General features: G+C 35.4%; 5 protein-coding genes and 1 pseudogene across 14 annotated transcripts; 2 read left to right on the top strand and 4 right to left on the bottom strand.

Annotated features, from left to right (window-relative positions):
• Positions 1-29,174: 29,174 nt before the first annotated feature.
• Positions 29,175-224,301, bottom strand: LOC150104537 (uncharacterized). Of its 3 annotated transcripts, XM_090395744.1 has the most exons (7): positions 224,043-224,295; positions 222,636-222,703; positions 164,555-164,878; positions 122,424-122,538; positions 68,524-68,751; positions 52,396-52,453; positions 30,242-30,337 (listed from the first exon to the last, which is right to left on the bottom strand). In XM_090395744.1, the coding sequence occupies exons 3-6, from the start codon at positions 164,857-164,859 to the stop codon at positions 52,397-52,399; spliced, it is 705 nt and encodes a 234-aa protein (XP_090251870.1). In that variant the 5' UTR covers positions 164,860-164,878; positions 222,636-222,703; positions 224,043-224,295; the 3' UTR covers positions 30,242-30,337; position 52,396. The 3 variants fall into 3 exon arrangements, with proteins under 3 accessions (XP_090251869.1, XP_090251868.1, XP_090251870.1); XM_090395743.1 differs by lacking the exon at positions 52,396-52,453 and having other exon boundaries at positions 29,175-30,337; positions 224,232-224,301; XM_090395742.1 differs by lacking the exon at positions 52,396-52,453 and having other exon boundaries at positions 29,175-30,337.
• A 9,340-nt stretch (positions 224,302-233,641) lies between these two features.
• On the bottom strand, positions 233,642-359,352 carry LOC150104538 (protein ZBED8-like). 3 transcript variants are annotated; one of them, XM_090395746.1, is made up of 4 exons: positions 359,252-359,352; positions 281,983-282,067; positions 236,527-236,688; positions 233,642-235,457 (listed from the first exon to the last, which is right to left on the bottom strand). In XM_090395746.1, the coding sequence occupies exon 4, from the start codon at positions 235,317-235,319 to the stop codon at positions 234,996-234,998; it is 324 nt and encodes a 107-aa protein (XP_090251872.1). In that variant the 5' UTR covers positions 235,320-235,457; positions 236,527-236,688; positions 281,983-282,067; positions 359,252-359,352; the 3' UTR covers positions 233,642-234,995. The 3 variants fall into 3 exon arrangements, with proteins under 3 accessions (XP_090251872.1, XP_090251873.1, XP_090251874.1); XM_090395747.1 differs by having other exon boundaries at positions 281,962-282,067; XM_090395748.1 differs by lacking the exon at positions 281,983-282,067 and having other exon boundaries at positions 359,252-359,339.
• Positions 233,995-234,808, bottom strand: LOC150104539 (zinc finger BED domain-containing protein 5-like). Its single transcript, XM_090395575.1, has 2 exons — positions 234,796-234,808; positions 233,995-234,446 (listed from the first exon to the last, which is right to left on the bottom strand). The coding sequence occupies exons 1-2, from the start codon at positions 234,806-234,808 to the stop codon at positions 233,995-233,997; spliced, it is 465 nt and encodes a 154-aa protein (XP_090251701.1).
• Positions 291,463-292,360, bottom strand: LOC150104540 (zinc finger BED domain-containing protein 5-like; annotated as a pseudogene).
• LOC150104541 (uncharacterized) lies at positions 356,187-381,201 on the top strand. Its single transcript, XM_090395745.1, has 3 exons — positions 356,187-356,228; positions 365,031-365,113; positions 380,664-381,201. Exons 1-3 carry the CDS (start codon positions 356,211-356,213, stop codon positions 381,079-381,081), a joined length of 519 nt encoding a protein of 172 aa, XP_090251871.1. The 5' UTR covers positions 356,187-356,210; the 3' UTR covers positions 381,082-381,201.
• A 48,677-nt stretch (positions 381,202-429,878) lies between these two features.
• On the top strand, positions 429,879-484,539 carry LOC150104542 (ankyrin repeat and SOCS box protein 8-like). Of its 6 annotated transcripts, XM_090395751.1 has the most exons (5): positions 429,879-430,245; positions 446,346-446,496; positions 465,177-465,316; positions 473,998-474,341; positions 483,732-484,539. In XM_090395751.1, exons 4-5 carry the CDS (start codon positions 474,084-474,086, stop codon positions 484,365-484,367), a joined length of 894 nt encoding a protein of 297 aa, XP_090251877.1. In that variant the 5' UTR covers positions 429,879-430,245; positions 446,346-446,496; positions 465,177-465,316; positions 473,998-474,083; the 3' UTR covers positions 484,368-484,539. The 6 variants fall into 6 exon arrangements, with proteins under 6 accessions (XP_090251877.1, XP_090251875.1, XP_090251878.1 ...); XM_090395749.1 differs by lacking the exon at positions 465,177-465,316; XM_090395752.1 differs by lacking the exon at positions 446,346-446,496.
• Positions 484,540-537,530: the final 52,991 nt, after the last annotated feature.

Raw genomic sequence — 537,530 nt, forward strand, 5'->3', positions numbered from 1 at the left:
TAGTAGGAATGCATAGAAGAAAATACAAAGAATGGATATTTTTTAAAAATTTTTTATTATTATTATTCAGGCCTCCGTGGAGTCAAAAGACTCATCGTGGGAGGTCCCTTCCAAGAAACACAAGTCTATCAAGACTCATCGAGGGAGGTCCCTTCTAGGAAACACAAAGTCCATCATACCACTCCTTAAATGCATTGACCGTTCTCGCTCTCACCACTCCATCAGGCAATGCATTCCATGGTTCAACCACCCTCTATGCAAAGAACTACTGCTTACCCTCTTGCTCACAGTTTCCTTTCGTAACTTCCAGGGATGGCCCTTTGTCATGACTCCTTCCTGCTATTCAACCAAGCGAAAGAAGTCCCCAGTGTCACACAAAACCCAAAATTGAAGAAAGAAAGAAAAAAAATACAAGATAAGAATAACATCAGCTTACAAGAGAAATATAAAGATATATATATATAAAGAGATTAAGAAAAATGCAAGAAAAGATAAGAGAATTTATTGAAAACCTACTAAATGAGGCAGAAATTGCAGCTAATAGAGGTGATAATAAAATCTTATATAATATTACAGCAACAATAACAGGCAAGAAAAGAAGAACAGGAGATATTACTAAAGACAAACAAGGAAATAAAATAAATAATAATAAAAAGAAAATAGAAAGATGGGTAAAATGCTTCAAAGAGATAATGAATAGTGAAAAACGGGAAAAAAGAAATTCAAATACCAGAAAGAAAAGAAAAAATATTAAAAACAGACACCAAAGAAATAAAGTGAAATACAAAAAGCACTAAAAGAATGTGAAAATGAAAAAGCAACTGGTATACCAAATGGCTATTAAAAGCATATATAAATTTAAAGGTGAATATACTCTATCCATTTCCTAACCAGATATGGATGCAGGAAGAATGGAATATTGGATTAGTAATAAAAAAAAAAAAAAAAAAAAAAAAAAAAGAGAGAGATTTAACTGATTGCAAATTGGAGAGGAATATTATTAAACACAAGTAAAATACTAACAAGAATAATATTAGAAAAAATAAAAAAACAAATAGACCAAAAGCCTGGGAAGGATTATTAGTAATAGTGCAGATGCAGCAGCCCTGCAAGAGGATTTGAATAAACTAGATAGATGGGCAAATGAATGGGGGTGTCAGTTTAATGCAGCAAAATGTAAGGTCTTGAGGTTTGGGAAACATCGATGGGACACTGTATACTCTATGGGAGGAGTTATACTGCAGGAAGTAGCGGAGACAAGGGATCTGGGGTTGATGATTGATAGAAACCTGAAATTTAGGGGACATATTGCAAAGGTGATGAGGGTGACACAGAGGATTGCTGCAATAATGAGAAGGACGCTGACCTGCAGAGATAAAACAGTTACCATTCCGTGGTACAAGACCCTGATCAGACCACACTTGGACTATTGTTCTCAGATTTGGTCCCCAGGATTTGAAGGGGATAAATTAACTGTGGAAAGGGTACAAAGGCAGATAACAAAGATGATTTCAGGACTGTACAATGATAGTCATGAGGATCGGCTGAGGGAATGTGGACTGCAGAGTTTGGTGGATAGAAAAAGGAGAGGTGATATGATTGAGACTTTTAAACTGTTGAGAGGTGGTTACATTGTTGACACTGGGGAGTTCTTTCGCTTGGTTGAACAGCGGGAAGGAGTGATGACAAGAGGCCATCCCTGGAAGTTACGAAAGGAAACTGTGAGCAAGAGGGTGAGCAGTGGTTTCTTTGCAAGGGTGGTTGAACCATGGAATGCATTGCCTGATGGAGTGGTGAGAGCGAGAATGGTCAATGAGTTTAAGGAGTGGTATGATCGACTTTATGTTTCTTGGGGGGGGGGAGACCTCCCTTCGATGAGTCTCGATAGACTTTGTGTTTTTAGGAAGGCCCTCCCATGATGTGTCTTTTGACTCCATGGAGGCCTGAATAATAATAATAAATACAAGCAGGATTTAGAGCTAACAGGTCATGTATAGATCAAATTAGTAACACTAATAATAATAATAATAATAGAACAGTCAATAGAATGGCTGTCAAATCTTTATACCAACTTTGTTGATTTTGAAAAAGCTTTTGACAGTGTTGGCAGAGAAGCAATAAGGAAATTAATATCATATTATTGTATACCATATAAAATTATCAACATAGTTAAAAAAAATTATGAAAAATATAAATCATACAGATAAAGTGAGAAGCACAAAACAGAGTCAGATGGAGATTCATAGTAGAGGCCCTATGCTCCCAATGGACAAGAGGAATAAGTTAAAGTAAGAAAGAACCAAACTGGTTCAATTTGGAGCTAAACTGTGGACAGATGAGCCTCCGTACATCAGTCAATATAGACAAAGCCCTTTGGTTGGAAAGACCTGGATTCTATTCCCGTCCACGTGAGGAACTTTTATCTGGTCTCTTTTGACCAAAGATGAGTCAAAAGAGCCGGTCTCATATAGTAGAGGGTTTTTTCACCTGGAAACTTCAGTTTTTCGTCCCTCAGAACAGTCAAACTACATACTTAAAATCCTTCATTGGGAGGGCTCAGCCAGTCCCTAGATGGATGAGGAAAACTGGGGAAATCTCACAGAACAACAACTGTGTATGGATGATGACTAGCGGCTATCTCTGTTCATACAAGATCAGAGGAAGTGAAGAAAAGGTAATGGCCAGTACAGTCAAGCAGCACTCACAGAAAATCCTACAGAGAAGGCATAATATAACAAACAGTGTCGATGGAAAAGTGAAAGAGCGGGAGAAATCATCTATTAAGGAAATGCAAACTTCAAGCTAATCAGAAAAACTACCTCTTATCTCCATTCCACCTCAACTTCATCTGTGTTTGTTTTGATAGGTTATTCTGAGACCCTTTCTAATTATCCTTCATTGAAAAATAACTACATGGTCCTCTTAGTTTTGGGAAACAAATATATCATTTTTATAGTGTTCTAAGATTACTCTCAATTTTATCATTTAGCATTTTATATATACATAACTTTTTGAAAACTAATGAGAATATAGATTTTTCAATTTCACTGCCTAGTATTTTAGATTACTTAGTGCCTTCCCTCCATCCTTTGTAATTATGTTGTGAGATATAATCTATAGGTTCAACATTTACTCATGAAGTATCATTGTGTCTAGTCTACTTGTATATAGAGGATGTTGACTTATCATTTGCATTAGTATCCTACCATGTAAAGAACACCTACTTATTGTCATGCAATATAGGAAAGGTCACTAACCAGAATGGCTTTGAGTACTGATGAGACTTCCAAGGTTGAAACCAGTATGGATAGTGACCCTTTCTATAATGAATGGCAATATATGCATCTGAAACGAAGTGTGTTTTGCATTATAGTAATCCTTTCTTTTCTTTTTTACAATTTTTTCTTTGTAGATCCCATCTGACAGTGGGATAAAGTACCACTAGTCCAATCAATCCATCATGCCAGACCCAGTAAGACACTAGAGTTCCTGTTCTGGCATGATGGATTGATCTGGTTGTCACTTATCCCACTGTCAGATTGGCAAAGAAAAAACTGTTGGATTAAAGGTGATTATTTAGCACTTCACTTGTCCAATGCAGGCTACTGGCAGTTTTTTTTTTTTTTTTCTTATTAAAAAAAAATCTACCATTTGGTGTAGTTTTTTTGGACATTTGTCCTGAGAGATATTTGTTTGTTGTAGTCTACTGCTAGATAGTAGACCACAATGGAATTAGGATACTACTGAGTCTTTGGCTCACATATTTTGGACTTTTGGCAGTGAGTTTTAAAAAACTTACCTGCTTTGGATATTTATGTTTTGCAGAACCATGCTCACTGTAGCTGACTGTTTGGCAGATTAATGGGTTAGGGTGGATGGTGACATTTACAAAGAAGTTTGGAGATCATTCGTGTAGGAAAATTTTGTTTTCAGGGATACCAGCTTCTTGGTGAAGCTGTACATTTCTTACAAACCATGGTACATTGAATGCTCTTTGTAAACTCCAAAATGTTAATGTTTGAATGTGCTGTGTAACACCAGGAAGGCAAGCCATATGCTTAGCCAGCTATCTCAGCTGAGTAGCAAGTGTAGTTATCCTATTGCCCTATTTGCTTCTGAGTAGACAAAATATACCAAAATATAGGCCAGGGAGTTCCACAGATAATCTGGAAGACATGCATCGGCAAATTAATATGAGTACAGGACAAGCGATTATTATGGGGATTTCAACTATTGAGATACAGACTGGAAGGAAGAAAGATCACATGGCAGGAAGAAAATAGAATTTATACACCTACTAAGATATAATGACTTAAGGCAGTATGTGATGCAGGGGACCAGGGTGGGAGAGTACTGGACCTGGTCATGGGATCAGAAGAGCTATCCATAACCAAGGTGACCACATTGACTCTGATTGTGAAAGTGACCATGCAGTCTTCATTCGGGAGATTGTAAAACACGAGGAATATTCTGTCAAGAGGGGGTATATGTGGAACTACAAGGCAGGTGATTATGACAAGCTTAGGAAGAAGCTTAAATCTGTGTCATGGCATAAAATACTGAAGGATAAGGATGTTAGTAGTGCATGGAATATAGATAAGGATCATCTAGAGCAGTGTTTCCTGGCTTATTTTAATTGTGGAACCTTTTTCAACTTGCTAAAAATTTTGGAATCCTGATAGTTTTTACTGATTGTAAATAAAACAAACCAAAAAATCAAAAATAATTTATTGAAAATACAAAATAACAGATTAATAATGGAAAAGCACATATTATTAGTTTGAATTAAAAGTAATTAATGTGAAGGATTAAACTTCTTCTTTTCTTTCAAAATTTGGTTTAATTGTGGAGAGCTGAATTCTAATATCAGGAGTGGCATCCAACTTATTTGTATATTTTGTTTTTGTTGCAGTGTAGAGTGAAAATCAGTTTTCACACAAATATGGTACTACATGGCAACAAACAACAAATTGCCTTTTTGAATAAATTTGAGTATTCTTATTTTAAGTCACAATAAAAATGTGCACAAATTCACATGGAGAGAAGAGGCTAGGAATAAGAAAAGTCTCATTGACTATGTTATTGTTGACAGTGATGTTTTCTCCCTGGTGCAGGACACCAGAGTGTACAGAGGATTTGAAATTGGAAGTGATCACTATTTAGTCTTGAGCAGGATAAAATTGAATTTCATATTGAAAAGAATAACATGTAAGAAAGTTTTAAAGCGAATAAAAGTTGAGCAGCTCTCAGATGTGAGCTGTAGACTAAAATACACAAAGATTATTGAAGGAAAAATGAAAGAGTTTGAGAACAGGAATCAAACCTTGGAGATTCATTGGCAAACTCTGAAGAAAACATTGATTGATTCTGCCAGAGAGGCATGTGGTGAGGTTGTTTGTAAGGATAAAAAAATCAGAACTCCCTGGTGGACACAGGAGGTTAAAGAGGCAGTGAAGGAAAAGAAGAAAGCATACCAAAAGTTCCTGTCAAATAAGTCAGCTTGTGCTCTTAGAGAATATAGAGACAAATGCAAGAATGCTAAACACTGTAAAACTAGCTAAACAAAAGTCATGGGAGGACTTTGGCAAGAATATAGAAAATAAATATCAAGAAGGTGGCAAAATATTCTGGAGGTTGTTGAAGAAGCTTAAGAATGGAGGAAAGAGTGCTATAAAAGGAATTAGAGATGATAAAGATGACATGAAAACGGGAGAAAAAGATATCCTTGAAGTATGGAGTAATTACTTTGAAAAACTGCTAAATGAAACAAGCAGTGATGACAGCACAGTGGTAAAAAACACTGACCAGGCATGCAGTCAGGAATACATATCCATACTTGAAGTAGAAAAAGCCATCAAAGGCTTGAAATGTGGAAAGGCAGCAGGAGTAGATGATATTCGACCAGAAATGCTGAAGTATGGTGGTATAAGAGTCTTACAGTGGCTGCACTGCATAGTTCAGAAAGCCTGGACAGAGGGACGAATTCCCGATGATTGGAGTAGAGCTCTCATAGTACCCATATATAAAAAGGGAAATAAAACTGCATGTGAGAATTACAGAGGTATTTCCCTACTGAGTGTTCCTGGCAAGATCTATGCAAGTATACTTGAGAAACGGTTGAGAAGAATTGTGGAAGAAAAGCTTGGTGAAGAACAAGCTGGATTCAGGCCAAATAGAGGCTGTCAGGATCAGATCTTCACTTTACGACAAATAGTCGAGAAAGCATGGGAATATAACAAAGATCTGTATTTAAGTTTTGTATCTGGAAAAGGCATATGACAAGGTGCCAAGAGAGAAGCTATTCAATACGCTGCAGTTATATGGTGTCAATGGGGCATTATATCAAGCAATACTTAGTCTTTATTTGAGTTGTAAGTCAGCAGTTAGAATTGAAGGAAGTACAGGAAGATGGTTTAATGTTAAATCTGGTGTGAGACAAGGATGTACATTATCCCCTCTGTTATTCATTATCTATATGGATCGCATTATGAAGGAAAGTGGTATTAAACATGATATCGAAATTGGAGATGTTAATGTCAGCTCTTTGCTCTATGCGGATGATGTTATACTTCTAAATAAATCCGCTACAAGTCTGCAAGATTCTCTGACTAAATTGAATAGCTCTTGTAATAGATATGGTATGAAGGTCAGCAATAAAAAGACAAAGACAATGAAAATAGGCAGAATCATTGAAAATGTCAACTGTGTTGTGAATGGAGAACCTGTGGAACAAGTAAAACATTTCAGCTATTTAGGCACGATTTTTACTGAAGATGGTAAATTAAATATAGAAATAGACAACAGAATCAGCAAAGCTGGTATGGTGGGAAATCAATTGAATAAATTCATATGGAATAAGAGAGAAATTAGTCGCAACACTAAATTAGCTGTATACAAGACAGTGTTCAAACCAGTTTTAACTTATGGATCTGAGAGCTGGGTCAGAAGTAAAACACTTGACCAAAGACTAGAGACTTCAGATATGAGAGTCCTGAGAAAGATTATAGGCGTAAACAGGTGGCATCAATGGCAGTATCATATTAAAAACGAGGATATTAGGAAAGAACTTGACATTGTCAGCATCCAGGAATGCGTTAGCAGAGCTAATCTCAGGTGGTATGGTCACTTAAACAGAATGGGCGAGGAAAGATTAGCAAAACAAGTGTTCTTTGCCAGGTTGGCAGGAAAACGACCGAGAGGAAGACCAAGATATAGGTGGATTGATACGGTACAAAGTGCTTTAGACGATAGAAATATAAGAGCTGATAATATTGGAGTGTTGACAAGTAACAGACTGATTTGGAGGAAAATTGTAGATAGGAAATTAATAATGATGTAATTTTTTTCATGTAGTACTATCATATCCTGTACACCCCTTGAGGGTACATGGCAGGAATTTGATGATGATGATATTTTAAGTCACATCAAAACTCATCTCATGAAATTTCATTAAATTTAACTTTTGTATGGCTGTTTGATGTCAGGTCAATGAGATTTTTATATTCTGAAGTAGATAGCTCCTCACTCCTCTGGCTTTTCTTTAATATTGAAAGAATTGAAAACCCAATAGTTATTGTCATTTTTTGGAAAGAGGAAAGTATTCACTTAATGCCACATGTATTGAATTTAGATGACAATTTCTTTTCAAATTTCTTCATCAATTTCACAGTTCAATTCCTGTAAGTTGAAAATGGATCCATGTTCCTGTATTGTAACTTTTGTAAATTGATTATTTATACCCTTGCAAAGTGGTCACTCAGTAGCTCAACAATTCATCTGCCTGCTGCACTCTTAAAGTGCCTACCCTCTACCATCTGCACTCATTAAAGTTATCCTCACATAGTCATTCTTCCTCCTACTTGTCACACAATGAAAACACTCTCTGGAATTTCCTTTTGCATACTCAGCTAATTTCTTCTCATAATCTGATTTTGCTTTCCTTACCATGCTAGTCACCTTTCTTTCCTGACCATGTACTTTTCATGAGTTAGCTGGTCACCTTTCTGCTTATATACCCTCCACAACATTTTCTTTTCTTTTATTTTGATACTACTCATCTAACTCCTACTCAATTTACCCTTCTCACCTTGGAAACGCATTGTGATATTGCTTCCTCCAGATGCCCCTTGAATATCTCCGTGCAGTGTGAACATCCTTCCCTTGCAGATCTTTATGTCATAGTACTGCTGCAAGCTGCCTCCAAGTGTATCAATAATCATTTGCCTTGTAGTTCCAGATATACCACTCCTTAACTGGAATTTCCATGTTTTGCTAATTCCAAAGTCAAGACCACATGATCACTTTTCCCAATTGGAGGCAATGTAGCCACTTTAGTTACAGACAGGTCTTTTCATCCTATAACCAGATCCAATACTCTCGTATTCCGAGTTCCCTCTGTCACATTCTGCTTTAAGTAATTATCTGTCAGTCAGTGTATAAATTCCACTTTCTTCCTTCCAATCTATGTCTCCAAAGTAGAAGTCCTCCACAATAGTTATTTGACTTCCATTCATACAAATCTGCTGATGCATGTCTTCCACATCATCCCAAGCACCTGCTGGCCCATAGCAGCAAACAAATTTAAATTTTATCCTAGTGACATTAACCTCACACACCAGACTGACTCAAAAGAACTGCCACCTGCCTAACTGACTCCTATTCTTTTTGGCTGCAATTCAACTGCTATCATCAGCAGCAGCACCTTGTCCTATCTACTCTATCCTCTATGAAAATAGTAAATCCACTATTTTCATGGAGTAAATCCCATTCTATCCCTGTAACTATGTCATCTGCTGTTAGTCGAGTCTCACTAATGCCTATAATGTTTCGCAAAGTTGCACTAACCAATGCCAAAAATTCCCCTCTCTCTCTCTTATTTATGGTGCTTGTAGCATTATATATATACATTATCTGATCAAAAGTATCCGACCTACTCGAAACTGTAATCAGACTTTCCCTGTGACATTCCAGTAGTGGACATTAATACAGGGTGGGTTCATCCTTTGCTTCTATGACAGCTCTAACTCCGCTGGGAAGACTTTCCCAAGTGTTGGAACATCTCTGGAGGAATGGCAGCCATTCTTCCTGAAGAGCTGTAGCCAGAGCAGTTCATGATGTGGGTTGTTGGGGTCTGGAGCGAGGTTGCCATTCTAATTCATCCCAAAGGTGTTCTATAGGATTCAGGTCAGGGCTTCTAGGCCAGCTAGTCCATTTCTGGAATGTTATTGTCCACAAACTATTCCCTCAAAATGTCCTTGTACCCTTCCACATTTAGATTTCCGTGTAGTGTTACCAGAGGGTCAAGTCCATTCCATAAAAAACATCCCCACACTGTAAATGCCACCTCCCTAAAATTTCACTGTTGGCACTATACATACTTGCAGGAATCATTCTCCAGGCCTTCACCACACCCAGACCCTCCCATTGGACTGCCACATGGTAAGCGCGATTCATTACTCGAAATCGCACGTTTTTGGTTGTCTGCTGTCATCACTCTTTACACCACTGCAGTCAGCACTTAGCATTCACAGGAGAAATGTTTGGTTTATGGGCAGCTGCTCCACCATGGAACCCCATTCCTATTAACTCTCGATGCACAGTCATGGTGCTGGCTGGACAGTTAGTAGCACTGCAGAACTCCCGGGTGATTGTTTCACTTGATGTCTGGCAATTTCCACGAACCACCCACCCTCTTCAATACTCAACGGTCCCTGTCTGTCATTAAACGTGGCCTACCCGACTGTGGTTTTGTTATGGTTGTGCCTTCACATTTCCACTTCACAATCACATCACCAACTGTTGACTTGGGCAACTTGAGGAGGGGTTGAAATGTCTCCAATAGATTTCTTACTGATGTGGCAACCAATAACTAGTCCACGTTCAAAGTCACTGAGCTCCCTTGACCTACCCATTCTGCTCGTACTTCTTATCACTAAACAACACACAGCTACGTGCCATCTAGACGTCAGTTTAAGAATTACAGAGGGGTGTCCAGATACTTTTGATATTGTTTGCCTGAGAAACTAGATTACACATTTTTTGTTCATTCACACACTCATTCGCTTCATGAATGCCTTCATACACACTTGCCAGTAGGATGACTCTAGATGAGAAATGTTTAAATATAGAAGTATAAAAAGTTTACAGTGGCTGCACTGCATAATTATTGGGCATGATGAGAAGGTCAAATTTCAGATGGTTGGAGTAGAGCTGTCATGATATCCACCTGTAAAAATGGAAATGAAACTGAATGCAAGAATCACAGAGAAATTTCCCTACTGAGTGTTCCAGGTAAGATGCAAGCATACTTGAGAAACATACTGAGAAGCAGCTAAGAAAATTGTAGAAAAACACAAGGAATACGCTGGGTTCAGGGCAAATAAGACATTGTGAGGATCAGATTTTCATTTTAACAAACTTCACAAATCATGGGAACATAACAATGATCTGTAACTTTTGTAGATTTGGAAAAGGCATATCGAAAAAGAGCAAAGAGGAAAAATTGAATGCAGTAATGGTATATTATACAGATCAATAATAGTATATATTTAAGTTGGAAGTCTGGGAGGTAATGAAAGATGGTTTGATGTAAAATCATGTGTAAGACATGGCTACACACTATCGCTACAGTTATTCATCATCTATATGGATCACATTATGAGGAAGGGAATCATTAAACTTGGATATTAAATGGAGACGTTAATCTCAGCTGTTTACTTTATTCAAATGGTATTACATTCCTATAAATCCAATAGAAAAATGAATAACTGATGTAACAAATATGGAATGAAAATCAGCAGTAAAAAGACCAAAACTATGAAAATGGAACACAGCAGGAACACAGAAAACTTCAGAAAAGAAATGACAGAACAAGTAAAACAATTCAGCTATTCAGACAAAATTTTTAGTTTAGTGAAGATGAAAATTAAATATGTAAATAGTCAACAGAATAAGCAAAGCTGGTATGGTGAGGAGTCAGTTGAATAACTTTTTATAGAATAATACAGAAATTAGCCAAAACATTAAACTTGCAGTTTACAAGAAGCAATTTTAACTTATGGATCTGTGAGTTGGGTTAGAAAAATAACTGATCATAGACCATAGACATTAGAGCTCTGAGAAAAATCTGGGGTGGGGGAAACAGATGCATGAATTGCAAAATCATATTAAAATGAGGATATTAGGAAGGAATTTGTAAAGAAATTGCTGTGGTATAGTCACTTAAACAGAGAGAAAAAGTTGACATAACAAATGTGCTAACCTTCCTTGTAGAAGAAAAGTTTCTTTCCATAGAAAGGCACATATAGATTTTCTTGACAGTGCCTCACAGTATAAATAACATCAGATGAAGAAACAGTAATTAATTTATTGAATTTGTAATATCTAACTGGGGTAAATATGATACTGGTTTTCTAACCAGCATCATCAGAGCACAAATTATAACTGTGGTAACACACACCATCACTAAATTAGAATGTTATGAAAACAATTCAAATTGTAAAAAATTAACAAAGGGCCCTCAAAGGGATGGATAAAAGTAAAATTAATTCAGAGAATTCATGCCAGTGTAATAACCATCTTCCAGATCTCTGGGAAATTTATACAGCCACACTTATACAGGTTAAAGAAGCACTTCACAGATGATGCCAATTCTAAAAATAATCTCTTACACCTGTAGGAATTTTCATGTAGCACAGCTGTCTTCCTCCATTTAATCCCGTGTAAAGGAATAATAACTAGCAAGTTAGAGAACTTGCTAATATTTCACTGATTAGAAAACTAGTGAAATAAATTAATTAAATTATTATTTCTTCTTTGGATGTTCTTTATACTGTGAAGCACTGTTATGAGCTTCATGTTACTGTAGCATCAACCAGCATTTGATGTCAGATGGCAGGGAAATCAGACCCAGATCTAGGTGGGCAAATGCAGTTAGTTGTTCCTTATAAGCTGGAAGTGAGAGAGATTTGATATTATTGGTACCTGACAAATAATTGGCGATTTTAATAGCCATCATGAAGAATGGAAGTACCGTGATAACGACTGCGGTACTTCCCTCGTTCAATGGGCAGAAATAAATAATACACACCTTGTATTTGATGCCAAGGATAGAAACACTTTTAGATCATCAGCATGGCAAACAGAGTCTAATCCGCACTTATGTTTTGATTTAATAAACACAGAAAGGCAACCATTACTAGCAAGACGATATGTCCTTTCTAACTTCCCACACAGTCAACATCGACGGGTGTTACTGGAAAATGGTATGACAACACTACCTATAGCAAGATCCTTTCCATGACTGCGTTGGAATTTTAAAAAAGCAAATTGAAGAAATTTTGCAAATGAAATGGATAAATGTGTTCGTTGGATACCTGCTAGAGTTGCGGAGTACAAGAGATTTGTAGAAGCAATCATATCAACTGTGAAAAAATATATCCCTAGAGGTTACAGAAAAGATTATGTCCCCAGATGGAATGAAGAGAGTGAACATCACTACAGAGAGTTTCTGAAAAGTGAAGATCCTGAAATAGCAGATGAATTACTACATAGCCTGAACTCATCTTGAAAAACAAAATGGATTGATACGGTTGAAAACCTTGACTTCAAACGATCAAGTAGAAAAGCTTTGAATCATCCCCAATTAATCTACCTAAAAGAAAAAGCACAATTATCTCTCCTGAGAAAAGCTAATCAAATTGTTAATATGTCAAGGGCATACCGTGAACATACCAAGAAAGTTAAGAAAGAACTTAGAGCTTTAAAAACAAATGCTCCTGCTTTCTCACAATATGCCACAATCTTCACCATAGATGAAGTAAAAGCCATCACAAAAGATATCAAAGCAGGCAAGGCCCCAGGCTTTGCAGTGTCCATCCTGAATTTCTGATTAATAGTGGGCCAAATACTATAAAATGGCTCTGTGAATTCTTTTCTGATATATTATTGACTGGCCGACTACCTAGCCAGTTTAAGAAGTCAAAAATAGTTACTATTCTTAAACCTGGAAAACTACTCCAGGAGGCAAAAAGTTACAGACCTATTGCTTTATTGAGTTGCACCTATAAAATGTTAGAACGCCTTCTGTACAACAGATTGTCCATACCAATTATGCAGCATGTCCCAATTGAACAAGCTGGTTTTAGAGAAAAACATGGTTGCTGTGGTCAAGTGCTCACTTTAACATCATATATAGAAGCTGGATTTCAGAAGCAAGAAAAAACATCAGCCTATGATACAGTATGGCGTGAAGGTCTTATATACAAATTTCTTAGCATTGTCCCATGTAAACGGACTGCACACTTAATTTCCTCCATGCTCACTGAACGTTTCTTTCAAGTTATATTAGAAAATAAAATGTCCCGACAATGAAAACTTAATAATGGTCTTCCACAAGGGTCAGTATTGGCACCCTTACTTTATAACCTATACACATATGACTTGCCTGCTACCATCTCATGCAAGTTCTGTTATGCTGATGACACTGTAATTGCCATTCGACACAAAAAAACATGAGTCAGGCTGAAGACGTACTTACAAAAGATCTGAAAACAATAGGTGAATATTATAAAAAATGGAAGCTCCAGCTCAATCCAGACAAAACAGAAGTATCAAGCTTTCACCTTAATAATCACATGGAAGATGTCACTTTACATATCTTCTTTGAAGGATGTTTACTACAACACAATAAGTTTGCAAAGTACTTGGGCATGACCTGGACCGCATGCTCTCTTACAAGTGACACCTAACAAACATTTAACTTAACAGAACAACTTAATACAAAAACTAATAAGCACAACATGGGGTGCAACAGCTGATAATCTGCAGATTACAGCTCTTGGTCTAGTTTTCTCTGTTGCCGAATATTGCTCACCAATGTGTGCTATTTAGCCACATTAAATCAATGCCCACACACACACACAGGCTTCCAGCTCTTAGCAACATTGTTCCACCAAATCTGCACAGGACTAAGGAGTATAAGAAAATTTTGGAGAACACAGCCCTACCAATACATTTAGATCTCCCAGACTTAAGTGTATGACGATTGAGATCAAGACATCCACCACTACAATTAGCCCAACTACTACAATCTAACTTTGACTTGAAGCAAAAGTGGCAAGAACAGTGGGAGAGCCAGACAGATGACATCACAAAATTTTCTCTCAAAGAATTACAAGAAAGTTTTGATGCTTGCTCACACCTCCCACGAAAATCCTGGACTCAGCTTAATAGAATATGAACTGGCCATGGTGTATGTGCAGACATGCTTTTTAAATTTTAATTTAATTTTGGGTAAACGAACATCCCCGCATTGTGATTGTGGAGCTCAAAGACAAATTGTGGACCATATTGTGACTCAGTGTTATCTCAGAGCATATTCAGGAGACAAATTGGACTTTTTAAGTGCTACACATGAAGCTATGAACTATCTGACCAATATGGATGTAACCATTTAATTTAATTGGTTTTTAAAATAACTTTTGACTTTTAATTTTATAAGTTTTTAAAGTGACAGTGTATTGTACTGCATGTTTTGTTATTCATGCCATACAAATAAATAAATAAATAAAACTGATTAATTTAAAAGAAAATTGTTGATAAGCAGTGATAATGTTAAGTTAATTGTGGTACTATCTTAGTGTCCTCGACATCCCTCGAAGATTCTGGGATTGATAATAATGATTTATCTTTATTAAAAATTGCACCTAAATAGCTGCAAGTGAAGTTACCCTCTAAAAGTTGGTCACTGAGAATCCAGTTAATGTTTTGCATCATATTTACAAGTGAAGTTACCGTCTAAAAGTTGGTCACTGAGAATCCAATCAATGTTTTGCATCATATTTATTTAAGATAATGTCATCTGCATTGATCATCAATTTTTATTATTTTTTTTATTTGTCACCTCTAGGGAGTCCAAAGACTCATCGATATTTACAAGTGAAGTTACCGTCTAAAAGTTGGTCACTGAGAATCCAATCAATGTTTTGCATCATATTTATTTAAGATAATGTCATCTGCATTGATCATCAATTTTTATTATTTTTTTTATTTGTCACCTCTAGGGAGTCCAAAGACTCATCGAAGGAGGGCATCTACTCTACAACTCTGCTTCCACCACTCACAATCCACCAACTGACAACAACACCAACGCCATCTACTGCCGACCACCAACCCACTAGTATTTCCACAGACAATCACAAACATCCATGCCCACGGCGGGATTTGAACCAGTAACCTCTTGACTGGAGAGCGGACACGCTAACCACTTGGCCAGCCAGGCTGGCAGTTTTAATATTGAATATTAGAACATAAGGTTTAATACCACTTTCTTTAATGATATGGTTCATGCAGATTATAAAGAACTACTTTCCTAAGTACATCACCAGCTTAGAATTTTATTCAAAAACTTCAATATATTTCATCCAATGTAATATGGACATCATAAAAGAGAAAGATTGGTAACTATTCAAAAACATGAATCATAAGAATTAGTCAGATAGCAAGTGCTTACTAGCTGATGTATCGGTCACAGCTGAGTTAAAAGGATTACACTATTGGAGTTCAAAGGGACAATTGAATTTCCATGTTGAATTTTCAGTTTATCAAAAACCAACCTTTACTGGCAGATACATTCATTCATCCTCACATCATCATTCATCACAGAAGATAGTATTATCAAATAATCTTGTATACAGAGCTCATATGATCTGCTCCTATCAATTACTTTTATTACATGAATTGAATAAATTAAAATAATTTAATGTCTAATGGATACAAAACTACCATTCAGAAAATTATTGATAATTTTCTGAATGAACTCAAGGTCAAAGAGTGTTAGAGGGCATTTCACAGTTAAAGATGTAACTATTCTGCCTCCGGTGATCATGCGGTACTCACTTGGGAAGTGACTAAGTTAATGAATGTTCCACTCAGACAAGGTTCCATCATCAACAACCATGGGTCCAATGCTCAGTTGTTGATGCCATCTTGATATGATTCTTCCATTGCATTTGCATTCTATTTTGTGCAAGATGACTCAGTTTGTGTATAGAGTTTCCACACCATTTGACGATGTCATCGCCCCATTCTATGTTTGGTCTTCCTCTTTTGTTCTTTCCTTCAATTATTCCAAACAGCAACGTTTTTAGTTTTCTCTCATCATTCATTCTACATATATGACCAAATAGATGTAGTTTCCTTTTGATTATTTTCTGGATCAGGTTTTCTTTTGGTTGTATTTGTCTGTAGATTTCCTCATTGTTCACTTTCTGTATCCAGATTATTCTCAAGATCTTTCTATAGCACTTTCTCTCAAATGCCAATATCCAGCAAGGTTCCATGCTGAACTACAAAGCAGGAAATTATGATCAACTGAGGAGTATACTGTGTTCAGTGGAATGGGATCAGTTGCTGGATGGAAAGAATATCGATAGTGCCTGGGAAGCATTTAAACAATACTTAAATGATGGCATATCAGAATGTGTCCAAAGAGTTCGAAGAATAAACAGGATAAGAGTTAAATGGATGTGTAATCTTATTAAGCAAGAGTAAGAAAAGGACAATGTGGAAGGAATACTGTGTGCATAAGGATGGCATTCGTTATGAATGTTATAAGCAGCAGGCTAGAACATTCATATTCTAGCCTGCTGCTTATATGTTGTACAAAAGCAAAGTCTGAGTATGAAAAGAAACTGGCTCTGCGTACTAAAGACAACTCACAAGAATTCTGTCGATATGCTGCAAGTAAAAGAAAGAATGAATATGGAAGAAGGACTCTTCTAAATGCAGAAGAGGTTGTTCAGCTAATGAGTGGATGAAGAAACGCCAATGTATGAGGACGAGGTATTAGAGCTGTTGCGCAAATTGAATAAGAATACAGAAATACAGACTGATGGGATGTCAGCACATGTGCTAAAAGAGTGTTCAGCTGAACTGGCTATTTCTTTGACCAGGATGTTTAATATGAGTCTCAGAAGAGGTAAGATTCTGCAGGAATGGAAGGAATGTATGGTAATTCCATTCACAAGGGTGGTGCAAAGATTGATGTATCCAACTACAAACCAATTAGTATCTCAGGAGTGGTGGTGAAGATTTTGGAAAAATTGGTTAAGGCTTGCATTCAGAAATGGGTTGACAGTGAATCGCTATTTTGCAATAAGCAACATGGGTTTACTAAGAAAAGGTCATGTTTCAGCAACTTGCTCACATTCTATAACAATGTTACCATTGAACTAGACAAGGGGAATTGATACACCATGATACTTTTGGATTTTGCTAAGGCTTTTGACAGAATAAAGCATGGTAGACTGTTGCATAAATTGGAGATTATGGGTTTGAGTTATAGAATAAGAGGATGGCTGACTGAAAGATATCAAAAAGTAGTATACAGGGATGTGAGTCTGCATGATTTAAGTTAACCAGTAGTGTACCACAAGGATCAGTACTTGATCCAATGTTATTCAATTTGTACATTAATGATATTGGGAAGGATTTGACCAGCGACATAAAGCTATTTACTGATGATGTAAAGATAGGTAGGATAATCAGGAATGCAGAACTTGCAGAATGATTTGAATAGGCTGGAATTATTTGTAGGGGGAAAATGGATATCAGTTCAATGTCAGTAAATGTAAAGTCATTCACTTCGGCATGATTAGATATCCAATGTCATATTATGTTAGTGGGATTTTGCTAGAAGAAACTGATGAGGCTAGGGATCTTGGAGTGTTAGTAGACAGAAAGTTGAAGTTAAGGGGCCATGTGGCAAAGATTGCAAATGCAATCAAAAGATAACTGCAATGCTGAAACGAATGTTCACATGTGAAGAGTAAGGATGTCATTTTGCCTCTTTACAAGGCCTTGATAAGACCTCACTTGGATTACTGTGTGCAGGTCTGGTGTACTGGTTTCCATTGTAATTTTGAAACATTGGAGAGATTGCAAAGGAGAGTGTTAAAAATGATATCAGGATTGTGGAATACTGATTATGAAGACAGAAAGAATTTGTAGACTGCAGACACTAGCAAACAGGAGAAAGAGGGGTGATATGATTGAGACTTAAAAAAAAAGTTATTACTATTAACTGTTCTTAATCTGGGCAAACTTTACAATTCTTCCTTTGAACTCTAATAGTGTAATCCTGTCAACTCAGATGCAAATGAGACACATGCTACGTGAGTCATGTTTTGAATGTGTGTACTGGTCTTTTCCTTAATGATGTCCACATTTTAAAAAGCACATACAGAGGGTAAGGTCCAATCAACAACTGAAAAAAAAAAAAAACGTTTCATTATAAGGTAAAATACCTGATATGATATGATTATGATTAAATGGCCACATTAAAACAGTATGCCATCTATGAGTTTGACCACTAATTCACACTGTTCTTCAGTTCCTCATCTTCAAATTGCTGAGATTGAAGCTGCTGCTTCATATACAGGAACAAGAGGTAGTCAGTGGGTGCAAAGCAGGGACTGTAACGCAGGTAATCAAAACATTCCCACCCAAATTTTTGAATTTGCAAGACAGTTCGAGTTGTAGTGTGAAATTGCACATCATGCAAAAGCATGATTCCTGGCAAGAGCATTCTCCTTCTCTTGTTCTGAATTGCTTGTCTGAGTTTCTTCAGTGTTTCACAATATGCATCAGCATTAATTGCAGTGGCTATTATTTTTTGACCAATGGTGCCTGTTTGAATTTTTTTGCTTTTGGAGATGATGAATGCACCATTGCACTGATTGTTGTTCTGAATGGAGGTTGTGTATGAAATCCATGTTTCGTAACTGTCACGATATGAGAAAAAAAGTTCATCTTCATTTTCATAACACTCCAAAAACTTTTGAGCTAATTCAACTCTTTTTAAGCACATTGATCAGCATCCTTGAGACCCAACTAGCATACAATTTCTTATACTCCAGTTTTTCTGTCACAATTTCACTTCTGAGAATTCAAAAGAAAGTTTCATAATTGTGAAACGATGATTCACAAATTTTTGTGAACACTCTTTCCACCAAATCATCTGTCACCACACATAGCTGGCCACTGCACTCTTCATCGTGAACTTTGTTACATATGGAAATCTCTTTAAACAAACCATATTGTCTAGCCTGACTATCACTCATTATGTTAGGCTTGTAAATCTTATACAACTGTCAGTGAATTTCTGCAGCACTAAAGTTTTCTATCAACAAAAACCATATCACATCACGAACCTCTCAACAGGCAGGATTTTTTACCACAGCACTTCTACAGCAAGTCCTTTCCATCACATGCCGTTTCAGGTGATTTTCTCTTAGATTTGCATAAATTCCGTTTCCTTTCTTCTATGTGACCTTTCCTCCTTCCAATCTTATACTCCCTAATAACTAATAATTACTTCTCCTGTACGCATTGGCCAATCAATGCCATTCATATTCTCTTTTTGCATCTCTGGATTTTCTTTGGCCATCTCCATGAGCAGCAAATGAATATATTCTGTAGATAATTTCCAGTTGAGAACCACATGTTTTAAGATAAATAATGATAAGTTTAATAAAATATAACCCTGCAAGTTTCATAAGTCGTCAGACTTACATCAGGGGTATTAGCAAATGTTGTATAGACTAGAGACAATTACACATATAAGATGTTATCAGAACATCACAATTTGTACATATAAATAATCAGGATAAAAAAAAAAAAAAAAAAAAAAAACGTTAAATTAATCACTGTATAAGTATTGGAACAATGCTAGTTATTCCAATACTTATATTGGAACAACTAGCATTGTATATTGTATCCTATGTCAGCAGCAGTTTGATTTTTAATGGAAGAAGACCAAACTTGGTGTGGTCTCAATAACAGCTATCTACAGAACTGTTAACCCACAGAAACTTGTGCATTTGACTGAATATACTGTCTTGTTTACTATTTCATAACAGATGGCTTGAAATGCACTAACCAACTCATCTTTGACTACCTGATGACCTTCTAATCATGATTCTTTTATCACAGCAAATCCTGCTCTTTACCACCCCTATTTTCTCACTCTAACTTCCTCCATCAAGAAAGTCTTACATTATCACTATACTTATAACTATTGCTAAACTGAACTAAGTAATGCCACAAATTAGCCAGCAAAGGTTGGTCGATTGGTAGAGCCTCTGCTACTAATGGCTCACGCAAAAAGTTAAGCAAGTTTGAGTGCGGTTAGTAATTGGAAGGGAAAGTTAATCGTTCAATGCTGTTGGCATACTCTCCCTCGATGAGTCTTTGGACTCCCTGGAGGTGTCACATAATAATAATAAAAATCCCTTCCCTTACTTCTGGCATTAGCAAACATAAATTGCAGTATCCCTTTTGGTACAATAACTATTCCAGAATTTTGTAAAAAATGTCCCATTTAAATCTGAGATCTGAAACACAACACTTGGCACTTTCTAGTCAGTCACACTCATTTCCCTCAAGGATGTCTCTACTCCCAATCCCTGAATAGCTTTAATTTCCTTGATTCTGTGCTTCAAACTTTCACTGAACACTTTCTCCACACTTAACTGAAAAAGAGGGTGTTCGTGAGTCAAGCGCAGTGACATGTATAAGAAGAGCTCCTGACTGGGACAAGTTTTCTAGGAATAATTAAATATATATGCATAATTGTTTGAGTAAGAGAGGCTGTAAACATTGTGTGCTACCGGTTTTATTAGTGTGGGTTTTTTTTTTTGCCAAAACTTAATTACGAAATTGTTATTATTAGACTTAGTAACCTGCAAAAAATGGCAATGGCATTGTCATTCCATGACTTTAATTTAGATTTCAGTCGTTTCGTTAAGTGTGACGTCTGTTATGTGTATTTTTTTTGATTACATAAATGTTTTGTGGATATTTGGTGAAGATGGAAGGAGGGTGTGTGCGAAGAAGTGTGACCTGAACGAGGAATTGATGAATGCAAATATAAAATTGATGACAGAAAGTGTTAGTAGTGAAATTGTCGTGGGGAAAATGAGTGCACGTTTGAAAGAGAGGCGAAAAAATGTTAAAAAATCAGAAAAAAAAGAAAAAGAGCGATTTGAAAACCATAACGGATGTTAAAAGGAACGAAAGTGAGATGAGAGTGGCAGAAGGAATCGAAATTGAGAGAATGAATGAAACTAGAAATGGCGTGACGCAGAAATCGAGAGTAAAAAAAATCGAAAGAATGGATAATAGCAAAAGTCACTTTCTGTACTTTCAGTCCAATGCATGTTGGACTGAAAGTACAGAAACAAAGAAAGATGAATGAGTGTGAAAATGGGAAGAATGATAGCAAAAGTTGGACCGAAAGTACGGAAACAAAGAAGGATGAATGAGAGTGAAATTGAGAAGAGGGGGGTCGAGAGTTGGAAAGATTAAAGGATAGAGAGAATGTGTTGCGAGATTCAGAAGTTGAAATGGATTGGATGAGGCAAGAAATGAAATGGATGTGGAATGGAAATTAAGAAAATTTGGATAAAAACTATTAAAATAAATAATGATGGCATGAAAGAGTTAACGAAAGATGAGCGAGTGGCGTTGTATGGCGACTCCATTATTAAAGGTGTGCTGGAGGATAAAATGCACAAGGTATGTTTTCCAGGCGCTAAAATGAGTAGAGTGATTGAGGCATTGGATATGAGGCAGGAGCGAGCAAAATAGTACCTATTAATAGTATTAATAGGTACGAATGATTTGAGAGAGGACAAAGAGTTGTCAGGATGGATATCAGGAGGCTGCTTAGAAGGATTAAAGAGAATAGTGTGACAGGAAGGGTAGTTAGCGTTTTTGCCTAGGTATGACTGTGGTGAAATGAGGAGGAGAGCAAGAATTATGAATGATATGCTGGCTGAAATGTGTGAGGAGATGGGAGTACAGATTGTTAAGGTGTGGAATGAGTTTGAGGGACGAAGTGAGCTGTATGGGAGTGGACTGCATTTGAGTGGTTATGATGTGAGTCGCTTGGAGAGACTGCTGCTGGAAGGTAGGGAAGTAAATAGAGAGAATGAATCAGATCGAGTGGGAAGTGATGTGGAAGAGCAGGAGAGTAAGACAGGAAAGATTGAAGAGGTGGTTATGAATGGCGAAGTGAGTGGTATGAGTATAGAAAATGAGAGAATGGGTGTGCAAGAGGAGCAGGGAAACGAGGAGGCTCAGGGGTACACAGCATGAGAAAGGTGGATGCTCCAAGAGGAGGTGAACATGTTTAGGCAGGAAAGGAATGGGATGACCAGGGATCAAGAGGAAACAGTTGGAATTGAAAAGGGTTTTAAAATGAAGAAGCAGAAAGGGAAATGGCACCAGTTGAGCACGGAGAGATCACATCAAGTGAGTGGTAACAGTGGAACTAGCTGTGGATCCAGAAATGAGCTGTCGTGTTTGTATACAAATGCTAGAAGTACAAAAAACAAGGAAGATGAAATGGTTGCACTAATTGCGTCTGTTCACCCAAAAATTATCGGAATAAGTGAGACATGGTTGGAAGAGGATGACATCCTGACAGGAATAGAGATGGAAGGGTATGATGTGTTTCGTGAGGACAGAAGGGGTAAAAAGGAAGGGGGAGTGCTATTGATGATAGAGAAAGAGTTATGTCCATACAAAGTAGAGATGCAAGAAGGGAAATAGTGCCAGTGGTTTTGAGGCAGTATGGTATGAGATAGAGGTGAATGGAATCAAATACTTGGTGGGATGTTGTTATAGACCAGGTAATGTGGATGGTGGTGATAATGAAATGTACAATCAAATTAGCCAATTAAATAAGAAAAGGGTGATCATTATGGGTGATTTTAATTATGGCAATATAGACTGGAATGATGAGATAGCAACTGGAAGTAAAGAAAATGAGTTTCTTGAGTTTTTGAGGGATAACTACCTCAGACAGTATGTAACAGAGGGCTCACGAGGATTAAGGATCTTGGATTTGGTCATCTCATCAGAGGATGTAATTATAAATGAGCTGTCAAATCATCCAACAATTGGTGAGAGTGACCATGAGGTGATTATCTGGGTGGTTGCAGTGCAAGGACCTCTGTGAGAAAAGGGCATATACGGAACTACAGGGGGGTGATTATGAAGAGCTCAGGAGACAGCTTGCGGATGTAGCGTGGAATGAGGGGTTAGCTGGAAAAGAGATCAATGCAGCTTGGGGGATTTTCAAAAACTGTTTAGTAAATGCAATGCCTAAATGTATTCCAAGGGTGAGAAGGTTAAATAAGGTAGGTGAGATGGATGAATAAAGAGATTAAGCATGCGATATAGAGAAAAAGAGCATTGTGGAGGCATCATAAGAGAAGTGGAAATAACCAATTCCATGAGGTCTATAAAGACCAAGCAAGGAGGGTGACTTGGTTGGTGAGGGTAGCTAAAGAGAGATATGAACAGCAGTTGGCTAATGAAGCCAAAAAGAATCCTAAGGAGTTCTTTCGATATGTAGCCAGCAAAAGAAAGAATAATTATGGAAGGATAACATTGACTGGAGAAAATGGTATAAAGACAGCTGATGCAGAATGTGTGGTGGAGATACTTAATGAGCAGTTCATAAAGATCTTTTAATCTTGTGAATGTGACTTCATGGAGGGATTGAGAGCAGTTGATGATGGGGAGGAGAGACTGACTATAAGTGAGCAGGAGGTGTATGGGGAGTTGAGTAAACTAGATGTTAATAAGGCTGTGGGACTTGATAATGTATCACCACGTATTCTGAAAGAATGTGCCAGGGAGTTGACATCTGCCTTGACATATTTTTTTAATATGAGTCTTGCACTTGGTCAAGTTCCTAAGGAGTGGAAGGAGGGAAAGATTGTGCCACTTCATAAAGGAGGTGGTCGTACTCAAGCATCAAACTATAGGCCTATCTGTGTGTCAGGCGTTGTAGTAAAGTTGTTGGAGAAGCTTGTGAGAACTAGGATCCAGATTTGGGTTGATAACAATGGTATTATCTTTGATGGACAGCATGAATTTGCTAAAGGGAGGTCATGTTTTAGTAATCTACTTACTTATTACAATGAAGTGACTGCTTCCTTGGATAGAGGAAAAGGATACACAGTAATATACTTGGATTTTGCCAAGGCTTTTGATAGAGTACCTCATGATAGGTTGACAGTCAAACTAGAGTAGATGGGGTTGGATATTAGATTGGTGCATTGGATTGGAGACTGGCTATCTGATAGGTATCAACAAGTTGTGTATGGGGAAGCGATATCCAGGAAAAGGAAAGTCACTAGTGGAGTGCCTCAGGAGGTCTGTTTTAGATCCATTACTATTTAACTTGTATATTAATGATATTGGCGAAGATTTGGATGGAGATATTCAGTTGTTTGCAGATGATGCAAAGTTGGGAACGAACCATGAAGTGTAGTGAAGATGTTGTAGCCTTACAGGAAGACTTGAATAGATTGAGTGATTGGGCACAGAAATGGGGATGTGAATTCAATGTTGCAAAATGTAAGGTTTTAAAATTTGGAAAACAAAGATGGGATGCAGAATTTATGCTTGGTGAGAATATATTGTTGGAAGTAGAGGAAATAAGAGATCTGGGGGTGATAGTGGATAAGGATCTAAAATTTAGGAGACACATCGCCAAAATTGTGAAGACAACACAAAGGCTTCTGGGAATGATGCAGAGGACACTGACGTGTAGAAGTAGGAAGATTCTTGTTCCGTTGTATAAGGCATTGATTAGGCCACACATGGACTATTGTGCCCAGATTTGGTCACCTGGTTTTCAGAAGGATGAAGAGATGTTGGAAAGGGTCCAAAGGAGACTGACTAAGGTAGTTTCTGACCTCTGGAATGTCGAGTATGAGGAAAGATTGAGAAGATGTAATTTGCAGAGTCTGCTGGACAGGAGGAAGAGGGGAGATATGATAGAGACCTACAAGTTGGTAAGGGATTGTTATAGGATCAATGTTGGAGAAGTTTTACAGAGAATAGTGGGAGATCAGGGGAGAATCAGAGGTCATACCTGGAAACTGTATAAAGAGGGTGTGAGAGGCAGGTTTTTTTCGTGCAGAGTTGTGAATGATTGGAATGCCTTGCCTGAGAATGTGGTGTCTGCAAAGAGTTTGAATGTGTTTAAAACATGGTATGATGAGCTGTGTGTGTGATAAAAGGACCTCCCAGATGAGTCTTTGACACCATGAGGTTTGGGATGGTAATAATAATAATAATAATAAAATCCATTAAATTATAACCCATCAGTTATACAAAAATTCACTCTATATATCTACAAACTGCATACCAGTCCTCCTGTGCAGCCAAATCAACACACTGACTCATTTGCAATCATGGCCATTTTTCTCAATTTGCTCTTTTTTATACTATTGCCATAGCATGAGAGAGAGAGTAAAGATTGCGTGTCTGTTACAACAGACACACAATGTTTACTCTCAATCTTCCTTTTTTGCTTCTTTCATACCATACTGATCTTGTAAATTATTCAAATAATTAACTCTCAATTTTCCCTATTGCATTCTAGCATGTGTAATATCCTTAATCTTTAGCATCTAGGAAACATTAGTTGATGGTGCTTTCATCAATCATTCATCTTATCACAGTCACCATGAAACATTCTTTTCTTACATACATACTTCTCTTCTTTTACATCCTTTCATTTTCTTTTTGTTCTGTACCACTTAACCGATGTTCTTTCAATAGCTCAAGTTCAAGGTCCTATGAAAGATGGATGAATCCACATAAACTTGCTGCTTCTCCCATTATTGCCTCATCACTCATCTGATCTTCTATCATTTCTTTCATGTTATCATTGTTTACTTTTGCTCATTTCTATTACTGTATTTTTATCAACATTCTCTCTCTCTCTCTCTCTCTGATAATTACAATTCATAAACAATACATCTTTCACACCTTGCATCTAAAAGTAACCACTAAAAATGAAAGTATTATTAATTATATCCAAAAATTACTTATCTTTGTACAGAACTGACTAAACCATCTTCTGTAATATGACTATGTGTTCTCCAGCAGACTCGACTGCTATATCGGATGAAAATCACTGCCACCCCAGTATGAATAAAGACAAGAAGATTTATATACTCTATGTCCTCTGGTTACAGTAAAAAATTGACTAGTTTTTTTGATTTAAAGAAAATGTTTGGAAGTCTTTTACAACTATAAAAACATTAAATTAATTACTGAATACATGGCCATTCTTCTCAGTTTGCTCTTTATTATTATTATTATTATTATTAAGAGAGACCTCAAGGAAGTCAGGCCACATACTACACACACACACCAGCAATCACACTTATTCTTCAATTCATTTACACTGCTTGCAATCACTCTATTAGAGAAAAATCTAGCCCACACTCCCTTCTTAGTGGCATTCATTCTCAGCTAACAAGGATGCCATCTTGTCCTTTCCCCACCTTCCATAAATTGAAAAATTACATCAACTGAAATTCTGCATGACCCTTTCAGAAGTTCATAAGTCTCAATCATAATCACCCCTCTTTCTCCTGTTTGCGGTCTACAAATTCTCATTCTGTCTTCAAAATCAGTATTCCATAATCCAGATATCATTTTTAACACTCTTCTTTGCACTCTCTCCATTATATCAGAATCCCAACGGAAACCAGGAGACCATTGCACAATAATCCAAGTGAGGTCTTATCAAGGCCTTGTAAAGAGGCAAAATGAAGTCCTTATTTTTACATGTGAACATTTGCTTCAGCATTGCAATTATCTTTTGAGTTGTATTTGCAATCTTTGTTACATAGCCCCCGAACTTCAACTTCCTATCTACTAATACTCCAAGATCCCCAGTCTCATCAGTTTCTGTAATAAGTCCACCAAATAATGCAACATTGGATATCTAATCATACCAAAGTGAATCACTTTACATTTACTGACATTGAACCGACATCCATTTTCCCATGCACTCAATTCCAGCATATTCAAATCATTCTGCAAGTACTGCATATCAGCAGCATTCCTGATTACCCTACCTATCTCTGCCTCATCAGCAAATAGCTGTATGTCACTTGTCAAATCCTTCCTAATGTATAGATTGAATAACAGTGGAACAAGCACTGACCCTTGTGATACACCACTGGTTACTTTAAATCTTGCAGACTCATATCCCCCACATATCACTTTGTTATCTATCAGTCAGCCATCCTCTTATCCATCTAATATTCTATAACTCAAACCCATATTCTCCAATTTATGCAAGTCTCTGTTTCTGTCAGTAACTTAAGAGGCAGTTACGGTCTCTGAAAAGTGTTAACATCTTTCTATTATTCAGATGTATTCTTTATTAACACACTTTCCCTTAACCACTTTAGTAATGATTATTTTCTTGGAGATCTCTTAGTACTCTGTATTCTTCAATAGTGAGACTACTTATTGGATGGCTTAGCTATTGTTAGAATATGAACTACATCAAGGTGAATACTGTTAACTACTTCATTAGGTTAACTTTGGTATACCTCGAATCGATTGCTGTCATAATATCAATTGTAGGCATTTCTTTGGGTCTATTTTAAAAACAAAGTTAAAACCTTTATCAAAATAGAACCAATTCTCACATATTATTAACAATATGAGACAAGCTAATAGAGAACCATCAGATCACTTCAAAATTGCATTTCTTATATTAAAAGTATATTAAAAGAATATCTAAAAATATTAAAACAATTCTCAGCAAATACCAATTATAAACTTCCTATAAACCAATATTAAAACCAAAAATCCTCATAAATATTTAATGCATACCTTTAAAATAGGCCAGAGAACAGGAGAATGGAATCTATCTGTAAACATGATATTTTTGAGCTTTTGTGTGTAGGAGAACCCAACTAATTAATTATATTAGATGTAATTTTTCAACATTTTCATGCTTTTTTTTTATGAATTCCCACTGTTGACTCACTAGCTGTTATGCTAAATAACAAAATAAAATAAAAATAAATAACATAAAATAAAATATTGGAAAATTCCTATGTTCTGCATCATTAAACTTGTGCTTGTTTGATGGCATTAAAAATTGTAACTTAGAAGTGTGCGGTTTGTGACTTTTAAGGTTTTTGTATTTAATCATTTATACATTTTCCCCCAGGTATGTATTACTAAACTCAGTTCTTAAGCATCATACTGGAATAATTTCTTTGTTGTGGATTAAAACCAGCAAAGGTGGGTTGATTGGTAGAGCCTCTGCTACTAATGGCTCATGCAAAAAGTTAAGCAAGTTTGAGTACGGTTAGTAGTTGCATGGGATTCAATCGTTCGATGCTGTTGGCACACTCTCCCTCGATGAGTCTTTGGACTCCCTGGAGGTGCCACATAATAATAATAATAAATCCCAGGCATAAATTAAGCCTAATGAAAGTAAAAAAGCACTGCTCAAAATAAACTATTTCTCTAGAATCAAAGATGGAAATTTTGAATCATTGTAAAAAAGGGCAAAATGCATCATACATCACAAAAAGTTTAAATTTAAATGAAGCAACAATCTGCACCATAAAGAAAAATGAACTGAAAATTAAAACTTCCATTTCCACAAATATGACATCTTTTCCCTAAGTGCCAATGATTGAAAAAATGGAATGAAGTAGTCATATCCCAAAGTTATGCGGTAGGTGGGACCAAGAAAAGGCGCGTAAGTCGAATTCGCGTAACTCGGGTATAATTTTGCAAACAAACATACAAAATATTAGTTAATTGGAACCAAAGGTTTACAAAAACACCTATATTTTTTAATATAATCATAATTGTAGTTTTTCGTACATAAAAAAAAGAAAGTTATTTCGATGTCAATGGTTTCATAAAATCTAATAGATTCGTCTGACGGCATAATGTCTTTTTCTTGTCACACAAAATTTCTTCATAGCAAGCCAATGATTTTTTATTCCTTACCTTGTGGCTACAATTCGTTTCTCGTTAGAATCTATGTCCTCTAAAATCTGTAAACCTTTCTTTTATGATTGTTCTTACTGTGGATTCCTGTAGATCAAACTTCTTTGCTAGCTCACAAATTTTCATTTACGCACATATACATATATGAAACCGCATAACTCGGGGTATGACTGTACTCAGTATTTGGACTGAATAAAAGATCTTGTTAGATGCAATGTAATTAAACAAAATTATTTTATTTTTGCTAGCTTTTGGAATGTAAACCCCTTTTTTAATAATGAATCTTAGTCCCACATAACACACTACACAAGATTTTATTAGGAACCCAACTACTATACAAGGGTTATCTGTATTTTAGTTTGGCTGTAACATTATCATAAATGGAATTGAACTTCCCCTCTCTCTCTCCAGTTTGTTTAATAATGGACTTAAATAAGTGCATTAAATGGTAAATAATAATACCAGCTGCTAAATGAGTAGAAGACAACTAACTTTTTTTTTTGTTTGTTTAATATACAATTCTGACACATTAAATAAATCAAGTATGAAAATGGAAATTTATACACAACAGCTGTTATTATATTAAGATACTTTCATAATCACAGATTGTTTTTTAAAGGTGGGCTAACTAAGTGCCCACGCAAAAATACCCCTATTCTCCATATGTCATGATGAATCTGCATGCTGTTTAACATTTCTTACTGCAATATGATATACATTTGGCTGCAAGTGTCTTTCCACACACACACACACACACATATATATATATATATATATATATATATATAGCACAGCTTCTAAGATAGTAAGGCACTAGATAATCATATTAAAATATTTCAGGATAACACTAAAACAGGTATGAAAAAACATTAACTGTTTTGAATATACTCTTATTTGACACAAGGAACATATTTTCATGGGACAAAAGTCAAGCGGATCTTATTTAATGAAAACATTGTTTCTATATGATGAATCTGCATGTTGTTTAACATTTTATTTTTTCAAGAGAAAAATACCCAACTTATATATCTATAATCCATAGTTTAATAAGTTAGTCCCACCCTACTCTCTCAAAAAAATTATAATTAAAATTCAGTCACTTTTTTGCTAAATATAACATTGTTTCATTTAGTTCTCAACTGCATAAATTAACAAAAAATTTACTGTTTAAAATCTGTTTCATACATTGCACCTGTAGAAAAATAATTTATTTACCTGATACAAATTTATTCAAAAACTTATAATGTAATAAAATTTACTAAAAAGTTAAAATAACTTAAATCAAAGATCAGACGTGAAACTTCAGAAAAATAATGATTCTGAGAGGAGTTTTAATATTTGAGTATGATACACATCATTACTTGCTGAACCAATTGTTCTTTATGTAAACTAATGCAGCTAAGGTCACAGCAACACAGGCAACTCCAATGGTAATCTTCAGAGCTGTATTACCAACACTACTTAGCACTTTACCCTGTACATATGAAAAAGAAAATTAAAAACTCTTAAACATTTCTTCTATATATATATATATATATATATATGTATATTCAAAATTCATTTTTACTCGGTTGGAATATTATAAAAAAAAAAGGTTTAATGACTATTACCGAGAGAAAAGATGACAAGATATATTTAAAAATGATACTACTAGTTTCGTTACATGAACATCCTCAGGTATCAACAATCAAAGTATATAAAAAAAATTACAGAGACTTAAAATTGTGCTAACAGAACAAGTATAAAAAACAGTAGCATGTTTGAAAAAAATGCAAGTATGAGTTCCAAACAAACGAATACTACGCACTGTCGCAAGTGCGCCAGTACTGAACAGAAGCAACGTGTGCGTCAGAGAGAGATTGTAACTCAGGCTGTTGTTGATATGAGAGGAATCTAGAGAAATTTCCCTAGATTCAACAATCTTTCTTTCGAGTTCATCATAGCACACATGGATGTTAGCAGTTTGAGTCCAGTTTACAATGTGCTGGCGGCCTTCGTCTGAGTTAGCTGAAAAGAGAACGTGGCTAGAGAGAGCGCTAGCTCTAGTCCTGTTATAGGAGATATCTCTACGGGTGTTCATCCAAACGTAGAAGGATTGATTTAGCAGTCTGTCCATAGTATGGCTTTCCGCAATCACACAAAATCTTGTATACTCCTGGAAACTTCGTTCATTACTTAGCAAACATAAATAGAAACATCTTCCTACTTAGTTTCCAGGAGTATACAAGATTTTGTGTGATTGCGGAAAGCCATACTATGGACAGACTGCTAAATCAACCTTCTATGTTTGGATGAACACCGTAGAGATATCTCCTATAACAGGACTAGAGCTAGCGCTCTCTCTAGCCACGTTCTCTTTTCAGCTAACTCAGATGAAGGCCGCCAGCACATTGTAAACTGGACTCAAATTGCTAACATCCATGTGTGCTACGATGAACTCGAAAGAAAGATTGTTGAATCTAGGGAAATTTCTCTAGATTCCTCTCATATCAACAACAGCCTGAGTTACAATCTCTCTGACGCACACATTGCTTCTGTTCAGTATTGGCGCACTCGCGACAGCGCGTAGTATTCGTTTGTTTGGAACTCATACTTGCATTTTTTTCAAACATGCTACTGTTTTTTATACTTGTTCTGTTAGCACAATTTTAAGTCTCTGTAATTTTTTTTTTATATACTTCTTTGATTGTAACACCTGAGGATGTTCATGTAACGAAACTAGTAAACTAGTAGTATCCTTTTTAAATATATCTTGTCATCTTTTCTCTCGGTAATAGTCATTAAACCTTTATATATATATATATATATATATATATATATATATATATATATACTTTCATCGAAATATATATATATTTTGATGAAAGTAGGAAAAGGTGAACAGCAAAAAACAGAACCTTAACAAAATAAAATTTCCTATTACATGTTTCAATGTTTGGCTAATAAAAATACAATAGGCTTATTTGCTCTTCTGGGGTATGATGGATAATGACTATCCATATGAAGCAATATTACCGACCGATTTGCATATCAGGAATCATTGTCAAGGTCTTAGAGAAATTAGTCAAGAAAAGAATACAGGATTGGATAGATAAAAATGGGATACTGTATGGGGGAACAACATGGTTTTGTGAAGGGTAGATCATGCCTCAGTAACTTGATCACGTTCTATAACACAGTGACGGCTGAACTGGATAGGGGTAATGGGTTTACAGTGATACTACTGGACCTTGCCAAGGCCTTTGACAGGATACCACATGGAACCCTAATCAGTAAACTGGAGCAGATGGGAGATAGATAGGAGGGTGGTTGAAGGAGAGATACCAGAGAGTGGTTTATGCAGGAGTGGAGGCTAAAAGACGGCTTGTGACTAGTGGTGTGCCACAGGCCTCTGTTCTTGGACCACTACTTTTCAATTTGTTCATCAATGATATAGGAAAGGATTTGAGAGGAAGTCTTCACTTGTTTGCTGATGATGCAAAGTTGGGTAGAGCAATTGAGAATGCACAGGATGTCAAAATGTTACAGGATGATTTAGATAGTTTGGCAGACTGGGCTAGGAAAAATGGATGTCAATTTAATGTGGCAAAGTGTAAGGTTATGCACTTTGGGGTGAAAAGAATAGCAGCAGTATATCGCATTGGTGTAACCATACTCCAGGAGATTGATGAGGCCAGGGATTTGGGAGTGTTGGTGGATAGGGAATTGAAGTTTAGGGGGCACATTGCAAAAGTGACTAAATCAGCTCATCAAATCACTTGGCTTCTGAAAAATACTTTAACATGCAGAGACAAACAAGTTGTTGTTCCTCTGTATCAAGCCTTGATAAGATCCCATCTGGACTACTGTGCCCAGTTATGGGCACCAGGGTTTCTTCATGATGGGGAGGAAGTGGAGAGGATCCAGAGACGAGTGACCAAGATGATAGAAGGTCTGTGGAATGAACCTTATGAGAATAGGTTGAAGATTTGTGGGTTGCAGAGATTGGATGATAGGCGAAGGAGGGGTGATATGATTGAGACATTCAAATTACTGAAGGGTTTCTACAAGATTGATCCAGAAGATATTTTTGAAAATATGATTGGCGGTGGGAGGACTAGGGGGCCATGCATAGAAGCTGGGCAAGAGCGTGGTCGACAAGGGTGTTAGAGCTAGGTTTTTTACTTGGAGAGCGGTGAATGAGTGGAATAAGCTTCCAGAGTCTGTTGTGGGTGCTACGACCGTGAATGAGTTCAAGGCAAGGTATGATAGATACTGTGTCAATGTCGAATAGTTGTTCTTGACATGATGTTAGGGCCTCCCTCGATGAGTCTGTCAACTCCTTGGAGTTGCCCGGAACAATAATAATAATAATATGAATTTATTTTCTAATAAAATGAAAATCACAACATAATCAAAAGAATGGGGAAGGAAGGAGAGATGAACAGAATGTTTATGGCTGAAACAACTAAGGCTATGAGAACAGTTCTGACAATTTCTCTGTTTTGAGGGACAAAAAATTCTGCAACCTCTACACAAAATTTGACTGACTTGCTTTCAGCTGATAATATATAAGGCTTTGATACGTCCACATCTGGATTTTTGTATTTAGGTCTGATAAGTAAGCACCTTTGTGCAAAAAAGTATTTTGTCTCCCCCCCGCCCAGTAAAATATCGAAAATTTTTAAATAAACGTACATGTTAAAATAGATTTATCAAAACGATAAAAAAATAGCAAAAAATATCCTTAGCCCATCCATAGTACAGCTACTTCAGTGCTGTCTTCCAACATTTCAGCTTTCTGATAGTATTTTCTACCTTCAATACTGAAATATACCCATGATTACATTCCTCAGATGGATATTTTCTATCATTGTTCCATCAAATTTCTACTGCAGTCATTTCTATTTTTCTGGTTTGTGATGGCTTTTTTCTACCTCACTGATGTGATCCTTGACTGTATTCTTCTCGAATATTTTCTACAACTGTCTGTCACTTCTTATCTCCTTAAAACCCTTTCAAAGCAATTCCACCAGATGGCCATAAAATCTATTGTCAGTTTTTATATAATCTTAATTATATCTGATTCCTTTTACTGTACTCTTTTCTCAATTTCTAAGCTTTTTTCCCAATAATCACTAGAACATTTTGCCATCTTCATATTTATCTTCTATATTTTTGACCAAGGTCTATCCGTGAATTTTGTTTAGCCACTTTTAAACATAGCTTAGCTTTCTTACATTTTTCTCTGTATTCTCTCATGACATCTGTTTGTTTACTTACAAGGAGCTTTTGACACGATGTCTTCTTTTACAGGGTAAACTTTATTTTCTAGAGTCTGCCATAAAGTTTGGATTTTTCTAATTTTGCAAACAACTTTACCACATGCTTCCCTGGTCAAAGTTTACTTCAAATTTTGCCAGACATCTCCAAAGATTTGGTTCTTGTTTTCAAACTTTTACTTTTCACTTTTTTTTTTTTTCATACTTTAGTATATAATTTTCAAATCAAATGTACATTATTTTATCCTGAACAGTGTGAAAATACTGCTATCTGCAATAACACATTTCCATGTGACATGCACATCTTTTATGCTAGAAATCAGTGTTGTCATAACCAGGGCTTGAAAAATATTATCACCAGTCAGGCAAATATCTCACTCATCAAATAGCCTGAGTGTTCATATTCATAGATCTGGTTAGTTTATAGGCTTTTGTTAATGCTGTATGTTATTATCATTATGTGACACCTCCAGGGAGTTCAAAGATTCATCGAGGAAGGGGATCTACTCTACAACTCTCTGTCTCCATCACTCACTCAATCCACCAACTACAACAAACAGCAAATTTATGTTTTAAATAGTTCATGGCAACCTGATTTACAGACCAAACACGGAATTTTTACAAGCCATTTCAGGTCACCAACAAGCAGGGTGGTGGTCTCACACCGGGTGATGATGAAATTCATCTACTACCTAAAGACAATCACAAACATCCTTGGCTGTGGCAGGATTCGAATCTGCGACCTGTTGGTTGGAGACTGGATACGCTAACCACTCAGCCAAATCTATTCTGGATTGGCATGTTGAGATATACTGATTACCTAACAATAAGACTGAGTGCTCTCTAAAGATAATTTGATGCATGCATATCCTACCTTGGTTGTATTCCATTATGACAAAATCAGCAATAAACTGACAAAACGGGAATTTGTAATGACCAGCACTGTCCCAACAGATGCAATAAATAAGGTAAACATGCAAAGAAACTATTTATGACAAAATATGACACAGAACTAGTGGGCCAAGTGGATAGCATACACACTCTCCAACCAATAGGTTGTGGGTTCGAATTCCACCTTGGGCATGAATGTTTGTAAAAACCTGCTCTAAATGAGCATGATAGCTCTTTGAGTTTATGGGACCTATCTTATTTTATTTATTTTTTTTAAAGTAATTAAAACTGGGTTAAATCAAAATTCCTCTTCTGATTTTTTAACTCAACTAAAAATTTTCACTTTGCTTAAACTGACAAATTTATAAACTATACTATGTCACAGTAATATGTCAAATAGCATTTAGAGTGGTTTTATATTTTAATAACTCTTTTACACGGTGATCAACATTCATATTTATGAATTTAGGGACACAAAACACACGTGGTGAAAAGATTATTTTACTGATTAATAATAAAATAATAACTTGACGTTTCGACCCCTGTATTATGTTAACAAACCTTGACAGGTCTTTGCTGCCAAACTGAAATGTTTTTAAAAGCAAAAATCTAGCATTAAAAAAGCTTTGTCTCTAATGAAAAAGCTTTACTAGCTTCCTACAAAGCTGCATATAAAATAGCTACGTGCAAAAAGCCCCACACTATCGGAGAAGACCTAATTCTAGGGCATGATTGATACTGTGGAAACTATGCTTGGAGAAAGTTTTACTAAACAACTATAGTGCATACCCTATCAAATTATACTGTTGCTCGGTGAATTGGTGATATATGTGAACATATGCAGCAATGACAACTTTTGTCAAAGCTTTGTGACCAATTATTCTCAATTCAGCTTCGCGAGGCAACAGATAGCAACAAGGATTGTCATTTAATTACTTATGTTCAATTTTGTGATGGATTATCAGCAGTTGAAGAGTTACTGTTTTGTAAACTAATAGAAAGAAGAGGCATAGCACTTGAATTGTTCAAAATATTGGACAATTTTATATGAAAGGCAAACATACATACAGTGGAAAATTTGTGTTGGAATTTGCACTGATGGTGCTCGAGTTATGTCTGGAAAATTTAAAAGTTTACAAGCCTTTGTGAGGGAAAAATTCTCACAATGTATTTGGACACATTGCATGATTCATAGAGAAGCTCTTGCTGCAAAGGAAATGAGTCCTGGTCTAAAAAACATTGTGTTAACAACAGTTATAACCTTGGTGAATTATATAAAAAAAGGGACCCTTAAAATCAAGACTGTTTTCTGAACTTTGCAAAGACATGGAGTGGAACATCCAATGTTACTATTTTACAAGACAAGATGGTTATCACAGGGAAAATATTTACATGTTTACAAATTAAGAGATGAAATAGCAATCTTCTTTGAAGAGGAAAATCACGAAGCAGCAGAGAAAATTAGAAACCAGTTATTTGTGATGAAATTGAGCTACTTGGTGGACATATTCGAGAAATTCAATATATTAAACCTGCAACTCCAAGGAAAAAATACACATATCTTAGAGATCAGTGACAAAGTTGATGCTTTTTTGTAAAAAACTAGAGTTATGGAACAGAAAGGTAAAGCAACAAAAATTAGAAATGATTGCAAATGTGGATGGAATTTATCAACACCTACAAGGCAAAAGAGCAACACACATCAAAGTTTTATTTGCAACTATTGAAAATCATTTCATTGTTATTGTTTAGTTTTACTTAGTTGCTTGGTATATTTTGCAATGTTGATATGTTCCTGTAAGCGTAACTAGTTTATTCAATACAGTGGATTATTATTTTATTATTGTATTTTCAGAGTGTATTTTATGTTTTTGTTTTCATATTGTTTTTGTGTCAATAAATAGGTTCATGAAATGCTTTTGTTTCAATGAAGTAGTTTTTCCTTTGATTTCCACTTTGAGAATCACTGATTTACCTGCTTAACCCTTGGTATGCAGTTATATATTGCTTTTGTCAGATACTGCCTTGTGAGTTTCCATGCATTGTCAACATCTGTTCTGCTCAGCTCATCTATCCAATATACTGATGCTAACTGACTACAGAGTTTCCTATAATCACCTGCTTCATACTTCCACATGTATCCATTTTTGGCAGTAACCTTTTCTTGTTTCATCACTTCTCAAACAAGTATCTCATTATCACTCTAGCCAAGTGGCAGCAGTGTCAACACCTCATTAACAACTACTGAAGTTATCACCAAATCCAAAACATTAAAGCCTCTAGTTGCTTCAATCACATGCTGCTTAAGATACTTATCTCTAAGAAATTCCACAAACTCGCTCTCTTTGTTCTCATGAAGTATCTCCTCCTTCCATTCTATATTCCTGTAATTAAAGTCTCCTATCAGGATCACCTTCTTTTTACATGCCCAACTCATTTGTCTAAACATATCACAATCAGTATTCTCCACATTTCCTGGCCTATAACTGCATCCTATCAATATATTAACCTGTTTATTTCAACTTCACATTCACTTCCAAACACAATTCCTCTGTAATCATTAACAGCAGTTAAATGATTACAGAGGAATGTAATCATTCAACTCCCCCTCCTCTTTTCACATTTCTATCCTTCTAGAAAATTATATATCCTTCTAATTCTATTCCCGACATCACATCCTCAGACAACCAAGTTTCATATATTCCAATTACTTTTGGGCATACCGTCTTAATCAATGCCACAAACTTAGCTCTCTTTTCAAATACTGCTTACATTTGTGTATAAACATAATCGCTGTGTATTTGAGGCCATTCTACCAGCACCAACATTCTCTCTTCTAGCTGTTATACCACACCTCTCTCTTCAGTCTGCTTAATCCTGTTTCCCTGATCCTGACTCTGATTTCCATTCCTACATGTCTCATCCTCACCTTTATGCATTCCATCATCTTGTGCTGCTGCAACCACATCTTCAACCTCTTATTTATCTTCCTCCTGCCATAAAATCTGTTTATTTGTGCTGTCCAGCTTCACAAGTAGACTCTGATCATTTAATACATTAACTTATTGACTCTGTGCCTTCTCAGAAAACAACAGACTTTCAAAATTCCCGACACCAAACCTATTCAAATGTAGGCAATCAACTTTAACCCATTCCAACTTCCCTTCAAATGTAGTCCATCAGCTTTAACCCGTTCTAACTTCTCCTTCAAATTAACTCCTCAGATTTACAAATGAACCTCTTTTGCCTCACACAACTCAGCCATCTTACTATTCATTATCTCTAATCTTCTTCTCAGTTCACTGTTGTCATATCTGGGCAACGCGCCTATGACTTTCCCAACAACACTATTCTTATTTACCTACTGCAACAACTTCCTTAAGTCTCTATCAACATTCTTTTTGTCCCCAACTAAATCATTTGTGCCTATGACTACTACTAATTTTGACATCTGATCTTTCCTTTTCTTCAATGCATCAGTTATTTCCTTCATTGTTCCACTGGGAAAGCATGTTTTGTGCACTTTATTAGTAATCACACCTCTAATGATTGAGTCCCCATACAATGAGGACTCGATCTCAAGAGAAGAGTTGGAATCTAGAGAAGAGCTGGCTATCATCTGCCAACTCTTTTCTAGATGTTTGTATTCAAATAAAATGGATTTAATGCTCTTCAGTTCTTTTTATGCTATATTCTGGATGAAATTTTAATTATAGAGAAGAGCTGAATTGCATTTCCTCAGTCTGTTACAGAATTAATCATTTTCAGAGGTGTTTTCTAACAGTGATTTGAAGAGAGCAGTTGGTTACCTTGATGGACCTGTCGTTTCATTCTGGATGTCTCCATGAATGCAGGTTGCAAAGTTTCCAGCAATGGTGATCTTCTCCACTTGTTTACTATCACTCTGATTAAAGATTCTTCTCATCTAGCTAGAGATCTATTAGTTAGTTATCTCTCTTGGATACTGGTATGTGACATGATAGGTCCACCTGTTGTCATTGAGTCTTGCAATATGACCTGCCCACTGTGCCTTGTCATATATGGTTTTCACTCCTTTCACTCTGGTTAATTTTCTGATAGTTCAATTTGTAATGTGGTCTTTTTTACTTATCCCTAAGTTCTTCTTTCCATGACATGCTGGGTGGTTTTTAGACTAAGTTCTTTTTGTGTGGTGCTCCAAGTTTTGGAGGCATAGGTTTAAGATGGGAGGACACAGTTGTTGAACATGCTAGCTCTTATTTTAATATCTAACTTAGGATCTGTGATTATGGATTTGATACAGTTGAAGGTCCATGCAGCTCTTTTTCTTTTTGATATTTCTTCGGAAATATTGTTGTCCATGTTTATTGTTTGATCAAGGCATATATAGGATTCTACACTTTCTATGGTGAAATTGTTTCGTTGGATGGTGTGGGTTTGGCAGTATTTGTTTCTCATCCATTTGATTCTGTTAGAGTGAATTTTTAGTCCTGTTTTATTACAGACATCATGCACTTGAAGTGTTGTTTCAAGTTGCAGAAAGTCTTGAGCTATGAGTATTATATTGTCTGCAAACATTAATATTTGGAGCAGCTCTCCATCAATGTTTATGCCACCTTTTAAGTCAATTTTCCTTAACGTGCTTTCCAGAGTACACGTAAAAATGTTTGGTGATATGACATCACTATGTTGCACACCTCAGTTTATGGTAATAGTTATAGGGTAGTTGAATAAGATTATTTGTGTAGAGCTACCAGTGTTAATTTGATTAGATTGATATAGACTGCATCAATGCCTTGTTCTACTAGTGCTTGTAAAACAGCATTATGTTCTATGGTGTCGAAGGTGTTTTTAAAGTGGATAAATAGAAAGCAAAGAGGGATCTGGTATTCTGTGCATTGTTCACTAAGTTGGGTGACTACTTGTATGCAATCTATTGTAGAATAACTTTTTTTTTTCTTTCTGAATCCTGCTTGTTCTTTACTCTTATTTTCTTGAAGGGAGGTTTTTGATTCTGTTTGATATAATTTTTATCATTAACTTATATATATTTATATATGTGTGTGTGTGATAGCAGACATAGAGGAGAGTAATTCTTGATGTCTTCTATGTTGCTTTTCTTCAAGAGAATCGTATCTGATGTCTTCCATTTTGATGTAATTTTCCTTTTTTTTAGGTGCCAAGTAAATTTTTCGCTCAAGCTATATAAGCCTCTGGTCCTCCTTGTTGAATTATCTTCAGTTTTCATCTAATCGATGCTGGGAGCTGTATTTGGTTTCTTATTTTTGAGTTCATATTCTACTTCATCTGGGAGCACTTCCTAGTACATCGTATATATTATCAAGTTTTGGTTCAGGTAAAGGATATTTTGATGCAAAAGGTCATTAGAAGTCTTGGACCATCTTTTCCATTTTTGTTCTGTTTGTGTGTGTTCTTCCATTTTGAACTACTAGTGCTGTTGGGACTGGTCTTTTCACAGTTATATGAAAGGGATCTTTTTTCTTAATACTTTTCAAATAATTTTACATTCAAGTTGTGAGTTTGGTTTAGCTTTCAGTTCTCTCTCTTTTTTTTTTTTAATTCAAATTTTGTATGGAGAGTCTTTCTTTTTTGGAGTGTTCTTTATTGACTTTAGAATTTTCCATGCACATGGATAGATTTTCCAGGAGCCTGTCATAATCCTAGTTGATCAAACTTTATTTGATTAACAGACTGCTTAAACAAATCAGAAAACTGGTCTTTTCACAGTTACATGAAAGGGATCTTTTTTCTTAATACTTTTCAAATAATTTTACATTCAAGTTGTGAGTTTGGTTTAGCTTTCAGTTCTCTCTCTAGTTTTTTTTTAATTCAAATTTTGTATGGAGAGTCTTTCTTTTTTGGAGTGTTCTTTATTGACTTTAGAATTTTCCATGCACATGGATAGATTTTCCAGGAGCCTGTCATAATCCTAGTTGATCAAACTTTATTTGATTAACAGACTGCTTAAACAAATCAGAATCTAAATATTTGCTTCACATAGCAGTTATCAGTCAGAAATCAGAAAGACACAGTGACACATCAAGTCAAAGAATTGGTTACAAATTTAAGTTATGAAAAATCACAACCTTTTGAGGTCTATACTGTCACTTCATAGTGTACATTTCTTCAAGCACAGATTCATGCATATCAGCTATTTCAAAGTGCATGATTTGAGTTCAGTCTTAGTTAATAAAGCACTTACATTAAAATGCATATGAAATAAACTGCCATCTTATATTTTTGATTTGTATTCAGGATTTGTTATTAAAACATATGGTTTCTGAATCAATTATCTTAAATAGCAGATTGATAAGACGTTGAGCTATTTAGTACATTAATTCAGAAATATCCATATGAGATCAAACATGAATAGTTGTTCCCTCCCCTCCACACACACAACAATAACAAAAAAAAAAAAAAAAAAAATGTATTTATTCTATCACACGTTATACCACTTGGAATCGCAATTAAAGAAAATAATCCACAGCCATATTACAACAATTTACAACAGTACAAAAAAAAAGCACACAACAGTGAACTTCCTAAGTCTTCAATTTCTAAGTGATTTCTAGATGGCAGATGTCTTTCATCCCCAGTAAAATACCACCACCACCATGCTTATGGAGGAATGAAGCGGTTACTGCCATGTTTTGTCTCCAGAGTAAGATCTCTAGTTTCTGTCTCCTAGTTTCTTCCAACATGGAATGCAGCTAAGTGGCCTTGCTGAGCATGCTTCTCAATGTTATTAACGAATTCAGGAGGCAGCACCTCCTGCATGTAAAGGACACAGAAGGAAAGCAGTTTATGCATACTGGCTACTAGTATATGGGACTGAATCCAATGGCAACAAACACGTTGCCATTGGATTCAGTATGTTGTCACTGAACCAACATACTGAATCAATGGATTCAGTGTGTTGCCACTGATCATCTGTTAACTTCCTGATCAACAGGTAACTAATCTTACTACTAGTTTTTTCTGTCAGGTTGTGCTCAGATTAAGTATAAGTATAGTAGCATGAAAGGGAACAGTCGCAGTCACACTCGGAGTCTGCACACTCCCTGCATGGGAGTTGTGTACATTAGTCCTTCACTTCAGATATATGCACTTCTAAGTTTCCTGCATCAATCCATCATGAAAGATAACCATACAAATGATAGCATCATTGCAGATTTTAAACCCCCCCCCCTCCGTAAAAATAAAAAAAACTCAAAAGCCGAAACGCCACAGAATTTCATGTAATAAAAGCTTGCACATCCAAGGAATCAATACAAACAATGATATACACCATCACTTTATAGGCATCAAAACCTGATTTTATTCCTAACCAAATCCCAAATGGCATTCTCCCTAACTACTCTCCACCTTAGCTATCCCAAATGCATCTGACATGGTGCATTCTATAAAATAAATAAAGGATGAATATATGCTTCTGTCAAATCAGACATTCCTTGCTAAAGGCTATCAAATCTCTTAACCAACTAAGGGAAGACTGATTTATCTTCTTCCAGTTGGTAATGCTGTAGTGCCATAGAGAACAAAACGTGCCTCTAGTCTTATCCATAGTTCTTCCTTTACAGCAATCATCTATAACTTCAAAATCGTATTCACAGTTTGCAAACAATAGTGCACACCAATTCCCTTCTTTATTCAAGAAACTCTGTAGTACTCGATTGAAGCTTCAAGCCTTTTCCATAACCAATGTCTAAAACACTGACCTTCTCACCATTCTCAAGTGGGGAGAAGACAACTTAGTGCATTTCAATGCTTTTTAATATGTTCACATTGGTGCATAGGAAAACTGTCACTGACAACTTGGCCATGGGGCAGGCCGAGAGTATACATCTTGTAATGTTGCATAAGACTGGTCCTTCGATTATAATTAAATCTGCAAGGAGGGGGGGGGGATGTGTTTGTTTCAGGATATTAGAAGACAATAATTAAGAAGTATACTATATTTGGCTGATATATTTGAATTACTAAAAGGTGGAAATATGTCAATCAACATTAATCAGTCATGAGAATGACAAATATGAGGGCAAGAAAGAACAAGTGTGAATAGAAATAGTTTCATTACTGGCAAATTAATTATTAATAAATTTACAACTGTGTTATTTGTGTGTTCAATAAGTTGCTGAGGTGGAGCAAATTACATGTGATCCTATAAACTCTAGACATGCATGTTTGCATTTATGATGGGAAAAAAATTAAATTTATGCAAAGAGGGAAGGAGATTTGGTTGTGAAATAAAAATAACTATCACATAATATCACAAGATCAGATTCATACAGGCATGGCGGAATACGTGTGGATTGATGAAGAAGCAAATCATCTTGTACAATTTGTTGTAATTGCTATGCATATTTATTTCTGTTTCATTTATATTTCACTTTGTGTTCTAAGAATTTTCTTTTATTCGCAAATGATCAGTATACACTTTTTTACACGGTAACATATCCTAATCCTAATTTACGCTCATACGTAGACCTACACTTTTTACCGTGTAGGCATTTGGAACCGAAATCCTACGAAACAGGTTGGTTACTCCTTATTCCTGGAGATATCCTATGACTGTAGCCTGTGTGTTCATGGGGCTGGTTTGCTTGCTTGCGGGATGAAAACCCCAGATAAACTGGGGGAGGGGGGGGACCCTGCTGCCCACGCCCAAGACCAGCTAACTTGGCTATGGCTGAGGAAGATCCTTGAGCTTCTCACATCGTCGACGGGAATCAAACCTAGGACACTCCTTCCACAGGCATATGGTTGTGAAGTGCATAGCCACTAAGCTAACCACGCAGACACAGTAATATATACATAAATAATTTCCAATCATCATCAGAATTATCTGCTTTTTTGCAAATGTTACCTTCATCATCCCCCCCCCCCCCAGCAGTTCTTCTATCTTATTAATAATAGATATCCACAACATATGCTAGTATTTTGTTGGAGATCAACAGATACAATCCACTTTTTTATAATAATTAGCTTAAAATAAATTATCTTTATTTATGAATTTTTACTCCTTATGTGTATTCTTTCCAAAGACTGAAATGAAAATGTTCCTATAAAGTTAAAAAAAAAAAAAAATCCCACAGAAACAAACTGTAGATGCAAGAACAAGTAGTCTTTGTTGTAGGAATAAATATGGCTGAAACATTTACAGCCTATGTACTATATTTAGTATAATAACAATTAGTATAATAAGCAACAACTGGAATGAAAATGACCCTACATAATGAAAAACACCTCCCTTCCCAAAAGACATTTTACTGCATACATATACACGCAGAGCAGTTTTATTGTAGCACCAAACACAATATCTAACTAAATACATTTCTACTAAAATTCTCTTTCAAATTTTTAGTTATAGAAAATGTGATAATGCATGTTTATAATGTAAGTCATTTGGTGAAGAAAGCAAACTATTTATGCCCAGAAAATTGTTTAATGTAAATAAAAGTGTACATGGTTGTGCTAGGTATGCGATGCTCATCCACCAAGCAGTGATATTGCCAATATTATATTTTTGCATTTATTCCCATTAAATACTCCCCTAATTGTTTCCCTGATTTCTAAACATAAACAAACATACTAATGCTTTGTGAAGAGTACACTTTTTTAACGCATAAACATTGCATCACATTCGTGTTAACAGCCCCGGTGTGCATACAAAATACACCTTGGAGCCCTTTGAAAGGATGTACAGATGGCGCAGTGGGTCAAATTCTTAACGTTCTAGTAATTTTAAAAAACTCAGAAGGCGAAGCAGGGTGAGATCTGAGACAATAGCACCTAGAGGCAGTGATTGGGTATTGTGTCAACCAATCCAACTGAACGTTGTCATTTGTAACATTGCCATGTGTAACACAACACATGGCACTGTTGTGTTACAGGTCTTGTGACCACTCATGTGGGACCAATATAAAGTTATTACCACAACTTCAGGATAATTAGGTTTTTTTTCCACTGTTATATTGGGAAATGTGATGAATATGTAGATTTTCGATCCATACAATCAAATTATAGGAAGGAATATATTGGATTTACTTGGCCGTATTAATACAATTAAATGAGACTAGTTTTGCTATATATACTTGTGTCTTCTGGGTTAGGATTATCATCATCATCAAATTCCAACCACGTACCCTCAAGGGATGTACAGGATGTGATAGTATTGGATGAAAAATTTACATCATTACTAACTTCCTATCTACAATTTTCCTCCAAATCAGTTTGTTACCTGTCAAAACTCCAACATTATCAGATATTATATTTCTATCTACTAAGGCACTTTTTACCATATATTGGCAGGAAAAAGATTGGCAGGAAAAAGACCCACAGGATGACCAAGATGTAGGTCAACCTGTGGGTCTTTTTCCTGCCAATCTGGCAGAGAACGCTTGTTTTGTAAATCTTTCCTCGCCCATTCTGTTTAAGTAACCATACCACCTGAGATTAGCTCTGCTAACGCATTCCTGGATGCTGACAATGTAAAGTTTTGTAAAGTCTTTCCTAATATACTCATTTTTAATATTATATTGCCATTGATGCCATCTGTTCATGCCCCTAATCTTTCTCAGGACTCTCATATCTATGGTATCTAGTCTTTGGTCAAGTGTTTTGCTTCTGACCGAGATCTCAGGTCCGTAAGTTAAAATTTGTTTGAACACTGCCATGTATACAGCTAAGTTAGTGTTCCAACTAATTTCTCTCTTATTCCATATAAATTTATTCAGCTGACTTCCTACCATACTAGCTTTGTTGATTCTGATGTCTATTTCCATATTTAATTTACTATCTTCACTAAAAATTGTGCTTAAGCAGCTGAAATGTTTCACTTGTTCTATAGGTTCTCCATTCACAATGCAGTTGATATTTTCAATGCTTCTGCCTATTTTCCTCGTCTTTGCCTTGTTATTGCTGACCTTCATACCATATCTATTACAACAGTTATTCAATTTAGTCAGGGAATCTTGCAGACTTGTAACGGATTTATTTAGAAGTATAACATCATCAGCATAAAGCAAAGAGCTGAGATTAACATCTCCAATTCTGATATCAGGTTCAATACCACTTTCCTTCATAATATGATTCATATAGATAATGAATAGCAGATGGGGATAATACACATCCTTGTCTGACACCAGATTTAACATTAAACCATCTATCTTTACCTCCTTTAATTCTAACTGCTGACTGACAACCAATATAAAGACTAAGTATTGCTTGATATAATGTCCCACTGACACCACATAATGTATTGAATAGTTTCTCTCTTGGCACCTTGTCATATGCCTTTTCGAGATCTACAAAACTTAAATACAGATCTTTGTTATATTCCCATGCTTTCTCAACTATTTGTCGTAAAGTGAAGATCTGATCCTGACAGCCTCTATTTGGCCTGCATCCAGCTTGTTCTTCACCCAGCTTCTCTTCCACAATCCTTCTCAATTGTTTCTCAGGTATACTTGCGTAAATTACCAGGGACACCCAGTAGAGAAATTCCTCTGTAATTCCCGCATTGTTTTATTTCGATTTTTATATATGGGTACTACTATGAGAGCTCTAATCCAATCATCCGGAATTCGTCCTTCTGTCCAGGCCTGCTGAACTATGCAGTGCAGTCAACTGTAAAACTTTTATACCTCCATACTTGAGCATTTCTGGTAGAATATCATCTATTCCTGCTGCTTTTCCACATTTGAGGCCTTCGATGCCTTTTTCTACTTCAAGTATGGCTATGTATGCCTGACTGCATGTCTGGTCAGTGTTTTTTACCACTGTGCTGCCATCTTGTTTCATTTAACAATTTTTCAAAGTAATTACTCCATACTTCAAGGATATCTTTTTCTCCAGTTTTCATGTCACCTTTATCATCTCTAATTCCTTTCACAGCACTCTTTCCTCCATTTCTGAGCTTCTTCAACAACCCCAGAATATCTTGCCACCTTCTTGATATTTATTTTCTATGTTCTTAGGATTAGGATGAAAAAAAATTACAATAAAAGGCTAACATGAACCATAACATTACTAAAATAGAAACATCTCAGAATTGTTACAATAATTTAAAATGGAAAACATGTGGGGCACATGGAAGCTGGCACAGGTCATTTACTGTTCAGTGATGTGAAAAAAGATCTAATGAGTGATTTCCAAATATCATTGGAAATCACTCATTAGTAAGTGATTTCTCTTACAATGATATTCCTATTCAATGCTATGATGTGTGTGAGTGTGTGTAGGAGAAATGAAAAGCTAGCCCAAGTCGTCCTCTCTGTTGTTACTCTCATCTCCAATATGCTCTTTTCATCTAATTTTCAAACTTCTGGATGTCTGCCTACAAAGGCCACAAGAACATGGAATATTATAAACCCCTAGGATGCTTACTAAAAGGGTTGTGGTCTTTAGGTGAATGTAATAAACCTCGTATAATCAAAATGAGTCATTACTAGATATCACAAGATTTGAGAAAGCTAGTGATCTTCAGAGAAAGTCTATCTCTGAAGTATAAGGGAGGGAAATAGAAGTTCTGTAGAGAATGTCAAGATTTTGTTGAGGAGGAGGAATAGAGAATGTAATTTTCCCTTCAGTTTGTCTTCATTTCTTGTAATAGAGATCATCCTTTTCTTGAGCATATGCATAATACCTAGTTTTTGTGATATATGGTGCAAGAGGATGAGTGTAGGTAACGACCTATATGAATGGGCTTGTGGCCTTCACATAAGAGAGAAGCATCCTTCAGCTTTTTTTGAAATCAAAACATCTAGAGAAATCTTAAACATGTAATCAGTTGTATTCATGATGACTATTGAATTACTTTTGTCAGCTTTTATTATTATATCCTCATTCTTTTTTAAATTTGAAAGAGTCCTTTTGACAAACATCCTTGTATTTATAATATTCCATGTCCTTGTGGCCTTTCTCACAAAACTTCTAGGACAGACATCTAGAAGTTTGGAAATCAGACAAAAAGAGCATATTGGAGATATCAATAACAACAGAAAAGAAAAAGACAGCTCAGACCTAGCTTTCCATTTCTTCCACACACATAACTATGAATGGGATAAGAGCTCCATATTTTACATAGAAGACAACTTCACTTTCTGCAACATAAAAGAATCTATGCTATCTGCTCACAAGGCACACTCAATATAAACCAAGGAATGATCCAATGTGATATTTGGAAATTGCTCATTAGAACTTTTCACACGTCACTAACTTTTCAGCCAACTATTATGCACTGCCACTGAACAATAGCTGACCCGTGACAGTTTCCATGCTTCACATTTTCCATTTAACTTAATGTAATGATTCGTAGATGTTTCTGGATTTTAGTAATGTTATGTTAGCTTTTTATTGTAATTTTTTGTTCATCCTAATCCTAACCCAGAAGAAGCCACAAGTATATGTGGTGAAACTAGTCTGTTTCATTTAATATTATTAATATGGCCAAATAAAGCCAATATATTCCTTCTTATTTGCAAATATATTTGAAAGCATAAAATTTAGCAACTTTAAAATTATCTGTAGACCAAACTTTAAATTTGCTTACAAAATAGTTGGACAAGTAGATGAATTTCACTGCCTAGTGTAATGTCCTACTTGCTTAGTAAAGGCTTGAAGTACTTTTTAAGTACAATCGTTACTCAAGTTTGGACTCAAGAGTACCGATTTGCTATTCTCTATTTCTTCTAGATGGTGGCCCACAAGTAACTGTATTTATTATTATTATTATTATTATTTGTTTTTTTGTTATAATGAAATACAGAAGCTGGAGTTTTTTTATTAGTTGTAAAAAACCACATCGCATAAATGCCTTCCTTTTTCTACTTCACAAAGACAGGCCCTTTCTACGGCATGTTCCATGGCAGCTGTTAATGTTTCTGGCTGCAGTACCGTAATTTCTGCATGAATGTTCTCCTTTGGCTGTTCGACTGTCTAGGACTTATTCACATACACCTTTTCTATCAGGTAACCAATAGGAAAAAGTCAGGAGCAGCCAGATCTGGAAAACATGATGGTTAGTTAATTTCAAATCTTCATGAAATTACTCAGATAATCACAAGCTTGAACAATTTTGTTTTGTTGTTAGGTTGTAAACTTCTCCATGATTAATTTCCCAAATGTACCTTAGACTACCTGAAAAAAGTTATTCACATTTTAAATGTGACTTATGGAATCACCCTGTAGTATACAATATGAAATGTAAAAACCTCTGAAATCTCCAGATTCACTTTAATAAATATGGATGACCACAGTTCTGATTTCAAATGTCCATTTTCAATCTGTAAATGCCACAGACACACACATCTACTTTTTCCAACAGAAATTTAACTATCAGCTACTTAAATCATCACAATCCCTTCCCAATTATAAATCCCCCCCCCCATCTAGTATTCGTTAGCTATGCCAACTCTGATATCATAATGACAGAGAAACCAACCTATTTTTATCTTCTTTGACCAAAATATTCTTCCCTTCTATCAAGTTAGCTATCTCTACTGTTTCTCTAATACCACCAACCATTTGTGAACTTTTCAATTTCGTTTCTTTAAACCTCAATTTTTCCATTTAAATCTTCCTAATTGCAAAATTATCTCCTTGGCAAATGTTTAATGTTCACAGTTGAAATGGCTTTTTTAGACCTTTTCTAACTGTCAGATAATATGGATAGCAAAGCATTTGCTATCACCATTGATTTCACACGAACTATTCACAAAACTTTATATGTGATAGTTACAACTCTTCAAATGCTACTTTTTTTCCTGTCACCAATAAACCTCCTGATGTTGCTTGTCTTTCAGACATATGGAATATTAACATCCAGCCCCTGATGATATAATGCTGGGAAATTGATTTAAAAATATCTTACATTTATTTATATATATGTGAAGCATCAAACACAAGTATATAAAGGAAAAGCATTCAGCAATTAGTTATGAATTGTGCATAACTCTTTAACACATACATTAAACAGAAATTAGAACTACTACTAACGTGGGTGGTCTGAAAAGTTCTCGGCCTCAACCATAAATGGCGAGACTATTGGCAAGATTTTTTTTTCTAAGTTGGTACATCTGTCATAAGCATCCATGTGAAATTGCAAGTCATTCTATTGAGTAGCTTTTTTTATACAGTTGTTGGAAGCCAAAGCAATGTCTGTATCCCTTGAAATGGATAAAATTGAGTATTGTGCAGTTTCTTTGTAAACGAAGGTTTAACGGCAAAAGAAATTCATTCGAAGTTCATAAAAGTTTATGGGCACTCTTTTCCTTCATTTTCGACAATTAAGAAATGGGCTGCCGAGTTTAAACGCGGCCGTACCAGCCACGTTTAAACTTGGCTCCATGTGAAGGACGTCCAAAAATTGTAAAAACACCAGAAATCATTGATCAAGTACACCAAGCATGTCAAACTCAAAGGCTAACATGGGCCAAATAAATGAGTTTAAGTTTATGTGGGCCGCAAAAAACAAAAACTTCAATTTTCATAAAAACGCAGGTTTATTTTGAAAAGTACAGTATAAAAAAAGAATAACGAAAAAATTAATGTTTTCTCCCTGACACTTGACATCTCTTCTCTGCTACTATCTTTCCTACTTCGGGGGAAATCTTGTTAGCAGTGATTATTTTCAAAACTGATCCAAGGTGAATGTCAGTAATTCTGGATCTGACAGGAGACTTATTTCCCTTCATAATTGTAAATAACTGCTCACACTGATAAGTGCTTCCAAACATGGATATAATTTCATATGCGAATTTTCGAGTATTTTTAAACCTGGCAGGTAAATATTTGTAAAATCCAGGGACGCCAACTTCACTGAATTTTGCCTTCAAATCTGAATCGCACTGGATCTCAATTACCTCCATTTGCATTTGATTAGGTACTGATTCAATATTTACTGAAAAAATTGAAGAAAACAAAGAAAACTTATTAGACATATGAAGAGCCAAAGGCTTCAATTCGGCGACATATAACTTGTTTAAGTTAAGGGATATTACATCCCATATCGTTTCTTAGCCGAATAAGAAACTCAAGGAGTTTCATGCCAAATATAGTAAAAACTATATAAAGTTTGGCGATTCCAAGCATAAGCAAATACCTGGATACTGCAGCAACTGACCCTTAAGGTAGTGCAAGCTGAGGCAACTCATGTCTAAGGTGGAGCAAGCTCCGATCACTATTCTTGATATTTGTTACACACACCAAACAAGACTGATGACTAGGCGTGGGCATGGCACTGGCACGTGATAGTAGGTATATAATCAGTTGGTAGAAATAGTGGGGGGAAATGGTTTGCCTGCATGTAAAGGAAATGCATGCAACACGGCTATATGTAATAATCACTTTCATTGGCAAACGTTTGGCTGGGCCGCAAAAATATTTGTCGCGGGCCGCGAGTTTGACACCCATGAAGTACACGATATGGTATTGGATGATGGCGAGTCAAAGTGCGTGAAATTGATGAGACTATAGGCATTTCAAAAGAATGCGTAGAATATATTTTGCATGAATTGCATATGAAAAAGCTTTGCACAAGATGGGTGCTACGCAGATCAAAAACGCATTCGCATGAAAATCTCTGAACAGAGCATTTTAACAATAATAAAACTGATTTTGTGCATCGATTTATTACTATGGATGAGACTTGAATTCCCAGTACAGAATCCAAACAGCAGTCAAAACAGTGGACAGAAGCCAGTTGTTCAGTGCCAAAGAAGACAAGGTCATGGCATCGCTATTTTGGGATGCTAAAGGCATTTTGTTTATTAATCATCTTGAAAAGGGTAAAACAATAATGGAATATTATTCCAATCTTTTAACTGTACTAGACGAAAAAATTCATGAGAAACGACCTGGTTTGCAGAAGAAAAAAATTATCGTTCATCAGGACAATGCACCTGCCCACAAAGGTGTTTTGGCAATGGAAAAATTAAGGGATCTGCACTATGAATTGTTGGAACATCCACCTATTCCCCAGATTCTGACTTCTATCTCTTCCCCAAACTAAAAAATCTTCCTTGCTGGTCAGCATTTTTCTTCAAATTAAGAGATGATTGCAGCTGTAGATGGGTATTTTTCAGATCTTACTGAGAATCACTACAGGAACGGGATAATGGCACTGAGCATCGCTGGAATAAATGTATATTAGTCTTAAGGGAGATTATGTTGAAAAATAAAAATAATTTTGAAATAACTTCATTTTTTTATTGTTAGGCCGAGAACTTTTCAGACTACTCACATTTCAATTAATAATGCCAAATAATTATATTCTTGTTTAATCCTTTACTCAAATGTGAACAAAGTTTGCAAGTAAAATTAAAATTTCTTCATAACTAGGCTACTTGTATCTAGAGGCTAATGACTTCACATTAATTACCTTAGTATCCCATAATGCAAAGCTTTCCTGTATAATGAAACCTGTGGAGTATCCATAACTATAAATAACACATATGCCATGTTAAAATAAATTTATTATGTAAATATTTCATCTTACATATTGTAAGACATCATCAGTACAAAGAGTGAACAACAATAAGGAATTGAATAAGAAAACAGTAGAGCAACTGTGTTAAACTGGAATCCTTCTAGGTATATAGTCATGTATTCATGGATTAAATGGGCTGAAATTAAATTTAGTTAAAAATAAAATATATATAAGAGATACAATTCATTTAATACAATTGAAGATAACAATTTCCCATAATTTTGGAATAGTGAGGCAGTCGTTTATAGTTATAACAGAAAGCACACATCCTTTATGGTGGAAGAGATACCAAGGTTGAAGTAATGCAGAAGTCATTAATATCCCATATACAAGCAGTGAAAAGGGTTAAGACCTTATTATTAACACACTATGGATCAGAGTTAGATTAAGAAAATTTTTTCAGTTGTTTATAAATTAAATTAAAAATGGCAAGAAATTATACTCTTGTTTAATCCTTCATCTGAGTGTAAGCAAACGAAGTTTGTGCGTAAAGTTTCTTCACAACCATGGGATACTAAGGCAATTAATGTGAAGTCATGAGCTCTATATACAAGTACCCTAGTCATGAAGACAGAATAACCAAGTGAAAAAACTTTCTAAAACTAGTTCTAATCTTGAGTATTTTAATAATAAGGTATGACATCTCACTTCTTATATATGGGATATAAATGACTTCTGCATTATTTCAACCTTGGTATCTCTTCTGGGTCTGGCTCCCACTGATGGTATCTTGGATTTTGGCAAAGTTTCTACTTTGTTATTTTAATTTTATTTTGCTGGTGCTAGTGGTGGTTTCACCACACACTACCACTGAATTTTTTAAATGTAAATATTAAGATTGCTGGTAGTGCAGTTAATACTTGCATTTGATTAGAATTGTTTCTATATCACAGGATTATTTAATTTTCAGTCTTACAACTGAAATGTTTCTATTATAATCAAATGCAGAGGTTCTTTTAATCTTCTTCCCCCTCAGATAATGGCACCAATTCCTCAAAGGGTCAAACTTTAGGAAATGAAATTGCAGGATGTGAAGAAGTGAGAGAGGTCACTAAGGTTTCAAGAGAGATAGTTGTGACTACTAAGATTTATTCTTTTATGCCATATGGCAGAGGAAAATATTTAATTGTAGAAAACCAGGATTAAACTACTACAGGGTTTTACATTCCAAGGTAGCACAATAATTCCTGTAATGGTGAGATGCCAGGTTAAAACAGTAAAAATTAAGATATTTCCAATGGAAATTATATATAGAAAACAATAATGAAATTCTTATCTAGACATTCTCAAAATGAGGTAACGCACAAAACGGTACATCAGGCAATGATCCAAACTGATTTTCTGGTGAGATCACCTTCACAATGGATATGAAAACACTTGTACCAAATTTTGTCAACAATGAGTTATGGTGAACTATCCTGGAATACGGAGGTAGTGCCTGCATTGTGTTTCATATGATCATTTGGGTGACAACTGTCCCAAGGCTAAATGTTTCAACTATATGGAGATCAAACAGATCACTAATCAGTGTCTCAAACCCTGTCAGAAATGCAAAAGCTCTGAACATCATATTACCACCTGTCCTTTCAGAACTTTCACCAAAAGAGTGGGAACACTGGTAGGGCCAATTAGAACAGCATATATATGGAAGAGTTCCCAGATCTTCCAATTCAGTTTAATAAAGATTTCAAACAAACTATACTTGGTAACATCACAAAAAGTGTGTGACAAAATCAGTCCCAAAATCCCAGAACTGCAGGAGTCACTTTCCCTGTCAAATATAGATGAACAACATTAGTTGAAATTACCAATAATGAACCTAGTATAAGAACTGAACAGATACAAGACAAAATGCAAACAAATGAAACTGTCATACAAAGAGAAACTGGAGAAGAAACAGAAAAGCATGTAAGACATCTGACAGATCAATATGCAGACAAGATCATCAAAAAGAAAAGATGTTTAAAGAAAGGAATTAAATCTAAAAGAAGAAGGAATAATAAAAAATGTAAAGATGGAGAAGATTGTGGATTGTCAAATGAAGACTCCTCAGGCTCAGAAGAATTTATGGACTATGAGGAATCATCTCATGCTAATAAAGGGAAAGCAAGAGACAAGATTAAAGAAAACAAAGTTTATTGATTCAATTTTCTTAGTACTAATAAATTAAAGACTTAATTCTTTATGTTAGTCAAGTAAATAATAGTTTAATATCAGACATTTCACTGACTGATATCTGTCAGCATTTTCAAAGGATACACTGGTAAGCAATAGAAAGTAACAAAAGCTAAGAAACTAACCGACAATTCTAAAAATTATATAAAGTTATCTGTGCATGATACAATGATATAATACGCATGTCGCAAGTACAACGTTTTATTTGTTGAGAAATTTATTGTAATTTTCATGAAAGTTCATTTCTTTTTGGTTAAATGATCTGATTAGAGTTTTCCATATATATCTGGTAAGATTAGGCCTTGATTCTTATTTAAGTTACCTGTTGAACGGGTGACTGTAGAGCTTCTTGAAATGTTCTGGAATGGTAGTTCTCTTGTATGTAGGGCATATGGCTCATATCTCATTCAATAATATGGTTGGTAGAGGCAAAGTGGGAAGAAAGGCCTGATATATCCTGTCTGTTGTTCCTTACATAGCCTATGTGTTCCTTCTTTCTTGTTTCAAAACTTCTAGATGTCTGTCTGATGTAATTAATACCGCATGAACAGGGTATGTTATAAACTCCAGAGTATTTATAGAAAGGATGGCTATCTTTCGGTGATCTTATAAACTTTTGAATGGTCTCAATAGGTTTGAAGGTTACTCTGATATTATATGGTTTTAGAAGAACAGCTAATTTTTTGGATACGGTACTAACAAATGGAATTGTTATAGAGTTGATGTATTGGGTTTCATCTCGTTGTCTTTGCGGTATGTCACTAAAGAGAATCTTGTAGGGTAGCCATTTAGGGATAGATCTCTGGATATTTTCATTAATTCTTCTTGTAAGTCGCCAGGGTCTGTGGTACACTGTATAGCTCTTTTTTTTTGAGCATATGGATAATGCTGAGTTTCCGGGATATGTGATGAGACGAGTCGAAATGGAGTTAGTGTCCAGTGTTAGTAGGTTTTCTATATACCGACAGGTTGATGCTATTGTCTGTTTGTTTCTTAATAACGACATCTAGGAATGGAAGTTTATTATCTTTTTCTAGTTCCAATGTGAACTTGATAGTGTTGGAAGCAATTAATTTTGTTTAGATAATCTATTAGTTCCTCTTTTTTGTGATTCCAAATGATGAAGATGCTGTCAACATACCTAAACCATGTGGTTAGTTTAGGGGAAATTTGGGATAAAATTTGAGTTTCCAGATTTTCTAAGAATAGGTTGGCACAAGAAGGAGAGAGAGAGGGCTACCCATGGCTAATTCATTAAGTTGTTTGCAGTATGTTTTTTGCCATGTAAAATAGTTCGAAGTTAAACAATGCTTGAACAACTTGGTGATGTTTGGTGGGAACAAGTTTTCTAAGATGGCGATGACTTCTGAAACTGGGATGTTTGTGAACAGAGATGTGACATCCAGGCTAGCCATAATATTATCTTCAGAGATATGGATGTTTTTTAATTTCTCCAAGAAATGTTTGGAGTTCTTGATATAAGAATCTGTGTTGGGAATGTGTTCTTGTAACATTTTGGCTAGATATTTTGATAGTCTGTAAGTAGGTGAATTGATACCATCTACTATTGGACATAATGGCGTACCTTCTTTATGGATTTTGGGAACACCATGTAGTCTTGGAGTTAACGAATGCATAGATTTTAGTTTTTTGATTAAGTCCACAGGCCAGTTGGTCATATCACGTAATAGTTCATTGGTATCAAGATGGTTTTTGTGAGTAGGATCTGTGTTAAGAACATCATAGACCGATGTGTCCAATAATAGATTTTTGATCTTTTCTTCATATTCCTTAGTATTTAAGATGACAGTGTTGTTGCCCTTGTCAGCTCTCAGTATAATGATTTCTTTGTTGTTCTTTAATTTCAGTAGTACTTTTCTTTCCATAGTGCTAGGGTTGGTGTGAGAATATCTAGAAGGAGTGGAGAGGATTACGCTGCTTTTTAATCATAAGTCATTGGCTATTGTGTGTGGAAGTAACGAAAAGGCTTTCTCTAAGTTGCAGATAAAGTCCATTTTTGGAATAGTAGTTGGTTTCAAGGCAAAATTGAATCCTTTTTTTGAGAATAGAAATCTCTGGTTTTGTTAAGCTGTGATTAGATTGGTTCACAATGACTTGGTTGTCTGGTAGGGAAGGTTTGGAGTTGATGTGATTATCATATAGTGCGTTAAATTTTTTAATTTGTGTCTTTTTACTTTGATTGAAAGTTTTTGTATAACTTTTTTGAATCATGTTATCCAAAAGTTGCCAAGTTTCTTCATCTAGGATATTAGAAACGTCTGTAAATAATTCATAGCATTGAGAGTCTATTTGGTTGAGTATGAATTCGAATGATAAATTCTTTCTCTAAGTAGAGCAAATGCTGTATTGAGATAAATGTTATTAGCTCTTTTTGACTTAAAAAGTTGTTTTTGGCGAAGAAATTTTGGTATAACGTTGTTGCCACGACACCTTTTTAAGAATGTCAAATGGTTCAAATACCTAGCGTTTCTACATTTTAAACTTTCAAGATTGGTACCTTTCGTTTTGTGATTTCGTTGATTCTATTCATATTATGAACTTTTTCTTGACCACTAGTATTAATAAATTAAAGACTTAATTCTGTATGTTAGTCAAGTAAATAATAATTTAATATCAGACGTTTCACTGACTGATATCTGTCAGCATTTTCAAAGGATACACTGGTAAGCAATAGAAAGTAACAAAAACTAGGAAACTAACCGACAATTCTAAAGATTATATAAAGTTATCACTGTGTGTGATACAATGATATAATATGCGTGTCGCAAGTACAACGTTTTATTTGTTGTGCTATATTTACTTGTAGTGCTCAAATATTGTCATATTTGAGCACTACAAGGTTGGAATGAAAAGGAAGAATGGAGTGTATTGTCACCAGCACAGCTATAGACAGATTCAGAAGTTTGAAAGAGCAGGTCATTTATATACAAGAGGAAGAGAGTGGGTAAAAGAACAGAACACTAGGGTATTCTTGCATTGGTAGGGAAATCTGAGGAGAGTAGACCGTCCACCATAAAACATAGTGAGCAACCAGTAAGAAGTTGGCAATCCAGTAACAGAGTGAGGAAGGCAAACCATAGGATAGCAGTTTAAGTAAGCGGCTGTGCCAAACCCAATCAAAATGCTTTTGAAATGTCGATGGTAATCATGTGAGTTTCTCCCAATTTCTCCATGGCTTGAGTCCATAGGCAGGTGGTGAAAGCAAGATCAGCTGTAGATCGTGAATGGCAGAATCCATACTGCTGGTCACTGATTAGTTGGTATGACTCTAGGTGGTTCAAGAATTGGTTGCTGATGACCTTCTCCATAAATATAGAGGACTGAAGTGAGAGCAATTGGTCAGTAATTTGTTAGTCGACTTTTATCACCTTTCTTTAGGATGGGCTGGATGTGGACCTGCTTTCATGTTGTAGGGTAGATGCCAGCTGAATAGGATAGATTAGAGAGGCAACACAAGATAGGTGTTAGTTCTGGGACACAATTTTTTAGCACAACAGGTGGGATACCATCAGGACCAGATGCCTTGTTTGTGTTCAGATTATTAAGGGTTCTTCGGATTTCTTATTGTCAGAAGACTCCTTTCATATCTCCCATTCTTGGTGGAGTGGAGGGAACTTTGCCCAGGTCATCAATGCAGGAATTAGAAGAGAAGAGTGATGCCAGTAAGTTGGACTTGTCTTTAGGTGAAGTAACTACAACACCATCCAGATGTGAATGGCAGAAACATGGGTGGGCTGAAGTTGTGTCCAGTGGTCTTTACAAGGAACCACAAGGAGCTACTGCCATTTGGATGGGAGGAGAGTTTGCAGCATTTGGCCCTTTCAAAGTCTGACTTGGACTTGATTCTTTTACAACTGTTGCAAGCTGCAGTATAGGCAGCTGGAGATTTGGTCTTGAGCCATTCGTGGTAAGCAGTTTTTTTCTTTTACATTAGCATACTTTTTTGAGAACCAAGGCTAGGATGGTGACTGAGAATTTGAAGCGAAATAAGGGATGAAAGCCTTCATTGCTGTGAGGATGATTTCTGTTATTCGAATACTACAACATTGTGTTTAACTCTAAGATTGCTAAATTGCAACATTCTTTCCATTAATAAAAGCAACATTTGGTATAAAGAAATCTTAAACCTCTTTTGCCATGAACTTCCACAGTTGGGTACTGACAATAACACTTTGTTTCATAATTTATTGAGGTACCAAGGATCTAACAGGAGAGATCTTGCTTGGAGAATTGCATATGGTCACCTTTCAGTAAATTACATCAAATGGAGATACTTTTAACATTGGAAATCTAATCTGTGACATCTATTACCAATTGGAAACAGTAAAACATGCATTCTACAGCTGCCCTCTTGCCCTGTGTATTTGGAACAGATTATGCAATGTGTTGGGCATTCCATTACTTGCAATAGAACAGAGTTTTTTTTTTTGCAGTACCCGCTTCCTGTCAGCAATGGGAAGAGAATTTTGATTTTTATAATTAATTAATTAAACTACCATTTATGGGAAGTTAGGAAGAAACATGGATTTGAAAAACAGCAATATGACATACAAATGCTTTAGAATATTGTATGGAAATTTTCTTGTTCAGTCAGATGGTGATTTTCGTATTTAGAAAGAAGCATTCTGGGAGATAACAAATTTCTGGCAAGGTAGTGTAGGCCATCCACATTATGCAATATTCACCAGGGGGGGGGATAAAATTCTGTCTATTTTTACTTTGAGAGATTCTTTAAATGGCTCCATCCTCTTAGTTAGATGTGGTCTTATGATCAACTGCAGGGATGACTAGAGAGAAATCCCAGGTAGAGAAAGCTAACTTAAGGCAGTTAATTCAGAGAAATTTGATATCCTGATAACCATAGGATATCAGTCTTCTTTGTGCTTTAGTTTCAATTGGTCTTTTGGTTATTCAGCTGCATGAGTGGTGAAAAAGAAAAAAAATGAGGGCCTTGGCTATTTGATGACATAAAAGAGCTGAGGCCTTTTTCTCAATCTCTCATACTATCTCTTTTCTTTTTCCTAATACTATCAGGCTCTCTTTGACTCCTACTAGTTGCTCCAGGACTATGATTAACCCCTCTTTATTCTTTCATCTCAGTAAAGGTCGAAACTGGTCTGGGTGGTGATCCTTCCCATAATGCGTAGCATTATACATACCCTAAAGGGTGTGTGTGTGTGTGTGTCCCATAATGCTTGAATGTGTTGTATTATAGGATACTAAGGCAATTAATGTGAAGCCATTACAAGTAGTCTAGTCATGAAGAAACGTAGCATGCAAACTTTGTTTGCTTACATTAGGATGAAGGATTAAACAAAAATATTATTTCTTGGCATTTTAATTCATAAGTGAAAAAACTTTTTACTACTTATTTGATTCTGTATGCAAGGTAGTTTTTATTAAATTTTGTATTTTCGCAACCTAAATAAAGTTCAATGTTTCATCCAATACTTCACTGGTTTTCTACTTCATCAGCATACAACATCCATAAGGTTATATATACAGTCTTGCCATAAATACTGTTACAACTTCTGCACACCTCCATGGTGCCCAAAGAATTGCATGAGCCCAGTTCCATTAGTGGCGCTCAGCACAGCCAACATTTGTAAAATCTCACATGATAAATAATTTATCATGTTCGTGTTTCCAAGTTTTTACTTCTAAAGAAATTACACAAAAAAATGTCATTGTTTGTATTCTTAAAACAAAGACAGGCTTTGTTAAACCACACATGCAAAGTCTGGGTCTTTAAAAGCTCCAGATTGGGGAAGAAGTTCATCTTAGGGGTTTCACTTTCTCTAACCTGGATCCACCGCTATGTGAAGTCCACTGTTGGTCATCAAAGAAGAAGCATGTTATGTCCTTAGGCTCCTCCAATCTAGTTTGTTCCCTAGATTCACTGCCATTAGAAGTCTGCTGTCAATCGCTGGAATACCTCAGAAGAGAGCTATCCATTGCTGCCACGAAAAAGGAATCTTCATCAGTATAGGAACCACTCTTCACACAGTCATTGATGCCACGTTGTCGACTTAAGGATTCGATTCAAGAGGGTGCAGAATTATCAACGGCTCAGACAAAGAAGTTCAGTGGGAAATCAAGAGAGAGAGAGAGAGAGAGAGAGTCAGCAGAAAGGAAGAGGACAAAAGATTCATATAATGGACAGTGCCAAATGAGAATATTGCAAGTATTGTAACTAATTCTTAAGTACTTAGATGTGTAATAATTCTGAATCATTCATATCTAGTGTGACAATGTAAATAATTACAATAAGATTGTGTAAGCTAATATCATAATAGTAAGAAAGGTACTGAATGAGATAGCATAAATTAATATTGAGTTAAGCTCACTCGAGGTGTGCTTTACATTCAAATTGTATAAGTATGAATGACCAGTAGGATGTACTAAATTGCATTTAGAAGAGAAATGTAGGAGAACCAAATCTAATTTAGACATCTTTAAGTAAATATGCATTGTGATACAATTGTGTAAATATGCTAATGTGGATTGAGATGTATAATAAGAATTCTTGAATTAAGTAAATGGTTTGTAAACATTGGACATATTTCGTCAGTGCACTAACCCCAAATATTCGAACCTATATAAGATTAAGTAACAAAAGTTGGGTATTAATTTTTGATAAGTAATTAAGATCAAGCCACAACTGATTTAAGGAAAGAATTATCTTAAACAGGAAATAAGAACAATATCTGCTTTGTCCTCAGTTTAGAATCTTATAATCTTGCACTCAATACATAGTTTAACTGCAGTCACAAAACAAATAAATTTGTTAGACTACAGTGTGTGAGCTAATAAGATATAGTAGAATGTAACAAATGGCGGCAGCCAACAATTATGGCAGTCGACATTTTATGATGCTTAAAGAAATAATTGAAGACAAAGCAAGATTATTATACATTCACATGTTTAGCAGAGGAAAGAGAGAACTATCTAGCTGTATGGGTTAACATGGGGAGTTTTATTTTTTTTTATTTGATTTTTATGATGCAAAGACATCAAAGGTTATACTGTGTCAGGACACAGGTCATAGCAGTATATAACTGGTTAGTAGGATAATCACAACCCTCCATGCCCTTAGTAGGATTCAAACCCACAGCCTCTTGGCCAGAGAGAGAGAGTTATTATGATTATAGGATTATGAGAACTGTGTAGCTGTAATAACACTTCAAAAGGTTGGAAAGCAGCCAGCTGTTATTTTCAACTTGCTAAAAAACATTCAGGATCAGTAGGATGTTTGTGTACCAGACTACTAACCATTATAACAATACAAATAACATATATAACAACTAAACAAATGGCTGACCACACTGCATTAGGGCAACAGTTTGTGAGGGCTATGAAGGCACAGCTCCGCTGTAATCCTGTGAGAATTCAGAAAGTGATGTCATGAGGGATAAACGTTTTGCAGAGAACGATGTCACACATACTAACTTATGACCTAGGGGTGAGAGCCTATCGTTGTTCTATTGGACACTGCCTAACACTGCAACTTATGCAGCAGAGGGTGATAAAATTAAAGGCACTTCTCAGGTAGTATGCAAACAACAGACAGACGTATCTTCTTCACAGAAGTTCTGTAGTGAAAATTTTCTCTTCACAGAAGAATCATTTAACCGCCTAAACAATCAAGGATTCAGAGAGGTCACCATCCCGCTTCAGTGATGGTTTGGTGGGGTAACATATTGGGAGGGGCAATCCAAGTTGCATCTCTCTGAGAAATGGGTTAAAGCCTCCAAATATATCAAGACACCATGCTGTAACCTGAACAACACCTTGTTTCATGGTAGGCAGTGGACCTTTCAAAAGGACTCAGCCCCTGCACTCAAGGAGAGACCATGCAGCAGTGATTTGAGATGAATGTGCCTGACCACATATCCGTCTTACTGGCCATCTGGAAGTTCCTATCTGAATCCATTGGACTTCAAATTGTGGCTGGGGAGAGAGAGTGAGAGAGAGAGAGAGAGTAGCTGCCATCGATATATGGCCTAACAGACTTTGGCTGTGCGCGAAGGCAAAAGAGGGACATTTTGAACATTGAGTGCTGCTATATGCACATTATACATGTGGTTTGTATGTCACGAAAGCTGTAAATGACTTACTGACAGATCACAGGTTTATGTGCTGTTCAAGTTGTAATAATATTTGTGGTCAGATTAGGTAATTATTATACTTTTTAAGAGCTATTCTGATTTTGGGTTTATATAGCAAAATTTTTGCATGTACAGTTAAATGCTGGCTGGTAGCTTAATAATAATAAAAATTTGGATACAAGCCAAGAATGTTCCCCCCCCTTTCCCCCCTCTCTCTATTTGTGTGCATTTTATTACTATTTTCTTTTTTTGATATGCATTATCTCATGAAAAAAAAAGATAACTGACAAACTCCTGTTGATTTACTAACAGCCATTCTTGAGGTAGCCTGTAAGGATACTGTACAAGAAACCTAGATAGGACTCTAGTGTCACCCATGTGGTTGGGTTTAGTGTTGTAAGTTTTTGTGCGCATGTTACATTAATTGTTTTTGTAATCCCTATAGATGTCCTAGTGACTAGGACGAAATATAGGAAGTATTAAATTCTATTTTAATTCTTTTTGAGTGTTGTAAAAAATCCATTAAACCTCCAACATAATTACATTACATTAATCCTTAATATAAACATAATAATAGACATATGCACTATAAAAACACATAACACAGTCATAAAAGAGACACTGAAGAATAGACTACAACTGTATGTCTAAGTTGATTACCCAGTCAACTGCACTTGGTGTAGCATGGATGAAGTCCGCAAGTCGCACCTGGGCGAGGCAATCATGCCCCATTTGTAAAGGTGGCCTGCACATCTGCTATGATTGGTGCGGATTCCATTAAAGGTAGACCAAGTTTTCCAAGGTAGGTCAAAACATGAAGGAATCTGTGTTGGGGCAAATAATTCATGGAAGTCTCCTGTTGAAGTATTACACCAGGACTCTTTCCATTTCTTCATGTTAAAACTTGTCTCTGCAAGATTTTTCGCTGTTAAGATTGGATGGTGCCTTGACTTTAGCCTATTTATATTCTAGGAGTTAGATGTCTCCTGGTTGGGAAATCTTGGATTTCCATGATTTTGCTGTATTCATGTAGAAGAAAGTTGGATCTGCAGAGGTGGGATGTTGCTTAGCACTGGAAGCCAGTTGGTTGGGGTTGATTTCGCAGTTCCAGAAATAAGGCACATAGTGGTGTTAAGCTGAGCATCGACAAAGCACACATGGGTGCTATTCAGCCATATGGATGAGCAGTATTCAGCTGCAGAGTAAATGATACCAAGAGCAGTGCAGCAAAACGTTGCTGCTGAGGCACCCCAAGTTGTTCTGCATAGCTTTTGCAATATATTGTTTTGTGTTTTTAGCTTGGATGCTGTGTCAATGAGATTGTGGTTTAAAAGATCGAGTTCTATCCAAAGATGCCCAGATGTTTTGGGAATCTGTTGTAGCATAGCAGTTTGTGGTAAAAGTATAATGCATACTGAAAACCTCTGAAGTAGTATTTACTCTATGCAATTAACAAATTCATCCAACCATCCATCAAATGTTTTTACATTTAGGATGATATCCCTAATTCTTGAACCAATGCTTGTTCTCTTTGTTTCATGCAGGCTGGTTTTTGATAAATGAAGCTTGTATAAATATTTCCATGGTTATTGTTCATCAAAACTGGCATCAAAGTTTCTCCTCTCTTCTCTAAATCTAATACACGTGCTTTGGCTAGCTTGAGTTCAACTCGAAGAACAAATCCCTCCCCCATTTTTTTCTGTTCTAATGAAAACTTCCTTTATTATGTACTGCTCAAGGAGTATATCCTGCAATTCTTCAAAAATCCAATGTAACCAAGTTTCTTCTATTCACCTCTCTGTCAATTTGGGGTACTATAGGCTGCAACAGGTTATACTAATAAAACAAATTTTGGAAATTTTGCAACTTTTTTTTTTTTACTTGTTTCTCTGCTTCAGTACAAACATGCTCTTGCAGAACAGGACTACCGTGAGTTGGCAAGACAATAAAATCTCTTCTGGGTCACCTGATATGCCTTCTGGAGAAATTGGTAAAAAAAATGATCAATGAACTACCAGACAACCTTTTTCTTAAAAGTTAACATTTCGGTTTGCACTTCTAAGTTAGTTGAAGCACTGCTGATTTTGGTCAATGAGTAAAGTGGCAAAATCAACAACAGGTAAGCTTTTCACTTTTGATGGTTGCTGAATGGAACATTAGAAATAAGCTAATTCTCTTTTTACATGGCTATTTTTTTTTACACAATTTCTAAATAACATGGTTCAGAAACAAAAACAATTCTATTTTTACATGGTATATTTTGATTCAACATGGTTCAAACTGGCCCTTATTTTTAAAATTTCTGTCTGAATTCAGTTCTGTTAGAAAGTTATTTCCATTATAATTATGTTTACACATTTTGTGTTTTGTTCATGAAAGTTTGGTTCGTGCAATAGTTATACAGGAATGTATTAAATTTTCAAGTTTTGTGTGCTTAATATCACATTAGTAAAATTAATTACTGATTACATTTCAGATAATTTTGTAACATTACCCCATTAATCACAATGTCAGATAATTCGGTCAGACAGAAGAAAAGCTATTTCTTTAGAAACTAAGATCCAAATTTTAGACTGTGTAGCAGCTCAAGAAGGTTCAACATCCTTAGGGAAATATTTTGGATTGAATGAAGCAACTGTGAGAATGATTAAGAAAAATGAGGTGACTATTAGAAAATCTGTTCTTTATGGAATAAAATTAGGTGCCAAGTCGTCATCGTATATGAGAGACATTATAAAAGTGAAGATGGAAAAGGCCCTAGTAACGTGGATAGAAGATTGCTCACATAAAGGAATACCTTTAGATGAAAATGTCATCAAACAGAAAGCATTACGATTGTACAAACAGATTTTCTGCAAGCACAGGTTGGCTTACAAAATTTCTCAAAAGATGCACACTTCATAATGTAAAAATAAAAGGAGAAGCCGCATCTGCAGATAGGGAATTTTCTTTCAAAACTATCCAAAATTATTGAAAATGGCAGCTACACTCCTGATCAAGTTTGAAACGCAGATGAGACCGGTCTTTTTTGCAAAAAAAATGCTAAGTAGAACTTATATAGCGAAATTACAAACAAGTGTTAATGGCTTTAAAGCAGCTAAGAATTGTGTGACTATTATTTTCAAGCAATGCTTCAGGAGATTGTATATTAAAACCATTACTCATTAATCGATCCCTAAGACAGCAGGCAATGAAAGGTGTGGATTTTAACACATTACCAGTGCACTGGAAGGCAAACAAAAAAAGGTTGGGTTACAAAAGAAATTTTTAATGAATAGTTCCATCAATGTTTTGTTCCAAAAGTTAAATGCTATTTGATGGAAAAAAACTGGATTTTTTATTGATTATAGACAATGCACCTGGCCATGCTGTTTTAGAACACCCAAATACCCAAATGTGGAATTTTGTTTTTTGCCACCTAATACATCCTTAATACAACCACTAGACCAGGGTGTGATCGCTACCTTCAAAACTTACTGCATAAGAAGAACATTCTAATACATTTTGGATAAACTAGATAAGGATAATTTACTGACAGTTATTGATGTAATGGAAGAAATTTTCTATTTTGGACTGAATCAAACTTGCTAAATTGGCATTATCTGAATTGAAACCATCAACTTTAAATGCATGCTGAAAAGCTACTTGGCCAGAACATGTGAAAAAGAAAAACTACGTACCTTTGCATACAACTGAATATCCCAATATCACCAGATTAGCACATGCAGTTGGCAGAGAAGGAGTTGATGATTTTTCGCCTGCAGATATTGAAGAATTGATTGTTGACAAGGCTATTAGTGATGATGAAATAATAGAAGCTGTTCTTGAGAATCTCGATGAAAAAGAAAAAAGTGATGATGATGATGAAGAGATTCCACTCACTGCAGGATTAATTAAAGAAGAATTGATTTCTTACACATGATCCAAATGATGAACGAGCTGAACAATTTAAATGTGAACTGAAGTCATGGTACGATATGAAGAATTATACAAAGATCTAGTCAAAACAGGATCTCAACGATTAATTACAGAGTTTGTGGTAAAAAAAAATCAACCTTCAGAATTATCGGAAGTTAGTGCTAATTTAGTTCCTTTTACTGAGGAAAATGTTTCGCCATTGCAGTAAGAACAGCACGGCCAAAGTGTTTCAAGTGATGGAAGTGATTTAATTCCAGTCTCACACGGCTACTGTCAGAAAGTGACAGCGAATAAAATTTAACTAATAACCATATGCGTGAGTGTATTTGAGCCTTTTCAAATTTGTTTTATTAGTGACACACTATTTTCTTTAAGATACATATGTATATACTTTAAATAAGTACTTAAAATAAAAAATATTCCATTAAAATTAAATAGAGTTTTATTCAATGATTTTCATGTGTTTTGTTTGTAAATAACTTATTGTCCGTATTGGGTTTTCACATCTGGAACCATTCTTCTATTTTTTCATATGCACTGTATTCTTTTTTATATGGTTTTCATTTACACAGTTCTTTCTGGAACAATTTACCATGTAAATGGAGAATTGGGTATACACATCTGGCTACTCTAAAGGGAGGTAAATTTTAGAAACTTATCATGGCATATAAAGTAAAAAAAAAAAAGAAATAATATAGTAATACCTCAGTTAATGCAGATTCGATTAGTATGCTTCTCAAATTAGCATGGTTTATAAACTGATACCAAGTGGTGGTAAACGTGATAGCCAGTATCTAGTAGGAGTTAAATTATTTTTATAAATGACATCAATGACAATACACATATACATGCATCACTGAAACCACCCCAGTTTGTTCCAATTGTTATGGTGAACGTGCTGGCTGCTGGTCTCCCCACCATTATACATTTTGAATTAAAAATTTAATAATATGCCTCACTGACTATAAATAAAACAAAGAATGAAATAAAAAAGTGCCCATGGTAAAAAAAAAAAGAAGTGAGAAGAAAAATTTCAACATAGATAATAAAGCAAAATGGGCAGAGATTCAGGAATGAGTAAGTCAATGGAATAAAGCATGTAAGTGAATCAAAACTTGGAAAAAGCATTTATCTGCTACTATCAAAAAATGTATGTAGAGAAAAAGAAATATGATTCAAACCACCTTGTGGAAATATTTCTCAACAAATATATGTAGTTTTCTAGTGTAAGCAATAAGCTTTTAATTACCGCAATCATTTTTATTCTCCTTCACTGCAATTAAAGAGGTAAAAGAATGTAAAAAGGGAAAAAAAATTGAAGTCCATAAACCAATTATAATTTTTCACATTGAATCATATATGATTAGAGTGATTTCAATCAATGCAGTGTTTTCTCAGAAAACATCAACATTGTTAATCAAGGAATTACTGTATAACAAATAGTATCGTGAAAATTAAATGATCAGAGAATAAAACTGATATCACCCGCAAATAAAAACACACACTTGGCATTAGAAAAGATGTCAATGTAAAAAATTAAAAAATTATTACTTTGAAAATTATCACTAATCATTATCATATCACAATCACTAAATCCATCAATGAAGGCTTCAAAAATTCCAACAACGTTCAGAGTTCGAGTTATGCTACTGGACAATAATCTTCCTATTCTTTAATTCTTAAAATTAAGTAATTCAGTACCATAACCCAAAAATCTGTGCAAAATGATGAAATTTTCATATTACAAAAATTTTTATATTACATGATCATTACATAAAAAATACAAAGGTTAACCTACCCATCCTCCATGCTCATAAACCCACTTGCAAAGCTTCTCAGTTAAGAAATCAAATGCCCAGTTTAGATACTGAAAACAGTATTTAATTGCATGTTGCTTTATTGCTCTTATCACTAAATCAGAACAGAAAAGAAATAGTGCTACTAATCTCTCTTTGGTAAATCCATTTGAAAACACTTCCATTAAGAGTTCAGTAAATTTCTCTTTGTCAAATTCTTCAAGAGGGATCTGCAAGATGAAATTAAAAATTAAGTCAGTTCAATTTTCCAGAATTTTTTTTCCTCCTCTGATAATCTTATCCATGAAAGGTCAGAAACCTATAGTCCAAATTTATTCCTAGAAATCAAATATGGTAGCTGTCAGGCACTATGAGACTATGATAAGCAAGGTGGAAGACTTACACCAGGCAATGCACATCACCTAGGTTATATAACAGTCAGCATTCATTACATACAATTTATGGAGTCAAAAACACACTTAGAGCAATTAGTTTACTTAAAATTAAGAAATAGCACAAATTGTTTTGGCCTCTATATCAAGGTGGTCACCAGGAAAGCATACATATGAACAAGATAAGCTACATGATACAGCAAAAAGAAGGTACAGCCATGAGTTCACCACTTTCCCCACGTAGCTAACTTTTACATGGAAGATTTTGAGCCATGAGCTCTAGATTCAGCAAGTCTAAAGCCCAAAGTGTGGCTCAGATATGTTGACAATATATTTGCCATTTGATCCATGGCCACCAAACATTAAACCTAAGCCACCTAAACAAACAACAGAAATGTATCCAATTTACCATCAAGTTTGAAAATAATAACTTTCTTCCCTTTCTAGATACTTGTCACAGGCTGTCTGTCCTTCATGATGCACCGCAAACCTACACACATAGAGGCAAATACATACATAAAGATTCATACCACCATCCAAAAAACTAGGGATCATTATCACCCTCAAACACAGAGTCCTAACAATTTGCTCTGATAATAAGGCACTAAAGAAGGAATATGAAGTCATTAGCTAAACCATTATAAAAAATGGCTACAAAAAACAGTTTACAAGACCCTCAACAATAATGCCATGAAAGGTAAAAATGAATACAAAAATGCCATACATTAGGGGAATATCGAAAAAAAAAAAAAGGAAAAAAAAAAAGAACACTATAGAAATACAATATTAAGGCAACTTTCAAACCTCCTGCATAATTTATAAGTGTACTCAACTCATCTAAAGATCCCCCTTTCTTAGCTTGGGAATTTACAAAATTCAGTGTACCTGCAACTTCAACCAACATAGGGGAAACAACATGCTTCCATCAAGAAAAGGTGAACACAAATGGAACATCAAATTCCTTCATTATGGTAAAACATTATGCACTCCAAACACGTCACAGAATTAATTGAAAATGCACCAAGCCCATATACAGCACAAAAACCTGGTTTGAAAGATAATTCAAAGAAGCTTGTAAGATGCTGATTCATCATCGTAATCTCAACAAGAATGATGGATTAATAATTCTAAGCATCTGGGAGACCAATTTGCAACCCATATAGGATCCAGAACATGATGGCAGCACCCCCAACAAAAGAAAACATTAGGACAAACAGGATTGTAAAGATAAATTTCATGCAGTTCTGCAGTAATTTTGTTTTTTTAATAATCTGTATATTATTACACTTACGTATAAAAATTATTTGATTTTATCATATATGTATATATTATAAGCAAAGCAGATGTTAATTCCAACATTATATCAAAGCCAAATGTTTGCAGAAACTATGAAAGTTTCATAAGTTTTATGCAGTGACCAAGAGTTCACCAACAAAAAATAATTTCGCTGACTATTTGATTTCCTTAGTACTGAACGAGAGTTTTTGCTCTCTTATACAGTTTCTGCCCGTCTCAGAAGAGAACCAACTAGTTCAAAACATCTGTCAGGCCAGTGAAACCTTTATCAAATGGACTAATAAAAGACAAATATAAGGATGCTTGGGCAGCAATCATGTTTCTACACACATTCAGCTTTGAAATAATATTGGATTTAATATTCACTTTGCATATGTAATTTTACATTACCGAAATGAAGCCTTTTAGCTCTTTCTTTAGTGAACACACACACACACACATACACACACACATACTTAGAGCACCCACTGGCCACCGAGCACATCCCCCAGGTGATGCGTAGGAGGAAACCTTGCCTACCATCCATTGGATATCAGGACAGCTCCGAATATACTGAATAACCAGCCATAGACAAGTGGTTTTGGGACTGACGATCCCATGTGAAAATATTGCCACTCACCAATCCGCAATGGGCCATCATGGTGAATTATGGCCCAGTCTTCCAAGATGAATCTAACAAGAATAAAATGGCTCTCATTCCCTGAAGGCAGAGGGTGCTAAGAATCCCTGGGTAATCAAGATCATACTGCCATTGAAAACTAGATCCAGGAACTTTAAAATTGCAGGACTCTGAGAATTGAAGCATGGCTAACTGAAGTAACTGAAGAGCAAAAACAATTCTTCAATTAAAACATGGGGACATATTGTATTATAGAGGCCAAGATAAGGAAAGAATCAGTGAGTAGGATTCAGGATTCACAAAAATTAAACAACATAATAGAATTTGACAGTATATCTGATCGAATAGCAAGTGTTATTGTCCAAATCTCAAAAAGATACATGTCAAGATCTCCAAGTCTACGAGGGTGGGCTGAGAAGTTCTCAGCCTGGACCGTAAATGTCAACACTATCAGCAAGATTTTTTTTTTTTTCCAAGTTGGTACATCTGTGATAAGCATCCATGTGAAATTGCAAGTCATTCTATCAAGTTTGTTTTATACAGCTGTCTGAAGCAAAAGTGTTGTCTGTATAATTTGAAATGGACAAAATTGAGTATTGTGCGGTTATAAAATTCTTTGCAAAAGAAGGTATAACGCCAAAAGAAATTCATTCAAAGTTCATAAAAGTTTATGGGCACTCTTCTCCTTTGTTTTTGACAATTAAGAAATGGGCTGCCGAATTTAAATGCGGCCATGTCAGTCTTGAAGATGATCCACGTGAAGGACGTCCAAAAAGTAACAACACCAGAAATCATTGATCAAGTGCACGACATGGTATTATTGGATGAATGACGGTGAGTCAAAGTGCATGAAATTGATTGAGACTACAGGCATTTCAAAAGAATATGTAGGATATATTTTGCACAAAGAACTGTATACGAAAAAGCTTTATGCAAGATGGGTACCACGCTTGCTCACAGCTGATCAAAAACGAACTTGCACGAAAATCTCTGAACAGTGCTTGGAGTGTTTAACAAGAATAAAACTGATTTTGTGTGTCGATTTATTACTATGGATAAGACTTGGATTCATTGTTACACACCAGAATCCAAACAGCAGTCAAAACAGTGGACAGAAGTCGGTTCTTCAGCGCCAAAGAAGACAAAGTCTGTTCCATCAGCAGGAAAGGTCATGGCATTGGTGTTTCGGGATGCTAAAGGCATTTTGTTTATTAATTATCTTGAAAAGGGTAAAACAATAACCGGGGGATATTATTGCGATCTTTTAACCAGACTAAACGAAAAAATTCGCGAGAAAAGCCCAGTTTCCAGTAGAAAAAAAATCATCTTTCATCAGGACAATGCACACGCCCACAAAGGTGTTTTGGCAATGGAAAAATTAAGGAATCTGCACTATGAATTGTTGGAACATTCATATATTCCCCAGATTTAACCCCCTCTGACTTCCCAAAACTAAATCTCTTCCTTGCTGGTCAGCATTTTTCTTCGAATCAAGAGGTGATTACAGCTGTAGAGAAATATTTTGCAGAGCATACAGAGAACCACTACAGGGATGGGATAATGGCACTGGAGCACCGCTGGAATAAATGTATTAGTCTAAAGGGAGATTATGTTGAAAAATAATACAATAATCTGATGAAAGTTCAATGTAAAATTTTGAATATGGCATGAGAGATGAAAAGTAAGGCTAATAGAATTTGAAAAAAAAAAAGGAAACCTGTACGCCATGAATTCTTATTTCAAGAAAAAAGGACATAGGAAGTGGACATGGAAAAGTCCAAATGGAAAAACTAATGAAATTGACTTTATCCTCAGCAATAAGAAAAACATCTCTCAGGACTGTTCTGTTATCATCACCTTCAAAATTGGAAGTGATCATCACGTGATATGCAGTAAGATTCTAATAAACTGCCAAAAAGAAAGAAGAAAAATGTTTCGAATATCAAAGTAAAACATAGATGTATGAATCTGAACATTATTATCTAAAACCCTTTTACAATGCTCACTTGAAATAGCTGGTACTACAGAACAGAAACAAGACTAAATTTCTATAGAAACAAAAACAGCTTATGAAGAAACAAAGAGAAATGAAAAAACAAGAATACACTGAATTGTGCAAAACAATCAGAAAACATATTATGGAAGAAATAAGAAAATTAAATTGTAAATTCATACAACAAAAAACTGAAAATAACCATAGTCTCAAAAAAGCAAACAACAATAAACAGATGGTTGCAGTCAAACTAAGAGATGGAACTATAACCAGAGATAGATATGTTATAGCAAAAAGAATTGAAGAATTTTACTCAGTATTATATCAAGATGATGAATTAAATGAAGAAGACAACTGCAAAATAACTGAAGTCACAGATTATACCAGTATGTGGAGCATCCAAACGTGTAAAATGAAAAATCTCCAAGTGAGGACGGAGTTATAGCAGAACTTCTAAAAGCAGGTGGGGAAATTATCTACAAAATTTTAGCAAAACTATTTACCTTATGCCTGAAGAAATATTATATACTAAGAAGAAAACTATCCTAATTCTGATATATATATATAAAAGTGAAGTAGAAGACTTGAAAACCACCAACCCACCAATTCTTCTTCCATCAGACATTTCCCTGAATTACTTTTACAACTCCTAATCTAGGGATAAACTTCCCTGTAACATCATTTATTTTTCTAAACAGATCTCTTGTTGTACCCATAATACTGCTTTCTTCAATCTCCTTGCACCTTTTGTTTAGATGTTTTTCTTTATCTTTCCTTAGGAAATCTATTCAAATAGCTTCTTCTGACAGCCATTTACAATCTTTCTTTCTTGTTGCTTTATTAAGAGTATTCTTGGCTGCTTCTATGACAGTACATTTTGTTTCTTCCCACAGTTCTTCTAATTCTCTTCCTGTCTTCTCCAAACTTCTTAATTTCTTACCGACTTCTACTTTAAATGCTTCATTTATAGGATCTAAATCAAATCTGATACTATCATTTTGTTTCTTCTTATTAGCCCTTAATTTCAATTTAACTTCAGCAATTAATAATTCATGATCTGTTCCGCAGTCTGCACCAGGTAGTGTTTTAGCTGCTTGGATAGCACTCCTTCACCTACTGCTGGCAACAATATACCACATTTTTCAGACCATAAGATGCACCTTTTTACATAGAAAAATCGACTTAAAATTGGGGTGTGTCTTATGGTTCGAAGGTAACATAAAAATATGAATCTTTACAAATATACCGAAGCTGTTAGCGAAGTTCAATTACTTGCGCAATATGTTAATAAAATGAGTAGGTACGCCACTGAAGGTAGGTACCTAAGTTATCTCAATGCATGTGGGTGAATCACCGATTTAGAGTGTCAATAGTCATTAGTGTAAACATATGCGCTTTTGTACGGTTCATTTGAATTATTTTTTATAAGTCGTTAAAATTTTTATCTTAAAATTAGAAAAATTGAGTGAAAAACAAAAAAAGACTTTCATATAATGTGAGTTATAAAATTAAATGTGATAAATTATGCAAAACAATATGGAAACAAAGCAGCAGAAAGACATTTTAATTCACTACCAACAGAAAAAATGGTTCGTGAGTGGAGAAAACAAGAGGAACAATTAAAACTGCTATGCAAACACAAGAAAACATTCTGTTCACACCTAGAAAAATGGCCAGAATTAGAAGTACAAATGAAAAATTGGGAAAACAAATCATCAAAATATGGGAATATCTGTTTCTATGAAAATGATAATTTTTGAAGTGAAACGATGGGCAACTGCTAATGGAATTTTAGATTTTACCGGATCCTTGGTGCTTTAGATTTATGAAAAGACATGGGTTATGCATGCATACAAAAACCACTCTAGCCCAAAAAATGCTGGCTGACTATAAAACTAAAATTATAGAATTTCATAGATTTGTCATATCAGCGAGAAGGAAATTTAACTTTGAGCTTAATCAAATTGTGAGCATGGATGAAGTACCTCTAACTTTTGATGTTCCTTCAAATCAGACAGTAGATTCAAAAGGCACCAAATCAATAGTGATCAAAATAACAGGTCATGAAAAAACTCACTACACTGTAGTTTTAGCTTGTTGCGTGGACGGAACAAACCCCCCCCCCATGTTAATCTTGAAGAGAAAAACGTTACCGAGAGATGAAATTCCTCGTGGCATTATTACCCACGTTCAAGATAGAGGCTGGATGAACAAAACAGGAATGAAATTATGGATACTAAAGATATGGACAAAACGTCCAGGTGTATTGTTTAAAAAAGCCTGTGATGTTAGTGGGGGATCAATTCAGAGCGCATAAAACAGAATCAACCAAGAAGCTTCTAAAAGAAATGAATACAGAATTAGCTGTCATTCCTGGAGGCCTTATAAGTCAATTACAACCCTTGAATGGATCTATTAATAAACCATTCAAAAATTTTATGCGGGAAGAGTGGAACAAATGGATGGCAAAGCCAAATCACAATATTACAGCAACAGGACATATGAAACGGCCAACAATTTCGGAAGTATGTACCTGGGTGAAAAATTTACTGGAAGCTGTGAAAGAAGAGATTATTATAAAGTCATTTAAGAAATGCAGGATAGGTAATGCGATGGATGGTACCGAAGATGATGCAGTTTTTTAAGGGGGTGACAACAATAGTTCAGACAAAAGTAATAAGAACGGTGACATTAACGAGACGAGTGATAGTACTGAGAGTGAAGATGAGCTGAATGTTGCTAATACAAATGATTGTAACAATAAATAAAAAATAAGTAAGAATTTGTAAATATCTTTATATAATAAAATATTTTTTCTAAAAATCATCTCATAAATTTGGGGTGCGTCTTATTGTCCGAAAAATATGTTAATTATCTGATTTCTGTATTCTCCATTAAGTGAAGTCCTTGTGTATAATCTTCTCTTATGTTGTTGTTGGGAGCAAGTGTTTGCAATAAAGCAACTGTTCTCAACATAAAACTCCAACATCCTTTCTCCTGCTTCATTTCTTAGTCCGAAACCAAATTTTCCAGTGATGCCTCATTCTTCTTTTTCACCCACTTTTGCATTCCAATCACCTAATATCAAAAGAAAGTCTGTTTTATCAGTACTGCATGCTGCTATAAAATTCTTTTGCCTCATCTTCACTTGAATCTATAGTGGGTGCATACACCTGTATTAGTAACATTCACTGGGTATGCCTTTATTGTGATTAGAATTATTCTATCTGACTAATTCTAATCAGTCAGATTCAAAATATGCAAAACAATATGGAAACATTGTTTCCATATTGTTTTGCATATGGAAACATATTTTGCATATGCATAACATATGCAAATACAATGTAACCCAAAATGCAATGTAACGTTTTGGGTTGTAACCAAAATGTTACAACCCAAGTTTGTAACATTTTGGGTTGTAACCCAAAATGTATTTTCTGTATTCTCTTCTATAAATGCTACTCCATTTCTTTGAAGGTTTTCATGTTCAGAGTAATACATTATGAAGTCATCAGTTATCAAAGTGACCCATTCCTATCCATCTCAGTTCACTGATTCCTAACATCTTAATTCAAGTTCTTCTCATTTCTTTCTTCACTAGTTCCAGTTTCCCTTGATACATGCTTTAACGATATAGGGACATTTTTATTCTAGTCTTTGGAAACAACAGACGTAGCAAAAATTTATCTCTATTCCTGAATACTTTAGTGTATTATAAGTTGTTTATCTACAACAAAATACTAGCATGCGTGAGATATCTATTATTTCTGAGACAGAAGAGCCACTGACACTAAATAAATAAAAATAAATAAATAAATAAATAAACAAATAAAACTAATGAATGTAAGATTCCCGAAAGTGTGGATAATTCCAATAACAATCGCATATTATGTATCCTATTATTGTGTAAAATGTATACTGAGTCTCAGTAAACAAAATAAACTTTTTAGAAAATGAAGCAAAATATACATAAACCAGAGAAATACACATAACATGAGGCACAACAAATTTTATGAGATGATTTGCTGCTCCATCAAACCACATGTATTCCAATCATGCCTATATGAATCAACTGATCAACAGTAGTTCATTGGGTTAGCCTTTCTCTCTATAGTTTATAACTAGGCTTACCATACGTCCCAGTTTGAAGGTATGGTCCCGGCCAGTTTGTCATTTTGTCCCGGTTATTCGGTAAAAATTTAAAAGTGCAGAATATACACGCAGTACAAAAAGTGCAGCCTAGGAAAATGGTGATTAGGCAACACGAATATCCCACTTTGACTCTGGCGCGTACGCTGCATCGCAAGTCATTGTTGAGCATGTGCAATCTTAGTTGAGTTTAGATTGCAAGTCGGTGTTTCTTTTCGGAGTGTTGTTTGCGATTTTTTTTACTTCATTAAATTAATTTAACCCCAAAATGCCAAAAGAAACTGTGCATTTACGGATGAATTAAAAAAGGATTATCTGTTTTGGAAGAAAGTTTGTGGTCATATTGACAGAGTGTGAACAGTGCTCTTCAGAATTTTCTGTGGTTCATGGTAGGCGTTCGGACATAAAAAAATCACTTGACATGTGCGAAACATAAGGCTAGTCTAGCATCGGCAGGAATTTCCTCAACGATATTGTCATATTTTAAAGGTGCCGATCCAAGTGACAAAGAATTTTTAATAGCTGCTAAAGAAGCAACTTTTGCATTTCATGTTGCTATTCACAATCTCAGCTTTAAGTCTGCCGATTGTTCATCTAAATTGATATTAAAGCTTTTTGAAACAAAGTTTAGACTGGGTAGAACAAAATGTAAAGCTGTCATTGTTAATGTGATTGAGCCACTGTTGTTTCAGCAAACTTTGTGAAGATTTAAACAAAGCAAATTTTGTGACAATATCAATCGATTCTTCCAAAAGGAAAGAAATTAAAACTGTGCCATGTGTTGTGCGGTATTTTGCAACAGATTGTAGAGTAAAAGTTTAACTTTTAGACTTTCAATCAGTTCCAGGTGAAACTGCAGAAATACTGACAAACCATTTAATGTCAGTTATGAAAACTCATAATATAACAAAAAAATTATTGGATTTTGTGGAGATAACTGCAATACCAATTTTGGGGGTGTAAAATGGAGAGGAGAAAACAATATTTACAGTCGATTGAAGATGGAGCTAGGAAGAAATATTGTGGGCATTGGTTGCGGTGCTCACATCATTCACAACTGTCTTCAAACTGCAGTTGATGTTCTACCTATTGAAATAGAAGCTTTAGTAGTCAAAATTTATAAATATTTCCACATTTACATGGTTCGAGTCACTCAACTAAAAGCGTTCTGTGAATTTGTAGATGTAGAGTATAAAAAGGTTCTTCAACATGGCAACACCCATTTTCTTTCGCTATTTCCAGCTATTGACAGAATACTTGAAATCTATGAGGGACTGAAATCATATTTTATTTCACAAGAACACTGTCTCCGGTGATGATAAAACAGTTCTTTGATAATGATTGTGGTGAAATGTATTCGTGGTTTGTGCACAGGCAACTAAAATTGTTTAACAAATCTATCTTGATTATGGAAAGTACAAAAGTGAGTGCAACAGATAATATTGTCATTTGAACTTAGAAAATTAAAAGCAAATCTTGAGGAAAGGCGTGATAATAAATTTATACGTTGAGAAGCAAAAAAGCTTTCTAGAATACTGGAAAATAATGGAAGTATTAATATTAATACAATACTACAAGAGTTTACAAAATTTTATGACCAATGTCTTTCTTACAGTGAGCTTTGGGAAAACAGTTTTGGTGGAGCAGAATCTTTTACTTGGACAACAATGAATTAACTTGGTCGGAAATTGAAGTTTCAGGTGAAAAAAATTAATGAAACTCTTGCAAATAATGCAATAAACATGGATGTGTAAAAATAATCATAATTAAAATTCTGAATATTTTTATGAATTATTTATGTTAAAATGTTTATAAGTTTTGTTTTCATAACACGCATTGTCGGCACTTGCGATGTGCCCGTTATGGAAATTGTTTTGTTAAAAGTGATATGTAAAGAAGTTAAAAAATTGATGTACTTACTGGATTTGATATTTGTATTACTTACAGGAATTTTATTGTAATTGAAAATATTAAGTTTTGTGTTTTTATGAAGACATTCTCTTTTGTCGCTAATGGAGACAACATGCCAGCCATTACACCTAGTTTCTCGCTTGCCATTTTCAAGGAGTGCACATGCTCGCCGAGGTTTGATGAGTGATTGACAGCTGACAAGTTCGGTATCGAAGCAACGGCTGTAAACAGGATAGCGTGCGGAGAGAAAATTAGAACACAGGTCGGACAGATATTTAGATTCGGAGGAACTTGAGTTTTTTTTATGTGACAGTCGGAAGAAAATTAATAGTATATTCCGAAAAAGGAATCGTGGAACTATTAAGTTTTAATGTGGAATAAGTATGTGGATAAATAAAAGAAAATATTGCTATATGCGTTTCAAATGGAATATTGGAGGAAACACTAATTGGAAGATTTATAGTAGATTCCGAAAAGGGAATCGTAGAACTGTAAGTTTTTTTTTTTATTTGGAAGAGTTAAGACTGTCAATAAGCATTTAGTGAATAAAAGAAGAATTTGCTATTTACGTTCTAAAGGAATGTTTGAGAAAACTCTGATTAGGAAGTTTCATCTGTATTAAGGACGCCGGATCTGACTATTATTTCTACTGAAGAAAAGAGACAGAATTAAGTTCGGACGAATTAATGTGTGCTACATGAGTGATGAAAAAGGATCCTGTGAAAATGAAGAATAGAGTCACATATCTTTGGAAAAGGGCCTTGACAGAGAAAGAAACTGGCTACGAACATTTTGTCATTGTGAAAACAAAGTGTTTAGTCTAGTCTTAAGTGTAAGTTTATTTTTAAAAGGCCTTGGATCCAATTAATTTGTAGTTAATTATGTAATATTTGTTTGAAGTGTATATATATTGTTTTTTGTTATATTAAATGTGTTTATTTTGAATTTTGGTCTTGAGTCAGTGATTATTTGGATTCTGAAGAGTTAAGGTTTGCACCAATTGGAGTGAAACCCTGTGCATATAATAATATATAGGTACACTCAGAATTAAAAAAATAATTGTTAGAAACAGAGATCATCTCTATGGTAGGATTAATATTAAGATAATACCTATGAATATTCTCTATATAAAAATCCACCAATTATTAACAGATGAACTGTTTGATGAAGTGGTGCTTGCAAAAGCTGTTTTGTCGGCAAACTATAACATTTTGAAAAATACAAGTTGCAAAGAAAAATGAATACAACTATTCAGTCATTTCAAAGAAAAGAACATTTCATTGCCCAATCTTGTCCAAATTATAGAATACATTTCCAGCCTTCCAGGCACATCTTCACCTGTTGAAAGAATATTCTATAGAAGAAAGAGGTAGAATGGCTGAATCAACAGTAAAAGCTGTATTGCGCTGCAAACTTAATAGTGAACTAAATTGTAGTGAATTTTTCAATGCGATTAAAAATAACAAACAATTTTTAAAGAAAGTTCACGCTAGTGATAAATATTAATAACATTTTAATAATAAGTTATGTTCAGTTAAGAGTAATTAAAAATTATTACTACGAAATGTTGTTTTTTGTTAACCACTCCGTTATTTAGCCTTTTGAATCATAAGTACTTAGCGTAGAAGGCGTTACTTTCTGTTTTGAGCAAACTCACAAAAACGTCCTAGTTTGATAAAAAAATTTTATGGTAAGTCTATTTATAACTCAACTAGTAAATGTATATAGTAGCTGATTATTACTGGTTAGTTATTTGTACTTGGCACACAAATCTCCTTCATTCTCCTTGAAAGTTATTTTTTTTTAATTATGGCATCATAAATTCACTTATTCATGTCTAGAATTTATAGATACATGCAATTCACTCTACCCAGCAACTAATAGAACACACATATCACAAATGTCAAATATTAATAATTCGTTTGCCATTAATGAAAGTATTTCTACTCACACTTATTCTATCCTTTACATTTCCCATTCTCCAATGGCTTATAAATGATGGTTCACATATTTACACCTTTGAGTAATTCAAATATACCAACCAAATATAGCATTCTCCTTCATTGTTTTCTAATACACCTTGAAACAAACAAACACATTGTGCCTCAGACTATGCAGATTTGGTTACAATTATAATAAATTTAGTTTAATCTATTTATAACTGATTGTTTCTATTTATAAGATGATGATTTCAAACCCAAGTGTAAGCAAACAAAGTTTGAGCCTGAAGTATCTTCAGAACTGAGGCAACTCGTGGTAAAGGTGGACCAAGCTCTCATCACTCCTTGTCTCAGTATCTCCCATAATGCAAAGCACATCTCCTTGTGGACATGTATAATGCTATGCATTAAGGGAAGGGCCACTACCCAGACCAGTTTCGACCTTTATTGAGGTCTTGTAAGTGGGAGCCAGACCAAGAAGTGGTGATACTAAGGCAGAAGCAATGGAGAAGTCATATTTATCTATACAAGTTGCCAAAAGGCGTACCATCTTATTATTCAATTACTCTGGATTTAGAGAAAATGTTGGAAGTTTTTTCAACTTGGTTAGACTATAATAAATTTGCATTATGGGAGATACTGAGATAAGAAGTGATGAGAGCTTCGTCCACCTTTACCACGAGTTGCCTCAGTCCTGAAGATACTTCAGGTGTAAATTTTGTTTGCTTACACTTGGATAAAGGATTAAATTAAATTTATTATAGTCTATCCAAGTGGAAAAAACTTCCAACATCTTTCTCTAAATCCAGAGTAATTTAATAATAAGATGGTACACCTTTTGGCAACTCGTATAGGTAAATATGACTTCTCCATTGCTTCTGTCTTAGTATCACCACTTCTGGGTCTGGCTCTCAGTGACGAGACTTCAATAAAGGTCAAAACCGGTCTGGGTAATGGCCCTTTCCTTAATGCATAGCATTATACATGTCCACAAGGAGATGTGCTTTGCATTATGGGAAATATTGAGACAAGGAGTGATGAGAGCTTGGTCCACCTTTACCATGAGTTGCCTGTCCTGAAGATACTTCAGGCACAAACTTTGTTTGCTTACACTCGGATAAAAAATTTAAACTAAATTTATTATAGTCTAACCAAGTGGAAAAAACTTCCAACATTTGGTTACAATTAATTGATAAATTAAAGTACAGTGGTGCCTTGGTTAACAACGGCCTCAGATAACAACAAGTGGCTGAAAGGAAAAAAATCTCTTGGTTAACGACATAGGCTTTGGTTAACAACTCTCGATTATGTGAACCTCTATCCGATCTAAAAAACCGGTATTTTCCGATCACACTCAGGCACGTGCGGACATTGTCGAATAGAGAACAGCCACGCAGCATAGCTGTGAAGCTCAGATATGTTTCACTCATCATAGCCAGCTGTTTACATTTTCCGTTTATTGTTTCTTTTCTTGTAGTGTACTGTGCTTTATTTTAAAATTTGTGGTTATAAATGCATTTTATGATGAAAATGAGTATTTAAGCATTTATTTTTTTGTGTTGGTTCATATAGACAATAAATCGGCGGGTGTGTGTCACTGTTCGTTTGCCATCAAAAGGCAAAATCAAATCTCATCTGTATAATAATCGTTGTATCTAATATCATCACCTTACAAGCAAAATGCACTAAGTCAAAAATTATAGGTTTCAAATTTAACTGTAAACTTTTATTTCAAAAAGTTTTTTTTTGAACTTTTACTTTTATTTTCAGGTGACAATATGTTCTTTGGATCCCTTGTCTTAGTGTTGTATAATTTGTAATAATATCATGTTTTGCGTATCTTTTTTTTTTTTTTTTATAGAGTGAATTTTTTTACTGTGTGACAAAATGGGTCTCAAAAAGAAAGCTAGTGAGGGGAAAAAAAAAACAGAAAAATTTTCTCTATTTAACAGAAGAAAGAAATAATAGCAAAACATCATGAAGGTGTGAAAGTTATGCAGCTAGCTCGAATATACGAAACCAGTCATTCTACAATATCAACCATTTTGACTAAGAAAGAAGAACATATGGTAGCTAATGGAACTTCAAGGTTGAATGCAGAGGACTTCTTTTTGAGCAAATGGAAAATCTATTACTAATTTGGATCAAAGGAAGAGAAAAATGGCAGGCGATACTACATCTCAAAATGTAATCTGTCAGAAAGCCAAACAGATTTATCAAGATTTGAAAAAGAAGACTTTGGGATCAAGTTCTGAGGTAGATGATGATTTCAAAGGTAGCAGAGGTTGGTTTGACAACTTTAAAAAAAGAACAGGAATTCATAGTGTGGTCAGACACGGAGAGGCAGCTCGGGCTGACAAAGCAGCAGCAGATAAATTTGTTAATAGCTTTACAAGAATTATAGAAGAAGGAGAATACCTACCTCAACAAGTCTTCAATTGTGATGAGACTGGGCTATTTTGGAAGAAAATAGCCAACAGGACATTTATCACAAAAGAAGAAAAAACACTTCCTGGGCATAAACCAATGAATGATAGGTTAACATTGCTTTTAGCAGCAAATGGAGACTGCAAGGTAAAACCCAATGTTAATCTACCACTCAGAGAATCCCCGAGCATTCAAAAAGTTCAATGTCTCTAAATCCGATCTCGATGTTTTGTGGAAGTCTAACAGCAAAGCCTGGGTCACAAGAATAGAATTTAGAGACTGGATTCGCGAAGTGTTTGGAGACCAACTGTCAGCCTATCTTGAGCAAAACAATCTGCCTCTAAAAGCCATTTTAACCTTGGATAACGCACCTGGCCATCCAACAGGCATACAAGAAGAGCTACCAGAGGAATTCGATTTTATCAAGGTGATTTTTCTTCCTCCCAAGACTAAATCTCTGATTCAACCTATGGATCAGCTGATGATTGCAAATTTTAAAAAACTTTACACAAGGGCACTTTTTACCAGGTGCTTTGAAATGTGTGAGGCTACCAACATAACCCTAAGAAAATTTTGGAAGGAAGAATTCAACATTGTCATAGCAATTAGGCTAATTGTAAAGGCTTGGCAAGAAGTAACAATGAAATGTCTCAAAGCAGCATGGAGGAAATCATGTCCTTCCTTTGGTAATGAAGAAACTTCAGATGAGGGACACAAATTGGTAAAGGATATTGTGGCAACTGCTCATGATCTTAACTTGGAAGCAGAGGAAGAATATGAAGAATTATTGGAGATGAATGACCGAGAACTGATTACTGACGAGCTAAGAGAACTTTTCAAGCAGCAATGTGAAGAAAAGGAAATGGAAATTTCATCTGAAGATGAGAATGGAGAGAAAGAACAAATTATGACTGCTGAAATCAAAAACGTTTTGGCAAAGTGGGAGAAAGTTCAAAATGTTGCTATGAAATGGAATTCAAACAAATCTGAGGTTATCAGAACTGCAGATCTATTTAATGAAAAGTCCATGCAGTTTTTCAGAAACATTTTAAAAAAGAGGCAGAAGTAAACAACCCTAGACATGTTTTTTACAGGTCAATTTGTCAAAAAACTCCGAAGTGAGCCCAATTGTTCTTCTGGTGAAGATTGATAATTAAAAACTGTTTTCATGAACAATTCATTTTATTAATGTTAATTTTTTTGAAGCAAATACATATACTGTATAATAAATAAATGATATTTACCATATTTTTATGACATTTTAAATAAGTTTTATCTGCATTTTTAATATGTACTATGGTTGTGGGGAGGAGCCGGAACAAATTAATAGATTTTCAATTAAATCTTACGGGGAATCGCGCCTTGGATAACGATGGTAATCCTGGAACGGATTACCGTCGTTATCCAAGGCACCACTGTATTCAACATTATCCTACACTTAATTCCACTGGACCAATTAAGATGAGTGCTGACATGCTAGGAACTCTTAAAATTTCCATAAATCAATAAAAATGCAATCATACAGACAAACTGATGTGAATTTTATAGTGTGCGTTGCGTAAGCCACATGACAGCACACCCAAATGAAATGAACATGCGACACCACTGATATCCACACACACACACATGCTATCTACCAATAATTGTCCAGACACTTTAGCAATTGATTCCAGCAGGCAAACCCTAATACTGGTTATGTCCACCTTTGGCTTTGATCACCTCCTGCACCCTTTGAGGGAGGCTTTTCACCAACGTGCGGCAGATCTCAGGTGGAATTTGTCCCCATTCCTCCATGAAAGCGGCTCTGAGTTCAGTGAAAGATCGAGGACATGCTGCTCTGGACCCTCAATCACTGCTCCAATTCATCCCACAGATGATAGATGGGGTTGAGGTCAGGACTCTGTGCTGGCCAGTGCAGTCATTTAACACCCATCTTTTCATACCATTTTATAACAGCTGCAGCTTTGTGGCATGGCATGGGGCACTCGTCTTGATAGTAACATGGTTCCGTTCCATAAAAACTCCACAGTGTAGGCATCACCTGATTATCCAGAATATCAAGGTACTGAGCTGCATTCATAGAACCATGGACAATGACAAATGGTCCCACTCCAAACTGGCTTAATGCACCCACACCATTACTCCTCCACCACCAAACTTTACTGTGGGTACAACACACTGCGATAACAAACGTTCACCAGGCTGCCCCCCCCCCCAATCAAACGGAAAACAGGCGAAACTTGATTCATTGCTCCAGCATACCATTTTTCATTGGTCAATTATCCACTTCAAATGCTCTTTGCATCAGGCCAGGACGAGCCACCTTGTTCATTGTTGTGATGTTCAGCTTGTTTGCAGTTGCTCTTCCACGGAAACCCAGTAAATGGAGTTCTTTTCATACAGTATTAGTGCTCACCATGGATGGTCTGTGCTGATTGTAGCCGGTTTTTGCATGTCACCCATTTTAACACCCTCCTGTCCCTGTCACTCATTTTTAGCAGCCACCCTGGGGGTGTTTTCCTGCACTACTGATGCCAGAACATCTCCATTTGTTGATCACATCCCAAACCGTTGATTTTGGATGCTCCAGTTGAGTGGCAATGGCACCATATGGACATGCACCAATGTGACAGCTCGTGATGACACCTCTGTGGAAGTCACTGAGTTCATGTCACGTTGCCATACCACCTGTATTCAATGCTATGATGAATTGCTGCTTCCTACTATCTGAACAGATTATGAAGCATAACACCAAATAACAGGGGTGTACAGATAATTATTGGTAGATAATGTGTGTGTGTGTACATATTTCACCAGAGATCAGGCTGGCATAAATGATTAACAAAGCAATTAGATTTGGCTTACTTTTGTGTAGTATAATGTGGTTGTCTTGTTCATATGTATATTTTCCTGATGACGATGACCTCAATATAGAGGCTGAAACATCGAATGCTATTTCTTAATTAAAAGTAAAGTAATTGCTCTAACAAGTGTTTTTGTATCCATAAATTGTACACTAGGAGTTCATGCTACAATAGCATCAAACCATTTGCTTGCTGATTTCAAAGTGGATGTGCTGTTATCCATTCAGGTATCCAAAGCTTATTATCATCAGAAAATAAGCAGAACTAACTAGGCAATTAGAATAGAAACGTTGACATAATCAATCTTACTGAGATTAAGAATACCAAAAGAGGTAAAATTTTTTTAAATAATAATATAATTTCTTCAAGCAATAAGGATCAGGAGAGGAAGTAATAATACTATTCAACAATAAAGGTGAAGATAAATTTCTGAATTCATAGCCAATTTCCAATTGTAATGCAGACAAATTACAAAATGGGAAATTGGACAATGAGAATTATCTGTTTGTTGAAACAGAACATTCTAGTAGAGAAGAAGTTAATAGGCCTGATGGATCAGTTAACATCTTTCACAACTGAATATAAGTTTTTTGAAATCAAAACCAAGGCTGCAAGTTCAAATCTAATTATGGGCATGAATGTCTTCAGGTGGGAAATGCAAATGTGAGAACATCACTCCACTTAGAGGAGGCCTGAAGTGGCTGAAAATTTCCACATTTGGTTTCTAGAAAGAGTTTTTGAATTATGTAAAAATAAATAAAAATCCTTAACCTACTAACAATACTAAAGTACTATAGGTTTACAACACCAGTCATTACTGGGAGTCATAATAAAACTATATAACAAACTACTTTTTGTGGGTTTTTATAGTGCATATAATGTCCAATAGCATTTATTATCATCGTCATCAAATTCCTGACATGTACCCTCAAGGTGTGTCCAGGATATGATAGTACTACATGAAAAATTTACATCATTACTAACTTCCTATCTACAATTTTCCTCCAAATCAGTCTGTTACTTGTCAAGACTCCAACATTATCAGACCATATATTTCTATTGTCTAAGGCACATTGTACCGTATCAATCTACCTATATCTTGGTCTTCCTCTGGGTCGTTTTCCTGCAAACCCGGCAGAGAACTCTTTTCCTAGTCTTTCCTCTCCCATTCTGTTTAAGTAACCATACCACCTGAGATTAGCTCCGTTACCGCATTCCAGCATGCTGACAATATCAAGTTCTTTCGTAATATCCTCATTTTTAATATGATATTGCCACTGATGCCATCTATTCACACCTCTAATCTTTCTCAGGAATCTCATATCTGCAGTCTCTAGTCTTTGGTCAAGTGCTTTATTTCTGACCAAGCTCTCAGATCCATAAGTTAAAACTGGTTTGAATACTGTCTTGTATACAGCTAATTTAGTGTTCCTACAAATTTCTCTCTTATTCCATATGAATTTATTCAATTGACTTCCCACCATACCAGCTTTGTTGATTCTGTTGTCTATTTCCATATTTAATTTACTATCTTCAGTAAAAATCGTGCCTAATTAGCTGAAATGTTTTACTTGTTCAACAGGTTCCCCAACCAGAACACAGTTGACGTTTTCAATGATTATACCTATTTTCATTGACTTTTTATTGCTAACCTTCATACCATATCTATTACAACAGTTATTCAATTTAGTCAGGGAATCTTGCAAACTTGTAGCACATTTATTTAGAAGTATAACATCGTCCACATAAAGCAAAGAGTTGACATTAACATCTCCAATTCTGATATCATGTTTAATACCACTTTCCTTCATAATGTGATCCATATAGATAATGAATAACATGGGATAATGTACATCCTTGTCTCAAACCAGATTTAACATTAAACCATCTTCCTGTACTTCCTTCAATTCTAACTCCTGACTTACAACTCAAATACAGACCAAGTATTGCTTGATATAATGCCCCATTGACACCATATAACTGTAGCGTATTGAATAGCTTCTCTCTTGGCACTTTGTCATATGCCTTTTCTAGATCAACAAAACTTAAATACGGATCTTTATTACATTCGCATGCTTTCTCAACTATCTGTCGTAAAGTGAAGATCTGATCCTGACAGCCTCTATTTCGCCTGAATCCAGCTTGTTCTTCACCAAGCTTTTCTGGCACAATTATTCTCAATCATTTCTCAAGTATAATTGCATAGATCTTGCCAGGAACACTCAGTAGGGAAATACCTATGCAATTCTCACATTCAGTTTTATTTCCCTTTTTATATATGGGTACTATTAGAGCTCTACTCCAATCATCAGGAATTCGTCCATGCTTTCTGAACCATGCAGTGCAACCCTCTAAGACTTTTATACCACCATACTTCAGCATTTCTGGTAGAATATCATCTACTCCTGCTGCCTTTCCACATTTCAAGCCTTTGATGGCTTTTTCTACTTCAAGTATGGATATATATTCCTGACTGTGTGCCTGTTGAGTGTTTTTCACTGCTTGTTTCATTTAGCAATTTTTCAAAGTAATTACTCAATACTTCAAGGATATCTTTTTCTCCCATTTTCATGTCACCTTTATCATCTCTAACTCCTTTTACAGCAGTCTTTCCTCCATTTCTAAACGACCTCCAGAATATCTTACCACCTTCTTGATATTTATTTTCCATGTTCTTGCCAAAGTCCTCAAATGACTTTTGTTTAGCTAGTTTTACACAGTGTTTCACTCTCTTACATTTGTCTCCGTATTCTCTAAGAACACAAGCTGACTTATTTGCCAATAACTTTTGATAAGCTTTCTTCTTTTCCTTCACTGCCTCTTTAACTTCCTGTGTCCACCATGCAGTTCTGATTTTTCTATTCTTACAGACAACCTCACTACACGCCTCTCTGGCTGAATCAATCAGAGTTTTCTTCAAGGCTTGCCACTGAATCTCTAAGGTTTTTTTACTGTTCTTAAACTCTTTCATTTTTTTCAATAATCTTTATGTATTTTGGTCTACAGTTCACATCTGAGAGCTGCTCAACTTTTATTCGCTTTAAAACTTTCTTACATGTTATTCTTTTCAATATGAATTCAATTTTATCCTGCTCAAGAATAAATAGTGATCACTTCCAATTTCAAATCCTCTGCACATTCTGGTGTCCTGCACCAGGGAGAAAGCATCACTATCAACAATAACATATTCAATGTGACTTTTCTTATTCCTTGCCTCTTCTCTCCATGTGAATTTGTGCACATTTTAATGTTGGAACATGGTGTTAGTAATAACCAGTCCACGTCCTGATCAGAAATCCAACTGGTATTTGCCATTACTATTAGCTTTGCTCTTTCTCCAAATTTTCCCAAATTATTTTGTATGTCTGACAATCATTTACTACTGTGCTATTTAGATCCCCAACAAGGACCAACTTTTCCTTATTGATTGTGTCAGTTGACTGGTCTAAGGTAGAAGTGGAGCAATGTTTTGATGTTTCTCTAAATCATCAAAACATTGCTCCACTTCTACCTTAGTAGAACCTTCTGTGGGACCATAGACACAAATAAGTCTGATTGTCCAGTTCTCCATTCTCATATTTGCCCACATCACTCTACTTGAAACTGCCTGCCATTGAAGAAGATTAGCCTCATGTTTTGTGTTGAATACTATGGCTACTCCTTCTTTTCCTGGATTGTCATTGCCTGAATATAACATTTTGTATTTATTGCTCAGAAAGATCTCACCAGTTTTTGTCTTTTTTGTTTCAGTCACCCCTATTATGTCGATCTGGTGCTTATCTAATTCCTCAGCTAGCTCCATTTCTTTGCCATTCAGGCTTCTTATGTTGATAGTACCTATCTTTAATTCTTAATTTAAAGTGGATACTTTACAAGAATGCTAAGCACAGAAGGCAATAGATTTAATTCAGGGGAACAAGCTAAACCTCAGACAAAACAAGACCTTCACCGTAAGAAGAATTTGCTAAGCATTTGGTGGGATATGGGTGATATTATATCCTTTGAACTCTTGCCACAAAATCAAACAATCACAGTTAAAGTATACTGTGAAAAACTTGATCGAATGAATGAAAAACTGAAAGAAAATAAGTGTTCTCTGGTCAATGAAGAGGGGATTGTTTTTCACCATGATAATGCTTGCTCTCATAGTGCAAAAATCACCTGTACCAAGATTGAGGAAGTTGGCTGGGAAAAGCTTCCACATCCTCCATATTCTCTTGATCTTGCACCTTCAGATTACCAGTTATTTCGAAGTTTGCAACATTTCATTAATGAAAAAATATGATATATTAGAGGCACTAAAATTGAGCCGTTGCAATTTCTTTGCCTTCAAACCTCCTAATTTCTTTAATATCTTCTTCATAATGTCTTTCTGGAACAGCATTATTGATTCAAATGGAGAATATATACTTGATTAAATTAGCAAGTAATTTATCTTTTATATCCTTTCAAAAGTGAATGCTAAAAACATTATTTTTGGGATGACCCGATAACATAACAATCTTTCCACAACAAAATGCATAACTTTTCTACATTAACTGGCATCCATTATTTTGCAGGTTCTCTACATTAATTTCATTAAACTATTATTATTATTATGAAGAGTGACATCCAGGGAGCCCATGTACCACACGCACCAGCTATCATACTTGTTTTTGAATTCATTCACACTGCTTGCACTCAAAACATCCAAAAGCAATCCATCCCAATCACGCACCATCCTATGAGAGAAAAATCTTGCCTTTGCCCCCCCTTCTTAGTCGGATTTATTCTCATTCTCAATCATATCATCCCTCTTTCTCCTATTTGCTAGTGTCTGCAGTCTACAAATTCTAAATCTGTCTTCCACAATCCTGATATCATTTTTAGCACTCTCCTTTACGCTCTCTCCACTATACACAGAATCACAACAGAAACCAGGAGACCAGACCTGCACACAATAGTCCAAGTGAGGTCTTATCGAGGATGGACTTGTAAAGAGGCAAAATAACATCCTTATCTTTACATGTGAATGTTCATTTCAGCATTGCGATTATCTTTTGAATTATATTTGCAATCTTTGCTGCATGGTCCCTGAATTCCAACTTCCTATCTACTAACACTCCAAGATCTCTAGCATCATCAGTTTCTTCTGGCATAATCCCACCAATATAATATGACATTGGATATCTAATCATGCCAAAGTGAATGACTTTACATTTACTGACATTGAACTGACATCCATTCTCCCATGCCCACAAATCCAGCCAATTCAAATCATTCAGCAACTTACTGCACATCAGCAGCATTCCTGATTACACTACCTATCTTTGGATCATCAGCAAATAGCTGGAATATGGCTTGTCAAATCTTTCCCAATATCATTAATGTACAGATTGAATAACAGTGGACCAAGAATGATCCTTGTGGTACACCACAGATTACCTTAAATCTTGCAGACTCACATCCCTCCATATACCACCTTTTGATATCTGTCAGTCAGCCATTCTTTTGTCTATGTTAATACTCTATAACCCAAACCCATATTCTCCAATTTATGCAACAGTGTGCCATGTTGTATTCTGTCAAAAGCCTTAGCAAAATCCAAAAGTATCAGGGCGAAGCAGTTCCTTTTGTCTAGTTCAACGGTAACATTATTATAGAATGTGAGCAAGTTGCTAAAACATGACCTTCCCTTAGTATACCCATGTTACTCATTGCAAAGTAGAGATTCACGGTCAACCCATTTCTGAATATAAGTCCTAATCAATTTTTCCAAATCTTCACCTCCACTCCTGAGATACTAAATGGTCGATAGTTGAACACATTGGTCTTTGCACCACTCTTGTGCAATGGAATTATCATACATTCTTTCCATTCCTGCAGAGTCTTCCCTGTTTTGAACTCATATTAAACATCTTGGGCAAAGGAAGAACTAGTTCAGCTGAACACTGTTTTAGCATATGTGCTGATATCCTACCAGTCACTATTGCTGAATTCTTATTCAGTTTGTGCGACAGGTCTAATACCCCATCCTCATACATCTGAATTTCTTCATCCAGTGAAGAGGTAGCAGTGAGCTCAATGTCGTATACACCAGCTTGATAGCTTTTAACAAAATGGGCACTCATCAGTTGAACACCCTCTTCTGAATCTGTAACCCTCACACCATCTGCATTTAGAAGAGTCCTTCTTCCATATTCATTCTTTCTTTTACTTGCAGCATATCGATAGAATTCTTGTGAGTTGTCTTTAGTACAAAGAGCCAATTTCTTTTCATACTCAGACTTTGCTTTCCATACAACAGTTGTGACTATTCTAGCCTGCTACTTATAATTTTCATAACGGACGCCATCCTTATCTTCTTCTTCGAATGATATCTCCTATCGGAGGTCAGCGACCACCTTGGCAAATTTTGAGTGATACTCAGCCACTTTGAACAGTCCCTCAGAGCTCATGCCAGTCCACTGTCTGATGTCTGCTAGCCAAGATTTTCTTCGTCTTTCTTGTCCTCTTCTTCCATTTATCTTCCCTTTTATATCAATCGAAGTATCTTATATTTTTCATTACGAAGTAGGTGACTAAGATATCTTGGTGATCTTGTATACCCATGTTGTTGTCTTCAAGGTCAGGTTTCTGCACCGTACAGCAGTACAGACCATACATAGCATTTAACCTTGTGTACTCTAAGCTCTAAATTTAAATTGCAGTTACACAGTGTTGATTTCATCAGTAGAAAATTTCTTCTTGTCATTTCAATTCAAACTTTTATTTTCATTTCTGGATTGCATTCTTCATTTAGCCAGGATCCGAGATATTTAAATTTTGTCACTCTTTCTATTTGTTTCCCATTTAAAGAAAGTGCTGAATTAAGAATTGGTTTCTTGCTTATGACCATGAATTTAGTTTTGGTGATATTTATTCTTAATCACATTTTTTCACTCTCTTCGTTCACTAGTTCCAGAAGGTTTTGAAGATCAGGCAGGAGAGTTGTGTCATCAGCATATCAGATGTTACTGATGATTTCACCATTTATATTAATCCCATCCTCTTTTCCTTTTAAGATTTTTTGAAATATGGCTTCTGAGTATATGTTAAAAAAGAAGATGTGACAGCACACATCCTTGCCTCACTCCTCATTTGATGTTAATGGAGTCTGTATTAATGTCATCAACTTGAACAGATGCCTTTTGTTTTCAATATAAGTTTATGATGATCCTGATGTCTTTACAATCTAATCCAATTCTTTTTAATAATTCAATATCATTTTAGTATGTTGGACTTTGTCAAATGCTTTCTCAAAGTTGATGAAGCAAATGAATACTTCCTTATGTTGAATTTTTCTTGACAATTATTCATAAGACTATTACACTTTTTTATAAAATCTTTATCAAGTGGCTTTATTTTTATCCTCCTACATGTTTCGTCAATCTGTTTCTATTGGCATCATCAGGGAATACAAATCAGTAAGCACAAAATGAAGGTTACAGACTAGGTTATAACCGATGGTTCTAAATCATACAAAAATTGGTATTGTGCGTGACAATGTGCGTGTCTCGTTAACGTGATTTATTCGTGATGACTCATGACGTAATTGTTATGAAAGTTCATTTCTTTGATATTTAATGATCTGATAAAAGTTTTCCAAATTTCTGGTAAAATTAGACCTTGATTCTTGTTTAGGTTTTCAGTTTTACTTATGACTGTAGCTGCTTCTTTAAAGGTTCTTGAATGGTAGTTATCTTCTATGTATGGCATAAGGCTCTTATCCCACTCAATGTGATGGTTAGTAGAGGCAAAGTGGCATGAAAGGCCTGAAATGTCTTGTCTGTTATTTCTGACATATCCTATATGTTCTTTCTTTCTCGTTTCAAAGCTTCTAGATGTCTGACCTACGTAACTAAATGGTTACCCTAAAAGACTCTATAACAAGATTCTATTTACTGATATACCACATCGACAACGTGATGATGTCCAATACATCAGTACAATTACAATTCCTTTTGTCAACAACCTTTCCAAAAAATTAACTACTTTCTTTAAATGGTTACCCTAAAAGACTCTATAACAAGATTCTATTTACTGATATACCACATCGACAACGTGATGACGTCCAATACATCAGTACAATTACAATTCCTTTTGTCAACAACCTTTCCAAAAAATTAGCTAACCTTTTAAAACCATACAAGATCAGAGTGGCATTCAAACCAATCAATACTATTCGGAAATTTTTAAGATCACCGAAAGATCCTCACCCATTCTACAAATACTCTGGAGTATATAATATTCTTTGCTCATGTGGTATTAGTTATGTAGGTCAGACATCTAGAAGCTTCAAAACGAGAAAGAAAGAACATATAGGATATGTCAGAAATAACAGACAAGACATTTCAGGCCTTTCATGCCACTTTGCCTCTACTAACCATCACATTGAGTGGGATAAGAGCCTTATGCCATACATAGAAGATAACTACCATTCAAGAACCTTTAAAGAAGCAGCTACAGTCGTCAGTAAAACTGAAAACCTAAACAAGAATCAAGGTCTAATTTTACCAGAAATTTGGAAAACTTTTATCAGATCATTAAATATCAAAGAAATGAACTTTCATAACAATTACGTCATGAGTCATCACGAATAAATCACGTTAACGAGACACGCACAATACCAATTTTTGTATGATTTAGAACCATCGGTTATAACCTAGTCTGTAACCTTCATTTTGTGCTTACTGATTTGTATTCCCTGATGATGCCAATAGAAACAGATTGGCGAAACATGTAGGAGGATAAAAATAAAGCCACTTGATAAAGATTTTATAAAAAAGTGTAATAGTCTTATGAATACTTCCTTGTTTTGGTCAATACATTTTTGGAATAAGATTTGAGAACAGAAAAGACCCTGTCTTGTTCCTAAACCGTTTCTAAAGCTGAACTGGGTATCACAGATGGTGTCTTCACATTTTCTGTATATTCTTTTTTAATTATTTTCAGAACCATTTTGAGAACATGACTCATTAGGCTGATCATTCTAGAGTCATTACAAGTTTCTACATTTGCTTTTTTAGGTAGCATGATGCAGGTTGACTGTAACCAGTCTTGAGGGATTGTGCCTATATTGTATAACTTATTAAATAGCTTTACTAATATAGTAACGTTGTCACCTTCTAATAACTTTACTATTTCTGCTATCTATCAGGGCCTAAGGCTTTACCATTTTTAGCTGAGTTTAGCACACCTTCTACCTCTGATCTCAGAATGCATGGACCTTGCATCTGTTCATAAGTATTTTCTGCATTCTGTCTGTTATCAGTAAAGAGTTCTACATATTTCACTCATTCTTGTATTTTGTCATCCTTTTCAGATATTATTTCTCCCTTTTTTCTTCAAAAACAACTATGCATCAAAGGATACATAGTTGTTTTTTCTTAAATATACCCAGTCTCTTTCAGCTTTTTGTGTAGATTAAAACTGTCATGCTTTTCCTGTAGAATTTTTATTTCTTTACATTTTTCATTCATCCAGATTTCTTTTACTTCTTTAATATTGCCTTTAATAATTTTCTGAACCTCTTTATATTTTTTTGGACTATGATTTTTATATGATCTACATTGATCCATGAGAGAAAAAATATCATCAGTTAGCCAATCTTTTTTTTTTTACTGCTTTATCAGGACACAAGGTATTGGTACATTTCTCTATGAAGACAGATTTCAATTTGTCGAATGATTCATCAATCCTTATTACGTCATCATTCTTGATAAGTGCTATCTCTTGATTCAGATCTTGACTCAATTTGTTTCTTATCTCTGGGTGTTTTAACTTTCCTAATTCAAACCTTTTTTGTTGATGTTTCTTAAGTATAGCTTTCAGTTTAAGTTTTAACTCTGTCATCAGTAGAGTATGACCAGAGGAAATATCCACACAGGTTTTTGTACTCATTATAGAACTTCAAATGTTGAAAGTTCAAAATCGTTGATTAATTAGCAAGTAATCAATTTGGATTCAAACTATATTTGCATTATTATCCTGTGGTGATCGCCAAGTATATAGCCTTCGGGATGGTAGCTTAAACCATGTGTTTGTCATTATTAGCTACTCTTCTTGGCAGAATCTCTTCACTCATTTCTTGTTCCCAGTCCATGTTCACCAACTATATCTACACTTTTACGTTTCCCAGCTTTAGCACTAAAATCACCAGTGACCATGTTAATATCATGTTTTTTTGTGTTTTTCATTAGTTCTTTTAAATGATCATAAAATTCTTCAATCTTGATATCACTCTTGTCAACAGTAGGGACATAGACCAGTATAAGATTAATATCTAGTGGTTTTTCTTAAATTAAATTCTTAATTGCTGGCCTGGTTGGCCGAGGCGTTAGCATATCTGTCAGCCAAAAGCTAAGGGTTCAAATCACACCAAGAGCATGGAAGTTTGTGATTGTCTGTGAATATACTAGTAGTCGCAGTGTGCAGTAGATGCCATTGGGATGGTAGCTTAAACCATGTGTTTGTCATTATTAGCTACTCTTCTTGGCAGAATCTCTTCACTCATTTCTTGTTCCCAGTCCATGTTCACCAACTATATCTACACTTTTACGTTTCCCAGCTTTAGCACTAAAATCACCAGTGACCATGTTAATATCATGTTTTTTTGTGTTTTTCATTAGTTCTTTTAAATGATCATAAAATTCTTCAATCTTGATATCACTCTTGTCAACAGTAGGGACATAGACCAGTATAAGATTAATATCTAGTGGTTTTTCTTAAATTAAATTCTTAATTGCTGGCCTGGTTGGCCGAGGCGTTAGCATATCTGTCAGCCAAAAGCTAAGGGTTCAAATCACACCAAGAGCATGGAAGTTTGTGATTGTCTGTGAATATACTAGTAGTCGCAGTGTGCAGTAGATGCCATTGGTGTATATGATGATGGCAATTACAGTTTGTTGTAGTCGATGGAGTGAGTGATGGAGACAGAGAGTTGTAGAGCAGGTGCCCTCCCTCGATGAGTCTTTGGACTCCCTGGAGGTGTCATGTAATAATACCTAAGGTCTCTTTCAGCATTTTGCGTAGATATTCTATTTCTTTTTTTCATTTATCATTCTTCTAGATTTTTTTTGGTTCTCTGATCTTAACGTTAATAATTTTCTGAACCTATTTATATTTTGTTAGCCTATGATTTTTATATGATCTGCATTGATCCATGAGAGAAAGAATTTCATCAGTTATCCAATCTTTCTTTTTTACTGCTCTATCAGGACACAAAGTATTGGCACATTTCTCTATGAAGACATTTTAATTTGTCCCATGATCCATCAACCATCATGATGTTATCATTCTTAATAAGTGTTATCTCTTGATTCAGTTCTTCACTCAATTTTTTTCTTATCTCTGTTTTTTTTTTAAACTTTCCTACATCAAAGCTTTTTTATTGATGTTTTTTAAGTATAGCTTTCAGTTTAAGTTTTAACTCTGTCACCAGTAGATTATGATCAGAAGCAATATCCGCACTAGAACAGGTTTTTATACTCTTTATGGAACTTCAAAATCGTTGATTAATTAGCAAGTAACCAATCTGGTTTCTGACAAATTTTTATTATTATCCTGTGGTGATCGCCACGTATGTACCCTTTGGGGTGGTAGCTTAAATCATGGGTTTGTGATTATTAGTTCCTCTGGCAGAATTGAATTACGGTGTCCTCTATCATTTCTTGTTCCCAGTCCATGTTCGCCAACTATATCTCCACTTCTACCTTTCCCAACTTGAGCATTGAAATCATTCATGATGATGTTAATATCATGTTTCATTGTATTTTTTATTAGTTCTTTTAATTAATCATAAAATTCCTTGATCTCGATATCATTCTTGTCAGCAGTAGCGGCACAGACATGTATAAGATTGATATCTAGCAGTTGACCTTTCAATTTTAATAACATCCTCCTATCTGAGTAGAAGTTGAAGGTCAACAGTGACTTATTGGCATCTTTGTTTAATATTATTCCAACTGCGTTTTGATAGTTGTTTTCACTACTTCCAGAGTGGTACATTGTCATGTTATTAACTTGAGTTTTGCCTGATCCTGGCCACCTAACTTCACTCATTCCTAAAATCCCAATTTCAAGTCTTTTCATTTCCTGGATAGTATTTCTTAGCTTACCTGCTTCATACAGGGTTCTGACATTCAAGGTTCCTAGTTTTAGTGGACACAACTTCATTTCAAACCAGGAGATTCTTCGCATCCCCTGGTCCATTTAAGGGATGCTGGGAACGTGGGACAATTTGTGTAGATTTGCTCGCCATGATGGTTAGTCTGGAGAGAACAGAGCAGTAGTTTCTCCATTTGCTTTCTACTCTGCAGTATTACAAACTTCAACAATAAACTGTATTGCCATCTGCAATTTTCTAATCACAAGCTTTACCATCACAATGAGACTTCAACCTTGTATTAGTACTGACAAGGCTGCTTCCCTTTGTCAGAGGATTGAATACTTGAATTTTCCTTGTAACCCTAGGTAGGGGCCCTAAACAGGTACTGACAACTGGAGCTAGCTGAGCCCAGGCTGTTTATAGAGGTCTGCTCTTCTGAAGCTTCTTATGTACATATCACAGTTGTGATATGAATCCTCTTCTGCTGATTTTTCCATTGTTCTTCACAGAGATCCATTAGCATCCTTGTAGGGAGTGTACCTTACGGAAGGTCCCTGGGAGCACGACTGGGATATGGACTTGCCTCACTCCACGTCATCCTTATGCATGAAGTTTTCCTTCCACATCATCCTTTTCATACAAATCCTCTTGCTTAATAATATTACACATCCATTTAACTTCTACCCTATTCATTCTTCTAACTCTCGGGACACATTCTGATATCGCATCATTTAAGTATTGTTCAAATGCTTCCAATGCACTGTCAATATTCTTTCCATCCATCAACCAATCCCATTCCACTAAACTCAATATACTCCTCAGTTGGTCATAATTTCCTGCTTTGTAACCAACATATAACCTTTCCTGAATAGAACATTCATGAACTTAGTCACTTCCCAAGTGAGTACCGCATGATCACTGTCACCAACTGGAGGCAGAATAGTTGTCTTTAACTGAAATGCCCTCTGACACTATAATCAAATCTAATATTCTTTGACTTTGAGTCTTTTCTGTCACATGTCTGCTTGAGGAATTATCCTGCAACAGCTCATAAATGCATTTTCATTCTTCTCATGATATTCTACTGCTACCCAATCAATATTTGGATAATTAAAGTCTCCCATTATGATTACTCTTTTTGCACTCAACTTTTCTATTTGGTGAAGCATTTCTTCATCACTAGCAACCAATCCACGAGTTCTGTAACAACATCCCACTATGTAATTGATCTTTCTCTATACAAACAGCATCATTTATCTGATTTCCATTACTTCTTGACTTACCTGTTTCCGTCCTTTGTTTCTTATTTTGTTGCTTAATTTTCCTTTCCTCCCTATGCTCATTTAGAAGCCTCTACTTTTTGTAATTCCCACGTCATCTCTCTGATGATCTGCTTTAATTTTGCTGTTTGGAGGTTAATTTATTTATGGGCTAGCATACTTGTTCTCACATGTGGTGCTCTTCTTAGCATTACATTTTATGTGCGTTTCTGGTGCCATTTTAGACTTACACTTATTATAGAAATTTAATAAAAATATGTTATAAAATACTAAATACAGTAAAACACTAAAATCTACACTAATATACTATAAAGCACTAATTTTCTAAGAGAAAAACACAATAAAACAGACAAAAATCGCCAATTTTACAAGAGCGTTAAATTCACCGACCAATCACAATGTATCCTCGAACCAATTCCTTTACACTACAAATTTTGCATCATCAGCAAAGAGCTCAATATTTCCCTTCAAATCATTTCCCATATTATTTATATAGATTAAATAGCAAAGTTCAAGTACAGAGCCATGTGGCACATAACTAGCTGCCTGTCTTCTGGATTCTGCTCCTCCTCCTCTATGGTATCTGTACATACTAAACCTGTTCAAACAGAAGCTGTACCTTCTTGTCCCTTTCAAAGGACATCAGATGCAACTTATGCTTACCTGTGCTTCCACTCCTCTGGATGAGTATACAGTTGCAGCACTTTTAGCTGTCCTGCTGGCATCACTCTTCTCCTCCAACTCCTGCAGAAATGATCAACATAAATGCCCCCCCCCCCTGCTATACCAGAAACTGAGCCCCATATGCCTCTTGTTGTGGCTTTTTGGCAAAATGACATCAGATGAATGCTAAACAACTTAGACACTAAATATCCCCCTCATCCCGATGACTTCTCACACTCAAATGTGCTCCAGAGCTAACACCTGTCTCTCCAATCTCTAATCTCTCCAATATTCTATACTCAGCTAGCACCTATTCCAATGCATGGAAACAAACATATTTAACCTATTCCAAAAACAGGAGCTAAAAGACTGCCTTCAAACTACTCACTTATTGCCATCACCTCACTCCAATCCAAAATAACAAAATTAACAGTAAACTTCACCACTTCCTCAGAAATAGGCTACCCAAAGAAAGAACTGGGTTCAATTCTAGTAGCTAACTAGAAGGACTTTTTCTAAGTTTTGCTTCAACCATCACTAAAAACACATGTAATAACCACAGTAATGACTATTTAATTTGTAAATATTTCATCCCAAGTATCTCGGGACATCATCAGTACAGTAGTTTAAACAATACTAGGAATAACATACAGTTAGGGCGCATGATTACAATGGAATCTCAATATGCGTTCAGTAACGTGTTATAGAAGTAAATTAAACATAACTGAAAATAAAATAAAATATATATAAAGATTATTTTACACAATTTTGTATGACACTTTCCATACTTTAGGGAAATTGTAAATACTAAAATTGTCATACAAAATTGTGTAAAATAATCTTTATATATATATATATATTATTTATTATTTTTTTTATTTTTTTCTTCCCAGTTATATTTAATTTACTTCTATAACACGTTACTGCACGCATATTGAGATTCCATTGTAATCATGTGCCCTAACTGTATGTTATTCCTAGTATTGTTTAAACTACTGTACTGATGATGTCACAAGATACTTGGGATGAAATATTTAAGAATTAAATAGTTATTACTGTGGTTATTACGTGTTTTGAGTGATGAATTCACCACAAGTTTCGTTATATAAAAATGTCTTATTCTTCAACCAGTTCCTGAATGAGTTGACTTCTGGCACACTGACAAGCGCGTGTTTTCTCCCTGAAAAATCAGGTTTTTAGTCATGCCACTTAAAATTAGCGATAGTCTTGGGTCAGCCATCTCTGATTGGCTACCTGGTGGAGATTAAACTGCCCACTCAGTCTCCAAACGTTAGACAGAGCTAAAACGGACTTGCCTATTCCAATTTTGCATCATCAGCAAAGAGCTCAATATTTCCATTCAAATCATTTCCCATATTATTTATATAGATTAAATAGCAATAGTCCAAGTACAGAGCCACGTGACACACAACTAGCTGCCTGTCTTCTGGATTCTGCTCCTCCTCCTCTATGGTATCTGTACACACTAAATCTGTTCAAATGGAAGCTGTACCTTCTTGTCTTATATATTTTCGATAAGGTAATAAATGGCATTACCTGATTTTTTATTTTTATTTTTTTAGAACTTCACCTACCTTTCTACAGGCTAAGAAGTCAGCTGTGGACTGAGATTGGTGATATCACAATGGTGGGTGTGATTAACTGGTAGGCCTCTAGATAGTAAAGTTAGCCTACATTAACCACTACTAGAAATATACCATGATAAAAGTTTGGAAAAATATGCTGTAACATTTCCAGAGCTTCTGACCATGTCTAATATCAATGCTTGCTGGTAAACTGCATTCCTTTGGTCTTGCCACCCACTGTAACTGGACAGCCAACTTTCTCTCTTGTTGTTCATTGTGTGTCATGGTGGATGGATCCCTCTCTGTTAGTTTTGCTATCAATGCAGTAGTGCCTCAGGTCTTTGTTCTATTACTACTCTCTTGGTACTATGTATAAATGACCTACTCTCAATCACCACTAATGCTATCCATAGCTTTGCTGATAGGACACTACATTCATCCTACTCACTGAACAAATCATAGAGTGCTCAGACCATCCCAAACTTCAAGATCATCTGCAACCAGTGTATTAAAACAGTTATCTCCATTCCATCATTCAATGGGTAAGGACAACCTGGTTACTTTCAATGCCACTAAAATGCAGTCTTGTCTTTTATTTCTCACAAAAAGGGATTTCAGCTCACCTACCTTTATCCTAAAAAATATATAAATCATGCAACAGGATCACATCTTTCTCCCCCCCCAGACACATCTGCATCCTCTGCATAAATACATCACATCAATAGGTTTCTCAGCATCTAAAAAACAAAAAATTCTTTCCACTCAAGATGATACTTTCAGCTCTTCAGCTACCAACTCTATACAAATCCCGAATCTGCTCCTTAGAATACTGTTTGGGGTGATGCACTTAAAAACTTCCCTAAAAATTTTCGATGCCTCCAAAGAACAATTTGGTTCATAGGTGATCACTCTCTGACTGACTTCAATCTGCCTCACAATTCGCACTTCTTCAGCTTTGTCTTTTGTACAGGTACTTCCAAGGACACTGCATAATGAATTGGCAACCATCATTCCTGCACTTTCTGTTGTGTTTATTAATACATGAGCAGCAACAGCCTACCATTCCTTTTCAGTTCAACTGCAATACTGAACCTGCTTCTGCTCTCTTTCAGTCCATCAACCTCTATCCTATGGAACAGCTTTCCTCGTGACGTATTCCCAACAACTATAACTTCCAACTCTTCAAGAAAAATGTCAAAAAAACTTCTTTCCAAATTGTCACCTGCACACTACACATGGCACTGAGAAACCTCCTATATGTGGGTTTAATAAAAATAAAGCATCACCCACCCTTGGATCCATATCCATCCCATTTGTTCCAACTGTAACACAGTTTGGTATCTTGCCAAACATATGCAAAATCCAGCTGTATCACTGTGTAGCCATTCCCTTTATCCATCTCAACTATAGTCATTCCTCAGTGCTCTTTTTTTTTTTTTTTTTTTGGATGGTACACAATCATTAATCATCCAATACACAATCATCCTTATTAACAAGGACATGTGACATACTAATGCAATATAGTACATTTAGATTGCAATATTCAGTAATTTTTTTACACATTTACCTAGTGTTAACCACGCTACCGGCCAAGACGTCTATAGATGTTCACTTTATCATGGATGCGAAGTGCTTATTAAAATTGTAATACCATTGTTATAACAATGAAATATATGATGGATACGAAGCGTATGCGGATGCGTATTTGATCCACAACGGCCGGTAAGGTGGTTAAATAAGCTTAGTTATTTAATGATTTTTTTTATATTTGCAATTTTTCCTGCTAGCAAAGAATGAGTACTAGCATATTCTTCAGTATTCTACAATTAAGCAGGTTCTTCTTTTAGTAGCAAAAACTTTCCTTCCACTTTTTCTGTTCTGAGCCTTCTCTTTCAAGGTTGTGTAACTGTCTCCACTCAGCATGTCATTTAGTATTGTTTTCCTCACTCTTCCTTTACGTCTTTTCCCTTCTATTTTTCCTTCAATGGCATCTCTGACTCTCAGGATACGTCCATTTTCTATCCATTTTATTTCCGAATAAATTCCATTTTCTGTTAAAGGCATCTCTTCCCATCGTTATTCTTGCTTTTATGTCACTTATACATCTTCCATCACTGCTAATCATACTCCCTGGATATTTAAATGTCCTTACTTGATTCAATTTTTTTGAATCTGTCTCTTTCCTTGTTATTTTCATCATCATCTACCAGCATCTACTGTTCTACAAAAAATCCCACTGGTCATTCTATCATAAAAAAAGTAGGCAAATTACTGATTTTAAAATGGAGTGCTCAGACATCCCTGATCATCTGCAATTAGTAACTTAAAGATGATCTTATACACCTCCGAATCAAAAATTAGAATAATCAAAGAAAATGTGTTGAATGATTTACAATTCTAATTTATTGCATAGAAAATAATTATTACCAAATATGAATTAGCATAATCTAAATCTACATATTTTGTAGATTATATAACCATGTAAACATAAAAATGTAATATATAAGAAAACTGTTATTTGAAAATATTCACAAAATTAGAATAATTTTTAACATGGTTCGAAATAGTAGAATATTTGAAATTTTTCTAATTGGTTTTGAGGAGAGCATAGAAATAGCATATATTTCAGTAGCTGCAGGACTGACTCTTGTGTGAGAAATTGTTTACACATGGATTTCAGTTAATCATTTGCTAAATATGGTCAAACAAGTGTCATATCGGAAGCTAAGAAGTTTCGTATGGTGTCACTACACAAAGAAGGCCAAACTCAACAGTTCATAGCTAAGGAACTGAAATGTTCTAAAGCAAGCATGAGTATTGACAGTATTCTAATAACCAGAGTTTTCAAAATAATCACTGCAATAGCAGTCAAAACGTAATAACTTCATCAAGAGATGAGAGGAGATTGAAGAAATCATGAAGAAAAACTGCTTCCAAAGTGTAAGGTATTTTCACAGGAGATGGAAAGAACTAGGTGTGAATGTATCTAAATCTACGATGTTGAGACAATTTCACAAATTGAGTTTTAAATCATGTGCCTAGAAGCTGTATCTAGCTGCCTTCAAGCAAAAGGCAGCTAGAGTGCGATGACGTAAGCAAAGATGGTTGTGGGGGTCAAGAGGACTGACTGGGAAAAGGTACGTTTTAGTGATGAAAGTATGTTTTGTGTGTCCCATCATCATCAAGAGATACATGTTTGGCATCTTAAGCAAGAAGCATTTGATAAAGAATGCATGAAATGTTTGGTGAAATTTGCAACCTCTGTCATGGTATGGGGGTTGTATGGCCGCAGAGGGTTCAGATAGGCTGTATATTGCATGCGAAAGAGTCAATTCCAAAGTGTGCCAAGAAATTCTTGAGCACTTTATGTTACCAGCATTGGAACATTTATGTGATAGCGATTTCCTTTTTCACAGAGATTCAGCTTCTTGTCACACTTCCAAGACCACTACTAGACGGCTCAAAGAAAGGCAAATCAATGTAATGCCTTGGCCAGCAAACTCACCAGATTTAAACCCTATTAATAATTTGCAGGGAATTATCAAGAAACATCTTCAAGAAGTTGCCCAAAAAGGCAAAAATGAACTTGTTTCCAGTCTGCAGACCATATGGACATGTTTTGACAAAAAAAGACTGAACCACAAGTAAATAATGTGCCCAACCATTTACAAATCATCATAAAAGGGGAATGAAACAAAGTACTAATTATCATGTTGTTTCCCTTTGACTGTAATTTTTGTGCATTTATTTTCACATTATTCTAATTTTGTGAATGTTTTCAAATAACAGTTTTCTTATAATTCATATCACATTTTTATGTGTGAAAACGGTTACATAACCTACAAAGTACATATATTTAGATTATATTCGGTAGATTTACCAAATATGCTAATTTATATTCGGAAATAATTATATTCTATGGAATAAATTAGAATTACAAATTGTTCAACATATTTTCTTGATTATTCAAATTTTTTGATTCGGAGGTGTACATACCATAGACAGGTACTATATAATTCTTGTGATTTAGAACCATAAAATGTCTTCCACTATTCCCAAGGCTGAAGATCTACAACCAATGGCTTGCCTTAAAGTGAACGAGATTACCTTCATTGTTATCAGAATGCAGACCAGCCTCCCTCCCTCTCTCTCTTTTTTTTCTTGCAAGATGAATCTCAGAAAATGACTCTTACTTTCTGCAATGCAGAAATCACCAGACTGAATAAGATCTCACTCCTTGTGATGACATAGCTACCTCAGCATTTTAAAACTCAGGCATTCTGTCCAATGTCTAATGTCCAATCCTCATTTTTTTTGTGGTGCACCCTGTTAGGTATCCACCTGAATACTAAATCAGCGAGGATGGGACGGCAATTTGGGATTTAGTCGAACAAACCATATTCTTATTGGCTTAAACTATAATAAAAAACGATGGTACAAATTAACAGAATTTCATGTTGGCTGGGGTGCTACCCATTAAACAAGGCTGCAGTTGTTTTTGTCAGGGAACCAGGGCATAAAGTGAAAAGTCAGCTACTGGGAAAAATCCCAGCTCAGTGTCAACAGAGATCAAGATTTCTACCATCAACATAAGAAACAACAGTGGAAAAAAAATGGAACAAGCAGAGAAATTGGTTAAGTACAAGGTTGACATAATAGGTGTTACCAAAACAAAGAAGAAGACAAAAAACAGGTGAAATCTTTCTAAACAAAAATACAAAATGTTACATTCAGGCAACAGCAATCAGAGAAAAGAAGGGTAGCTATGGTATTTAACTAAATATGAGGATAATCTTGAATGGCAGGCAATATCAAGTAAAGTAATGTAAGCAAATATCAGAATGGGGGAACTGGACAATGAGACTTATTTGTGCCAATGGTCCTACAGAAGGTTTTATTAAGGAAGAAATGGGGAAATTTTTTCAAGGCATCTGAAAAGGCAGCTAACATAATGAAAAAGGAAAAGTTGGTCCTCGCTGGAGATGTAAACAGCAGAGCAGGAAAATATTACTACACATATAGAAATGTTTTGGGAAAATTTGGAGAAAAGAGCAAAGCTAATAAATAACAATTGCAAGTACCTGATAAGAGTTCTGCTCAGAACATGGAATAGTTATTTTTATGTTGGGAAAACCATTTCCCATCATAAAAATGTGAACATGGAGAGAAGATGCATGGAATAACAAGTCTCAGTGATTATATTATATTATTGTTGATAGTGATTTTCCCACTGGTTCAAGAATATACAGAAGATTTAAAATTGGAAGTGATCACCATTAATGTTAGCAGGATAAAATTGAATTTCATATTGAAAAGAAGGGTGTGTAAGAAAGTTATGAAATGAAAAAAAATGTTGACAGCTTTTCAGAAGTGAACTGTAGAGTAAAATATGCAAACATTATTCAAGAAAAAATAAAAGTTTGAAAATCGACTAATCGAGGATTGACTAATTCAGCCAGAGAGGCATGTCGTGAGGTAATCTGTAAGAATAGAAAAATCAAAACTTCATGGTGGACTCAAAGTTAAAGAGACAGTGAAGGAAAAGAAGAAAACACATTGAAAATGTGCAAATAGGTCAGCTCGTGTTCTTAGAAAATACAGAAAAAAATGTAAGAAAGCAAAGTACTGTGTAAAACTAGTGAAACAAAGTCATGGGACGACATTGGTAAGAACACAGAAAATAAATAATCAGGAAGGTGGTAAAATATTCTGGAGGATACTGAAAAAGTTCAGAAACAGAGTAAAGAGTACTAAAAAAGGAATCAGAGAAGATAAAGGTGAAGTAGAAAAGAAACCACCAAAAACATTAATGTGGAAAGGAAGCTGGAGTAGATGATATCTGACCAGATATACTCAAATATGCAAACGTTTTACAGTGGTTACACTGCATAATTCAGAAGGCCTGATTAGAGGGTCAAATCCAAGATAACCAGAGTAGAGCATTTATAGTGCCCATCTATAAAAAGGGAAATAAAAACTAAATGAAGAATTATAGAAATGAGAATTAGAGAAATTTCCCTATGGATTGTTCCTGGTAAGATTTATACAAGTATACTTCAAAAACAGCTAAGAAAAATTGAAGAGAGGCTTGGAGAAAAACGAAGCTAGGTTCAGGCCAAACAGAGGTTGTCAGGATCAGATATACATCTTTAAGTGAATAGGTAAAAAATCATGGAACTATAACAAGGATCTGTAGTTAAGTTTCTTAGGTTTGAGAAACATATGAAAAGTGCCAAGGAAAAAGCTGTCCAAAACACTTGAGTTATATGGTGTAAATGGGACATTATATCTAGCACTACTTAGTCTATATTCAAATTGTAAATCAGCAGTTAGAACTGAAGGAGGTACAGAAAGATGGTGAGGTAAAATCAGGTGTGAGACAATGTGTACATTATCTGCACTGTTATTCATCATCTATATGGATTACATTATGTAGGAAAGTGGTATTAAAAGGATATAAAAATTGGATATGTTAATCTCAACTCTTTACTTTATACAGATGTTATAAATCTAAATAAATCCAGTACAAGTTTACATGTTTCTCTGACTAAATTGAATAACTGCTGTAATAAATTTGTTCTAAAAAAATCAGCATTAAAAAGATAAATGCATTGAAAACAAGGTTGACTTAAACAGAGAACCTGTATAACAAGTAAAATATTTCAGCTAGTTAGCACAATTTTTAGTGAAGATAGCAAACTAAATTTGGAAATAGACAGCAGAATTAGCAATTCTCTGACTAACTTGAATAACTGTTGTAACAGATATGGTATGAAGGTCAGTAATAACAAGACAAAGACAATGAAAATAGGCAGAAGCATTGAAAATATCAACTGCATTGTGAATGGAGAACCTATAGATTAAGTTAAATATTTCAGCTATTTAGGCACAATTTTTAGTGAAGATAGTAAATTAAATATGGAAATAGACAACAGAATCAACAAAGCTAGTATGGTAGAAAGTCAACAGAATAAATTTATATGGAATAAGAGAGAAATTAGTTGGAACACTAAATTAGCTGTATATAAGACAGTGTTCAAACCAGTTTTAACTTATGGATCTGAGAGCTAGGTCAGAAGTAAAACACTTGACCAAAGACTAGAGACCGCAGATATGAGAGTCCTGAGAAAGATTATAGGCGTGAACAGATGGCATCAATTGCAATATCATATTAAAAATGAGGATATTAGGAAAGAAATTGACATTGTCAGCATCCAGGAATGCGATAGCAGAGCTAATCTCAGGTGGTATGGTCACTTAAACAGAATGGGCAAAGAAAGATTAGCAAAACAAGTGTTCTCTGCCAGGTTGGCAGCAAAATGACCCAGAGGAAGACCAAGATATAGGTGGATTGATACAGTACAAAGTGCCTTAGACGATAGAAATATAAGATCTGATAATTTTGAAGTCTTGACAAGACTGATTTTGAGGAAAATTGTAGATAGGAAGTTAGTAATGATGTAATTTTTTTCATGTAGTACTATCACATCCTGTACACCCTTTGAGGGTAAATGGCAGGAATTTGATGATGGTATGGTAGAAAGTGAACTGAATAAATTTATATGGAATAAGAGAGAAATTTGTCAAAACATTGAAGTATCTGTATACAAGAACAGTTTTCAAAACCAATTTTAACTTACGGATCTCAGAGCTGGGTTAGAAATAAAACTCTTGATCAAAGACTGGAGACCACACATATGAGTCCTGAAAAAGATTAGGAAACTGAATAGATGGCATCAATGGCAGGATCATATTAAAAATGACAATATTAGGAAAGAACTTGACATTGTTAGCAGATCAAATCTCACGTGGTATGACCACTTAAATAAAATGGAAGAGGAAAGATTAGCAAAACAAGTGTTCTTTGCAGGATGGAAAATAACCCAGAGGAAGACCAAAATCTAAATTGACAGATACAATAAAAATTGCCTTAGAAGAGAGAAATATAAGATCTAATAATATTAGCATGTTGACAGATTATAGGTTAATTTGGAGGAAAATTGTCAATAGGAAGTTAGTAATGATGTAACTTTTTCATGTAATACTATTAATATCCTGTACACATCTGAGGGTATATGTCAGGAATTTGATGATGATGAATAAATTACAAAGTATTATTTCCCATTCAGTATCATATTCCTATCCACCAATTTCTGAATTTTGTCTGTGACCAACTTCTCTAATACCTTTACCACCAATCCTGGAATAGTAATTGGTCTACAAATTGTTACATATCTATTGTAAAATGTTGTCTAATGCAATGTCAGTTATTACTTAATGAAGATTATACTTGCATCATGAGCCATCAAATTAATGTTTGGCAGCCAATCTCTGAAATGGGCTGAAGTTTCATTCTCTATTACAAAAGAATAGATGCCTCTACAATGTGGTTAGAAGAATATATGTTCTTTGGGTTTAATTCTTTTTTGAAATAAGAGTTATTTCATCTGAAGGTTAATCATCCAATTTCATAGAGCAAGGCCTTCCTGGATAACTTGGGTTTTTCATCCCCACATAACAGACTTACTGATCTGAAAACACACAGGAAAATTTAGTGAAGAAGATGAAGGATCTGGATCGGAGATTTAGAGAGAAAATATCGAAATCTTAACTCTTGTCAAGTAAACCTAGAACTGGAGACTAAATTGAAGGCTAATGCCTCAGGCACATATACACCCAAACAACAACCAACCACAACCATCAAGAAATGGAAAATTGTTTTTGTAAAAATAATCATAATTTTAGTATAATAATAATATTTGGTTTCCAGATCAAGTGTTGATCAATTTTTATTAAACTGAACCAACTAGTTTCGCCACACTTTAACTGTTGGCATCTTCAGGGCACTTATAAGTTTAAACAATCTCACAATTATGCATAACTGCAAAACTGACAAAATTAACTGTCTCTCTCAGTTAATTTTTGTCAGTTGATCTGGAAACCAAATATTATTATTATACTAATTTATGATCAAGAAAATACCTTCGTGATAAATCATAATTTTAATTATGAATCTTTTTACAATTCTTTCTCTATGTTGGTATATTATTAATTTTGCTTTCGTAACACATATGATCGGAACTTGCCATATGCCCGATATTGATATGTTGAAAGGTGGAGTATTTGACATTTATGTACTTACTAGATTCTGATAGTTGTAATAATTTTAATCTTTTTTTTATTGTAATTCGCAATTGTTAAGTGTTGTAACATCTGTCGTTCTTTGTAAAGACAATCTCTTTTCACTAACGACAACGTGTCAGCCATTACTACCTAACTTCTCAATTGCCATTTACATGAAGTGCATGTGCTTACTGAGGAGAGATTGATGGATGATTGAAAGCTGAAAGAGTGCATTCTACACCTGGGTAACGAGGGAAAACAAGAAGAGAGAGATTGGAAATTTGAGAACAGTAACCAGAGAATTTAATTTTTTAGGAAGTTTTTAAGAAAACATGACAGCTGGGAATATGTTAATAGAAGATTCCAAAAAAGAGAATCACAGCAATGTAAATCCTTTAACTGGAAGTGTTGAGACTGTCAACACTTCCAGTTAAAGTCAACAAATTATTAGTAAATGAAGGAAGATATTGGTGTAGATGCTCTAATTCAATGTGGTTAAAGAAACGCTATATGAAAGTTTCGTCTTCTGTCTAAAGGATGTCGGATCTATTTATTATTCTACTAGAAAAAGCAATGGAATTATTAAAAACTGAAATTGTAAAGTGGCTTAATATGAAGAGCCTCTACCTTGATAATTTTATTTATGAAATAATAAAAGAAACTGTTTCTTACTCTGGTAAAAAAATGTGGTGATTTGTGCACATTATTGAACTACATGAGGTAAGATTAATTATACTGCAGTGAAACAGGAGGATGATTGAAAAAATAATGTATGCCAAATAAAAACTTTTAAAAAAGATTCCATGGAAGTGAAGAGGTAGTTTCAGTATTTTTAGAAAAGGCCTAACAAAGAAACTGACTCTAATGAACATTTGTTATTTGTAGAAATTTGTTTTGAAAATAAAATGTTGGGGTGTTTAAGGGTCAAAGCTGTATAACTGAGAGGAGACCTCCACATAGCCTTTAAAGGAATACAGAGAACCGACCAGGGCTTCTGACCTAATGTCCAATCATCACCTCCTCGTGGTGCACCCTGTTAGGTATCTACTTAGATACTGAACGAACAAGGATGGTCTGGCAATTTGGGATTTAGCCGACCACATTGTATGGTTATTGGTTAAACCAAAATAAAAAATGATGGTACAACATGACAAAATTTCATGCCGGCTGGGGCATCACCCGGTTAAACAAGGCCCAAATTGTTTTCGCCGGGGAACTAGGACAAACAGCGAAAAGTCAGCTACTAGAACAAATCTGAAAACACACCCCAACTCAACATCACCAGAGTTAAAGATCAGTATTATCAACATAAGAAGCCTGAATGGCAAAGAAATGGAGCTAGCTGAGGAATTAGATAAGTACCAGATCGACATAATAGGGGTGACTGAAACAAAAAAGACAAAAACTGGTGAGATCTTTCTGAGCAATAAATACAAAATAAATAAATATTATATTCAGGCAATGATAATCAAGGAAAAGAAGGAGTAGCCATAGTATTCAACACAAAATATGAGGCTAATCTTCTTGAATGGCAGGCAGTCTCAAGTAGAATAATGTGGGCAAATATGAGAATGGAGAACTGGACAATGAGACTTATTTGTGCCTATGGTCCCACAGAAGGTTCTACTAAGGTAGAAGTGGAGAAAGTTTTTGAGGCTTTAGAAAAAGCAACTAACACAATGAAAAAGGAAAAGTTGGTCCTTGTTAGGGATCTAAATAGCAGAGTAGGAAATGACTGTGAGACATACAAAAAATATTTTGGAAAAATTTGGAGAAAAAAGCAAAGCTAACAATAATGGCAAATATTCATTGGATTTCTGCTCAGGACATGGACTGGTTATAACTAACACCATGTTCCAACATAAAAATGTGCACAAATTCACATGGAGAGAAGAGGCAAGGAATAAGAAAAGTCTCATTGAATATGTTATTGTTGAAAGTGATGTTTTCTCCCTGGTGCAGGATACCAGAGTCTACGGAGGATTTGAAATTGGAAGTGATCACTATTTAGTCTTCGGCAGGATAAAATTGAATTTCATATTGAAAAGAATAACATGTAAGAAAGTTTTAAAGCGAATAAAAGTTGAGCAGCTCTCAGATGTGAACTGTAGACTAAAATACACCAAGATTATTGAAGAAAAAAATGAAAGCGTTTGAGAACAGGAACCAAACCTTGGAGATTCAGTGGCATGTGGTGAGGTTGTGTGCAAGGATAGAAAAATCAGAACTCCATGGTGGACACAGGAAGTTAAAGAGGCAGTGAAGGAAAAGAAGAAAGCATATCAAAAGTTCTTGAAAGTTTATTTTTCACTTGGTTAGAGTATAATAAAATTAGTTTAATCCTTTATCCAAGTGTGAGCAAACAAAGTTTGCGCCTGAAAGTATCTTCAGGACTGGGGTAAGGTGGTACAACACCTTAGTACTGGGACACCTTAGTACAGGACTGGGGTAAGGTGGTATAACACCACCTTACCCCAGTCCTGAAGATACTTTCAGGCGCAAACTTTGTTTGCTCACACTTGGATAAAGGATTAAACTAATTTTATTATATCAAAAGTTCCTGGCAAATAAGTCAGATTGTGCTCTTAGAGAATACAGAGACAAATGTAAGAAAGCTAAACAGTGTGTAAAACTAGCTAAACAAAAGTCGTGGCAGGACTTTGGCAAGAACATAGAAAATAAATATCAAGAAGATGGCAAAATATTCCTGAGGTTGTTGAAGAAGCTCAGGAATGGAGGAAAGAGTGCTGTAAAAGGAGTTAGAGATGATAAAGGTGACATGAAAACCAGAGAAAAAGATATCCTTGAAGTATGGAGTAATTACTTTTAAAAACTGCTAAATGAAACAAGCAGTGATGACAGCACAGTGATAAAAAAACACTGACAAGGCACACAGTCAAGAATACATATCCATACTTGAAGTAGAAAAAAGCCATCAGAGAGACTTAAAATGTGGAAAGGCAGCAGAGGTAGATGATATTCGACCAGAAATGCTGAAGTATGGTGGTATAAAAGTCTTACAGTAGCTGCACTGCATAGTGCAGAAAGCCTGGACAGAGGGACGAATTCGCGATGATTGGAGTAGGGCTTTCATAGTACCCATATATAAAAAGGGAAATAAAACTGAATATGAGAATTTCAGAGGTATTTCCCTACTGAGTGTTCCTGGTAAGATCTATGAAAGTATACTTGAGAAACGGTTGAGAAAAATTGTGGAAGAAAAGCTGAGTGAAGAACAAGCTGAATTTAGGCCAAATAGAGGCTGTCAGGATCAGATCTTTACTTTACGACAAATAGTGGAGAAATCATTGGAATATAACAAAGATCTGTATTTAAGTTTTGTCAATTTGGAAAAGGCATATGAAAAGGTGCCAAGAGAGAAGCTATTCAATATGCTACAGTTATATGGTGTCAATGGGGCATTATATCATGCAGTATTTAGTCTTTATTTGAGTTGTAAGTCAGCAGTTAAAATTGAAGTAAGTACAGGAAGATAGTTTAATGTTAAATCTGGTGTGAGACAAGGATGTACATTATCCCCTCTGTTATTCATTATCTATATGGATCACATTATGAAGGAAAGTGGTATTAAACATGATATCAAAATTGGAGATGTTAATGTCAGCTCTTTGCTTTATGCGAATGATGTTATACTTCTAAATAAATCCACTACAAGTCTGCAAGATTCTCTGACTAAATTGAATAACTGTTGTAATAGATATGGTATGAAGGTCAGCAATAAAAAGACAAAGACAATGAAAATAGGCAGAATCATTGAAAATGTCAACTGTGTTGTGAATGGAGAATCTGTGGAACAAGTAAAACATTTTAGCTACTTAGGCATGATTTTTAGTGAAGATGGCAAATTAAATATAGAAATAGACAACAGAATCAGCAAAGCTGGTATAGTGGGAAGTCAATTGAATAAATTCATATGGAATAAGAGAGAAATTAGTCGGAACATTAAATTAGCTGTATACAAGACAAAGACAGTGTTCAAACCAGTTTTAACTTATGGATCTGAGAGCTGGGTCAGAAGTAAAACACTTGACCAAATACTAGAGACTGCAGATATGAGAGTTGTGAGAAAGATTATAGGTGTGAACAGATGGCATCAATGATAATATCATATTAAAAATGAGGATATTAGGAAAGAAATTGACATTGTCAGCATCCAGGAATGCATTAGCAAAGCTAATCTCAGGTGATATGGTCACTTAAACAGAATGGGCAAAGAAAGATTAGCAAAACAAGTGTTCTCTGCCAGGTTGGCAGCAAAACGACCCAGAGGAAGACCAAGACATAGGTGGATTGATATAGTACAAAGTGCCTTAGACGATAGAAATATAAGATCTGATAATTTTGAAATCTTGACAAATAACAGACTGATTTGGAGGAAAATTGTAGATAGGATGTTAGTAATGATGTAATTTTTTTCATGTAGTACTATCATATCCTGTACACCCCTTGAGGGTACATGGCAGGAATTTGATGATGATGATGAAATAAAATGTTCAGTCTGACAGACATGCTTATGTATATGTTAAACAACGAGTCAGAGTTAATGATTTTATTCTTTCAAGATAAGGAAATCTCTAAAGTGTAGATTTATTTTAGAAGGCCTTGGATCCAATTAATTTTGTAGTTATTTATTTAATTTAATTTTTATTTGGTCTTGAGTTAATCATTCATTATATTCTAAATAACAGAGTTAAGTCATTGCACCAATCAGAACTATTGGGTAATTAATTAACACTCAATGTAAAAACACTCTCTTTACAGAGATATAACAAATGGCATAGATGACAGATTTTTTTAAAATAACTGGAACAGCTAATGTGATAAAAAATAAATTTAACGAGTATTAATTATGACGTCTTCATAGCTATTGTAAATTTTTACCATAACTAACAAACTTTTTTTTTATCAATGAAAAATTGAGAAAAAGTGATTTATAGTTGACATATTCTACTGCATTATTTGAAAAAGGAATTGTTAAATGAAAGTTTTACAAGATTTATCTAGTGCTTTTTTTTTTTTTTTTTTTTTTTTTTGTAAAACAAAAGGTGCTGACACTCATTCATTTGATAGTAAGAAAAACTTAAAATGAAATAATATAAAAAGAAAACGAAATAAAATTTTACTGATATTTTTTACTTCATAGTGTGATAATGTTTTTCGGAATAAAAACAGAAAATTAAGTATATAAAAATAATTAAAATGTTTATGATAATTTGTAATCAAAATTTTATTATATACTTAAACATAAAGAACCATTAGGCTACATTTCAGCGATATAAGCATTATTTAAATTAAGGGGATATTAAATTCCACATCGTTTTAAAACCGAATAAGAAACTCAAAGATTGGAATCAGAGAGTTTCATGCCGAATATAGTATAGTAAACTATAAAAGTATCGGCGACTACAAGCGTGAACTAATCCACATAGTTCAAGTAAATAGTACAAACTCGGGTAACTTGTAGCAAAGGTGGTAAAGTTCTGATTGCTAGTCTTGGTATTTTCCATAATGTAAAACACATTTCCTAGGAAATGTATGCTGTTATTACATTATGGTGGGAGGTCACTACCCAGACCGTTTTCAGCCTTTTTTTGAGGCTTCATCAGTGAGTAGCTAGACCAAATTAATACCAAAGGGTATAGCGAAAAGAACTTATATACTCTGCTATATGAGTTGTCAAAAAGGTGCACTCATTATAAGGTGCACAGATATAAATAATGTTTATATCACCGAAATGAAGCCTATTGGCTCTTTATATTTAAGTAACTTAATGGGTGCACTTTTGATAGTACTTCTTGATTGGAAGTTTTCGCTGTTCGTGGGATTTTTAACATTTGTTTATATAGCCTCATCTCAGAGGCTTCATGTTTTTTTTTTTTATTTTAAAATCAATGTTGTCTTCAAGGTCCATTTCTACACAATATGCATGGTTAAATGCTGTGTATAATTTGTACAGCAGTACAGATTATACATAGCATTCAACTATGAGTACTGTATGTAAGCTCTAAATTTAAATTGCTGTTGCACACTGTTGATTTAATCAGGAGAAAATTTGTTCTTGCCATTTCAATTCTAACTTTTATTTCCATTTCTGGATTGCATTCTTCATCCGATATATTTAAATTTTGTCACTCTTTCTATTTGTTTCCCGTTTAAAGAATGTGTTGAATTAAGAGTTGGTTTCTTGCTTATGACCATGAATTTAGTTTTGGTGTTTGGTGATATTTATTCTTAATCTCATTTTTTCACTCTCTTCATCACTAGTTCAAGAAGATTCTGAAGATCCTGAATATTGTCAGCAAGAAGAGCTATGTCATCAGCATATCAGATGTTCTTGATGATTTCCCATTTACATTAATCTCTTCCTTTAAAGATTTTTTGAAATATGGCTTCTGAGTATATGTTAAAAAAAAAAAGAGGTGGCAGCACACATCCTTGCCTTACTCCTCATTTGATGTTAATGGAGTCTGTATTAATGTCATCAACTTGAACAGATGCCTTTTGGTTTCAATATAAGATGATCCTGATGTCTCTACCATCTAATCCAATTCTTTTTAATAAATCAATCATTTTAGTATGATGGACTTTGTCAAATGCTTTCTCAAAGTTTGATGAAGCAAATGAATACTTCCTTGTTTTGGTCACTGCATTTTTGGAATAAAATTTGAGAACAGAAAAGGGCTTCTCTCATTCCCAAATTGCTTCTAAAGCAGAACTGGGTACCACTGATGGTGTCTTCACATTTACTATATATTCTTTTTTTTGAGTTATTTTCAGAAGCATTTTGCAAACATGACTAATTACTCTGACCATTCTATAGTCATTAAAAGTTTTCACATTTGCTTTTTTAGGTAGCATGGTGAAAGTTGACTAACTAGTCTTGAGAGATTATGCCTGTATTGTAGAACTTATTAAATAGCTTTACTAATATAGTAATGTTGTTGCCTTCTAATAACTTTACTATGGCTGGATTACCATTTTTAGCTGAGTTCAGTACATATTGTACTTCTGTTCTTTGAATGTATGGACTGTTCATAAATATTTTCTGGGTTTTGTCTGTCATCAGTAGAGTTCTTCTACATATTTCATCCATTCTTGTATTTTATAATCCTTATTGGATATTATTTCTCCTTTTTTGTTTCAAAGGATACATAATTGTTTTTTTCTTAAATATTGCCAGCCTGGTTGGCCGAGGGGTTAGCGTATCCGCTCTCCAGCCAAAATCCTGAGGTTCAAATCGCGCCAAGCGATGGAAGTTTGTGGTAGATGGCGTTGGTGTAGATGATGATGGCAGTTGCAGTTTGAGGTGGAGAAAAAGAGTTGTAGAGTAGGTGCCCTCCCTCGATGAGTCTTTGGACTCCCTGGAGGTGTCATGTAATAATAATAATACCTGAAGTCTCTTTTAGCATTTTGTGCAGATATTCTATTTCTTTTTTTATTTATCATACATCTAGATTTCTTTTGGTTCTTTGATCTTAACGTTAATAATTTTCTGAACCTATTTATATTTTGTTAGCCTATGATTTTTATATGATCAGCACTGATCCATGAGAGAAAGAATTTCATCAGTTATCCAATCTTTCTTTTTTTTGCTCTATAAGACACAAAGTATTGGCACATTTCTCTATGAAGACATTTTAATTTGTCCCATGATTCATCAACCATCATGATGTTATCATTCTTAATGTGTTATCTCTTGATTCAGTTCTTGACTCAATTTTTTTTCTTATCTCTGGTTTTTTTTAACTTTCCTAGATCAAACCTTTTTTATTGATGCTTTTTAAGTATAGCTTTCAGTTTAAGTTTTAACTCTGTCACCAGCAGATTATGATCAGAAGCAATATCCGCACTAGAACAGCGTTTTATACTCTTTATGGAAGTTCAAAATCGTTGACTAATTAGCAAATAATCAATCTGGTTTCTGACAAATTTGTATTATTATCCTGTGGTGATCGCCAAGTATGTACCCTTTGGGGTGGTAGCTTAAATCATGGGTTTGTGGTTATTAGTTCCTCTGGCAGAATTGAATTACGGTGTCGTCTCTCATTTCTTTCAAATCTTTTGAAAGAAATGAGGTTTTTTAGTACAGCTTTCAGTTTAAGTTTTAACGTTGTCACCAGTGGATTATGATCAGTAGCAATATCTGCACAAGGATAAGTTTTTATACTCTTTATGAAACTTCTGAAAAAAAATCCAACTCAACATCACCAGAGTTAAAGATCGGTACTATCAACATAAGAAGCCTGAACGGTAAAGAAATGGAGCTAGCTGAGGAATTAGATAAGTACCAGATCGACATAATAGGGGTGACTCAAACAAAAAAGACAAAAACTGGTGAGATCTTTCTGAGCAATAAATACAAAATGTTTCATTCAAGCAATGATAATCAAGGAAAAGAAGGCATAGCCATTGTATTCAATACTAAATACGAGGCTAATTTTCTTGAATGGCAGGCAGTCTCAAGTAGAGTGATGTGGGCAAATATCAGAATGGGGAACAGGACAATGAGACTTATTTGTGCCTATGGTCCCACAGAGGGTTCTACTAAGGTAGAAGTGGAGGAATTTTTTCAGGATTTAGAGAAAGCAGATGACACAATGAAAAAGGAAAAGCTGGTCTTTGTTGGGGATCTAAATAGCAGAATAGGAAATGATTGTCAGACATACAAAAATATACTGGGAAAATTTGGAGAAAAGAACAAAGCTAATAATAATGGCAAATACCTGTTGGATTTCTGCTCAGGACATATAATGGTCATTACTAACACAATACTCCAACATAAAAATGTGCACAAATTCACATGGAGAGAAGAGGTATGGAATAAGAAAAGTGTCATTGAATATGTTATTGTTGATAGTGATGTTTTCCCACTGGTGCAGGACACCAGAGTGTACAGAGGATTTGAAATTGGAAGTGATCACCATTTAGTCTTGAGCAGGATGAAATTGAATTTCATATTGAAAAGAATAACATGTTAGAAATTTTTAAAGTGAATAAAAGTTGAGCAGCTCTCAGATGTAAACTGTAGATTAAAATACACAAAGATTATTGAAAAAAAGATGAAAGAGTTTGAGAACAGGAACCAAACGTTGGAGATTCAGTGGCAAGCCTTGAAGAAAACCCTGATTGATTCAGCCAGAGAGGCATGTGGTGAGGTTGTCTGCAAGGATAGAAAAATCAGAACTCCATGGTGGACACAGAGAGTTAAAGAGGCAGTGAAGGAAAAGAAGAAAGCATATCAAAAGTTACTGATAAATAAGTCAGCTTGTACTCTTAGAGAATACAGATACAAATGTAAGAAATCTAAACACGGTGCAAAACTAGCTAACCAAAATTCATGGGAGGACTTTGGCAAGAACATAGCAAATAAATATCAAGAAGGTGGCAAAATATTCTGGAGGTTGTCGGAGGAAAGAGTGCTGTAAAAGGAGTTAGAGATGATAAAGGTGACACGAAAACTGGAGAAAAAGATATCTTTGAAGTATGGAGTAATTACTTCGAGAACTTGCTAAATTAAACAAGCAGTAATAGCACAGTGATAAAAAACTCAACAGACATACAGTCAGGAATACATATCCATACTTGAAGTAGAAAAAGCCATCAAAGGCTTGAAATGTGAAAAGGCAGCAGGAGTAGATGATATTTGACTAGTAATGCCGAAGTATGGTGATATAAAAGTCTTGCAGTCGCTGCACTGCATAGTTCAGAATGCCTGGACAGAGGGACGAATTCCCGATGATTGGAGTAGAGCTCTCATAGTACCCATATATAAAAAGGGAATTAAAACTGATGTGAGAATTACAGTGGTATATCCCTACTGAGTGTCCTGGTAAGATAGATGCAAGTATACTTGAGAAACGGTTGAGAAGGATTGTGAAAGAGAAGCATGGTGAAGAACAAGCTAGATTCAGGCCATATAGAGGCTGTCAGGATCAGATTTTCACTTTACGACAGACAGTTGAGAAATCATGGGAATATAACAAAGATCTCTATTGAAGTTTTGTAGATCTGGAAAAGGCATATGACAAGGTGCTAAAAGAGAAGCTATTCCAAACACTACAGTTATATGGTGTCAATGGGGCATTATATCAAGCAATACTTAGTCTTTATTTTAGTTGTAAGTCAGCAGTTAGAATTGAATGAAGTAGAGGAAGATGTTTGAGGGTACATGGCAGGAATTTGATGATGATCACGATTATGAAACATCGAAATTGTTGTTTATTTAGTAAGTAATGAATCTGATTTCTGACAATATTTGTATTATTATCTTGGTGATCACGTACTTCACGATCACCACGTGATCGTGAAGTATGTAGCCTTTGGGGTGGTTGCTTAAATCATGTGTTTGTGATTATTAGTTCCTCTTCTTGGCAGAATTGAATAAGACAGTCTCCTCTCTCATATCTCCACTTTTACCTTTCTCAATACAGTGAAACATGATTGGATATCATGTTTCACTGTATTGAGAAAGGTATAATATCATGTTTCATTCAATTTTTCATTGGTTCTTTTAATTGATTGTAAAATTCCTTGATCTCAGCTTCATTCTTGTCAGCAGTAGCGGCATAGATATGTATAAGATTGATATCTAGCAGGTGACATTTCAGTTTTAATAGCATCATCTTATCTAAGTAGAAGATGAAGGTCAACAGTGACTTATTGGAATCTTCATTTAATATTATTCCAACTCCATTTTGTTGATTGTTTTCACTACTTCTAGAGTGATACATTGTCATTTCATCAACTGATCCTAGCCACCTAACTTCACTCATTCCTAAAATGCCAATTCAAAGTCTTTTCATTTCCTGGATAGCACTTCTCAGCTTACCTACTTCATACAGAGTTCTGACATTCAATTTTCTAGTTTTCGTGGACACACATCATTTTCAGCCCAGAGATTTTCTCATCCCTGTCCCATTTAAGGGGCAGTGGGAACTTGGGGCCAATTGTTGCAATCTTATTGCAGATATTAAAAAAAATTATATAGCAAATATCTTAACAATAGATTTAGTGAAAAATGTAAATTGCATTAAATATCTAACTTTATTTGCATATAAATAAAAGTCTAAAAAAGTTACTGACTATTGGACATTTCTAAATGTACTGGTACATTGTACCATTGCAACATACTGCTACAAAAAAAGCAATAGATTTATCATATACACCTTATGTAAAATTATTCAATACAACTTGAATAAAGAATGTTCTTAAAAAATTTGAGAAAAATATTAAAGAAAGATCAAACTGAGTAAAAAAAAAAAAAAAAAGATGAATAATCAATTTAATTGAAACTCATGATAGCTGAATATCAGCTTTTTAAATGACGCCTGAATGATGTTTTAGAGGATGCAAATGGCTTGAATAAGGGTAGAATTCAATGATGCAGCTTGAGTAATTTTGAGCTTCTAAACATACAAATGTTTGAGTGAAAACATTTGCACAATCATAATGAACACTGGTTTTATAATGCAATGGATACAAAAGATGCTTTCTTTAAAAAAAATTATTTACCTTGTTGGCTTCTTCTTTGAGCTTTTTGCCTTGCTTACTTCTTGCAAAATCATCTGCTAGATCTCTTATTTTACTTCCATACTTGGCATATATAGGATATTTGGCACGCTGGAGTCTAGAGTTAAAGAGTATTAATGAGGGAAAAAAATTAGAGAAAATGAAAGTTATAACTGAAATAAATTGCAACAACAGTAATAACAACAAATAATATACTAGTTAACACTCGCTATGACAAACACCATCATAACATACTTGCTCATTAAAAATAAACTAACAAAGCGTACTTACCAAAGTCCCATAATTACAATGCTGTTCTAAAGGAAATTAACCACAATAAAAAAAACTATTCATGTGGTCACTACATACGCACTATAGCAAAAATTGACAACAGCTCAAGTTGAGAGCAGTCAATTCTTAAACTAGTGTTTGTAAACTATGTTTTGTGGAACTGCAGGGTTCTGTGAAAGAATATATAGCTTCTCACAGATATTTATTACTTGCAGTATATGCAGTTTTTTAAAAAACCTTACAGGAATTGAGAGCATACAATATAGCAAACCAAAGTGCATGGGTACGGCCTCTGTCATTGCAGGGGTCTTGATTCCCCAGTTATTATGGTGCAGTGAAGGCCATTAATATTACTGTAATTGTTGTATATGCCAGTGTAAAAGAAGATGGGACATATAATATGACCCTCAAAATCTCTTTTCAAAATCTCCATTTTGTGCTATATTTAAGATGACTATAAATTTTACATGTACTGCTGACAGCTTCTTACACATTATTTTAGCATAATGCAATATTATGCTAAAATAATGTGTAAGGGGAGAATAGTGAGGGAGCTTGTTCCACCTTTGCTTCGAATTGCCTTCGCCAATAGTTTTTCGGCATTGAAACTCATAGATCGTAGTTATCGATCTTGAGTTTCACTTACTGGCTATATAACAATATAGGATTCTTATCCATTTAATATCTATTCAATTGCCAGAAAACTAGCCTTTTGGCTTTTTATTTTAATTACAACATGCAATCAACTCTGGTATTTTCTTTACTGCAATTTAAGAATGATGTCTTCCAGTACAAGATAATCAGTAAAATTATGTTTATACATCTTTCACACACATATATTGTAATTCACGAGATCACCAGTAAAATTTCATTAGAATTAAATGAAAAAAGTTGGAAGTTTATTTTGCACTTGGTTAGACTATAATAAATTTAGTTTAATCCTTTATCCATGTGTAAGCAAACGAAGTTGGGGCCTGAAAATATCTTCAGGACTGAGGTAAGGTAGTGCAACACCAGGCAACTCCGAGAAAAGGTGGACCAAGCTGTCATCATTCCTTGTCTCAGTAACCTCCCATAATGTAAAGCACATCTCCTTGCAGACATGTATACTGCTATGCATTAAGGGAAGGGCCACTACCCAGACTGGTTTCGACCTTTATTGTGGTCTTGTCAGTGGGAGGCAGACCCAAACATGGAGATACTAAGACAGAAGTAATAGGAGAGGTCATATTTATCTATAGGAGTTGCTAACAGGCATACCACCTTATTATTGAATTACTCTGGATTTAGAGAAAGATGTTGGAAGTTTATTTTGCACTTGGTTAGACTATAATAAATTTAGTTTAATCCTTTATCCAGGTGTAAGCAAACAAAGTTTGTGCCTGAAAATATCTTCAGGACTGAGGTAAGGTAGCACAACACCACTGGGTAGTGGTCCTTCCCTTAATGCATAACAGTATACATGTCCACAAGGAGATGTGCTTTACATTATGGGAGGTTACTGAGACAAAGAATAATGAGAGCTTGGTCCACCTTTGTTCAGAGTTGCCTGGTGTTGCGCTACCTTACCTCAGTCCTGAAGATATTTTCAGGCGCAAACTTTGTTTGCTTACACTTGGATAAAGGATTAAACTAAATTTATTACAGTCTAACCAAGTGCAAAATAAACTTCCAACATCTTTCTCTAAATCCAGAGTAATTCAATAATAAGGTGGTACACCTGTTGGCAACTCCTATAGATAAATATGACCTCTCCTATTACTTCTGTCTTAGTATCTCCATGTTTGGGTCTGCCTCCCACTGACAAGACCACAATAAAGGTCGAAACCAGTCTGGGTAGTGGCCCTTCCCTTAATGCATAGCAGTATACATGTCCGCAAGGAGATGTGCTTTGCATTATGGGAGATATCGAGACAAGGAATGATGAGAGCTTGGTCCACCTTTGCTCGGAGTTGCCTGGTGTTGCACTATCTTACCTCAGTCCTGAAGATATTTTCAGGCGCAAACTTTGTTTGCTTACACTTGGATAAAGGATTAAACTAAATTTATAATAAATGAAAAAACTACATGCTTGCCCTACTGAATACATTTATTAAATATTAAATATAAATATTTATGTACAAAATATATTAATATGTATATGGGATGGAAGGGGTGGTAAAGTACAATACATAGCCTTTCCCAGTGAAATGCCAACCTCACCTTCTTGTGGTTCATCCTGTTCTAAAAAAACAAACGAGGCACTAGTGGCCGAGTATATGTAGTATAACTTTAACATCCTAACAGAGTAAATGTTGTTAGATCTCTGTCCAAAGGCATAGCATGTCCATTAGATAGCAGCCTACCACTGGACTTACCCAGCAACAGACTAGCAATCAGCCCTGGGGAAAATCAATATACTTTCAAGTCTCATCCAAAGAAAAGCTGGACAGATTATCAGGGAAAAGACCACAATTCAGGAAAGGGTAAATTAAATGGAAAAAGGAACACAATGAAGATGGCAACATGTAATGTGAGAAGCCTCGCATAGAAAGAAGAGAAACTTAATAAACAAATAAACCAAGCTAACATAAAGATATGTATAGTAACAGAAACAAAGAAAAAACAAAAAAGTACAAAAGAAACAAACAACTATATATTATTATTATTACTATGGGCGACTCCAAGGAGTCCGGAGGCCCTAAACATCATGTCCACACAACTATACGACATTCTCACAGTATCTATCATACCTTGTCTTGAACTTGCTCACTGTCATAGCACCCACAACAGACTCTGGCAGCTTATTCCACTCATTTACTACTCTAAAAGTAAAGAACCCAGCTCTAACACCCTTACTAACTACACTCTTGCCCAGCTTCCATAGATGTCCCCTGGTCCTCCCACCACCAGTCCTGATCTCAAAAATATCCTCTGAATTAATCCTATAGAAACTCTTCAGCAATTTGAATGTCTCAATCATACTCCTGTTTTCCACCTATCAACCAATTTCTGCAACCCACAAATCTTCAACCTGTTCTCATAAGGTTCGTTCCATAGACCTGCTATCATCTTGGTCACTCGCCTCTGGAAGAAACCTAGGTGACCAAATCTGGGCACAGTAGTTGAGATGAGGTCTTATCAAGGCTCGGTACAGAGGAACGATAACTTGCTTATCTCTGTTCGTCAAAGTATTCTTCAGCAACCAAGTGATTTGATGAGCTGATTTAGCTACTTTTGCAATGTGCCCCCTAAACTTCATCTTCCTATCCACCAACACTCTCATGTCCCTGGCCTCATCAATCTCCTGGAGTACAGTTCCACCAATGTGGTATACTGCTGCTAATCTTTTCATCCCAAAATGCATAACCTTACATTTTGTCACATTAAATTGACATCCATTCTCCTTAGCCCAGACCTCCAATCTATCCAAATCATCCTACAAGATTTTGACATCTGCATTCATTATTGCCCTACCCAACTTTGCATCATCAGCGAACAAATGAACCGTTCCTCTTTGATCCTTCCCAATTTGTATATACAAATCTACAGTGGGATAAAAAAGAAGAAGAAAGGACAAAAGCAGGTATAATGGTTATGGTACATAAGTCTCTAAAGAACAATATTGTATATTATAACTATTTGAATGAAAGACTGATAGAAATTAGACTCAAGACATTAAGAGGCCATATAACAATAATTCATGCATATGCACCAGAAGAGGAGGAAAAGAAGAAGACAGTAATATATTTTATAAAGAATTACAGAATGCCATAGATAAAACAAACAAAACTGATTATTTATTACTAGAGGAGATTTAAATGCCATAATAGGAAACAAAAAAATACAAAACAAACATAGGTAAATTTGGCAAAGATACATGTCATGGACTGCGAGATTTTTGTCATTTATAATAATATGAGAATAATGAATTCAGTATTTAAACACAAGGATATACATAAATATGCTTTGTCAGCAGATGCAAATCAGCAATTGATCAAGTTATCGCAAATTTTAAATTAACGGAGTTAATTTTAGACGTAAGAGCATATTGAGGCTTTGAATTAAACTCCGATTATTATATGGTATTAGCAAATATTAGATTTAAACCAAAGTGGCTAAAAATACATAAAATTTAAAATTCTTATCAACCAAGTTACAAAATTTCTTCATTACAGGATCCACATGTTAGACAACAATATCAAAAATGCACAAACTTAAAAACAGAAACCACAAATGAATCAAGTGACGTAGCAGAAGAATGGGAAAATTTGAAACAAATTCTCAAAAGCAGCGATAGAAAGCTTAGGAATAAAGTGCAAATGGATTAGAAAAAGAGGACAAGACTGGAACAAAGAAATAGAAAATGTAATAAAAACAAAAAAGGACAGTTACCAGAAATGGCGTGCTTAAGGGTCAAAGCTATATAACTGAGAGGAGACCTCCACATAGCCTTCAAAGGAATGAGGAGAACCATCCAGGGCTTCTGACCTAATGTCCAATCCTCACCTTGTGGTTTACCCTGTTAGGTACCTACCTGGATACTAAACAGACGAGGATGGGCTGGCGATTTGGGATTTAGCCGACGAAATTGTATTCTTATTGGCTTAAACCAAAATTTCAAATGATGGTACAACATGACAGAATTTCATGCCGGCTGCGGCATCGCCCGGTTAAACAAGGCCCCCGTTGTTTTCACCAAGGAAACAGGGCAAACAGCGAAAAGTCAGCTACTGGAACAATCCTAAAACATACCCCAACTCAACATCACCAGAGTTCAAGATCGGTACTATCAACATAAGAAGCTTGAATGGCAAAGAAATGGAGCGAGCTGAGGAATTGGATAAGTACCAGATCGACATAATAGGGGTGACTGAAACAAAAAAGACAAAAACTGGTGAGATCTTTCTGAGCAATAAATACAAAATGTTATATTCAGGCAATGACAATCAAGGAAAAGAAGGAGTAGCCATAGTATTCAACACTAAATATGAGGCTAATCTTCTTGAATGGTAGGCAGTCTCAAGTAGAATAATGTGGGCAAATATGAGAATTGGAAACTGGACACTGAGACTTATTTGTGCCTATGGTCCCACAGAAGGTTCTACTAAGGTAGAAGTGGAGGAATTTTTTGATGCTTTAGAGCACATATGGGCAAACCCCGACCCGCGGGCTGGATCTGGCCCTCTATTTCTTTTGATCCAGCCCTAATCTATTTCAGCGAAGTTTGTCTGATTCATGGTAGGAGAAAACATGGTGTGTTCTACTAACTCACATTAAGCTGACGTCATATGACTTGCGCAAAACACACTATGTTTTTTCCAACCAAGTCTCTTTCTGACTTTGACTAGCGGCGTGGGTGAACGTGTTACAACGTGTCAGTTCAGTACTTGTGTTGGTGTTGTAATTTGTTCAGTGCCTGCATTGATGTTATGTTCTGTTTGGTGCCTGTGTTGATGTTGTGTTCTGTTCAGTGCCTGCAGAACAGACAGTTTTGTTTGAGAGTTCTGAATATCGCTTATAAATTTGGGACAATGTCAGGGGGTTATTGCAAAAAAAAGAAACATAGATGCAGAGAATCATCAATTTCAAGACAACTGGACAGAGGATTATTATTTTATTCTGAGTAAAGCTTTGCCTGCATGTTTGCTGTGCAATGAATCCGTATCCGTCAACAAAGAATACAATTTGAAGAGACACTTTACTTCGAGACATGCGGATCACCCAAAAATTGATGGGCAACTACGAAAAGATGAAATACAAAAGTTGAAGAAGAACTTGGATACTCAGCAGCAAATGTTCAACAAGTAATGAACACAGCACCACAGCATTGTCAAAGCCAACTTTGTGGTAAGCAAAAAAATCGCTAAGCATTCTAAGTCATTTGGTGAAGGAGAATTTATCAAAGAATGTCTGCTGGATGTTGCAAGTATAATATGTCCTGAAAAGAAAAAAGACTTCGAGAATATTCGTTTGTCGAGATGTACTGTTGTCCAATGGATAGAAACTATGGCTGATGATATGAAAAAAAGTTTAAAAGAGAAGATTGCTAGATTGGAAGCATTTTCAATTGCTTTTGATGACAGCACCGATGCTTCCGATACAGCACAACTAGCAATATTTATTCGAGGAGTTGATGCGGATTTCAACATCACAGAAGAATTATTGGAGCTTCGGCCATTAAAAGGAACAACTATTAGTGAAGATATATTTGAAACAGTCAACACAGTCTTCAAGAGATTTGGGCTTAAATGGAGTTCACTGTCGGGCATATGCACTGATTGGAATAGTTCATGAAAGAGCAATAGAACTACAGATCCATCCAGAAAAATTTAACAAATTTTCACTGCATTATCCACCAACAAAATCTGTGTGCAAAATCGATTAAATTCACAAATGTTAAGGAAGTTGTAGTAGCCAGTATCAACTTTATTAAGTCACGTGAACATACGGAAATAGACAACAGAATCAACAAAGCTGGTATGGTAAGAAGTCAACTGAATAAATTTATATGGAATAAGAGAGAAAGTAGCCAAAACACTAAATTAGCTGTATACAAGACAAAGACAGTGTTTAAACCAATTTTAACTTATGGATCTGAGAGCTGGTTCAGAAGTAAAACACTTGACCAAAGACTGCAGATATGAGTCGTGAGAAAGATTAGGGGAATGAACAGATGGTAGCAATGGCAATATCATATTAAAAATGCAGATATTAGGAAAGAACTTGATATTGTCAGCATCCAGGAATGGATTAGCAGAGCTAATCTCAGGTGGTATGATCCCTAAAGCAGAATGGGAGAGGAAAGATTAGTAAAACAAGTGTTCTCTGCTAGGTTAGTAGGAAAAAGATCCTGAGGAAGACCAAGATATAGGTGGATTGATACAGTAAAAAGTGCCTTAGAAGACAGAAATAAAAGACCTGATAATATTGTAGTCTTGACAAGTAACAGACTGATTTGGAGGAAAATTGTAGATAGGAAGTTAGTAATGATGTAAATTTTTCATGTAGTACTATCATATCCTGTACACTCCTTCAGGGTACATATCAGGAATTTGATGATGATGACCAGAAATGGCTAAATTCCAAAACAATAGAAGCAGAAATGGAGTATAAAAGAAACAGTGTAATTGTAAAATGAGAAGGAAAAAACATAGAGAGAGAGAGAGAGAGGGAGAGATGGAACAATTTTGTAAAATAACTAGAAAAGGATATATTTAAGCCACAACTCAAAACTTATAAAGTAATAAAAGATAAAAATACAAACAACAGATTTAGAAAAATGGGTGACTGACCTATTTTGAAAATCTCTGGAACAGATGAGAACAATGAAATAAAATATTATAAAACAAAGAATGACTATGATGAAAATAGGAAAACACCAGAAGAAGACAACATAAATATACAACTATACAAAAATGCAGGTGAAAAATTTAATGAAAGACTTCTGAAATTTTTTAATATGGTTTGGATGTCTGGAAAAAGCATGGTTATCGCAATCTATCAAAAAGGAAATAAAGAAGATTGCAATAACTATAGAGGAATTAGTCTGCTGAATACAGGAATATTAAAAGAGAAGCTAAGCAGTATTGTAAAGGACAAACCACTAGAAGAACAAAATGGTTTCCAAAAAGGCCGATCCTGCATAGATCAAATTTTTACTCTAAAATTATTAATAGTAAAGAGAAGAAAATTTCAAAAAGAAACAGAAGTGACCTTTATTGATTATGAAACAGCCTTTGACAAAATGAGCAGACAAAAATTGTTTAAAATATTAACTGATTTAAATGTACCAAATCAACTTTTACAATCCACTCGAGATAAAAATAAATAAAATAAAATAAAATATAATAAATAAAAAAAGAAATAAAATAGCAGTTAAATTAGAACACATCTAAGAATGGAAAGATATTTTAAGAGGAGTATGACAAGAATGTACCCTCTCACCTCTGCTTTTCAATATATATATATATATATATATATATATATATATAAAATTATTATTATTCAGGCCTCCATGGAATCAAAAGACTCATCGCAGGAGGTCTCTTCTAGGATACACAAAGTCTATCATACCACTCCTTGAACGCATTGACTGTTCTTGCTCTCACCACTTTATCAGGCAATGCATTCCATGGTTCAACCACTCTCCCATGCAAAGAAACTACTCCTCACCCTCTTGCTCACAGTTTTCTTCCGTGACTTCCAGGGATGGCTCTTGTCATCACTCCTTCCTGCTGTTCAACCAAGTGAAAGAACTCCCCAGTGTCAACCCTGTAACCACCTCTCAACAGTTTAAAAGTCTCAATCATATCACCTCTCCTCCCTATCAGACAAACTCTGCAGTCCACATTCCCTCAGCCAATCCTCATAATTAATATTGTACAGTCCTGAAACCATCTTTGTTATCTGCCTTTGTACCCTTTCCACAGTTAATTTCTTCCCTTGAAATCCTGAGGACCAAATCTGAGAACAATAGTCTAAGTGTGATCCGATCAGGGTCTTATACAACAGAATGATAACTCTTTTATCTCTGCAGGTCAGCGTCCTTCTCATTATTGCAGCAATCCTCTGTGTTACCTTCACCACCTTTATAATATGTCCCCTGAATTTCAGCTTTCTATCAATCATCAACCCCAGATCTTATCTCCTTTAGTACAGCTCCTCCAATAGAGTATGCAGCATCCCATCGATGTGTCCCAAACCTCAAGACCTTACATTTCGCTGCATTAAACCGACACCCTCAGTCATTTAACCGTCTACCCAGCTTATTCAAATCCTCTTGCAGGGCTACCACATCTGCAATATTACTAATAACCCTTCCCAGCTTCATCTGCAAACAACTGAATATCCCCCTGGAATCCATTGACAATGTCATTGATATAAAGATTAAACAATATAGGTCCCAGTACTGAGCCCTGTGGGACCCCACTTGTAACCCATTGCCTCCTTGAAACTGCCCTACCATACACAACTCTCTAATACCTATCGGATAGCCAATCCTGAATCCAGATGACCAACCTGACATCCAAACCCATGTGCTGCAACTTAAATATCAGTTTATCATGTGGCACCCTGTCAAATGCCTTCACTTAAGTCCAAGAAAATGGCAGTATATGCTTTTCCCTCATTACTGCTCTTGTAACTTTATTACAAAAGGCTAGCATATTACTAAAACAAGAGCACCCCTTAAAAAATAAATTTAATAAATAGAATTATAACAATCTGGAAACAGTATAACCCATTTATATTTATATGTAAATATAAATGGGTTATACAATGATTTACAAAGATATAATATAATATGACAATATCTAAAGAAAAAAAAAATTTGAGAAAACCCAATAAGAAGTAAAATCACTTCTTACCCAATAAGAATCTCCTTATTGGATAAGAAGTGATTATCGGAGATTCTAAGAATCTCCGATAATCCTTACAGCATCTAAAACATTAAACTGTTTCCAAAACTCTTTAATAGACAGGTGCTCATTTTGCCTCATAGCTTCATTCAGACTTGCAAAAGAATGCCGTGTGTAGTACACTTTGAATGTTTTGATAACTCCTTGGTCCATCGGTTGAAGTAAGCTGGTTGTATCTGGAGGTAAGAAAACAACTTTTACATGTGGATCAAAATCAATTAAATTTGCATGAGGGTGACCAGGTGCATTATCAATAATGAGCATAACTTTAAGTGGAATTTTTTTAAACTGGCAATAACGTTCAACTTCAGGTATGAAATGGTGACCAAACCAGTCTTCAAAAATAGAAGCTGTCACCCAAGCTTTAGAATTTGACTTCCAAATCACTGGCAAGCCAGCATTAGATTTTTTTTTTCAGAGCTCATGGATTTTCGGAGCGATAAATTAAGAGAGGTTTTAACTTGCAATCACCAGCTGCATTTCCACAGGGCGTCTTTGGAAGCCTTAAAGCCAGGAAGCGTTTTTTCTTCATGTGCGATGAAAGTTCTCTTAGGCATCTTTTTCCAGAACAAGCCAGTCTCATCTACATTAAATATGGTTTGACTGCTATAGCTACCTTCCTCGATGATAGCCTTAAGTGTCTCAGGAAAAGCAGACTAAGTCTCTTTATTAGCACTTGCTGCCTCTCCACGATGCTGTGCCAGTTACAGCGATTTTTAAATCGGTTGAACCAACCATTACTGGCCACAAAATTTTCTTCTTTGGCCGCTTCTCCAGCTTCTACTTTTAGCCCCTCAAAAATCAGCTTGGCTTGGCTACATATTGTCGTTTGATCAACTGGACAATTTTTTACTCTCACTTGATTATCGCAGCATAATTTAAGCATCGTTTCCATCTCACCAATAATCCCATGACGTTTACAAATTATGCTTGAATTCAATGATTGGGCATTTTTCACAGCAGCGAGAATTCTTTCTTTATCTTTCATGATTGTTCTTACTGTGGATTCCTGTAGATCAAACTTCTTTGCTAGCTCACAAATTTTCATTCCGCCTTCAAAATCCTTAATAATGTTGAGTTTTGTTTCCAAAGTCAATGTTTTTCTTTTCTTGCTAGCTGTAGAAGAATCAGACTTGCTTCTTTTGGATGACATTATTTTTTATGTGATAAAATTTTTATCAAGAATATAACATTAAACAGTCGCAAGGTTTGTAGACTAAAAGTCGTGTATGAATGGAGACCGCACGAAACACATCAGTGCTTGTTCACAGCATGTGCGACAATGGCGAATGCGGCCAGTGCCGGAAAGATATGACTAGTGGTGAGGCGTGAAGTGGGATGGGAATACGTACATATAAGAAACCGCATAACTCCAGATTCGCGTAAGTTGGGGTATGACTGTACTTTCAAATACTTGAGATGTGACTTATCATACGAAGAAGAAAAATACAGACACTAAAATATCAAACTTTGTCAAAGTAAATGGCATAATAAATAATATATTTAAGCCATTCCTAGCACAAAAACACACTAGAATCAGAATGTCTTGTCAAAACCAACTCTACCATATGGAATGGAAACATGGACCATAAAAAGGAAAAATGAAAAACAAATTCAAGCAACAGAAATGAAATTTCTCAGAAAAACAGCTGGATATACCAAGTGGGACCATAAAACAAATGAAGAAATTTTATAATCCCTGAATATAAAACCAATTAATTACTACATAAGACAGTAAACAAAAATGGATAGAACATTTAAATCAAATGGACAACAGCAGACTACCAAAAATATTATACAAATATAAAATTAGTGGAAAAAGTAGAATCAGAAGACCAAGAAAGAAATGGCATGAGACTGGAACAGGCCATCTGGCCGAAAATCAATGTTAGGAAAACGAAGAAGAGAAGATTAATATATGTGTGTGTGCATGCATGCACATGCACGCACGCACACACACACACACACACACACAATTGATATAATTAATATCAGTATATTAACATCTTGATGAGCCCTGATGATGAATCATTTTAAGGATTTCATAGGTCACAACAGCTGTATGTCTACTGTCAAATCCTTTTCAATTTATTAATGTAAAGATTCAATAATAATGGACCAAGGACTGATCCAGTGGTTTACCCTGTGGAACACCACTTGTCACCTTCAGACTACCCCCCACCCATATCCACTTCTTGATATCTGTCAGTCAGCCATTCTCTTATCCACAGTAATATTTTATAATCCAATTCACACAACAGCCTTCCATGCTATATCCTATCAAAAGCCTTAGCAATTCCACTCATCATGATGAGAATCAAACTCAGGTAATTTTCAATCAAAGGACACAGTGCTCCTTCATTCTTCAAACTTAATTATAGGAGGCACTTATACTCCTAAATAAATACAACACAAGTTTCTAGGAATCTAACTAAACCAGGAACATTGAACTAAATTGGATAACTGCTGTAAGAGATTTCGCTTGAAAATCAGTAATAAAAAGGCAAAAACTATGCAGAGACAGAACATGGAGCATATTAGCTGCATTTTCAATAAGGAACCTTGAGAGCAAGTAAAATATTTCAGTTATTTAATCAATTTTTTTAGTAAAGATGGCATATTAAATATGGAAAGAGACAACAAAATAATGCCAAGTCGGTATGAGAGGGAGAGGGTTGAATAAAGTTATATAGAATAATAAAGAAATTAGCTAACACACCAAACTTGCAGTAAAGAAGACTGTTCAAACCAATCTTATGATTCGAGAGCTGGATTTAGAAATAAAACAGCTGAATTGAGTAGCTCATCGATATTGTTGCCAGTCCCAAGCCCGGATAAAGAAGTAGGGTTTAGCAATGGGCTAACAATGCATTTGTAGAAAAAATATTTTGTTGAGAAGGCTAAACAATATGAAACTAGACTGACTCCATGGAAACGATGTATTTATGCAAAGGAAAAGGTTAATGAGAAATATTATGAAATTTGGAACATGGAATGTCAGGACATTATTATAGGCTGGTAAAATCAAAATGTAGAATGAAGTATTATTAAAATATGGTATAGATATCACAGCCTTACAGGAAATAAAATGGAAAGGACAAGGAGTAATTAATTACAACAAAAAATTATAAGTTATACTTTAGTGGTTCTATAAAACAAGGAGTTGGTTTTATTATAAGAAAAAAGATCTACTCTCAATATTAGGATTTCCACTAATAAATATTTCTGCTCCGATTGAGAATGCTGATGAAAATGTTATCGAACAATTTTATGATGATTTACAAAAGGCATGTGAAGGCATACCAAAAAATGATGCTATAATTGTATTAGGAGGCTTTAATGATAAATTAAGGACGATATAGCCTACACGAAGAAACTAGTGATAATGGTAAGAGAGATGCTCAGTTTGCAACAACTAATCAATTAAGAGTAATAAGCACAAATTTTCCGCATAAAAAGATACATTTAGAAACATGGATTATTCCAGCTACTAATGAGTGTAATCAGATAGATCATGTTTTGATTTCTAAAAGATGGGCAACATCAATTATAGATGTAAGAGCATTTAAAGGTGCAAACTACAACTCTGACCACATGCAAAATTGAGACAAAGAATATCAATAATAGAGGGAAGCAGAAAGAATTGAGAGGAATACTCAAGCTTTCACAAATAAAGAGACTATTAAATTATACAAAGAAAAAATAGAAGACATTGAACAATTTGCAAATAAAATATGTAATCAAAAGAAAAAAGAGATAATGAAGAGGGAAATAGAGTTAATAAGAAAATAAGGAAAGAAATAAGAAAATATTATAAAGAAATTAATTCACTAGTACAAAATATTAATCCTCAAATAATAGGATGTAGGAATAAAGATGGGGAAATAATAATTGAAAAAGAAGAAATTAATGATAATGAAGATGGGAATTTGGATGAATTTAAAATAAATTAAGAAAAAATAAAAGAACCAACTTATGAAGTAGTTAAAATTATAAAACAGATAAAAAAACTTTAAAGCACCGGTATAGATGGAATAACAGGGGAGCTTATCAAGAATGTGAGAAAACTATTATAGCAAAAAATCTGGCAATTAATAATTGAAATATGGAACGAAGAAAAATTATCAGAGGAATGGAAAATAGGCGTGATTCAACCAGTACATAAAAAGGGAGATAAACTGAATTGTAGTAATTATAGAGGAATTGCATTGCTAAATGGAACATATAAAATTTATCAAGTTTAATAAATAGTAGATTAGAACCATATACTGAAGAAATTTTAGGAGATTACCAATCCGGTTTTAGACCAAAAAATCTACCACTGATAATATATTTATGTCAAGGAGATGGAGTCTTGACAGGTAACAGACTGATTTGGAGGAAAATTGTAGATAGGAAGTTAGTAATGATGTAAATTTTTCATGTAGTACTATCATATCCTGTACACCCCTTGAGGGTACATGTCAGGAATTTGATGATGACATCATCATCATTCATCATCATCATCAAAATTTACATCATTACTAACTTCCTATCTACAATTTTCCTCCAAATCAGTCTATTACTTGTCAAGACTCCAATATTATCATTATCTGATCTTATATTTCTATCGTCTAAGGCACACTGTACCATATCAATCCACCTATATCTTGGTCTTCCTCTGGGTCGTTTTGCTGCCAACCTAGCAGAGAACACTTCTTTTGCCAATCATTCCTCGTCCATTCTGTTTAAATGACCATACCACCTGAGATTAGCTCTGCTAACACATTCCTGGATGCCGGTAATGTCAAGTCTTTTCTAATATCCTCGTTTTTAATATGATATTGCCACTGATGCCATCTGTTCACGCCTCTAATCTTTCTCAGGACTCTCATATCTACGGTCTCTAGTCTTTGGTCTAGTGTTTTACTTCTAACCCAGCTCTCAGATCCATAAATTAAAACTGGTTTGAACACTTCTTGTATACAGCTAATTTAGTGTTTCGACTAATTTCTCTCTTATTCCATATGAATTTATTCAATTGACTTCCTACCATACCAGCTTTGTTGATTCTGTTGTCTATTTCCATATTTAATTTACCATCTTCAGTAAAAATCGTGCCTAAGTAGCTGAAATGTTTTACTTGTTCCACAGGTTCCCCGTTCACAACACAATTGACATTTTCAACAATTCTACCTATTTTCAGTGTCTTTTGTCTTTTTAATAATGACCTTCATACCATATCTATTACAACAGTTATTCATTTTAGTCAGGGACTCTTGCAAACTTGTAACAGATTTATTTAGAAGTATAACATCATCCGCATAAAGCCAAGAGTTGACATTAATATCTCCAATTCTGATATCGTGTTTAATACCACTTTCCTTCATAATGTGATCCATATAGATAATGAATAACAGAGGGGATAATGTACATCCTTGTCTCACACCAGATTTAACATTAAACCATCTTCCTGTATTTCCTTCAATTCTAACTGCTGACTTACAACTCAAATAAAGACTAAGTATTGCTTGATATAATGCCCCATTGACACCATATAACTGTAGTGTATTGAATAGCTTCTCTCTTGGCACCTTGTCATATGTCTTTTCCAGATCGACAAAACTTAAATACTGATCTTTGTTATATTCCCATGCTTTCTCAACTATTTGTCGTAAAGTGAAGTGAAGATCTGATCCTGACAGCCTCTATTTGGTCTGAATCCAGCTTGTTCTTCACCAAGCTTTTCTTCCACAATTCTTCTCAACTGTTTCTAAAGTATGCTTGCATAGATCTTGCCAGGAACACTCAGTAGGGAAATACCTCTGTAATTCTCACATGCAGTTTTATTTCCCTTTTTATATATGGGTACTATTAGAGCTTTACTCTAATCATTGGGAATTTGTCCCTCTGTCCAGGCTTTCTGAACTATGCAGTGCAGTCACTGTAAGACTTTTATACCACCATTTTCAGCATTTCTGATCGAAAATATAGAAATGATGGTACAACATGATTTGATGATGATATACATGAAAAATGTATGGAATATAATATAGAATTATATAATTTATATACTGATTTTAAACAGGCTTTTGATAAAATAAATAGACAAAAAATGTTTAATAGTCTTAAAATATTTGGAATCCCACAAAAGTTGGTTAGAATGATTGAAACATGCTCCATCATTGAATCATAACACTGGAAGGATCTAAGGCAAGGGTCAAAATACAATGTGAGTTAACAGAAGCATTTGAAATTCACTTTAGACAAATTATGGACTCTACAACCATGTTATAAATAACTATTTTAATTTCCCAACGTTTTGACTTTCATATTTAGGTCATCATCTGGAGTATACACAATGAATTACATTTCACCCAGTATGCTAAAGAGACAATGATTTGATGAACGGTTATTCTACTGGCATGATCTCCATTGAAAATAGAATAAAATTAATTAATTAAAAGTTGGTTTACAAATTAATAAACAAAAAACCAAATACAGTAGGCCACCCTGTATCCGCGGAGGTTGGTTCCATCGTCTTCCATGTATACCTGAAACCGCGGATAGTAGCGAACCACTATAAATCTGTGTCTCACTACATAGCAGTGAGACCCAGATTTTTGCACATATATAGCAAAATTGAAGCAGGAAATTATTAGTAAACTGACTTAGTCTCATGCGCTAGGACTGCAGGGGTCTTTAAGTGAATATGTTATGTAGTTAATATATAATGTATACACTAAATTGTATGGCTAAATAAATAATAATAAAAAGAGTTATGTTTTTTATTAAATGAGGTAATTTCTAGACTACCACTTCACCTGTACTATCCAGGGATGCTATCTACCACATTTGGGCACACATTCCATTGCTCCTAAATAATAATATTACATATTTATTTAAAATTATCATTAAACAATTTTTACGTCTTTAGAATCTATGAGGAGCAATGGAATGTGTGCCCAAATGCGGTAAAAAGTATCCCTGAATAGTATTTGCCTCATTCAATTAAAACTTTGTCTTTAGGCAAATAAAATTTAACCCACATAATAATTATGTAGAACAAAATGAGAAAATATGCTAATGAAAATGTAATTGTTAATAAAATCTTAAACATTTTTATTCTTATTAGGAGGAATCAACTGAGATAAGAACACCTCGTTGTGTTCAGCTACATATTTATTCATCTTCCGAGTCTTTGGCTGCTTGTTTGCCTACTGAGCAAATGATGTGGACAGCTGAGGATCATCGATAGTAGAAGCTTTTTTTGACTTTTTTAATAAACATTGTTATTGGAAGCTGTCTCTTCAACTCAGTAAACAGGTTCTGCAAAGGTTCCAAAGCTTCTGTTATTGTGCGAGTAATTTTTATGCTGCACTTCATCATTGAATCATAATCCATCATCTGTTCCTTTAATGTTTGTTCTTTAAAGTTCTTGTTCACTTTCATCCTTATTGTCATCTTTTTCTGTAGAAGATTTGCCAAGATCTTTCAACTCCTTGTTAATGAGAACCTCACAATGTCCATCTATGTACAACCACTCAATTCTTCTTCTGTCATATCATCAAATCCCTCTCCACCTATTTTCCATGCTGTGTTAATTATCATTGTTATCTGCGAGTTAATATCACGGGCGTCTTGGGAATTATGAACGGCATCACTCCACAAAATTCTTCCAGCAGGTAGTTACTGTTTCTGGTTTCAATTCATCCATTGCTCCCTTGATTTTGATGAATACAATTGCATTTGCAATTCTGAATTACTTTTTCCAGCATTCCATGACTCCAACATCAGCAGAATCCTCAACCATTGCAGGAATCATATTGAAAACCTGCCGAGCATATGAGGCTTTGAAGCATCTAATGACACCATTGTGCGGCTGAAGCAATGAGGTCATATTAGGTGGGAAGAAAACCACTTGAATATTTTCATCTTCGGTGACTAGTAACCCAGGGTGTCCTGAAGCATTGTCTATTATCAATAAAACTTTAAATGGTAATCCTTCCCTCTCCAAGTATTTTTTCACCTCCGGAATACAACATCGATGGAACCATTCTGTAAATAACATGGTCGTGACCCAAGCTTTCGAATCTGATTGCCAAAAAACAGGCAGACAACTTCTGTTTTTGTTTTTATGGGCATGCGAATTCTGTGCTCAGTAAACAAGGCCAGGTTTAATTATATGATCAGCTGCGTTGCCACAAAGTACCAGCGTCAATCTGTCTTTAAATGCTTTAAAGACTGGCGCTTGCTTCACAGTTTAATGGATGTAGGTCTATTGGGGCATTTTCTTCCAAACGAGGCCGGTTTCATCACAATTAAAAACTTGCTTAGGATGATAGCCTTTCTCTGCAATAATTTTTTAAAATTCTGCTGGGAACAATGCAGCAGCTTTCTCATCAGTAGATGCAGATTCTCCCGTAATTTTTATGTTTTTTAGATTAAACCTAGATTTGAATCTATGCAACTAGCCCTTGCTTGCTGTAAATGACTTTTCTTCCTTTTCTGTTTTGTCTTGCAGCCACATGTCTTCATATAGGATCAATGCTTTTTGTCGTAACTTGTTACCGTCAATAGGAATCCTTTTTTCTTGTCATGTCTTCCACCCACAAATCCAAAGCTTTCTCTACCTTGAGTAAAGCCTTATCACCCACTGTACCCGTAACTTTTGCAGATTTGAGTGCAATGGAAAGACTGGCACGAATTTTTTCTTTGTTCTTCAACACTTCAAGTATCAAAGATTCATTTTTATTATAGATCTTGGCAACTGTTGCAACTGACCTTTTTTCTACTTCAATCATATTGATAATCTTTGATTTTTCACTAATACTGAGCACTTCACGTCTTCTTTTCAGTTTTGAAGCCAATTTAAAATTTTTCACAATTTATTTGCTTGAATTTAAATGCAATTTTTAATTGCGATGACAAACAATTGACTGCCTTCTTTGACAATTCGAGTAAAACTAAACACAAACAAACAAACATGCAGGTTTAAGTCCACGTGTCTAGCAAAACAAGCGTGTTTTGACAAGTTTTCAGCCTGAACATATGCATGTTTCAACCGGCATGACGCTAGACCGTTTCGTGCGCTTTTTTCGAACTGCGGATAGAGGGGGAGGGGGGCTACTGTATATGCAATATGGAAAAAATGGAAATAGAATAGCCTATAAATGTAGTACAGATGGCTATAATTTTGAATCAGTAAATCATTTTAAATATCTAGGTTCCCTAATAACATTAACAAATAACATAGCAGAAGAAATAAATAATAGAATAATAAATAAATGCTATCACAAGCAAATGATTATTGGGCAATCAAGTTGTAGATAATTCTAAGCTAAAAATTTATAAATCGATTATTAGACCTATAATAGCACATGGATGTGAATCATGGACTCTACCCCAAAAAGAAGAGAATAGGTTAAGGATTTTTGAAAGGAAAATAATGAGAAAAATTGATGGACCCATTAAAGAGAAGAATGACAATTGGAGACTAAGAACGAATAGTAAAATTAATGAATTAATAAATGGAGAAGATATTGTTATATTTATTAAGGCACAGAATAGCCTGAATAGGCCACTTAGAAAGGATGGAAGAAAGCAGTGGAGTTAAAAAAATATATCATCATCATGCGCATCAAGGATTTAGGCCTAGCATGGCCTGTTCCAGCCTTAGACGTAATCATTGAATTGTTTAAGAGGATGTCCTGGTTTTCTTTTTCCTAATGGCTTGTACTTTAAGGCTTGTTTTGGTAATCTTTCTGTTTTCATTCTTTGAACGTGTTCCATCCATTTATGTTTATATTTTTTAATTTTTTCTATTACTGGTTCTTGGTTTAATTCTTTCATAATTTCTTCATTTCTTTTGTGATCAAATAGGGTATACTTTGCAGTTTTTCTCATAAACTTCATTTCTGCTGTTGTTAATCTTTGTTTGTCTTTTTGTTTTATTGTCCAGATTTCGCTTCCATACATTAAGACTGGTAGGGCTAATGTATTGTATACTTTTAGTCTAGTTTGTTTTTGAACTAGGTTTGGTTTAAATATAGAGTTAATTACACCTGTTATTTTTAAATATTTTGCAATTTTTACGTTTATATCTTTTTCATTTTCATATGTGATCGTACATCCTAGGTAGTTAAATGAATTCACCTGTTCCAAGAGCTTGTTATCTATTACTATTTTAGTTCTTGTTGGATCTTGTCCTTTATCGCCATAGTTTTTTATTTTTCTGTTGATATTATCATACCATAATCTTTGGATATCTCATTTAGATCTAAAATAGCTTTCTGTAGTTTATCTTCAAAATTTGTAATTATTATTTGGTCGTCGGCAAAGAGGAGAGTGTTTAGGTTTACTGTAGGAGAAAGTTTAATTCCTTGATGTAAATTTTTATTCCATTTTATTATTATTTCATTTAAGTAGGTATTAAAAAGAGTTGCTGAGAGGGAACATCCCTGTCGAACCCCTTGGTTTCTCTCTCTCATATATGATAGCTCGTGATTTAATCTTATTTGTATTTGATTATTTTCATATATATATACTTGTGATAGCTTTTAGGATATTATTTGGTATTTGTCTTTCTTTTAATATGTTAAATAATGTGTTTCTTTTAACTTTGTCAAATGCTTTTTCAAAGTCAATAAATGCAATATGTGTTTCTAAATTGTATTCTCTTCTTTTCTCTATTATTAATTTTAGGCAAAAGGCTGGGTCTCTACATGATCGTCCTCTTCTAAATCCATTCTGTACTTCTAAAATAAAGTTTTCGGAATATTTCATTAGTTTGCTATTTAGGATTCTGCTATATATTTTGTAACAGGAATTTAGTATATTGATACCTCTATAGCTTTTAAGGTCATCTCTATTACCTTTCATTCTTTTATTCTTTTATATTCTATTTCATCTTCTAATCTTTTACTGCTTAACCATTTGTGATATGCTTCTTTTATCTTTTTGATTATTTCTTTCATTGTATCATCCCAGATCTTCAGTTTTTTCCTTTTATTGAATTTTTTGGTCTTTCCTAAGCTTTCATTTGCTGCTGCATTTAGTATGGTTTTTATATTAAGCCATTCTATTTCTTCATTTTGTTTTATTTTATCTAGATATTGGTTAATTCTTTGTTCATATAGCCATTGGACATTTGTGTCATTCAATAGTCTAGTTTTATAAACAAATGTTTCAATTTTTCTTTCTGTTCTTGTTACTTGTAGCCATTAATTTTATTTTAACAAGGAAGTGGTCACTGCTTATTTCATATCCTCTGTGAACTCTAACATCTAGTGAAAATTTTGATGTCTTTTCATTTAATATGAACTAATCTAATATTGATTTCCATCCTTTTGCTGCCCAATTATTTTTTTGTATGTCTTTATGTTTGTAGAAAGAATTCATTATTCTAAGGTTATTATTATTATTTCGGGCGACACCAGGGAGTCCTTAGACTCATCATCGAGGGAGGCCCTAAACATCATGTCCACACAACTATACGACATTCTCACAGTATCTATCATACCTTGCCTTGAACTCGCTCACTGTCATAGCACCCACAACAGACTCTGGCAGCTTATTCCACTCATTTACCACTCTAAAAGTAAAGAACCCAGCTCTAACACCCCCTGCTAACCACACTCTTGCCCAGCTTCCATAGGTGTCCCCTAGTTCTCCCACCACCAGTCCTGATCTCAAAAATATCCTCTGAATTAATCCTATAGAATCCCTTTAGTAATTTGAATGTCTCAATCATATCTCCCCTTTTCCGCCTATCAACTAGTTTCTGCAACCCACAAATCTTCAACCTGTTCTTATATGGTTCATTCCATAGACCTGCTGTTAAACTGTGAATGAAATTGTTTTGTATATTTTTGTTTTTTTTTCATTCACATTTAACATAATATACCATATACCAAGCAAGACTTGTGTAAATATTATTTAATGTAAACAACTTATTTTATAATTTAATATTCATATAACTACCTTAATTTTGTCTAATATTTAATTATTTAATCAAGATATATGTATTAATAATGAAAAGACTGTATTAAATATTATTAAGCTATTTTATTTATTACTATGTTAATATTATAAGAATTTGTATTTGATAAATTAACTGCGTATTATTTGAAATGTAAATATTCCTTATTTATTCCTGTTTGTAAAGTTTAACGTTATGTAATAGCTCAATTTGATTATATTTTGTTTTGTTGTCATGGAAACGTATGTAAGTGAGCGAGCACATTTTGGAACACCACGTGAGGTTTATTGAAAAGAGTTTTAGAAAGAAATGACGTAAGCAATTGAGGGGGAAAAACAGATATATAAGCGACGAACGCTGGAATTATTAATTAATTAGGAGATTAGAGGAGATTAGAGATTTATAAGAGAGAGATTGGTATTAGGTTGGAATCGGGCATTCAGCATTCGGCAATCACAGTGCGATAATAGAGAGTCGGCAAGTCACTCGAGCAACTAAATAAAGTCTACAAGTTGAGAAGCAGTTAGCTAATAAGTTTCTGAATAACAAATAAAGCAACGGAAGATAGCTGAGTGACTACTGAATGACTAGTGATACTTTAGTTGAGATTTATTTTCAGGGCCAACCTTTCAAGGACACACTGAAACGTGAAGCATAGTACGAAGTAATTAGAGAATAAATAGAGGCAACAGGGTTGTGCTTAATGATAGCGGTGATTAGAATTATAGTGCCTAAGGAATTATTTGAATGCCGGAGGAATGAACATCTGTATATATAAAACCCCAAGTTAAGGAATTATTGTGTATTGCCCTAATTCAAGAGTGATCAGTAGTGCTTCATACAAGAACATCTAATTATATGTATTGTGCCCATGAATTAATTCAGTTAATGCTTAGAAGATTTATTTTAATGAGTGCTGCTTATTGTTAAAAGTGTTTGTGTGTATGTTGATGAAGGAAGAAGATTAACGGTAAGATTATTCCAACTTTAATATTTCTGTTCAGAGAAGTGTGCGAGTTTCATCTTAGAATTCCCTGATGTTAACAGTAACTATCGCGGAGAATTAAAAGAAGCGTAAAATTAAAGGTGTCTGTTTATGAAGAGGTATTACTGCGATTTTATTGTATTTTGGAACTTAAGGAACTGTGAGAAGACTGTATCAGAGATGACAAATTTACCATTGTCAGAGTTTGTGTGACAGTATTATAGGAAAGGCTGAAGTGTTTCTAATAACTTAATTAGTAATTTAATCTTGAGTGTATAATTTGTGATTATAAAATTAAATATTTGTTTTTGTTAATCTAAAGTTGTATTTTGCCTAAATCTCTTTTATTGCACCATTCATAAAATATTCGAACCAAAGCGGGAAAATTAAGTAGGTTAAATATACTCGACCAGTATATATAATAACATCATATAAAGGAGGATAGTTGTGAGTTGATTTTTCTTCAATTCTTGAACTAATTCAGATATAGAGTGGTGCAGTCTATAAATATAAATTTTCTCTATATTGAATTAGAAATCAACTAGCAATTTATAATTTTGTTTAAGAACATCATAGTGACTAACATGTCGGATCCAAAGTATAAATTAAGAAGTAGGATCCAACACTGCTATCATCTTAGTCACTCGCATCTGGATCCTCTCCACCTCCTCCCCATCAAGAAGGAACTGAGGTGGGCACAGTAGTCGAGATGAGGTCTTATCAAGGCTCAGTACAGAGGTACAATAACTCGCTTGTCTTTGCTCCTCAAGGTATTTTTCAACAACCAAGTGAGTTGATGAGATGATTTAGCTACTTTTGCAATGTGCCCCCTAAACTTCATCTCCCTATCCACCAACACTCCCAAGTCCCTGGCCTCATCAATCTCCTAGAGTACAGTTCCACCAATGTGGTATACTGCTGCTAATCTTTTCACCCCAAAATGCATAACTTTACATTTTGTCACATTAAATTGATATCCATTCTCCTTAGCCCAGAACTCCAATCTATCCAAGTCATCCTGCAAGATTTTGACATCCTCTGCATTCACTATCGCCCACCCAACTTTGCATCATCAGCGAACAAATGAACTGTTCCACTTAGATCCTTCTCTATATCGTTAATGAACAGATTAAACAGCTGTGGTCCAAGAACAGAACCCTGCGGCACACCACTAGTCATAGGCCGTCTTTTGGACTCTACTCCTGAATAAACAACTCTTTGATATCTCTCCATCAACCACCCACCTATCGATCTCACCAACCCTATATCCATTCCCACATGTTGTAGTTTACAGATTAGAATTCCATGTGGTATCCTGTCAAAAGCCTTTGCCAGGTCGAGCAGTATCACTGTAAACCCATTTCCCTTATCCAGTTCAGCCGTCACCTTGTTATAAAACTTGAGCAAGTTACTGAGGCATGATCTACCCTTCACAAAGCCATGCTGTCCCCTGTACAGTATCTCATTTTCATCAATCCATTCCTGTATTTTTCCCCTTGACTACTTTCTCCAAGACCTTGACAACGACTCCTGATATGCTGATCGGTCAGTAATTTGCAACCGTAGTCTTGGATTCTCCTTTATGCAGTGAAACTATTTTCCCCTCTTTCCACACCTTCGGGACTAAACCAGACCCGAGACTCAGATTAAACAACATGGTCAAGGGCACTGATAATTCCTTAGCCGCTTCATGCAAAACCCGTGCCGATATACCATCCAATCTCGCACATGTATTCATATTAAGGTTCTGTAATAGACTATTCACCTCCACTTCATTCATCACAATTACCTTATAAACTAATGGTTCCTTCATTTTTTCAATGTCACCACCTGGATGATATATTTTTGCAAAGTGCGCGCTCAGTAACTCCACTATATCGACTGATTCAGTGACCTCCTTACCATTGTCATTAATTAAAATCATTTTGCCATGTACAGTTTTTTTTTTTTTTTTTTGCTTGCAGCATATTGAAAGAACTGTTTGGGATTCTCTTTTGCTTGCATAGCTAGTTTCCTTTCATAATCTGCTTTTGCTTTTTTTACCACACTCATTAACCTTCTGGCCTGCACTTTATGCCGTTCATGTGCCTGCAGGTCACCCATTTCTTTAAATTTCCTCCACAGTTGTTTCTTTTTTTGCAACTCAAGCTTAATGGTGTTATTCATCCATTAAATCCCTACTTGTTTTACTATTTGGACCCTAGGTATACAATCAGCCATAACCTCCTGTAAATGCTCCTTGACCACTTCCCATGTTCTATCGACGTCCAGCCCTTGCAGTTGTACATGCCATAGCACTGATCCAAGCAATCTCCTAAGCTTGTCATACTTGCCAGCACGGTAATTCCACATATACCCTGTCTTAATCGAAAATTCCACATCTTTAGCCACTTCCCAGGTGGCTAAAGGTGTGGAATTTGTGGAGCATGGGAAGTATAAAGAAATAAAGGTGTGGATAAGGATCAAGACCTTATGATCACTCTCACCAATAGGCGGCAACATGGTCATATTCATTACAGTGAAATTCTGAGAATGCTATTACCAGGTCAAGCACTCTCACACCCCTAGTATTTTCAATTACATGCTGTCTCAGATAGTTATCCCTTAATAATTGAATAAAATCCATTTCCTTCCTCACATGTGTCCTCTCCTCCTTCCAATCAATGTTAGTTGAAATCCCCCATAATAATTACCCTCCTTCCACTCATTTCATCAATTTGTTTATGCATACTATCTCCACTATAGCAGCACCCAACTGTATATTTTATTCTGCCAGTCTCAATCTCACACCAAATAGCCTCAAATGAGCTCCTTTCACTATCCTGCGATGCAACTTCAATTCTCCTTGGCTGCAGTTCATCAGCTATCATCAATAACACCCCCTCCCCCCCATTTTATTCTCTCTGTCCCTCCTAAACACACTATAACCTACACATTCTATCCCACTAACTATATCATCTTCCGTCAGCCATGTTTCACTAATGCCAATAACCTGTGGCCAGGAAGAGCCAATCAAGGTCAAAAATTCTTCCTTCTTGTTCCTAATACTCCTGGCATTAGTATACATGAAATGCAGTGATCCCTTTGTCCCATCCCTATCTTGATGTGGTATTCTAAATGTCCCATTCCCATTTTTTGTCCTTTGTGCTGGCTCGGGTACATTATATACATTCTTACACTCAACTGTCTCACTGATGTCTGCATATCCACTCCCCCCCCCCTCCTTGGTAGTTCTAGTTTCTCTGGTTCTGCACATCCATTTTCACTTCATTCAGCAACACTTTTCCCAGTCTCCGCACACCAAATCCATTCAAATGCAGGCCATTCATCTTGTATAAGTCCTTTCGCCCATCAAACTCCTTCCACACATCCACGAATTCCACACCACACCGTATGCATAACCTGCGCATAATGTCATTTGCGATTATGGCCCTCCTTCTAAACTCCTTTCTGTCATACCGCAGCAACAGACTCACCATTCTAACTCTGTCACTCTTTTCTTTCGTTGCCTTTAACAATACTTTCAAGTCCTCTCTCATAAAAAATTTATCACCTTTCAATTCATTCGTACCCGCCACAATTATTAATTCTTTAAGCCTCTGTTTTTGCACTCTAATACTCTCACTTACATCCTTAAATTTCGCACCCGGTAAGTACGATTTAGTTACACTCCCATCTATCACTCCTCTTAATAACGAGTTACCATACAACGCTCTTTCCTTCATTTCAGAAACTCTCCCAATCTTACGCTGTTTATTTACATTAGCTGAATCACTCTGGATAGTTTTGCAGGTGCTCTAATTGCCGCTGCGCATTTTGTATCACTGCACACAACCTAGCTATCTCACTTCCTACAAATAATTCCTCATTTTTTTTTTTATCATTCAAACCATTTTCTCTCTCAGTATAGTTGCTTTCACTCTTTCTTTGATCACTGCTCTCATTGCCATCTTGTGCATCACAATTCCCTATCAAGCCACTATTTTCACTCACATTCTGGCTTTCTTCAACCATAACTGTCTCACAACCTGACACATACTTCAACTCCTCACTTTGCTTACACTTTCTGTACATTCTCCCACCACTATCACTTTCAATCCAAACTCCAGCCTCATTCGGGAATGCATACATCCCACACACATCACACTGGACAAACTCTCTCACATTATAGTTTTTGAACAACGGCGTCGTATTTTTGGACGCCATTATCTTAAATCAAATTGGTGCCATATTCAAATCTATGAAACGTATCGTTAAATACTAAATTAAATAACAGAATTCACACCAAAATCACACAGACACAACAAGCTACCAAAATTAGACAATATTACGTTATGATTTTAACCTATATTCTAATTTTCACTCAAAATTATACTTAGCTTTCGGGAGCTCTCTGAAAACACGACCGACCGTCTAGCCCTCTATAGGACTTTTTTTTTTTAATTATAAACTACAAAGTCAATCAATTTTTTACCATTCCTGTTTAGAGTATGTTCTCCATGTATTCCTATATTATTATTAATTTTCGTGTTTCCAATTCTTGCATTTAAGTCTCCTGCTAAAATTACGTAATCATTTTTATTTATTTTATTATATATGTTTTGTAGCTGATTATAAAAATCAATATTATCCTGTTCTCTTCCCTCTTCTGGAGCATATAAACCAATTATTGTTAAATAGCCTCTATCTATTTTTATTCTAGCTTCTATTATTCTTTCATTCCATAATTTATAATGTTTTAACTGTTTTGAAAGGGAGTTATGAATCCAAATCATGACTCCTGCTTGTGCTCTTTGGTCTCTGTCGACTCCACTGTATATCACATTAAAATTTTCAGTTCTCATAGTTCCTTTTAATTTCTTTTTTGTTTCAGTGATTACTGCTATTTTAAAATTTCTTTCATTTAATAATTGGCCTAATTCTATTTCTTTATATGCTATTCCTCTTACATTCCAGTTTGCTATGTGTATTATATTTTGTCGTTTCCATTTTTGTTTTACCTTTTCCATTCCAGGATCATTTCCTATAGATTCAATCCGATTATCTTTTTCTGTCAGCTTATTAGTAGAATTATGTTCTCCACGTCAGGGGACTAGCCTGACAGTGGAATAGTTCAGTGGTAGGGCTGCTACCTTAAGGCTTCTGAACTAGCCTTCTTCTGAATTTAAACCCATAGGAGGAATAGGGTATATATTGAAGGAGGAAAGAGTAGATAATAGAAGAATTATAGTAAGATTTATAGAGAGGGCACAGTTGCAAGGCCAGAAAATATATATAAATTAAAAAATATATATAAATTGAAAATAATTGGACAAAGAAGAAGAGGAAGACCTAAAAAGAGATGGTTAGATGAGGTTGAGAAAGACCTTGGAATTCTTAAAGTAAAGAACTGCAAAGTACTGCACTGAATAGAGTAGAATGGAAAAATATTGTGAAGCAAGCCAAAACCTATAAAGGGTTGTAGAGCTAAAAGAAGACAAAGGAGTGCAGATCACAATATGAAAATTATAAAAAAAAAGGTTAGATAATCAAACAGATGGTATGAATTGAAAGAAAAAGAAGGAAGATAACAGGAAGAAACTTGACATTCTTATCATCCAACTTTGTGTGAGCAGAGCACTCATCTAAGGTGGTATATGACATCTGGCAGAAAAGCAATGAGATGTTTTTTATTGCAACAATTGGCAGCACTGTTGAATCAATGAAGATTCCTGCTCTTACCATCAGTACCAGTTTTTTGGGAGTAGGGTAAATGCCTGTCACGTTATTATGCTTTTAGTAAATGTACGTCTGGTATATTCATCACAAAAATGGAGAAGCAAAATCTTGAACCGCATTATGCAATTCAATTTTGTGTTAAACTGAACAGTGCTACTGAAATGTTTAATAAAATTAAGTGGGTGTAAGATAATATTAGATTCTTTATCATGTGTGCAAGTGTTTAAATGGCAGAAGATGTTTTTTTTTTGGGGAGGGGGGGGCAGAGGAGAGAAAGTGTGAAAGATGAGTAACATGCAGAACAGCTTGTCGATAGTCGTGGGGCGGTCTGCTGAGAATTTACACCTCCTGTGGCAACGATCAAATTTACTACAAAGAAGTTCCTGGATGGCTACAAAAATATGTCTTACGGGGGTGCATCCAGAGATTTCAAATGAATGGATCTCTCATCACGACAAAAGGCTAAAGATAATCCCAAACAGTTCTTTTGATACGCTAAAAGTAAAAGAAAGAATGTTTATGGCAGAATGATTTTTAATGAATACCAATGGTAGCAAGGTAACTGAATCAGTCAAAATAGTAGAATTATTAAGTGAACACTTTGCAAGAGTATATCATCCAGGTGGTGATATTGCAGGAACAAGAGGCAAAGACTTATATAGGAACTGAGGTAAATGAAATGGAAGTGAACAGCATATTACAGAACCTTAATGTGAATACAGTTGTGGGACTGGATGGTATACCAGCTCGAGTTTTACGTGAAGCTGCGAGAGCAATGTCACTGCCCTTGACTATATTGTTCAATCTAAGTCTCAGCTCTGGGTTAGTCTTGAGATGGTGAAAAGAGAGGAGAACATAGTTCCGTTACATAAAGGAGGCTCCAAGACTGTAGCAAAAATACTGACCGATCAGTATCAGGAGTTGTTATTGAAGTATTGGAGAAATTAATCAAGAGCAAAAATACACGAATGGATAGATGGAAATGGGATACTGTATGGGGGGGGGGCCAACATGGTTTTGTGAAGAGTAGGTCATGCCTCAGTAACTTGCTCACATTTTATAATACAGTGACAGGTGAGTTGGATAAAGGTAATGAATGGGTTTACAGTGAATACTGCTGGACTTTGCAAAAGCCTTTGACAGGCTACCACATGGAATTCTAATCATTAAACTGCGGCATATGGGGATGGATATAAGGTTGGTGAGGTGAATAGGCGGGTGGCTGATGGAGAGATATCAGAGAGTAGTTTATTCAGGAGTAGAGTCCAAAAGAAGGCCTGTGACTAGTGGCATGCCGCAGGGTTCTGTTCTTGAACCGCGGTTTAATTTGTACATTAATGATATAGGAAAAGATCTAAGAGGAAGTGTTCAAGTGGTTGCCGATGATGCAAAGTTGGGTAGAGCAATAGTTAACACAGATGATGTCAAAATTTTGCAGGAGATGATTTGGATAGATAGGCAGACTGGGCAAAGGAAAATGGATGTCAGTTTAATGTGGCAAAGGGTAAGGTTATGCATTTTCAGGCGAAAAAATTACCAGTTGTATACCATGTTGGTCGAACTGGTACTCCAGGAAATCGAAGAAGCCCTTGGGAGTGTTAGTGGATGAGTTAAATTTAGGGGAACACAGAAAAGTGACTAAAGCAGCTCATCAGATTACTTGGTTACTGAAGAATACTTTGTCAAGCAGAGACAAGCAAGTTATTGTTCCTCTCTATAAGACCCCATCTTGACTACTTCTTGGAGATCTGGGAGTCAGAGTTTCTTGGCAATGAGGAGGAGGCAGAGGATCCAGAGGCGAGTGACCAAGATGGTAGCAGGTCTATGGAATTGAACCTTACGAGAACAGGTTGAAGATTTGTGAGTTACAAAAACTGGTTGATAGAAAGAAAAGGGGTGATATGATTGAGATACACAAATTACTGAGCAGTTTTTACAAGATTAATTCAAAGGAATTTTTTTTTTTTTTTTTTAAATAACGAAACCTGTGGTGCGTTCATAATTAGAAGAAACACGCGTATAAACCACAGTGAAAATTATTTAATTGTAAATATTTCATCCTAAGTATCTTAGGACATCATCAGTACAGTATTTAAACAAAAATTAGGAATAACATAAGTTAGGGCGCATGAGTACAATAGAATCTCATGAATCTATTGTAATCATGAATAATAAAAAAAAATCTCACTTTTTTTTTTTTGTACTACTTTAGCACGTTATGCACGTTTTCATGAGATTCTATTGTAATCATGCGCCCTAATTGTATGTTATTCCTAATTTTTGTTTAAATACTGTACTGATGATGTCCTAAGATACTTAGGATGAAATATTTACAATTAAATAATTTTCACTGTGGTTTATACGTGTGTTTCTTCTAATTAATTCAAAGAAAATTTTTCAGAACAGGTGTGTTGGAGGGAGAACATCCATGGAAACTGAGTAAGAGTGGGTGTTAGAACTATTTTTGCTTTGAGAGTAGTGAATGAGTGGAATAGGTTGCAGAGTCTGTTGTGTGTGCTTTGACTGTGAATGAGTTCAAAGCAAGGTATTGTGCAAATGTTGGATAGTTCTTGAAGCGATGTTTAGGGCCTTCCTTGATGAGTCTAAGGACTCCTTGGAGTAGCTTGTAATAACAATAGCAATGAGCCTTCTCATTCTGTGTGCTGTCAATTCATGAGTATTTAGCCAAAAAATGCCATTCCAGTGGTGGAACAGCCACCATACTCATCTAACTTGTACAAGATGGGTGTCACGCAGATCAAAAACATGCATGAAAATCTCTGAACAGTACTTGGAGCATTTTAACAAGAATAAAACTGATTTTGTGCATCGATTTACTACTATGGATGAGACTTGGATTCACCAGTACACACCAGAATCCAAACAGTAGTGAAAACAGCAGACAGAAGCCAGTTGTTCAAAGAAGACAAGGTCATGGCATCAATGTTTTGGGATGCTAAAGGCATTTTGTTTATTAATATCTTGAAAAGAGTAAAACAATAGCCAATGAATATTATTCCAATCTTTTAACCAGACTAGATGAAAAAATGCCATTAAGGGATCTGCACTATGAATTGTTGAAACATCCACCCTATTACCCAGATTTGTCTCCCTCTGACTTTTATCTCTTCCCAAAACTAAAGCTCTTCTTTGCTGGTCAGCATTTTTCTTTGAATCAAGAGGTGATTGCAGCTGTAGAGGGGTATTTTGGAGATCTTACTGAGAACTACTACAGCTATGGGATAAAGTTGCTGGAATAAATGTATTAGTCTTAAGGGAGATTATGTTGAAAAACAAAAATAATTTTGAAATTATAAATTCGTTTTTTTCATTGTTAGGCTGAGAGCTTTTCAGACCACCCTCATACTTTGAAAGGTGACCACAATGTATCAGAGAATTAATTGAATACATGATTTCATACAAATTTTGTCTCATTAATATTTTTGCTAGACCTTGTATAACATTTAAACAGAATGTGCGAGGAAAAGTTATCAAAATGGTTGTAAATATCAGGATATCAAGAAAAAGACCAAGAAATGCTGAGATTTGACAATACTGGACCTCTAACAAATAACAGACCAATTTGGAAAAAGAATATTGATAGGAAGTCAGTGTTAGTACACTTTATCATGCAGTACTCTCATTTTATCTGGAATACACTTTGATGATACCTATCAGGGAGAGGTTTGAAATTTTGTATGCAATCACAAATTTTCTCGATATACACGTCTATGTATATTAGCTCCTGAATATGACAATAAGTGTTATTAAAAATTGTGAGTTACAGTACTGTCTTTTAACTGTTATTACGTTCCATTTCTATAATGTTGTTTCATGTCACAGAAATATTTTTCATATGAGTGGTGAAGAACACGACTTAATTATTTTTTTTATTACTTGCAGAAATATGTTCCTTTTTCTGAAATGGACTTATTACTTGCTGTGAACAGATGCAAAAGAATCAGGATCAAAAGTTACATTAACTGTATCTTGTCCTCCTGTCTTCAAATAAGGCAATGAGGACAGTACATTATAACTGGCTAGTTTATCTTTAAAAATCATTATAAAACTTTCTTGTGAGTTAAATGGGATAGACAGATGTTTCTGATTAAAGAGTGCTGCCGCTGCCACTAAGCTATGGAAGCATCCTCATTCGACTTACTCGAAGAAAACCTTACAAAAAAATATATGCAAAGTGTATATTAAATTTCCAGAACTACTCTAGGTATGAAGGCTACATCAATATACCTGACCAACACAAGAGTTGGGTAAGCAAACTCACCAGAGTTTGAAAGATCAACAACATAAATTGAATTATATACTAGGTTTTTTTTTTTTTACTAAGTAATTTAAGGAAATTACAACATTACTAAGATATACATTAAAATAAATTTTAATATACTTCACTATTTCGGCAATGTCACGTTGCCATTTTCCAGAAACTTATGAACAAGACACGTGCATGCAGGCACAACAAACAGTAAATGAGGAAGAAGCAGGAAACTATTATTTCTCCTAAAGTCCTGATGGTGTCCCCTAGCAGGCAATGTTGGTATTCTTGGGCGATTGGGCTGAAGGCCTTCTGATGTAGGTTTCCCAAATTTGAGGCAGTCTCATGCAGCCAAATTTGTTGAGGTTCAGATTGTTTTTTTAGGGCTGAAGCTGATTCCATGAAAAGCCTTCCATACTTGTATTTACTACGGTGTACTAACGTGGCTTTCTTCCACCGTATTCTATGGCAGGTATCCAGTGCATGGTCAGCAAGACCAGAGTGGCTGTACTAGTGAAACTGGATGTAGTCCTTGTGTTCTGAAATTCTGATATTGGCTGTCCTGCCTGTTTGGCCAAAGTAGGAAAGCTTACAGCTGCAAGGGACCTGGTATACACCAGGTAGGTCTTTAGTAGAGTGGATAAGGGATGCCAATTTTTTATATGGTATGTAACAAGAAATAAATGTCATGTTTTTTTAGGATTTTTGTAATTTTTTCCAAGGTGCCTTGGATATAGGGTATGGTGATGGATTTAGAGTAATCCTTGTTGTGAGGGGGGGGGAGGGAGGGAGGGTTGTGGTTTACTGGTTTCAATATTTTTTTTGGATTTTTTTTGGGGAGGGGGGGGGTAGCCATTGGCTGAGAAAGTGTTGAGAATGTGGTTTAGTTCTGTGGTTAGGGCATTGTCATTTGAACAGATAAGTTTAGCCCTGTTGTGTAGTGTCTTAATGACTCCATATTGTTGTGAGGAGGGGGGGGGGAACTGTTGGTGAATGTATCTACCTATATGGGTGGGTTTTCTATAGACTGAGAAAACCGAGGTTCCATCAGGCTGGTGGGTGACTAGTGTGTCTAAGAAAGGAAGGCAGTTGTTTTTTTCTTCTTCCAGGGTGAATTTGATTCTGGGGTGTTGGTTGTTTATATGTGTTATGAAGGAGAGGAGTGCATCGGAGCCATGTGGCCAAATAGTGAACACATCATCCACATAGCGAAGCCAAATGGTTGGCTTTTGTGGGGCAGAGTTTACGGCTCTCTCTTCAAAAGTCTCCATATAAAAGTTGGCCAATGGTGGGGAGAGTGGAGAACCCATGGCTGTCCCCTCTATTTGTTTGTAGAATTTTCCTTGCCAAACAAAATAGCCCGAGTTCATTGTGAACTGAAAAAGGGCTGTGATATCGGGAGGAAATTTAGCTTGGATTAGCTCTAAGGATTCTTTGAGTGGGACATTTGTGAATAAGGAGGAGACATCAAAACTGACCATTATGTCAGTGTGTTTGAGTGTAAGGTTTTCTATGCTGGCTTTGAAGTGGGCTGAGTTTTTGTGTGTGAAGGTGTGTTGCCAGTATAGTGTGAGAGAGCTTTGGCCAAATGTTTAGCTAGTTTCTATGTGGGGGAATCAATGCCATCCACTATGGGACGTAATGGCACATTTTCCTTATGTATTTTTGGGAGTCCATAAATATGGGGGGGGGGGGGGTTTGGAGTTAAATGGTTTTAATTTGTTAGTGATTTCCACAGGCCAAGAAGTGACCTTCTTAAGGAGCCTGTGGAGTTTTCTAATTTGTGAGTTGGTGGGATTGTACTTGATAGGAAGATAAGTAGCCTGATCTAACAATAAAGCTTTCAGCTTACCTGTGTAATCCTTTTGGTTAAGCAATACTGTGGCGTTCCCTTTATCAGCTTTGGTGATTATTATTTTCTTGTTTTTCTTTAATTCCAGAAGAGATTTAATTTCCTTGCTGGGCATGTTGGCTTTTGGTGGTTTAGCTTTGGTCAGAACACAAGTTACATCCAGTCTAATATCGTTGCCGATGTGGTTTGGAAGATGTTGTATCCCGCGTTCAATTCTTATCATAATATCTTCAGCAGGTATTCTTCTGCGCGCAATACGACATCTTCCAAACCACGTCGCCAACGATATTAGACTGGATGTTGCTTGTGTTCTGACCAAAGCTAAACCACCAAAAGCCAACATGCCCAGCAAGGAAATTAAATCTCTACTGGAATTAAAGAAAAACAAGAAAATAATGATCACCAAAGCTGATAAAGGGAACGCCACAGTATTGCTTAACCAAAAGGATTACACAGGTAAGCTGAAAGCTTTATTGTTAGATCAGGCTACTTACCTTTCTATCGAGTACAATCCCACCAACTCACAAATTAGAAAGCTCCACAGGCTCCTTAAGAAGGTCACTTCTTGGCCTGTGGAAATCACTAACAAATTAAAACCATTTAACTCCATACCCCCCTCCCCCCATATTTATGGACTCCCAAAAATACATAAGGAAAATGTGCCATTACGTCCCATAGTGGATGGCATTGATTCCACCACACCCATTTGGCCAAAGCTCTCTCACGCTATACTGGCAACACACCTTCACACACAAAAAACTCAGCCCACTTCAAAGCCAGCATAGAAAACCTTACACTCAAACACACTGACATAATGGTCAGTTTTGATGTCTCCTCCTTATTCACAAATGTCCCACTCAAAGAATCCTTAGAGCAAATCCAAGCTAAATTTCCTCCCGATATCACAGTCCTTTTTCAGTTCACAATGAACTCGGGCTATTTTGTTTGGCAAGGAAAATTCTACAAACAAATAGAGGAGACAGCCATGGAGACTTTTGAAGAGAAAGCCATAAACTCTGCCCCACAAAAACAACCATTTGGCTTCGCTATGTTGATGATGTGTTCGCTATTTGGCCACATGGCTCCGATGCACTCCTCTCCTTCATAACACATATAAACAACCAACACCCCAGAATCAAATTCACCCTGGAAGAAGAAAAAAACAACTGCCTTCCTTTCTTAGACACACTAGTCACCCGCCAGCCTGATGGAACCTTGGTTTTCTCAGTCTATAGAAAACTCACCCATACAGGCAGATACATTCACCAACAATCCCACTACCCCCTCCTCACAACAATATGGAGTCATTAAGACACTACACAACAGGGCTAAACTTATCTGATCAAATAATAATGCCCTAACCACATTCTCAACACTTTCTCAGCCAATGGCTAACCCCCCCTCCCAAAAAAAAAATCCAAAAAAAATATTGAAACCAGTAAACCACAACCCCCTCCCCCTCACAACAAGGATTACTCTAAATCCATCACCATACCCTATATCCAAGGCACCTCGGAAAAAATTACAAACATGACTTAACTTCTTGTTACATACCATATAAAAAATTGGCACCCCTTATCCACTCTACTAAAGACCCCCCCTAGACCTACCTGGTGTATACCAGGTCCCTTGCAGCTGTAAGCTTTCCTACTTTGGCCAAACAGGCAGGACAGCCAATATCAGAATTTCAGAACACAAGGACTGCATCCCGTTTCACCAGTACAGCCACTCTGGTCTTGCTGACCATGCACTGGATATCTGCCATAGAATACGGTGGAAGAAAGCTACGATAGTACACCGTAGTAAATACAAGTATGAAAGGCTTTTCATGGAATCAGCTTCAGCCCTAAGAAACAATCTGAACCTCAACAAATTTGGCTACATGAGACTGCCTCAAATTTGGGAAACCTACATTAGAAGACCTTCAGCCCAATCGCCCAAGAATACCAACATTGCCCTCTAGGGGGCACCATCAGGACTTTAGGAGAAATAATAGTTTCCTGCTTCTTCCTCATTTACTGTTTGTTGTGCCTGCGTGCAGGTGTCTTGTTCTTAAGTTTCTTGAATATGGCAATGTGACATTGCCGAAATATTGAAGTATATTAAAATTTATTTTAATGTATATCCTAGTGATGTTGTAATTTCCTTAAATTACTTAGTAAAAAATGCATAACCAACGTCTAAGCCTTTCCACGAGTATATACTAGGTACTGCTTGAAATTTGAACTGAAGCAATTTATTTATAGCATATGATGATGATATAGCAGCTGAGGCCCCTTTTATGGGGAAGTACAGCACCATCTAATCCCCAAATTTTATCGTGCTTGGGACCGGCATAGCTGACAAATCAGGCCTATGGCTGGGACTCAAGTATTCCTGACTGTAATTGGTGCATGTTCACAGTGCCGGTTTGCCTGCTTGTTGGAGGAAGAACCCCAGATTAACTGGGGAGAAAAACCCTGCTGTCTATGCCCAAGACCATCTAACTTGGCTATGTCTGAGAAAGATCCTGAAGCTCCTCATGTTCGGCGATGAGAATCGAACCTAGGACACTCCATTCCCTGGCATATGGTTGCAAAGCACATAGCCACTCGGCTAACCACATTGAAGTAATGAGGCCGGTATACTGTCAGTTAACATGTATTTTCAAGCTAGTATGCTTAACTGTTTGTTAAGCATACTACTTTTGCGGGATAAAAAAAACTGTTTCTGGGAGGAAAACCTTGCCACCTCTATGTGAAACCTTTAGATGAACAGCCCTTATAATAGTTCTTTGCACTACTTATAACAGTTCAACTGTCATCTAATTCATTTGACAGCAGAGAAATACACTATTATCAAAAATCTTGATATAGTACTCAATAATGAAGAACATAGCCGGTTACTCTGTGGAAGCATACAAAAGACTAATGATACAAAGTTTCCAAGTTTTTCTGAGCGAATGGGACAACAGAGCATACAGTTAACATTGGGTAGATAAGCAAGAGAATTAACACTTATACTGTCATCTGTGATAAAAGAAAATACAAATTAAAGAGAATTATCTATAAGGAAATGTGTATTCATCCTTATTTAGCCTGGTGACAAGTTCCATTATCTTCTGTGAAATTTTGGTTGACTTAAAAAAAAAAAAAACTACTACCTTCACTTTAAGATCACATAAATCTTATCTTAAAGATACAGTTGGTAAATATCTCAGACAAAGATATAGTTTCTTTGTAGTATATACTCTGCTCGTTCAGAAGCAAAACAAATGATTTTTGTGAGATGTCATATAAAGAAATGGTTTTGCATAAATTGTAAAGAAAATGAACACTAAAAAAAGAAGAATGGACTGAATTCAATTAATTTATTAACAAATTTCTAAGAAATGATAAACTGAAAGATGTAAGTTGTTACAGTATGAGCTTGAAAAATCATTTCTTCAGCTCTTCTTCTTCACTATTAAAGCATAGCTGTTTGAAGTACCACTGTTTTAAAGACGATCTTGCTAATTTTAACCTTATTAGCTTCTCTTCTCCTTTGGTATCCAATCCTTTACTTTCTTTGCCAATCGATGCATCTTTCTATACAGTTTTTCTAATCTTCTTTTTTATTTTTGTATCCAATCATTCACTGGCTATTTTACAATTTTCTCTGATTTGTGAGTTCCTAAATTTGTATATTGTTACACCTTCAATATTTCTTAATGTTTTCATTTCGATGATTTCATGCATCTAATCCTCCACAAATCCTACCTGCATGCTGTGAAGGTGAATGGATGATGTAGATGAAGCATACTAAAGTGTATATTTCCAGGGCTACTCTAGGTGTGAAGGATACATCAATATACCTAGCCAACACAAGAGTTGGGTAAGCAAGCTCACCAGAGAATGCTAAATCCACCTGCTCAAAGAAACCAGAGTTTGAAAGTTTAACATAAACCGAATTATATACTAGGTACTGCTTGAAATTTTAACTGAAGCAATGAGGCCAGTATACTGTCAGTTAACACGTATATTTCCCAGCTCGTATGCCTAACTGTTTGTTAAGCATGCAGGATTAAAAACCTGTTTCTGGGAGGAACCCTTGCCACCTTTATGTGAGACCTTTCGATGAAAAGACCTTATAACAGTTCTTTGCACTACTTAGTTCAACTGTCATGTAAATCATTTGACAGCACAGAAATACACAATTTTCAAAAATCTCAGCAAACTTAATAAAGGACGAGTTTCGAAATAATTAGGATGAATATTCAATTCACAAAATTCCTTGTTAAGTTAATTTTTTTGCCTTTTCTTGTAACCAGTATAAAACCATGAATAATTATCTTTTTATAAGTGTATATTGCACTTTCCCTGCTTCCCAACTCGTACAAATCATTATAGAAAAAACTGTTTTCAAAATCAGCATAGCTAAATTATGAAAATTCATTTTCAGAACAATATTAACATTCATGAAATAATCTCTATAATTCCCTACACTCTACAGTGCTGAACTAATCTGATTTGGTTTATAAACTTGGGATTATTTTTCTTTAACTACTTCCCATGTTACATGTTTTGAAAACAGGCACATCTTAAAGCTTAGAGATCTGCATTTTTATTGAGCTGGTATAATACATATAAATAAGAGATCACTTAGGAATTTTTTTTTTTTTTCGTATTTATAACATTTTCATGCTGGACATGCCCAGCATGATATTCAAAGTGAAACATGGAAATAAGTATACTGACAGAAGGATTAACCAAGCCAATATTAACATCATGAAATGTAGTGGAGCAGCAAGGTATAATTATAATATATATATATATATATATACACACACACACACACACACACACACACACAGGGTGGCCATAAAATAACTTTCTCTCTTTGGAGACATCTGTAGCTAAAACCAATAATCGGAATGAGACCAAATTTTATATTGAGACTTTTGAAGGCATGGGGAGATGAATTCCGTGAATAAAAGATTTAGTAGCAAAAGTTGCTGATAGGGAAAATTTGGACGCTGGCGGAGCCGAAAGCTGTCAAATATTTGCAGTAAATGCAGGTTTACTGCAAAAAGATTATGCAAATTTTACTGTGCATACATGACAGCAGTGCCACCAGTTCCACTTAAAAAGGGATTGGGAACATTCAGGCAGTTATTCGAATGACTGACGAATTGTGCTCAATATGAGTCCTACCTTGCCTCAGCGTGATTTATTTGTTAAGTTGTTTTATCTTAAACAGTGCAATGCTGTAGCAGCCCTTCAGGAATTTAGAAGGCTTCATAACCTGCGTACAGGTCCTATGTCAGCTGTAGTACTGAGAGAGCTATGATTAAGAAGTTTGAAGAAACTGGATCACTAGGAGTTAGACATGGCAGAGGACGGAAAGCAGTGCAAGAAGAGACAGTAACAGATGTCCATCTCGCAAGTTGTTGTTTTAGTTTAATTATTATTATTATTATCATTGTAACATGCCACATATCCAGCTGGAATGAGAGAGAAGCGGTTGTCGCTTACACCGTCGAAATGTTATTATTCCATTTTATCTGCCTTTAATGTAATTATCTGCTTGTTTTTGGCTCCGCCAGAACCAAAATTTCCCCTATCGGTGACTTTTGGTTCTAAATCTTTTTTTCGCAGAACTCCCCATGCCTTCAAAAGTCTCAATATAAAATTTTGTCTCATTCTGTTTATTGGTTTTAGCTACAGATGCCTCCAAAGAGAGAAAGTTATTTTATGGCCACCCTGTGTGTGTGTGTATATATATTTAAAAACTTTTTAATGACTAGAACTGAAGTTTAAATAAAAAAACTTTAATTACACTACTAGTTTCGTCTAAAACTAGACTTCATCAGGTGTGAGATAAACATATAAATACCAGTAACCAATCTAAAGGAAGTGGCTTTTTAAAACCAAGAGTAACATATCTAACACTAAAGAGAATAAAGGCTAGAGTTTAAATAGAAGAATGAACTCTGACTGTATCATTATGCACATGCATGCATATAAGGTCTCGAGAGTGCCAATATTGAATGGTGGAGCTGACAGAGTCTGGTAGGCTGTAGCTTAGGTTGTTATTAATATGGATGGGATTTATAACTATCTCTTTAGACTCTAAAATTCTTCTCTCCAATTCATCACAGCATCGGTGTATGTTGACAGTTTTATCCCAGATGAAAATAGCCTGGTCAAGTCTTGGTGACAATATACTTTTCAGAAAGATGGTGTATGAAGGATGATATCTATATTGACCTGTGAACATAGGTTTTTTTTTTAATGTATAGAAAGGAAGAGAGCCATCAGTGTCATATTGGATGTGAACATAAACAAAGGATAATATGCCTTCACATTCAAGGTAAGCATGATTTCAGAATGAAATCAGTGGATTTTTTTGTAGAAACACATATCAAATTCTTTTAAATACTGTCAAATTGCAAAATCATCAATATAATAATCACATGGAAGGCTGAGAGTGAATGGATTAGAATAAGTTATGCGAAGATTTTAAGATAATAAATGACTAAAAGTGGGAGACAAGGAGCAGCCGATCTATATCAGTTCCTTTGAATTGTTTATAATTTTATTTTTCCATGTAGTATTAGCCTGACTGTATGACACACTTGAAAAAATTCCAAAATGTTTGCTATAGGTGTGTTGGTAAAGATAGATATATATTGAAACTGACAATAGTTCAAAGGATGACTTAGTTTTTGATTCCTGATTTTAGAGATGATCAAGAGTATTTTTAATGTATGATTGTATAAGAATTGCAAGAGGGAACAACACAAATATTTAGCAATATGACAGGTGGGAGTGTTGATCGAATCCGCTATAGGACAAAGCATGCAATTAGTTCAAATAACATTCAGGAAGAATATCAATTCTCAGAGATAATTCTTGATATGATCTCATTTTCTTTGAAAAACAGAGAGAGGAGGAGCAACTTGCTCTAATAATTTATTACAGTCATCTACTGTTTATCTAACTATCAAAGCAATGACCCTTCAATTATCAGAACACACCATTCTGTTAACTGAAAGGTGTAGAGCCAACCATCAGTAAGATCTTTGCTGCAGATATTCAGAATCATAGGAAATGAGGTTTCCCTTATTGTATTCAGTAATAACTAAGCTTCTGGCACTATCTGTTTTCAATCTAACTGCCATCCCTAGCATATAGGCTGTGGCCTATATGCTAGAAAACTGTTTGCATGTAATTATACCTAGTTACTTTCACTTTGTTCCTTTTAAAACTGATAACACTATTATGAAATGTACAAAATATTTGTATATTATCATAATTATTAATCTGTTAATTATGTGCAATAATTTCAACAGCAGACAAAAACTTTAATGAAATCATCTTTAAAAATGACCTACAATACTGCCACAGGACCTATTCTAAATGGCAGAACAAATTCAATCTGAAAATTAAATTTGGACATTCAGTTCAGTAAACATTCCCTAAAACTAAATTTTGTCAAAATCCATCCATCATTCAAGAGGAGCAATTCAATAGAGACAAACACAGAAATGCAAAGCAAAAAAAAAGAAATTTCTATCATCAATTTTTATGACAAAAAATTAAAATTTAACTGGAATTAAAACATTGTGTGTGCATGTGTGTATAGAAGTGAGAGAGTGAAAGTAGCCTAAAATTGTAAATATGATAACAAACAATACTTACCTCTCCTCACTGAATGCAGGGTATAAATGCTGTTCATTTATGAGGTGTGGCGATGAATCTCCAGCAGCATGTTCATGTATATATCTACTAGTTAACAAAAGACCTTTAGGTTCTTCTAATCCACTATGCAGAATTTTTTCTCTAATAAACTGAGTTAACAGTTCTCTGCTCTCTTCATTTACTTCTTCTTCTGTTTGTATGGTAGGATGTGGAAGCATTCTCATGGAAGAAACCCACTGTCTTGAATTAGCAAGATCTTGATAATTCTGTTCTGCTGAACGTGACTGATTATATGGACGAGTCATATTTATTTTTTTTGCCTAACTAAATAATCAGAACAGAAATTAAATCAATTCATAAATCTCAACTTCTGAATGAAGTTATCAGTGAATAACATTTAAGTTATTCACCATGCCAATAAATTAAGTAATGCATATATAAATAATATAAAATAAAGATTTTGAGTTTATTGCACATAAGCACTGGTTTATTTATGTAGGCTTAGCAAGTGAAACTGAGTGGCCACTCCTCAACTGTTTATTTTATTTTGTACTAGATACTGAACAGCCAGCAGTACTCATGACAAGAAATTATATTCTTATTTTAATCCTTTACTAAATCACAAGCACACAAAGTTTGCATGTGACATATTTTCACAATTAGTCTACTTGTATTTAAAGAATGTTAACTTCACATGAACCGCTCCAGTATCTCATAATGCAAAAACATCATGGAATGGACCCCTACCCAGATCCAAAAGGATATTAAAGATAATCAATGTCATATTTTCTATATACAAACTGAAACACCATTTTACTACTTATATATGGAAAATATAAAACTATATCAATAATCTTCTTCTTCTTCAGCTTCTCCCACTTTAGTGGGGTCACTATTGATAATGAGTCTCCTCCACACCTTCCTGTCATGGGCTGTCACCACATCAGTTCTTCATCCTCAAGATCTCTTCTACCAGCTTCCTCCATCTCTTCTTTGGCCGCCCACGCTTCCGCCTTCCTTGCACATCCATCTGCATTACCCTTCTTCCCACATATTCGTCCTCCCTCCTCATCACATGACCAAACCATCTCAACCTTGCCTCCTGTATTTTCACTCCTAGGTTCGTAACTTTCACTGTTCCCCTGACATAGTCATTTCTCAGACGATCCTTTCTGGTCATGTCACACATCCACCTAAGCATTCTCATCTCTGCTACTTCCATCCTGCTGATGTTATTTTTCCTCAGGGCCACAGTTTCTATAGCATATGTCATAGCTGGCCTCACTACTGTCCTATAGATTTTGCCTTTCAGATTGATCGGCACCCTCTTATCGCATAACACTCCAGCCATCTCCCTCCAGTTTCTCCAACCCGCTTGTATCCTGCATCCCACTTCCTTCTCAGCTTCTCCATCTTCTTCCACTGTTGAACCTAAGTATCTAAAGTCTCTCACCTTCCTGATGACATTTCCTTCCAGCTCCAGATCTGTCTCCTGTCTGCTGCCCACTGTGCAACACATACACTCTGTCTTACTTCTGCTCAGTCTCATACCTCTCTCTTCCAGTACTTTTCTCCATCTTTCCAGTTTAGGTCCCACTTTTTGTCTCGAATGTGCACACAGCAAGATGTCATCTGCATACAACATTGTCCAAGGTGCATCTTCTCTCACCTCCTCTGTTACCACCTCCATCACAATATTAAACAGAAACGGACTTAATGCTGACCCTTGATGCAAGCCAACTGTTACTTGAAAACTTTCTGTCTGTCCCAGACAGGTCCGAACACTTGGCTTCACATTTCTGTACATTTCTCCGGCACCTTCTTCTCCCTCAGACACCTCCAGACTTCTTGCCTTGGCACTCTATCGTATGCTTTCTCCAGATCAATAAATGCCAGATGTAGCTCCCTTTGTTTCTCTCGATACTTTTCAATCATCTGCCGTAACCCAAAGATAGCATCTGTTGTTGATCTACCAGGCATGAAGCCAAATTGTTCCTTTGCAATCTCCACCTCCTTCCTCAATCTACCATCAAGAACCCTTTCTAGGATTTTCATTGTGTGGGACATCAACTTTATTCCTCTGTAATTTTTACAGTCTTGTGCATCCCCTTTACCCTTGTAGATGGGGACAAGAGTACTCTCCCTCCATTCCTCAGGTATATTTTCCTGTTGGCAAACTTTCATGAACAGGTCCCACAGCAGGTCAATTCCCTCTTCCCCCAGTGCCTTCCATGCCTCCACTGGAATTCTGTCGGGGCCCACCGATTTTCCATTCCTCATCCTCTTCATGGCCTCCGTCACTTCCACTCTACTGATGTTCTGCACCATCCCCTCAGAAGGCTGCCCATCTCTTCTGTGAGTCCTTGCATTTTCCTCATTCAAAAGTCCCTCAAAGTATATTTTCCATCTGTTTCTTATGTCCAACATCCCTCCATAATATTCTTCCTTCAGCGTCTTTGATCTGCCTCACATGTAAGATGTCCTTTGCTGCTTTATTTCTACATTTCACTAGTTGGTAAATTTTTCTCTGTCCTTCCTTTGTTTCTAATTGATCATACAGATCTTGATATGCCATGGCCTTCGCCTGTGCCACAACTCTCTTGGCTTCTTGCTTTCTCTCTCTGTCCTCTTCCACTCTTGACTCATCCCACTTCTGCTCTGCCTTCCTCTTAGCTGCCACTGCCACGTGTACATTATTATTCCACCACCAACCCTCCTTCTGCTCTCTAATCTTTCCAGATGTCTCACCAAGCACCTCGATTGCACAGCTCAGGATTACTTTTGAATTATGTTTCCACCAATCTTGTACACTTTCCAATCCATCCAAAATCCTCTCTAACACCCTCTCCCTAAAACGATTCCTCACACTCTCCTCTTTTAAGCGAAACCACTTAATTGTCTTCATCCCATGGCATCCAGAGGTTCTTATCTTCGATCTTATTTTAAAGTCTGTGCACAGCAGTCGGTGTTGCTGTGCTACTTGATCTGTTGGAATTACTTTACTATTTGTCACAACCTTAAGATGTTTTCTTCTAGTCAAAATGTAGTCAATTTGTGAACTGCTGTTACCACTCCTAAATGTTATCAAATGTTCTTCCCTCTTGTAGAAAAACGAGTTCACAATTGCCAGATCAAACGCTACAGCATAGTCCACAACCCTCTCTCCTTCCTGGTTCATCATTCCCACTCCGTGGCCACCATGCACCCTTTCACAGTCTCTATTCTGTCTTCCTATGTGTCCGTTCATGTCTCCTCCGACAATCACCATCTCATTTTCTTCCAATTTCTTCATCTAACACGTTCCAGAACTCATCTTTACTCATCAAAACTATATCAATAATGCTTTTCTTATTTTTTGTGCCTTCTCTACATATAAATATATGTGCATCTTTATGTTGAAATGTGATGTTGGTAACGACTAGTGCATGTCCTGATAAAAAAATCCATATTGAAGTTCTGTCAGAAAGCTCCAGTTTTTTCCACAAATTTTCCCAAAAAATGGAAGTGCAATGTGTGATGCAAGCAAGAGATCAGAAGTAAGGGATGAAGTGAAAGATTAGAAGTCATACTGAAGAGACAAAAGTGCTCGGCAGTGAAAACAATAGTAGTGTGAGAGATGAAGAGAGAACTGGAATGCAAGAGGAACAGGGAAATGGGGGGAAGTGTGGGTGGACAGGGAGAATTGGCATAGGGAGAGAAGATGCTGAAAGTAGCAATGAATGTGTATATGAAGATGGAGTATATTGCAATGTGGGTGTGGAAGTTGAGACTGAGCAGATATATGTGGTAAACAGTGATAAAGGTGATTAGGTAAGGTCAGGTATGGTGAGAAAATCACAACCAACAACTGGCTTGGATAGGATTGGTTATAGATCTAAAAATGAACTGCTGTGTTTGTTTACAAATGCCAGACCATCACAAATAAGGGAGATGAAATGGTTTCACTAATTGAGTTTATTCACCCCAAAATCATTGGAATAAGTGATTCCAATGATTTTGGGAATGATATCCTGGGAATAGAAATGGAAGGATATATTATTTTTTGCAAGGATAGAAAGGACAAGATGGGAGGGGTAGTGCTACTGTTGATAGCAGAGGAATTATGTCCACATAAGGTAGACAGGAAAGAGGGAAATGGCAATGGCTATGAGGCAGTGTGGGGTAAAATGAAGGTTGACGGGAAGACAAATTTAGTTGCATGTTTCTATAGGCCAGGGAATGCGGAGAATAGTGATGAAATGTATACACAACTTGGATTAGTGAACAAAAAAAGGGTAATTATTATGGGGGGTGGGGGTTAATTATGGTGATACAGATTTGAATGAATTTGATTCTTTAGAGAAACTTGTGACATTAAGATTATAATATATAGACACGTTTACATAAGAATATTATATTTTAATTTGCCAAATATTTCAGTCTGAAAATAACAGACTATCTTCAGTGGCTACATAAGAAGAGTTTTTTTAACAAGGTGGAATACCAACAATTGATCATTCAAAAGTAGAACGAGCCGCGTGATGTAATATCGCTGAGTATTAAAGAGAGGAAAATATTTTTTATCAGAGTAATGATTAATTAAAGATATTAATTCACATATTCATATAATAATCTTAGTTTATAAATAACATTAGACTAATGTAAGAATTAAAGTCTTAATTTTAAAAAAAAAAAAAAAAATATATATATATATATATATATATATATACACACAGTAGTATCTCGCTAATCCGAACTAATAAAAACCGTGATCGTTCGGATTAGTGAAAGGTTCAGATTAGCGAATATCACCAGAGACAACAACTAGCGTTTAAGACAAAAATAACCAGATTCTAATGCACTAAATTCCAGTGGAATTTACATACCACTGGAATGAATTTGAACACTTTTGCTGTCCTTGATTCTAAATGCAATGACAGCAGTACACGTTACAGTTTTTATGTTCTCTATTAATGATTCAAATTCATTGCAGTGGAATGCAAAATAAGCAAATTTTTATCTGTCTGCTAAACGTCTGTTTTAGGTTACCATATCTTCACTGGCTAGTTACTTTGTTGTATGCTTAAGTACTTTCTAAAGATGAAATGTTGACTGCATATCTTATCCACTTACTGGTCGTAGTCCATAAAAATGAAACAGTCATTTGTAATGACATATCCAAACATAAACATTCACAATTTTATAATAAAATTAGTTTAATCCTTTATCCAAGTGTGAGCAAACAAAGTTTGCACCTGAAAGTATCTTCAGGACTGGGGTAAGGTGGTACAACACCAGGGAAACTTGTTGCAAAGGTGGAGCAAGCTACCAAAACTCCTATCTCAGTATCTCCTATAATGCAAAACACATCTCCTTGCAGATATGTCTAATGTTATGCATTAAGGGAAGGGCCACTACCCAGACTAGTTTCGACCTTTATTGAGGTCTCTTCAGTGGGAGCCAGCCCCAAGTGGAGCTACCAGGCAGAAGCATTAGCAGGCCATCTCTACCTATAGGAGTTGCCAAATGGTGTGCCACCCTTTTTTAAGAAATTACTCTGGATTTAGAGAAAGATGTTGAAAGTTTATTTTTCACTTGGTTAGAGTATAATAAAATTAGTTTAATCCTTTATCCAAGTGTGAGCAAACAAAGTTTGCGCCAGAAAGTATCTTCAGGACTGGGGTAAGGTGGTACAACCCCAGGGCAACTCGTTGCAAAGGTGGAGCAAGCTACCGGAAATTTTCAACATCTTTCTCTAAATCCAGAATAATTTATTAAAAAAGGGTGGCACACCATTTGGCAACTCCTATAGGTAGAGATGACCTGCTAATGCTTCTGGCTGGTAGCTCCACTTGGGCCTGGCTCCCACTGAAGAGACCTCAATAAAGGTCGAAATTAGTCTGGGTAGTGGTCCTTCCCTTAATGCATAACATTAGACATATCCGCAAGGAGATGTGTTTTGCATTATAGGAGATACTGAGATAGGTGTGTTGGTAGCTTGCTCCACCTTTGCAACGAGTTGCCCTTGTGTTGTACCACCTTACCCCAGTCCTGAAGATACTTTCAGGCGCAAACTTTGTTTGCTCACACTTGGATAAAGGATTAAACTAATTTTATTATACTCTAACCAAGTGAAAAATAAACTTTCAACATTCACAATTTTAATTGTCAGTTTTCTCTAAGAGTCATAACACAAACAAATCAGATTCACTTTCTTTTTCATCCTTTCATCTCCTTTAAGGTTCAGAACTTCATTTTTACTACATGAAAGACTATGAAAAAAAAAAAAAAAAAAAATGGTCATTAAAAACTTAATCTGATATATTTTCTTCCACAACAGTTGTTCTAGCATTTATTGTATCATAACAATTGATAACTTTTCAGCATTTTTCTTTCTACAGATAACCCCCAATCTACACGAATTCACTTAAACAGTTTTTTTTCTTGTTTTTTCACCACTATATACATGTGATTGTATATATAGATATGTAAGCATTAGTTGGAGACACTTCCGATACTATGTTTCCACACGTACATAATTTATTGCAGGTTAATTTGCATCCTTATTAAACATGTCAATAACATTGGTGAAGGGAAGTCACAACAAGGAGGATACACCGGTGCATAAAAAGAAGTGTGCTGTTATCAATTTGGATACAAAGTTTAAATATCATACAAAAATCCTAAGATCATTATAATGTTCTAACATTGTTGATGTTGCACATGAATTTAAATTATGTTATTATTTTTAAACAATAAAATTAAAGAAGCAAGTGAAAATGTTATTCCCTTCTCAGGAGTAACCCCCATTCTCGGAGTGGAATCATCTAAGAGTTGGAAAATTGTTAACTGTGTGGATCAAAGATTTAAATCAAAAATCAATACCATCAACATGCAATAACAACAAATAAGATTCTCATAGTCTGTAAAAATTAGGAAAAAAAACAATCAAAAGAAGTAAAAAAAAAAAGTATCCCCTGTTTAATACAGAAATTTGTACTACAGATTTCTTAATTTGTACTACAGATATTGGTATCTGTGTAAATTGCTCCCACAAAATCCCCCTCATTTCTCTCATAGCAGTGTTTTCACTACACATGAACCATTAGTCATCATACTTTCAGTTTTTACTTGTCATGAAATGAGAAAATTAAGTCACTATTAAGTGTTATAGTTACAACACCTTACTTAAAAACAAGCAAGTTTTCCTTACCTTGAATACATTTGGATAAAATTACAAATATCATTTCCAATAAATAAATTTTTAATATATCTGTGTGTTCATTTAGTTAAATATTAATCTTACACATATGTATATACAGTACATACAACATACGTAACGAACAATATTATTTTTTCAAGAATTTTTAACTTTTCTCACACTATAATAACCGAAACAATTTAAACTGGCATAGTCTAATTAGTGCTGGATACATTTATGCATTTTATTCTTCCAACACCTTTATCCCTCAACTGGGTACACCTTCTTAATATAGTATTGTCCTGAGCTTATTTTCAGAGATCACGGCATAAATTTAGCTTATTGTAATTAAATGCTTGAAATTTCACAAAACAAAAATGGTTTTTAATACTATTATTTAAAAAAATACAATTATCTAGCAAAGATAAGTTGAATACTAGATCATGTGACTAAGTGCATTGTGAGAAGTTAGTCTGTTTTTTGGTAATTAACTCTTTTTTTTTTTGTGGATAACAGATTTAAGTTTTATTTCTGGAGCCTTCGCCATGGGTACCTTTCTGGAAATACAACAGCTTATCAGGTATATAACTATAATCAGTCACAGCGTTACCAGTGTTGAGATAAAACAAGTTGTTAGTGCCTGGAGTGTTATGAGACACGACAGTATGTGAGAATTTAATACTCTTCTTTGCTTATTAACTATATACAGAGCTAGAAAAATGCACTTGTCTGCTCATCCATGACATGAAAATTTTCAGTTGACAAGTAAAAAATAAAAATTTTAAAAAAATCAGAAGAGAAGTTTTGTACCACTAATTTCTTGGTTTAATTGTCAATTTTATTTATGTAATGCCAATTATGTTTCATGTTTTGTCTTATAACAGTATTAATGCAGTACAAATCATTCCCCTGGAAATTCAAAAATTTTCATGCAATACATGATGGTCATTACAAATACCCATTTCGTCAATTATCACTGATCTCATTGTAATGGAATACAACCAGTGAGAGCATACATAAAATATGCATCCATTATTTTATCTTAAAAGAGTGGTCAGTTGTACCATGAAACAGCAACCAAAAATAGATATGCAACAGACAGCAGTAATTGGTCATTGCTTACTCAGTGATGAAACATGCAGAATTTGACCATTAATAAGTGAATATTAAAACTTAGAAAACTGAGAAAGAAGTATTTATTTTCCAAAAAATTTCATTATATTGATTAACCTAAATGCTTTTTAAGTGTTTTCTGAACTGCTGCCATATCATATAACATCGCAGGCCCTGTTCATCCAACAATGTTTTGGAACCAAAAATTCAGAAATGAAGTCATTTTTGCAGAGACCTAAGAATTTTTATGGATGTTTATAATAACTTCTTCTCTGCCATTATAATGGCAGAGAAGAAATTGTTGGCATTTTTTCCATAAAAGTGATTCAAGACATAAGTTAGTAGTGAAAAATGGTATTATTAATAAAAATAATAATAATGGTGTCGTATATTTACAAAAGGCATAAATTTTTTTCCTTCATAGACTAATAAATAACAAAAGTTTATAAATTGACAACCTCCCAGAATAAATGGTGTTTCTGTTTCCTGGATGATACTCCTTCATATACAACTGACTATGATATATTAACTATTGCGATAGAGTGCGCACACACTAAAATCTGACAAGTGAAATATTTACCTGAACTGGCAAACCAATCAGCAAGTTGGCATAAAATATACACATACATGAATACAAGTTAGGGTACACAATTCTCTTCTAGAGGTGTTTACTGATGAATATTTTGACAAATCTGATTCAAAAATATGAAACAACTCTGAAGAGCTAATTTCTGCCACAGTCTTATGGCAGAAATTAGTGTGACTGATGAATATTTATGAAACATTTTATGCATATGTTTGTTTTGATAAACAAAATTACAGAACAATCATGATTTTTTTACAATTGTAAAGAGATAGATTAATCTGAGAAAAAATATTTTGGACAAAAAAAAAAAAAAAAAAAAATCAGAGAAACAGGTGAGCTTTGTACCTGTAACCATCTGTTTCCTGGATGATACTCCTTCATATACAACTCTCTGATATCACACAGCCATTCCCCAATCAAATTCATCAACCAGACATCTAAACAGATATTAAAGGGATAAAAATCCTATGTTGTTATATAGCCAGTAAGTGAAACTCAAGATCGAGAACTACGATCTAAGCTTTGATATCTTCTAGGTCTACCTACTCACTGATGAGACCTCAAAAAAAGTTGAAACCGGTCTGGGTAGTGACCTCTCCTCATAATGTAATGACAGTATTACATCTCCTAGGAGCTGTGTTTTACATTATGAGAGAATATCAAGAATAGTGAGGGAGCTTGCTCCACCTTTGCTTCGAATTGCCTTCGCCGATAGTTTTTCGGCATTGAAACTCATAGATCGTAGTTCTCGATCTTGAGTTTCACTTACTGGCTATATAACAACATAGGATTTTTATCCCTTTAATCTATTAAGTTGGCAGAAAACTAGCCGTTTGGCTTTTCATTTTAATCAGACATCTAAACCTCTATGCTGTAACTTAAATATCAGCTTATCATGGCACCATGTCAAATCCAAAAAAATTACAGTATATGACTTTCCCCTCAACTGCTCTTTTTACTTTATTATAAAATGCAATCAGATTATTAAAAGACAAGCATCCCTTAACAAATCAATGCTGATCCATTAAGGCTTAAGTACTGAGAGGACATGATGTTGGAGGTGAACAGCACTGGAAAAGAATTAAAAACTATTTTAATTCTAATATTTCATCTCAGTCACAAAGACATCTTCAAAGAGTGCAAACTCACTTGTTAGCTACACTCACAAAGGCAATACAATACTAAATGAAATACATAGATATAACACTAGTCCTATCTAGGTAAGGTACCCTCTATGGGCATCTGAAGGAGGCTCTCATTATAAATTAGAATCTCTGAGGATTAATGTTTCCTATATTTTAGAAAGTTTCTTGCATCTGTATTATTTAAATTTGGTTGATTTCTAAGAGTGGCTGCAGATTCTAAAAACAGTCTTTCTTTCCTAAATTTGCTGTGATGGAGCATGGTGGATTTTTCCTTCAGTTCATCCTATGAGTATCCAATGCATGGTCTGAAAAACCATACTGACCATAATCCTGATTACAGACTTTGAGCAGATCAGCGATTATCTGTTCATTTGTACAGATAGTCGCTGATCTGCTCAAAGTATGTCATTTCTCTATTTGGCCTCATGGCCCAGATATGCCATTACCTCAATAGTCTACACCCAAGAATCCAATTTACAATGGAAAAGGAAACCAACAATAGTATATGCTTCCTAGACATTTTAGTTACATGCCTTCCAAATGATAAACCTCTCATTCACAGTACACAGAAAACCCACTCACACAGGTATGGCATCACTAAAACTAACCAATAGAACCTACAATCTCTGTCGAACCTCTCTCTCAACAGAACTCACACATATACATACCTTCCTATCTAATGAGTACAATTCCTACAGAATTAAAAAAAATTATCAATCCTTCCTCAATCCATGATGATCTCTTCAGAAGGATTTTAGAAACACCATCCATTATATTCAAGATACATCCAAAAAAATAGCCAGGTTCTTAAAGAAATAAACCTCACCTGAAACCAGCTACCCTTATACATTCAAGTAAAGATCGCTCCCTCAGCTCTTAGTTCCTGCAAATTAACATACTCTGGACAGACATATAGATCAGCAACTATCTGCATAGAAAGAACACAAAAATTATGTCTGCAATCATGACTATGGTCAGTGTGGTCTTGTATACCATGCATTGGATACTACTCATTGGATCAACTGAAAAAACACATGCTCCATCACAGCAAATTTTGAAAAGAAAGACTATTTTTAGAATCTACAGCTGCCCTCAGAATTCAACCATATATAAATAAATATGGATGCAAGAAACTTCCTAAAATACTGTAAACATAAATCCTCAGAGATCCTAATTTATAATTGAGGCCTCCTACAGATGCCCATAGATAACAGCCCACCTAGATAGGACTATACAGTTATATCCACGTGTTTCATTTAGTATTATGTTGTCCCTCCACCCACCCTCTCTCTCTCTCTCTGTGTGTGTGTGTGTTCCAAGTGTTAGTTTATTCTTTCTGAAGATGTCTCTGTGACTTAGAGAAAACAGCTTTTAATCCTGTCCTAGTTCATTCATATTCCATTAAACCTGAAACATGAAATTCATGAAATTCATGCTGGCTCTCACAGATAACATTTCCCTCATCTGTCCAATGCTGTATATGATCTCACACTAATTTCTCCAAAATCTTAACTATTGAAAAAAAAATACAAACTGGTCTATAGTTTGATACTTTCATTCTACTACCACCCGTATGTAATGCATTATCTCACACCTTGTCTATAGTTTGATACCTCCATTCTACTATCACCTTTATGTAATGCATTACCTCACCCTTCCACACCTTGGGCACCTTTCCAATAGCCAGATTCTGAAAAGTTCCCTCAAAACGTGGCGAAATCCCATCCAGTCCCATTGCGTTACCATCCAGAGTATACACAGTATTTGAAACACGCTCTCCTCTTGCACTTCTAAACCTCGAACCCTGCCCATCCCTCTAGTATTAAAGCCTACTTCTTCAGAATGAAATATTCCAATAAAATGTTCATTAAACAACTCCACTATGCAGATCAGCCACTCTACTCTTATCTTTGTCTAACAATGTTATTCTTCTACAATCCTCCTCCTCCTACTGCCATATAATAAAAGAATTCCTTTGGAGTTTCCTTCGATCCAGGGCCAATCTCTTCTCACATTTATGTTTTGTCTTCCTTACCAAAGTAGTCACTCTCCTGTCTCAAGCCTTACATTCTTCATCCATTTGCTCTCTTCTCCTTGTATCTCTTCGATAACCATTTTTTCACTAGCAGTTCCCATTATGGTTTGTTGTCCACTTTACACCAAACCATATGCTCTTTTTTCACTCAAGGTATACAACATGCCACTGCAACTAATAAATATTTCTTCACTGGGTTCCATGCACTGATGACATCTCACCCTTTCCAATCCACCACCCATGTAAATGCCTGAAGCTGATTTCTACAATTACTATATTTGCCTGTCTTAAGATTCCACAGGAATTCCTTTCTCTTAGATACTTCTGCATGTCTATTTGTCCTCCAAAGTCAAAACCACATGGCCATTCTCTCCAGCGAGGGGCAGCGATGCCATCTCAGTTACGATCAGAATATATACGATGATGATAATATGTTACAATAATATATAATTGTATGAAGATAATATATCATTATATAATGATATATTATATAATGATGTGAAGAGAGTATATAATTCAATATTTAAAATATGGATATTACAATGTAAATAGTATGCAAGAAGGTTTTAAAAAGAATTAAAGTTGAGCAGCTTTTACATGTGATCAGTAGACTTGACTATACAAACACTATACTCCTACTGCCATATAATAAAAGAATTCCTTTGGAGTTTCCTTCGATCTCAGGGCCAATCTCTTCTCATATTTATGTTTTGTCTTCCTTACCAAAGTAGTCACTCTCCTGTCTCAAGCCTTACATTCTTCATCCATTTGCTCTCCTCCCTTCTCCTTGTATCTCTTCGATAACCATTTTTTCATTAGCAGTTCCCATTATGGTTTGTTGTCCACTTTACACCAAACCGTATGCTCTTTTTTCACTCAAGGTATACAACATGCCACTGCGACTAATAAATATTTCTTCACTGGGTTCCATGCAATATAAGAAAATTTGAAGTAACTTGAAAACAAGAACCAAACCATGGAGTCTCAGTGGCAAACTCTGAAGAAGACATGAATGATTCACAGCTAGGGAGGTATGTGGTGACGTGTCTCTAAGAACTGCTTCTTTAACTTCTTGGACACAAAATGTTAAAGAAAAATATAAGAAAGCTAAGCTCTGTGTAAAAAGTAAAATATAAGAGAAGTTAAGCTATGTGTAAAAGTAGCTAAACAAAATCAAGGAAAGACCAATAAGAATATAGAAACTAAATATTAGGGGGGGGCTGCTCAAGGGTCAAAGCTGTATAACTGAGAGGAGACCTCCACATAGCCTTTAAAGAAATGCGGAGTATCGACCAGGGCTTCTGACCTAATGTCCAATCCTCACCTTCTCGTGGTGCACCCTGTTGGGGGGTATCTACATGGATACTGAACGAATGAGGATGGGCTGGCAATTTGAGATTCAGCCGATCAAATTGTATTCTTATTGGCTTAAACCAAAATACAAAATGATGGTACAACATGACAAAATTTCATGCTGGCTGGGGCATAGCCGGGTTAAACAAGGCCCCTGTTGTTTTAGCCAGGAACCAGGGCAAACAGCGAAAAGTCAGTGACTGGAACAAATCTAAAAACACATCCCAACTCAACATCACCAGAGTTAAAGATCAGTGCTATCAACATAAGAAGCCTGAATGGCAAAGAAATGGAGCTAGCTGAAAGCACCAGATCGACATAATAGGGGTGACTGAAACAAAAAAGAGAAAAACTGGTGAGATCTTTCTGAGCAATAAATACAAAATGTTATATTCAGGCAATGACATCAAGGAAAAGAAGGAGTAGCCACCATATTCAACACAAAATACGAGGCTAATCTTGAATGGCAGTCAGTCTCAAGTAGAGTAATATGGGCAAATATGAGAATGGGGAACTGGACAATGAGACTTATTTGTGCCTATGGTCCATAGACGGTTCTACTAAGTAGAATTGAAGGAATTTTTTGAGTCTTTAGAAAAAGCAACTGAAACAATGAAAAATGAAAAGTTGGTCCTTGTTGGGAATCTAAATAGCAGAGTAGGAAATGATTGTAAGACATACAAAAATATTTTGGGAAAATTTGGCAAAAGACCAAAGCTAATAATAATTTCAAATACCTGTTGGATTTCTGCTCAGGACATGGACTGGTTATTACTAACACCATAATAAATTAAGTGTAATCCTTTATCCAAGTGTGAGCAAACAAAGTTTGCGCCTGAAAGTTTCTTCAGGACTGGGATAAGGTGGTACAACACCAGGACACTCCTTGCAAAGGTGGAGCAAGCTACCAACACTCCTAACTCAGTATCTCCCATAATGCAAAACACACTTTGCAAGGAGTGCCCTGCTTTGCTCCACCTTTGCAAGGAGTGCCCTGGTGTTGTACCACCTTACCCCAGTCCTGAAGATACTTTCAGGTGCAAACTTCGTTTGCTCATACTTGGATAAAGGAGTAAACTAAATTTATTATACTCTAACCAAGTGAAAAATAAACTTTCAGCATCTTTCTCTAAATCCAGAGTAATTTATTAAAAAAGGGTGGCACACCATTTGGCAACTCCTATAGGTAGAGATGACCTGTTAATGCTTCTGCCTGGTATCTCCACTTGGGCCTGGCTCCCACTGAAGAGACCTCAATAAAGTTCGAAACTAGTCTGGGTTGTGGCCCTTCCCTTAATGCATAACATTAGACATATCCGCAAGGAGATGCGTTTTGCATTATGGGAGATACTGAGTTAGGAATGTTGGTAGCTTGCTCCACCTTTGCAAGGAGTGCCCTGGTGTTGTACCACCTTACCCCAGTCATGAAGATATTTTCAGGCGCAAACTGTGTTTGCTCACACTTGGATAAAGGATTAAACTAAATTTATTATACTCTAACCAAGTGAAAAATAAACTTTAAACTTTCTACTAACACCATGCTCCAACATAAAAATTTGCACAAATTCATATGGAGAGAAGAGGAAAAGAATAAGAAAAGTTTCATTGACTATGTTAGTGTTGATAGTGATGTTTTCTTCCTGGTGAAGGACAACAGAGTGTACAGAGAATTTGAAATTGGAAGTGATCGCCATTTAGTCTTAAGCAGAATAAAATTGAATTTCATATTGAAAAGAAGAACATGTAAGAAAGCTTTAAAGAGAATAAAAATTCAGCGGCTCTCAGATGTGAACTGTAGACTAAAATACACAAAGATTATTGAAAAAAAAAAATGAAACAGTTTGAGAACAGGAATCAAACCTGGAAGATTCAGTGGCAAGCCTTGAAGAAAACCCTGATTGATTCAGCCAGAGAGGCATGTGGTGAGGTTGTCTGCAAGGATAGAAAAATCAGAACTCCATGGTGGACACAGGAAGTTAAAGAGACAGTGAAGAAAAAGAAGAAAGCATATCAAAAGTTCCTGGCAAATAAGTCAGCTTGTGCTCTTAGAGAATACAGAGACAAATGTAAGAAACCTAAACACTTTGTAAAACGAGCTAAACAAAAGTCATGGGAGGACTTTGGCAAGAACATAGAAAATAAATATCATCATCATCAAATTCCTGTCATTTACCCTCAAGGGGTGTACAGGATACGATAGTATTACATGAAAAAAAAATTACATAATTACTAACTTCCTATCAACAATTTTCCTCAAAATCAGTCTGTTACTTGTCAAGACTCCAACATTATCAGATCTTATATTTCTATCGTCTAAGGCACTTTGTACTATATCAATCCACCTATATCTTGGTCTTCCTGTGGGTCGTTTTGCTGCCAACCTGGCAGAGAACATTTGTTTTGCTAATCTTTCTTTGCCCATTCTGTTTAAGTGAGCATACCACCTGAGATTAGCTCTGCTAACACATTCCTGGATGTTGACAATGTCAAGTTCTTTCCTAATATCCTCGTTTTTAATATGATATTACCATTGATGCCATCTGTTCATGCCTATAATCTTTCTCAGGATTCTCATATCTGCGGTCTCTACTCTTTGGTCAAGTGTTTTACTTCTGACCCAGCTCTCAGATCCATAAGTTAAAACTGGTTTGAACACTCTCTTGTATACAGCTAATTTAGTGTTCCGACTAATTTCTCTCTTATTCCATATGAATTTATTCAATTGACTTCCTACCACACCAGCTTTGCTGATTCTGTTGTCTATTTCTATATTTAATTTACCATCTTCAGCAAAAATCGTGGCTAAGTAGCTGAAATGTTTCACTTGTTCCACAGGTTCTCCATTCACAACACAGTTTACATTTTCAATGATTCTGCCTATTTCCATTGTCTTTGTCTTTTTATTGCTGACCTTCATACCATATCTATTACAACAGTTATTCAATTTAGTCAGAGAATCTTGTAGACTTGTAGCGGATTTACTTAGAAGTATAACATCATCCGCATAAAGCAAAGAGCTGACATTAACATCTCCAATTTTGATATCATGTTTAATACCACTTTCATTCATAATGTGATCCATATAATGAATAGCACTCCCTGTCTCACACCAGATTTAACATTAAACTATCTTCCTGTACTTCCTTCAATTCTAACTGCTGACTTACAACTCAAATAAAGACTAAGCATTGCTTGATATAATGCCCCATTGACACATAACTGTAGCGTATATGTGTCTGTCCAATATCTGTCCAATAGCTTCTCTCTTGACAACTTGTCATATGCCTTTTCCAAATCGACAAAACTTAGATACAGATCTTTGTTATATTCCCATGCTTTTTCGACTATTTGTTGTAAAGTGAAGATCTGATCCTGACAGCCTCTATTTGGCCTGAATCCAGCTTGTTCTTCACCAAGCTTTTCTTCCACAATTCATCTCAACCGTTTCTCAAGTATACTTGCATATATCTTGCCAGGAACACTCAGTAGGGCAATACCTCTGTAATTCTCACATTCAGTTTTATTTCCCTTTTCATATATGGGTACTATTAGAGCTCTACTCCAATCATCGGGAATTCGTTCCCTCTGTCCAGGCTTTCTGAACTATGAAGTGCAGCCACTGTAAGACTCTTATACCACCATACTTCAGCATTTCTGGTCGAATATCATCTACTCCTGCTGCCTTTACACATTTCAAGACTTTGATGGCTTTTCCTACTTCAAGTATGGATATGTATTCCTGACTACATGCCTGGTCAGTGTTTTTTACCACTGTCCTGTCACCACTGCTTGTTTCATTTAGCAGTTTTTCAAAGTAATTACTCCATACTTCAAGGATATCTTTTTCTCTGGTTTTCATGTCACCTTTATCATCTCTAACTCCTTTTACAGCACTCTTTCCTCCATTCCTAAGCTTCTTCAACAACCTCCAGAATATTTTCCCACCTTCTTGATATTTATTTTCTATATTCTTGCCAAAGTCCTTCCATGACTTTTGTTTAGCTAGTTTTACACAGTGCATTTGTCTCTGTATTCTCTAAGAGCACAAGCTACTTATTTGACAGGAACTTTTGATATGCTTTCTTCTTTTCCTTCACTGTCTCTTTAACCTCCTGTGTCCACCATGGAGTTCTGATTTTTTTATCCTTGCGGACAACCTCACCACGTGCCTCTCTGGCAGAATCAATCAATGTTTTCTTCAGAGTTTGCCACTGAATCTCCAAGGTTTGATTCCTGTTCTCAAACTCTTTCATTTTTTCTTCAATAATCTTTGTGTTTTTTAGTCTAGATATCACATCTGAGAGCTGCTCAACTTTTATTTGCTTTAAAACTTTCTTACATGTTATTCTTTTCAATAAGAAATTCAATTTTATCCTGCTCTATACATTCTGGTGACCTACACCAAAGAAAAAACATCACTATCAACAATAATATAGTCAATGATAATTTTCTTATTCCTTGCCTCTTCTCTCCATGTGAATTTGTGCACATTTTTATGTTGGAAAATGGTGTTAGTAATAACCAGTTCATGTACTGAGCAGAAATCCAACAGATATTTGTCGTTATTATCAGCTTTGCTCTTTTCTCCAAATTTTCCCAAAATATTTTTGTATGTCTCACAATCATTTCCTACTCTGCTATTTAGATTCCCAACAAGGACCAACTTTTTCATTGTGTCAGTTGCTTTTTCTAAAGCCTCAAAAATTCCTTCACTTCTACCTTGGTAAAACCTTCTGTGGGCCCATAGGTACAAATAAGTCTCATTGTCTAGTTCCCCATTCTCATAATTGCCCACATTACTCTACTTGAGACTGACTGACTGCCATTCAAGAAGATTAGCCTCGTGTTTTGTGTTGAATACTATGGCTACTCCTTCTTTTCCTTGATTGTCATTGCCTGAATATAACATTTTGTATTAAATAAATATCAAGAAGTGGCAAAATATTCTGGAGCTTGTTGAAGAAGCTTAGAAATGGAGGAAAAAGTGCTGCAAAAGGAGTTAGAGATGATAAACGTGACATGAAAACCAGAGAAAAAGATATCCTTGAAGTATGGAGTAATTACTTTGAAAAATAGCTAAATGAAACAAGCAGTGATAGTACAGTGGGAGAAAGCACTCAATAGGCATTCAGTGAGGAATACATATCCATATTTGAAGTAGAAAAAGCCATCAAAGGATTGAAATGTGGAAAGGTAGCAGGAGTAGATGATATTCGACCAGAAATGCTCAAGTATGGTGGTATAAATGTCTTACAGTGGTTGCACTGCAGAGTTCAGAAGGCCTGGACAGAGGGGGCAAATTCCTGATGATTGGAGTAGAGCTCTCATAGTATCCATGTATAAAAAGGGAAATAAAACTAAATGTGAGAATTACAGACGTATTTCCCAACTGAGTGTTCCTGGTAAGATTTATTCAGTATATTTGAGAAACGGTTGAGAAGAATTGTGGAAGAAAAGCTTTGTGAAGAACAAGCTGGATTCAGGCCAAATAGAGGCTGCCAGGATCAGATCTTCACTTTACAACAAATAGTGCAGAAATCATGGGAATATAACAAAGATCTGTTATTAAGTTTTGTCGATCTGAAAAAAAAAGGCATATGACAAGTTGCCAAAAGAGAAGCTATTTACTACGCTACAGTTATATGATGTCAATGGGCCATTAAATCAAGCAATACTTAGTATTTATTTGAGTTGTAAGTCAGAAGTTAAAATTGAAGGAAGTACAGGAAGATGGTTTAATGTTAAATCTGGAGTGAGACAAGAATGTACATTATCCCCTCTGTCGTTCATTACCTATATGGATCATTATGAAGGAAAGTGGTATTAAACTTGATATCAAAATTGGAGATGTTAATGTCAGCTCTTTGCTTTATGCGGAAGATGTTATACTTCTAAATAAATCCACTACAAGTCTGCAAGATTTCCTGACTAAATTGAATAACTGTTGTAATAGATATGGTATGAAGGTCAGCAATAAAAAGACAAAGACAATGAAAATAGGCAGAATCGTTGAAAATATCAACTGCGTTGTGAACAGAGAACCTGCACAGAACAAGTAAAACATTTCAGCTACTTAGGCATGATTTTTACTGAAGATGGTAAATTAAATATGGAAATAGACAACAGAATGAACAAAGCTGGTATGGTAGGAAGTCAATTGAATAAATTCATATGGAATAATAGAAAAAATAGTCGAAACACTAAATTAGCTGTATACAAGACAGTGTTCAAACCAGTTTTAACTTATGGATCTGAGAGATGGGTTCAGAAGTAAAACACTTCACCAAAGACTAGAGACCGCAGATATGAGAGTTCTGAGAAAGATTAGAGGCGTGATTAGATGGCATCAATGGCAATATCATATTAAAAACGAGGATATTACGAAAGAACTTGACATTGTCAGCATCCAGGAATGCGTTAGCAGAGCTAACCTCGCCCATTCTGTTTAAGCTAATCACTTAAACAGAATGGGCGAGGAAAGATTAGCAAAACAAGTGTTCTCTGCCAGGTTGGCAGGAAAATGACCCAGAAGAAGATCAAGATATAGGTGGATTGATACGGTACAATGTGCATTAGACAACAGAAATATAAGATGTCATAATGTTGGAGTCTTGACGAGTAACAGACTTATTTGGAGGAAAATTGTAGACAACAAGATAGGAAGTTAGTAATGATGTAAATTTTTCATATAGTACTATCATATCCTGTACACTCCTTGAGGGTACATGGCAAGAATTTGTTGATAATGATGATGATATTAGGAGGTTGGCAAATGTTCTGGAGGCTACCGAAAAAGCTTAGAAACAAAGAAAAGTATTGTAAAAGGAATCAAAGATAATAAAGGTGACACAAAAACTGAATATAAGGATATCCTAAATTTCTGGAGTAATTACTTGGAAATACTGTTAAACAATGCAAAAATACTGTTAAACAGTGACAGAACCATACCAAAAAATTTCTCAAGAGGAATGGAAAGGAGAGTAAATACCAATACTTGAGATAGGAAAAAATATCAAAAACTTAAAATGCAGAAAGGCAACTGGAGTAGATGATATTCAGCTAGAAATGCTTAAGTGTGGAGGTATAAAAGTTTTGCAGTGGCTGCACTGAATAATTCAGAGAGCATGGTCAGAAGGTTGAATTCCAGATTATTTAAGTCGAGCTCTAATAGTTCCCATTTATATTAAAAAAAAGAGAAAAGAATAAATGTTGGAAGTTTTTCCCCACTTGGTGAGAAGACTATAAATTATATATTTAGTTTAATCCTTTATCCAAGTGTAAGCAAACAAAGTTTGCAGCTGAAGTATCTTCAGGACCAGGGCAACTCGTGGCAAAGGTGGACTCATCACTTTCCTTAGTATCCCATAATGCAAAGCACATCTCCTTGCAGACATGTATAATGCTATGCATTATGGGAAAGGTCACTACCCAGACCAGTTTCAACCTTTATTGAGGTCTCTTCAGTGGGAGCCAGACCCACAGGTGATACCAAGGTTGAAGAAATGCACAACTCATATTTCCATATGCCAGTTGCCAAAAGGTGTCAGACCTTATTAAATTACTCTGGATTAGAGAAAGATGTTGGAAGTTTTTTCCCACTTGGTTAGACTATAAATTATATATTTAGATCCAGAGTAATTTAATAATAAGGTCTGGCACCTTTAGGCAACTGGCATATGGAAATATGAGTTGTGCATTGATTCAACCTTAGTATCCCCTCTGGGTCTGGCTCCCACTGAAGAGACCTCAATAAAGGTTGAAACTGGTCTGGGTAGTGACCTTTCCCATAATGCATAGCATTATACATGTCTGCAAGGAGATGTGCTTTGCATTATGGGATACTAAGAAAGTGATGAGAACTTAGTCCACCTTTGCCACGAGTTGCCCCGTCCTGAAGATACTTCAGGTGCAAACTTTGTTTGCTTACACTTGGATAAAGGAGTAAACTAAATATATAATTTAAAAAAGAATAAAGTTGAATGTGAGAATTATGAAGGAATTTCTCTGCTAAGTGTTCTAGGAAAAATTCATGGAATTATACTTGAAAAGAGATTGTGGAAGAGAAACTTGAAGAACAAACTGTGCTAATGCCAAAAGTTGTCGAGATCAGATTTTCATTATATGACAAATAGTTGAGAAATCAATGGAATATGACAAGGCTCTTTACTTAAGGTAGAGTCTGTGTAGCTCAGTAGAAGTGGCATTTGCACTCTACAACGCTTGACTGCATGACAAAAGGCGTTCGAATCTAGTTGCCGACTAGAGGAACATTTTCTAAGCTTTTTCTCGACCGGTTCCAGAGTTAGTCGATCTTTGGCACAGGCTAGTGGGTTTTTCCTACCAGAAACTCGGGTTTTTCGTCCCGTAAACTCAAGAAAATTGGCCGTCGAACCCACACTATTTTCAGGCATTAAATATAGTGTTAGGGACCACCAGATGGCAGCACTTACTAGCCGCCTTCTTCACTGCGTTCAAATCTAGTCGCTGACTAGAGGAACTTTTTCTAAGCTTTTTCTCGACCGGTTCCAGAGTTAGTCGATCTCTGGCACGGGCTAGTGGGTTTTTCTTCCTGAAAACTCGAGTTTTTCCTCCTGTAAACTCAAGAAAATCGGTCGTCGAACCCACACTATTTTCAGACATTAAATATATTGTGTTAGGGACCACCAGATGGCAGCACTTACTAGCTGCCTTCTTCACTGCGTGCAGATTAATTAGTGATAGCCTTGGGCTAGCTATCTCTGATTGGCTACCAGTGGAGATTGAACTGCCCACTCATTCTCCAAAAGTTAGATAGGGTTTAAAAACGGCCTCACCTACTCCCTATACGGGAACAAAAAGACGTTAGCTGATTTTTTTTCCCCCCTTTACTTAAGTTTTGTAGATCTGGAAAAGACATGTGACAAGGTGCCCAGAGACAAGCTTTTCAAAACACTAGAATTATATGGAGCAATATATAATTCATATGTATAGTCAAGTTCTCAGAATTGAAGGAAATACAGGAAGATGGTTTAATGTAAAATGAGGGGTAAGACAAGGATGCACATTATTTCCACTCTTATTCACCATCTAATGTGGATCACATTATGAAAGAAAGTGACATTAGGCCAAATATTAGAAATGGACATGTCAAACTTAGTTCTTTGCTTTATGCAGATCTTTAAACACATCTAGTGCAAGCCTCCAGAATTCTCCAACTAAATTGAATAACAGCTATAACAAATTTGGCATGAAAATCAGCAATAAAAAGACCAAAACTATGAAAATACGCAGGAACATACAAAACTTCAGTTGCATTCTGAGTGGAGATCCTATAGAACCAATAAAATATTACAGCTATTTAGGCACAGTGTTTAGTGAAGATGGCAAGTTAAATTTGGAAATAGACAACAGAATAAGCAAAACTTGCATGGTGAGTGGCTAGTTGAATAGATTTATACAGAATAAGAGAAATTAAACCACCAAACTAGTAGTATACCAGACAGTGTTAAAACCAGTTTTAAATTATGGATTTGAGAGTTGGGTTAGAAATAAAGCACTCAATCAAAGACTAGAGATCGCAGATATGAGGGTTCTGAGAAAAATTAGGGGAGTGAACCAATGGTATGAATGGCAGAATCATATTAAAAATGAAGATATTAGAAAGGACTTGATATTGTTAGCATTCAAGAATGTGTAAGCAGAATTAATCTAACATGGTATGGTCACTTAAATAGAATAGATGAAGAAAGGTTAGCAAAACAGATGTTTCATGCCAAGATGGCAGAAAAGAGACCCAGGAGTCTCTCTCTCTCTCTCTCTCTGGGTCTCTAGATGGATTGATTTAGTCAGAAGTGCCTTAAAAGCGTGAAATGTCAGATATGACAATACTGGAGTGCTGATAAGTAATAAACTAATTTGGAAGAAAACTGTGGATAGGAGATTAATAATAATGAAAACTTAATCATGTAGTGCTGTAAAATGTAGCCTGAATACCTCTTGAGAGTACATATCAGGAAACTGATGATGATATTAAAAATAAAGCAATAGTTCCTATACCAAAATATTCCTTATAATCCCAAATTCTCTATCCCATTTTCTATTTCATATAACAGAATAAATCATATTATAATAATTATCATATTATAATAATTAAATTACTGTGGTAGCACTTACTACTTTTATAATCCAACATGTAGAGTATTAACGATAGTAAGAGCATTTTCTGTCCACATGAACACCTATCTCTTAGCATTAAAGTGTTAATGATGAAGGACTCAAGATTATGAGATAAAACAAGTTGGCTTCCATCCCTCCCAACAACTAATAGAATTTTTCATGTAGTTTCACTTTTCTTATTTACTATGTTTTGTGGCAATGGTATGAAATGTGTAGTACTAAGGCAATATTGAATACGTTAATTGAATACAAGACTTAAAAATTTTGTGCTAGTCCACCAGCCAGAAAATATCTCGCTAGTCAGACATCAGCTTCTCTGTACTACAATCACATATTATGAGTCATCTGTTTAATTCCACCTAATCAACATATCAGCTTTTGTTCATGCTATGGCTACTTTTTACCCTATATAACTAACGTGTTATTATTATTATTATTATTACATGGCACATCCAAGGAATAACTGTTGGAGGGCACTACTGCTCCACATAACCTATCCTCTCCACTACTTAAACACCAATAGTATTTTTTTTTGTCTGAAAATTGAGTGTGTTCACTTGGCTGATTTGCCTATACAGAATGAAAACCCTAAGTTTCCAGGAATTGAAGTTCAGTTGAAGAAAAGTTAGCCAATCTCATATGAGATTGGCTAACTCACCATCAATTGAAAAAAACATCCACATAAAGATTCACCTCATTAGAATGATTACCAAACTCAAGTATTTCCCAATCAAAGGATGTGCATCCCATCACTCTTCATTATGCTTCTGAAGCAAATATGTTAATAGCCTATATATATATATTAGTGTGCTGATCAATCTGTAAAGAAAATTCATATTTTAAAAGTGACAAATCATTTTTTATTAATGATACATGACCATTACTACTTCTAACAAGTATGCTTAAATTACTTTTATGAGGAAAAAAAAATCTTCTAGGTCATTATAAACAAACGTTGAAAATAAAAACATTCGGTATCACAAAAACTCAAAGGATTAAGACCTTCAGATTTAATTTAATTTTGAAACATCTGAATGAACAGGATCAAGTGATGACATATGACATGGTGGCAACTCAGAAAACATTCAAAAAACAGTTTAGAATCAATATAAAGAAATATTGTGAAAAATTAAATTAACACTTCTTCAAATTTTCAAGTTTTAATATTATTATTATCTGAATATAAATATGCCATTGGAGTCAAGGACTCATCAAGGGAGGCTTATACACTGCCCAAACCAGATGTTATACCTTCTTTTAAACTCATTCACACTAGATGCACTTACTAGTCCACAACAAGCAAACCATTATGCTAGCTCACTGCTCTGTAAGAGAAAAATTTAGCTCTTACCCCTTTGTAGACTGTGAACAAACTTAACTTCCATGGATGACCTTGGGTTCTCTTCTTGCCTTCCAATACAGCAAAAAATTTTATGACAATATCCTATAACGCCCATTCAGAAGTTTATAGACCTCTATCATATTATCCCTCTTTCTCCTACTAACCAGACCCTGTGGCACACAAACAAAATCAGTATTCATAATCTAGGTTCCATAACGCTGATATAATCTTTGTAACTCATCTTTGCACCCTTTCTACAGCTTCATACCTTCTTATCCCTTTGCAATCTTGGGTAATTTTGGAAATCTCATCACACCAAAGTGCATAACTTGACACTTACTAACAAACTGATAAATAATAAATTACATGATAACCACAGTAATTAGCTTTAATGAAATGAAACTACAGATATTTCATACTGAAAATAACAGTACATCATCAGGATGTAGAAACAAGCAATCAAAGGAACCGGATTACAAAGTACATACAACGATTGGTGGTATACCAATTAAAAACTGTTGCCGAGTGCTAGATATTAGTATTAATAAATAATATTATTAAAAATATTATTAAACAACAATTTTTGATGGTTACATAAGATAATCTCCCAAACTTTTCGTAGAAAGAAAGAGACAATCGTTTCAATTCAGATTTTGCTGATGTAGAAGGGCTTCACAACTTTCTTTGAAAAGGCATTCATATTTAAACCTGCATCTATGGAAAAGACGAGCTTTATCCTACTGAATATTGTGTTTAGCATCAATACTATATTGTGCCAAACCAGACTTTTGAGGTTTCATGCATTCTATATAATATTGATGTTCATTAATTATTCTTTCCACAGAACGGCCTGTCTGCCCAAAGTATGTTAGATTACATTCACAAGGTATCTGGTAAACACCAGATAAGGATAGAGGTGACAGTTTGTCTTTTGTAGATGGCAACAGATGAGAAATTTTGTTGATAGGAAAATATGTGGGAATGAGATGATACCTCTTCAAAATTCTACGAATCGGTTCCGAGATGCCAGAAATATAAGGGACTGGAACCCTGTGGTCTGCTGAAGAATCCTGATGTGTTGGAACATAGAAGTCAATTATCTGCTGGATTTGATTAGGATTGGAACCATTAAGTTCCATTAATGTTTTGATAGTGAGAAGTTCTTGTTGTAAGCTTGAGGGAGAGGAGCACACATTATGTGCTCTATTAATTAAAGACTTGATAACACCAATTTTTTGAGAGGTGTGATGAACAACTTTTGATGAATGTATCTGCCAGTAAAGGTAGATTTTCAGTAAACACTGGTTGGTAAATTACCGGAGGCTGTGCGTGCAAGAAGGATGTCCAAGAATGGTAAACTACCAATCTTTTCTTTTTCCATGGTGAACTGAATGTGTGGGTGAAGGGATCTGTTGTAAGAAAGTACAAGTTCATTTTCAGAATGAGGCCAAACAGCAAAGACATCATCACATAATGAAACCAATGAGAGGGTTGGGGATGAATGGATGAGAATAAGGTATCTTCCAGATGTTTCAAAAAATAGTTTTCCAAAGGTGGAGACAGAGGACTACCCATGGCAGTACCTTCAACTTGTCTATAGATCTTGTTTTTCCAGCTGAAAGTTAACAGTGTCAGATAATGGAATGTTGGTAAAGAGGGAAACAATATCAAAGTTGACTAACAAATCCGACTCTTGTATTTGAATATCCTTGATTTTTATGAATATTTGTTTAGTGAATTCTTCACAAGGAAGAATTCACTAAACAAGCAGGCAAGTAAGGAAAATTATCGGTTTTACAAGGTAAACTTCATAGTCAGATTGCTTTTCTCAAAAAATGTTGCGATGCAAAAGTTATTCCTACATTTGCTAGATTTAGAAAACCTATTCGGTCGCCTGGAGCTCATGCAATTTATATTCATGCAAGTTTTTCCTTGATGCAGAAATAACTTCGATCGACTAAAAAGGATTTAGCATCTAATATTCAGTCAATTTTAGGTCTTGAAAGGATTTCAGCTACCCTCGATGACGAATTACTGGATATCATTCTTCATGTATCTAAACAATCTTCAGCACGTTCTTATGAAAGACATTCCTGCAAACTGATGAAAAAATATGAATCTTTATACCGTAAACAAAAAAATTAGTCCTAATAACACTCCCACTAATAAATGAATTATGAATATTTCTGGTCACTTGTTATCTGATGCTGAAACTAGTGTATTAACTGAAGGCCATGGCTTTGCTGTGGTACCAAAATGCACCCGGTATCTCATATTATTATATAACATCGAGCACAATCTGTCGGGACTTTCCAGCGAAGATGTTAATAAACTATGCTTTGAAGTTGCTGCTTCACTTTTTAAAAGCAAATTACTTCCATGCAATTTATCAAATGCTGAAAGCCGGGTGCTAGTTTCATTAAGAAAAAATAGCAATATATCTATTTCGAAAGCAGATAAAGGAAAAGCAGTATTAATAATGGATAAGGTTGACTATGTGAAAAAAAAATAGACTGCCTTTTACAGGACACCTCCAACATATCAAGAAATTAATTATAATCCTACAAAAACGCAAATCAAACAATTAAATAAGCTCCTTGATGAAGTTGTTAGCTGGGATCAAAATACTGTGAACAAGTTGCACATTCATTTTGGAAGAACTCCACATTTATATGGACTCCCAAAAATTCATAAAGAAGGTAATCCAGTAAGACCCATCGTGAAATACCTATAGAATTGCTAAATTTCTGTCACGTTTATTAACTGCCCACAGTGGACAATCCAAATCATTCATCAAGAATTCCACACATTTTCTTGAAAAATCAAGAATATGCAAATACAAGAGTGAGATTTGTTAGTCAGCTTTGACATGGTTTCCCTCTTTACCAACATTCCATTATCTGACACTGTTAATATACCATAAGATGATTACCTGATATTGCAAAGATTTTTATACTGGTTATACAATCAGGATATTTCAGCTGGAAAATACAAGATCTATAAACATGTTGAAGATACTGCCATGGGTAGTCTGTCTCCACCTTTGGAAAACTCATTTTTGAACCTTCTGGAAGATACCTTGTTCTCATCCATTCATCCCTCCTCTCATTGGTTTCGTCATGTGATGATGTCTTTGCTGTTTGGCCTCATTCTGAAAATGAACTTATCACTTTCCTACAACAGATCCCTTCACCCACGCATTCAGTTCACCATGGAAAAAGAAAAGGCTAGTCATTTACCATTCTTGGACATCTGCCTGACACTCACAGCCTCTGGTAATTTATCAACCAGTGTTTATTAAAAACCTACCTTTACTGGCAGATACATCCACCAAAAGTTGCTCATCACAACTCTAAAAAAATTGGTGTTATCAAGTCTTTAATTAATAGAGCACATAATGTGTGCTCCTGTCCCCTCAAGCTTACAACAAGAACTTCTCACTATCAAAACATTAATGAATATTAATGGTTCCAATCTTAATCAAATCCAGCAGATAACTGACTTCTATGTTCCAATCCAATATATTTCTGGCATCTTGGAACTGATTGGTAGAATTTTGAAGAGGTATCCATTCCCACATATTTTCCTATCAACAAAATTTCTCATCTGTTGTCATCTACAAAAGACAAACTGTCACCTCTATCCTTATCTGGTGTTTACCAGATACCATGTGAATGTAATCTAACATACTTTGGACAAACAGGCCCTTCTGTAGAAAAAAGAATTAAAAAACATCAATATTATATCGAATACATGAAACCTCAAGTCTGGTCTGGCACAATATAGTATTGACACTAAATACAATATCCAGTGTGATAAAGCTTGTCTTCTCCATAGATGAAGGTTTAAATATGAACGCCTTTTCAAAGAAAGTTGTGAAGCCTTTTTACATCAGCCAAATCTGAATCGAAATGATTGTCTCTCTCTCTCTCTCCCTCTCCCAAAAGTTTGGGAGATTCTTATCTTATGTAACCATCAAAAATAGTTGTTTAATAATATTTTTAATAATATTATTTATTAATACTAATTTCTAGCATGTGGCAACAGCTTTTAATTGGTAAACCACCGCCTGTTGTATGTACTTTGTAGTCCTGTTCCTTTGCTTGTTTCTACACGCTGATGATATAGTTATTTTCAGTACGAAATATCTGTATACTTTCATTTCATTAAAGTTAATTACTGGGTTATCGTGTAATTTATTACTTATAATCATGTTTATAATATTATTTTTAATAATAATATTATTAAAAATAATATTTTTAATAATATTTATTATTACTAATTTCTAGCATGTGGCAATAGTTTTTAATTGGTAAACCACCGCCTGTTGTATGTACTTTGTAGTCCTGTTCCTTTGCTTGTTTCTACACGCTGATGATATAGTTATTTTCAGTATGAAATATCTGTATACTTTCATTTCATTAAAGTTAATTACTGGTTATCGTGTAATTTATTACTTATAATCATGCCACAGGTACCTTTAAAGATTTAACTGATATTCATTTTCATTTGTCCAAATTCCCAGCCTAATCAAATCATTTTGTAAGTGCTAGATATCAATAGCATCCCTGACTGCTGTTCCTATTTTTGCATTATCAGCAAACAACTGAACCTCCTGTGAGTCCTTCCTAGCATTACTGTGCAGATAAAACAACAATAGCCCAAGGACTGAAAACTGAGGTACAACACTCCTTAAATCCAGGAGATTCACATCCACCATATACCACTTTTTGTTATCTATCTGTCAAACATCCACTTATCCAAGTCATGAGTATATTACAAATGCATATCTCCAGTTTATGAAACAGCTTTTCATGCAGTAAAATCCCACCAAATGCCTTAGCAAAATACAACAGTATCATTGTGTATCCATTCCCTTTATCCAACTTGGCTATAACATTGTTACGAAATATGAAGAAATTACTAAAACATGACCTCTTTCACTAAATCCATGCTGTTCCTTGCAGGATATAGCTTGTCTATCCATTTCTGTGTGCGAGTTCATACCAACCACAAAAATCTTCACCACCACCACACCAGATACTGACAGATTGGTAGTTAGACCAGACCAGGCCAGAGTGGAATGGGCAAATGCCGCAGGCAGAAAAGTAAAAGGGCGGAAAACTTACAAAGAGTTCATGTTACAATTATACTGGAGACAGAAAAAATTAAAAATTAAAAAAAATTAATTAAATTAGATATATCATATATTTAAAAAATATTAAATTTATATATACATATTTATAAAGATAATTATATTTTATTCTAATTATATAAGCTCCAAATAATTATTTTTATTTTGATAATCCCTGAGACAGCAACATTTAGATCCAATTTCATTGAGAAAATTTGATTCTCTTATAAATAGAATATTTTTTTATTTAAGAAACAAAATTAATCAGAAATTTTTATTTAGTAATTTAATATTTTAATATAAAAAATTTGATATATTAATAATATAAATATGAAACGTTTTCAAAAAATTAAAAATAAATTTTTTAAAATTATATTATAGTCATATAAGATGTTATTATCTATACTTATAAATCATTCACATATCTGCAAAATTTTCTTACATGCCAGTTCGCTATCCCTGTATTAGTGTGTATTATATTATTAGCTTGCAGAATGAATTTTGTTACCTCGTATTTATGAAAATAAGTTTGTAGTTAAATACGTGATTTATCTTAGTAATGATTTTTTAATTACTAAGTTAATTAATAAATTAATGAATAAATTATTCATTTCATTTTCTTTGTAGCTATTGTAAATGGGGGGGGGGGGGTATCTCCTTTATTATATACCTTATCTCTTTAAGCTATACTGCTTTCTGCACTTTCCTTCTTATTTCTTGAACACCAGAAAATTTATTTGATAAGTTGCACTACTGATGTTCGTTTTCTAGTAATAAGAAGTGGTAAGTGCGTCCAGTAGTTTTCCCATTATATTCAAATTACCCCTGATTAATTAATATCTGCAGTCATGGTCATATTTATTATCTATCCTTTACTATCCTTTCTCCTGGGTTCCCACTAATAGGCTCAAATATTTTTTTGGAACAGTGCATCAAAGAATTAAATATCAGGCAACACACTCTTAACATTTAAACAACACATTTATTTATCGTAAAACAATTTACAATATTATTCCATCAAAGAAAGATCATTACTCAGTTTAACTCTAAATAGCACAATTATATTAAGATTCCCTTTCAATTTATGATAATCATGTCACACAAATATCCACTCCTTTCCAATATCAAGTTTCTATTCTAAGCAATTATACTATTAACAAACTGTTGCTCTTTAATTGTTATACACACAAGAATATCATTACACATAAAGTTCGATCCTTCTGATACTAAGATAATACGCTAGGCAAAATGCACCATTAACAAACAGTTACACACATAATCTTCTATTACTTATTTGAAATTTTAAATCCAACCCTTAACTTTGCTGAAATTCAGCAGTTTAATCTTAACAGTTACCTAATAAAGTTCTCCTATAATTCACAAAATTGAAGAAAAAATTTAACTCACTTTAGGGCTGCTACCCACTGCGTATTCTCATTCCCTGGCTTCGGATTGAAGTCCTGACCTTTTCCTCTCGTATCAGGTTTACTCTCCCTTTTTAAGCCGATAGATTTACTGACGGCTTCTGTGGACGCTGTCCTCTCATCACTCGGGTGAAGATTTCGGCTTGAGGAGTACTTGAGTGCGCGTTAAACTAACGGAGCAATTCTTTCCTGCTCGAAGATTCCTCTGTTCGGATGATAGCTACCTGGTGATTGCCTGGCAGATCAGCTCCTGTCATCTTTCTTTCAGACCACTGGCATGACTTCTCCTGAAGTCGCGTCCTCGATGGCTTACATCCGATGGACAACCGTTGGGGTACCAGTGACGACCTACGGGTAACCGATGACGACTTCTGGATAACCGATGCCCGATCTTCCAGCCAACGCCTTTTATTCACCTACTTTCGGATCCCTGCACGAAGACATGAAACCCAGAATATTTCGGTGCGATCCCTTGTTCTTTCCTTGACACTGACTGTTTCTTTGATCTTCTTCTACACTCCTTTAATCCTATTTGTTTTGGGCAGCGTAAGTGCGTCTGAAGTTTGTCGGTCCGTCTGACACTGACCTTGAATGTTTACAGGTGGAATTCACAAACAACTTTCACATATCCTTATAAGGAGCTAATATACAAAGTATTCTGGTGGCAAGGTATTGCCTTTGTGTAATACAATCTAGAATTTTCCTTTTTAGGGCAGTAAGTACAGACAGTGAGATTATTTACATTAACAAACTGTTTTAACTATATACAGATATATAGGTTATTTTTATAACATCCTTACAGGGCTTGACTTCTGTAAAGATTGATGTAAGGCTTTCTGGCATTATCTTTTTACATGTTTAACTTTTTTTTTTTATTTTAAGGACTCTTGCATATATTTGAAATTGTGCCCATTGACTACTACATGGGGTAATATTAAATTACGTTAATATTAAACAAGGTAATTTTTAATTTTACTTTGCTAATTTATTTGTTTTCTTAATGCAGTAAAATCAGATAAAAAATGATTGTATAAAGGGGCAAGACTTGGCAAATGACAATTCAATTCTAAATTTTTTTATGTTGTATTGGGCCCACACTTTTTATGAAAAAAAATAAACTTTTTTATTATTTCAGGAATAGACAAAAATGGCGGACCAGAGAAAAAAAATGAAAACTCTTTCTGGTCATAAATACAGAAAAAGATGAGCAGAATGAGAAGTTATTCAAGCTCAAAAAGAAAATCAATTGCAGAAATTTTTAAAATCATCAGAAACAAGAGTAAGTGAAAGCAACGTTCCTGTGGAGTCTCCCACTGACAATGAGTCTGAAAATTCGAATTCCTGTTTAGATGATAATCATCTTCTTGAGAAACATCCAATAGCTTCGACTTCAAATACAAATACCTCAATACTAAATTGCGAGCTTTTTGAAGATCCAGCTTTATGGCCAAACTTGTCCAATTCAATAACCGATACATTAGTAAAACGAGGTCTTCCTGCTGAATCAAAAGAGACTTTTTTCCCATGCAATGAACATAATAGAAGTTTTCATGTATCGCATTATCATAGGATTTTGAGTAACGGAGAAATCATTAAAGATCTTGGTTAATTTACTCAAGTTCAAAAAATGTAGTATTTTGTTTCTGCTGCAAATTATTTTCTAATATTCGAACTATAAACTTAATTTTGGAAGGAAATAACAATTGGAAACATATGTCCCAAGTTCTTCAGTGCCATGAAAAATCCCAAGAACATTTTAATAATTTTGAAAAATGGATTGATTTGGAAATGCGTTTAAAATATGAAACTACAATTGATCAACATCAGCTAAACTTACTCAAAAATGAACAAGAACACTGGATGCATGTTTTAAAATGCATAATATTGGTTATTAAATTTCTTGCAAAAGAAAACATAGCGTTCAGAGGAGGTTCAGATAATCTATATACAAATTATTAGATATATGAAGAGCCAAAGGCTTCAATTCGGCGACATAAATTTGAAGCCTTTGGCTCTTCATATATCTAATAATTTATTAAGACACCTCTCGGCAATACTCATAGAAGGGTTGTAAGTTCTGTTCACTACAAACTTGATGTTAACTAGGTCTACCTACTCACTGATGAGACCTCAATAAAGGTTGAAACCGGTCTGGGTAGTGACATTCTCTCATAACGTAGAACAGTAATACAGCTCCTAGGAGCTAAGTTCACATTATGGGTAAATATCAAGAATAGTGATCGGAGCTTGTTCCACCTTTGATATGAGTTGCCTCAGCTTGCACTACCTTAAGCGTCAGTTGCTGCAGTATCCAGGTATTTGCTTATGCTTGGAATCGCCAAACTTTATATAGTTTCTACTATATTCGGCATGAAACTCTTTGAGTTTCTTATTCGGCTAAGAAACGATATGGGATGTAATATCTCTTAACTTAAACTATATACAAATAATAATGGAAAATTTTTGAAACTGACTGAATTATTTGCCGAATTTGACAGTGTATTACAAAAACATGTAGAACACATAAAAAAACAATGAAATTCACGTTCATTATTTAGGGAAATGTATACAAAACGAAATCATTAATATATTGCATAATGAAATAAAAAAAAATTGTATCTAAAATAATGAATGCCAAGTATTTTTCAATAATTGTTGATTGCACCACTGATATTTCGTGGCAGGAGCAAATGTCCTTAATTGTAAGATATGTTTCTATGAAAGAAAAAAATGAAGAAATTAAGATATTATGCAAATAGAGGAAAGATTTCTAGATTTTATTAAAAATAATAACACAACAGGAAGTTGTATGGCTGAAGTAATTTTAAAATTATTAAAAGAAAAAAATTAAATATTAAAAATATCCGTGGTCAGGGATATGACAACGGGTCAAATATGAAGGAGAAGAATGCAGGGGTACAAGCACTTTTAAGGAACAAAAATCCTAGAGCATTTTTTGTTCCATGTTGTAGGCATTCCTTGAACTTGGTATTGAGCGATGCAGCAAGATGCAATGTAATACGGTTTTATTTTTTGACATTATTCATTCAATCTATAATTTCTTTTCTTCATCGAGCCAACGATGGGAAGTTCTTCTAAACCACGTTGAAAATTTTACTTTAAAACCTTTATGCATGACGAAATGGGAAAGTCGCATTGAAGCTATAAAAGCAATACAAAAGCAAGTAAAGTACATGAAGCTTTAATTTTCACCACAGAAGATGACAGCTTAATTGGAAAACAAGGCATTAAAACAAAATTGGAAGCTAGTTCGTTAGCAAAATCATTAATTCTTTCAAGTTTATACAGAGGATGATCGGTTAACGAACATAATCCGTTCAAAGACGATGTTCGCTACCTGAATTGTTCGTTAACCGATCATCAATTTACCATAGATTTTTATGGGAATTTGATTAATTCGCTCTGGAGACTCAAAAAAAAAAAAAAAAAATTATATAATTTCTTACTACATTTATTTATAATAACAATAATACATACATACACAGTCATGCATTTTCATCAGTCATGTTTTTTTTTCCGTTTGTGGGGCATTAAAAAATCTGTCCAATGTCAATTGCTTTTCTCTTTTCTTCAGGATTTTTCAGAAGTGATTAATAGCACTGTTGTTCTAGAGATCCCCAAGCCTATTGACCTCAACCTGGGTTGGATGCCATTCTAAGACCGTTGTGCTGACATCCTCCCACTTCTTCAAAAGTTCTTTAATAGCAGATGCTGGCATTGGTCCTCTTTCGTCTTCCTCTTTTTCAGAAGAAAACACATCTCGCTGAGTTTCTTGGTTTCTTCATTCAAGAGTTCTTGGAGTTCTTCTGTCGTCAGATCATTTTCATGTTCCATTATGAGCTCTTCAATGTCATCATTCATCTCCAATTCCAGATCTCTAGCAGTTGTCACATCATCCATAATTTGTGACAACAAATTTTGAATGATGTGACATCCAAAATTTGTTGTCACAAATTTTCAGGAACATCATCTCCGTCTCCCTGAATGCAGAATGGACACAGCTTTCACCATGCAGAATTCAACTGTCGTTGAGTGAATTCTGACCACGCCTTTTTAATGAGCCAGATAGCTTCAAGAATATCAAATTTTTCTTTCCAAAACGTTTTTAATGTCATCGTCGAGGAGAACTGGCATGCTTCAAAACATCGACAAAACAGCGTGCGAGTGTACAATTTCTTGAAACCTGCCATAACCTCCTGATCGATTGGCTGAATCAACGAAGTGGTATTTGGAGGCAGAAACTGAACTGTCAGCCAGGGAAAGTCTTCCAGCAAATTATCTTCAAGGTCTTTTGGGAGTCCTGGTGCATTGTCCAATAGTAACAGTGCTTTCAATGGCAATTCATTGGTCTGAAGGTAATCCTTGATGCTTGGGGCACAAACTTTAAACAGCCATTCCTTGAAAAGAAACTGCGTGATCCATGCCCTTTCATTCGATCTCCACATCACTGGCAGTCTTTCTTTAATTATGTATGGAATTTTTGTTGAATGCTCTAGGGTTCTCAGAGGGATAGACAAGAAGCAGTTTAAGCTTTATATCACCACTAGCGTTAGCTCCCAAAAGTAACGTCAATTGGTCTTTAACGGGTTTATGCCCAGGAATATTTTTCTCATCTTTCGTGATGTAGGTACGGTTCGGAATGTGCTTCCAAAATAAACTGGTTTCATCGCAATTGAAAATTTGTTGTGGACAATATCATTCTTTTTTAATGAATTCTTGAAATTTGAGACAGAACTTCTCAGTTTCTTCTTTATCTGCGCTAGCAGACTCACCGTGCATTATCAGATGTTTTATGCCAGATCTCCTTCTAAACTTTGCAATCCATCCAGTGATAGCCTTGAATTCTATCTCCTCATGTGACGAATGTGGAGTTTGTTTCTTCGGTTCTTCAAAAATTTCTCTAACCTTCTCTTGAATGAGTCTTACTTGTTACATCTCATTTCATTTCCCTTTCTTTTATCCAAACTAAAAGCAATCTCTCCATTTTTTTCATGTAAGACACATCTTTGTTTCTCAGATGTGATTTTCGTTACTCCTTTAGCTGCTTGAGTCTTCTTGATTATATCTTTCTTAGCTAAGATTGTGCCTGCTGTAGACCTGTTCAAGCCACACTGCCTAGCAACATCAGACATCTTCTGCCCACTCTCTACCTTGGCTATTATCTCTTGCTTGGTTTCAATGGCAAGCACAGTTCTTAACACTCCACTCGTTTTAGGTCCCATAATATTATCAGTTTTTTTTTTTAAATAAAAAGTTCACAAAAGCACTTACAAAAATTCAGAGAACAGAAATCAACTAGCGCACTAAAAGTTCATGCATACAACTGTCAAAGTCTCGTTCCAGAAACCGTTCATAGATTTCAGTAAAATACAGTTCTGCAAATCTTACACACACAGTGTCGCTTCTTCTTGTGTTTGTTCTGTGAGGTATTCATTATCCGAACATGTGTTTGTTGTCCGAACATAAAAATCTTTCGACAAAGTGTTCGTTGTCCGATTTGTTCGCAGTCCAAACTGTTCGTTAACTGATCACCCACTGTATTTGCATTTTGTTTGGTATGACATTCTAAGTGAAGTCAATGCTTCTAGCAAACAATTGCAAAATATCTCTTGCAATATTATGGAAGCTTTAAAATCAATAGTTGTCCCGAAAAAATTCTTGAAGTCATACAGAAGTGAAATTAATTTTTTGAAAGTTAAACACCAAGCCCATAATACCTTTGCTCTAAATATTGGGTTAAATGCTGTTTTCCCAACTAACGACAACAGACAAACTTGACATGTAAAAACTCAATTTGATTATGTCTGTCCTGACGAATCAATTACTAATTTTGAGCAACATTCTCAAATTAATTTTTTTAATGTAATTCTTGATTCAGCAATCACATCAATTACTGAGAGATATGAACAGCTAAATAAATATGAATCAATTTTTGGGTTTCTCTTTAACATTGGTAACTTAAAATTTGATAATGATATAGTAAAAAAAGCTGTTTAAACTTAGAAATTGTTCTGTCTGATGGTGATCAAAAAGATATATATTTCGGTAATAGATTTATTAGATGAATTAAAAATATTGTCTCGGAGGATATCAAACAATTATTATCCCAAAAAAGTATTAAATTATATTTGTGCAAATAACTGTATAAGTCTTTTTCCAAGGGGTGCTTAAGGGTCAAAGCTGTATAACTGAGAGGAGACCTCCACAGAGCCTTTAAAGGAATGCGGAGAACCAACCAGGGCTTCTGACCTAATGTCCAATACTCACCTTCTCGTGGTGCACCCTGTTGGGTATCAACCTGGATACTAAACGAATGAGGATGGGCTAGCAATTTGGGATTTAGCCGACCAAATTGTATTCTTATTGGTTAAACCAAAATAAAAAATAATGGTACAACATGACAAAATTTCATGCCAGTTAGGGCGTCGCCTGGTTAATTGTTTTCGCCAGGGAACCAGGGCGAAAAGCGAAAGTCAGCTACTGGAACAAATCTGAAAACAAACCCCAACTCAACATCACCAGAATTAAAGATCGGTACTATCAACATAAGAAACCTGAATGGCAAAGAAATGGAGCGAGCTGAGGAATTGGATAAGTACCAGATCGACATAATAGGGGTGACTGAAACAAAAAAAAACAAAACTGGTGAGATCTTTCTGAGCAATAAATACAAAATGTTATATTCAGGCAATGACAATCAAGGAAAAGAAGGAGTAGCCATAGTATTCAACACAAAATATGAGGCTAATCTTCTTGAATGGCAGTCAGTCTCAAGTAGAGTAATGTGGGCAAATATCAGAATGGGGAATTAGAGAATTCGAGAGAAGGTTCTACTAAGGTAGAAGTGGAGGAATTTTTGAGGCAACTGACACAATGAAAAAGGAAAAGTTGGTCCTTGTTGGGGATCGAAATAGCAGAGTAGGAAATGATTGTCAGACATACAAAAATATTTTGGGAAAATTTGGAGAAAAGAGCAAAGCTAATAATAATGGCAAATATCTGTTGGATATCTGCTCAGGACATGGACTGGTTATTACTAACATCATGTTTCAACATAAAAATGTGCACAAATTCACATGGAGAGAAGAGGCAAGGAATAAGAAAAGTCTCATTGACTATGTTATTGTTGATAGTGATGTTTTCTCCTTGGTGCAGGACACCAGAGTGTACAGAGGATTTGAAATTGGAAGTGATCACTATTTAGTCTTGAGCAGGATAAAATTGAATTTCATATTGAAAAGAATAACTTGTAAGAAAGTTTTAAAGTGAATAAAAGTTGAGCAGCTCTCAGATGTGAACTGTAGACTAAAATACACAAAGATTATTGAAGAAAAAATGAAAGAGTTTGAGAACAGGAATCAAACCTTGGAGATTCAGTGGCAAACTCTGAAGAAAACATTGATTCATTCTGCTAGAGAGGTATGTGGTGAGGTTGTCTGCAAGAATAAAAAAATCAGAACTCCCTGGTGGACACAGGAAGTTAAAGAGGCAGTGAAGGAAAGAAGAAAGCATATCGAAAGTTCCTGTCAAATAAGTCAGCTCTTAGAGAATACAGAGACAAATGTAAGAATGCTAAACACTGTGTAAAACTAGCTAAACAAAAGTCATGGGAGGACTTTGGCAAGAATATAGAAAATAAATATCAAGATGGTAGCGAAATATTCTGGAGGTTGTTGAAGAAGCTTAGGAATGGAGGAAAGAGTGCTGTAAAAGGAATTCGAGATGATAAAGGTGACATGAAAACGGGAGAAAAAGATATCTCCTTTAAGTCTGGAGTAATTACTTTGAAAAACTGCTAAATGAAACAAGCAGTGATGACAGCACAGTGGTAAAAAACACTGACCAGGCATGCAGTCAGGAATACATATCCATACTTCAAGTAGAAAAAGCCATCAAAGGCTTGACATGTGGAAAGGCAGCAGGAATAGATGATATTCGACTAGAAATGCTGAAGTATGATGGGATAAGAGTCTTACAGTAGTTGCACTGCATAGTTCAGAAAGCCTGGACAGAGGGACGAATTCCCGATGATTGGATTAGAGCTCTCATAGTACCCATATAAAAAAAGGGAAATAAAACTGAATGTGAGAATTACAGAGGTATTTCCCTACTGAGTGTTCCTGGCAAGATCTATGCAAGTATACTTGAGAAACAGTTGAGAAGAATTGTGGAAGAAAAGCTTGGTGAAGAACAAGCTGGATTCAGGCCAAATACAGGCTGTCAGGATCAGATCTTCACTTTACGACAAATAGTTGAGAAAGCATGCGAATGTAACAAAGATCTGTATTTAAGTTTTGTCGATCTAGAAAAGGCATATGACAAGGTGTCAAGAGAGAAGCTATTCAATACGCTGCAGTTATATGGTGTCAATGGGGCATTATATCAAGCAATACTTAGTCTTTATTTGAGTTGTAAATCAGCAGTTAAAATTGAAGGAAGTACAGGAAGATGGTTTAATGTTAAATCTGTATGAGATAAGGATGTACATTATCCCCTCTGTTATTCATTATCTATATGGATCACATTATGAAGGAAAGTGGTATTAAACATGATATCAAAATTGGAGATGTTAATGTCAGCTCTTTGCTTTATGCGGATGATGTTATACTTCTAAATAAATCCGCTACAAGTCTGCAAGATTCTCTGACTAAATTGAATAACTGTTGTAATAGATATGGTATGAAGGTCAGCAATAAAAAGACAAAGACGATGAAAATAGGTATAATCGTTGAAAACGTCAACCGTGTTCTGGACTTGGAACCTGTTGAACAAGTAAAACATTTCAGCTAATTAATCACGATTTTTACTGAAGATGGTAAATTAAATATAGAAATAGACAACAGAATCAGCAAAACTGGTTAAGTCAATTGAATAAATTCATATGGAATAAGAGAGAAATTAGTCAAAACACTAAATTAGCTGTATACAAGACAGTGTGCAAACCAGTTTTAACTTATGGATCTGACAGCTGGGTCAGAAGTAAAACACATGACCAAAGACTAGAGACCGCAGATATGAGAGTCCTGAGAAAGATTATAGGCATGAAGAGATGGCATGCATCAATGGCAATATCATATTAAAAACGAGCATATTAGGAAAGAACTTGACATTGCCAGCATCCAGGAATGTGTTAGCAGAGCTAATCTCAGGTGGTATGGTCAGTCACTTAACATGTTCATTGCCAAGCTGAAAATTGGAATTTCGTGTGGTGGCCAAATTTTTTTTATTTTTTTATTTAGTTTTTATTGTGCTCAAAAGAAGTTAATATATTATTTATATGCTTTTATTATTATGTACATAGGATTTATGTACTCTAAATATCTATTACGCGATATCGCGTGATATGTAATTCGGTCAAATAAGTTATATATTTTACAAATAAAAAACATTTAAATATAATAATTATAACTTTAATTATCAGTCTTTTATAATCACATAGAATTTTTAAAAATAACGTACAAATAGAAAAAAATAATTATCAAAAATCAACATTTATAGGGAACTTACTAAAAAAAAAAAAAAAAAAAAAACCACTCAAAATAAATAAAAACCAAACTTCAAGCACACTAAATCAACGAATAACTAAACAAAATCGTCGCCTTGTCCGAACGCCGCCACTGTGCGCACTGGCTAACATAAACAATAGACAATGGCCTGAGGCCATCCCCACTTCACGAAAGTCGATCCCTTCCCTAGTAGATAATATAAATATTACGCGCCGTTTGGCTGTAGCCGCTATACTATTCTGCTTAGAAACTTGATAGCGACATCCACGCAATAACGCGTGATCGGCCGTCTGGTGAGAACTCGCATCACGCGATATCGTGTGATTGGCAATGAACATGTTGAACGGAATGGGAGAGGAAAGATTAGCAAAACAAGTGTTCTCTGCCAGGTTGGCAGCAAAACGACCCAGAGGAAGACCTAGATATAGGTGGATTGATACAGTACAAAGTGCCTTAGACGATAGAAATGTAAGATCTGATAATGTTGGAGTCTTGACAAGTAACAGACTGATTTGGAGGAAAATTGTAAAAAGGAAGTTAGTAATGATGTAATTTTTTTCATGTACTATCATATCCTGTACAACCTTTCAGAGTACATGGCAGGAATTTGATGATGTCTTTTTCCTAATGTGTACATATCACTACAAATTATTTTAACAATCCCGACTACAGTTTGTAAGTGCAGAGCACAGTTTTTCTAAATTAAGACTTATTAAAAATTATTTGAGGTCTACAATGTCCCAAAAAAGATTAGATGGCTTAGCCACTTTATTTATTGAAAGTGACATAGCCAAGACATTAGATCTAGAAGAAGTAGTAAAGTCTTTTGCCAAAATTAAGGCTAGAAAGTTACTTTTTTTTTTTTTCCATCCCATCCATCCATCTTCAAGGACAACCTTTCTTAACTGGGTTGTGGGAGCAACAGCTGCAAGAGGGACTTCCTATGGTCACGATCCTCCACCATCAAGCTCAGGTGTTCTAGAAGGACTCCCAGACATGTCTACCCAAGGTTTTGGATATAATCTATTTTTAGTTATTATTATTATTAATAGTTATTTTTATTTGGATATAATTTCTTTTTTTAAAACAATTAAAATTGTTAATTGTTAATTTAGATTTTTTTATATTTGTTTTGTCATGTTTAATTGTGATTTATGTAATATTTATAAATTGTGTTAAAATTATGTACTCATTATATAATGAACACAAATATTTAATTAATTTATTATTATTTATTTATTCACTATATATATATATATATATATATATATGTAGAAAGTTTTTTACCTTGGGTATATATTATGTTAAAGATACCAAGCAATTTTATAAGCTAGGTTTTTTAATCCTTTTTACAAATAAGCAAACAGACAAGTCAAGCTTGCAGCTGCATGTAATGCAACACTAGGCAACTCGTGGTAAAGGTGGAGCAAGCTCTGATCACTTTCCTTAGAATTTTCCCCTAATGCAAAGCACATTTCCTTGCAGAAATGTATGATGCTATGCATTAAGGTAATGGTCACTACCCATACCGGTTTCTACTTTTATTGAGGTCTCATCAGTGGGAGCCAGACCTAAAAAATGCCAAGGGTGAAGTAGTACAGAGCTTATAAATATTTTACCTAAACAAGTTGCAATACGGTGCTTTGACTTCATTAAATAAAAATCTCAGGATGAGAGCAATATGTAGAAAATTTTTTACCTTAGGTATAAAGATCTGGCTCCCACTGACGATCGAAACCAGTATGGGTAGTGACCATTACCTTAATGCAGTGTTTCTCAAAGTGTGGTACGCGAACCTCCGGAGTCCACGAAAGGTCTTGTGGGGGTCCATGGCAATTTTCGGCTATGTTTCATTAACGCTTGGAATAAAATTTAAGTTTGAGATCGTAAAACGTTCATATTGTATTACTGAATAAGGTACAGAGACATCTGCAGGCTGTGTAATACATTTCTCAACAAACAGTGCAATTAGAGACAACTGGTGAAAACGGCACTAACTAGTGAATCGCATGACCCCTCCCACATAAAATGCTGTGTAGTAGACAATCAAAACCATATGGTACACCGGCAACATATGGGTTTGTTTGAGTGAACGTGTTAAAACTAAGAAATATATAGTGAATGTGTTTCAGATATTATATAAGGAATTCGGTTGAAGAGAATTAGCATTTCAACTGAACTGTCGGTTTGCCTTTGTCAATTAGTAGCGCAATCTTTTGTTAATATAATCTTTTGTTAAAAGTCAGCTACTGGAACAAATCTGAAAACAAACCCCAACTCAACATCACCAGAGTTAAAGATCGGTACTATCAACGTAAGAAGCCTGAATGGCAAAGAAATGGAGCTAGCTGAGGAATTAGATAAGTACCAGATCGACATAATAGGGGTGACTGAAACAAAAAAGACCAAAACTGGTGAGATCTTTCTGAGCAATAAATACAAAATGTTATATTCAGGCAATAACAATCAAGGAAAAGAAGGTGTAGCCATAGTATTCAACACAAAATACGAGGCTAATCTTCTTGAATGGCAGTCAGTCTCAAGTAGAGTAATGTGGGCAAATATGAGAATGGGGAACTGGACAATGAGACTTATTTGTGCCTATGGTCCCACAGAAGGTTCTACTAAGGTAGAAGTGGAGGAATTTTTTGAGGCTTTAGAAAAAGCAACTGACACAATGAAAAAGGAAAAGTTGGTCCTTGTTGGGGATCTAAATAGTAGAGTAGGAAATGATTGTGAGACATACAAAAATATTTTGGGAAAATTTGGAGAAAAGAGCAAAGCTAATAATAATGGCAAATATCTGTTGGATTTCTGCTCAGGACATGGACTGGTTATTACTAACACCATGTTCCAACATAAAAATGTGCACAAATTCACATGGAGAGAAGAGGCTAGGAATAAGAAAAGTCTCATTGACTATGTTATTGTTGATAGTGATGTTTTCTCCCTGGTGCAGGACACCAGAGTGTACAGAGGATTTGAAATTGGAAGTGATCACTATTTAGTCTTGAGCAGGATAAAATTGAATTTCATATTGAAAAGAATAACATGTAAGAAAGTTTTAAAGCGAATAAAAGTTGAGCAGCTCTCAGATGTAAACTGTAGACTAAAATACAGAAATATTATTGAAAAGAAAATGAAAGAGTTTGAGAACAGGAATCAAACCTTGGAGATTCAGTGGCAAACTCTGAAGGAAACATTGATTGATTCTGCCAGAGAGGCATGTGGTGAGGTTGTGTGCAAAGATAAAAAAATCAGAACTCCCTGGTGGACACAGGAAGTTAAAGAGGCAGTGAAGGAAAAGAAGAAAGCATATCAAAAGTTCCTGGCAAATAAGTCAGCTTTTACTCTTACAGAATACAGAGACAAATGTAAGAAAGCTAAACAGTGTGTAAAACTAGCTAAACAAAAGTCATGGGAGGACTTTGGCAAGAATATAGAAAATAAATATCAAGAAGATGGCAAAATATTCTGGAGGTTGTTGAAGAAGCTTAGGAATGGAGGAAAGAGTGCTGTAAAAGGAATTAGAGATGATAAAGGTGAAATGAAAACAGGAGAAAAAGATATCCTTGAAGTATGGAGTAATTACTTTGAAAAACTGCTAAATGAAACAAGCAGTGATGACAGCACAGTGATAAAAAACACTGACCAGGCATGCAGTCAGGAATACATATCCATACTTGAAGTAGAAAAAGCCATCAAAGGCTTGAAATGTGGAAAGGCAGCAGGAGTAGATGATATTCGACCAGAAATGCTGAAGTATGGTGGTATAAGAGTCTTACAGTGGCTGCACTGCATAGTTCAGAAAGCCTGGACAGAGGGACGAATTCCCGATGATTGGAGAAGAGCTCTCATAGTACCCATATATAAAAAGGGAAATAAAACTGAATGTGAGAATTACAGAGGTATTTCCCTACTGAGTGTTCCTGGCAAGATCTATGCAAGTATACTTGAGAAACGGTTGAGAAGAATTGTGGAAGAAAAGCTTGGTGAAGAACAAGCTGGATTCAGGCCAAATAGAGGCTGTCAGGATCAGATCTTCACTTTACGACAAATAGTCGAGAAAGCATGGGAATATAACAAAGATCTGTATTTAAGTTTTGTCGATTTGGAAAAGGCATATGACAAGGTGCCAAGAGAGAAGCTATTCAATACGTTGCAGTTATATGGTGTCAATGGGGCATTATATCAAGCAATACTTAGTCTTTATTTGAGTTGTGAGTCAGCAGTTAGAATTGAAGGAAGTACAGGAAGATGGTTTAATGTTAAATCTGGTGTGAGACAAGGATGTACATTATCCCCTCTGTTATTCATTATCTATATGGATCACATTATGAAGGAATGTGGTGTTAAACCTGATATCAAAATTGGAGATGTTAATGTCAGCTCTTTGCTTTATGCGGATGATGTTATACTTCTAAATAAATCCGCTACAAGTCTGCAAGATTCTCTGACTAAATTGAATAGCTGTTGTAATAGATATGGTATGAAGGTCAGCAATAAAAAGACAAAGACAATGAAAATAGGCAGAATCATTGAAAATGTCAACTGTGTTGTGAATGGAGAACCTGTGGAACAAGTAAAACATTTCAGCTACTTAGGCACAATTTTTACTGAAGATGGTAAACTAAATATAGAAATAGACAACAGAATCAGCAAAGCTGGTATCGTGGGAAGTCAATTGAATAAATTCATATGGAATAAGAAAGAAATTAGTCGGAACACTAAATTAGCTGTATACAAGACTGTGTTCAAACCAATTTTAACTTATGGATCTGAGAGCTGGGTCAGAAGTAAAACACTTGACCAAAGACTAGAGACCGCAGATATGAGAGTCCTGAGAAAGATTAGAGGCGTGAACAGATGGCATCAATGGCAATATCATATTAAAAATGAGGATATTAGGAAAGAACTTGACATTGTCAGCATCCAGGAATGTGTTAGCAGAGCTAATCTCAGATGGTATGGTCACTTAAATAGAATGGGAGAGGAAAGATTAGCAAAACAAGTGTTCTCTGCCAGGTTGGCAGGAAAATGACCCAGAGGAAGACCAAGATATAGGTGGATTGATACGGTACAAAGTGCCTTAGACGATAGAAATATAAGATCTGATAATGTTGGAGTCTTGACAAGTAACAGACTGATTTGGAGGAAAATTGTAGATAGGAAGTTAGTAATGATGTAATTTTTTCATGTAGTACTGTCATATCCTGTACACCCCTTGAGGGTACATGGCAGGAATTTGATGATGATGATGATGATGATCTTTTGTTAATACCGCACCAATCATACGAACGTCTTCATAGCTGCTTTATCTCTACTGGCCTACCACTGCTGTCTGTTTCGAGTTTTGCTTTCACTAGTCCTTTGTTGAAGGACTGTTTGTTAAATACGGTAATTTTTTTTAGCTTTCAAATTCTTAAGTATGGATCACTGGTTAAAGACTGGATTTTTAAAATGCGCAAAAGAGAGGAACATAGTAGATACAAGTAGCTGTCAGCAACAAGAAAATGTTGATATTGTATCTGGATCAAGTGAAATTGATAAGTGTGTGTCGTCTGACATCTCTAAAGAACCAACTAGGAAGAAGATAAGAAAACTTCGTAAGTACGATATAAATAACTTGAAATGTGGATTTTCATAGACGGGAAATGAAGAGGAACCTATTCCATTATGTGTAATTTGTGGTGAAACTTTAAAAAATGAAAGCATGAAATCATGTAATTTAAATCGTCATTTTGAATGCAAGGACAAAACCTGTCGAATTTTTTCAAAATAAACTAAAAAATTTAAAAGAATCTCAAAAAGTGATGTCGATCGTGTCAGGAGGTGAAAACATGAAGGGTTTAGAAGCTTCATATCGTGTGTCAATATTAATAGCAAAAAGTGGTGCAGCAGAAACAATTGGTGAAACTTTGGTCAAGCCTACAGCAAAAATAATAGCGGAAATTATGATCGGAGATAATACAAAAAGATCTTTTGATCGGATTTGCCTTTCAAATAGTACCGTTCATCGAAGAATCACTAAAATGGCTGAAAATATAAAACAAACATTGTTATCCGATATACATAAGTCGTTATTATGCGTTGCAGGTAGATGAATCCACCGGCATTACAAATTTTGCAAATCTTCTAGTGTTCGTTAGGTACGAAAAAAATCAAAAAATTCATGATGACCTTTTATATTGCCAACCCTTGCTAGAACATACAACAGGAGAAGAAATATTCAACAGTATAAATACCTTTAGGCATCAAAACAAGCTTGATTGGAAAAGTTGTGTTGGAATAAGCACGGACGGAGCGAAATCCATGGTCGGATCTAAAAAAGGGCTTGTTTCAAGGATTCAAGCTGTTGCACCAAATGCAAAGTTGACACACTGCTGCATACACAGGGAGGCTTTGGCTACACATGTCTACAGACCTAAGAAAAGTTCTTGATGAAGCTGTAAAAATCATAAATTATACTAAAGGCTGTCCTCTAAATGCCAGACTTTTCTCTCAACTTTGCAAAGAAATGGGAAGCAATTATACACAACTTCTTTTCCATACCGATGTTCATTGGCTTTCTCGTGGAAAAGTCCTTACTCATTTATTTGAACTTCGAAATGAACTACAAGTTTTTCTTGATGAAAAGTTTGAATTGAAAAAGCATTTACATAATTGGCAATGGCTCAGTCAATTAGCATACCTGGCAGATATATTTACTGTATTAAATAGTCGTAATTTATCTTTACAAGGCAAGGAAATTTCTATATTTCATGTCCAAGATAAAGTGAACGGCACGTTAGCAAAAATGAAGTTATGGCAAAAGTGGGTTGGTAATGGAGAATTTGACACGTTTCCATCGCTTCATGAATTGCTCGCAAATTCAAATGAACAAATTGATGATGATGTGAAAATTACTATCATGCAGCATTTAAAAAGCTTACAAATGAATCTAGAAAAGTATTTCCCTGAATTGGACATTAATATTGAGTGGATAAGATACCCTTTCAATAAAAACAAATTTATGCCAAAGGGTCTATCGCCAATAGAAGAAGAACAACTTTTAGAACTAGCTTCTGATGGTTTCCTAAAAAATAAATACAGCGAGAATACGTTATCATCATTTTGGCTTCAAATACAGAATGAATTTCCTGAATTAACAGATAAAGCTCTAAGGTTCATTTTTCTATTTCCAAGTTCATATCTATGCGAAGTTGGAATTTTGGTCCTTGTAGATATTAAGACGAAGAAGAGGAATCGCATTATAGGTGTCGAACCGCATCTGAGATTGAAATTAACTATAGAGCGAAATTTTGCTGAAATTTTATCTCACCATAAGCAATTTTACTTCTCTCATTGAGGATAAATTATTTCAAGTAAGTAAAACATTATAATATCTTTATAAAGTTTGTTCTATTAAAAATAAATCATATTTTTTGTTTACATGAACATATAAATCCAAATAAAATAGATATTTAATTTTTTAATATTTTAAATTAATAATTTTAATTTATTTGTTTTAATTAATTAATTTATTTATTTTTAATTAACTAATCAGGGGGGTACTTGATAATAATGAAAATTTAAGAACGGGGTCTGCAGATATCTGAAGTTTGAGAAACACTGCCTTAATGCATAGCATCATACATTTCCTTGTGGAAATGTGCTTTGCATTATGGGAAAATTCTAAGGAAAGTGATCAGAGCTTGCTCCACCTTTACCACGAGTTGCACTACGTGCAGCCGCAAACCTGACTTACTTGTCTGTTTGCTTACTTGGGAAAAAGGATTAAAAAAACCTACCTTATAATATTGCTTGGTATCTTTAACATAATATATATCCAAGGTAAAAAACTTTCTACATATTACTCTCATCCTGAGATCTTTATTTAATGAGGTCAAATCACCTTATGGCAACTTGTTTAGGTAAAATATTTATAAGCTCTGTATTACTTCGCCCTTGGCATTTTTTTTAGGTCTGGCTCCCACTGACAAGACCTCAATAAAGGTAGAAACCAGTATGGGTAGTGACCATTACCTTAATGCATAGCATCATACATTTCTGTAAGGAAATTTGCTTTGCATTAGGGGAAAATTCTAAGGAAAGTGATAGGGCTTGCTCCACCTTTACGAGTTGCCTAGAGTTGCACTATGTGCAGCCGCAAACTTGACTTACTTGTCTGTTTGCTTACTTGGGAAAAAGGATTAAAAAACCTAGCTTATAAAATTGCTTGGTATCTTATATATATAAAATTTTTATATATGCATATACAATTTCGACCGAAGGGCAGAAAAAAACTTGCACACACTCAAAAATTTTCTTGGGCTGGCACTGAATTAGACACATCAGTTTTTGCATCATCCTTGTATAATGGAACTATGTATGAGACTCAAGCTACACATACATGTGAAAGGCCTAGCCAATTCGGCTGAACATTCCTTTAGCAAATATGCTGATATTCCATCTGTCCCTATTGACAAATTCTTATCCAGGTTATACAACAGCTCTTCAACCTCATTTTCATGCACCTCCAAACTCTTCCTCCAATGCAGCAGTAGCACTGTGCATCATGTTACATACATCTGGTTGATATATCTTAGCAAAGGGAGCACTCATCAATTGAACTATCTCATTAACTTCTGACGAAAGAGTACTATCTGCATTCAATAAAGTTATTCTTTCACATTCATTCTTCCTTATACTTTGCAGCACAATGATAAAATTATTTAGATTGCTTTTAGCCCGCATAGTCAATGTCTTTTCATAATCCAATTTAGCTTTCCATACAATATTTATTACTTTAATGGTCTACGCTTTATATATTTCATAACTCCATTCACTCTTATTCTCATGATATTCCTTCCACATTATCTTCGTCTTATGGATCTTTTTGCATAAAAAGATTGCACATCCAATTTCGCTTCCACCTTATTTATTCTTCAAACTCAAGGGATACATTCAAATACAGCACTAATAAGCACTTTTTCAAAGCTTTCCATGTATGTTGATATATTTCCCATTCAATAACCAATACCATGGGACTTGGATAGAATTCGTCACCATTTCCAGCTCTGCAAGTTCAGCATGTAAACACAGCATATAACATGAGATGTCTTTTCTACCCAATAAATGTTTGGATAAAGTCACCCATAACGATCACTCATTTAGTACCATCAGGGTAATTTGGTGATATTTCATCATCCCTGCAACTGAATCACCAAGTCTGTAGCAACATCCCACCATATATTTCATCCTGAAATTTACTGCACACCACATCATTTAACTCACTGCTACACGAAACATTATTGCTTTCATGGATTTTTACTCTAAGCGGACTTAGACTTATACCTCACCTCCTGTCCTATTTCTTTTCACTCATAAAAATACTACACCCTTTACACTTGATCCCAGTTACAATATATGATTCTGATTGCCAACTTGCACTAATGACAAAAATGTTAGACCACAACATAGTCAATAAAGAAATGAACTCAACCTCTTTGTTCCAGATGTTTCTGGCATTTCTGCAAAGACATAAATTACCACTTGACTGTTTTTATATACTTAGACATGCAATCTGTTTGTCCTTGTACAACTTTCTCTTTTCCCCTCTCCAAACACTCAAATGGTCTAAATTGAAATTGTACATTTCTGACCTTTCACCAGATGCATAACCATGTTAAATGCCATTCATATCTTTATTACATTCGCATACCACAGCTGAACTTTCACACACAGTCTCACCATTATTCCCATGATCTCATTTCCCTGACTCTCTGCATTAGGCATCCCAACAAGTAATTTTTCCTTGCTCCTAATGCCATATCCATTAAAATGCAGCCTCTCTCTCTCTCTATCCACTATTAATAGTTCAAATTCTGTATATTCTCTCGATGAGTAAGAAATAAGTTAGTTATTGCTGTCTGCCGCATATCTATTTCACATTGCCTTGTCATGATTAAATGGTTACTTTGCAGTATGCTAGAGTCCTCCCCAAAGATAAAATGATACATACATATGCTATCTTCCTAATGGTCATATTGCATCATAAAACTAATTACAGGTATAGACCATATTGGCCTGTTCTGGTCTCATTATCCATCCAATATCCTTTTTTTTTTGGTCTACCCTGCCTTATCTTTCCAATTAGCTTATATTTTAGTATTTGTTTAGGATGTCGGGTGTTGGCCATTTGGTTTACATGTCCAATCCATTTTTGTTTATAATTGTTTAGTTTTTTTTCTATTCATTTTGTTTTTAGTTCTTTTAAAATGTCTTCGTTCCTTTTTTGATCTAATAATGTGTATTTTGCAGTTCTTCTCATATTGCATTACAATAAAATCAATGACAAACTTCCTGAGTCTACCATGGAGTTCTGATTTTTCTATCCTTATAGAAAACACTGATTTATTCAGCCAGAAAGGCAGTGGTGAGGTTATCTGTAAGGCTAGAAAAATCTTAACTTTATGGTGGACTCAGAAAGTTAAAGAGGCAGTCCAGAAAAAGAATAAAGAACATTCCTAGCAAGCATGTCAGCTTGTGCACTTACAGAATACAGAGGAAAAACTAAGAAAGTGAAGCACTGTGTAAAACTAGCTAAACAAAAGTGATGGGAAGACTGGTAAAAACATAGAAAATAAATATCAGGAAAGTGGCAAAATATTCTGGAGGCTATTTAAAAAGCTTAGAAATGGAGGAAAGAATACTGTAAAAGGAATCATAGATGATCAAGGTGACATGAAAACTGAAGATAAAGATCATCTATCTGGAGTAATTACTCTGAAAGATTGCTAAATGAAACAAGTAGCGTTAGTATGGTAGAAAACTCCAAACAGGAATGACGTCAGGAATACATATCCATACTTGAAGTAGAAAAAGTAATCAAAAACCTGAAATGTGGAAAGGCAGTGGGAGTAGATGAAATTTGGCCAAAAATGCTCAAATATGAAGGTATGAAAGTTTTATCGTGACTGCATTGCATAATTCAGAAGGCATGGTCAGAGGGGCGAATTCCAAAGGATTTGGAACAAAGCACTCTTCTTACCCATCTATAAAGAGGAAAATAAAACTGAATATGAGATTTATAGAGATATTTCCAAGGTAAGATTTATTCAAATATATTTGAGAATGGCTTAGAAAAACTGTAGGAGAGAAGCATGGCGAAGAAGCAACTGGATTCAGACCAAATAGATGCTGTCAGGATCAGATTTTCACTTTAAGAGAAATAGTTGAGAAATTTTGGGAATATAACAGCATTTGTATTTAAGTTTTGTCGATCTGGAAAAGGCATATGACAAGTTGCCAAGAGGAAAGCACTTCAAAACGCTACAGTTATATGGTGTAAATGGGACATTATATCAAGCAATACATAGTCTCTGATTAAGCTTCAGGTCAGGAGTTAGAATTGAAGGAGGTACAGGTAAATGGTTTGAAGTAAAATCAGGTGTGCAACAAAAGTGCACATCATCAACACTGTTATTCATTATCTGTATTATTATTAACACATTGACTGCCATAATGTTAAAAAATTTTGTAATCCCCGGTTTATGATTATCTTATGATTTTGTAATGTTAAAAAATCATAAAATAATCATATTTTATGATTTTTTATCTATTTCATGCAGCTAAATAATCTGTTAAGTGCGAATCACGTGTGTACTGCACGGCCTGAGAATTTTTTTACTGACTGGGCCAGGGGTCGGCAACCTGCAGCTCGCGAGCCACATGTGGCTCTTTGGATGAGAAGCTGTGGCTCTTTAGTTCCATACGCAAATATTATTTATTTTATCAAAAAAAAAAAAAAAATTAAAAAATCGTTCTGAATCGATTAACGAGGATTAGGCACCGATTCTATCTCTCAGCCACTTGTACTCGCTTTTCACCGCACCCCTCCCCCGTGACACGCATCGTCACTGTCGTCAGTCCGTCGGAAGCTCTCGGAAGTTTATATGTTTGGCAATTTTCATTGATTTCGGCATAGCTGGGCATAACACCTTTACTCGTAAACTAAGTATCTAATATTTGTAGTATCTAACAAACTAGAGGGGAAGATATAGCGAATGCCGTGCAAAAATGCCTTGAAGACAATAAGATCTTGTGGCTCTTTAAAAACTTTTTAAAATTTTGTGGCTCTTTAAAAACTTTGAAATTTTGTAAATTGTAATTTTTGACTCTTCCGACTCAAAAGGTTGCCAACCCCGGGACTGGGCTGAGCGGTGCACACATGATTCATACTTCACACAAGGTTCAAACTTGCATATCTATGACACGTACAAACAGTTATATACGTTCAGTGTTTTGTCCGGAGGAATAAATTTGTTTTAGTGATAAATATTGTTATAAATTACCCTAAAATGAGAGACTACGAAAAAGAGCAACGTCATTTAGAAGCCTTGATAAATGAAGTTCTATCTGATGACGAACCATACGAATATTCGTTGTAAAGTTACAACAGAAGTGATCTTAGTTCTGTGTCTTCAGATTCTGATTCTCTCATTGCTAGAAAGAGAATAAAAGTATCTACAACTGGTAATACCGAAGTTTTCGCTCCTAGTACATCTCAGTTGACTGCTGTTCATCCGGTAGAATGAACAATTGATGATGTTATAAGAAATCTGCATTTGACTAATGATTCTTCCTCAGATGAAATACTTGGAAATGTGAATTCAACCGACCTACAACGGAATGAAATTACAGGTGATAATCTAAAACATTTTCGGTTTGTGGATAATAATTTTGGAATAAAACAAAATGTTATTGAAGAAATGCACGATAAACAGCCTGTAGACTTCTTTTTGATGTTTGTTGATGAAGGACTGCTGGACCTAATGGTGCAAGAAACTAACAGATACGCTCTTCAAAAACTCAGTAAGACAATTTTACCAAAAGCAAGGATAAGAAAGTGGAAAAACACAAATCCCAATGAAATGAAGATATTTTTGAGTCTGCAAATTTGGTTCGGTTTAGTGCAGATGCCAAAATTAGAGTGTTATTGGTCAAATAACATCCTCTATTCTACAGAAATCAAACAAGTTATGTCAAGGAATAGGTTCGATCTTCTTCTCAGTAACTGGTACTTCACAGACAAAAGTGGAAATACTTCTGAAAGACTTTATAAAATTACACCTCTCATAAATCATATAAGAAAAAATTTCCAGAAAATAATGACACCTTCAAGTAATATTTGCGTAGATGAAACTTTAGTTCCTTTCCAAGGTCGTTTTGCCTTTCGTCAGTACATCAAGAATAAACGACAAAAATTTGGCATAAAACTATTCAAATTGTGTATTGAAGATGGATATACATATGCTTTCAAGATATACTGCAGTGCAAAAAAGACCAATACCACTAATAGTGTTCCAACTTCAATTGTTATGGGACTTTGTGAGAATCTACTTGACCATGGATGCACAATATATGTAGATAATTATTATACCAGTATTGAATTAGCACACAAACTTTTGAATAGACAAACACAACTTGTAGGCACTTTGAGAAAAAATCTAAAGGGAATTCTACAGGATGTTATCCAGAAGAAATTGAAAAAGGGTGAAATAATTAGTAAAGAAAGTGACACAGGGGTGGTGGTGGTGGTAGTGGTGGTAATAAAATGGTGCAATAAACAAAGTCCTTATGTTATCAACAAAACACACAAACAAATATAGTCTTTGTTATAGTCTATAATAGCTTCCAGCAAAAGCCGGAAGCTATTATAGACTACAACAAAAGCAAAAGTTTTATTGATCTATCCAATCAGGTAAAAGCCTATGCTTCTTGTCTTCGAAGAAGTGTGAAATGGTACCGAAAACTCGCAGTTGAAATTCTTTAAGGTTCTGTTGTGGTGAACGCTTTTATAGTATATAAGCGAGTTACTGATAAAAACATTAGCATCACAGAATTTAGAGAAAAAATCGCAAAAGTAATTAGGAATTACACCAAAGGAAAATAATGTCACTTCGACTTCAGACAAGGAAAACATATTTTAGAAGAAGAGGTTGGTATACCAGTAATAGGAGAAGATGTACATCTTCTTTGGAAAAACTTTGGAAAACAAAGATGGGATGCAAAATTTATGCTTGGTGAGGATATATCGTTGGAGGTGGAAGAAATAAGAGATCTAGGGATGATAGTGGATAAGGATCTGAAATTTAGGGGACATAGCCAAAATTGTGAAGACAACACAAAGGCTTCTGGGAATGATGAGGAGGACACTGACGTGTAGAAGTAGGGAGATTCTTGTTCCGTTGTATAAGGCTTTGATTAGGCCACACATGGACTATTGTGCCCAGATTTGGTCACCTGGTTTTCAGGTGACCAAATCTGCTGGAAAGCGTCCAAAGGTGATTGACTAAGGTAGTTTCTGACCTCCGGAATGTCGAGTATGAGGAAAGATTGAGAAGATGTAATTTGCAGAGTCTGGTGGACAGGAGGAAGAGGGGGAGATATGATAGAGACCTACAAGTTGGTAAGGGGTTGTTATAAGATCAATGCTGGAGAAGTTCTACAGAAAATAGTGGGAGATCATGGGAGAACTAGAGGTCATACCTGGAAACTGTATAAAGAGGGTGTGAGTAGGGGAGTGAGGGACAGGTTTTTTTTGTGCAGAGTTGTGAATGATTGGAATGCCTTGCGTGAGAGTGTGGTGTCTGCAAGGAGTTTGAATGTGTTCAAGGCATGGTATGATGAACTGTGTGTGTGTGTGATAAAAGGACCTCCCAGATGAGTCTTTGACTTCATGAGGTCTTGGGGTAATAATAATAAAAAAAGTTAACCGAAGAACATAATAGAAAATATGCAACATCTACATATGCAACAACTGATAATATTAGAGTCTTGACAGATAACAGATTAATTTGGAGGAAAATTATTGATCGGAAGTTAGTAATGGCATAACTTTTTCATGTTGTACTATCATAATTATCCTGTATGCCCCTGAGGATATATATCAGGAATTTGATGATGAGAAATTCAATGATAATTGACAAAACAAGCATTTGTAAATTCAGCTGAATAAATTTATATGGAATAAGAAAGAAATTAGTCAAAACACTAAATTAGCTGTATACAAGATAGTGTTTGGTGAACGTGGTATGTAACATTTGGGGCAATGTTACATACCACGGCATGGATGTTTGCAATTACTAGCATGTCCAAGTAAAAACAATATACAAAAAACTGTTTACAGTCTGGAACAGAATAAGCACTACTTAAATAAAACTGACAATATTAAACTCCTGATATTTTACTTAATTGAAAATTCTCACTCATCATGGACAAGAAGATGAGTGTTTCACGGCATGTGAATAAGCCTCATAAATGAATGAGCACTCCAGAAAAACGATAACATTAATTTCACAAATTCTGTCATTCATGTCATAAACATGAGAGTTTTAAAAATTTATAGCACATCAGTGCTCATCTTGTCGGTGTGTTTGGCCGAGTGGTTAGTGTATCTGCTCTCCAGCCAAAAGACAGCAGGTTCAAATCCTGCCATGGGCATGGATGTTTGTGATTGTCTGTGAAAATACTAGCAGTTGTGATGGTCAGTAGATGTCACTGGTGTAGATGATGAGGTTCGCTGTAGTTGGTGGATTGAGTGGTGAAGACGGAGAGTTGTAGAGCAGGTGTCCTCCCTTGATGAGTCTTTGGACTACCTGGAGGTATCATATAATAATAATAATCTTAATTGGTCTAATGCAATTAATTGTAGGATAATTTTGAATACTTTATCAATTAATTGCAACCAAATCTGTGCAGAGAGAGGGACAATGTGTTTGCTTGAAGATACTGTATATTAGCAATCAATAATGAAGGAGAATGCTATATTTGTTTGGTATATTGGAATTAATCAAAGGTGTAAAATTTGGAAGAGGAGGAAGAGGCTTACCTCATTCGACTACAATACTGTTTCACATCATAAATATGGGCAAAAAAATTATAAATTTATCACAAATTATATATTAAAAACTTGTCTATATCATATATAAACACTTGCCTACCACGTCAGTTCACACTTCAGGCAAGCAAAGCAGATCAAACTCAGAAAACAAAAACAGCAACTCATGATAAATGGTAACATTCAAGTAAATTGGTTGTCACAATAACCAATCATAGTTTCTACGTGCTATTATTATTATCTCAGAGCTCACCTTAACTCGGCTGCTAAGCGGTTTAAAACTACTAGAACATTAAAAATTTGATCCATTGAGCCATCTGTAAATCTTTTCAAAGGGCTCAAAGGTGTATGTATTCTGAACACACACCCAACACGTAAACATTGCGATGCAATGTTTACGCGTTGAAAGTGTCCTCTTCATGAAGCATTAGTATATTATGTTTACTTTTAGGAATCCTACGAATCTGGAAACAATTAGGGGAATCTTTAACGGGAATAAATGCGAAAATATAATATCAGTGATATTGCTATTTGGTGGATGAGCACTGCACACCAAGCACACCCAGAATATTCGCCCCTGGTATACAGTACTAAAACGTGTAATGTTACATACCATATAACATTACACTATAATTTTGTACAATATACTCTTAATTATAAATAATCTTAATGCACAATAATCACATATCCTTCGCTGGCTCTGCTACACCAACTAGAACATAAGTGTCTAAGTACCACCACTGATATAAGAACTTGGTGGAGCTCTCTTCTTACAAGACTACTGTAACCACGTTGGTGAATACATGAATAAGCATTATATTTTCCATTAAATAATATCAGGTTATCACTATGTGCCCAAATGATATTAATGAATAAGTATTTCATATTATCCAGTATTCAATTTGCATATTTGCAAATCTTTTAAATACAGGCAAAAATTATGAAGTAGACAGCAAAATTAATTATTTAGCTTTAAAATAATAATAATAATAATAAACCAGCTTTATTTGTTCAAACCATTGGCTATATCAAATTCTATCATAAAATGAGGAATAAGTGGTTATGTGTGTTTTATTAGGATCATTTTTTACTACAAAATAAATAAAACTAAAAAAATAAAATATGAGGGGAGAAACTGGGCATATCATATTGGTTACATAGTAAATGTTTCCAAAAACTAAGCTGATTAGGAAAAATAACTCACTTTTTTCTAACCAATTGTGGTGTTCAACATCAATTCTGCCTTTCTGAAGTAACCAAACATTTAATGCCCTGAAAACAAAACATGAATTAATTTTCAGTATGTTCCTTTGCAGAAGTTTTTATATTACTAAATTATTGCTGAAAGGAATATACCAAAAAAATGAATAAGTCCTTAAAAAATTGTTATTTTAAAGTCCATTTATTTATCAGCAATCTCTTTACATATTAGCATTTATATAAAAAAACAGTATTTTAAATAAGATCTTGTTTTCTAGTTTTTGCAATTGAAAATTATCAATGTAATACTGTAAGAATTTGTATATATTAGTTTTCGAAGCAGCCATGGAAGAATTATGACAGGAGGTGATGTATGCTGACATGAGTACTTGTTTGCAAAACAGACAAAAAAACTAATAGTCACACACATACAAGAATTTAAATTATTTAATAAATATTTAAACTAATCAACATAATTTCAAAAACAGGACTTCACTGATCATATGTTTTTTAATATTCACAATGAAAACTTGATGCACATGTGTAGTAAGGAGAGCTTGGATGAATTGTAGCAAGAACATGGAGGATGTCTCTCACAGTTGTTACATTACCTGAGGTGATTTCAATACACAAAGCTATTAAAAGAATTAACAGTATAACACAGCTACAACACTTGCTACAAAGAAATTTTGTGATAATCCCATGTATCGAAGTGGCTGTAGGCAGTTTGGCTTGGTTTATTTAGATTTATGGCCAAAGTGACTCAGGCTAAGGCTAGTGTCTTATGTATGTTAATTACATAGTGCTGCAGGCTATAACTTTTTAAAGCACGCTGGCTGCACTTGCAAGCGTCAAAGATACTGGGACATCTCTCAGCAAAGGTAGTAATTATGTTCTCTATGCAGAGACCATATAATTTCAGTGTTTTCATTTAAATACTCAAAATCTTGGATGTCAATGTATCTATGATAGTGAAATATTGATGCAGAAATCTTAAATCTTTACTTTTTTTTTTTTTTAACTTTTTGTTAATTTTCTTTCTGATCAGTGATGCATCAGTTATTGTCTTCTTCTATTATTACCATTATAATTATCTCTATGGAGTCAGAAGACCCAAATGAATAAATACATTAATAGAGAAAGCAATTTTGAGGGTTTCTGTAAGGTGTCATCCAATTATGTAACGCTACATTTCAGATTTGTTGAAAATCTGTCGCACAAAGCTACATAAAATGAATTCTCACTACAATCACAAAAGGATCCCTCCTTTTCTCAAGTGTTATGTGATTTAGGAAAGGTCATAATTATCTTCAAAAATTACCATCCCTTACTTATAGCTCTTGATTAGAGAACAACAGTATATTACATTTAGCACTATCGGTTTGCAAATACCGCCAAGTGAAATAACTACCTGTTCATTGTGAACATATATGAAACCTGCTCGGTTGACAGCCATTTGCTGTTAGTTTAATTACAAGACCAAACAAAACCTAAATTAGAACGTATATAACTGATAGAATTCTACATAATATCGTAACAAATGCTGAGAAATTTTAATACATATCCAAAAAGAAAAAAACTGCACCACGGCTTAACCAACCATCCAACATCTACAATTCATGTGCCATTACTCGCGCAAAAAGTATCAAAAACAGCGAACCCAAGCTTCCATTACTGCTAAGCAAGAAATTAAGATAATAAATAAATAACCCATCCAGGCCACTCTTAGTTGTTTGATTTAATATATTATTTTAAAAATCCGCATAACGTAACAGAAAAGCATATCAGTTTTGTAAGTAGTATACGAAAAAAAAAGCTTGATATTATTATTATTATTATTATTATTATTATTATTATTATTATTATTATTACATCCAATTAACAGCGTTCACAGTCAAAAAGTGACAAGAAGCATGAAACAGAATATTGATAACTGGCAAATGAGTTAATTCAGGCCCTACCCAAAGCCTAGGAATTGACTAGATATCATCGAAAAATGTGAAATGTGCACTAAAGGTGCAGTTTTCTGGAGTTGAAACCGTGTTATATCTGGGAGGCCCAACTTTTCCAGATTTTTCATAAATGTTCTTTGTATTGCTCCTAGTGCTTATAACAACTGGAACTTGTTGCTTTCTTGTTCCAAAGGTCGTTGAATTTCAATCTCCAGACCTATATTTGGTCAGTTTTTCATGCACTTTTTCTTCTACTCTACCACCCCCTGGTATTGAGATATCAGTAAACCGCACCTGTTGTTGTTGTTCAACTACAGTGATGTCTGGCAGATTACGCTCAGGATGCCCATCTATTTGAATTTTAATGTCCCATATCTTGATATTTTCATTTTAAATACATTTTTGAGCGTATTCCCAAGGGATTTTACAAGTTGAGAAACCGTATTTCCCGCACAAGCTCCAGTGTATGCCTTTTGCTACCTAACCATGTTTATAGTCTGTATGGGCAACCTTGCTGCAAGAATTAACTAGGTATCCATTGTTTCTTCTTTATCTCTCAACAGCTGGCATTTTCTATCATTACAAGTAATTTCAGTCTTTCCCTTTATTGCATTCGTTGGTAGTGCTTGTTCTTGAGCAGCAAATATCAGACCTGTCTTTTTCTTCAAGCCATTGCCAAGTTAAGCGACTGTCTACTTCCCCTTCAATATCTCTCAAATATTGACCATGGAGTACGTTATGTTTCCAACCTTCTGATATTATTATTGTTGTTGCCAAAACTTCAGAGAATCTCAAAATCATTTGTGGCATCATTCTCTATCATTAACTATCATTTTCTCTGCTTGTTATACCTTCCATTAAATTCCTTGATCAATTCCTTCTCAACCACTCATGCAATATTCTATTTATTTCCGAACGTGAAACATCTACTCTACACTACCTCTGGCCACACCCATGCTGAGCTTCCAGAAAGAGACCATTGTCTCACCCTCGTACTCTCATCATAAAAAGCATTCTATTGCCCTTATGTAATCCTCTCACTAACCAACATGTCTCTAACATAATTTTCTTTTTATTCAGCAAACTCAGTAGCTTACATTTCTTATCACCACATTCCACAATCAAAAATGACCTTGGTTACTAACTTCTATATTTTGTGCAATATGTTGATCTTCCCGTATAAGAATAATATAAAATCTGAACAACCAACCAACTTTTTATGTTGTTTCTCTTTCTTTCTTCCTTACCTCAATAACATGTTCGGAGTTCTTGCCTCTGCCCCTCATGTAATGTCACGATACCAAGTCTTTGTATCTTCTAAGCAATATCCTGATCTCTCCATAATCCAAAGATTTGGATTGCGAATAAGCTAACTAATTCTTCACAGACAGACAGACAGACAAACACACACGCACACACACACACACACACACACACACACACACACACACACACACACACACACACACACACACACACACACACACACACACACACACACACACACACACACACACACACACACACACACACACACACACACACACACACACACAATGTGTGTGTGTGTTTGTTTGTTTGTCTAACTCTCCCCTTTATCCGCTAACATGCTCATATTTCATACCGAATAAACATTATCTCAAAAAATTATTTATCTGTAATTGGGAAATAAGTTGAACTGGTATGGAATGTTATGGGCCCACAAAATATGCATCACAGCATACCCAATGAAAAGAAACGTTCATCATAAAGGGAATAAAATCAAAGTAATAAGGAATCACATACGACGGATTTCCGAAAAGTAAGATAACACATTTTTTCTCGAGAAAGTTTAATAATACGAAGTTGAAATACTTCAAGAAATAAGTGAACGTACAATGCTTCACAAACTTTCCATATTTATTGATGCACTTGTCTCAACGATACTTCAGTTTATATACCAGCACTGAATATGTCCATGACCACACCCAGAAACCAACATCTTACTGCCTGATAAACCTCCTCATCAGTAGTCTAATACCTTCTAGAAAGGTGTTTCTTCTGGGAGCCGAACAAATGGAAGTCTGAAGGCACTAAGTTTACGCTGTAGGGGGACTGATATAGCAATTTTCCAACAATTAATTACAGCGCAACCACTTACAAGTGGTGTATGCAGTGGGCGGAGTTGCGTTGTCATGCACGAAAATCACATCACGCCGCTTGTTCTTGACAAGCGGTGTGAAAGCCAACGTTGCGCAGTAAAGCTCTGCATTGATTATTCCTCCATTCGGCGAGAATCCACCAAGAGAACACTTTCGCGATCCTATAACACTGTGACCATGACTTTTCGGACAGTGGGAACAGTTTTGAATTTTTTGCATGTAGGAGATGGTGGATGCTTCTAAGTCAAGGAGTCTTGTTTGCTGTCCCGTGTAAAGTGATGAACCAACATTTCGTCTCCTGTGATTAGACGAGCGAGGAAATCCTCGTCAATGTCTCTGTTTTGCAACAGATTCTCCAGATACATTCCCATACTGGTTACCTTGTACTCCTCTGACAAATGTCGGGTCCACCCAGCAGGAGCAAGCACGCGTTTCGAAAGCGAAGGATCGTGAACAATTTCGTAAAGAGTGGACTTACTGAAGTTCACTACTTGTGCAATTTCACGCAGTTTCACTAAAGAATCTTCAAGAACGATGCTCTTAATACGCAAAATGTTTTCTTCTGTCTTGTTCGATGATGGCCTGCCCGCTTGATGCTGATCTTCAGTGTCACCAGGGCCTGCTTTAAATTCATTGCACCAAAAAACACGCTTGCTTCTTTGACACCGACACATACACAGCAACCAGTTTATCGTGAATGTCACTTGGTGAAGTCCCATTTGCTTACAAAAAACGAATAGTTCACAGACACATGTTTTCAACCACACTCGCACGATAACCGCCATCATGTAACTGGAATTAGTTGTGAGGCGAAAGTAGCGTTACTCTTCAATGACGGCCTATTTGAACATAATTAACGGGTTTATCTGTCCATGTTTTGTCTCATTCCCTAGACCCTCCATAGCTCAGTTCCTATAGACGAATTCCTTTGGTCAGAAAGACCTGGATCCGATTTCCGTCCGTGACGTGAGGAACCTTTATGTGATCTCTGTCCGCGCGTTTAGCCTAGTTGCAATGTGCTTCGCAACCATATATCTGTGGAAGGAGTGTCCTAGGTTCGATTCCCGTCGACTATCAGGAGCTTAAGGATCTTCCTCAGCCATAGCCAAGTTACCCGGTCTTGGGCGTGGACAGCAGGGTTTTCCCCAGTTTATATGGGGTTTTTCATCCCACAAGCAGGCAAACCCGCCCCGGGAACACACACGGATACAGTCAGGAATACTTAAGACAATCCCTCCAGCCATAGGTCTGAATTGTGAGCTATGCCGGTCTTGAGCCCGGATAAAAATAGGGGGGATTGAGGTGGTGGTGCCGTAACTCCTCGTAAAATGGGCTCACGGCCGTTGAATCACCATAAGAAATGAATGAATGAATGAATGAATGAATGATTCTAATCTCTTTAGATTTAAGGTGAGTTAGTTCGTCTCATAGGGTGGCAGAGGGAGGATTTTCATCCGGAAACTCGTGTTTTTCGTCGCTCAGAACAGGCAAACCGGCCTCGTGAATACACATGGATCTACAGTCATGAAATACATATACCTAATTCCTCATTAGCAGGGCTAAACCAGTCCGCCCCAAAGCGACGGAGGGAGAAAGGGGGAGTGGGAATCCCATACGAATAAATCAAATAAATCTCTTTCCCTTTCACCGTTATTAAGAGAAAAAAAGTTACCTTATTTTTCGGAAACTCTTCGTTCCTGAGTTGTTATTAAAGCTGAAAAATCCATACACATGTGCTTTTGTTTATAGGATATGGGAAATTCTAATGTTTGTCAAATATGCATGTAGTTTGACCATATGAAAAAGATATGATTATCAACTAGAGAGAGAGAGAGAGAGAGAGAGAGAGAGAGAGAATAGCATATACAGTTTCTAAAGCAGTGAAGAGAAAGATATAAATCTGGGGATAAAAAAAAAACAGCAGCAGCACAAAGCAATAATAATTAACTTTTATATAGCTCATGTACCTAATCTTGCCTTAAGAGCTTTTCCAATACTAAAAGGCTCTGGAGTAATAATGTTGAACAAGCCAGTAGTGAGACCATTTTAATTTCAATTATATTGGCCGACTAGAGAAATTTTTTCTGGGCGTTTTTCATCGGTTTAAGAGTCAATATTTAACACTGGTAAGTAGAGTTTCTCCCTACCAGACACTAGGGAAAATATGACACACTATTTCAGATATTAATAGCAGTACTGTATTTAGGAAGAGGAAATAGCAACAATTGTCTGTTTTACTCTCCCAGATGTCTTTAACATCATTGATGGACGTGAACTGGATTATCAATAAAGACTGAGGGGGTAGATACTGGCTGCAGGACCATTGTAACACACTAAGCAACCATGGCAATGCTTAGAAGTTTGAAGTTTGCCAACATAACGGATAACGCTTCTAGCAAGATAGATTTAACCTTTGGTTCTTAATTGGTTTCTGTAAGAAAAAAAAAGTAAATTAAGTTTGTTAAGTGAGCGCTTGGTCCGATATTACGGGCTAATTAGCAGTGTATTTCATACTTACCTTCAAAGTACTGTTTTGTGGCTTTTGTTACTTGAACACGTCTTCATCGTAGCCCACTGTCTGGTAGATTAATAAACAAGAGTGCATTTGCCAAAAAAAAAATAAAATAAAAATAAAATAAATAAAATAAATATTCGTCCTTTCGCATAGGAAGTTTGCGATATCTGAAATATCGGCTTCTCATTAAAGCTGTACATTCCTCAATTATTTATTGCTTATTTGTTTATTTTTACGTTTAAGTCCGCCATGTGTCCCCAGCTTGACGAACTTCTCGACAACATTAGTCTATCGTTTTGTATAGAAGCAGCTTGATTTCCGTGCCTAAACGACTGCATCGGTTCAGTGATGGCTAAAGTTGTCCTATCATATTGGTGTCCAAAAGCTAAGGACGAACTACAATTTTACCTCTATCCGAAAAAATTTCACGAATACAGCCAAATGTAGATACACATTTATTGCCAGCATATTAATAAATTCTTCTTCTTCTTTGGCACTACAACCCCCATGTAGGGCCTTGGCCTCCCATTTTTGGGTTTCCTAACTCACTACTCACATGCTCAATGGGAACACCATGTGTAATTGTCTGTGAAGCGTTCTGGTTAAGACCGGTAAGAACGGGAGGAAAAACCCCAGATAAAATGGGGAGAAAAACCCTGCAGTCCACGCCCAAGATCGGCTAACTTGGCTATGTCTCAGAAAGATCCTTAGCTCCTCACGTCAGCGACGGTAATCGAACCCAGGACACTCCTTTCCCAGGCATATGGTTGCGTAGCGCGTAACCACTCGGCTAACTGCGCGGACATACAAATTAAATTGCAAGACCTTTTTGGCAAAAGTTACAAATTTCCTGAGGGCGTGGTTAAGGAAGTAATATACAATGTTTACAGAAAACTATGCGGAGAGACATTTCATTAAGGAATATGTCCACCACGAACTGCGATACAGCTCTCCTGTCGTACCCAGGGTGACCACCACTAGTACTTTCGTATTAGATCTAGTACATTTTATAAATTTTGTGATATAGTATGTTCACTGACAGATCTAGTACTTTCTTCCTTCCTTCCTTCCGAACAACAACAACAACAACAGTGGGCCTGTTTACCTCAGTAGAAGTGGCGTTTGCACTCTACAGCATTTGACCGCACGATGAAAGGCGTTCGAATCTAGTCGCCGACTAGAGGAACTTTTTCTAAGCCTTTTCTCGACCTGTTCCAGAATTAGTCAATCTCTGGCACGGGCTAGCGGGTTTTTCGTCCCGTAAACTCAAGAAAATCGGCCGTCGAACCCACACTATTTTCAGACATTAAATATATTGTGTTAGGGTTAGGGACCACCAGATTGCGCCACTTACTAGCTGCCTTCTTCACTGCGCGCCGATTAATTAGTGATAGCCTTAGGCCAGCTATCTCTGATTGGCTACCAGCGGAGATTGAACTGCCCACTCAGTCTCTAAAAGTTAGACAGGGCTAAAAAACGGCCTCGCCTACATGGGAACAAAAAGGCGTTAGCTGATAATAATAACATCATGAGAGGTAGACATATAAGTTTAATATTTTTCTTTCTCCCACCTCTCCATATGTCACATTCAGTGACACAAGCATGATTTCTCTTTTTTTCCTTTTTTTTTCACTGTTCGCTAACCTTCTCTTCCCCCATGATCCAATACTCACGCAATCCGACTGGCATTAGCCCGCCAATGAAAATATATTCTTTGCTATTCAAACACTTCTCGCGCGATATAAGAAGTCCAGTGTTTTTATTAATTTTATTAACAAAAACTTGTTCAGTTCTGATCAAAAATACTATTATTTAGATTTTCCTTTTAAACATGGACAAGTGGCAAGAAAAATTTTCTAAATTTAAAATTGATTCTAAATCTCACTGGAAAAAGTGTGGTGCATCATTTAGTAAAGTACATAAATGAGCCATTGAAAAGGAAGATCTCAATGCTGATCCTTCTCCTTCTCACAAGAAACCACTGCTGACACAGGTAATTCAGATAAAAGAGAAAGTGGTGCTAGTTATGATTCAAATTCAGATTCAGGTTTACAAGGTTCTTCTAAAAAGATGAAAAAATCATATAAGGAAAAATTCAAAGAAGAATGGTTGGAGGATCCCATTCTTAAATCCTGCATCAATTCAGGCAAAAGTAAAGGACACACTGCTTATTGTAAATATTGTGATATAAGCATTAATGGTAGCAAAAGTCTAATGATTCGTCATGCAAACACTCCAAAACACAAGCAGAATGTAGAATCTAAAATAAGCACACCGGGTACAATGTCTTTGTTTAAGTCCAGTTCAAAATATCAATCGGAAAAAAAATTAAAGAGGCAGAATTAAGATTACGGGCATATGTTGCAGAACACAATCTGCCTTTGGCACTTATGGATACTCTTCCAACTCTATTGAAAAAGTTGCTCCTGATAGTGATATTGCTAAAAAAAATACAGTGTGGATGCACTAAATATAACTATCTCATAAAAAGTGCTTTGGCTGTATATGTCACCCAATGAAATATAATCTTATAAAAAAAGTCCCTTGATGAATGGACTCCTTTTGACAAAGGGAAAATTGAAACATTTATCAGCTACAGATTTTACTATTTCTCTATTTCTGAAGAGTTAATTAATTTAGCAAAATCTGCTAAAATAATGAATAAATACTTCCAGTGCTTTTCTTGTAAGTGGGAACACCTGCATTTATGTAAATATCATATTAAATAACTGAAAATTTAATGTTACATTATTTTAAATACTAAAATGAGACAAAAAATTATATTGTAAGTTAATACACATGTTAAGTGCTAGTTACAATTGGAACTCTTCTGTTATGATGATTGACAACTGTAGCTCTTGGACTCATAGATGACTAATAAGGTGACTTCTGACTTTTTTTTTCATATTTGTCGTACATGTGTTAATTTAGTACTTTTTTTTGTCAGCTTTACTACATTTTTGTTCCTGCATAGGTTGGTATAAAATATTTTTGCTGGGTGGTCACCCTCATCATACCACGCTTAGCACAAAGTGATTCAGGAGTTCTTGAGGCAAACTGGCCCACTCTCCTTCAGAACATAAGGCCTTCTTTGTTTTCTGAAGGGAATTTCAAACAACAATGCATCTCCCTATTGAGACCCAAACGTGTTCTCTGGGGTTGAGATCTGGGTAGCATTTTGGCGACTCGATCCAATTAATATCCTCGGTCTTCAGCAGTATCTCGACTGCCCGTGCACGATGTGGTGTGGCATTGTCATCCAAAAAAAAAGAAAAAAAAAATTCTTCGCCTACAGGACCAAGAATCAACCAAATATGATGTCTGAAGAACTTCGTTGCAATACTGTTCTCCAGTCATAGTCCCTTTTTCCAGCACTTTATAGCTTGATGAGTCCGTTAAGCTTAATGCCTACCACCACAACCCCAGCACTGCCGTGCTATCCCTTTCAAGAACTTTCTCGCAATGGGTAATCAGTAATTACCACATTCACGCTAGATTATCTAGAATCAGAGGAAAGACTATAAACGACTATAAACGCTAATGAACTCGTACATGTAAAGAGTACATTAGCCCGTTACCACACCACTGAAAGTGCAGACTACAGGCCTTTGGGCATATAGGCCTACTTATCCCAGACGTCTTGCCTGCATTTGTCGAAAAATACGAACTGACTTGCAAGCTGAACTACCGTGGGGCGTCGATTACATTTTGCTGTTATAACCAAAAATGTCTTCAAGCTCCGTTGTAGAGCGAGGTCGATCTCCTTAGCAAACGTCTGGAACACGTTTCATTGGTTTGAAACTCTGCCCAGAGCCTCAATACAATGCTATGTGAGATTCCACACTCTCTGGCAATATTAATAATTCTGCGACATTTTTCAAGCTTTCCAATAGTTCTCCCCACCCCCTCCCATGTAGTGATGCATTTGAGACATTACAAGGCATCCACGTTTATAGCTTTATTCCTTCAGGAAAAGAGCTGCTTTCAAACACAATTCGCTTAGCGCAGCCGTTTGCCCTTTGTCAGGTTGAGTCTATTACGTGATCCCTTTGTGTGCGATTCGAAAATTTGAATGCGTATCCGCTTTCTACTCGAAATTGTCAGTAATACAAATCGCCACAAACTGATTCGTCTGAATTTGCAGTTGTGATCTTCAGAAATATTGTTCATCCTTGGGTTTTGGACACCAGTGTATTTTGTTTATGAGAATGCGTTATCTAAATGGGATGCAAGGCAGAATCCTTTGTCTAGCCATATCCCTAAGCCAGGAGTTCACAGCCTTTTTGGTCCCCGTACCCCCTCGGCTTTTAGTAAATTATCCGGAACCCCCTATTCATTATAATAAGAAATAAATTCTTAAGTTTACCATGCAGATTCAAAGAATATAAGAAATAAACAGTAATTAAGGTTTCATAAAAGCTTTATTCGGTAAATAAATCAATTACATTGTCATAAAATTGTAAAATCATTATTAAACTGCAGTAAAATCGACTAGTGAAACACTTGACACTGTTTCTTATCCACCAACAGTTTTATTCTTGGTACACTTTTTGAAATAGATACCCGCATATCATGTTCAGGCTCCAGTATGTTTCTTGTTTTGGACTTGATTGAAAACAGAACTGAGAATCATGATTCACATAGATAAGTTGTTATAAATAGAATCATAGCCATGTAAGCACGTTTGGTGATAACGAGATATGCGTCTCCAAGTGTACACCAAAAATTTCGTAACTTCATTGATTGGAATTCAATTCAGAGTTTCTCGTTATTGCGGATATCAATTAGCTCGTCTTTCACTGGGTCGGTTTCACTGATTTTTTCTAAATCAATATGAAAAGTGTTACGTATCCAAACTTCATTCACTTGGTCAGGAGGAATTATTCTTGCAACTACCTCTTTCAAAGTTTTTAAATGCAATATAATGCTATCACGAACTTCCTGTTTTAGTTCATATGCCGGAACTGAAGTGATTTCATCAAGAGATTTGAAATTGGCAAAGTTACCTAACTCCACCCTTCTTCCCCAGAGAGTCAATTTTTCTTGAAAAGATTGTATCTTTTCTTCAGCCTCCGCGAGAATGACATCTGTACCTTGCAGTGAAATGTTCACAGAATTAAGAATTCCAAATACATCAAAAAGATAAGCCAGAGAAATCTCCAAGTTTGGATCTTTGAAATATGAAGCAAAAGCAGGTCCTTTTTCGACTAAAAAAATTTCAATTAAATTTCTAAGTTCAAAAACCCTTCCTCTGGATAACCATCGTACTTCTGTATGAAGCAGCAGTACGATATTATCTGCTCCAACTTCTTCACACAAAGATTTAAACACACGGTGATTCAATGCTTTTGTTTTGATAAAATTCACAACTTGAACAACAACATCCAAAAAGGCTTTAAAATTATGTGGAAGTGTTTAGATGTTATAGCATACCGGTAAAGGATGCAATGGCTTGTAAAAATATTTGGGTTGATTTCTTTAACTAAAGCGGGGAAACCTGATTTTTTCTCCAACATAGCGGGAGAACCATCAGTACAAATAGATTCTACTAATTACCATGAAAGGCCATTTGAAAAAAAAAAATCATTCACCAAATTCATAATGTCCACTGCTTTCTGTACGCAGTTAGAGACAAGAATCTGTTCGCAGTAGAGACATCAGTTGATTCATCCAACTGTAAACTAATTCTTGCCAGACTTTTCTTGATTTCCTACACTACCTGTACACGAATGTCTTCTGACATTTCTCGAATCCGATCAATCACAAATTGCATTATTTGATAATGGTATCTGTGCAATTTTCTCTTTTGCTTCTTTACCACACATCAACTCAACCATGTCCATAGCACACGGCTTCACTAATGTCTTAGCAATTGTATGTGGTTTCTTTTCTTTGGCGACCCTCAATGCGACGTGATAACTGGCCTCCAGTGCTGGTTTCTTCATGGTAATAAATCCATGGTCACGAAGTGTGATATTCTTATCAAATCGTGCTCGTTTTATTCTAAATAAGGACTCTGACTCGTTAGAATGTTCGGGATGAACATTCTGTAGATGCTCTCTCAGTTTTGATGGCTTCATACTGCCGTTGCTGAATATCTTGGAGAAAATGAAGCACTACGGTTTTTGCACACCTTCTTTGTCAAGCACAAAAGTAAAACCATACTGCACATATGAATCTTGGTAACAACGTTTCTTTGGCATGGTCATTCCTTGGGTCTGCAAAAATAATATTTTTTTTGTATATAAATCCTGATCTAACCTTTCATTTTAAAAATAAGCTAAAAAATAAATAATATTTTAATGTATTTAAATCTTGATCTATCCTCATATTTTTAGAATAGGCTAAAAATAAACTATAAGCTACTTACGATTAGATTAAAATTTAGTCAGCAAAAGTGAAGTCGGCAAAAGTAATTTAGCTAACCTATGTTTTCCCTGAAACGTGTGTACTGTGAGCATGTCGAAATGAAGCAGTTGTATTATAAATGTTTTTTTTTAAAAAAAAAAATCAGCTAACGCCTTTTTATTCCCGTATACGCGGAGTAGGCGAGGCCATTTAGCCCTATCTAACTTTTGGAGACTGGGTGGGCAGTTCAATCTCCACTGGTACCAATCAGAAATAGATGGCCCAAGGCTATCACTAATTAAGCGGTACTCAGTGAAGAGAGACGGCTCAAATGTGCCGCCATCTCGTGGTCCCTAACCCTAACACAATATGTTTAATGTCTGAAATAATGTGGGTTCTACGGTCGATTTTCTTGAGTTTACAGGACGAAAAACCCGAGTTTCCGGGAGGAAAAACCTGCTTGCCTGTGCCAGAGATCGACTAACTCGGGAACCGGTCGAAAAAAGGCTTAGAAAAATTTCCTCTAGTCTCCGACTAGACTCGAAACCAAGTCTTCCTTCGTGCGGCCAAGCGCCGTGGTTGGCAAACGCCACATCCACTGAGCTACACAGGCTCACTATGTTTTATTAATATATTAATGTACCATACATTACATCATGCGCATGCGCAGGAGGTGCAGTTGCCTCAGAGGCGAGCCTCCAGTGGGTGCCGATCTGGCAATTTCACTAGCTATCTTGAAATCTTAACCGGGTATTTTGAGTTATCGGACTCTGCAGATAGAAAAAAGTCTATGCAATCTCACTGTGTCCGTGTCCGAAAAGAGACCTGAAATGTTGCTGGTGTGGCTGACAGACAGTACTAACATGGAATAGCCCGGAAATATTGATAACATAATTATTTTTTGGAACATATTAATACTATCATAATATACTTATTTACCTGCTATTCACCGTACCCCTTGGACAAGCTTCCCGTACCCCCAGGGGGTTCTGGTACCCCAGGTTGGGAACTCCTGCCCTAAGCACTTCGTAACTTACTGCATGGGGACGGCGGTGTCGAACATAATGGCATCACCTTCGGGTGCGCAGGTTTCCACAAAACCTACAAGACAGAAGAGCAATACATCAAAGTTTTATTTGCAACTATTGAAAATTATTTAACAATGTTGACGAAGAATTTTAGAAACTATTTTATAACCGATGACAGCATAATGGCAATGCACGAGTGAGTTAGAAACCCATTTCAAATTACCCCTGAAGGTTTCTCAATTGAAGAGGAACAATTTATAGACTTCACGTGAAATGGCGAAATCAAAAGACAATTTGCATCTAAGTCGCAGGTTGAATTTTGGGCTGGTGTTGATGACGAATTTTCTGCACTAAAGTCAAGAGATTTTCGTGCACTTTTGCCATTTCTAACATCTTATCTTTGTGAAATTGAGCTTTCTCCAGTGGCTGCCTTAAAATCAAAATATAGATCTTAGTTAAATATAGAAAGAGAAATAAGAGTGTCAATTTCCAATGTATCACCATCATATGAAAGGCTTTGCTCCACAACACAGGCCGAGGACACCATTAATTTTTAGTCATTGTTATTGTTAAATAAAAAAATAAATCAGGTAACGCCTTTTATTCCCTTATAGGGAGTAGGTGAGGCCTTTATATTCTATCTAACTTTTGGAGACTGAGTGGTCAGTTCAATCTCCCCCGGTAGCCAATCAGAGATAGCTAGCCCATGTCTATCACTAAGTATAGCAGCCACCGATGAAGAGGCTGGCAAACAAGTGCTGCCATCTCTTGGTACCTAACCCTAACAAGATATGTTGCTGTCTGAAATAATGTGGGTACTACGGTCGATTTTCTTGAGTTTACAGGAGAAAAAACCCTTGCCTGTGCCAGAGATGGATTAACTCGGGAACCAGTCGAAAAAAGGCTTAGAAGAATTTCCTCTAGTCGCCGACAAGATTTGAAAACCATGTCTTCCTTCGTGCGGTCAAGCGCCGTGGTGTGCTACCGCCATGCCACAGCTACACAGGCTTCCTTACAATTTGCTACTTCCTTAAGATGTTTTATTCTAGTCAAGATATAATAGTCAATCTGTGAACTGTTTCTAGATGTTATCAAATGTCAAATGTTCTTTCCTATTGCAGAAAAACGAGTTCACAATTGCCAGATCAAATGCTACCCCGAATTCCCCATTCCTCTCTCCGTTTTGGTTCATCGTTCCCTCTCCATGTCCGCCATGCACCCTTTCAGTTCTTATTGTCGTCCTATGTGTCCATTCAAGTCTCTTCCGACAGTTACCATCTCGTTTTCTTCAAATTCCCTCATTTCTTCATCTAACACGTTCCAGAACTCATCTTTCTCCTCTGCTGTACAATGAGCTTGTAGGGCGTATGCACATATGACGACCACTTGCTCTTTTCCAATACCCATTTTCATTTGCATGATCATGTTGTCCATTTCTCCTACTCACTTCCAGTACTTCCCCCCTTTATCCTGCTTGACTCGTCCACAATTCGGACACCATTTCTTCCCTCTTTATTCGCTCGGAATAGAACAATTTATACCCATCTCCCAGTTCCTTCGCCTTTTCCCTCTTCCACCTTGTCTCCTGCACACATAGAATGTCCAACTCTTCCTTGTCATGTTTGCCACCTCCCTTCCCCTTTCAGTCATGCTTCCAACATTCCCTCCGCCCGCTTGGTTCGCTTGTTTAACTGCATCTGCTCCTGATGCGGCAGCCTTCGTCCATTTCTCGCAGCTGTAGGGAGATGTAGCTGCGCGTCGCCTAAGAGGTAAACTAGCCCTCGTATCACTTCTTGACTCATTAGTAGAGATAGCAGTGAAGTTTTACGACCGGATGCCCTTCTTGACGGCAACCCTCACTATTTATCCGGGTTTGGGACGGGCACGACCTATTGGGACTAGCTTATTCCCTTCGGTGATTGCATGAGACGAAATGAAACAGCAAAATAGAAAAGGTTCACGTCTAGCCCTCGAATACTCTAACAGAATTGGGGGATAATATAACAGATGCATATTACATGAAGTAAGGCATTGTCCAGCATCAGGTACTTCGGGTTTGCCACGCCCGTACGCACTAAATTGAGCCCTTGAGGATCTACTCTCCAGTGTTCTGTTGTGCATAATTCTGAGGTTCGAACCAGCTCTATTTAATTTGTCGAGAAATTTTAAGAAGTTAAAATTGGATGGTCTGTGGATTTAATATCATTGGCTAAGCCAGTATTTTTGAATTTGGTAATTCAAAAATACTGGCTTAGCCAGTATTTTTGAATGTTCAAACAGATTTTCTAGACATCTGTTGTATCCTTTAAAAATAGCTTATCACAGTCCCTTACCCATAGAAACGGTCACTACTAGAACAGGTTTTGATAGACGATATTAATTACTCGGAAAGAAAGGTTTGAATGTTGTAGCAGGATGCATTTAGATTTTTAGCTACTGTCTGTTATCCTGTTGGATTATATAAGGTCTCTTGTGGATATGCTTGCATATCGTACTAAGTAGAACAGGTTTTCGCAACTTATCTTTTTCAAGATTCAAATTTTTTTTATTATTAAACTGTACTATCTTAACGCTTTTATGCTGTTAATATCTCTAACCACAAGCAAGACTTCTACTTAAAAAGGTTTTGTAAACCTGCAGCAAATTAGAACCTTCAGTGGGTTAAGGATTTTTTTTATTAATTTTATATATATTTTCACGTAGTCCAGAAACTCTGCTCTAGAGACCAAAGACAAAACTTTTCTCCAGCCTCTTCAGGCCTCCGAGTGGTTATCGTAACCGCTTTCCAACCTACAGGCTGCGTGTTCGAATCCCCCAATGGGCATGGATGTTTGTGATTGTCTTTAGGTGGAAGATGAATTTCAACGCCCAGTGTAGAAGACCTGTTAAGTTAAGCACTCAGCCAAACTAAGCCGTAATGTGTGCATTTCGTTTATCGACTACTTGTTGAATGAATGTTATTAAAACATGGGAAAACAAGGAATCACACTTAGTAGTTATTTAAGAGTGTAGTTATTAAGGGCTTGCGGACTAGGTTCTTTAGTTGGAGAGTGGCGAACGAGTGGAATAGATTGTCAGAATTAGTTGTGAGCGCCCAAACAGAGTGAATGTTTAAGGAGATGTATGATAGGTATTGTGTTAATGGACAGTGTGTAGGTTTCCCGAGAGCTCACAACAACAATAATAATAATGATTTGCATATCGTATATCTGGATATTCCAATTCCAGCATCACTGCTTATCTTACTTTCTCTTGAATGTTCATTATGCATTTCCCTGCTATCTGCATTTTTTTTTACCTCCTACTGCTTAAGTCCGCATTGTTTTGTTATTTTCCCTGTGGTAGAGGTGCTTCCACACATTTGCCTTAAGATCCCACGCAGATTCCAAAAAGACCACATAGAGAAATGGAAGTTCTCAGCTAGTTTCTGCATACTAAGCCACTTTCTAGCCTTAATTCTTCCTTTGACGATATTGGTATGAATATCAAAATGAAACACTTAGTTTTCGTGTCATGGTTTGACTGTCCCCTTCAGAATTTTGACCTAATAATTTACAGACTATTTGACTGATAATCACGATTTTTATATCAATATCTTGCGCTTGATGCCTGAAATCATATTAAAAAAATAACATATAAGAAACAACAACAATAATTGTTGTTATTGTAAAACTTTACATATTATCGCCTGAGGAAATGAAGAAAATGTCAAGGAAACCTAACGTTTTTATATTAGCTACAAGCTGCTTTTACTTCAGAAATGAGTTAGCAGCCATTGTGAGTTTGAGATTAGTTAGACTTACGTGGAGTCAACTAAGACGCAAGGAGAATTTTTTTCTTCTTTTTTTGCGAGATGTAGGAAAAATCTGAATATGGGATTCTGACTAGCCTTTTCAAACAAAGGGTATGTCGATTACTGGACGATGCACTACAGTGTCGCCTGCCTGCCTGCCTGTGTCTTGGTTAATGTAAGCATTATATTGATCACGGAATGCGAAATATTGTATTTTACATTTTTGTGTCTGGTCCGATATTTATTTGCTTATGTATTACATATAAGAGCTTGTTAAATGTGGCTGCATAAGCCTTAATATTACATCTGATCTGTGGCAGAACAATAAGATTTATGAGAGTATCTAAACAGTATACAGTATGCTTTAAGGGGGAGAGTATCTTTCGCTTTTAGCGGGAAAAAAAATTTTTTTTCAAAAAAGGAAATTTTTATTTATTCGTGTGAGAGATTATGCATTTTATGACTGTAGATCCGCGCGCGCGCGCGCGCGTGTGTGTGTGTGTGTGTTCATGGACCAGTTTGTCTGTTCTGAAAAACCCGACTTTCCTGGTGAAAAAACCATCTACATCCGTATGAGACCGGCTAACTCATCTTTAGTCGAAAGAAACCAGATAAAGGTTCCTCACGTAATGGACGGGAATCCGACCAAAGGGCTTCGTCTATACCGACTGAGCTACGGAAGTTCTAGCTTTAGTTATTAAAACTAAAGATAGAGCCGCCGTAGAAAATTTAAAACTAAGACTTCATGACTACTTTATTACCAGCCTATATATATATATTTGATGGTCAAATTTTAACCTACATGGCTCAGATAAATTTCAGTATTCCAGACGAAGGCCTGGTGGACCTTCACTATGGCTCTTCTGATTCACCAATGGTGCGAGATTCCGTTCGAGTAAACAGCATGGCCGGCTACATTACCTACAAAGAACTCTCAGAGTTGATGGCCGCGTTCATATCTTTATAAAAAAAGTTCCATATTTAAACAGTTTAGGGCATCCATATTTAAACATATGGATGCCCTAAACTGTTTAAACCATATTTAAACAGTTTAGGGCATTTTGAAAACTGTGCAATAGTATGCAGGCTGCTTTCCAGCAAAACGCAAAATGCATTACAATGAAGTCAAAAAAGTGGTCCAACGAAATACTGAGAAATAATAAGCATTTTGGTCAAACAAAATTCTGCATTTATATATTATTTACTGCATGTTTAATGTTCAGTATAGCTCATAACCAGTGGCGGCTCGTGGCTTGAAATCGTGGAGATGCTGCAACTTTCGAAATATACATACCCACTGTAAGTACAGTGTATACGTGTTTGGATAAAATATCAAAATTATGGTAAAAATTAAAAAAAAAAATTAAACATGAAATATCGATATCGATAATAAACACTATTGTTCATTATCGATAAAATTATATAGTTTGGTATAATTCAAAATTACTTAAAAATAAAATATGACACTGTAGTAAACACAGTGCTGCTAGCGTCCATCGCCCTCCCTAAGTGCTACAAGATGGATTTTTATTATTTTTTATACAAAATAAGAGAATTGTATAGGATTACTGATGATAAAATTAAATATTACAAGCAAATAAAAATAAATTAATAAATATATTTATATATATTTATTAATGAGAGCCGTTCCTGCTCATAACATGAAAAGTTTCGTGAAGCATTTTACATAGATGCTAATATTTTAGATGCTACTCTTTTTTTTTTTTTTTTTTTTTTTTTTTTTTTTTTTTGTGAAGAAGTGGAACTTTAAAAACGTAACCATTAGTTTGATTCCCAGCCTCACATTTGTACGCTAATTTAACACTGAGCAGAATTACTGACAGTAGCCTTTTTTAACTCCCTTTTTAAAAATATTATGTATTAGAAAGCTGGATTAAATTTTTCCAGTTCTAAAACCCGAAAAGCTAAGAATTAGTGCACTTAGTCTATTTTAAGTCACAGTCGAATGTTACTCGTGCACATGAAACATATTAAAGACAGCATTTGTTGTGTTGTGTGAATTTTCACGTATGTGATTTTAGTTTGAAAATACGCTAGTAATAATTAGAAACGATGTGTCTTGTGCTATTAGACTACTTGTATCGAAGTTAGGCTCTAAATGAATTATTGCTTCAAAAATTACAAGATTGGCCTTTAGACAGGGATTTCCTGATTGTCTAATCGCGAGCCCATTCACGGTATTAATATTAATGGCTATCAGCTTGTTCTTAGATTATTAAAAAAAAAATGATGCATCAGAGAAAAGAACTCTAGATACTGAAAGATTCTTACGATAGTTATTCTTTCCAACAAATATTCTCCCTATACGGAAACAACATAGGCGTTAGCTAATTTTTTGACAAATATTTCTACATCTTGAGATGATCCTATCGAGGTTAAAAAAAGATTTCAAATTAAAGCTGCGATTGCGTCGATTTGCCGAAAAATATTCGACATAATAGTTTTCGAATAACAGCTATACAGGAAAAACTTTTAATTCAGAAGGAGAAGGTCAAGTGCCAAAGCTCCTGGTGAGTACAATACGGTATAGTGGATAAAGCGGGCTCTAACTTCTATAACGCGCTAACATACGAACCAGATCATTACCAGATCATTTATCAAGTAGAAGATGGCTGTAACTACACAAAAACTGTAGGTTTACAAAAATGTTCTAATTTTATTACGCATGCTTATTTCAAGATAATAAGTAGGTGAGATCGATTTCTTTCTATAACTCTTTCCAGAACCAGCGCGAGGGTCTTTGCCGCCCGCATTCAATTTCTATCTTAGCCCCCCCCCCCTCATAACGATCCGGGCGTGTGTGGTTCTTTTGCGATAATAAAATTTAAATTATTTGAAATTTCTTAAATAAATGTTGACAGAACAGACACACACATTGGTTCGCTAAATGTAACGAACCGGGGATGTTGACTAGGCAGGATAATCGTTAAAAACCCGAATATTCAAAAAATTCTCAAAAGTTAAAGCAAATTTTGATAAAGCCACTTCACTTTAATCGTTAAATATAATGATACAAGGATTATAGCCTTCTCACCGAATCGCTAACAAAATTAAAATGAAGTTTAATTAAAGTTAAAATTTATTTGAACTAAAGTTTAAAAAATTCTTGCATTTTACAAGTTACTAAATTCTTAGTAACCTGTAAAAAATTTTTAATAATTTTTATAAGTGGAACTATCTTTTAGGAAAATAAAAGAAATTCAAGATAGATGAGAAAATAAGAAAAGAATTCAGAAATAATTAGAACATTTAATATAATTATTCAAAAAATAACATCTTTACAGAATAACAGAAAATAAATTAAATTACATAAATATACTTAAATTTTTTTAAATTAAAATTTTAGGGTTTTTGATTTTATATTCATAAAATTAGAAATAATAGTCTTAACGTCTAATTCCGCACATATATCATTTTCAATAGCTATTAATGCCAAACTAACAAGCCTATTTTGTGACATACTTGTTCTTAAGTAGGTTTTAATCAATTTCAACTTGGAAAAGGAACGTTCACCGCTCGCTAAACTAACAGGTAAGGTTAATAGTATTTTTAAAGCAATTGAAAAGTTAGGGAAAGATAAATTATTGGACACAATAAAATTAAGAATATCGAAAGGGTTTTGAATATTTAAATTATCTTTCCGAAAAATATCCTGGAAAGCACATAACTCGTCATATAGTTCTATTGCATTTACGTCTTTATTGTCGCCGTCCTTCAAGAGAATCTCTAAATCGTCACAATTTTTTCGTAAATCTTCGTTATTAATTTATAGTAATCTATACAAGAAATTGAAATTATCATAATATATCTTTAGTTGTTCAAAACATTCTATTAACTAACACATTGCAACGTCTAGAAGTGTATAAAACACATTCTCTCTAAATTTATCTTCTGGCGATTGTAGCGTTTCGTCATGATGCTCGTAGTCAAATTGTCGTGTCTTCTTTCGTCGTCGAACTTCCGTACCAGTTTTAAATTCTTGTTCTCCATCCACCTCTTCATTCAGTTCTTTTGCCGTTTTTAGAACTTCTTTAAAATTGGTATCTGATCGATACTCTTGTAAGAATATTTTTAAGTTTTCGATAGATTCTAAAGAAAGTGTAATGTTCATATTTTTGTCTTGAAGCATTTTACTCACAGGGTTTATTCTGTTAAGTAAATCATTCCAAGTTATAAGAGAGCAAATAAATTTGAAGTCCTTTATTTTAGCACATAATGTTTGTGCTTCATGCTGAGTTTCTTTATTAAAATTTTCATTATTTAAAATTTTAAAAAGTGTGTCGTAAATTTCTCCTAACTTATATCGCAGAGGGCGGATTACATTAATTTTACTTTCCCATCGTGTTTCTGATGTCTGTTTCAATGTTAATTTTTTACGAACTTTAAAAGGATTGCCCAAAGTTTGTAAGAGAATAAAAAGAAGTTGTATATTTCTTGAATAATTGCAGAGAAAGTAATTGTATCTGCATTCACTTTGGCTTCAACGTTAATGATTAAATTTAGACTATGGGCAGCACATGGCACGTAAAAAGGTCGAGGATTTTTGTTCAAAAGCAAATTTTGGAGCCCATACTTTTTCCCTTTCATATTTGCCCCATTGTCATACCCTTGACCTCGCATGTCTTCAATGGGAATGTTCCATTTTTCCAGTTGTTCCATTATTGTTGCACATATACCACGTCCTGTGGAATCTGATATATCTCAAAACCTAAAACGTTTTCCCTGATCTTGACAATTCCATTGTCACAGGAAACATAGCGAATTTAAAACGAAACAAAGGTCATTTGTTCAGTTTTACTTGCATCAGGTGTGCAGTCTACAATTATGGAATAATACTTAGATTTTCGAATTGATAATAAAATTGTATCCCTCATTGCGTTACTTAAAGTTTCCAATATTTCATTTTGACTATCTTTACTCAAATAGCGTACTCTGTTTCGTTGTAAGGCCTTTTCAACATGATTTTCCATAACGGGATCAAACTTCGCAAACAGTTCGACTAATTTTAAAAAATTGCCGCTATTCCTTTCATATAATTTATCAGATGATTCGCGAAAAGCTAAATTTTGGCTACCAAGGAATTTTATAATTTCAATCAAGCATTCTAAAACACTCTTCCGATGTTTTTTTTTTTTTTTTTTTTTTTTTAATTTTTATCAAGTTCTTTCCATTTTAAGAAATTTTTCATGTGAGTTAAACTAGTCTCATGTCTACGCAAAGTTGTACATACATTTCTCCAATCGTTATAACCTTCAACAAGACTACTTGATTCAGTAGGTGCGAAAAGTTTGCAACAAAAGCAAAAAAACAGAATTTAAAGTTTCGGAATAAATGAGCCATGTTGTTGGAACGAGCTCCCCGTTTTCCATTTTTCTATTATAATACGTGTCGCCAAATTTACGACCATATGTATCTCTGGGATATATTATATTTTTCTTTTGAACACGCCCCATTTCAATTAAAACAACTCGTAATTTTTCATCAATATTTCTCCATTCACCTGGATCTTCTAAATTTACAGAGACTAACAATGTGTTCGTTTCGTCGTCAACTACAACTAAATCTTCTCCTAACTGTTTTTCACTTGAATCATGCGTCTTGTTATCTTGTTCAATAGTTGCAATAGTACTTTCATGCGAACTGGATGATGTGCACGGTTCTTCAACTCTGATTTCTGATGTATCGAGTTGGTTACAATCTGCATCAGAATATTTTAATATTTTAACAAATTTATTAAGAGCCCCAGTTTGTTTCTTAATATCTGCATCTTTCGCAGCATGACACTTACGATTTTGTGCACCGGATAACTTTTTTTTTTTTAATTTTTGATTCCATTTCTATTTTATATCCACAAGAAATTATTGCACAACACGACACAGGGACGAAATAACAGTCCGCACTGCGCTACTGGCAGTAGCCTACTGAGATGAGTACCATATTACACAACACGACACAGAGACGAAATAATAGTCCGCACTGCGCTACTGTCAGTAGTCTACTGAGCAGGGTGACCACTCAGAAAAAATATTTCGTACCAACTTATGCAAAAAAAAGGTACTAAATCTGAAAAAAAAAGTGCTAGATTTTTATTTGCTTTCATTTCACTCTGTTTTGGGCATTTTACGACATCACTACCTTATTATCATAGATGAACTCAATGTAAAACATGTAAATTAACATATGTACGACAGAAACGAAAAGAAAAAAGTCAAAACTCATCTCACTGTAATCATCTTTGAGTCCAAGAGCTGCAGTTGTCATTCATCATAACAGAAGTCCCAGTTGTATCTCTAGCACTTAATATGTGTATTAATTTAATATATATTTTAGTGTTTAAAATAATGTGATGCATATTTTTTGGCATTTAAAATAATGTAACATTAACTTTTCAGTTATTTAATATGCTATTTACATATATATATAGGGGTGCTCATTCACAAGAAAAACACTGGAATTATTCATTATTTTTATCAGATTTTGCTAAATTAATTAACTCTTCAGATATAGTAAAATCTGACGAAAGTTTCAATTTTTTTCTTTTGTCAAATCAAGGGAGTTTGAAGTTGATTTCTTATTTTATTCTTATTTATTGTCACTGCTGAAAATATTCTTTCAGTTGCTGCTGATGAATGAGGGAGGCACAGTACAGCTTTAACTAATGTTGTTAAATTAGGAAATATTTCTTTTCCTACAGCATTTTTCATTTCAAAAACTTTATTCCAAAAAAAACCCATTTTCATTTCAAAAACTTTATTCCAAAAAAAAAAACTTTTTTCAAATGCTTCTACAGTCTTCAATAGTTGCCATTCTCTATCAAGCTCTTCGTAACGCCCCTAGATATCCATTTCTATATCGAAAAACTGACCATTGTCGGCTGGATTTAACTTTTCAATGGGGTCCAATTTATGCTATACATAAATAAAAGGTGGTTACTCATATTAAAATATTTAATTTTTCCACTTGTTTTCATTGCTGTAGTGATCTTATAACGCGCGAGAAATGTTTGAATAGAAAATAATATATTTTCATTAGATGATACCAGTTGGATTGCGGGAGTATGGTTCGAGGGGGGGGGTAGGGAAGAGAAGATTAGCGAACAGTGAGAAGGGGAGAAAAAAAAAGAAATCATGCTTGTGTCACTGAATCAGGCCCGGTGCGAGGCAGGGGCAGAATAGGCGAATGCCCCAGGCGGAAAAGTAAAAGGGCAGAAAACTTAGAGTTTATGTTACAATTATACTGGAGGCAGAAAATGTTTTTAAAAAATATTAAATTTATATATACATATTTATAAAGATAATTATATTTTATTCTAATTATATAAGCTCCAAATAATTATTTTTATTTTGATAATCTCTGGGACCAGTACCGTCGACAGGGTGTAGTGTAGAGGCAGCCTGCCTCATGGCTCTGCTTAACACTCTGGCGCTCACTCGCACCTGATCTGACAGATACAAGCTAATTGTTCACATGAATATTCTTTAACCTATCTATTGTATAGGTTGAAGGTCATGGACAGCTACGCGTGAGTATATTACGAGTACTATTTTGCACTTTTGTTGCTGTCAGTTTGGTTTAACACGTGTTATGCAAAGATTTGTGATATTTGACCCTGCGGAGGTCCCCGGCAGATCTGACAGATACTTGCTAATTGACATAGATATTTTATTGTATAGGTTGAAGGTCATGACTAGCTGCGCGTACGTATGTTACGAGTGATATTCCGCACTTTTTTTTTTTGCTATCAATTTGGTTGAACACGTTTTTTTTTTTGTAAAGGTTTGTGAAATTTGATAGTAAATTGTATCTGAGAGATACAGCGAGCTCCGATGTCAGTATAGCTCATACATATTAATATTTAACATTCTAACTGAAGTCAATGCATCTAGAAAACAATTGCAAAATATCTCTTACAATATTATGGAAGCCTTGAAATCATTTGTTGTCACGAAAAAATTCTTGACGTCATACAGAAGCGAAAATAATTTTTTGAAAGTTAAGCACCAAGCCCATAACTTTGCTCTAAATATTGTGTTAAATGCTGATTTCCCAACTAACGACAGCACACGAACTCGACATGTGAAAACTCAATTCGATTATGAATGTCCTGACGAATCAATTACTAATTTCGAGCGACAGTTTCAAATTAATTTTTTAAATGTAATTCTTGATTCAGCAATAACATCAATACTGAGAGATTTGAACAGCTAAATAAATATGAATCAATTTTTGGGTTTCTCTTTAACACTGGTAACTTAAAATTTGATAATGATACAGTAAATAAAGCTTGTTTCGACTTAGAAACTGTTCTGTCTGATGGTGATCAAAAAGATATTTCAGCAATAGATTTATTAGATGAATTAAAGATATTGTCTCGGAGGATATCAAATAATTATTCTTCCAAAGAAGTATTAAATTATATTTGTGCAAATAACTGCACAAGTCTTTTTCCTAATGTGTACACATCACTACGAATTCTTTTAAGAATCCCAACTACAGTTGCAAGTGCAGAGCGCAGTTTTTCTAAATTTAAAAAAAACAAAAAAAACCAGCTAATGCCTTTTTTTATTCCCGTATATATAGGAAGTAGGCGAGGCCGTTTTTAGCCCCATCTAACTTTTTTGGAGACTGAGTGGGCAGTTCAATCTCCACTGGTACCCCATCAGAGATAGCTGGTCCAAGGCTATTACTTATTAAACGGCACGCAGCGAAGAGAGACGGCTTAACAAGTGCCGCCATCTCGTGGTCTCTAACCCTAACACTCGTATTTAATGTCTGAAATAATGTGGGTTCTACGGTCGATTTTCTTGATTTTACGGGACGAAAACCCCGATTTTCCGGGAGAAAAAACCCGCTTGCCTGTGCCAGAGATCGACTAACTCGGCAACCAGTCGAAAAAAAGACTTAGAAAAATTTCTTTTAGTCGCCGACTAGATTCGAAACCAAGAAGTCTTCGTTCATGCGGTGAAGCGCCGTGGTGTACAAACGCCACATCCACTGAGCAACACAGGCTCTCCACTGAGCTACACATCTCTGCTTTTCTAAATTAAGACTTATTAAAATTTATTTGAGGTCCACAATATCCCAAGAGATTAGATGGCTAAGCCACTTTATCTATTGAAAGTGATGTAGCCGAGACATTAGATTTAGAAGTAGTAGTAAAGTCTTTTGCCGAAATTAAGGCTAGAAAGGTTTCTTTTTTTTTAAAATAATTAAAACTGTTAATTCTTGATTTAGATTTTTTCATATTTGTTTTGTCATATTTAACGTGATTTATGTAGTATTTATAAATTGTGTTAAAATTATGTACTCATTATATAATAAACAGAAATATTGTATTTATTTATTAGTATTATTTATTTATTCAATATATATATATATATCACTCACAAATTTGCTTGGGCCAGCGCTGCACTGAATGTGACATATGGGGAGGTGAGAAAAGAGAAAAATATTAAACTCATATGTCTAACTCTCATATTGTTGTTATTATTATTATTATTATTATTATTATTATTATTATTATTATTCGGAAGAAAGAAAGTACTACATCTGTTAGTCAACGTACTAGAACACTAAAAAAATTTATAAAAAATACTAGATCTAGTACGAAAGTACTAGATGTGGTTACCCTGCTACTAAGATGCGTACCATATGACTGGTTAACTAGCAACAAATGTTTTGCACGAAAATTCGTTTCTGTGCATGAAAACCGTTCACCATTTCACTTTAGATAGTCTGCAGGCAAGCATTTAGCCTGTTCTCACTGCAAAATTGTAAACGGCCGGCTGATCAAAGAGGCGGCAATATACAATTTATTAAAATTTTTATTCGATGTATCAGGCCTCATTTATTTTAATATTGATCATTCTAAGAATTTTTTGTTTTTATAATAAAAATTTTGTTTCTTAAAAATGAACTTATGAACCGTGCCCTGGCTGCGGCGCCCACTTCGTAGCGGCGCCCGCATGTCCTGTATGCCCGCTACCGCCGGCCCTGATTCTTTCGACCACTTAACACAGAATTCGAAAAGTCTCAAATGGAATATCGAGTGAACAATGTGGAAATATTGGATGGCATTGCATTTCGAGTTTGAGAAATGTCACTGTTTGTTAACATATAAGAAAATATCTCATATTTTTTATATGTTAACATATTCCAGCCTACATTTTAAATATAAAATTTCATTTAATTCCATCTATCCAGAGAGGAGTTACTGCTTTGTAAAATTTCGAAACGTTCATTAGTTTTCAACAAACATGCAGCTTTTCATACAGGGTGTCCACAAATGTTTACCCTGATTATAACATATTATAACTCTTCAGGGGATACTTGAAATGGAACACAAAGAGTTAGACTTCAATGCATAACAAATAGAAAAAAAGTCACGAGACCAATGAGGAGGGGGGGGGGGGCTCCGTCCTGTTGAAAGATAACATTCGGTTGCATCTCCTGTAGCTGGGGAATGGCATGATTAATGAGCATGTCTAAATACACATTTCCATTAATTTCTTTTTCAAGAAAGAAGAAAGGGCCAATCACTCTATCATGTATTAGTCCACACCGCACATTGAGTTTTGGACTAGCTCGAATGTGTTCTCTTATGGCATGTGGGTTTTCAGATCCCTAGATCCTTACATTGTGTCTGTTGACTACACCACTCACATGAAATGTTGCCTCATCAGAGAAACAAACGTCGTCGTCATCGTCCGGTAGCATCCTCTAACAAGAGGGTTGCAGCAGATGAGCAGCTCGTCTCCATTTTTCTCGGTCTGTCGCCTCCATCATTCTTAAACCAGTCCATTCCACGATGTCATTGAACCACTCTCTAGTTGGTCTTCCACGTCTTCTCTTCCCCTCAACTTTCCCTTGTAATATAGTTCTTGTCAGGTGTCCCGAAGAACCTCTCAGAAGATGTCCTGCAAATCTGGTCTTTCTTTGCATAATATTCTTGAGCAAGGTTCTTTCAATACCAACTCTTCTTAAAACTTCTTGATTTGATATTCTCTCTCTCTCTCTCTCTCTGTGTATAGCTAATCTTTTCCATGTTTCTATAACACCACATTTCCAATGCATTAATTCTTTCCATATCTCTCTTTCTGAGTGTCCATGACTCACTTCCATAACTTACAATACTCCAAACTGTTGCTTTAACTATTCCAACTCTAACACCTATTTTAATATTGTTTATTAAAATTCTCTTCATTTCCATTAATGCCGATTTAGCTTTGCCTGTGCTATTTCTAATGTCCAACACTGAAGTTTCTTTCTCTCAGATTCAGCTACCTAAATATTGAAATTTTTCCGCTTCTTCTAAAATCTTTCCTCCACATCTCATCTTTACATTATCTCCTATTTTTCTGCCCATTATAATTATCTTGGTCTTATCTGTGTTAATCTTTAGTCCGTACTCTTTGCAGGAGTTTTCAATTCTTTGAAGAATTTGTTGTAATCTATTTTCACTTTCTGCCATCACCGCTACATCATCATCATCAGCATATCTTAAGTTATTAATGATTCTTCCATTTATTTTTATTCCTTCTTCTACATCCTCAAGTGCCTCTCTAAGCATTTGTTCACTATAAAGGTTAAATAATAATGGTGATGGTGATAACTTGCATGCTTGTCTAACTCCTCTCTCCACTGGGAATTCTCCTGAAACAAACACGCTGCAAAAAATCATTATCCTCATCGATGCGGTTCAAAATGAGGTTAGCAAATTTTTCACGCCTTGGACGATCATCTGGCTTTATCTCCTGGATAATTTGGACTTTGTATGCAAACAATTTCAAACGTTTGAGTACCACTTTGTGGACTGTACTCCTTGGAATTTGAAGTTCTAGTGAAGCTCTTCTGATTGACTTCTGCGGTGACCGGGTGAAGGCAGTTTGAACTACCTCAACTGTCTCCTCGGAAACCGATGGTCTGCCACTGCTTGCACCCTTAAGAACTGAACCTGTTTCAAAAACTTTGTCTTCTATGACTTAATGAGCTTGACATCAGGTTGGTTCTTTTAATACTGTGCCCCAAACATTCGCTGCACTGTAACTGGAGATTTTGTTTCTGCTAGCCACAGAACACATTGGACTTTTTCCTGTACTGAAGCCATTTTTAAAGAAAATCATCAGCAGTGCTGCTGGTGGCAAAAGCAGTATACTGAAGATACCAGTATGGAAACTTTATGAGCGCCCAAATTTGCCTGCAACAAAATTTATTCAGTTAGTTTCATTGTTAAAATATTATAGTCAGTTGAAATCAGAGTAAACATTTGTGGATACCCTGTATTTCTACAAGGATGTTAACTAATGAATAAGATAAAATACGTTCACCCATAATAAATTGCTTAATTTTCCGACTTGGTTGGCCGAGGGGAGAGCATACTCGCTCTTCCAAACACAGGCATGAATGATTGTGACTATTCTTAGGTTTTATGACCACCGCCTGTTAATTATAAGCCTGAAATGGCTCGAAAAAGTTCTTCCATAAATTTAAAAAATTAAAAAAAAAACTAGGATAGTCAAACCATGGTTTACAGTCTTTCGTGAGCAGAAGTCACATTTGAAAAAAAAAATACAGACGGATAAACACAAATCTAATACGTATTTTGCGAACGAATACTTAGAATATTATCATTACCACGGGACCTATTATTTATTCATTTTAAGGATAGCGTTGTAAAATGCGTTAGCTCCTACTAGATTCCCTTTGCTTCTACGAATACAACGAGTCCATGAAACCCCAAAAGAACTAATGAAAATGCAGTATTTGCTATCACTGCAAAAATTGGTAGACAAATCTCAGTTTTTGTTGCATTCGCTTTAAAATTATATAGTGGATATAGCAGACAGTGGATATACAGCAATAACTCCGTTCTAAACGAACGGAATTTAATAAATAAGATGGCTTGAAAAATTCATTGAATTTGGTATTTAGGAATCCCCAACAATGAACTTCAATAAAATCAAGCTAGCCGGAGTCTAGGAATCATTCGCATAGGGTAGGGGTCGGCAACCTGCGGCTCCGGAGCCGCATACGGCTCTTTGAATGAATAATTGCGGCTCTTTTCGTTATTAAACGATCTATCTAAATATAGAAATAAAAAGAAATTTTTGTTTAGGTCAAATTACCCCTAACCATATGTCGATACTCAGTTTACATTGGGCGCGATCAGCCAGGCAGAGCGCTATGCGACACTAATTTGTAGCGAAAATTAATCGCTACAAATTAATTTAATTTGTAGCGAATGGCGATCGCTCCGCTCGAGCAGTTGGCTCGGACACATTTATAACGTACCGCTAGGCTAGCACATGTAGGGGTACGGTAGCGCTTGACTTTCTGAACGCGCCCATTGTCTTCGCACATTATTATTATTATTGTTACGGGCAACTCCAAGGAGTCCTTAGACTCATCGAGTGAGACTAAACAACTACTCAACATCCACACAGTATCTATCATACTTTCCCTTAAACTCATTCACAGTCATGGCACCCACAACAGACTCTGGCAACTTATTCCACTCATTCACCACTCTCCAAGTAAAAAACCTAGTTCTAACACCCTTGCTAACCACACTCTTGCCCAGTTTCCATGGATGGTCCCTAGTTCTCCCAACACCGGTCTTGTTCTGAAAAATATCCTCTGAATTAATCTTATAGAAACCCTTCAGTAATTTGAATGTCTCAATCATATCACCCCTTTTCCGCCTATCAACCAATTTCTTCAACCCGCAAAATCTTCAACCTGTTCTCATAAGGTTCATTCCATAGACATGCTAGACATGTATCATCTTGGTCACTCGCTTCTGGATCCTCTCCACCTCCTCCCCATCAAGAAGGAACTGAGGTGGGAACAGTAGTCACGATGGGGTCTTATCAAGGCTCGACACAGAGGAACAATAACTTGCTTGTCAAAGTATTCTTCAGTAACCAAGTGATTTGATGAGCTGGTTCAGCAACTTTTGCAATGTGCCACCTAAACCTCACTCCCTATGCAACAACACTCCCAAATCCCTGGCCCGTCAATCTCCTGGAGTACAGTTCCACCAATGTAATATACTGCTGCTAATCTTTTCATCCCAAAACGCATAACCTTACACTTTGCCACATTCAATTGACATCCATTCTCCTTAGCCCGGTCCTCCAATCTATCCAAATCATCCTGCAAAATTTTGACATCATGTGCACTCACTATTGCTCTACCCAAATTTGCATCATCAGCAAACAAATGAACCATTCCTCTCAGATCTTTTCCTATATCATTAATGAACAAATTAAATAGTAGTGGTCCAAGAACAGAACCCTGCGACACACCACTAGTCACAGGCCGTCTTTGGACTCTACTCCTGAATAAACAACTCTCTGATATCTCTCCATCAACCACCCTCCTATCCATCTCACCAACCCTATATCTCACCATATGTTACAGTTTACTGATTAGAATTCCATGTGGTATCCTGTCAAAGGCCTTAGCAAGGTCCAGTAGTATCACTGTATACCCATTACCTTTATCCAGTCCAGCCGTCACTGTGTTATAAAACGTAAGCAAGTTAGTGAGGCATGATCTACCCTTCACAAAACCATGCTGTCCCCATACAGTATCCCATTTTCATCTATCCATTCCTGTATTAATCTTTTGACTACTTTCTCCAAAATCTTGACAACGACTCCTGATATGCTGATTGGTCGGTAATTTGCAACAGCAGTCTTGGAACCTCCTTTATGCAGTGGAACTATTTTTCCCACTGGTGTGGTCTGTAAATCTGCTCACTTTGTTAAAATAAGTAAAGGTTTTGTAGTGGACGTTGCAGTGCTTTCATTTACTGGTGATTGTGTTAGGTTACGTGAATATTGTAACATTAAATTAAATATTAACAAAATAAAAATATTTTTATAGTATTTAAAATGTCAGCAAAGAAGAGAAAGATACAACAAGAAAATCGGGAGTTTAAAAGTGAATGGACCGAAACCTACGCATTTGTAGCAAATACAGCAGGATTTCCAATGTGTTTAATATGCCATGAAAAGCTTTCAAACAATAAAAAATCAAATATACTAAGACATTTTTTAAATAAACACGGTACATTTGACAAAGCATATCCACAGGGAGATGAAAGAAAAAGGCAATAGAAGAGCTGCAACGTAAAGTAAACCTAACTAAATGTTCATTTTCCAAATGGATAAAAGCATCAAGAAATACAACTATTGCTAGTTTTTGTGGCCGTTCAAGAAGTTGTTAAATGAGGAAAACCTTTTACGAACGGCGAATATGTGAAAGAATGTTTTATTAAAATGCCCGAATATCTTTTCTGCGATTTTAAAAACAAAGCAGAAATAATTACAAAAATAAAAGATATGCCATTATCTGCTAAGAGTGTAAGGGCCAGAACTATACGAATGGCAGAAGATATAACAAATCAGCAGGTTACAGACCTAAATTCAACGCCAGGATTCTCCATGAGATGTGGATGACATTGCACAAATTGTACTTATTTGTAGTCACATAAACTCTCAAAGACCTCAGGAAGAATTACTCGATATACTGCCACTTACAGGAGAAACTCGTGGAAAAGACACTGAATCTGCTGTTACCACTTGCTGAAAAGTAAGGGTATTAATATTAACAAAATAATATCTATTGCGACCGATGGGGCGCCGAGCATGAAAGGTACAAAAAAAGGTTTTGTTTCTTTATTTAAAAAAAAAAAAAAAATTGCAGGAAAACGTGTTTTCCTTTAACTGCATAATCCATCAAGAGATACTTTGTGCACAAACTTTTCCAAAAGAGATAACGGTAGTGATGGATTTAGTTGTAGTAATTGTTAACAAAATAATGGCAATACCGCTACATCATCATCGGAAATTTTGTGAACTTCTTAAAGAAATCAATTGATTTCTTTAAGAATATTCCGATCTTCTTTTGCATAATAGAATAAGATAGCTTTCCAGAGGTGCGGTGTTGATGCGATTTGTCACTTGCCTTGGAGAGGTTAAGTTGTTTCTAAGACAAAAGGACCTTGAATATGCACAGTTAGAAGATACTCATTGGTTACAAAAATTCTACTTTATGGTGGATATGACTTCCCGTTTAAACGCCATGGAAAGGGAAATAAAGCAGTTTTGCTTTTAGAAGTGATTTCGTTTGAACAAAAATTATATTTGTTTGCGACAGACTTAGAGAAAGGCACATTATTACATTTTCCTACGTTGAAGAAATATCAACAAGAACAAGCTAATAATTCCATAAATTTAATATTTTTCAAAGAAATTCTGGTAAATATGCGATCTGAATTTAATGGAGATTTGAGGAGTTTAGAAAGAACTTGCGACCACTTGAAATTAATCCTGCCGAATTAAATATTTCACCTTTTGCTGGAATTGATGAGGCGGCATATCAACTTGCGTTAAAGGACCTGAAAACCAACGATTTGTGGAATTTAAAATTTAGAAATCTTAAAGCTGACCTGGAGGAGTTGGAAAGACAAAAATCTACACTTGCAATACAACACAAATGGTCTGAAATAGAAGATCTTAAAAAGCAAGATCAGATTGTATTTGACACGTGGAATTTACCGGACACTTACATTCAGTTAAAAACATACGCATTTGGACTTCTATCGATTTTCGGATCGACATATTTCTGTGAGCAAATATTTTCTAATATGGATATTATTAAAAGTAAGTTGAGAAACCAACTAAACAATGTGAATCTTTCGTCATGTTTGAAAATGAAAATTAGGGCGTGTTCGTCGCATATTGAAAAACTATCCGAAGAAGTTCAACAGCAAAAGTCGCACTAAGAAGATATTTTCAATTAAAATAATTAAAGAAATAGGTATGTTACGGGACTTTATACATATGCTTTTGCAAGGAGGAAGAAATCTTTGTTTTATTATTTAATATTTTGAAATATCATATAATTTCATGTGACATGTCACCGCTGTGTTTTACAAGTATGATAACGTGTTACTAAAAAAAAAAAAAAAACCATGCGGCTCCCTAATTTTTTTTTAACAGCTATAATTTAAAAAACGGCTCTTCACTCCGAAAAGGTTGCCGACCCCTGGCATAGGGCATAATAAAGCTAAAGTTGGTTGCACATTTGGTAGAATAAAAATTTACTTTCGTAAAAATGCATTTCGCAGAAATATTCATTCACGGTGACGCTATTCTCATTTACAGTGAACGAAGTTAGATCGGTTTGACTTCGTGTACTGTACGTAGTTTCCGCCCCTCTTTTTGCTTCTTTATCATCGAAACGATATAAAAACAAATAGATAAAATAAAATATAATATAATAAAAACAGTAGCTTCTATTTTGAATTATTTTGTCAAATATTCCAGCTAAAATAATCTGATTTAAAAACAAAACTGTACGCTGATCCTACAAATTTTAATGAGATCCATCCAATCAAAGAAATTTTTATATGCTTGTGTGATAAAACGAATTGAATAGTACTTAAGTATTTCAAAACGCATCTGGCTAGTAAAGCAATATTTTAATTCAGAATAGTACGAGCTTTGCTTTCTTAAATCATTTTGACTGATAATTCTTTCTTATGCCTATTCTTTCGTTATTGTTATACTCGCATGTTGTTTAACACATCATCGACGTTTTTATTCTTCAAGAAAATTGCTTTATTTTTCAAGATTCTTAGAAACAGTTCCTAAATTAATCACCAGCTACTCAAAGAAATATGACTTATATAAGGAATATTAATGGCGATATTTTTGGAAATAAATATTTTCTTACCAATAACTCTGTAATAAAAATGTTAATACTTACGCAATACTTTTGCACCTTATATTTTTATGGTTCGTTTCAAAGGAGAACAGAAAATGATGAAAAAGAGTTTTATCTCGGAAAAAGTGAGAGTGAAAGTAGGAAAAAAAAAAGATGATTTGATGATTGGTTTTCTTTAAAACAGCGAAAATGGCTGGTAATATGATAAAATGCTCTTCGTAGAAATTGAAAATTGAATGATATATATACATATACATGTAAATGGGCAAAAAAAAAATCTACCGAATATAGAAAGCGATAAAAAAAAAAGCTCCTTTGAAAGGATGAAATCAGAAATAAAAACGAGAGAACGTTCCAAATATTTAGATTTTTAAGAATGGAAATTACATCTGTAAAATAGAAACTATGTTGACTTAAGTATACAACTTTACAACAAAACGCACTGCTATATTTCTAACACTACAATAGCTCGACATGCAGATATAACTTCATCTACAATACAAACAATTCTTTGACTTTTATTATTCTCAGTGAGAGGAAGTAGGAAATGTCATTATTGCTTCTTAATTTTATTATTCTTCTAGGAAGAAAGAATACTACTATTCTATAGGAAGCAATATGACTTTCTGAAAAATAGGTATCTAGAACACAACACAGTGTGTTCAATAAATAGAATACAAAGATGTTTCAAAACTGTGTATACGTTTTATATTTTAACTTTAGAGTTTTATTAAATTATTAATTCTAAAATAAAAATATACTGTATGACAATAGCACGTAATATATGTTGCCCTTAATATTCATAGGACATAGTTATGAATTATTATTGTTGTTTTATTTTTATTTTATTTGCAATTTAAGTGATAAGTGGAATCCCCTTTATTTTGTATTTATTGCTTGCTTTCTTGTCTTAGCGGTTGAATATGTAAAAAAAAAAAAAAAAACCGTATTAATCATCATTGTTAATATTATAATAATATACGTTGTAAACAATTATTATTATTTAAAAATATTATGTACGTGAAAGTATCTGTTATGCACAATTGTGGTTCATGTAATGTATTATAAATATTATATATAAATAATAAAGTTTAAGTTTGAGTTAAAATATTATTATTATTATTACGTGACACCTCTATGGAGTGTAATGACTCATCGAGGGAATGCGCTCTCTACAACTCTCCATCTCCTCCACTTATTCTACCAACTACACAGAACGTTATGCCACAATTATCTACACACAACGTCATCTACTGCCTCCATCAGCACTAGTATTTTTTGTCTCTAAATTGCGTGTGTTCTCATGACTAATTTGTCTGTATGCAGATGAAAAATCCAAGTTTCCCGGAGAGAAAAACTCTGCTATCGTCTTACGAGATTGGTTAACTCACTTCAATTGTAAAACCTATGTAAAGATTTATCTCGTTACGAGAAACGAACTTAGGCTTTTTTTCCTAATCGAAGGGCGCAATGTATCGTCGTTCTTCTAATTGCGCTACGGAGTATATTACTTATTAATGAAATCTTAACGATCAGCAAACTTGATTGTAAAGACTTGATATCATTAATTAATAAATAAGTTTAATGCATGAAATGAAAGGAATTGTGTATTAAATCCCAACGTCATAAACTTACCACACTGCTGAACCTACAAATACAATTAATGAAAATTAAATTTCACTTTAAATAGACCCAAACATGTTTTGACTTTTACAAATTGTGAATTCTGATAACAGTTCGCTAGTCGCGGATAGCTGCCATACTCACTGTTCAGCATATGCCAAGAAATTCACGGAAGTTTCTCAGCTACGGAAAAACATGCGTGTATTTAGAAAATTAAGATTATAAACAGAATATGTACTTACCGTAAAATAAAAATCAAAGCTTGATATTTGCAGTCATTCTGGAGGTTCTTTATTGAATATTCGGAATTAGGAATAATTCCGAATATTCAATTAAAAACAGTTCCCCAAGTCAAACCACCATAAAACATCTAGCTAACATTAATTTTGTAGCTAGAGATAACACCATCGATGTGAGATGGACGGTGACAAGAATCGTGCAGTCTAAAGACAAGTCACAATTGATCAAATTCATTTATCGTATGGGTACAGAGCAGATTTAATAAAATTAGAAACATTCTTAGAGAATAGAAAATATAAGAGTAAACCATTACACGAAGCGAGTCAATTTGGGCAAATGGCAGTGGAAGGCAACAAAATGGTCTGCAGTATTGGAACACACAATCCGTTTGACAGCGAAGCATAACAGGACACCTATCCTATCAATCCTATCAGCAAAAGCAAGCAGTTACAGGTCGTGTAGGCACACGAGTCGAGAATGAACATCGCATAAATGGAAAAATGTCTCCTGGTCTAACAGCTCCAGGTTTGCATGGCAAGTCCAGGATATGATCCCAACAGCATAAAGAAAAGTACCCACTTGTAAGGTAGAAATATTGAGCTACTGCTGTGTTTCTGTCGTTGGTGTATTTTCTTGGAGTAATAGGTCTCTTGATATCGCGGCCACGTATGAATATCATGTCACAAGCTAGTTTAACATCGTTGCTAACCAGGGAAATTCATCACAATAGTTCACAGTTATTATCCAGTGTGGATGGCTACGGTTACTTCCAGTTGCATCATTCATGAATGGTACCGAAACCAAAGGACTTTATTTGCTTACTGATTTATCGATTATGTCGAAATAGAGAAACTGTGAAATTAGCTAGATGGGTTGTTGGGTTAGACTTGGAATTATGAAGGAAGTAAACTACAGCGAGATCAGTATGTTTGCAAACTGCATGTTTACTTTTCTCCTGTTTTGCAAATGGAAAAAAAAAATCTTGCAGATAAAACCCCGCCACCACCTCACCTTTGCAGTCATTCTGGAGGTTCTTTATTGAATATTCGGAATTAGGAATAATTCCGAATATTCAATTAAAAACAGTCTCCCAAGTCAAATCACCATAAAACATCTAGCTAACGTTAATTTTGTAGCTAAGACAAAGATGAACTTAGAACAAACTACTCGAGACAAAGATGAACTTAGAACAAACTACTCGAGACAGAGATCTCCGTCTCCCGCCGTCTAATCTAAGGTTACTACGAGACGATATCGATAAATAATAAAAATATTATTTTATGTATTATAATGACATTTTAATTACCGATTACAGAGAGATATAGGCTGCACGTTTTCTCCTCTTGATACGGATAACAAAGAAAATGAATTGACAATATGTATAGGACAGAAGTTACCAATGAAGAGCCAAACATGTTCTGCAGCTGGCAAACTATACTTGCCAGCGCGATATGTGATTATGTGAATAGTGCACTACATTCAGTGTTTATGCCTACTAGCACCATCATTTACATTTCTCGATGTTTACACATTGCAAAAATTGAAGGAACTTATATGAAGAGTTAGCTGTGTGCTGTACGCAGCTTTTCTTCAATTACGAAACTGCTGAGTACGAATAACTGTCGTTGTTTTGTTCTCTTAGGCCAGACCGGATCTGATTTCTATCTTTTCAAGAAACTGAAGGATCGTTTCGGATGAGCTTCACTTTGTGTAAGATGATAAAATTCAAGGTAATCGTTGTTATTTGGAGTTAACAACCGAAACAAGTCCATGTGACCAGTGTATTGTCTGTAAATTGCGTTCTTCTAATCACTTTGCCTGCTTTTTGCAATGAAAAAAAATCGAGCTTCTGGGAGGAACAATCCTTCCACCTCCTTATGAAACCAGATAACTCACCTTTAAATGAAAAGTCCATAAAGGTTTTTCGCATCCCAGATCATCCCAACCAAAAGCATCATCAATACGACTGAACTACGAACTTAATATTCCATCATTAAGACGTTCAGTTCTATAGTGACAAAGTTATGCTACTTGAAATGTGTGACTAGAAGTAAATAAGTTGGAAAATAACTGTTCAAAATTTAAAAATAAATTTCAAAGAAAGTATCTGTTTTTGGTTCAGTAAAAAATCTATTCCATTAACAGGGTTAAAAATAGATACATTACTTTCAGCCACATCTACGTATGAATGCGCAATTTTTAGCTTTCAGATAATTTAACATAAAAAAGTTCGTGTTAATGCTAGCAAATCATTCATAAGTAAATATGAGCTTTGTGAAGTGGGAGCGAAAACTAATAACACACTCAATGTACAGGGATGCAGAGATTGATACCATCGAAACACATATATATAAAAAAAATCGTATCTATCGGAGAAATTCAAGCCAATCCTGTTGAAAATAATATTAATAAACCCATTATTTCCAAACTTAGTGATGTGAAAAATAATAAATCGTGCTCGTGTTTTATTTTATCGACACAAATAATTTTCTTGCGATACACAGTTTTTATGTTAATTTGTGTGTGTGTGTGTGTGTGTGTGTGTGTGTGTGTGTGTGTGTGTGTGTGTGTGTGTGTGTGTGTGTGTGTGTGTGTGTGTGTGTGTGTGTGTGTTATAGAAATCTAAAGAACTTATTTATTTTACAAAGACTCTCAATAAAGGTAACTGCTTGTGTTATTTGTTGACGGAGATAAGTTCCGACTGAAAATATTTTGACAGTGAAAAAAAAAAAGGAAAAAAAAAAGAATTTGCGCAAAGAAAACATCCTTCTACTTCCGTATGAGACGAGCTAACTCACAGAAAGTCGAAAGGAGGATAAGGAAAAAAAAAAAAAAAAAAAAATATATATATATATATATATATATATACAGTGAAAAGTTTAGAACTTAAGATCATGTATTGCCTTGTATTTGTCTCATCTTGTATTGGATCGGTTGCGTTTGTATTATGTATTAATATTAATAAGACATACTGTAATTGCTTATTATAATTATTTTTCTAGTATTTTATCTCATGCTGTACTGTACTGATCTGTTGCATTTATACTACTACTAAGTTGATACATACAGTAGTATAAATGTACTGATTTGTTGCATTTATACTACTGTATGTATCAACGTAAATAAATTCAATCGAATTCAAAAATGTCCGTGAAGACAGTGCGCTTCCGTTTCAGAAAGTAAAAGTATCGCATCTCTATTCATTCTTGAAGTCGATGCTTTTCAGGGGTGGGTGGGTGGGGGGAAGAGAGGTGGCCATGCTTCTTTTCCTTATAATTTTCTTCTTACTTTCTACTTTTTTATTTTTTATCTATGCTTCATCCAATTCTATTTGCAACTTTAAACTACTAATCATAATGTTCCTGCAACTTTGCTATTTAGAGAGACCTTTCAAATATAACACCAGAATGACGATGCTTTTTAGCGTGTAAGATGTTGATTTGTGTTATCTGTAATGACGAACAAAACAACTAAGGCCATGAGCCCCGTGTATTATGTCTGTTAATTGTGTATGTGTTTTGGCTCGATTTGCCTATTTTGCGGAACGAAATTGGTTTACTGAATCAGAGGGGGAAAAACTGTCACCGTATAAACTGTGTGCGTGTCTGTTGTGTCAGGTGTGACACGGAGAGTCAACAATACTTGTGCATTAAATATACTGTATAACGACTCATAAAAGTAACGACTTTTCACCAAGCTCACTAAATAACTATCTTCTTTCTAATTATTCTTTTCTTCATTTTATTATCGGTTCCGTTATTCAGAATTACTGCCCCAACCATGACGTATCAGTACATGTGGGCAGTTAGCCTTGTCCTCATTGAACATACATTCACATACAATAACTCTGTAAGTATTCGAAGAAAGGAGAAAACATACAGTTGTTGTATGTGAATCCAGAATCCGTGAAATGCAACATAACACTGATAAATGTTAGACAGAATAATCAAATGGTGACAAGGCTTTAGGGTAATGATGGGTTGTTTAAAACCGCGTGTGGCAATCGATTGAATCTGATAGCACAGGATGAAACTAGAAATGCTTCCAGGTAGTCTAGAGTGACCAGTCATTCAGAGGTATTCAGCGATGGGGGGGGGGGGGGGAGAACCACAAATTCTCCTGGATTTGGTGAATAAAAACTAGTTTTTGTTTATGATGTGTAATGTTTGTAGCAACAGCGGATTTTTGTAAATTATACGTTGAACGAAATTTCTTAACAATAACTCGCTTGCCTCTAACTGAAAGTATGTGAAGTAGAAACTAAGGATTTTGCATAAAGGTAGTGGTGAAGAGAACGCATGTGCTTTTATCCACACATGCTCAAATTCCTAAATTGTATTTTTATGGCCTTAATCTTTCGCTGATAAATCATGATTTAAATAATAAGTGGTTTATTGTTTTATTGCGAATGGCGTTTGCATTCCTCTGAGTCCGATTTTTCAGCATAGATGGATGAACTTAAAATTATTATATGACTGATTCTACGGAAAATTAACATTGCTAATAGAGTTAAGATTTATAACCACTGGCCTTCTTGTGCTGAGGCTGAACGACTGTTTGTAACAGACAGTCTCACATAGTTATAGCGAGCTTGTATTTGCATTCCTTCACTAAAATACGTCATACTATTTAAATGAAAATATGAACACAACACTTTAATAGACTTATTTTTAAAGTGAATTTCGCTCCACGAAGGGGTTGAAACCTATCGTGCATTTAAACAGTGGGTGAGATAAGTATTAAATATATCACGGAGAGGGGAAATAAATAAATACTTTTATCAGTACTGCAATCTGGTTCAGGTATAGCTAACTGGTGATTGATTCGGTTGAGCATACTCGCTAACATTAATCCAGCCATAAACTATTGTCTACGATTCCTGAAACGCTATACCATAATGGAAATCCTCCCCTTGCTCCCATAAATGGAACATCAATCTCAAATGAACGATTGAAAACAGCATTTACCGAAGTAGAAGAGTCGAAAATCAATTAGCCTGTTGAAGTTAGACCCAGTTATCGAAGTATTCAGAACTTAACTAGCATGTCAAGAGCCTATAATTTCAATAGCAGTACTGTTTTTTAATTGTGTTTCTCCAGCTGAGTAAATTTATTTGTCCCTTTAAAAAGTTAAGGAAAAGAAATTCCTATGTATAAGAATTTGCTGAATTCCCTCAGTTTACGGGATGGTGACTATATCCAATTCATTCGTAAATCAACTATAGATTAAGATATATAACAATCTCATTCAGGCGAACAGGCTGGTTAGCCGAGTAGATAGTGTATCTGCTCTCAGCCAACCGGCGGTTGATTCAAATGTTTGAAAATCTTTACACAGTAAGTGCATTTCACTACTCGATGGGCCACTACTCTGCTTACTGGAGGCATGAAGCACCTTGAACAATTTTCATATTTGGTCTTAAATCAGAGAACATGAATTATTTCGAACCCGGCTACTATTAAAATGTGCAATAGGTTTATACAATTTCTAGGCTGGATTATATATATAATCCACTTATAATTTATTTTTTTTACAGTCTGGAAACCCTGCTCTAGAGACCGAACATGGAACTTTTTCAAGCCACTTCTTGCTTCCAATAAGCGGGGTGGAGGTCGCACACCAGGCGATGACATTCATCTTCCGCCTAAAGACAATCACAAAAATCCATGCCCACGACGAGATGTTATATATATATATATATATATACACACACACACACACACACACACACACACACACACACACGACGATATGTGTGTGTGTGTGTGTGTGTGTGTGTGTGTGTGTGTGTGTGTGAAGGTCGCAGTTTGTATTTACAACCTGCAACTTGAATACTGTATCTATCTTGTCTTGTATTTATTGTAATTATCCTAGTGAGAGAAATACGCGTATGCTATGCATATTTACATTTTTGATATGGAAATTATAAACCAGTAAAGTAAATAATTTAGCTGAGATTTAAAATACTAACTTTTATCAAATACGTCCAGTGAGAGCGTAGGATGTGTGTGTGTGTGTGTGTGTGTGTGTGTGTGTGTGTGTGTGTGTGTGTGTGTGTGAGAGAGAGAGAGAGAGAGAGAGAATTGAAAGAATGCATTTGAGGAATAATTTATTGTATAAATGTGAAATGTTTAATTAGAATTTTGTGATCTTAATACAAAACAGTTTACATTTCTAAGAGGTTCTCGATATACTAATATGTAATTCGTTAACATTCATAATTCTGATGATATTAAGACGATAATTTCATGGTGGTCTCTATTTTTCTTAGTTAGAACTGAAAGACTAGAAACGTAAAAAAAAGGGGGGAGGGAAACATGATAACAGAAAGTATCCAAAACAGTATAATCGATTTATTTTCTTATTCCTGCTTTACTAGCGATAGCAGAATAGGAGATGGACTAGCAGACGAACAAACAAATCTGACAGGCTTTATTATTACACTGCAGAGGTCGCTCACCTCTATAGGATAAGTTAAGTTGTTGAAACCTAAGAAAATGGAAATCACTCATACGGCAAACCTCAAACACTTAGCCTGATGTTATATATTTTTGTTCCAGCAAAGAGAATGAAGTATCCAAGGAATGTGAACAATGAACGGTTGCTAAAGTTAAGAACTCTTCTCTTCTCCTTGAGTATCTTGACCCCGTTTCGTACCTGCACATAAGGAGGGAGCAGACGGTTTCCCTCTTGGAGAAAGAAAAACTGAAATACTTGGTATAGAGACAGGTAAATACCGAGGATGCGTTCTTGACGAAGTTGACTTGGAAACTTTCTATCAGTACTCAAACGAAATTATTCCAAAAATAAATGGAGACGACAGTTCTTTACCTCTTCACAACGGTAGTTACACCAAGCTTGAGGTGGAGGAGCAAGTATAATCGTAGAAGGGCAATAAACTAACAAGGAGACCAACTAGCAAACAATTTGTGATGTGGGGTTGTGTGGTATGCTGCCCAAGAATTGCAGAAGTAACATACCACACAAGTTGCCTTCTCAAATAAGTAACAAAACAACGTTCATATACTGAAAAATCCTAATGCTACCTATTCTGAACCATCACATCTATTCTAAACTTAATGCTGAAATTGAATTGAATTAATATTACATTACAATACCTAATTCTATCGTCCACATGAATAATAATAGAATAATGAATAAATAAATAAATATATATATATATATATATATATATATATATATATATAGCATATTTTAGCGTAAAAATCAAACAAACAACTAAATTTATCACTAAAGGTCTTGGCACATACTAAAAATTACACAAAAATTACATCAAGACGAAATTCTGAAAAGAATCCCAAAATCTTCTAGCTTAGCATATTGTACATTGCTTTCTGATTTCTTGTTGTTCTTAACTGCTTCAGCCCTTCACTTTTGCAAAGAAGTTTAAAAAACACAGAGATTTGACGATATAAATGATAAAAATGCAAATATTCCCAAAAATAAAACGAGAGAGAGAGAGAGAGAGAGAGAGTTGTATCTGTAGTGGTGGTATTCAAACTGTGTTCTACTGAACTCCAGTTTCTCAAATCCGTAAATGGTGGTCCAAACAACTTTAATACGAATCCTAAAAAATCTGGCTGTGATGTGAAACATTGCCAAAATTTCCTCGAATAGGTATTTAGAGTTGTTAGCGCATACGCGAATCAATGACCAGGATTCGGAGGCGAATTTTTGCTTCCGTTTGTTATCTTATTATGATTTTTTATATGAGTTCAACCAACGTAAGGCTGTTAACCTTACTGCAGGTTCTAAAATGAATGTACTACTTAAAGGCATTCACAAAACATCCATGTCCATCGTGCGAATCGAACCGCAGCCTGCTGGTTGGTGAGTGGGTATGACATCCACTTGGCTAACTAGGCAGGATGTGACGCGACTAAACTTCTTCATAACAGCATTAAAAATATACAGTTGAATAAAGCATGCAGAAAAAGAGACAATATAAGAATAGCTGATAAAAAAAAATTGCTCAATCTTTGAATTCGAGTAGATTGGAAATGAGGATGAGTCAGATGAATGTGTGTTGAGTGCGAAAGTAGTAAATATGTGACATTAGTTTGAATGAAGAAAAATTAAAGACTAAGAACACGTTTAATAAAATATCACTTACATTTAAGAGAAAAATGTGTTGAATATTTAGAAAATAGATATAAAGAGCTTAATCTTTTTTTGCTATATTTATGCTTAAGAAAGATCATGACATTTCACTCGGCATCTTTTGGCATTTATTACAGTACTAAATAATGTCACTTAGAGAATTGCAGAAAAATTAATAAAAACATGTACAAAAGATTTTTAAAAGAATAAAATATCTTGGAATTCATGGTTTAATGTGTCATAGTCTTTGATCGACAGCTTTAATGGTGTGGTATCCCGAATAGAAGTAATTCTCCTTACTGTGCCATGAATATTTAAAGCCAATGCCTCAAGATCTTCTAGATATGCCTAAGGATGTCTTTAAAACTATTAATTTTATAAAATCAAGAGCATTAAATTGCAGACTGTTCACTGTAATTTACACAGATATGGAAAGTCTTCATAAAACATTCGTTCTTTTGAAGAAGGAAGTTCTTTATACAGAGGTAAAGCGGGAGATCCTAAATCGATTTTATGAACTGAAATATGAAATCATGTTCTTCTCCGAAAGGACACAAGAACTGGCTTGAAAGTTAAAAAAATGATTTACTTTATTGAAGCGAACAACGAATCTTGAGAGATTTTTTCCATCACATCTCCCGTGCTAGGCTTAATGGCCTGCAGAACTAAATAACTTGAATTCTTTGAAACCTGATGCTGCTTATGATAGGGCGATTAATCTTTTCTGCATTGTTTGCATACTGCTTCTGGTCCGTTTGTCTGTTTTGAGGGATGAAAAACTCTGCAACCTTCATATGATATACGCCTCCAGTTGAAAAGCCCTGATAAAGATTCTTCGCTTCCTCGAACGGGTCTCGAAGCCAGTCTTTCCAACCAAAAGGGGTTATCCTCGATAGTGACTCAGCAACGGAGAAGCTGACAGATTAACTTAAAAAAGTATAATATCCAACCAGCATTGCATATAAAAATGTAATTGTTACACTTAAGATAAATTAACTTTATTAATTCATCTCATCTCAGTCATCAAATACTATGTTTAAATTAAAATAAGTAATTTGTATGCATATATGTAATTTATTTTACGACTTAATTTAAATTTTATTACGAAATGTTCGAAAAATTTTAAATCGCCAATAACAAAATTTAGGTTTTCATAAATCTGCGTAAATATTTTGTTTACAAGTAATAAAAAAGAAGTTATGTTAGGAAAGTTGTTTTTTTTTTAATTTCATTGAAGCCGAAAAGTGCCCTTTTTCTATGTAGGGAATCCGCAATAACTTAAATTTAGTCACATGGTTCTGGGAGACGATTCAGAACTAGCAATCGAATACACCATGGAGCACGAGTGATTTGCAGAGAACTATGAATGGAAACGGAGTAAGATGAAGTACACAGGCCTCGAGTCCAAAACTATCGAGAACAGTCGGAGATTGACAAGCATAAATAAGGAAATGACTGTTGATTGGAAGGTTTAAATTCTTACTTCACGAAGTTGAAGAGATAAAGTCGCTTATTTTCAACTACAGTCTCGTTAATAGTCAATTATAGTTATGAAGTCATTATATTAATCAGTACACTAGGAAATCGCGATTTGTTGTCTACATAAGAGTTATTTTTTCTTCGGCTGTTTATTTAAGCGTAATATTAGCAGAACGAAACTAATAGAAATATGTCCAAATAAGTACAGTAATTAGAGGTCATCTATTCAAAAGTTAATCACCTCTGTGGTGCAACTGGAAAAATGATGGGGCATTGTGCCCTTTGACTGGCTTATATGGGCTTTTTTCAGTTGAAGGTGAGTTAGCCGATCTCATACGGTGGTAGCAGGTTTTCCTTCGGGACTCTCGGGATTTTTATTCCGCATACAGGAAATAAGCCAGAGAATACACGCAATTTATAGATTAAAAACACCTTGGTCAGTGTGACGGTGTTTGTATAGATCAGTGGTTCTCAAACTGTGGTCCACGTCCTACCAGGGGACCGAGAGGCACTTTCTGGGAGAAAGAGAGAACAAATCAACGGTCAATATTATTATTTATTCTCGAACAGGACTCCCACATGTACTCGCTATTCCGTCCATGTATTTCAATACAATATAGAATTAAAAACAGTTGCAACTTCCATGTTATTTTTAACATATCTTGAAAGTTATGATTGTGGATAGTGACTGCAGTGTAGTCACTACATCATCAAAGTTTGATTTCATTTAAAGTGTACGATTATTATAAAATTCTCCAATGGGAGAATTTGATAATTTTCGATACGAGAAGCGCTGGTGATACCTGTAGAAATTGATTTAATGGAAACGAAGCTAGGAGAATCACATGCAGAGCGACTTCGAAGATTGTAATTTCCGACAGTGCAGTGGGGGAAAAAGAATCTCACGTTTAAAAGAATCTCGTATTACACAACACACACACACACACACATATATATATATATATATATATTTATGAAAAAAATTGAAAACTAGTCATTCAATTTTTTTCATAAAACTATGTATGTTAACCGAGTCAATGATCAATCTGTCATATATATATATATATATATATATATATATATATATATATATATATATATATATATATATATATATATATATATAATATTATATATATCATATATATATATATATTATATATATATAATACGTAGTGGATACTGTCGTTATTGAAGATTTGTTGTTTTACAAACCATTGCAGGCAATCTCACATCACAATACATTTTCAATGTAATTGATGAATTTTATAACAAAAAAGACACAACTCTATTGGTCTCTGCACTGACATAGCGCAGGTAAATATCATGAAAGAATGTAGAGCTGCAAGCAGGGAGAGGACAAGAAAGAGCTACAAGCAGGAGAATTATTCAACAAAGAAAACACACTTTGCCGAATTTGAAACTTTACGTCCAATTAACAACAACAAAAAAAAAAAATTAGAGCTATTTTAAAAAAGAAGCACGTCTTCCAAAAAAGTGATATCTGATTTAAAAAATGTAATAAAAAAAGGGAGCAACGTACCGAAAATTTTAGCAGGAAGTTGGCTACAATGAAGCTGCAGTCACCCATCTGCTGATATCACTGTTTAAAATATTCGGAATGTAATTTTTTTCAAAGAAATTCCATCAATACCAACAATAATCATAGTAGCAGTTAAGTAGCCGCTTCTAAATGGCAGCCGATTTCAGGCTTTCTCTGTTTTCCGGCATATTTTTTAAATATCAGTTCCACCCAAGAAATTTAGATTTTTTTTTTCGTCCGATTCTCTACAGTAAATGGGTAAACACTGACTACTTCCAGTTCTGTTTTATTTCTTAGCAAATATTTCACTTATATTCGAAATGCAGACTTTGTTAGCAAGTGGACAGTTAGTGAGTGACTAACAATCAGTGACAATTTTCGTCTCTAGGTGTGAGACCATCACTTATTAGAGGCTTGAAAAGTACCACCGTTGTTCTCTGGGGCAGGTTTTTTTTCGATTATCTACCGCTCATCCAGCCACAGTAATAATGTGCTGCAGATTTACAACTTTTCGTAGGTGATTGTCATAAAAACATTCATTCAGAATCCGGACTATAATTAAATATGATATAATATATCAAACAATGAGAGATTATTTGATTTATCATTGCTTTAGAATTTATTTGATAAAACAACTCTACTAATCTCCGCCATAATTAGCAATTAATCAAGTCTAATCCATTCCGAGTCAGAGGTTGAAGAAAATGCGACGAAGTCTCCTTTAAATTAGGATACAGAACTACGCAAATTTTGTATGCAAGAATCCTCGGCTGCAGAAATTCTTAATGCGGGTTTCTGGGCCTCGCATGCTTTTTATGATACAGTTATAATACGAATAAACACAACTTATTAGGATCTAGAAATATGTCTTGCTACCCAAAGCGAACTCGAATTACGAGTATATATTTACGAAGATTTCAAAATACATTGCACTGCACAGACAGCATAATTATTTTGGTAGAAAATAATGTCGCAACACAACTGTGTTTAAAATTAACTGCTAGGGATGTTGTGACAATGTCATTACAATCGCGTTATCTTCAATACCGGTAAGGATATACGTATGGTACGTGACATGACCTCTTTGTAATGCCTATATCGGAGAACTGTAGTGAAATGATGACATCAGAGGCTTTCGTATTAACAGAATAAGGCAGATATCTCAAATGTCCCATAGCAACCGGTACAGAAGTCGCTTATCAGGTTATGACGTATCTCTTTATTCGTTGTTATACCTGACAATGGATAAGATTTTCATCGACAGCTCCATACGGCAGCATTACTGTTCGCAAGTTTCATAAGTGAACATTTCGAAGTATTATAAACCGGCGAGCCCACACTCTTCATCGAGGCATACTTCCTCCTTGTGGCGGCAACAGCAGCAGCAGCACGCTCTCTTCTTAATATGTCTGCTGTTGTTTTAGTACCGTCAAAGCTGACTGTCTGTTTACACCTTCGATGCTAAGCCCGGTATAACTTCTGCGTTAACCCTACGGAGGTCGCGGTAGAAAAAATTGCAGCGTAGGTCGCGTGTATCTAAGAGATACATTCATTACTAGTATGTGCTAAAATGCGATAAAACTTTAAAAAAAAAACTGCAAATATAATACATGATGATACATGATTTATTTTCAGTTCCAATCTAGAAATTATTGAACACAGAAACAAAGAAAAAAAACAACAACCAAAATTGACCGCATAAACAGTGTAGAATATCACTCGTAATATATGCATGCGCAGCTACTCATGACCTCCAAGCTATACACAGGATATGTGTAAGAATATTTATATTAAATAATTTGTTTGTATCTGTCAGATCAGCCGGGACCTCCGCAGGGGTAAGAAGCATCAAGCGCCACGAGATACACCTATGATTCCATTACAAAGATTTTACAGGGGATTTGTATAATGTATAAGCTATATGGAAATATATGCTAACTTATATAATATGCTAACTTTCATAAGTGCACATTTCGAAGTATTATAAACCGGCGAGACCACACTCTTCATCCAGGCATACTTCCTCCTTGTGGAGGCAACAGCAGCAGGTTACAAACTTATAGTACACTAGTACTGTCAGTGCACTAAGGATTTCTTTCATCTGTTTTTATCAATTGTATGTATTTTTTGCAATTTTATTTATTTTTACATAATCCGGAAATCCTGTTCTAGAGAGAAAACATAGAACTTTTCAAGTCACTTCAGGCCCCTAATAAGCAGGGTGGTAGTGATGTCCAGAACCTTAGGTTCATGTTTTAGTTTAAACATGAAAACAGCTACAGCTGATTTATGATTATGCTATGAAATGTGGTCGAAACTATGCTAATGAAAAGGAGGCATCTTTTTCAATTATTAATGAAAATAACGATATCATGGACCCAATACGGTAGTTTAAACTTCTCTTCTAGACGGATGAAAACTAAATTAAGTGTGTAGTAAATTTATCTACTGTCTAACATACCCAAAATAACTTGGTAGTGTGAAGTTTCCATTTCAGCTGCTCATTCCATGTCATAGGGGGACAGCCTTAGAATTTTCATAGTAATGTCGGAGGAAACTAGGACTTCGCTCTATTACCTACCTTTTGCTCCCATACATAATTGTGAAACTACTGACCTCGACATCTAATGAAGTTGAGGTCAGTAGCAATGAATTGCGTTGTCAGTAACAACACAATTCATTTTCCTCTTTCATTTGTTAACCTTACACTGCTCAAACATTTTACAAAACCAGCGCCTTAAACACACAAATCCGTAGTATTTTTCAGTAGGATGCGGCAACTTCAGTAGGCAACTTCAAAACATATAGCACTGTTTCCTTTCTCTCAAAAACCACCTGCTGTCATTCCAAGGTAAGAAGGAATCCTTATCTTTGAAAATATTCAAATCTCCAGGATGGATCAGATTTCACATATTGGATTGAAATATATCTCTGACCTTTCCTGAAGAACACTTACCACCTCAAAAATCTAGATATCAAACACGAGCAACAACCTTACAATACTGTTCTCAGATTTCGGGTAGCACATTAAAATTTTCGATACCATGCAATTAATTGATCTCTCTCTCTCTCTCTCTCTCTCTCTCTCTCTCTATATATATATATATATATATATATATATATATGTGTGTGTGTGTGTGTGTGTGTGTGTGTGTGTGAGAGAGAGAGAGAGAGAGAGAGAGAGAGATGCTTTCTCTGCGGTATATTCTTATGGAGAATATACATATGTATATTCTATATAGAGCCTCCGTAGCTCAGTCAGCCCTTTGGATGGAAAAAACCTAGGTTCGATTCCCGTCAGTGACGTGAGGAACCTTTATTATCTCTTTTGACTAACGGTGAGTTAGCAGGTCTCATACAGAGGTGGGGGGGGGGTTCGCCCGGAAAGTCGGGTTTTTCGTCTCCCAGAACAGGCAAACCGATCCTGTGAACACATGAATACGTCCCAGCCATATGCCGGTCCCGATCCCGGATAAAATGGGTTGGAAGCAATGCGAACTACCCTGTAAAAATCTCACCAAGAACACTTTGTGGGCAGGCCTACAAAGTCACCTAGGGTCGGAAAACGACTGAACGGATAAACCACCACCACCATATCCTATATGCATATGTTGTGTATGCGCAGTTCTTGAACACAATTTAAGGATAATATGCGTGTGTGTGTGTGTGTGTGTGTGTGTGTATATATATATATATATATTTATTTATATATATATAAAACTCTCTTCCCACCCACAAAGGTTTTGTACGGTCTGAGGTAAAGATTGATATAATCCGGAAATCTTGCTTCGCACAGGTAACTTTATCATCGCCCGTTGTCTACTAATAAACACAATAGTGTATTGCGTTTATATAATCGAATAAGTAATAAAAATCACCTACAATTTAAAAATTTTCACAAATACCTACGCCATAATAGGATTCGAACCCACAACTTTATACACTGGAAAGTGAAGATGCTATCCAGTAAGCCAATAAAGTCCGTATACATTATGCATTTGAGAAAAAAATAAAATAACACATATTTATTCATTCAGCATATATATAGTTGCAAAACACACATATATATGTTAGGTTATGCCCCAATAAAATCATTAGAGGATACCCCTAATCAGTATGGAACCTGGAGAGTTTTCTATACTTTGATGAGAATCTTTTTATCAGTTTCGATACCTCGCGCGTGGTTTGCTGTTTGTACTGCGCTTTTCAAATTTCCGCTATGACCGGAAAATGGATACCTAATCAAGATGGCTGCGTAATATTGATCTTTCTCATGCGCACAATTGTCGCTGAAGTTTTCAAATGTTTCAAATTATGCTCTATTGTTTACACAGAAAACACAAAACGGAATATAACTTTCTTAAGCTCATTACCTGATCCTGAAAGAAGTCCTTGCAGGTTTGCATCCTAAAAGGCATAATTTCATTCGACCTACTGATGCATCACCGATCACTTTTTTTTTTTTTTCGATATTTGTTTGATAAATATTTGCTCCACCGGCTCAGATAAACTGGCGCATTACAAGCGCGTGGGTCGCAGGCACGCGCTATTGAGCTTCTTTTCTCTCGGACTCGGAAGCAGGAGTCGGCAGGTAAATATCGTAGGCGGCCAGCAGAGGACAAAACAAGAGAGAGAACGAGAAAGCTCGCATTAGTACGTTGTACACAGCGAAGAGACTGACAGTCTTCAGAAGGTGTGAGTGGACAACTAAGCAGAACTAGCGAAGCGTATCATTGTCTTCATCTGCTTGTCCCATCGCGGACGTTGGCATACAGGTGAATCTTAGCAAGTTTCTTATGGTAAGTTGACTCTTTATCTATCATATGCAGATGATTTCGAAATTCTAAATGCAATGACAATTTGCTTTCGTTCACTTTTCTAACTCAATTATGAATATCAGACAGCATTTCGTCGCAATACTTACCAGTATGCATGCAATAGTTTAGTGACTGATAGCAACATGCATAACGTAGTCATGAAGACTCTGAATGAATTATGGAAAAACCATAAACGACAGTGATTTTTTTCCCCTAATGTTAGACCGTCTTGGAATGCAACTTCCATTTCAGTTACTAAGATTTTGTGGTTCTCATTATGGCTGCATGTATGTAGATAGCATGCGATTCAATTACAAAAACAGATAAACAGTACAACCGAGTGTGAAAAATAGCACGGGATCAGGAAAACAAGACATTTACTAATTTCTTAATAGCAATATAATGTCAAATCTAATTGAGAATATAACTGATATGCTACAATATAGCATTATTTATATAAAATTAATAAAGTATTATAATAAGAAATTATATTTCATTCATATAATAAATACAGGCTAATATAAAATGTTCTGCAGTAAACGAAGGCCTTTCAAACAGAAGCAATAGCTGAACTACAGATCCGGAATTAATATACGAACTTAGCTAAGATTAAGTTCCGGGAAAAAATGAAGCAATAAGGTATCCTCATTTTTTTTTCTCTTTTCTACAGCCATGAAAGGGCAGAAGATTATTTTATCACTGATTTTTTTTTTTCGTTTGGAGTTTAAGAATTTAAGGGGTTGTGTAGTATCCCCTTAAATTTTCAATCAGTGCACTATCTGTTACTGCAGCATTGAATTTCAGTGAACATGTTCTGTACTACATTTCATCAAAAATGCATTTACACAGAACGTATCTCGCAGCAGTTATCAAGAACGACACTCTCAGAAAGAAGAGAGAGAGAGAGAAGGCTGAGGGACGGACACACACACACACACACACACACACACACACACACACACACACACACACACACACACACACACACACACACACACACACACACACACACACACACATTTCTAGAAACAGCACTAAATTAGGTAAATTTTTTATATTTTTATTTATATAAGAACTAATAAAATGACGAGTGCAGAAGTTATTTTATTGCTATTATTATTTATAACATTCTGAAACTTAAGTTCTTCATCCATTTCTTTTATTTATTTTTAACATGACGAGCCTTATAAACAGAAGGAGCGACACAAGCTCGTCCAGAGCAGGTTTTCCCAAACGTGTTTTGCATGGAAGGTCAGCATTGCAGTCTTTATTTTTCATGTAGTCAATATTTTACCAACGATGTTTCCTGGCATTATCTGGCACATGGAATTCGAACCTGTAGCCCGTACAGTCAATAAGCAGTCGCTTTTATCAGAACTATAGCGGCAAGCAATTAGATGTGTTAATATGTTAATTACATATGTTTCCTCACAATTTATATCTGGAATTTCTCTTCTTAAACCTTCAATGCAGTTTGATGAGACATGTGTGTTGAAATGACAAACTGGGATTCAATTTGAGTTCGGGTAGGAAAATGCTGATATGCAATTTCACATACTGAAGTTCATTTGTAATGGCTGATTAAAAAAAAAAAAAAAAGGACAGTCTTCACTGCTGGTTCTATTGAATAATTAACGTTTGCGGTTGCAGTCTTGTGTGACTCTAATCGGTAATTATTTTTTTTTAACGATTACGTCATGTGGTTAATATTTATAAGAATGAACAGTTTTGCTTATCAGTGATTAATAGCGACTTTAATTGATGTATCACGATATATTTTACCTTTAACAGAGATATTATATATAATAAATATATATATTTTACTCTTCGCAGTAATACTAGTGATAACAAGACACATTTCCTCTCAAAAAATAGAACATAATAAAAAAAAGCAGTGAATTTCTTTTTATCGTAGCAAAGTGTCGTGTCAAATAATAATTATTAATACCACTTCGAAAATGCTCGACAGAGAGAAGCTGTTTTGGTGATTAACGAGCTTAAACGAATAAAGATGCTGTACAGAAAAATAAACGAAATGACGTAGATAATGCCAGGAAACATCATTTGTAAAATATTCACTACATGAAAAAGAAAGATTGGAATGCTGACCTTATCTGAGATACCAAGAACATTGAGAAGCAGAGAAAGACTGATGGAAATCATTAAGAGACAGAAAAAAAAAAAAAACATTAACGAAGGCCTTTCTCATATATGTAATTGTTGTAGTTGACTATGGTTTAATGTGCCACTAAAGAACCGAACTTCAATCTGGTAGATTTCCTGAACTGCTTAGCAGAGTTTATCATATAAATTTTCAAACGAGAGCAACTGATTAAGTTTTGTGAAACATATGCAAAATCAACAAGGGGAGAAGAAAAATATTATTTGCTAATATTTTAGAACATCTCGAGAGTTAATCATCGAGTTAAAACTTTAACCAAACTAGAAGATCACCTTGTCGCAAGTCTGTTTTCTATTAGAGTCAATTATGGATCACTTTCGGTCAGTTACCATGGAAAATTTTCTGTTAATGTTTCTCTGTGTTAACACTCATGTAACACTTTCTCGTGCCGCTTAAGAGGCTCATGTAATACATCAACCTGCATTGAAAATGGAATACGCCCATGATAAAATCGCACTAGTATGGGAGTGGGGATTACAAAATAGCTAATTCTTCTATCTTGAAAGCACAGAAAATTGCTTCTGACAACAGGAACAATAAGCATAAATGAATTTTATAGAAATATAATGCTATTACGTGTGCAATGTTCGTATATAATATAATATAACATTAGAAAGTCCTTTGAAACCTTAGTGTATTCCATTTATGGAGTACACTTTACTTTTTATTTATTAAAGTGCATTCTGAAAATGGAAACCACTAAGATTTGAACTTTATAAACGACGTTTATCTGTTATGCTTTGCCATCAACTGTAATGCGATTTTTGTGAATTTTGAAAACGGGCTGGAGAATGTCGCATGACAATGAACTTCTTGGAAAGAAGTCAACGGACACCATAGTGTGAGGAACAAACAGCCGTTTCGCCCACCCTAATAAAATGTAAGACCTCCTTTCGCTGCAGCAATCCTACGGGGCATACTTTCCACAAGCGTACGCAATCGATGGGAAATTTTGGACCGATTCTTCTTGTACGCATGTAAAAAGATGCTGAACTGTTGTGGGGGCTGACGTCCCTTGACCTCAGCCGACGCTCCAATTTATTCCATAGATGTTCAATAAGGTTGAGATCTAGGCTCTGTGGAAGCCAATCAAGTGTGGTGATGTTCATGTCCACAAACCAAGCAGTTGTAGCAGTAGCCTTATGACACGGTGTATTGTCTTGCTGAAAGACACTGGTCAGTTCCGTAGAAATGCCACAAAGTAGAAAACACTGCATTATCTAGAATGTTCAGATACCTCCCAGAGTTCAATGTTCGTTGTTGTCGTCTTGTCCTTTGAAGAGTCTTAGATGTTTCCATGTGCTCCTTGAATTGCTTTGGCTATGTCGATGATTTTGCTTGTATAGAGCTGTTGTTCAGGATTAGAGTCTATTGCTTGCAAAACTGCTGTAATTGCTGGATAGGTAAAAATGTGAGTGGGTGTCAGTTGTTGCAATTTCTATATGTTCTCATATCATCTGTATTGATCTTCATTCCTCTATAATGTCCTGTTCGTAGTCTTGCTATCGTGGTGGAGGTCTTTCTGTCGGCATTGATTTCGGGAATTTGATGTTGAATCACTGATTTCAGTGGAATTAGTTTAGCTTTTGCTAGTGCGTTAGCATCAGCAAGAGTTATCATGTCAATTTCTTGGTTGAGTTCTCTGGCCTCTTTTGCTAATTTTTCAGCTGCTTCACTGTAACAATGCCTACATGAGCAGTTCAATGTTTGTGGCACCACACACACATAGGTCCGGGGACAAACTAGGAGAAACAGGACCATCACACCGCCACCTCCGACTTTAATTGTTGGGATTAGCACTCTGGTAAGAGACGTTCGCCGAGCATCCACCACACCCGTCCATCTGCTCAGTAGTAGAAGATGGACTTCAAGCCCCGCATTACCCGAACCATCGGGTAATGCGGGGCTTGAAGTCCATGAAGCGGGGCTTGCATATTGCGGTCCTACCACGGAAACCCATATTTTAAGTCTCGGTTCTGGATGTTTTTTGTGCATATTCGTATTCCAGTCGATGCCTAGAACTGCGCGTTCAACGTGTCCAAGAATAAATGGCGGATTTTTGCATATTATCCTTCGTAGCACCCTACGGTCACGTTCGGTGAGTGTAGTGAGTTGTCTACTGCGGGTAGCACTTGCAGTTGTCTCCCTGCGCTTCCATCTCAGTATGGTATCTGAGTGTTAACCTGGGATAGCCCAATTTATCAACAATTTGCATGAACACAGTTGCACTGATTTGGGAGCATCATATTGCTTAAATTTATACCGGCTAGAAACATTTGACTCGTTACACGGCATGATGCACCTTTGGGGCACCGTTGACTTCTTTCTGTACTACTATGTATGGTGTTGATCAGATCGTATTTATCTAATGCACAGACTTAGTTTCCAGGATTTCTGGATGAAGAGAAAACGCTGGAGAGGGTCCAGAGGCGAAGAACTCAGATAATATCGAGTGTGCGGAACGTTATCAATTTGAGGGGGGCACTGCAAAGGGGGTTCATCGAAGAGGAAAGTCTGACAACCAGTTTCTTGTTTGTCAAATTTCACCTTTACTAAACTGGCATGATTGATATTTATACATTATTGAGAAGAGCTTAACAGATCGAATTGGAAGGAGATTATGGTTGAGGAAATATGTCATCATCAATGAAATCATAAAGATCACAAGTAATAGCCAATCTCATATGGCGGTGGCAAGGTTTTTCTCTCTGAAACTCGGTTGTTCATTCGAAAATAGACAAAGCAACAAGAAGAACAATGCAATGAATAGACATAATACAACTGGCCTCGTAACCTTAGTTGCTTCGTCTATAATTCAAAGTAAATCAATCCTGAGAAAGGACAAAAGAGCAGTAGTTTCTTGAATGAAAAGTGGTGGCGAGCGAGTGAATGAATGAAATGAGCTTGCCGGAGCTGAATGAGTGTGATTACGATTATAGGTAATGTAGTTGCTTCAATGGACAAAGTCGAACACCAGTGATTAGCCTCGTGACTTCGTGATAGATGGAGTCACGATATTATACATACCGTTTCCAGTAGTGGCGAAACCTTGATTTTCATGGGACTCGTGCACAATATTCGATGACCCCCACCCCTCTCCGTTCTCCCCCACCGGGTAAAATATCTAGATATCTCTCATTCCTATGATGGTTCGGTGCCTTGCATCTCCGGTAGCGTCCCCACTTATCTCAATATACTCTGCCTGAATTTCATTCTCCCAGTAATCATTTTCACTTACAATCATTCAAATATATATAAGTTTTCTGACTGAAATCAGGTTCGCTAACCGTTTGCAAATTTAGAGTTTGTAAAATCCGAAATCTGACCCGTATAAAATCTGGATTGTCTGTCTATAAAAATTATATTTATTTATATCGATCCTGTCCACAAAAGTTCCGTAACCTTCAGTACAGAATGGGTAAGCTAAAAGGTTAAATAATATAGAAACACCACGCTAGAGACCAACTATAGATTTATTTTATTTTATTTATTATTTATTTATTTTGGTGAGGTAAATATTATATTATACTTAAACATATAATATATTGGTTTTAGCTCATACTCTACCACAGTACAAGCAATAAATAAATAAATAAATAAAATAAAAATACAAGAATAAATAAATAAATAAATAAAAATAAAAGAATAAATAAATAAATAAAATAAAAATACAAGAATAAATAAATAAATAAATAAAAATAAAAGAATAAATAAATAAATAAATAAAAATAAAAGAATAAATAAATAAATAAATAAAAGTAAAAGAATAAATAAATAAAATAAATAACTACTTAAAAATAAAATTATATTGCCTAGAAAATGCGCCTTCAGGTAACTTCTGATGAAATCAACCTCTCGTACAAAAAAGCAAATTGTGAGGCTCCTTTACATGAAGACCTTTTATGAGCGTAAGACATGTATGAAAAGAAGAAAAATTTATTATCATGAGTCATTTAAATTAAATTTCTCTTTAAAGGTCTCTTTAAACTGATAAGTAAATATATTTTTAAAGCAGTTACTAGCTTTCTACTTACATTAATCGCATTATTTCAGTTTATTCAAACTGCGACGGAATCATTCAATATGTTATATTGGTAAAAAAAAAAAATACTATTAACATCGGTTATATTGGCCTCTATAACGGATTTTATTTCCTTCATTTCTCAACTGTTTCCCTATATTTTTAAGATCGAAACTAGCTCAACTGCAACAAATCCTCGGTTATAAGTAATTCCGTAAAAGCAAGCTAATCTTAGTAACAAATATGGAACTATGATACCTGAAAGCTCTACAAAGTAATGTTTACGGAGGAGAAGGGGGGGGGGGATGAATAAGAATTCAGACAGGTCCAAAGACACTGAAAAGTCAAGCAAAAAATTCTCCGAGTTTCAAAGAGTAAATCGAAAACATGTTGTGAGCGAGGGAGAGAGAGAGTGCAGAGGAGACCCAAAATCAGTTATGCCACTGCGCAGTTGGATTTTTTTTTTTTTTTTTTTTTTTAATAATGGAACATTTTAAAACCACTCAGATACCAAGTAATAAACGAGATGCCTTAGTGTTTTTCACTGGGTGCCGTTTGTAATATAAATACTGAGACACATGATAAAATGAGAGAATAAATAACATCCACTTTCATTTCGCAATCAAAATAAGAAACTGCACTGTCATAGAAATTTAATAAACAGTCAGTAAATAGGGGCGTCGTTGCTGCTCCTTATAGCCATACTGTAATCGATGACGATGACAATCAAATCAGTGAGTATGGATAAGAAAATGAAACTATTACAACAACGGAGGTAGCTCTTAAAGTATCCAGGAATTCGGTGCTAGATGCAAGTAAGTCTGACGGGGAAAAAATGGGCAATATTTTGTTTTTATTGAAAATAACCTTTGACACGTTTAAAGTTCAGGATCATTACGCCGAACCAGTTAACACCATAAGAAGAATCAGTACGTTGATTGCGTATACACACTCTCCAAGTTGTTCTGTTTCGAGTACGGAGTGGACTTCGAGTTTCCGAGAAGAAAAACTTTTCCTTCCTTGTATGAAGCCATCTAATTTGCTTTCTGAAAAGCTCTTAGTTCTGCATATGACACGAGATAATGATTTCTTTAAGTGCAAGGACAGAAAAAAAAAAGTGAGAAACTAAAAATAATAAAAACTACGTTTTGCTTTAGATGTGTAATAAAAGTAAAAAAAAGCACTTAATTACTGATTTTCTTAATACTTTTATTACACGTTACGCTTGTGTAACGTAAAGATTTATGCCATTTTAATGCTGTTTACTTTATTTTAATTGTAAGCTAAAAAAATGAAACACAATTCTCAACTTTTATTAGTCAACCACCTCACCTTTTCTAACTATCACCAAAATACTAAAAAATTAAAAAAAAATTAAAATACTAAATGTATACTGTATACGAATCTCTTATACTGAGTGCATACTCGTATGAAATCGGTGTAAGAGATTCCTAAAACAGACAAACACTCATTATCATGTTATACGATATTACAGCAAAACTACCTATTAATAGCGCGCTTTCGTTTATAGCACACAATGCAACGATTAACAAAATAAAATTAAATGACAGAGAGAGAGATAGCAGTTTTTGTGCGCGGGTGAACATTGGCACTTCACAGTTAAAACACGGTTGGCTTCAGTAGTAATTCTAATTTGTTCTAGTCCATCAATCCAACCGAGTCCATATTCCTATACAAAAATACGTCCTTTTTTGACATAGTATATTATGCATATTATATAGTAATTAATTAAATCGGCATGTTTAAATATACTAATGCTTGCTACTGGTATTGTATGGAGGAAGTCACTGAAATCGATGACATTAAATTTATTAAACATTTTAGCATCTGTTATTTTCGATTTATTATAAAGGCAATGGAAAAATCTATCTATAAAAATATGCCGAGTAGCATTAAAAGGTTGAAATTGATTTCAATAGCGGCTGAAATGAAAAAAACTCAATAAATAAAAATTTACTCAGCAATAGAGATTCAGAAAGATTTTTATTCATTCCACTGCAAGTACTCTCTCTCTCTCTCTCTCTCTCAGAGGCAAGTAATACTGTTACGTCTACAAATAAATGGAGAAATAGTATTATGGTTTTCGTTATTTTCTGCTTTATTAAAATATTGTGTTGTCTTAATTTGCATTAATGCTGTGACAGTCTTTTTAGAATGACGCCCTTCATGTTTCATTTCCTCTAGTTCGAAATAATTCGAAATAAAAAACAGACTAATAATAATATGCTGATAATTTAAACATTTTATCAAAAAAAAAAAAGAACAAAGTTATAGGTTTTATGTGAATAATTTTTACTTATATGCATGATTATTTACATTTTTGCAGCATGTGTTATTGTTTGCACGGTTTTTAATCAATTATGGCATTATTTATTGTTGTAATTCAGTGTCAATGAACAACAAATAACTGTATAATCAAATTTTACTATATGTTGGATAATATATTATACTTTTAGTTTATACTCTTATTAAACTTTAAGAAGTTTATAAGAGTATAAACTTCTTAAAATCAGTATAATCCTACATTATGCAACTGCTCACTTCACATACCGATCGCGACATATATTAATGTTTCCTTCAGTAGGAAGAAGCTAAACATGAAAAGATCCCGGAGGGAACCCAACAGCTCGTATCGAGATAGCTGGACCATGTTTCTTGATAAGTTGGAACCGATGTGAGATATCATAAGGAAAAGTGCTTTACATAATGGGAAACAGAGTAACTTGTAATGAAGTTAACTGAACTGCTCACACGTTACAAGTAGCTAATCGAGAATATATATATATATATATATACAAATTTTGAAGAGATGCCCCTGAGTATTGAAAAAAAAAAAACGGATATCAGGGGGTTTCACAATACTAGTTCCAATATTTAAAAAAAAAATTCTAAGTTATACGTACGCTGATGTTTCTGCCTAATTAATCAACTGTTTAATTATATTATCTTTTCATTTATGAAATTATTGTATTATATGCTGGAGTATGTTTCTCTAATTATCGGGTACAAATAAAGCACGACATCTTCTCAAAGAAAACACATGAAAAAAGACAAAAATGTTGTTGTTTTAACAAACAGCAAGAAGCAGATAGATGGATTAAACTTATGGAGTTATGGAATTTACGAAGAGGCTATAAGTGGATTACTGTCCGCTTCGTCTTTTGACATTTTCGACAGATATTCCTGGCGTACTTGATAAGAATGTCTATCAAATGCTTAAACACTGTAATTTGGTCTTTACTCTTCCATTTCATGGGTGGGCATGACTATTAGTCGTTCGGTTTTCTGTTTCTCCATTCTTTCAAAAGACTCCTTTCGTCATGAGAATTACGCAGCGTACCCTTGACAATTGCGATATCTAATTTTGTAAATTCGATTTGGCAAAGTCCAGCTAAATTTCTCTGTATTTCGACCCATGTATTTATTGAGAGTGGGATTATTTAAAGCAGTGGCGGAGAAATGCGACACGCTAAGCGGCTTCTCATGGCACTCAATAAAAATTAGAATTTTATTCTTTCTTTGTGTGTGGGTGCGCGCGTACGTTTCATATGACAATATCTATTGTTTGTTATTTACTGCAGATGTATATCCTATACTTTTTAACAGAGTATAGGATATACATCTACAGATTTTTTTAGTTTGAACGACATCTTAATTAATATGATACTTTCTACCCAAAAATAAAACATAAATAATAATAACAACAACAACAACAACAATTTAAAAATTAAAATTCTAAATTTTTGATCTTGTAAACTCCTGGATACTGAAGAGAGAAATGTTTTACTTTAGGTCTACTAAGTATGGAGCGAAATTTAGGAAACGTACTGAAATATGTTTTAATATTGAACTTCTTAAGAATTTTTGCCAGTTTGGGAGAGAGGAGCTGATGTACGGCAAAGATATATATGCTCTTGGGGAAGAAGAATCTTCAATAGTAGGTAAACGACGATGAGAGATAAATATTTCAATGTTCTTAAGAGTGAAGCCATTGTTGAGAAAGGTCCTTTTTAGTAAACTAAGTTCATTTTTAATCTCCGTTTATCCAGGAGTTTACAAGATGATTTGTGAATGTGGCAAACCATACTACGGTCAGACTGCTAAATCTGTCCTTTTACGTGCTGAAGAACACAAAAGAGACATATCCTACAATAGGACCCGAGCCAGCGCTCTCTCAAGCTAACGTTCTATTCTCTATAAATCTCGTGATAGCTCACGCACGTAATTAACTTCAATTTGGAACTTCAGCGCGATTTCCTTTTTAAACTGTACTACAGTTTTTTATATTAGATCTGTTGTTGTTATTTTATAATGTTTCTGTTATTTTTTATATAATTCTTTGTATTTGAAGAAGTTGATTTTTTCAAAATCAAAAAAAAAATATATATATATGTGTGTGTGTGTGTGATCATAGGCTTTTACTCGATTGTTGTGATACATTGTAAAACATAGATTTACTGACTTAAAGATTTTAATGAGAATAATACAACTAATTTCGGCTTATAACAGCCTTCCTCAGGTATTCATAAAGGAAAAGAATAGTAATAAACATTAAAGTATCTAAAACAACAACTGGAAATTACAGGTAAAAATTAATAAAAATTAAGAGATAATATATATATATATATATATATATATATATATTGTTGATGTAAATATATATATCAACATATATATATATATATATGTTGATGTAAATATGTTAGAAAAAGCGTTGATTCGCCGCAAACATTTTCGCCATAAGCATTTATGTCGTAAGACATTTTGCATTAATTTTTGTAAATAATCAATGGATGATAAAGGGTATTATAAAATCATTAAAAAGGCAAATCTTTATTAAGGTGAATGTCAGTGATACATAACATAATGAAATTATTTAAAAATTGTGATTGTGCAAATTAAAAGATATGCTGTGTAAATAATTAACTTTTTGCTGCGGATCGGCAATTCAACAAATCCATCAGTAATATCACTCATTGGAAGAAATGCTTAATGCTGTGGAGCATTTAATTTTCGTGTTGAATTCAGCATCTGTTTGATAGCGTAACTTCAAACCAATGGCAACAATTTTGCAATAAAGAATTTGTTCCATATGAAATAAACAACCTGTTATAGTTGTTGATGTAAATATGTTAGAAAAAGCGTTGATAGTTGCTTTCTCGAAGTCGACCATTAATGTTTTGGGATCTAATGATGAACGTAAGCCCTTTAGATACTGAATAATCTGCTGTAAGTTAATTGTGATTTGCCAGGAAGCAAAGCAAAAAGCCGCCATGGAATCCTTAGGGGTCTCATGCCAGTCCCAAGCCTGGATAAAGGAGGAGGATCGGTCAGATGAGTGTCGATGCTCTGACCGTAAAGAAAAAACATGATTGTTATCTGATGCCTATACAATCAACAGCTAAAACATGTCGGCTCGGACGTCGCCCGGATGAACAAGGTCCGCGATACCAATCGAGCGATCGGGGTTGGATCGAAAAGTGGGATACCGAAAGGAAACAGAAACAGAAACTAACAGAACTATTATCAGTATGAACATAGAATGTACGGACACTTTGGATGTCAGGAAAACTAGAATTACTTCGCGAGGAAACGAAGAGATATCGGTGTGATATACTAGGACTGGCGGAGTTGTGATGGACATCAGCAGGAGAGATAAATAGATGCGAAGTCATATGGTAAGGGCATGACACCAAGCACGAAGCAGGAGTTGTTTTCCTTCTTAATAGAAAAAAAAAGGTAGAAAGGCACTGTTAGGTTACAAACCAGTCAATGAACGAATCATAGTAGCAAGATTTCAAGCAAACGCATTTAATATATATCAATAGTCCAGAGATATATGCACCCACATCTGACAGCACAGGATATTGACTTATTTTACAAAGATCTTACAGAGACAATAGAAACAATACCAAAGCAAGATGTACTAATTATTGAAGGAGATTGGAATGCCAACGTCGGAATAGATAATGATGATTGGGAAAGCGTCATTGGAAAATATGGTTTCAGAGAAAGAAATGAACGAGGTGAAAAAATGTTAGAATTTGCTGTGGATCACCAGATGATGATCTATAACACAAGATTCCAACAAAAAGGATATAGAAAATGGACGTGGCGATCAAATGATGGGAAAACCAAGAACATGATCGATATGATTACGATTAAAAGCAGATGGATAACATCAGTACAGCAGTGTCGAATTTCAATTTCAATGAGCAGATATAGACCCGGATCATAGTTTAGTGAATGCAAACATCGTTGAAATTAAAAAGAAAATATAAACCCCATCATCAGAAACTAAGAGATACAAGAGATACAGCAAGAATTAAGGATTAGACAAGAAACACTGAAGTTAGTACAGGAGAAGAGAATGTTGAAGATAAGAAGGGATACATCAGAACAAATAGAATAGCAATATAGAAGAAAGTGTAATGAGGTGAAAAAAAAAGCAGTTAGAATGGATAAGAAGAAATGGTTAGAAGCCCAATGCAATAATACAGAACAGCACTATGGAGAGCATAAAACAAAGAAGGTATACAAAATGATTAGAACCATTAATAGAAGGTGGCAACCAAAACAGACCATAATTAAAGACGAAAAAGGCAAAGTATTGATTAATAAAGATAAAATTTTACAGCGGTGGACAAGATACTGTAGTGAGTCATATGGAAAAAAAAAGTAGATTTAGATAACGTTCGGAAACTGACTGAAAAATTGAAGTAGATATCTCACCACCAGGTAATGAGCATGATACGGAATCGCTCGATTGGTATCGCGGACCTTGTTGATTCAGGCGACGTCCGATCTGGCATGTTGTAGCTGTTGATCGTATAGGCATCAGATAACAATCGTGTTTTTTCTTTACGGTCAGAGCATCGACATTTATCTGACCGACCCTCCTCCTTTATCCAGGCTTGGGACTGGCATGAGACCCTTAAGGATTCCATGGCGGCTTTTTGCTTTGTTTCCTGGCAAATCACAATTAACTCACAGCAGATTATTCAGTGCCTTAAAGGGCTTACGTTCATCCTTAGATCCCGAAACATTAATGGTTGACTTCGAGAAAGCAACTACCAACGCTTTTTCTAAAAAAAAAAAGTTAATTATTTACGCAGCATCTCTTTTAATTTGCACAATTTTTAAATGATTTCATTATGTTATGAATCACTGACATTCATCTTAATAAAGATTTGCCTTTTTAATGATTTTATAATACCTTTATCATCCATTGATTATTTACAAAAATTAATTATTTAAAAAAATGTCTTACGGCGAAAATATTTGCGGCAAATATATATATAAATATATAAATTTAAAAAAAAATAATAAATATATATATATATATATATATATAAATAAATTAAAAAAAAAAAGTATATATATATATATATATATATATATATAAATAAATTTAAAAAAAAAGTATATATAAATATATAAATTAAAAAAAAATATATATATATATATATAATGTCTAAGTTCGATTCCCGTCATTAAGAGAGGAATATGGGTTTTTCATTTAAAGGTCGGAGAGCCGATCTCATACCAAAATAGCTTTTTTTCCCCTGAAACTCAGGTTTTTCGTCCCGTGTAGAGACAAATCGGGCTTCATAACACAAACAATTTACAGATAAAGGATGCTGGTGGTGGTGATGGATGGTGGATGGCGTTGATGATGGTTGTGTGTGGTGAAGAGTTAAGTGGTTGGGAAGACAGATGGATGTATGTGTGTGTGTGTAGCGGAGTGTCCTCCCTCAATGAGTCCTTGGACTGCAGGGAGGTGTAAAGTGATGATAATAATTTTCCTCGCGCTTGTTTAAAATGGTCTGAAAAAAATCTATCAGCAGAACGTGTCAGGAATTCTACTTGCATAATAAACAAAAATAAATCATAGCTCTTATAGAATCGGTGTAGTGAAATATTTCATGCTTTTAAAAGCCTGAAAAACGCTATGCCATTCGATGGCAGTTTTCACACTTTTCGACTGTGATAATGCGTTAATATTCATTATCAGCAATATTTCATTCCTGGTGTAAAATATATTTTTAGAAAACTGATATTCAAACTATAAATGAAGATAATATAATACAGTGGTTCCCAAACTTTTTCCGGCCACCGCCCCCTCGACTCCATAAACCCATCGTCAGTGCTCCCCTTCCTTACCTGACCCCATCCTACATTCAGAAAAGCGATTCACACACCAGAAGGAACGGTAATAACATTTTTAAAACAAATTATTAATTTAAAATTGATATTTATTTTTATTTGGATTTATTTTAAATTTATTTATTTATTTGGATTTATTTTAAATCCAAAAAAAAAAAACATTTAACTTTAATAGCAACTTTACATTAAAATCTAATAAAATATTGTATTATAATGCTATTCAACAGCAGCTATTGGCTTGAAAGTTCAGAAAATCCTTAATGTGATGGATGGGCTTCATGGAATGATACCAGTTTTCCTATGTCTAGTTTTAATATCACTTAGCAGGAGTCTTAAATCTCCACGTTGAGTCTATTTCTTTGTTTCGAAAGAAATTATTTCGTTGCATTTCCAAAATATGATGTTGGAAATGCAACGAGGAGCTTCTTAACCACTCCCCACAGTGAAGGATAGCGAGCAGAGATCTCTTTCTGCAACCAAAACTCTTGATAAGATTTCTTAAATTTTGGCTTCAGCTCAAAGTCATTTTGTATCTCAATTAGTTCTTCCTCCATGGCTCCCACCACCTCAGTATCGGAAAATGGATTTATTACCCAATCTGGAACTTCCAACGAAAGTAGATCCTCAGTCATATCTTCATGCAGCATATTCAAATTGTCACAGTAAACTTGCAGATCATCAGTTTGCAACCTACGCTTTCCATCTAACTCGGACAGGCTGGGAAATTGGTAGAGCTCATGACAGATTTAACTTTGAAATAAATGTTGAGATAGAAGATTTGGCCTTGATTAGATTGATATCATTGCCTTGCAGCTGCAAATTAATTTCATTACATTTTTCAAATATATCTCATAAATAAGCAACATCATGCCTGATAGCTTTGAGTTGTTCACTGGGAAAAGTCATTTTGTCTTCAAAAAACTCTACAACGGTATCAAAAAGATCATAAAACCGTCTCAAACAGTTGCCTCTTGACAGCCAACGAACTTCAGTATGGAGAGCAAACGTTCAAAATGTTCATTATTTTCATCACAGAGCTCTCGAAAAAGTCTATCATTGAGAGCACGGGCTTTAATGTTATTCCCTAATGACAATGTGTAGTGAGTTGTGCAAGCGATAGCTGAGGGTTTTTTGCAACCAGATGTTGGCGATGAATGATACAGTGAATGGTAAATATATTTGGTACAGCATTTTTCAAGTAGGTGACAAACCCACTGTAGCGACCTGTCATTGATGGTGCTCATCACTTGCACAAGAAAGTATGTTGGTAGTGGGATTTCCTTATCTTTGAAGAACTGCTCAACAACACGAAATATTGACTCCCCTTTAGTGTATGTATTTAGTAGCCTTGCAAATAACAACTCTTGAACCAAACTTTCTTCCTTTACAAAACGCACATAAGCTAAAAGCAAAGATTCATTGCCTGGTAAAGTTGACTCGTCCAGTTGAAATGCAAAGTCTATTGTCCTTAATATGCAGCATAATGTTTCTTCAACATTAGCAGCCATTTCATCTACTCGCCTTTGCACAGAATTGTTGCTGAGAGGGATCGTCTTGATTGTGTCGTATGGTGACTTATGTAAAACAGTACTCAGAACCACACTAATAGCTGGCAGGATGAGTTCCTCGCCGATTGTATGTGGTTTTCCAGACTTTGCGATCAACAATGAAATGTTGTACGATGCACACAAACCATCGGTGTTTTATTGTGAAGCATTGCAAAACATGCTTGAAACCGTTGGTCGCTTTTGAAATTTGTTTCGGAGAGATTGAAAGAGTTAAATTCTTATTTACCTTTTCAGGATGTACCTTCTTCAAATATTCAATTATTCTGGAAGGCTTCATGGCCTCATTAGAGAAGACCCTTTCACATAACAGGCACATTGGCAGCTGCTGGTTTGTTGGTGCTGGTATGCATCCATTTTTTGGTATTCAATGCTATACTGCCTACATTTCTTCTTTGACGTATCTGCATCTGCCATTTCTATTGTGGAACATGCAGAAATAAGCGTGCATACATATTTGAAAGCAATTTTTGTAAATAATAATCTTTATCTTTATATCCTCACAATATAACATAACCTATAATTTGCCAAACTGTGACACAACATTTATATAGCTAAAAGCTTCACATTTTTGTTGAGTAAACAAGAATATGAGAAAATACATTAGAATACACTCAACACTATTAATGTAAAAAAGGACCACTTTAGAAATTACCAACAAAAAAACTTGAAAAATGTCTTGGAAACAACAGTATATGTCTTGGAAAACAACAACATGGAAAACAACGAAAAATGTCTTGGAAACAACAATAACAACAACAATAATAATAAAACAGCAGCAATTAATTATTGCACATTATAGCATTTTGCAGCACACTTCCGCGCACCCTTGCCTCTTAGTGCCCCCCCCCCCCCCCCTAGATAATCCCGCTGCCCACTTTGGGAACTCATAATATAATATAATATAATATAATATAATATAATATAATATAATATAATATAATATAATATAATATAATATAATATCAGTGGCATTGCGTGCCCATTTCGGTTGGGTGTGCTGTCGCGTAGCTTATGCAACCTGCGTACAAAATTCGCGTCAATTTGACGGCATAATTGCATTTTAATCGATGTATGAAAATTGTAAGAGTGCATAGGGCATCAACGCTCATCTTAATGATTAGAAAACAGTAAATTTGGAAGAGGAGGACGAGCTTACCATCTTCAGCTACAATCATATAATCCGCAAAAGCTCTGGCATAAAACAGGGCATTCAATAGATCATCAACACTGTTTCCCATTGTAAATATGGGCAAAAAAGTTGTAAATTATTTATAGAAAAATTATATATATATGAAAAACTTGTCTATATCGGTGTCCTAAGCATGTCAGTTCATACTTCACGCACGCAAACAGATGGAATTCAGAAAACAAAAACAGCATCTCATGACAAATGACAACGTTCAGTTGGATTGGTTGACACAATAATCAATCACAGCCACTGATTTCTGGGTGCTATTGTCTCAGAATACAACCTGCCTCGCCTTCTGGGTGGTTTAAAACCACTGGAACTAAGTATTTTGACCTGCTGAGGCAACTGTCTTCTTCCTCTCTCTTCCATCATTTATGTGGATGATGATGAGGCTGAATAAACTCTTTCCACTTCTGTCTGTCCCGGGAGAGTCCGAACAATTCTATCCAGTTTGGTGTCGCTTGTTGTGATTTGGTTTTCAGGTCCTCTTTTATTTTGTCTATCCATCTAATTCTGGGCCGTCCTTTGGATATTTTACCTTCCATCGTTGTATTCAAGGCTTTAGATGGTAGTCTTTCTGTTCCCATTCTGCGCACATGGCCAAACCATCGCAGTCTTCTTTCTTGGATTTTGTCTATTATTGTTATTTCGTTATTGTTATTATTGTCCTATTATTGTAGATGCATCTGTACGTCTGTTCAAAGGGCTCAAAAGTGTCCATATTTGTAACCGCACACCCTAGCTATCAACGCGGTGAGATGTAATGAGATAATGTTTACGGGTCGAACAGTGTCCTGTTCATGAAGCATTACTATTATTATATTTATTATATAGTTTGTATTATATATATATATATATAATACAAACACACAGTCATGCTGCTGTAAGTTTGCTGATATGTTTTTATTTTTTTATATATGATCCCCACACAAAAATATTATAAGTGACAGAAGTTATAGTGAACCATAGGCATCTCAATAGAAACCTGAGTTACAACTTGTCAGCCTGTTACTCACCCATGATTCTGTAATACATAAACGAGCTCAACAATGTCAGGTTACTCAGAGAATATCATCGTCAACCCTTTTTTACAGTAATGACAATTAAATGCTTCTAATTCTTGTAATTATTTTCTTAAGTGTATTTTAAGAGCACTGGGGAACTTTTATTATCAGTTGTTGAACAGTACGTTAGAAATAACAAAAACCAACTATACTCTTTTCCAGGTTATCTTGGAAGTAAAGAAATATATAATTCTAGCATTGGAAAGTAAGGAAGCAGTAAAATAATTATATGCAAAGGTACACACGATGTGATAACGTAAAAAATTTAAGGAACTATTTTATGCAGCGTAAGCCTATAGTAAGAATGGTAAGAAAAGCCGGAAATGTAACTTATTCCGCTACTTCAAAGATAACCCGAAAAAGACTATAGTTTTGCAAACACCTATATGGAAGAAATAAGTAGTTTCTCTCTCTCTTTCTCTCCCTTGTCATTAATACACCGAGTTAGAAAATTAAAAGTAATTTTTAAAATAAATATGTCTGTGCGCTATTTGACTTTTAGTTTGTTTTGATTGTGTACTATAAAAGAGATGTAAGAACATCTTACTGTTAGATACGCTAAGAAAACTCTAGATCAATATTGTTTTATGAAAAGTTTTGCGAAGCGTAAGAATTTTTTTACAAAAAAAAAAGTGAAATCACTTAAAAAAAATTTCAGAACCACTACCTTAATCTGTCGAGAAAAGGTTTATATTTTAAATAGGACACGGTAGCTGTACCCAGTCAACGGTATGATCCCTTGGAGGATTATCCAAAAATAATATCTTCTTGGCTGTGTTTTTGGAGTATCCATTAAGAAATAAGGAAAAATACGACACTTATTGACATGTTGCTTGAACATCGAGATATTGCAATCCTTGGAAAAGCAATCAAACAATCCAAGAAAGAATATTCCAGAGGTAAATGAAGTGAAATATGTCCATCCACAAGAAGTTGGTTCGGTAGTGGCCATGTAGAAGACTGTCTGTGATAGAAGGGTTATCCACTTTTGTAAACAGCATTAAGCATTTTTAAGGCGATTTTTTTTTGGGAAAGTGCCAACCTATTTGTGAGAAGAATATTCTAAGTGAGGGTTACCTTCAACAGAGCGGGGGGGGGGAACAATTATTTGGATGCTCATGAAGCTATAGTGTTATGTAATATACTTGTGTAAGGAAAATGCTAAAGATGAGCTCTAAATCAGTCTGGAACAATTCGGGAGCGGAAAAAAGAATATCCAATCCGACGAATTCCAGTCCACGTGGTCCCACGATGACGGTAGAGCAAGTGTTTAAATCGGAAGTATAGATCGATGGACCAATCGGGCCAGGTATGACACTAAAAGCTGCCGCTGCTAGTGAAGCGTAGACAGTGTTTTCTTGACACAAGGAATCAGGAGACCTAATTTTTTCGATGCTTATGGAGCAGTGTGAATGACACCATGTCTACTTAAACCTTCTCGCTGACTTGGTGCATCTTTTCGTACTCATAGTTCATCCGTCTGGTAGCAGTTAATGCTAGCAGCAACATAATGCATTATGATACAGGAAACAGATTGTTCTGAAATAGTTCCTGTTGCATAAGGGATGTTGTTACACATTTCTTTGGCTTTCTGGATTATCGGATCTCAATCGAAATCAGCATCTGTATTGTGAGTGCATAATAACTGCATTCCAATCTAATACAAATGCTTTATACCTCGAGTCCAGACCAGAAAGAATTGAGCCGTCCCAGTGCTAAAAACAGGGAGGTTTCTACTCGAGCTTACACCTTATAAAATTTATACATGTTTTGAAATCTTTGAGCAATTTGTGAAAACACTGTATCCAATTTAAGACTATATCCATGTGTACTGATTATTCATATCAATCCATTTTCGTTATAAATTAACCGAAATAATTGGCATCTCTTTTTAGTATTTATTTTTTAATCTAATATTTCCAATTGTACTTATTGGTACTCATTTGACCCCCCCCCCCACACACACACACAGCAGTATCGTGTCATAGATCTTCGGACCGTTCGTGTGCAGCGCTAATATATACATATAAAAAATGGTAGTATTGGTTCCTAAATTGAATGCTAACTCGTAAAATCTGTCGTCTGTAATTATATATCAACTAGGCATTGACAACATCGTCTGATAACAACGCATCCAAATAAGAATTGGCATTAGAGAATAGTTTTCTACGTTGCATTCTCTCAATTTCTATGTTGAATGTGGGAGAATGCAACGAAGAAAAATATTTGCATGAAAATAACATTGAGTTGAGAAAAAAAATGGGAACAAATAGAGGAAGTGAAATTGCAAGTTTCTTTTTCACCTAACTGTGGAACAAACATGTTACTGGTTATCTCTGTATTCCATTGACTTGCTAGACATTGAAGACAGTTGCATATCACGTTCAGCGTTATCGCTGTTAAAAGTTTTCCGAGAAAAAGTAGAATGCACAGCGATGAGTAATCATTGTACGGCTCTATTACCAAAGTATAGTTTTCTTCTGCAAACCTGAAGTCGAGTTGGATTAAAGTAGAGAATGTGTCGTTCATTTTGACCATTTTTGTCTGATAATGTAATCTCTAAATGTCATTCTGGAAACATCCTTATCATGATTGACCATTATGTAGCCATCTATAATGCTTTGTAATGGAGCTGCAATGACGTAAAAACGAAATCACGTCACAACGAGACAGTTTGAATGCATTATATGGAGAATATTTTAAGTTTTGGAAAACGTGGTTGGGTTACATTCCTCTTTCAAAAAGATAGTGTATTGAGAGAAAAAGAAATTAATCTTTCGTTTTTTTGCGGGGAGAGGAAGGGCTAACTTCACCTCCATTTTTCCAGCTAGTATACATTTAGGAAAAGGTAGGAAAGAGTTAAAATAAAAATAAGGAGTCAGACACTTATTTTTGACTTCCAAAAATAACAATGCCTGAAATCTCTCAGCTAAATCTTCCTAAAATTCTAGAAGTTAAATACACACGTTCTTTGTGGATACTTTTCCATCATGAAAGTTGTGTGTTTGTGGCAGCAGAATTTCAACAATCAATCATCCAGGAAACCATTAGTTTTATACACTCAGATAACTAGCTCTCTGTAATTTAAATCGTATATACAACTAAGAGGAGAGTGCAAATATCATAATTGGATCTCCAAGTTTCAGATGGAGGTGTAACATAGTATTACAGAAAACAAAATCGGAAACCAACGTCATTTATAATTATAGTAATAGGTGATAAATTATTGTAGATGATTATGCTATAAATATAGTATTAACATGAGAATGTGCTTTCTTTCTTGTGAATTTTTTATCTCACCAGTATAAAATCCATTATAGTTACCAATAATCGCACCTGAATTAACACCTACTTTTCAATTTTGATTGATTTTTGTTTGTCGTAGCACGTATTCCTAAACTTAGATATTCGCTTTTGTTTGTTATACGTAGCATTATATTATCAAAATGAATTGTTTGTAGTAAAAAATAATTTTAAAAATGCTGATATGTGCATTATACATTTATCAGAAATAGTTTTTATGCAGAATTTGCTATCGCTGATAACAAAGATAAATATGAAGGAATAGACTGTAAAATGCTTGAATATCAAAGAATTTTTAGAATTCATAATGATGAAATATAATGAACGTTATTAATGCAAATTTGGATAACTAGCTATCTACCTATTCGACTTCTCGTATCGAATAATAAAAAAAAGGATGAGAAAAAAAATTAAAAACCTTCATGTCTGCATACTATTTTAAGTATCCGAAAGTGAATTGAAGGTGCTAGCATCAAGAAATATACCATCAAAACAATCAAAGATATATTTATATCATCACGAACCATGGGCTCATTGCCAGTTGGTGTCCGATGCCTCCTTCACTATCTTCTTCTACCTTTCTTTGTCCAGTGCACAGTGTCGCAGTTTCTGTCCATCCATTCCACACCAGTCCATTATGTTGTCTATCCATTCTCTGCGTGGTCTTACCTCTTCTGTTTACATTATCCATAATACTAAACATGAATGCCTTTATCTTCTGGTCCTAACTCATTATGCAGATGTGTCCAAATAATTGCAGCTTTCGTTTTATAATCTTCTGCATTAGATTCTCCTTTGGTTGTATCTTCCGATAGAATTCTTCATTTGTGATTGTCTGTAGCCATCCTATTCTTAGAATCTTCCTGTAACAAGTTCTTTCAAATGCCAAAATTCTTTTTCTTGATTCCTTATTTATTACCCACGTTTCAGATCCATACAGTACTAAAGATGCATGTTTCCAGCACTCTTAGTTTTGTTTGCAGGCTGATCACTTTACTTTTCCAGATGTTATCCATGGCCTTCAGATTTGTTCTTCCCTTTGCAATCCTCATCTTTATTTCTTTTTTACAGTCCAAATCATGTGGCATTTTACTTCCCAAATAAGTGAATTGTTCAACATTTTCTATATCAATTCCATCCACTTGTATCTTTTGTTTTATGTTCTTCTCACCAAATACTACTGTCTTTAGTTTTTCCAAGTTCATGACAAGTCCAAATCTCTTTCCTTCCTCATTTAACAGTTTCAATGTTTTTTGTAGTTCTCTCTCGTCTTCTTCCATAATAACAATGTCATCTGCAAATCTTAGGTCGTTAATTCTCATTCCATGTACTGATATTCCTTTTGCACCTTCCTTCATTTTATCCATTGCTCTTTCTAAATGTGCGATGAAAATGCTATGTGATATTGGGTCCCCCCTGTCTAGTACCACTACTTGTTCTAAACCATTTCCACAAATCATCACCTATTCTAACTGCTGCAACTGCACTCTTGTAGACATCTCTTAATATAGCTATTAGTTTTCTATCAATTTCATAGGATTCCAGCACTACTACTAATATGACTTTCTGGTCGATACTCTCAAATGCCTTCTGAAAATCAACAAATATATGTTTTAGTTTTTTCTCCTAGCTTTCCTCTGGTATTAACCGCATTGATCAGTATTCTGATCAATGCTAACTTATGCATGTAAAACACTAAAATCAAAATCAATAAAAATACAAGATCTAAATGGAAAGAGCGCATTGTGTTCAAAAAAATAGTTAAATTAAAAAGAAACTGGAAATCAAATACAAAAACATCATTTGGCAAACGAAAACAAAAAATGAATAGATTGGGCATTGAAGTATTGCAAGAAGTTTAAGTTTCAAGTGAGAAGAAGCTGTTTGAATAGCAATTTTGAATGCATGATTTTAATTTAATCAATGGTTTATAAATGGAGCGTAGATCGCCCGTCTGCATCAGATGCAATTTAAGGTTAGGTACTGTCTCCATGCTATTTTTAAATGGATTTCGCAAAATGCGTATGCATCTACAGTTCTTTTGTCGGTCGTCCATACGCAAGTTATTCCGGGATTCTGAGTAGACGCATTGTATTGAAATATGGTGTTTCAAATCTGTACTGACTGATCTGTCCATCAGTCAGACAATTTTATTTCAGTCAGACAATTTGCAGGGACACAAATGGGATACAATGGATGCAATTTTCACACATTTTGAATTTGCGATACACAAGAAAATGTCCTTGTGATTCAATTTTTACTACATTTTTATTGGCAAAATGATTCGAGCCCTATCAACAATTGTTTACTAGCTAGTTGAAATGTAATGAAACGCGATATTTAGGATCTCTATCAAAATATGTCGAACTGTTTCAATCTTCGTTTCAATCGGACCATTCGTAGCCGTCAACAACATCTAAACAAATGTTATGTTTAGAGTACATAAGCCAAATACAAGAATGTGCCACAAACGCGTTATAAGTTTTATCACAGTCGACAGACTTTTACAGAAGTAGAACTTTCAATAGAATTTTTGAATAACATAACTTTGTCAAAGATATCATGATCGTATTTACGAAAAGAGTTGAAATATCAATAATCAAAAATTCAGCTTTATTGATAAAGTTGAAATTTTGATTATGATATTTCCTAATTTTTGATCAAAATGAAACCGTGTTCTATATAAATAATTACAAGCTAGCCTATAGAACATTCGGTATAGACAAAGCTATAGAACATTTGGTATAGACAAAGCTATAGAACATTTGGTATAGACGAAGCTCTTTGGAAAAACCTTTGGTTCAAATTACGTCTAGGACCTGAAGAACATTCGGATTCTAGAATTTTTTCATTGTATTTATAAGGACGTTTCAACTGAAGGTAAGTTAGTCAGTCTCATATGGAGATGGCAGAGCTATTCCGCCCGAAAATTAGGTCTTTTCATGTACCGCAAAACACTCAAATTGGCTAGAAGAATACACACAATCTACAGACATAGCAGACAATGCAAATAGTATTGTCTGTCGAACTAATATCCTACCTGGTCGTAAGTCCATCGAAGATGAACCGCAAATAGGTGTCTATAAAGACAAGTTACTTGACTGTGACAGGCCATTGAGCCTAACATTAAAGATGCGATGAGAGATATCTTAATCTATGTGTCACATCGTGGATATATACACCACACAGTAGTAGTTTTGGTTATCAAATTAGACATTAGCTAATGACAACTGGAAAGGAAACTTTTGTAGTGCTATAATTCATATTTATTAGCAAAACACGTTAATTTTTCCGCTATAAATAAGAATAGTTAATGGCAGAATTAAGTAAAACAAAATTGTGTCTACGGTGCATACGCTAATAATGGCTCGTGGATGATGTCACTACGAGTATTAACAGAATGGGAAGCCAAATATAAAACTTTCTACACTGTATATGGTACATTTCATAAGCATATCTGTTCTTTTAATGTCGTTTTGGATTCAGCAGTTTCGGCTTTTTCCCCCCTCACTATATTTCTATTTGCTTACTTCTGCATAAACAAAATTTGGAAAAAAGGATCAATGAATGAATGACATTAGTTTTAGCTTTATCAATAAACCATGGCCTGGTTGGCCGAGTGGTTAGCGTGTCCGCTCTCCGGTTGCGGGTTTGAATTCCACTATGAGCATGGATGTTTGTGATTGTCCTACACCACTCTGTGTGGAAAGGGAATCAATAACCCTACCATTAATTACAGCAGAAAAATTCACTCCCAAAAGCTGGTGAGGTACGGGAATGACCATACGGCATCTACGGATGTTAAATATGAAAAAACAAAATAAACCACGTACACAATGATATTGAATTTTCTTTTTTCGTTGTTTACTTTCGTTTACAATTTTCTGCAATACTTTGAGTAGTTATTCATAAAAATTCTTACCGTTAAGAAATGACTATGCATCCTTTAATAATTCCGAAATACCGTACGATAAAATGCATTTTATTCTGAACAGCTTATTCGTAACAACCGAATAAATATAGTATTGAACTGCGAATCAGATGATTTGGTGTTTAATAATAAGCATAACAAGTAGCAATACAAATGAATACATTTCTCTTTATCTTCGTATGCCGAAAAAAGTTCTGAATTTTATTAAGGATCTTCTTTATACCTGACTTCACAATATAACAGTAAAACAGCATTTGATAATGACTAAAGGGATTTTTTGTTTTTGCTATGAGCTCAGAGATTTTTGTTGTCATTCTTTTTAGCTTGTTTGATTTGCGTTGTCAACTGTACCTGTCGGAAATTTCCTTCATTCTACTTGCAAAAAAAAAAAAAAAGATTGATGTCAATACGTATTCAAGAGTCAGCAGCCTAAAGAGGAATAATGAAGATTAAAACAAATATTCATACTAAATACTTTTTTCTTCCATATTCATAAAAAAAGCAATTTGAAAACAAAGGGCATATCCTATACTGAAAACAGTTTAGAAGAGTGAAGGATGGAGAAGAATGCGAAATAAACTTACGACAATTGCTAGTATATTTTTATAACTTTGCACACCGCAATATAGCTATCGCTACTTTGGTTATCTTTGAGACTAAAGCGTGACTTCTATCCTGAAATCTTTTAATTAATCGCAAAAATTAACACACAGATATTAGTAAACAATAAAACTACCCTACATTAATTATAATCAGCTTAATTAGTAGTGCAATTACTGTTTTTGATATTCTTCAAACACTAAGAAATTAGGAGAACATATTAATTAGAAAGTACAATTTAAAAAAATTAAGTTGGAAAAAAGATATTTCTATAAAAAGATTCTTTGAATATTTTTATCCCTTTAATATATTATGATGACGCATACATTCACGTAAATAATTAAAGAAATAATTTATTATTTGAAGCATTTAGAATAATCGTTCCCATCTCATTTCCTTTCAAGTCTTAGAGCTGTAATAGGCCTGGTGGTCTGTTAGAGCTATGTAACTTGGCTTCTCTATACCTAATTTGGCAATATAGGACGATTAATCCTTTACTAGCAACCAACTATTATAAACCATGCTGCCGACTGTCAAGAGGAGACTCAAGTCATGCCGAGTTCGCGTGATATATCTACTAACTGTGCAAATATATTCCTGTACCGGTATATTTTATCGCGGAAAAAAAAAGTGGAACATTTCGTTATTATAAATCCTGCACATAAGTGAGATCCGCAAAATTAGCCATAAAACGGGTTTTTTTTTTTAATTCACGGATATATTTTATTTACGGATATAAACGGATTATTATTTTATTTTTTTATTAAGATTTATATACAAGGTTGGACATGGGGATTCATAGAGAACAATACCATAGATCCATTTCTTCAGGAATATTTTCCCCCAATAGATATGAGCAGAGACAGTTATTTTTTTTTTCTTGTTGTTGTTGTTGTTTTTTAATATAATTCTCACCATAAAAGGTTGTAAACCTATAAAACTGTGGGTGACCTAAGACTTTTTCCCCCTTTCTATTATATTTTTCATATTTCTTCAATTGGTGCTTGTGTAGCCTTGTAATGATGTTTGCCTCCATAGTGTTAGGCTCTGCACGAATAAAGATCATTATAGGTCCTATAACGATCCTCTAGTTGCCGACTAGAGGAACGTTCTGTAGGCCTTTCTTCGAGTGGTACCCGAGTCGTGCGATTCGGCAAATAGGGTTTATATGCTAGCGAAAACTCGGGTTTTTAACTCCGCACTGGAAAACTGCCATAAAACTGACATCATTACGGAAAACAATACAAGGGTTAAGGTTTAGGGAAAATAGATGGTGGCAGTTGTCTGTCCTGCTCGCTCTCCTGAAAGCTTTGGTTTATTGATAGTTTATTTCCCAAAGGGAAAAAAAGAGTTAGAGGATTTAGGGTATTTGTTCAATATTTTTTTCTTACTTAATTTGGAAACTGCTAGATCCAGAGAAGAAACATGAAACTTCTTTTTTTCAAGCTACATTAGTCCTCCACGAAGAGGGGTAGTGGTCTTGCATCCGGTGGTGAAATTCATCTCCCACGTAAAGCTGTTAATACACATCCTTATATCCACGGTGGGATTCAAAACTGTGAGTATGCTATCTGCTCGGCCAATCAGACCAGCAAACACAATTATCCGCACCCCAACAGTTTATCTTTCACAATATTCAGTCTTTTATTTATTATCACCTTCAGATTCATTCAAACATCAGATTTATATTGGTGTTTAATTTGAATTATTTAGTGTTGTAAAAACATTTAACGAAAACAATGATTAGTGTAAGATATGTTTGGCAGTTGTCAAATACGAATTAATCTCAACCTGTTGCTCTGGTACACGTATAATATATAATATCTCTAAAGAATTTCGAAAGCAAAAGCTTTAATTTTCATTCCAGTCTATTTAAAGACATTTCTCATTAATTAAGCTCTCCAATAAAATTCCAGCCATATTTTTGTTTTATTTTCTTAATTAACCGCTGCATTAATGAAGTAATCTATTTATAACCGTAGAGCGAATTGTTTAAATATAGACTTTTGGATACGCATTAATGAATTCTTAATTAAAAAATATGGTATTGTTATTGAATTATTTCACGTCCGCCGATCGTCTGGAAGAAAACGACCTACAGGAATTTTATTAAGAGAATCCTATGCGTTAAGAATTAACTTTAACCTCATTCTTTTTAGCTCGTAAACTGTTTAAAAATAGGATGTGTGAAAAGAAATACAAATGATGGTGTAATCGTATTCATAATTCAAAATATGATCAAGCTTCAGGGATAATTAACAGGTTCGTATGATGAAATGTTCAGAGTTTATAAAGAGATTAAATAGTAGAGCTCTCATCGACAATTGCTGGCGAATTTTTAAATGCATCTAGAAAAACAATGTTGGCAAGATCTTTTAGAAAGGCATCCGAGTGCAAAATTCAGCGCTCCCTAATAGCTTTTATGGTGGCAAATGCTACAAACACAGAATAAAAATAATTAAAAAAAACAAAGGGGCCGCTGAAGGGATATCCTACATAACTGCAAGAGCTGTAAGGAACGGAAAAACCGACTGGGACTTCTGTTCCAATATACAATCATCCCTCTTCTCAAGGTGACCCTCGTTATTAAGTGTCTACCTGGATAACAAACGAACCAGGATGGAATGGCAATATCGGAGTTAGCTGACCAAACTGACTTTGTATTGGTTTAAACTACTAAAAATATGCTGAAATAACTATTTAAGTAACTTTTTATTTTATTTTATCGTTTTTAATATATTTTCTGTAGTTTGAATTTATTCTTTACGTAATCGGAAACTCTGTTCTAGAGAACAAGCATGGACCTTTTTCAAACTACTTCAGATCTCTAATCAGCGGGCAGGTAGCCTCATGTCAGACGATGAATGAATCTCCCATCTAAAGGTAATCACAAACATCCATGCCAAAGGCGAGATTCCAACGCGCAGTGTGTGTGTGTTGACTGGAGAGCAAATATGCTATCCATTTCTCGATATCTATGTACATTTCCATCGAGTTTTACATTGTCCAGTAACTTATTTTTCACTTTTCACAGGGGAAGGTATTTTTAAACGGCTAATTCCTCGACTACCAGTACGTGGTAGTACATAGATACCGAGAAGCTGGCAGAAGAATTGCGGAAATGTCACTGAGAAAATTCTGAAATACTGAGAGGAATATCACAAAAATGAATTAGATATATCACAGGATTCATATGTTTATGGCATGACAGGAAGGAATTGCTTTGATCTTATATATGTAGAAGTTAGGAGAGAAGAATACTCCAAGAATGTTAGTTTTATCTTTAGGTGTTGTTGCAGCGTCATCAAGGAGGTTTTTTATTTTTTATTTTTTATACGAAGCCATTTATTACAGATGGCATGTTTTCTGCATTTGACTCTCAAAGACATAATGGGATTTTGCTTCGTATTTGTCGCGTGCTTCAGTATAGACTGACAATGAGCCTATACTGAAGTGGGGGAATGACGGCCTTCATTAGAAGGAGGATAACTTCGATAATTCATTTCGAGAAAGTGTTTAGATTAGTAAGGTGGAAGCAGTAGTCTGATAATCGGAAAGAAGAGTAGGAATCCAGGAATCATCGCATTGGCGTGGATGTAGCTCACAATATGCCATTCACGACCTCGTGAATGGCATATTGTGAGCTACATTTACGGTTTACGTTCCTGTCACCGTTAAAATGTACCATAAAGGTCACCGTTCCTGTCGGATGACAGGAACGGTGACCTTTATGGTACATTTGAAAGGAGAGCTGGTTAAGAAAATATCAAATGTTTGGGAAAGTAGGGGGGGGTATCCAGCATTCAAGTCAGTAGTTTGATTATTTGCATTAGATCATTGGTTACAGCAAATACTTCTGCATCCATTCCAGTTTGCTCAATGGAAATGCAAAAGGAAACCAATTATAGGTATGGACATTGAATCACCTAGGAATATTTCATAAGTTGGGTAGTGAACTGCAGCTAATCAAGCTTTATTTACAGAGAGTCGGAGATCAAAGTGATTTCAATTCAGAAAGCAGTAATAAAGACTACAGGCAGCAGATTAATGTAACGGAGGAAGGAAAATAAAATCTGAAGCTGTAGTAGGAAATAAAATAAAAAAAAGCAGTCGATTTCAAGGTTTGACATCCTCTAGTATGGGATATCTGATCGGAAAAAGGCATAAGTGCTGCCTCTGCAGGTATGGATATCTGCTAGAGGTGATGTAGATCTCTTGTGGGTGTGTTTCTGCAAAGAATGTCAGTGAAGGATGTAGAAATTATTTGGGGGAGATTTTTTTCGTAATTTCGTAATTATTTTTAGTTTCATTTTTAAGTAATTGTTTGACCTGCAGTAACACTACAGCTGTCCGATATTGTGTTTATTATTTTGGTGATTGGTTGCAAGAAAACAAGACATGCTGTAGGGAGAAAAACTGACTTTTGGACATGCCGCCCATACAGAGAATGCCTAATTTCACTGATATTATGGCCTCGCAAGTGTTCTCCACGTATACTACTGCTATTGCTATTCAGATCCCCCCCCCCAAGCGTGGCTAACACAAAATGTGACAGCAGAGACTGATAGGTAATGCTCTGGATGCATTACCACTAGGTTTGGTCTCGAGTACTATCTAGAGGTCGCCGTGCAGAACCGTTTCGCTTTTTTACCCTTGAATAAATGAGGTTTAAGGCCCCCACGGTAGACATACCGTGCACGCACATGAATAGCACCACTTAGACAAAAACCGGATCTCCCCCCCCCTCCTGCTCTAGAGACCGAAATAAAAGGCATTAGCCAACTGAAGCGTCCAATAAGCAAGATGGTGGAGTTTGATGACTATATGGATCATTTTACAGCTGGCATTTTCTCTAACTAGGAAAGCTATCCATCCTATCAATACTCTTTGGGCCCGTCACAACAACTTTCGCGTCAACTAGCCGCGTCAAGAGAAGGTAGTGTTCACAACTGAGAGGAGGGATGCTTTGCACATCATCTGTCCTCAAGGTCATAGATTTTCTATAATTCCCATTTTCCGTATCATGACTTTCTCCTCCATAATATAGAAAACAATATTAGTCATCTTTTTATAAGAAATAAGTTGCACTTGGAAGTTGCTAAAGCCATTCAAGGTTCCAAAATACCAAAGTTAAACATTCCTGTTTCTTCTAGAGCAATGTTTTCCAAAGTTTCAGTACTCGCTTAGCCTTTTTTTTAAAATTTCAGTAACTGGCGTAGCCCTCTCTCAAAGAGAATTTGGGAGAAGTTATAATACTGTTTCATTCAAACACGAATAATTATTAACGCATTTATTTTTAACATTTGTGTTATAATAAATTACAAACATATATAACTTTTTTAAAATTATGAAATACATTTTATTTATAAGAATACAATGGACATAAAATTTAGGAAATTCAATTTTTAGCAATAAAACAAAGTTTAATGAGACGAATAAAATTTAGCGTATAGTTGGAAACGCGATCGTGCAACGCGGTGATCAGTCCATACGTGCCAAGAGACATATTTTGTTTTAAAACTTCCTTTATATTTTTAAGTTATTGAAAAATGAATTATAAAACAGACTTGCACTTATCTGCAGCAATCAACATCGGTCGCTCTAACGGGCACTTAAGCGCCCACGACCCTCCAAGTATCCTCGGATTTGGTAACCATAACTCCAGGATAAGGTAGTTAGTCCTGTGTATAAATATTCTTTGTCCGTAAATTGAGCGTGTATTGCTGGTCCGTTTGCCTGGTTGCAGGACGAAAACATAATTTTCCTGGAGGAAAAAACCCGCTACCCGACTTACCTGCGGTAATATTTGATAATACTGAGAGAAAGTTATATATATAACAAAGAGAGAAGTAATCAAATTAAAAAAAATATATAATAATAGTGTATCGCATCTCCTGAAGACCTTTCGCCTACCTTTAGGCTAAGCGTCTACACTTTGGGAAACACTGTTCTAGACTTACGTAAAGTCGTGTGGAATTCCAATTCGTTTCTCAACATTACAATATATTAAAAAAACGAAAAATTTCCTATATTTACATTATCAGCATGGATCCCACCAAAACTCAACTAAATAAACTTGATAAAATCTTAGAAACTATAACTCACTTTTAGGAATGTTAGTCAAGTGAGTAATATTTATTATCAGACTAGTTTTACCGATTTTTGCTATCGGCATCTTCAGGGATACAATTGGTAAGCAATATGAAGGTAACAGACTAGGTTTTAACTGACAGTTCTAATTCATACAAAATTAGTACTGTGCGTGAGAAAATACGCGTTTCGCGGGTAAATGATTTATTGGTTGAGAGACATAATGTAATTGGGGTGAAAGTTCATTTCTTTAGTGTTTAGTGATCTAATTAAAGCTTTCCAAATATCAGGTAGGATTAGATCCTGATTCCTATTTAGGTTTCCTGTTGAACTGGCGACTATAGCAGCTTCCTTGAAGGTTCTGGAATGGTAGTTCTCTTCTATATAGGGCATATGACTCTTATATACAGATATACCACAAAGACAACGTGATGACACCCAATACATCAGCACTGTAACTATTCAATTTCTAGCACCATTTCCAAACAATTGGCTATCCTTCTAAAACCACACAATATCAGAGTAACATTCAAGCCAGTCAACACTATTCGGAAAATTTTAAGATCACCGAAAGACCCTAATCCGTTCTACAAGTACTCTAGAGTATACAATATACCTTGTTCCTGTGGTGTTAGTTACATTGGTCAGACCTCTTAGAAGCTTCGAAATGAGACAGAAGGAGCACATAGGCCATGTTAGAAACAACAGACAAGATATTTCAGGCCTTTCTTCCCACTTCGCCACTACCAACCATCTTATTGAGTAGGATAAGAGTCATATGTCCTATATAGAAGAGAACTACCATTCCAGAACCTTCAAGGAAGCTGCTATAGTCGCCAGTTCAACAGGAAACCTAAATAAGAATCAATGTCTAATCCTTCCTGATATTTGGAAAACTTTAATTAGATCACTAAACACTAACGAAATGAACTTTCACGCCAATTACATTATGTCTCTCAACCAATAAATCATTACCCACGACACGCGTATTGTCTCACGCACAGTACTAATTTTGTATGAATTAGAACTGTCAGTTAAAACCTGGTCTGTACCTTCATATCGCTTACCAATTGTATCCCTGAAGATGCCGATAGCAAAAATCGGTGAAACTAGTCGGATACTAAATATTACTCACTTGACTAACATTCCTGAAAAATGAGTTATAGTCTAATACAAGTAGTCAAGAAAAAAAGTCACACTATTGATAAAATCTTATTGATTACATCTGTTCCTTCGTTATATCAAGCAACAGTTAAAAACTGAATATATCATATATCATTTAGCTTATCCTTTGAGGTTAACAGTCGATTCTATTTTCAGTCCTACTTACAGAATTGCAACATTTCTATCAGACATTCTCTTTCACTTACGGGTCCAATTCATACATGAAAAAAAAAAAAAAGATTTTCTCTCTAAAATTAGATATTTAAGGCCTAATGATTCTATTATCATTTAAATTTTGACATTATCTCCCTCTTTACCAATATCTAGAACTATTTAGCACATTCTCAAGATGTTCGTTATCTTCTATTCTAGCAAACTATTTTTTTCTTTCTTTTTTTCTTTTTCTTTTTTGAAATTTAGAAAAAAAAATCGTCTGCTCCATTCATCCAATATCACATTTGTGGACTAGGTATGTCGATGGCATTGCTACTATTTAGAAACATATGAATAAAGAGACGCAAATATTTCTTTAAGAAATCGGTCCTCTTTATGTCCCAGCATTAAATAACATCAAATGTTTTGTCTTCACATTAAACTAACAGCTCTTAATGAGGAGTCATATCTGTTGCTTCCTCTCAATAGATACTGTGTATTGATGAAATATTCTTTCCAGAAAATCTCAACTATTACGACAAGGTATTTATTAAGACTATGCTCTTTGCAGACTATCTTACTTAGGTCTAACAAGTCGCTACGAAGTGGATCTCTGAACATCAAATGGAAATTTAGCTTATAGGACCACATACGACTGGAATTGGCTTAGCATGAAAGTGACTTTAACCATACGATTCTTTGGGATAATTACAAATTATTACAGCAAACATCTTGAAATATGAAGGTTTGTTCAAATAAAGCTCTGGAGCCATATTATATCGTCTCAATCTTAATCGCCATAACGGCCTTTATATTCCCAAAGTTTGGAATATCGTAATTTACAAATGCATACCTTCCTTTAAAAAATGTTTTCTATCCTTTAATTCCTAACAGCGTTGTAGTGTTAACCTTTTACATATGCGGTTGCATTTAAAAGACAGTTATTGTTAAAGCTCGCAAATGCAAATATTAACAGGAGCTCATACAGCTATATGCATCGAAGAATTTTTGAAATCAACGAAATACGGATCAATTTGGGTCAACATTTTCTGAAATAAAGGACAAAAGATTAAGATTCCATTATAATTTTTTTAAAAAGTGCGCAGGCACTCAAAAAACACAAAGGTATTTTTCGCCTAATGAATAAATTTAGCAATAAAGCAAAATGCTTAGCGAAATAGCATAACACAATTTTGCGTTTAAAATCCTGTAATTACAAAATTAAGACAGATTAATAAATGTCAGTAGATATAGCAAATTTTATCAAAATCTGTCCAACAGAGAAGAGTTTCTAAATACAAATGGACAAAACCAATTAAGAGCTTACACACTCTCATAAAAACGCACTTAAAACGGAAGTTGTTGATGCTGCGAAAGGATTAATTCAGCGTTCTTATTAATCCATTTCGTTTAAGAGTTGAAATCGTTTGGTTTAAAAAGAAAGTGTTGAGAAATCGACATTGAACAATAGCGGGATTGTATTTTGAGGTATTTTTGGAAGTTGCGAACCGTCCCATAACCACTCCGGTCTACTGAACTTTGAATAATCGATTGTTTCTTACTTCTTCCCCATAGTTTACTACACGTTAAGTAATTATCCATTCTCGCGTCATGATATCATTGATGTTTCCTGTATGCTTGTCCTGGTCGACATCCCACCTAATTTAAAACCTGCATAAGAGTTTTAAAAAGAAATACTCATCCCAGAATATTACAGTACAACTGAAAATCTCTGCTACGATTTCGTGATAACTCGATTAACTTTTTTCAACGATTTTAGAGTCCGCACTTCGTAGTCAGTTAATAATGTTTAGCTATTCAACTCTTTTTGCATGTTCCGTTCTAATTTTGAATGGCATGCACATCGTTTACTAATATTTAAGACCGATATTAATAAAACAGTGATCTGCAAATGTAGTTTATAAAATTATGACAGTTATATACCACTTTGTAATGAAAATTAGATGTACATTACTTCTCTTCCTAAATTTCCCGAACTTCACTTTATGGTGGATTCACGGTAGCACGGTTATCAGTCCGTAGGGATTTATTACGTGGGATATGAACTTGCTCTGTTACCATCGAACAACATAGACAATGTGGCTGTCGTAACCGTGCCAGTAACTGTAACAGCAAATGATTACTGCTAAAATATCATTCGTACAGCATAGGACTCTCTTCAAGTCGATTGGCCTATGAAAAATCTACAGGTACAATATTTTACTGCTGACATCGGAGATCAGTTCTTTCTTTGTTACAGTGTGGCTATCTGGTTCTCCTGACCCCCCCCCCCATCCCTCTCTCCCAACTGACCTTTACCTATCAGATTGCGCGATGTACAATGTACTCTGCAGGAGCATTCGTACTCCTACAAGTCTAGAAGGCCGACATCACATTATGTATTCTGCATTTCCAAAGGTAGAACCTTGAGGAACATTAGTATACGCATATCGAAAAAATATCTGGAGGATTAATCACTACTTGGTGAATGTGCCACTTTTTTGTTTGTTTGTTTGTTTGTTTCACTGAGGTGAGATACTGTACTGTTTGTAAGTTCCAAACTAAGCTGGTACTAATACTGCATTCATTACCTTCAATAGTTGATACTACAGAGAACTTGGTCTTAATACAAATATTTAATTTATTTTTTTCTTTTAATATCAAGTCCATACGTGAAAAGATGCAAAACTTCATTGTCGCGTGCGGGCATGTAAACTGAACCAGCAAAAATGGATCAACAAAAGAATGAATGAATGAATGAATGATGGATTATTGACAGCAATGACAATATTTTTGCAATATTCTGACGAAATACAGGAATGACACAGAAGTAATAGGGCATACCTTTTTTTTCTTTACCAAACAAAGAGTACCAATGAATTGCTTACAGATGTAGCTAACTGGGCGAATATTCACGAAATGTGGTTCCAGCATGATGGAGTACCATCCATTAGAATATTGCTAGTAACTGGTTGGATGAACATTTTCCTCAGTTCAATAAGTACCATGCGCGATCACAGCGCAGGGTACTTATTGACAAACAAGGTTGGTTCAATAAACAAGGTTATTATAAACAAATAGACAAACTTATTATAAACAAGATTTGTGATGCTCACAAACCTTGTTTATAACCACAAACTGCGGACAATTAAACAAACAGAAAATTGTTCATATGCGCAAAACTACTCTGTGGTCAAAAGAGTTGATAAATGGATTAATATGAAAGGACAACACTTTGAACAATTTGAACTACTGCAAACTAGCCTCGGTTTTACAGAGCGTCTAAATGTTATGATCTGCACGTGCACTTCACATATATTTATGTTCTACTACACAGAGAATTTTCAGTTTATATGTGGATTCTCTTCCTGAGCCATTCTGTACACGTGATATTTTCGTTTTAATTTTCACATATGAAGTTTCAATCTTCTATTAATAAAAGAGCGTAGCTGTGTTTCTCTCTCGTCTGACTTTGAAGGACAGCCAATTTTATAATCAAGGAACAAAAATAGATGTGCGCATTATCTTTAAAAGATGTAATCCTTGTATAAAAACAATGATTCGACGAGTAATCAGCGATGCCACAAAACTTCTATCACAGTTCAACTATTATAATACTAATGTGCAGTATTTGTACCCTCTGGTATGAAAAAAATAACCTGCCTGTCCATTATACTTTTCTCTGGTGGGAGGGGGAAGGGAGAGAGACGTTTACCATTAAGAAATAATTGAAACCATTTATAAGCTTCACATGTTTGCGACATTTCCTCTTAATCTGTTATGTGTGAAGGGATATAGAAGATGGAACAGCTGTTCTTTCTACCACTGCTAAGTTTACGTTATTCTCGATGCCATTTTTTTCTTCTTCGCATACAGAAAGGATTACAGGTTTATGTGCATGATTTGCATTAAAAAAACTCTGCTAATGAAACATCTCAAACCAGTCTTTCTAGGAGAAACAAAAATGTAAGTTTTCTAATGTTTCCATTACAATTAGTTTCCTTTGAATGAAACTATAATACAACCACATAGAAGAAATGCTATACAACTCCCTTTCGCTAGTGGGTTAAAAGTTGATAAGAAACAAAAATGTATTATCAGTTTATTTAAATATCCGCATTGTAGTATTTGGGAAAGGCTGATAAATAACGAAAGATTGTTCGAAAGAAGAACCAGCAGAATATAGAACAAAGAGAAAGAAAACTCATTTCGATTTTTCCCACGAATGAATGAATGTTGGACAACTCTTACTTGCCCTTTCTTTTAAACCTGATTTAAAGAAAGAGGAAGAATTATAATTGATGAATGGCTACATTGAAGTAAATAAATGTTTGCTAGGGAGTGAAATGAATCCGTGTGGAGATAATAATCTTAAAACTACTTCAGGCGTGGAAAGGAAAAAATATTTTGTAGTACGGTGGATTTGACAATTGAACAGCGTAAGTTGTTGATTTGTTCAATAGAGAAATAGTCAGTCCTCAATTACGACAGGGTTCGGTTACGACTATACGGTCGTAAGTCGGAAATCACTATATATTATTATACATCGACATCTATGAAAATAATGAAAGTGACAAACAATATACATTATTATTATTATTTATTCACATAATTGATACATAGTCAAAACAAGATTTAAACAACGTTATTTAAACAACAAATATTATTTAAAACAACAGTTTGACTGGTGATAGAGAACAATTCAGATTCTACCCAAGAATCTAAGAATAGTCCGTCAGATAGCGTCGTAAAATATGGACTGTTCCAAGTAATGCTGTTTTTTATAGGTCATATGGGGTCACTTCTTTGATGTTTAATTCCTGTAAATAGTTGGAGAGCTTCTTTTTTGAAATTGCGCCAAGTGCACTGATAACTATTGGGATAACTTTAATGTGTTTAAGCCACAGCTTAATAACTTCGATTGCCAGATCTCGATATTCAGTAATTTTTTCCAGTTTTTTGTTGTTAAGGTTGTTATCACTGGGTACTGCGATATTGATAATCCAAACCTGTCGATGTTCGATAATTGTGATGTCAGGTCTATTGTGTTACAAATGTCGATCAGTTTGTATTCGAAAGTCCCAGAGAATTTTTGCTGTTTTGTTTTCCAATACTGCTTCTATTTTATGCTGCCACCAGTTATCAGATATAGGAAAGCCATATTTTTTTTTTTTTTTTTGCACACATGCCAATGAATTATTCTGGCCACTTGATCATGGCGGTATTTATAGTCAGTTTGAGCTATCTTGCTGCAGGCACTGATTAGATGTTCTACAGTCTCATATTTCTGATCGCATAATCTGCATTTGCTGTTATTATTGATGTTCAAAATTTTTACTTTCATTGCATTAGTTTGTAAGTTTGTAATGCCTTTTCTTGAGCTGCTAGAATAAATCCTTCTGTTTCTTGTTTAATATATCCATATTGAAGCCATTGTGGATATTATGGATTATGTAGCCGTCTTGTTCACATCAATTTTGTCCTCAGCATCTCTAAGAAATTGGCCATGCAAAGGTTTATTTTTCCAGCGCACATGTCGGTTATTTTGCTGTTCCTTTTTGTAATCGCATTTGTTTCCTGTTGCTTTCAGAAGACCCTCTTGTATAACTGCTTGAAGTTACACAAGAGGTAACTGAACTCTGAATTTGCTCAGAGTTACTGTCGATGTAACTTTTTAAGCTAATTTCATCTTCTTCCACAGTCTGTCTCACTTGCAGCAGACTCCGTCCACCTATTATCCTTGGTAGGTGCAACCGGTCAACATCACTTCGTGGATGTAATGCATGATGCATAGTCATTAGTGTTCTAGTTTTGCGGTCCAATTTGTACAGGTCTTCTTTTGTCCAATCTATTATGCCAGTTGTGTATAGGATCACTGGTATAGCCCAAAAATTCATTGCTCTAATTCTGTTTAATCCGCTTAGTTTTGTTTTCAGAATATTTCTAACTCTTTTGGTGTATTCTGCTGCTGCCCGTTGTTTAACTTTCGAGCGGAGAATGTCACTAGTTTTTAATATTCCTAAGTATTTATAGTATTCGTCAGCTGAAATTGCTTTTATATATTTTTCTTAATCAAAATAAAAATTGCTGGTGTCATTAATTTTTCCTCGTTTAATAGATAAAAGTGCGCATTTATCTAAACCAAATTCCATTTTGATGTCCTGATTGAAAATACGAACTGTGTTCAGTAAAGAGTATTTGCTGGACCGATTTTCCATATAACTTCAAGTCATCCATATACAATAGATGGGAAATTTTAATACTGCATTTAGGAATTTCATATCCAAGTTTTGTTTTGTTCAGAATAATAGATAAAGGTATCAAAGAAATGTTGAAGAGCAATGGCGACAAGGAATCACCTTGGAAAATTAAACGTGCAATTAAATTGCACATTTAATGCTGATATCTCCGAATCGTTCATTATTCACTATTAAAATTGTTTTCCATGATTTCATAGCAGCAGCCAGAAAGGAACATATGTTTTTGCTAATTCCAAATATTTGTAGTGATTTTAGGATCCAGGAGTGCGGGAGAGAATCGAATGCTTTCTTATAGTCTATTCCATGCCATGTTTAAGTTAGTTTTTCGTCTTTTTGAGAATCATTCTGAGAATCATTTTATTAATAAGGATCTGGTCTTTTGTTCCTCTGGATTTTTGAAAATTGCCTTTTTGTTCAATCGGATAAATCTGATTATCTGATAAGTAGTGGTATAAGGAATCTGGTATGATTGCAGTGAACAGCTTAAGCATAGTTGGTAGGCAAGTTATTGGACGATAGTTACTTGGGTCTGCACCCTTATCCTTACCTTTCATGAAAAGAAAAGTGCGTCCAGATATCATCCAGTCTTCCACTGAGCCTGACAGCAATAAATAATTAAATTGTTTTGCCATTCGATCATGTAGACTTAGATGCTTTAACCAAAATCCGTGTAGTTCTTCTTTGCAGGTGCACTCCGGTTTTTTAATTTTCTAGCTTGTGCGCTGACCATTTCTTTGGTGATAATGACATTTTGCATTTGTTTTTGTTTCATTTCTGATTCTACATTATTATTATTATTATTATTATTATTATTATTATTATTATTATTATTATTATTACCTTCTTTCCTAAATCAGTTATCTTTTTCTTTTTTTTACGCCATTAGAAGAATCACTTTTTCTCTTGCTAGCCATTTTTAGAAAGAAATAATGTCATTAAAAATTACGAATGGATGTTATCGTACAGCAGACGGTGAGTAATCATTAGACTTTAGAACCCGAAGTTGAAAGTCCCGGGCGGGGAGGGAATTCCGGGGTTGTGCTTCCATCGAAACTAAAATTATGTAGACGGCGGGGGGGGATCTGTTTCAGGAGACATGTTAAAAATCAATAGTTAAGGGAAATTGTATAACTATCTAGCTAATATTTAAACCAACTAATAATAAACAGCGCTTACATATATTGGTAGCTTAGTACGTACCAGAATGAAAATGATCCTGTTTAGTGAAAAATATCACACATCTCCCAACAAGCACCATATTGTATAAAGGCAAGCAACATTTTTCTCCCGCAGACACCATACTTCACAGCTGCAAGTCAAAAAAATTACGATAGAAGTTTTATTTTACCACTAAATACGACATGAACATATTAATGGAACGGACATTGTAAGTACGAGTGGTCATAAGTCTAGGGGCCGACTATAATTTGTCCGGTAAAGAAATGCGTTTTTTTTCTTTGCTTCTTTTATTATTTTTATCCTGGGATAAACCAACAGCGATGTATCTATACTATAAAGAAGTTGGAAGAGCAGCGTGTTGGATGTATTCCATTATCATACTATTATAAAAGTTTAAGGATTCGAAATTTTATTACGCTCAGAGAATGACCATACGGAAAACTGATTCAGTTTTAAGAGAGAGAGAGAGAAGAGAAATCTAGGGAAGGTGGGAAAGCAGTACACCAGATCCAATAGAATGCCTTGAAAAAAAAAATACAGGACATTAATTTCAAAATTTCATGACAAGCATGAAGAAATTGTGTGGATTAGCAGGAAAATCATACTAACGACTGGCTTGGTTTGGATGTTATTAAAGACAAGAAGCGATATTTCCTAACTGGTATTTATTTATTTTGCATGTATTCGTGCGATCAATTTTGCTCAATTTCTAACAGTTTCTTAACAGAAACAATTAATAATTAACAGTTTCGTCCTGGAGAGGGGGGAGGGGGGAGGAAGGAAAAAGAATAGCATTCAATTTAAATCAGCTATTTCGTTATTGACAATTAATGTTCTGATCAGTCAGAGGTATACAGTAATGGGATTTTCTTTATTTTCCATTAAACTTCTGCCAAATACTATGAAGAAACTGAAAAACCACCGATCTACAGAGCAGACAATATTTCTGGGTTATCCACATTAATAAACATTAAACTGTACAATGCGAACTGCTTTAATAATTTGTTGATCAAATGCGGGTACCCGGAATAGCTTTTATTTCATGCCACAGAAACATAATAACAATAATAAAACAATGAAATCCTAAAGTAAATTCATAATATAGGTTAGTCAACGATTAGCTGAGCTCAGAACCCTACTCTAGAGATCATACATTATCTTTTTCATTCTTTATCATCTGTAGTGGCTCCGGTTGCGCAGTCGTGAGGAGATGGCGACGTTTGCCCTGGGATGAATTCCGTCTAGGGGGAGCGTTTATAAAGGTTTTCAACCGAAAGTGCGTTGGTAGGTCTCATAGAGTGATGGAGATTTTCCACCTAGATACCTTGATTTTTTTATCCAGCAAAAGTAGGCAAACAGGGGAACATACATACACTATTAACAATTAACAATTGCCGGCCTGGTTGGCCAAGTCTCCCTGGTTGGAGAACTATCCATGTTCGACAGCGTTTTCTCTCCAATGATTAGGTCGTGGGTGTTTTTGAATGTCTTTAAGTGGGAGAGAAATTTCATCGCTTAGTGTCATCCTGCTTATTTGAGACCGAAGTGTTTTGAAGAAGGCCCATGTTTGCTCTCAAGAGGAGTGTTTCGGGATTATATAAAAAATAAAAAAATAATAATAAAATTAAAGAAGAACAAAAAAAACCTTAACTCATCCACGGTTACTAACGTACTACAGATTTACAACCTTTACGTGGAATGGAGTCATAAAAGAAATGTAACGAACTGCATTAATATACACTAACCAGAGTCTTAGGAGCTTCAGCCGTAATTGAATTAGTCTAACCGCAGCTACAGGTCTCTAAAAAGTGAGATGGATGGTGTTAGATTTGCACATTAAAATTCTCTCCTAATTACTTTCAAAACCATTCACGTCGCAGAATCCGCTGCTGAAAGCGGGATGACAATACATAAAGGAATTAGTTGTTGTTGTTGTTGTGTGTGTGTGTGTGTGTGTGTGTGTGTGTGTGTGTGTGTGTGTGTGTGTGTGTGTGTGTGTGTGTGTTGAGGTGGGTTAATTATTCGCACGTTTATGATTCGTTCTTTATAATAATTATATTTATTATAAAGATTATTTATAATAAATTATAAATATATATTTATAGTAATTATAATTACATAATAATTATTACAATTATATTTATAATAAAAAATATATATTATGATAACTGCTTTTTTCAGTTTCATATTATTAATAAATTAATCTTGCAATGCAACTAATGCGAATTATTAGCAATATTAAAGGGGAGTTTAATTAATAAATGAATTCGACGTTGTGCACTGAGAATTCCGGCATGTAAATATTAATCAGAATATAAATATCAATTATTAATAAATATTAATAATATTAATGAATATTAATCAATTAAATATTAATATTAAGCTTTGGTAGAGATGTTAATCGTGTTCACTCAATGGCTTGGCTAACAATAGCGAGCAATGAATATCTACAGATTGGTGTGTTCAAGACGGCAGTTCTCTTTAAGAAAAAAATCCTTTCTACATGTAAGAAACTCTTTAATTCATCTCTGGTTGAAAGTCTTTATGAAAGTTCCTTTTTCGTAATGCGAATCGAGCCCAGAGCTTTCCAACCAAAGGATATCGTTGCAAACGATTGAGGTAAGAAGGTTAGGTCGCATTTCACGAATGCGAAAACTAGAAGCCAACTTCAGACCAATTATATTCCTATTCCTCAAAATCAATACGCAATTAAATGCTTTTCAGTTCCCACACATAGTATTAATGACCTGGAGATTTTTATAACACTTGTGTCTGGCATGCTGGTATTTAGAAATGCCTTCCAAAGATGACAAGAGAATCTCTTACTGGCGGTTTCTAGATGAATGAGGTGGTGAAGTAGACACATGATTAGATTATTTTATTCCTAAATTAAAATAATGTTTTGTTTCATTTACCTCTTCTCTCTCTCTCTCGCTCTCTCTTACGCATTGAGCACAATAACATTATCAAAAATAATAGGGTGGTAGTTAGTGAATTCTATATCGTTCATTCAGTTCTAACTACTTATTACTAGTTAGCAGAGCCTCCGTAGCTCAGTCGGTATAGACGAAGCCCTTTGGTCGGAAAGACCTGGGTTCGATTCCCATCTATGACATGAGGAACGTTTATCTGGTCTCTTTCGACGAAAGGTGAGGTAGCCGGTCTCATACGGAGGTAGAGGGTTTTTTACACAGGAAATTCGGGTTTTTCGTCCCTCGTCAGAACAGGCAAACCAGCCCCGTGAACACACACACACGGGATTTACAGTCATAAAAATATATACCTATCCCTCATTATGAGGGCTTAACCCCCCCCCCCCCGAAAAGGACTGGAGAGAAAGGGGGAACCCCATACGAATAAATAAATAAATTACTGTACTAATTAGCCAGAAGAGATACCACCTTTCTGGGACTGGATCCTGCTGATGAGACCTCAATAAACGTCGAAACAGGTCTGCATAGTGACTCTTCCCATAATGAATAGCATTATACACATTCTGTCGGATGTGTGCTTTGCATTATGGGATACTAAGGCATTAATACGAAGTCACTAACCTCTGTAAACAAGTAGCCTAATAGTTAAAGACACTTCACGCGCAAATTTAGTTTGCCTAAGTTCGGATAAAGAATTTAATTTTTTGGCAAGTTTAATTTGATTTATAACCAATTGAAAAAAACTTTCTATAAAACCATTTTCTTCAATCTTACAACTGACAAACACTCAAATCTCTCGAGACAAGATGAGATGTCTCTTCTTGGAATTACTGTAATCTCCAATCTCTCTCTCTCTCTCTCTCCCTCTCTTGGTATAAAGAAATCGCAAACATCTCCTCTGCCATAAAAAAAAAATAAAATAAAATAAAAAATAGACCGTCTCTATCGTTTCAAAGCATTATTATTAATCAACTATTAATCTAAGCAAATCACACATTCGTCCAACCATTGAATACTGTACTGTTCTCACATTAGGGGTTGCCTCTAAGAGTTTCTTAAAAGTATTTGACCCGGTGCAGAAGAAAGAGCAACTCGGTTAAATAACCAGCTAATTCATACTAGTTTACTCAACTTCTTCACACAGATATTTAGTTTCCGCTATTTTTATTTTCTACAAATATTTCCATGGTCAATATTCGCTGTTCTTCGTTATGACTGGTATCAGTAATTCCCGAGTTCCCTTTTAAATCTGTTAAAACACGTATTATTTATTCCAACCCTTTCACAGTTCAACCCCAAATTCACACGGCATTTTCTTCCTCTTAATTAATTATTTCTATGTTTTTTTCTTAAACACACTCACCCACACACAAATTATTTCACATTTCGGAGTACACACCTTAGCAGTTGTAGCACTAACAAACCCTGACAACCGGAAATGCAAATAGAAGGCAAAATCTCAAAAATTAAGCATAAATCATTTGCAAACTGATAAAAGAAACAATCTAGGATGAAAGTCAGGAGATATTCAAAATGACTTCCGTTGCTAGCCAAGAAACCGTTGAGATAAATCATAATTGACAACTTTAAGGGTTTGAATGCTCCTAGCTGGTATTTAATAGGCATATTCAACACGTTTCTGCATTTTTTCAATATAGCCCATTTGAAATCATGATCCCACGAATAAAAATCCATGAAATTGAGGTCAGGTAACCGAGACAGGCATGTATTTGGTCCACCTCGACCAATTCGTTATTTAAGAAACGTTTGATCAAGATGTAATCGAGCCTTAGCCCTACGACTGAACTGTTGTAAAGAGACGTCATATATCAACCAAGTTTCACTTTTACAACAAGGGAACACCACCATGAATGTTGTTTTTTATACCAGATAGCTCAAAAAGTTTGCGAGCAATCATGGTGCAAAGTAAGCTTGTTTGACAAACATACACATATGTATATAGCTCTATTAATCTGTCTCCAAAGATACCTGTCCATACGGTTATGATGAATTACTACTGATGTCTTGAGTGAATAATTGATTATGAATTTTGTTTGGATCACATGGGACTGTTGTGGAAACTGAAAATATCACCTGCAGTGAACATTTCCTTGTCTGTGAAAAGCACAAAAGTGAAATTGTTGGTATCATGTACGCAGTTACAGAATCCATTGCCAAAATACAATTGGCGATGATAATCATCTGGTAAGAGTGCTTGAATCCGCTCGAACTGATTTTCATGAAGGACTGTCTATATAACCGCCTTGGGAGATACTTCAATCCTTTGAAGTATCTCTCTTTGTGTACTAGTGCGTGAATTCTTTGGTACCAGGCGCAGTACTGGAAGGTAAGGAATCTGAGAGGGGGGGGCTCAGTTCCGGTACCTTCACGGTTCCTCGTCCTTCTCCCCACCCTTTCCTTCATTTCGTGGTTCAGAAACTGTGCCATCCTCTCAGGCGGTGATGAAGGCAATACGAATTAGAGAGCAATTCGACAACCAAGGAATGCCCCTTGATAGAGCTGGCATAGTTGCCGAACAGGACTATCTGTTTGGCAAATTGTTGACCAATTGGGCTATCCCAGGTCAACAATCAGTGATACCATCCCGAGATGGAAGCGCAGGGAGTCAAATGCAAGTGCTACCCGTAGTGGGCGACCCACCACACTCACCGAATGTAACCGCAGGATGCTACGAATGATAATATTTTTTTTAAAAATGCCATTCGTCGGCCGACACATTGGATACGGAATTCCAGGCATCGACTGGAAAACGAATCTGCACAAAACATTCAGAACAGAGGCTCACAACATGGGTTCCATGGTAGGACCGCAGTATGCAAGTCCCACACTAACCGAACCAACATGCGGTGTCGTCTTTCTTCAGTGGTTCAAAGAACGTGTATGTATAGTGGGATGTGGAAGCTTCGAAAGCTGTGTTATGGAACGACGAATCACGCTACACTCTCTACCAAGCAGATGGACGAGTGTGGGTGTGGTGGATGTTCAGTGAATGTCTCTTACCAGAGTGCGTTAGCCCAACTGTGAAATTCGGAAGTGGCGGTGTGATTGTATGGTCCTGTTTTTCCTTGTTTGGCTTCGGATCTCTGTTCGTGGCGCCATGGACATTGAACTCCGAGAGCTATCTAAACATTCTGGACAATGCAATACTTACTACTTTATGGCGTTTCTACGAAACTGACCATTGTCTCTTTCAGCAAGAAAATGCACCGTGTCCTAAGCTGCTGCCGTAACTGCGTGGTTTGTGGACATGAACATCGTCACACTTGACTGGCCTGCAGAGCCCTAACCTCGACTTACTGAACATCTGTGAGATGAACTGGAGGATCGGGTGAGATCAAGGGACGTCCATTCCCACAACAGTCCAGGACCTCATTACATGTCTGCAGGAAGAATGGTCCAAAATTCCCATTGATTGCTATCGTACGTTTGTGAAAATATGCCCCGTAGGAGTGCTGCAGTCATCGCAGCGAAAGGAGGGTCTACATATTATTAAGGTGGGCACCATGGCTGTTTGTTCATCACACTAGAGTATCCGTTGACTTCTTTCCAAGCAGTGTATACATAATCTTCCATCCAGAGATTGGTTGAGTCATCCATCCCCGTGTAGTTAGATGTTATAGGCATTTTTATGCAGCTTGCTGTTCTTTGGTGTATAAATGTGTACATGCCATGTCTGTTCATAGATCCGGTTTATCTGTTTGCAGGAGGAAACATTCGAAATCCGTTGCTATTTAGAGATACAAGCAAAGCATCTATGAGACCAATGTTGTATTTTATATGCTTTTTAGAGAAGAAAAAACCCTATCACTTCATAACACTACCTAACTTACTTTCACTTGAAAAACTATTATAATGTCTCTTCACTTCCTAGACGGAATTAGAACCCAGTCCTTTCCAACAAAAGGCAACCTTCTTACCGACTGAGCTCTTTTATAGTCGTAGAGAGTATCATTTCAGATTTATCAATACTTAATTAACCCTTTGAGCGGTGAGTTAGAAATATACATCTCACTTTCTATGGCATATGAATACATGGGAAAAATATGGAAAGTTGCTAAGAGATTGCAGTTTCCTTAAAAAAACTCAAAAACCAATGTAAATGTATGGCTCTCGTACTACAATAGTTAAATTTTAAACACATAAATACTTCGACACTGAATATCCATGCCATAATCGAACTTTCTTTCGGATACGAAACAGACGCGCAGTCGACACTCTGCCATCAAGATTAACAATGGAATGTTTTTGTTACAAGTACAATACAAAGAAACTGTGTTTTAACCAGATATATTATAGAAATTGTAAATACAAGTCAAATAATCCGGAATAATTAACTTGTAATCCAATCATTTTGAATAAACGGCATCGCTTTCGTCAATCTTGAGGAAAATGAGGATAAGCGTAATTATGAAAACAGAAGTTGAATTATTTAAATCAAGTGGTTGAGAATTACACCATATTCACTGATTTAAAATGTGAATAAAAATTACCTGTATGAGATCTTTGTAAAAAAAAAAAAAAAGGGAAAAATACTTAAAAATTATAGAAATTATTCATTAATGAAGAGGAAATTCGTCACACTCAACATGTATAAAAAGCCACCCCATTTTCTTTTGTCTAGAGCTGGGCTATTGAGTAAAACGTTAAAATCACCTGAAAAACAGGCTCGTAAAGCTTGCGGACTATTAATAGTAAAAAAGTATTCAAAGCTAAGTCCGATTTTTGAACCTATTTCTACACCAGACTTCAATTCTTATGTCAGAGTGCTCACAGATTTCCCATGCTTTTCTGCATTTTAATATTTTCTATATTTTGCAACGAAAATATAGAAACTTATCTGATAGTATTTGTGTAAAAATACTGGACCCTTTGGTATCATCAGGATCACTAGCTCTAGTTTATCTTTTTTTAAAATAAATAAAAACCCTTAACTGATATCTTAAGTGCTGAAAATGTCATTTTTTTCATTCTTCTGTCATTTATCAAATGTCTGAATATTTTCAAACATGATTTATAACCGCTGATGACACCAGTTATCCCACCCTCTTATGTTCCAGATAAACGGATTTCTATCCAACTTGTAGATATTCTTCTCCGTTTTACCGATCTATTTAGCGAACCGTTCAACGCTAGATTGTTTAAAAGAACCAAACTTGCTCTTTCAAGTTATCTTTGCTACACATTTTAGTTGCAATTTTATTGCTTTTAAAGTGCAGAGCCGTGTGAACGGTTTCCATAAATGCATGGTTTCAAAATGCGTAGAAAAATTTTATTTACGATACAATACAGTGTCAGGATTGTGTTTTAATTCTATACAAACTATTGCTAATTATTTGTTTGCTCTTTCCATAGGCAGATTTTTAATCACTTCCTTTTTGTAATATTTCGTGCGAATACTGTAATCGTTGGAACACTCGATGGTCCAAAAAAATTATTTTCTGGATGTCAAGCCAACATAGGCAGATTTGAACCCATCTTGAAATTTTAAAACAAAGATTTACGTTGATCAAATAGATATCTTCACTGGTCTTTGAATATATGTATCTATAGCAACATCAACTGAAAACATTGTAGTATTTCAACTTCGTATCGTTATCAAAGATTATATATATATATATATATATATATATATATATATATATATATATATATATATATATATATACATATATATATACATATACATATATACTATACATCATAATGGCAATAACTTATTTTCATTAAAATGGAATGAAAAGTTACACAACGTTTTGCTATAAAGATTCGTTATTTATTCCATTTATAGCGCATTCGTTTATTTCAAGGAATATTCTTTTATAACTTTGTAACTGGAAAAGTTCCAACGATTAGTGGGTTCAATAATGCATTTTTTTTTAAATTTAAGATTTTAATGACCACTCGCAGTCCTGACGCTGTCAAAATTATAAACCTGTAATACAGGGATTAATGCAAATTTAATTTATTTTCAGTGTAAAGACATTAATTGCTAAATATGAATACGAGCAATAACGGAATGAATGCAAATCAAATAATATATTGTCTCCCAAGTTGAAAAGAACAACATTGTCATAGCATACTTAAACAGCAAGATATACCATATAGTTATATCTCAAGGTATAAAAAAATACAAAGCTTTCCATATTTTGGGGATCTCTTCAGTAAGTACATTAAACAAGAGAGCAGAGGCGATCCCATTAACATTTTGTCATCTCTGCACGATTTACGCCGTCACAGAAAACAATCGTTAAACTAAATAAATAGTGGCCACTGTAAGCTCACTCGGCTGCTAAGTCAAAATACGATTCCAAAGACCCGCTACAATGACATTAAACTTCATTTGATCATTACAATACCGCTGTACTGGGCTGCATTACCTTGTTGATTGAATCAGTAGCGTCCAACCGACAGGCTCTGGATTCGAAAAATCTTGTAATATGGATATCTTTCGACATCATCTCACGTTTGGCTTAATGGAGGCCGAATTGGCTTTTAAAAGCTACGTGTTGGTCTCTAAAACGAGATCGTGTTAAGGGTTATTTAATCTTAACATGATCATGATATTAAATAGGTGACCAACCTTTCGTAGTCAGGGTTAATATATTAAAAAAAAAACAACATATTTCTTCATCGTTGTAGTCCCATTTTACAGCCATAATTTCCATCCACTGATTGTTTGTTCTTCAGTTATATTTCCGTTTATATTTTGTAAAAGTTTCAGAGTTAACAGCTGACTTTTTCACAAAAATGGGGATGAGTAATCACTGGCATATTAATATCCACCAGCTGTGAATCATTATTAAATAACTCTGCATTAAACTAACAAGTACATTAAACAAGAGAGCAGAGGCGATTCCATTAACTCAGTCTAGCCATTACGAAAGTTCACGTGTCCGGGTTAACAAACCATTCGAATAACTTAATGCTGAAAAAGAAGAAAAAGAAAGAAAAAAACATATACTCAACTTCCAAGAATGACCTCTTGTTTCTATCTCCTTCCTTCCTTATATAAGAATTATATGTCTCAATCATATAAACCCTCCTCCGCCTATTTATCAGAGTCTGCAAATTACATTCGCTCAACCTGTCTTTATAGTCAGTATTCCACAAACCCGATACAGCTTTTGTTATCCTCCTCTGAACTTTTTCCAAACCTTTCATATCACTTAAAAACGTAGGGCGCTCAAATCAATGGGGAGCAATCCAGATCAGATCTAATCAAATGAAGGTTTTGAATTGACCACATCTTATACAGTAGAATGGCCACCATCTTTATCTCCACTTGTCAATGTTTTTCTTGACAAGAAAAATACATAACAAACTCCAAACATGAAACATTTAGAAATATATTAAACTTAATTTCAAATACGCATAAGTTATACTTCATTCGCAATAAATTTTGTTTTGAAGTATTTAGTGTACGAATTTTGAATTATAATAACAGACGTAAAAATACTTTTATTTCCGTATTATATTCTTTAGATCAAACAAAACTTTAGGCAAGGGCAAAAGAAGCGCTGAGATATCCAGTTAACAAATATTTAGTCATGTAGCATGGTAGATATACATTTTAAAAGTGAAATGTGGATGCCAGCATGAGGCTGATTTGAGTTTCTCAATCTTTAACGCGCGTCTACATTAGAATATATCAACAGAATTACTATATTTACATTTGTAACAGGATTCAGAATTATTTGTTTCATACAACAAAGAGTGCCTGCTTTATCTCAGTATGCAGCATTTGGATGATGTCAACTATAATATCATCTGTAAAGTTAGTCCAGAAATTTCAGCAAATCATTGCCAAGAAAAGTCTAGTACTAAGGCATATCGTGATTTCATGCAGAATATCCCTGCTGAATAACAAGGTAGGATTGAATTATTTAAAATACTCGAGTTGAGACAACTGCAAATGTTATGCCTGGTAATGACGTGTGTTCTCTAGATATTATCTATTTCCCAGAAAAAAAAAGCGTGTTTATATCTCTTCAATTTGAGACCACAAACGTTTTCATAATTTTCTAATACTACTAGTGTATTATGTCTCTTAACTGCATGTGTTCACCGATCAGTTTGCCTGTTTTTTGCGGAATGAAAATCCGAATTTCCGGATTGGTTTGGTTTTTTTAGATTTATGGCCGAAGCAACTCAGGCTAGGAGACCAGTGTATTATGTGTATTAACTGTGTGTATTCTAATTATCAGTTTGCCTTCTTTTCGGGATGAAAAACCTGAGTTTCCGTATGAGAAACGTTCACCTCCGTATGAGACCGGCTAACTCACCTTCAGTTGAAAAAGCTCTGATAAAGGTTCTCCAGGCCTAGACGGAATTAACTCATGTCTCTACAACCAAACCGAGTTTTCAGAAGGAAATCTTACGATCCTATGAGATATGAAATTCATTATCAGTTGTAAAGCTGTTGCAAAAGCTATTCGCGTTCTAGAAGGTTCGCACTCAGGTCTGAGCTTGTGTGGAGAGAAAGGAGGGGAGGTAGTATGTGAAGACATTCCAAACAATCGTGTGTCAAAAAAAGAGTCAATGACTTTAAAGAGAGCTTCATGAATGTGTGCGAAGTAGTAAATTCTATAGTAAAGCTTCTTTGAAAAAAGACTGCACACCCAATGTTAGAAATCAGGATAATTTCATGTTCTAATTCTTAAATTTCCACTTAGAGGAATACACGCTATATCAGTTGCCAGCCTGGTTGGAAGCTTTACTATAGAATTTATTACTTCGCACACTGATGAAGCTCTCCTTAAAGTAATTGACTTTATTTTTTTGACACACGATTGCTTGGAATATCTTCATATAATACCTCCCCCTCCTTTCTCTCCACACAAGAGGCTACACACAAGCTCAGACCTGAGTGCGAACCTTCTAGAACTCGAATAGCTTTTGCAACAGCTTTACAACTGATAATGAATTTCATATCTCATAGGATCGCAAGATTTCCTTCTGAAAACTCCGTTTGGTTATAAAGACTTGGGTTAATTCCGTCTAGGCCTGGAGAACCTTTATCGGAGCTTTTTCAACTGAAGGTGAGTTAGCCGGTCTCGTACGGAGGTCAGCGTTTCTCATACGGAAACCCGAGTTTCCGTATGAAATGAATTCCGTGTGAGATGGGAGATGAAAAACAAAAAAAAAAAAAGCTGTATCCACTAATACGATTTTAATATTTTCCACTCTCCAAACATTTGGCAGCGTACTCGAATTCAACAGCATGGATGTCTATGAATGTCCTGAGGAGATAAATTTCTTCGCCACGTGTGAGACTATCCTGCTAATTGAAGGTCTGAAGTGGTTTGAAAAGTTCCATGTTTGGTGTCTAGAGAATGTTTCAGGAGCATTTAATCCAGGGGTCAGCAAAGTGGTCGATATAGACTCCTGGGGATCGATGTGGCTATACAAGGGGTCGATAAATGTCTAGGGATCAAAAGGGAATCGATAAACTCCTAAAATGATTCTGGGTAACACCTAGTAAACATGGTAACGCTAACTGGCTGATTAGCTGAGCCAACAAACACATCCTTCTCATTAACCATTCCAAGAAAATCAATAAAATGCAAGTAAATTTTTAATGTTCTCTATAAATTTCTTTAATGGAATTTAAATAAGATGGAATTTATGCTGTGATGGTCCGCTGCTGTCTTCGCGTATTTAATTTGCTTCTGTTCATTTCCTTTTTTCTAGCTGAACATGAATTGTTGCTGATGAACAGGAAGAAAAGCTATTCCTATTGCAAAGGTAGTAACTTCAATTTGGAAGATGAAAAAAAAAATCTGTATCCACTAATACGATTTTAATACTTGCTACAGTTTTTTTTTTCATCCATATCCATAGCTCCGATTTCCATCTTTTTTGAAATTATAAACAAATCACCATAATGTTTTGTCAACGTACAAAAATTAAAATTTGTGGGTTTTCTCCATAACTAGGCAATGCGTTTTTATTGCAAATAGCAAGAAAATAATCACTTCCTAAAGCACAAAGTAAATTACAGAAATTTTTAGAACTACATTACTGTCAATTGAGCAACAATTTGTATTCATTTGTTTCCAAGTTGTTTACGGCAGATCAATTAAAGTAACTGTAATCTTTAAGATGCTAAAGACCAAATAAAAGAGACACCACAAAGAAATTGTTCCATTATTTATTTTTCAAAATTGGAAAATAAAGCGACAGGAAAAACTACAACGATGTTCAATTTTATATAAGTATCCACAGTTTTATCCTTCATGATTTCTTTGATAGTCAGAAGAGGTATAATTATTTTCTTTAAAAGATGAAACGTCTTTCTCTCCCTCTCCTCCCCAACTTACACAGTATCATCCACTGTTACACCAGTAAGTATCACTACTGTTACATATAAAATCACAAAAGGATGAAATACACTATAAAAACTGTAGCAATACAAATATTGAAGACAAAAATAACTACCTCTCCACGAAATTCTTTACTTTAAATAGTTGAAGTTTGATATATTGATCTGTTCTACATACATTCCGTAGTAATTTCACATCTGCTTTTAAATTCCAATGACAACAAGAAAATATACAGTCGAGTTATATAGGTCGCATGTTATCAATAATGATAACCGTTTTGATATATGCTTCTTCAAAAGAAGGTTACCATAACCTGAAGATGACACCTTAAAAGCTTAGGAGTCAAATCATCAATGTGCAAACATGCAGTCACATTATTTGGTCAAGCGCTCAAAATGTAATGCCAGTTAGCCATACTGTTCAATACCCAAAATGGGAGAATCCCCTCGAATAGTTTGATCGCGCAAACTGGAGGCTGAAACCGCTCTCTTCAAACCACAAATGCTCCTTGGGATATATTTTTGCTAGTGGGATGGGATCCTTTTTTTCCTCTAGAAACCATATACTCGTAATTCATTATATGAGATAAGAAATTGTGGAATGGTGGGATGCAGATGATTGCGCAGGTGTAGTCTGCTGTATGACTGTGCGCAAGATAAAGTTAGTTAAAGCATCAATCTTGCCTTTTACTGAAAGTAGGTATTACCATGGACTCTTCCAGTAACAAAAACTCATGGTGGAGAAAGTTCACCGGTGGTTATTGATGCAGAGCATTCTGTTAAGATATACGCTATGTTAACAAAAGTATTCGGGCACTGTGGTAAAAAAAAAAAAAATGCATTTTAATTACATTTCTAGTACTGAGTGGGACCACCTTTGGCTTGAATATAATCTTCCATTCCTCGCGCAAAGCCCCCATTGATGATGCTGATAACGGCGGCTATGGTCTGGAGCGAATTCGGCATTCTAAATCGTCCCAAAAATATTCAATGTGGGGGTTTAAGGTCTGGACTCTGAGCCAGTCAGCCCAACACTTCAACGTTGTTTTGTGGAAACCAATCTCAGACACGCAGTGCAGAATGGCGTGGAGCAGTATCGTGCTTTCAAGGAAATATTCAAGGATCACTACCAAAGTACTTCCACAGCGTCGGAAGCATGAAGTTGTCCAGGATATCCAGGTAGCCATCAGACACCATGTTTTGGGCACGTCTGCCAATGGACCTCCCATCCAACTGAAACATCCCCATACCATTACCGAGCATCCACCAAACTTAACAGTTGGAATGATGCAGTCCTGTCGGAACCGTTCCCCTGGTAATATTTGTAAGCGTGATTCGTCGTTCCACAGAACCATTTTTCAATCATCTACGGCGTTGGGATGGGGGGGGGGAGTGATGTGTGGCTTATTGGCAGCAGCTCTGCTGTGGTAACTTGGGGCATGCAACTTTCTGCTGATAGTTCTAGTGCTGACCGATGTCCCTGCAGCATTTTCCAGGTTAACTGCGAGGTCAGCCGCTGATGGCGTGCGGGATGCTCAAACATTCCAAGACAGATCTCGGTCAGCGAGTGTCGGTGGCCTACCAGGGTGTTTTCCTGCTGTGGTAACACTATTAACTTTCCATCTACGAATAACATAAGCAACGGAGGATTTCGGTATACTGAGAGGGGTAGCAATGTCACGGACAGAGATATGACACCCAACTACGGTCCACGTTGGAAGCCTGTCAGTTCAGTTGAACGTAGCATCTTAACATCGAGTACAGTGCAAAGCATGCACTGTACTCGATGTTGGATGTACACTGTACATCCAACCTTTTATTACCAGACTTACGCAGACACTCTCTGAATAATAGCATGTGGTCGGATCCGAAATTTGCATGGTACATAAAGTGCCTAAATACTTCTGCTAACATAGTGTAGATGTAATGCGTATCACTTTTAAAATCATCTTTATAAGGGCTTTTTCAAGTGAAATTAATTACCTTTTCTCATTTGTGTTGGGGGGGGGAGATAAAAACATATCGACAATTGTTCGCAGATATATCTCGGGTTTACTTTTCTTTCTTTCTTTCTTCTTCAATCCTCCTCTTCTACCTTTTACGGTGTCGAGGTTTTTTATTCTTGCAACCGTAACCGTGTCGAGGATAAGGTGGTTGGCCCTATGCCTCCCCGGTCTATAGACATGTTCTATGTCTCTACACCCTCATCTACAGCCATGTCCTATGTCTGTAGTTTCGGCTTGCCTGTTCTGGGGGACGACAAACCCGAGTTGCCGGGTGAAAAAACTCCCTTCCATCGTATGAGACTGGCTAACTCAGCTTTCGTTGAGACCACATAAAGGTTCCTCATGTCACTGACGGGAATCGAGCCCAGATCTTGTCTTTCCGACCAAAGGGCATCGTCTATAAGCTACGAAGGATCGGGTTTACTTTTTTTTTAATTTTTAAAATTTTTATTTTTGTCTAAGCAGAACAAATGAACCTCAAGAGAATGACACATTCCCTTAGATATTCGGTGTAATCATAAATTTAGATAATACAGCGTTCGAGTTGCCAATTTAGTCTCCACTTATTCTTCATCAAAGTGATGTTTTTCTTGCTTTTTTCCATCTTGCAGCATGGCTTGAATATATTTTTCATGACACGTTAATAATCACTGAAACCTTTGTTGTTGAAATGTACGCCCAACTTGCATTAACTGACATACCCTGTTCAATCTCGCTTGGCATCTCTTTTTATCATACTGGATTGCCTTATTGCATTTAGGACACAATACTGAGATATGCAGGGTTTGTTTGGAATTATGAACCAAAACAACTAATGCTGTGAGATTGGTCATGTATGTTCACTGCTTAAGGCCAGCAAAGGTTGGTCGATTGGTATACTCTCTGCTACTAATGGCGCACGCAAAAAGTTAACCAAGTCTGAGCGCGGTTAGTAGTTGGAAGGGTTCAATCGTTCGATGCTGCTAGCACTCTGCTGAGGACTGGCAATTCTCATTGTTCGCAGATATAGCTCGGGTTTAGTTTTCTTTCTTTCTTCGTTTCAATCCTCCTCTTCTACCTTTTACGGTGTCGAGGTTTTTTATTCTTGCAACCGTAACCGTGTCGAGGATAAGGTGGTTGGCCCTATGCCTTCCTGGTCTACAGACATGTTCTATGTCTGTACACCCTCATCTACAGCCATGTCCTATGTCTGTAGTTTCGGCCGTGTCGAAACTTCGGCTTGTAAACTGACGTATGTCAGACCTCTGTGCCCTCGGGGAACGTGGGGATATGACAACATGTTCACTGTTTTCCGGAGATATAATAAATAAATAAAATAAAATAAAAAACGACTTTCGAAGCAAAACCTTCCTGTAAGACAGACTACTCAACTCCAGGTGAAAACGCCTTATAAGGAGATTTAAGAGATTCAAACAACATGTCCTTGAAATCAAAGGGATCGTCATTACCGACTGAGTTACGAAAGCTCTGCCATATACTCTGACCTCTTTCATTCTGCCTTAGATACCCGCCTATGTGTATTAATTAGATCAGTGTGCTATCAGTAGCCATGGTTGAATTAAAATGGAACGTATTTTAGTGTTCTCATAAAGAAGTGATTGCTGTTTACTACAACAACAACAAAAAAAAAAGCAATAATTTTTTGTTGTATTTGGAAAGTCACATGTAAGACAGTTGAAAAGGATAAAACAGCCTAAGAGGATTAAGAAAGTAATTTCACGAGCAAGAGTTTTTGAATTAAATTAAAGAACAGATGGCGTCAATGATGATGAAGGAATCATTTATCTCCGACACTCACATTGATTGATGAAGGTGTCGAAGGGAGAGGGGAACAAAGTAATATTGTTCAATTAGACGTATCATAACTATATGAAAAAAAAAAACACCCATTTTAGTAGAAAACTTGAACATGAAGACAGCTTGTAACGCATTGTGAATATCGTAGTTTACAGCATAAGTAAAAAAAAAAAAATTAAAGAAATAAATAATCGCCCATTTTGTTATTCGACTTTCGTGCCGAATGGCTCAGACTCTTTACAATACCGAGGGGAATCTAGAAAAGACAAAGATTTGATGGCAGTGGTAATATTCTTTAAAAAAAAGTGACGCCGAATTTCCCGGCAGTTGTAACGAATCAGAGCAACAGTAATGTTATTATTATCTTATCCTTCCATGTGACCCTTTGTTCTTCTCAATATGACTATTTTGAAGAGGACAAAAGAATCAATGAAAGAATGTTTATTGTATAGCAATAATAGCAATAACTGCACATTGTATGAAAATATTTACAAAGTTTACAAACGTAACACAAATAAAACTACCACTTTCATAATTTCTAATGATAGCGAGATATTTTTCTTTACCATTACCAATCCAAAGGAAATAAAATGGCTCTAAAATAAGAGCAGTAAATGCTGGGGAAAAGAAAAGGGACGCTGGAGAATCTTGATTCGATATCAGGAAAAAAAAAAAGAAAAAAGGGGGCAGTAAAGCTGAGATCCGCTAAGCCTATCTCATTTGTAAATGTCAATATGTCTCAACACAAAATAACAATGTTTTTCCTCTGAGTGTGCCGTCAGTTGTAAAAAAAAAGTTCCAATTTATCATGCAAGACTATGATTAAGAAAACAAGGTCCGTTTAGTCTTTTAGAAATATTATATAGTAACTCATTAAATTGTTAATGCGTATTTTTCATATATAATAATGTATTTGAATACACAACATATACGATTTCATTCTTGTTTAAGAAAAGAATGTTTTATGATTTCTCTTATCGATTATGTGTAAAATCGATTATGTGTCCATTATATATTTGTTATTGTTTATGTCTGTCATCAGATGTACTTGAAAATATCTTTCATTTCCATGTTATAGAATTTTCAAGAAAGAAAGTTCTTCGTTCAGCATCGTCGTATTGATCTGTGACCAGACATTCAACAGGTATCATTTTTCGTTGTTAAGATGCACATTAAATTACATAACTTACATAAATTAAAAAACATAGTTAAATCTATGTTTCTCTTAATTATTTTCATACAGGGTGGCAGATAATGTACAGACTATTCATAACTGCTGTTCATGCTGCACTTCATCATACTGTTCATACATATCTGCTAATTTTTGGAATGTAATGTATTTACAACACAGTCAAATTTCTTTTGATTCGCTACACACTATAATTATACACACTGTTAATAATAAATTAATATTGTGTATTAATTTACACAATAAATTGTGTAATTTATTGTGTAAATAATAAATTACAGAATAAATTATTGTGTAATTTATTATATTACCCAATAATTTATTATTGCGTAATATAATATACGTCTTCCTATTGCATCCCAAACCTGTTCTATGGGATTAAGATCTGAGGAGTGTGCTGACCATGCCACTCGATTCGATTAATATCCTCAGTCTCCAGAAGTATCTCCACTGCTGCTATACGACGTGACATCATCTAGATTCCAGATGATGTCTTTGAGACATTACAATGCAATGCAATGAATAAAGTTTGCAACTTTATTCCTTCACAAAAAGAGCTTCCTTCAAACACAATTTGTTTAGCGAAGCCTTTTGTCTTTTATTCTGTTGAGTACTACCATGTGATCCCTTTGCGCTCTATTCGAAAATCTGAATGCGTACTCGCTTTCTACTCGAAATCATCAGTTTATACAAATTGCCACGACCTGATTCGTCCGAATTTGCGGTTGTATTTGTAGCGGTCCAGGCTTGTAACTTTTAGATGTTATCCAATAAAACTACTGAGTTACGTTTGCTAGCACTTTTCATTATTTGTTGGTTAGAATAAGATATTTCAGGAATGTAAGATTCTGCATCTGTTCCGTAACGAGAAGTCCTCTAACTGAAACTGAGGTGTGAACTGTTTTCTGTAATCCAGAATTACCATCTTAATTTCCAAAGTCAAAGAAATGACCTCATCTGTTCTGGAAGTAATAAGGTATATGTTAATTGCTGCACTATTTGAGATATCGTTTTTATAATAATATGAATTTCTGCTTCAAAGTTTGAAAAAAATCCGAGCCTGCCCCAACAGAAGATGAAAATGGTCTACCACTTAAAAAACATTCACAAACATCTGCCACACAGATTTGTTCGAATTCATAGCTTGTTGATTAAATCAGAGACGCTAAAAAATCAAAGGGCCCAATGCTGTTAAAATAAATTAGAGAAAATGGTATTTCTTTGTCTGGTCTCTGTTTTGATTGTAAATCATCAAAACAGTGGCCTCTAATTCAAATTCCTACAGTGTGATTGAACAGATAGTTCATAATATGTGACTGAACAGATACGGTTTTGTAAAATCGTAATTCCTCTCTTTAAACAAGTACAAATACTTGTGCAGGAAATAAGGGGATGATCTTCATCCGCCCGCCCTCCAACTTTCATGAATTTCAAGCTCAATCTCGTCCACTCTGTCTCCTCTTATTGGTGCTTCACTATCTTTCATTTTGTTCATGGCGTGTTGAACTTTTGATTCTTGTATGGTTATGTGGCCATTGACATGAACACGAACTTCATCTAGTTCATTAACATCACCGTCAATGGATTCCTTTTTGGTCGTCCAAATCTTGAAGATCATAATAAGGACTGTGAATAATATTTTCCTGAGTTTAGAATTATCTATATTGTTTAAATGCTATTTAACATCTTCCTTCTTTCCTTCAATTTTCGTTATTAATTCAGGTGGCACTGCATATTATTTCTCAGGGTTTTTATTTATGTGGCTCCCACCGACCAAACCCTGTTCTAGAGACCAAACATAGAACTTCAAACCATTTCAGGCCTCCAATAAGAGAAGGGTAAAAGAGGTAGTCTCAAACTCTGTGATGAAATTCATTTCTCACCTAAAGAATTCACACACATCCATGCACAGGGTAGGATTCCAACCCACAGTCTGTTAGTGGGACAGCGGATGCGCTAACCACTAGCAGTTTTTACTGAATTTTTCACACTCTCGATACACATTTTTTTATTAAGATTTCATACTCAACTGTAACATAATAAACATAACACAACCAATTCGAATTTTTACGCTTTTCTTCAAATTCCAAAAGTTCACATTCTTGGAGACGGGAAAACATTCTGAACGCATCTATTGAACGTGGATAAAAATACTTCCTTCTGGGGGAAGAGGAAGGTTATCGCAATGTTCGCTGCCAAGTGAATTTATTATCTGATTCGCTTTCTGACTTTATATTTTTGTTATTAATTCGTTTCTATGTATATAATATGAAAATGAAAACAGTTGAGGTATAAATTAAACCTCATATTCCATATTAGTAACTTTCGTTAGCAATTTTTTAAATAATAAAATAGATGCAAAATTAATTGATCATGCTTTTAATTTAGTTATTCTAATACGTTTTCCATCTTTTGTATTTCAGAAATGGATTCCGCAGAAGACTACATTCATTTCCAGAGAGCTGCTTTACTTGTAAGTAGTTTCAGTTAATCAGATTAATTTATTATTATTATCATTATTCCAACTCGCATATCCTTTCTTTAATTCATTCGCAAAATGTGCACCCACCATCTTAAAAGATAAGCCATTCCAATCACGCACCGTTCTATGAGAGAAAAATCTTCTTCTGAACTCTTCCTTGAGAACCACATTCGCTCTCAGCTTCCAAGGATTCCCCTCATCCTGTCCTCGCCTTCTAAAAAATGAAAACTTCCAGCTATCGATATGCTATATGACCATTTAGAAGTTTGTAGGTCTCAATCCTTTCGTCTCCCCTCTTTCTCTTGTTTACAATCCACTTATTCTCAGTCTATCCTCATAACCTGTACATTCCACAATCCGGTATCATCTTAAACATTATCCTTTGCACCCCTCTTCGATGTATCTACATCACCTCCAAAACCACGAGACCAACACGCAGCATAGTCCATGTGTTGTATTTGCAATGTTTGCCATATGACCCTCGGACTTCAGTTTCCGTCTTTCACAACCTAAAGATCCCAAGCCTGTTTCTGCTAGAATAACTTCAATGTGATAAAGCATTGAAAATACCAAAGTACACAACCCATTCACTAACATTGAACTGTTATCGTTTTTCATTTGCCCACAATTCCAGCCTCTCGTTCTGCAGGTGTTTCTTGTCACAACCAGAATTACCTTGCGTATATTTTGCATCATTAGCAAACAGTTGCATCTCTCTGGTCAACTCTCTCCCAATGTCATTAATGGGTAGACAGTAACAATGAACCAAAAACTGATCACTAGGTTACAACTCTGGGCACCTTAATTCTTGCCCAATCAAACCTCATATGCTACTCATTGATATTAGTCAGTTAGACATCATCTCATCCAAACTGACAGTTTATAATCCAGCTCCAACTTATACAACAGCCTTTCATATTGCATCCTTTTAAAAGCCTTAGCAAAGTCCAAAAACATCATGGTGTATGCATTCCCTTGTGTAACTCAACCATCGCATTATTAAAAATGCGAGCAAGTTACTCAAACATGATATTCCCTTAGTAAACCCATGATGTTCATTATAAGGAACAGATCCTCTGTCAACCCACTCTTTATGCAAACTCTCACGAACCTTTCCAGTATCTTCATTATACTCCAGAATACTGATAGGTCGATAGTTAGAAACGTCATTCTCTGCGCCACCCTTGGGAAACGGTGCAACGGGAATATTATACATTCTATCTACTGCTGAAGAATATTTTCTGGACTAAGACTGTGAATGAAGTTATACGGCCAGGTTAAGGAAACAGCTAATTCCGCTGAACACTCCCTTCTGTAATGAAATTCCAGCAATATAATCGAATTATTTATTTTGCGCAAGTGCTTTGTTGTTACTCAACATACACCTACTCTCGGTTGATAGCTCATAGCAATCTGTTCTGTGTCTACCGCTCGCATTCAATAGGATTTTTACAATCATTCTTTCTTTTACTTACAACATAGCGGTAGAATTCTTTTGCATACGTATAAATCCTCGCCATTCGTCCCGACATGATCTAGTTTCCTTGACTTTCCGTATTAGGTCTCATATCAGTACATAATTTCTCTCGCCTCATTATACCATACACATTCAAGTGCAACCTATCTCTCATATAGAAATCCATTCTTTCATGAAACTTATTCTACCCATCCAGAAACTCGCAACTATGTACCTACAAGAACTACAATAATCTCTTTTACTTTTTTTTTCCTTTCCGCTGCGGAATCTTCAAAAACGCGGTCATCAAGCACTGTATAAATGAATCACCATACCATATTACATCTTCATTTTATGACTTAACTTACTAATTACACTGAACAATACCCTGAAACGAAAATAGCGATTCTTTACTCATTTCAATGTGCTGAACAGGAAAACGACTTTATCTGTCGATTGGCTCTTGCTTAGGAGAGACACAGTTCGCATTGCGTACATAGGTATCATTTAGCAACACTGTATTTCAATCTCATGTTTGCAACATATTGCATTAGCCAATAATACACGACACCCCCAAGAGCTATTGCATCATTGGCTAATGCAATGTATTTGAGTCATGACATTGCTGTCGTAAGATGATGCAATGATTAGTGTAAAGTGAAGTCTGGTAGGATGAGCAAGTGTTTGTGCTGCTTCCTGGGTTACACTCCCATTTACTCCTGGTCATAAGTACTACACAAGTGATCCCTGCATTGTAAATCCAGAAATAGGGACGCCTCTTACTTGTGTTAATAGCGCAAATAATTTTTGTTACATTTACAGGGAAGTGACGTTTGCAAGTTAGATAAAGGTCATCACCTCAATTAGTGAAAACGGCGTATCAGATTTATTTCGAATATAAGATGGACAAGGCCTGCCCCCCCCCCCCCGATACGTATGCTGTGCTACATGTGCTAGAAATCTTCCGAAGTGGCTGAAAGGCAGTAAAGTGTCGATGCCATTTGCTGTTTCTATGGTTTTGAGGGAGCCAAGCAATCATGCAAATGACTGCTACTTCTGCATGATACCACTTCTTTCGGGAGGCATCACGAGGTAAAAGAAGTAGACAATAGCGTTGTATTAATAATATACCGTCTGTATATACCATCTGCTTCTCCGACCAGTTCGGCACGGCGAAGGACTTCCCGTTCCCGAACCTCCAATGGAACTTTCCATTGATTCAGAGGGCGGAATGAAACCGATGTCGGGTTCTCCTGAGCGTCCGGCATCTGCGACACAAATTCACACAAGAAGAACTGAACGATCTGTTCGCGATCTGGAGCTGTCCAAGGCCAAAGCGGAGTTACTGGGATCAAGACATGTACAATGGAATCTTCTCAAGGAAAATGTCCGAGTGACTTCGTTTCGCACTCGTCATGAGCAGTTTGCGCCTTACTTCTGAAAGGAAGATGACCTTGTGTTCTGTTACGATGTAGACGGCCTGATCAATGTCCTTGAATCAAACATGATCCGCATGAATGGAGGCTATTCATAGACTCATAGAAATTGAGTCTGAAGGCCGTGTTTCTGCATAATGGAAATCAGCTTCCAGCCGCACAAGCTGGCTCTTCATGAAAGAAGCCTACGACAACCTAAAACAACTATTAGACTGTCTTCAATACAAGAAGTACGGCTGGAAAATCTGTGGTGACTTCTTTTTTATGTTGTGCCCATACACAAGAGGTTGGTTGATTAACCTAGTACCGTGTATGGGTAATGGGTTGGGAAAGGAGGAACTTGTTTACATTTGATTTTAATGACTGTAAATTGTATTCCTTGGGAAACAGAAGGTGGGAGACTGTTCCACAGTGCAACAGTTGCAGGAATGAAGGAGGAGGAAATAAAAACTTGTTCTGTTTGTTTCTAGGTGTACTGTGAAGAGATGTTGAGCAGCAGCAGCAGCTGCACGTGTTCCAACGAGCTTAGTACTGAGTGGAGGAATTATTGATGTCATTTTAGATGAGCATTTCCCATGGAAATATTTGTAGAATATACATATTACAGAAACCAAACTTCTGTGCGAAAGTGGGGGGAAATAGTTGGTAAGAGATGGGTCATTAATAAATCTGATTGCCTCCTCTGTATTGAGTCAAGCATTTTGAGAGAGCTTTTAGGGGGCCCCACCCATATGTGGGAGCAGTATTCAATAGTTGAGCAGGTTTGTGATTTCTATAATGCTAACATCTGTTCAGGGAGTGAAGTAACGTCTTGAGCGAAAGAGAAATCTTAGTTTTCTTTTCAAGCTGAGGATGCAATGGTTGTGATGTGTTTATGCCAGGAGAGGTTTGATGTGAGGGTAATTCCAAGAAGAGAGATCTCACACTGTCTGGAAATTTGGGTATCGTCAAAAAGGATACTAGAAAAAAAAAGGTTCTTTTTTTATGGGAAATAGGACAGAACTGAGTTTTATTAGCATTGAAATTGATGAGATTATCCGAACCCCATTGTAGTATGACTTGGAGATTGGAATTGAGGGTGGTGGTGGCTGATGTTCTGTAGGTTAAGGTGAGTTGTGTATGGTAAGATTTATTAGCGAGGAGCAGGGCCGCTGAGAGAAAATTTCGGGCCCGTGACAAGTCTGTGGTCCAGGCCCCACAGACTTGTGTGTCTGCCCCCCCCCCTGGACCTGCAGCAGAATTAGCTGCTGCAGTCCAGGTGAAGAAGATTCTTTATTACTTTTGTCAGCAGTTAAACTATTAGCACATTGTTTACTTGAAATTACCTGAAAACCTTCGTCTATCAAAATACTAACAAGAGAGCGAAGCGTTCTGCAGGGAACATTACTGTGAATGTGAATGCAATTACTAGCTAGTGCTAGCGCAGCCGACTGCAACAACCTTGCACGAACACCTATTGACATCATCACCCGCTATAACTACAGCGATCCTCGCCGAGAGAATCAGTTTCTTCCGGACACTCACGGCGAGCTAAAGAGCGTAGCCTAAAACAAAACACAGTATCATTATCGATATGCCATTATCCTTTATCATTGTTTTTGTTGTATTATTGTATTATTACGAGAATTAAAACCATGCATTATAAACACAGTTATGTGACACGTCGGGCCCTTTTCGATGCCGGGCCCGTTACAAAAGTCTCAGATGTCACCCCCTCTCGGCGGCCCTGACCAGGAGTGTAGTGTGCTGTCGTCTGCAAGACTGTGTATTCGGTTTGAGGTTAACTGAAGTAGTTCCTTGATATACAGCAGGAAGAGGATTGGTTGAGACGACAGAACCTTGTGGAACCCCAGCATTAATTGAATCGTGAGAGGATAGGATGCCATCCACCATCACACACAGTGTGTGTCCAGACAAAAAGATGGCCATCCAACTACAGAAGTCCTGGGTCAGACCGAATGATGGTAGTTTACTTAGTAAGCCTTTGTGCCAGACCCAGTCAAAGGCTTTGAAGATATCAAGTGCAACCACTTGAGATTCGCCAAACTTCTAAATGGCATTTTTCCAGAGATGGGTGACATATGTGAGCAGATCTCCTGTTGATCGGCAGCGACGGAATCCATACTGGCGGTCTTTTATTAGGTGACTATCTTCAAGGTAGTGTAGGAGTTGGGAATTGATGATTTTTCCATTACTTTTGACAGGACTGAGGTAAGCGAGATAGGGCGGTAGTTAGACGGCAGTGACTTGTCACTATTTTTGGGAATGGGCTGAATATAGACCAATTTCCAGTTTGTGAGAGAGAGTCTAGTGGAGTAAGAGAGTATATATAGGCGACATAGGAGAGGAGTCAGTTCTGGTGCACGAACTTTCAGGACAACTAGGGGAATGCCATTACGGTCAGGAGACTTTTTTTTGTATCTTGGACAGTATTTTTCTGATCTCATCTTGGCAAAAGGATATGGGAACATTGTATGTTGGGTGCCTGGACTGGTTGGTGGGGGGGGGGGGCATTTACCATCGTCAGTTATGCATGCATTAAAAGTAAAGTGTGAAGCCAGAAGATTGGTTTCTTCTGTGTTTGATGATGCAATAGAGCCGTCTGGGTATGATAAGGGAGGGATTAGTGTTGGGCAGAAGGTACACAGTTATGTGACACGTCGGTCACATAACTGTGTAACTTTGGCGAGAGACCAAAAGGCTTGGCTGCCGCTTGGACAGGCTGCTAATTTCCTGCTTTTTGCTCTTTAGAACTCTGTTTTGGAGTTCTGATATTCTGGTTGGATGTAGTGTCTGTGCTGAAGGTCTGCAGCCGGGATATATGAAGTACTGCTATTTTTTGTGTGAATGGAACAGTTGAGCAAAGACTTTGCACTACGTGAAGAGAGAGAGAGAGAGAGAGACTGGTCTGCGAGGAAATCTCTGAAGGTCGGAGAGAAATGTGCAACACACAGAAATGGTAGAAATGCACAAAATTCTGCTACCACTCCTACGCATCTAACTTGGTCTGGTAAGAAACGTTAACAAAGCCATGAACCGGACTGGATCATCTTTCAAGTACCTGACAAATTCCCTCGAGTCAGTGAAACAAAAATTAAAGAATGAGTTTTTGTTGGTCCTCAGATCCAAGAACTCTTCATTGACATGATGTTCGACAACCTGCTATAGGGGATGCGAAAAAAGCTTGGGACGAGTTTCGTCTGTTGTCAACTAACTTCCTCGGAGAAAAGTCTGGGCAGAAAACTATAAGGAACAAGTTGAAGACTTGTCTCTGTATCACAAACTTGGCTGCAATATGTCCTTAAAAATACACTTGCTCCATCCGCACTTTGATTTCTTCCCCGAAAACTGCGGTATGGTTAGTGATGAGCACGGTAAACGTTTCCATCAGGAAATTGCAATGATGGAGAAACGATACCAGAGAAAGTGGTCGTCAACTTCCATGTTGGCTAACTACTTTTGGGAGCTCGCTAGAGATGATCCTAAGCAAGCAAACATTTACCGGTATATGTGATAAGTACGTATTACAGCAATTCCTCTATTAGTGCGCCTAATGCGTTCCTTAAAACAAGCGCATTAATCGAAAACGCACTAATCGAATATAATAACCTATGGGAAAATGTATAGTTCGTCTCAAATTTCTTTTTTGAACCTTACTATTTTTATAAAAGAAATAAGGTATGTCTCAGGACCTAGTTAAAGGAAAACCATGAAGCTGAAAGACAATAAAATATATTCAGAATATAAATCTGATTATTCTGCTTCTTAACAAAGAATTGAGCTAACGTAGTTTGGCGGGCATTTTATTTCTTTTTTTTTTTTTCATACAACCAACGGTATGGCCTATTGCCTCTTCTACTCTTCTGCAAATTTTACTGCTTCTCTCTTCATCAGGCCTCTTCTACTCTTCTGCAAATTTTACTGCTTCTCTCTTCATCAGGGTCAGTCTCTAAGCATTGCTGCTTCAAAACTTCGATTGTACGAAAAATATTTTCAAATTGTTTCTGTGAAATCTCTTTTGGCTGACTATCAGTGGTCAAATTTTCTTCATATTCCTGCTGTGCATCTAAATTTAGCAGATCAGAATCACTCAATTCTTCAGAATGAGATTTAATTAACTCTTGAACGTTATCATTGAAGGGGAGAAAGAAATGTAAGACGTAGAAATTGGTCGCTAACACGCGAAATCACGTGCTTTATAGATACAATTTCCCAACTGTTATACAAGCAAAATAGTTACCACTTTTAAAAACTACAATGATCATAAAAGAGAAGTTAATTTTCCAACGTGTAATAATAAACAACTCATCCCAGAAGATGGATTAGTTACCTATTATCGGAATAGATTCTCCTTTTTGTGCCATGTGCAGAAGTGTCGAAGGGTCTCGAATCTGTGGGCGTACTATAGCAGACGACATAAATTTTGGCGGTAAAAATTTGGAACATAGTGTACATGGAAGTAGTGTAGTATGCCATTAAAAATAACTTTGTAAAATGTTTTAAATCGGTAACTAAATTATTTCATTCTGGTGAGCGATTTTTTAAAATAGTTAGCCATAAAAATATATAGATAGAAAATTTTTAAAATATGTAACATTTATTTGAAGATGTATATAGGCGCATTAATCGAATTTGGGTATCGAAAAAAATGACGCACTAATCGGGGGCGCATTAATCGAGCGATTACTGTAGTCTATTTTTAAGAACTACTGTGATTTCTCACAAACAGTAGCCTTTTTTGCATTTTCATTGCCATATTCGTGTTCAACACCTCGAAATCTATACGAAATCACTAAATTAATCTGGGGGAGGGAATCAGAAAATACTGTTCGACCACAGATGCGAGACCCCCTCGACACTTCTGCACATGGCAGAAGAAGGCGAATCCATTCCGATAATAGGGTAATCGATGTGTTTCGTGGGATGAGTGTTTATTGTACGTCGTAAAATTGGGGAAGGAATATCACGAAAATAACAGCGGGAGAAGTTATGAAATACTGTATATGAAGTGCAGGCCAGAAGAGTTACGAATATTGTACAGAAAGTTAAGTTGGAGTGTGAAAAGAAATTAACTGTGCAGGTTAAGGATAACCCCAAAGAATTTTATGATTGTGATGCAAGTATAAGAAAGAATATGAAAGAATAACTTCACTGAATACAGATGTGCCAGATTAAAAGTAACGAGTAGTGTGCCCCAGGGATCAGTCCTTGGACAATTTGTTGTTTAATCTCTTGTGTCAGAAGCAGTGCAAGTGTTCACTTTGCCAAGATGAGATGAGATATGAAAAATTCTAGTTCTTAAAGTGGTAACTATTTTGCTTGTACAACAGTTGGAAAATTTTACGTACAAAGGACGTGATTTCGCGTGTTGGTGACGAATTCGTACATCGCCTTATTCCTTTCTCCCCTTCAACATGAATTGACTCTTCTTGGCAATCTGCCAGGGGCGGCTCTCGCTTTTGTGGTCGGAGAGTACTTCGGTATTTTGCTGATTATTTATTTTTTATTTATTTATTTTTTTAATCAAGTTATTCTTTAAACTTTCTTGAATTTTTCCTATTCCCTTTTGTCTGTCTAAAAATCCTGTTTTAGTCTTGATATTTCATAAGTGAAACTTTGCGGCTCGGTCGTTTTCAAAGATGATCTTTAGTTAGAAAGATTATGGTTCAAATCCCGTCTACGACGCGAAGAATCTTTATCAGGACTTTTCATCCGAAGGTGAGTTAGACAGTTTCATACGATGGCGACAGCGTTTTTCATCTGAAAACCGAATAGAAGAATATGGGCAATTTACAGACATACAAGACAAACGAGAATAACGATAACCCATCATGTTCCGTCGGATATGTTTTCGAAAGTCTTCCTTGTATGATATGAGTCTACTTGTAAGCGCATAACAGAACAGAACAAAACTTCAAATTCATTAATCCTAACATTTTTCTGTTCAGCACGGCAAACGTTATCGCACTCTACTTAATTATCTAGATTAGTCTTCGTTTTTGTTACTGCTCTACAATTCTTATTTGTGTTTTGGTACATTTTACGGCACTAGGAAAGAAATATGGGTATCAAAATAAATATTTCCTAATAAAAATATCTCCATAAAATTTCCATATAAAAATGCATTAGGAAATAAATCAAATCCAATAAAAACAAATTTCAGCAGTAATATACTATCAAGCATTGATTATTCTAAGAAAGAAAAAAAAAACTCAAGCAAGTAAAAATTACCTAATTTACAAGAGCGATAAACACAGTAACCTTTCACGATATAGTTTCGAAATAATTAATAAGAATGATTACTAGTGAGTGTTGAATTGCAATTCTATTACATTTGAAAATTACAAATTATTTAGAAGTAAATTTGGGCTGCACAAGCAACACTCATATAGGATACGCGATAATTTTGCGTTGTTGCGTTGATTGGCCGTAATGTTCTTCTGATACGATGATAGTATATAAACTTGAAGTATCAAATTATCTCAAAAAACACTGATGATACCTTAGAAAACCTACTAATATTCTGAATAAGAGCTGTAAAAAAATGTCAATTACTGATTTTCAACATTTCACGCTCTCTGTCTCAAAATGGGTTAAGTAAAAAAAATATATCTCGGCACTGTCCAAGTAATACTGATTTTCAAGAACTATCTTTCTGCCAAAAGTAGGAAAGCGTTAGGTAGTACTGAAAGGAATGTTTATAAAGGCTTTTCAACTGAAGGGGAGTTAGCCAGTTTCATTCGAAGTGGTTCGCTTCGTTCTGAATCAGTTAATTATTCTTACAATACTTGAGCCTAGTCTCGAAACGCTATTACGTCAATATTGAAAGAAACAGTCTCTCTTCTCTCTCTTTCTTTATCGCTTTTAGAGGCTGTAAGAGACAGATACAGGACGCCGTCACTCGGTAGTGGTAAGTGCTGACTCCGATACTTACTACGGCGGTGTGTTCATCTAATCCTTTGTTATATCTCTAGCCTGAAACAATATAAGAACTAGTTAGTTTTTTGGCATCTTCCCGAGCTAACACTTTAAAACCTACTCCATCAAGACAGGATAAGAAGGAGTCGTACTTCGGATAAACTTCGTCGCTTCGGATTTCCGGAACTGGTTCCTACAATTGATCTGAACGTCTTTTATGTCTGGCACAGATCTCCAGGGCTAAGCCGTCCGGAAGTTACTCCAACCGACTCAGGAAGCTAAAGCAGCATAAATTGCACTAAGCATGCATTTGAAAGGACGTTTCTGCTTAACCGCACATTCGAAACATAAAGTTGTTTCTTCTATTAATTTAGTTATAAATTTTAACTACGCCACTGACGATCTACTTACAAGCGTTAGTAAGGTTAAACGTGAAGGGAGAAAAATTTCTAATACCTCCATACGAAGCTGACAACCCATTTTCAGTTGAAGAACTACTTCAAAGGGTCTCCTACAACAGGATTCGAATTCAAGTGTCTGACTACTTGACACGTGTTGTAATTCTCTCAACTTTCCTAATGGATTGCGTTATAACATGTTCTAGGATATATTTCTTCCGCAGACTTATTTTACAATAAATATTCACTACTTGCTAAAACAATCTATTTTACAGTATTATTTCATCTCACTCCCCTCAGAAAGAATCTTTAGTTAAGACGAAACTTTTTTTTAACTTTTTCTCCAGGATAACAGCAGTGACTACTATCGTACAGCGCCAATTTGAAAGCACTAATAGCATCCTTCAAAGGTAACAGAAAGCAGGCGTGTCTTACCTTCGATAGTTCATGAGACCGATGAAATTAGATACTGGGAAACCAGACGAGTTTTAATTTAATAGAAATTTCAGAAGGATATTTAGAGGGCTAGAGAGAGAGAGAGAGAGAGAATAGATAAAATAGGAGGATTAAATTTAATATATTTAACAGGCTATTAATTACGAATATATAATTACGAATATATATATATATATATATATATTCGTAAAAAACAGGGGCAACGCGTCTCAATTTCGTCATGCAATGTGACGGCCTTCTTTTCTCTCAATTCCCGATTAACTCTATCTGTAATTCTAATTCTTAATCTTGTAATTCTTTCGTCCTTTTTTTGAACAATCCAACCATGATTTTTGTGGTGCATTGTGCTGGATGGTTTTTTCTTTTTTTTGGGGGGGGGGTTTCTAAATATGGATAGTTTACGCCTTCGATTTTCAAAGCTGGAGATATCAATATTTTTGTAAATAAAGTAAATTATAATATATGCCAATTATTTTTTTCGTCCCTATATAAAATTCCACTAAACACTTGCTTCTAAAAATGTAGATCAGTTCTAATTAGCATGAGTATATCACTTTTAGTTATTCGATCTACACAGGCCTCTTTGGAAAAATTTAAATATTTCACGGCCCCCATTGAAAAAAAAAATCGTAATACAGACATATTATTATAATATAAATTGTATTTATATTCAATACAAAAAATTCATAGCGAATATTGCAAAAATCAAATGCAAATATTACATTTTCAGCATCTTACATACACATTTGACATGGTACATTATCTTATATTTTTATATAGATAGATATATAAAACATTTGAAATTTATGTTCATTATTTCATGGGCCCCCTCAACAAAACTAACAGCCCACAATTTGGGAAGCGCTGGTTTACAACATAACAGGCGTTCACCACGCAGTTCTTTAACTGACGTAGATTTGTCGGAAAAGGACTTTGCTCCCGGATCTGTTTTCTAATATGCCCCATAATTCCCAATGGGATTCAGATCTGGGCTTTGTGGTGGCCAAGGAAGATGGTGGAAGTCGCTGTCATGCTCCCTGAACCATTGCTGAACAATTTTTGCGTGACATACAGTAGCATTGTTATCCACGAAACAACCGTCACCTGCTGGACGGTTGTTTCGTGCACGATGGATTTGATCGACAACAATCTTCACATATTCCTTGAAGGACACCCTATCTTCCAACAATATCAGAGGACCAGTATCATACCAATAGAACATGCCCCACACCATGATACCACTTCCAGAACCTTGAGTTGTGTTCATTGCTTCATGAGACTCCCGCCAAACTCTCTGCCCAAAGTCGGTACAGAACAAGGTGTACCGTGACTTGTCGAACCACATGATTTTTTTCCAGTGTCCAGTCACGGTGTTTCTGACACCACTGTGGATGAGCTATCCGGTTCTTCGTAGAAATCAGCGGTTTCCTTAGAGACATGTGACTGCCAATACCGATCCTCTTCAATTCCCTACGTATGGGTCGGGAACAGCCTTTATTAAATGCTTCGGTCAATTGCAAACAGGAAGTTCTGTTTGTCCGTACAAGCCTACTCAGATGACGGTAATCTCGTTCCTGACAGACTGTGATTGTGATAAAGACTACTGACGATTACTGACCAGCAGCATTCTTAAATAGTCGCCTAGAATACGTGGCGACGCAAGTGTCCAAATATTTTGCATATGCGCTGCGTAGGTATCCTTTACGTATATCTGCATAAAGGTTTCTATTCAGTGGAGATAGCCTTGTCTTATATGAGGTATCCTCAAAGGGAGAATCGTGGTCGGTGTCTAAATAGCGAATGGATTTTTCACGGATGGTGATTTCAGATTAAATCAATAATCTCCTGAATGAATTAATTTAGTTTTAAATTTTTGCAAGTCATTTTGCTAGTGAGTGAGCATGCCTTTCTTCAGTTCACTAATTAAATTTCGGTAGTGATAGCTATTAATAGATCCTCCGTAGCTCAGTCGATATAGACGAAGCCCTTTGGTCGGAAACGCCTGGATTCGATTCCCGTGAGTGACATGAGGAACCTACATCTAGTCTCTTTCGACGGAAGGTTAATTAGCCGGTCTCATAACCGGGTGAGAAAACCCCTACGGAGGGTAGGGGTTTTCTCACCAGGAAACTTGGGTTTTCGTCCCCCAGAATAGGCAAACCGGTCCCTTGAACACACACATGGATTACAGTCACGAATATTGTCTTTATGGAGATGCAGCATAGGAGTAACAAACCGGCTGCGTGAATTCGTCGTAAGCCACTCATTGGGGGGGGGACTCAACCCGTCCTAATAGACGGATGAGAAGGACTAGCATAGGAGGATAGCTATTAATTTTATTGGTAGTTTCCCAAAATAATAACCAATCATTGTTGTATAATGTTAAACAAAATTTTCAAAAATTAACTTTATAAAAACAAGTTTTGCAAACTGGCAAACCTCCAGAAAGAGAGAGAGAGAGAGAATACACGCAATTATCTCACATAGTACACTAGCCTCACTGCCTTGGTAGCGTCGACTGTTATACCAACAACCCAGTTCTTGATCAACCAACATCTTGAAATTTTTATAGTTATATTATCCATTTGGCTTCCTATTTCAGAAAATATACTGCAGAAAAGAAATACTATTTTTCTCATTAATTTATGGTTAGAATATGAAATGAAGTTTAAATATTGTCAATCATTATTCTCTAATCATTAATAAAAATAATAATGTATAATGGAATATAATACTGATTTGATTTTCGTTAATTTTCGGTTACCAAGATACACAGACCCCAACGAGTTACTTAAAGCCTACTGGGACCACAAAGAAAACTGAAAAATAACTATTTCTGTATCTTTGCATTAGCCCACTCCTCTATTTTGTTTATATTGCAGATTGAATCCGATTATAGTTCAAGTCCAGAGCTTTCATTTCTTTTGGCATTTCCTGCTAAGCAAACCCACGTGCACATAATGGGCGTAGAAAAGAAAGCTGAGCTGTGCATACAAGTAGGATGTGGCGCTGACTCCCCCCCCCCCCACACACACACCTCTTCAGATAACGCAGAGGGCTGAAAAAGACATAAGATAATTTATTTTTATTAACTAGCTCTATAGACACATTTATATTTGGGAAAAAAAAAAAAACTAACACATTTCCACATACTTGAATCGTGCATAATGAAAAAAAGTTTTAAATAAAACTTTCAAAGTTTTATTTAAAACTTTGAAAGTTTCAAAGTAACCTTATTACGAAACGGGTTCGTTTATTAATATTTTTTACTTTGAACTCAAGCAGGGATTCTGCCGTTGATTAATTTTTAGCACTATTCGAAAATCACTGAATGCAAAAACGTGAAACATAAAAATAAAATAATGGAAACAAAATTTATTACAACATTTGTCCACTTGCCGCATGTTTTTCTAAAATGTGGGATCCCCCTATCTTTCTCTTTCTCTCTCTCTCTCTCTCTCCATCTATCTACAGGTATCCCTTGCTTAATGCGGGATTTAATTAACACGGCGAAATTAATTGCGGCAATCCCTTGATATACGCGGCAAGAGTTTTGATTAACGCGCCTTTAACCATGTGGAGCTCGCAGCTGATCTGACAAATACATGCAAAATGTTTAATATAAATGCTTACATAATTCAGTGTATAGCTTGGAGGTCATGAGTATATGTGCATTCATATATTACGAGTGATATTCCGCACTGTTTTTTGCTGTCAGTTTGGTTTAACACATGTTATGTAAAGGTTTATGATATTTGACAATAAAGTTGTATCTGAGAGATACCGCGACCTCCGATGTCAGTATAGTATGGTTTAGTTTTTTTTTTTTTTATTCTTTGTTCAATAATTTTCTAGATTGTAACTGAAAATAAATAAACCATCATGTCTTACTGAAATAGAGAACCAAAGGCTTATTTATCATACGTGTCCTCTAGGAGATGTGCTTTGCATTATGGAAAATACTAAGGAAAGTGATCTGGAGCTTTCTCCACCTTTACTACAAGTTGCCCATAAGGTTGCATATGCTTGCATCTGCCGAAACTTTTAGTTTCTATATATTCGGCACGAAACTCTTGTAGTTTCTATATTCGAGTATGAAATAATGTTGGAGTCAATATCCACTTAATTTGTACCATCATGTATTATATTTGCAGTGTTTATTCTTTATGTTTTATTACTTCTTTGCCGAGGTCTTGAGAGTCATTTTGCTTGTTATCGTATAATTTATGTCAATAAGAAAAAAATTAAAACTGTTCAAACGACTCGTGATAACTTCTTTATATAAAAAAATTGCAGTAAATAATGTAGGTACAAGTATTTATTAAACATTTACTTTGCATTCATTTTTTATCTTTCCTAAAAGAGTACCACATAAAACGAATTATTAATACAGTAATCGATCATGGACGAATTGTAATTTTTTACCATTGATTATATTTTATTATATTTGATTAACGCGATTTCGATATACGCGGTAACATCGATTAATTAACCGCGTTAATCGAGAGCTACCTGTATTTATTTATTTATCTCTGATCCCCGGTCCTCCACATTTCAGGTCCTTCCACTATGCAGCTGCACATGTGCTTACATTTTAATTCAATTATTATTTTAACCTTTTTCCAGTATTCTAAACCCCTCATGGTGTCATACGTTTGATTTATTCTCCCAATCTTTCTCACATGCAACTCACTCACTTTGCTGAATAACTATTTTATTTTATTTACTTTTAATAAAATTAAGTTATATAAAGTTATAAACTGAATAACTATTTTATTTTATTTACCATATTAAGGCCATCTTATTAAAGATGGCCTTAATATGGTAAATAAAAATATGCATTCAAGTTCAATTAAAATTGTATCACACGAGATTTTTCATTCTTACAAGTTAATGCTTAACTTTTAACAAAAAATTGAAGATTAACTTGGAGGAATGGCAAAGCCTTGTACGAGCAAAACACATTTTTAGATAAGATAAGATAAAAAATTAGAAAAAAAAAAAATATATATATATATATTACATCTAACATTCAAAAATATATCATAAAAGTTGTTAGTCATTCATTCACTTGGAGGCGGGGGGGGATACGATTTCACAGTCCTGTAATTTCATTACTGATTACACTTGTAAAACTCCGCTCAAAGTTTTTGATTGAATAATTTATTTTTTTCTTTACGCAGTTAATCAGTTCATTATACAAATACATTTAACTAAAATGGGTGAGGAAATGAATTTGATAAAACAATTTAAACGAAGGTGGTTAGCACTCTCCTCATATAATGTGAAAAAGGGTTTAAAAAAAAAGAGGGAAAAAAAGCCAATACATATGCAACCTAAAATATTTTTCGAATTGTTATTTTAAAGAAACAAATTAATTGTCTTCCCGCATATCGCAAAGCCAAAACGCAACGCAAATAATATAAGGACAAAACAGTAAAACCCATAATGAAATGAAAAAATAAAAAGGGGGGGGGGGAAAAGAAAGGAATTTTCTAATTCACTTCACAAAATCAGAATGTTAACTTCAAGATGTGGCAGAAAATGCAGACGATCAGTCATGTATGATATGAAATCGGACAAAAAGATTGTCCGAGACAAAGTATTAAACCAGTATGTGAAAATCAGTGTTGCAGCATGCAGCTACTTTACGATGCTGAACGAAAAGCAACACTTTCTGGTAAACTAATACTAATTATTCGAGAAGTCAATTTTCCAATCACAGCATGACTGTGCAATCATGATTCCAAGCTTGTACTGCTGTTTGTCGTGTGGAGTTCCACCACTCCCCCCCCCCCCCCCAATTTCCACCACCGTCTCTTAGAACTGGTTGAGCCCTCCAATGAAGGATTTTAAGTATGTATTTCATGACTAGATCCGTGTGCGTTCACGGACTGGTTTGCCGGTTCTGAGGGATGAAAAACCCGAGTTTCCGTGAGAAAAAATCCTTTACCTCTATATGAGACCGGCTAACTCACTTTTAGTCGAAGGAGACCAGATAAAGGTCCCTCACGCCATGGACGGGAAACGAACCCAGGCCTTTTCGACCAACGGGCTTCGTCTATACCGACTCAGCTGGTATAGATGAATGGTATACCGCTCTAAGTTCGTACTCTTCCACTGGAAAAAAAAAGCCGTGTGATAACACATCAATTATATTATTTAATCTAATAGAAAGTAAAGTAAATATCGTACAGTACTACATAATCGTTACAGTGATGAGCATGTAATTTATGACCAAAGTGACCCTTGAAACAGGAATGAACTTGCAATACAGAAAAAACTTTAATTCCTTCACAAGTTCTTTCTCTTATCTTAACATGACTATATAAATACTCATTCAAGAGCAAAAAGTCAATACAAAAATTAAACGATTTCGTTTTACAGAACAGTGAAAGACATGAGAATTCTGGGACGCGAATTAATAATTATGAAAATCAAAATAACATATTAAACAAACATAAACCATCCATTCAAATTTATACTTTGATTCAAACATCATGCAGTTCTATAATTCTAGACAAATTAAAACAAAAAAAAGACACTATTTTGTGCTTTAATTTGCCAACAAAGAAAAAGTAACATTACTTCAGTATTCATGCCAACTTAGTGTCTCTCCAACCGATTCAGATTTCGACGCTTGTAATACTAATCTGACAAATAACTACATTATGCAAGTTAATGTGGGCCTCAATTTGAGACCCGTGCTGATCAGGTCACAGTGATTTCAACGAATTTCGCAATTCTTTCAACAAAAGAATTTCTCCATCTCCGTAGCCACTGGAACTACTTTTTACCGATGGAAAGATACAACTATAAACTTCGTGTACGGAGCACCTTACCAAATTATGAAAACCGATTCGTGATACGCCAAGGGCCTTATACGCCCACTTTCCACTCGACGCGAACAAATCGGCTGCAATCGTATCTTACATCAGTCAAGAATTAAAGTTAACGATGGGTGTTGACACTTGAAGGAAGTCATAAAAATGGTTGAATGCGATTTGATGACATAATCAACAATATAAGGTAAGGAAGGGTTGTGGGAAGGGTTATTGCCCAATGTGATGGCATAACTTTATGCACGTGCTGGATGAATTGGAATGGTGAAAACAGGCTGCAACTTTATGGGCAGATAAAACACCAGGGAAATGCAAATTGCTCAAAGAAAAATATTGCAAATGAAATGAAATGCATTTCTTTAAATGAGGTAAACACTAGACTTTATTCCATGCTTTTTTTTCCCACTACGCAAGTTCCCAAAATTCTAAGTCAGACTGCGAATCTATTAAATAGTTTTGTATTTTGAATAATAACGCATAAATTTTAAATTCCCACTGCACACAGATTTCTTTCCACCTGCATATTTTGCATCCAGCCGCACGTTACAATTAAGGGCTAGGTAACAGGTAGCAGAATTACATCCACTTCACACGATAACAAATTACGAATAAGTTTTAGGAAATAACGGTACATATCTTGACAGATGTAATCGCAGAATGGTATACCGCTCATATGTTAAGATGTAAAAAAAAAAAAAGGAAGGGGGGCTTATTTCTTGTAAATTCATTCATATTTCCGCCTTAAGTTCCAATTGCAACAGTGTTCGATTAGTACAGTCCTCCCCAATTTTTTGGTAGATGATGAAAACTTGAACAAGGAAGTTAAGTTAAGATGGCAAAACAATCATGCTAATCTTAGAATCAAGTGCAAGTCTATGAAAGAACCGCCCAAGTTTTCAAAAGATGGTGAAATACTGTAATGAGGAAGTTAAAATGGCGCTTATATGAGCCTCAGCATGAAGCTGAAATTCACTGATAAAACAAGACGCCTTGCATGTTCGTCAAACATCGTTTATTCCACTGTGTGATAAGCTGGTGTTAACATTCTCTCTATCAGTGTCCTGTTCTCTAGTATTATGCTCCGTTTGATGATTGTAAGTATATTCAAATAATAATTACGTTAAATGTTTCTGTATATAAGTAACAATCAGGATTGGGCTGATATTGCTGGCAGTTTTGTTTCCAGTTGATTTAGTTAATAAATAATGATAGCTAATTAAGCATATATAAAAAATTAACTAAATCGTCCAGATGAGCTAATAAACAATGAATTGTTTTTCATGAATCTTTTAAAGTAATATTTTAAAAAGTTATTAATTAGAATTCTGTGTCAAAAGTATAAAAAATTCAACATTAGAAGTGACAATGATATCGAAGACCCCTGCTAAATATGGATGCCGCTTTTTAAAGTCATTTCACTCACGGCACAATATAAATGAATTGAACAAATGTGTAAAGGATAACTGATTTTATTTTTAATAGAAAAAAAATTAGTTTTAATATAATCCACTTCATATCTATCTCATTTCCTTAATTTCATGACTTTTGCATTTACTTAATTTATCCCAATTTTTGATAGATATTCCTAATTATCAAGTTAAGAAGTATTTGAAATTAAAACTGGCGGCTGTTTTCGACCACTCTGACTAAAGACGTGTTCAAACTTACGTTTACCGTCATTAATGACGGTACTGCTGACTGTCACTCTCTCTCTCTCTCATCACTTTCTGGTATACTCGTTTTTTCATCCCACAAAACAGACATAAGCCAGAACAACACATGCAATTAACAGAAATATATACCAGCCTCGTAGCCTTACTGTAATACAAACCAACCAACTTATTACTTGAAATGGTTTCGTTTAGGAATTTTTAACTGATTCATATTTGATAGCCAATCCTCATCGTGCAAAGCGTGAGCAGCATTGTCTCGAACGATGTTCTCTCGAGCTCTAAACTACGTGGTTGTGATAATCAGGTGCATACTTTTAGAAAATTTGGTGGGGATATTCGAGTTCCTTTAGATTTAATTTACTGAATACGGGAATTTCTGGGCTCACTTTTTCATCCGGTCCCGCTGTTTGGCGCATGTAAGTAGGTTTTTCTTCCTTTCTGAAGAAACTCAGACAACTCAGAAAAAAAACTAACGTGGAACGATACTGTGGAAATTGTCCAGAAGTGTCAGCTTCAGTCTATCCACATAGGTTAGAAATACGTTCTAACTTCCGGTGATGGATAGCTGGAGAGAGGCGGCTAACTGAAAAAAATCCAAAATTATAAGGATAAAGAGTATCATATTCTTCCTTTAGGCAATAAAAATGCTTAGAGTATTTATATATATTGTATGATGTGGGGTTATTAAATCCTTTAGCATTTATCCTTAATATTATAATAGTAATTCAATTATAATAGGGAGATGAAGTTTAGGGGGCACATTGCAAAAGTAGCTAAATCAGCTCATCAACTCACTTGGTTGTTGAAAAATACCTTGACGAGCAGAGACAAGCAAGTTATTGTACCTCTGTACCGAGCCTTGATAAGACCTCATCTCGACTACTGTGCCCAGATTTGGTCACCTCGGTTCCTTCTTGATGGGGAGGAGGTGGAGAGGATCCAGAGGCGAGTGACTAAGATGATAACAGGTCTATGGAATGAACCATATGACAATAGGTTGAAGATTTGTGGGTTGCAGAAACTAGTTGATAGGCGGAGGAGGGGAGATATGATTGAGACATTCAAATTGCTAAAGGGATTCTATAGGATTAATTCAGAGGATATTTTTGAGATCAGGACTAGTGGTGATGGGAGAACTAGGGGACACCTGTGGAAGCTGGGCAAGAGTGTGGTTAGCAGGGGTGTTAGAGCTGGGTTCTTTACTTTTAGAGTGGTAAATGAGTGGAATAAGCTGCCAGAGTCTGTTGTGGGTGCTATGACGGTGAACGAGTTCAAGGCAAGGTATGATAGATACTGTGAGAATGTAATCGCATAGTTGTGTGGACATGATGTTTAGGGCCTCTCTCGATGAGTCTAAGGACTCCTGGAGTCGCCCGAAATAATAATAATAATAATAATAATAATAGTTAAAGTAAAACTAACTTGACTTTATTTTTGATAAGAAAGTAAACAAAATCATCAAGTAAACATTTGCTACAAGAATCAAGAAAATAACTTTAATGGGCAGAATGAACTTCTAAAGGGCTTCGAGTCCATAATCTATACAATTCAGCAAATATTAATAAATGTTATAAGCATTTCTTGTTTATAATGGAAGCCTTTTAGAAGCTCATGCTGAGTATTAAAAGTATATTCTTAATTATTATAGTTTAGTGAATGGCTACTGTATATTAGAGAAAAAATATCGCTAGAATAGTTCTGTTTGCTATCTTAAATTTTAAAAAAATCGTTATTTTATAAACTATAAGTTAACCTTTAAATAATATATTCAGAGCACTTTTAGTGATACACGTGCTTTTTATCTAACGTTAAAATAAACCTATATTAAGATCTTGTGGCTAGAAACTCCAGTTTGTGAAATATTTCACTTTTCCTTTCAGTAACTAAATTTCTTCTGCTAATCTGTCTTCATTAATTCCGCTGGAACCAATTTTTATTACGTAGACTAAATTATAAGTCGAAAAATTCTCGGACTTCCTAAAGAAATCCTGTTCGGCAGTTTTAAATATTGTGTTAAGTTAATCGAAATCAGTTAATGCTTTCAAAAGAAAATCTTAAATATATCCTTTCCCCTTATATCAGTCTACAGATTCAAGCTATGTTTATATTATTACTTCAAAGATAAGTTTTCTCTTTAAATAAAACACCAGTCTTTTTTTTTTTAAATCTAAATTTAAGTGTTTTGTACTATTGATCAAACTTTTAGTATTTGACAACAGTTTACTACGAGCCGAAACTGCAGAGTTCATTTAATCAAAAGCAACATTTCTCACCAAAGGTAAGCACGTTAAGCATTTAGAATATGAAAACTGCTTATTTAAAATTTCCTTGATCAGAACCAAACATGCTGAAAAATTGTAGTACTGGCGTTAAAGTTTCACGCCAGTACTACAATTCCTATTTTAAGTATAAAGAGTTTCAAAATTCTTTAACTATTAACCTACCGATTACCAAGACTTATTCATAAAGCTTCTGCTGTTCTTTTCGCTGACCGCATCACTAATGTTTGCACTAATATTGAACGAGACCGACTATTTCTTTGCCAGTCACACCCACTGTCTTCTACAGAGATTTTCGTTACTTCGAAGACGTGCCATATTTCGAGCAATTTGTAAACATATTTACCCACCTTTTCTGCCGTATGGCTGGGCGAGATGCAAATGCAATCAACTAACCACGTACAAAATACAGAATGACGGAATTACTCATCTAAACCCCACTCTTGCCCCCTCTAGATAATATATTAATAAATACATAAATAAATAAATATATAAAAATTATTATATTCGAAGAACTTTAATGTACAGTATATTATTTACCTCTACATAATATAACTATTATTATTATTATTATACATAATAATAATAATAACAATAATAATTGAATATATTATATTTCGCTTATAATATTATATAATATAATAATAATAATGATGATGATGATGATAATAATAAGCTAATGCCTTTTATTCCCTTATAGGAAGTAGGCGAGGCCTTTAAACCCTATCTAGCTTTTGGAGACTGAGTGGGCAGTTCAATCTCCTCCAGTAGCCAATCAGAGATAGCTAGCACATGTCTAATCACTGATTATAAGCAGGCACCGATGAAGCAACCGGCAAACAAGTACTGCATCTCTTGGTACCTAACCCTAACAGGATATGTTACTATCTGAAATAATGTGGGTTCTGAGGTCGATTTTCTTGAGTTTATGGGATGAAAAACCCGAGTTTATCGGAGAAAAAACCGCTTGTCAATGCCAGAGATCGACTAACTCGGAATATGTCGAAGAAAGACAGAAAAAGTTCCTCCAGTCGGCGACTAAACTCGAACTCTAAGTCTATCTTTGTGCGGCCAGGAGCAGAAGATGCAAGCGACACTTCCAGTGAGCTACGCAGGCCTTCTAATATTATATTATATAATATTTAAATATATTATGACTTTGCCAAGGCATATGATAGAATATCACATGGAAAACTATTACAAAAACCGGAGAGGTGGGAATGGATATGAGGCTGGTAGCATGGATAGCAGGATGACTGACAGACAGACACCAGAGAGAGAGTAGTATATGGTGGCAAAGTGGAGTCTAGGAGAATGATCGTGACTGGTGGAGTACCGCAGGGTTCAGTACCAGGGCCACTACTCTTTAATTTGCAATCTTTCCCTATATCAATGACAGAGGGAAAGATTTTAAAAGGGATATTCAGGTGTTTACTGATGATGCAAAACTGGGGAGGGCAGTAGTGGATAAAGGTGAATGTAGATATCCTGAAGGATGATTTTAATAAAATGGCATTGAGGGCAAAGGATAATGATTGTCAATTTAATGCAGCAAAATGGAAGGTTATGCACTTCAGGGTAAAAAGGTTGCATATGATTTATTATATTGATGGTATACTAGTTTGCAGGAAATTGGTGAGGCTAGGGACTTGATGATAATGGTGGACAAAGAGTTAAAATTCAAAGGGAATATTGCAAAAGTTGGTAAAATAGCTCAAGGAATTACTTGATTGTTGGAAAACACGCTAACAAGTAAAGATAAGGAAGTTATTTTTCCTCTATATAAGGCTATGATTCGGCCACTGCTTAATTACTGCGCACAGATTTGGTTACCTGGATTTCTTGGGGACCAGGAGGTGGTCGAAAAGATTCAGAGACAAGTGATCAAGATGGTGACCGGTCTGTGGAATACTCCTTACGAGAATAGGTTGAGGATTTGTGGGTTACAAAGTCTAGTTGATAGGCGGAAAAGAGTTGAAGTGATAGAAACTTTTAAGATATTAAAGGAGCTTTATAGAATTGATGCAAGTAAAAATTTTCAATATATGACAAATAGTCAGAGAACTAAGGGGCCATCCGTGGAAGTTGTGTAACAGCGTAGTTAGTAGGGGTGTATAAGCCAGGTTTTTTTGCGTGGAGAGTGGAGTGAGTGGAACAGATTGCCAGAATTGGTTACAAGTTTCCCCGACGGTGAATAGATTCAAGGAGAGGTATGATAGGATTTATGTGTATGATGGTTGATTTGGGTCTCCCGCGATGAGTCTCCTGGCTCCATGGAGATGCAGTAAATAATAATAATAATAATATAATAATTATTATTAATATTAATATTATTATTATACTTCTCGTGTTTGTCAAAAGAACGAGACAATGCGCCCTTTCATTGGAAAAGACATGAGTTATGATGAGCTAGTTGGTTCCTTATAGAAGTAGCACTTTCTCTCTCTCTCTCTCTCTTCTCTCTCTGAAACTGGGATTTTTTATCCTGCATATAGCAAACCGGTCACATACACACATACATGCACACAGTTTAATAAAAACTACAGTTAGTAGGAGGACTGGATGAGTAGGTGGTGGATTAATTGGCGGATACAGTGGATTGTTTGGTGTAGTTTGTCCTCCTGAGATGAGTCCTTGGATTCCATGGAGGAGTTACGTAACAATAATATATATATATATATATATATATATATATATACTCTATTATTATTGTGTTGCTTGTTCCCTCAACCTAATGATTGGTGGGATAAAAGTACTACTATTCTAGGGAATTATTATAGAGCAAAGCGGTTTCCTATTACCTTTCTTGTCCAATAGCATCCTGTCTGTAGTATGTGTTTGTTCACAGGGCTGGATTGCCTATTTTGATTGACGATAACCGGCTGGCTCGCCTATGATTGAAAAGCTCTGATAAAGGTTCATCGCATCACAGACGGAATTCGAATTCAGTTCTCCAATCAAAGGGTTCCGCCGGAACCAATTGAGCTAAGAAGGATCAACCGTATTATTAGGAGTATTTCATATTGTACATAAATGTATTCTGTTATGCATCGCTACAATTTCTGTTCTGGCTTCGGTTAGACCATTTACAAAATTACAGTGATAAAATTAGACAAAGCAAAACTATAAATCCAAAAACAGAACTATAAATCCACACCTGCCAAACAAATGTACATATGTCAAAACCCGGCAGAACAGTTCCTTCATAAATTGTGCTCTAATTTTTGACTCCCTTGTAATTTTACAGAAGTAATAGCATTCGACAAGGCTCTTTGAACATTGTAAATTTGTTATAGATACCAGGATTGTTATCACACACAAAAAATTAAAAATAAGTTAATAAATAAGGGTACAAACAGCGACTATCAAAAATTCAACTCTGAACGTTTTAAAACCTTATAAACAATTTTAAGTTACTGCTTAGTAGTTATACATTGCATACGTTTGAGGTGCAGGAATTTTCAGTTTTAATTGATTGATATAAACGACCTTTTTTTTTTTTTCTATGCTGTAATACGACCTCTCTCACCAGCAAAACATTGCGAAATTATAATCATGAGTTGTCTCCAACTGGACGGAATTTAATGAATATAATATTAGTATGTTTTAAATTCTGGAAACGATTTGAAATTTGCTTTCATTTAAACTTCTCTAATGATAAAATTAGGGGGAAATGTCTCAGTATAATTATTGCAAGGAATAGTGTCACAAAAAAAGTATTATGAATTGGATCATTTTATGATTGTTTATTATTATTTCCTTACTTTTTTATATTTAATATATATATATTAATTCTTAGAGTTGTCAACGAAACTTTTTTTAATTAGTAAAAACTAGAAATTACACTTGAGCTTGGAAAAATCTAAAATCTAAAAGGTAGAATTTTTATTTGTTGATTTTTTTTAAGTAAAATCGTTCCACGACCACTTCCTAAAACTGGAAATTATCAATGTAATCATTGATTTATATTTTATTTATCGAAGACCTGAAGGGAATGTTTCAGAATGATATTTTTATCTTAGAATTATAAAAATCAGCATGTCTGTTTGGAAAAAAAAAAAAAAAGAAAGAAAGAAAGACGCTATATATATTGTTTTCTCAAACTTAACTAGAATCATGTCGAACTGGTTTGATTATTTTTCTATCATTTTACATCTACCACATTTTAATTTTGATTCACTTGCTTGAATTGGACTGCTACCAATTTAATGAGCCGCTTGTGTATCACTTAACAAGAGACTCACTAGAAAAATCTTCAACGTTACTGAATCATGCTTATTTTTATTGTATTTATATTAATGTTTTCTTTCGATTTGGTAAAAATTTGTCCAATGTCCTTACCTTGCTGTGGATTTAAGATAGCTTCTGGTAAAAGAGATGAATTTGTACAACTCTTTAATGTGTGTCAAGCATTGTTTTTAGACTGGTTCTGAGTCATATCAGAATGCGGTGCTAGATTTTCATAAATTGAATGAAAGCTAATCTTTCTGCTCAATTCTATTACCATTACTATTATTACAAGACAGCTACAAGTAGTAGAAGGACTCATCGTGGGAGGATACTGTACTCCACTACAGATAATTTACCATCATCCCTACTTATTCCTCCAAATACACACACAACGACATTAACCATCAACACATAATGCCATCTACCGCCCACTATCGCCAACAATAATATATTTTGTCTGAAAATTGCGTGTGTTCTCATGGCCGATTTGCCTGTATGGTGGATGAAAAAAAGTTTCCCGGAGAAATTGTTATTATTAAAACTCTTACCTCTCTAGGAGATCAGATAACTCACTTTCAATTGAAAAAGTCCATATAAAGATTCCTCTCGTCACGACGAGAATCGAACTCAGGTCTTTTCCAATCAAAAGGCGCAATACTCCCGTTGTTCTTTGCTATGTAATTATTATCTTTCAGCAGCATCCTGACTCTGTCAGTCATGATTTTCATGTGCCATTTTTAAATTCTAGCCATAGCTTCAAGGATTATTATATACTTTTTTGCTATGTAGCTAATAAAACATCACATATAGCTATTGCTATAAAACTCCCTGTTATTGTCAACAGGTACAATATATAGTACACAAAAAAGTTTAAAATATTTTTTTAGATGATAGGTAACTTCTTCTTTTGTATGTTTTGTCTACAAAATTCTAAATTGACCGTGGAACTCACTTCTATAGGGCTTGGGCGTCAACACGACAATTTCTTGGCGACGACTATTATTAAAATGACCTTGTAAACAAAACGCTCCCTTTTGTGTCATCTTTATAATGCAACCTTCACACATTCACAGAGCCAAAGTAACGATGGCTGTTTTTGCTAATAGGTATTTCGTTAACTTATTTCCTATTTGTCGCATAGATATCGTCCATCTCCCATAAGAGGTAGAGTAACAATATTTCGTTGTACTTCCGTAGTGCAGTGACGAGAAACGTCAGGAGCTTTCCTTCTGAGAAAAAAAAAAAAATCCCTCCTTGAATGCGAAGCTAAATTAGCTGTAGGGAGTTAGCGCGCTTTTTCTTTTTTTTTTCTGCCCCTCCTCCCCCGGAAATGCAGTGTTTAATTCTCCAATACAGGCACGATACTCAGAAAACAAAAACATAAACAGTTAACAGATGATATACTGGCTGCATAACCTTAATCCTAGTTTAAAAAAAAAATTTCCTTCCCCTTCAGTCTTGCCTTCGTAATAATTTTCCACACACACTACTAATTTCACTTCTATCCATTATATCTCTTGGTCCAACCCCACTGTACTGTCTTGTCTCGAGAATAAGTTATCTGGACACCATAAAAATATATCATCCTTCTTTCATTACTATCGTCATAATATTTTACATTATCTGATTATTATCACTTTCTTTTTATAAAAAGTGAATTACTTGTTATGCATAAGAACTTTATATTTTATAGAATTATTTCATTGTGTTTCAGTTGCTTTCTCTTGCCATATGCGTTTATTCTGGATCACACGGATATCATGGAGGCTGGAGAGGAAAGAGACATAGATATAATTCGTAAGTAGCAGCAGTTAATCCTAATTTATATTTTAATACATGTAAATGTAATGATAACAGAAATACATCATATCAGTGGCCATTAATTATACCACGCATGTTTGGTCTATTTTGTGAACAGATGGTGAAAACTGTTTCAATTTGAAAGGAGTTTTTATTCGTTTACTAATTGTTTTCGGTTTGAAACTTTATTTGTTTTTTGATCACACTTAAAGATCCTTTCTGATATACAAAATGTTGGTTATGAGGTAGCAAGAAAAATTTAAAAGCCAAGTCTTAAAGCTCTGCAAAATTCGCCAGTCGATCAAAATATGAGATTTTGGTCACATATATCACGTAAAATTCTTGAACACTAGCAATGGGCGTAGTATCTATTCTTAGCGTCTAAACAGCGCATGACAAATATGGAAATTAGTCATACAAAATATTTTGGCTTTCAGTGGAATGCACGCACTTTGCGCACTTTAGGCGCACTCACGCAAACATAGCCGTAGAAGTATATAATATGAGCTAATGGATACCTGTTTTCAGGAATAATCCTGATGTTTTATTTTACTGATTTTTTTTTTTCAGCTTGTGATTCTCCGTATTTTATAGCTCTCAAATTTGTATATTTTTATTGTTGTTCATTCAAAATCAGGAATTACCCGAAAATTTTGGGACCTACAGCGAACAGAGCTACTTGGGGTTGGATTAAATGTGTAGTTTTAACTATTTTTTTTTTTTATTAGAGATTACTATAATTATTTTAAAAAAATAAATAGTAAACGACTGATACAGACTCGTACTAATATTCCGCACTCGGTACAAAAGTTGGTATGGACCTTATGCCGCCTATGGACCATACAACTCCAAATTATCAAATCCTTAATCCGCGCAAGATATTAAGGTAATGTAGGTTTACAGCCTTTCGGGGATTCAGTAAATAAATAAATAAAAAGAAGCCGAAGTAACTTAAGCCTACGAAGCCATTATACTGTATTTTCTTTTCATTGTGTGGACTCTGATCGATATTTGCATATTTTGTTGGGTGAAGAACATTATTACCACCGCCGCATTCGAAACCATAAAATTCATCTTATGGGGGGGGAAGAGGGGGGGTGCTCTCATAAAGTGATTCCAACCCAGTTGACAAAGCTGTTACAAAGGTCGTGTGTAAGGCTTCCAGTATATTTTCTTTTTTCTTTTTCTTTTTTTTTTGTTTCATATAAGACAAGTGTCTGTACAGTACTGTACAGACCCTTGAACTGCGAAGGTCCACTTATATGCGTTTTTTTTTTCAATAAATATATCGGAAAATTTTTTGGAGATTTGCATAATTTGAAAAAACTCGCAGACGAATCGCGTAACCTAGAAATATCGAAAGAATTAAGAGATGTTGGGTATATCATGAAGGCAGTGGCGAACTGGGTCTAAAAATATTGGTTGCCAGGAGACAAAGGGGGCCCACCCACAACTATAAGGCAATCATTTAATTTTTATAAGAAATAAATAAAATTTTCAAAAAATACATAAATGGAAAAAAGGTACAATTAAAATTTTTGCGAAATAAATGTATATTTTTTAGTAATTGGAGTGTACATATATTGTATATATTACTGGCAGTATACAGTAAATACTAAATGTAAATACAGACTGTTATAATTGAATTTTTAAATTATTATTATTTTTAAATTTAAATAAATGGTGGATAGTTTTAAATCGTTTGCTTGTACTGAACGTTTTACATATTATTATTATTATTATTATTATTATTATTCCTGACACCTCCAAGGAGTCCGAAGACTCATCGCGGGAGGACACCTACAACTGTCTCAACCACTACACCGATATTAACAGACAGTTCTAAAGCATATTTCATGCAGTCCACTATATTAAGAGCAATCGTTTGAATTCACTAGATGATTGTGTGAATCCGTCAATAATTGCTTCTGCATCCAATTCAACCTAACAATTCCTTTTCAATGGATCAACATGTATGATTCCAAGTTCTCCTCAGACAGTGAATTTCTTAGTCTTTATGATCTTTAGCTTTGAAAATTTCCTCTCACATTGGACTTGAGTAACTGATAGTGTGCAGATGACTTTATAAAGTTATAAAATCTATAAGCTCCTTTGCTATTCTTTTCTTCCTCTGCCTGTTAACTGGCAATGCTGTTTCCAAAGAGTCATTTTCCAATGTTTGATTGGCATCCATATTCAACTGCGAAATCTTGTCATTACATTTATTTACAAATTCCAATGCCTTGCTGTGAATGTTATCAAATGTTTTTGTCTGTTCCTTCAACTGTATTGTAGCTGAATCTATTAAACTCCATGCAGTAAACATATCTGAACCACTTATCTGTAAATAACTTGATAACAGGGCTGTAGTTTCAAATATATACACGTAGGTAAATGCTGTCAATATTGTTTCAAACTTTAGAAGACTTTGAAGTAAATCATTTGCTTCTTGTTTTGTTTTTGCCTCAAACTTGTCTGAATTTTGTATCATTGATAAGCAATAGATTAACAAAAGTACTGACAGCAGCATCATCAAAACGTCCAAATATAGTTGTTGCTGCATTGGATTTTCCTGACCATCTTGCCTCACCAATTAGCTTTAATCGTTTCATTTTTTCTTGTCCTAGATGTTTTCCAACAACTTCTATCCATACAGCCATTCTCAGATATCATTATTTATTGAACTTATATTATGTGTATATATTATTATTTGAGACTGCAGCTTAAATATATTTACTATCTAGTATATTTATACTAATTTTATAAATTAGTATAAATATACTAGATAGCTGTAAAATAAATATAATATAGCTGTAAAGAAAATACATTATATTTAAATTAAAGGGCATCACTAAATGCATACCTTTTATAAAACACATCAACCACGAGGTGAAGAGCTGACGAAGCACACAAACTGAGGCCGACGTAATGAAAAATATGAGGGTGGTCTAAAAAGTTCTTGGCCTCAACCATAATGGCAACACTATCAGCAAGATTTTTTTTTCTAAGTTGGTACATCTGTCATAAGCATCTAGCTTATGATGTCATCTGTATCATATGATGTGTATGTCATAAGTATCCATCTGTCATAAGCATAAAACAAACAATCAAGTAGTTTGTTTTATACAGCTGTCTGAAACAAAGGTGTTGTCCGTATCCCTTGAAATGGATAAAATTGAGTATCGTGCGGTTATAAAATTCTTTGTAAAAGAAGGTTTAACGCCAAAAGAAATTCATTCGAAGTTCATAAAAGTTTAGGGGAATTCTTCTCCTTCGTTTTCGACAATTAAGAAATAGGCTGCCGAGTTTAAATGTGGCGGTATACCAGTCTTGAAGATGATCCGCATGAAGGACGTCCAAAAAGTATAATAACACCAGAAATCATTGATCAAGTGCACAATATGGTATTGGATGACCAGCGCGTCAAAGTGCGTGAAATTGGACTATTAGCATTTCAAATGAACACGTAGGATATATTTTGCATGAAGAATTGCATATGAAAAAGCTTTGCGCAAGATGGGTGCCGCGTTTGCTCACAGCAGATCAAGAATGCACTCGCATGAAAATCTCTGAACAGAGCTTGGAACGTTTTAACAAGAATAAAACTGATTTTGTGCGTCGATTTATTACTATAGATGAATCTTGGATTCACCATTGCACACCAGAATCCAAACAGCAGTCAAAACAGGGAACAGAAGCCGGTTGTTCATCGCCAAAGAAGACAAGCTAGTTCCATCAGCAGGAAATATCATGGCATCGGTGTTTTGGGATGCTAAAGGCATTTTGTTTATTAATTTTCTTGAAAAGGGTAAAACAATAACCAGGGAATATTATTCCGATCTTTTAACCAGACTACACGAAAGAATTCGTGAAAAAATATCCGGTTTGCAGAAGAAAAAAATCATCTTTCATCAGGACAATGCACCTGCCCACAAAGGTGTTTTGGCAATAGGGAAATTAAGGGATCTGCGCTATGAATTGTTGGCACATCCACCCTATTCCCTAGATTTGGCTCCCTCTGAATTCTATCTCTTCCCAAAACTAAAACTCTTCCTTGCTGGTCAGCGTTTTTCTTCGAATCTAGAGGTGATTGCAGCTGTAGAGGGGTATTTTGCAGATCTTACTCAGAACCACTACAGGGGCGGGATAATGACGCTGAAGCATCGCTGGAATAAATGTATTAGCCTTAAGGGAGATTATTTTGAAAAATAAAAATAATTTTGAAATTATAAATTCGTTTTTTCATTGTTAGGCCGAGAACTTTTCAGACTACCGTCATATTTGCTGTATTTGCAATGTATGCAATAGCTCGATACAAAGTTGACTCCGGCTGCACGCCACGATCCCAGGCTGGGATTCCCAGCTAAGCTTCATTGCGTAGTCGCAATATTAAAGATACGAGCCTATATAACGTCCTCACATAACCCGAATCTAAATTATTTTTTCAGAGTTATTTATTATATTCTTATAATAAACAACTTTATAATAATAATTTATATATAATAAATAAATATAAAGTATTCTCGAAAGATTTTATTAATTTTTTTTATTAAAATACTATTACAATGTAAATTTTACTTGCATACAGTAATACTATTGGAACTTCTATTATATTTTCAAGCTACTAAAAGGTCATTAACATTTTTAACATATTGTCTAATATTTAAGGGGGGCCACTTGCCATCATTCTAGCTGACACCCTGGCCACTCCGCCACTGCATGAAGGCATAAAATATATGGTAAAATATATTTTATCATTTACTATCATAAAATATACACAAATCTATTATAAAAAGTTAAAATTTAAAACTTACGCACACAAACACTTACAGACCGTAGATGGCGCCATCGCAGTCGAGAGTAAACAAACGCAAAGATGTAGTAAGCTGCATAAAATTAACTGTTATTAATTAATTAGCATAAAAAAAATAACGATTCATCCATTAGTGTATAGCAGGGATGCACAAACTTGTTAAGGCCGAGGGCCGCATAGTTCCACTGTTACTTATGGGAGGGCCGCCAAAAAAAAACTTGAAAGTTATCTACCATATATTGTTTATATTATTTATATCTATCACAATTGTTACAAAAAAGGTAATAAAAAGTAAGTGAATTTAATTTGATGCGTGACATTGCATTGATTTGACAATTGTTTTGATATTTGGTTCGAGTTTTGTAGTAGCCAACCGCACAATTGATTCTAAATTTTCATTAGTCAAGCGGTTCCTATTTTTCGATTTGTTAATATCCATGACTGAAAAAGTTTGTTCACAAATATATGTTGAGCCAAAGAGGCTTGCACATTTTAATGCATTATCTAGCAACCATTTACTGTATAATTGTTTTTATCGACACAACGATAGAAGTTTAATAAATTGCCTTCGTTAAATTTATTTCGCAGGCTCTCATCGTTTTTGAATGTCGATGAGTTCAAGTTGTGCTGATTCGGGTGCATTTTCGGGCAAAATGGCAAAAGGATTGATAAATAAATCTAGCAACGGTTTCACTTTTTTAAAATTAGAAAACTGATCCTTGAAGGCTGATATCAAGTTATCAATCTTTTCAACATACACAGTTTTGAAGTTGACATTGAACTTTTCAGAAACTTTCTTATAATTAGGAAAATGGATGTAATTCCCTGACTTCGGTTGGATTTGAAATAGATTTAACTTGCACTGAAAAGACAAAATGTGGCCGTAAAGTTGAGTAACCAATTGATCTTTGCCCTGAAGTCGCGTATTTAAATGATTAGTAATGTCAACTAGAAAGGCTAAGTCACATAACTAATCCGGATTTTTTGTCAGGGACGTTTTTGTTTTTTTCAGTCATGAAGATTTCAATTTCATCAATTAAATTTAGTAACCGCTCCAATGTTTGTCCACGACTTAGCCACCTCACTTCTGTGTAAAAAATTAAGTCACCATATTCACTTTCAATGTCTTCAAGAAACTTTTTAAATTGTCGGTGATTAAAACCACGGGATTTTATAAAATTAATCGTTGAAACCACAACTTTCATGACATGTTCAAATCCAAGTTTCTTAGGGCACAAGCTCTCCTGGTGGATTATACAGTGGAATTGTATCAACTCATCGTCGTGCCGTCCCAAATGCTGTTTCAATAATGTTACCAATCTAGAATTAGCTCCTATCATGGAAGGAGCTCCGTCAGTCGTGATACCTGATAATTTTGTCAGATTTAAATCAATTTTGGAACACTGTTCCAAAAGCCCCCAGTGAACATGTCATTACCTTTCGTTTGATCTGACAATGAACTCATTCCAGTCAGCTCCTCACTTACCTCAAACTCTTGCGTTATTCCACGTGCAAATATTAACAACTGGGCTGTGGAAGTAATGTCAGTTGATTCATCAATAGCTAATGAAAAATAGGCAAATTTCTTTGAATAAGATGTTAATTGGTCCTTTACATTTTCCGACATTGCAGTAATTCTTCTTTGCACAGTCATCTGTTTAACTGAATTTTATCAACATTTTTGGCTGATTCAGGACAAATTTTTTTAGCAGCTATCTCAAGGTAATCTTTAACGAAATCTCCGTCTGTAAATGGTCGGCACCTTTTTGCTATAAGGAGAAATATTTCAAAACTTATTTCTGTTGCGATTTCCGAATCTTGAATAGGTTTTGTAAGCATCACTTGCTGACCTGTCAATTCTCGTTTAAAAAAATGAAATCTTTTGTTTACGTAGTTCTTCGGGTAGATTTGAAAATGTAGAATGCAGACTTTCATAGTGTCTCCTTATATTGTATTCTTTTGGTATGGCTACAGCACTTTTGCAAATCAAGCACACGATATTATTAAACGACTGCACAAAACCATATTTTTCGGTCCAGCTATCCTGAAACTGCCATTTTTCATCCTGTAGTTAGCGTTTCCTACTTGGCCCTGCTTTATCCATTGTAGAATTTATTTTTTACCGTTTCCTAGGGGTGATAATTAATTGTAGCAACCGCACCTACGAAAACAAAATACTCATATGACAAATAGACGAATTATAAAATTTGTTAGCATTATTACTAACCGATTATCATAAGTAGACAGGCAATCGTGACGTCACAGCTACTTTGCTTTGCGCATGCACCATTTTTAAAAATTACTTATCGTGTAACTTGTTAAAGTTAAAATAATACACGGTGAGGCAGACCGCCAGCAAATCAACGGAGGACCGCATGCGGGCCGCGGTCGGTGCATCCCTAGTGTATAGGCTGAAGCAATCGAATCGATTACACTAGGCTACCATAAAGCAATCATATTGCTGCTTCTTCGTTATGTATGAATCGTTTTACCCGTAAATAAATATTAATTTCTTTTTGCACATTATCTTTTGATTTTTTATGTATAGTGTTAGTAATACGCATAACATATGCCCCCCCCCCTTTTTTTTTGTATCATATAAGACAATATTGATGTAGGTCCTCCTGATAGACAGACTATTCATCTTGTAAACAGACAACGTAAACTTACGGTATCGATAAATATAGTACAGCACTGTACTGTACTGTATTTATCAGAATGTATTTTCTCTTCCTTATGATTTTCTTAACATTTTCTTTTCTCTAGCTTACTTTTTTACTAGAGTAAATATGTATTATTTACATAATATATGTATTATATACATAATACATATAACATACAAAACGTGTGTTAATAGACTGTTTATGTTATCTGTAAGTCTTCCGGTCACGATCAACAGTAGGCTATTAGTAAAGTTTTTGGGGAGTCAAAAGTTATACACGGAATTTCGACTGCGCGGAGGGTCGGCGCCCCTAACTCCGCGTTGTTCAAATTCTTTAACAAAAGATCAAATAGTTTGTATTTTAGTTTGCACCGCAACTCTTTTCTAGATCCCATCCAACAGCAACATTTTTTCTTATATCAATCCCATCAGAACGAATGTTTGTGTAGCACATTTTAGTACTATGGGCAGAAAACCCTGCTGTAGGGAGTAAGCGTGGTACTTTTGTTTTTCTTTCATGTTACTTCAGGTCTCCTGAATACAATGGTAGTGGACGCAGATAGGGCTGCGATAATCTTCTACCTGAATTTGACAATGTTGTCCCAGCGAATTAATAAAAATATTTGCAAACAGGCCCGCGCGTGTTTGCATCCGTTTTTAATTAATTTGTTTTGCTTATTCATTCCTTTGAAATATTGCTGTTATATATTAATGAAATTATTTGGTGTCCTCCTCTCTGTTCATTTCGTCTGTTTACTAAAGCATCATATTGATACTTTATCACTTTTAGTACTGCATCACATTCTATAAACACAAAACAGGCAATAGCAATTTCCGATGATGCAGGTGAAGTTATTTCCTGTCTTAACATAGTAAATAAATAAATAAATAAATAAATAATAATAAACTAATTCATGACACGTTTTGTATATTTTCTTTGGAAAATATACACATTTTATGTGTAAATGGAAAAACATGTTTCTCCAATTTGTGCAAGTATATTTATGAGCAATTTATTTATTCATTCGCACGATCGGGTGAGCTAAAGGGTAGATAAGCTGATAGACTAGCAATGACGATCAGTATCGTATATCAGATAATAAGGAAGCGTCAATTTTTTGCAAATTGTTTTAGCAGTGCATTTAATAAATTAAGCTCAGTGTGATTCAGCGATAGTTTTACGTATGATGAAAATTCTCTCTTTACGCTCTCCCCCCCCCTCCATTTTTTTTCCCTGAGTTTTTCGATAGGAATACGTTGTATGAATTAGGAAGCATACGTTTACTTAGCATTCTAAGAAATTAATCCTCAGTAGATGATTCCGTGCTCTTTGTGTTCGAATTTCATGTAGGTTATGAGGAATTTATAAAGATTTTCAACTAAAGGCGCAATTGCAGGTGTGTTATGAGAAAGTGGAAAGATTTTCCCTCCTGCAGTTTCAATCGTCCTTCACACAAAACAAATAAACAGGCCTGAGAAAAAGTAGTTAAGAGACAAGATGTCCTCGCTTCAGTTGAGTAGGCATGGTGTAATCTCAAGTTATCACCTACTATTTTTATCATGTAATGTGATAAGTTATTCAACCCTAAATTTATTTGCATCAGGTTGTGAAATAAAGCATGCGAAAATAATATCGTATATCATGATTACAGCTGGAAAAACCAAGTAGTCAGGGATCACATTTCAGTATTGAGTCCATATAGAGAAATTTTTTTTTTCTCTACTAGATTGGCTGATAGTCAGCATACGCTGTGCTCCTCTCTCTCTCTCTCTCTCTCTCTGGACTTAATTAAACAAGTACCAAGTACCATGCCGAACTTTTCTCCGAGTAATGAGTTCATTATTTTATATATATATAAAAAAAAGCTCAGTATAAAATAAAGCTTTCTTTATTTAAAGAAAATTATGAAAAATGAAACTGGTCTGGTACACAGCCACTTTTCACGCGAGGTATCTGCTAATTTCATCTATTTATTTATAAATTATTAATAAAAAGTATGTTGTCATACTCAGAGAACCGATTCAGTCTTTATAGACCTGATTTTATTCTGTAGGGACAAATGTAGTATTATGCATTTTAGTTTTCATTTTATTTAGCATTTTATGTTACTTACACGATTTTAGTGGAATGTCAAAACAGTTGTCTCTGTAAATAAATCTGTAAGCAGGATGAAAGTGAACAGTACAGTTTGTGTTTCATTTGGTGCAACTTATATGAGTCATCCCCGGTGTTCTATATTAACACAAAGTGTTTTTTTTTTTTCCCCTAATTGAATTCAGGAATAATTCAATACTGATTTTTAACGTATCAAAAAATAATGAAATACAATACAAATTTTTATAATGCATTTACAATATCATACACAGTGGTTCTTGTTTCGATATAAATTTAATTATGGGAACCTCAAAACAGCTGCGTTATAACGCAGGTATCTTGAAATTCTATTTAGCCTTCAGTGAACAATTTGCACTATCTAGTTTATAATTCAAAGTTTAATTTTTACATCAAGTGCAATATCAGGGGAAACCGGAAAATACTAGACAGATGAATACCTTATGTACGTCTTCATAAATTAAAATTTTATATTATGAAGTACCCGCTTACCGGCGTACCTCACTCTCAGGCACAGGCAATTTACGAGAAGTTATAATAATGTTTCATTCAAACACGAATAATCATAAAAGTGTTCATTTTTTAACATTTGCGTTATGATAATTTATAAACGTTTATGTGAAACATTTTTTAAAATTATTAAATGCATTTTTAGTTATACGAATCCAATATACGTAGATATATACATACAATACACTTAGAGGAGAGATTTAACGAAATTTAGTGGAGAATTCTAAGTGCGAGGTTCGAACTGTTTGAATTTAAAATTGTAATAAATATATTTCCAACCACGCGAATCGCGATTGTAACGATCATGACACAAATAAAGGTCAGTCGATACGTGCCAAGAGACACGCTTAGTGTAAAACTTCGTTTAGATTTTTTTGTTTATTTATTTATTTATTTTATTTTATTTTATTTTTGTTATTGAAAAATGAATGATAGAATATCTGTGACAACACAGCGGCAAAAAAAGGATAATATTAATAATTAAAAAAGAGTCTCGTACACAATGGCGTAGCGAGAGCAGTTTTCGCCCGGGGCTGTCCCTGAGTTTTTCACTCCCTCTCAATAGACCAAAAATACTACAAAAAGTCAAAACGACGTATAGGGAAGTAAATTAAAACACTGTTTATTTTTGAAGTAAAACTTTAATTTCAACATTCTAAAATGTTATTTTTCTTGCTTTTTTGTTAGCAAAATCGTCGATGACATTGGTGAGGTCTATTTCATAGTAATGTAGGTAATTCTTAATCAAATTTTATTTTTAAAAAATCCTCTCGCAACTAGCAACACTTACAGCAATTGTGAGGAAAATTCGCAGTAGTATTACAATATTTGGAACTGAATTCTCGAGACTGTATTTTAGAATTAACTGCAAAAGGTTCAAAGTGTCGCCCGGGGAGAACCGTCCCCTCAGCATCCCCTTAGCTACGCCACTGCTCCTACCCCCTAAAGACTTTTCGCGTACCATGCTTTGGGAAATGCTGATCTAGAGCAAGGCTAGTAACCTACAGAGAATTTTTTTCAGCCATTTCAGGGATCCAATTAGCAGGGCAATAGTTTCACAATGCATGATGAAATTCATCTTCCACTTACAACAGACGCTAACACACATTCAAATTACTCCACCCTCCACTAGTGGGATACGAACCCACAACCAATGTATTACTGGAGAGTGGGATACAAAATCACAACGTACTGCTGGAAAGTGGGAACGATATCAAATCAACCAACTAGGACGGTAAAATAAATAATAAAAAAAAATTAAAGTTAAAAAACGTAAATTAATATATACATTTTGTGAAGTTGGCAATAAAAAGAAAGTCCCCATTCTTTGGTTATTACCTAAAAGTCTTTTTTTTTTCTTTTCATTTTCTTCCCTTCAGCATCATTATGTTGGGTGAGTACATAGAATAGAACAATGGAGAGATTCTGACAAGGTGATAAACTTGGTCTACACTGTATTTTTCAATATCCACTTAGCCAACTGATCCTAAGAAATATTCTTCTCAGTTTCGTTTAAACTCATCGCGTTTGTTGACTTCATTTCTGACGCCCACCCACATGCCAGTAATAGCAGCAGTCTGTCACACAGTGTTGAAGCTTGAATATTCAAGTATTTAACGAAGACATATTTTGTTTTTCTTATAATGTTTTGAAAAAATAATAAAATAAATAAAGTGAGTGTTTTGTTGTGTGGGATTAAAAGAACAGTAAATGAGTTTCATGTAACTTCTCCTGCGCGAAGCAGAAGCTTAAAACTTTCGATATACATCACAAACTCGAGATTATGTCTTTGTATTTTTCATCTGTTTTTGTAAAATCGCGCTACAAATTCGCCATCTATGCTTTGCTAATACTTTAACCTAAAAGCGTTAATTTATAATGCGGATTAATAAGCAAGTTAAAAAATTGCAGATTAATCAGAAAGATAAACATCTTGGGGCTTTAAATAGAATTACCGCCTACTTAAAAATGTTTATGAAGAGTAATTAATTAATCAAGGATAATTAATCATGGATTTCAATATAAAATCAAGAACTTTTTTATGACGTAAATTTAAGCCTCTCTCTTAAAGAGAGCTCATGTATAATCTCAATCACAATAATAATCTAAAGAGACACACTTCCTCGACTGCATATCCGAAAATCCATCATCAAACAGCGAAACAGAATGCAGACAGATGAGGCATAAAATGAACTGCGTCTTTTAAAGAAGCGTAGGTTTGGGATCAAACATGGACGCACTGAACAACATTAACCAGACAGTTAAATATTGAAATAACAGATAAATAATAAACAGATTGCACTTTTGTCACAGTATGAGAATAAATATCTTTGTACCGACAATTAAGATTAAAAATCTGCCTTAACAATGTGCAAAATAATACTCTCCGAAATGGTACAGCTTTCAGTACATCTATTTATTATTATTATTATTATTATTATTATTATTATTATTAAGAGAGACCTCCAGAGGGTCAGGGACTCGTTCATGTCGCTTGGTTCTAAGAGAATGCAAATCTACAGTACTTCGAAAATTTCAAATCTGAAGTACTTAGATTCGTAAAGACTTCAATCTCATTTGAACTACCCTAAGATTTCCTGAAACGATAAGTACTGATCCTACACTCTAATTTACTTTTTAAATGTCTGTGATTGGAAAGACCTTGGTTTGAATTCCGTCTGTGATATGAAGCAACTTTATAGTATAAAGACTTTATGGGAACTTTAGGATAACTGGATAACTTTATAGGCATTTTATACAATAGGATAACTTTATAGGATAAGGACTTTATAGCAGACTTTCTGATTTCATACAGACGTCACAGGGTTATCTTCCAGAAACTTGACTTTTTATTCTTGCAAAATAGTAAACCACAAATATACAGCCAATAGAAACATTGGCCTTATCTTTTTCAACATAATCTTGGACAATAACCGCTCCAAATACTTTGGTACAAAAATCTTATTTCATAAGACCCGACCCCATCCTTCCACACACACACACACCCACCCACCCACCCACCCACCCACACACACACACACACACACACACACACACACACACACACACACACACACACACACACACACACACACACAGCACAGCACATTCCAAAAGATTCGTTTCAATGGTTTATTAATGCTCAGCAATAAAAATAAAAATGAGTAATGCAGCATCGTATGTTATATTTCCTGAGCAAAAAAAAAAAAAAAAAATACAGCATTATATGGAACCTTTGTATTTTTATTGCATCAGCTGTAAATATGAGTGACAGGATGAACTGATAACAACTTCATTTTATTACATTTTAAGAACTTCTATCAAATAATAGAATAGGAAGAACCATTTTTGTTCTTCCTATCTATTATTTAGGATTGCATAACAATGCAAGTTTTAACTTTTGATTTTGATAAACAGAAAACACATTTTCGGTAACACCTGAAAGTAGCTAAGAATATTTTAGTCATGATCGGTTTTTTTTTTTTTTTTTTTTTTTTGATGCTGCCGTACTTACATTCTTAACAGATATTTATTAAAACTAAAAGTTTTGTTACAAATATTAAAAAGAAAGTTGTAAATTTTTTGTTTAAAACATTTAAAATTTGTAACGGTTTTTCGATATTTATCTATGATTTTTTTATATATTCCACGCCTTCTATAAGTAATGGAGAAGAAATTCATTTACTACTACTACTGCCCAAACACCTTTGCAAACATACATGCTTGTATAGTTGTGTGTGGTGGTGGTGGGGGGCGAATCACCCCCCCCCCCCATACACACACACAACTAACTCCAACTAACAGGCGGTGAATCATTCGATTCACCGCCTGTTAGTTGAAGTGCGTAGGCTCTATCCACTTGGCCAACCAGTCTGGCAGTGCTACCTATGGTTCGGGATCTCTGAAACTTCTCCAGATATCTGAGTTTTAGCTGAAATTTCATCATGGAAACAAAAAAGAGGTTGTAAAAAGCAGGGACAGTATGTAGGAGAGGGAGTGCAGTCATTGTTCTTGGAAACGAAACCCCCCCCCCCCTTCATACAGCGTTGCTGTATGAAGCAGGGCAATGTTGTGATGAAACAATCAATTCTCTATGTGCCACTTTTGTGGTTATTTATAGAATCTTCCCTTTAAACGCTTGAGGCCACCTCTTTAATTCATATAATACAATACAGCAATCCCTTGATTAGTGCGCCTAATGCGTTCTTTAAAACAGGCGCATTAATCGAAAACGCACTAATCGAATATAATAACCTATGGGTAAATATATAATTCGTTCCTCAGATTTCTTTTTTAAACCTTAATTTTTTTTATAAAAGAATTAGGGTATGTCTCAGGGCCTAGTTAAAGGAAAACCGTGAGCTAAAAGACAATAAAACATATTCAGAATATAAATTTATTTTTCTGCTTCTTAACAAAGAATTGAGCTTACGTAGTTTGGCGGGCATTCTGTTTCTTTTTTTCATACAACTGACGGTATGGTCCTATTGCCTCTTCTGCAAATTTTGCTGGTTCTCTCTTCACTAGGGTCAGTTTCTATGCATTGCTGCTTAAAAACTTCGATTGTTCGAAAACTATTTTCAAATTGTTTCTGTGAAACCTCTTTGGGATTGTCAGTGATTAAATTTTCTTCATATTCTTCAGGATCTTCCCGCTGTGTATCTAAATTTAGCAGGTCGGAATCACTCAACTTCTCAGAATGAGATTTAATTACCTTAGATTAATTTGAAAAGCCTCTAAAATCATTTGCAATGTGGACGAATGTGCTTCCAAACGTCTCGCATATTGCTAGCAGTAATTTCATTCGACTTTGCGACTTTATAAGCAGGCTGAGATTTCTCTGATTTGGCTAATGTCCTGGAAAGCATTCGCTTAGAAAAAAAGACCAGTTTCATCGATATTAAATATTTGTTGATCACAAGTCTCCTTCTTACACAATTTTCTTCAAAATCTCTGGATATCTCTTACTTAATTTTCATGTTCACGCCATTTCAAAGATCTAGGAAGCAGTTTCGTCGAATTTGAATCAGGACTTCTTTTTTTTTTTTTTTTTCCAAATCACTCATTTCGAAAACCGCAAAGCTTAACATTTAAATTGTTTACATGAACATAGTAAAACTTATAATAACGACGCTTGATGTGCTGCTTAGCATACTTGTCCTTTGTGGCCATTTTGAAAGCTGTTGTTTAGTGCCTCGCGCAGTAGAATTGATGCATGGACGGGTTTTGAAATCTAGTATTGAGATGTTTCTTAACAAGCATCGATAGATTTCGATTTAAACTATGCAATTTAATTCAGAATTAGATACAAAATGAATTATTATCTGATATGATTATTTTAGATTATTTTTTATTTTTCATCTTTATATTGATCCAATTAAATTACTTCACTATAAGAGAATGTCTTTGCAGTGATAAAATAGCCCTGACATTTGCATTGTTATTTCAGTGATTGGCCGTGGGATCCATCGCTCAAGAAACGAGACGCACTGCTTATTACTCCTGCTGATTATGACGAATGCTGTCCGTCGATCACAGAGATTATTCAACCGACAGGTGGAGTTTCAAAGACTGGTAGAATTCTAGAACTTTATCGCGACCAGAACTCTACTCAGAGCTTTTATCAGACGTCTTGCGAAGAGAATGTGAAGGGTAAGCCGTGCCGTTTCATCGATAAAAGTCATCAGAAACTATCTCGTTGCGTACAGCGGTACAGCTACACCTATGCTTTGGTTAGAGAGTATAATCCTACCATTTCCGACCTGCCTTGGCGACTGGATTACATCAGAGTGCGTAGTAGCTGCTCGTGTGAAGTTCAGAAAAATAAAATAGCTGGAAAGCGCCGAGGTTTGATCATCACCGATTGATATCACCGATAATAAACTCACTTCAATGATGTTCCACTTCAGTGACTTGTATTTTCCTGAATGAAAGTGTTCAAGGGGTTTCAAGCATCTGTATATATACAAAGTTGACATCCATCAGTACTAATTTAAATTCATGTTTCATATGTGTGTGTGTGTGTGTGTATGTATGTGTATGTACTGTATGTATATATAGCTTATATGAGGTTTCGTCCGATAAGTGAACCCTGGAACCTTTCTTCCTTTGTTCCTAAATGATGAGTGTAATAAAGTATTAGTAATTATCGTTTGTTTGGCCTTGTTCATTTTTAAAAGAAATTTTGTCAACTGATGTCGGTATTTAGAACATAGCAAGCTTAGGGGGGAGAACTTCTTAGGCTTTAAACGCTCTCTTACAGAACTCTCTATTTTGCTTGCTGTACAAACACACAAATTATATTATCAAAGATATAGGGTTTATATTCTATTTTTGTTTATTTTTTTACCTTGATTATACTCGGAGAGTACCTCGATTAAAAATTTGAATGTGCTATGAACTCTGGCCAAAGTGGAGGATCGACCTTATGTGTAGTTAATCTGATTTCGATATTTGCACTGTGCACTATTTTATGGTGCGACTTTTTCTCATTTAATTAAACTAGTCCAAGTTTGGACTCTGTAGTGATCAAAACAACTGGAGTAAATATTAGTTATCATTTCTAAATGTTACATGTAAAATTAACTATACTCGTAAGGATGAAGGGCAATGCGAGAGAATCGGTTATCTCAATTCTCAAACCAAATCATATTCGCTTGATGAGTTTGAAATGTAACAATTGCTTTTATACATATTATCATTTTTACCTTCCGTTGAGTTTTATTTTTATGTCACGAAAGGCTGGATTTATTACTTTGAATGAGCTAAGGATTACATAATTCGGAATTCTGATCTAGAGACCAAACAAAGTACTTTTTCAAATACTTTGTTTGGTCAATCATACCATAGTTCAATAAGAACGATGGTATTGGCCCATAAAATTCATTCACTACCTATAGACTTTTATAAACATCCATGCTATAGATGGACTCAAATCGTAGCCTGTAAAGCAGAAACGCATATAAAGCGTTTCTGCTTTTCAAATTGACTTGGATGCAAAGGAAAAAGAATTTTGAGAAGATAATAAAGCCTTTTTTTTTCCCATGATACTTCGGAGGTGGCAGTTTACTATTTCATTCATGTATGATTAGGAGGTACGCCCAACCCAGGTAAGGATTCAGTTATTCCGGCATTATTTGGTTTAGGTTCTTGCATTGCAGCATAGGTTCCATCCGCTTTGAGCACTTCTCTAGATTCCCAACACCATCAACTATATAATTAATCTCCCGCACTCATGACACTTAAACAGGTCACTGTGCACCTTGATATTCACATCTCTTCCATAGTATGTATTCATAAGCCAGTTGGTTTGTGGGAAGAAAATCCATACCACAAAAAAGTAATTTTGCTTTTTATATTTCAAATAAATAATTCTAAAATCACCGACCAGAAACGATAAACTTACAACCTTTCATGGGCGAGATATTAAAAAAAAAAAAAAAGTCACAGGCCATGTTGTTCTGATTGCGCTACAGAGGTATGCTGTTATCACCAAGGTCTGATCTTTCAAAACACAAGCTGAAAGCTGAGATACGGCTTATGGGGATTTTTGAAACGAACCGAACAGATTGTTAATGATAATCATCAAACTCTGAATCACACTTATTCAGACGAGAAACCTTTCGTATCATTCATACAAATTAACCAATGAAACAATATGAAAGCGAAATCTAGTTTCTCTCAATCTAGTTTAATATACCATTGCATCCTACTCTCTATAATAAGTGAAACTGAATATTAAGTTTTATATGGAATGAAATGGCTTTGTTGAGAAGATGTTTGTAAGGATATCGAAATGTATCTTTTTTTTTTTTTTTTAAATCATACTTTCTGAATTACGATCAGTTTTCTGGCAGAAAAATAGGTTTTATTAAAAAAAAAAAAAAAAAATACTGGTTTTCGTGAGATAACATAAAATCTGATACAGTGCTTCGATACCTATGGTACTGGAGGAAGATTTTTTTTTTTTGTGGATTTAAATTATTTTCATGATTTTTCTGATAAAGTATGCTGCTAACAAGGACAGACATTCGTCCTAAGTGTACCACACTAAGTATGCCAATTTATGACCCAAGTACAGTAAAAAAGAAAAATATTATTTTATGCATTAATAAAACTGCATTAGCTCAGTAGCAGCGATGCCCTTGGGTAGGAATGATCTAGGCTTGAATAAGGATTTTTTTATTTCAAAGGAAATTTACTAGTCTCGTAAGAAAGCGGAAAGATTTTCCTTATGGAACTTCGATTATTTTCTTCCGTAATATAGTCAAACTTTCTACAGAACACACATAATTTTCAGATAAATGAATTTCATCTCTAGCCCGCAAAGAAATGTAAGAAGAGCTTTTTATCTGAAGTTAGCGGGTCTTGTGCTTTGTCAGAAGGGTTTTTCCTCTCGGAAACTGGGATTTTTCATACCACAAAACAAGCAACAAAAGAACACATGCAATTTATAGACGAAATATATTCATGGGGGGATAAGACGAACCATGCTTTTCTAAAAATTAAGGTTAGGAAAGCCAGCGACACTTGGCAGATTGTGAGCTTGTAAAAGTCTGTAAGTTCTATCGATGATGATGAAATCAATTTTATAGTCCTGTATGAAAATTAACATCACCTTGCTAATTAAAGGCTGCAGTTTCTGTAAAACTATACTATGCTTGGTCTCTAGAGTAGGGTTTCACGTATATCTCACCCTAATCTCACTCAGATTACTAAATGTTCTATAGGGTTACAATCTTTCGTCAGAGGAATTCACATAAAAAATTACAGACAACAGCAAATTATGCAAATAAAATTAAGCATCCTGCCGTGTATTAATTTGATTCATATTAAGTCAAATTACTTAGCAGGCTATTCAGGGGGTTTGTCCCATAAATGATATGTGAAGCATGATTAATAGATTCAACGCCCACTGACTTAAAATAGGTCACTTACAGACACTTTGCATTCTTTGCATTGAAAATATTTAATCTCATACCTATTAAACTGAAAAAGAAATAATTTCATAGATATCCTGGGAAAAAACTCTAAATAAAATTAATAACGATTAAAAACAAGGCCTGTGTAGCTCGGTAGAAGTGACGCTTGCATCCTCTGCGCTTTGTCACTCGAAGTTTGACTTGAGTTCAAGTCTAGTTGCTGACTAGAGGAACGTTTTGTAAGCCTTTCTTCGACTGGTTCCCAAGTTAGTCGATCTCTGGCACGTGCAAGCGTGTCTTTCCTCTAGTAAACTCAAGAAAATCGACCGTAGTACCTACATTATTTCAGACAGTAAAATATCTCGTTAAGGTTAGGTACCAAGAAATGGTAGTTCTTGATTGTCAGCCTCTTCATCGGTGGCTGCTATAATTAGTGATAGACATGGGCCAGTTATCTCTGATTGGCTACCGGAGGAGACTGAACTGAACATGAAATGAAAAATATAAAATAAATCAGCATTAGCTGATTTATTTTATATTTTTATTTTATGACTAAAAACTAAGAGGCTTTTTATAAATTAAAAACTTTAATTTATAAAGAGCACACATAATTAATATTTAGCACTGGGGGTGGGTAATTTTGATGTATAATGGATTGCAGTTAGCATTTTTCTCGGATAAAAATATCTAGTGAGTGTACTGGCTACTTTACTTGTGGAGTTATGTAAAACGGCTCCTGCAATGACAACATAATTTCCGAAATTTGAAAATGTAGTTATCCTTTGCACCTGCAACCATCTATTAGATGAAGTAAAACCGATTATTGATTTGGCAATCGAGTGTCATATTTATTTATTTATTATTTGGATATGGCTGTTAAAAGGGGTTGAAATGGAAGCCGAGGTTTAACAATGCAGTTATACTAAAACTGAATGGTGTTTATAGGGTGTCGTCATCCCTATCAAATACTAGCCCTAGCGTGTTTATATCTCAATTAACAAGAGAAAACTGTTCATTAAATGCATATAATTTTATTATTAAATGAATAGCCATTCTAATTATGGTATGTAATAAAGCTGTATATAAACAAAACTAACAGTATTAAACTGAAAACGATGACATAAAATTATTTACAAAAATTACTAAATATATCAAATATTGTGAATAACCATCGAACCCAGACGCCTCTGTGATATGCATATCAATATATTATACATTCATGGATGAACTGTCAGAGTAGCATTAATAGGTAGCATTCGTTGTTGCGAAACCTCTTAACAATGAAAAACAATACCGTTTCTTAAATGGGCTTTTCTATATTAGGTCATCATCTTACATAAATTATGTCAAGGTTTAGTGACAAATGCATGGGAAAGAGGGGGATACAACATTTTATGACTCGAAGAATAGGATTCCCCCCCCCCCTCAGTATAATAATATCGTGTCATAATTTATTCAACTAAATGCTTTAAAATTGAATGTTTAATATATTTTCAGATTAAGGAACATAGCATTTTAAAATATTTTTAAAATCTTAAAATCGTTTAGAAAAATCAAAAAATTGTCCAGTATATAAAACAGAATCCATTTATTGGTTTATTTTATAATTTTATTTTATGGTGGTCGTGTAACATCATCTGAAATCACTCGCGTTACAAAAACTAGAAATACAATTATCACTTTAAAAGACAACTTCATTTATTTAACATAATTTTATTTTAAAATATTGAGATGCGTCCACACAATATATCCGAAGTTTCTGGAATATTCGTAAGAGAGGGGATTTCGAAAGTTTTGAAAAAAAGTGGCAGGAAAGAATGTTCCTCAAAGGTGTTTCGTATAAATCATTGTCTAGTATGGATATAAAATACTGGATTTGGTAAGAAAATATTGCTAACATTTCCCCTGTACTAAATTTTATCAAAATCCGTGCAGTCACAGTGGTGTGTTATATGCATACAGACAGAGGCAGACGACAACTACTCATTGTGATGAACGCCAATTAGAAACGGGGAAAAATATTGATGAAAGATATTGAATGTTGATTAATGATACACGCTATCTACCATTACAAACATAACAATATTTACAATATTTTCGAATAATAATTACAATATAATGCTGAAGCAGGATATCCTTTCTTCCGTGCTTACACGGTGATCAGAATACGTTTTGAAAAATTATGGAGACAACTACCGTGTTAGAGTAAAACTTTAGTTTAATATAAACCAAAATCAACACTCTACGTTTCGACCTTCATAACAAGGTCATCATCTGGAGCATACACAATATATACAGAGAAACAAGCTGCACTACAATCTACATGGTTTGCTAAAGTTACTGACCAACAATATATATATATATATATATATATATATATGTATATATAATGTGTCTTTTTTGTTCTTTATTACGTATAGGGATTGTACGTCCAGTTTCACCAATATAAGGTAAGTTACAGGTGCAGTAGATGCAATAAACTCTAAGATGTGCCAATGAGAGGAGAGGATCCTTAAAGGAGTTGAATATGTTTTTTGATTTTATAGGTGGTTTAAAAGTGGCATTGAGATTACAATGGTGTAGGATTCTGTTGATTTTTTCTGATAATCCTTTAATGTATGGGATGGGTATGGTTTTACTGTAATCTATATTCTTTTTTGATGAAGTTTTATGAAGAACTTTATTAATAGTATTTTTGTTATAGCCATTATTTATAAATGTGTTGCTAATAATCTTTAATTCTTGTTTAAGACCTTGTTGATTAAAGCAAATTGTTATAGCTCTGTTTTTAAGGGTGTTAATGACTTCAAATTTTTGCGATGGGTGGTGATATGAGTTAGCATGTATATATTGGCCAGTATGTGTCGGTTTGCTGAAGCGATATCTGCAAGGAGGGGGGATAGTTCCTAAATTCATCACCAGGGGCGCTGTATATTGTACCGAATGTAGATGTAGTAATTTTTCTGTGGGTGTAAGAAGGAGAAATGCAACACAAGCATAAATAACACACACTTTTATTCACGAGCTGTACTGTTCAATGTGCTGCCTTCCCAGTATGCCACAAATTGCATCCTTTGCACAGTGTATTCAACGGCAGAACGCAGCTGATCGGGACTGATGTTGCGCACATGCTATGTTATGCTTTCAGCACTGGCAAGTTACCAGGATGATCCCGATAAGCCCTGTCTTTGAGAAATTCCCAGAGCCAGAAGTCACAGGGTGGTCAGATCAAGTGAACAGGGCAGCCACGCAGTGGGAGATGCACGACTGATCACTCTGGCTTCTGTGAAATGTTCTCGAAGAACATCCATAAGGATCGACCAATGTGTCGAGAGACCCCATCCTGCATGAAAATAGCCGAATCCATGCAAAGGCGCTGCACAAGAAAATTGTTTATCATATTGGGATACTTCTCGGCAGTAACTGAGCAGGTCAAAGGGCCCGACTGCCGAATGTCTTCAAAGAAAAATGATCCACTGATAAACGAAGCTGTAAACCCGCACCAGACACTGACCTTGGGTGAAAACAAAGGAATTTGTTGGATTGCATAGGGGTTTTGCATAGTCCATACCCGTCAATTGTGAGTTTTCACAGCTCCATTGAAGTGAAAGTGCCTCATCGCACAAATCATCCACGGCCATGAAGCGTCCAACTCCACTCTAGTACGGAGTGAATGTCAGTTAACTTTCAAAGTTCTGCAAGATTATCTCGAATGGGTAGAAATGCAGAATCTTCAGTAGAATTTTTTAAACAGTTGTGCAAGGCTCATCCATGTGTCTTGATACATCAAGGGCACTGCAGGAACCAACGCTTTATTCGTGGCTTGATCTACAACGGCAGTAACAACTTTATTCACTTATTGTCTGATTGGTTTGCGACCTCTGCCAAGTCTAACTCCCAAATATCCCGTTTCTTCAAAACGACTAATCATTCGTCGCAGAGCACATGGAAATAGTGAACCTCGTCGACATTTGTTCAGGCAACGAAATTAGCTTAGCGCAGCAACAGCATTGCAATTATTTAGGGAGTACAGCTTTACGATCAGAGCACGTTTGGGCAAAGTTAGTGCCATCCCTGTGGACGGTATTAACAACCAGAACAAAGGGAAAAATCCCATGACATCTTTTTAAACCCTCCTGGCACCTGCCCAGTTGTGTGATAAGCAAATTTCATGCATTTGGGGTTTATAGCTCCTCTGGCGGTGAATATTTTGGAATCACTTTTTTCTTTCTCTGATATCACTTCTACATAACGCACAATGTATTCCAGCAAAGTTTTGTACCATTGGATCACTGGACGGAGCTTCACAAGGCCTGAAACAGAGATATTTTAATTTTGATCACTCTGTTTATAAACCAAAACCCAAGCTTTCAGCAAAAAAAAATCGCTATTTTACTCACATTCAAATGAAAAGAACCTTAAGAAGCATAAAGGTACTTCATATCATGGATGGGATTTGAACTGAGGAGATTATATATACGTATATATATAATAATAATAAATTCAGGGGCGAAAATTCAGGGTGTGCGGCTCATCCTCTGAATACCAATATCGTTGATATTATATTTTTGCATTTATTCCCGTTAAAGACTCCTCTCATTGTTTCCAAACTTCGCGTGATTCCTAAAAGTAAAAAGAGTACTGTATTAGTATATTAATAAATTCTTATTGCGATATTGTTGGCATGGCACCAACGTGACGAACAATGGCAGCAAAGATGTTGTTCAGCAAATTGAATTCGCAGGATATTATTCAGTGCAGCGTATGCGAAATGTATAAGTCAATAAAATTAAAGAATATGTGGACGGAAATTGAAACTGGAGAAAGAGTATTATTAAGTGTTTTAAAAGTGAATGTCTGTTAAGTCAGGCCAGTCCAACCGTAGGTAATCCGAGGGCCGCATTACATAAAAATATTTATCCGAGCGCCGCATCACAATGCGTATCTAGTAATTTGGTGAGTAGCAGCGATACAACTTCGATTGCTGAACAAACGAACAACACTAATCGCGCGCTCAAGTTCCTCGTGAGCGCAGTGCCCGGAGCATGCGCGTTGGAACAAAATAGAAAAAGAACGCTTCTTTGACAAATCTAGTATTTGAAAAACACGTGGGTATATCGAGATGTAAAAAGCCCAAATAAAATTACCAACATCGAGATTATCGATTAGTAATAGAATTAAAATATCTAATACGCATTTGATTCAGATTATTTTATTTTTCGCTCGTGAAAATCAAAACCCACCCACACACACACACACATACACACACACACACACACACACACACACACACACACACACACACACACACACACACACACACACACACACACACACACACACACACACACACACACAAGTACATATATATAATACTCAAGGGCTCACTCTAGTGAGTACGGGCGTGGCGAACCCGAGGCACCTGAAGCTGGACCAGGCCTTACTTCATGTAATATTATTATTATTATTATTATTACCACGGGCTACTCCAGGAGTCCTTAGACTCATCGAGGGAGGCCCTAAACATCATGTTCACGCAGCTGTTCAACATTCTCACAGTATTAATCATACCTTGCCTTGAACTCGCTCACTGTCATAGCACCCACAACAGACTCTGGCAGCTTATTCCACTCATTTACCACTCTAAAAGTAAAGAACCCAGCTCTAACACCCCTGCTAACCACGCTCTTGCCCAGCTTCCATGGGTGTCCCCTAGTTCTCCCACCACCAGTCCTGATCTCAAAAATATCATCTGAATTAATCCTATAGAATCCTTTTAGCAATTTGAATGTCTCAATCATGTCTCCCCTTTTCCGGCTATCAACTAGTTTCTGCAACCCACAAATCTTCAACCTGTTCTCATATGGTTCATTCCATAGACCTGCTATCATCTTAGTCACTCGCCTCTGGATCCTCTCAACCTCCTCCCCATCGAGAAGGAACCGAGGTGACCAAATCTGGGCACAGTAGTCGAGATGAGGTCTTATCAGGGCTCGGTACAGAGGTACAATAACTTGTTTTTCTCTGCTCGTCAAGGTATTTTTCAACAACCAAGTGAGTTGATGAGCTGATTTAGCTACTTTCGCAATGTGCCCCCTAAACTTCATCTCCCTATCCACCAACACTCCCAAGTCCCTGGCCTCATCAATCTCCTGGAGTACAGTTCCACCAATGTGGTATACTGCTGCTAATCTTTTCACTCCGAAATGCATAACCTTACATTTTGTCACATTAAATTGACATCCATTCTCCTTAGTCCAGAACTCCAATCTATCTAAGTCATCTTGCAAGACTTTGACATCTTCTACATTCACTATCGCCCTACCCAACTTTGCATCATCAGCGAACAAATGAACTGTCCCACTTAGACCCTTCCCTATATCGTTAATGAACAGATTAAACAGCAGTGGTCCAAGAACAGAACCCTGTGGCACACCACTAGTCACAGGCCGTTTTTTGGACTCTACTCCTGAATAAACTACTCTTTGATATCTCTCCATCAACCACCCAGCTATCCATCTCACCAACCCTATATCCATTCCCATATGTTGCAGTTTACGGATTAGAATTCCATGTGGTATCCTGTCAAACGCCTTTGCCAGGTCCAGCAGTATCACTGTAAACCCATTTCCCTTATCCAGTTCAGCCGTCACCTTGTTATAAAACTTGAGCAAGTCATAGCACCCACAACAGACTCTGGCAGCTTATTCCACTCATTTACCACTCTAAAAGTAAAGAACCCAGCTCTAACACCTCTGCTAACCACGCTCTTGCCCAGCTTCCATGGGTGTCCCCTAGTTCTCCCACCACCAGTCCTGATCTCAAAAATATCATCTGAATTAATCCTATAGAATCCTTTTAGCAATTTGAATGTCTCAATCATGTCTCCCCTTTTCCGCCTATCAAATTTCTTTTTTTTTATTTACAATATACAAAATTTATAAAAAATTTTTATATACAAAAACTTTTATTTTTTTATTATAATATTATTATAATTTTTATTATAATAATATAACAGGTGTATATTATCCTTAAGGATAATATACACCTGTTATATTATCTGTAGACTGTCATGCAGTGCTTCTACAGTTCAAACCCATCAGTTAGCGGATTTCAGAAACGAATGTTCGAACTTTGGCTTGAACGACACAAATTCTGAAATTTCATTCGAAAGGCTGATGCAGCAACGCAGCTTCATTATCAAAACGCAAAGTATTTAGTGAACTTGAGCTGGAAGCACTAAAACCTCAAGCTGTAAAAGGAGACCGTACTGACCCTGAAGTGACCAAGAATATGAATGGAGCAGAACCAGATTCGTGCAGAATACTGAAAATTTTGAAAATATACAGATAGTTGAAAGGAAACTATCAGATAAGGAAGAAGAAATCGCAAGAAAATTTATCGAGCAAATGAACAGCAACCAGGAACGAGTTAGGCTTCCAGTATTGAGACAAGTATCTCAACAAAAATTGAAGGAACTCCTACAAGAAACCAATAAAGCTGCAATGGATATTCCTACTGGAACTATTAGGCAAACGAATCAACTTATGTACTCAATAGCCTACGTCGTAACATCTGAATTAGGATATAAGATTAATGAACCCAAAAACAGTAAGGCTCAGGAACCGAAATGGAAGCATCGACTGGAGAATAAAATTCTTAAACTCAGAGCAGACGTGAGCAATTTGAAAATCCTTAAGGAAAAGAAGCTGAAAAACACAAAAATCCGAAATAACCTCATAAAGAGATATAATACTGGAACACAACCTATTGATGAAGTATTAGAGGAAGTGAAGCAAAAAATAGTTGCAGTTGCAGCTAAAATAAGAGGATACAATGCACGCATTGTACAAGCAAAATTCGATCTTTTAAGCAAATCAGCACCAGTTTTACAAGAAAATTGATTGCTGCAGGAATGATAACCTCAAAGAAAATACAAATATAAATACCAGAGACAAAGAAAATACACTAAAGTTTTGGAAAAACCTATGGGACAGCCCTAAGAGGCAAAATAACAAGGCAAAATGGATTGAATAAATTACGAACGAATCTCAAGAACGAAAAATGGACCAACTGAAAATAACAACTGAAATGGTCCAAAAGCAAGCTAAAAAAAAATTAAAAAAAATTGGTCAACACCCGGGAAGGATGAATTACATGGCTACTGTTTGAAATGTCTAACAGGCTTACATGAAAGACTTGCTAACCAGTTTTATGGTGTTTTAGAAGGAAAAAGCAAAGAAGAGTGGCTCACAGCAGGGAAAACGTTTATGATCATAAAGGATAAAGAAAAAGGTCCAAACCCAGAAAACTTCCGACCAATAACCTGCCTGCCAACAACTTAGCTACTCACAGGCATACTAGCTGATAAAATATACAACTATCTTAAAGCAAATTCTCTTCTCCCAGTCGAACAAAAAAGGTAACAGCAAAAATTCAAGAGGCACAAAAGCCAATTGCTGATTGATAAAATGATTCTTAAAAATTGCAAACGTAGAAAAACCAACTTTCATATGGCTTGGATAGATTATAAAAAAGAGTTTGATTCGGTGCTTCATAGTTGGATTTTAAAATGCACAGAACTATTCGGTATTAGCGAAAACGTGCAAAAAGTTTTGCAATCCAGCATGAAAAACTGGAAAACAACGTTGGTTATAAACAGAGAAGAAATTGGAGAGGTAAACATAAAAAGGGGCATCTTTCAAGGAGACTCATTATCTTCCCTATTGTTTATATTGTCATTGATCCCCTTAACTAGAATTTTAAATAAAACTGCTCATGGTTATCAAACTGCGCAAAAGAGTATAAAGATATCTCACCTTTTATACATGGACGATCTGAAGTTGTATGCAAAATCAGAGAATGAACTCGGATCGTTGCTTAACACTGTGCACATATTCAGTCAAGATATATCAATGGATTTTGGCTTAGACAAATGTGCAATTGCTGGAATAACAAGACGAAAGTTTGAAGGTATAAATGAAATCGAGCTGCTCAATGGTGAAATAATAAAGGCAATAAAATTCGATGAGAGCTACAAATATTTGGGAATTTTAGAAGCATCACAAATTCTGCACAATAAGATCAAAGAAAGAACTAGAGCAGAATACATAAGACGATTAAGAAAACTCCTTAAGTCAATGCTTAATGCTGGAAATTTGATAAAAGCAATTAATACCTGGGCCATACCTGTTCTGAGATATTCAGTAGGCATTGTTGAATGGACCCAGCTAGAGATGGAAGATTTAGGTCGAAAAACTCGAAAATTAATGACAATGCACCATGCCCTCAATCCTCACAGTGACATTGATAGGCTATATCTATCACGCAAAAAAGGAGGTATAGGATTATTACAAGTGAAGCAAGTTATTGAAGAAGAAACACGAAATTTAAATGATTATCTGCAGCAAACAACGGAAAAATTTCTAATTGAGGTAAGGAAAGAGGGGTTTGTTTAAACCCATGGAGACAAAATTGGAATACAAAACCAACCAAGTAAAAGTGAGAACTGAAAGATGGAAAAATAAGTTATTGCATGGAAAATACATTCACGGCATAGAGGACACTGCTGACAGCAACTTCACCTGGCAATGGTTGAGAAATGGGGCACTAAAGAACGTAACAGAATTGGTAATTTTTGCAGGACAAGAACTGCCATTAAAACCAACGTTATGAAGGCAAAAATACAAAAAATTCAAGAAGACAGTAAATGTAGATTGTGCAAAGAAAAGAAAGAAACGGTGAACCACATTATAAGTGGATGCAGCAAAATCGCACAAATTAAGTACCATAAAAGGCATGATAACGTAGCTAAGATAATCCACTGGCATTTATGTAAAAAGTATGGATTTGAAGTATCTAAAGACTATTGGAAGCATAACGTTCACCAAAAAGTGGTTGAGAATGAAAAAGCTAAAATACTCTGGGATTTCAAAATCAAGACTGACAAAAGCTTGGAATGTAATACACCCGATATCACAGTGGTTGAAAAAAGTGAAAACAAGAGTGTTAAGTTTATCGAAATATCAGTACCAGGAGATAGTCGGATTGACGACAAAGAAAATGAAAAAATTACAAAATATCGCGATTTGCAAATCGAAGTTGAACGAATCTGGCAAAAGAAAACGAAAGTTGTTTCCATAATAATAGCTGCTTTAGGCGCCATCGCTAAAACATTGAAAAAACATCTAGAAGCACTCGAATTAGATGGATTAAAAATTGGGCAGCTGCAAAAGGCCGCTTTGTTCGGCACAACTTTCATTTTTAGAAAATATTTCCACAACTAATAGGCCCTTGGGCAGGTCTCGAATTAGTGGAATATAACCAGCCTTTTCTTAAAACTGAGGAAGCAAATCAAGCTTTGATGAATATATATATGTAAAAAGTTTTTACCTTGGGATGATAATATATATTAAGGAAACCGAGTAATTTTATAAACTTGTTTTTTTACTCCTTCTCCCAAGTAAGCAAAACAGTTAAATTTGCGCCTGAACGTAATTCAAGTCTAAAGGTAGTGCAACACCAGGTCAACTCGTTGTAAAGGTGAGTAAAGATCTGATCACTATTCTTAGTATTTCTCATAATGTAAAACACATCTCACTAAGAGATGTATATTGTTATATTGTTATACATTATGGGTGGGGGGGTCACTACCCAGACCGGTTTCAACATTTTTTGAGGTCTCCTCAGTGAGTAGCTAGACCATGAAATACCAAGGTTTTTAGTAATACAGAGCCTTATCCACTTTACCTATGTAAGTTGCTACAAGGTGCTCTTACTTTGAATAAGAAACTCTGGATGAGATAAAGATGTGAAAAGTTTTTACCTTGGGGATAATATATATTAAGGATACCAAGTAATTTTATAAACTTGGTTTTTTTAATCCTTCTCCCAAGTAAGCAAAACAGTTAAGTTCGCGCCTGAACGTAGTTCAAGTCTAAAGGTAGCGCTACATCAGGGCAACTCGTTGTAAAGGTGGGTAAAGCTCTGATCACTATTCTTAGTATTTCCCATAACAGTATATATCTCTTAGTGAGATGTGTTTTACATTATAAGAAATAGAATAGTGATCAGAGTTTTACCCACCTTTACAACGAGTTGCCCTTGTTGCACTACCTTTAGACTTGAACTACGTTCAGGCGCAAACTTAACTGTTTTGCTTACTTGAGAGAAGGAGTAAAAAAACCAAGTTTATAAAATTACTTGGTATCCTTAATATATATATATATCAAAGATATATATATATATATATCTCAAAGTGCATAGCCTAATGGCTATGCGCTTTGCAACCATATGCCTGGGGAAGGAGTGTCCTAGGTTCGATTCCCGTCGACGACGTGAGGAGCTTAAGGATTTTCCTCAGCCATAGCCAAGTCAGCGGTCTTGGGAGTGGACGGAGTCCCCCCCTCCCATGTTTATCTGGTGGTTTTTCATCCTGCAAGCAGCCAAACCGGCCCCGTGAACACACACACACACAGGCTACAGTCATAGGATGCCTCCAGGAATAAGGAGGAACCAACCTATTCCGTAGGATTTCGGTTCTGAATGTCTACACGGTAAAAACTGTAGGTCTATGCGTGAGCGCAAATTAGGATAGGATATACACCCGGTGGTCGACTTAAGCCCTATGCTACTTACCACCGTCCGCACTTACGACCACACACACACACACACGCAAAAAAAAAATGAATTAATGAATAAATAAATAATAAATCAGGCAGCTGTGCGTACGATAACTATCTCTTCCATACACTCAGTCGCTTTCAAGCATCTGTTACGTGTGGTGTATTAATTAAAATTCTACAGAAATACTTCTGACACAGAGAGTGTCAGAAGAAAAAGCGAGAGAGGAAGAAGAGAAAGAAGAAAAGGAGCCAGAAAAGAAATTCACTGCAAAGAGTTTATCAGATTCTTTTTCGCAACTGAATAAAGCTCACGCCAGTTTCGAAGCAATGGACCCTAATGTCGAACGATTCACAAAGGTTGAAAGTATCATTCAAGATGCTGTGCGTTGTTATCGTGAGATATATGAAGAAAAAAAGAAACAAACTTCAAACAAAGCTCAGCATGTTCCTCATCAAGAGAACATTTCCTACCTCAACCCAAGAACAAATAACCCTGACGATCCACAACCCAGCATAAGCAAAGATTAAAAATTGATTTTGTAAATTTCATTTGTATTAATTTTTATATCAAATCCTATAACGTATATATATGTATATATATATATATATATATATATATATATATATATATATATATATATATATATATATATATATATATATATATATATATATATATATATATATATATATATATATAACGTATAATTTTCGATACATTTGTAACTTTTAAGAGGAGAATGAGGAGGTAAGCCTCATTCTCCTCTTCCAAACTGTATACCTTCGAGTAATCAAATATACCAACCAAATATAGCATTCTCCTTCATTGTTGTTTTTTAATATACAGTATATTAAAACAAACGCATTGTCCCCCCACTCTGCGCAGATTTGGTTACAATTAATTGAAAAATTAAAGTTATCCTACAATTAATTGTATTAGACCAATTAAGATTAGCAATGATATGCTGTACACTCATAAAACTTTCATACTTCGATAAAAATGCAATTATACGGTCCAAGTGGCGTGAATTTTGTAGCGCAGGTTGCACAAGCCATGATATCACATCCAACCGAAATGGGCACGCAACGCCACTGATATATTATATCAGTCGCGTTGCGTGCCCATTTCGGTTGGGTGTGTTTATTATATATATATATATATGAAATTTTTTTTACCTTGGGGATAATATATAATAAGGATACCAAGTAATTTTATAAACTTGGTGTTTTTTTTTACCCTTCTCCCAAGTAAGCAAAGCAGTTACGTTTGCACTTGAACGTAGTTCAAGTCTAAAAGGTAGTGCAACACCAGGGTAACTCGTTGTAAAGATGGGTAAAACTCTGATCACTATTCTTAGTATTTCCCATAATGTAAAACACATCTCACTAGAAGATGTATACTGTTATACATTATGGGTGGGGGGGGGTCACTACCCAGACCGGTTTCAACCTTTTTTGAGATCTCTTCAGTGAGTAGCTGGACCCTGAAATACCAAGGTTTTTAGTAATACAGAGCCTTATCAACTTTACCTATACAAGTTGCTACAAGGTGCTTTTACTTTGAAAAAGAAACTCTGGATGAAATAAACAATCCTTGAGCTAAACAATTCTTGATAAACAATCCTTGTAGATAAACAGTCCTTGAGATAAACAATCCTTGATAAACTATCCTTGTAGCAACTTGTATAGGTAAAGTGGATAAGGCTCTGTATTACTAAAAACCTTGGTATTTCAGGGTCTAGCTACTCACTGAGGAGACCTCAAAAAAGGTTGAAACCGGTCTGGGTAGTGACCCCCCCCCACCCATAATGTATAACAGTATACATCTTTTAGTGAGATGTGTTTACATTATGAGAAATACTAAGAATAGTGATCAGATCTTTACTCACCTTTACAACGAGTTGCCCTGGTGTTGCCCTATCATTTAGACTTGAACTACGTTCAGGCGCAAACTTAACTGTTTTGCTTACTTGAGAGGAGAAAAAAACCAATTTTATAAAATTACTTGGTATCCATAATATATATATAATTAATTTAACTGACTAGAACCCGAGAAAGTATAACAAAAATCTTTAATAAATCACGACTAGTTTCATCGGTGCTCCGACTTCTTCAGGTGAGAAAGAAAAAACATAAGACTTATAAAAATAACAAGGTAAAAAACATGGACTTTCTAGCTTAATAAAAAGAAGCAGAATAGTAACAGTGTCCGCGCGGTTAGCCTAGTGGCTTTGCGCTTCGCAACCATATGCCAGGGGAAAGAGTGTCCTAGGTTCGATTCTCGTCGCCGACGTGAGGAGCTAAAGGTTCTGCCATAGCCAAGTTAGTCGGTCTTGGGAGTGGACAGCAGAGATTTTTCCGCCAGTTTATCTGGGGTTTTTCATCCCGCAAACCGTCCCCGTGATCACACAGTGATACAGCCAGGAATACTTAGAGGCATGGGGATGACCATCCTATCCTCGTACTTCGGATTACGAAATCCAAGCATGCTTGGAAGGTTGTGGGCCTTAAAGGCCTGTTAAAGCCATAAGGATAGGATAGAATAGTAACAGTCATATTTGAATAGGTGACCGCGTGCTAACGTTGGCATGAGTTGAATGTGTGCGACAGAATTACTGCGCTATGGGAATCAGGCAAATTATAGCTTAGATTGTTGTTCAAGTGTGAAGGGTCCAGAACTATTTCTTTTGATTCTATAATTCTTCTTTCAAATTCATCCTTGCATATATATATATATATAAATTAGTATAAAATTCTTGAATTACGGAAAAAATCCGTAATTCAAGAATTTTTTGTAGAATGCAATTCTACAAAATTCTGAAAATTTTGTAGAATTGCATTCTCGTTTCAATTAAGAAAATTCTAAATTCTTACGAATTTCATTTATTGGGAATTCCTCGAATTACATAACTGACTGCGCATAAAAAAGCAGTTCTTAGCAGTTTGAATTTGGTGTTTGAGTAGACAACACAGTTACCGCATTTTTTGCATTTGCATTTTTTAAGTGAAATCAAAATAAAAATCGCTTTATAAAATTAATAATTTTGCCAAGAAATAATAAATGGTAAGCTATATATAATTTTCAAACTTTTATTTCATTAATCGAAGATTTTAATCCAGCCAATGATGCCGATAACCAAAAAAAAAAAAAAAAAGGATAGCCGTTTCCTTGGATATAAAAATTTAAATTTTAGATCGTCTTCAAACTGGAGAAGGTGCGTCGGCTGTGGGTAAGCATTTTGGAGTCTGTGAATCAACTGTCAGATCTATAAAGAAAAATGAAGAGGCTATTAGAAAAGCGGTATGTTCTGGTACAAAATCGAGTGCGAAATTATCATCACACACAAGAGATGTTGTTCTAGAAAAGGCCGAAAAAGCTTTAGTGATGTGTATAGAAGATAATGTACATAAAAGAATGCCAATTGACGGAAATTCCATCAAGCAATCATCATTGAGATTTTATGGACAGATTAAAAAACTGCAGCCAGATACTTCATCTCAATCGAGGAAAAAATATGAATTTCATGCAAGCAATGGTTGGCTGGCTAAGTTTATTAAAAGACATGCTCTTCATAATATAAAAATTAAAGGTGAAACGGCTTCTGCTGATGAAACAGCTGCTAAAGCATTTCCACAGAAACTTGCTAAAATAATTGAAGATGGAGGTTACACTCGTGAACAAGTTTGAAATATGGATGAAATCGGCCTTTTCTGGAAACAAATGCATGCCAAACAGAACTTACGTATCGAAAATGCAAAAAACTGTTGGTGGGTTCAAAGCAGCAAAGGATCGCATAACACTCCTATTTTGTTCGAACGCTTTAGGAGATTACCACATCATTGCTCATAAATCGATCATTAAGACCACGGCCAATGAAAGGCGTAGATTTTCAAAAATTACCAGTTCATTGGATGGCCAACAAAAAAGCTTGGGTGACCATTGATATTTTCACTGAGTGGTTCCACAAACAGTTTGTGCCAGAAGTTAGACGCTATTTGAATTACAAGAGTCTCGATTTTAAAGTGCTTTTGATTCTTGATAATGCACCTGGTCATCCTGCCATAGAACATCCAAATGTGCATTTTTTTTTTCTGTCGCCCAATACCACATCATTGCTACAACCTCTAGATCAGGGTATAATTGCGACTTTTAAAACATATTATGTTAGACGAACATTTCTGTACGTTTTGAACAAGCTAAATGATGACGAAACACTGTCAGTTCTGGAAAAAATTTTCAGTTATGGATTGTATTGTTCAGGTTTGATTATCGTTATCTGAATTGAGACCAGAAACTATGAATGCATGCTGGAAAGCTATTTAGCCCGCATGTGTTAAAGAGAATGCTCCTGTTCCCTTCAATCACACTGAAGAATTCCCCAATATAATGAGTTTCACATGTGAAATTGGCGGAGAAGGATTCGATGATCTTACGTCGGCAGATATCGAAGAATTGTTAATTGATAAACCTCTTAGCGAAAACGAAATAGTGGAGATTGTTTCCGAGACTCCTGAAAGCGAAGAAGTTAATGCTAATGATCAAGATAATCCTACTTTTACTGCTGATATAATTAAAGAAGGTCTTAAACTGGACAGTAATTTAGGCAATTATTTTGCCCGACATGATCCAAATGAAGAACTTGCCGGGAAGTTTTCACGTGCGCTTAAGTTGTTAATGTCTTCATACAGAGAATTATATCGTGACTTATCTAAAGCATCAACACAGAGATTAATAACTGAGTTCATGTCTAAAACTACTGAAACAACCAGTGGTACTTTTGTTCAAGACATGACAAGAATTCCACAAGTTGAGGCGGAAGTCTATAACGATAAAACCATTATTATAGTCTCACGGAAACGAAAGCTTTCGCGTTTATTGTCAGAAACTGATAGCGAATAACATAATTTTTTTTATAGAATCCTTAGCAAACAACTGATATGAATATGCTTTTTCTAAAGTTATTAAAATTCATTATATGTATGTGTGTTCTCCATGAAATGTAAATAAAAATCTTGTGATCCTAACGAATCTAATGTTTGTTTTTTTCATTATTTTTATATTTCAGGTTTGGAACCGATCTTCACTTTTTCTATGGAGTCTGTAGTTCTTTTTAAGCGAATTCTGTTTACGCGTAATTTTTAGTAACGTATCTATCACGTGAAAAGAGGTGTAGGTGTATAAACAAAAAGTACTTTAGTTTTAATATAAAAAGAAATATTATTACATAACAAACATAATTTGGAGATATCTTTTTAACTATATAACAATAAATGTAGATTTATTTTACATATTTATCCGTCTTGCTTTAGCCGCCACAAAATTTTTAATAATATCTTTAATGTCTAATGAATCCATAATATTATTTTCAATTGATAAATCCCTTAGACGCTCTCCAGACATTGTTGACCGCAAATAATTTTTTATTAGTTTCAGTTTTGTAAAACTTCTTTCCCCTGATGCTAACGGATATTGGTAATCTTAAATAAAAATGCATTACAATCACAGTATTCGGAAACGTGTCGGTTAATTTATTTTCGTATATATAAAACATCCTGAGTTAAAACATTAAAACATTGCAAAGTTTTTAACTTCTCAAATAAAGTCATACCATCAATATCGCAATTGTCGGAATCTTGATTGTGTCTCAGTTTTAAGTGCAAATCTTTACAACGTTTCATTAAATCTTCATCGCTCCAATCTTTACAACGTTTCATTAAATCTTCATCGCTCCAATCTTAATTTGCTAATGTCTCTTATTACTTTAAAGTCCTCGCTATGTTATTTAAGATTATGAATCTTTCTGTGACTGAAGTTATCGACATGTCTAAAATCGCGAAGAAAAAATTTATTTTAAAATTTTGTTTAGGATGATGCGTTGTCTCATCTAATGCTTCGAAACCAAATATTTTTGTTTTTGTTATTTTGCGAATGTCTTGAAAAATAGGATCAATATTAAGATCGTTTGCTACTTCTTTTGCAGTTCAAATAATATTTTCAAAATATTGGTCTGTTCGGCGAATATTTAATTCTTTTGTAACTTAATCAAGATTTTCTGTAATTTTTCGTATATCAAATGTTAGATTCGCATTATTTTGGTTGCAACATTTACGAGACTTAAGATTTCGTACCAAACATGAACAGAGCAAATAAATTTAAACGAATAAATCTTTGAAATTAAGTTGTCTGCCTGAACTCTAGAATCGATATCTTTGGTTTCATCTTCCGTAATATCAAAAAGAGCCTGGTAAATTTCCTTGATATTATTTTTAAGTGGCAACAAAAATAACAGTAATTTACAATTTATTTTTTTAAAAAAATGTTACAAATGTTTTTCGTGAAAACTAGAGATTCACCAAACTTGCAGAACAATGTCACTGTTTCAGTCACAATCACACATCCACAAAGGGCAAAGCACAGTGTAAGAATGAATTCACGGTTTGTCTTAAACTAACAATTTCCACTAAAAATATAATAAACAATCGAGAATATTCATACAATTTTTGCTGAGTCGATGCTTACACCGTGAAATAAAATCTGTGGTAATATTGGTAACGTTTCACTTCAAACAAATTTTAATAAAACTGGTGATGTATTAAGTTAAAAGTATTGTTAGATTATTAATCCTACAATGCTCCCCGGGGTGATGTGTTACCCCAGGTGACTCCATTTTCTTCTATAAATTAATTGCAGATGCGCACAGCACTCCCCCACCCAGCCATACTCTAATCCAGTGCTTCCCATACTTCTGGAGTCAGGGTCCCCTTTGGAAAAATTAAAATATTTCACGCCACCCCCTCAAAAAAATCGTAATATAGACATATATTATTATAATATTTATTGTATTTATATTCAATACAAAACATACACAGCGAATATTGCAAAAATCAAATGCAAATATTATATTTTTAGCATCTTACATGTTCATTTGACATGGCACATTATCTCATATTTTTATATAGATAGATATATTGCTATTGTACATTTGCAGTACGAGCACATGAAACGTAAAACGATTAGTAATAAAGAAAGAATTAAAAACATAAAAGAAGTTTAATAACAATTTAATGTGATGGATGTGTTTCAATACTGCTACACCAATATCAGGTGAAATATTTGAAACTGCAATTCTTAGATTTCTGCTTTGAAATGAAACTTATATGAATAAGCATATATTTACTAATATTCATTAAGCGCCGAAATACGCAGGAAGCAAAATTTGTGAACCCCCACCAATGTGTGCTTTTTTTTCCCATTAAAATATAAAAAATAACAAAAAATAAATAATAAATAATAAATATTAAATACGTTTCTTTTAAGATAAAAAAAAATCTACTTAGTCTTAAAATATTTTAAATTTCTTTTGATTATTTCAAGGCCCCCTCAACAAAACCTACTGCCCCCAAGGGGGATGTGGCCCACAGTTTGGGAAGTGCTGCTCTAATCAACAATCGTTCTCCACATCAGTCAATGAGTGAATGTAGTTCATGAAGTATATGGCGTTCTGTAAGACTGTTTAGGGTGATAGCATACTCCGGTGAGCATTAGTGTGTGTTAACTTTGTGTTAGGTACCACAGCTATTTCTATCGATGTACAGTGACAATGAAGTTGATGAGGTCTCTAAGCAACCAGAAGTTACTTTTTTATAACAACACAAAAGGTGGCGGTGACAGTTTCGACCAGATGACTCATGACTACACAAAAAGCCGCAAAACAAGAAGATGGCCTCTGCGCTATTTTTTTCGGATGCTGGATCAAGCAGAAATCAACTCGCAGATAATTCTCCAGTCAGCAACTAAGAAAAAGATTATTAGACGCCAATACTTGAAGAATCTGGGCTTGAATCTTGTGACCACACATGAAAAGGAGACTGGCTCAGCCATTGTCTGGAGAACTTACGAATATCATAAAGAAAGTTCTGAACATCCAAGGCGACGAAAACACCAATGCTGGTCCTTCTGAGGCTGAGGGATCTCCAGAACCAAAAATGAAGACGCAAGCTAGCAGATCTGTCCCAAGCCAAGGATCGGAAAAAACAAAGTCCGTTGTTCAGTATATGACATTTTTGTGTGTGCGGATCACAGGAAAGACATTTGTGATGAATGTGCTAGAAAGAATTAATGTTCTACATGGTTTATAAACTGATTTTGATACATTTTAGTCTTTTTTTAAACTTTTATTAGATTTACCAACTACAAATCATTCACATGGTAGAAAAATGTTTTATTTTTATGTAATATATTACTAAAGCAAAATCAGTTTTTGACACTCATTGTTTTGTGTAAATAAGTTAGTCATTTGTATTGTAAGGTATTTTTTTCTTTATATACATTTTAACTGAAACCTAACAACACATTTGTACAAGAAAAATTAGGATATATTCATTTTTTCTGTTTTCGTCAGAAAGTATGACACTTGGTAAATTTCAGTAAAAATTTAAAATTACATAATATTGTATTTTATTTTTTATTTTCCCTTCCTTTTTCTCCTTTCGGGACATCGTAGGGTAAACTCTGTTAATAGCTTGGGCTATCTAAACACAACAACAATTTCAATTACCTATAGTGGAGGGGAGGGAAGGGGAGAAGAAATGTCGTAGGGTGACAGCATACCCCAGATGAGCAGTGATGATGTCTAAAAAAGGGTGAGCAGTCTGGGGTTAAGAATTCATAATAATTTTACTGATTTTAAAGTTCATTTTATTGCATTAACTATAATGTGTAATTTATATAGTACCATATAATTCAAGAATAAGAAAATTTATATATATATATTTTTTATTATTTCCCGTGATGAAATGGCGCCCCTCATCTTCAAGCGCCCTTGTGCGGGGCACAATCTGCACAACCCCACGGAGCGGCCAGGTCATTTGACCATTTTCACTGCGGTGTTCGACCTTGTAATTTTGTGCGGATTATTTGCTGCCAATTTCCATCTGTCATACAGCTTTATGAATTGGATTATCACTACCCAACCATTGGAGTCACTATCGGCGAAATATTTCATCTTTGACGTATCTAGTTTTTGTTGTAATTACTCTCCGTTGTAGCGTGGGCTTTATCATTTTAGAAGTGGACTTATGTTGGTTTTTATGCAGATAATGAATTTTGTATTTCAGATCTGAAGTGTAAACTGTGATTAAATGATTTTCTAATTTTTCATGCATTCTTCTGCCTGAAGTATTCTGATGCTAAAGCAGGGAAAGGATTTTAATTACATTTCTGTTCAGGTGCGTGTGCACGCGGATGCACGAATGTGCATGTTTTCTAATGAGAAAAAAACGGACAATGAAAAGTGAACCAGAAGGCATCGTCATTTTAATAATGCAATACTAAGACACTTGTAATGCCCAAATTTTATTCCCATAAGCAGTCGGTCACTCTCGAATCTTTTATTTAAGTCTCAATGACAAACATTGTTTTTATCACTCGACTATAAAACAAGAACGAATATTTATCTCTCTTATTTTGAATAGTTTTCTATGCCATGCTGAAAGCTTTTTTTTTTTCGTATCACAGCTCTTTGCTTTTTGTCCAAGAATAAATTTCTGCATCTTTGTTTTATGCGCATGAGTTCTCGTACAACTAGGTGAGCGATACACTAGTTTCTCTGTTAACAAAAATATAAAATACTATAACAGTTTTTCTGTTAAAAGAAAAAAGGAAAAAAAACACGATATAAATGGTATTAATGGAAAAGTGAAGTAAATTATATTAATAAAAGAAGAAATGCATATTTAAGTATTTGCAATCGTCACTGCCAAATCTATCTAGTGTAGGTCAACCTTCTTTCTTCATAGGCAGACCCTGAAAGCTGTGAAGTTACTTTTAAAGTTATTAAAAAGCTGACTTGCTTTTTAAACCTAGTGTACCATATATTCATGTTTAAGATACAGTTAAACTGTGTCTCCATTGTGAAATATAGAGTAAACTTTATTAAGGATGGTTTCATCATTTTTTCTTTTTTCTTTTTTTTTTCAATCATGCATTTCATATTTAATTGAATAGTGTGATATATCAATCGCGTATGTTTTCGTCAATGAACTGCAATTTTTGTTGCAAATGATCATGCACATAATCCTGTTTTTAATGGCATACGTTTTATTTAGGAGCAGAATTTCATTAACTGCTTCGATGCAACCGTCCTGCTTATTGAAACGTAAGTCTCATGGTTGGTTCCAAGAGCAGGGTTTCCGGATTATGCAAAAAAATAATTACAAATAATAATAATAATAATAATAAACGCTGGCCAGCCCATACTAAAGTATACTATAGATTTACAATCACGTAAAAAAGTGGAGTGGGGAGGGGGAAGAATATCGATAAAGGGTTGTATTTAAAATAATGCTTCCAAAATACTATTACGAGTTCATAAGTTTTCTTAAGAATGCAATATTTCTTAGGTGTAATTCTTCTGGTTATATATTTTTAATACTGTGTTAAAGAATGACCTTGAGTATTTCAATTTCCGGATGAATTGAAATAATTAAAAATAATTAGCAGATTTCGTTAAGTTGAAGGACTAGGTGACACGCCTCTGTGACCGTTCAATACTGAACTTGACATGCTTCCTGGTTGGTTATGCTTCTGTGACTGCTGTGGTATCATCTGCTGCAGGCGCCGAGGCGAGTGCCCTTCAGTACAAATAACATTAAGTTTCTGTTTATGTTCAATAGCAGTCTAAATTTATCTGGGTAACGGGGCAATGATGACCTTCTGTATAAATACTAATTCTGTGACGTTTCTGGTTATTTGGTTTTGTTTATTCTATCGAAAAGGAAGTCTTTGGACACTAGAATCGGACATTTTATAATGGTAAGTAAAGAATAGAGTATTTATATCCTAAAAGAATTAACATGTTATATAAAAGATTGAATAGGCAGTGTATATTAGACATAATTTAATTTTGCCGGGACTGTTTATTGATTCATATTACTAATTTTTAATTCGAGTACCCATCAAAGTTCGAATATTATTATTTTAAGATTATCACACACACACACACACACACACACACACACACACACACACACACACACACACACACACAATTATATATATATATATATATATATATATACATAAATTTTCCAAAATATTTATTAATATTTCATTTAGTATTTCAATTTATTGTATTTTATTCAGTAAAATTATCCTTCTCATTCACTTTGCTTGTTTAAAGTAATTTCATTGTCTTCAGTATTTCTCAGAGAAAACTAAGGGAAATATCCCTTTTCCCACTTAACTTCCTTGTTGATTAGCATTATCTAACTGACAGAAGAAAAATGCAATACTTCTGGCGATAACTGTAGATGGGAATTCTCAGATAATTCTAAGAACATACGTGATATGCAAGTCTTTACGGTTAAAATTATTCTCCCTGTTTGAAGATAAATTATGTCTTCTGGGACACAATTAGTAAAGTTAGGTGGCGTTTTGTCACTTATATTAATGGTAGCGAAAGAGGAAAGGTAGGAATTTTCAAATTCTCTTTTGTAGGGAGTCATTCTTTTCTGGCAAAGGCTCCACTAGCTTTGTGCAGAACAGATTAACTTAACAGTAATAAAAAGATCCAGAAAATGTTTGTCCATATCAGCTAAATTGAATCCTACTCTTTCCCGAACAGTGAATTTTATTATACATTAATGCTCCAGAAAACAGAATTTAATATTACCTTGACATTTTTCTTGGTCTATTGGATGAACAATATTTAAATGTTTACTTTAGTTATTATATTCCTAGATTATAAGAGATAAAAATGTTAAATTCATATTCGAATTTACTAATTCCAGATAGCTATTGGATACGCACTGGTTGCTAGTGCAATTTCGATTTTTGTTGAAACCATTCCAAATAACTGGACTTCGACAAGTAGGTATCGGTCGCAGCACCCCAATCATAATTATTACGCAAATGGCACATTTATCCGATTAAATCAGAAACCGGAGACAAAAATCATGTCTTCGTCATCAGCGAAAGCTAGTTGGATTTTCTTGGATAGGAAGCAAGATTTAACCCCGAGAGACCTTTCCAAAGTGTATACAATTGCCCAGTGGACAGTTCCACCTAAGTCAGATAAAGACATCACCAGTGCAACAACCCCATTCATTGCTGTGAGCGCTCCTGATCAAGTGAAACGTACAGAATCAAGTTGGTATGCTAAAGATGAAGACAGCGGGCCACCAGGTACCCTAAAAGCTCCAAACTGTGCACAGTATGGCCGATATTACTGCAGTTACAAAGAAGACTATCCAGTGTAAGCAAAAAATATATTATTTCTTTTTAAAAGATACAATAGAGGAATTGAAAAGTTCCCTGAATATTTAAAGTTCCAAACATTAAATAAGCAATGTACTTTAGATAATATAGTCATCAATTGAAATAACACGTGAGAACTTAAAATTTACGCTAATTAATGTTTTTTGTTGTCAATTAAAGGGTTTTTAGCTCGGATATTTCAGTTTTTATCTTTAGCGAATTACAAAAGATCCTTTAAATAAAGTAATAATCTTTATAAAATTTTAGAATCATTATAATTATTCATTTACATAATATAATATAATGCATAAATATATATGTGTATATGAACCACCAGAGGATTTTTCTCGTGACCGCGGAGAATTTGAGCCTAGCCAATGACTTCCAGGTAGTGATTAGTTCAATTTTCAGTTTTAAAATTTTACTAGTGCTGTTATTTGGCATGCGACATCTAATGAAATTCGAATCGTGTGTTATGAACGTAAGCAGTATCCAGAAATGAAAGGGGAAAAAAGAAAGAGACAGAAAATAAAATCAAAGAAAAAAAAAACTTTGAATTAGCTAACCGAATAAAGCAATCACACTCTGCTACAAAGTTGTTTCCAGATATTGCAAACAAAATTTCTGAACAGGATTTTTATCATTAATTTATAGTTATACTAACTTCTAAATCTGCAAATAGTTCGTGGCAATTACTAATGAGGGAAATAAAATATGTTCGGAAATAATATTTTTATATGACTCCAACAACTAAGAGGTTTTAGAACCTCTAGAAGATTAAAGCAGTGTGTGGTCAAGAGAGGGATCTATTGATGTTATTGTTGAAGAGTTAGAGATTATAGTTTTTGGGGAATACGGAATACTTCATGCGGAAAACTGTTCTAAATAACATGAGTTAGATTAAATGAAAAATGTAGGAGTAACATGCTTGGCAAATTAGCTGTTGAACTGTAGATATAGGAATGCAAGAAATAGAATTTCAGGCTAAGAATTTAGAGGTCAGGATGATTTTCAAAATTATTCTGATCTCCTTTGCCCACAGGTATCGAATACTTAAAGGTGCAAGGAAACCTTGACTACTAAAAATCAAAAAAGAGAATATTCAAGATTTAACATCTGAGAAAATCGGACAGCACAAAAGCGCCCTTCCCCCTTAAGAAATTCTAGGCGAATTTCATAAGGGGAAGGGAGCAAAAAATCATACGGAATGCAATTTGGACAGTTATATTTCACTGTGGCTGTTGTAGCTGCAATTTTGAATTCAAAAACAAGAGAGCAGGTCTGTGAGCCTATAAATGATGGTGTCTGCATGTTTATTTAAATAGTGTTTATGCGGCGCATGCTGGCGAAACGGATGTGGTTGAAACTTTTTTAAAGGATTTTTGTAATTTGGAGGATTTTGAAAGTTTTTTCTTTTTTCCTTTCTTTTTTTTTATCACAGTGATGATATATATATATAATTGAGTTTACTATCATAGTGACCTTTCAGAGATGATATCGTGAGCAGGGAGATACGTACTGGGAGGAGAGAAACTAATAGACGTCCTCTATACAGAGAGCAGCAGATAACAAAACGTAGCCTCGACTCTGTCCTCCTCACATACCATATCACTTGGGTTCCCTTCCGAAGACCAGGTAGCATGATGTTATGTTTCCTCTGAGAGTGGTAACGTTGCCATTAGGTTCTGTCGAATGTATTATTTGCATGTGAAATTGCTTTGCTACTGTACCCTCTGGAGGAGGGGGAGGTTTTGAATTCATAAAAAGTATGAATTCATTTGAATTTATTTGAAGAGGGAAGGATTTATATTAATTTATTTGAAGAGGGAAGGATTTATTCGATTCTTTCGGAATTTTTTGCCATTAAAGGATCTTGATTATTTTTTGTTGTGTAAACCATAGAGTTATTGAGAATTCATCTTAATCTTGAGAGAAATATAGATATGGTTATTGGCACCACTTGGACAGAAGGAATTGAAAACTTCCAAGTAAATTACCTACTCTGCTCTACTCAAGGTTATTTAAATCTTGTAAAAACAATTGCTATACCTTTTCCAACGGAACTGTTAAACAGTATCTGGTATTCATTGTACGGATCTGTGTTATCTAACTGTAAGAGTTAGAATTACCAAATCCAAAATGCAGCTTGCTGATAAATTAGAGCACAAAAAGGCTTGACTGGTTTTCCAAAACGTTAAGTTATCATATCACTGTGGATTTCCTAATGATATCGTACTGATTTTTCAAAGCAATTGAAAGAAGTGTTTCCACCAAGCTATGCAATGTTAAGTAAGAATAATCATCAGATTTCTTAAGAAGAAAAATGAATAGTATAAATGGAGAAGCACACAGAAGTTAAAACTACATGTTATATAGAAACTGAGAATGGAAGAATATCGAGAATGGAAAAATGACGTTAAATATTAAAGTACCAATATTACTGATAATAAACACTTTGCATGCTGGAAATGACACTTAGAAACAAACTTTTGTAGTTAAAATGAAGTTGTATAGCCTCAGAATGCTGTTCTGAAAGAAGTCATGCCGACGGTTAAATAATCTGACTGGAGAACAAATAGAAACTCTTTTCAAAACCGCTTCACGCCTCCAGTAAGAACGGCAGTGGTCTCAAAAGTAAGGAAAAAAACGTCCACTCCTAAAAGCATATTCACTAGTATTCGTGCCATTGTGAAAAGTCAAAACCACATCTTCTGAGTTGAAAATTGAGACGGTATTCTTTAGGCAAGCCATACCAACAAAGATAAAGATAGCGTCAAATTGTCTAGATTTGCCATCAAAACAAGCTTCTGACATCTAAATTTCGTTTCAGATATCAATAGTCTAACCCAACTCATACTCTGGCTTGGGTGTGCACTGGGATAGTCTCTGCTCTGCATCCAACCAAATGTTGATTCGAATCCCACTGTGACATGTAGGCTGGCGAATGCCTTTAGGAGATATATACCACACTGCATATTGGCATGAAACAACTATGAGATTATCGAATTATTCTCCAGCTAAATGCTGATGTGGTATAGGTTTCCAAACTTGTGAGATTAGAATTGCCATGAAAAAAAAAAAAAAAGGAATCGGTGCCATTTTATTGGAAAATTAAAATATGAATTTGAACTTGTATCGACAATGAAAGTATTTGATCAACATTTTAGTTGTTTCTTTGAATAATTTAACTTTATTTATTTTACATTGCTTTGCAATACTTTTGGATTATCTTCGCATAACCTCATCTTACGTTAATTTTATGTTTCATACTTCTTGTTTTTGTGTCCTCAATAATTGTTCATTATACTGTGTTTGCATGACTGTTAATCAATTTCATGTGGACATTTTTTTTCTTTTATAAAATGATAATAACAAAGTTACGATTTATAGGGATGGAAGAACCTGAATAATATACCTATATAATAAATAACTGTTTCGATCTCTTTTATTTTTTTTTAAATATTTATCTATTTTATTTTATTTTAGAGAAATCGTCACTCAAGTGGTTAAATATATGAAATGGCCGATGGAAAAGCTCTTCCGTGATCTTCGAGTAGAAAAAATGCCTAAAATTGCAGACAATGGTGAAGGCGCTTTAGTGTGTGACTCAATTACTCGAATCATTAGACCAGGATGGGCCAAAAATATAAATGGGAGATGGGTTGTCATTCTTAACACAGACTTGTTTCTGCAATATGTTACAGAAGTAGTGTGCAGGTGAGTATAATGTATAATCTGACGTTCACCGTTGGTATTCGACTTTAACATATGAGACATGTTCTACAGAGAAATAAATCTGAAACATTTAAAAGTAGATAGAATTACGATTCTTAAAAACCTCAATACAGGCCTCTGTAGCTCAGTGGAAGTGGTGTTTGAGTCCTCTGCGCTTGGTCGCTCGAAGTCAGACTTAAGTTCAAGTCTAGTCGCCGACTGGATGAACTTTTTCTAGGCGTTTCTTCGACCGATTCCCGAGTCGATCTCTGACATGGGCAAGCGGGTTTTAATCCCGTAAATTCAAGAAAATCGACTGTAGTACCCATATTTTTCAGACAGTAACATATCTTGATAGGATTATGTACCAAGAGATGGCAGCATTTGTTTGCCAGCCTCTTCATCGATGGCTGCTATAATTAGTGATAGACATGGGCCAGCTATCTCTGATTGCTACCAGTGGAGATTGAACTGCCCACTCAGTCTCCAAAAGCTCGATAGGGTATAAAGGCCTCTCCTACTCCCTATAAGGGGAATAAAAAGCGTTAGCAGATTTATTTTTTTGTTTTTTAAAAACCTCAATTTCTCTCGTCACCTGGTTAAAAATGTAAGTAATCAAATGTATATTCTTATGTCTCTAAAAAAATTAACATTTAGAAACGAATACATGAAACAATCACACTCACACACATTTATCTTTAAACGTGGCCCATTTTCTTCGTGAATTTGCATTTTTCATGTTCAAAATTTATGCGCAGATCAGATTTTTATAATATCTTTGAAATGCGAAACATAAAGATCTGAATTTATGGTATGCTTCTTTCGAAACAAAAAATTGAAAAATTAACCGACTAAAAAAAAAAACATATCTGGAAATCTTATTTTAATACAAGAAAATAAAAATGAGTAGAATAGAAACCGTCAAAGATTTTGCATTTTCACTTTGAAACCGAAATGTAGATCGCGCAATTTGTAACATAGAACTACTTGTTTCACTTTTTGCTCTGCTTCAAAGATACCCTAAATTGCGTATTTCACAAATTATTTTTAAGGTTTCATTGTCCTCATCTCGTGATGCTAGACATCACGAGATGGAGGAAGTTGTCTGCCATACCTTCCTCCTGGAATGTCAATTAAAATCACTGATAGGCTTGGGTTAGTTACTGTGATTTACTAAGAATGGAAATTTACTGCCTCTTCATCTTCAAAAGTTAGTTAAGGCCAAACAGTCTCGCCTACTCCTTTTGAGAAAAAAAAATGTTAGTGGATTTCTTTATTTTTTCATTCATTTTTGTCCTCTCAACAATTTCACCCTCGAAGAAAAGTAAGTATAGTACATTGCTATATTACGTTGTGGTGTTACGTTGCCTACCGCGTAGATCGCTACTTCATGAATAAATATGTTTTATCATTCATTACTAAAGCACTTAACAATAACTCTCATTTTATTATATGAGAAAGCCTCCGTAGCTCAGCCGGTATAGACGAAGCCCTTTGGTCGGAAAGACCTGGGTTTTATTCCCGTGAGGAACCTTTATCTGATCTCTTTCGACTAAAGGTGGGTTAGCTGGTCTCATACCGGGGGAGGGATTCTCCATGAAACTCGCGTTTTTTCGTCCCTCAGAATGGGAAAAACCTTCCCAGTGAACACACTTCTACAGGGGAAAAAAAAAGAACATCCCCTCCTCCACAACTGCAACAAGTGGGTTGTGATCGCGCGCGTAAAGTCGCATCTTGTAAAACGGCCGAACCCAAATAGATGGGATAAGGCACAAGAGGAAGAAGAAGAATTTTATTATATGAGAGAAGACTTAATTGGCTTAAATTACTAATATATTTAATATTTAGTAGCAGATGGACTAAATAAAACCGCTTTTGATAGCGTGTGCTGAATAATTCAATCATTAGCTGTAATTAGTCCGCCATTACAAATATCAACATAAGTTATTTTAACAATGATAAACTATATTACAAAATGCGAGATCCGCCTGTTGTTTTATATTAATACGTTTTATGATTTTCTCTACACCGAGATGGCAGTTTTGAATATATTGGCAGTAAGTGCTTTTCTATGCAAGATAGGCTGCAGACTTTTTTTTTTTTTTTGTCAACTCGCGGTAGATGGTGTTGTGTGATTGTGGCTTAAGTAGAGGAAACGTGAGCTGTGTGATTGTGGCTTAAGTAGAGGAAACGTGAGCTGTGTGTATGGAAGTAATGTGCCCTTCCACGATGAGCAGTTGGAAGAATCACGTAGTACTAGTCAGGGCTTCCCCCTGTGGGTGTGCGGGTTATTCCCCGCACAAAGGCGCCTGATCAGGAGGGGCGCCATTTCATTTTAAATTTCATTTTAATTTGCAAATTCTATTTTATGGGAGCGCTGAAATATAACTTTGAGCAAAGAGGCCTCTTATTCACGGGACGGCCCTGGTAGTAATAGTAGTAATAATAATACAAGAAACTACTAATTCTAATTTTGCGCCTACTGTTGACTTCGTACATGAGTTAGAGATATTTCTGTTTTGCAAAAAATTATGCCTTTTTTTATGACAAATTTAAGTATGTTTTGCCTGTGATATATGATTTGCATGTGATAAATGCCTACATATGCCTACTATGCGATACTTCAATTAATGAAGTATCGCATAGTGTATAGGCATTGAGAATTTTTTTGTTCCTTTTCATGCACTGAATGTTAGCAGATGTGCTTTTTAAACCCAATCTTTGCAAACTAGCAATCTGATCAGTAATCGCTGTTTAGTTTTCTTAAATTTGGAATAATAAACAGGTGTGTTTCTTTCTTTCTTATCTTATGTGTAGACGTGGATGGGTGGTACGAAAAGGGAATTAAGCAACTTGAATTGCTAGTTAAAAGACCTAGGACAATCAAAAGTCGCAGTTCGCCATTATTAATTTTTTAGGATTAATAATTTTTAAAATTTATATAATCAAGAAACTTTTTTTTTCAGCGATCTCGTTCAAGTTTGAACATAGAGATTAGCAAGTCTCTTTGTTCAAACTTGCTCCTATATCTTACGTTAACAGTTCCTTTTTAAACATCACTGTTACTTTAAACGGCAATAAATATCATTGTATTTTGTGTATATTTTTTCTAACTTATTTTTATGTGCCTGACATATTATTCTATGTATATATATACAGTTTTATGAAAAAAATTGAATGACTAGAACCGAGATTTAATTTAAAAGGTTTTAATATAAACACACTACTGGTTTCGGCCTGTAACAGCCTTCTTCAGGTGACATTATAAAAGGAAAAACACTAAACATTGAGGGTTAAAAGACTATGAACATCATAGACAGTCTTTATACATAATTAGCATTAAAACGTTGTAGTTGTATTTGAAGCTGTTCTTTCATTTGTTGGATTGTTGGGAGAGTGCGTGCTTGCTGCATCACGTGAACGCCAGTACATGATTACAGCTGAATGACTATCCGGGAGGTTGTAGCTTAAGTTGTTATTTAGATGAACAGGATTGAAGATGATTTCTCTCGATTCCACAATTTTTCTCTCTATTTCGTCACTGCAACGGAAGATGTTTGTAGATTTTTCCCAGCAGACTTTGTGACTTTGGTTATCATCATTAGGATTAGCCGAGAAGAGGATATGACTTGATAATGCACTTGCTCGCTGTCTCTTGTAAGTAATGTCTCTCATGTGTTCTTCCATACGCATTTCGACAGATTTGTCTGTCTGCCCGAAGTAAGGAATATCGCAGTCACATAATATTTTATATACGCCAGGGTATTTGAGTTGATGATGACAAGGTTTTGGGTGGCTAATTAAGGAACAGATCTTTGGAAGTGGAGTGAACAAGGTTCTGATATTGTATTTTTTTAGAACTTTTGCTAATTTATGTGAAACAGTACTTATGTAAGGAATAGATATATTGCTTTTGAATCTATTTGTTTCTTCTGAGTGATGTCTGGGAGGATTAAGAAGGAATTTGTTAATGATTTTCTTGGAATATCCATTAACTTCGAAAGAAGTTTTCAGATGGTTTATTTCTGTAAGCAGTTCATTTGGATCATCAAGAAGAGAACGGGCTCTATGTCCCAAGGTGGAAATTATTCCAAGCTTATGAGGAGGGAAATGATGGGATTGACTGTGCAGATATCTGTTGGTATGTGTGGGTTTTCTATATATCGATATTTTTAGTTTACCTGCAGAAGAGCGAGTCAGTTTGACATCAAGAAAAGGCAAGGAATTATCCCTTTCAAACTCAGCAGTAAACTTAATACTTTGATGTCGGCTATTGAGATGTTCGAGGAAAACCATAAGGGATTCATGTCCATGGCTCCAAACAATGAAGACATCATCCACATAACGTTTCCAAACTTTAGGTGTTAAAATAAAGGAAGAGATTGCCTTGGTTTCAAAATCTTCTAAGTAAATATTTGCAAGAACAGGAGATAAAGGATTACCCATAGCCAGTCCATGATTTTGTTTGTAAATATTATCTTGAAATTTGAAGTAACCGGACCTGATGCAATGTGTAAGCAAGGCTAACATTTTTTTGGATAACTTGTCCTTGAGTAATGTTAGGACTTCATCTGTTGGGACATTAGTGAACAAAGAAGTTATGTCCAAGCTAGCCATGATGTCATTTTCATCAACTGTAATATCCTTGATGTATGTAACAAATTCTGTAGTGTTCTTGATAAAGGAAGGTGATTTCCCTGAAAAACTTTTGAGGTATTTGGCAAGGTATTTTGAAAGATTGTATGTAGGAGAATCGATACCTTCTACAATTGGGCGTAATGGGGTGTTCTCTTTATGGATTTTAGGAACACCATATATGCGAGGAATTAACGGATGGAGAGAGCGAAGAGATAAACGGACGTTTCGGGATAATTCAGTTGTTGTTTTTAATAAGTTGTTTGTACGATTTTGAAGTTCACGAGTTGGATCTCTCTCAAGTATTGAGTAGGTATCATTATGTAGTAAATCAATCATTTAGTTTTAATCCTGTTCATCTAAATAACAACTTAAGCTACAACCTCCCGGATAGTCATTCAGCTGTAATCATGTACTGGCGTTCACGTGATGCAGCAAGCACGCACTCTCCCAACAATCCAACAAATGAAAGAACAGCTTCAAATACAACTACAACGTTTTAATGCTAATTATGTATAAAGACTGTCTATGATGTTCATAGTCTTTTAACCCTCAATGTTTAGTGTTTTTTCTTTTATAATGTCAACTGAAGAAGGCTGTTACAGGCCGAAACTAGTAGTGTGTTTATATTAAAACCTTTTTAATTAAATCTCGGTTCTAGTCATTCAATTTTTTTTCATAAAACTATGTATGTTAACCGAGTCAATGATCATTCTGTCATATATATATATATATATATATATATATTTTTTTTTTTTAATTAATTTTTTTTTTTTAAATTTCAGATATGAAAATTCCTACTGTAATTTTGTGCCTCCATGCTACCAGGCTAACTGTCAGCAACGCTACAATACTCAGACGTTACTCGCTATCGATCCATACAATCCTTATAAAGGACCATTCATGTCCAAGTTCCTCTTTCCGTCTTGCTGTGTTTGTTATGTTCCTAAAACTAAACAAGAAAACGGAGAATTTTAAAGGACTTAAGAAAAAAAATTTAAATATTTATGAAAATAAAAATTTTAAAAAAAAATGTTTGCCCATACATTTTATAGACTTTTCTAGCTTCGTAGGCTGATCGCATAGCAGGATATTAGCATATTTAAAATTCTGTGATGCATAAAACTTCAGGTAAATCATACGAAATAATAATAACACTGATTTTATTTTTTGCAGTGACTAAGCGAGTTATGTGCTGAAAATGTTTCCACTCACACTAAAAATGTCTGGTATTAATTAGATTAATCTACCACTTATAAGACATAACGAACAGGTGTGTGTGTGTGTGTGTGTGTGTGTGTGTGTGTGTGTGTGTGTGTGTGTGTGTGTGTGTGTGTGTGTGTGTGTTCTATACCGATGACCTGAACAATTAGCAATTATTCAGGTGAAAAAGTAGAGCGTTGAGTGAAAAGTATAGTTTTGAGACGACTGCAAAAACTGTGAGTCAGACTTGTTTATGAGCAGAAAAGCTAGAAATATAAGTCAGCCGAAGAAAAAAATTCTGATTATGAATGTATATCCCGATATTATCGAAAGTAAGCGAGATTCTTTCTTATAAGAAATTAGACAGGATTGTGTTCTGGTAACATTGAAATCTATATGGCTATTTTCGTTCCTGTTGAAGAACAGCAAGAAGATCAGGATTAAGGACTGGTAAATGAGGATTTTAATTATTGGATATTGAAAAGTTTCAAAGGAAAATGAGTTCTGTTATCGACGGAGCTATAAAGAGGATTTGAAATCAGTGAGAGAGCAGGCCCTTTATGTACAGGATGAAGAGTTGGTTGAAGTACAATAGCCTTGGAGTACTCCTGCATTGATGAAAAAACCTGAGGAGAGGACACTATCTATCATTACACGTATTGAGCGACCAGAGAGGAAGCTGAGGACTCAATTGCAAAAGACAGAAGGTAGATCAAGGGATTGCAGTTTGATAAGTAGGCCTCTGCGTCAGATCCGATATAAAGGATATGCATACTAATGTATATTTAATGGCTTGTGGCAGCAATTAAAATGATTCAGCATAAAATTTCACTATGTACTATAATTTCTATAAAATCCTTCGGAGGTTTACAAACTGGACAACTGCTGGCAACGGCTTATATTTGAAATCTTCGGAATCTTTTATAATTATCTCGCAGCTGAGGTAAGTAAACCATACCATACCATACCATTGTGCAATAATAAAAAAAAAAAAAAAAAAAAAGAAATACAATGAACGCGTTGATTTTCATTCATTAAAGTTCTCATTATGGAAACCAATAACATTTGCACCAACTTCGTTTCTGAAAGGATAGATAAATGTGCCAAAATGCTACTTGTATGTGCTTTTCCAAGTAGGATTCTGGAAGAACTGGTTGCCTGCATTTAAGTAAATGTCCGGATTCTTTTCAAAATATGGTTTTAGAAGAGAATGTCGAATATCTTACTTTCATATATATATATATGGAAAAGATACATACATACATATATATCAGTGGTATCGCGTGTTGCATAATCCAGAGCACTCATTTCAGTTGGGTGCTCTGAATTATGCAACCCGCGCAACAAAATTCACGCCAATTTGACCGTATGATAGTGTTTAAATCGATGTATGAAAGTTTTTAAGGGTGCATAGGGCATCGGCGCTCATCTTAATTGGTCTAATGCAATTAATTGTAGGATAACTTTGAATGCTTTAATTTATCAATTAAAATTGTAATCGAATCTGCACAGAGTGAGAAACAATGTGCTGTTTTAAGACACTGCATATTAGAAAACAATAATGAAGGAGAATGTTATATTTGGTTGGTATATTTGAATTACTCAAAGGTGTAAAATTTAGAAGAGGACGAGGCTTACCTCCTTCGACTGCAATACTGTTTCACATTGTAAATATAGACAAAAAAAGTTACAAATTTACCGAAAATTATATATTAGAAACTTGTCTATATTATATATAAAAACTTGCCTACCACTTCAGTTCACACTTCACACACGCAAAACAGTGAAAACTGAGAGAGAAAAAAAAAAAAAAAAAAAAACCCAGCAACTCATGACAATGACAACGTTCAATTGGATTGGTTGACACAATAACCAACCACAGCTTCTAGTTGCTATGATCTCGGAGCTCACTCTGCCTCGCCTTCTGAGCGATTGAAAACTACTACAACGCTAAGAATTTGACCCGCTGCACCATCTGTACATCTTTGCAAAGGGATCAAAGGTGCAAAGGTGAACACCCGGGTATACGTTCAGAGGTATTTAGAACGCATACCCGGGTTATGAACGCTAATGTGATGCAATGTTTACTCGTCGAAAAGTGTAGTGTCCTCTCCATGAAGCATTGGTATAATATGTTTACTTTTAGAATCACTCGAAAACTGGAAATAATTACGGGAGTCTTTAATGGAAATAAATGCAAAAATATAATATCGCAATATTGCTATTCAGTGGATGAGCGCCAAACACTTAGCACATCCTGAATAATTCGCCCTTGATACAGACACACAGATATATATATATACATCTCTTCTTATCCTTTAAAACCAAGAATTTGGAAAAGATATATTGATGACATTTTCCTGATTTGGAGCCTTGGCCGTGAATCTCTCCTGAACTTCCTAGAACATCTAATTAATCAACATCCGGGGGGAAAAAAATTACGACTGAGCTTGAAGCTAATGATTCTCTTCCTTTTTTTTGAACATGAAACTGACCCGTTCCTCAGAGAAATTAAAAATCTCGATTTACAGAAAAGCTACCCACACCAACAGATATCTCCATGGTCAAGATAGAACTTAATAAAGAACTCAATTTTCTCAGGTATATTTTTCAACTAAATGGTTATTCACAAAAAACAATTGACAAATTCCTATTAAATTCACCCGCTCGCAGTAATAAAGAGAACCTTTCAACCAATAGGGTGAAAGTTAATATTTCTATATTATACATAAGTTCTGTCTCACCCAAATTGGCCAAGGTTCTTAGGAAATACAACATGAGAACTTTATTTACTCATCTTCCGAAAATCAGCTCCTTAGTGAGCCGCCCAAAATCTAGACATCAGAACCTTAAATATCCCGGTGTTTACCATATTTGGTGCAACTGTGATATACCATACTTTGGCCAAACAGAGATCTCGATCGAGTTACGCATTGAAGAACATAAAGAGGGACGTCAGTTACAGGAGAACGAGAGCCAGTGCATTATCTAGTCATGTTCTATTCTCGGCCGATTCTAATGAAAAAACCTTAGCCATACAGTCCTATGGGACAAGTCTAATAACATTTTCCGTTGTCACGATGAATTAGAAAGAAAGATAATAGAATCAAAAGAAATCATTCTCAATCCCCTACATCTCAACAACAACCTGAGTTACAACTGTTCAGACTGTCATTATGCTACGATCAAATACCTGGCGTTCGCGAGATGCTATACGCATGCATATGCCTAACAGTGAAGCCAAAGAGAGAACAGTTTTGAATACGCAGACTTCAACGTTTCAACGTTGAATATATTTTTGTTGACGTTGAATATACACTAACTTTCCGTAATGTTTACAGTTATTTCCTCTATCTTTTACTGGTTATTTCTTTTTTAATGTGCACCTGAAGAAGGCTGGTGCAAGCTGAAACTAGTGTGCTATTAAACTTTGTTTCTATTTTTCTCGGTTTCTAGTCATTCAATATTTATATATATATATATATATATATATATTAGGATAACCAAGCAATTTTATATGCTTGGTTATTTTAGCTCCTAATCCCAAGTGTGCAAACAATTAAGTTTGCGCCTGAAACAAAGTTCAAGTCTAAAGATGGTACAACACCAGGACAGCTCATTGTAAAGGTGGTTAAAAGGTCGAAACCGGTCTGGGTAGTGACCCCACCCATAATGCATTGCAGTATACATCTTCTAGTGAGATGTGCTTTACATTATGGGAAAATACTAAGAATAGTGATCAAAGCTTTAACCACCTTTACAATGAGCTGCCCTGGTGTTGTACCATCTTTAGACTTGAACTTTGTTTCAGGCGCAAACTTAATTGTTTGCACACTTGGGATTAGGAGCTAAAATAACCAAGCATATAAAATTGCTTGGTTATCCTAATATACAATATACCCAAGTTAAAAATTTATTCCCATATATATATATATATATATATATATATATATATATATATATATATATATATATATATATATAATGATAAACCTTTTTATGTCACATTTTTTGAAACATTTTGAAACTCAGGGGCTACCCTGAGTGTCCAGTCTTCAAAATTCGAGTCATCAGAATTCAAGGCGAACCGGCGTACCAGTACGGAACTCGGGGGATTGGGCGCCGTAGGCGCCATAGGGGGGAACCCCCCCTTTCGAGTTTTCAATATTCGAGTCACCAGAATTCATGGAGAACTGGCCTACCAGTCCGGAATTTCAAGACCAACATTCGTCCCTGTTAAAGTGGTCTTCATGCTTTTAAAAATGTTTCTTCCATTTGTTTACATTTGTTTCTTTCATCACATGTTGGGGCCATGGCAATGTGACAAATTCGTTGTCGCTTTCCTTCAAAAAAAATTTTTAATGACAAGGTGCGTCGTCCTCTCCAAAGATGGCACTATGGTCAGAGTGGACCTCTTGCAGATATAAATGGAGATGGTCGGCTAACATTTAGCATTTAGCATTCACCATTCAGCTTTTGTGAGATGATAACCAATGGACCTAGGGCGTGCCAGGAAAAATTTCTACAGACCATAATACCACCTCCACTGGACTGTTGAACCCCAACTGTGCAACCAGGGAATAAGGCTTCATGCTGTTTACGACAAGTGCGAACTCGTCCAACAGCATGGTGCAGCAAGAAACGAGACTCATTGGCAACTTTCATATGTCAGGGGTCCATTTTCGATGTTCCTTCACCAATGCGAGGCGTTGTTTGCATTGCCTGATCGTCATCATGGGTATCGTTGTTGGTTTCCGGCTGTGGAACGCCAGGCGAAGAAGGTGCAACACATGGTGCATTTGGAAATGGGTGCAACTGCCCACTGTTGTACTGGTGGGTAAGCTGTGTGACTGTTGCATATCGTTGCTGAGATATTAGTCCTGACACCATGTATTTTAAGCACAAGTAGCTTAACATTCACTTCAAGACTGAAGACGCAAATTTGCTACATCCAACAAGAGCACATGAATCTGCAAATATGGAGATGCATTCACTTTCAAGACGATATTTTATTGAGAGATCTCCAGAAGTTACGATAAAAAGTTTTTTTTTTCTCTCTACGAACCTCAAACAAAAGGCTTGAGCAGATATTTCAGATTGGTACCATATTCAACATTAATACCCTATGTAACACAATTCTGCATTTTTTTTTTTTTTTGGAATGTTCTAATCATAGTGTACATATTAGAGTATCAACATGGATACATTAGCGACTTTTCATGTCTAATGTGTGTGTGTGTGTATGAGGGACACAAGCAGGGCCGACCATCTTGGGGGAGTGCAATGCACCCAGGCCCCACAATCGAGTGGGCACAGTCGGTACACATTTGCGGAAACGTATTTCTTATTTTATTTTATTTTTCTTCTTCTAATTTTGCCTATAACTAAAGGGATTTCATCGACAGGATTTTAGGGCCCCTGGTAATAATAACATCTCTGTGTTTCTCTATTATATTCGTGTTTTGTGTTCAGTAAACGTTATGTTAACCTGTTGTATTTCGAATGTGTTTTTTTTTTGTATTTCTGTGCCAAAATCATTTGCAAGTAAGAGGTTTTACAATATGTTTATTTTGAATCCTTTAATTTTTACCTTTGAAAAATATTTTAGGGCCCCAAAAGGTTTCTTGCACCTGGTCCCCCTTTACAAAGAAGACTGGTCCTGGACGCTAACGTATATTTAAATTATTCAGAAAAGCCTAATCACTGCCTTCATCACGCCTCTACTCTAAGAATTCCCACCCTTTAACAGGAAAGAAATACCACAAAATGTATTGGAAAACTAGTACAGCCACCTATAGACAACCAAAGACAAGAGATGATGATAATGACGAAGGTGGTTACCTTTGGGAAAATTCAAAGATATCTTATCTCAAAAACATCGCCCACAATTCCATAGTCAAACCAAAACACCATGTGATATCACACAGACATATGTCCCCCAGAAATTTCCAAACACATAACGTCACGATTGGTTATCTTTAAATAACACCCACAATGCTAATGCGTACCCAACACACCCCGTAATGTCCCTGACAGAAGGGGGAGGCCCCAGCGAAATTCCAAACATTCCAAAATTTATCTTATCACTATCCATCACCCATAATGACATACGAAATCATTTACTTATCTACAAATCATAACAATACACATCCAAGACACTGACATCGCTTTTCCCCATTCACTCTACCCCTATTTTGTTCATAGTGTCCCACCAATCACGACACGAATCCTTATCCACTAATATCTTCCTTTTCCATTCAAAACAATAACATCACTTATTTACAACTAACAAATTACGTCACTTATCTTCATCTGAAAACAACAAGCATTCATGTCACGATTCCTTATCTTATCTTGATCTTGATCTTGTCAGAAGTGTCCCACCAATCACGACACGAATCCTTATCTACTAATATATATCTCCCTTTTCCATTCAAAACAATAACGTCACTTATTTACAACTAACAAATTACGTCACACCTGCATCTGATAATAAGAAACATTCACAACACGATTCCTTATCTTATCTTGATCTTGTTCAAAGTGTCCCACCAATCACGACACGAATCTTATCTGTAATCATCACTCATAATTCCATACGCGAACAAAACAAACAACGTGATGTCACACACACACAGATAGTCCCCAGAAAAATTCCTAACATTCCAAACTCATGCCATCACACACACAATGACGTCATCATCTCAACAACCAATCACGTCACGATTTCTTATCTTATCTTGATCTTGATCTTCTCAGAATCGGCTACCCTTCCACTCGCCTCCCATGCACTATCGACATCCAGCCGTTTCAGTTTTACATGCCATGGCACCGAACCAATCAAACGCCTAAGCTTGTCATACTTTCCAGCCAGATAATTCTGCATGTACCCTGTCTTAATTGTAAATTCCACACCTTTAGCCACCTCCCAAGTCAAGACCCTATGATCATGCTCACCAATTGGTGGCAATGTGGTCATATTCGTTACAGTCAAATCCTCAGATGCAATTGCTAGGTCAAACACTCTCTGACCCCTAGTATTTTCCATTAAATGCTGTTGCAGATAGTTATCCCTTAATAACCGCATAAAATCCAACTCCTTCCTCCCATGTGTCCTCTCCTCCCTCCAATCAATGCTACCATAGTTGAAATCTCCCATAATAATTACCCTCCTTCTACTCATTTCTTCTATTTGCTTATGCATACTATCTCCACCCTCTTTTCCATCACCTGGTCTATAGCAGTACCCAACTATATATTTTGTTCTACTAGCCTCAATCTCACACCAATGGCCTCAAATATGTTGTTTTCTCTATCTTGTAATTTGAACTTCTATTATCCCTGGCTGCAGCTCATCAGCTATCATCAATAATACTCTCCCCCCATTTTATTCTCCCTGTCATTCCTGAACACACTATACCCCTCGCATTCAATCCCACTAGCTATATCATCTTCAGTCAGCTATGTTTCACTAATGCCAATAATTTGTGGTCTGGAAGTGCTAACCAAGCCCAAAAATTCTTCTTTCTTGTTCTAATACTCCTAGCATTAGTATATATGAATTGCAGACCCCGTTAGCCTCATCCCTGCCCCTTGATGCCTTATACTAACTGTCCCATTCTGATTTGTTGTCCTTTTTATTCGCTCAGGCATATTATACTCATTCATACACTGAACTGTTATAATGTGCACTCCTTTAATTTTCCTATAGGGAGTAGGTGAGTACGTGTTTTAGCATCATATAACTTTTGGAAACTGAGTGGACAGTTCAAATCCTGCAATAGCGAGAGATAGCTGGCCCAAGACTATCACCAATCATACCTGGCATCAGGTGAAGAGAATCGACTGACAAGTGCAGTCATCTCATGGTCCCTAATCCTAACATTTATCTGAGATAGTGTCGGGTTCTACTGTCCATTTTCTTGAGTTTATGGAACAAAAAACCCACTTACTCATGCGAGAGATCGACTAATCCGGAAGAAAGGCTTAAAAAATGTCCCTCTAGTGGGCGAATAGAATTGAACCTAGGTCTTCCTTGTGGCAATCAAGTGCCATGGGGTGCAAACTTTCACTGAGCTACATATTTCATTCTAAAGAAAAGTATATTATTAATAAATAGTATTAAACAAACCTTTTATTTCGAAACGTCGAAAGATAAATTGGAAGTTTAAAGATAAGGAAAACGTAAATACAAAAACATTAAATCAACATAAACTTAGCTTGATATTAAAAAAAAAAAAGGTGGTGGATAAAAAGATTTCGCATATTACTTTGGAGAATAAAAGGTGTCAGTAGATTTATTCATTTATTTTAAACTATTTTTATTTAATGTCCTTTTTTATTTTTCCACTTCGTGCAAGTGGAAAAATTACCTTTTCGAGGCTGTCCTCTTCTAAATGTGACCTAAATTTTTGCAAATCTATTCAGTATTCGAAGACGTTCTCTCATATTTGAAATCTGTTGGTATACTGCTCATTAAGAACTCAAAATCCATTTTAAAATGTCTTCCTCTAATTTTTTTTTCTTCTTGAAAATGTCATTTCCTTTCTAACAAGTTTTGTCAGGTCTTTAGCACTTATTTGCATTCCAGTGGCTCTTAATAGGCTACTTTTGTTATTTTCTTTATTGCCAATTTTATCCGTTTCCTTCAATAATAACTCAGCGATGTTGAAGATAGAGAAGCTGATGTCGCAGCATTTTCAGTTGCTATACCTTCAGATTTAGATTTTCAAAATTTTCTCTTTCTTTATAAATATAACTAAATCCACGACTAACATCATTACAGTATATTTGTTGGTTGTATTAAACATTCCATTATGATCATTTGATTTCTTGGGATCATAAAAGAACATGAGAATGACATGGTCATAATTCCTATATGCGAGCTATCAGTGCATCTTATGTTCACATGGCATAAATTTTAACTTTAGGCATAGACCCACAAAGTCACATTTTGGCAACATAATACTTCTACAGCAACTTTTATTAGTTGAAATGCTTCTCGTTTGTAACTGATAGCCTCCCAAAGAATGACCCTATGTAAGTTCGATTATATTGCGGACTAGAGACAGAGAGAGAGAGAGAGAGAGAGAGGGGGGGGGAAGGAGAACGTTTTTCTAATCCTTTCTTCGACCATCGACAGTTCCCGAATAGTTAGTCGATCTCTGGGATAAGGTTGTAGGATTTTCTCCTGGAAACTCTGTGTTTGCATCCCATAACACAACACAAAAAAATCAACCATAGAACTCACTCGATTTCAGACAGTAATATAAATTGTTGATGGAGGTAGGGATCACGAGATGGCAGAAGTCTTTAGCACTCTTCTTTCCAGATGCTAATTATAGTCATAGATAGTTATGGGCCAGATATCTGTGATTGGCTAAAAGCGAAGATTGGCTGCTCGCTAATCTACCAAAGTTAGTTAGGGCTAAATGTTTTCTCCTACTCCCTTTGAATAAAAGGCGTTAGCGGATTTATTTATATTTATTCGAATTTAGTATCTGAAAAGCGGATATCCAATTTGAAATCTATGAGATTCATTCTGTCATAATTTTTCAGGGGCTATCAAACATTGGCAATAAACTATTTCATCCAGTTCAAAATCGAATTCTTTCTTTACGTGTTTCTCGAATATATCATGATTTTTGTGGGAAATGTATTCACTACTAGCATCAACAGATGTGTCACACAACATCTCTAAAGAATTTCACTGTCATTCTTCGTCAGCGTCAGCGCTGTCTCATCATCTGTGTCATTCTTCTTTCCAGATGCAAATTATAGTCATAGATAGTTATTGGTGAGGGGTCCGTGCGGTTAGCCTAGTGGCTATGTGCAACCATTTGTCTGGGGAAGGAGTCTCCTAGGTTCGATTTCCATTGACGACGCGAGGAGCTTAAGGATCTTCTTCAGCCATAGTCAGGATAGCCGGTCTTTTGGCGTGAACAGCAGGAATTTTTTCCATTTTATCTGAGGTTTTTCATCCTGCAAGCAGGCAAACCGGTCCAGTGAACACACACACGGATTACAGTCAGGAATATTGACTCAGCCATAAGTCTGATTCGTCAGCTATGCCGGTTCCGGAGCTCGGAAAAAATTTGGGGGACTGAGATGGTGCTGTATTCCCCGTAAAGGGGACTCACGGCCGTGTATCATCATACGATTATTATTATTATGGGTGAGGTATCTGTGCTTAGCTAAAAGTGAAGATTGGCTTCTCATTCTCTCGTATAGGCAAGGCCGTTTTTTTTTTTTTTTTAGCACTATCTAACTTTTGGAGACAGTGGGCAACTCAATCTTCACTGGTAGCCATTCAGAGATAGCTGGCCCAAGGCTGTTATAAATTTAATCAGCATGCAGTGAAGAGACGGCTAACCAGTGCCGCCATCTCGTGGTCCCTGACCCACGAAAGTTTTAATGTCTGAAAATAGCGTGGATTCGACGGTCGATTTTCTTGAGTTTAAGGGACGAAAAACCGGGGAAAGCGGGTATTTTCTCCTGGAAAAACCAGGAGAAAATACCCGCTTGCTCGTGTTAGAGATCGACTAACTCGGGAACTGGTCGAAAAAAATAAGGCTTAGAAAATGTTCTTCTAGTCACCGACTAGATTTGAATGCAAGTCTTCATTCGTGCTGTTAAGCGACATGGAGTGCACGCTGCTTCCACTGTACTAAACAGGCTCATTCGACCTGATGGAACTATATTTTACAGAACTAGTCAACAATAAAAATGATAACAACACGAATGATTTTTTTTTCACTAACCGAAATACCGGTAAAAAAAAAAAAAAAAATCGCCGAATGCACGGGCAAGCAGGTTTTTCTTCCCGGAAACTCGGGTTTTTCGTCCTGTAAACTCAAGAAAATCGACCGTAGAACCCACATTATTTCAGACATTAAATATATTGTGTTAGGGTTAGGGACCATGAAATGGCGGCACATTTGAGCCGTCTCTCTTCACTGTGTACAGCTTAATTAGTGATAGCCTTGGGCCATCTATCTCTGATTGGTACCAGTGGAGATTGAACTGCCCACTCAGTCTCCAAAAGTTAGATAGGGCTAAATGGCCTCGCCTACTCCCCGCATACGGGAATATAAAGGCGTTAGCTGATTTTTTTTTTTTAAAGCAGAAATCCCATGATAGCAAATATGATGAAAATGAAGGAAAATTTGATATCTATCTATCTGTAACAGCTTTAACTCATTAACATTAACATATTTTAACTCAGCTGTCTCAGATAACTGCCTGTTCTGCTACCGATCAGGAACAGTCCCGCATATCTACTTGGAATGCCCAGTCAACACCCAATTAATCAGTTTGTCTCGGGAAACGGCAGCTCTCACCTGTGGTAGTCTTCATACAGAAGAGGAATATTTCAATCTCGTCCATGCGGAGTCAAATAACCATTCATTCTGCAACTACCTTTTCATCACCGCGAAAGCGGTAATATACAACTTCTACCTCAGACATACAAGACCAGACAGCACAGCAACTTCACAGAGAGAGGCAACTGACCAACTCACTGCAGCCTTCCAACAAAAGGTGAGAAGTCGGATCCTACACGAGTATCACCACCACAGGCAATACAACACCTTAGATCTTTTCCACCAAGACTGGAATCCACGGAATCAACTCCTGGCTGAGCAGGGCGACTGCATTATAATTCACTTTCCAGCATAGAAGTGACACCATCTCCCCCCCCCCCCCAAAAGAAAGGGGAAAAAAGAAGGATTATTGTGCTTAACAGTGCGAAAATTAATCAGCTGGCACTCTCATGTAAATAGACAATATTGTGCAATAGAAACTCCTATGTTCTTCCACTTTTATGATCTTATGCAGTATCATGTTAGAATAACTCTTAATGGCGTTAATCTAAAAAAAAAAAAAAAATGTAATTTGTCTTTTAAGTGACTTCGATGTAATATACCTCAACAAGAATATGAGCATGTAACCTCTCTGCCTGACTGCAGAGAACCAAAAACCGGTTAATCCTGTAAATAAGATTGTTATGTTCACAATAAAAAAATAATAAAAAAATAAGCGCTATAGTATCGCTCCACGAGCTCCGAAACCAAATACTGTTCTGTTATATTCATCTCAAAACCAGTCTGTTTTGCGATGAATGCCTTTATCGTGACAACCAAAAGACCCATCTACTACATGAAAGCTTTGTGTCATATCCAGAGTAACTTCAGAGTTCATAAGAGCACAGTGAAGTGATTTCGCATAAGAAATTTCGGTTTTATCATTTGTGTTTTCTGTTAAGGGGGGGGGGGGGGAATTATATCTTCCGTCATTCGTTTGTTAATGAATTAATTTACTGAGCTGAAGCACTTTAAGGGCTTACAAGTAATTTAATGCTATTTCTTTCCTAGATGTCGCCTTTTTATATGGGATATGTGAATTTTAAAGAAGTTCGGATGTAGTGTTCTTGGATTGTCAGTTAGGAAGATGAATAACAGTAATTTACATCTTACAAGTAATCATTCTCATGTTTAGTTTGAGAATGAGATGCTATGCGTAAATTTCGTAGTGCTCATCAAAACTGATAAGCAAAACGGGTAAATTTTCTAATTTCTGTGTCGTCTTCCAAACGGATCAAACAAACAGAGTTGCCATGAAGGAAGTAAGGGCTGTTTGTTTCATAATATAGTTCAGAAGTTCTTGTGATAGTATTGCTTGGTAAGTTAGATAGTATTTTGAGTTTTATCTTTTTGCTTATGTGGACTCTGTCTATAAAGATTCGGAGAGGTATTTAATATATCCTTGCACTATTAAATTTTATTCGCAATACAGTTCACCAATAACCGAAAGAATCAATGTAGGTTATAAACAAGATGAAAAAAGTGTTTGTGGCATATGCCACATAAACCAGGTTTAAAATAGCTTGGTATCTTTAACACACACACATATATATATAAATGAACTTTTAGATGGATATCTAATATATATTTTCATTTAAAAATCATTTATCGTTCATAAGATATAGAATTGTAAATGGCGATTTTATTTTATTACATGAATACATTATTTTATTCATGTAATTATTTTATTACATGTAATAAAATTGCATTCTTCTTGGATACCTATTATGATATGTGTGTGTGTGTGTGTGTGTGTGTATGTATGTATTCTTGATCTTCTACTCGGTTGAAATGATACATTTTAAAGAATAAATTTCAAATGACTTTAAACCGAGATAAAATATTAAATTTTAATGATAATGATACAACTAGTTTCAGCCTTTTACAGCCTTCTTCGGGTATCCACTAAAGGTAGAACACAGTAATAAAAAATTGAAGTTACAAAAAACTGAGAATTACAGGCAAAAAATGCAATACATAATTGACACAAAATATACTTCAGATATAGGGACTCCATTTACAAACAAAACCAAGGCCTAGCAATGGGCAACCTTTTATCCCTAGTTCTAGCAAACATTTTCCTGGAAGATTTTGAAACGAAAGCTATATCGTCCTTCTCATTTAAGCCGAAACTTTGGAGACGTTATGTTGACAGCATTTTCATTATATGGAGTCACAGACACATCTCTCATGGATTTTCTTCAACATCTTAACAACCAGCATCCTAATATAAAATTCACTGCTGAACTAGAATGAAATAACTGCCTTCCTTTCTTGGATGTAATTCTTACACGATGCCCTGATAGATTTAAAATCTCTATATACAGAAAACCAACTCATACTACCAAATATCTGCACTGTCAATCTCATCACTTTCTGCTACAAAAGCTCGAAACTTTTTCTACCTTAAGACACAGAGCACGATCTCTTTTAAATGAACCAGATGAACTCCAAAAAAAAATTGAACAACTTTCTCTTATCTTTAAACAAAATGGATATTCTGATAAAACAATTAAGGAATTTCTTCTGGATCCTCTTAGGCAGCATACTATGGAAACTACTGATTTTAGAGGAAGCATCTACCTTACATTAGTTCAGTCTCCAATAAATTGGCTAAAGTCTTTAAAAAATACAACATCAGGACATTTTTCAGTACACTGAAATGGCTTATAAGAGAACAACTCCTTTCTCTTATAAGCCATCCAAAGCCTATTCATCATAACCTGAAATATCCAGGTGTTTACAACTTATGGTGCGACTGTAATATTCCTTATTTTGGACAGACTAACAAATCTTTTGAACTGCGTATTGAGGAGCATAAGAGAAACATCGCCTATAAAAGATCGATGCATCTGCACTATCCAGTCATGTTCTTTTCTCTAATAACCCTCATGACGATCTATAGAGTCACTCAGTTTGCTGGGATAAATCCAAAAACATTTTTCGCTGTAGTGATGAGTTTGAAAGGAAAATTGTGGAGTCCAGAGAAATCCTCCTTAATTCTGAACATTTGAACAGCAATTTCAGTTATAACATCCCTGATAGCCATACTACAATTGTTCAATATCTCACGAGAACCTGCAAGCACGCATGCAGCAAACAATAGCATGTTAGATAGAATGACTTGAAAAATACAATGTTTTTGTGTTAATTATGTATTGCATTTTTTGCCTGTAATTCTCAATTTTTTGTAACTTCAATTTTTTATTACTGTGTTCTACCTTTAGTGGATACCTGAAGAAGGCTGTAAAAGCCTGAAACTAGTTGTATCATTAATATTAAAATTTAATATTTTATCTCGGTTTAAAGTCATTTAAAATTTATTCTTTAAAAAAAAAAAAAAAAAAAAAAAAAATATATATATATATATATATATATATATATATATAAAATCACATCAAAGTATGTTAACTAACATTCTTGGAGATTAGTATGTGCTGCCCAACAATTAAGATCATCTGTTATGTAGGTTGTATTCAGAGATGCTTTCTGAATGCCAAATAAGTCATATGTCCTAGGGAGAACATAAATATTAGATCAAACTCTTTGCTCCTGTAAATTTATTAGGCATTGGGTATGTGATAATAGAGCAACCAGTGATTTACTGAAGAGTCAGTTTAGAATGCAGTCTAACTGGCAAATGACACTTCAGCTTATGTAGTCATATGATTTTGAATTTTTGTGATTTTAATCTAGTTGAATGACATTTGAGTTCTGTGGAATCAACTGTCCTTGTCATACTTTCTTGGCCAGTGGATACAGCTCCCACAAAATAGATAAAATACTTATCTATTTTGGGATCCCCCACCCCACTCCCCCTGAAACACTCAGGAACTAAACATCACTAATCCTATTCCATATATCCATGGCACATCCGAAAAGATAGCCAAAGTACTAATAAAGTGTAACTTTCACACCACATTCCAATCACATCACATTAGCAACTTTGATCCACTTTCCTAAGGACAAACTCCATCCTCTAACTTATCCGAGTGTACGAATGTCTGTGAATGTTTGAGTTCCCTGTGACTTTTCCTGCTGTGGATGGACAGACAAAGATTTGTTGATATCTGCCCTGAAGAACATAAGAAATGCATTCACTACTATTGTTAGGCAAGTCAGGACTGGCCAACCATGCTTTGGATACTACTTCACATAGAATAAGATGGAAGAAAACCGGTGTGTTATGTAGAAGTCATTACAGGTCAGAAAGAATTTTTTTTTTTAGTCAGCAAGCCAGTTAATAGACATCCTTTTATAATTTAATTTTGCTTGATGTTGTAATACCATTAAAATAAGTTATGAATTTTTTAAATTTTGTTGATCTTCATCATCATCATCATCATACGTATCAAGGATTTAGGCCTAGTATGGCCTGTTCCGGCCTTAGAAGTCATCGTTGAATCGTTTAAGAGGACGTCCTGGTTTTCTTTTTCCTAATGGCTTGTACTTTAAGGCTTGTTTTGGTAATCTTTCTGTTTTCATTCTTTGAGCGTGTTCCATCCATCTATGTTTATATTTTTTAATTTTTTCAATTACTAGTTCTTGGTTTAGTTCTTTCATAATATCTTCGTTTCTTTTGTGATCAAATAGGGTATACTTTGCAGTTTTTCTCATAAACTTCATTTCTGCTGTTGTTAATCTTTGTTTGTCTTTTTGTTTTATTGTCCAGATTTCGCTTCCATACGTTAAGACCGGTAGGGCTAATGTATTGTATACTTTTAGCTTGGTTTGTTTTTGAACTAGGTTTGGTTTAAATATAGAGTTAATTACTCCTGTTATTTTTAAATATTTTGAAATTTTTATGTTTATATCTTTTTCATTTTCATAAGTGATCATACATCCTAGGTAGTTAAATGAATTCACCTGTTCTAAGATCTTGTTATCTAATACTATTTTAGTTCTTGCTGGATCTTGTCCTTTAAAGGCCATAGTTTTTGATTTTTCCGTTGATATTATCATACCATAATCTTTGGATATCTCATTTAGATTTAAAATAGCTTTCTGTAAGTTATCTTCAGAATTTGTAATTATTATTTGGTCGTCAGCAAAAAGGAGAGTGTTTAAGTTCACTGTAGGAGAAAGTTTTATTCCTTGATGTAAATTTTTACTCCATTTTATTATTATTTCATTTAAGTAGATATTAAAAAGAGTTGTTGAGAGAGGACATCCCTGTCGGACCCCTTGGTTTATCTCTCTTGTATATGATAACTCATGATTTAATCTTATTTGTATTTGATTATTTTCATATATACTTGTGACAGCTTTTAGGATATTATTTGGTATTTGTCTTTCTTTTAATATGTTAAATAATATGTTTCTTTTAACTTTGTCAAATGCTTTTTCAAAGTCAATAAATGCAATATGTGTTTCTAAATTATATTCTCTTCTTTTCTCTGTTATTAATTTTAGGCAGAAGGCTGGGTCTATACATGATCGTCCTTTTCTAAATCTATTTTGTACCTCTAGAATAAAGTTTTCGGAATATTTCATTAGTTTGTTATTTAAGATTCTGCTGTATATTTTGTAACAAAAATTTAGTATACTGATACCTCTATAGTTTTTAGGGTCATCTCTATTACCTTTCTTAAAGATAGGAATCACAATTGCTTTTTTTCATTCTATTAGGGGGATACCAGTTGAGTAAATTTTATTTAAAAATAATAAGAGTTTTCCTTTGAATCTTGTTCCTGCGTATTTATATAGTTCTGAACTTAGCTTATCTTCTCCAGGTGATTTTCCGTTTCTTGTTTCTTTCAGGCTGATTTCTAATTCTTCTTCAGTTATTTCCTTTTCATTTTCGTTAATTGTTTGCCAGTTGTCTTTTTTAAAATATTTGTCTGTCCACAGTTCTGTGTAGTAATTTAGAAATTCTTCTAATTTCAATTCGGTGTTTAATTTTATGTTTTCTTTGGTATCTGCATTTAGGTGTTTCAAAATCTTATATACATTGGGTCTTATTTTATATAAATCATGTTCTAAATTAGAAACAAATTTATTCCATGATTCTCTATGTCTTTTTCTGACTTCTCTTTTAGCTATGGCCTTTATTCTTTTATATTCTATTTCATCTTCTAATCTTTTACTGCTTAACCATTTGTGATAGGCTTCTTTTTTCTTTTTGATTATTTCTTTGATTGTATCATCCCAGATCTTAAGTTTTTTTCTTTTATTGAATTTTTTGGTCTTTCCTAAGCTTTCATTTGCTGCAGAATTTAGTATCATTTTTATATTAAGCCATTCTATTTCTATTTCTTCATTTTGTTTTATTTTATCTAGATACTGGTTAATTCTTTGTTCATATAGCCATTGTACATTTGTGTCATTCAGTAGTCTAGTTTTATAAACAAAAGTTTCAATTTTTCTTTCTGTTCTTGTTACTTGTAGCCATTTAGGTGGTAATCTTAATTTTATTTTAACAAGGAAGTGGTCGCTGCTTATTTCATATCCTCTGTGAACTCTAACATCTAGTGAAAATTTTGATGTCTTTTCATTTAATATGAATAATCTAATATTGATTTCCATCCATTTGTTGATCTTCTTGTCTTCAAACCTACATATTTCATATTCTTTATACCTCTATCTGAAGAATGTCATGGGGCAAGCATCCATAGCATCATGTAATATAATTATGTATTATATTCCTTTTATTATCCTACACAGTATAAATCATTATAAAATTTAATAACATATATAGATTTAATATGGATAGATGTAATAGTGATAATAATTTACTTAGAGGAATTTTGCTACTGAGAATTCAGTGTAAGATTTAGTAGAAATCTAGCAATGATGTGTATTTAAGTTTTCTAGACTGGAAAAGGCATTTGAGAAAGTGCCAAGAGAAAATCTTTTAAAAACACTTAGATGTGAGCAAATGGATAATACAATATACTGAAAGGCGGTTTGATGTAAAATGAGGTGTAAGACAAGTATGCACAATATCTCCACTCTTATTCATCAATTGTGGATCGTATTATGAAAGAAAGTTTCATCAAATCTGATATCAAAATTGGAGATATTCAACTTAGTTTCTTAATTTTATGCAAATGATGTCATACTCCTTGAATATGAGAAATGAATATCCTGGGCAAAGTTTCCTTCACTCCACAAAGAATGTCTCCCATGGTCTTCTGACAAAAAAGAAATCCGGAGAATCCTTAGCAACCTGAACACAAACAACGCATCTAGTTCTGATGCTATCCAACCAGTGTTAAAAAATTGTGTCCCAGAACTAACATTTGTCCTGTATTGCCTCTTCAATCTATCCTATTCAATTGGCATCTACCCAGCAACATGGAAACAGGTCCACATCCAGGCCATCCCAAAGAAAAGTGATAAAAGTCAACCAACAAACTACCATCCAATTGTTCTCACTTCTGTTCTCTCAAAAATTATGGAGAAGTCATGAACAACCAACTCTTGAACCATCTAGAGACATACCAACTAATCAGTGACCTGCAGTATGGATTCCACCACTTGTGCTTTCACCACCCACCTATAGACTCAAGCCATGGAGAAATTTGGAGAAAAACTCAAGCGGTTGCCCTCGACATTTCAAGGGCATTTGATCCGGTTTGGCAGAGAGACCTACTCCCCAAACTGCTATCCTATGGTCTGCCTTCCCCGCTCTGTAACTGGATTACCAACTTTCTCACTATGTGTCATGGTGGATTGCTTGCTCTGTTCAGATTTCCTCACCAATGCAGGAATACCCCAGGGCTCTGTTCTTTTACCCTCTCTCTTCTTCTGGTATATAAATGACCTGCTCTTACAGACTTCCAATACCATCCATAGCTTTGCCGACAACAGTATATTCCTTTCTTCCTTTTCATTTGACAAACCTATTAGTGCCCAAGTATTAGAATCCTCAAGATCTACCACAACCAGGGAACTGAACTGAGATCTCCTAGGTATATCCCAGTGGGGAAAGGTTCTGCCTGATCTCTTGTAAGAAGGAGCTCGCATCCCTCCCCCTTACCTTCAGTAATATTGAGATATCTAGAAGTGATCAGATTTCTCTTCTTGGACTGACTTGCACTTCCAATCTTTCCTGCACAACCATATTTCAACTATAGCTTCTACAGCTGCCAAAAAACTTGGTGTACTTTTTCTCACAAGACACTACTTCACACCTTCACAGCTGCTAACTCTACAAAGCCCAAATCCACCCAGCCATGGAATATTGTTCCCATATTTGGGATGGTGCACCAAAATCCTCTCTAAGATTGCTGGATTCTATCCAGAAGAGGGCAGTCTGGCTAATTAATGATTCCTCACTCATAGACCAACTTCAATCTCTCTCTCTGACATAGATGTTCAGTTTCTGCCTTGTGCTTCTTCTACAGATACTTTCACAGACAGTACGCTACTGAATTGGCAACTGTTATTCATCCACTCTCCTCCAAAATCATTAAAACAAGAGCCACTGCTAACCAACACCCTTTTACAGTCTATCTTAAAACTCACTGAACCAACTTCACTGCTTCCTCTTTTATTCCATCAAGTTCTGTCCTTTGGACAATCACTGTCACTCTTCCTTCCCTATAGATTACAACCCTCAGCTGTTTAAGCAGAATGTGAACAGACTCCTCCTTTTTTCTATTCCTCTTGCACACACAGCACCAGTGTGCTATTTGTCTTGTGGCCTTTCGTGTGTGGACCATATATATATATATATATATATATATATATATATATATATATATATATATATATATATATGGTACATGTCTTCAGAATTCGTTTACTAAATTCACTTACTATGGTAAAAAATTTGGGTATGAAAATCAGTAAAAGACAAGCCATAAAAATAGGCATAAACATGAGAAAATATCACCTGCGTTCTCAATGGAGAAGCAGGTAGAATTTAGGCACAGATGTTTGCAAAGAAAAATTAAATATATTTAATTTTTCTTTGTTAAATAAATTAAGTATAATTAAATATGGAAATTGGAAATAGACAATAAAAGAAGCAAAATTAATATGGTGAGTAGCCAGTCGAATAAATTTATGGAATAAAAGAAATTAACCAAAATACTGAACTAACAATTCACAAGACATCATTCAAAACCAATTTTAACATATGGCTTGGAGAATTCGGATAGAAGTAAAGCAATATCCAAGACTAGAGACAGCAGATATGAGATTGTAGAGAAAAATTCAGGGATTGAACTGATATCATCAATGATAGCATCATATCGGTTTTAGGAAAGAAGATAGTAGGAACAAATTTGACATTGTTGGCATTAAAGAATTTTGAACAGAGCTTGTCTGAGGTGGTCACTTGAATAGAATAGGAAAAGAGAGTTAACAAAACAGATGCTTGATTCTAAGATTGTTAAAAAAATAAATAAAAAATAAGTTCAAGAATCAGGTGGATTGATGCATTAAATTTCATCGACCTAGAAGACAAATATTGATCGGATAATTGGAGTCTTGACATATAACAAATTAATTTGGAAGAAAATCATTGATAAGATGTTAATAATTAATTTAATCGTGTAGTGTTATCGTAATATCCTGTACACTCATTAAGGATATATATCAAGAATATGATGGTGCATATAAATAATTTATTTATTTAGGGTATGGCATAATAAAGACTCGTGACATCAGAATATATAAATACATATTTGTGCAGACAATAAAAATGAAACAAGTAATGCACATATACAAATATCAGATAAAAAAAAAAAGTCTAAAATTTTAAGCCTAGTTCAGATAGCCAATCAAGAGCTGAAGGATCTGCCTCAAAAAAGTCTCTAGGTCACCAGGGTAGGCTCTTATGCTGCAGTTCTCCACAGTGTGCCGGGTGGTTTGATTTATGGTCCCCACAGTTACATTGGGGTGTAGGTGATCTTCCCCACTTGTATAAGCTGTCTGCACAGATACCATGTCCTGTGCATATCCTATTTAGGCTTTTCCATAGGTGACATGGAAGCTCAATCCCTTTCAGATTTTGGTTGGGAAGGATATACTTGTTTAAGTCTGGTGGTGATTTTTCTTTCCAAGTTTCTAGCCATTTTGAATTAACATTGAAATTGCTATTGACTAGTTCTTCAGCCAGTATTAGTGGAGACCGTCGGGATTTAAGGCGATTCATGTTTATATATGGGAGGTCTTCATGTATCGGCAACAGGGGATTACTGTTTATTTTTTTTATATTCTTTTACTCATATATAATATTGCTCAAAGTTGGAAGCCAGTAGAGGGGGGGGGGTGGATTTGACACAACCTGTTGTTGTCCTCATTGCTGCATTTATTTGTGTGTCGATTTTCTTGATATAAGGACTATTTAGCCATACTGGTGAACAATATTCTGCCACAGAGTAGACTAAGGCCAACGTGTAGTATCACAGTGTAATAGCAAAACCCCCATGTAGAACCCCATGTATCGCAGTGTAATAGCAGAACCCCACACAGTTTTTGTATGATGTTGTTACGGGTTCTGATCTTTAAAGAGAGATTCTCCAGATGTCTTTGGAAAGATAGTGTTCTGTCCAGGGTAACACCCAGATATTTAGGGAAATCTTGGTGCTGCAGCATTGTGTTGTTAAAGCTGACCTGAAGTTTCCTATTTGCCAATTTGGTGTTTAGGCGAAAAGAGCTAACCTCGGTCTTATTGAGGTTTAGTGTTAGTCTCCATTTATGAAAGTATTCCCCAATGGTTCTAAGATCATTTGTGAGAATATCTTGTTACTTCAATGCTCTTGTGTTGGATGGCGAGGGCTATGTCATCAGCATAAGCAAATTTTTTTGACCTAGTTGTCGGTAGAGCAGATGTATATAAGTTGAATAAAATTGGTGCTAATACTGAGCCCTGTGGGAGCCCATTGTTCAGCTTTCTCAGTTTGCTCATTTTGTTTCCCAGTACCACATGGAAGAACCTGTCAGATAGCACGTTACCAATAATGGTAACGTGCTATCTGACATATATATGTCAGATATCTGACATCTATCATCATAAGACACAAGAGAGGTTTTCAAACATCTCTGGAAGCCTGCTTCGATATGGGTAGTAAGGCTTAGTACTTGGTCCATACAACTACGTTGAGTCCTAAAGCCTGCTTGCTCAACAGGGATAACTTCAGATATTTTTGGCCCAATTCTGTTAAGGAGGAGTCTCTCAAGGAGTTTATAACAGCAACTGAAGAGCGCAATTGGGCGATAACTCTCTACTTGATTTTGAGGCTTGTTGGGTTTTAATATGGCTATTATTTTGGTTCTCTTAAAGGCTGTTGGAAGGTTTCCAGTCCTTAAAATGTGAGAAAAGAATCTTGATAGCCATTGACGAGCATTTTTTCCACAGTTTACCAAGAATTCAGGGTGAACACCATCACAGCCTGGTGCTTTGCCAGTTTTCACCATCTTCAAGGTCTCAGTTATTTCGCTGTGGTAAATTCTCTTGAAAATTGGGAACTGCCATCTGCACTTTGTCGTACTTTTTGAGTGTTTGTTTAACTTCCTGTGTGTGTTGATGATCTCGAGGGACTCTAGACAGCGAGGTTATTCAACAGGCAATTTGATCTGGAGTCACCAAAGGATCTTTACGAGTGATTGGATTACTTCCACCTAACTTCTTTAATAGGCTCCATGCTTTTCTACTTGATTTTTTAAAATCTAATACTCTGTAGTTTTTATCCATTTTTCTCTGTGCTCATTATCAAGCTTCTGGAGTAATTCATCAGCTATATCACAGTCACCAGATTCTAAGTAGACTTGGTATTGCTCTTCGCAGTCTTTATTCCAGCTAGGTGTGTGTGTATTCCTTTTGGAAACCCCTTGGAATATACTTTTTTGCTGTTGATATGACTGCTCCAATAAATCTGTTGTAGTTTTCACTCACAGGAGGTATCCATCTTACTATTTTATCCAGTTCTTGTGAAAAATCCTGCCAGTTCGCTTTTCTAAAATTCCATCTTGGTCGTGGAATAGACCGTATTATTGGTATTTGTATTCCTACTTCTACCAATACTGGGCGATGTTGGCTGTGTGGAAAATCTTCAAGGACTTGTCTTGTGTTTATCGGTTGATTTTTCAAATTTTGGGTAACAAAGCAGAGGTCTGGGTTGTTATTCCCTCTTCCATGCTGCAGTCTTAAATGTTCCTTTGTCCTTTGCATCAAATATTAAGCTAAGATTGTTTTGCTCAGCCCAGTTTGTTAATGCTTCACCATTTTCATCATTATTATTGTAATTCCACATGGTGTGATGGCTGTTAAAATCTCTTATGTAAATAGTAGGATGTGGATTGGAGAGAGGAAGATACATATAGCAATAGGGGAATGGAATTTCTAGAATTCTTGAGGGACAAATGTCTTAGGCAACATGTAACAGAGGGAACAAGAGGTTCAAAAGTTTTGGATTTGGTTATAGCATCAGAAGAGTTGATAATAACTGAGTTGATGTCTCTCCCACCAGTTGGAGAGAGTGACCATATGGTGTTGACTTGGAAAATGAATAGACATGCAAGAGTATCAAAGAAACGGGAGCTTATGTGGAATTATCAGGCAGGTGATTATAATAGTCTTAGACATCAACTTCGGGAAGTTTCATGGAGGCAGGAATTGGAAGGCCGGGATATCACTAGTGCGTGGGAAATTGTGAAAGAATATTTGTTATCAGCAATGGTAAGTTGTATACCACGAGTGAAGAAGAGGACGAAATTTGGAGTAAAGTGGATGAACAATATTAAACAGGAATTGCTTGCGAAAAAGAGGCTATGGAAGAGATATAAGGAGACAGGTGAAGAGATGCATGAGGAATATAAGACACAGGCCAGAAGAGTGTCTAGTGTGGTAAGGAAAGCGAAACTGGAATATGAGAGGAGTTTGGCCCTAAGATCCAAAGAAAATCCTAGGGAATTTTTTAGCTATGTGGCCAGTAGGAGGAGAAATGACTGTGGAAGAATGATATTGTGGGATAAAAATGGGAATAGAGTGACTGATGCAGAGCACATAGTGGAATTGTTCAATGAACACTTTATTGGAGTATTTCATCCTAGAGGAGTCAGTTTTAATGCTAGAGGGATAGGACTGGTTCGAGGTCTGGAGGTACAGGAGGAGAGTGTGTTTCAGATACTGAGTACTCTGGATGTCAGTAAAGCTGTGGGACTGGATGGTATTTCACCACGAGTTTTGAGAGAATGTGCTAGGGAATTGACAGTGCCTTTAACGTGGCTTTTCAATGAAAGTCTGGCTTTGGCAAAGGTGCCCAGGGAATGGAAGGAAGGTAAGATAGTGCCATTGCATAAGGGTGGTAACAGACTGAAAATGTCTAATTATAGGCCAGTCTGTGTGTCATCAGTAGTTGTTAAGATCTTGGAGAAAGTAGTGAGGGACCGTATACAGCATTGGGCAGATGAGGGTAATATTATCTGTGAGAATCAACATGGATTTGTGAAAGGACGCTCTTGTTTTAGCAATATGCTAGCCTTTTATAATAAAGTTTCAAGAACATTAGATGAGGGAAAGGCATATACTGCAATTTTCTTAGACTTGGTGAAGGCATTTGACAGGGTGCCACATGATAAGCTGATATTTAAGTTGCAGCACATGGGTCTGGATGTCAGATTGGTCAACTGGATTCAGGATTAGCTGTCTGATAGGTATCAGAGAGTTGTGTATGGTGGAGCAGTTTCCAGGAGGCAGAGGGTTACAAGTGGGGTCCCACAGGGCTCAGTACTAGGACCTATATTGTTTAACCTTTATATCAATGACATAGCCAGTGGATTGCAGGGGGATATTCAGTTGTTTGCGGATGATGCGAAGCTGGGAAGGATTATTAGTAATAGTGCAGATGTGGTAGCCCTGCAAGAGGATTTAAATAAGCTAGATAGATGGGCAAATGAATGGGGGTGTCAGTTTAATGCAGCAAAATGTAAGGTCTTGAGGTTTGGGAAACTTCAATGGGATGCTGCATACTCTATGGGAGGAGTTATACTGGAGGAAGTAGGGGAGACAAGAGATCTGGGGTTGATGATTGATAGAAACCTGAAGTTTAGGGGACATATTGCAAAGGTGGTGAAGGTAACACAGAGGATTGCTGCTATTATGAGAAGGACACTGACCTGCAGAGATAAGAGGGTTATCATTCCGTTGTATAAGTCTCTGATCAGACCACACTTGGACTATTGTTCTCAGATTTGGTCCCCAGGATTTGAAGGGGATAAATTAACTGTGGAAAGGATACAAAGATGGTTTCAGGACTGTACAAGGATAGTTATGAGGATCGGCTGAGAGAATGTGGACTGCAGACTTTGGTGGATAGAAGAAGGAGAGGTGATATGATTGAGACTTTTAAACTGTTGAGAGGTGGTTACAGGGTTGACACTGGGGAGTTCTTTCGCTTGGTTGAACAGCGGGAAGGAGTGATGACAAGAGGCCATCCCTGGAAGTTACGAAAGGAAACTGTGAGCAAGAGGGTATGGAGTGGTTTCTTTGTGTGGAGGGTGGTTGAGCCGTGGAATGCATTGCCTGATGGAGTGGTGGGAGCGAGAACGGTCAGTGAGTTTAAAGAGTGGTATGATAGACTTTGTGTTTCTCGGGGGGGGGGGACCTCCCCTCGGTTAGTCTTGACAGACTTTATGTCTTAGGAAGGACCTCCCTCGATGAGTCTTTTGACTCCTTGGAGGCCTGAATAATAATAATAATAATAATAATGTGGAAATATGGGAATTACTTCAGGTGGCCATTCTACCAGGAGAGGCTTATAGATGTTAATCACTGTGAGATCTTCAATTTTGGCTATGATAGTGCGTATATTTTGATTAATATTTGCTGCTATTAAGTGGGCATTCTCTATATTATTGCGTACATAAGTTGCACAACCATGAGCTTGTGATGTGTAGAACCTAGTATATCGTACCCTGCAATTTTTCCTCTAGATTTCAATTGTTGTTCATTAGATGTGTATTGAATGACAGCGATGTCTATATCATTTTCTCAAAGGATTTTTGAGAGATATTGACTTTTAGCAAAGCTGATTCCTTCCATGTTGAGTTGGCAAATCCAGAAATTAGCAACTAGTTTTCTTTTCTTGTGGTCCTGAAAAGGACTGTTTGGTGATTGCATAGCTTGTAATTCCATGTGTCTATAGCCAGGAGATCGTTAAGATAAGTCTGGCTGCCAGTAGTCACTCATTCAGCATTACCCAGGGTGCACCACGGTAACTAAATAAATCTCTCATATAGATAAATCTCACCTCTGCAGGAAAAGTGACACAAGTCAGAGATCAGTTTTTCATTTGGAGCTTATAAGATTTATTTTTGTGAGATTATAGGTATTACAGTGATCCCTTGATTATCCCACTTTCAGATGAGCAAACCTTTAATTAACCAACCATTGAATGGGTCAGAATGTCATCTGAATTCTGGTATAGCACCATGTAATTGTGGCTTCACTTATCCAACCAGTAATTAATTCCCACACTTGTAGGTGGATAACTGAGGGATTATTATTTTTGTGTGTGTGTGTGTGTGTGTGTGTGTGTGTGTGTGTGTGTGTGTGTGTGTGTGTGTGTGTGTGTGTGTGTGTGTGTGTGTGTGTGTTTTATGATTTAATTCCTACTCAGCTTATACTGCACTGTACATTTAATTTATTTATTTTTTTATGTTATTTTATTTTTTTTTTTGAAATTCAGTCACTGATAATTCTTAAAACATTAATTGAATTCATTTCACATTTTGACTTGCTTGCTGTCAGGTGAGTATTTTCAAGTTTAAAATTATGCATTTTGGACTTATGAAAAAATTATTGGCTTTTTTGTTCTGTTGATGGGATTTCATCACAGAAACTCCAGTCAGATGAGGTTAAGAATTTTAGGAGAAATATGAGACAAAAGCAGATCCAGAAAACTATTTAAAAGCCTAATAAGGATTTGCTATTGTTATTGTATGGGAACCTCCCTGGGGTCCGAATACTCATTGTGAGAGACCTACACACTCATCCATATCTGTTGTACCTCTCCTTGAAAACTTTGACTCACAATAGACTGGCAGTCCATTCTGCTTCACCACTCTCCAAGTGAAAAATCAGTCCTTACACTCTTGTTAATTAACCATACTAATTTTCCAAGGACTACTACTTGTTCTGCCCCTCTGTGCAAGTGTTAAAATATTTCTTCCGTGTCAATCTCATAAAATGTATAATATCTTCTACTATTTGTTAAATCTCTCTCCTACCTTAAAATCAGGATCTGACAGTGGTTGAAGTCTTTGCTATGAAACATTCAAACATCACAGTTTACTGTGTTGAAAAGAATAGAAGATACTATTGAGTATAGATAAGAAAGTTGTTGTCAATTTTTTTAGTAGATCTTTGATGTTGCATGTATATCTGGACTATCACGCTTACTTTGCTGCCTGAATTTTTGGTTAAAATTAAGAAATGGTGAAGATTGGAGATCAAGATAATATTGAGACCATGTAATTTTAACTCTGAGCATATGTCATGGAAGTATGAATTATAGACTGTACTAAGCAGGCAGAAAAGAGACAGTATATGGACATGTTAACTGAATTTTATGTTAAAATTTTATTATAGTTATTGGGACTGAAAGAGCAAAAATTTTGCCTTACTAAATTGCTACATGAAATAACTAACTTTTAAATACTTCTTTCTTCTTCTTCAACTTTTTAGTTCTGTCCACTGCTGGATGAAGGTCTCACCCCATGGTTTTCCAGACCACTCAGTTTTCTGCCTCTCCCATCCATCTCACTCCTGCAACTTGTTCCAGTTCATCCCTCCACCTTCTTGGTCTTCCTCTTTGTCTTGCTCCATCCATTGGTCTCCAATCTGTTGTTTTTCTAATCCATCTCCTGTCGATGCATCTGGCAATATGGCCAGTCCATCTCTACTTAATCCGTTTAATGTATTTTACAACATCCATGACACCTGTTTGAGATCTTATTTTAAATACAGAGATAACAAAAATAGCAAAAAAATTATGGCACCTTTGGCAGTGAAAAGTATTGCTCCATCCATTGGTCTCCACTCTGTTGTTTTTATATTCCATCTCCCATCATTGCATTGCATCTGGCAATATGGCCAGCCCATCTCCACTTAACCCGCTTAATGTATTTTATGATATCCGTGACACCTGTTTTAGATCTTATTTTGAGATCCTATTTGAGATCTTATTTTAAATACAGAGATAACAAAAATAGCAAAAAATTATGACACCTTTGGCAGTGAAAAGCAGAGCATGACTTCTAACATGCACTGTATAACGTGCACTGTTACTCTTAATAGTAGCTGGGTGTTTAAAATAACTGATCATTTGACACTAATAATTCATATATAATAGTGATGCTCTTTAACTGTAATTTAATAAAGGAAACTAAAATTTCAAGTGAAATAGTTTTTTAAAAAAGTTAATTGTTATGAAAAAATACTAATCTGATCTCATTATGGTTTAGTGGAAGTAAGCCAGTACAAGGAATATGCACAAACCACACAAATAAGCAGACGATGTTAGACTAGAAACTTCATATCCTAAAAATGGTGTCCTCTGTGGCAACCTCGGCTGGTGGGTTGGCTATCTAAGGATTACTGTTTCCCAAATTTTAGGTAAGTTTTAAACAACCATATTTATCGAGGTTTGGCTGTTTTTCATTTCAGAAACTTTCATGTTTGTGTTTACTGTCTGGAAGCATAGTGTTTCCCTCCCTCCCCCCTTTCCCATTTGATTCTATATGCGGTATCTCAGTTATAGTCAGCTAGACCCCAACTGACCATAATTGTGGCAGCAGATATATTTGTTCTTCAAGATGGATGTTGACAGATCTTCCAGTTGGCCCATAATATGATAAGTTTCAAGAACGCAGAACCTTGTGTATACCATTGAACTAAAATGGGGGAGGGTTGGTCTTTAGAAGGATAGATAAAGGCAAGCTAGCTTCATTTTTGAGTTTGAATCAAAATGTTAAAATGATCAAAATGATCTTCATAGTGCAGAGATTATATTTCTTTAAAGTCACTTCATTATTCACCCATATCCTCATTCTCCTTTCTGACCCCTTAGCATTACTTAAAAATGTTTTTTATCCTTCCAGCATTACTGATTTTTTCAGGTTTGTCCATATGTAAACCAAGGATATAGCAATGGTTCCTCTCTTAGCCAACTTCTGTATTGGAGCATTTTGAAACACATGCTCTTGATACTGCCATTCTCAAACCTTCTAAGATACATTGATGAGTTTTCTATTTAGCTACATGGCTCAGTCACATCACTCATTCCTCCTCTATCTCAAAAGCCAGTGTTCCAGAATCCAGTTCACTATAGAAGGAAAGGAAAAAAAACAACAACAACAACAACAATTATCTGTCTTTGCAGACATTTAATCATGCATCTTTCTAACTACTGTCTCTCTTTTTGAATTTACAAAAAATCTATCCCACAAGTAGATTCACAAACTTTCATCATCATCTCCTCGCTATCAACAACATGGTATCATAAAACTTCTTGTTAACAGACCTACCAACTAGTGTTCTAACCAGACTTCTCTCACAGCAGAACTTTCCATTATTTTTCCTATCCAATGGCTATAGTGAAAAAAAAGCTTGCTGATTTCAGTGTTTCTTAAAAATGTTTGTTAATCTGCATGTTGAGAGAGAGATCACATCTTTCTCAACATACAGATTATAGTAATGCTATTACTATTCTCTTTATCCTCAGAACTCTGGCACCATATCTTTTCATTATTACCCTTGATTCCGACTTACAGGAAATTAGTATGTAATAACTTTCAGATTCAGCAGGACAAACCCACATAAGCAGTCTGTTTTGCAGATGATGTTGTATTGATTGATTCTAACATTCACACTGCCCAAAACTAGATAATTTAGGTAATAATGCAGTACTGATTGAATTGGCAGTAGTAGTAAAGCTAAAGTCCTAAAGAACAGAATAAAAGGAAATATTAGGCTAGATCACATTCTTGAAGAAGTAAATGATTTTCAGTACCTTAAGGGTTACTGAAAATCATTTATTCCCTACATTGATACTATACCTGACATAGTCTGTACAAATTCACCAGTCAAGCCATATTTACATATGGTGCCCAGACATGGAACATCACTATTCAGTGAGCAGGTAACATTGTCAATTGCTTTGGGACAAAATATCTTCAAATAATACTAGAACACACAAGGAAAGATCACATTCCTAACTATTGCCATTCTTGAAGAATGCTGGCAAAGATCCCTAACGCAAACAATTAAAAACAATCTGAGATGGTTGGGTCACCAACTTAGACATCCACTTTCGCCTATATTCAATCTCCTTGCTCTCTACAGGCCAACTAATGGACACATAGGAGGACCAAAGAAACAGTTTTGATAATACATAAGCAAACTTCTTTTTTGAAGATGAGGCTTACGAACTATTTGGCACAAAACAAAGCAACTTGGTTCACATTTATCTAATAGACTTTAACTCGTAGTTTTTGCTATATGAATATGTTGATATTTTGAGAACCTGTGTAGCTCAGTGGATGTGGCATTTGCACACCACAGCGCTTGGCCACACGAAGGAAGACTTGGTTTCGAGTCTAGTCGGCGACTAGAGGAAATTTTTCTAAGCCTTTTTTCGACCGGTTCCCGAGTTAGTCGATCTCTGGCACGGGCAAGTGGGTTTTTCGTCCCGTAAACTCAAGAAAATCGACCGTAGAACCCACATTATTTCAGACATTAAATATATTGTGTTAGGGACCATGAGATGACAGCACATTTGTGCCGTTTCTCTTCACTGCGTACCGCTTAATTAGTGATAGCCTTGGGCCATCTATCTCTGATTGGTACCAGTGGAGATTGAACTGCCCCCTCAGTCTCCAAAAGTTAGATAGGGCTAAGTGGCCTCGCCTACTCCCATATACGGGAATAAAAAGGCGTTAGCTGATTTTTTTTTTTTTTTTGATTTTGGTTTATAATTTCCTGTTCATGTATGAATAAATGATGATAATGATATCCAAGGATATTTCAGAGAAAATAGCTAGAACTTTAAAGAAATGTAATCTCTACAATGTGTTTAAACCCCATATTGAAGCTAGCTAACCCTCATTCGTGCTCATGAAGACCAACTCCCTTTGTCCACAATACAAGTTGCAAGAACAAGTAACGTTGTATATGCCTGAAAACTGGAGGATCTGCCAAAATCCATCTTTTGAACATAAAATACAGTATATTTGCCACCATAGTTTGGCTGTGCCTTGGACACGTTCCACAGAATCAAACAGGGAGGAAAAAAAATGCTGCTTTTCACCACAATAAATGCAAACATGAAATTTTTTTTTTTTGAATCAGCAGCAGATTCAAAAAATCAACCCAAATCTCAATAAATATGATTTTATGAAACTTCCCGTAATTTCCAAATCAGTAGTTCTTAGGTCTCCTACCCAACCGTAGAGTAGTGCCCGTAGAGAATACTTCTCTTAGGACAGGACTTCTAGTTTAACATTTTTCACTTATTTTTATGGTTTGTGTTATTACAGTTCTTATATTGTATCATAGATCATGATTCTCTGACAAATGAAATATTGGAACTAGTGTACCTTTTGTTAAATTGAGTCCTTGTGCTGTTTTCGTTCCTTTAAATCAGAATGTAAGCTTAAGTTGGTATTTAAATACATGTCTAATCTGATCAGTATAAAGCCTAACCAAATATATTTTAACTTAGTCTATTCAGCCCAACCTAACTATTCTAATTTTTGCTTGGATAATTAATAACCAGGTTTTAACTTGTATACATTTTTATTTCCTAGATGTATTTCCTTGACATGTTCAGTGTCTATATGGCTAACAGCATTTAGACTGCCAACATTTTCCATAAGTTAAATTACTATCAATCCAAGTTTCATCTAGATACACAATCGGCCTTTTCTCCTCCCTGAAACGTCTTATTGCTCTCAAATACTGCGTTCTAGATAAAACAATGTCACTTTGCTCCATGAAAAGTTTCCTTTTATTCTGGGACTTTTTAAAACAAAATCCGATTTCATGAAGTATTTTCCTTAAAGTTTCTCTTTTCCAAGGAAAATTAATTTTTTCTTGATGCACAGAAATCAATTTCGGAACAGTTGGCACTCTTTTCTCGACCACGTAAAATTCGTGAATAGTTCTTCTTATAACGTCTACATCAAAATCATTCAAAGCTATGGTTTTGATGGTTTTCTTTACTCTGGTGCTTTTTTTTTTTTTAGGAAATTTAAATTTTGGCTTACCTTCACCTTTTGATTCCCTACAAATTCTTTTAACAGTCGACCCCGATATGCTCACAATTGCACTTGCACGTTTTATGACTTGAGAAAAGGGAACAAGGAGACGATTCTTTTTCGCAGAATGTCAGCACATTATTCAATGTTCTTTTGCAAGAGCTACTGAAACGTTTAACAACAGAACTTGTTGACTGTACTGGATCCATCATACAAATTAATAATAAAAAAAAATGCAAAAAAGTGACAACAAAAATGAAGCTAGTACTAGTACAGTGACAGACAAGAAAGCACATGATTTCGCATGTTGGCAACCAATTTGTACATCCTTCATTTCTTTCTCCCCTTCAGCATGAAATCGACTATTCTTGGCAAAATGCCAAGGAGAGATCTACAAATGGTGGGCGAACTATATGCATACAGTGCTTTTGTGATTCATTTCTTTGTTATCACAGGATGGCTCATTAGAAGATTAGATATGTTAGAAATTAAAGATACTTAATTTTTATTTTTTTAGTAGCCATTTTGGAGGAACTGATTAAATAGTATTTGAAGTTCTTGTTTTTAATTGATTTCATCATTTTTAGTATGTTTAAAGCTCTATTTTTCAAGGTTTTGATTGACCTAATTTTTGATGAGGGGGGGGGGGGAATGAACAAGCTTGCTTGTAGGTACCTTCATGTGTAGGTTTCTTTCCTATAGACTTCTAATGATAATCCTCCAGCAGTGGTTTTCCTGACAAGGATATGATAGGGAATGGGAATTTTCGATTTTTTTCTACTTGTAATGTGAATTTTATTTTCAGATGTTGATTATTCACAAACCATCATTTTAGTGGTTTCTGTAGTAGAGAATTCTGAGTAATGGAAACATGGAATGGAGAGAAGATGCAAGAAATAAGAAAAATCTCATTGACAGTGTTATAGTTGATAGTGATATTTTCTCACTGGTTCAGGACACAAGTATACAGAGGATTTTAAATAGCAAGTAATAGCAATTTAGTTTGGAGAAAGTGAAATTGAATTTCATATTGAAAAAAAGAGTATGTAAGAAAGTTTAAAAAAAAACGAATCATGGTTGAGCAGCTTTCAGATGTGAATTGTAGACTGAAATACACAAACATCATCGAAGAAAAATGAAAGAGTTTGAAAACAAGAACCAAACCTTGGAAATTCGATGGCAAATCCTGAAGAAAACATGCTAGAGAGACAAATGGTGAGATTGTGTATAAGAATAGAAATTGTGTATAAGGTGACATGACAACTGAAGATAAAGATATTCTACATGTCCGTAGTTATTATTTTAAAAGACTACTAAATGAAACAAGCAGTGTCAGCACAGTGGCAGAAAACTCTCAATAGGAATGCAGTCAGGAATACATATCCATACTTGAAGTAGAAAAAGCCTTCAAAAGCCTGAAATGTGGAAGGCAGCTAGAGTAGATGGTATTCACCCAGAAATGCTCAAGTATGGAGTTATAAAAGTCTTACAGTGGCTGCACTGCATAGTTCAGAAGGCCTGGTCAGAGGGTCGAATTCCTGATGATTGGAGCAGAGCTGTTATAGTGCTCATCTCTAAAAGGGAAATAAAACTGAATACGAGACTTACAGAGGTATTTCATTACTAAATGTTCCTGATAAAATTTATGCAAGTATACTTGAGGAACTGTTATGGAAAAATTGTGGAAAGGAAGCTCGGTGAAGAACAAGCCAGATTCAGGCTAAATAGAGGTTGGCAGAATCAGATTTTCACTTGGACATTTTTATAAGACAGATAGTTGAGAAATCTTGAGAATATAAACAAGGATTTGTATTTAAGTTTTGTTGAATCTGGAAAAGACATATGACAAGGTGCCAAAAGGAAAGGTCTTCAAAACGCTATAGTTATATAGTGTAAATGGGACATTATATTAACAGTATAATGGGACATTATACAGGTATCACTTGCTTAACACGGCAAAATTAATTGCGACAATCCCTTGATATACGCGGCAAGAGTTTTGATTAACGCACCTTTAACCCTGCAGAGCTCACAGCTGATTTGACAGATACATGAAAAATGTTTAATATAAATATTCTTACACAATTCAGTGTATAGCTTGGAGATCATGAGTATCTGTGCATTCATATGTTATGAGTGATATTCCGCACTGTTTTTTGCTGTCAGTTTGGTTTAACACATGTTATGTAAAGGTTTGTGATATTTGACAATAAATTGTATCTGAGAGATACCGTGACCTCCGATATGAGTATAGTATGTTTTTTTTTTTTTATATTTTTATTCTTTGTTCAATAATTTTTAGATTGTAACTGAAAATAAATAAACCATCATGTATTACTGAAATAGAGAACCAAAGGCTTATTTATCATACATGTCCTGTAGGAGATGTGCTTTACATTATGGAAAATACTAAGGAAAGTGATCTGGAGCTTACTACGAATTGCCCATAAGGTTGCTTATGCTTGCATCCGCCAAAACTTTTAGTTTTTATATATTCGGTACGAAATTATTGTAGTTTCTATATTCAGCTATAAAATAATGTTGGATTCAATATCCACTTAATTTGTACCATCATGTATTATATTTGCAGTGTTTTTTCTTTGTTTTATTGCTTATTTGCTGAGGTCTGGAGAGTCATTTTGCTTGTTATCATAGAATTTATGGCAATAATAAAAAAATTAAAACTGTTCAAACGACTCTTGATAACTTCTTTTGATAAAAAAAAAAAAAAATTGCAGTAAATAATGTTGGTACAAGCATTTATTAAACATTTAATTTGTATTCATTTTTTATCTTTCCTAAAAGAGTACCATAAAAAACGAATTATGAATACAGTAATCGATCATGGACGAATTGTAATTTTTACTATTGATTATTAGATTTGATTAATGCGATTTTGTTATATGCAGTAACATCTAGGGATTAATTAACCGCGTTAATTGAGGGATACCTGTATTAATGTCCCAATATTAACAATAATGGTGACATAAAAATCCCAAGAATTTGGATGGCACACATTCAGCCCACTTAGTTTCCAGAAAACCCTGACTTGAGGACACTAAGCAATTTTTCAGCTTTTATTGGCTACTATCCATACCAGTTGGTTGTAATTTATATGTGTACTTATATAAATAATTTTTTTAAATTTATTTATTATTTTTTTCCTTTTTGTAAACATGTTGCTCTCCAGCTTAATTTAATTTTATAACCTAATAGATAATAATAATAATAGGACTCTAGCCTTGTTGTAGTAAGGTTTTTTTTTTTTCACCAGAGGTCGGGCAAATAGTTGTAATGGTTGGTCAGTAACTTTAGCATGGCATGTAGATTGTAGTGCAGATTGTTTCTTTGTATATATATGTGTATACTCTAGACGATGACCTTATCGTGAAGGTTGAAACATTGAGTGTTTATTTTGGTTTATATTAAAATAAACTTTTACTCTAACGTGGTAATTGTTTCCATAATTTTCATAACTGAACATTATATTAATCAATACATAGTCTCTATTTAAGCTATAAGTCAGCATTTAGACTTAGAGGAGGTACAGAAAGATGGTTTGAAGTAAAATCAGGTGTGCAACTAGGTGCACATTATCTCCACTGTTATTCATTATCTGTACAGATCACATTATGAAGGAAAGTGGTATTCATGTTATAATTCTAAATAATTCCAGTACAAGTCTGCAAGATTCCCTGACTAAATTGAATAACTCTTGTAAGAAATTTGGTATGAAAATCAGCAATAAAAAGACAAAGAAAATGAAAATAGGCAGAAACATTGAAAACATTAACTGCCTGAGTGGTGAACCTATAGGGAAAAAAAAACATTTCAGCTATTTAGGCACAAATTTTAGTGAAAATGGTAAATTAAATATGGAAATAGACAACAGAATTAGTAAAGCTGGTATGATAGCAAGTCAGCTGAATAAATTTATATGGAATAAGAAAGAAACTAGTCAAAACACTAGATTAGCTATATGCAAGATGGCGTTCAAAGCAATTTTAACTTATGTATCTGAGATCTGGGTTAGAAATAAAACACTTGATCAAAGACTGGAGACCACTGATATGAGTGTCCCGAGAAAGATTAGTAGAGTGAACAGATGGCATCAATGGCAGTATCGCATTAAAAATTATCATGTTAGGAAAGAACTTGCCATTGTTAACATTCAGGAATGTGTTAGTAGAGCCAATCTCGGGTGATAAAGTCACTTAAACAGAATGTGAGAGGAAAGATTAGTAAAACAGTTGTTTTTTTTTTGTCAGGTTAGCAGGGAAAAGACCCAGAGGAAAACCAAGATGTAGATGAATTGATAGAGTAAAATGTGCCTTAAAAGACAGAAATATATAAGATCTGATAATATTGGAATCTTAACAGATAACAGATTAATTTGGAGGAAAATTATAATAAATTTAGTTTAATCCTTTATTCAAGTGTGAGCAAACAAAGTTTGCGCCTGAAAGTATCTTCAGAACTGGGGTAAGGTGGTACAACACTGGGCAACTCGTTGCAAAGGTGGAGCAAGATAACAGCACTCCTATCTCAGTATCTCCCATAATGTGAATCACATCTTGCGAATATGTATAATGTTATGCATTAAGGGAAGGGCCACTACCCAGACTAGTTTCGACCTTTATTGAGGTCGAATGGGAGTTCATGTCTCTTCGGTTGGAGCCAGGCCCAAGTGGAGATACCAGGCAGAAGCATTAGCAAGGTCATCTCTTCCTATAGGAGTTGCCAAAAGGTGTGCCACCTTTTTATTAAATTACTCTGGATTTAGAGAAAGATGTTGAAAGTTTTTTTTTTTTACTTGGTTAGACTATAATAAATTTAGTTTAATCCTTTATCCAAGTGTGAGAACAAAGTTTGCGCCTGAAAGTATCTTCAGGACTGGGGTAAGGTGGTAACACCGTGCAACTCGTTGCAAAGGTGGAGCAAGCTAACATCACTCCTATCTCAGTATCTTCCATAATGCAAAACACATCTCCTTGTGGATATGTATAATGTTATGCATTAAGGGAAGGGCCGCTACCCAGACTAGTTTCAACCTTTATTGAGGTCTCTTCATGTGTTTTGCATTATGGGAGATACTGAGATAGGAGTGATGTTAGCTTGCTCCACCTTTGCAACGAGTTGCCCGGTGTTGTACCACCTTACCCTAGTCCTGAAGATACTTTCGGGTGCAAACTTTGTTTGCTCACACTTGGATAAAGGATTAACCACCTTACCGGCCATTATGGATCAAATACGCATCCTCATACGCTTCATATCTATCACATATTTCAATGTAATATAAAAGGTATTAAAATTTTAATGTGCGCTTCATATCCATGATAATTTTGACGTCTTGGCCAGTAGCATGGTTAAACTAAATTTATTATAGTCTAACCAAGGGAAAAATAAACTTGGAGGAAATTTGTTGATTGAAAGTTAGTAATGGTGTAAATTTTTCATGTAAGTACCATCATAATTATCCTGTACCCCCCCCCCCTCTTTAGGGGGTACATATCAGGAATTTGGTGATGATGGTGATGGTTATTCACAAAATATACAAAAGTTTCCAAATGATAAAGATGTCATCAATATATCTCCACCTTACATGTGTTTTAAGGTCACTGTGCCATTACTGATTCTTCAGATTTTTTTCATGTATAAGTTGGAAATCAGAGGTGAGCGAGATGAGCTCTTTCACGACCACATATTTTGTTGTAAAATTTTCCTTTCCAAGTAAAGAGAATGAAAATTTGAGGCAGTGATGGAAGACGTGATGTCCACTGGAAATAAGTTTCAGGTATATGTATTAATTCTTCCACCGAGATGTTGGTAAATAACAAAACTACATCTAATCTAGCTAATATATCTGATGGGGAATTTTAAATCTTTGAAAGATTCTCAACAAAATGCATTGAGTTTTTCAAGTAGAGGTTTGTATTTGCGATATGAGGCTTGAGGAAGTTAGATAAATGTTAAGAGTAAGATATGTTGGACAGCTTCTGACATCAAAGAATGATCTGATGTTGAAAACAATCATCATCAGATTTCTGACATGTATCTTCAAAGGGTGTCAGGATATGATAGTACTACATGAAAAATTTACATCACTACTAACTTCCTGTCTATAATTTCCTCCAAATCAATCTGTTGCCTGTCAAGACTCTAACATTGTCAGATCTTATATTTCCATCTTCTAAGGCACTTTTTACTGTATCAATCCTCTTGGTCTTCCTCTGTCTTTTTCCTGCCATCCTAGCAGAGAACACTTGTTTTGCTAATCTTTCCTCTCCCATTCGGTTTAAGTGCCCATACCACCTGAGATTAGCTCTGCTAACACATTCTTGAATGCTAACAGTGTCAATTCTTTGCTAATATCCTCGTTTGAATGTGATAATGCCATTGATGCCATCTGTTCTTATCCTTAATCTTTCTCAGGACTCTGATATCTGCGGTCTCTAGTCTCTGGTCAAGTTTTTCACTTCTAACCCAGTTCTCAGATTCATAAGTTAAAATTGGTTTGAACACTGTCTTGTGTAATGCTAATTTAGTGTTTTGACTAATTTCCCTCTTATTTCATATAAATTTATTCAATTGACTTCCTGCCATGCCAGCTTTGTTGATTCTGTTGTCTATTTCCATATTTAATTTACCATCTTCATTAAAAGTCGTGCCTGAGTAGCTGAAATGTTTTACTTGTTCAGCCAAAGATTCTCATTCACAATGCAGTTGATATTTTCAATGCTTCTGCCTATTTTCATTGTCTTTGACTTGTTATTGCTGATCTTCCTACCATATCTATTATAACAGTTATTCAATTTAGTCAGGGAATCTTGCAGACTTGTCTTTCCTCTCCTGTTCTGTTTAAGTGACCATACCACCTGAGATTAGCTTTCCTAACACATTCCTGGATGCTAACAATGTTCTTTCCTAATATTTTCATTTGTAGTGGATTTATTTAGAAGTATAACATCATCCGCATAAAGCAAAGAACTGACATTAACATCTCCAATTTTGATATCATGTTTAAAACCACTTTCTTTCATAATGTGATCCATATAGATAATGAATAACAGATGAGATAATGTACTTCCTTGTCTCACACCAGATTTAACATTAAACCATCTTCCTGTACTTAAATTCTAACTGCCGACTTACAACTCAAATACAGACTAAGTATTGCTTGATATAATGCCCCATTGACACCATATAACTGTAGCGTATTGAATAGCTTCTCTCTTGGCACCTTGTCATATACCTTTTCCAAATCAACAAAGCTTAAATATAGATCTTTGTTATATTCCCATGCTTTGTCAACTATTCAACTATTCATATAAATTTCATTTAGCAATTTTTCAAAGTCATTTAAGTATAAAGAGCTAATAAGCTTCATTTCGGCAACGAAAACATTACTTAAATTAAGGGGATATTAAATCCCACATAGTTTTAAAACCGAATAAGAAACTCAAAGATTGGAATCAGAGAGTTTCTTGCTGAATATAGTAAACTATAAAGCATCGGCAACACTAGCGTTAGCCAATGCAAGTGATCCTAGTACGTAGTACAATACCAGGGCAACTCGTTGCAAAGGTGGGAGAAGTTCAGATCGCTATTCTTAGGTATTTTCCATAATGTAAAAACACATTTCCTAGGAAATGTATGCTGTTATTACATTATGGAGGGAGGTCACTACCCAGACCGGTTTCAGCCGTACATAAGTACATCCGTACAGAGTACATAAGTTCTTTTCGCTATACACTTTGGTATTAGGTCTAGCTACTCACTGATGAAGTCTCAAAAAAGGCTGAAACCGGTCTGGGTAGTGACCTCCCTCCATAATGTAATAACAGCATACATTTCCTAGGAAATGTGTTTTTACATTATGGAAAATACCTAAGAATAGTGATCTGAACTTCTCCCACCTTTGCAACGAGTTGCCCTGGTATTGTACTACGTACTAGGATCACTTGCATTGGCTAACGCTAGTGTTGCCGATGCTTTATAGTTTACTATATTCGGCAAGAAACTCTCTGATTCCAATCTTTGAGTTTCTTATTCGGTTTTAAAACTATGTGGGATTTAATATCCCCTTAATTTAAGTAATGTTTTCATTGCCGAAATGAAGCTTATTAGCTCTTTATACTTAAGTAACTTAATGGTTGCACCTGTTTGGAAAACTCGTTCGCAGAGTACATAAGTTCTTTTCGCTATACACTTTGGTATTAGGTCTAGCTACTCACTGATGAAGCCTCAAAAAAGGCTGAAACCGGTCTGGTCTGGGTAGTGACCTCCCTCCATAATGTAATAACAGCATACATTTCCTAGGAAATGTGTTTTTACATTATGGAAAATACCTAAGAATAGCGATCTGAACTTCTTCCACCTTTGCAACGAGTTGCCCTGGTATTGTACTACGTACTAGGATCACTTGCATTGGCTAACGCTAGTGTCGCCGATACTTTATAGTTGACTATATTCGGCAAGAAACTCTCTGATTCCAATCTTTGAGTTTCTTATTCGGTTTTAAAACTATGTGGGATTTAATACCCCCTTAATTTAAGTAATTTCAAAGTCATTACTCCGTACTTCAAGGATATCTTTTTCTCCAGTTTTCATGTCACCTTTATCATCTCTGATTCTTTCCACTGCACGCTTTCCTCTATTTCTTAGCTTCTTCAACAACCTCTAGAATATCTTGCCACTTCTTGATATTTATTTCTATGTTCTTACCAAAGTCTTCCCATGACTTTTGTTTAGCTAGTTTTACACAGTGTTTAGCTTTCTTACATTTGTGTCTGTATTCTCTAAGGGCACAAGCTGACTTATTTTCCCTCGCTGCCTCTTTAACTTCCTGTGTCCACCACATTCCGATTTCTGATTTTTCTATCCTTGCAGACGACCTCATCACTTGCCTCTCTGGCTGAATCAATCAACGTTTTCTTCAGGGCTATACCACTGAATTTCTGAGGTTTTTTTTCCTTTTTACAAACTCTTTTCTTCTTGAATAATGTTTGTGTATTTCAGTCTACAGTTCACATCTGAGAGCTGCTCAACTTTTATTCACTTTAAAACTTTCTTACATGTTCTTCTTTTCAATATGAAATTCAATTTTATCCTGCTCGAGACTAAATGGCGATCACTTCCAATTTTAAATCCTCTGTACACTCTAGTGTCCTGCACCAGAGAGAAAACATCACTATCAATGATAACATAGTCAGTGAGACTTTTCTTATTCCTTGCCTCTTCTCTCCATGTGAATGTGCACATTTTTATGTTGGAACATGGTGTTAGTAATAACCAATCCATGTCCTGAGCATAAATCAAAACATTTATTTGCCATTATTATTAGCTTTGCTCTTTTCTCCAAATTTTCCCAAAACGTTTTTGTATGTCTGACAATCATTTTCTACTCAGCTATTTAGATCCCCAACAAGGACCAACTTTTCATTTTTCAATGTGTCTGTTGCTTTCTCTAAAGCCTCGAAAAATCCTCCACTTCTTTAGAGAACCTTCTCTGGGAACATAGGCACAAATAAGTCTCATTGTACATTTCTCCATTCTAATATTTACCCACATCACTCTACTTGATATTTCTTGCCATTCAAGAAGAGTAGCCTTGTATTTAGTGTTTAATATGAGGCTAATCATATGTTGAAAACAAGATCAAAGAAAAAAAGCAGACTCATAGAGCACATCTTCAAACAATATCACACTGTTAATTGCAAGCATCTTCCATGCTCTCTTAGAAAAGAATTACAGGGAGTCCTCTGAGGTGATTCGCTCATCAAAAGGCACACTAAATTGAAACCACAGAATGATACTTCAAGATATTTGGAAGTCATTAATTACTAAGTGTAACAGTGAAGACCTCTCCTATGCCAGCGCTCACATAGAGTCTATACAACAGTGTAGAGATTGCATAACATGCCTCATGATACCTGTGATTATACTATCATTCTAGTCTTTTCAATTTATAGATATTAGTGGATGTTGGAAAATGTTTATTTTTTTTGTCAAGATTTTACTTATGTTAAGCAACCTTTTGAAGATGCTGTTATACAGCAAAATATGTAGTGGAAATACATCTAGGAAATAAATAGAAAAGCATATGCAATTAAAACAAGATTATTTAAGAAATATACTTCTAGTGAATCACATACAAATGTATTGCCTTGACAAGGAGACCAATGCCTTTTATTTTATTTTATTTTTCCTCACCTGAAGCTGTGCCAGCTGTAATCTTCAAGTGATCAGAAATACAGATACTACACTAGTACCCCAAATTGTGGAAACCTTTTGGGAAAAGTGTATTTTTGAGGTTTGATGGCTCATAACACCACTTTTTTTTTTTGGTGTAATACCATAAAATTATATATCAATGGAAAGATAATTTAATCAAGAATGTAATACAATAACTTTTATGAAGGATTTTTTATCAGAACAGCAGTTATAAAGAAGAAAAGTGAAACACTTAGAAAAAATGAGATATACAAAAATTCTCACAATGTGAGTTAATACTTAGTTGGGTAACCTTTAGCGTTAATTAAGGCCATACAATGCCTTCCTATGGAGTGAACCAAGTTTTTTAGTTCTGCAGCTGTTATAATGTGAAACCAAGATTGAATTATTACTTCTAATAATTGGGTTTTATTGGTGGGTTGCTTCTGACTAACAAGTTTCTTTAGTCGGCTCCATAAATTTTCGATTGGGTTAAGGTCTGGGCTATTTCCAGGCCATTCCAGCAGTGGAATATAATTATCTTGAAACCACTTTTTGCACACAGCAGCAACATGACATGGAGTTGAATCCTGTTGAAATATAAATGCTTCAATATCTTGGAAAAGATCACGTGTGGAAGGCTTCAGTTTTGGCTCAAGTATTTCATTTATGTATTTTTGGGCATTTATATTCCCATTAATCAACAAATTCTGCCCGCACCTTTTGATGTCATACAGCCCTAGATCATAACACTAAGTGGATGTTTCACGGTAGGTAATGCAATCAGGATGCAAATCTTCTCCAGTTATTCTCCTTACGTATTTTATGCCATTACTACCAAACAGGGAGATTTTGGTCTCATCATTCCAAATAACACTGTCCCATTGTTCTGCTGTCCAGTTAATATGGGTTTTAGCCCAGTTTAATCTTTTCAGAGAGATAAAAATGGCTTTTTTCATGGAATTCTAGCATTTAGACCAAATTCCTGCAGTCTGCACCGAACAGTCCTTGCTCAACTTCACATTGTATTGTGCCATTTCATCTTGTATACACCCAGATGATTTTCTTCTGTCACATAGGCACAGTCTCTCAATTCTTCTATCATCACTTGCTGTCGTGCACCTTTTCCTGCCTTTACCAGTCTGGTTTTGTAGTGACTGAGTCTCTTTATACCTCTTCAAAAATTTAGAAATGCCACCTTTGGTTAAGTTTCCACCAATTTTCTTCTAATTTCTTCATAACTGTAGCCTTGTTCACTTAATAGTACTATTTTACATCGCTTTCTGGGTGACCAGTCAACTCTTTGCGCCATTTCTTTAATTTTATTACACTTTACACTCACTAAATGAAAGAACACAAAAAAACCCAACCAATTTAATAGCAATCGCATAACACACTGACAAATGTCCTCCTCTCAGCTCCAATACATGACATCAATAGCTGAATCCTACTGTGACTTTATTCGCTCATTGCCAAAACAAGATGACACTTGATTGGCTCTCTAAACACTCATGCTCATTGGTTACATTCAAATGAAGGAAAGCTACGTGTGGAGAGGCTTAAGTGCTGTGAGGACATCATGTTGGAGGCTTAATGGATATTTTTACAACACTTAAAAAGAATTAAAATAGACTTTAATGCTTCCTATATTTCGTCCTAGTCACTAGGACATCTACGGGGATTACAAAAAAATTAATGTAACATATGCACAAATAACAAACAATACTAAGCCCAACCACGTGGGTGACACTAAAGTCCTATCTAGGTAGAGCGCCCTCTAAGGGCAGTAGTAGGTGGCCTGGAATGTAAGGTGGGAACTCTGGTGATGAGTGTTTCCCAAATCTTCGGAAGCTTAATGCACCCATATTTATTGAGATTTGGTTGGTTTTTGAGAGCTGCTGCTGCTTCTAAGAAAAGTCTCTCTTTCTTGAATTTGTTGTGGTGGAGCATGGTGGTTTTCTTCCATGATACTCTGTGGGTGGTGTCCAAAACATGGTCAGCCAAGCCTGAATGGCCATAGTTGTGTTTGACAATGTAAGACTTGTGTTCCTCTAGATGGATGGATGCTGATCTGCCTGTCTGTCCAAAGTACACCAGCTTACAGGAACAGGGTACTTTGTAAACTCCAGGCAGAGAGAGAGGAGGGAGCTGATCTTTCGTAGAACGGAAAGGGTAGCCAGTTTGCGGTGGAGCTTGTATGCTGTGTGTAGATTGTATTGTTTTAGTATCTTGGCTATTTTTTCAGATGTGCCACGGATGTAGGGTATGGTGATGGCATTTTTAAAATCTTGTTGACGAGAAGGAAGGGGAATGGGGGAGGAGTTGATTATTTTTTTTTTGATACTGTGATCGCTGTAGCCATTGGAGAGGAAAGTGCTGTGTATGTGGTTAAGCTCATTAGTGAGGGCGGTTCCACTTGAACAAAGATTGTGGGCTCTCTTGGTAAGAGTTTTAATAATGCCATATTGTTGAGAGGGGTGATGGTGGGAGAGTTTGTGAATGTATCTGCCTGTCTGTGTGGGTTTTCTGTATACGGTGAAGGTAAGTGTATCATTAGGCAGGCGTGAGACTAAGGTGTCTAGGAAGGGTAAACAATTGTTCTTTTCCTTTTCCATAGTGAACTGGATTCTTGGATGTAGACTATTGAGATGACTGAGGAAGGAGTCTAACGTGTCTGGGCCATGAGGCCAAATAGAGAACACATCATCTACATATCTTAACCAGATAGAAGGTTTGAGTGGGGCTGAGTCTATGGCTCGTTTTTCGAAATCTTCCATATAGAAATTGGCAAGGGGGGGTGAGAGGGGGGAACCCATGGCAGTTCCTTCTATCTGCTTGTAGATTTTGTTGTTCCAAGAGAAATATCCAGAGTTAATGGCAAAGGAAAAGAGATCTAAGATGTCAGAGGGAAAAACCTTTTCTAAAAGAGATAAGGTGTCAATTAAGGGAATATTGGTAAACAAAGAGGAGATATCAAAGCTTACCAATATGTCTGTCTTCTTCAAGGTTAAATTTTCTGTGAGGGCTTTAAAGTGGGTCGAGTTTTTTTATATAGGAAGGGGACCTTCCGGTGAGGGGGATCAGAGAGTTGGTCAGCTGTTTAGATAGTCTATAGCAAGGTGCATTGGTAGCATCTACTATAGGCCTGAGTGGGGAGTTGGGTTTGTGGATTTTTGGTAAACCGTATATTCGGGGGGGACGGGAGCGGAAAGGTTTAAGTTTTTTCGTGACATCTGGGGCCAGGAAGATACTTTTTTGAGTAAAATTTTAAGTTTCTTAACTTGTGTTTTTGTGGGGTCGTGTTCTGGACACCACCCACAGAGTATCATGGAAGAAAACTACCATGCTCCACCACAGCAAATTCAAGAAAGAGAGACTTTTCTTAAAAGCAGCAGTAGCTCTCAAAAACCAACCAAATCTCAATAAATATGGGTGCATTAAGCTTCCGAAGATTTGGGAAACGCTCATCACCAGAGTTCCCACCTTACATTCCAGGCCACCTACTACTGCCCTTAGAGGGCGCTCTACCTAGATAGGACTTTAGTGTCACCCACGTGGTTGGGCTTAGTATTGTTTGTTATTTGTGCATATGTTACATTAATTTTTTTGTAATCCCCGTAGATGTCCTAGTGACTAGGACGAAATATAGGAAGCATTAAAGTCTATTTTAATTCTTTTTAAGTGTTGTAAAAATATCCATTAAGCCTCCAACATGAAGGAAAGCTACTTGATATCAACCTAAGCAAGTTGTGCTTTTTTTTTCTGGTTATTTGGCTATAACATAGAATACAGATAATTGAACAAACTTTGTTGCATTACATTCTTGATTAAATTATCTTTCCATTGATATATAATTTTATGGTATTACACCAAAAAAAAAAAAAAGTGGTGTTATGAGCCATCAAACCTCAGAAATACACTTTTTCCAAAAAGTTTCCACAATTTTGGCCACTAGTGTATATGCATTCACATAACAGCATTTCATTGATCAAATAAGAAAGAAAAAGCCAAACATATGGTCAGTCCTTGAAGATTGTAAGAGAAATTATTATTATTGCATGACACCTCTAGGGAGTCCAAAGACTCATTGAGGGAGGGCACCTAATCTACAATTCTGTCTCCATCAACTACAAGAATCGCAACTTTCATCTGCACCAATGCCATGGACTGCCCACCACCACCACTAGTATTTACACAGACAATCACAAATATCCATACCCACAGCGGGATTTGAACCTGCATCCTTTTGGCTGGAGAGCAGATACGCTAACCACTCAGCCAATCAGGCCGGCATGTGTAATATTATACATGCAAGTACATGTTTAATATCTATTATATGTGTTCCATCTCGGTCATTGGTCTCATTATATTTTGAGGACTGCAGGCCAATCTGTTGTCATAGCAATCTATGAAATGCTTTCATGAAATCCAAATTATTCACTTTATTAATTTGCCACATTTGTCACTTAAAATACACGTAAATGCTTAAACTCTCTTTCACAAAAGCATGTTCATTCGCACAGAGAATCCACTGCTCATCAACTTAACCCTATATATCTACTTTAACCACAGCTGTGTATATAGTCTGTAATTGGAAACCTCTGTCTTTGCTTCATTCTTGATATTATAAGAATTATAAAATGATATTAAAAATCTTTCTTTTTTTTTTTTTTTTCATTTTAATGAAATTACATTGTCTGATCTTTGTTTTTTATATGAGTCATAAAATTACTGTTTTAAACAGTAAGAGGGACCACTGTAGTAGTTGTGTAATTTTTGAGGGAAGAGAAGTCTGAAAAATATAATTGTTTAACATCTCTTTACAAGACACAGATACATAAGGACAGTTACATATGGCAACACTGTTAGAATGAGAAGTGGAAATGTGGAAGGAATATGCTGCTTTCAAATGGATGTGCGCAGGGGATTTATTTGAAAATTCCACCCTCCCACAGCAAATGAAAAAGGTAAGGTGGTCGGTGAGCTGTGTGCAAATTTTATAGGTATGAGGATTAATCTAAAAACATAGGTGTTGATGGTTATTCATGACTTATTTTTAATGGTATTAACAACACCAAACACACTATTTTATAAAAAAGATGTTTTATAAACTTGCCTATATTTCATCATCATAAACCATGGGCTCACTGCCCATTGGTGTCCGATGCCTCCTTCACTATCTTCTTCCACCTTTCTTTGTCCAGTGCACAGTGCTGCATTTTTTGTTAACCACACCATTCTACACCAGCCATTTATGTCATCTATCCATTCTCTGTATGGTCTACCTCTTCTGTTTACACCATCCACAATACCAAACATGAATGGCTTATATTTCACTGAATTTCAAATCTGCATCAGAGCACAACACAACATGTATATGTGATATTTCACTGTCATGTATACATATTGTGGTGTGCTCTGATGATGCTGATTTGAAATTCAGTGAAATATAAGACAGTTTATAAGACATCTTTTTAAAATAGTGCTTTTGGTGTTGTTAATACCATTAAAAATAAGTCATGAAGGTATGAGGATTATTCTGTGTGAGAGTTTTTAATCTAATGTTTTTCAAATGTTATGCCAGTCAGAAAGTAGTCTTCAGGTAAGTAAAGCAGAAGAGGTGCATGGGATAGTTATTTGGTTAGAAATAAAGTTTTGAAACAAAAGGATTATTGACATAGATATTTCTGTTCATTATTGGAAAGATAAAAATCATATCATTATGAAACGAGTTTTTTTTATTTTTTATTTTTTATTTATTTTTTTTTTTTTATTATTTTTTTTTTTTAAGGTAAACCAGCATGTAAATAGCATAGTTTATCACCCTTGGCAAATTTATAGTCGTGCCTTTTTTAATGTGACAATTTTGATAATTGATGAAATATCCTGTAATGGCACCATTGGTAACTTCCCTAATACCACAGCATTCCTACACTACTGAATCTAACATGTGAAAGGCAGTCTAGCTTGTTGTACACTAATGGGCTAGACTGTGGATGGGTAGAAAGAAAGAATTTTGTTAATGCTGGATTCTAAGATCTGCAAATTGTGCTCTTTACAACCTTGTTAAAAAATGTTCTGAGGATAGCAGTACAGAGAATGAAAGGAGAAAAAAAATTACATGAGTTTGTACTTAAACTCTTAAGGAGTGATGACTGTTTTTATACATGTGTAACAGAATATGAGCAGGGTGGGAGAAAATTCCTGATATCATCTCTGGATCAACAGAGACAACAGAAACTGAAATTTGAGAAAAAGAGTGGAGAGAATTGGTGCAAGAAGCATTACAGATCAGTATAATTATTGGTATCTGTTACTGAGGTAAGAATTTTCATTACCTCCAGATGACAACATTATTCACTGAGAACCGATTTGTGCATAGGTGGTAGTTTCTCAGAGGAAAAGTAATACCTGAAGGAAATAAGAGTGCTTAAATATAATGATCTCTTAATTATCTGACCTTCAAACAACCCATTGAATGACCCTTCAGTGGGTTATTGGTGTCAAATGACCTCTGATACTTCAATCCATTCTGTCCATTAGGATGGATAGTCCCCTGGTTTTTTTGGGGGGGGGAGAATCACGACAAATTGATGCAACCAGCCCATCACTGCATTCCATATGGGGATGTAAGTATGCCAGTAGATCTATGTATTCACAGGGCTGGTTTGCTTGTTCTGTGGAACAAAAAACCTGAGTTACTGGAAGTAAAAACACTCTGCCTTCGTACAAGACTGGCTAAATTACCATTTGAAAATACCTGATAAAGATTCCTGACATCATAGATTGGATTCAAACTTGGGGCTTTCCAACTAGTCTATACCAACTGAGTTACAGAGGCTTGACCTCTGATACAGTGCCACATAATAGGACCTTCAGTTATCCAGCCCTTCATTTATCTGATTGGTAACTTGCTCTCCCACTATAGTTGAATAATTGAGGAATTACAATACTTAAATGTTAGAATGTGGATGTAATACTTGATGCCAAGAAAGATGGGAGGTACTACAAGAAGAGTGCTTATTTTGTTAAAAGGTTTTTATTGTTATTGCAAGAAAGACATTGAGTTCTTCTTGCATTGAAGTCATCTAGGTTATCAGAGCCACATTCATGAATGATTTCATACTCTGAATTTAAGGTTGCAGAAATTTATTGATTTGTATAATGTAAAGTTTGTAAAATAACAGAAGAATTGGAAAAACCATGGATTGGATTGGATTTGTAGTTGATCAGAGAAGGTAGACCCATTAGTTTTCAAGTTTGATAATGATCTGTTTTCGTTATATACAACATTGAGATCGTTATCATTGAATTTTATTTTCATTCCCGAAAGAGAAACATCACTAGTGGTATACCGGAGGAGTCATTTTTAGGACCATTGTTGTTCAATATGTATGTTAATGATATTGGGATGGGTTTAAATAGTGATATGCAGCTGTTTGCAGATGATGCAAAACTTGGGAGAGCAATGCAGAGTCAAGCAGATGTCATGGCCTTACAAGAGGACTTGAATAGATTACATGAATAGGCAGGTAAGTGGAACTGTCAGTTCAATGTTGCAGAGTGTAAGGTTTTGAAATTTGGTAAGCAACGATGGGATGCAGAGTATACATTTGGTGGGGAAACTGTAAAGGAGGTGGAAGAGATTGAGAGATCTGGAAGGGATGGTGGACAAGGAACTGAAATTCAGGGGTCACATCAGATAATGACAATGATGCAGAGGACCCTGATCAGGCCTCATATCGATTATTGTGCACATATTTGATCTCCAGGTTTTTGTGGTGAAGAGGATATGTTTGGAAAGGGTCCAGAAAAGATTCACAAAGGTGGTCAGTGGTCTTTGGAATGTAGAGTATGAGGACAGGTTGAGAAAATGTAAGTTGCAGAGCCTCGTGAATAGTAGGAAGGGGGGATATGACCGAGACATATAAGCTAGTCAGTGGTTGTTATCAGGTTGACATGGAAGAGATTTTTCATAGAATGGGAGAGCGGGGTAGAACAAGAGGCCATCGCTAGAAACTGTATAAGGAGAGTGTCAGGAGCAGGTTCTTTGCATGGAGAGTGGTTGGTGAGTGGAATGCATTGCCTGAGTGTATTGTGAATGTAGACACATTGAATCAGTTTAAAGCATAGTTAGATGAGCATTGTGTGCAATAGTGTGTACTTCCCATGATGAGTCTCTGACTCCATTGGAGGTCAGATAATAATAATAATTATAAATGTTGCATCGGTATTGAGTTGGATCAGTGAGTGGCTGTCACTGATCCCAGTGCCACTGAGAAAGAAGGTAAAATTGTTCCACTGCATAAAGGTAGTGATAAGCTTGTGGCTACAAATTATAGGCCAGTCTGTATATCTGTAGTTGTGAAGGTACTAGAGAGAGAGAGAGAGAGATTGGTGAGATGTAGGATACAGAAATGGGTTAATAACAGCAGTATTCCCCTTGGTTGTCAGAATGGGTTTTTTAAAGGGAGATTATGTTTTACTAACTTATGTACTATAACAAGTTGACAAGGGAGATGCATATACAGTGGTATACTTAGATTTTGCAAAAGCTTTTGATAGACTGCCACACAACAAGCTGTTAAATAAATTGAACCAGATGGAATTGGATAACAGACTTCTGAGTTGGATTAGTGACTGGCTATCAGATAGGTATCAGAAAGTTGTATATAAGGGTGCAGTATCCCGAAAGATAAAGGTCACTAGTGGTGTACTGCAGGGGTCAGTTTTGGGACCATTGTTGTTCATTTTGTAATTTAATGATATTGCGATGGATTTAATTTAGTGGGGAACTTGGAGTGGTGATGGAAAAGGATTGAAATTCGGAGGCGACATTGCCCTAGTTGTGAAAATGTCATATTGGATAATGGCAATGATTCAGAGGGACACTGACATGCAGAAATAAAGAGGTTATGATGCCATTGTTAGGCCTTGATCAGGCCTCATATGGATTATTGTGCAGAGATTTGATCACCATGTTTTCATGGTATTGAGGATATGTTGGAAAGAATCCAGAAAAGATTCACAATGATGGTCAGTGGTCTTTGAAATGTAGAATATGAGGACAGACTGAGAGAATGTAAATTGCAAAGCCTCATGAATAGGAGGAGGAGGGAGGGGGGAATATGATTGAGACATATAAATTAGTTAGGGGTTGTAATGGGAGAGGGATGCTAGAACAAGAGGCAATCCCTGGAAATTGTATGAGGAGGGTGTGAGCAGAAGGTTCTTCGTATGGAGAGTGGTTGGTGAGTGGAATGCATTGCTGTATGTGTGTGTGTGTGTTGTGAATATCCTGTCCTGTCAGGTGTCTTCTCCCTCCAGGAGATTGACTACCATGTGTCTCCACCATGTCCTATTCTGCGCCTCTCTGCTGCATTCCTCATACGAGAGATAGGTCCAGTCTTCTATATTTTTCATCCACTCCGGTCTTTGTCTTTCTCTTTCTCTCAACAGTTCCTTCGAGAAGTCGTCCTTTGTAGGCAGTTATGTCTCAGAATATGTCCAAAATAGCTGACTTTTCTCTTTTTAATTTCTTTCATCAGGCTCCTGTTTACGCCTACCATCTCTAGTACCTCTTCATTTATCTTTTTTTACGCCTCTCACCTCTAGTACCTCTTCATTTGTCTTTTTGTCTTTCCGTGATATCCTCATAATTCTTCGCCACATCCACGTTCATTTCAAAGGCCTCCAGTTTTTTCACACTTAGATTGGAGCATGTCCATGTCTCTACTCCATATAATAATGTAGACCATATGTAGCATTTGGAGATTCTTAGTCTTGTTTTCAGATTTAATCTCTAGATGTTAGTAGATTTTTCATACCATTGAAAGTTGACCTTGCTCTTGCAATCCTTTTTCTAATTTCATCTTCTGTCCTGCCATTCTCTGTGATCAAGTGTCCAAGGTATATGTATGTTTGCACCTGTTCTAATTTATTTCCTTTTATATTGATGCATATTTTTGGTATTTCCTCTTCTCTTGAAATTATCATGATTTTCGTCTTTTTAAAGATGAAACTGAGGCCATACTGTTCGCTGTACTTGAGGGCTTCGTCTATAAGAGTTTTGTGGTCATATTTGTTTTCAGCTAGAAGAACTGTGTCATCTGCATATCTTAGGTTATTAATATTTCTGCCCCCTGCCATGATTCCTTTGAGGTTACTAATTTTATTAAATATTTCTGTGTAGAGGTTAAAGAGAATTGGAGAAAAGACACAGCCTTGTATCACACCTTTCTGAACTGAGGTCTCTCTGTTTATTCTCAAATATGCAGTCTGTTCCCAGTAAAGATTAGTTAATAGCCTAATGTCTTTTCCATCCATGCCTATTTTTGAAAGGATTTCAATTAATTGTTCATATTGGACATTATCGAATGCCTTTTTGTAATCTATGAAGCAGAGGTACACATCTTTTTGTTTTTCTAGATATCTTTCTATGATGGTTTTGATTGAAAATACTTTCTCTTATACCTACATTTTCCTTGAAGCCACTGTGTATCATTTATTTCTATGTGTATTTTTCTTTTATTTCTTTCAAGAATAACGTATAGGAGGACTTTTGATACTTACTGATGAAGCTGATTGTCCTGAACTCTTCACATCTTGTAGCTTTTGTTTTTTTTGGGAATCGGAATGAAAATTGAGTGATTAATAACTTTGGGTAGAAATCCAGTCTCATGTATTTTATTGCATAATTTTATTAGAAATTTCGGTCCTTCTTTATCGAGAGCCCTCAACCATTCTGCCAAGATGTTATCTATTCTTGCAGTTTTATGTGGTTTTAGTTTTCTGACAGCATTTTCAGCTTCACAGAGTAAAATGGATGGTCCTTCTAAATCAGTCTGTTCAAGAATATAATTTCTTTGTTGTTCATATAATTTCCTTGTGCATTCAATCCATCTTTCCATGATTTCTTTTTTATCCATTAGAATATGGTCTCTTGAGTTTCTAATGACTTGCTTGATTTGCTATATTTGTCCTTCTTGTCATTTCTCTGATCTTTTCATACATTTCTCTGCTTCTGTGTTTTCTATCAAGGTTTTCTATATCTATACATTTATTCTTAATCCATTCCTCTTTGGCTTTTCTGCATTCTTTTTTTTATTTCTTTATTCATGCTTTTATATTCAGGTTTGTTCTTTAACTTTTTTCTTTGTTCCATCAACGTTAGTATTTTTTCATTCATCCAAGGTTTATTCCTTTTAATTTTTAATTGTGGGGGCGTATTTTTGGCTGCTTCATTGATGCTATTCTTGAATGTTTGCCAGTTCATGTTAATTTCATCAATTGGTGTTCTATTTTCTGTGTGAGTTGTGGTGTCAGACTTGTTAAGGGATTTTGTGAATTCTTTTATAAAGCAGTCTTTAACTTCTTGGTTGTTAAGGTGAGTCTGAATTATAAGTTTCTCTTATGAATGATTGGCTTGATATCTTAAGTTTTATTTTGATTTTTGCAATCACTGGGTTGTGGTCCGATCCTATGTCTGCTCCAGGATATGTTTTTATTTGTGTTATTGCATTTTGTAATCTTTTGCTTATTATTATATAGTCAATTTGGTTTCTATAGATGTCCCCAGGGCTTTTCCAGGTATATAGTCTTCTGGGAGGATGTTTAAACTGTGTGTTGGCAATTATTAGGTCATTGGTTTCACAGAATTGAATTAATCTTTCATTTCTGATTCTAAGCCCTTGGTTTCCCATGCAAAATGAGATTTTTTCTGAGCCCACTTTTGCATTTAGGTCGTCCATCAATATAATAACATCATCTGACTTAGCACTGGTGATGACAGTTTGGATGTCTTCATAAAATTGTTCCAACTCTTCATCTGGGTGGTCTTGGGCTGGCACATATGCTTGGATAATATAGATGTTGAATGGTTGTGCAGTTATTTTGGCTGTTATGATTCTGTCATTTATGTGCCAATATCCCTGTAGAGATTTTGCAATTCTATTACTTAGGAAAAGTGCTACTCCATTAAGGTGTAAGTCACTGCCAGAGTAGATTATAATGTGATTTTTTCTTCTTATTATGCCTGTATCTGTCCACCTCACTTCACTGATACCTGCAATATCGGCCTTCATCACTTCTAATTCCTGGAATAGGTTATCTAATTTGCCTGCCTCATAGAGTGTTCTGATTTCATGTTACTATTTTCAAGCGATTGCTCCTGGTTTTCAGACAAGGGACATCTGAGAATATCCTCCCTGGAGGGTTTGGGATATTATCTTCATGCACTACCTTAGTAGTTCTTGTCTTACAATTCCTGGTTTCAAGCTCTTCTTCCCTGTAGCTGTAATAGCTAATGGTTGCAAGGGTCTCAACCACATCTCTAACTTCATATTGTGACATGGTGTGTTTCATGGTTGACAATGTATAAATACCTGGTGAGGCTCTGATCTCTTCCACAACGGCTGGCCACAAGTCCCTTAGATGTCAGGAGTGTGCCCTGATGTGCCGCACATCTTGCTGTCATGCCATTGATCAGTCAGTGTTGATTCTTCTGCCATCTTGGCCATTCCAGACTTCATGCACATAAAAGGTGACATTCCCTATTTACAGCATTCTATATTGCTGATACCCTCACTTAGTTTAGTCTACCAGCTGAGGCAGTTTACCAGGGTGTGGCCGCTGATGTGCACTACCAACTTCTTGGAGCCATAAGTGAGAGTTGAGTGTATGTGAGGACTAGAGCCCAACATCCTGACCCTAAGATCAGTGGCTGACGTCGATACTAAGGTGCTACCTCTCCATACACCCCATTGTGAATAGTGACACATTGAATCAGTTTAAAGCACAGTTGGATGAGCTTTGTATACGATAGTGTGTACTTCTCATGAGTCTGACTCCATGGAGGTCAGATGTTAATAATAATAAGAGACATCATTCTCACCCGTGTCGTGTGCTTGTATTGTCTCAGTGTAGAATTACATATTTGTCTATTTACATTTTTTTTTCACTCTGTTATCTATTTTGTATTTTTTTTTTTTTTTTTTTCATTTTATTTTATCACACTTTTCCATTTTCCCTCTTGACATGTGCACCCTCCCTCCTGTCACTGCTGTTATCTCTGCTCTGGTGCCTTTTCAGACTCGCTCATATTTTATTCCTAGTAGTGAGTGATGGAAAAAATACTGCTCTTTTACCCACATGCAAGTGGACATTGATTGTTTTGCTGACTTTCTTTCATCACCTTGCTTTTCAGTCTTTCGACTGCTTTTACCCAGCATACTTTCACTCTCTTGTTGTCTGTCTTTCATTTTAATAGTCTGCCCAAGTAAACTACCTTAATTCACTGATTTCAAAGCTGGTTTCAAATGTTTGATTTGTTATAAATTTTGTAACAAATCAAACATTTTTCATAGGATTGCAACAAGTTAGAGGCAGATTGAAGAATAAAAGGCCATCTCTGGACATGTGTAATTCTGGTGAACAAGGAAATGAGCAGCAAATGGTTTGACAAGTGGGAAATAAATATATTGATGTTGAATGAATTTGAGTTATGGTAATGACAGTCATGATAATAGTTTAACTTCCTACTTTTGAGTATTTTATTTTATAGGTCGTAATAAATAATTTGTAACTTTTATTATTGTTTTAGTTTAATAAATAAAAACATCTTAATATTATTCCATTTTGTCTTTTTCAGTATGATTTTTGTACAAAGAAATTGACAGAAGCTCTCATTCCATAGTTAATAGCACCCACTCACATGTGGGAACATGATCTGTTGTCATGCAAATAATATCCAATGTTTTAGCAGTAATGTGGTTCCTAATGGAGAGTGTCCAGCGTTCCTACACCCTTTCAGAAAGGTTGTTACGTGCCATTGGAACATCACATAATGCAATATTTGATAGGGAAAATCTGGAAGATTTGATTCAGCAAGGTGCTGATGTTAATCAGCTCCATGGTACACTTCTCCCTCTGCATTGTGCATGCATGGTCAATAATGTACAGAGTATAAAAGTACTTCTCCAGAGAGGAGCTGAGGTACTTACTGAATATTTATTTCAATTTTTCATGTATTCTATTAATATTTTTTTATACTAAATATAAAAATTGAACAGAAATATTGATTAGTTATGTTGTCCTTTGTTTTGGAGCATTATTTTAGTGTGGGAATGAAGACCCAAAATTTTGTAGCTGCATTGGTGTGCTTTTTTTTTTTTTTAAAGGCAATTCCAAACAGCTTCTGAACTGTATTCTTTAAAGATTCGTTTTGCTGCTTGATTTGGCAAGAAGCAAAATATCATTTATGGTGGCTAAAGTGCACCATGCCACTTCTGGTTAATCTGGGTCAGAGGGTCACTATTACTATTTAATAACAACACCATTGTTATTAAATAGTAAGAGTTAGAGGATTTGTTTTGAGTTGACAATTTCATAGAAACTTATTTCAAGTTAAACTATCAGGACAAAATTAAAACGTTTTTTTTAGCATATCTACAAGATAACTCTAACGAAAGTATAATATTATAAAACTTCAATAAAATAAATATAGGAGGAGATGACCTTGCTAAATGCTTCTGCCTTGGTATCTACACTTAGGCCTGGCTCCCACTGAAGAGACCTCAATAAAGGTCGAAACTAGTCTGGGTAGTGTCCCTTCCCTTAATGCATAACATTATACATATCCGCAAGGAGATGTGCTTTGCATTATGGGAGATACTGAGATAAGAGTGTTGGTAGCTTGCTCCACCTTTGCAAGGAGTTGCCCGGTGTTGTACCACTTTACCCCAGTCCTGAAGATACTTTCAGGTGCAAACTTTGTTTGCACACACTTGGATAAAGGATTAAACTAAATTTATTATAGTCTGACCAAGTGAAAAATAAACTTTCAACATTATAAAACTTCATGAAATGAAACTAGTAACAAAATGCAGCGTCAGAATACTGTATGGTTAATAGCATCAGAAGAAGTAACCAAAACCAAGGTTTCTAGCCACTCTGCTTCTGATTAGGGATAGTGATCATGCATTCTTGTCTGGAAAGTTATTAATCATGAAATTCTTAGTTAAGAAAGGGGGGGGGTGTATGAAAAGAAACTACAGAGCCAATGATTATGAATGTACTTATGTCTCAGGGAATATCTTATTATTTTTATTAAAACTGTCTCTAGCCAAACCTTCCAATGATGACATGAGAGGTTTTCTGTAATTGAGATTCATTGAAAGGCAGCTTCATCAAGCAATTGATCATATCTGTTCATAGGATCTATTAATGGGTTCAAGTTTTCAGCAGAAAAAAGTGTCTGTGTATACACTTCTGAAAATATACTCTTCATTTACACCCAGAGTTAAGGATGGGACAAGCTATTATCCTAGTACTAACAGTCCAAAGTCTTAGGACTAATTTTTGATAAAGCTTACAATTCTTGCATGTCAGCTAAGAGAAAAGGGCAAGAGAATTGGATATCCATTGTCTGGAATATCATACAGAACGGAGTACTGATCAACGTTCTGTATGCTCCTGCAAAGGAGAGAACTCGGAAGTGGTTGGATCTTATCTATCAAGGTATGAAAATAACTCTTAATTTATTTTTTGCACATTGCTCATTCATAGTCTTTATGCTGAACAAATGAACCTACTTTGTCATTTCAACTGAAACATTTGTCACTCAACCTAAAACTAATCGTTGTCTACGTCTGTGTCAGTATTATACTCTCATTACACTGTGATTTGCCCATTTGATATGTGTATGAAAAATATTATGCAAGCTGTTGGCACGAATGACATCACTGAACATATTCTTCCGTGATAGGGTTGTACTCTGTTATGCAGCTTCTGCCTGCCCCCCCCCCCTCCCCCCCCCCCCCAACACACACACAGAGAGAGTACTCTGACATTTGTTTGTTGTGATGCTATTTTTTCTGACTGCATTGTCTTCATTTAGATTCCACTTGCTTGTATAATGAGACCTGTGAAGTATCTTATACAGATGTTTCATCTTGCATATTGTAAGACATCATCATTGTGAGCAGAAAACAATAACAAAGAATTTGAATAAAAGAAACAGAGTATATATGTTACATTAGAATCCTTATATATATATAGTCTTGTGTTCGTTGATTAAAACTATTGGGTGAAAATAAAATTAGATAATTTGAGTTTAAAAATTAAACTTACAAATTTATTTAATGCAGTCAAGAATATCAATTTCTCACACTTTAGGAATAGTAAGGCAGTCATGATTGAGGCTAGGTTGATGAAGCAGGGCTTCAGCACTTTCTTTGTATATTATTCATATTTATACCTGGATCTATGTAATAGTTTGGTGTTTTCCCATTGGATCTTGTGGCTAGTTGTTCAATCCCATGTTGTGCTAGGCCAGATTTGTGAGGTTTGATGAGCAAGATGAGGTCTTTATATTCAGAGATACATTTATTGACATAGCTTCTTGTTTGTTCACAGTAAGACAATCCTCAAACATGGTACCTTGTATAATAAATTTATAGTTTAATCCTTTATCCAAGTGTGAGCAAACAGAGTTTGCACCTGAAGTATCTTCAGGACTGAGGCAACTCATTGTAAAGGTGGACTAAGCTCTCATCACTTGTCTTAGTATCTCCCATAATGCAAAGCACATCTCCTTGTGGATATGTATAATGCTATGTATTAAGGGAAGTGCCACTACCATCACATAGATACTAAGACGAGTGATGAGAGCTTAGTCTACTTTTACCACGAGTTGCCTCAGTCCTGAACTTCAGGCACAAACTTTGTTTGCTTACACTTGGATAAAGGATTAAACTAAATTTATTATAGTCTAACCAAGTGGAAAAACTTTCAACATGGTACCTTGTAGATCATTAGTGAGAATTGGTCTTTTGGAGACAATAATAGATTATGAATTTGGTTTATGAGTTTGTAGTATATGTGCTCATAATTTTTGCTACTCATTCAGAAATGCCTTTAATATACAGCATAGCAGTCCTGCGGACTTCTTCTTGTCTACATTGCTGTATAGGAGTGTTGGTAATTATTTTCTGTGTTATTCTTGGTAAGGACAAAAGCATTATTGTTGTGTCCCATTTTACGATTATTATCCTATCTACTGAAATTATGCTTATCTATGTTCAACTATTATCTATGCACGAGATATCACCCAAAAATACAAATATTTAAGTTATTTCTCCCCTTAGTGTCCCTAATATTTATATTATGCTGCCCATTTTGGGATATTTAGTTGGAGATGTTAAATACAAAAAACAAGGAGCAATTACTAAAATATGTCTGAATGTGAAACAATATTGCAGTCATGACACTTTATCTCGTTTTTTAACACATTAATTTCCCGCATGATTAGGTTCGTACGTTTTTCAAGTGGTGCATTGGGCAGCCATTTCAGACAACTGTTTTATCAATGAACAAAGGTTTATTAAACTCATTAGTATGGTACAATTCAATTTCTAATATAATTCAATTCAATACTAGGAAAATATTTACAAAACAACATTAGCTTATCACAAGTAATTTGGCTATGATCCTATATGGGTATTGCGATCATGCCGCCATGACAAATTCAACACATCCAATCATATGTATAATTCTAGATCTAATTAACACCTTAGTTAACCCTATATTACTCGGAATATACGCTATATGCTGTAGCACATGGACATATATGATCAATTCACTCTATCTAACTATCCAAAACTATGTAGATTAAATTATCCCTTCACTGTACTAACACATAACTTTGACATTTAAAACTTTCCTATACGTTACAATACACATGCATAAATCTCAGGACACATAATTACTTATATAATATTAATATTAACAAGCATACTTTCATTATAATCAGTCATGTACTAAAGTCCTAGCATAAATTTCCTTAGTCTCTTCAACAGTTCAGTAATAGAATAATGATTACAATTACAGACGATTTTCAGTTAACACGAGATTTTTACAGTACCTTTTTTTTTTCTTGAGTTTTCTATATTGGCCTCTACCTTTTTCCGATTATTCTATCCTGGTATGATCTCTCTTATAATCTGTTACTCCTAAGTTCTTTTGGCATTAAACTGTGCTTACGCGATCTTAACTTTTCGTATTGTAAACGAAGAACACACTTTAGAATCATCTATACTATGGCTGTGAAACTCGCCACGTGGACACCGACTTCTTTACAGTTTCCCTTTCTCGTAGTTGTCACTGGATAATGAAACACTTACACAGTACCTTCTTTCCTTTTGCTAAATGGCATTCCTCGTTTCTTACCATAGGAAATACGGAATCGAAATCCCGCTCACTTTTGTTTCCTTGTTGTGACGACGGAGATATAACTCCAATTCCGCCAATCAGGAAAACCATGTGAAACCTATATGAAGGAGCTCGTGAAGAAACTCTCTGGGAAAAAAAGCCTCGTTGGGGGGGAGTTTCTAACCCTTTTATACCTCGACTCCTAACGGCACCTTCTTTAATTTCTTTTCTCCGCCCCTTACTTGATTCGACTTCACCGACCAATTAGGGTGGCATTTTTCTGCCAAACATCCTTTGGTCGGCGAGCCCATGACGATGTCTCAAATCTGGGAATTGACCCTGAGCAATAGTCTATTGTTTTTCTTTTGCTAGCCTCTAAATTAATCCCCCTTCCAAATTTTTAAGAATTTACTTAATATTTTAATCTATAGCCTCTCACATACAGTTTCTTATGACTAATCCTTTCTATCTTACTTAGCTAATATTTTTTTTTTATATCACAACACTAAAATATTCCTTCTTTTATTAGTTAGTTCTACAAACACTTTTTTTTTTGTTATATATTTTACTTGGATGCAAGAATATTTTTCTTTCTTTTAAATAATTCATCTATTAGCTTTTATACAGGGGTTTTATTTTATTTTCTCTTTATGTTACACCATGATAACTGGGAATTCTACATTCTTAAGGTATCAGGGTGTAACAAAGGTCCCCCCTTTAAACAAAAAAATTTTTATTTTTGGAGGCAAAAAATGATATCAAACTCCTTTGGACATCATCTTGCGAACAGAAGGTTTTATTTCTTATGCTGTGTTCTAAGGACCTGAATAAGTGATAGTCACTAGGGGCAATATCTGGCGAATATGGAGGATGTGGTAGAAGTTCCCATCCTAACTGCCTAATTTTTTCTTGAGTTATTCTTACAGAATGTGGTTTTGCATTATCTTGCTGCAAAATTACCCCTTTTTGATTGACAAGCGCAAGACATTTGATTAACAATGCTTGATGTAGTCACTCTAATTGTTCACAGTAGATGGCTGCTGTGATAGTCTTACCCTGTTCCATGAGTTCGTAATGAATAATTCTATGAATATCCCACCAAACGCACAACAGAACCTTTAGTGGATGAAATCCATCTTTAGGTGTTGGAATTGGAGTTTGATTTGGAGAAAGCCACTGTTTCTTGCATTTATTATTCTTATACAGCACCCATTTTTCGTCACCAGTTATGACTCGTTCCAAAAAGGGGTCATTTTGTTGTCTGGTCAACAATGAATTACAAATCATCCGTCTCTGTGCTTTGTTTTCCAACAGTTCATGTGGTAGCCATACACCTTGTTTAAGAACCTTGCCACTCTTATGTAAATGCTCTTGGATAGTTGACCATGATGAATTAAGTTTCTCTGCTAATTCTTGTATGGTTTGTTTTGGATCTGATTTAACGAGTCTTAAGAGCATCATCATCTAGAGTAAGAGGTCTTCCAGATTGAGGATGATCAGAGAAATCAAAATTTTTTTCTGCAAGTCTTCTAACCATATCTGACATTTGTTAACCTTCAGTACGTCTCCATAAGTTGAGCAAATGATTTTGGTAGCCTCGGTAGCATTCTTTCCTTGGTGAAACAAAAACAGCATACAATGACGTAAATGGTGCTCTTCAACTTTAAAGTCCGCCATATTAAAAAATAATAATCTAAAATTTAAAAAAAGCAGATTTTTTAAATAGAAAAGTAATACTAATATTTAAATAAAAATCAAATTTAATAATTTATGTGTTATTTAAGAAAAAACAATCGGCTAAAAATGATCTATGAAAAATAACTGATTACTTTCCAGTTCCCCTTATATATAACCCTAACTGCATACATACAAGTATATACATGTGTGTGTGTGTTATAAATAAACATTAGATTATTAGCAAGAGTTCAAAGACCTCTGCCTTCACAGCTCTAATATCATTGTGAGCTTTGTTACTGTTTCTCTCTCCAGCTTTCTCTTAGACGAGTATTCAGTTGCTCTCTAATTTATTGATTTATGAATGCTGCTGGGAAATCACCTTGCTGTGCACTCTGTCTCTTCTGGAAAGTTAATCTCTACAAGCAGTGAAAGGTTGTCCCATGAGCTCTCCTTTCGCACCACTGTATGTATATAAGTATGTATATGTTAACACTATATGTATGAGTGATAAGCGGGAAATGATTCCTCCCATGAACCAGCAGGCAGCAGCATCTGATCTATAGTGGGTAGCTGAAAGAACCATTAAGGTTGGTCAGATGAGTGCTGACACTCTGACTTTAAAACAAGACACATTTGAAATCTGATGCAATATGGAATTGCAAAGTAAAAATACAATGTGCTAGCTCAGATGTTGCCTGGATTGCATACCTAGCTGAGCGATCAGGGTTGGATTGACAGGTTCGCTACTAAAAGAAATGCAATAAAATTAAAACCAGCAAGAGACAGGCTATCAGTAGGAACATGGAATGTCTGTACTTCATGGGCTCCTGGAAAGCTAGACTTACTTTGCAAGGAGTTGGAGCAACATTAATGTAACATCCTTAGATTAGTAGAGGTGTGCTGGACAGAGTTGGAGGTGAGGGAGAGATGAGATGTGCAAGATTTATCTGGTCTGGCAATAGTATAAAATATGAGGCAAGAGTTGGATTTCTCCTCAGTGAAAGAGAAGCATTATTAGGATACAAACCAGCAAATGAAAGAATAATGATGGCAAGATTTGCAGCAAGACCATTTAAGATGATAGTGGTTCAAGTCTATTCATCCACTTCAGAAAGTGCTGAAGAAGAGAGTTATTGTTTAGCAACTTAGAAATAACCTTGAAATCAGTGCCAAAGAAAGATATATATTAATTATTGGAGGAAATTGGATTGGAAAGCACAGTGAAAGATGAGAAAATATGTATATGGAGAAAGCATTGAAAGAGTAGAAAGAGATATGGGCTTATTAATGAACATTAACAAAACAAAAACCATGATATTTGGAGCAAGAGAGAAGAGGATGAAAAAGCAAATAATCAAAAGGCAAAAGTTGGAAGAGGTTAGCAACTTCACATACCTAGGGAGAAATATGATGCATGATTTAGACTGTAAAAGAGAGATAAGATTGGATAACAGAAGCAAAAAAGTAAACCTACACGCAATGGACAAGATGTGGAAAAATAAATAGGTGAGCCTTCCCATAGCTGGAAACATGCATATTCAAAAATTCTCACTGTGGTTCTGAGATGGATGATGAACTTCTCAGTGAAAGAGAAGCATTATTAGGATACCATCAAATGAAAGAATAACAATGGCAAGATTTGCAGCAAGGTCATTTAAGACAATCGTGGTTCAGGTCTATTCATCTCCGAGATGAATACTGGCTTTCAAAAGAACATCTTATAGAAATATTCTATGAATTTATGGGTGAAAAAGCTAACAAATGAAAAAATGCATTGCAAAGTGAATCTAATGCAGAAAGATCAAAACCTGTGAAATGATATATATCAAGATGCTTAGTACAATGGATGGTATGAACAGAAGAGGACAACCAAGGCAAGAGTGGATAAATGATGTGAAAGAGTGGTGTGGAAAGAGGTTTTCAGTATTTGAGTTATCTGCAATGGACAGAGAAATGGCCAAAAATAGTGAAACTAGCATCTGATACCAAAAGGCATTGGACCCATGGACAGTGATGATGATGTATGTACACACACCACACTTATATGCAGTTAGGGGCACACATTTGTATGCAGCTAGAGTTATATACAGTAAAATCTCTCATAACCAGCAATACCAAAACAATGGCACTTTTGAAGGTCTAAATTTAGACCCGAAATTGTTTTGTATGTTGCGCACCCAGAACTCATGCCAACAGACTGCATTCGTATATGTACGTTCCTAGCCCACGTGGTGTTGCTATGGCTACTCCTGCAAAACGTAAGAGAAATGTTCTCACTCTCAAGTTAAAACTCGAATTGCTGAAGAAAATGGAAAGAGGTGTCAGCAGAACGAAATTAATGGATGAATATAAAGTTGGAAGTTCAACTTCATACAATATAAAGAAACAAGGTGGTCAACTCCAGAGATTCGTGATGCAAACAGAATCTACAAAAGCTGCAAAAAATGGAAAAACTGTGCACCAATCCCGGTGTGAAGAATTAGATCGTGTGTTATACAAGTGGTTTGCCCTGAAAAGATCAGAGGGAGCTTGCATTTCTGGACCGATGCTGCAAGAAAGAGCGAAGGAATTGCACAGATGAAGATGCAAAGCAAATGTGGATTTTCCGTTGGGTAGCTTAACCGATTCAAAGAGAAAGTAATTTTTAAATGCTGTTTAAATTTGATTTTGTGAAATATAAAATTAGGTGTATGCGTTTTAAATTTTAAAAAATCCGCACGATTTTTTATGTTATTTATTTAATTATGGCTTGCATATCGTAAAACACGACCAACAAACTTCGCATGCTGCAATTTCTACAAGTGGCATCACAAAACATGAACAGATAAGTTCTCGAAATTATATATTCAATTATCCGGCAAAATCTCGTATCCAGAATTGGCGAAGTCCCATTGTTGCCAGTTAAAAGAGATTCTACTGTATATATAATTATAGTTTACATATATCATGTATTCATGAGTTAATTTAGTTCATTCTTTTCATTACTTTTCGTATTCACTTTACACGAATAATCTATTGATAGTATGTACACTATGCAAATGTAAGTTTTTTTATTTACTAACTTCTTTTCAAACTGTCTTTGTACTTTTACATCCTTGTAATGAGCCTTAGCCTTGTGTTCCTTTGTCCATTGACTAAATTTATTTATTGCAATTTATTGAGTAGGTTTACAGGTTCCTAATGGTATCATGTGACTAGCCGTAATGCATTAGAAAGAAAACATTCTGTAATATCTGCCATTCCATTCTTGCTTCATGTAACTGTTTGTCCGTTTTGTGTATTCCCTCTGATGTAATTAGATACTCATCATAAAATGTGTTTTATATTAAATATTTTCTTTAAGTAATTTACTTGTAATACATGTTCATCAAATATTTATGTAATATTTATTTTTAAACTAAGCATGAAATTAATATTTATTCATTCATAAAAAGAATAAATATTCATTGTAATGTTATTCTGTTTTATATTTTACATTAAATTCATTTTTTCTTAAAGGTAAATGCTTATGATGGTTATCATAGAACAGCACTCCATCATGCAGCTGAACACAGTGCCGAGTCAGTACGAATATTATTGCAACGGGGTGCTGACACTGAATCTACTGATATTAACCACAATACTCCTCTTCATTGGGCTGCATTCCGAAATAAATGGGAATGTGTACATGTTCTGCTAGAATATGGAGCTAATGTGAATGCTGTAGATTTTAATAATGACACTCCTCTTAGTTGGGCAGCAATGAAAGGTAATTTGGAAAGTGTTAGGCTGCTACTTGAGTATAATGCATGTGTAAATACAGTGAATTATAATGGAATGACCCCACTTGCAAGAGTAGCAGTACTTCTTGCAACAGGTTTGAACTCGTCAGATGATGATATATGTTTTGAATTACTGTTACGTGCATTAGGACAAATAGAACTGAGAGATCAACATGGTCATTTGTCAAGTATCATTGCACGTGATAAGCGATTAGCGGATCATTTGATGATTTTATGTTCCTCTCCACGTTCCTTGCTTGAAATAACCAGGTTTGTTATCAGGAAAAATCTACCTCAGTGTCATCTTCCTACTGTTATTCGACAGCTTCCGGTCCCCGAACGACTACATCCATTTCTTTTACTGCAGAGTTAAGGTTATAATTTTAAAAAAAAATAGATATAACTTACTTTAATTCCATGAAACGTCATATTGTAATTTGTAGATCATTTGTTCAGAATCAAACTCCTAAAGCTGAATATTCATCTCTACTTGCTCTATGTAACTCATAATCAAATGTAATATAATCAGTGTGAAAAGAAGTTTAGCTGTTGTAGAAAGTTTACTTTTTCACATATACAAGACGGCACTAAATGAAAATTTTCTGTGATGCAAACGTAGGGAAAAATCAAACCTGTTTAGTCAGTTGTACAGTATAACTTATAATGATCTTGGATATAGGTCCAATTTTGAACTTTTTTTTAAGTTGGCCCTATATATCTGACTCACTTCCACTGCACTCTGTGACTGGAAATGAGTGGTTCTTTTATCTTAGAACTAAAAAGGCAAAATTGAAGGATTAGTCTCATAAAGTATTTTTATTTCCATAGAAAGCTTTTTTTAATCTTGACCCTCTCGTTTTTTTTTTTGAGTACATAACTTTCTTTGGTTTCTTTAGTTTGTAAATGGAAATAAATGTATGACTCTATTTTAGAAACGAAATCAAAAATTTTAAAAAGAAATTATTGCTATCAAATATGGGATACAGCTTAGAAAAACATCTCTTCAGTGGTTGCCATATCTGAATCACTACTAAAAGCTATAAAGATAAGGCTGAATTTCATGCAAACAGTGAAGGCAATATTTTAAAGATACCAAGTAATTTTATAACCTTGGTTTTAATCCTTTTTCCCAAGTAAGCAAACAGACAAGTAAGTCAAGTTTGCACCTGAACGTGGTTCAAGACTTATGGTGGTGATGGTGCAACATAGTTGAAGTCGATCTCTGGCACAGGCAAGCATGTTTTTTTCTCCCATAAACTCAATAATACAGTAATATTGCAGCTAATTAGTGATTATCTACATAAAATTTTGAGGGGAACACTACAACTATACTCGTGTAAACTTAACCTGTTTAAAAATCAAAACTTGAGGAGGAATTATTCTAATTTGATTGTGAGGAAAGAAAGATTCCTTGGAACTGAAAAGGAAGCTCTTCTTCTCTGTCATTTTTAGATGAATTTTGAAAAATGTATAGTAACAATGAGATGTTTTGTTTGTTTATCCATATGCATGTTACTTTTCTCTAGACCAGTGTTTCTCAAAGTGTGGTATGCATACCCCTGGGGTACGTGAAAGGTTGTTAGGGGATACATGGCAATTTTCGGCTATGCATAATTAAAGGAGTCATTATATTTTTCAACAAACAGTGCAATTAGAGACAACCGGGATAAAACGGCACTAACTAATGAATCACATCCCCTCTCCGACAGAAACTGCTGTATAGACCAAGCAAAACCATATTTTGCCGGTGGAACATATGGTTTTGCTCGATACCATCCCAGTCGTTAACGTGTTAATATGAAATATATAGTGAATGTGTTTCAGATATTATAGAATTCGGTTGAAGGGAATTAGCATTTGTCTTTGGTTCGCACAATCTTTTGTTAATACTGCACCAATCATATGCAGTTCTTCGCTGCTCTATGCATCTCAAGTCTTGTAAATTACTGGTAATTTTTGCTTGAAATAATGGGAAAGAAGATGACGCTATTTGGGTAGATAACTTTGACAATGCACACTAAGAAACTGTTCTCGATGCCAAAAGTAGTGATAGCAAGTAGGAGCTTCTTGGTAAGTCGCACCATTTTCAGTTTTTTTTGTTTTTTTTTTTTGAAACTTTAGTTTCTGAAAATTCCCACATGTATCTTGCAACATGATTTTTTAGCTTTAACTTTGGGAAAAAAGTTAGAGTTATATTCGAGTAAATACAGTATTTTTTTTTTTAGCTTTCAAATTCTTACGTATGGATCATTGGTTAAAGATTGGATTTATAAAATCCCCAAAAGAGAGCAATATAGCAAATACAAGTAGCTGTAAGCAACAAGAAAACATTGATTTTGCATCTGGATCAAATGAAATTGATGAGTGTGTCATCTGACATATCTAGAGAACCAAAATTTAAAAATAAATCATATTTTTTGTTTACATGAACATATAAATTCAATAAAATAGATATTTAATTTTAATTAATATTTTAAATTTATTTTTAATTAATTAATTACGGAGTGCTTGGTAATAGTGAAAATTTAAGACGGGGTATGTGGATATCTGAAGTTTGAGAAACACTGCTCTAGACAAATGGATTTTACTGAAATTTAGTATTTTGATATTTTCACTAAAATGTATTGCACCATTTCTTTAAAATCAAACCAGTTTTAGTAGAAAATGGCTTGAGATGATAAAGTAATAACCCTCTTTGGATGTAATTTAATAAAATTTGGTATTAAGGGGAGGAAAATCGACTAATGCCTTTTATTCCCTTATAGACAGTAATCATGGCTGTTTTAGCCTTAAGTAACTTTTGTAGACTAAGGGGACAATTCAATGTCCACTGGTAGCCAATCAGAGACAGCTAGCCCAAGACTATTACTAATTATACACAGCATTTGGTGAAGAGAGGCAGCTGATGTCTGAAAATAGTGCAAGTTCTTTGGTCTATTTTCTTGTTCACAGGATGAAAAATCGAGTTTCTGTAAGAAAAAACCTGCTTGCCTGTGCCGGGAATCGACTAACTCGGGAACTGATCAAAAAAAGACTTTGGATAGCCTTGAAAATTTGTCTTCTCATTTTGATTTTGTCTAAACCCATTTTTAGTAGAAAATATGACAAATATTTTCAACATATAGGCCAAAACCAGCTCATTTATGTAACAACACCATCCAAGAATGCCAATGCATGTTGTTGTTGGGTACTTTTCATCTCACTTAGCCTATACAGTTATTATAGCAAATGGCATTATAATGTGAGCCTCTGTAGCCTGGTCAGTTTCAGTGGTGCCCATTAGTTGTAATTGGATTTGAATCTTGTTTAGGATGCAAAGAATCTTTATTAGGGCCTTTTAATTGAAGGTAAGTTAGCTGGTCTGCATAGGTAGCAAAGTCTTTCATCCCATAACCAGACAAACTTGTAAGGAGAACACATGCAGTTGTTTCAATGAGTAACAAATATTATTGTTGCTCATTGAAATTCTTATCACCAAGATGAATGCAGAATATTTTCAGTTTGTGTATATGTACAGGACTCAACCAATATAACCAGCTAACTCACCTTCATTTGAGAGGCCCTGATAAAGATCCTTTACATTCATCTTAAACCACTCATATATAGTGAGTAATTTTTGCCAGCTGGCAAGTAGGTGCAGACTGGATAAAATAAAATATTTTTATTTAATGAAAAACAACTTTCTAAACAAAATCTTTGTAACTTAAAAAAACACAGATGCAGCACCACTAATTGCTTTATGGAGTCTCTATTGACTTACTGGACATATTTTTAAAAAATGAAGGTAGAGGGTGGAGGGGGGTCTTAATAGAGTACATATTTTTCAAGATTTTGCATAATTTGTTGAACACCATATGTGTGTTGTGTGTAACCCCCACCCATGAAATTGAGAATCTTATGTAGTACCAGAAGTGGTCAAGGGATATTTTTTTCTACTTTTTATTAATTTTATATGTTTCTGGTATTTATTGTTTTTTTACATAGTCAGGGAACCATGTCAAGAAACAAACCATGGAAATTTTTTATACCACTTCAGGCCTCTAATAAGCAGGAAGATACTCTCACACAGAGTGATAAAATTCATTCCTTACCTAAAGACATCACAAACATTTCATGCCCATGGCAGGATTCGAACCTGTGGCCTTTGGTTGTGGAGGGTGAATATTCTAACTACTCCACCAGGCTGGCTGATATAAGTAGTAGGTAGACTTTATTGTCTAGTGTGAGAACCTACTTATTGCAGGTCTGGTGTACTTTAAAATATTTCTTCGCTTGGTCCCTTGAATAGGATTTACAAATTATCTAACCCTTAGTCTGCCTACACACACACATAGTAATGTATGATAGGTTTATATCCTTTCATAGGATTTGCATTCTATATATATATATATATATATATATATATATATTCAAGATACCAAGTAATTTTATATAAACTTGGTTTTAATCTTATTTCCCAAGTTAGCAAACAGACAAGAAAATCAAGTTTGCACCTGCAAGTAGTGCAAGTCCAAGGCAACTCATGGTAAAGGTAGATAAAGCTCTGATCACTTTTCTTAGTATTTTCCCCTTAATGTAAAGCACATCCCTTTGCAGAGATGTATGATGCTAAACATTAAAGGCAATGGTCACTACCCATACCAGTTTCGACCTTTATTGAGGTCTCATCAGTGGGAGCCAGACCTGAAAATGCTAAGAATGAAGTAATGCAGAGCTCATATGTATTTTACCGAAAAAGTTGCCACAAGGTGCTTTGAGCCCACCTTTACCACGAGTTGCCTTGACTGGCACTACCATGAGTTGCCTTGGATTGCACTACTTGCAGGTGCAAATTTGACTTTCTTGTCTGTTTGCTTACTTGGGAAATAGGATTAAAACCAAGTTTATATAAAATTACTTGGTATCTTGAATACATAATATACCCAAGTTAAAAAACTTTATAATACGTGTGTGTGTGTGTGTGTGTGTGTGTGTGTGTGTGTGTGTGTGTGTGTGTGTGTGTGTGTGTGTGTGTGTGTGTGTGTGTGTGTGTTATCAAAGAAAACATTTCATACTATTACAAATCAGTTGGTTCGTAATTTTTCTTTGGTAATATACAATTTTGCAGTGCTAGTTGTGGTTCCTTTTCATTGCTTTAACTTGCACAATGAATTTAAAAGTAATGCTAAGAAATAGTTTTTTTGCCCTCTTTTACAGTGCCATCTGTACAGCCACTTGAAATAAATATCTGAAATGAACTGAATGTTTAAAGTAAGATTAAATTAAGACAAATGTGTTGAGTAGCATTGGCATACTGGAAGAGCATTCATATCTAAAGGTATATGATGGGAAAAAAGAATTGCTTGCATGGGGATTTTCAAACATGGTGCATCTTATCAAAGTATGATAAATTGAGTTACAAAGGCATAGGCTGGGTGGAAGGAATGGCATGTAGTGTGTAGATATATTAATGAAGTTTATTGGGAGAAAGAATCTGTAGGATGAATTGCATTTGTATAATTTGGGATTAGGCATTTGGAAATACTGTTGATCTGTGAGTGTGAGAATGTGATGAATCAGAAATGAAAGGTATTAGGGCGAATGCATGAGAAGTAGATTACGGGCACAGTTGAGGCAGATCCTACTAACTGGAAAAATGAGAAGGATCAGGAAGTTAATGTGATAGAAGGAATAATGCCTGTCCCTATCTGGGGAAGGTTTGAATTCACCAAATAATGTTGGTAAAGATAACTGGAGAGTGTGGTGATCTGTGTTTTGCCAGACATTGAGTAGAATGGGAATGTCCAGTGAGGGGTGTATTGTAATGCTTGTAACTAATGCCAGGTGCATCAGGAATAAGGTGAAGGTATTATTGGTATTGGTTAGTCAGTTAAAAATCAGCAAAACTTGGTTGATGGAAGATATCATCCCAAAGGTAGAATGTTAGTAATATAATGTTTTTCAGGGATGACACTAGCAGGACAGACTCCACCTATTGTGTCATAACAGAAAAATTGTGACTCATAAAAGTAAAAGTTCCGCATGAAGAGAATAAGTTTGAGAGACATGTGAGACTACTGGTAAAAGATTTGTCTGTTCAGGTGGAAGGCATGTTTTTTTCACTTACTCCAATCTTGTGCATCTCTAAAAAATCTGACATTCAACTCGTTTCAGGTATTTATTTTAAATTGTATAGATGTCACTGTAAAAGAGTGCAATAAAAACTAATTCTTAAGCATTACTTTCAAATGGTTTTTGACTATCCAGTATTCTGTGGCCTTCATATAATGATTGTTTTGGTTATCCTATTCTCTATACTTTTCTTGTGATTCCTATGCTGTTCAGTTCTCTTAGTTGTCATAAAAATTTAATTTTCCTCTTCCAGATCTCATTTAGTAAGTTTTTTTAATTATTACTTTCAAGTACTTTCTTGTTATTTTTTAAAGCTAATTCTCATTATTTTTTAGTAATCGCATCTCTAGAGCCATTCCATCTTTCCATCTTTTCTCCTTCGGAGATGTGAGAATAGCCTCAGCAAAAATTAATGACAGCATAGGGTGGGTCAGGAGAAATGGGCATGACTTCAGGAGCTCACATAGAAGTCTTTTTGAATTAAACTTAATATGAACATCGTTGTGATAAGGAATGATTATAATGCTACTTGCTTTTAGAATTTAATGATTTTTAAATAAATAAAAAAAAAGAGAAAGCAACATGTTTGATAAATTTTAAGAATTAAGCAAGATACAGTAGTGAACAAATGAATCCACTCACATTTTAAAGAAAAATTTTAATTTTGCAAGAAAAGTACAAAAATTTAACTGCCATGGATTCGACCAATGTAGAACACAGTTTTTCTTATTTCTGTACCTCAAAACCATACTTTTATAATAGATTGTATTAAGTTACCTGACAACTGAAGCATTTGGATGTTGTGATTTTTGAGGGACTTGCACTTTTTTTTTTGAATTGTGGCATGGAGCAAGATCCTGTTGGAAGGTGAGTTCTTTGTCTTTCTGGGTCTGTGGGACCACTCTTTTCTTCAGTATTTTTATGTATTGCCCACTTTTCATCATACTGTTAACAGGCACAAGTGATTTTGGATCGTCATGTGTAAAACAACTCCAGAACATCTTTTCAGCTGAGTGCTTAGGAGCTTGTTGAATGTGGGCGGGAGAAGTCTTCTGAGTCGCTAATTTGCAAACATAGGGTACTTGCTCTCCTTTGATAAAAAAAAATGGCTCTTATCTGAGAATGACCTTCTTCTACTTCTCAACAGTCCAATCTTTGTACATTTTCCCCCACTGGATCCTCTTTTTCTGCATAGCCTCCTTCAACATTTCTTTTTTGGTCTGTAGCCAACAATCTTTGATGGACTGTCATATCAGAAATAACATTAATCTCACTAGCTGTCAAATCTCTATTTAAGTCTACAGCAGACACTCTTGGATTCATTTTGCTTTTCCTAACTAGTATGTGATCTTGAATAAGTATGGTTTTCATTTTTTGCCCACATTTTCCTTTTTTATCAGTGGAAAAGGTACCTGTCTCCATAAACCTCTTTAAAATTGCATTAACAGCACCAAAACCAACACAATCATTGGCAACTTGTCTTTAAGTCATAGATATGTGTTGAGAATGAGTACATATTTTTGAATGCTTTCTTGGAGATGTATCCATTTTGTAGCTACACAAAATGAATAAAATACTATGAATGTCAACTTCTTTACACTATTAATAAACATCATAGAGACAGTTAAAACACTTAGCACTCAATCAAAATAGTGAACAAAAAACCAAACTAAACCAAAAACTTGACAAAAATTCAACTTGTTTGGATTAATTTGTTCACCTACTGAATTTGCAATTCATGTTTACAGTAAGTTTTCAAAAGTATAACCTTCATCCTGAATTAGGAGTGTCCTTTATATAGGCTGCAGCTCAAAATTGCAACCAATGCATTTTCCATTCACTTCTGTGGTACACCAGCCTCTTATCCATCTTTATAGACAAAAATTCAAAAGATTTAGGTCCAGAGATCTTTTGTTATAGACTACCAGGAGAACTCACCTGTTAGGGAAACTATTATGGTGATGCTGTGATAGGTCACTGCATAAGAAATATGGAGGATTTCCATTGTGTTGCAGTTAATAGCTAAATGTACATCATTTAATGGTAGCAACAATTTGTCTACCATGAATTGTAGATAAATACCACTGGTAAGATTTGACTGCATTGAAAAAATTAATTGCAATGGTGTCCCACAAGTGGAATGAGCATTCGTTTCTATTATTCAACCATATTAACAGTTTTCCACTGCTGTTCTATAGTACGCCCACAGATTCGAGACCCTTTGACACTTCTGCGCATGTCAACAGGAGGAGAATCCATTCTGATAATAGGGTAATCACTCTGTATTGTGGGATGAGTTGTTTATTATTACACGTCAGAAAATTAACTTCTCTTTTATGATCATTGTAGTTAACTATGTTGCTTGTATAATAGTTGGAAAATTTTACCTATAAAGCACATGATTTTGCTTGTTGGCGACCAATTTGTATGTCCTTCATTTCCTTCTCCCCCTTCAGCATGAATATTCTTGGCAAGATGCCAAGCAGAGATCTACAAACTGGGCGAAATATAGTTATTTTAGATATTATCCATATCTTCCTTCAACTTTTGTTTAGCCACTCTCATAGATCTAAGAACACATACTCACTTAATATAGTTTGAACTTTATAAGATTTCTTTTTTTCTGCTAGACTGCTTTAACTTCTTTATATATAGAATCCTTATTTTTTTTTGTCTTTCACTCAATTTTCACACTTTGTTGATGTAGTCCCCTATCAGTGAAATAGTACAAATGTACTAGTTCATTAGTTTGCAGTTAGCCTAGTGGCAATGCGCTTCGCAAGGAGTGTCCTAGGTTATATCCCCGTTGATGACATGAGGAGCTTAAGGATCTTCCTCAGGCATAGCCAAGTTAGCTAGTCTTGGGCGTGGACAAGATTTTCTCCCCAGTTTATCTGGGGTTTATCATCCCACAAGCAGGCAAACCGGACACGTGAACACAGTCATAGGATATAGTACTTAATCCCTCATCAGGAGGGCTCAACCAGTCCTAAGGGGCGGTCAAGGAATGGGGGAAACCTCACACAAATAAAATAAAAAAACTAGTGCATTTATACTGCGAATGGACTAAGGATTTTTTTTTCTTTCTTTTATTAATTTTTATGTATATTTTTTATTGATTTTTTTTTATAGTCCTGAAACCCTGTTATAGAGACCAAATGTGAAACTTTTCCAATCCATTATGGACCTGCAGTAAATGGAGCAGTAGTATCACACTGCAAATAAATTCTTCTGCCACATAAAGACAATCGCAAATATCCATGCCCAGGGCAGGATTCAAACTCGCAGCCTATTGGGTGGAGAGTGGATATGCTAACCAAGTGTGTTTAAAAACAAACTGACTTGGAAAAAGGGTAAAGTAGATTATGCCAGATACATAACATTTACTCTACCCTTTCTGCAAGTGGTCACATATTTCTGTATTTGGCTTTCATTTTCTATCTTGCCATTTAAGTGTCAAACAAAAGCTATTTCCTTTCTTTATGTAAATCAGCTGCTCTTCATAACGACTGAGAATTCCTCTATTTCTTCCTTGCACCTTCTGAGGTACCATAATCACTAAATTGAAATTAGCTTTCATTCAAGAAGTTTATTTCTAATTTGGTGTTGAATACTACTATAACTATTTCCCCCTTTCCTTGATTCAAATAATGCCTTAGTAAATCATTTACTTATTGTTTAGAAGAATCCTACCTGTTCTGTTCTTCTTAGTCTGTCACCGGTTATGTCAACGTGATATTTCCCTGATTCTTCTTTAGCCCCACTTATTTCCATTGGTACTGGTAGTTCTAGGCAAAATCCTTTACAGACAAAAGGAAACTCTTCCTTTGTTTATATAAGAGTTACAGGAGAAGTATGATGCTCAGATGTCATCTTTGCCACATATGAACAAGTCTCCTTGTCCAGATAATATCCTTCCAATTATGCTAAAAAAAACTTGAACTCCAGACACCTGTACTGTATTATCCATATATGTTGTCATATTCCTCTTGCATATGCTTAGAACATGAAAGTCCACCTTAATATACAGTCTTTTTCTGAAAAAGGGAGTCAACTATCAAATTGTTTCATTTCTCTGACCTCAATACCCAAAATTAAGTCATTAACAGCTAACTTATTCACTGCCTGTGGGCAAATTAGTAATCGCCAATATGGATTCAACCACAGTAGACTAACATTGACTAGTCATCCTTACCCACCTCTTGCACAAGCCATGGAAAGATTTAGAGAAATAAGCCTCCTTACCAAACTTTTTTTTATCTGATCCACACATGAAATCTATAGCACATTAGTGCTGTGTGTGAACAAGAAGAAAGGAGGTATCTGTTTGCATTTTGTTTGAATAGCTTAGGGGTTGTATTCTTTGGGGGATGGCAGAGTGGGGGATGCTGTTGCAAAGGACAGAAGTAGATGGGATGAAGGAGGAGGCATTGAAGTTGGTTTAGTGATTTTCAAGACTATACAAGGGTGTTGGTTAGCAGTAGCTCCTGTTTTAATGATTTTGGAGGAGAGTGGAGGAATAATAGTGGCCAATTCAGCAGAGCACTGTCCATGAAAGTATATCTGTAGAAGAAGCACAAGGCAGAAACTGAATATCTGTGTGAGAGGGATGAATCATGAATTAGCCACCATTAGCCATGCCTTCTGGATAGAATCGAGCAATCTTACAATTTTGGTGCTCCACCTCAAATATGGAAGTGATATTCCATGGATGGGTGGATTTGGGCTTTGTGTAAAGTTGGCAGGTGTGCAGTAGTGTCTTGTGCAAAAAAGCACACCAAGTTTTTTGGTGGCTGCAGAAGCTATAGTTGAAATGCGGTTTTGTCAGGAAAGATCGGAGGTGCAGGTCAGTCAAAGAAGAGAAATGTGGTCATCCTTGGATATTTCAATATTACTGAAGGTGAATGGGAGGGATGCGAACTCTTGCAAGAGATCAGCCAGAACTGAGTTTTGGTCCCATTAAAGTTTACAAGGTTGCCCTTGCCCCACTGGGATATAGCTAGGACAGCTGAGTTCAAGTCACTGGCCAATCCAATCTTGAGGATTCTAATACTTGAGCCTACAAGATTTGTTGACTGAAAAGGAAGAAGGGAGTGTATTGTCATTGGCAAAGCTATGGATAGGTTGGAAGTCTGAGAGCAGGTCATATACAAGAGGAAGAGAGGGTGAAAGAACAGAACCCTGGGGTACTTATGCATTGGTGGAGAAATCTGAGGAGAGTAGACCATCCACCAGAACATGTAGTGAGTGACCAGTGAGAAAGTTGGGGATCCAATTGCAGAGTGAAGAAGGCAGACAATAAAATGGCAGTTTAAGTAGGCCCTTGTGCCAAATCCAATCAGATGCCTTTGAAATATCGATGGTAACCACGTGAGTTTCACCAAATTTCTGCATGGCTTGAGTTCAGAGGTGGGTAGTGAAAGCAAGATTCTGCGAGTGGCAGAATCCATGCTGCTAGTCACTGATTAGTTGGTATGCCTCTCAACAGTTCTAGAGTTGGTTGATGTCCATAATTTTAGAGAGAACTGAAGTGAGAGCAATTGGACAGTAGTTTGTTGGTTGACTTTTATCACCTTTCTTTGGGATGGGCTAAATGTGGGTCTCCATCCATGTTGTAGGGTAAGTACCAGTTGAACGGGATAGATTGAAAAGGCGACACAGGATAGGTGTTAGTTCTGGGGCACAAATTTTTTAACACAATAGGTGGGATACCATCAGTACCAGATGCCTTGTTTGTGCTCAGGTTATTGAGGGTTCTTTGGATTTCTTTTTTTGTCGGAAGACTGGGCGTCCTTGGTGGAGTGGAGGGCACTTTGCTCAGGTCATCAATGCCAGAATTCAAAGAGAAGAGTAATGCCATTAAGTTGGTCTTGTCTGTAGGTGAGACAACTACGATAGCATCTTGTTTTAAAATTGATTGAAACCTGGGTAGGCAGAATTGTGCCCAATGTCTTGACAAGGGACCAGGAGCAACTATTATTTGAGCAGGAGGCGAGTTAGCAGCATTTGGCTCTTTCAAAGTCTGACTTGGACTTTGTGATGATTATTTCACAATGGTTGCAATCTGCAGAGTGGGCAGCTTGTGTTTTGGTCTTGAGCGATTCATGGTAAGCAGGAGTTTTTTCTTTTACAGCATTGGCACTTTTTTTTTGAGAACCAAGACTTGGATGATAGCTGTTTTGGAGTGGAATATTTTATTCCACTCCAAAATGAATGAAAGCTTTTATTCTTATTAGGATGATTTTTGTTATTCTGTCTGGGTTAATATAATAATTTAAAATAAAATATTATAATACTATAATATAATATAGTATATTAAAATAATATAATATAGTATTTTAAGCGCCTCTGTAGTGCAATTGGAAGAACGACGGTACGTCGCGCCCTTCGATTAGACAGGGCCTAAGTTCGATTCTCGTCATGACGGGAGTAATCTTTATATGGGCTTTTTCAATTGAAGGTGAGTTAGCCGATCTCATACGAAGGTAGTACCAGGTTTTTTCCCCACATACAGACAAATCGGCTCTTTAGAACACACGCAATTTACAGACAAAAATACTAGCTGTGGCGGTGGTTGTGGGCAGTAGATGGCGTTGATGTGGGTGATTGGTAGTAGAGGTTCGGTGTAGTAGTGGAGACGGACAGAACCGATTTTATCAATAGGTGAACCTAGGCAATCGCCTATGGGCACCAAGACTTCGGAGCGCCAGATTTTGCTACATATAAAACTAACAGGGACTCCTGTATTCCATAAAATTCATGTATGTAAGCGTACCATTTCTTTGCTGGACGTATATACATGTCCTGCAAACCTGGATAATATTCTGTCCACCTGCTGAAAGAACATGGATAAGAAGTGTAGTTTGACAGTCATTTCCATTAGAAGGGGTAATAATCCTTCACGCCAAGTAATCTTAATTAGATTACTTAGCGTATGTAGTAGCTGTGTTCAGTTGCTTGCCGTTTGCTCGGTAACCGGAATCTAAGTTATATCAGACTAAATACCTATGAGTTATATTCATTTTGCTGCTTGTTTTTATCGTATAATTATAGTTTTTAATGCCAGCGCAAAATAAGAAATCCTTTCATACTTTCTTCACTTCATATTGTATCACTATAGAAGATCAATATCAATTTTTTGGCTAATTATTTTAATCACCAATACGTTTTAAAATTCTCCCAGAACTTGATTGAAAATAATTATGTTTGTCAAACAATTATTTTATAAATTCATGAAAATCCGAATCTAAAAATGAATGCAGCCTCCATCTGTTCCAAATTAAGTTTTCTTTTTTATTTATAATCTTAGTTCGCATGTTAGTTTACAGATTGCGCGAAGGTTTGCACTTTTAAAATTTGCTTTATAGAGAATCATATGTAAATCTTGAATCATATCATGCATCGGATAATTTTCATTTCTCGTGTTTACATTATTAGTTTGTGCAGAAGTTCAATTATATTGATGGTATATGTGTGATCAGACATTCCTAGAATAAATGAAGTCATTAATGTGGTGAGTAAAGTCAGTAATGCAGTGTCATTTTTCACTGATTGGAGTTTCGTGTACGCTTCGCGTTAGGCCTAATTTACACGTGTATGACAACCATTGTATTGCTGGTAAAGATAACAATTTAGGTGCTAGTTTTCATTTTTCCAACTTGTTATTGGTTAACTTTAAAAAATTGTTACTAGATTATGAAGATGGAGGCTCAGCAAATCTGTTTAAGAAGGAATAATCATGTCAATGTACTAACTACTTTCAATGAATTACTGTTTACTGAAACTTTTGTAGATGTGACTTTAGTATGTGAAGGTAAGAGACTTAAAGCACACAAAATAGTGTTGTCTACCTGCAGTTCTTTCTTTCGTGGCATATTGAAAACTCTTGTAAACATTCCGTTGTTATTCTCAAAGATATAAAATACACGGATTTAAAAATGATACGATTTTATGTACAAGGGTGAAGCGATCATTTCTCAGGACCAACTTACCACGCTGCTTAGTGCTGCTAAAAGTTTGAATGTTGAGATCTGTACAGAAGTTGCACAGAGGGATACTTCCAGTATTGATATTCAGGAGAAGAGTGAACATGACTCAAGTAACCAGGCCTTGTTACTTGCTGAGGTGCAACAGAAGAAATGCAGCACAGAATTGCCACCGATAATTAAGAAGAAAAGAGGAAGACCTCAAAGTAGATATCTTCGTGGTTCTAACAGTAAAGGCATGAAGGCCAATGTGTCATCAATAGTAAATGAATTAGACACAACAGAAGATACCAACAGGTCAATAAAGTCGTTCACAAGTGAAGGAAGGTTAGAACTGTCAGGAACTGATTATCCATTAAATGAGATTTCTGTTTCTAATTCAAATATATATCCTAGTCCAACTCAGAACTCATTTCCATCTATACAGAGTTCAGTGTTGGTAAAAGGATCACAACAAAGTGAAGATACAATAATAGAAATTGAGGAATTAGGCGTTGACAACATCTTTTGACAGTTCGCTCCAAGATTCATTGTCAATCCCAGTAATGAATACGATGCCTATTCTTAATACCGTTGAGTTAATTGAAACTCACTCAAATAACAGAATCAGGGCTAAGTACAGATAGCCAAATATTAGTTCCTTGTTCTGTATCACCTGAATTATCTACTTCTCTTCAAGTTGCACAAAGTATGATAAAAGATATGTAAACTGGTGTCTCACTGTTATCACCTGGAGCTGCAGTTTCACCTTGTGCCAGTTCTTCACATCAAGACAGTAGATCCATGATGATGATGATGTCTTGGGATACATCCAGGCCGACTGCTGTTATGCCAAATATTCCTAAAATACATGATCAGTAGCTTCCATTGCAGGATCAGAATGTTGCTCAAGAGAAGGAAAATGGGTCAGTTAATTATCCATGGATATCCTCGTCAGAACATCAGTGTGAGGACTGCTGTAGATGCTGCGTGACCAAAAATATCCAAAGGCATAATATGAAACTACATGAAAATGACAGACAGGAATATATATTGGATGTGGACATGAAAGCAGTGTTGATGATGAGATAAGAGATGAACTGCATGCGAAATGAGATGAAAAGAATTAGAGACATACATGGAAGAGTGAAAAAGACCAGAAGGAAAGATGGCCATGCGAAAGATATATCGAATGATTCGAGAGTGGTTCTCTATGGAGATTCCATTATTAGAGGTGTAGTGAATGAGAAGATGCATAAAGTTTGTTTTCCTGGTGGTAGAATGGAGAGAGTGATTGAAGCATTTGACATGAGGAATAAGAGAGCACAAGCGTTTGTGGTTATAGTAGGAACAAATGATTTGGATGGGAACAAGGAAAATACCAGATTGGATATAAGGAGATTATTAAGGAGAGTAAAAGATAACAGTGTGGTAGGAAACGTAGGTAGTGTGTTGCCAAGGTATGATAGTGATGAATTGAGGAGGCGAGCAAAGATTATGAATGATATGTTAATGAAGTTATGTGAGGAGAATGGAGTGCATTTTTTGAATGTGGGAGGAATTTGAGGGATGGATGGAATTGTATAAAGAAGATGGGCTGCATTTAAATGGTTTTGGTGCGAGTCTGCTGGAGAGATTGTTACTGGCAGGAGAAGTAATGACTATAATGATTATATCTGAGGTGGTGCGAAGTGATATGAAAGAGCAAGAAAGTAGGGTAGGGAGAGGTATTTGTTCACTTGCAAATGGGGAGGTGAATATTATGAAGTAAATGAGAGAGTGGAGGTACAACACGAACAAGGAAATGGGGGGAGTCAGGGTGGATGGGGAGAAACTTTATGAAACATGCGGGTGTTGAATTCAGAGGTGAACGTGTAAGCGGACAAACACAGTTTGAGATGGCCTGGGATGGGTGTGAAGAGTTTAGGTGTAAGAAAAGTTGTAGAGGGGAAGGTATTGAAGAGACATCGTAGGAGTGACGTTCGTTGGACTTGTAGAAGCAGTAATCATTTCTTATGTTTATTTACTAATGCCAGAAGTATTCGAAATAAGGGGAACGAAATTGTTGCTTTGCTCGAGTCTGTTCGCCCCAAAATTGGTATAAGTGAGACGTGGTTAGATGACGATGACATCCTGACAGGAATAGAGATGAACGGATATGATATTTTATGTGAAGATAGGAAAGAAAGGGAGGAGGAGTACTGTTAATGGTAGCAGATGAATTGTGCCCATCTAAGATGGAATTGCAAGGTGCAAATAGTGGTAATATAGATATTACCACTGGTAATATGGAGGGTAAGGAGAACGAAATGTATAGGCAAATTGGCCTAGCTAGCAAGAAACGAGTTATCATTATGGGCGACTTTAATTATGGTAATATAGACTGGAAGCAAGAGACTGCATCTGGGGGTAAAGAAAATGAATTTTTGGAGTTTTTGAAAGATAATTACCTTAGGCAGCACGTAACGGAGGGTACACGAGGATCAAGAGTATTGGATTTGATCATCTCATCAGATGATGTTATTATAAATGAGGTGTCAAATCTTCCACCGGTTGGTGAGAGTGACCACGAGGTGATCATGTGCAGGGTAACCAGTCATTCGAGGACGTCTGTTAGAAAGGAATATATGTGGAATTATAACACTGGTAATTATGAAAAGCTCAGGAAACAGTTTCCAATAATAAGTTGGAAAGAGGAACTCGATGGAAAGGATGTCAATGCTGCTTGGGCCATACTCAAGAAACTATTTGGTGGAGGCAATATCAGTGTATTCCAAGGGTCAAGAGGGTAAATAGAGTGGGTGTAAAATGGATGAATCAAGAGATAAGGTATGCAATCTGGAAGAAGAAGGTATTATGGAAGAAACACAAAATGAGTATTTATAACACCAGCTGCATGAGAAGTACAAAGAGCAGGCGAGGAAGGTGACTAGCTTGATAAGGGTAGCAAAAATGCAGTATGAGCAGCAGTTAGCTAAAGTGGCCAAAAAAAATCCTAAGGAGTTTTTTCGATATGTCGCCAGTAGAAGAAAGAATGATTATGGTAGGATGGGATTGATTGATGAAAACTGAGGAATGATAACCGCTGTGGAGGATATAGTTGAGATATTGAGTGAGCAATTTCTAAAGGTATTTCATTCTTGTGAATGTGGTGTTAGATCCTAAATGGAGGAATCTAGGAAAGAAATCATTCATTTAAAACCTAACATAAAACTTGCTGGCAAAGAGAAATACCTGCACATCAGTTGTAATTAAAAGTGAAACTTCTTCACTTTATGTAAAATTTGTATTCTTTATTTTAAGTACCTTATATTTAAGCTGTGGTGACTATATTAAGATTTCATTTTAAAGTATGTCTAAAAAGAGATAATCTGATTTAAATTTAAGCCTCACTTGAGCTATGTAAAATTTACTGTGAGTCATCTAAAAAGTTGTTAAGTAATAATTCCTGGAAGGCATAAAGCTACACGTGTACAGCATAACGCTAGCGGCTATAGCTTACTCGGGAAATTACGTTGCCATGTATTCTGTGAATCCAAGTATAACAGCATTGTAAAAGCGAAGGATGAACCCAAAGCAGTTGAAAAGATAAGGGCGGTGTGCAAAAAGGGGACAGAAAAAAGCAGGCACTCTATAGAAGAATATAAGAGGTTGAGCCTATATAGGAGGACTCTCTGGTCGTAACGTTTTCCTGTTTTGCTGGTTCGGAAGTTTACGGGCTGTTTCGCGGGGGATGTGAAGTCTGTGATAAGATGTCGGACTGCGAGGGTTCTTAAAATGAAGTAGGATTCCATGCAAAGCTGAAGGTATAACTTCCAGTCCTAGCAGAATCAAGCCGTCGCTAAAAAGTCCCATCGAGTTGTTCCTGAAACGCAAAGATTTGACTCCGTTTTCGGCAGAAGGAATGAAGATAGCGTAACCCCTACGTTGGCGTAAGGACAGCCAATAGATGAGAAGTATCCAGACATACACGTGGTGCAGAACGACGCGGATAATGCTCGGTAAGGTGCAATTACTCTAATTTTGTGTGAAAGTTCATTAGAAGAGAGAAGATTGTTTACGAATGTGAAATTAAGAACTATTCTAAAGAACTCTGTGGACAGTCTCTATTTAGAAAGTTAACCTCCTTTGAGAGTAAGAAGAATTGTTTGGAAGAGATCTTTTGTAATTTTGCATGTGATAGGATTAACTTGATCCGATAAGAATATTATAATTTAGTATCTCAGTAACATTAGAATGTTTGTTAGTTTTCTGGTACGAGTAATACTACTCAAAGGAATTTAGCTTAACTTCATATCATTTGCTATATATATCCCAATGTGCAGTTACTGTGTTTAGCATGCCTTATAAGATTTAATTAGTTTAGAATGTGTTAATCTCTTAGTTCGAGTTTTATTTAGTATTGAGCATAATTGAGTGTAAGAAATTTGTATTGTGTTTTAGATATTCCAATAAACATGTCATATTTACCTGAACCTGAGTCATGCCTAATTATGATTCCAACTTACCACTTATAAAAATAGAACCTATTTTAGCGGGAAGGATTTAGAAAGAAAGTATAATTATAGATTTACGTCACGACTTCGATAATCTGAATCTATACGGCAGTTTAAATAAGATATTGTGTAAGAAAGCTAAGAATCTAGTATTGTCTCCCTGAGTAAGGATCTTTTCTGCTATAGGATACTGGCTGGAGCAGCAAAATATAAATTTGCCAGTATCCGAAGAGGAAACAATCCTAGATATAAGAATTAGATTAAAGTAAGTGAATAAAGAGAATAAATTACAAAAAGAAAAATATTTAACAATAGAGCAGCCGGTAGGATTTTGATTGCATAAGGTTTTAAGTAAGAAAGCATAGATTTAAGTAAACAACGAATCAAGAATAAATATATAATGTAGAATGAACAGGAGATATATGAGGAATTGAATAGATTTGATGTAAATAAAGCTGTGGGACTTGATGCTATTTCACCACGTGTCTTTAGGGAATATGCCAGAAAGTTAACAACAGCTTTTGTATATCTTTTCAACATGAGTCTGTCACTGGGTCAAGTTCCAAAAGAGTGGAAAGAGGGTAAAATTGTACCAATCCATAAGGGAGGTGATAAGAGTGAAGCTTTGAATTATAGACCAGTCTGTGTGCCTGGAGTTGTGGTCAAAGTATTAGAGAAGTTATTTAGGAATAAGATTCAGAATTGGGTTGACAACAGAAAAATACTCTTTGGCGGCCAGCATAGATTTACTAAAGGAGGATCGTGCTTTAGCAACCTGCTTACTTTTTATAATAAAGTGACAAATGCATTGGATATGGGTGTTGCTTATACAGTGATATATTTAGATTTTGCAAATGGGTTTGATAAATTGCCACATTACAAATTGGAACGGATGGGCTGAACAGTAGATTGGTTCGCTGGATTGGAGATTGGCTGTCTGATAGGTATCGGCGAGTTGTCTATGGAGGAGCGATATCCCAGCAGAGGAAAGTTACTAGTGGTGTACCTCAAGGGTCTGTTTTGGGTCCATTGCTGTTTAATTTGTATGTAAATGACATCTAGAGAGGTCTGAATGGTGATGTGCAGTTGTTTGTAGATGATGCAAAGTTGGGGAGAGCTATCAGGAGTAGTGTGGATGCTGTAGCTTTGCAAGAGGACTTGAATACACTGGCTGAATGGGTAAATAAGTGGGGATGTCAATTGAATGTTTCAAAGTGTAGGGTTTTGAAATTTGGGAAGCAGAGATGGGATGTAAAGTACACAATCGGTGCAAATATCTTGGAAGACGTAGGGGAAATGAGAGATCTGGGAGTGATTGTAGACAAGGACCTAAAATTTTGGGGACATGTTACTAAAATAGTGAAGACAACACAGCGGATAATGGGAATGATGCGGAGGACATTGACTTGTAGAAGCAATCAGGGCCAAGCCGTGCGGTTGTGCAGATCGTGCGCCGCACAAGGGCGCTTGAAGATACGGGCGCCATTTCACGACGGGAAATAATAATATATATATATATATATATATATATATATATATATATATATATATATATATATATATATATATATATATATCAGTCAAATTATTATGAATTCTAAATAATGTAACAACATTTTTAACTTATTTACCCTAATATTTACCCTTAATGCCAAAACACATCTCCAAGAAGGGGATATATAATGTTTTGTATTAAAGGCAAGGTGCCACTACCCAGACCGGTTTCGACCTTTATTGAGGTCTCGTCAGTGGGAGCTAGGCTAGAAATACCAAGATTTAGTCATACCGAGCTTGTAAGTATTTCGCCAAAACAAGTTACCATAAGGTGTTTTAACCTTAATAAATAAAAATCTCTGGAGGAGATATAAATGTAGGAAGTATTTTTACCTTGGGTATAAATATGTTAAAGATACCAAGTAATTTTAAACCTGGTTTTACTCCATTTCCCAAGTAAACAAACAGACTAAAAGTCAAGTTTGCACCTGCAATTGATGCAAGTCTAACTGATCCCACAGGTAGTGCAGGACCAGGGCAACTCGTGTTTTGGCATTAAGGGTAAATATTAAGATTAGTGATCGGAGCTTGTTCCACCTTTGCCACGAGTTTCCCTGGTCCTGCACTACCTGTGAGATCAGTTAGACTTGCATCAATTGCAGGCGCAAACTTGACTTTTAGTCTGTTTGTTTACTTGGGAAATGGAGTAAAACCAGGTTTAAAATTACTTGGTATCTTTAACATATATATATATATATATATATATATATATATATATATTCTTATTCTTATTCTTGAATTATATCGTAGTGTATATAATTTACACAATTACAAATTAGTTAATGCAATAAAGATGAAATTTTAAATCAGTCAAATTATTATGAATTCTAAATAATGTAACAACATTTTTAACTTAATACATCACCAGTTTTTTATAATTTGTTTGAAGTGAAACGTTATCAATATTACCACAGATTTTATTTCACAGAGTAAGCATCGACTCAGCGAAAATTTTATAAATATTCTCGTTTGTGTATTATATTTTTAGTGGAAATTGTTAGTTTAAGACAGACAGCGAATTCATACCATCGACAGGGTGTAGCATTAGGGGCAGCCTGCCTAAAGGCGCTGCTTAATAAGGTCGCTCGTTCAGCCGTATTACGGCAACATGACATTTTACAAAAATACAGCATTTAGTTTAGCAAATAAAAAAGGCGCCATTTCCCATTGACAGTTAAATATGTGCTTATAATATTTTATTAATAAAAAAAATACAGTCAGTCATACATATTAAAACTAAACATTTTAGGACCCACTTATTAGATACTTAATGAAACAACCCATAAACTATCATATCATGTGAATTTCATAAAGTTTTAAAGTTTAATATATATAATTTAATATATATATATATGTATATATATATAATTTAATATATTTAATTTATATTAAATATATTATAATTTAATTAAATTATATTTAATAATAAATATAATTTAATATATATATATATTAAATTATATTATGCATGAATTCTCCTACTCAAATTGCGAATCACTATCGCCCCGACTTTCACATTGTACTCCCTGCAGTAATTTGCAGACACTGTGTAATATTTTTCTCAACAAACAATGCAATTAGAGACAACTGGGAATATATAAACACTAACTAATAATCACATCTCCTCCGCTGTATAGACTGGAGCAAACCACATGTGCGCAGGTGTAACATATGGTTTTGCTTGACACTCCCCGTCATGAACGTGTTAAAACTAAAAAATATACAGTTAATGCATTTCAGATATTATGGAAATCGGTTTAAGAGAATTAGCATTTCAATTCAATTGTCAGCTTGTTTTGTTTGGGTCGCGCGATCTTTTGTTAATACTGCACCAATCATATGCACTTCTTAATAATTGCTTTTTCTCTACTGGCCTACAATCACGCACATCTTTCACTTCTCATTAGTAATTTGTCAAGGATTGTTCATTACGTATCTCAAGTTTTAAATTACTGGTAATTTTTGCTTGATATAATGGGAAAGAAGATGACTCTATTTGGATAGATAACTTTGACACAAGGAAACTGCTCTCGAGGACAGAAGAATTGATGGAGAATAGAAGCTTCTTGGTAAGTCATAACTATTTTCAGTTTTTTTTTTTTTCTGAAAACTTTAGTTTCCGAAAATCCCCGCATATATCTCGAACCAGTGGCGTAGCTGGGGGAGGGGGGTGCGGAGGAGGCGATCCACCTCGGGCGGCACTTTGAACCTTTTTAAACTCTTGCAGTTAATTCTAAAATACAGTCTCCAGAACTCAGTTCCAAATATTGTAATACTACTGCGAATTTTCCTCACAATTGCTGTAAGTGTCACTAGTTGAGAGGAGTTTTTCTAAATAAAATTTGATTAAGAATTACCTACATTACTATGAAATAGACTTCGCCAATGTCATCGACGATTTTGCTAACAGAAAAGCAAGAAAAATAACATTTTAGAATGTTAAAATTAAAGTTTTACTTCAAAAATAAACATAGCGTTTTAATTTATTACCCTACACATCGTTTTGACTTTTTGTAGTATTTTTGGTGTGTATTGAGAGGGGCGGCAACAGCTCTAGCTACTCCACTGTCTCGAACCACGATATGTTAGCTTTAATTTTGGGAAAAAAGTACGAGTTATAGTCGAGTAAATACGGTAATTTTTTTAGCTTTCAAATTCTTAAGTATGGATCATTAGTTAAAGACTGGATTTATAAAACGCACAAAAGAGAGCAATATAGCAGATATAGAAATAGGCAATTTCACTTGTCTCATTGATGATAAATTATTTTTTTGTCGAAATGTATATCTAAATTCAAATAAAACAGACATTTAAAATGAAATATATTTTTATTTATTTATTATTATTATTATTATTATTATTATTATTATTATTAAAAAACCAGTAGTCAAGGATCTGAAAGGAGACCACGACAACACCCCAATATACTTGTCCGAATACCCAACGCCATACTATCAGAAAATATTGTACCAAGCAAGGAAAGTAAAAACAGAAAACAATTACCAGTTTATATGGATTAGAGAGCAAAATATACCTTAGAAGACACAAGACGCAAAACCAATCGAAATAAAATCCGTAGACGACCTCAACAGGCTACCACATTGAAAGGAATATTGACAACTCGTAAAGAAGGAACAGCACACCAACCAACATGAATGCAGACCATCAAGCAGACGTAATCACCCCGGAACATGATAATTGCCACATTCTGAAATCAATAACGGAATGGAAACAAGTGACAATTCCCAATAAAGGACTATCAATTCCACACATCAACATCAGAAGCATTCAAAAATACTGGCTGACCCTGCAAGCTTATCTGAAGGAAGATATAGATGAAATAGACATTTTAATACTGACTGAAGTATAAGAGGCATCCAACAACACAAACACAAACACTGCAGACAAACAAAACGAGGCGGTGGTATAATAATATTTACCAAACATAAACTAGAAGTAACAGAAATAAACTATAAATTAGAATACGCAGAAAACATACGCATCGAAATTAAAAACATCAAACTAAAATAAAGAAAACTCTTTGATATTAAACGCAATATACAGACCATCCAACTTAAGCACCACAAAATTCCTAGAAGAACTAAACAGGTGGCTTTCAGCCACGGAAGTAGGTACCTCAGAAAACTTGATAATAATAGGAGACATTAATATAAACATTAGGAACATAAATAACAACACAGAACAATACCTAGACCTATTATCGGCATATAACATAACCCCATCCATACAGTCGTATACAAGAGAAGAGATAATCGGAAACACAACAACCTCATCCTGCATTGATCATAAATATAAGAGCCCCTTCAAACAGCTACACAGCAGCCGTCATAACATGCAAACTGGCAGACCATTATTTCACAGCATTACAGTTACACACCAAACCAGAACCCATAAAAATCACTGAGACTACAAAACAGTATTATAGCATTCTAAACGAAACAATAGTAAACGACGAAATCAGAAAAACAGACTGGATGCAGATAGCATCTTTAGACTCTGCTGAAGCTGTATATAATAATCTTAAACTTGCATTTAACAAAATAAATAACAAAGCATTAACAAAAATAAAAATACCCCCAAACGAAACAAAATCCATGGATAACAGACATACAAAGAAAAGATGCCCTATGGAAACAACTTAAGAAATCCCCGAACAATATCGCTTTAAAATCTGAATACAAAAGAAAACGGAATCTCCTAACAACACAGATTAGAATGGTAAAAAGAAACTATTACAGCAACAAATTAACAACAGCTCAGAGTGACATAAAGGAAACTTGGCACCTAATTAATGAAATGCTGGACAACATACACAGAACCACTGCCTCAGAAACAATAAAACACAGCTTTGCCTGTGTTTTATTGTTTCTGACCACAAATCCCTCAAACAGTTGGCAAACAACTTCAATCAGCACTTCGTGAACTCTGTCCAAAAGCTACAAGAAACAACCTTTCCTCACACAAACGAACATTCTCCACTAGGTCCACGAGCAACCCAGTCGATGTTGTTCCCCACAGTAACAAAAGAAGAACTATCACTGGCAATTCAACAAATTAACCCTAACAAAGGACCGGGGATAGACGGAATCAGACCAAAAGACATCAAGAAACACTCAACCAACCTACTTCCAGTTATACAAAAACTTTTAAATAAAATCTTCGAAACGGGACACATACCTGAAACATTGAAGACTGCATTAATTACACCCATACACAAACAGGGAAAAAGAAACAATAATTACAGACCCATCGCCACGCTGTCTGTAATCAACCAAATCATGGAGTGCATCAGAAACTCTCCACATACGTTGAAAAATTTCAAATCATACCCAAAACACAGTATGGCTTTCAAAAAAATAAAGGAACAGCAACACTCCTGGAAGATTTCACAGACCTAATAAATGCTGCATTGGATAAAAACAGAATAACATTAGTGGTATTCGTTGACCTAACAAAAGCATTTGACACACTAACACACAAAACCTTGTTAACGAAACTAACCCATATCGGAATTGGAGGTCGTCTACTCCAGTGGTTTAAAGCATACACGAAAAACAGAAAGCACATCACACGTATAGGATCAGCATACAGCAAAGAGGTACATGTAACCTGTGGAGTACCGCAAGGAGCTGTCCTATCTCCCATTCTATTTAACACATACACACACGACATAAGCCAACTCCCCCTAAAAAGTAAAATCTTCCAGTACGCAGACGACACGGCCATAGTATCCATTCACAACAATGCAAATATCGCTTACACAAATATGCAACACGACATCAATCAAATCACTAACTGGTTAACCGAAAACGGCATATATATAAACCCTGGATAAACAAAGCTAATGGTATTCAAAAATCCCCAAACCCTGCCCATAGAAACTAAATATCTCACTATCCGACATTTATCCTCCTATACACAAAGCGCAGAACCTAAAATCACAACCATCACATGTGAAAACAACATGCTATCTCGGACTTCACTTCGACGCTGATCAAAGTTGGAATAGTCATACAAATTACCTACATACCAAGCTTACGATAATAGCAAGCAAACTATACAGATTAAAAGACATTGCCCCGACCCATATAAAAATATTAATCTATAAAGCATTATGTGAAAACATTTTAAGATATGCAATCACATCTTACGCATTCTGCGCAGAGTACAGACTTAACAGGCTACAATGGTTGCAAGATAAAATGGTAAAACTGATATTCTGGGAAAAACCCACTCTTATGCAGGAAGCACGGACAAAACACAAAATATTTAAGGTGAAACACTTATGTCACTACACAGTCATGTTAAAATATTACTACAGCCCACATATCAAATAACAAGATCACAGTCAACAAACTACATAACATATAAATACAACAATCACTACGGCAAAGCCGCCCGAAACTTCTATGTACCTGATGTGATAAACAAACTGCCGTTCGACAACAGAAACCTAGGAACATACAGAGAGCTGTAACAGGCGCTATATAAATATTATAGCGAGAATGAGAATTAGAGCAATTCCTGTTTCTCTTCCCCCACGCACACACACACACACACACACACACACACACGCGCACACACACACACACACACACACACACACACACACACACACACACACACACACACACACACACACACACACACACACACACACACACACACACACACACACACACACCTATGACAAAGCCCCTCTCAAAAAATCATCACTACAAGAACACAAAGAAACAAACATGCCATGTCTAAATCCAACCCTATCTGCACAAAAAAAAAAAAAAAAAGTTAAACTGTAATAGTAGTTGAAGTCTTCCAAGCACGTACCAACAAACAGTAAAATCAACACCTGGCTTGTGACCAGTATAGGAACCTAACCATGAAACCACCACCATCTATCATCTATTATCTTCCTCAGATAAGCTCTGCTAAGCTTCGAGGAAGAAAATTATTATTGACAAGAAAATTATTATTATTAACTTGCAAGTATCTGTTATTCACAATTGTAATGTGTTATAAATATTATATATATATATATATATACGGGGTGTTCGGGATAAATTTGACATATTTATAATTAATTATATTTTTCCGTAAGTTACATGTATTAACACACACTTCTCTTCATTTAAAAGTTTGGACCCTTCTTCATTCATATACAAGATGTCAGAAAGGATGGATAGCTGGAACCCACCTGAATCATGGAAGAGAATAACTTGTATCATGATGATTCGTGCCCGCCATCAAAATAAGGATATTACGACTGCTGCCCAATGCTCCCTGAATACAGTAAAAACAATCAGGCATGAACTAGAGACTTGCAATGGTGACTACGAGGATGTAGCAAGAAGAAAGATCCCTAGCAGACGATCTGATTGCGTTCGTACAGCAGAATTCCTCGCAAATCTGCAGGAACAGGTGTTGAAGAACCCTGGCATTGGAATTCGGGCTTTGTTCGTGGAGTTGCTAACTGTAGTCAAGCCCTGGATAACAAGGGTAGCCAATGGTAGGCCGTATGTATGGCAGCAGGATTCGGCCCCTTGCCACACCTCTGGGAAAAGTCAAAAATGGTTGTCTGAAAATTTCTACGACTTCACCAGTCCAAATGTTTGGCCTCCAAACTCCCCAGACCTTAACCCCATGGATTATTTTGTATGGGGCGCAGTTAAAAAAGACACCAATCGCACTTCCAGTAATACAAAAGCCCAGTTAATGGATAAAATTTAAACAGTTTTTGCGGCCCTTCCCAGGGAGACTGTAGCATCAGCTTGTTCGAGGTTCCGAAGCAGAATTGAAGCTGTGATCGATGCTAATGGTGGTTATTTTGAGTAAATCTTGTTGATAGTATTGTAATTAACTCTGCCTGTAATGTTTTTTTGTCAATTCATTAAATTTAATAGATACAAAGAAGATTTTCTTTTTCCTTACGAAACTGTCAAATTTATCCCGAACACCCTGTATATATATAAATAATTATTACAGCATCTATGTATGCAATTTATCTGACACACAAAAAAAAACAATAAATAAATAAAATAAATAAATAAATTATTATTATGTATATTCTATATTCAAAAATTCTGTATAATCTTTATTGTAAATATTAGAAGAGTCCGCGCGGTTAGCCTAGTGGCTTTGCGCTTCGCAACCATATGCCTGGGGAAGGAGTGTCCTAGGTTCGATTCCCGTCGGAGACGTGAGGAGCTGAAGGATCTTCCTCAGCCATAGCCAAGTTAGCCGGTCGTGGGCGCGGGCAGTAGGGTTTTTTCCGCCAGTTTATCTGGTGTTTTTCATCCGGCAAGCAGGCAAACCGGCCCCTTGAACACACAGGGATACAGCCAAGAATACCTTGAGGCATAGGAGTGACCATTCTATCCTCGTATTTCGGTTACGAAATCCAAGTATGCTTGGAAGGTTGAGGGCCTTAAAGGTCTGTTAAAGCCATTGGGATAGATAGATTAGAAGAACATGTGTTGTAAATACATAATACAGAGGCAAAAAGTATTTTTAAAAATTTTAATTGAAATCCAATGTAGAAAATGTAGCACTTAGTGCTGAATTCTGTAAAACTATAAGTTGTAATGTCACTCAAGATGCTTATTGTACGTGTACATATTTTAACAGATCAATAAAAAAAAATATTATTTTGATAAGGGTATTTTGAAAAGGTACTTGGTAATAATGAAAATTAAAGAAGGGGTACACAAATATCTGAAGTTTCAGAAACACTGACCTATCCAAATATTTGTCTGAAACATAGGTGTATAGTACGATCTTCGTTTTCTTAAATTCAGCTTCGAATTTGGATAGACGAAATAGCTATCCAATTTTTTTTTTCAGCGTCATTTCAATTTTGAATGTGAAACATATTGGGTGTATTGTGTATTCTGTGTTTAAGTGACTTTATACAATTTTTGACTTTTTTGTGAATTTGGATTATTATTCGCGTAAAGCTAAGTTACGTCTATTATATTTTTGCTAAGTTTGAAAATCAGTTTCATTGTTTCATTAGTTAATTATCTTATTTTGAAAACAAAAGATTTTTATATTATGTTGGGTAGACGTCTAGAAAATAAATAATTTTCAATAAGAGATTTATTTATATATTTGTTCTTGTTCTTGTTGGAAGACATTGGGACTGGGGTCCTTTTACTAATTTCTTTAATAAATAATTTTAATATTCTAGAAATTTCTTAATTATTAAACAATTACTAAAATGTAAAAAATATTAAATAAATATCACTAAGAAATCAATCAGTGCCTAATATCTCTACTTGCTAATTTTCAAAAAAATACCTAAAATGTAAGCATATTTATTATTCAAAACATCTGAAAAATCAAATTCTGTAGTAAAAAAATAGTCAGTTTTGGGCCATTCACCTTAAAAATAATAGGGGTTAAAAAATAAGTTTAAGGGAAAATTTCAGCAAATATTATTTATTTTGGTAGACAACTTTTAACGCTCTTCTTATTTTAAAGTCTAACCAAGTGTGTTAACCCCCAGATGTCGGGAAAAAAAGCCAAAGAAGTTATCTGGTGCACAAAACAATAAAAGACAATTGCAACGAGTACAACTGGAACATAAATTGGCTGGATCGCTGAATAAATTTTTAACTTCAGGACCACATAAAAAACGAAGAACAGAAAGTTCTCACGAAGCAAGTACTCCGTGTAGCTCTACTATAGAAAAAGAGAGGATACAAGATAACTATGAAGAAACAAATGTTACATGCGAAAAGGAAACTGGCCTGACTGGACTGTCTACAGAAGTTGCAGCAGAAGAAATATTGGATTCCTATTCAGCGAAACACGAAACTTAAAATTTTACTTTAACACTTTAATTGCCAAGCTGAAAATTGGAATTTCGTGTGGTGGCCAAATTTTTTTAATTTTTTTATTTAGTTAGCGACGTCCACGCGATAACACGTGATCGGCCGTTTGGTGAGAACTCGCATCGCGTGATGTCGTTCATTGCCAAGCTGAAAATTGGAATTTCGTGTGGTGGCCATATTTTTTTTATTTTTTTTTTAGTTAGCGACGTCCAAGCGATAACGCGTGATCGGCCGTTTGGTGAGAACTCGCATCGCGCGATATCGCGTGATTGGCAATTATTATTATTATTATTATTATTACAAAAACCTCCATGGAGTCAAAGACTCATCGTGGGAGGTCCACTGTTATACACACAGTTTATCATACTGTGCCTTAAATATATTCACTGTCTCTGCACACACCACACTCTCGGGCAAAGCATTCCAATCACTCACCACTCTCCATGCAAAAAACCTTCTCCTCACTCCCTTGCTCACACCCTCCTTATACAGCTTCCAGGAATGACCTCTTGTTCTCCTGCTATCCTCACCCATTCTGTGCAAAACCTCCCCGACGTTAATCTGGTAATAACCACTCAACAGCTTATATGTCTCAATCATATCCCCCTCCTCCTTCTATCCACCAATTTCTGCAAATTGCATTTTGTCAATCTGTCTTCATAATCTACATTCCAGAGACCAGAAACCACCTTAGTCAATCGCCTCTGAACTTTTTCCAACGCAATTTTATCTTTTTGAAAACCAGGTGACCAGATTTGTGCACAGTAATCCATATGTGGCCTGATCAAAGCCTTATACAAAGGAACCATAACATCCTTACTTCTACAAGTCAATGTCCTCCGCATCATTCCCATTATCCGCTGTGTTGTCTTCACTATTTTAGCAACATGTCCCCGAAATTTTAGGTCCTTGTCTACAATCACTCCCAGATCTCTCATTTCCTCTACCTCTTCCAAGATATTCGCACCGATTGTGTACTTTACATCCCATCTCTGCTTCCCAAATTTCAAAACCTTACATTTTGACACATTGAATTGACATCCCCACTTATTTACCCATTCAGACAGTGTATTCAAGTCCTCTTGCAAAGCTACAGCATCCACACTACTCCTGATAGCTCTGCCCAACTTTGCATCATCTGCAAACAACTGCACATCACCATTCAGACCTCTCCAGATATCATTTACATACAAATTAAACAGCAATGGACCCAAAACAGACCCTTGAGGTACACCACTAGTAACTTTCCTCTTCTGCGATATCGCTCCTCCATAGACAACAATCTCCAATCCACTGAACCAATCTACTGTTCAGCCCCATCCGTTCCAATTTAATTACCAGCTTGTCATGTGGCAATTTATCAAAAGCCTTTGCAAAATCTAAATATACCACTGTATATGCAATACCCTTATCCAACGCATTTGTCACTTTATTATAAAAAGTAAGCAGATTGCTAAAGCATGATTTTCCTTTAGTAAATCCATGCTGGCCACCAAAGAGTATTTTTCTGTTGTCAACCCAATTCTCAACTTTATTCCTAACTAACTTCTCTAATACCTTGACCACAACTCCAGACACACAGACTGGTCTATAATTCAAGGCCTTACTCTTATCACCTCCCTTATGAATTGGAACAATTTTACCTTCTTTCCACTCTTTTGGAACTTGACCCAGTGAGAGACTCATGTTGAAAAGATATACAAAAGCTGTTGTTAACTCTCTGGCACATTCCCTCAAGACACGTGGTGAAATAGCATCAAGTCCCACAGCCTTATTTACATCAAGTCTATTCAATTCCTCATATACCTCCTGTTCACTTACTAACAGTTCCTCCTCCTCCTCCTCTTCTCCCACAACTTTCAAGTTCTGCATGATATCACATTCGCAAGAGTGAAATACCGTTAGAAATTGCTCATTAAATATCTCAACTATATCCTCCGCAGCGGTTATCATTCCTCCGTTTTCACCAATTAATCCCATTCTACCATAATCATTCTTTCTTCTACTGGCGACATATCGAAAAAACTCCTTAGGATTTTTTTTGGCCGCTTTAGCTAACTGCTGCTCATACTGCATTTTTGCTACCCTTATCAAGCTAGTCACCTTCCTCGCCTGCTCTTTGTACTTCTCATGCAACTGGTTGTTATATATACTCATTTTGTGTTTCTTCCATAATACCTTCTTCTTCCATATTGCATACCTTATTTCTTGATTCATCCATTTTACACCCACTCTGTTTACCCTCTTGACCCTCGGAATACACTCTGATATTGCCTCCACCAAATAGTTCTTGAGTATGGCCCAAGCAGCATTGATATCCTTTCCATCCAGTTCTTCTTTCCAATTTATTATCGCAAGCTGTCTCCTGAGCTTTTCGTAATTACCAGTCTTATAATTCCACATATATCCCTTTCTAACAGACGTCCTCGAATGACTGGTCACCCTGCACGTGATCACCTCGTGGTCACTCTCACCAACTGGTGGAAGATTTGACACCTCATTTATAATAACATCATCTGATGAGATGATCAAATCCAATACTCTTGATCCTCGTGTACCCTCCGTTACGTACTGCCTAAGGTAATTATCTTTCAAAAACTCCAAAAATTCATTTTCTTTACCCCCAGATGCAGTCTCTTGCTTCTAATCTATATCACCATAATTAAAGTCGCCCATAATGATAACTCGTTTCTTGCTAGCTAGGCCAATTTGCCTATACATTTCCTTCTCATTACCTTCCATATTACCAGGTCTATAGCAACACCCAACTAAATATTTCCTCCTGTTAACTTCTACCTCACACCATACGGCCTCAAAACCGTGACCACAATTTGCACCTGAACATGTTAAATTTTAATGTTAATGATCCAGGTACTTAGCCAAATCATATAACTACCAAAGTTAGAGATTGTTTAGTTGAGTATTGCTCGCGTCAAGTAGTTAATAAAGAATTTCCCAAAGATAATTCTGGCCGCAAGTTTTCCGATTCATACTATGATCGAACTTTAGCAAATGGAGAAAAACTTTTACGAAGTTATTTAATTTATTCAGAATCGCGAAATTCGGTTTTCTGTTATTATGACAAAATATTTGGTAGTCAAAATTCCCAACTTACTAACGAATACGGTTGTAACGATTGGCAACATTTGAGCCATATGCTAAAAATACACGAGACAAGTTCCGCGCACATTAAAACAGTTAAAAATATAGCGAACTTAAAATGTCGTTATTGAAGAAATGCATTATTGATTGCACACAACAAAGATTATACGAAACTGAGAAAAAATATTGGCAATCTGTTATAAAGTTATAGAACGGTTAATCTACATAATACAATATTTATCAAGACAGTGTTTAGCTTTTAGAGGTTCTTCACAAAATATCTTTTGAAAATGATAACGGCAATTTTTTAAAGTTAGTAGAAACTCTGGCTAAATTTGATTCGATAATGGCAGAACACTTGTATCGCATCCAAACATCACAAAAAAGGAACATTGCACAATATTTAGGTAATAAAATACAAAATTAAACCATCATCATCATCATCATCAAATTCCTGCCATGTACCCTCTAAGGGTGTACAGGATATGATAGTACTACATGGAAAAAAATTACATCATTACTAACTTCCTATCTACAAGTTTCCTCCAAATCAGTCTATTACTTGTCAAGACTCCAACATTATCAGATCTTATATTTCTATCATCTAAAGCACTTTGTACCGTACCAATCCACCTATATCTTGTTCTTCCTCTGGGTCGTTTTGCTGCCAACCTGGCAGAGAACACTTGTTTTGCTAATCTTTCCTCCTCCATTCTGTTTAAGTGACCATACCACCTGAGATTAGCTCTGCTATCGCATTCTTGGATGCTGACAATGTCAAGTTCTTTCCTAATATCCTCGTTTTTAATATGATATTGCCATTCATGCCATCTGTTCACGCCTATAATCTTTCTCAGGACTCTCATATCTCCGGTCTCTAGTCTTTGGTCGAGTGTTTTACTTCTGACCCAGCTCTCAGATCCATAAGTTAAAACTGGTTTGAACCCTGTCTTGTATACAGCTAATTTAGTGTTCCGACTAATTTCTCTCTTATTCCATATGAATTTATTCAATTGACTTCCCACCATACCAGCTTTGCTGATTCTGTTGTGTATTTCTATATTTAATTTACCATCTTCAGTAAAAATCGTGCCTAAGTAGCTGAAATGTTTTACTTGTTCCAGAGGTTCTCCATTCACAACACAGTTGACATTTTCAATGATTCTACCTATTTTCATTGTATATGTGTTTTTATTGCTGACCTTCATACCATGTTGTTACACCCTGATACCTTAAGAATGTAGAATTCCCAGTTATCATGGTGTAACATGAAGAGATAATAAAATAAAACCCCTGCATAAAAGCTAATAGATGAATTATTTAAAAGAAAGAAAAATATTCTTGCATCCAAGTAAAATATATAACAAAAAAGTGTTTGAAGAACTAAGTCCTTCGTATAGGTTTCACATGGTTTTCCTGAGTGGCAGAATTGGAGTTATCTCCATCGTCACAACAAGTAAATATAAAACAATTAGCTAAGTAAAACAGAAAAGATTAGTAATAAGAAATTGTATGTGAGAGGCTAGAGATTAAATTATTAGTAAATTCTTAAAAACTTGGAAGGGGGATTAATTTAGAGGCTAGCAAAAGAAAAACAATAGATTATCGCTCATGGGTCAAGGTATAAAAGGGTTAGAACCCCCCCCCCCCCCCCACGAGGCTTTTTTCCCGGATAGTGTCTTCACGAGGTCCTTCGCATAGGTTTCACATGGTTTTCCTGAGTGCTGGAATTGGAGGTATCTCCATTGTCACAACAAGGAAACAAAAGTGAGCGGGATTTCGATTCCGTATTTCCTATGGTAAGAAACGAGGAATGCCACTTAGCTAAAGGAAAGAAGGTATTATCTATGTGTTTCATAATCCAGTGACAACTACGAAAAAAGGAAATCTGTAAAGAAGTCTGTGTCCACGTGGTGAGGTTCACAACCATTGTATAGATGATTCAAAGTGTGTCCTTAATTCAAGAACGAAAAGTTAAGATCGCGTAAGCACAGTTTAATGCCAAAAGAACTTAAAAGAACAGATTATAAGAGAGATCATACCAGGATAGAATAATCGGAAAAAAGTAGAGGTCAATATAGAAAACTCAAGAGAAAAAGGTACTGTAAAAATCTCGTGTTAACTGAAAATCGTCTGTAATTGTTATCCAAAAAAAAAAAAAAATCAGCTAACGCCTTTTTATTCCCGTATACGGGGAGTAGGCGAGGCCATTTAGCCCTATCTAACTTTTGGAGACTGAGTGGGCAGTTCAGTCTCCACTGGTACCCAATCAGAGATAGCTGGCCCAAGGCTATCACTAATTAAGCTGTACTCAGTGAAGATAGACGGCTCAAATGTGCCGCCATCTCGTGGTGCCTAACCCTAACACAATATATTTAATGTCTGAAATAATGTGGGTCCTACGGTCGATTTTCTTGAGTTTACAGGACGAAAAACCCGAGTTTCAGGGGGGAAAAACCTGCTTGCCCGTGCCAGAGATCGACTAACTCGGGCTTAGAAAAAAGGCTTAGAAAAATTTTCCTCTAGTCGCCGACTAGACTCGAAACCAACCCTTCCTTCGTGCGGCCAAGCGCCGTGGTTGGCAAACGCCACATCCACTGAGCTACACAGGCTCGTTATCATTATTCTATTACTGAACTGTTGAAGAGACTAAGCAAAGTTATACTAGGACTTTAGTGCATGACTGATTATAATGAAAGTATGTTGTTAATATAAATATTATATAAGTCATGTGTCCTGAAATTTATGCATGTGTATTGTAACTTATAGGAAAGTTTTAAATATCAAAGTTATGTGTTAGTACAGTGAAAGGATAATTTATTCTACATAGTTTTGGATAGTTAGATAGAGTGAATTGATCATATATGTCCATGTGCTACAGCATATAGCGTATATTCAGACTAATATAGGGTTAACTAAGGTGTAAATTAGATCTGGGATTGTACATATGATTTTATGTGTTGATTTTGTTATGGCAGCATGATCGTAATACCCATATAGGATCTTAGCCAAATTACTTGTGATAAACTAATGTTATTTTGTAAATATTTTCTTAGTATTGAATTGAATTATATTAGAAATTGAATTCTACCATGCTAATGAGTTTAATAAACCTTTGTTAATTGATAAAACAGTTGTCTAAAATTGCTGCCCAATGCACCACTTGAAAACATACGAACCTAATCACGCGGGAAATTAATGTGTTAAAAATGAGATAAAGTGTTCACGACTGCAATATTGTTTCACATTCAGACATAATTTTAGTAATTGCTCCTTGTTTTTGTATTTAATATCTCAAACTAAATGTCCCAAAAGGTGCAGTATAATATAAATATTAGGGACAATAAGGGGAGAAATAGCTTAAATATTTGTTTATTGGGGTGATATCTCATGCATAGATAATAGTTGAACATTGATAAGCAGAATTTCACTAGATAGAATAATAATCATAAAATTGGACACAAGAATATCTATTACAACAGCTATTCAATTTAGAGAATCTTGCAGACTTGTAGTGGATTTATTTAGAAGAATAACATCATCCGCATAAAGCAAAGAGCTGACATTAACATCTCCAATTTTGATATCATGTTTAATACCATTTTCCATCATAATGTGATCCATATAGATAATGAATAACAGAGGGGATAATGTACATCCTTGTCTCACACCAGATTTAACATTAACCCATCTTCCTGTACTTCCTTCAATTCTAACTGCTGACTTACAACTCAAATAAAGACTAAGTACTGCTTGATATAATGTCCCATTAACACCATATAACTGTAGCGTATTGGAAAGCTTCTCTCTTGGCAACTTGTCATATGCCTTTTCCAGATCAACAAAACTGAAATACAGATCTTTGTTATATTCCCATGATTTCTCAACTATCTGGTGTAAAGTGAAAATCTGATTATGATAGCCTCTATTTGGCCTAAATCCAGCTTGTTCTTCACCAAGCTTTTCTTCCAAAATTTTTCTCAACCGTTTCTCAAGTATACTTTCATAAATCTTACCAGGAACACTCAGTAAGGTAATACCTCTGTAATTTTCACATTCAGTTTTATTTCCCTTTTTATATATATGGGTACTATGAGAGTTCTACTCCAATCATTGGGAATTCATCCCTCTGTCCAGGCTTTCTGAACTATGCAGTGCAGCCACTGTAAGACTCATATACCACCATACTTCAGCATTTCTAGTCGAATATCGTGTACTCCTGCTGCCTTTCCACATTTCAAGCTTTTCATGGCTTTTTCTACTTCAAGTATGGATATGTATTCCTGACTGCATGCCTAGTCAGTGTTTTTTACCACTGTGCTGTCATCACTGCTTGTTTCATGTAGCAGTTTTTCAAAGTAATTACTCCATTCTTCAAGGATATCTTTTTTCTCCCGTTTTCATGTCACCTTTATCATCTCTAACTCCTTTTACAACACTCTTTCTTCCATTCCTAAGCTTCTTCAACAACTCCAGAATATTTTGCAACCTTCTTGATATTTATTTTCTATATTCTTGCCAAAGTCCTCCCATGACTTTTGTTTAGCTAGTTTTACACAGTGTCATTCTTGCATGTGTCTCTATATTCTCTAAGAGCACAAGCTGACTTATTTGCCAGGAACCTTTGATATGCTTTCTTCTTTTCCTTCACTGCCTCTTTAACTTTCTGTGTCCACCAAGGAGTTCTGATTTTTCTATCTCCTTGCAGACAACCACACCACATGCCTCTCTGGCAGAATCAATCAATGTTTCCTTCAGAGTTTGCCACTGAATCTCCAAGGTTTGATTCCTGTTCTCAAACTCTTTCATTTTCTTTTCAATAATATTTCTGTATTTTAGTCTACAGTTCACATCTGAGAGCTGCTCAACTTTTATTCGCTTTAAAACTTTCTTACATGTTATTCTTTTCAATATGAAATTCAATTTTATCCTGCTCAAGACTAAATAGTGATCACTTGCAATTTCAAATCCTCTATACACTCTGATGTCCTGCAGCAGGGAGAAATCATCACTATCCAATGAGACTTTTCTTATTCCTAGCCTCTTCTCTCCATGTGAATTTGTGCACATTTTTATGTTGGAACCTGGTGTTAGTAATAATCAGTCCATGTCCTGAGCAGAAATCCAACAGATATTTCCCATTATTATTAGCTTTGCTCTTTTCTCCAAATTTTCCCAAAATATTTTTATATGTCTAACAATCATTTCCTACTCTGCTATTTAGATCCCCAACAAGGACCAACTTTTCCTTTTTCATTGTGTCAGTTGCTTTTCTAAAGCCTAAAAAAATTCCTCCACTTCTACCTTAGTAGAACCTTGTGTGGGAACATAGGCACAAATAAGTCTCATTGTCCAGTTCCCCATTCTCATATTTACCCACATTACTCGACTTGAGTCTGACTGCCATTCAAATAGATTAGCCTCGTATTTTGTGTTGAATACTATGGCTACTCCTTCTTTTCCTTGCTTGTCATTGCCTGAATATAACATTTTGTATTTATTGCTCAGAAAGTTATCACCAGTTTTTGTCTTTTTTGTTTCAGTCACCCCTATTATGTTGATTTACCTAATTCCTCAGCTAGCTCCATTTCTTTGTCATTCAGGCTTCTTACGTTGATAGTATCGATCTTTAACTCTGGTGATGTTGAGTTGGGGTTTGTTTTCAGATTTGTTCCAGTAGCTGACTTTTCGCTGGTTCCCTGGTGAAAAGAACGGGGGCCTTGTTTAGCCGGCGACGCCCATCCGGCATGAAATTTTGTCTACCATCATTTTTTATTTTGGTTTAACCAATAAGAATACAATTTGGTCGGCTAAATCCCAAATTGCCAGCCCATCCTCGTTCGTTCAGTATCCAAGTAGATACCCAACAGGGTTCACCACAAGAAGGTGAGGATTGGACATTAGGTCAGAAGCCTTGGTCGGTTCTCCGCATTCCTTTAAAGGATATGTGGAGGTCTCCTCTCAATTATACAGCTTGTATAATTTCTGAAGCTGTAAAACAAAAACGTTTAGAAATGGTTAAAGAGGCGAAATATTAATCATTAATTCTTGATAGTATTACGGATATAAGCCACACAGAACAACTACCTATTGTTATTAGATTTGTTAATCAAAATAAAGATACAAATATAGGAAAAATTCATGAACCTTTTTTGGGTTTTCAATCTGCTGAAGATACCAATGGACAAAGACTATTTCAATTTAGTAAAAATTATTTAAAATTATTGAATATGAACATTTCGGATTTACACTGCGAAGCTTACTTAAACTGTTCAAATATGCGAGGTAAACATAATGGACTGCAGAAAAAAAATCCTTGAAATAAATTAGGGCTTTTTTTATTCCGTGTGCTGCTCATTCATTAATTTTGGTAGTTAACGATGCAGCCAAGATATCCTGTGAAACTAAATTTTTTTTGGGTTAATACAGGAATTATATATGGTAATTAATTTTCAATATCTGTGAAGCGTTGGGCTATATTAAAAAATATATTCGTGTTTTAAATTTTAAACCACTTTCTGCTACTAGATGGGAAAGTTGAGTAGAAGCAATAAAGCCACTTAAAAATAATATCAAGGAAATTTACCAGGTTCTTTTTGATATTACGGAAGATGAAACTAAAGATATCGATTCTATAGTTCAAGCAGACAACTTAATTTCAAAGATTTGCTCTGTTCATGTTTGGTACGAAATTTTAAGTCTCGTAAATGTTGCAAGCAAAATAATGCAGAATCCGACATTTGATATAGGAAAAATTACAGAAAATCATGATTATGTTATACAAGAATTAAATACTCGCCGAACAGACCAATATTTTCAAAATATTATTAGAACTGCAAAAGAAGTAGCAAGCGATCTTAATATTGATCCTATTTTTCCAGACATTCTCAAAAGAACAAAAACAAAAATGTTTGGTTATCAAGCATCAGATGAGACAACGCATGATCCTAAACAAAATTTTAAAATAAATTTTTTCTTCGCGATTTTAAACACGACAATAACTTCAGTCACGGAAAGATTCACACTCTTAAAACAACATAGCGAGGACTTTAAAGTTATAAGAGACATTAGCAAATTAAAAGATTGGAGCGATGAAGATTTAATGAAACATTGTAATGATTTGCACTTAAAACTGAGCGACAATTAAGATTCCGACAGTCGCGATATTGATGGTATGACTTTATTTGAGGAATTAAAAACTTTGCAATGTTTTATTAAAAAAGAGTCGGCTCCTCAGGATGTTTTAAATTATATATACGAAAATTAATTAACTCGCACGTTTCCGAATACTGCGATTGTGATGCGTATTTTTTGAACATTACCAATATCCGTAGCATCAGGGGAAAGAAGTTTTTTAAAACTGAAATTAATAAAAAAATATTTGCGTCAACAATGTCTGGAGAGCGTCTAACGGATTTATCAATTATATCAATTGATAAATGCAATTTTTGGATTCATTAATATTATTTGGATTCATTAATATTATTCATTAATAATATTATGGATTCATTAGACATGAAAGATATTAAAAATTTTGTGGCGGCTAAAGCAAGACGGATAAATATCTGAAATAAATCCACATTTATCCTAATTGTTACATAGATAAACGCATATCTCCAAATTATCTTTGTTATGTAATATTTCTTTTTATATTAAAATAAAAGTGATTTTTGTTTATATATATATATATATATATATATATATATATATATATATATATATATACGTTCTGTTGTATTTATATATCAAGGAATAAACATTTTTGAAAATTCTTATTATTAAAAATTCCTTATTAATGAATTTCAGTGATTACAATGTTCTGCTACTGTTAAATAATATTTATTTTTATGCATGCGTATAACCTGTTTTGTACTTTTAACAAAGTAAAATATTTCGCAAAAAGTTTTTCATGGAAACTTATTTTATGGGGGGGGGGCGCTGAAAAATATTTTGCTCAAGGGCGCCTCCTACCCACAGCGCGGCACTGGAAGTTAGGATGTTATGTTTCATTTGTATAAGGCTTTGATCAGGCCATATATGGATTACTGTGCACAGATCTGGTCACCTGGTTTTCAAAAAGATGAAACTGCGTTGGAAAGAGTTCAGACGCGATTGACTAAGGTGTTTCTGCTCTCTGGAATGTAGAGTATGAAGACAGATTGACAAAATGCAATTTGCAGAAATTGGTGGATTGAAGGAGGAGGAGGGGGGGATATGATTGAAACATATAAGCTGTTAAGAGGTTATTAGCAGATTAATGTCAGGGAGGTTTTGCACAGAATGGGTGAGGATAGCAGGAAAACAAGAGGTCATTCCTGGAAGCTGTATAAGGAGGGTGTGAGCAAGGGAGGGAAGAGCAGGTTTTTTGCATGGAGAGTGGTGAGTGATTGGAATGCTTTGCCCGAGAGCGTGGTGTGTGTGCAGAGACAGCGAATATATTTTAGGCACAGTATGATAAACTGTGTGTATAACAGTGAACCACCCACGATGAGTCTTTGACTCCACGGAGGTTTTAATAATAATAATAATAATAATAAAAATAATAAATGTATGATAGATAAGTTATATAGTTATAATTTTGAGGTATATATAGTTAATAATAATAATAATAATAATAATAATAATAATAATAATAATAATAATAATAATAAATGTATGATAGATAAGTTATATAGTTATAACTTTGAGGTATATATAGTTGATAAATACTTCATTAAGTAAATGTATAAAAATTTATTTGTGAATTACTGAATAGTTTAAAGTCCATATTTTTTATTATTAAGTTTATTTTTATTTATAAATATTTCAGTTACTGGATTTTTGATTTTGAAAATGGATAAAAAGAAATGGGTTTTCAATATCGCAAACGTAAAGCGGAAAAGGAAGAAAGATTAAAAAAAAGCAAGTAGATGCATTTTTAAAATATCTTTCCGAGAAGATCGTAATCGCATACAAGAAGAAAATCTTCAAGATTATTCGTCTGATAATTCGTCTATAGTTTCGATTAATGAATTGGAGGAGAATTCTACAGATACCAAAAATTGCATTAAAATATCGAAGGAGAAATCTACAGATCATGAGTATTGTTGATTCTGAGGTGGTTGTTCTACAGATCGAATCATAAGAGGATTTGATTTTACAAATTTAAATTATAATGATCCAGCAACTTGGTGTTCTGTAAAATTTTCCAATATCAATCAATGCCGTCAACTATTAGTTTTACATGGACCTGAACAGATTCTTAATTTTGATTTTGCGAAAGATAACAATAATAGAAGATTTTCAATGACTCATTATACTCGAAGACTATTTAACGTAGCTCAGTGGATGTGGCGTTTGCACACCACCGCGCTAGGCCGCACGAAGGAAGTCTTGGTTTCGAGTCTAGTCGGCGACTAGAGGAAATTTTTCTAAGCCTTTTTTCGACCGGTTCCCGAGTTAGTCGATCTCTGGCACGGGCAAGCAGGTTTTTCCTCCCGGAAACTCGGGTTTTTCGTCCTGTAAACTCAAGAAAATCGACCGTAGAACCCACATTATTTCAGACATTAAATATATTGTGTTAGGGTTAGAGACCACGAGATGGCGGCACATTTGAGCCGTCTCTCTTCACTGCGTACCGCTTAATTAGTGATAGCCTTGGGCCATCTGTCTCTGATTGGGTACCAGTGGAGATTGAACTGCCCACTCAGTCTCCAAAAGTTAGATAGGGCTAAATGGCCTCGCCTACTCCCGTATATACTGGAATAAAAAGGCGTTAGCTGATTTTTTATTTTTTTTCTGACAACGCAGCGTTTGTGATTATTGTATTCAAAATCCACGGATTCTGCATTTTGCTTCTGCTGTTTATTATTTGATCAATGGCAGATTAACCTTGCTGATTCTGGATTGAGGGACTTTAAAAATGCTTTTCTATTTTAGCTGCGCATGAAACACAGTCGAAGACACGTTGAAAATTACTGGTAAATTGATGAAGAGAACTTGCTAGTTATTAGAAAAGAGGAGAAACATTGGGTGCAAGTATTAGAACGACTCTTGCTTTAGTTCAGACGTTAGCTATTCAAAATTTATCATTTCGAGGAACAAATGAGACATTGTTTTCGTATGGAAACGGAAATGTTTTGAAATTTGTCGAATTTCTAGCCAAGTTTGATCCAATAATGAATGAAACAACTTCGAAGAATAAAAGATAAAGATACATATGTGCATTTTCTTGGTAAAGATATTCAAAATGAAATAATAAACATCTTTGCCAATGCGATAAAAAAGAAAATTTTAGAATCTGTTGTTGCCCCAAAATATTTTTTCATAATTATTGACTACGTACGACATTGGTCACACGGAACAAATGACATTGTACTTCGATTCGTAGACACTAGTAATAGCACGGTTTCTATAAAAGAACACTTTTTGGCATTTATAGAAATAAAAAATACCACTGGAGAATTTTTATCAAATGAAATACTAGCGACTATAGATAAATTTTCATTACCAATACAAGATTTATGAGGTCAAGGATACGATAACGCCAGTAATATGAAAGGTGATGTAAAAGATGTGCACCGACGAATTTCAAATATTAACCCGAGAGCAATGTATGTACCCTGTAGTTCACATTCATTAAATTTAGTACTGAATTGCATGCTAATACTTGAGATGCCACAGCATTTTTTGACGCGATACATCGTCTATATGTATTTTTTCCGGTTCGACTCGTCGATGGGAATACCTTAAAAGAAACATAAGTAAATTTACACTCAAACCAGTCTGTGATACACAATGGGAGAGTCGAATTGACTCGTTAAAGCCCCTCAGATATAATTTGTCCGATGTTTGCGAAGCACTGCGTGAAATATCTCAAGATGATAGTTTATGTGGATTAAGTGGAAATACCATGAAATTAGACGCAAGTAGTCTTCTTAAAACTTTAAGGAAGTTCAAATTTATCGCATCCTTAGTAATGTGGTATAATATACTTTTTGAAATAAACTTTACAATAAACAACTTCAGAATACAAGCCTTGGTATAAATTGTGCCATAAATTGTATTAATGATACAAAGAATTTCTTAATGAAAATCCAAAATTAGGATGAATTTGAAAAGATGTTAAGAGATGCGGAAAAAATCGCTGAGGACTTAGGTGCAACGCCTAATTTTGATCAAGAAACAGTTAGACTTAGAAAAAAAAGAAGAAACAATTTGTGTATGAAGCAGATGATAAATTCCTAACAGATTTTAAAGAAAAATTTAAGGTAGATTTTTATTTTTCAATTATTGATACCACAATTGCATCTGTTGGTGAAAAATTCAAGCACATGTCTACAATTAACGAAAAGTTTGTTTTTATTTTAAATATATTGTTATTATTATTATTATTCCTGATTCCTCCAAGGAGTCGGAATACTCATCGCGGGAGGTCACCTGCAACTGTCTCAACGACTACACCGAACCTCTACTACAAATCATCTCCATCAATGCCATCTACCGCTCACCTCCACCACAACTAGTATTTTTTGTCTGTAAATTGCGTGTGTTCTGAAGTGCCGATATGTCTGTATGCGGGATGAAAAACCCGAGTTTTCGGGAGAATAAAACCTGCTACCTCCGAATGAGATCGGCTAACTCACCTTCGATTGAAATCGTCCAGATAAAGATTCCTCCCATCGCTACGAGAATCGAACTTAGGCCTATTCCAATCGAAGGGCGCAATGTACCGTCGTTCTTCCAATTACGCTACGGAGGCGTTTATGAATTTCAAAAAATTACTTCAGCAGAACTGCTTAAAAAATGTTTGATATTGGAAAATTATTTAACACATGATAATTCTAGAGATATTGACGGAACAGATTTATGTAGTGAATTACAAATAATAGCAAGGCGAATTCCAGAAAATACTTCCTTATTAGATGTCCTACCACATATGCAAAAATAATTTAGAAAATAGTGTTCCAAATGTGTTTATTACTCTGAGAATTTTTTCGACATTTCTAGTATCGGTAGCAAGTTCAGAAAGGAGTTTCTCGAAATTAGAACTTCCAAAAACTTACTCTCGCTCTTCGATGGCTCAGGAACGACTCACTGGTTTAGCAATAATATCTATAGAGCATGAAATTGTATCTACAATCAATATAGATGAATTAATTCAACACTTTGACAAAGCAAAAGCCCGAAAGATTAATTTTTCATAATTTTTGTATTTAAGATGTAATAATTTTCTTGCCATACAGATATTAGGAATAATCATATATGTATTCAAATGATTAATAAATTTATTTTATTAATTTTTGTTTTGATATTAAGTTTTGATTAATAAATTTTATATATAAACATTTATATATAAATGTTCATAATGATATTATTTTTATAAATATCCACATATGTACGTGTGCTTGTGTGAGTATGACAAAATATATATACCTATCCCTCGATTAGTGCGCCTAATGCGCACTAATCGAATATAATAACCTATGGGAAAAAGTATAATTCGTTGCACAAATTTCTTTTTTGAACCTTAATTTTTTATAAAAAAATTAAGGTATATCTCAGGCCTGGTTAAAGTAAAATCATGAAGCTGAAAGACTATAAAACATATTCAGAATATAAATTTTATTATTCTAATTCTTAACAAAAATTTCGCTAATGTAGTTTGGGGGTTATTTTGTGTTTCTTTTTTTTCATACAACCGACGGTATGGCCCTATTGCCTCTTCTACAAATTTTACTGCTTCTCCAGGGTCAGCCTCTGCATTGCTGCTTAAAACTCAATAAAACTTAAACTGAAACTTTAAAACTTAAAATATCAAGTGACCATACCACTTGATATTAACTATACTAACACATTTGTGAATGCTTGTGTCATGTTCTTTCTTAATATCCTCGTTTTTGATATGATACTTACATTCGTGTCGTCTGTTTATTCCCTTAATCTTTCTCAGAACTCTCGTATCTGATGTGCTCCAGTCTTTGATTAACTGTATTACTTCTAACCTGGCTCTCACTAGCTAGAACACCATCTTGTATAATGCTAGTATAGTGTTGTGACTAATTTCTCTCTTGTTATATATATAAATTTATTTCAATGGATACCATGCCAGCTTAGCTAAATCTATTCTTCATCAAAATCAAAAAAATCAGCTAACGCCTTTATGTTCCCGTATAGGGAGTAGGCGAGGCCATTTTTAAGCCCTATCTAACTTTTGGAGACTGAGTGGGCAGTTAAATTTCCTTAAATTTACCAGTGGAAATTTAAATTTTACTTAAATTTCCACTGGTAGCGAATCAGAGATAGGTGGCCCAAGGCTATCACTAATTAATCAGTACGCAGTGAAGAAGGCGGCTAGTAAGTGCAGCCATCTGGTGGTCCCTGACCCTAACACAATATATTTAATGTCTGAAAATAGTGTGGGTTCGACGGTCGATTTTCTTGAGTTTACGGGACGAAAAATCCGAGTTTCCGGGAGGAAAAACCCGCTAGCTCGTGCCAGAGATCGACTAACTGTAGCAGACTAACCTAACCTAACCGGTCGAGAAAAGACTTAGAAAAAGTTCCTCTAGTTGACGGCTAGATTCGAACGCTTTTTGTCGTGCGGTCAATCGCTGTAGAGTGCAAACGCCACTTCTACTGAGCTACACAGGCTCTTTCATTCCATACTTAATTCCCATCTTCCTTAAAGTTTTGCATAAATATAGCTGAATTGTTTTACTTCAAAATGCAGTCGAAGTGTTCTCGGTTCCGGCGTATTTTCAGTTTTGGTCTTTTTATTACTAATTTTGATTCCATGTTTATGTCGGCAGTTATTTAGTTTAGTTTACTTTAAGAATGTAGCATCTAATAAAGTTAAGAGCAGAGATTAACATGTAACTGCTGATTAAAACTAATATAAACCATGTTTCGCTCAGTGCAATATTCCATCTATTACCATATAATTTACATATAATTTATATATATTTGAACAGTTTTTCTTTTGGAATTTCGCCATAGAACTTCAATATATTTTCTTGATATATACCCATGATGCATTTAATTTTAATATATAAAATTAAAATCTAAAATAAATACAAAATGTTTCAGTAAAGATAGAATATAACTTGTAAGTCCCCGAATTGTTATATATTCATTTGTTTAGCATCCTCTAATAATAATATATTAAAAAAAAAAAAAGAAAAGAAAAGAGAGAAAGAAAAAGGCACATTTCAGAAATGTGTCATTTCTGAAATGTGCTGTACATCAATCAAGACTGTACATCAATTTAAGTACTTCATAGGTGTTCTCTGCATTCCTAACTAATTCTGTCATATCCTGGCATTCTAACTTTGAACCTTAAGGAATCAGCTTATTTTAAATGGATATGAAGTTACCCATGAATGCTTTAAAATATAATTATGTAACATTACAATTACAATGAAGCCAAAAAGAAATTTCACTCGCAACTCAAAGTCCAGAACGTCCACCCATCCCTCCTAGAAAATCTACAACTACTGGACATATCTATCATACACATTTCAAATCACCCATAAATATTCAAAATGGTTGGAGACAGATTTAAAGATTTAATTAAGTAGTCCGTTTATTTCATAGATGCAGAATTAATACCAATATAACATTCTCCCCATGGTTTTAAAAACAAGTACAGTCTCAAGAAGTCTTTCTTCTCTAAACGTTAATGGAATTGGCCACTCTATTATCTTAACTTTTAAGTAACTATGTATTCTTCATCACGCACCATGATCGAATTTGAATTTAAACGTTCTAATAGCTAAGCATCCTAATACATACCAATTCCAAAGAAAAATAATGCACAAAATTGCGAGGATTGAAATGATCCACAGAAAAATTAGATTGGTGGGACATGTACTGAGAGATTCAGCAGGACAGAAGATACTAACAGTTTTAGAAGGAAAAATTATGGGAAAAAAGAGACAAAAAACGAAGGACGTGGCTTGAAGATATAAGATCATGGTCAGGATTACATGGCTATGCAGAAACAAAAATGGAAGCCAGCAACAGAGAGAACTGGAAGGACATGGTGCTGCACCCTCTCACCGAGGAAGTTACATGAAGAAGAAATAGATTAGCGATGATTTCTAATGTACATATAATTCATTTCATGTCGGGACACCTCGTGTGTCCATCTTGGTTCCGAAGATTATTTTCTGAATTTTGGGATTGAAATTAAATTCAGTGTCTTCTTGACTGCACCCGAGTTTGAGTGATGCTGGAAACAGGTGAAAAAAGTTTCTCTGGTCGTTGATTAAACTGTTTGTTAATGGTCTTTGTTTTGCAGACCTAATGCTATGGAAGTTAGCATGGCTAGGTATGCTTTAACTTCAATGAGATATTTATCTTTTGAATTTGGATTTATGAAGTAATTTTTGATGCAGCTTTATTTTATAAATTCAAACGCTTGTGTGCGTAGTAGAACTAGCACGTGCATCCTCAGCTCTAGACCGCCTGTAGAAAGACGTTAGTCCTTGCCTCGTCTACTCCCTATAAGGAAATAAAAGACGTTGCTGATTTTTTAATGTTCAGATTATTTTTAAAAAATCAGCTAATACTTATTGTTTTCGAATTAGGTCCCAGACTGGTACAACTGAAGGCCAATGTATTATATCTGACTGGTGGATGTACTTTTTTGCTGATGTTCTCTCGTTTTGCCGGATAGTAAACCAGAGTTTCAGGTGGAAAACTGAAGAAAGTTCATATGTATAAAAAAATAATAAAATTACTTGTTAATGACAATTTCGAATAACTCCTCTAACACACCTTTTTCAGTCCCTGAGAAGTGCAGGCAGCAGTCTTTGACCACAACTTCATGAAAATCGATGGACAGTGGCCCCACTCGCCGATATCTCAGTTCATGCCTAACAATAATTTAAGGAGGGAACATACCATAGAAAACTGCTATTGTGTCTTTATCCAAAATCGAAATTTGTACATTACCATCTAAACTGGCGTGGTTAACTCAAACGAACAAAAACAATTTTGATTTAAAAATTAAAAACCGAAATTTTTGTTAAGGAAAAAAAATCCCACTTTGCCTCAAACAAAGATTGGCTAACTTAGGATCCAGCTAACAAAATCCGTCAGAAAATTTCCCTCTAGCTTGTGATAGAAACAGATTTATAATTTTCTTCGAGTGATTTCACACAAAGGGGCTAGAAATGGCCCCCAAAAAAGGACATACAAGCTATTTTACAATTTCAGTGGAATTTTTAGAGTTTAGCAATATAACATGACTGTTGAAACATATGAATAAATTGATTTACGAAACGTGTGTGTGTGTGCGCGTGCGTGCGTGCGTGCGTGCGTGCGTGTGTGTGTGTGTGTGTGTGTGTGTGTGTGTGTGTGTGTGTGTGTGTGTGTGTGTGTGTGTGTGTGTGGTGCGTTTTCGCTATAAGTAGATCACTTGCGATCAGGAAGGGCGATACCACTCTTAGAAATGTCATTCTTCTTATTAAAGATTAGCCTCCCTCTCTTACTCTACTGGTTACATTCGCAACAGGTTCTTCACTTCTGCTAATCGAGAAAGTCACTAGCCTATTTGACTAACCCTTCTCAATATTACATTTCAAATAGCTTCGTACATGGTTAATGTATATATATAATATTCGTTTATTTGTTATTTCCACCCACAAAAGGCGGCAAAGCTATGTAATATTAGTACCCTGGATCAAATAAGCTTTTTTTTTTTTAATGAAATAAAATAAAACATTTTAGGCTTTCAGTATACAGAAGATAGTGGTCTTATGCAGGGTAATGATATTTATCTTCCATTTAAAGCCATTCACAAACATCCTTGCCTATGGTGGGATTTCAATCCATGAATGGAAATATCCATTGTCCAACCAGGACTGAAAAGTACAGACCATTGTATTTGTCCATTTTTCCTATACTGCAAATTAGTTTTCATGTAAAATAAAGAAAAAAAAAGAAGAGTTAAAATCTTATCTAGATTTAGTAGTCCATGCTAACCCTTATTTCCGACCTTTTTTAAAACTTTTTATTTGCTAAATTTAATCTAAAAGAAGAATGAAAAAAAAAAAAAAATTTTGCCCGCTCACGGTACGAATGTGTTTTAGGTTTATAGAAGCCTTTCGTGGGTGGGAGCTACAAAAATATTATGCTGTTGTTAAATAATTGAGTGGTTAGCACATTGTCTCTTTCGCTAAGAATCTTTGGTTCTGATTCTTATTTTGGGAATGGATATTGGTGATTGTGTTTTGCTGGGAGATCAATTTCATCGCCTAGTGTCAGACCACCCTCAGGCTCACTTTAGGGACTATGTGAGTAGCTAACCCGAGGTACCTTATGTCAGACCATGCCTTAATTCCAGTATCTGTAGAGTGGTCACTGACTTTTCTTTTTCTTACTTCTACCACCAATGCTATTAGAGTATTCGAGGGCTGGGTGGGGAGTGAAGCCTTTCCATCTTACTTTGTTCTTCATATGTAGTGGCATGCTTTCTCTCCCACCATTTTAGAACTTCTTTAAAATTTGTATCTGATCGCTACTCTTCTATAAATTTGCCCACTGATTAGAGATCCTTCGACACTTCTGCGCATGTCAGAAAAAGGAGAATCCATTCCCACAATGGGGTATTGTGGGATGAGTTGTTTATTATTACAGGTCGGAAAATTAACTTCTCTTTTATGATTATTGTAGTTAACTATGTTTCTTGTATAACAGTTGGAAAATTTTACCTATAAAGCACGTGATTTCGCGTGTTGGCGACCAATTCGTACGCCCTTCATTTCTTTCTCCCCTTCAGCATGAATCGACTTCTTGCAAGACGCTAAGCAGAGACATATAAACGGTGGGCGAACTTATAAGAATATTTTTAAGTTTTTGATAGATTATAAAGTAAGTGTAATGTTCATATTTTTGTCTTGAAGCATTTTACTCACAGGTTTATTCTGTTAAGTAAATCATGACAAGTTATAAGAGAGCAAATAAATTTGTAGTCCTTTATTTTAGCACATAATGTTTGTGCTTCATTATGAGTTTCTTTATTAAAATTTTCATTATTTAAAATTTCAAAAAGTGCATCGTAAATTTCTCCTAACTGATATCGTAGAGGGCAGATTGCATTAATTTTACTTTCCCATAGCGTTTTTGATGGCTGTTTCAATGTTAATTTTTTTCGAACTTTAAAAGGATTGTCCAATGTTTGTAAGAGAATGAAAAGAAATTGTATATTTCTTGAATAATTGCAAAGAAACTAATTGTATCTGCATTCACTTTGGCTGCATCGTTAATGATTAAATTTTGAGTATGAGCAGCACATGGCACGTAAAAAGCTCGAGGATTTTTGTTCAAAAGCAAATTTTGGAGCCCATATTTTTTTTTTCCTTTCATATTTCCCACATTGTAATACCCTTGACCTCGCATGTCTTCAATGGGATGTTCCATTTTTCCAGTTGTTCCATTATTGTAGCACATAAACCACGTCCTGTGGAATCTGATATATCTACAAAACCTAGAGTTTTCCCTGATCTTGACAATTCCATTGTCACAGGAAACAAAGCGAATAATAATGGTCATTTGTTCTGTTTTACTTGCACCAGGTGTACAGTCTAAAATTATGGAATAATATTTAGATTTTCGAATTGATAATAAAATTGTATCCCTGATTGCGTTACTTAGTTTCCAATATTTCATTTTGTCTGTCTTTACTCAAATAGTGTATCCCATTGTTTCGTTGTAGGGCCCTTTCAACATGATTTTTCCATAACGGGATCAAACTTCGCAAACAGTTCGACTAATTTTAAAAAACTGCCGTTATTCCTTTCATATAATTTATCAGATGATCCGCGAAAAGCTAAATTTTGTCTACCAAGGAATTTTATAATTTTAATCAAGTGTTCTAAAACACTTGTCCGATGTTTCTTTTCCATTTCATACATGCTTTGAGTCTGGCAATCAATAGTAGTTTTGTTTATTAAATTGTTATCAAGTTCCTTGCATTTTAGAAATTTTTCATGTGAGTTAAACTAGTATCATGTCTATGCAAAGTTGTACTTACATTTCTCCAATCATTATTACCTTCTACATGACTATTTGATTCGGTAGGTGCGAAAGGTTTGCAACAAGAGCAAAAAACAGAATTAAAGTTTCGGAATAAATGAGCCATGTTCTTGGCACGAGCTCCCTGTTTTCCATTTTTCTATTATAACACGTGTCGCCAAATTTACGACCATATGTATATCTGAGATATATTATATTTTTCTTTTGAACAGGTCCCATTTCAATTAAAACAACTCGTAATTTGTCATCAATATTTCCCCATTCACTTGGATCTTCTAAATTTACAGAGACTAACAATCTGTTAGTTTCGTGGTCAACTACAACTAAATCTTCTCCTAACTGTTTTTCACTTAAATCATGTGTCTTGCCATCCTGTTCAATAGTTGCAATAGTACTTTCATACAAATTGGATGATATGCACGGTTCTTCCACTCTGATTTCTGATGTATCGAGTTGGTTAAAATCTGCATCAGAATATTTTAATATTTTAACAAATTTATTAAGAGCCCCCCAGTTTGTTTCTTAATATTTGCTTCTTTCGTAGCATGACGCTTACGATTTTGTGCACCGGATAACTTTTTTTTTTAATTTTTGATTCCATTTCTATTTTATACCCACAAGAAATTATTACACAACACGACACAGAGACGAAATAATAGTCCGCACTGCGCTGCTGTCAGTAGCCTACTGAGATGCGTACCATATGACTGGTTAACTAGCAACAAATGTTTTTTACAAAAATTCGTTTCTGCACATAAAAACCGTTCACCGTTTCACTTTAGATAGACTGCAGTAGACACAGCATTCTGCAGGCAAGCATTCATTCTGCTCTCGCAAAATAAACAGCCGGCTGATCAAAGATGCGTCAATATACAATTTTTTAAAATTTTTATTCGGTGTATCCGGCCTTATTTATTTTAATATTGATCATTCTAAGAATTTTTTGTTTCTTGAAAATGAACTTATGAACCGTTCCCTCGTGGCTGCGTCCCCTTCGGAGCGAAGGTCGCATGCCCGCTTCCGTCGGCCCTGCTTACGTTGCTCGGGCATTTCACGTTCCTTAGTACTGAGCGAGAGATTTTACTCATTTAAGGTTTCTTTATTGTTTCTTGTGGATCTGTACCCCACTGGAATAGGCTTAAGATTTCGAGAATGTGTGGAGAGTTTTGCCTTGAGAAAGCATTTTGAATCTCTGGAGGTTGTTGTTTTCGGCTTCGGCATGGCTTCCCTCGGGAATGTGTCATTGAATGTTTTCCCCTGAAATATAAGTCGTTCTGCTCAATGGTTGGGTGAGCCTGTCACTGAGTGGAAACAAACGCCGAGTTGGACGATCGTTTGGTTACTTGTTTAGAGTGATCTGGGAAGTCGTCTAATTTTTAGAAAGGATTTTATTTATATAGTTTCTTATTTCTTTCATAGTTTCTACATTCGGCTTAGAAATAATGCTTGATCTAATATCCATTTTGCTTATATAATTTTGCATCGCCGAACTGAAGCCGTTTAAAGCAATTTGAGTCTCCAGGAATTGGTGTTTTCCGGCGTAGCCTCTATCGGGGCTTTGTCAGTGGATGCATTTCCCCTGGAATATGAGCGGGTCTGCTCAGTGGTTGGGTGTATACAAATATTTCCTTATAGGGAGTAGGTGAGGCCTTTATACCCTATCTAGCTTTTAGAGACTGAGCAGGGAGTTCAATCTAACATCGGTAGCCAATCAGAGATAGCTGGCCCATGTCTCTCAGTAATTATAGGCAGCCACCGATGAAGAGACTGACATTCAAGTGATCCCATCTCTTGGTACCCAGCCCTAACAGGATATGTTACTGTCTGAAAAGAATGTGGATACTATATTCGATTATCTTGAGTTCACGAGACGAAAAATCCGAGTTTCCCGGAGAAAAACCAGTTTACCCAGAGATCGACTAACCCAGGAACAGGT

The sequence above is a fragment of the Typopeltis vanoorti genome, chromosome 7 (genome assembly GCF_054136105.1).
Source record: "Typopeltis vanoorti isolate ZY-2024b chromosome 7, IOZ_Tvanoo_1.0, whole genome shotgun sequence".
NCBI lineage: Eukaryota > Metazoa > Arthropoda > Arachnida > Uropygi > Thelyphonidae > Typopeltis > Typopeltis vanoorti.

Bases quoted from the DNA above. Each gene is read 5' to 3' on its own strand.
- LOC150104538 (XM_090395746.1), bottom strand. From the start codon at position 235,319: ATGAAGCCATCAAAACTGAGAGAGCATCTACAGAATGTTCATCCCGAA.
- LOC150104537 (XM_090395743.1), bottom strand. From the start codon at position 164,859: ATGACTCGTCCATATAATCAGTCACGTTCAGCAGAACAGAATTATCAA. The intron at 122,539-164,554 runs GTAAGTATTGTT...CTTTAACTCTAG, and splicing joins CCTGCATTCAGTGAGGAGAG to ACTCCAGCGTGCCAAATATC. The intron at 30,338-68,523 runs GTAGGTTAACCT...TCATATGTACAG, and splicing joins TTTATGAGCATGGAGGATGG to GGTAAAGTGCTAAGTAGTGT.
- LOC150104541 (XM_090395745.1), top strand. The intron at 365,114-380,663 runs GTAAGTAGCAGC...TTGTTATTTCAG, and splicing joins AAGAGACATAGATATAATTC to TGATTGGCCGTGGGATCCAT.
- LOC150104542 (XM_090395751.1), top strand. From the start codon at position 474,084: ATGCAAATAATATCCAATGTTTTAGCAGTAATGTGGTTCCTAATGGAG. The intron at 474,342-483,731 runs GTACTTACTGAA...TTTTTCTTAAAG, and splicing joins TTCTCCAGAGAGGAGCTGAG to GTAAATGCTTATGATGGTTA.